General features: G+C 39.2%; 2 protein-coding genes across 2 annotated transcripts in view; both read right to left on the bottom strand.

Annotated features, from left to right (window-relative positions):
- Positions 1-65,060: 65,060 nt before the first annotated feature.
- PDZRN4 (PDZ domain containing ring finger 4) lies at positions 65,061-309,847 on the bottom strand. Its single transcript, XM_042872556.1, has 10 exons — positions 309,254-309,847; positions 307,035-307,121; positions 303,082-303,186; positions 110,162-110,415; positions 108,914-109,016; positions 83,942-84,040; positions 81,919-81,981; positions 78,537-78,638; positions 75,307-75,423; positions 65,061-67,294 (listed from the first exon to the last, which is right to left on the bottom strand). The coding sequence occupies exons 1-10, from the start codon at positions 309,845-309,847 to the stop codon at positions 65,768-65,770; spliced, it is 3,051 nt and encodes a 1,016-aa protein (XP_042728490.1). The 3' UTR covers positions 65,061-65,767.
- A 52,852-nt stretch (positions 309,848-362,699) lies between these two features.
- The window catches only part of CNTN1 (contactin 1), a 164,038-nt gene continuing 96,706 nt past the window's right edge, over positions 362,700-430,031 (bottom strand). The window contains exons 4-23 of the mRNA XM_042872500.1: positions 429,505-429,677; positions 426,108-426,203; positions 425,152-425,358; positions 423,819-423,915; positions 423,485-423,666; positions 421,677-421,801; positions 420,157-420,274; positions 418,623-418,773; positions 418,003-418,130; positions 415,216-415,391; positions 402,343-402,463; positions 398,350-398,508; positions 394,910-395,059; positions 391,337-391,407; positions 390,039-390,273; positions 386,379-386,482; positions 380,767-380,953; positions 379,427-379,539; positions 378,148-378,304; positions 362,700-364,652 (exon numbers count right to left, since the gene is read on the bottom strand). Coding sequence (XP_042728434.1) covers positions 364,573-364,652; positions 378,148-378,304; positions 379,427-379,539; positions 380,767-380,953; positions 386,379-386,482; positions 390,039-390,273; positions 391,337-391,407; positions 394,910-395,059; positions 398,350-398,508; positions 402,343-402,463; positions 415,216-415,391; positions 418,003-418,130; positions 418,623-418,773; positions 420,157-420,274; positions 421,677-421,801; positions 423,485-423,666; positions 423,819-423,915; positions 425,152-425,358; positions 426,108-426,203; positions 429,505-429,677 — 2,830 coding nt within the window. The 3' untranslated portion in view covers positions 362,700-364,572. The remainder of the gene's footprint in view (positions 364,653-378,147; positions 378,305-379,426; positions 379,540-380,766; positions 380,954-386,378; positions 386,483-390,038; positions 390,274-391,336; positions 391,408-394,909; positions 395,060-398,349; positions 398,509-402,342; positions 402,464-415,215; positions 415,392-418,002; positions 418,131-418,622; positions 418,774-420,156; positions 420,275-421,676; positions 421,802-423,484; positions 423,667-423,818; positions 423,916-425,151; positions 425,359-426,107; positions 426,204-429,504; positions 429,678-430,031) is intronic.

Genomic DNA, 430,031 nt, shown 5'->3' with positions numbered 1-430,031 from the left:
GGGGGGAGTCTTACACTTCCATCTAACTGCATAGCTACATAAAATAGCCATATAAATGATAATGGGCTATATTCTGCATAAAAGAAGACGGTACTTGAATAAAGAAGGCACTTAATTGTACGTGCATCTTTCAGCATTAACGAATATATTTTGAACTAATCTGCATCCCACAAGCCTGGATTGGGGACTGAAATTCTGATGAATTAATGGGTCAGTTTTATTTAGTGCTGGCTATTTCCAGAAGCCAACAGACAATTGCATTTTATCCGTACGTGGATATAGGAGAAGGCTCTTAGTTAAGGTGGTAATTAATGCAATAAGCAGGGATTACAAAACTGAATGGTACTGATACAGATGAAAGGACTTTTGAGGTTAAAATGTGAAGAAAGAGCAGAAAAAAATCCAGCAAGAATCATCATTAGAGCCCTCCATCACCCCTCTCTTTGCTCATGGCTACTACAAAATATCATCTTTTATTTGCTTTGGTATAATATCATCATGTGAGATAGATTTAGCTGGGGTAACAATTATAGACTGTTGCTCAGTTTAAGACAATAATGTTCTGACATTTTGCCACAGGTAGAAAAGGAATGAAAAGTTTGATTCAAACAGTTTGACCATACGATTGATCTAAAGCTATTGAGATTTACAGAGATATTTTCATTAATTCTGCAATATCTGGATCAGCAACTAGTTCAATGCATAGAAAAAGCATGCCTACCCTCAGCTTGCTGTTACAGGGGACCACTATCCATGAAGACCTGCTAACACAATGAAGACTGAGTACTTTTTCTTACTGCTCCTGCAGGAATGGGATCCTGATCTGTAAGCTTCCGATTGAAATTAAGGTATTTGTAACAACAAGCAGCACTTAGAAAATACAGGCCAGTGTTAAATATTAGAGCTGGTATTACAGCCTGCTGAATCTCTGTGTATGATATATTTTTTAAGCAACTAGAACTACAGAGAAAAATGGCTGGGCTGTGTTCCCATCATTCTGCCAATACTGTCACATTCTAATGCTAACTTAATGCTGTAATTTGTTTACTTACTACTATCCCAATTCTGATTTTGATGACAGCAATGTAATTTTGGACTTCAAGATCATCTTCCCCTTCTTCAGGCCTAAGACAAAGTAGAACGTTTGGTTCCAAATAACTAGTAACTTTTGTTCAAAGGTCTGGTATAAAACAAGTAAATATGCTGGGATAGCATTTATATCTTGATTATATGCAGTAAATAAACTCTCACTCAGATATAATAAAACTTGATATTATATTGACATTAGAAAGCCCTTTAAAGTATTCTCATGAGGTTACATGGTGTGACCTCAGCTAAAGGTGGATCAGCCATGGATAATTGAGTCCCCAGGTCTTGCAATAGATAAGACCTCTTAATTTTTGAATGATTTTATGCTAATTGCATTACTTACTAATTAAGAGAGCCTGATATTTACAGAGATCATCACACAATCACAAGGGAAATAATGAAGCTCCCCTTCTTTCTCTCTCCCCTCCCTCCCCCCCCGCAGATGACTCCACACCCTATTGCCCTCCAAGGAGCACAGCTAGGCAGGGAGAGGGAACAGAGAAAATGGCACTGTATTGCTGCCACACTAAAGTGGCACTGGATGGAGCATTGTTCATTCCTCCATCCACACCTCATTACACACAGTTTACCATTGCTGTCTGAGACTGAGGTAGCAATCTGAAGCTTGCACCTCATTTTTATTTATTTATTTATTTATTTATTTTGCATAAATATTACCAGGAGCAGCCAGGAAAGAACTAACCTAAGGCAGAATGATAAGGAGGATTGGTAAGTAATAGAGACTTTTACTGTGGGGGCATATGCTCTAAGGGCTTCCTTCCACAGTAGTACAAGACTGTTAATTTTTTTTTTTTTTTAATTAAAAATTAAAATATTCTAATTCAGAAGCCTTTGCAAAATGATTTATTTATTTATTTTTTTTTTTGCTTAATTGTAGGTGAAGGTGAATTAATCACTGTACTGGAAGATTCTTGTTGTATGGAGATTAAAGTTACGACATGATTACTTTATTGTGTCAAAAAAGTAGGGCAAGACCCAACATGGGACAAGAACAGTTGGTGTTTTTGATGGAGTCAAATTTTCAAAGAGGTTAGAACTAACTGTAAGAGAAAACCTTTGCTTGTAAACATCAATTTAGAAAGCTTCCAGGTTTGCAATGTCACAAGAAAGATGTGATTCCATAACCCAAAAAAGGGGTAACTGGCTCTGCAGGAATGAAGAGAAAGAAGCCTTCACAAATGGGGCAAATCCAACTTAGGGTAACAGAAGAGAAAAGAAAGAACTGGATAACAATCAATACAGTTTATGAAGGTTAATGACATCATTGATTTGTCTCTGGGCTACGTAAAATAAGGCGCTTTTAGAAAGTATATTACGAATAAATGAAATCCAAGAAATAATACAAGGTAATTACTAGATATAGAAGATTGAGTCATTAGAATTCGGAGGAAATGCAGGAGCATAGAGTAAATAATTCCCTGTTCTATTTTGAAAACAAAGCAAGAGGAATACTTCTTTCACAGTTAGGAGTTGAGAAAGTAATTTTAGAAACGATGATGTACATTGTTTAAATTGTTTAAAATCAGCAGGCTCAAATAACACACCTAAAAATGCCACATAATTACTTTGAAGAGATTTTTGCCTGGGAGAATAAGATAATCTTAAAGAGTCATGAGGTTACACAGGCCTCTGCAGTACAGTCTCTGGAAAAATCAGTTCCAGACAAAATAATACAACACGAGGTTCAGCTAATTACAACAATAAATATAGCTCCGTAATAACCTCAATTATATGTGTGGGAATTACCAGTTTGGTTAATATGTCCATTCTGGTGAAACAGCCCTTTGTCAGGCATCTGACATTTTATTGCCAGGCTTTCTGATTAAAGACAGCCCAATGCAATACCGGTGAAGCATGCACTAAACGGATTAAGGCCTGGTTAATAGATATCTGTGAAAGTCGGTGCTAGCAAACATCTCTGAAAACACTGCAGAATCATGTGGTAGTCAATAGGACAGCAGCAAACAGAATATCACCTCTAATAAAATGCTCACTAGAAGAATGATTTCCAAAATGACATGCAAGTTGGTGGAAGAGTAGTTGTATGGACAAATGTACATCACTCACCAAGCTGAACTCCCCTGATACAAATTGAAGTGTAATAGAAAAAAAATATGAGGTTCTGAACAAAATATGCATCATAGATTTAAAGAGAGTTAGAGGTATCTCAACACTGTGACTCGGTTTTCTTGATTTAAAGGTGGTATTACTTTTGGAGCAACCTACATAGTGCAAATGTCAGATTTCATCTGCATTGGTCTCAAAATTTTCCTGCTGTTTGGATCAAGACAGCTCTGTGGACAAAGCTAACACTTCTCAGTGTTAACCCTAACTCCACTCCACCACCTCTAGACCTAAACGAGGGGATGCTGCTATGCGTTTATTGGAAGAAGCCCAATATTTATTTAGGATCATCTGCTAAACTCAAAGAACAAGCTCTTAAGTTAGTATGATTCAATCTAATCTTCAGATCATACAAATTCCAGGAAAGAGATAAAGTAACAGGAAAGCAAAATTGTAGTAAAGATAGCCTTCCTGTTTTACTTTTGTTAGCATCATATTCTTTGGGGGAAATGAAGTACCATTTTTTCTTTCTCAATGTATTCTTATGATCTCATTGTTTTATCTCACTGTTTGTCCTGCATTGTTCACAACATTTTTTGTGGCTGTAGTTGTGATTCCAATGGGGTCGTTGACTACCCTGCATGAAACACGTGCATCTATAAAATTAGATGAGAGGTATAATGAATACAATACTCTTTCAAGACTCTTTAATATTAAAAGCATATTAAAGACATCAGAAAATGAGAAAAGTATATAGATGGTAGAGAAGCACATCAACAAGCTTGCTTGTAATAAAGTATACGTACAGTACAATAATAACTTTTAAATCAATTGCACTCCACTAACTTTCTCCACTAATATTTAGGACTCATTATATGAACTAAGGTTTGGAAACTGGCCAGCATGAATAAATACTTTGTATGCTGTTAAATGTATTAGAGATTTGAACAACTTGAGCTGTCACCATGAAACTCCAATTAAAAACAAAATCAAGAAATGAGTAACTCCTTTCCTAAATGTCTTCAGTGCAGATTAACACATTGTCTTGAATCAACAGGTCTCACTAACAAATGTTAATGAAATAACTGGTAGAATGATTAATGCCAGTGAGACAGATGACAAAGTATCATTGTCCAAATTTTGAAATAGAAGAAAATAAAACTGAAGGAAGCCTAAAGATCCAATCCAGGAAAGTTTTGGTTTTCTCCAAGTTTACAGCCCTTAAGGAAATTGAAGATGCTCATTTCTTTGCTGAAATTAATTGCCACAAAACATTGTCAGTGCCAAAATATTAACGGGTTCACAAAGCAATTGAAAACATTAAGGAAAGAAGGACTATTAATTAACCATAGAGATGTGGCTCACATTCAGGAAATTTAAGATGAGAAAGCATCACTGTATTTCTTCCTCTGCTCTTATATTTCCCTGCTTATCCAGGATATTGGGGATTAAGAAAACTTCTGTCTGACCCAGTACAACAGTTCTTAAGTTATTATTATGCTCCTTACCTCCTAAGAGAATCTATGCAACATTTCAATGAAAGAAGAAATATATATATATAATAAAGATGCAGATCAAGTGTCTTCTGAGTTACCTTGAGCTGTTTTCTGCCTGCAAAGGGCCAGGGCTTCCTCTATAAATAACTGCACACCAAGCATGTAGCAAAATAAGCTTCTAGGGAAACAAATGATCCAAGAACACTTTAACTATATCAGGATTACATACTCCAGGGATTTAACTGAAGCAAAAGGATTTGCACGGCATGAAGATCCTGAGAAACCTCTCAGCAGAACCACAGCCTTCTTTCTTTCACATGGTGTGTGGTCCAGCAGCTGCTGCTTAGTGATTTTATTTTTTCAACAACCCAAATTATTTAAAGGCACTAAGTAGTTGGAAGACCGGCTATATTTTAAATAAATTCTACATCTTTTTTTTTAAGTATGACCTTGGAGGAAATGGTTATTCAGAAGTTAAGCAGTGTTTCAATTCTGTTGTTGAAAAGCCTGGATTTGTAGTGTACAGATAAGGATGACGCTTCCAGATGCAAGAAGTAATACTAGTATTCACATTTGCTGCAAATCATGATGTAGAATAACATAATGAAGCTTTGTAAACATACCCTTGTTTCCATTTTGTTACCTGTTCTGGAGACCATAGGCAAAGCAAAGTTGGTCAACATTACTTGATGTATTGGGAATTCTTTGTCAGGTCTGGAAAACCAGTATAATGTGGGCATCATTCACCTCCATTTGCTTTAGGTCATGCATTATTCTCCAGTTCATGGCTTCATAAAGCTGTGGAATAGCCTTTCTCTAGGAGAACTCGTGAAAAAAGAACATAGTAAAAAGGGGTAGATGTAGCCATAAATATGATAAATGACTTGCTAGAAACTACATTAAATAGCAGCAATATCAGTCCAGAGATGAGTTCTGCAACATTCTTATTGCAAGCCTATGTGGATGGATGATTCACTATGTGCTTGCTTTTCATGGACATCATTTAATGGAACGTCTTATGTCACTAGTCATTTGCACTCCAACTACATAAGACTTGTGTGTTGCTGTTTAATATTTCATCATACTTTCCTCATTCTCCAGACCTCTATTAAATGATGGGAAATGAAATCAGATATGGTACAAATTCTGCCTCCCACTCTGTTCAATAATTTTTTATCCAGACTCTTTTGACTGTTTTGTTTTGTTGGTATTATTATTATTATTATTATCTAATGGTGAGGTATTTTTCCAGCGTGCTTCCTTGCAAATCTGGCTGCTAAGCTGAGCGCTGAGTCCTGCAGCCAGATGCTGAGTACTAAGACCCAAGCTTTGGGCCCAAGTTTTTTTACAATGGCTCCATTTCTAAACCCCCCCAGGGAGCTACACTGACAACCTGCCTCGCAGGGAGGCTCATGGAGCAACTGCTCCCTGTCTGCCTTGAGTTAACCTGTACAGAGTTACTGCTTGTCAGAACTCTACAATCATGGCCCACCACTGGGCCACATGGGCTTAAAATTAGCAGGAAATCTACATTTAAAAACATGTGCAAAGAAGTCAAGTTCCCATCAGGAATACCTTCTGCTGTATTTTTCCTGAGAATGTGCCCTCTAAACACAAATTTCCACTACAATTGTACCTTAGACAAAAAAAAAAAAACAACAAAACAAAACACTTCACAAATCCTGTTAAAGAACATCTACTTGATAGCAAAAAAAAATTATAGAGAGGAAAGAATAAGATGGGAGAGCCAGCCTCACTGATTGAAGTAAACTGAAGTATTCATCTTGAGGCAAAAGTTATAACAAAGAAGGAAATAGCATTTCCTTTGACAGTGATAGAAAATATTTGAAAAGGGTAACAGAGTGTTACTCTTGGGATGACTTTATTACCATAACTGATAAGTCTGTTCTATGAGATCATAGCTATTCGGGGATTTTTGCCCAAGAGCTGCTTGCAGCAATGCATCTCATTCAGACCCTCAGTCTGGTTGATGCACCAAATCTGACCCTGTGTCTTGGAAAGGTATTCACTATCAGTCAGGCTTGTTCATATTAATGCAGATCAGTTTTGTCTATCATAGTGATATCTTTCATTTGTACTTATTGCATGCTGCCTCTTTTAGTTAAGCTTTGACCTCAGATTGACCCAGATATATACTGTATGCCGAGGTACCGTTACCTTTGTGGATAGCACTGATTGAAGAGCAGGCCCAAAAAGACACTTAGGGCCAGGATACAAGAAAAAAAACCAACAGAACAGACATTTCAAATTGCAGTTAAATCCAGCTGCATTATTTACAACATCTCAAACAATATTTTTACGCCTCAGGGCATTTATAGCAATTATTCAATACAGAGTGTATATTATTTTAACCCCTCATTATAACAGCTTTGACAGCTTGTATTACAGCCCAGTAATCATCACTGAAGCTATCCTGAGACCTCAGTGGTTAGAGGTGATATGAGAAAGCTTCAGCCAGTAATCCCAATTTGTGAAACCAGCAGGCTTTGCTTGGCTCCAGTAACTTACCTGACATACCCTCAGCAATGCATGAATAAATAAGACAGACATGCCTCAGTGGTCGCTGTGTAAAGCTAGGTGAGAACAAGCCTCTTGCATAACTGTCTGCTGTCCCCTTTTGCTTGGGGTGTGATTCAAAATCCTCACTGAGTGCTGTACTGGGAGGATTTGTCAGAGTACAGGGGAGTATTTCTTTCTCTGTGCTCTCTTTTCAGTAAATTTTTATAGCATTAGGTCTGTGTGTAGTCCATTTCTGGCTTCTTCCAAGGTATGGATACAACAGGACTAATGCTAGCAACCAAGCTACTGAGGGACAACCATTTACCTCAGCTGATAGACAGCTGTTAACTAGTTATATGAAAGTTCCCTGTCTGTTACAAGTGAAAAATAAAATGCGTCATTTTATTTCACTGAGCCTCATCTCAATAAAATAGCAAATGTGACCTTTGTAGTGATTTAAGCTAATGCTTTTTTGTCCTACCTGTGTGTTAAGTGACATATCCACGTACAGCCAGAAACTGCAGCTCAGTGACAAATGGCAGTCTACTAAGCTACAGAAGCTCAATTGTTTGTGATTATCTGCCCATAGCTGATATTTGCTTTAGCATGTCAAAACCACAAAAAAACAGGTAGGCTTCAAAATGAGAACTGAAACCTTTGGTGAGTTAGAAGAGGATGCCTATATCCATAATCTGAATTGCATATGTATGAAAGAATATGGATAATGTAGATGAGGCTGGAGAACCCACACACAGCATTGCTTATTCTGCTCAATACATTTAGTATATGGTTTATATAATATCAAGCATCAATTATTATTTTTTTTTCCTTTTATTGAGCTGTTATTTTGGCCATAGGAAAAGGTTTGCTGCTGTAGACCAGGAGAAAGCTATTAGGAGAACTAATGTGGCTTTTCTATTTTACTTCCTATTCCTGCATGTTTAAAATTTCAGTTTATTGGTTAGCAAAATATTTGAAGAAACTGTTTCTAAGCTCTCTGGAAATGTCTTCGTCTACTCAGACTCAAACTGTTTGTCTCTATGCACAATGGCCAGTGCTGTGTATGACTACAGCTCCTGCAAGAGTTTTAGACATCACAAATGGACAGGGTCTATAAAAAATAAAAAGGAGAAAGTAAAAAGTACAGAGACATTGAACTTTTAGAGCACATTTCTTTAATGTAATCTTAGGGTTCAGATTCTACATCACTTTGCATTGTATTCACTTGGTTGCACCAGTGGAAATTGTAAAGGGGGACAGTTTTTTTCCTGCTCAGTGCAACAGCACTTTACAATAGCAGACATTGCTATAAGGGGCTATTGAAGAATTGTTCAATGGGGTTTTATTTTCTTGTAAAGGAGAAATGGTTTCCTGAAAGAAACAGTACAGATGTCATTGCCTCAACTTTCTCTCTTTAAATGAGCACTGGGAAGGTCTTGAAAATGTGTAGTAGTCTGGTGACCACGGAGTCTTCTTCAAGCTCTAATTTCTGTGATCAAGAAGATGAGGGATATAGATGGTATTGAATTATGCCTGAGGCATAAGGGTTCCTGGAGCTGATCACCTCTCCCAGGAACACGTCAGTCTAAAATGTTTCCTGATACTTCTTGCTAACAAGTCTGACAGGTAAAATTCAGGAGTTTCTTTGAAGTCTCGCTGATGTTGTTGATAATGTTTAGTAGCACAAATCTCAGGCTACTGTCCCAGACACTCTATTATGGTACTTCTCTGATGTGATCTTCTGCCAGATTACTAGTCTGCAATGGTCTGCCATACTTCAGAGGGTTCAGCATGATCTTCCAGTGGTGACAGGTCAGTAAATGATTATAAATCCTCTATCTCTTCAAAACATATGGTAGGCAGTACAAGGATCCCTAATATGACTTCTTTTTAGATTTTCTTTCACTCTTGTTTTCCTCCTTAATCTTCGATCTGAGCAGCTCAGACTGAATTTTTGGGATACCTTCGTGATAGATTTTTGAGAGTTTTATTCAAACCCATGGTATCTGGGGAACTCGGGTGCCAAAAGTTGTAAACCTGCTTTTGGAGACATTGAGTGTATTCAGATACTCCTCTCAAATAATGAGAAATAGGTTTTCTTTCATTGTCCACCGGAGTCTGGGAAATGCTGCCAATTTACTGGCTGATTCTACTTTTCAAGGATTTATATTGCATATTAAACCTCTTGAACATTTCTTTGAAAATTCCAAGTGAACACCAGGAAGGAGGAGAATCTTTAATAATCATGTCTTAAAACATTATTTGACATGCTGGTGAAGAACTTGAGAATCTGCTTCTCCTCTGCTTGTCTCTGAGATGTCCATGCTCATATACACAAAATGAGAGCTGAACCCATTGTCCACCTTGGTAGCATCTTAAAGTTGGTTTGCTTTGCAAGGGTTTCCATAATAGAGCAAAGTAGAGGCCTTGGAACATAAGTATATGTGTGATTTTGAAAAACAGTCAGTAATTGGGGTTTTACTTTAATTAGATTTGCTTTCCTCATTTCCCAGCAATAGCACAGCCTGCTCTCCTGCTATCCCAGATGATTTCACCGGTCTTCCGTGGGGTCTTCTCTGAATCGACAAATTGGAATCAGGAAAAGCACAAGAAGTATCTATAATTTTATGGTTCTTCCTTAATCTGAACTATTACAAAAGCTCCTGTAACTGCCTATATCTTTCTGACAAGCTAATACAATCAATCACATTCTTTCAGCTCACCTACTTTCAATATGGGAATATCATGTTCTGATGAAATTGTTAACCATTAATATTCACGATGTTGAATTATTTACCCATTTTGTCTCTCCAGGGTATTATAATCATCAGATCGAGAAGGACTTAAAATGTACACGTGGAGATTGCTACAATATGTGGCACACGAACCTTTGACTTAAGCTCTAAAGAGACTCATTCTTTTAATATATAATAAGTAGCTGGAATGAGAATTAGAGATAGAGTGTTTAGTGATCTTTCACAGTGACACAGAAAAGAGCTACTGCTCCACCATCAATTGTTTTATTCTGTTATCCCGAAAGAGACATAAGTTATAAAAGAAATATTGTAATGAACTTCCCACACAGATGAGCTATATTGGAAAAGAACTCCCACCAAAATGCATTATGCTAATCTCCTTCTCCATATCACTCTTATGCTTCTTCACAAACACCAATCTTCTTGCCCTCAACTGTCTCACCATTTGCTTCCTTGGTCCGGAAAATAAATTCTAGGGTGAAGGATGAATCTTCAGTGAAGTTTTGCATTTCCCCAAATCATTACATCGACAGCTATATGTATATTGACAACAAAATACACCAAAAGAGTTTGCTGACAACCAAAAGATTCTAGTTGTATATCCAGTGTTGTCAGTCTGTAAGAGGAAAACGTTATATGCCACTAAATTTCTATGTGGAAGACTAAGCTACAAGCCAAAATCAGAATTCTTGAGGTGTTAGCAGCTTTGCTTTGTTAGGTTTTGTTATTTGTTTTGTTTTAGAGGATGAAGGTTGTTATTACCTAGCTTTAGCAATCTACGTGTCCCTCTAGGCTACTTCTTGTCTGATTCCTTGCAAGAAGTAGATGAGGTGAGTGTCACAGAGATAATAAACCAGAGATGCAAGAAGTCTCTATCTTCCTTGCAAGCTTCCATCTCTATGAGATACTGTGGTGTCAGATAATCCTACAAAAAAAATGAGACAAATCATAAAGAAGATCACAGTTTGAATGTTTTTTGTCTTTCATTTATCTGACAGTGCTTAAGATGTGTCCAGATACCATTATTTCTGGAATGTCCATGACACACAGCTCTGATAATTAAAAGAGATATCTTGCCCTTAACCTCTAATTTTCACAGTGACTGTGTTAACATGAAGCATTACCCAATTGTTGAGTCTAGGTATTGATTATTTCAAGCTGTACATGGACTAATATTGTTTCCCTTGTGGATAAACTAATGTTTTTGTCCACAACAAAGGACAAATGTACATCTTTTCTTCAGAGCTCAGAGATTAATTTTCAGATGGAAGCTGGAAAAAAAAAACAACCCTCATTATTATTAGGCAGTTTCTGTTCCTTTTCTTTCTTCTCCTGCTGAAGAAACCAGTTATAACACAATCCTTCTATTCTTAATATACGGAAGCTTGGGAGCAGCTGCTTCCAGGGAGGAGGAAACACATGCTTTGCAGAATAAAGAAAGCTTCTGCACTTTTTATTAAAAAATAAAAAACAAAAAACCCCACACATTTTACAACTGAAACATAATCTGCAGATGGAACAGCTGATATGGCTATTTTGCTGGTTGTTAAAAGAGTTTATCCTACATTAAATTGACTCCCATGGGTTTAATTTTTCAATGCTGTTACAACCACCAACCTTTCTTATTGAGAAGGTCAATAGGCACAATATGAAGTCTTGTAAATCATTGCCTTACTATTTTTGTAATATATAATGTGACCCGATTCACACATCTTAAAAATTATAAACCAGAGCACATACTGTATATCAAACAAATAAATCAGCTGCTATAAATACAGTCTTCCTTTTGGCTCTGGACAGATTAATTCTACTGCATTTCATATGTTTTAAATTGTTTTTGGCTTCACAGGCAAGATGTGCTTTTGTATTCAGAAAGCAGAGACCCTGGATTTAATCTATTTTAAAAGCTTAATAGAGCCAAAGTGACCCCGAAAGCATATTTTAAAATGATCCCACTAAAAGCCTTAATGACTATAAACATTAAATAAATTAAGTGATAATATTGAAAAAATATATATAGTCATCTGATAGAAACTTTAAAAATAAAAGTCTGAGAGGATGACGAAAAAAATGAGAATTAAACACAGTGGTGACCTGATAGGCTATTTGGTCCTCCAGGGATGTTTCTTCAGGTGTATTTGCTGCTCCTGTTTCTCATGAAATCTGAAAGCCTGGATATAGCATAGGGGGAAATTGAGTCACAGAGGAATTCTTTCCTAATGGAAAATTGCAGTGTTTTAAGAAGAAATTTGTTTTTATATGGAAACTTTTTCTTCAGTTATGCTGCAAAGCAGCATATTTGTAAGTGTTCTTGTGTAGTCTCCTTCATGTCTATTACCATCAATATCAAGGTGTATCTTGGGCTCATGACTACAATCTTCAAGCATCAGCCTTCCAGTAAAGTCAACAGTGAGTAATATATGTCCTCAGCCATTTAGTATCTAAGTAATTTTCTCAGTCCTGAGGAGTTCTGCCCCCACTGTTGTAAAAAAAAAGACACTGATCAATGACATTTGAAAGGGAACATTAATAAGAAAAGAAAAAGATCAGAATTAAGACAATACAGCATTTCAAAAAGAAGGGCTGCAACACCTGTAAGACCAGGGAGATTTTGTATTTCTGCTGTGCCAGTTCTGCTCCACAGAAAAGATTTTCCAAACACCTCTTGATTGTTGTCACAGTCACCGTCCCTGGATGTGTTTAAGAGCTGTTTGGATGTGGTGCTCGGAGGTATGATTTAGCAGAGGGTTGTCAGAGTTAGGGTTAGGCTTCGGTTGGATGTGATGATCCTTGAGGTCCCTTTCAACCTGAGTAATTCTGTGATTGTAAGAGAAGCAACTTGGAAACTGGTGATTTAGGTACAGGAAAGGAGGGTGTGTGTTTGCGAGCATGTGCATGAGTGTGTATGGATGGTATTCACCTTAGAGCTGTCAATGAAATCCACCTTGTTGAGCTGTCCCAGAGATGGATTTCCTCTTGAATTTCAGCTGGGTGAGCACCCTGTGAAGGCTTCATAACTTACTGAGGTGAGATCATTCTACTACTGATAATGCTGAAAAGGTTTAGGGTGAGAATTTGTCTGTTACAGATCTCTTTCTTTTGTATTCATTTTATCACGTCTTCATCAGCTTACTGTTCTGATGATCCCTTTGTCCTTTCCCCTCCCTTCCCTGTCCAAGGGCTTTTTTTTTTTTGTTAAAACAAACATTTCTGATTTGTGCTCAATGCACTTTCCAAGGACTCTGAGAGACGCTGGACCAAAGCAACAATGAGGCTGTTAGATCAACAGTGGTCCTGTAGGGGCCAAGCCACTCTGAAATCACTGTTTATTGGGAAACTAGTTCTTGCCATAGCTCAGTGAAACAAATGAGACTGTATACAGCTTTCTGCACTGTACTTCCATCCTTGTACAAGGTCAGCTAAAATGTGACGTGATTTAAAATGCTTTCCCATGAGATGCATTGAATATATCTATAGGTTCTGTCTAGGCTGGCAGCCAAATTCTGATTTGTACAATTTACTCATACAGACTTGCACTGTTTCTTCAGAAAAATGTTTTCTGTTAAGTTATGTGTGGTACTAGCCTACAAAAATTAGTGATCAAATAGTAGCTACAACTATCTTCTGTTTTACGGAAAAGAGACCGTTTCCTCTCTGTGGTTCACTCAATGCCAAGAGAGTCCAAAGACTGTGAGAGACCAAGGAGTCTGAATTTGATGCTCTCATCAAGTGAGGTCTGTTTGCACTGAATGTTCTAATCATTTTAAATCATGAAAATAATCTACGTGTTCGGGTTTATTTATTTTTTTTTTCCAGGCTGCAAAATCCCTTTGATTTAAACATCTAAGACTTCTGAATTTCCATTTCCTCTGCTTCTTCAGGAAGCTATCCCAAAAGAGTTGTCAGATCAGCCCCTCAATTTCTTACATTTTCTCTACAGTTCTTCCAAATATGTAAAGTAGACTTGGATCACAACCTGATTTATGTCCTATGTTTCATTTCAGAACATGTTTAGAGGGTGAAGGTATAGCACAGAATGATGGGAGTCCTTGAGTTACACTGTGCAATGTAGATCTAGAAAATATTTGTCTTTTTTTGGTAACACTTTAAAATATACATTAAAAAAAAAAAAAGATAAAACTCACTATTGAATGAACACAGCTGAAGAGCACCAAACAAGCTTGTTTGTGAATATCATCTGAAATGTTCCCGACGTTTAAATGCAGATATCATGATTTTGGGGTAAAGCATCTGTTTTTTAACCTTTGGCGTTCTCATTAGCTATCAGCACACCATTTGCTGTCTGACTCCAAAGCAACAGATACTTAAGAATAAATACCTGGGTGTTTTTCACCTGACAGTCCAGTTAATTTTGGTTGCATTCACTGCAGTTCAGGGAAGGTGTTTTTATAACAGATGGGAATTCTAATGCATGCTTGAAAGAAATAATGAGCTGTTAACAGCCTTGGCCTTTTCCTAGGCTAGGCTGGGTTACTGCCTTATGATGAACTGATGGGTCCTCCCTGCTGCACAGGAACAACCATGAGGCAGGTGGTTACGACAGACGGAAAGAGATGGAGAGGAAATTGTGAATAGAACCCATTGTGATGGGAAATGGGCCTCCTCTGTCTTTACCCATGGTATCTGCAAAACTGAGATCAACTTCATTGTTTTCTCTGTTTCCCTTTATAAAGAGCAACACTCCCCATAAGAAACCCAATCCCGTAACCCCAAGACCTTTCAACTTTTTATTTCAAACAAATCTAGTCCTCACAGTTTCAGTTTTGTACAGAAATAGCATCTCAACATCATCTACTAGTTTTGAAGATAGGATTAGTTTGGGGAATTTGTAATGAAACGCATTTGTGATTATAACTACAGTAGGCTACAATATAAAACATATTTAACCTATTGGAGTTTTGCATGAGACTTTCTGTGGAAATTTTGACAGTGTTCTAACAAAATAAGATATAAGATGTCCTATTAAGCCATGATATTTTAATTTTCACAAAAGGAATAAAAATACTAAGTATGTAAACAGTACAATAATAAAATCCTAGGTAAGCACTTCTGATAAGATAAACAAGGAAAATCAAGACTGGATCATGTATTTATTGGCAGAACAAGAAGAACAATTACTTTAATGAGATTTCTTTTAGAAATATGTTCTGTATAATGAAATATATGCATTTTATAATAGAAAAATATATTGCTACTTCCTATTCACGTTTCTCCTGATAATGAATATCCATAATCCAGCAATAAGTATTTATGAAAGTAGTTATGCTTTTGACTATCTTAACTTTGAGATTTTTAGATGTCAGCAGTAATTGTATAGCATAGTCATTTATTTTTCTGCGTTAAAGAATACACAGTGGACTCTGAATGACACTAATAACCTGAAAGCTAGTTCAAGCTTTCAAAATATTTCGAAATATTAAAAAACTGAGTACTTACAGCTTTTAAAAATAGAAAATCAGGAACACTGGGGTTTCTTATTGAAAGTAGATGTTCTAATACATACAGCGATGTTCCTAGATAATTATGTAATTTAAAATGTAGTTCAGAATCTGAACTAACTTGCCCCCTCTAATCCGTGATTCAAAGGATGTTGGATGTTAAAAGAATTTTGTTAGCTGAAGCAGTGTCATACTGATTGAGCATAACAGCCCTTGGGGAAATTTCTCAGATATTTAATGGAAACAGGAGCTCCCAAGGGCACAGGAAGTTCCCATTCTGCCCCACTGGTAGTGGAGATCTCAGTGAGGTCTTTTTGAACATCCAGGCAAAAATTCACCACGTATTTTCTGCAGGTCTCTGAAAAGGGAGAGGACTAACTGAAAAAATCCTGATTGCTCATACTTTGATTTCCACTCAGGGATTTACAAGTAGCAACAGTGCAGAACCACTATGCCAAGGTGTGGAGTGAAGGATCTAGCAGAGATCCACCCCTGCCTCTTCTCACCAAGCCCCTATGCAAATTCAGGCCTAACCACATGGGAAGCCCCAGTGAACATCTTGGGCCGTGAGCATGGCTTGTATCTCCCATATTTCCTTATTTGTCTCTCTGTTGCTTGCTCTCCTAAAGATATGCTTTCCGTGCTGAAATGATGCTTCAAAAGTTCTGTCACATTGTGCTTTCCTGAGGATATCTGCCTTTGTCTGCAGCTGGTGCTGGAGCTTTCCCTTCCTGCATATCATGGACAGTACCCAGTTCTTTGGTGGCTCATGGCTCTGTCAGCCTTCCTCCTTCCTTTTGCCATATTGAACTCTGCGCTTTGTAATAACTACTTTGCCACTTCATGAGGAAAAGCTGAGGTACTACAGCAGCAGAGCCTCCAGCAGTCTTCACTCAGGAGAGCAGGGGTGATGGGGAGAGCCCAGCAGACTGGCACATTTCTGCAGAATGAGGGAGGTGTGCTGACAGAGACTTCCTCTCCTACCTCTAAGGGGATTCAGATCAGTGCTGCACAGCATCATGCAGAATATTAGGACTGATAAGCACATGGCTGGAGCTCTATTAGCCTTCGCAAAAGCAATTTTTGTTTTATTTATTTTTAGCTTCATAAAATGTGCTCTATTGACTTATCTCAGTGCAATTTAATAAAATGCACAGAGATCTCTCTCTTCTCAAATGCACAAAACAGAGATGATTGGAACAGAGATCCTCAGTAAGTCCCTTGCCATGCCTTACTGGTGACATCCCAGAAGTGGCTGAGGCCTGACTGCCACCTCATGCTCTGAGGTCTCTTGCTGCAGAGAGCTCTGCTGCCATTAAAATTCAAGGGTGGTGAGCACCAGCACTTCACCTGACCCCAGTTGCCATGGAAAATCATGGGCTAAGAGGTGGGATCCCAGGCATCCAGGCCCTAAGCGATATTTGCCTTTGTCATGAGCAGGGACAGCACTGCATCCTAGAGAAAAGAGGAAGCCAATGTGTTTGGTGAAAAATTGACTTCATATGTGCAGCTGGATGGTAGCAGTTACCAGCAGGGCAGTGCCATTACCACTGAGGTCACTGGAAGACAAAGGCAGCCCTTGGGAAATTGCATACTGAGGGGGGCTCGGGATGTAAGCTGCTGTGTCTGTCTGGTGACAATTAAAGCAGTGGGCCTCCTGCTCCCAGCTCCTTCAGCCAGTAAAATCTAAGAGCCTGATTTAAAGCAAGAGACTTGACGCTCATTGCCTAAAGGGTGATTCACGGAATGCTGATTTTCAGGGATGCTGGGCAGCCACAGCCACCACTGGCTCTCAAAGGGCAGTAGCTGCTGGAGAGCAGCAGGAGCGCATCAGCTTTGAAACCCAGCCACCTCCTTACCGCGCCAGGCCTGGGTGTTGATGCTTCATTTAGGGAACAGGAGTTAAATCAATATGGCCTTTAACCTTGAACTCTGTGTTTCAGTTTTGCCTTCCGTGAAGCAGTAATAACACTCGCCTACAGTATTTCAAAGATAATCAGGAAGAGCTCTGAAATGCACCGTGAGCTGCATCATTACATACCTGCACATTCCTATTGTGTTTGTACAACCGACAATACAACATGCCATCCCTGGATGCTGTACATTCCTATCCTACTGATTTCTTTCTTTTTTTCTTGGACAAGTGATGCATTAACAATATGTATTTATATTAAAATGCCCTTGAGAAATAAAATTGCATGTGAAACTCATTTTTTATTTTCCAGTAAACTTCATAATGCTTTTTCAGGTTCCACCATTTGGGTGGATTTCTAGTTTATCTCACGTGTGAGAAATGACCTTATAACCTACATGTGACAGTTGTTTGGGTTTTATTAAGTGCCCTGCTCACAGGTAGCGTTGGGGCATTACTCACAGATATTTGTGTGCCGCAACAGAAAGCCAAAGAAAATTATTATTATTCTATATTTAACTATGGTGCCTTCCTTTTGCCCCATGTCATTTGGAAGTACCTTGCACCAGGATAGCTTTGCTTTTAAATTGGAAAAAGAAAATTGCTGTTTTTTTCTCTGTAGTAGGCTCCAGTGCTCTGTGCTTTGGAATGGGCACCTTTCATTTCTGAAAACAGCTTTCTAGCCCTGTAAGTGGCCTCTGTTCAAAAATATATTGCTATGTAGATACTGCCACCAGTATGAGGAACAGGAAGGTAAACTGACTTCCACATAGGTTTCAAGGAAATCTGTCAGGAGAGGAGGAAACAGGCAGATGATGTCAGCCCTCTGAAGGATTCCTCTGCTGGGAATCACTGAGAGAACTAAACCTAGATGAGTTTACAAATAAGGTTAATTTTAAAAATATTCTGAAGGATTGCCATTACTGTTATTATAAGAGAGGTTTTAACATAGCTTTTCTACTTTCTCAAATGCCAACAATAATGACACCATCCAGAATACTCATTATAGTGCCCTGGGGCTGTGCACCCACCTCACCTGCTTTATCGCTGACTCTCTCTGCTGGTTTTAATTCAGTGCTAGGTACAGTATGAGTGTCCATGCACAGGATACAAGCCATTACACACACAGTGCTTCTCTGGAAGAAATTGGGAGTCTGTATATGAAAATGCCCCTTTGGTCAAATAGCATCCACAGAAATGAAACTGCCAGGTGTCTCATAAGCACCGCTGATATAAGACTATTGGAAAGGGTAATGCTCTCAGTCACAAAAGGGAGCTTTGGCTGAAGACAAAATGAAGCAAACAATTAGTATTCCTGGCATAACGGAGTAAAGCAACAAACAGTGCAATAGATGCTCCGTATTATTAAAAGGTATTGTGATAAGGTTTCTTCTGCAAACACAAATAAGAGTATTATGCAGAGTGAGGTTCCCATCCAATTTATTTTTCATGCTTCTTATTGACAAATAGGTAATGAGAATTGCTCACATTTCCTCTGTATCTTATCAAGCATTGCTAATAAAAATCCCCACTGTTCTCCATGTGGGTTGCATAATTTCATAAAATTTTCAGTAGCCTATGACTTACCAAATAAAGTCGTCATTCAAGCCTCATTTCCCACCTGACTGCAAATAATCAAAATGGACACTGAATTAATGCTGAGTACTGTCTGTGTTTGATGAGGTGTCTGCAAGATCTCTGTTCTGTCACCTTCAATGCACTCTGCTTGAGGGACTTACCCGACTTCTTATTGCTTATGAGAAAAAGAGGAGATATCACAAAGCTGTCCCTGGCCTCATCTAATTTATTCTTTTGAAATTTTTTTTAGGAGTGAAGAGAAATTAAAAAAAAATAAAATAGGATATTCATTACTAAATTACAGGAATTCAAGTCAGAGTTACCTGCAAAAACAGAAGAATAACTATTGTGTTTTATTTGTTCTGTGTTTGAAATAGCATAACTGAAGCATTAATCAGTAACATAAGTAGGTGTTACAGACTCAGGAAAAAAATAAAACTGATCCTAAAACACCGGGGTCTTTTCATGAGATCTAGGAGTCCAGAAAGAAGTAGTAACAGCAATACAGTATTTACAGATTCATCAGTTTGTAGCTACATTTCCATTTTGCATTTGTTAGAGATCTGCATGAAACAGTGAGAGAACTGTAAACTTGTATTCCATTCCTTAAACTTTTCTTTGTAAATGATACGTGCAGTCATATAAGGTCCCCTTTTCCATGAAATTGGCTGCATCTCCTACAGCAAGGTAAAAGCATACGGCTGGGTAGATGGGAAAATTTGTGCAGCAGAGTAATAATTCAAATCAGACTTCACATTTTCTCTGTGTGGGTCCAAGAACTGGAATGTTATGTAAGGAAAGTATAACACTTCTTTTACTTGGATTTAGTAGGACAAGGCTGGCACAGGTACCTGTGTGCAGAGAAGGCTCAGAAGAGCCCAGAGGCATTTCCCTGATGCCCACCTGCACCTCAAAGAAGGTCAGGGTAATACTCACTATTTCCTCTTCATGCCTCGTTATCCAAGTCTCCACGCAGAGCTTTAGAATGCGGGTAAGACTCACCTGCACGTTTCTGCACCTCCAAACATCAAATGCCATGTGTCATTTCTAGGCTGTTTTTAGACCATTTTTGCAGTATTTAATCACATGCACATATTTTCTTACAGTCTTTTCCTTTCAGCCTTGCAGCTTTCCTGAATAGCATCTGCCTTGTCTGTGCAAGTGAATTCTTTGTCTCTTGTCTACTTCCTAGTTACTTAATAGTCAGCTCCAGTAAGCTGACTAAGTCTCAAAACCAACCCAAACACAAAAAGAGACTATTAACATTCAAGGACAAATTAAATGCAGGAAGCCAGGATGCTCCACAGTTTTTCAGTAAAATGAGCTGTCATCAGGGGGATGGCTATAAAGCATAGCACTATTTTTAAGCTGTTGCATCCTGAAATGTCTATGCACTATTGATGATATTTATTTATTTGATGGTTAGCAATGCATGAACATCTAATGAAAACCCTTCCAGCTTATAGCGCCTGGATCTTGAGCTTGGAGGAATTATAACTTGAGCTATCAGGTTGCATTCTAGAGTGTAGGCAATCTTAGCTAATAATACAAATATTTGATGACAGAGGTCTTCTTGATGGATAATGCACACAAGGGAGTTTGTTAACCATACAAGTTTTGCCTCAAGCTGTGTAAGTGCCTTGCAGAAGGTATTAGTTTTATGCGTTGACACACTGGGACTCTCCTAGTTCGCACACTATGCTCAGAAGCATAGTTTCTACACGCATTCGTTGCATTAAACGTACAACTTCCTACTTACATTTGTGAAACCATCTTCATAAGAGACATTTGGTCATGTTTATTCTAAGTTCAGAACTACACACTGCTTGCTTTTTTTTTTTTTTTTTTTTTCCTTTGCAGAATTTATCTGTGTTCAACATACTACAACACTGATCAGTCCCATGGCACCAGTGGAAGTAAATTATTACCTTGCTCACCGTACAGAGGGTGAGGAACTGAATTTCATGACTGGTGAGGAAGATCCACCAAGCTGTGGGTTTGCATGTGTGCTTGTAGTTTGAAATGGTGCCAGCTAAGTGCACCTTATGCACATCTTCTAAAAGAAGCTTTTTGCTAAATCTAAAGAAGCATTGGATAACATGGGTCTATTGAGCTTGGTCTTTACGAAGCAATATGGTTAACTGAACTGGAAAAAATAATTCAGTACTCCACCTAACTTCTTAATAAAATAAGCCAGGGACAACTTGAATTTCCCCTGATCCATATCATGCTATTGCTTTAAACTGGTTAAGTAGTGCTCGTTGATTCCTTCTATTCCAACTACCCATATAAGAATCATCAACCGGTAACAAGGTTCCTTACTGTGATTTGTACTTCCTTCTGGAGATGACTGATCTCAGAGTACAAACAATATCTATGTGTGATTTTTCATGCGTCTCTGGGGTGAAATTTGATCTGCCTTTGATGTGGTTCTCACAAAAGAGAGAATTAGTATGCAGCAAAGCGCAGGCACACAGAGCTGGACACTGTTCAGATTCAGTGTTTCTCTGTTTCTAGTTTATTAATCCAGTACAGATGCACCTGTTTATTTTCAGCAAAGTTCTATCTTCTCCACAGTATTCCACTTGGGCTGCCAGAGGAAAAAGAATAGCTGGCTTACCGAAGTGTACATAGAACCTGTTTTCTGGGAAAAGTTTAGGATCTAAAGCAATCATAAACTTGCTGAAATGGACGTGTATCTCTGCACTCCATAGCAGTGAAGATATAAGAACATTGCATTTTATGCTAACGATAATGTTTAGACAGAAAAATGTAAACTTTTGTATTGAGGCAATGAACAAGGAGTCACAACTGCTCTTAAAAGAGCACTCTCAGTGGTATTTGAAGAGTCATAACAGTCAGGTGAAGCCCCTGGAGGCTGGAAAAAAAGCAATGCCACATCCATTTTATAAAAGGGTAGAAAGGACAACATAGGGAAGTTCCAAACTGTTAGCCTCACTTCTGTGCCAGGGAAGATGATGGAACATATCTTCCTGGATGCTATGCTAAGGCACACAGAGAAAGGTGATACAGGATAACCAGTACAGCTTCACCAAGGGCAGGTCCTGCCTGACCAACCTTGATGCTTTTAACAATAGTGTAAATGCATCAGCAGACAAGGGAAGATATCACCTATCTGAATTACAGTAAGGTCTTTGACACAGTCCCCCATAACATCCTTCTCTCCAAATTGGAAAGAAGTGGATTTGAGGGTGGACTGATTGATGGATGAGGAAGTGGTTGCAAGATCGTACTCAGAGTGGTGGTTAATGGATCAACGTCTGAAAGGAGATTCAGCGACAAATAGTGTCTCTCAGACATTTCTACTGGGACCAATACTCTAATATTTTCACCACAGATATTACAGTGGGATTGAGTGTACCCTCAGCATGTATGCAGGTAACACCAAGTTGTGGAGCATGGTCAACATGCCTAAGAAACAAGATGCCATTCAGAGAGATCCTAATAGGCTCAAGCAGTAGGCCTAGGAGAACCTCATGAAATTTAACAAACCCAAGTGCAAGGTCTTGAATCAGAGTCACAGCAACACCCACAATCAATACAACACAGAAGTTGTAAGGATGGAGCACAGCTTTGGAGATCAGAGGGTACTGGTTGATGGCAAGCTTGACATGAGCCCGCAACATATCCTCACAGCCCAGAAAGCCAATGGCATCCTGGGCTGCATCAAGAGAAGCATTGTCAGGAGGTTGAGGAAAGTGATCCTGCCTCTCTACTCTGTGCTGGCGAGACCTCTCCTGGAGTACTGCATCTAGATGGGGAGTCTTCTGTACAGGAAAGACATGGACTTGTTGGAGCACATTCAGAGGAGGGTCACAAAAATGATGCAAGGGATGAAACAACTCCTCAACAAGGACAGGATGAGAGAGCTGGGGCTATTCCACATGGAAAACAGAAGGCTTCAAGGAGACCTGATGGCAGTCTTTCAGAATCTAACAGGAGACTATAAGAAAGAAGAGGACGGAATCTTCAGCAGGGTCTGTTATAATAGACCAAGGGGAAATGGTTTCAAACTAAGAGAGAGAAGATTTAGATTAGAGAGTAGATTTAGTTTTTTTACAATAAGGGTGGTGAGGCACTGGAACAAGGTTGCCCAGAGAGGTGGCGGATGCCTCATCCCTGGAGGCTCTGAGCAATCTGATCTAGCTGTAGGTGTCTGTTCATTTCAAGGGAGCTGGAGTGGATGAGCCTTAGAAAGGTTCCTTACAACTTAAATGTTTCTATGACAAGACATTAGTTCTTCGTGCCTCTTCCCTGGTTTCCCTGGGTAACCTCAGACAAGTTGTAGAGACCATGGTATTCAACTCTGGGCTCACAAAAGATCTCCACAAACCACCACCAGCTCCACTTTCTACCTTTACACTCGTTCTTTAGCATCCTACACACAGCCAAGTACTCTCCAGCCTTGCTGATTTTGTACAGATAGGCTAGCACATGCTCCCTAACCCATCACCCATACACATCCTACTGGGGAAAAAGAATTAAAAGACTGCTTCTGTCAAGAATCAGTATGACAGCTTACTACAATTGCAGATTTTTTCTTCTTCTTTTTGTGCAGTTACTAATCATCAGATCAGAGAGCTCTCCTTTATATCTATCACTGTGAGCTCACTGGAAAGCAACAAGCCAAAACCAAACTCTTTGGAGATTATGTTTTAATGACCTTCCCTCCCTGCAGCGTGACTGAAATTCAGCTGAAATTGCCAGCTTCCCTAGTTTCAAATATGAATAACAAGGTTTGGCACTGCTTATCCTCCCTACACAATCAGAAAATATTTTTTTGCCTTGAAGTGTTACTTGGCTTTTGTGAGGAGGCTTTCAGTATCTGTCTGGGGATGGGCTGCATCCCCAGATGCTGTGTCTGGGGAACATGTGAGGAAAGCAAATCAGAGACATTAAGTCTTTCAAGAGATTTCATTCAGTAACATTTCTTCCAGTGTTTCCTATAGCAGCAAGAGCTCCTTTGTGCCGGCCAAAGCTGTGAGCAGCAGAGGCAATCCCACAGCCACCTTCCCTGGAAGGAAGAACAGGTGCTGGGCCCACAGCCACCACCACCAGTTAACTCCTTTCACCTTCTCAAGGATAGTGAGCAGCATCCACCTTCTGTACCAAGAAGCCTTCTTGGGGGCGTCTCAAGCAGTGAACAAAGCAAGACAACAGTGCAGAACACATACTTTATGCCTTGCCATTTGTCAAACATTGCTCACGCTAATGAAATCACAATTCACTCTGAGTAGGGATAGGATCAGTAAGTAAACTTACTGTAAAAATCAGTTTAAATATTTAGTTACTTTGGTTATTGAAATAAGAACTCTGAACAATTAGGGAGCCTACGTCATAATCTTGTGGGGGAAAATACTTAGTCTCCAGCATACATGGGTGTTCTGGGCTGCTGTGAAATAAATACAACTTTGCTCTAACATTGTAACTAAGCAGTTTCTGAAAAATAACAGAATAAAACATATTAAAAACCCTTTACCCCAGGCTATTATAATGAAGAAAAAGTGTTCAAAACGTGGACTAATGAAGTACAAAGTAATGAATATTTAACTTGTATAATTTACTGAAATGCAGTTAGGAATCTGAGAGATACTCTTCATAAGCACAGTGTTCATTAGGCCTTTACTGTAGTCTGCATGCAATCGTTACTTTTTCTTTCCTCCCCATATTACTATTACTGTGGTATTACACAAAGGTGAATGAACATCTCATGAGAGTGTCTGGAAGGTTCAAGGAAAGAAAGGAAACGAGGAAGGCAGTGGTGTCTATTAAATTTAAATAAGCTACCTGTTTACAGTGAGAAAAGATAAAAGACTAAGCACAGCAGAAGAGCAACTGAGAAAAGGAATAGAAAAGGTAATTGAGTTTTACCTTATGGGCTTCTTCACTTGGCAGAGTGAATATTATTGAATTAGCCCTATTACTATAAAGATTACACAAAAGCAGAACAGTGTGAAGGCTTGGTATGAAACTTTAACAATATCAATGGAGGTGAGACAAGCACTACCAAAACTGAGCACAGGAATGTATCAGATAAAGAATATCATTCTTTTTTTCCAGTAGAACTGTACAATGGTGTGATGTGAATTTTAATAGAAGCACACAGAAAAATGAAAATGCGAACACCAAAAAAGTCCATGCACAAAGGAAAGGATTTCATAGCCACAGTAAATATCAAGAGGTGAAATATTTGTATCAAAGGGAATATCTTCCATACCATACCTTTATTTAACAGGCATCCCTTGCCACATCCTCTCAGTCTCCAGCTGACTTATTTGAATCTGGTTTAAGATCACATTTACCTGAAATATGGATTTCACGTTGTTTTATAGGTTCAAAGTGAGAGTTAAATGTCAGCAGATTTAAATTACTAAATGTGGATCTAAAATGGTGCTTTTGTTTGTCCACAGAAAATAGAACCAAAGTCCTGCATTGTTTTACTCTTGCCCAACTCTTCTTCACACTCTCACCCAAATTTATAACTCCTTCTTATATACATTATGTACTCATTTACTGAAAGACATCCCCATAAAACGTCTAAATAATTTCTATAATCATAGCACAACACACACACACTACTTTACCGGAAGATAGCGGGGGTATCCTATAAAAATAATTAACTTAATATCAGGCTGCTTTTTCCACTCTGCATTTAAGCAGCAGCGTGGGGCTGCTGGACAGCAGAAGCCAGCCCTGCACCAGGCATCCTAATTACCGTAAGAAGTACTGGTGCCTCAGGCTGGCAAGGAAGCCTAATCAGGTATTAAAAAGAACATGCTTTTGACAAATTATGCATTCTAGCAGTGTAAATATGCAGCATGCTGTGTTCTGCGTTTTGTCTCCCTCCTCCCTGAAAAGAAGAGCAGATTGCCCTTGCAACCAATCTCCCCAAGCAGCCTTGGCAGTTTCAGGTGTAGGAAGATGGGGACCATGCCCTTCTGTTTGTCCAGCTATTTGCAGGGAGAGAGCATGCAAATGGGAAGCCCAGAGAAAATAATAACAGAGGTTAAAAAAAAAAAAAAAAAAAAAAAAAAAAGAATGAAATTAGAGGAGAGGTGCAAAATATTATCTAAAAATAATCAGTGATAACATAACCATATACAAATGTGCAATTCTCAGGTTGCAGCATAACTATGTCTCTTGTTATTTTCAAGTAATTAAACAGAAAAAAAAGAGTAATTTGCATCCCTTTGTTGCTTGAAGAGACCAACAGCTATGCAGAGCTAAGGAAACTGAAGTCAGGCACATTAAATCTATGCACCCTAAGACACAAAGGGACACTTGCTGTGATACCAAAAGCTGAAACAAGGTGAGCGCATCAGAGCTGAGCACAGGGATGAGTCAGTGACCATACTGCTCAGGAATGTATTTGCCAGATGCTGAAAGACCAGTTTAACATATTGCCTCCATTTATAGCAGCCTAAGATTTCACACACCTGGATCAGGCACTGTCCCCCTGTGAGACAGCACAGTTTTGCCCAGGTAGCAAGCTGCAACGAGCTGCCCTACAGAATTGACCATATAATCATTTAAGTTAGAAGGGGCACTTAAACGCCCTTAATTTAACTGTCCTGCACTGAACAGGGACACCTACAGCACAACCAGGGTGCTCAGATCCTGCTACAGCCTGACCTTGAATGTTTCCAAGTTGTGCTTATTTTTCTAAGTGCCAAAAATGACAGCATAATCCCACCAAATACTACCTTCCAGGGCATTTCTTATGCCTCTTTGAAGAATTTTTGCAGAGACAAAGTCTGGAAGGCGACTTCCACCTGACTCTATGGACCAGGTTTCTCTGAGGTCGAGGTGTTCTGCCACTACCTGCAAAGTAGTAGTGCAATAGGAGGAGTCTCCTAGCTGCTCTTACAAGCTGCACCAAGCCCACCTCTAGCCCTCTGCTGGAATTGCTTTTTATAGTTCTTTTCTATCTTCTTTTCCTCCTTGTCCCTTCCTATCTCCCATTCTTCCCTCTACCTTCTTTCCTCTTGCAGTAACACCTGCTCACCTTTACACATTTGTCTCCAATCTATCCCTTATAGTGCACTGGGAAGGGAATAACTCTTATTGTCAGGTTAACAGCCCATGGCTGAAGTGGAGACCTATGATGATAATTCCTTCGTGCCCTTGGCAGCATCAACAATACAACATGCAAAATTAATACAAAGTGTGAAAATAGGGATTAGAAGGTCCCCAAGCTTGCTAGAGGACCACACAAAATCAGTTCTCGCATGTGCTTAGGCTGTTAGAAGGGAAGAGATACAGCAAAAGAAGCCTATAAAGAGAAAGAGATTGCACAGGCAATTGCTCTGAATAGTTTTGAGCTGGACAAAGTAAAAACAGGAGAATCATGGCCAGATGTTCTGTTTATGAAGAAGCAAAATAGCTTCTGACAGGTTCTTGGCAATACCAGGTACAGTGTTCACAAGTAAACCAACAGTCACATACAGAAAGAAAGAAAGAAGAATGGAACTTACCCAACTAATGAAGGAGCTCTCTATACAGCACTTCTTCTCAGGAAGCAGCCCCAGTCCAAGAAAAGCTCTCCTTTCTGTTGCTGCCCCCAGGCTCCACCCTGGGTCTATCCCTTCTAGTGAGTACAGGTGCAAACAACTTGCCTGTGCTCCCTTGGCCAGATGCATCCCTTTACCAGGTGCTCAATCACCAGTTCAAGCCCTAATCTAACAGCTCCCCTACACCAGGCCAGCTAGCACTGGGGCAGGAACTGGCTTAGGTGTGCTTGACTTCAGTCAGCACTGAAATGCTTGTTAATAAAAATCAAATACCAACATTTGAGCTAAAGTTTGGTCAAGTGCCAATAGGCACTTCTAGGTACCCTTCTAGGGTATCATTCTATGATTCCTCTATAGAAATAATAGTTGAGTGCTGGTAGTCAAAACAGTAGAGGAACAATTTGGAGGAAAACATGGTGAAAAATGATAATTTTTATGCCTGCTACAGAGGGGGTAGCTATTATCCAACCATCAACCCATATGGCTCTTCGAGGATTGCCATAGTCTTCTGATCCTCACACTCAGTGGGGCTGGCAACATGTAGCTCTCCAGTAAAGCAGGATTCTTATGAGAAATACTTCCCTACAGTAGCTCCAAATACAGACTCAGTGAGACTGGAGAATAGATTGTTTGTAACGACTCCTTAGCAACCACTAAGGTAGAAAAGCCCTTGATTTCCTTGCCTTCCCCCTCCTGTGGAAAGTGGGTAGTAGCCCCATAAAAAAAGTAGAATGAGAGTTCAGCTTTGAGGTCAGCCTGATTCAGATGGGAAGAGTAAAGGTAATTTGTTATTCTCATCAATATGACTCTGGAGAAACCTTCTATAAATATTAGAAATTTCATCAGTTTATTTTTTATATGTAAGCATATTCCTTCTCCTTTCTGAACATAAATGAACTGGCTTAATCCTACCCTTTTTCATTTAGTAGAATTATTATTCCTATTGCATCTCCCCTGCTGTTTCATATCACTACTAAGTATTTATTGAGAACTGGTAAAATTCACAGATTTTGCTTGCTTGCCAGGTACAGAAAAATACAGAAAGGAGGCGCATAACAAACTTTTGTGCTTACTCAACAGGGAATGCTATGGCTGTAAGAGACTATCACATTATACAAAAAAATGTAGTAAAATTGTTGAAATGAAGCACAAATTTTCATATCTTATGACCCAATCTTGTAAACAGCTGATGCTGCAATTTTCAAAAAGAAAATGGAGTGATAAGCATGGAGATGATGATGGTTTCTCTTGCAGAATGTCACATAATAGGAAAGACCCAAGACCAGAAAGCACCACTATTCAGGCTTCTCTAAGAAAATTCTAATAAGCTTCATGTGGAATTGCAGACTTTGCATAGCAAATTTAAATACCTATTCAATAGAAGTCTCTAACCTGTCTCCTCATGCCACTTCTCTCCCTTTTTTCTTTTTATTTTCTCATGATTCCTCCAAAATATTTCCATTGCCCCTGGAGCCTATTTGCTAAAAATCTCCAAAAAAGATTAAAAAATATATATCTCTCTCCAAAAGAAAAGATGGAGATAGCAGGTTCTCAAAGGTCCCTGTACATTTAATTCTCTTTGAAAGAGTTTGGCTCATGGTAGCTCATTTCAAAAGTGTAATTTCAAAATGTATGTTGTAAAACTGCTCAGAAAAGAAACAATATTCATCGTGCATGGAGATTTCTCAACTTACACTACTGCTAAATACTTTTTACAAACTAGGAAATTCTTTCAAAAAGTTTGTTTCAATTCTATGACAACATCTCAATTATAATAAAGAACTATCTATATAACAATTTTAATTTATCAAGATGGCTCCAAAAATAATACCTCCTATTTTATTACTGATCCATGATATTAGAGGCAGATGGTGGTGGTTTGGAAGTAGAGGTTGGTCCTCGATACCAATATTCCATAATGTTTTCTTGCCATGTGACAGACAGCAGCAGAGGGGCAGTCTGACCAATTGGCATCTCATATGGGAGTGCAGATGAAACAAAGATGTGTCATTGAATTCCTCTATGTGGAAATGAAGAGTGGCTTGATCAGGTCATCAGTGCAAATTGGCTAATTGACGATATTGAAAAATAATGAGAACATAAATGAGAATTTGCTCTACCAAATGCTCTACTATGCCCCTTCTACCTTTTGTAGTTTCCAAGGAAATAAATAGAAGGCATTAGTTTTGGAGTAACCTACAGATAAAGAAATCTTATTTTGCTTTTCTGAAATATTTGATGACGTGTACAAGTTATCAAAGCTGTGAAAAAAGTGCACAGATATCTTCCATTCTAGAAGTAATTAGGCATGTTTTATTCAAATGTTAGTAACAGACATGAGCCAAAAGTTGTAAATTACTCGTTCAGCTCTGCTTGGTGCTGAGACTGCACTTTCAGGCCTAGTCTCTCGCTCCAGAAAGACTGTCTTTGTTTCCCAGAAAAAGTTAAACTTTCACACCAGGAGAGATATTGCCCACATAGATTGCTTGAAGGATTTCTCATTGCTTCCAAAAATGCTGAGCTATGCTGTGTGCACTGTGAGCATTTTCTGACGATCAACATACCAGGTTTCTTATTCTACCTGTTTCCTGTTGCAAAAGCGAACACAATGTATTTCATGATGTTCCATCATTAAATGATATTCTTCTAGCTCAGAAAAAGCCTCGAATATCACAGAAATAAAAAGGCAGAGCAAAACTCTTGAATAATATTTATGTCTGCATGCTTTATTCCTGAACATATGCACTGGAATTTTGTGCATCAAAGAGCCATTTTGCATCCATAATAGAGGATTATTTAAAGACTCTTGCATAAACTCTTGGCTTGTTTGTTTGTGTGTGTGTCTGTGTATGGGCATACATTTAAATATGCGTATGTTTATACATATATATATATATGTAAATACATATTTTTCTCCCCAGCCCCACTATTCTCTCTCTTTTTTTTTTTTTTTTTTTTTTTTTTTTTTTTGTTTTTAAGCATAGCCTTCTAGCTATGCTTAAATCCAGCCATCACAAACAACATGATATGTAAAAAGCCGATCAGTCACAAAAAAGGAGGAGACTTTATGCACACACAAAGGGGATCTAGCAAATTGCAGCCTTCATTATCTCAATCAGTGATATACAGAAGGCAGCGGTACCTGTGGGCTGACATTTGTGGAGACAGATTCAGGATGTTTAATAACATGGGACCACTGTGAAAAAATCTCTTGATCAGCCATAAGGAGAAATGTTAAACAGCTGCACGCTAACAGCTTGGGAAGACTATGGAGATCTGCAGCACTCACAGAATGTGGGAAGATTCACAAGGTGGGAGAGGGACAACGTCCACTAAAAATTATTGACTTTAAGGCAGCTCGTAGTACAGCAACTTAAATGCATCCTAAGTTAAAGCATTGTGCATACCTTCAGTATTTATTGCTTTGGATATAAGTTTTAGATACACTGTAAGTAGGATAAATGTGAAGGCCTGAGAAAGCAATTCTGCAAAGATCACACAACAACGAATCTTGTGGAGGAAAATATAGAGGGAGACGTGACTCACCACCCGCACAGATTATAAGCAAATCTATAATAGACATACAGACATCAGTCCATTACTTTCTGTAAAGGGAGAGCCTGAACGTGCATGGACTTCTCTATTACAGACCGAATTTATGTTCCTGGCTTAACCTAATCACAGCATGGACGATCTGAGTTGGAGCTGTGGATGAAATAATAGTTTGTGAGGCTCTGGAAGTCATGTGAGGAGCTGTGCCCATCTTACTCTTCACTTCATTGAATAGTCATGGTCATAGGTGAGCATAAGCAAAGAAGAACAGTCATAGAAAATACATCTGGGTGGGATACCTAATTCATGCATGGATTCTCCTTCTAAGCGGAATGAATCTTAGAAGGAGGAAACAGTGAGAGGTGTTTCTGTGCAACTATAGAAGTGGAAAATTCTATATGTAGGAACTTGAAAGGAAGGATTTTGGATTCAATATATTCTTGGGACCCGAGGAAGAGACCCAGAGGTGACACAACAGGAAGTCTTGACGTTGACATTTTGACTGCCCTGGAAGAAGAGACATCAGTGAGACTAATAACTTCTTCCAGAGGAGAGAGAAAGGGATGTCACTGATGATGTTGGAGGTAAGAGAAGCAGAGAGAGCTTCCAGTACAGCCTTGGAAACTCAGTTCTGGAGATACTGAGGCTTGATTTGGGCATTATGATTGCAGCCAATCCAAGGTGAAACATCAAAGACAGGAAGATATGATCCCAAGGCTGCGTCGGTGGCAACAGAGCTAGAAGCAAATTTGAGAATTGTTAACAATCGTTAACATCCATTCAAATGGATGAAGCCACTTCACAGTAAGAAACAGACTAAAGAGACAGTGACCAGAAACATTTTAGTTAATCTTTGAATATCTTCACTTTCCTTATATCAACATCTCACTTACAAATGTACATTTATTAAAATGAATGCCATCATGGATAGTATAAAACAATTTAGTGACTGCAAGTCTTTACATAGGAGATACAGACAGATTGCCGGAATTACATTCATTCTAGGCCATTCTCACTACACAATTGTAGACAGCTGACTGCAAACTTTCATACAGGCATCTGTCTAAAAACCACGTGGAAACACATTTGGTCCTGTCCAAATCTTGTCGCTAGAATAACTGATGTGCTGATTTTCTCAGGACTAACTCTCAAAGCACTGACATCTTACTATGCTTATTATTTCAGCCAGGCATTTAATAGTAAACAATTCACTATATGATCTCTGGTGAATATCAAAGTCACATTTGTAACTAAATGAAACTAACTAAACAAAACTGCCAAAAGTTAAAAAAGGCAATGTGTAAAACAAACCTTTGCCTTTGAACCTAACAAGTTTCAAAACACCTCCTGTCCCAAGAAGAGCAAAGCAGGAAAGCAAAGCAAACAAGGAACCTGGAGAGACAAGAGAAAATGGAAGCAGACTAAACAAGAGATCACAAACCTGGGGAAACAAGTAATATGCAAATAGCAGTAATCAACAAGGATAACAGGGAAAACATGATCAAAGCTAGAATCTTCTGATATGAGTGACTCCTATGGCATGCTAGAAGTGCATTAGCACCCTGTAACCACAATAAAGAGCCCAACAAAGTAATTCGTATCAAAGAGTAGCACACAGAAAGAAAGAATACATAATAAAGTAACACATGGAAAGCAGGTTCCACCTCCTGCCTACAGTTAACTCAAGAGAGTGAAAAATATTCTCACTGAGATGCATGGCATTAAAGTAAAAATTATAGAGGTAAAAAAAAAAAAAAAAAAAAAAAAAAAAGCAGAAAACAAAACAGCAGCCAAGATTTTGCATAAAAGAGCTGAAAACATCTGAAGAACTGGAAATATGATGAAGCATAGCAAGCCTCCCATGAGCTGTTGAACTAATCAAGCCAGGTTTCCTAGGGATTCTTTATATTCCTTATCTTTCCCAGTAATAAATCTAGTCCCTCAGATTATTACGAATCCAAGTGCCAACATCTGTTACATTCACTTTGCTGTATTTCAAGTTCCATCCACACTGCAGTTGCTTGGTATTTTTATTGTCCTTCCTCTTCTCTTACACAGTACAGTAACAACACCCTGATAATGAGCTCCCACATTTACCCAGCTAACTTCCATGTCACTTGCACCCTTCAGTGATGCCCCCCAGTAAGTACCACATTCCCGTCATCCCCACTCAAAAAAGTCCTCCTTAGTTTCACATCCCCTCTGCTTCACAGAGTCACAGAATAGCTGAGACCAGAAGGACTTCTGGATGTCTCAGGTTCAATTTCCCTGTCCATGCAGGTTGCTCAGGGCCACATCAAAACCTCATATGAATTTTGAAAATCTCCAGGGTTGGAGACCTCACAGCCACTCTGGAAGACACATGCCAGTGTTTGACCACTGTCATAGTGAAAATTTTTTTTGTTTTTAAGCGGAATTAGCCGTTTAGTATCTAGCTTCATCTGTGACTCCAATATGTCCCTGAGGGCTGAACATAATGCGGCTTCAGTTCAGAATACTTCTAACCTCAAATCTATGTCTTGCACTTGCAGGCAGACTCTAAGATCTCCCATGTCTTCTAAATGTGATTTCCTGATAGCTAGACAGAGACTGGAAAGCACCATGCCCTGGTCCAAATTGTGGCTGGCCTTGTGCACGGATAGCTTGCAGCTTTTTGTCTCCTAGTAGACCAACTAAAACCATGTAGGGGTGAAATTTTACTGGCTCCCCTCAGTGGTTGGCTTAATGAGGTCCTTTCCTTTCACAGCCATCAACTTGAACCCCAATGGTTCCCCAATTGTCCCTTGATTTGGCTTAAAACTAGCAGTGGGTTCAAAAGATTTCGGCAGGAGTTATCAAAGAAAGCTGAAGCAAGGAGGATTTATCCATTCGTACTGACAATATTTTTAAATAAGACTCTAAAACTTCTTTTTAAAATCAGGTGGGAGGAATTAGTCTAACATGTAATGTGTCTGAATATAGGCTGCACTGAGAGTAAAGAGAAGAGGTTGGAGCTGGTCTGGTGACACAGATGGACATTTCATGCATTTACTGAAGATACTATCAGCATCTCTCTTGAGACAGAAAATATTTCAGAACCAACAATAAGATAATCTAAAAAAAAAATAAAAAAATAAAAAAAATGCTGCATCCTTCAAAAATCTTCAACTTTGCAATGTATTCCATACAGAATACAGGTGCTACAATCCCTATGAGTTGTACTTTCAGGGAGCAACATAAAATTTGAACAAGAAAAACAAATGTGTGATGCCAGATCAGGAATGCTTAATAAATCAGTGAAAAGCGCAGAGCACCTCCAGAGCTCATAGACCACTTTTTTTTCCAAAGAATATTCAGAACAAGATACATATAAAAATAGTTCATAACCAACCAAAGAGAAACAAAACAAAACAAAACAGATTATCTGGAGAAAAGAGTAAAACTGTTCTAAAATAACATTGGAATCTATGAATGTAATTAACTAATTTAATAGTTCTGAAAAATATTGCAGAAACCAGCTTCCAGCTGAGACAAGCTTAGTAAAGCTCCTAGTGGCTGAGTACTTTGGCTCACCTGGTTGAAATGCCGCGATGGTCTCAGCTGGAGGCTCAGCTGTGCTAATGTGCAGAACGCGCATTGGAAGTCCAGATTCCAGTCCAGGGACTTTGCTAACTACTCACATCAGCTCTTGTGGCTGACCACCAGTTGGCAAGCACAGGAGAAATTCTGGGTTTGTGTTATGCTAAGAAGCATGATAACAATGGAAGAAAATGAAATGCGTGAAATAAAGGTAATTATTTATTTTCAAGCAAGTATAGAGGTTTCTGCATGTCTTGTATTTTGCATCAAATGCTGCTGTGCAGTGACTTGTTTTAAGGAAAAAGTAAATTAAATCATACTTTATACATACTACATATACACGTATATATACAAAGACTTAAACTAAAATACTCAAATGCAGGAAAAGCTATTGATATATACATGTTTTGGAATCCTACCTCTGAGAAAGCTACACACTGAAGATACAGCCTGTTTGAGCATTTTGAAGCTATTTTCAAAGCTATGTTTCATTACCCTGTGAGCCGGATATCTATCTTTGAGAAACATGTTTTGTATTTTGTTGTTGTTGTTGTTTATTTGTTTTTTAGTTTGTGGTTTCTGCAGGACTGAACACACGCTTTGCTGTATGGCCAGATGAAAATAGTTGCACAGCCGAGCCTCCTTCTACTCCAACATTTGTTGTTTCAAGTACAATCATTTTGTCAAAACATCTCCCAGACCAGAGCTGGAAACCTGAACAACTTAGAGAGCAAGGAGGGTCACTCTGTGACATTATGTGCTTAACTGCCTTTTCACTTGGCTGGTAACGTGATGCTTTAGGCTTTTAAGTCAAACCTCAGTGGCTGGAAGTACAGCAATCTCCACAGCACTTGACACAGCATGGCAGAAGGGCCTCCAGTTCTGCTGCAGTCTTCAGAAAGGCTTTTGTTGTGAAAGTTTCTGAATCTCCCTTGGAGAACCCCTTGAACACTTCTGGTCATGTCATGTACATAAAATAAAGTAAATCCAATAACTCCAAATATTTTATGTACTTCTGTAGCCAGACAATACATATTAACTATAAAAATATAGAAAATGTAATAATAAACTAGAAAAAGACACTTTATAGGGAAGTATAAAAAAAGAAAACTATTTCCACTTCCAGCTTTACTGTTGTCACTATATCTTGGTATCTTAATCTTTTACTTGCTTTTATCAACTTGTTATTTCACTATCACTTTATAACTATCCTTTCCATCTCATCTCCCCCAAATATTTCAAAGACACATCAGGAGAATTTGGATTAAGATCCCGTACAGCTGACTCTCTTCTCCCCTTGCGCTCATTAGAACTAGAATGATGAATGCCAGTGCCCCAGGCTGTAGTGGCATTTGGATTGCAGCTGATTTCAAACCTGAATATCAAGTTGAAGATTTTTAGGACTGTCTGGGGGCATCTATCTCAGTTCCAGCTTTCAGATTTTAGCTAAACACAGACCTTATGTATTCTTAGCACCAAAGTACCTCAGTAACTTCCTTGGAAAAAGGAAGAACATTTTAAAGGACTTTTAAATTTCTTTCTTGGAGTGGTGGGGGGTGGAAGGGATAAGCCTTTGATATGGATGAAGCTTTTAGTCTGCAGTAATCAGTACTTAAACTGGATAAATATAATGCTTAAATCAGCCATCAGAAGCTCTATAGATTACAGAAGAAAGTTAATCAAGACCAGTGTCTCAGCATGAAAACTCAGAAGGAATCTCTTTGAGAGAAATTAGTAACTTTTGCTGATAAATAGTTTTGATTTGTGTGCCAAAAGGAAATCATCATGTAGAGAAGAGGCAAAAAGTCCTCAAGCAAAACAATTAAATACTGATCAATTGTGACATAATGACAGAACAATCTTCCAAAGCTTTGGAGATGCCTAACCTTTCTCTTCATGCAGTAAAGATAATGTGCAATTGCAGTGCTTAATTATTTTAAAAAACATTTTGTATTATTTATTGATGTAAAAAATGCTGTTCTAAATTGGTTTGCTGATAGTATTTTTTATCTTCAAACCTCAAAGTAAATAATTTATGTATTCCTGTTGTTGTGTGGTATTCACTTCAGGTAACATTTCAGTTACCTTACCCCATATCTCACACTTTTGGGCATGATTATCTAGCTTGGGTTAGAATGACATCACAGCCATAATTCAATGTCCTTATTTCTGGGTAGACACCTAAGTTTTTCTTTCTACTCAGTAAGTCACTGTGCAAAGGATAAATGCTACCACCACTGCATTTTGCCTTGCAATGGGATCCCTCTCTCCTGTATAGGCACCATTGTGAGTAGCTCACAGCTCCTTGTCCCAAGGATTCTCTGGTGCTCAACAGGAACATGCTTTGCAACTGCAAAAGGTGCTGGTAGACGGGTCTGGAGCTATAAAGGGTCTTAGGAATCATCACACTGATTTCCATGAACTACATCCCACCACCAAAGCATCCACCAAGCTTTGTGGTGCACCCCACAACTCACACAGCCTCTCTGGGAGCATGGTGCAGTTCTCTTCCTTCCTGGAAGCAAAGATTTTCTCCAGGGGAAGGCAGGCCATAGGAGAGGCTGCACTCCTCTGTCCAGGCCTCCTCCCAGCTGCCAGTGGGGAGCTGCCCCAGCTGTGTGGGCAAGGAGCCAGCATCCTGGCACAGACCTTGCAGCTGATGAATAGAACCTGATCCACTCCTGGGAAAAGCTTGTTTCTTTTCACTGATGGTTCAGTGATCTTTGGGTCCTATTCTAAAACCTGGAAGTCAGGTGGGATGAATTCAGACAACCTTTATCTGCACGCTGCCCTCCAATGGGGCTGGTACAGGATAAAACCAGGTTTAACTCAGCCTGTGGGGTTAACAAAGCCTGATAAAAACCAACCAACCAAACATTTAAGAAACACAGAGAGATTTTACTTGAAATCAGGTGTTTTGCAGCCTTTTGACAGCTCAAGAACAGACCTTGTACTTAGCAAAACTTTACAGTGAACACTGCCTTCTTACTTAATAACACATAGTGTTATTTTGCACACATTGTTTTCCTTTGTTAATGTACACAGTTCCCCATATTTTAGTACAAATGTTTTTATTTGCTGCTACAAGATAAAAGTCAGCCATATCGTTAATAAAAATATTCTCTGTATGATGCAGATGTTTCCAAGAGTGCCCCAAAATGAATTTTAATGCACAGAACATTTGCATTTCTTCCCCCGCTAAAGAGGAACAGGAGTATAATCTCAGCCTTACTTTGATTTATGCTTTATGGGTATGCACATAAAAGAACATAAATACTATTACTGCAATTTTGTATCAGATTTTATGCATATTTTTCTGTGGGCTTTTCCTCGTGCTTACCAGTTTCACATGCCTACTGCTTTCCTCGTGAAAAAAAAATGAGCTTATTGATGTAGAATGTAACATCAAATACACCTGTGAACATGCACTCCTCTTTCCTGGATTTTAGGAAACAAAGAGGGATGCCCAAGCTTTTGCTGTGCAACAAAGAGAAGGGATGAACACCTTTGGTTAATATATTTAAAGGTGCTGATAGATATGACAATGTGAGCTGTGTTCCTACTTCATTCATACATCAGAAAGAGGCTGAGGGGTGCTCAGAAACAGAAGGAAATGGAATTAGAGCTGCTTGGCAGGATATAACTAGAAAAGTCCTGAGCTTTGGGGTTGGTAATAACATTAGAGTTAATGTAACTAAACATATTGCTACTGTCTGCAATTGTGGAAAGGGTTCTGGGAAAAAAAGGAAGGGTTGTAGATGTTTTTTACATATGATGGTAGTTTATTTCCTAAGATTGCTGTTGGAGCAGAAACCATATTTCACATTAATATTGCTTAATATGTTATTCATTGCCCTGGGCTCCAGAAATGAGCAGTGAATTAGGTCATGGTGAATAAATACGTATCAGTGTCCATCAAGTGACATTTCTCATCTCTTTTCCCTCTTTCTTCTTTCCATGCAGTATCAAAACCCCATTCCTCCGTTTACCAGGCAGTACATGACAGAGCGAACCATTTCGGGGGCGGCTGTAAATACAGAGTTCCCATTACAGACGTAGTTAACCTTAATACCATCACAAGGCTGATGTAAATCCCCCTCGTTTTGGTGAGGTATGCACTGCACTTGGACAAATGAGCACATTTCCACTGACCCTGATGAGGACACCTCCCAGTGCCATGGCTGAGGGGTGGCACTAGGTGCTGCACCCAGGTCCAGTGCCTTCCCCCACCTCCCACCGCACACCCATCAACCGGGGCTGATAGTGAATGCTGGCTCACAAACAGCCTCTCAAGCTGCTCATCAGCAACCTGATAGCCACCTTATTTTTGTAAAAAATGATCCCATTTTCTTTTTTATCTCATGTCCTTCGCCTCAGACAGTTGTTGATATATTGCTATTTTGATGTACGTTGACATATGGCTCCTGAAGTACTAAATAAGTGATTCAGGCTGCTGCAAACGTTAATTTATGCCCTGCAGACACAACGTTAGCTCCTGCTGACTCCCAGGCTGTGTGCAGGTGACACTGCCTTGTGTGAGAGGCAGTTTCACAGCCCTCAGCACTGCTGGGTAATGGAGGCTGAGCAATCTACCTAATCAAATCCTGATCAGAGCATTAGAATTAATGCAATAGTGGAGTGCTGTAATGATAATTAGGGACTGGTAGCATTGTCCAATTTTTTATATCGCATTTACAGCCATTCGTCTAATAATTAACTGTTACAGTTACTGGGACAAGATTAGTGGTCTGCACTTAGCCATGCCAGAGTGTTATATTGCTTTATTGACTGCTGATGTCGGTCCCTGTTGCTGCTGTGCTGAGCTCAGGGGAAGTATGGTATGTGCCTGTGCTGAGCATCAGAGATAAAAATCAACAGGAACTATGAAGGAAAGAAGTGAACAGAGGCATATGGAAAGTTTCCTGAGAAAATGGGGATTTATGCTTGCAACCTGGTTTCAAAGCACAAAAATTGGGATACTTTCATTCAGCTGGTGAGGTGATATTGCCCTTTTGTCTCCTGGCTGGAATGAGAACCAGTTTTGCTGATATGTTTTCCCAATAGGGAAAAAATCCCTTTAAATACCTCGTTAGAGACCTGTTACTGTTTTAGGGGAATGCCCTGAAGGCCTCTACCTTGTCCCTTCTATTTATGCATTTATACTGCTTTAGTTAAGACTATAACTGCACTTCTGTCATACCTACTGCATTTTTCAGAGGCCCTGGAATCCTTTTTAACACTGTAATGTGGCCATAAAAATGTGCTTTGGGCTGCTACCTGTATTACAAGATTTGAGCCAAGAAGCAGACTCATTTGACCAAATTAAGCCTCTATATTCCAAATAGTTGTTGGGCTGTTTATGTTATTTAATTCTACACATGCAAAATACAAACGTGTTCTTCTGACTGAGAACAATTTTGCTGCACTAGCTCTGATCAAAAGCTCACAACAATGCAGGGAGCTTGCATGCATTCACTGAAGAAAGATGTCTGCCATTCTTTACAGCCAGGAAAACAGGTAAAAACCCACCTTTCAATAACAACAAGCTTGTTGAGAAGCGAGAAAAGACAAACACATGAAGCTAAAATCCCTATTCCAGCTCTGAAATAAAATCTATACTGAGGGAGGATCTCAGTGTGAAGCAGTACAATCCATATGAAACAGTGCTTTGCTTTGCATCCGCTGGCTTCCCAACAGCTGGGACCATGTGGGTGACACTGTGCACTAGAATAAAAGCTGAGCCAATTTGCCCTGGTCCAAAGAATTTGTGGTGGTAATGTTTAAATAGCCAGGATGGTGGCCTTTTGTAGGTTTTGTGCGCTATCAGAGAAGTGGTCTATGCCCATCACACCTGACTTGCCTTCATTTCTTCACACAAACAGCTTCTAGTACTTTGCAGGGTGCACCTAGATGAATTGCCTTGCATGAATTGTGTAGTAAATCTTGGTGTTAGTCAGGCAGGATTTCTACTTTTGCTATGGCAAGAGTTGTAGAGAAGAAAGCCAAAATCCTCTTCTGGCTCATCCACAAAGGCCCTATTTTTCAAGGAAATGCAGGCAAGCTGACAAGAGACAGTCAGGAAAGTGGAAGTGAATCACAGGAAGGTGTGAAGTCAACATAGATAAGTAATCTGCTGCACATTAAACCACCACGTGGCTGCTTTCACTCAGCCTTTAACTTGCTGTAGATTAATTCCAGAAGTGATTCAGCATGTAAGTGCTGACTTAACAAATTTAGTTCATGCACATATCCTGTTCTGGGTGTCCCTGTGCAGACAAGCCCTGGTGAAGACAGCTAGGGACTCTTCTCTTATAAATTAGTCTGGATCCCTGAAGGTATTTTTAACACAAACTAATACATTTTTCAACTATACTGGAGTAAAGACTCAGACTTTATACCCAGGCAAATTTTCCTCTGAATTTTAAGGGATGACTGATCTAGACTTCAGATTCTTGTCTCCAGAATGAGGCAGTTTATGGGCAAGGATTCCTGGAATCTCTTGATCAGTGGCTATAGGAATGATTAGAAGTAGGAAATCAGATGGCAGATATAAATAATACTATCTAATGTGACACACTGCATGACCATAGGGAGCTTTTTTCTTGTGGGAGGAATGCTGGAGACAACTACATTTACAAATACAGCAATATATGCTACTGCGTGGTATCCCAGCAGCCTCTTCTACACAGCATCTGAGGGTTTTAATACTTTCTTACTGTCCCTGAAAATTATCTAGGGTGTGTAAAAACTACAAGGTGATTGTGATGAAAGCCGAGGGAGCGCTAGCTGACAAATTTGTCACAGATAAATTGGGATAACTACCCATTGTTTAAAGCCACTGGACATGAGGCTTGGCAGACTGATTTGACTGTGTTATATTTTGTCTTTTCCCATGGATAATTTTTATCTCCTCTTGCTTAGAAGGCTATGTCACTCCTTTTGAAGGGCAGTAAGCTTGAAAAGCTAAGCTTCTTAAACTTAAATCCAGCAGGGCTATCCTCTGTCTGAATCAGCTTTAACTTGAATTGTGTCCCTCTAATATTTCACACAGTTTCAATTACACTCCAAAGCAGCTGAGGACTATGTGAATTCTAGTGCTAAATTTAATCAAGTACTCCTCCAAGATGGAAGAGAATGTATCTTCAGTACTAACTGAAAGAGACAAATGAAATCAGTCCCCAAGATCTTGGTTCTGTCCACTCTGTACTGTAGGACATCTCAGAGAAAAGACCTTCGGTAGCAACTGAAGTCTGAAGTCTGATAATGTGAAAGCTTAAAACTGCAAGGTATGAAACCCATGAAAAATGGTACGCTTCACCTGGACTGTAGAATCAACAAGAATTTAATAAGTTAATCAGATCATCATCATTCCAGTGATCATAAATTTGAATTGTTTCCCCATTATGAAGTGCTTGTCTGTAAATTATTGCAGAGAAAGCCATTTTCAAATTAATGTTTGAGCTATTAGAAAATACAAAGGGCATTTTCATTAATTGGAGGCAGCTTTTCTTCCTCTCTCTTCATCATTGTTTTTGCTACCCAGAATCAGGTTAGTGCTCAGATTTATTGACGTGTATGATTCAGTGGCATTAGCTGTTTAGAATTTGTCCTATACCTGGTGGAATAAACTCATTAAGTGTAAATGAACAGTTATGTAGTCATCATCTGAAATGAGTCAATGCAGTTCTCAGAAGTCGTTACAATGTCTTTGAACACAGCTGGAAAGAAAGCCTCTGCGAAGGTTACAGCTTCTTCCTCAATTTAACCATTATTAATTTCCATTCCTTTCTTGGAATGGGCTCTTGTTTATGGACAGTGAGACTCATTCTTCATCAGGAGACCAGGACTCCCTTAGGGAAGGGCCTGCTGTGTAGGATTTCTATTTCAGTAAAACTGCGCACAAGGACAGGAGCTCCCCATTATGGTTAGAATTCCTGCAAGTGAATGTGTGTATGAAATTAAAGCTAACTTGAGCATGGCCCTCTCTTTCTGGAGAAGTATATGTCTCCATAAGCTTTCCTTCTCTCTTTGGACACTTCTTAATACTGAGAAGCTGATTTACATTTTATTAATAAACATATCATCTCAGGCACTATTTTGATATCCAACATCAGAGGCACTTACAAGGTACAGCACAAATGTAATATGCCACCAGAGAACAGATAAAGAACTCCTCCTCACTTCTGCTGGCAACTGGAGCACCTCAGTGCACCAAATGCAAATCTATATGAACTAATACAACTTGTTCCAAAGTCAAAACACATTACGCTGCATTCAGCAGAAGCCTTCTAAAAGTCCTGCTGCTTAAAAGCAGCTTCACTCTGAATGCTGTATGCTAGAAAATGGTGAGAAAAAATTCCTGCTAAAACTGACAGTATCTAATCATCTTGCTCACAGCTATGAACAGCTCAGTTACTTGAGTTTTTCATCTAAAAAGGTTTAATATATTTTGCAAGCATGCTGTCTATATTTTTTCTCCCTGCTTGCTCAAAGGCTGAGTTCATTTGTCATGAAGCCAGGGACATCCATGAAGGGAATATTAGATGTTTGTGGCATTTGTAATATCGCCTTCAGGCCAGTGCATTCCAAAATAGGTTGGATTCCCTCCACCTGTTTTTACAATGCTTGTTGAGTGCAGGTATGGTTGTAACTGTGTTTACACGAGATCTGAGCCAATGCCCACTGAACTCAGCAGGAGTTTTTCTTTCAAGTTCCAGAGATTTCAGATCTTGCCTACAGTCACGGTTATTTCACTTTAGACAACTTAATAGGAATTAGTTCTAATTTCTTTTTCTTTTATACTGGCACAGGAATATAATTAAAGACTCAGGGAGACATTTGAAATGCAACCAGAGAGACATTTGAGAAAGCGCCAGTAAAGTTTGCTTCAATTAGGAAAGGAGAATTGTGTTATACAGCACATTAAATGGCACATTAGCAGATGTAAATTCTTTCATCAAATTAAAAATGGCTATTTTGCTCGTTAGATTACTTTTTGTTACAGTAATTCTGCAGTTTTCTGGTTTTCAACAGAACAGAGAAAAAGAACTTATCCCACTTTTCTTCTCTACGTATGGGTGGACAAATGAAGATTTTTTTCTGGGAAAAAGTGGACCACTGCATGCAATGCAATGCATGAAGGCAGCAGACATAGGAAAGGCTTTTTTAAATGGAGCAGGGCATTCCCAGAAAAAAATATTTAAACATCTACAATTCTAATTCATTTTATAGCTATTTTACAGACTGCTTCAAATATTACTTCCACAGATAGCACCCATATTTTAAGATTCACTATCTCCTGGAAGGAAGAAAATGAAAAGCAGAGCAGTTGAAAAGGTATTTATGGTAGAAAGGCAGCAAAGCAAAATGGGTAACCCATTTTGTGGTTACCAATGGGTAACCCAACTCTGTGGTTGAAATATGCTGAGTTATTTCCCAGAAGGGTTTCCTGAAGAGAAAGTCAGCCCTCCCACGCAGAAAGACAAAGCAGGAGTCATGAAAAAAGCACGGCAAGTAGAGCTGAAGCAGGAGGGGTTTGTTGCTCTGCCTCCAACTGGAGCACATTACTGCACTGTGAAGGCGAGGAATCTTGTTTGTAGCAAAGCTCTACTTCAGGCAAAATGACCTCCCAAAGCTTTTTGGTCCTGAAAGCCTCCACCACTCTTAACTGGGAGAGCATGGGAAAACAAAACACTGAGAAGACAGTGAGATACACAGGTGTCTTCTCTTCACCATAGTGGCATTTGGAACAGCCTTCTTAACTGTCTACCGTAGCCTTTCCATTAAACAAAAATCAGAGTATACTGACATAACATTCTGTGGAGTAGAAGCTCAAAACCTGCAAAAACCTCAGTTGATAACACTGTACCATGAGCAACCAGAGTTAATTGCCTAGTCTGCTTTGACTTCTGCAGGATCTTCTAAACGCACCCTGGAAAAGCTTCACTTGTTCTTGGAGGTGAAATTAATTATTGCAATTATTCAGAGATCTCACAGAGATGACATAGTATCTCTGGCATGGTCATGGGCCTCAGGAAGGTTCTAGGACTGGTGTTGATAGTGTGTCTCCTACAGCACTGAAAGTCCTTGCTCCCAGACTAGGCTTACTGGGGGATCTCAGCAATCGAATGTGCAGAACACAAAACCTGACACACAAGCTCCTGTCTCCCCTAGAGGCCAGGATACCAGGTGAAACTCAGCACATCACTGGAAAATGAGTGATTCCTCTTTTGGTGCTCTCTCTTCATGATCCCTCGTGGTGCTTCCATTTACTTATGCCTTCACAGTTCTCCAGGGTTCCTCTCCTAGACATGGTATGCTGTAATATTTTCTTCACTTAGCCAGCTTTGATTGAACTCACTGCACAGTAACATTCCCCCATTTTCAAGCAACTTTTATGTTCATCTGCCTTGTAGCTCAGTCACTCAGAAATGAGGAGTGAAGAGTAAACTCAGCCTTTCAGAAGGATCATAAGGCAGTTTCCATTTCCTGATTTGAAGACTTCTGATCCTAAACAGAGGAAAAAGCCCAGCAAAACCATACATTTGCTCATACATCTCCTTCATCTCAGTGTGCAAAATTAGATCATTACAAGCTGCAGCAGCCTAATCTGGCAGTCTTTGAAACACAAAGGCCTCTGACTCAAATAGAGTTAACAGAATATTTTTTTCCACTGCTCCCATAATGTTTAAAGTAATGCACGTTTCAACAGAGTGCTCAGTGATGATTATGAGCAATGCAGCTTTGGATTCAGTTATACCTGTGCTTCCATCTGTTGTTGCAGAAACCAATTCTATCATAGTTGCTTTCTTGTTAATGACCTACTTCTTGAACTCATTAAAGATACCTGTTCATCTCACACTCTTCTTCAGCGGCGGTGTCAGTGAAATAGCTGCCTCTGTGTTCAAACCTCCCAAGCACAAAAATTGCCAGTTGAATTATGTCTGTGCTCGGTGTTGAGATGGAGAGGAAAAAACACATTCATTTTCTACAGCTTGTAATGAACTGATTCTCTGGTTGTTGAGGCACATCGTCTGACAGCACCTCTTGGTTTGGAAGTATCTTTTTATATTCACTGGCATGTCATTAATGACACACTTATCTTCACATTTCTGGGGAAGGATTTCATGTTCAGCCAGTTCTTGCTTCACTTGCATCTTCTCAGTAAATTGCAATTTGTTCCAGCAATACAACACCTACCAGGATACTATTCACTGGTATCTTCTGCCTTTTTCAAAGGTTTTACAAATTATGGTCAAGGACTATTTAGACTAAATTTCCATTTGAAGCCTATTTATAGGCTACTGTGTATATGTATGTGTACTTTCTGTGTGTGCTTCAAGGATACTTCACATTACTCCATTACTCAGTTTCTCTCTGTGTGACATTTGAAACTCAAAACTTGTTTTTAACCATCATCAGCAAAACTCGCGGCCCCATCCTCTCCGGAGGTGCAATTCTTTCTCTTCCCCCTTTGCCTCAGTGCTTTGGCCAAATTACTCATTTCTCTGTCTATTTAACCTCTTTTACTCAGCCCCAGGTTTCATACCCCTGCAACCTTTCTCCTCTCCACAGCAGCTGAGCTTTTTCTACCTTCTGCTTTCAGCACTGAATAGCCAGAAGACAGAGCCCTGTTATGCATCTTTGTTCCTCTGCCTGGGCTGCGTTTCCAAAAGGGGAAGAGCAGAGCCCAGAGCCAGGTGCAGAAACCATAGCAGATCAGAATTTGCTCTGGTGAAGGTGACTGGATGGTGCTCCTAGTTCATCTGAAGAGACAATATATTTATTAATTAACACGTCCCTTTTTGACATGAACATGGCACTGAGCAGTGCAGATCTCGGTCCATCTGCCCAGTTCTGCCCAGTGCTGATCACTGCAGCTCCTGGGTCTCTGCTCCTCACCAAGTTATGTCACATGATCAAAACTGGAGAAAGTGGGCAGATGTGGGGAAAGACATCATCAGTGCACACCAGCCCCTTCAAACTTGAATGCAGCCTGTTACTCCTACTTCCCCCAGCATGCCTGTCTTTATTTCCTATTTATTCTGAAGCAGAAGGATAATAATATTATATCCCAGTTTATTTTTTGGATGTGTTGATTTGCAACGCATAATTAGATGAGAGCTGTCAATACTTCAGCACCTGATGGTGAAACTGGAGGACTGCAACTGGGAAGTGAAGGCATTTCTCTTCTCCAGGCAACAATGACAGCAGCATTTTGTGATCTCAATTCCCTTTACTTCCTTCAAAGCAAAGAAGATGGTGGAAAGAAATACACATGTGCAACAGACTATAGTAATGTGACAAAGGAAGTGGTGGTAGTGAGGAATTCTTTTCTGGATATTTGGTAAAATGTTTTGAAATGAAATATCTAATAATGGCATTTATTGAATGCTTTTGTAGCACAAGAAGTCATAACCGTTACTTTGGTGTTTTTATTTTTGCATTTGAAATAGATTTTCAGTAACAAAGCTGGAATCAGTCCAAGTCAGATCACACATACAATTAAAAAGCTATGTAATAGAAGGTAGAGATGAGACCTTTCATCACAGACATGAGATAGAAACTCCTAAGGAAAAATGAAAAAATAATTTGATGTCTCATCCACCACCTTAATCTCCTTGTGGAGACTGTGCTTGTTTGACCTAACCTAACGAGGTTTAGCTCACTTTGTTGTTCCTAGAGCATATTACTGAAAATGCTAAAAGTGAACAGTACATTCACTGTACTGATACAACCTGCACCACAGCGACAAGAATACCCACATCTCTCATACTGTGGATCATTTTTCTATTCCTTATCCTTCTAAGTAGGCTTCTTATTTTCTGCCACATGATTATACACTTGGAGTTCACAAATACAACCACAAAAGCAATAAAAAAGTGCTCTGACGTTTCCACGTTAACCCAATAAACACTGAATATGTGATGACTTTTTCCTTATGTACAACAGTGCTATTATTTCAAAGACGTAGTAGTGAACACAAATGAAACATTTCTTTTTTCTCAGCAAGGCCTGTCCTTTCAAGTAAGAAAAAAAAATACTAAACAAGCACTGCGCACTTTGTAATTGTTTCTTATTCTCGAGAAGAGTGGACATGATTTTTCTACATTTCTCAGGGCCAGAACAATCCAGAAATAGCCAAATAGCCAAGGTTCAGAGCTGCAGCTGCAAGCCCTTCTGCAGAAGGTAAGTAGCACTGCTGGGATTTTTTTTTTGTTTTTTTCCAGAGGCCACCTTTTCCAAACATGGTTTGAGCAATCTGCTCCTGTGGTGAGTACAAATTACTTAGAAAGAACTTCTGAGATGGTCTTGCCTTCCCGAAGTTCATCACTTGTCTTAAATGGACACTACTTACCAGAAAATTCACCCTTTCTTAAGAACAGGGTTCACCTGATCTTTCCCCTGATGCTGGATAAGTAGAAGTGGTCTATAATTTGCTCCAGAAAGACATGGCTGGGAGGTAAGTCTGACCCTCTGATGCTTCTTCAGCGTATCAGGTTAATGAGAGAAGCTAGCTGGTCCACATGAAGTGGTTCAGAGTACCCCAGCCTAGCTCCAAACTGCCTAGTACAGCAAAGGAAGAAAAGAAAAATAACCCAGGTTAGAATGGAGTTTGATCAGACAGTTTGTGCATGTTATTCCCAAGGAGTTTAATTGCTTCTTTCAACTGAGTGAAAATCTTCAGATTTCAGAGCAGGTAAGCATGGTCATTTGGCTCAATGAGCAATTAGAACCAATAGAGATAGATAAAAATACCCTGCTTTCATTTTTACTACTTTTCCTTTGAGAAATGTTATGTATGCAATGACTCTATAACCACAGAGAGCTAAAGAATACATGGCAAAACAGCAAAGGTCAACTCTGGACTTATCTTTTTGATTACAGAAATGACACAGTATGTACTGTGATCAAATGACTGACGTTACCAAAAGCAGAAATAACTTTTGGGAGCATTTTTTGCAGTGAAGATGGAGACATCTAAAAAACTTGCCTTAAATATCTTCCTCTTACTGGTCTACAGCAAGACTTTACTCAAGCTATTGACCATCTTCATAATCCTAGTGTCTATTAAAAGAACCAAACAGCTGCATTTATTGCATTTGGTCAGGCTATAAATATGTACATCCAAGAAGGATGGCAGGCAATTTAGTAAATTAATGATGATTGGGTTTAATTTTGCAGGGTTTACATTTTCTTCAGTTCATCATAGTGCTGTACAGCATAATTCCCTGTGGAAGGTACCAATCTCTTAGTGCTCCATTTCTTTACCCATTTGTAGTCAAGACATTTAGTGAAAATAATAATAATAAAAACACAGCAATATACTTCACCACCCCAGTGAACACAAAATTAATAATCTCAGAAAGTCTGTATTCAACCTGACACAGCGAGTGATGCAAATACAGTACAAAGTCTATCTTTACATTTATTTGCAAATGTGTATAGATATGCTTCATATAAATTAATCCTCTATTTCATTATAAGGAAGGAATTATGTCTATGGTCAAAAGGGTGGGGTACACTTAATCTGATTTAGCACAGCATGTGAAAAATTAATTGAAAGTCAGAACTCCATAGTGTTTATTATAAAGTAATTTCACACCAGCTCAGGATTAGCATGGTAACAGGTGACAATAGGTCATTACTATGTTAATTGAAAGACAGCATGCTTTGGTTAAAAAAAAAGAAAAGAAGAAAAAAAAGAAAAAGAAAAAAAGGGATAGAGGCAAAATGAATTGAAAAGGAATATAACACTGAAATGCAGTATTTCATCTAGGATTGGGCTCTAGTTCTGTGGGACACGACATGGGGAGAAGATATCTTCAGAAAAGAACTCATTGGCTTTTTGGTGATAACCTAGCATTGTTCACTGTGCCACGAAGCATGGCGAGCGTCTGAGCGTTCCCTTCTCTGCTCCCCACACATCCAGCTGGCTGCCTCTCTCCCCACAAGAGCAGGCTGCATCTCATATAGCATGGGCTGACATTTTTGGCTCTCTCGAGCTGCTCACTGGCCCAGACCCACATATTTCACTTTCTTACTCTGAGGCACTGTGCAGCCCAACAAAGCCACTTGGAGCCATGGGATTTTGCAGCAGTGCTTAACAGCAGAGAAAACTCCATTTGTGTTCCTTGACAAGAGGATTAATAAAATAAAAAGACTTTCAAACCACAAATGGAAAATAAACTGTCACATTGATAGCACGCTGAAGCAAGAAGCCGGGGCAAACTCATCCTTCTCCTTGAGCTGCAATGCCATTATCCTGGCTCGGAATGGAAGTGGGTGCTGTGTGCTTGGCTCTCACTCTGCTGTGCAGTGCATGGCATTCCGCATTAAGGGCTGTGCTCTGAGTAAGCAGTCCTGAGTCTCTGGCTTCAGCCCACTGAAAGAAATGGGGAGACTATTTTCTTATTTTATCTGCATAACAGCAAAAGGCATTAAATGAGTTGTGAGGGCAGAAACCATTCCATAGGTCCTCCTGTCAGCAGGATACAAAGGGCACAGTGTGCACCTGTGTGTAGGTGTGCGAGACTTTGTCCTTTCTGCAGCCACCACAAAAGGACCTTTGCTAATGGCAGTTATGATTTAAACAAGGATCATTTCTGAAACCAAAACACTATGACTATGCAATGAATCCAGCTGCCTTGTGCAAAGTAAAGGGAAATTCAGCAGCACAGCTGGGACCTGAATAAGGGAAACTGTGATTTTATTTCCTGGAAGAAGAATTTAACTTCTTCGGAGATCTGCGTGCAGTCTGATACATGAGCTGATGAGAAATGTGACCTTTCAGCTCACTCTGCTTCAGAAAAGTTTGCAATCCAGCCTGACACACTGTTGTAATATGTTAATCTTGAGGCAGCTCTGCCACAAATACTAATCATGATCTCTGAGACCTTTACGTCGTGCAGCAGAATCCTTCCAAACTTCGCTCTCATCTCAAAGCACTCCGATTAAGGTGCCCGTTTTTCTAATAAAGGTCAAAAGGAAGGAAAGTGTCAATGTTCTTTGATTACTTACTACAAAGGAAGATGCTCAGACAGAGGATGGTACTTTTGCATTCAGTGCACTGTGCTGTGTGATGTTTTCTGCTGATATAGAGAGCAAAAGGGAAATGCCGATCCTGAACTGATCACTGATCATCATCTGCAACCCTGGACCTCTACAGAGCTATAGCAGTAACCAGTATTAATCCCCATGGGATAGGAACCTGCCAGGCAATTGTTGGAAAAAGCAATAAAGGAACAGTATTTGCATATTCCCAGCAGGAAAACCTCTCAGGACAGCTAGGACAAAATATGACCTCAGGCCTGCCTATGGCCAGAAGATATGTTTTTCCTGATTGGACAGAGAGTAGTGAAGCAGAAGAGAGGAACAGATTCCCCACTCCACATATGACGTTGGAAAAGTATATTAGGGCTGGTGGTTTATTTAGTGACTGTGGTTTAATTACTGCTCAACAGCAGCAGCCAGGCTCACTTTTAATGGGTTTGCCATGTATTTGCAGCTCAATGGCAGCAAGCCAAAGTCTTCAGTTGCCCATTCAGACTTTCGCAATGTGCATCTCTGTTCTGAAGCTGCTCCTCCAATGCAGTCAAGTTGGGCTGCAAGGAGCCCAAGTCCGGGTAGCACTGCTATCCTGCCCTGCTCACTCCACACACCCCAGGCCTGGGGACACGTCCAATTCACCCAGCCACTGCACTTCTCTTCTCTAGAGAACTGCAGGGAAATTCTCCCACCTCCTGTGAGCACAGGGAAACTTCTGGAGCAGTCCCAGCACAACCTGCTCAGTCTGAGAGCAGGGCCTTCTGAGTTCTCATTTCTACCCAGCAGGGCCATCCCACAGCTTTCAGTGGTGCTTAGGGATGTTGGGTGCCTCTGGAGAGATTAATGGGCCTCACACATGGTGCTGGGAACACACAGCCAGCACATCTCCTCTTGGGTTTGCTCTGATGTGGGCTGCTTTCTGGCCAGCACAGAAATCATTGCTACAGGCATGAGCAGAGCTGAGGGACTTTGAGATGACACTGATACCACTGCTATTTCCCTTCCTGTTGTGTTCTCTCAGGCAAGAAAGAGTGCCAAGAAGAGGATATTTTAAATGTATTAGCAAAACTGATGAGATAAACCTGAGAGAACCTGCATGGGAAGCTGCAGCAAACACAATCTTCCCTATTCATTTTCTCTGCTGCCTCCTGTGTACTCTGCTAGTCTGTGATCTTTAGCAATAACAGTTCAATTTAAACACTGTTCAGGGACGACTCTGCCTTCTCACCTTTCTGCACACCTCAAGGATGGGTTACACAGCCTGTGTTATGCCTTTGACCTTTCTAGATGAGGGATGCGTTGATTTGGTTTCAGCTCATTAGTTCTCTAAGGAATATTTTAGAGCCTAGTAGTCTGCAGGACTGGAATCACCCACATCCCAGGATCAAGGTTTTTTTTCCTCTTTGGAGGCCTGGAAGGGTCTCCGCAAAGGTGCACACACTACAAGGAGCCCCAGAGAACTACAGGGTATATACTTAATGGAAAATGAGCATCCTCTTTTAGGATAATGAAATCTTATGTGTAGTGTTTGGTGTTGTGGGACTCATAAAGGTTATCAGGCAGACATTTATAATAAAAGTTCTTCCTGCTTTTCCTGGCATACATTGGGAAGATGGGAGTGTTATCAGGCTGACATTTCTGTCAGAACTGGTATTTGAACCACTGGATGATTCTGACAAATGCCACCGCTGTCATCTGCTGCTCATTTTTAATTACGTCTGACTGGAGCTTTCAATGGCAGCAAGCAGAAAACTTAATTAGTTGGTATAAAGGCTGATCTTCAGAGTTTAAGGAATCCAAACAGCTCTGCAGCATTTCTTACAGAGGCTGCCATTTTCAGTCTGATGGTGCAAGTCACAAGAAATAATGGCCCCTCTCAGGAAGGAAAACAGAGGGACACTAACAGTTACATACGTCAACAAAACACCATTTCTGGACGAGATGCATCAGTGAGGCAACTTGGTGCCTCAGAAACTGCTGTGCTGGCTCACAGGTGAGTCTCAGACAAATGGTAACAGAATGTGGGCAAAAGATCTGGTGCTCATGGGAACATGCAGTGAATGAGCATCTGTTACCTTAGACAGAATGTATACATTTATTCTGCAGTGGACTGCAAGCACTGCACTATTTGGAAAGACTGAAAGGCTGGCATTTTCTTACACACCAATGAACAGTTCAAACAAGCTGCTTAAAAGAAGATTGCATTAACAATTTATACCACTTCTCTGTTTGCTTTCTGAATGTTAATATGATTATATTTCTACAGCATATCCTGGAAAAACAAGCATTAGTAAGATACAATGTCAAACTGCTAATATGATGCAATTAGAAGTTAACATTACACTCATATGCTGGCTGTAGGTTTTCTGTGGGGAAAAAAGAACAGCTGAAAATAGATCATTTTGTTCCAGAAATGCCAGGGCTGTGAGTTTGGACACTTAATCTGACTGCCTCATGGAGATGTGGATTGGTGGATGATGGACTTGGCCTGTCAGCGTGCATGGTCTGGAATGGCACTGCTGGTAGAGTAGCTGTGATCATATCCTTTAGTATACAGCTAAATTTCATTGTTTGAATAGGATGGACTTCCTACATAAAATGTGCCAAGAACTCTGTGCTTGTGAACTGCAATTAGGAGCCAAAGCACTGTATGATATACTCCATCTGATGGAGCTGATCTGTTCTCATTGGTTTCCTCAAAGCCTGGCTGGATGTGGCTCTGGGCAGCCTGGTCTGGTGGTTGGCAAACCTGCACAGAGCAGAGGGGTTGATACCAGATGATCATTGCGGTCCTTTTCAACCCAGGCCATTCTATGATTCATGATTCTATGATTCATGATTAATGATCACACAAAACCTTTGTGCTTTTAAGTTAGCAGTGAGCGCAGAACTACAGAGGCTGGAAAGCACCTCTGGAGGTTGCCTAGCCCAACACTCTGTTTGTGGCAAGGACACCTACAGCAGTTTGCTCAGGCATGTGCCCAGTAAGGTTCAGAGAATTCCCAAGGATGGAGGCTCCACAACCTCTTTGGGCAACATGTGCCAGTGTTTGATTTTTCCTTATTTTGGTCTTGAGCCCACTGCCTCTCATGTTTCTGAGCACCTGGCTCTGTCCTCTTTACCCCCTCATCAGGTATTTATACACATTGAGCAGATCCTCCTGAGCCATCTCATCTCCAGGATAAATTGTCTCAGATCTCTCAGCTTCTCCTTTTATGAAAGATCATAGAATCAGAGGATCATACAATCACCAAGGTCGGAAAAGAACCTCCAAGATCATCCAGTCCAACCATCCACCACTACCAATAATTCCCACTAGACCATGTCCCTTCTTGTTCAAGAAATCTAAACATTTCTTGAACACCTCCAGGTTTGGTGACTCCGCCACCTCCCTGGGCAGCCCATTCTAGCACCTGACCACTCTCTCAGAGAAGAATTATTTCCTAATGTCCAACCTGAATGTCCCTTGGCGCAACTTGAGACCATTCCCTCTAGTCCTATGCCACTTTTTTCCTTTTTCCAAATGGCTCACCCATCAATGTGAATATAAATAAATGCAATAACACCCCTACCCATATTGTACAGGGTCTCAGGTTAAAGAAATTCAGTCTCCCTCACTGAAACTTGCATCATACATTGTGCCTTGAATAATATTTTAGCCAATGGTCATAACAGCAGTGTGCTTACATGGTTGGGGCTGTGTGGCAGGAAACTGTTTTGTCAGAAACAAGGAGTTTGAACAGCTGAAGGGAATGACAGCTGACACCCCGAAGCCATCAGGTGTCAGACTGCAAGGTTTGAACATAATCAAATTCATCAGTCTGTTACTATGTCTAACCATCTCTAAGACATTTAGCAGACACAGAATACCCTCTATGAATTAACAGCCTTCTGAGTGCAAGTGTCACGGGAATTTCAAGAATCTGTTGTGTTTTGCAATCACAAAATGGAGTTTTCTTGCCAGGAGTAACTGTACTGCAGTTATAGCAGATCTCAACATGAGATAGGCTTTTAAAAGCCTCAGTCTTCTCTTACCATCACCAAATAGTTACCTTATTCTTTTAAGGAGGGATGTAGAGCAGTCAAGTTCCTCATAATGACAGTAGTTCTGCTTCTGTACGTGTATGACCTCCTATAACCACAACATTTTGATATCAGAGTATGGAGGCCAAGTTCCTGGCAAAGAACATGATAACCTACCTTCTTGGTGCCTAAGTGCTGGAACTACTGTTTCTATCCTCTGGCTGCAGGATACTGCACCATACTAATGCTTCAGCAATACTGCAGAGGAGTGGAGCAATCACAAAATTCACTACCCATCCTCCTGAACTGTGCTGTGGTACCCTGTCGAAGGCAGGAGGGCTTACTTCTGCCTTTCAGCTCTCACATACTTGTGTCCCACCGTAGACCAGCTTCCTCCTTTAGTTTCGAGAAAAGGAAGCTCAGAGAGGCCTTACCAATCTCTACAACTCTCTGAAAGGAGGGTGTAGTAAGGTGAGGGTTGGTCTCTTCTCCCACATAACGGTGATAGGATGGGAGGGAATGACCTCAAGTCACGTCAGGGGATGTTCAGATTGGGTATTAGGAAAAATTTCTTCTCATGAAGAAAGGTAAGGCATTGGAACAGGCTGCTCAGGGAGGTGGTGGAGTTGCCATCCCTGGAGGTGTGTGGATGCGGCATTGACGGACATGGCTTAGTGGGCATGGTGGTGATGAGTTGATGGTTGGACTAGATGATATTAGTGGTCTTTTACAAGCTTAATGATTCTGTGATTCTGTGTTTCCATGTGTACTAACAAGTGGAGAGATATCCCCAAAAATGATAGATGCACACATGCATATTTTTATCTACACCAAATATTCAGGACCACTGATGCTAAACAACTAAACAACATGGGAAACAGATTTGAGGCAGATAAGCAGTACAAGTACAAAAAATTGTTGTCTGCATCAGAGCTCACTCTTGCATGTCTGTTATAATATCTGAACACATGCTTTTGTGTTGAAAGTAGTCTTCATGAAAACAGGGCCCTGCAGCACAGCCACCAGAAACACTAATGATTTCAAAGATATACCCTGGTTTAAACACACCTGCTTCCAGGCCTTCAGTTGCACAGCTGTTCTCTGTAATGCAATGAATTCTTCAGGGGCATGTAGTGAGTGTCAGCAGCCAGACATCCAGACACACTTAGCAAAGGAGTTTATAGTTTTATGGCTCTTTCCATGAAAAAGTGTATATGTGTAACATGGTGCCCTAAGCTTCAGTGCATCTTTGGCCTGGTTTGTGGTGAGCCAAACGCAGACACACACCTTTTCAGGAGAGTAAACCCAGACCTTTTGTAAACCCAGTTCCCTTTGTGATAAAATTTCTGGAAAAGCCTCAAGGGGAGATAACAGTCTGCTATCAGATGATTTTGTAAGAGCCACATTTGCTTATTAACTAGAGCATCTACATTTCACTGGAGAAGCATTTAATTCAACAAATAATTCGAGTTCTCCTGCTCACTTTCATGCTGCTAAACCTTACAGTTCTTTCGGAGTTGTGAAGAACAGAAAATTCAAGTAAGATGTATATTCAAGCCAGGTTTGTTGGTTTTTAATGACAAGTGAGGGGAACTCCTCATGCTGAATTTATAGACTGCCCTTAGACAAGATCTCTATGGGGCCATAGAAGCTTTGATGTTTTTTCTCACAAAACTCCCACAAGTCGAACAGTGTCAAGGAAGCAAAGCTTCTCAAGGAAGCAAAACTGGAGTTCACAACCATGTCAAATTCACTGCCTAAAGTGGAGGAGCTGGGGACTGAAATGGCACTGTGGCCTAAGCATCTCACTCTGGCACCCAGGACCCAGTGATTTCCCTTTCCTCTTAAATAATGCACACAGAAATGGCAGTGTCCCTTTTTTGGCAAAAGCCTTTCATAATTCTGCCCCTTTGTTTGATGATGGCTGCAGTGTCTGCCAATACAGACTCAGCCTTTTGGCTCAGTTGTCATTGTCCATCATCCAGCAAGCACAATTATTTCTATATTATAGGCCCATTGTTTTACACTGAAGGTAGCAAGCTAATATATTAGCTAAAGAATAGTTTGCTGCCTTTAGCAGGGAGACTTTTTTCTTTTAAAAATCCCACTGGTCTTTCCTTTGCAAGTGGCTGTAAATTGCATACTGGAACAAAAAAGCCACTTTCTGTCCAATTCTTTCTTGATTTTACACAAGAGGTACATAGAAAAGGTTGATTAAATTGTTTGGTATTGCTCTGCCTAAAGGAGATACATGGCTCTCTCATCATATGCATTCAGGAGTCCATAAAAGAGGAAAGGGCACTCGTGTTTTTTAAGACTAAAGCTATGCGAAACTTAGAGAATCATAGAATCATAAAATCATAGAACCACAAGGTTGGAAAGGACCTACAAGAGTTCAGTTGGAGCTAGCTGGACAATTGCGCTCCATGGCAGCGCCATCCTACAAAGGAAGATGTCTGTTAGAGGTGCCTCTTCTCTATTTCTTTGAGGACAAGAAGTAAAGTTAGGTGAGGTGATGCCCACTGAAGTCTGCAAGATATTTACATATTTTTTTCCCCTTTTAGGCAAAACCTTCTTTTAATTCTGCAGGACAGAGAAATCCTGAGGATTCTCTTCTTGGTGCTGGAGAATCCAGAGATGAGGATAGCTTTTTAGCAATATAAAACAAGAATAACTGTGTTTTCCTTCAATTTTATCTCCTCCCACATCATCTGGGATCTTGTACACATTTGGGAATGGATGTCATTTCAGATCACTTCCATTTCTCAGTTAGCATGAGCACAAAAACTAAAGGGAACTTTATTCCTTTTCATGTCAGCAAAAATGGCAAGGCATTCAACCTTGCACTGAAAACTGAGATGAGGTAAAATATGAGGTATTCTTTATATATAAACCCTTTAAAATAAAATGATACAGATGACATAAGCATAAAAATTGTTACTGACATGAATAATTCACTAACTATTGCATGGTATAAGTCACCAACTAATGTGTATTACGTGCCATTTAATAGTGGATGTATTTGAAGAAATATGGAAATTGGAATACTTTAATAACTTTCTATATGAAAGATGATGAGACTGCCTAAATGATTAAGAGGAAGATATGTTATAATGAACTAAAGCCACTCGAGTGTAAGGTAATTTTAATTCAAATCTCCATCTGCTTATGTATAATTAAGACTCATTTAACAAGTTAATGCCTAACAGAGAGAACTGATAAGTTTGGTATTAAAGAGCTTAAGAGAAGTAAATTAAACTGTCGAGTTTGAGGAGCTTTCATTTGAATTCCCTGTACCTGAACCAAAACACAATCTTCCAGGGGCATTTCTTTACCCTGACCATGCAGCCAGGTGCCAAAGTTGGGGAGAAAAAGGAGGCAACAAAACAGAATATCCTTTTCGTATTTTAATTTTTCATATCATTCAACTCAAGAGTTTGACAGCATCTTTGCTAACATGAATATTTATACCATTCAACTTGCTCACTATACAGTATCTATACACCATTAAGAGACACTTTGCATGCCATCAAAAATATTTATGCATTGCAGAGATTGCCAGTGGGGTTAAATAACCTATGAAAATAAGAGGGTTGCCTTTGAAGTGCAAAAAAGTAATATTTTGATCTGTGGTAAATTTTATGTGATATTCGCCTGCTTAACTTTCTATTTCATTCATTCTTCAGATATCTTTCCTGCAAGGTCCAGTAGTCAAAACAGTGACTTCAACCTTTTCATCTTCCACCATGCAATTTTAATTCTCCTTTTTTGGCTTCTTATCCACTGTCAAGATGAGAATTTCCTATATTCACTGCATACTTAAAATTCTCTGTGCTTTCATTTTTTTCTTTGTCGTTGGAGCCAGGGGTTGGCTTTGATTTGCTCCTAGCACTCAGCAATGCTATACACTTACAGGAATGTACTAGAAGAGTAAATGCCACAGTGTGTGGTCGGTGTCAGTGGATTAAGGAAGAGCAACTGATGTCATCTACCTGGACTTGTGCAAAGTTTGACATTGTACCACATGACATCCTGGTCATCAAATTGGAGAAAAATGGATTTAATGGATGGACCACTCACTGGATAAGGAATTGGCTGGATGGTTGCACTCAAGAGAGTCGCAGTCAACAGCTCAGTGTCCAAGTGGAGACCAGTGGCGTGTGGTGTTTCTCAGGAATTGATGCTGGCCCCGGTGTTAACATCTTTGTAGGCAGCAAGTTTGCAGATGACACCAAGCTGAGTGGCGCAACTGACACACTAGAGAAAAGGAATGCTATCCAGAGGAACCTGGGCAGGCTTAAGAGGTAGGTTCATGTCAACCTCATGAAGTTCAAGGCCAAATGCAAGATCCTGCACCTGGGACAATCTTAAGACAGATACAGGCTGGGGCAGAGAATGGCTTGAGAGCAGCTCTGACAAGAAGGATTTAGGGGTGTTGGTTGATGAAAGATTCAACGTGAGCAGGCAGTGTTTACACACACCCCAGAAGGCCAACTGCATCCTGGGTTGCATTGAGAGAAACATGACCAGCAGGTTGAGGGAGGTGATTCTGCCCCTCTGCTCTGCTCTTGTGAGACCCCACCTGGAGTACTCCAACCAGTTCTGGAGCCCCCAATGCAAGAAAGAAACGGAGCTCTTGGAGCAGGTCCAGAAGAGGACCACAAAGATGATCAGAGGGCTGGAGCACCTCCCCTATGAGGACAGGCTGAGAGAGTTGGGGCTACTCAACCTGGAGAAGGCTCTGAGGGGATCTTATAGAGGACTTCCAAACCTTGAAGGGAACCTACAAGGAAAGCTGGGGAGGGACTTCGTCAAAGCATTTGAGTTAATAAGCATTGTGTGTGTTATTGTTTGTCTCACAAGCAAGGGAGCATATGTTTTAAAAGGTCTCCCTTTCCTCCAGGGCATAAAAATGCACTCTGTACAGAGATATCACCGAAGACATTTGCAGCTCTTTAGCAGGTTGATCTGCAAATGGCATAGGAAAGGTTTGGAACCACATAATCTAAAACTGACTAAAGATGGAAAGATACAGTTAAACACTGACAAGCAGTTTCATTTGTGCTGGTAAGTTGATCTATGAGGAAAAAAACAAATGATTCCCTGAAAGCTCCCCCTCCAATATTTATTATCTTTCAATTTCAAAAAAGTCCTGCTATTAAGAGGAAAGAAGAAGCAATAGAGAGGGGAAAAGAAGAAGGGAGAAAGGGAGGCAAGGAGACTTAAAAATGTAACATGAGATTACAGTGCCAAGAAATTCAAATTCTAGACAAATTTTAAATCCAAACGTATACACACCAAGTTAGAAGTTCACAACTGCGCCATGAAATAGTCTACACTGGTAGGAGGTATCCATTATTTTTGAATGATAATTTCACACTGTACATCTTTTCTCTGAGAAATGCTGCTGATGTCTCTTTCCTGGTCCCTGAGTATATCGCAGATCATGTTGTGCTGGAACAACACTAATATTCTGGATGGCAGTGTCACTTCTGGCTTTTGGGATGAAGATACTGTTTTCATGGGACACCTTTGTATCTTTGCTGGAGAAAGAAGCTTTCAGCAGGGAACATCAGCGTGAGACTAATCAGTGAAGACTCAGTCCTGCGCTCTGCCCATCCTTATGGACTAGTGAGTGTGAAATGCAGCACATCAATCTGGATGTAACTTAGCTGTCAATTTTACTTCACAGTTCATATTGGAAATTAACATCATTCACTGCTCACATCTACCACACAGAGGATGGCACATGAGACAACCTCCAGGAGGCTGCCTCCTGGTGGCAGGAGCCAGAGCCTTTCCTCAGGAGGGTAAGAATCCACTGGCTCCCAGGGAGGGCCCAGGGACTGCACTTGATCTGTCTGCTCTGCCACCCACACCCCACATTCCCAGGTTGTGCCAGTCTCAAAATTGCCATCCAAAGACTGTCACCTGCCTGTGCAGCTGTGACTCATATTGAACTGAGAATAGTGATGTCTGAACATCTAGACAAAACCTATACATGATGAAGCTATCTGTAACAAAATGTGGAGTGCTTAGCCTCACAAATGCACCAATTGTCATCCAAGAGGAATGCTCCTCTTTAAACAAAGAAATGTGTTTCAGAGCAAAAGCATTTGAAGAAAAAGCCTGCTCATTATCCCTCTGCAATGAATGTTCTCCAGCAGTTATCCGACCTGCCTCTCACAGAGCACACCACCCCTGGTTTACAACAGCTGATCGGTTTTACTTTAGCCAAACACTACTCCACATCACGTTCATTCTATTCTGACTCCTCGAGAGCATTTAGCGTCCTGAATAAAGCAGTAAGCCCATAAAAATGGATATTAATAGATCACTCAGCACATACAAATTTGCAATTAGCAGTTAAGAACCCCAGTAAAACAAACACAATTCCAGTCCTGAGCCAGGAGGTATTTTAGCAAAGTAGCCATGTCATGCAGCAAGGATGCTGCTGTGTAATTTGTAGAAATGGAGTTTGGACATAAAACACTTATTTAAAAAAAAAGTGAAAAAGGAAAGTCAGCCATCATGGTATTAATGAATAATTCAGTCCCCACTATTTAGAATGTAATGCTAATGTTGCTGTATCATCTCTTCTGAGCCCTATTGTGGCAAGGCAATGCATCAAGCAAAGAGTACTTTCCATCTCTGCTCCCATTCAATTCAAATGTGTTAGCAGTTCCTTTCTTTCAAAAAACACAATAGCCTAACTCAGAAGGTTTAGTTTATTGACACAAACACACTAAAAATATCATTTTCTCTTTAAGGATACTTACACCGAAGAGGAAGATCCAGCAATCCTAGGAATTCCAACCTTACCCATGGTGGCAGTATAGCTTTCAAGGGGCACAAGAGAACTCTTTTTACAAGGCCATCTTGCTGGCTTCTTGGGAAGAATTATCTCCCATTGGTCTCAGCTGGGCATCAGCTCTGGGAGAGGGATGAGTGGGATATTAACTCTTTCCCCAGCTGTGATAACACAGCTATGCAGCTCCTCAATGCCTTTTGCTGTGTTCCAGAGCTGCAAGCAACCCCCTTTGACAAGAGCTGGTCTTGTTCCAGTTGGAAAGCATTTCTATTTTTATGTCCTGTCATGCAAAAATAGGTAAATAAATAAATTTGTTCTCACAACCAGTAAGACACTATTAATTAAAGATTTATGGCGGCACAATATATATTTGTTTCTTCTCTTATAATGTGCCTCAGTGCTAAAATGTTATTTTCCTCATTGAAAGGTACTGAATTTCACTGATAGAGAGCTGCTGGGATGAAGGAGCACAATGCCAAGTCCTGCCAGCTGTGAGCAGCAAAACCCTTGGCTGCCTCTCTGCCCCTCTCATCACCACAGGCAGCATCACAACCCAGCGCAGCGGCCGCATGGTTATTTCCTCAGCTTCCAGAACTGATCAAGACACTTCATCAAGGCATCAATCTTTTTCTCCCAAACACTGCTTAGAGAAGAAAGGAAATGTTACTTAAACACTGCTAAAGCTAACCAGAGAAGAAAGAGGAGGATAAGTGCTAGATGAAGGACTGGAGAAGGAGGGAGAGGATGGGTAGTTCTGGCAGGCAGTGTCCACATGCCACCATGAGGGCTCAGCAGGATCTCAGCTTCACAGTGGGCTCTACAGCTCTGACAATGGCCTGGAAATGGTATTCTGGGGGAGGAAAAATGGGAGGGGAATGTGTTGGTCATATTATTATTTTCTTGATGCATTAGTTAATATTGATCTATATCCTTTCACTTTTGCTGCCCTCCTATACAGTTATCTAAACTGACAGCTTAATCACTATGATTTTATTGTTTTTTTTTTTTTTCTCCCAGAATAAAATATCATCGTATCACCACTCAGTCTTTGCTTTGTCTCTTATTGAATTTCAACAGAAGAGCTCCTCAGAACCTCTTTTCAGCAGTTTGTGAGGACACGACCAGGGGAGATGGCCATAAACTTAAACGTAGGAAGTTCTGCACCAATATGAGAAGGAACTTCACAGTGAAGTGATGGAGCACTGAAACAGGCTGCCCAGGGTGGTTGTGGATTCTCCTTCTCTGGAAATATTCCAGACCCACCTGGACGCCCATCTGTGCAGCCTGCTGTAGGGAGCCCATTTTGCAGGAGGGGTTGGACTCAATGATCTTTGGAGGTCCCTTCCAACCCCTACAATTCTCTGATTCTGTGATTTGAATGCATTTCCATTTACAATATCTTGTTATATTACAATATCTTGTTATATTATCTCTATAAATATTTTTCCCCCTAGTTACTTTCTATTATCTAAAACCCCCATCCAGCTACACCTTGTCTCTAATTTAGACAAGGATTTTCCTAAATTTATTTCTCAATGAAATAAATTAATGACTTTACATTTTCTGAAGATTCCCATTTTTCTCTGAATTTGGGCAAAGTAATATTTTGTTTCAGAGCAGTTCTGAATTAGTAAAGGAGAGAAAACAGTCCTGCTCTTGAGAGAGAGGTATAGCAATAGCTATTATCTGGAACTGATGGTAGTCAAATTCTGATTAGGAGCAAGATCTGCTTTTAAAAGTGTGATTATTGAAATGCAACAAAGGAAATGGTGACTTTGATGTCTTCAAAAGAAGAATGCATATCTTTCTAGATGACTGAGGCTGGTCAAAGACAGTTCATTCGATCTGTTGGAGGGGTAGTCTAGTAACAGACCCTTGAAACAGCTCTGTTATCACCCTGCAATTCCTTTTGCTCTTGGATTCCAAAATTTTTCCACTTTAATAAGAAAAAATGGAAGTGTTCCTCATTATGTATATTTTAGCAGAGGATTTAGAATGGTGTTTTCCTGAGACTGATATGGAGAGTATTCTGATTATCAAACTGTGAACTGTGAGTGGCATATTTTTCCTGAGCACTCAGGGAGTAGTGTTCTTACAGTATTTACGTGCCTAAAGATGCAGATAGCACTGCCAATGCCTTCCAGTGCCAGAAGTGGTTAGAAAACAAATGACTGATTTCCAGAATTAAAGGCTTTGGAATAATGTGTCCTTTTGCATCTTTATCTTTCAAAGCTTGATGCCAAGAGAATTCAGCACCTAATCCTGTTACTGAAAACATATCAGATAAGAACCGCATTGGCTGGGACAACAAAAATGGGGGTACTGACCAAAAGCTTCCAAGCTCCACAAACTGCCCAAGACTAGCCACTTCAGTTTGCTGCGACTCACTGGGCTGCCTGAAGCAGCAGCTCAGAAAATGCCCCATTGGCAGCTGACATGCCTTTGCCACAGGGAAAGACAATGACTATACTGGGCAGCAGACAGCTGTCCTTGCTCCCCTTCACCAGTCAGCCTCTAGGGCACTTCCAAACTACCTACATCTTCCTCAGCAACAAAATCAATGTCTTAACTCCTTGATTAATTCATTAATTCTCTATTTTTTCTTAACTCATCTTCTATGAAAATGTCAGTGATGACCACTGTTACTTCCCATGCATGAGATTTGGCTGAAAGTTAGCCATGTGCTCTGTTTATATTTTCTATGTGTAGAACACATAGAACATGTAGAACACGTGTAGAACAAATACCAAGCTCAGCCAGGAAAATGACCCAAAATAGCTACCCAACAGCATAAAGCACAACAATATATTAAAAATCATTCAATCGACTAATAATAGCAGGTAAGAAAAAGCCAGCGAGCCAGACAAAGCATCTCACTCCTATGTGTTCTAAAAAGGGCAAAGCTAATTCCTAAGAACTAGTCTATGGTATCTTTTGTGTCTTGTGTTCTTGAAACACAGTGTGCCCAGGTGGCCAAGAAGGCCAATGGCATCCTGGCTTGCATCAGAAACAGTGTTGCAAGCAGGAGCAGAGAGGTGGTTGTTCCCCTATATTCAGCACTAGTGAGGCCACACCTCGAGTACTGTGTCCAGTTTTGGGCCCCTCACTGCAAGAAAGATATTGAGGCCCTGGAACGTGTTCAAAGAAGGGCAACAAAGCTGGTGAGGGGTCTGGAACACAGGCCATATGAGGAGAGGCTGAAGGAGCTGGGAATGTTCAGCCTGGAGAAGAGGAGGCTCAGGGGAGACCTTATTGCTCTCTATAACTTCCTGAAGGGAGGTTGTAGTGAGCTGGGGGTCGGCCTCTTCTCTCGTGTCATTAGTGATAGGACCAGGGGGAATGGTTTCAAGCCACGGCAGGGGAGATTCAGGCTGGACATGAGGAAGTATTACTTTTCAGAAAGGGTGGTCAGGCACTGGAATGGACTGCCCAGGGAGGTGGTGGAATCACCGACCCTGGGGGTGTTCAAGGAAAGGCTGGATGTTGTGTTGAGGGACATGGTTTAGTAGGAGCTATTGGGAATAGGTGAACGGTTGGACTGGGTGATCTTTTAGGTCTTTTCCAACCTTAGTGATTCTATGATTCTATGATTCTATGAAAGATATGCTGCAAAAATCAGACAAGGTGAAAATAAATCATCCTTTAAAGGCAAACAGTCAATTGAAATCAAACAACTTTTCACCTTTTTTTCTTAAAGATAAGCAATAATTTATTTCTCTTTCATCTTCACAATTACCACAGACTGCCTAGCTACATGACCAATGCTACTACAGAACACAGGAGAATTGTCCATCTACACTTTACTTGGACAAATACAATTGCAATTTATAGAATAAATGTACTGTACAATGTGTTGTTGGAAAAAGGACGTTCTTATCTATAAGACGGGATGTGGCACATGATTTATAAACAGATGCAATCTACGATGTGAAACTTCAACAACTTGTTAAGCCAAGGATACAGTATAAAGCATTTTGTTTTGGTATTGTTACTAAAGTAGAAAAAAGAAAACTAGAGAAATAAATCCAGATATCAATTCAGGATACTTAGGAGGTTAAGAAATTAATTGCCTTCTCTGCTTTTTTTGTTTGTTTGTTTTGCTTTTCTTTTCTTTTCTTTTCTTTTTTTTTTTTTCCTACAAATGAGTAATATGAATATATTGCAGGATATAGAAAGACTGACAGATAAAGCAGGTACCATTATATGAAAAACAAATGAAAAATTACCAGGTAATTTTGCTTACAAAAAAGATCAAACTATAAACAGTCACAAAATATATAAAAATGCCACATTGAACGAGGCAATCGTACTCTACCTAAATGGTAGTATACTCTCTGAAAGAAGTTGTGTTCATACAGTAGTAACTGATAAAAAGGCATTGTGCACTCTTGTGCCATCTGGAGACTTAGCACCATGTGTCATCAGTTCTTGGATTGTCATCCAGTTGTCCAAGATTTTCTTGTTTCTCTTTTTCATCATCTTTTTGTGACTTAGTTCGATAATGTTAATTTCCTTTTTGCCCTCGCTGCCACTCTGCGGACTTTCCTTCAGACACTCCAGCCTGCTACGCATCATGAACTCCCGTCGCCTCCTCTGCTCCTTAGCTCTTACCAAGTGCTGCTTCCGCTCCTCTTTGCTCCAGTAGCGACCCATCTTCATCTCGCTCATTGTATCATCATCTGTCGTCATTCCACTGCGCTCCTCTTTAATTTTTAAGGCACGTTCCTTTAGGATTCTGTCTCGAACTGGTCTCTTTGTGATATACCTTGTCCCATCACTCCTTATTTTCACTTTCCATTCCATCTTGGGCTCCGCACACTTCTGTGAGTCTTTGCACATGCTCACCAGGCTGAGCTGGCTCTGGGCATACTCCACAGCTGACTTCTGCTGGATCAGCTGCATGTAGCTTTGATAATGCTTGGCATGAGCAGGTATATTCCCATACCTGTAAGAAGAGCTGTGATATGGGGACAGGTAGGGAATGTGTTCGGTGCTCTGCTTTTCCTGGTCTGTGAATTTGCTTTTTTCTGATGCCAGCATTGTGTCTTCAGCAGTGCTGTTTTGCTCAGTGGGTTTGGTTTTGACTGAGATTGTTTCCTTGTTGCTTTGTCCTGAGGATGACTGATTAGCCACAATTGTGCTCCTCAGGTTTTTCCTGTTGGTGATGCTGATCATCCGCTGGAGCGAGTTGTCCGGGGATCGCTCCACAGTCAGAGGGGTGCTTCTGCAACTTTCAGCCGTATTGTAAGCACTGGAGCTGTCCTTGTCGGACTTCTCAGGGTGCTCCAAGATGTCATCGAGTTTGCCTCTTTGTACGTCTATGCTGGTGTTGTAATTCCTGAATCCTTCATCATGCAAAGCCCAAATGTCTGCATACTGATCCCTCACTTTTTGGAGCCGGTGAGCTTGCATGATATTCTGACATTCGAGTTCAATGTTCCTCAGCTCTTCATTGAGTAGCTGCAGCTCATGTTCCACTCCATCTTGCTCTCTTCTGTTGCATTCTATTGTGCTGCTTGAGTAATACAGGTCATACTCCCCGTGGTTTCGAATCTTGCACTTCAGCTCCAGCAGCTGTCGAAATCTTTCACACTCCTCCTCTGGGTTCCCTATGAAATCAGATTCAATGTATTCCCCTGACACAAAGCTTTCATTGCATTGGAGCTCAACACTTCCTAATGTGTCTTGGCTATGACCCAGCTCTCGTTTGTTTTGCAGAGTTGCACCGTTCTGCTCTTCAGGTGCATTTTCTTGCTCTGAACTTTCGTCGTTACGAAGACTCTCATCTGTAGGTCCCACCCCACTGTCCTTCTCATGATTGTTGGATGATGAGGTTGCAGTGTCTGTAGTTCCATCCTCCTCCTCATGCTTCTTTGGCTAAAAGAATAAGCAAATCAAAGTGACTATCATCACTAAATAAAGATCACATTATAGGAGAATATTTTCCAGCTCTGTTTTGCTTAAATTGCTGGAGTCTGATTTAAACTGAATTAAAAGAGATTACTAAACAGCAGTCCTAGTGCTCATGGCTTTGAAACATTTCTGAGATTCATGCTGTGGTGGCCATACTGAGAGAAGCAGATGAATTACAGTACTAGTGACATATTTTCTGAAGTCCGGAAAGAAACATTTTCCTCTCTAGCTAAGCCACCTCTTTGAAATGCTTGAAGATAATGATTACCAGATGGTGCACTGTTTTTGATTCTGGATAATGGCCAGAGACTGGTGGAGCTGAGATCTTCTCAAACTTGGAAAAAAGCTTCAGTGCTGATATCACTTCAAAAATAACTAAATAAATACATACATACATACAAATAGAGCAAGCAGCCAATCTAAGAATGACTAGCGCAACCTAAGAGGGTATGAAAAGACTGCTTTCACCAGTGGAGCATTTTTTTTTATCTGAGGACTCTTTATATGCTTCACAAAGATGGGCAGCGTGGAAGACTGCAGGCCAGCCTGTTCTACTACATCCTCAGTATTCCTGTCTCCTACTTCGTGCATTCAGTAGTCTTTTTCTGAAAGACTGTTCATTTTGACTTCCTAGATTTTGCTCAAGCAGACTTCTCTCTCATACATCTCTGGAGATCATTTCTATTCCCTAGTTGGAGTTTATTTTCCTTAGAAATAAAAACAGCCTTTTACCATTAAGCGTACAACAACACTGAGTGCTTGCCATGGGCATGATGTCAAGTTCTTAAACTGTTGTTTTTTAATTAACACCCAATCACTGTACCTAACCTATTTATATTCTTTTAATTCAAAGAATGTGAAATAATGTCTCTCTGAAGAGACACGTGCTTTTTATTTTTCAAACTGGATATGAAAAGAATTTCCCTCTACTCCTCTCAGAGAGTAATCAGCCAGAGTGCAATTTATACGGCCTATTCACCAAATATAAGTGCATACAGTATCAACCAAATGCTTTTTTTTCGTTTGGAGGTATAATTGCATAATTACGTATAATGGTAGGAATAATTATGGGAGAAAAATGTACAGTGTACCCAATGAAAGGAAACAAATTCAAAGAGGACACTTGACATAATTCCCTTTTTCTCTTCTATGACAGACAGTAAAACAGGATGAAAACATGTCTCCCATCTCCTTTCTCTTGTCTTCTTGTGTACCCCACGATCACACCACACACCTTTCAGCTGGTTTCTTTTCTTCAGTCACAAGGAAAAAATAATGGCCTAATCTGAGGAAAACAAAGATAACCATCACCCCCAAATACACAGTAATAGTAGAATAAGATAAATACTGAAAGAAGCAAACAAGATAATCTAGTGTCTGTGATGGACCAGTTACAAATCTCTGAAAGAGTGTTTTAGCAATGTGTTCTCAGACAAGACTTGAAAAAACATATTTATCCTTATAATAGTAGCAAGGAGTTCATACTCATCATTTTGTACATACAACATACAACTAATAACAAGACACACAAGTGCTTAATTCCCATACATATTTGGGTGTCATATCTGCCAAAATTTTCAAAATTTACTGGCACATATGTAGACTCCCAAAAAGTACTGCCTCTGACTAATTTCCAGAGATTCTACAACAGATACTGAGAACACAATAATACTATTTGATAGAGAATTTTTTCAGCTACAGAACAATATTTTTCAACATAGTCACCACCATTAGCTGTGCATTTATGCCAGCAATGAATAAGAGCCCTCATGACACAGTCATAAAAATCTGTACCAGTGGAAGTGATCTGCTTTTTCACAGATGCTATGATGGCATCACTGCTAGGAAAATATTGCCCACACAACTCCATCGTTCATCAACTTGAACAGATGGGAGTCAGAAGGCACCAAATCTGGACTATATGGTAGGTGTAGTAGGACACTCCAACCAAGATTTCAATGTGCTTCACGGTCTTGGGGCTTGGCATATTGTGTTGCAGGAGAACAATTGTCTTCTTCTCTGGCCTTACTCCAGAAGTTCAAACCTTCTGCTTAGTCAGCGTTATGATGTCATGGTCACAGCTGATGGTTTGTTTGCATTCCAGGAAATCCATAAGTATCACTCCTCGCTTATCCCAAAAGACACTGCACATCATCTACCCTCCAAGGGCTGCATCACAAAGTGTTTCTTTGATGGGGAATTCACATGCTGACACTCAATAGTAGTTTTGACTTTGAAACATTAAAATGCTGCTGTCATTCCAATGCCCTGAAGCTGATATTCACAGTTTCCTGGCTGTAATCCTCTGATTTGCATGGATGAGCTGATCGAGACACTCTTCATTTTGTGGTATGACAGTTATGCATGGCTGTCTGGAACATGGCTTGTCTTTCACATTGCTGTCACCACTGCAAAAATGCATCATCCACTGCCTCACTATGCTCATATGCACTGTTTGGTCTCCAGAAATATTCAGCAAGAGTCAATGAATGTCAATGGGTGCAATTTTTTCTGCATGTATGAATTCAATTATACACTCTTGCCTCATAAGCACCTCTGTGTCAGACCCCATATTGTCAGACTTCCCCTCTGCTGCCATCTGTTGCAAAGCAACAAACTGTTATCGAATATCAGTGGTAAGATTCAACCTCTACTGACAAACCATCAACATCTGCCTCTGATGTCAGGGGCCAACATAATAAAATAGAAAAAATTACTTTTGGAGCAGCCATCATATCTCCCCTGTCTGAGATGCTGTCAGATCGTTCTACTTAGCCACTTAAAGGTAAGGACATCTTGTCGGAGGAAGAAGGAATATGAAGAATAGAACTAGTAACACTCTAAATAACTAAGTACTGCAGAATTATTCAGCAATAATTAATTATAATAATTTATCTAATCTTTCCTCAACTTATGCATTGTTGCGAGAGAGCAGCAGTTTATTTTAGGTTGTTGTTAAGGCTCATTAAATATTTCCAAAGTGGTCGCAACAATTTAGTTCTCTCTTCATGAGTATGTGGAGAAGTGATGGGATCTCAACTCTTCAGACATCAGCTATTTTTAAGTTACAAAATTTCAGATTTTACACAGAGAAAAATTTGCTGCCTACGAAATTCTTCATGAAATTCCAGAGTAATCAGAAAGAAGGGCGATCCAACCAAGGAAGTGTCTAGGGCGTTCATCAGAAGTGCTGGAGATTTGTGTTTCATTTCATTTTTATTCCCTATTTATGTCTTCCAAGCGAGTGCTGCTATATCAACTATTCTGGTCCCCTCTTTCACCTGCTTTGAAGCTGCTTCAGCTTGTATTTGTGTCTTCTGTTTTCAATTTTTTCAGCAGAGTTTGAGTGTGCACTCTGGCCACAACACAGTGTCACCTATGGCTCTTACTGCTCTGGAGAATATTCAACAACAGATGCAAGGTCAGTCCACTGGACCCTGGGAAGGCCTTGCTGCAGAATAACCAGCAATTTGGGTGCCTGTCTGAATGTCACATTCTACATCACTAGTAGATCGAGTGAAGGAGGATGGCCAAAATCCATTTGCTGACACCAATGGGGAATGACAAAACACATTTGTGTCTATGTGACTAAACTCAGCTTACACTTCAGAGTGGCTTATACACATTGTGCTAGAACAGTTATACAGCTTCCAGGTGCTGAGCCACATCATATTATTATAGACCTTCCTCTGGTATCTCAGCATGGTGCCACACCACCAGATGTTTGGGTATATCTGAAAAATCCTTTAATGTATCTGTTTGCACAGGCATTTAAAGAAACTTTACAGTATGGGCTCATGCAATCAACACTTTCAGAATTTGGGGCTCATTTTCTATACCACTTTAATCAATGATTTAAATTTTGCTCCTTCAACTTCCATATGATCTAGATGGAGTGAGCATAATAAATTGCCTCTACTTTGCATAATCAACACACACACACAAAAGATGTAATCAAAGTAAAATCCATCTTTTGAGTCTATTGGAAATCAAATAGGTGGGAATCACCTGATCAAAAACGTCTATTGTACAGACACCTGAATGGAAGGTAGTCACCCTTGGATTCCTCTCCCTGTCAAGAAGAAACAATTGTCTGTTTAGGTCCTTCTCTGTCTAAAGCAGACACTGAAAATAAGTTACCTTCTTCCCCAGGAAACAGATACATGCAGCAAGCTCAAATAATAAAACTGAAAGTTTCTGTGGGCTTTTGAGAAACTTTTACAAAAATCCTCTGTGCTTTGTGCAAGATAGTCCCTGGCTTTTCTGTCCTGGACTTGTCATCTTTGACAGAGACCCTGAACGTGTGCAGGCTGAGCAGTCTTTTACAGTATGAGATTATTTTCATTTTGTTTTGAAGCTTAATTTCAGGTTAAGTCCCTTTTGCAAACCAGAAGATGGTCTTCAAATACCAATGTGCTGCTTTTGTCTATGTTATCTATTCCAAACAAAGTGTTTGTTTTCAAACATACATTGTCAATCTTGGGTACAATTATTTCTGTTTGAAATATCAAAGGAATCCTTAGGCCTCATCTTTGCAGCGAGCACTCAGATAATGAGAATGCAAACCTGGCAGTGTGTACAATCAAACAATAAATGAACCACAAAAGATGCTCCAGCAAGCATTCATGCCTATAAAATGGCTAATCTTGCAGGAATTTGGGCACTGTTCTATTCTAATTTTACAACTTAGGATGCATATTGTGATTAATAGCCCACCCTGCTACTGAAGTTTGAAAGCAGTGAGATTCAGTGAAGGCTTTTAATCAGCCTGGGCTCCCTGGTCAGTCTGAGAGTAAAAGGGAGGCTGACCACAATGAGAGGAATCTCCAGTGGCAGGCTAATCATGAGATACACCCATCACAGGGGAAGACTGGAACTGATTTCAGTTGTGCTTTAGAAGGTAAAATGCTCTTCTGCAAACAATGCTGCTCTTTTGAAACAGACCTCTCTCTCTCTGTCTCAAAAAAAAAATAAAATAAAATAAAAAAAAATTCCCCAGATATTTTCACTGCACTTCAGCTTTGAATGAACTGGAATGAATAGTTTTATCCAATTCTTTCTTTTCTTAATAGGTTTTGATATATTCCATGGTACTGATAAGAATTTCTGCATGGCAAATGTATGGTATTCATATCAAAGTTATCACTGCTACACGATGGGCTGCGATGTTCTAATGGGGAAGGAATAAAATGAATTATAAAAAATGAAGAATTACATATTTCCTTTAGGTTTTTTGGAGAAGATACAATTCTTGATTAAATTCTATAGAGTGGCTAAAAAACACAAAAAGGACAGGACTATCCGATTTAATTCTATACCATTCTTCTTTTACAAACTGTACCAATTCCTTCTCTGACAGCTCATACCAAATGTTCAAATGCTGTTGATAAAAAAGATTAATATTTGGAAGGATAGCCTGCTACTATATGCATTCATTCCTGCAGATCATATGATTCATGGTGGTCAGATATTATGAAACCAGAAAACTGTTCAAAAATTAAGGCTAATGTTGCAGCAAAATCTCTGTGGCCAACCTGGGAGCTTAAGGCTACTCAGCTTGGCCACCTGCAGCTGCAGTGAGAGAGTTTCATTATTCCAATGTATTATATGATTCACCTCAGAAGACTGCTTGATTTCCTGGCCTAACAAGGCTAGGAAAGGAATAAAGAACTAGTTTTCTGAGTTGCCGAGTCACTACAATAGAGTATGGAGAGACAGCAGCTGTCACAAATTACTAACGGCCCATTACACATCTAGCTGCATTTGGTTGATTCAATTACTCATCAGAAGGGCAAAGAACTGTCTGGCTGTTCTAGAATTACTTCAAGCAATGCAATGTCAGACACATACTTACAGACCATAATCTTTTCAAGTGTAGCTCTCTTCTGCCATAATATAAAATCTCAATAGGGGAAAAATATTCCTAGTCTAAGACTTCAATGGGAAAAAAAAAAATCTCACAGCATTTGATGAAATTGCCACATAGAACATCATCATTCAGTAATGAACACTATCCGTAAACGAAATTCAGTGAAAAAAACAACAGTTTCTGGTTAAAAAAATAAAAAAAAAAGATGCCAAATATCAGGTCAGACTGGTTAGCAGAGCAGTATTTAGCACATTGAACCTGGGAAAGCAAGACTTGGATCACTGCCTGGAAAAGAGAATCATTACTAAAAGGCCAATGCACATTCCATTGTAAGGCTCCCTTCACCTCTGACACTGGAGTTATTCCACTTTGTGTGAATAATTAAATGCTTGTAAGATCAAGGATTTGTAATCTGGTCTATCATATTCCAGATAATAGACTTAATTGCTTAGCTATTCTATCAGTGTCTCTGTCCCAATGAATATTTAATTTGTGTAAAGTGAATAGATTTAATGGGAGTTATCAACAGCATCGAAGTGGAAGGAGAGGGGGGATGGAATGGGCTAAAAACAAGTTCAAGTCCCCAGCATGGAGCAGGCAGTGCAGGATTTGAAGCCAGGTCTCCCATCAGACACATACTGTGAGCAGTTTTGGATTCCACAATATGAAGATGCCATAATACTGCTAGCAAATACCCAAAGTAAGGCTATGAAGGTGGTGAAGATTCGAGAGGGCAAGATGTATGAGGAGCAGCTGAGGTCCCTGGGTTTGCTCAGCCCAGAGCAGAGGAGCTGAGGGGGGCCTGATGGCGGCTGCAGCTCCTCAGAGGGGCAGCGCTGAGCTCTGCTCTGTGTGACAGCGCCCGAGGGAACGGCGTGGGGCTGTGCCAGGGGAGGGCAGCTGGGGCTGGGGAAAGGGTCTGCATCAGAGGGTGGTGGGCATGGAACGGGCTGCCCACGGCTGTGGCACAGAGCTGTAGGAGTTCAAAATGTGTTTGGACAATGCTCTCAGACGTAACGGTGTTTGAATGCTGAGTGGTCCTATGTGGAGGCAGGAGTTGGACTCAATGATCCTCGTGGGTCCCTTCCAACTTGGGATATCCTGTGATTCTGTGAAATCCTTTCCCTGGTTTCCAGAGGAAGGAAGGCTCTCAGAGTCTCTCCCTCTTCACTTCAAAGGAAAATGCCTTAGGCTTTGCTTTCAAACAATTCAAAACAGGGAAAAAAATTCAAGTTGGAAATTTCTGTGGTTAGAACAAGAGTTTCTCCCCAGCTGCACACATGCAGAAGCTAGGAGATGTGGTGGGATATTATGTCCTTGGCTCCACATGGGTATGCATGCTGACACATCATCTGCTTCAGGAAAGGATAAGGTCTCTTACGCCTTTCACAATGAAGTACAATTTTATTGAAGATCCTTTGATTAAACTGTACGGCTGAGGGCTGCGCGTGTAACTTTGCCAGAGCTGCACCACTAACAGTGCATATGGGCAGATAAAAGGCTAGCAGCAATCTGAGACTATGTTAACAGTATGCGCCTTTGTTTCCATTAACAAAACAAATGATAAGCAGTGCACTGCTGGTGCAAGAAAAATACACTTGTGTTACCAAAACACCCGTTGTTTCTTTTAAACACCTCTTTTATCTCATTTATAAGTTAGCTTACATGCTCCCTGGTACGTGGGCTGGCTCATACCTTGCATGTGTACAAAAAGAGTGGCACCTATCCCAGCTCAGAGCTCTACGTGCCACACTGATCCAATCCACTAATTAATCAACATAAAGCCCAAACACTTCAGAGTTAAAGAAAGCAATAAATATTAAAAATGTTATTTGGAGAGCCCAGAAAAAAAGAAAGAAAAAAAAAAAAGAAAGAAAGAGAGAGAGAGAGAAATCTGCATTTATCCAAGCTTCCTAAATCATTTGCTAACTTATCATACTTGGCCTCAATATCTATTGTTCCCCTCTGCTTTACCTAGTTCAGAGCATTTTAGAGATAAAATTCTGCCAAAGCTTTTGACTCCATTTAACAGTGTACTACTTCATTCTCTATTAGTATGAAGTATACCCAGCAAAATTTCAAATGACACATTTAGTAGCAGTCCTACCTGCTCCACCTCATTGGCTGTGTACTGCATCGCTTCATTATGTTGCTCTTCCAACATTTCCAAGTTCAACTCCTCCAAGAATTCATTCCTTTCATCATCCAGCCACCCTTCCTCCAGCTGCAAACAATACATTAGTACATTATATTATGTCAGCAAGGACACATGCTAAAATAGGGTAAACCCAAATGGCAATGCTTGACTAGTTCTTTTTATCATAATGATTCACTTCAGAAAGCCAGGCGGTAGGAGTCCGCTTCTCAGAAAAGGAAGAAGAAAGATAAAAAATGGGACTCTCATGCCTTTTATCCTTTCTTGAAACAGTATGACTGATTTTCTTTCATAATGAAGGAGACTGCTCAACACAGACATTTTTTCTTTTCAAAAGGTATGAAAGGCACAGTGCATAATCCTGAGGCTGTCATGTTCATTACCGCCGAGAGCCCCAGTGCTGAAAGAGCGACATCATTACTAATAGGACCATGAGACAGTCAGGTTCTTTCTCTCAACAGCCTCCACCTCCATGCTGTACCTTAGTGTTGCAACCTCAATAACAGCCTTGCATTGTATTTCTACTGCAATTTCCCCATTGATCTTCAAGGCTAACATACATATAGAAGATGGGAATAGGCAGATGCGGTGCCTGGAAGAGTCGTTATATTTATTCTTACAGTGTGCCTGGAAACAAGTCTTATCTGTTTGTGTTTTCCCTAAGTGTAATACTTTGACATTTGGTGAAGACAGTCTTGTGAAAGGATAGGAGGGAGTGTTGTATTTTTCATCTAGTGAGTATACCTGCTGTTCACATCCCATTTGCCCCCTTCACAGCTTTCAACACTAACAAAACCAGCACCCCTGCCCTAAAATGCTCCTCTTCTCATTTTGCTTATTGTGCTCATGTGTATGTGCCCATTTGTATCTGTAATCCTTTGGCAGATGGTGCACTGCGCTGACAGGGAAAATACCAGTCAGTGACACTCCTGTAAAGGCTGTACTGGTGGGAAAAGAGCAGAAGGCAATATTTATTGTTATGTCACTGGTGAAAGGAGGAGGAAGGTGACAAAAGGATGGCACGTTCCTCAGCACTAGACAGTGACAACAGTATCAACTATTCACATCTCGAGGCAGCCAGATCAGTGCAACACAGGCCACCACCTGCAGCAGAAGTGCCACCAGAGCATCAAAGCACACTTAAGCAAATCAGCAAGTGGTAGTTCAAAACTAGACAGAGAGTGATTGGTGTTGTGTGGTACTTACACCTGAATGCTGGTAGGATATCACTGTTTCCTTCAAAAAGTCTAATGTGCTTTTGCCGAACATAAACCTTCCATAGTTTTTCTTGGCAAGTCAGCCCAAGATTAGAAGGAAGGATGCTTTTTTTTCTTTAGGACATGTAATTTTTGTTTGTCCTTAATGGGACTTAAAAAATATTCTCTGAAACATGTGGTACTGACCAATAGTTTTGTTAACTGTTCTCATTTTCTTTTTCTCCCAAGGAAAGCAGGAACTTAGTCCTTCTCTACTGTGAAGAATGCAGTTTAATTTACCACATTTGAGGAAATTGCAAAGATAACAAAATCTGGAGGATGAAAGATGGATCTCACTTGGGTAAATCTGCTGCTTTGATCATGGCAGACGGTGAATTTAACTTAATGTGAATCCTTAAGATAAACTTTTAGAATACGGATAATATATACTGTAGCATACATGTGCATTACTTTCACTCTTACCTACACATGTGTGAATTCACCTGCTTGTGCTACTTCTTTCCATATACAACAGGTTAGGCACCCCTTTAGTGACATGCTTCAAAACTTAACTTAATTATCCATCAGTACACAAATAAATGGCCAAAGAAGGTTTTCTTCTCTGTTGCCCAATGAATGTACTCAGCAGTCAGCCTTCAAGATTGCAATACTGACAATAGCTTTTTGTATCTGAAAATAAAAGCCTGCTTAATCCTGCTATTTTTTACCAGATTCAAAGCAAAACAGCTAGCTGAAATAGGTTTGCAGCAGTCTGACTTCTGATATACTATAGCTGTTTATTCAGTTTTACATGAATATGTACTGAAATGTAAAAATTAAACTAAACAAAAACAAACAACAAAAAAAACCCAGCAAACCAAAGTACACAGCGTCCTGTGATATGGAAGGAGCATCAGTATGGGAAGCAATAATGGTATGAGAAAGTAATTTCTTATGTCATATCAATATAATTTTTCTAATGTTCACCAATCTAAACAAATACAGAGAACAGATTTTCCCTGAGTATGCATTTTATTGGTTGGTGGGTTTCTGTTCCCTACAGAACAACAAAATCCAAGTGAAAAACAAAAAAAAAAAAAATGATGTTGAAAAAACTCTTTAAAACTTCTGCAACTTCCGATGTGAGCTACAATAGCACCAGAGATAAATGGCAACATAACCAACTTCGCTTGAACTGCTGACAGATGGAGAGAACAATGACAATATAGTGTCTTTTTTGCTTTGCAATGGCTTAAAAACAGCATATAAAGGAAAGTACAAACAGTACTCTTCTTTCACTCTACCTCTCCTTTAGTTTGATGATCAACTTAACACCTCCCCCTGCAATGATACGAAATATTCTTGGCATGGCCTAATTTTATTTTTAGCACTATTGAAATATTTCTAAAAGTGTTTGAAAAAGCACCTCCTGAGATATGATTTGTAATGTACCAGCATTTTTTTTTTGTGACCAGGGTACTTTGAAAACAATTCGATCCAGAGCTGCTGAATGGTACTGTAGTGAAACTTCCATAACTGGTACATAAGTGAACAATTGCTTACAAGTGCATAGAACAAAAAGCACCATCACCAGTGAAAAACTACAGCTTTGAGTAAGCTCGTATAAATGACTGAAGTAAGCATGGGAAGTTTATCCCCAGAACAACTAAGAATCATCAAACAAGCAATATACAGTTTTCAAGTTCTACTTCATATTTTACTAATATCATATTAGTGCTGTCAGCTTTATTTGTATGCCTGCTTATTTTGTCTGCTGAAAAAAATTGCTTATCTTTGGGTAAAGAAGCCCTGGCAATATCACATTATTTCTTCTGTTGGCTATAAGTTGCAAAGCTGTGCAACTATCTTTTTCCTCCTTTTGTTAGGAACTTTGGCATTCCTCCTTCTCAGCAGTTCGTTACTTACGGTGATAGTGAATGTACAGTATAACCCAGGTCCTGGCTCAGTGCATCTATTTACTCTAACCTGCAGTTCTGGCCTTGCAACCAGCAACACAATTTTCTTGCATTCATCACTGGAGAGCAATGCCACTGCCTCTTCTCGATTCTGGACATCTTGCCCATTAATCTAGAAAACAAATGAAAGTGGCACATTAGTTTCTATTTCTACAAAGCAACACACAATAAAGGGCAAATATCAGCTCATTTGTGGTGAATGTATGGACAATGAAACTCGCACAACGGGCTCATCTTCAGCCCCTCAGTGGTAAGTGCCTTCACTCAATTATGCGCTTACTGTAAGAGCTGTATCGATCGCTGAAGGATGGCGGACATCAGAGGAAGCAGTTATGTTCATAAATGTCCAACCTGCGCCCTGGTAACATACATCTAGCAACACAATTAACCAGCCCCTGACAGGTGACGTTCATCTTTCTTCGTTCAGAGTAATGGAAGTGTCACTCTGAGATAATAGTGCTGGTGGAAGCAAGACTGGTAATACCGCAGCTGAAATCAGTCACACTGTGTGCGTGTAGAGGGCCAATTAGGGAGCTGCAGCATTATCTCTTGCCAGGCAATACTTACAGGCCACTGCTTATTGCTGCTCCATTTAATCATTTTACATTTGTGTGGATAGATTAGTATCCAGAACCACACACAAAACATATGTATCCCCCTTGCCAGGGGATAATCAAAATAGAAATAGTTCTCCAATAAGAATGTGCTGTTCTTGTTACCTTTCTGCTGTTCTGTCACCTCATCGAAACAGACATGGCTGTGACTATATGCAAATTGTATTTTCCGTATGTATTTAGTTTTGTCCGAATCTGAAGAAGTGGGTTATTCCAATTGTGGTAGTGAAAAAATAATTAGTCTGTTTGAAAATGGGTGCAAACAAAATGGGAAGGTGGAAAGACATGAACATTCGGGACAAATAATACTGTGCCCAATACTTCATCTCTTGTAAGTAGCAGGAATTTTCTTTCTGAAAAGTAAAGAGAACGTCATACTTCTCATATATACATACATGTGTGTGTAGGCCTGAAAATTAAGACACAAAACACAGCTTTAACTCAGATTAAAGAAAAACCTGTTCTACCCTGAGCATCCAACTGGCAATGAGTAAATGTTTGAGACACTACACAGGTTACGCAAAGGGGTAATGATGAGCTGCTCATGGCTTTCCACTTCTTCCAGAAATTTCAGAAATAAAGGAGACCAGGCAAGTCTTTGGTGACACAGAACTGCCCTAACCCAAAATGCCACAACATAGATTGTGAGAGCCAGGAGCAGATCTCCAGCTTATTCAAACACCCCAAGCCACAGCAGCTGCTCCAGCAAGTCCTATCAGCTGGGCAACCACCCAGAGACCACAGCCCTGCTGACTGCACACCAGTGGAGCCAGCACTGGGGAACAAGCAGGAATTCAGTCATGGAGATCACATCTTCAAGGACAGCATTTGTTAGACTGGAGTTTCACAGCTAAAACCAGCAAAAGTTTAGGGAGTTTCACTGGGACTGTCCCAATATTTTTTTTTCCCTTGGCTTCATAATATTTGACATGAAATATCCAGACTTAATATCTTTAAGAGGACTGAGAAGGTGACTGGAGAGGTTGTGTGATGTTTGTGAGAATGGGAAGGGGACAGTTCCAGCCTTGTGAGGAAATCCACTGTAGTTTTGTGAGAAATGCACAAAATACTATCCCCCTTTAGCTGTAAGCAATGCCATCTTCTGCCCCCATCAAATGCCCCCATGCTCACAGCTCTGCCTTGCTCCCAGCCTCGGTATAATCCCCAATAATGGCACTGTCACCTTCTATTTCTCTGAGTTATCTCATCAATAAGAGTAGATAGAGGGTCAATGTGTTTTCAGATATGAAAGTAAACCCCACATAACTCTCTGGGTATTAACTTTAATGATCAAACTCATAGCTATATATCAGCACTGACATTAAAGTAATGCTCCAGCCTACAAGAACACGGCAGAATTACCTATGCTTTCTCTCACCTCTGGAGTCTTTACTCACAATTGAAATAAATTTCTTAAGGAATTTGTGAATGTTTGCCTGAGCTGCTCATAGCTTTCCACTTCATCCAGAAATTTCAGAAATAAAGGAGAATAGCAGGAAATGAATCTACCTTCAATTTACTTAAAGTGCATAGAGGAGGAATGAACAATGAACATGGTTTCTACTTGGTTGAATAAACAGGATTTTTCTCTGATTTTTTAAAGTTAAAAGCACCACTATATTTTGTTTACTTCCTTCAGTGGATATTTTATAAGAAGACATGGAAAACAGCACACTGATTTTTCCACTCTTACTTCCAGTCTTCAGTGTGGTCCCACAGCCACATCCTACTGTGCTCAGGAGATTAGCTACAATTCTAAAGCTGATACGAGGGTGAGAAATACAACTAGAGATTTCAACAAAGATGCTAGCTGCAAAAATGAGAAGACTGGAGAGAAGGAACTTGTGACAACCAGAAACCTAATGTTAAAGAAGGGCAATTCCAAAACTGTTTACAGAAAAGCAACCTGTCATTACCAGCAGCTATTTCTGGAAAAATAAAATAAAAATACAAGGGAAATAGACTGGAAACTAGACCTAAGATGCTGTAGTAGAGAAGTTTCCAATTGACTGATTTTTGGTAGCTATTTTGTGATTTTGTCATCAGTTCAAAATTGTCACTGACCGTTCAGAATACAAACCCACTGCCATTCCAGCTATTCCCCTCTCCATACATTACCTGCGTTCACTCCTCCAGACCTGGGCTATGGGTGCTGTGACTTATTGCACAAACCTATGTGCAGGACAGCTGCAAAGGCAGCTCTCTGAATGAGAAGATCCATAGAAACCAAAGAGAAGAAAAAAGCCAAGATGGTAGATCAGCAAAGAACCCCACAACAGTGTTGTTTTATTGGCAGAGAAAATAAAATATTAACAAAAGCCAAGTGAACGCCCTGCTCAAGTACATTCAAGATCATCCATTATGGACAACACATCTTTTGTGTGAAAATTCTTACCATCAATGCTCAGCTCAAGTGAGTTTTACCCAAATTTATGCAATCAGTGAATGATCAGCAAATTTTTGATACCTGTATTTATGTTTTCTGGATCCCTATTTCGAATTTGACACTGAGATGCACACAGGGAAAATGAGATTTGCTAATAAATACAGCAATGAGATACATGGGATGTAAGGGCATGAGCCAGAACAAGTTTGTCATTCTCATTTTTCAGTACACGCACTTTAGCTCCCAGCTATTGTGTTAAAAAACAGACAGACATGGATTTTCTCATCGATCACAGTAACAAAGAGAACTACCTTCCCTCATTAACAGTCCACAGAGAAGACAGCTCTGTATGTTTGAAGAAAGAGTTTAGGAAAGAGGCTATTGTCACATACTTGCAAAATGCGGTCTCCTTCACGGATCCGTCCATCTCTGGCAGCAATGCTGTTTGGATCAACCTGCATAGGACAACATTCAGTAACTGAACATTAAAATATTTTTACTGGAAACCAATTACAGCTGCTGAATTTGAAAACATGCCTTTTTTGCTCTGTACAGAGGCAATTTAAATCTTTTTTTACAACCCCATGAACTCAACAGTTCATTAAAAAATTGTATAAGCTTGTTTGAGACAAAAACCTAAAGACTGAACGGGTCAGGAGCATATCACTGTCAGATTAATACTGTTCTATGCCACTGTAGGCATTAACCTTCAGTTGTCTGAGCACAAAGAATTAACTACAGAGACCCTCTGCTCTGGAAGTTCACTATGGGCTGTGGTGATTCTGTAGCCATTGATGCCACCATACAGATGGGCCTGTCTTTAGGAAAAAGCAGGATTATTTTTCTTGCATGAAAATATTTACTACTAAATGATTGCTTCAGTTATCAAGCTGTTATTTCCTCTGGAATTTTGCAGTTCTCAAGGAAACAGCGAAAAATCCCAAAGGATCTATTCTGTATAGATCACTCACAAGTTCTGTATAATGTTTCTGGTCTGAGCCAGTTAATTTTAAGTTAGTTTAACCTAAATAGAAGTTTAGAGCTCCATTAACAGTTTATCAAAGTCACTATAGCTCATCCCTGAGCAATGACCTACTGTTCATTGCAGGGCAGTTCGATCTATCACCTTTCATTCGATGGATATCTTGAATCATTTATTTTGCTTCAATGTGCTATAAGCTATTTTTTTCAAACAAAACATTTGAGTTTAGCATTTGTTTGCAGGTTACATCCTCTGCAGCTGTTAGATATCATTTTCTTCTCATGCTCTATCATAGAAAAAAATATTTCTTAAATGTTTAATCAAGTATGAAAGACAATAGAATTGCAGTCACTTTAAAAAAGGTCTGAGAAATATCTACCATGTAGGAAAACTAGCACATTTCACATACAGTTCTGGAGTGTATTAGAAGGTTCCTGCATTTTATTTCTCTTCACAGGTCAGACTTTAACAGCAGCACCCATACAACTGTTGGAAGACTTATACTAGTTCTATACTTTGTTCTATACTTATACTTACTAGTTCTTACTCTATACTTATACTAGTTCTAGGGCTGTGCTTTTCAGCTTCTTTGACACTGCTTCTGGCCTGTGAAAGATGAACTTTCTCTTCATTCTTCTTTATTAAGCAGGAGAAAACTCTCTACCAATTAATTCTGTCAATGAGCTTCATCCAGAATATGGTACAACAAGTCATAAAAATGTCAATCTGGGAAACTAGAACAATCATTAGTGAGCTTGAACTCACAAGAGTTCTGCTTTATCCAGGAAAACAACCATCTTGGATGTGAGTGGATACCCAAAGGGAATTAATGTGCCTGGAAGTCTTCTGGACTGACACTGTGGAACACCTCAGGATATGTGTAGGATGCCATGTTTTCCTTGTAAGTTACTGGAAAACTCAGGGTTCTGCTTATCTCAATACCCAGTACTCTATTTCTTGACTGACAAAAATACAAAAATTATTAAGAGAGATCAGTCATTTCTGACATGTTCATTCCAGGCTATTCTTTTCATCCAACTGTGATATGTCTGTGATGTCATCACTGTACGAAACCCACAAATAATAAAATAAGGATTACTGAGGTTGTGAAAGGATGAAGTGCAAGCAGGGTATGGAGTATGCTTTCAAAATTCTGCCTGCTTTGCTATATAAGGGCAGGTTTCTTTCAAAATTCAGACCATGCTCAGGCTGCTTTGTATTTCCCTAACTATGATGTTTTAGTTAAAAGCATTTGGATTAAAGAAGCGTGCTAGTAATAATTACACTACTTGAGAAACACAATTTAAATTGATAATATAAATGAATTGGAAGTGACACATGCTGGCTGATGGCCGACATTTCTGCAGCCTGGTCTCAGAACACTTGCTCTCATGTTCCCTGATGTGTTCCCCCTCCCCAGCCCATGTCTTTACCTCACTGACATAGATCCCTGTGTCTTCCTCATCATCGGTTCTGTAGCAGACAGTCAGTCCCAGCTTCTCCTGGCTGCTAATGCGACACAGCTCCACCTCCTACAAAGAAGCACACAAGCTCATGCAATGGCTTTTGCCAGAAGTGGAAAAAATTACTTGGCACAAAGGAGCACTGATTCCATTCTGTCCAGCCATGGAGAAGGGACAGTTCTTCCTCAGTATGTCAAATCTCACATCTATACATCAAGATGCAGCTGACAAATGGCAGAATTTTGTTGTAACTGCTCAGTCTCAAGATACATTATTTTGTGTGCAACTTCAGGAGAGAAATTAAGAAGGAAATTCCAATATATGGTAGGTTCAAGTTATACAGAAACTATTTCCAAAGACTTTCCTGAGAAATATAGATGTGAATTGATTTTGCAGTTTTTTAGCCTTTGGATAATAGGAGCTGACTTACAGTATATTATACAGTCATTTTAGTCCTATCATGGCAACTATTGACTTATAGGATATAGGACAGGCTGGCTACACATCAATCAATCCATCACACTAGCACCACTCCCTTTCAGCAACACTCTAAACCATAAAGCAAAACCACAGCCTTCCACTAATAGCATTATTCATTCCCTGGCCAGCCTAGTGTCATACTTTCCTTGCAGAAGTTGTTAGATAACAGAGGGATGCTTCAAGGAATCTCCTGTGGATCTGAACAACCATTGCATCCTCCTCAATTGCGAGATGATGCAGAAAACATATTTTTAGTGCCAGATGTCCCAGCAGCGGCATCTCATGAAAAGTGCAAGTTTTAGGGCAGATGGCACAGTGATAACTAGTACATCCATCCATCTGAGTTAAGCATCTTTAGTTTCATAGGGGAACCATTCATAAAAATGCAGAACTGTGCTTGGTTTCAACACTGTGAAGCAATTAATTGCAATAAAGCATGATGAATCCAGTAACAGAGAGTATTAGCTTGGTTGCAAACAAAAAACTTTGGTTTATAAAGGTATTTTAAAGGGAGTCTGCAAGTGACACTTGTAACCACGCAAAAAAAAAAAAAAAAAAAAAGACAGAAGAATCCTTCACAATCTCACAATCATTTCATACTTTTCATACTCGAAACAGTACAGTCTCATGTTCAGCAAGTGTCAGGAGAACCTCCCTAGCACAAGCCCTGCCAGGGCAAACGTGGGACCTCTTTGTCTGTTCTCTACAGTTCTCCTCCAGCAGCAGAGCCCAGTGCTGGGCCATGGGGAGAGAAGCTACACTCCTTTCTGCCTGAAATAGCTATGTATCCCAACCACAGACTTCTCCTTCTGGCTGGTGGAGAAGAGCAGAAAGACCTCAGGTATTGAGTTTGTTGCACAGTGACAGTGACTTGGCTATGCCACAGATCCAGTCCTCTCCTCAAATCCAGAGTTTGGTTCTCAGTCTGTGATATAGTTTATCCCTCCCTATCCTCAGATATGTCACAGAGATCAAGATACAAACAGGCGTACAGCAGGGAGTCCGATGGAAAGGTGGGGACCAGACATCAACACACCACTTACTGAAAACCTCTGGTTCACACACAGGGGTTAGCCAACAAACCCCATGCAATTTGCTTTTCAGTAAGTGTGCTGCTGGGACTCGATCCCCTGCTCTCTCACCAGTGCCCAAATCTACATGGGTTCAGTACCTGCATAAACTTTATAAATGTCTCCCTGGATTTTGAACATTCAGTGCTTTAATAAAATACTTTAAAAGCATAGAAAATACTATGATAACCTGTAGTCATTCTTTAGTCTTTTTTCTGAAGTGTGATGATCACTTTAAATAGCTTATTGTGAGGTAAGATGTGAAATTCGTTGTGACTACATGTGTTATACATCAGGTTTGATAGGAAAAAAGAAGGGACAGTGTTTTACTATGGAAGAGAATTACAGTGACCTGATTCTGGCATTGGGAATGAAAATACGTATACTGAAGGGAGGCCTGTTCAAAACCCATAACAATTGATGCCTCCAGAGGGAAAGAACACTTCACTAGAACTGTAATATTAGGGAGGAATTACAGTAACAAAATGGCTTCAATTATGGCAACAAGGTATACTTTTAAGGAATAAAGAAGCTTGCAGGCCCTTGGAGGCCTATAAGGAAACCTAAATACACCATAAAGGGCTGAGACTGGGACCTTTAAATCAAAGCAAATGAAGAGCTGTGCACAAGCTGAAATCCATTGACTTTCATTGTCCTGCTGGCACCAGCTCCCATCTCCCTGCATTGAGGCTGGACAGGGACCCCAAGGACTGCTCTGAACATAATTTCTTTGGTCAGGAATAACCCTAATGTTCCTGTGGATGATTTGTCTCAAAATGTTTGTTACTACAAAGCTGCATGACGTTTCAGGCTGCAAATGAACTGAAACCTTTCAGCACGTGCTGGTTCAACAAGCAAAGTAATTTAACCATTTATGGCATTAAAGTGAAGAAAATGAGGGCAACTCCAGAGCTCCATCCTGGGAATCCAAGAGGTTTGCTACTTACTCTCTGGGAACAGGCTGCTGACAAATACCAGTGACAAACATCCCCCGACTGGGATACAGCATGTCTGGCTGTGCACAGTGTTTGTATTGACACAGCTTTCATTCCTTTTCCCTGTAAGAGAGCTCAGAGCTGAGATCTGTTTTCTGTAGTCTTGGGATTACACCTTTCCTACACAATTGTGTGAGATGTACTCTGATGATAGCGTTTGTGGCTGTGTGTGGCCTTAGAAACGGCAGATAGCCACTGTAGTACTCAGCATCAAAAGATAATTGCCCAACAAACATTTCACGTTTTTCAGTCTAGACTCAAGTATAGACTCAAGTAATATGTCATTCTAATGGGATGAAATGGATGGTCTCTTCCTCTGTATGGAAATCACTCCAAATAACAATCCGTTTCCCACCACACAACTACAGTACTAATTTCAAAGCATCTTCTTTTTTAAAGCAAACAAAGCACATTCTAGTCAAACAAATCGGGGCTAACAACATATTTGGGATATTTAAAAACACTTTGTATAAAATACTAAGTCATCTCTCAGACCTAAAGTCCACAAGCTCAATCTTTAGCTGGTGGCTAACACTAACATCTGAAACAAAGAGAAGAGCAGCTACTGAGGCACCAGAAAACCAAGACCATGATGGTCGGAAGCATTTCACATTGCATTTCATGACAGATGCTTTTTAATGTGTGTTGGCTTTGTTGTTGTTGTTGTTTTCCCTACTGTTCTTAAACAAAAGAAACAATAAGTTTGGCAGCAGTAATGAATTTTTAAGGATATGTTCTCCTTCCTTTAAGTCCCTTCAGATACACACACATGCACACACACAAGCAGATAGTTGCTTTCTCTTAATTCTAGTTTGGTGTTTTGTGTGTATGCATGCAGGGACTGAACTGTCTTCAAAATTCAGCATTTCAGAAAGCTGCGAGAAACAATATTTGGGGATTCATGAAGTGTGCTGACAGACAGATGGTGGAAGGAGAGGGACTGAGCAGAGCGCTCAGGAGATGACAGCCTCCCCCTCTTTTGGGCACTCTGGGGGCAACCGCTTCTCAACATGAATGGTATTCTGCTGCCAAGTGACAGAAATCAATGCCAAATTGCTAAATCTTTGACTTCGTGCATCTTTTCTCTGTGTGGGCAGAACAATAATTCAGCACAATTCCATAGTGAAGACAATACTTCAGAGGGTTTTGCCATAAATTACTTTCTTAAAAGACAGAGATTAAAATTAGAATAAGAACTGTCCTGCCCTGAAAGACCAGGGTGCCAATGTACAAGATAGCCCATTTCTGCAAAGAGTTGGAGGTCATGCTGTTGAAGGACTGAAAACTGGTTATATTGGTCATTCTCTAAAGTGATGGAGTGGTGGTTATAGCTTCTGGCTCCCAGTTAAAGACCATCATTTGCTTTGGTGACAGAAAACCAGTTTACTGGCTGTCAGCCTCAGGAGACATAAGACCAAGCAAGGAGCTGTCACATCTTTGGGGTAGGAAGACCAGGTTAATACTGTCATTTCTCTCAGGCGGCAGAAAAGTGGGTTATAAGTGTAATCAGCTGAGCTGCCTGCTTCCTACGATTGGTGAAAAAAGGTTAAGGAACATCAAAAGAGTGCTTGTAAATGTTTGAATCAGTTTGCAGTTACAGTAGGTCTTTCTATTAAAAGCTTGATTACAGTGAGTAAAGCTGATTGTCTGTTAGAAAACAGATTGTGAACCCTTCCGTGACTTTCCTTGAATAGTCTTCTATGGACAAAAAGAGCTCTGAACTCTTCACGTTTTGCTGCCATATGGAGGAAAACAGATTACAGCCGAAGCTGGTAGTTTCCTCTTGCTGCACCCAGATGATGTTGATGAGAGTCATCCATTTGATGACGTTATGTTGGAATAACTGCATAGATCAAAAGCTTTCTTTGTCCCATTTTTCCTAGCTCTTAACTCTGCCAGTGGTCTCCACTAGGCCATAAGCACCTTAGAATCCTTCCCCCACTTTCTGTCAGGATTAGTTATACCTCTTTAAACCCATGTACAGTGTGGCTGAGCTCTGCATCATCACTGCCTGTCAGCCTTTCTCATTTATCCCATTCCATTCCATCCTAGCACTCTTTCCAGAAACAATTCTCTGTCTCCACCCTCAAAGTCCCTCTCAGCTTATGCTTCCCCAAAGTGATCTCTCACCCATATTTGTACAGACAGGAGCTTCGCTCACTCTTTTCCCCCATTTCCTCCCAAGCATTTCCATTCTCAATAAATGCCCATATTCACATAGCCCTGGCATCACCTTTTTTTTTACCACCACTTTATAAACTATCCTGTTATCATGTCTCTAAAAATCTGCAAACTAATTACTGCCTGGCAAGCCAGAAGTCCCATATACTAAAATGTTTGCTTCATTATGTATAAAACAGAGAGAGCTTGGCACTACTGAAATCATGAGGAAGTCTCAATGATCCTTGTGGATTCCCTCCAATTCAGGATATCCCATAATTCTATGAAACAACCTTTTATTGGTGCCATGTTGTTCTCTTTCCTCTCTTAATGTCCAATCTTTTGTTGTCTTACACTCTTGTGTGCTGTGAAGAAATCTTTGTAAAGATGGGAAGTAAATCAAACAGGAAATTAGAGCTCAATAGAAATTAGTTGTGATCAATAGCAAACTACACATTTTTCCATGGTGGGAGCTTCTCAAAGCCCATATAAGTACTTTGGAAGCAAGGAAGTGGTTTTGAAGCTCAGAATCTGGTGTGCCCCTCTCCTAGAACTATAGGAGAATGAACAAATTCTGGAAATTTCTGACACTTTTTGTGATAACAGTATTTTTGTTAAATCTGACCTACTGCATTCACAGAATGATTAAAGACATTGATTATTTCCATAGAGCTATAGCTCTAGTGCAATTGAGTGCAATTAAGGAGAATAACACTGTTCCAACTCTAAAGAGCTTAGGTCCAATTGCTGGACCTTATAATATTGTCTTGTCTCAATTTTTGTCCATTTTTCACTTCCATCCTTTCATGCCTTAACTGAAACAGCTTCAGTATATTTTACTGTATTTACTGTAGACCATTTTAAGTAACAAGAGTTAAGTACTTAACATCACTCTACAGTGTGACAGATATAAACTGTACATGTAGCTGCCTCATAACAAAAAATGGTGTCCTAGAGTGGAACATGAGACTACATGAAAAAAAAAATAATAATCAGATCCTCTTTACAATCTCTTTGTATGGAAAGACTCACTGATCCATTTCTGAAGTGGGCACATGTTTGACATTCATCCCTGGAAGACGCTGTACACTGAGGAAGGGAATTTGCACCACTTCCTTAAATTCACAATCATTTTGAAAAATACTGAGTGAAGTTTTTCCTTGTGAGACAATTTTTTTCAAGGGTTTCCAGAATTTTTCTGTCTCTAAGTCTTAAAGTAAATTCTCACAAGATGAGAATGTCCTAATACAAATTTAAAAATAACTAAAGTTTGGAGCATGGCATTAAACTTGAATAAAATTCAACAACTCAAATACAAATCTGAGAAACAAATTTGGGATCTATTCTGTATTCAGCTGTAACTGTTTCAGTGTTTATGTTGTAGATGTTGGTGCACATGCAACTGCTTTTGGTCACTTCAGGTAACTTTTTGTGACTCGTTTACCTCATCTCCGAAAAGCAGACGACAATGCAAACAGCACAAGAGTAGCACAACAGAAAGGAATGAATGATTACAGAGTGCTTGAAAAGCACTGTGAAAAAATATTATAAACACTCCATGTCCTTCTATTATTCCCTGGCTGCCCTTATAGCAGTTGTTGTACACCACTAAAAGGACCAAGAGACTATCAGGGTTGTATTAGCTATTGTGTTCCATTCAGCAGTACAGTATATCAGAGTAATGTGTCCCAGGAACTCTGCAAGCACCATTGGGGGGGGGGGGGAGGAGCAGGGAATCAAAATATAACAGGTTTTTTCCTAAATGAAATGTGTTATCATTTGAGTTAATATTTAAGTCCTCATGACAATGAGGAAATTACCTCGCTGGTGAGAAAGCCAAAAGCCAAATTAATTTTAATCAGTGTTCATTTTAGTGTAATGGGAATATGTTATTTTAAAACCTGATTCATATTTCAGCATTTGCTTTTTTGAGACATGCTAAGATGAAGGATCCTGAACACATTCTGCTTATGATACAGCTGAATATTTAATCCCTTAGCATTAACCAGCATCAGCTTTGTCCCACTGAATTGAAAGGAAGTTTTGGTATTTACAAGAATGAAATCTCCAGGTTTTAAATTAGGAGTCAACAGTATATATACTGCTTTTAGGAAAGTAAGTCAATACATCCTATGGGAAGATTCTCACTTCACCAAAGGAAAGAGAAAAAGCTGCCAGTATGGAAAAAATCATTGTGTGGTGAAACATACAATAGAATTGAGATATATTTTTATTTTCATCCTAAAATGTATGAAAAGGCTATGTCCTGGCTCAAATTACAAAGCCCACAACAACATAATATGTACTAAGGCAGCAGAATTCAGAGATGGGCAGTACATGGAGGTCTCTTGGTTCAGCAATAACTCTGTAACATAGGATGATTAATAGCATTTCTTGGATCAAAATAAGATTATGAACTGTTACTAATTGTTATTATTGCAATATCAGGGGAAAAGAAAAAAAGAGAAAAAAAAAACCCTAAAAACAGAAATTATCTTCACAGCCACCCAGAATAATACAGGTATCACAAACTAGTAAGTTAACACCCATGTCTATCTTGCAGTAAGTGGACATATGCGTATTCTGCAACAACTCCAGGTGTGAGCAGAAACACCTTTATGTTCCAGACTCATTGAATGCAATGCATACATGCAACACCTGATGATCCACAGTAAAGGAACACAGCATTTCCCAAAAAACTTAAAAGAAAACAAAAATAATAGAGCAAAGTAAGAAAATACTTATTTTTATCTCTGTTTTTCCTCTTCACATGTAGTAATAGCTGAGAAGTTGTTTTAATGTTCATTTTGCTAATGGCATGATTACCAGAAAGATTACTTGACTGAATAAAGCAGAGAAGGCCAAGAACACGGAACTTACAGAATAGCTCAAAGAGGAATTAACTGAGAAAGTACATTAAGGACTGAATTATTTAAAAAAAGCTGTTTATGCTTAAAACAAACAGTGTTCTTCTGAAGCCTCAGACAGAAGTGCATAGGGACTACCTTGGAATTAAAACTCATTCTTCAGTATCATTCTGTGTCAGTGTGTTTATGGGTAAGATCAACTTCTAGTCTATATGCGTAGTTGAACTGAGGATGCTGTTAGAAGGTTGTTCTAGCAAAGTCACATCAATTTTATCAGCTTCTTACTAGTAATTTCTGTAAACTAGGGAAACCAAGCAAATCTTTCTCTCAGCCTCATAATTTTGTTCAGTAATGCCATTTTTGCAATTTCTTATCCCCTTGCAGGGAATGACATGAGCAACTACTTTATAATCAGGCAAAGCATCTTGGCGGTGTATCCCTGACCATATTCACTTTCTCGGTCTCTATTTGGCTTGTCCAGTCTGGCAAATCAGCAGTCATTTATGTTGCTACCTTCTATGATATTTAATCTTCATAATGCTTCACACCTGTTGTCCACTGGCAAGTAATCCTGCTCGTGAAATAAAAATAAATAACACAAACAGAACCAGAGCTATCCCCTCACAGGAGCAGGCTGACAGTTCAATCTAATGAAGTCCTAGGAGGGTGAACAGATAACAGTGAAGATTCTGGAAACTAAAATCCATCTCTAATTCAGAAGTGACGAGAATGTAACACATATTACATGTTAGATAAAAACATATGCTACAAGTGAGTGTGGGTATAAAAAAGAGGAAGCAAGTCTGGGTTTGCATTAAAAAAGGCATGAGTGGTTGAATAAATGATGATGATGATGTTCCTTAGACGATGTTCTTTTATAACATCATTTATTACACCTCTGAATTTGTTCAATGCTGCAGACGTGGCTGTCATGTACAAACAATCAGGGTGTGCACAATAAGTAAGGTTGCACACTTCAAGAGAAGCTTGGTGTTTCAAACAAGTATTACATTACTTTACTCAAATCATACTTCCCATTCTCTGACTTACGTAGGGCCTTTGTTTAGCACCAGTGTCTTTAACTGTGACCAGAAATAATTTGACGAAATTCACAAAAAAATGTGCAACTCCTAGCATCAGTAGGAACCGTCACAACAATCTATTTTAAATATGACTTGTTTCATTTTATTTTCCCTAGGGGTTACTAATCTCTGTTCAGATGAAAAGAGAGTCTGTGGTGCTTCCAATGTTCCTTTAACAAAGTAATTTCACTTTAAGTCTTTAAGTTAGTTATTTCATATTCGGATTTGAAGGGCATTAAATATCTGTGTACTTGTGTGTGCATGTGTCTGAGTGGAGGGGTGGGAGTGGATGTAAGTTTATGTATGTGTGTGTACATAGGGAAATACAGTACAGTGTACACTGGACAACCCTGGTCTAATGGTTGGCAACCCTGCACACAGCAGGGGGGTTGAAACTAGATTATCATTGTGGTCCTTTTCAACCCAGGCCATTCTATGATTCTATGTGATTTTATGATTCTATGATATGCCTTTGTGTTTTGTACCTATGCACTAAGAGGAGTCTCTTCTATCAATCATCAGTTCATTCTTTTAACAGCATGACTGCAACTCTTAAAATCAGAGATCTATTTCTCACCCATAGTGAGAAATCAGAAGTATCCAATGATTCCACACTACCAGAGCTGTGACATTAACAGCCATCTCTGGACTCTCCTTTTTAATGTTAAACCTTATGGAAACCTAATTATCTATTAACAACAGTAATTAGAGACATAGCAAAAGGGAACAAGAATTTTCAGTTTGCTGGAAGAGCTCAGCTAGACCAGTAAAACAAAACAATCCTTAACTTCACCCCCATCATGCCTATGTGCATGGCATAGGGTACACAAGGAAACAGCTCATAGGAGAGATTATATAAAGGAAGTGGCTATGACTGCAGCTTTCTTAGGTGCACCAACAAAAAGATCAAACGATGCCTAGGACTGCCAGATTGAAGGAAGCTATACAGCAGGCAAACAAAGGCATCACAGACCTGAGAACCACCACAAGTCCATCAAGGGTTATACTCCCTCCTCAGAAGGATTTTACAGGAAATATGTTAATGTCTATGAAACACAGGCTAATTGCAAGATATGTAGCAGAAGTATTCAGCGTGAAGCAGTGTGTAATTAAACTGCCCTCTGCTTCACAGGTCACTGCAGGTCCCATTGCATTTTTTCCACAAAGAAACTTATATCTAAACGTTTGTAGCGCATTTAATTTACAAACACCAGCCACTTTCACTTCAGAAAGAATGTTTTCATCAAAAAAACAAAGCCCTTAACTCCTCAGGCACCATCACCAAGACAGGCAATCAGCATCACAGGATTTTAGCAGATTACATTTCATTTTTAGAACCTATTTTGTAAATGAAAATGGAGATTTGGTTGAGTACAAGATTTCTCTTTTAAGGCTGCAGACATTCTTGACTTGTGAAAATAACCTTCTCTAACACTCCCAGTGTGTACTGTTATGCAGATTTTACATAGACAGACACATCCACAATGTACTTCTGGGCTATTTGGATGGAAATAGAAAAGCTGTGGAGCAAGACAGAGCCAGCCTGGATGTAAACAAGCAGGAATTGCTGGCAGCTGTGCTGTTACAAATAAAATTGCATTCCCCACTGTCTTCTCACTTATCAATTCTGACAGAAGACTGTCCTGACTTCTCATAAACAGCATCGAAAAGGACAAATCACATTGGGTGCCAGATTTGCCAGAATGGATTTGGTTGGTAGCTTACCACAAAGAAAGAGAGGGTTATCTCCATTCCACATGGTGGGGAAAAACAATGATCTATCCAAGGGGTGGGGGCTCTACCTGATAGGATAAAGTCTCATTTAATCCTCATTTTTTAAACACTGGTTGAGATTTGAGAATCTTTGATACAAGATTTATTTACATCAAAGCAGAAAGAAAAAGTATCAGCAAGCATTTCTCAAATGCATAATCCAAAAGCAAATACAACACAGAATGGGAAATATTTTAAAATTAAATCACTTTCCTGCTGATCCACATTTTACAGCAACACTTAGAGCCACGTGCTGCTTTGTATCCAGACAAAGAATGCTCTGGGACAGCAGGATGCTGTAGACAATGATACTGGTGTTAAAAAAAGGAAAGTTAAAAAAAAAAGAATAAAAATAGTAATAGCAGAAAGACAAAAAAAACCAAACAAACAAACAAAAAAACCACAAAATAAGCACGATGACATATAGGCATCTATTAATAAAATATTATTTTGCAATTGTGGGAGCAGAATTTGGCCCTGTAGCTGACAAATCCTTTAATGGTGAATCTGGACACTGGAATTCAGTATTTCCATGCAGGTCTGGAGGGTAAATTTTTGTTGCGTGCTGCACTCCTATCTAGAAAATTGAATAGTGGAGAAACTTAAGGCATGACAAGCCTGCCAGGGTGTATTCAGCACTTCTGATGTGTGATGATCGGTAGCAGTTTGATGTCCATGAGTGGGAGGGGAAGGCACCCAAGTGTCAGCTGAGACTCCCAGCAGGTGAGGAACGGAGGGAGGACAGCAGCCGCAAGAGCAGATGGGGGAATGGGTTGGGCTGGGTGAATGATGGAGCTGGACCATGAATGTGAGAAACCTCTGATCACCGTGCCACGAACAAATTTAGCACTACTGTGGGAGGAAGGATGTAAGCATATGGGGATGAGATAAACACAACTTTTAGTTCTGAGGGCCTCCCAGTCTTGGTAGGGCCTTTCTGACTTCTTTCTAAAGGATATTTTAAGCCTTGAGCTTAAAGACACATGGTGGACTTCACAGTGACTGTATCTCATAAGGAAGTCAAAGAGAAATAAAAACCCACCACCACCAAGCCCTTTACAGATTACAGACTTCCTGGCTGTAAAAAGCTCAGCAGCTGTCAGTATATCCTCCAGTAAGTCACAAACATCCACTTGAGCTTCAGTTTTCCCCCTCAGCTAGCATGCATAATAGTGACTCTTCAGATCCTTGTCAAAAGATAAATCCAAAAATGAACTCTTATGGGAAGCATATAAACATGAAGTATACTAAGCAGTAACAACATCAAAAACCCACATTTGTTTCCTACTATCTGAATGATCACACTTACTGGAAGGTCTTCAGCATATTTTGTTATTTCAAATAACATATGATCTTAATTCTCTCTCTAATTCTTCTACTTCCCCATATATTCTCTTTGTTTCTGTTCTTTCCCTATGGTGTGGTACCAATGCTAACTTACTAGGAACACTTAATGATACACACATATTTTCTTATGTTATATTTGTATATAAGTTCTCACCTGCTTGAGACCCAACACCCCTTCTGGTATTTTCTGCACTTGAGAAAGCCATGAATCCTTGCTTCCTGAGCAAAGAGATCTATGATAAAATTCCTAGATACAGCATTTCTCAGCAGTTGGCTTTGGTCCTCACTTTCAGTCTTTCCCTCAATAAATGTGTGAAGCTGCAGGGATATGAGAAGAGTTTAAAGTACAATTAACTAACTGATGATATGTAGCTAAGAGTTTCCTTTTCACTGATCTTAGATTCTACATTCTCACTTGCTTCTCATTGAACAAAGTAAGTGGGAATAACACAGACAAGACTGAAACAGGATCTTATGGTAAAATGAGATAAGCAGACTGGAGTAGTAACTATTTCACAGTGCAGTGTGTGAACGTACTAAAATGTCACACTGGCTTGCAGCCTCCGTATTCCAAAGAAAACCTTTACTTTTGGAGAATTTTGACAAAAGTAAATGAAAGAGATTTATTATTACATATATTTGAAGAAAAAAAATATCTCATTTTTCATTAGTGTTCCTATCCTGACTCTCCCTGTTGAAACTTTCTGGCTTTCAATACTAAAAAATAACAGATAGCACTATGAAATGACTGGTCTGAGCCATTTAAGCTGAAAAAAAAACCCACCAAAAAAACACCGAACAAATCAACCAACTAAACAAAGGAAAAAAAAACAACCCACAAACAAATAAACTAATAAACAGATTAAAATTTTATCCACTTTTTGTGTTCTGGTGTTTTGGATCTACTTTCCAGTGTAAATGACTTCAACATGAAGTATTAGAAAAGACATTCTCCTGGTTATCAGGGAGGAATACAGCACTCTGCATCTGGTTAGAAATCCATTAACTAATTACATGGATGGACTACATCTGTGATGAGAGGAGGATGCTGGTAAAACTATATTCAGTTACGCTTTTAAAAAGGAAGTTCTCCTTAAGAATGAGATCTTATTGCTTCCTTCAAGTACCAAGTACTCAGGAAATTTCAGTCAGATATCAGAAAAGTGCTTCTTATCATGAAAGTAGCCAAGAGTTGAAAAGACATGTAGAATCTCTACTTACAAAAGTCTGGCATTTGTCCCAGCCAGGGTTTGGACTACACTGTCTCCCTCATTTAAGTCCTCCATTATTTTGTCTTCTCTGGAGTGGAAACTATAAACTATAGATCGAACTATATCAGCTATATAATCAACATCCACATCTTTACTGCTTTAGGTTAGGTTCTCTACGCCATTTCTGGACTTGCCTGACATAGGGGTATTTGAAAGCAACTCAAAAAACTTGATGCTGCTGTTTCCTGAGGGGAATGAGCACAAGACATCAATGCTGAAGTCTTTGCAATGATTTCTCCTACCATTTTCCATTCATTGTCATGAAAATTTAAGTATGGAAGGGAATCAATAAATAGAGCAAAAGCTCTGTGTAGTTGGAAGACAATCTCTGCACTTGAGATGGTCAGATATATCCTTCTCTGTCCACGAATATCCTCTTTGACAGAAAGATGGATCTTCTCAAGAGAAGACCCCAACATCTGGAATTTTCCTGACTCTACTGGTATAAAAGCATTCAAGGGATAGAGGAAAAGACAGGGAGCTGTTGGAGAGGGTCCAGAGGAGGGCCAGCGATGATCAGGGGACTGGAGCACCTCCCCTATGTACACAGGCTGAGGGAGCTGGGCTTGTTCAGCCTGGAGAAAAGAAGGCTGCGGGGTGACCTCAGTGCAGCCTTTCAGTACCTAAAGGGAGCCTACAAACAGGAGGGGAATCAACTCTCTGAAAGGGTAGATAACTGCAGGACAAGGGGAAATGGTTTGAAGTTGAGGGAGGGGAGATTTAGGTTGGATGTCAGGGGGAAGTTCTTTACAGAGAGAGTGGTGAGGTGCTGGAACAGGCTGCCCAGAGAGGCTGTGGATTCCCCGTCCCTGGAGGTGTTCAAGGCCAGACTGGATGGGGCCCTGGGCAGCCTGGTCTAGTATTGAATGTGGAGGTTGGTGGCCCTGCCTGTGGCAGGGGGGTTGAAGATTCATGATCCTTGAGGTCCCTTCCAACCCTGGCCATTCTGTGATTCTGACATTCCGTGAAAACCTTTTGTAAGTTAGGATCATGATAAGATAAGGAACTTCAAGTTTCTAGTAGGCAGCTCTTCCCCTTCCAAAAAAGCAGATATGATATATACTCCCTGATCAACAGATAGAAGGTTTACAAATCTTATTCCCAGCTCTCTTAAGTTTATTACAGAGGTACTTAATAGCTCAGAGCTCTTTCTAAACTTCATCTGGTGCCTTTTTTCTAGCCAACAAACATTATTTATACAAAGTCCAGAGACTTATGGGTTGTCACAACTGCGGTTCAAATCACCTAGGATCACTTGGTAAAATTAGCGCTAGCTTTTTACAATAATTTTCACTTTTTCAGGTAGAGTCATACTTCATTTTTGCCGTATTTCAAAATGTTACTGCCCAGCATTTGTCTCTGTAAACATCATTATTACTGCTGCCTGCTTGTTTTGGGCCTGAAACGTGTCAGAAGATTTATCTGTCTCATCAGCACTTTCTAAACACCCAGGCAGCCAATCGAAATGGGGAGGCATAACAGATGTGCCAACATCTGCTGCTGTGAACATTTATCTAGACTGTAGAACACATAGCTGTAGATTCAAACTCCTAACTAGTTACAACTCCACACATTTGGGCAGCCCCGATCTACAACTGTATGAAGGCTATTTGGGAATATTAATTAAAAACAAGTTGAAAATGTTATCTCTCAGTTTTAGACTGCTGTGAGAAATACACTTTTTCTGTAATTCAGTTTATGCCTTTCCAACCCAATAAATGCAAAATACTGTGAAAAAAGATAAATTCAATGTTGAACTTATAAAATGAGAAATTCTCAGAAAGCACTAAGATAAATTTCCAACTACATACATATTAAAATATGGATAGTTAAAATATGCAAATGTTAATCACATACATGTACCTATAAATCAAGCACACAAAGTGGTATGTGCTGATTTTTAAAACACATTTTCATTTTCCTGGCACCAAAATTAGGTCTATGGGCACCATATCCATGCTGAGTTACAGCTGTTCAAACTGCTGTTACCCATGGAAATGTCCTCCTTCCCCAAACACATACTTGCATAGATTGACCATATCAGGAGATGAAATACAAAGCAAAACCATCTTCTGCCTTTTTGATACACAATACAGTCTCACCTGGATTTCTAACTTACCAGTCCATGCCCTCCAGGAATGACTATCACATTCTCTTTGAAGAGCTGCCTCATTAAATAAAAAAGCAAACTTCCAGAAAAAAGACTGCTTCTGGTTTGTTTTTTTTTTTTATTTCTCCTCTGAAGGCCCAGCGTGCATAATACTGAAGCCTTGTTTAAAGTCCATTTTCTTGTAAAAGGTTCCTGTCTTGCTAGAGGGATTTGGTCCTTGCTTCCTGTGCTCATGAATTTCCTAATATACTAAGATTAAAAAATGTGACTTTATAAGGAATATACAAAAGAAAGTATTTTCTTGTGTCCTTTGTCTAGATAGCCAGATTCCATGACTCTGAAACACACTGAACACACTTTCAAGCAGGAGGCATATGAAAAACAGCATTAATAAAAACCTTAGAAACATTTTCACTGTAAAACAGATACAGGGGTATGTAGTAAAATGCTATAAAAACTGGCTAAACAAAGCACATATCCAAAACATAAGATTTATAATCCACAGATTTCCATAAATATGAAAATAATGCCAGCACCTTCCTCTTCCTTCACTCAGTGAAAAACACATGCCGTATGTTTCAATGTTGCCCAACAATAAAGTGCTGCTGAACTAAGCTCACTTTTCTTCATTTTCTAGGGAAAACATAAGCTCTGACAACAAAGAAGAATTTTTATTTGCTTCCAGGTAAAGTAAGAAGTAAAACTGTGTTTGTTTTATGAAATCATGAAACAAAATGAATATCACTGACTTGATATATTTTCCTCCTGTTTTAAAACACAATAAATGGTAATAACTTTGATAAATTTGCCCATGTCAGTTTTGTGTCTTTTCCTCCCCATTCTCTCATGATGTCCTATAGCTGGGGACACAATTCAAGCCACTAAACTGGGATGTTCATTAATTATGGGAGGTAAAATGACAGCACCTTCATCTGCTTTGAATGTCAGATTTTTGTGATGAGATACAATAACATACTAAAAATTAACAAACAGCTATGGCAAAAATTACCCCTATGTTCTCTTCCATCTAGATGATGGAACAGGAAGAAGAGTGATTTTATGGCAAAAAAAGCCACAAAAACAAAAACAAAACAAAGCAGCATTATAAATAAAGGCTGTGGTATTTTTACTGCCAGTTCTGTCACTGACTGTCTTGGCAGTAGAACTGACTCAGACTGTCCTCAGTTCACCTGCTTGTGAATTCCTGTGGCAATGCAGGATATAGCAGTACTGAAGTACCCCAGAGGAACAGTGCTAAGTTTAATTAATTTATACTTGAAAACTGACAGAATCACAGAATGACCAGGGTTGGAAGGGACCTCAAGGATCATGAATCTTCAACCCCCCTGCCACAGGCAGGGCCACCAACCTCCCCATTTAATACTAGACCAGGCTGCCCAGGGCCCCATCCAGTCTGGCCTTGAACACCTCCAGGGACAGGGCATCCACAGCCTCTCTGGGCAGCCTGTTCCAGCACCTCACCACTCTCTCTGTAAAGAGTTTCCCCTGACATCCAACCTAAATCTTCCCTCCCTCAATGTAAAACAATTTCCCCTTGCCCTGCAGTTATCAACCCTTTCAAAGAGTTGATTCCCCTCCCCTCTGTAGGTTCCCTTCAGGTACTGAAAGGCTGCACTGAGGTCACCCCGCAGCCTTCTTTTCTCCAGGCTGAACAAGCCCAGCTCCCTCAGCCTGTGTACATAGGGGAGGTGCTCCAGTCCCCTGATCATCTTCGTGCTCTCCTCTGGGACCTCTCCAACAGCTCCCTGTCTTTCTTGTACTGGGGCTCCAGACCTGGACACAGTACACCAGATGGGGTCTCATAAGAGCAGAGTAGAGGGGGACAATCACCTCCCTGTCCCTGCTGCCACCCCTCTTTTGATGGAGCCCAGGATACCATTTGCTTTTCGAGCTGCAAGAGCACACTGCTGGCTCATGTTAAGCTTTTCATCCATCATGACCCTTAGGTCCTTCTCTGCAGAGCTGCTCTCTAGGACTGCTCATTCAGTCTGTATGGATGCCTGGGATTCCTCCGGCCCAAATGCAAAACCTTGCACTTTGACTGCAAAATCAGAAGTAAAGAAGTGTTTCCTTTTTTTTTTTTACTAATATTTTGCTCATTTACAGTGTACAATTGGTCACAGTTAGGGAGAAATTACATATTTATTATTGTTTATAAGTAGATTATGGTGACTTAAATCTCCAGGGGTCTTGAACATAAAAATATCAGTGAAATGCATGATCTTTTGCTGTAGTATGCCAAATGCATGCTAAAAGAGTTTTATTTTATTTATTACACAGTGCTATTCAAAGATTTACAGGGAAAAAATGTACCAATGTCACTTCTCCATTTTAACTGTCACTTTTCCAATGTAATAGTCCACAGTGACAGTCAGATGAATCACACACTGGCTATTAGTAGCTCAGAATTACTTTTGAGTTCAAATGAGAAAATTTTGAGGAATGCTTTTAAAAGCTCTATTGCAATTTTTTTTCAACAGGTCCAGCTGAAACAACATTCTATTTACTAGTCAAAGAAAGAGAGTTCCTTGCAGGTTTCCCAATTAGTGTATTAAATATATAGCTTGTAGTTTTCTCTGTATTTCTGTGATTCTCTGTATCACAAGCACATACATATGTGTTTACATCCTTCACGAAGCTCCTTAACAGGTGTTAATTAATATTAAAAATTACTTTGAAATTCCTGAGCAGCAACTTTGGTATAATGTCTTTTTACTATGGAACACCTACTATTCAGCAGTACCTTTAAGGCAATTATGAAATGCTAGACAGAAAATAGATGTAGGATGGTAATTTGCAATTTATCTGAGCCCACTCTGACTTGTCAGATCAGTCCTTCCAGCACCACTGCAACAGCAGCAGGCATGTGGTGAATAGTGCCTGTTTACCCTTTAAAATCTACACCATATTTACCAGCAAGCCTTATCACATCTTCCCCATTACACCAATGAGATTTGACCTCAATGGTAAGGCATGGCCTTGTACACAACTTTGGCTCTTCAGCATTGCAACAGCTACATCTCTATTAGGATTCTGCCTGTATAACATCATATTTCTTGAAGCCTTCTATTTTCAATTATATCTGGTGTTTGCTGAATTTGAAATCTGCCTTTCATTCACTGAAGGCTCTTTCTGATTCCTCCCAAGTTTTACGAGGCTCAGGAGAAAAGGAATCGAATCCCAGCAGGAAGTAGAAAAGAAAAAAGCTCAATGTGATAGCAAGTCACAAAGGTATTAGAGTGGTTCTGCTCATTCACTTCACTGCCATCCTACCTGCATTTGGCTGGAACTTGTCTCGTGTGATCCCTGCTGAAGCAGGATTTCGCTCACTCTGTCTCTTTCTCTCACCCCTTTATATTATTAAAAAACACAACTTAATAGATGTAAGGAAAAATGCCATGCTACATGTAAGGGATTTCTGGAAAGCTCTTATCTCAGGAACGTCTTCCATTTAGCTGGTTATGCTTCCATCTTTTGAGCTAGCTTTTATGTACAGAAATACTCATCAGGTAACAAAACAAAAGAGCCTGACTAGCTTTCAGAAGCTCTGGCAGTGTGTGCACGGGCACTGCTTCCATAAAAACTGTTTATTCAGGTGCTAGCAATTGAAACAGGAGCTCCAATTGCACTGCCACAAGTGCCCATAATGTTCGCTAAAGGGGGTTTGCAGGCTATCACAGCTCTGAAGGGAGCTGTTACACACTATCAACTCAGTAATCCTCATGTTAAGAAGGCCCTAAATATGTATTTACAAGATAGACAGATCCCTTTGGTTTATTGGTTAAATAATCCCTGTGCTGGAAAGGCCTTAAATACTAATTCACAAGGCAGGCTGGTCTCTCTTGGCCTCCTACAGCAGTGATGGGCCTTCCAGAAAGGCTCTGGCATCCATAATTAACAGCAGGGCCCTATAGCTAGAGAGCTGGGGGCCTCCACCCACAACTCTTTCTGCATTCACGTGACTTATATGGTTCAACAACCTCACTCGGATTACTGATCTGAACAAAATTACTCCTTTTGGTTCTGAAGAGAAAGCACACAAGCAATACAAGCAATCAGTGCCAAAATGTTCTGCCACAGAAATGGAGAATTCAAATTTGCACCTGACAGAGCAATCTTCCCTACGTAACACTCAGGAGAGTTATTTGGAACAGCAAACCCAAGCTTTACCTCTCCATCGCATCAGTTACAGTAAGAGAAATGAAGACAACAGGACAAAATTTTCCGTGCTACGGGAGTTTTAAGGAGTTTGGTGAGAACAGCTCTACACAAAAGCTTTTTTGAGGCCAGTTCCTTTAATTTTCAAACTGCTCTCTCTTCCTTGTTTAGTTATTTGTGAAAACGGGCAATAGCATGTGATCCAAAAATGCTCAGGTCAAAAGAAAACCTCAGCAATTTCAGTGCAGTTGGATCGGGCCAGTGATAGAACATAAAGGGCTAATCCACATTTACAGTTAGCAGATTTATGAGTGCAAATACTTATCAACACGTTTAAGAGAACGGCTGTGCAGAACCATAAATTAGCACTTATATTCAGTGTGCATACACATACACATTTCCTTATCCTGACTAAAAATCTGTCTCTTGCAACTACCAAGTACAAAATGAACTTACAACTACTCAATTTTGAGACGAGGTATTAACCCATGGGTTGCTCTTTTCATGAAGAGACACTAATAATGGAATCAAGAATCTTTCATATGAATTTTCTCATTTTCAGAAGCTCTGTTCTTTTCAGACCACGGAAGGAATCAAAATGGCAGGTTTTTTCTCAATGTAATATTACTATGCTTTTTTTCTCAATATAATATTACTATGCTCTTCTGTGGTTGCCATTTCTGGTGGGATGACTGACTCTTTATTTATTCATAAAAAGCTTCTGAAAATCTTGCCATAGAAAAATCTTACTCGTGCATCTAGCATACTGGTCTGTTGATTTGGTGACATGCACTAAATTCTTGAGCAATACTTATCAATTCTTCCTAGCAAAGCAGAGAAGCTCAAAGATTTCTAACATATGAAGTGAAAAGCATCAAGAGCATCCTCATAATTTCATATAAGGTCAACTCAACCTTTGGCAAATTCTTCCAAGTAATATGATTAATACTGCCTCAACCTGTCAGCATGTGTATTTGCATACATTAAAACAGGAGTCATTGGACACAGATAGGCTGAGATAATGGTTGCCATTCTGCATTTTTCATTCTGAAAATGATAATCCTGGCATCCAGTGGAAAAAAAAAAAAAAAAAGAATCTTTCTTATCTCAGGTGCACAAGATTTTAGGAGCTGTAATTTCCATAACATCACCTCTTATGGCAAAATCCAATCACTTCACACTTTCACTTTGTTTAAGGGTACTTTTTAGTACACAGACGTTATTAAGGTTTCTGCCACAGGATAAAGAACTGTTGACTAAACAATAATATCTGCTTGTGACTGCCTGTAACATTTTATTTTCTGTCATCTCTCTTTTTGAGAGGCAATCATCTCAGACTGAGTGTGTAGGACCAGACACTAGTGATGCACTCTTTCATCCCCAGCTTTGTCTTTACAACGTTTTTTTTTTTTGGTTCCATTCATTTCACTGTTCCAGTATGTAACTGATTTTGTACCTCTAATCTCTGCATTATAACAAATGTTCCTAACCAAGTATATGGTACTTCTCTCTCTTTGATAGCATGTTCAGAAGTGTTATTAGCAAAGCTTGTTTACTCCTCTCTAGAACCAGTATCTTCTGCACTTCTAACAAGCACAAATCTTTAGTGCAAATTTTAGAGCTATATGTAACACAAAATTACTGGAGGCTACAATGGTTTTAGTCCTTTTGCCTCATTGGTAGTAGGCAGTATGATGCATACTCTAGTATCACATGAGGTAATTCCAGCAGCACAACTCGTAGCCAGAGAGAAGTTGGGTTTGTCCTTGAAAATATTTGGCTCTCTTTCAGTCATCTTGACTTCAAGTCCAACTGAGCATTTACAAATTGGTCAGTTCCTACTTTATCTTAAAAGTCCTCATGGGTATCTGGGTATGCCAGAAGCACAGATCTTTTGATCTCTTTCTGTCAACACAGACTGTTGCTGGCTCTGACCTGTCTCAATATAAATCAACAATTCAAATTCCTTTTAGGACAAGCTTTGCAGGAGACACATTAGGACACTTGAGCTGGCTCCCAGCAATCCCCCAGCTTTGTCATCTTCCCAGCTATTTGTTTAAAATATGGTGCTGAACGGAGCCTAATGAGCCTCCCAGGGAGTTCACCCTTCCAAGACAATTGGCTTGTACTTGAGTTTATTGAGCTGTGGCAAACTGTACTCAAACCATTATTTTTTTTTCTAGTGTACAAATGGAATCTTGCAAGTGTCTAATACTACAAAATCCACCAGCAAGTACAAGTCCATATCCCCAGTGCTGGGTATCAGATATGATCGTCTTGTTTTCTTTTTATGGTGGTAATTCAGGTAAACTCCGGCACTTATCTGTAAGCCAGTTCCAAGTTGATCAAAGCTTTGCAGGACATTGCCTTTCTTGGAAGACATTCTTGTTTACGGCATCTCAGTTGTTAATAATCTCACTTCTTCATTTCCTGATTTGGTTACATACTTTCTATTTGTCACATCAAAATGGAGGGACTTTGCACCATTCTAGAAAATAATCAGTCATTAGTACTCTTCCTGCATACTACCTTGTTTCAAAACCTTTCTGAAATCTCCAGATTTGGCTTCAAAATTCACTTTCAAGTTCTTTGGTTTGACATGGAGACTTGTGAGCTGCTCACCTATCACAGAATCACAGAATCGTAGGGGTTGGAAGGGACCTCCAGAGATCATCGAGTCCAACCCCCCTGCCAAAGCAGGTTCCCTACACCAGGTCACACAGGTAGGCATCCAGGCAGGTCTTGAACATCTCCAGAGAAGGAGACTCCACCACCTCCCTGGGCAGCCTGTTCCAGTGCTCCGTCACCTCACTGTAAAGAAGTTCTTGTGCACATTCGTGCGGAACTTCCTATGCTGCAATTTCTGGCCGTTTCCCCTTGTCCTGTCTCCACACACTGCTGAAAACAGTCTGGCCTTGACACTCTGCCCCTCACACCTTAGATATTTATAGACTTGTATCAAGTCCCTCTCAGCCTTCTTTTCTCAAGGTGAAACAGACCCCATTCACTTAGCCTGTCTTCATAGGGGAGATGCTCCAGGCCCTTCACCATCTCTGTGGCCCTCCGCTGGACTCTTTCCAAGAGATCCCTGTCTTTGTACTGGGGAGCCCAGAACTGGATGCAGTACTCCAGATGAGGCCTTACCAGGGCAGAGTAGAGGGGGAGGATCACCTCCTTCGACCTGCTGGCCACGCTCTTTTTAATGCACCCCAGGATGCCATTGGCCCTCTTGGCCACAAGGGCACACTGCTGGCTCATGGCCAACCTGTCGTCCACCACGGCACCCAGGTCCCTCTCCACAGAGCTCCCCTCCAGCAGCTCATCCCCCACCTGTAGCGGTGCTTGCAATTATTCTTCCCTAGATGCAAGACTCTACACTTGCTTCTGTTAAACCTATCCAGCTATCCTTTTAATGCATGGAAATGCTAACCAGGTAGTTTGTTTTGTTCTGTGTAATTAGCTGGGACTCACACCAGAAAGTCCTTACAAAGAAGGAAAGTTAATGCCCTGCTGCTTTTCCCCTGGACAGCTAGAAAATCCATTTTGACTTGGTCCTTCACGAGATCTATTTTTGAAGATGTGTATCTCTGGGCTCTCTACTTACACTAAAGGAGCTTAATAACTTCTCATAAGGATATTAAATAACTTCTTATGAGGATATTAAACAACAGGTAATACAACCAATGAGCGATCATAATAAATCATAGTGGTACCACCACACAGGTTTAAATTTTAGGAAAGGGTTTCACATTCGGAGCTCTAGTAAAAGGTTCCAAGATGCTTCTCCTTCAAACCTTTCCTATTTAGAATGGATTCTTCTCCTGAAAAGAGTGCAGACAGTTCATTTCCTATTTGAATTTCACATGAAACACTATTTAAATCACTCAGTGCATTTGCCTTGGGCCACTGAATCACAGCTGACAGCAAATTAATGACTGTGATGGTATGATTAGCAGTGATTACAGGCAACTGAGAATCTGCTGAAGTATTTGCCACTATGATAATACTTGTGCCAACTATTATTAGGGATTAATAATGGCCATAAAGAGGACTTGATTACACTAGGTAGACCCTATGCAGATTTGAAATCCATTACTATTTTAATATGTAGCTGATAATCTAGTGAAAGAATATTTTCACCTAAAAATGTATCTTTTTAAAATTTATTTCTTCTAGATGTTTCCATTACTAATTTATTTAAATATTACTAGAAAAATAGCTCCTACTAGTTTAAGGAAAAAGCAATATAAACAAATATACTTGTCACAGAAACTTAATATTGTATTACACCCAGGGAGCTGAAGCAGTATGTAAGCTCTGAGATTCTTATGCTGTGAGATATCACACCAAAACCCAACTGGGAAGAAATAATGATTTCACTAATCCCTAGCAATGATTTTTTGAGAAGTTCAAATAAAAGTTTGCTTGTTTTGATTGAGATTCACTAAGCAGATGTTATTTGATTTTTCTACTTCCTGGGGAAGAACTTGGATTCCCCAAGCTGCTAGGAGAAAAGAACAATGAGATGAACATACAGTAAAGCATCTTAGCTGCTAAAGATAAGATAAAAGTGAAGACATGGCATATTTGCCAAAGCTTTTGCCATTCATTTCATTTCCAAATGTCAAATAGTTATGTGAAACCTTTAAAAACATTTCTTAGGATACTGCAAACAGAAGGATAGGATATTTTAAGTCTTGTATTAAAGGTATTAAAGGTAAACCTTGTATTAAAGGTATTTAATTATTTATAATCACTCCTGTTTAAAATACAGCAATGTGAACTTATACAAAGACTTAGCACCGTTTAATAATAAAAAGAACCATCTGCTTCTTAAGCCTGCTTCTACAAATATATTCTTCCTGAAATATAGCAGAAAACACAAAAATTCAATGATTGACAGGCAAGAATACTATTCAGGTATTGAAATGAAAATCTAATGAAGAACAACAACAATCATGTTATCATTTGGGGAAGCTCCAAAAAAGATTTTCCAGTGATTCAGAAAGACATCCACCCTTGTCACTAGAGAATACAATACATTAAAAGCAAAGGGAGACCTGTGGTACACAGCACAATTTCTTGTAATTGCAATACTTATAATGTCAAATTCAAAGAGCAAATAACAGAAATTATATTAATTTTCAAAGTTATAACCTGATCTTTCAAATGCTCAAGCACACGCCCAAGTATCTGCGAGACTAATCCCTAAGGCATGAGTAAAAAGGCCAATTAATTCTTAAAATTAGAGAGAAGAAAAAGAAGAATTAAGTTTTCAGCTACCATTTCTAATTCTGATTTTTTTTTTGCTTCAGAGAGGTAAAATTGCAAAAAGAATGCAGCTGAGTTACAGTCTCAACTGCACAAAGAGGGAGCATACTTAAAAGGCATCCCAAACTTGTTTGGTGACACCCAGTGCAGAATTTCACTTCCGTGTTTCACATGCATAAACTAACTACAGTAAAGCTTGTGAAATTATACAGGTAAAAAAGAACACTTTCTGATATTAATTATTTTCAATTTTTCCCCAGAGGAGCTTGCTATCACCTGTGCAAATACCATATCTATAATAGCAGAAAGAGAGGTTGCAGTGTGCCATTGATCTTACCTCATACTCAAAGTCCTCTGCTCTATCTGCATCAGCAGGCAGGCTGGAAAGATACTCATTACCTTCATAAAATTCATGCTCCACTGGCTGAAGAGAATGGCAGCTACGTAGAACAAAGCAACACAAAAAACAGTAAATGAGATAATTTGTTTTTTAAATTAAAAATGATTTTAAAAAATCACACAAAACCCCTGATCTGTAGTTTTCTTATCTCTGAAATATTACTCTCAATTGCCTGACAGCCTGAATGAAATAGGACCTGAAGTAGAAAGGGCTGTTTTCTTTTCAAAAGCTCAGATAGTAGATTAGCTCATTTTGCTGGGTTCATCTTTTGTTAGATTTGCAGAGTGTGATCTCTTAACAGGGTCTGTTTCAGGCCAAACTACTTAATTATGAACATTTGGAATTCCTTTTGCTCATTAATGTACCTAACTACACATTCATATGCTGCATCATGATCAGTGCCAACTTATCAATCATCTCGTTATAAAAACATGAACATCTTCAATCTACAACCCACATCAGGCTTAAAGTTGTTCAAGTGCTTGCATTAAATGCTTTGCATTATATGGTTTTGTTAAAGTGATAACAGGGTGATGAAGGGCACTTGAATAACCGCACATTTTAGAATGTCGGTAAACTGAATGGTTACATGAGTTTGAGACACAAAGAATGAGGTCTTCACAACATGCACTTAGGTAGCTTTGGATCGCAGGTGTGGATCTACCTCAAACCCTTTTTTTTTAAATGATATTTGCATCCAATTACATTTCAGAAGATGTTCATTCAACGAAGGCATAATTCACATTATATACCATATGAAAGGTGAAATTATACTTTCCTTCTCCACATTTTTGAATTGCCTTAGCTAAGGGGGACTTTTAATAAAATAAAATAAATTACTTTCCCTCTTTCTTTAAGAAGTTTGAAATAATAGAAAGTAACAAGACATCTCTTTATGTGTTTTATAAGCCTTTTCAATACTTTGGAACACAGAACTGTTTTTCTTCTTGATCAAAGCTTAATGTTTAGATGAACATTGTGCACGAGCACAAAGTAAGTGAGAACAACATTCCTTCCTGCGGTCTAATGCAAGAGTTGAGGAAAATCACCAGTAAAGTCTAAATGGGGCAACAATTACCAACATCTACAATTTATTTAAACTGTTCCTCTGACTTTTGTAAAAGAAAGCTAAAGGCAATTGCAATGCCTTAATATCACCTGAAAACTACAGAAGATAAGCCATACCTGTCTGAAAGCAGAAAAGGACAGATATCAGGAACAGGAGGTGTGGAAGGCCTTAGTTTGGCCAGAGCCATAATGTGCTCAAAAGTGATGTCGGTTTGAGTGCAGGCATCCACAAGCCGTACATCCTGAGAGCTACCATGAGCTTTGCTAATTGGGGCTCTTCGTAAAACCTGAACTACAATTGGCTCCTTAGCATTGCGAAAAGCTTCCACTGCCTCTTCATGAGTGGCCTTGGAGAGGTCCTTCCCATTGACCTAGACAAAAACAGAAAAATATACAGATATACCAAAGATCACACACGAGAAAAGGCAGAACAAAAATGAGGGTGTAAAATACAGGCGGAATAACTATTTTTGAGCAATACATCAAGTCATTTGCTGACATTGACTGAACTTTCTTTTGGTAGTCATGCAAGAGAGCAGATAAGGCTAGAGAATAAATAAATTCTTTATGATAGAAAATAGAAATGTTTTGAACTGTCACAATGGAATCTCAAAACAGCAAAGAAACATTTAAAATTAGTTCTCTCATTTTCTTTTATTTCCCTCATAAAGTACAAATGAAAAAGGAGGGGTGTCTTTAATTTTCAATTTCAACATTTTCTGTGGCTTGCAACCATAATAAGGGATTTCTGGCATGGTATTGTTATTAATGCAGAAGTCAATAAACACATCTTGGATATCTGAAAAGAAACAAGGCCAACTTTCACTGTTTTGCCACTTATCAGCTATTGCATTCATACAATAATTAAGGCCAAAAAAAGGAAGATTTGACTGACAGTCAGCTGCTGCTATTTCAAGGAAAGAGAAATCTAAGGCAAACAAACTGAAGAATTTATTTGCTACAAACAGACAACTAATAAAACAGAAAATTGTGCTGCAAATGCAGCACAGCTTGGGGAAAATAAAAGACTGTGTAGAAAGGTTTCTTTCTGCTGCTAAGTGAAGTAGCGAATTCCTACAAGTCCAAGTGGGGTCTTTTCATATTAAAAAAAGGTAACTGTAAGACTTAGTGCTGAATTCACATGAACTCAAGCATTAAGGGAAAACTTGACGAGAATCATCCCACTACAAAATGCAATGACTAGTTTGCCAACAGCAGCCGGAATCCAAGCCCTAAAAGACAGTGCAACAATACAGAAAGTTACACAGAAACTACAATTCTGCATTGTTTTCAGAGCCATGGGATTCTGTTCTGTTGCACAGCATCAAACTGTTGTGAGCTGCTGTGGAGGTGAGATGATCCTGTACTGTGGTAGAATGGCATTATTTTCTAGAAAGAACTGTGAATATCTGAATAGTACCAAAGATAGATTTAAATTTATATCCCTGTGAAAATCTCCTCACTGACAGCAAATCAGAAATAGGATTCTACTGCAACATAATGCCCAAATTTACTTTGTTATATAGACTGTCAAGTCCTAAAACTTCTCCTTAATGAACTATCTAAGCCCTTCCCAGACATTGGACAAATTCACCAGAGACTTTTGCTGAAAACATTTCTTTGCCACATTGCTCTTTCATTAAAGAAATACCTGGAACTTTCTTGTCAAAAAACAAACAAACAAAAAAAAAACAACCAACAAACCAAAAAATCCAAGGACAACACCAACAAACTCAAAAGACCCACTCAGCACAGTCAGCAAGTAACAGTTTTTAAGCCTGCCAGGAGAAGCATTTGCAATTAAACATGTCATATTTGAGGCAACAGGTGTAACCATACCTACTCAGCTGGATGTTTATAACAGAGTTGACCATTAATTACTTACATATACCAACTTGATAAGTTTCCAGAGTGCATGCTTGAGTACAGTGTATAACCAGCACTGCTTTCATGGCCATGTCACTCATGAGGACAAGAGAAATGAGGACATACTGTAGTGTGGTCATCAGTGCAAGGATTTGATACCGTATAGTCACGAGCAGATTAGAAATGTCCTGAATAGATTTCTTTACCTAAAACCCCTCAAAACTCATGTGCTGAATATCTGGGAGCCTCAGAAGTGCTATACAATGCAACCTAGACTATGATCAAATAATACGAACGGCAGCTAGCTTAATCACCTGATTTCAACACATTTGTATGAGGGCTGCTTTGAAAGAAAAAGCCTCCTACTTTATCATGTCAGCCCACAATGCCATAGGCAAATGTTGATGGTATGGCAGTAGAGTTGGATATCCCACCAATATTCCATTACATTTTGTTGCTGCGTGACAGATGGCAGCAGACGGGCAGTCTGACAGAATGGCATCTCACACTGAAGTGTATAAAGCAAAGGTGTGTCATTGAATTCCTGCATGTGGAAAAATTGCACCCACTGACACGCTTTGAGGCTTGTTGAATGTTTATGGAAACAAAGCAGCAGATCTATTTGCTCTATCAAATAGTGTTATTGTGCCTGTTGTAGCTGTTGTACTTTCCATGGAAATAAATAGGAGGTATTGCTTTCTGAGTGACCTGCATGCTATTTCTCTGATGACTGAAGCCAGAAAATGTTAAGATTTTATCTTTCAAATTATAATTCATCCAATTACAACCTTTGGTTATGTTAAACTAAGTTACATGCAGAAATATCAGTGATGTACAAGAGGCAGTGGCGGCATGCTTGAAAAATAAGCTATGTTACGAGAAAATGAAAGAAATTTCCCCAAGGACTCAGCTTCTGCAAACCCTCTCTGATAGCACAAGTTACACTGCCAGGGCGTTCAGATTCAGCCATGTCTAATAGAGGCAATTAGAGATAAAGCTTTAAGTCTGGGTCTTCCAGTCACTCTTCAGCTCCAGCCTCTCCTCTGCTTCATTCCTGCTTCTAACTCAGATCCTATCAAAGAAACAATTTTCCACAGTTTTCACAGTTTTGGCAGCTTTTGTGAAAAGACTGTCCTACAGGCTTTCTGAATAACTCTCATTCCCAAGGCTTTAGGAACATAAAAATTACTTTCCTGTCTTCCCAAACCTTTTTAATTCTTTTAAAAACTTTCTGATAACAGATGTGGTGTTTCTCCTAATAGCAAGTGTATAGGAAAAAATACAACATATTGTTGTATCATTTTGTTTTCCTATTCAGGTAATAAGGACACAATTCTGCCATATCCCACCTGAATTACGTGGTGTTGGCAGAAGCTGACCATTTTACCACAGATTTGTATAAGCAAAGTGAAAAGATATCTGGATAGCATACAAAATATATGCTAGATTATTTTGAAATATCAGAAGCTGTGTAATTGATATCAGCCACACCTAGCCCTTAGTCTGAGGAAACAGACATAAATACATGCTAATGCCATTTACATGCAAATTTTACTTCCAAAGAATATTAATATTTTAAAATCACATAAATGTGAAAAATCACAAAAGATACACATTTTCATTTATCCTGGCAACATATGGCTGACCTCTATTTTCATTTAAATGCCTGTTTAATTTAAAGACTTTGAAAGCATTCCATCCTTTATGCTGGTTTCTTATGCACTCTGGACACCTAATACTTGTTTAAATTGTCACTTGAAGTTCATCAACACACTCTGTCGATCTGCATAAAGGTCACCTAATTTATGAACGCTGCCTTTCTCAGAAGAAAATCTATAGCTGAATTACTCTACTCTGGCAGCTGTCCTGCCCACTTGGGGCTGGAAAGAGTGAATTTATTTTAAAACCCAAAGCCAATACTACAGATGGGGCTGTAAGCTCTCTTCACTCAGTTTCTTTAAGGTTCGTCTGCCTCCTGCAACATCCCCTAACTTAACACTCACATATAGTTACCCTGGGAGGTGTAGACTGCTGAGCACTTATTTACAGCAAGCCACTTACAGGTTCTTAGTGGACGATTAAACAAATTCCTTGCATCAGAAAGGTTACTTTCAGTGGAATCTAGGGTACTATTTTGAATGGATAGAGAAATCAGTCACTTTTAACAGTCAACACAAAGACATGGGAATACATTTGTTGCAGCAGATGGGCTAATTAATCCACAAGCAAGTTGTGAATGTTAAGTAAAGAATATATCTTTTCTCATGTAAACCATCCTCCTGCCCTGTTTGATTAAGCTTCTGTTTAATGAACACTCTCCCCCCTTTTGGACACATTGCAAAGTCTGGGCCACTTGTCAGCATCTTCCCCAGAGCGACTGGTGGCCGCTGCCTGGATGCTGGCCATCCCTTTGCTCTAAATCCAGCCACATGCAAAACTTCAACAGCATCAGAAAATAAACAAGCGATCAGGCTTTGTTTTTCATGCACAAATCAGCTGACATTGGCCAACCTCCATTTCTAATGCCAGCACCACAGCACATAGGTTTATTCCCACACATGCAGAGGTGGACAGCAGAGAAGGACAGAGGGACTGGAGTAAATTACAAAACACTGAATATAAAAAAACATCAGCAGATGGTTGTTAGGTTATTCTTGCACTTTGTAGTCTAAAAAAAAAAAAAAAGATAATATAAGAATGCTTCAACTAAGACTGCTTCCAAGATTTAAATGCTTGTGGTTGAAATACCCTCATCTTTAAATGTTTTTCTGATGTTGGCGATTTCTATCAACGCTGGCCAGAATTTTTGAATGAAGAGCCAGAAATCCTGATGTTTCTTGTAGTCTATCCTTCATACTATGTATGAAAAGAGAAAAAGGAAAAGAAGAAAAGAAAAAGAAAAATATGTGTAATCACATGAATGCAACCATCACAAAAGTTATCACAGTAGCAGTTTAAGAGATAACCTTCTCTCTTCAGCAACTAGCTTGCATATGCAACTTAAAATTTAAGATTGGCTCTTCTGAAGAAAAAACCTCGGAGACCTCCTGTTAATCAGTAAGGGCAAAGGAAGAATAACTTGAGCATTTTGCTAGACCACAGACGTCCAGCTACAAGGGTTTCCTGGAGAAATGACAGAGATAGTGTCTGACGTGATGATGGAGTTCACAAGGCTTACTGTCCAGGGAGATTTCAACATTCATGCAAAAGATGCCTCTGACCTGACAGGTGTTAAATCTGCTCTCATCACGACAGTCTCTTCACCTCCAGTCTCTTGCCCCTAAAATACACCCAGGTAACGAAATCCCAGAGTGCATCCTTGGATAGACAACTGGCAAAAAAGATTGAGCATTATGTCATAATTTGATCAGTCTTTTTTTTAGGACAAGAATTTGAGCTCTCCCTAACTACAAGAATAAAAACAAAGAAAAAGAAGGAAAATATACCATCTTTCTCCTAGACATAAAGCTTTTGTTACATACAGACATTTTAGAAAACTTCCAATGCTAAAAGCTGCCAGAGATGAGGCTCTCCAGACAGAACAGGGGGCACAGGACATGTGGGCTACCAGAGATACATGGGCTGCAGAGAGAACACTGCAACTTTTCTGCTAACACAAATGTGATAGTTCATCTACAGAAATGGCATTCAGCACACTGACCTTTTAGGTTATAGTTCAGTACTAAACTGCATTTCTTGAGCAAGTAAATCTCTAAGGTAGCAAATACAGTCATTATCCAATACCACTATCTCCATCAGGGTTCATGGAAGTTCAGTGAAGGGACAACTTTTATTATTCTGGTTAATGACATTTCTTCTTCCTCAGCCTCATGAGTTAAATGATGTTTGTTCCCATTTGATCCTTTGTTGCCCTAATCGCCCAATCATGTCAGCCCTTCTGAAAGCAACAGAATCACATAATCACAGAATGGCTTGAGTTGGCTGAATACACAGGCTCTGGCTGTTTTTCCTCAGGCTGTTTTTCCAAAGGCTAAGTTCTTCTTGTAATAAGAACTAATTTCCTATTTCCTGAACAGCTTAAGCTTGTCCTATTTGCTACTCTGTGTAACTGGTTCAACATCACTGAACAGACTCAGGCAATGGTCAATACTGCAGCCTCCTGTGCGTTTTCCTACGTGTAACCAGCATCAGTTCAGTTACCCAATATTTAGCAAATACCTACTGTGTCTGAAAAGCCTGTGCCTAAGATTTAAGCTAAGCAAGAAAATATAAGCGTTAAAAAATTTGTGAACAACAGAAATATCCCTGTTTCCACTCTGTAGAGCATCTTTCTAGAGAGAAACTTCCCAGGGACTTCCTAGTGATTTTGAGTATCTAAACAGCAGCTGTCATAAGAAAGTATTCTTCTTTCAATTGGCCTCAAGACTGTGCTTCGCTTTGTTCAGATATCCTCTGTGATCTGTGGGTAGGTCTGAGTGCTGCAGCTTCTCTCTGAGAAGGGCTGGATTCATCCCCAAAAGACCCTGGCAAAGAGCTGGACACTGCTTGAAAGTACTGCGTTAACAAGCTACCTTAGGAAACTCAAAGGAATTTTAAACTGGATTGGAAATAATGCCTCAGGTAGATGTTCTGAGAATGGAGAAATAATTCCCATCACAAGTGCAGTACAATACAGCAAACTAGTGAGCAAGGTAAGTAACACAAAAATGCTTGAGCAATTTTGCCTCTCCATCGGATACAAACTTGAGCTTAATATCTAATTCTCCTCAATGTTACCTTCTTTACCCAGTCATCTCTACCTAAAACAAAACTCACTGCAACAAGTGCTTCCCAAAACTTTGGGTACAGAACCCCATTCATCTGCGAATGGAAAATCAAATCCACTAAAAGCAAAGAAATCACAAAGCCCTTCCCCCTCCTTAATGAGGAAGTTTGATGTTGTGAATAACAAACTTATTCTTACTTGCAGTTAAGGTATCAAGCATAGTAAGACTATGGTATTTTAGATGCATGGCTATACCCTGCTTCCAGCTGGCTGGGTTAAGAATAACTGTAACCACAACTGTATATGAACACCTAATTCTTCTCTGGCAGTGTGTAGAAAATCAGGCAAAATATCCACCCTAGGAAAAGACAGCAAAAAAGAGACACTCAGCATTTCCATGTCTGAATTTTCTTTGTGGCTCTGGACCTTCATCTTGAAGTATTTTTCAGAAGAACACTTGGATGCTACAATGCTGTGTTAGCACCACCAGGAAAACTATGCCTGCTACAAGAAGTTTGAAATCACTACTGAGTTAGCAGTGCTAAACTGTGCCGAAAATGTGATCTCAGTTCCTGTAGTTCATAGCATGGCACTTGACAGTCAGTGTAAATGGAAAATAGAATATTCCATCTACTCACTACATGTTAGAGCAATGCAGTTCTTTCAGCTCCTTTAGTCTTGAACACAGGGATAGATCAGAAGTTCACCTGAGTTACGAAACAGCAAGCGTGCTCATCTGCAGTTTTGCTGGTTTGTGAGCGAACTGAAAATGCCAAATTAAGTGTAAGAATCAGTGAATCAGTTTCACAGTGAGCTGCTCAGAGTCAAGTGCTGGAAGACATGAATTTGTGAGCAGCCATTATTCTTCTTTTCTGTCTCCCTCCATACACCCAGCAGAGGTGTTACTGGACACTACGGACATCCTTCTTATCTCTTCCAGATGGTACTCTCAGTCTTGTTCTCCTCCTCTCTCTCCCCTCTTTGGCTTTCAGCTCTTTTCACTCTGCCCCCTCTCTTTCACTGCAGACCTCGTTTTTGTTCCCAGGACTTCCTTTCTTTCCTGCCTTAATTCCATCTTTCCTCTCCTAAATGCTTTTCCTGCTGTCTGTCTCTAAGCTTGGCTCCTTCTAGCAGGCTGGGAGCACCAGCTTTTGTCATCAACCCACCATGACATCTGGACAGTCGCAGCACTTGTGACGTTTGCCTTCACCAGCACTGCCCAATACAACTCCAAAATCTCAGCTAACCCAGATGGTGATGTAGCAAGGCTGGAGTGTATTTACTACGTAAATTGCATTTAATATTGACAAACAGTTTTTCTAATGATATTAAGATTATGCCTGAGGGCAATAAAGACTAAACTAGCTGTGGCATGCATAAAATATGTTATGTTACTCCTTGATATAATTAGACCATCACTTATTACATTAATTATTGCAACCTTTTTCTTTTTGTGGGTAGGACCTTAGACAAATTTCTCACCAGATCTACCACATGCACCAGCCCTTTGATGGTAGTGAAGAATACAATCAAAGTCCAGTGTGTGTGCTCAGAGTAAATCATTTTTATCACTAAGCCCCTGCACTGAATGCTGTATTCTCCTGAGAACTTTATGGTGTTTTCTATAGCGCAAGCTCACTGTCCAATTTCTCTCCCAGAGTATGTATTTTCCTCAGAAAACAGGATTTGAAAAGGCAGTTGCTATTGAAATTTTAGGAGATCAAATTAATCACATTCTTTAATTGTCTGCAACTTCCAAAGAATAGTGGACAAGGCTGAATGGCAGATTTCAGGCATCTGTAAACAACGTGCTACTTTTCTCCTGTGAGGGGAACCATATCCTGCATTTCAGTAAAAAGAAGAGTCTCTATTTCACCTTTAGAAAAAAACACCGAGCTTCTATGAACTCAGCGAGGGCTGGCACACTGCATGAGTGTTACACTTATCACTGTCATAACAATTCGCCCACATTCACAGGCCTGAAACTCCTGCTCTCCTCTGAACCAAGTAGTTTAAAAAGATAGATGGCTACCTTCTGGCTAATTGTGGGGGTTCTCTCATTACTACGAAAAGACTTTTTATATCTCAAGTGACTTTATAAGCAGTGAATAATTAGACTTAAAGTCTTTGGAAAGGAGTCCACTGATCAAATGCTGGGATAACTTATGGGCATAGTGACCTTTTCCTCAGCAAGATACTCCAAACTGCTGCTGTTGGCACATTATTAAAATTCCCCATTTAATGCATGCAGTTAAGCATAAGGCAGATTTTATCCTCTACTTTTAAATTCAATTTAAGGTAGTCCAGTGAAAGCTAGAGGACTAACTGCCACCTGCTCCAGCTGTGTGGGACCAGGACACACAGCAGCAACCTGCTCAGCTGGCCAGCTCTTGGTGCTGCTCTGACTGCTGCACTCCTGATCTCCAGCAATTCCTGTCCCAGCCAGGCAGCACTTTTCCTGCCCACAAATCCACCAGCAACCACCAGAACTCTGGGCTTTTTCTTACAAGCAGCAGCAGCAATGAGCAGTTGACAGCATGCTGCCTGCAGCCCATCCAGCTGGTAAGTAGGATAGTGCCTTGGCCAAGAGGGTACTCCAAGAGCCAGTGTTTTATACTGTAAAAAAGCAGTGAGGTTAAACCCAACAACAGAGCACCAGGCCTAGTCCCCTCCCTGACTGAGACATGGGATACTGTCCCAGCTGATTGAATCCCTCAACCTGCTGGGCCTCCAACCACATGCAGTGCTGATCCCTCAGCATTTACGTTTGATTTTCTTTAATGAACATACAACAGACTTGCTCTACTTCAGCATTCATTCCTTACTGTATATCTGTTTTTAAATTTTGAAGGAACAGAAAAGGCTCCTCTTCCCTTGGAATAAAACACCGCAGGTCCTTTTCAGTCATTTTCCATTCTTATCTCACACTGCCTTGACACTAATTTGACACTGCTGTTCTCCATTTGTTTTCATGGCTTTACTCCAGAAGCAGCATATTGGCAAAAAATCCTTCAACCTTTTACAAGACTAGATGTTTTAAAAATACGTTTCACAGGCTCACACATTAACAGTGTTTTAGCATTAGGGTCCAACACAGCGAGAGTTCACAATAAATTTTAATTTCATCCTGCTTCTGGAACAGGGCATATGGCACAACTTCCTTGATCTCTTTTTCAATAAAGTAGAAAATCCAAACTCAGAAGGACTCTTCATCTGATAAAATAAAGCCGGTGATGGGACTTTACCTGCTATTCAAAACACCATTTCATCTCTTTCCACCAAATAGTTCCAAGCAGCTCTTACGAACAGCCTTGGCAACCGCTTCTATTTGAGTATCAAGAAATCAGGTAATGCTGACAAGAGCATCCTTGTACATGTTCAGTTACATGCAATGAACACAAACAAAACTGCATACAGAAGCATATTTAGAGAGATAAGTTATGAGAGAGATACCACAATGATCTGTAAGATCCCTTCCAACGTAAGCCACTCTATAACTCTTATAAAAAATGCTTGTGTCTGTTTCTTCCTTTTTGCTTCTCTCTCTTCTACCTTGATACTCCTTTAAAGACTATTTAGCCATGTAGGATTTCTTTACTTTTCTACTGAGTGATGGGTTACTGTGCTATTATGAATACAGCTTTTAATTTCTGAAGTTCAATTTCCACATTCCCTGTTTGCAGGAAAAATTAAGTGATGTTAATGTGAGGAGCAGTCTAATTCTATCTATCTTATTTATACAGCACTGTGGCTGTGTACATGGAGTCAGCAATAAGAGCTCCAGCTCCTTCCTGGCTAAAAACCAATTACAGCTGCTATTGCTGTCCCAGTGTTTCTATGTTTATTCTTCCTTCTGGAGTGTCTCTTTCTATATCTGTCTTCTCTCACAATTTTTCCCTCTCTGTTTTATTCCACCTTCCATTTTGGCTTTCCTCTCTGATCCTTCTCTCACTCCTTTTATTTCCTTTATCACCCTGTGTTTGGTTTCTGCAGTGCCAGCAGCAGCAGCTGCTCCTATAAAACTTCAGCACTTAACACCTGCAAAGGGAACTTTCCCCTTATGGATAAGACATTTCCATGTAGGATTCAGGAGACAGCAAAGCTGTCTGCAAAGAGCTGCCCAAACACCTGCAAAAGGCACTTACTGAGGAAATTCCCACAGGACCCCATCAGTCTCCTTTTCCCAGGAAGCTCTGGGTGCACAGTAGAACTGTGCTGCAGTTGCTGCTCCAGCAGCAGACCAGCCTTTCAGGGCACGTCAAGGCAGTTTTGGACCAAGTAGCTGAAAGCTAGAGCAGAGAGCTTACAGATGGCCGGTGGCCAAGGCTGTGGTGTTGGCTGACCACTGAATGTGCTGCACGGATCAGATTTATACCAGCATTGTGCAGTGCTATGAATATCACTGAAATCCAAGGAGATTTTGAAGAATATCTCTGTTAGCTATTCAGAGGCCACTGGATGCATATGGTCATTCTTTCTGCTTTGTTGCTGTGAGTGACATCAGATCGGGAGCACTGTGCAGAAAAGGCTTCTTAACATCATGAACAGAGCAATGCTTTCTGTTCTTAGCAACAGAATCATCCTTTAATATTGAATAGGCTTTTGATTACTTAATGGAAAAGCAGCAAGAACAATTCAAAACACTGAAAAAATACTGCATCCACACTTTATACCTTTTGTACTTGTCTATTTAGATAAAATTGCCTAGGTGCAAGGACTGTGTCTTTTTGGCAACACAGCATCAAGCACTACAGGGTCTCAGACTAAATAGGGTATTCTAGGCATTGCTGCAGTAACAATCATGATTACACACCTGCACTGAGAATTTAGATAACGAATTATGAGGGGACATGAATCAAAACAGACATGCTTTAAAACAAAGTTTATGGCCTAGACAATGAAAACACTTTAACGTGGTGTGGTATCAAGACAAGGGTGATTTCATCTTTGCTTTATCTCAGTAATACAGTTCTTTTTAAAGGAGCTTTTTTCTTTTTAGCTTATATGGCATATGATAAAATAATAATAATAAAAAAAACAGATACCAGTGAAAGAAGGATATAAAGCTCTTTGTGTTTTAAGTTATATGTTAGATCACTCAGGTGCACTTAAATGCTGGATGGCAAATTACAAATTATATATGTAGGGTGATTTTATAAAGGCAGATATAAGTTCTACCTGTGCCTATAAATGAATGATCAAATAATAACTGACAATTCATACATGCTTTCAAAACGTTTTAAACACAGTGTTGTGTTTTAAACCCAGATGATGCCATTTAACCAGTGACCTTAACTGATGAAGCTGTTATGCTCAAATCAACAGCACTGAGAAGCAACATTTCTCAGCCTCACAGTCAAATTTTAGGACAGCATAGTTAGCATCTTACCATGACTTCTACCTTTTAGTGTTTATCCACACAGTAACTTCTGTAACCTTCTTCAATGGAGGGCAAGAAACATGCCAAAATATAGCATTTCTGCTCACAGAAACTAAAACACGATGTTGCAATATTACTGCTCGTAGCAGTTGTACACTGAAGAATAGAACGCTGGCAGGAAGGAATTGTAGGCCCTCAGTTCCATGGACACACAGCATCCATGTGCAAATTTTGACCAAGTTCTCATTCTGGGTGCTCTAACAGGTCAGATATAGAATCTACATCCAGATCGAGATTCAAGGGTTTGCTCTCAGCATATTTGCAGAAGAGGTTACGATTCAGAAAGGTTCCATTGTAGTAAAGCATGTTTTCCCCTTAAATTCAAAATCAAACAGGCTCCTACCTCAAAACCCACCTCATGCAGGACCCAAGAGCAGCTCTCATGTTACTGCTGATAGATACATTCTTTAAGAAATCCAGATTCCTTTAAACTTTCATTGGAAGCTGGCTTTACAAGATAACAAAGCAAAACGTCAGGGTACAAAGTTATTGGTGAAAAGAACCGCAGGTGAAAACCTGCAATAAATTGAGAAATGTACGAAGCCAGTTCAAAATGGCAGGACAAAATTTAAACGAACCTTCCCCATCCCAGAAGAGGCAGACGGGCATAAATCATTCCCAGCAATCAATTCTGCTATTTGAATTCATGCTGACACTTGTTGGGCTCAGTTGCTGACATGCAACCACGGCAGAAAGGCCAGGCCACCAGGGAAATTTGGCCAGCTTCCACCTCTGAGAGCGGAGCACCTGACTGCAAGTCTCCAGCCCTCTTAGCACCGCTCTTTGTTCCTAGCAGAAGATGCTCTGCCCTCTGTTTCATGTCTGCCTCCAAGATCTGACAATCAAAAAAAAAATCTTGAATTACTGTTCATCCAAAGGACAGGAAATACTAGGTGAGAAGTAGCCAGAGGTAGGGCAGATGATTTTTCAGGCAGACTATTTAAAAATAAAACAATAAAGTTAATATTAATAGTATTGTTTCTCACTGTGACTACTTTGCAATTAATTATTGACATATATTAGACAACAATAAAACATCAGAGAAAAGGGACTGCAGACTTCATATTCTGTCAAAATTCAATATTTGCATGCAAAGGAGACGAACCTGCCCTTGATAGAGATTCCCAGACAAGAAGACTTTTGTGAGAAAGAATTTGCATACTGGCCTCGAGTGCTTCTTTAATAAATACCAAATGAAAATACCATCACACTCTCCTATGTTTGCCGTTGGTACAGAAGTCTCACTGAAGAAGAGTTAAAGCCGGTGCTATCTTACATAAATTCATAACAATCATATTTCTTTCCCCAAAACTCAGCCTTAGGAAAACTGGTAAATGAGGAGGTCAGGTGCCCAGTCATGCAATCTGCACCTCCAGCTTCTTCCTGAAGCCTGCTGCAGTCGGTAGAAATTAGCTGCAGGCAAGCCATCATATCCAGTATGTTGCATAAGAGGAATTACTTGGAGCAGTTTGTGCTACTGAGATCTCAGAGAGGGAGATGCAGTCCCATCTGACATCCTGATGCATGATCATTAGATGGTGTGCCAGAGTACCAAAAGGGACTCAGAGTCTTCATTCCCTCCCTGTGTTGTTTGGTTTGGACAAACCACAGAGCCCCTCAGCTGTCAGGCAGGAAACGCACAAGGTCTGTGGGGTAAGCAAGGAGGCATTGTACACACCAGGCTGGAAGCAAACTTGAAAAGCACTTCTGGTGCTTCCATGAAGCCTTGCACTTAAGTAGCCACTTCTCTGCAGCAAGTCATCCCTGTTATTTCAGGTCTAGACTGTCAGTCAGATTTCTTTAAAAATAAGGAGCCCAAAGGAACACTGGACTTTCTCCTTTCTTTTAAAAATAACAGCAGAGAGAAAGGGCAGCAGCAGCAGCTGCATATTGAGAGTAGTCTAACAAAGCCATTTGCCTAGAAATTGTGAAACCTGAGCTCAGCATAAGGGTGTATGAAATCATGTTTTTCACTCTGCAAAAATCTGTTCATCAGGTTAGCAGATATTTTGGAACAGAATAAATCTGCAACATTTTCTGAAGCTATATTTTACAGTCATTAAATATTATCTAAGCAGATATCAAGTAGAGTCAAAGTTAAGGAGTTAGTGTGGGTAGGCAAAGACTACTCTCCCAAAATGCTCCTTCCTTCTCAAGCTCTGTTCCAGTCAAATGAGTACAACAGCCATGTTTGCAAGTCTCCAGTCTCCAGATAGTGGCAAGTCTAGCCTCACTCTCCTGCTCTCCTCTCTTTATTTATTCTGCTTACTGTACTTTACTAAATCATGATTCATTACATTGTTGCTTTTTTTATTTAATCCCCTTTCTTTCCTCAGTATTCAGCTTTCCCCCCATCTCTTGCCCTCCTTACCCCGTTTTCCCCTCAAGGCACCCAGGTAAACCTCACAGTCCTGCTGAAGCCATCTGTATTTTAGATGGCATTAGATGCTTGAACTGCCAGGTGAAGTCTACTGATATTTCTGCAAAGGTCACTAACAAAAGTGTTAAACAAGATCAGTACAAAGACAAACCCTTATGGAGCTCCAGCAGTAACCTCCCGCCATCCTTTCCTTTTTAACATTACACACATAGATATTCTGGTGGATTTGACTCCATATCCTCCTTGTGACTGCTTATCTAACCATTTCTGTTTCAGTTTTCTCTAATAATTCCACCTCAGATATTTTTGTTTATCTGAAGTCCAGATAAACTGAACCTACTACATATTCTTTGTCAAGATAAAATATCTGCTAATGAAAAAAAAGAAAAACACAACCCAAAACTATCAGTGAAGCCTGGCTTTGTAACCATCTACCTCCACTTAATCTGTGATTCAATATATCCTACTTACCCTTTACCTCCTTTATCTGTAATCATCCTTTCCTTCAGATTGTACTCCTTCTACACCGCGAACTTGAAGGCTTGCAAATCCCAGTCTGATCCTAAGCACAGGTACACTATTTAATTTTATTCTATCATTGTCAGCATGCTAAACTATCTTAACAAATGGCTTATTCATCCTGGCTACTACTACTCTCTACGCTGACACCCTTTGCCTCACAGTTATGCCTGTAGTACTTATTCTGGGGGCTGTTTTACAAATCGAATCAATGAGGAAAAAAAAAAAAAAAAGACTTCAAAAATCTTCTTATTAAACTGTTAGTTTTTAATGTACAGATACCAGCCTCCTGCCTCTGCATCGCCTGTGCCCCACTCCTACCCTAACTCTGCAGGCGTTTTTCCCCTCCATTCCAAATGTACGTGTCGTACATTTGAAAATCCTTCAGAGAAGCTTTTAAAATTGCTGCTTGACTCTGATTGTACATCCCCCAAAAGAAAGTCATCTTCAAAAGGGGTAGACTGTAATAACATGACTACTCTGCATAGGCTGGATTTCATGTAGCTGGTCAGATACAGTTAGTGTGCAGTACAGTCAACCAGCTTTTCGGGTTGAAAGGAAAACAGCAATTTTTCTTGCCTGCTTAACATCCCATATTTGCAGTTCATATTTTAAGCATGTTCATGCAGTTTTCAATCTTGCCATCAAGTAGTAATCGTATAATACGCAAGATGAATCATCATGTGATTAAATCATACAAAACACAATGAAAACAGAACTTTGATTCCTAAACCTACAAAAAACGTAATACAACCTTTCAGTTTTAAGGAAACTTACCCTTACGGGGGAATAAAGCTACAAAAACTCAAGTGACCTGAAATTTGGGACGCTACACAAACATTCAACTTTAAAAACAGAGAGCTGTGTTTCACCATAACAAAATCAACAAGGACCACACTTTGGGCACCCTTTGGTATCACAAAGCACTGGCAGTGCAAGAAGAAGCAGACCTCCAGCACTCAGCTCCGCCTTAAACCTGCCTGTGGCACGTGGGTTGGAACCTGATGATCCTTGAGTTTCCTTCCAATCCAAGACATTCTATGATTCAATGATCTCTGTTTCATCTCTAATACTGCCAGTAATGTACTTCAGCAGCTTATCAGCTTCTACATCCAACTCTGACACAAGCAGAAGAAAGATCTACATTCACCCAAATAATATCTAACTTTCTCTCAAGACCTGCAGCTGCCTTTTCTACCATTATTTTTCTGCATGTCCATCTGAAGAGATTATTTCCTCCAGTTACAAGTCAGTGGGTGAAAGGTACCAGCTCCACCTAATGAACTGCAATTGGTCTAAGTTTTAGGGAGTACTAACTAACCTTCAGGTAACTTAAGGAGGTTACCTTCGGTAACTTAGGAGATACTGCCTCCCCAAAGTGGAGAGCAACCAGATAAACTACTGAGGAATTAAGAGATAAAAGATCAGGCATTAAAATAAAATGATGAAGATGGGAAGAGAACAGATTTTAAAATGCTGAAAAAATACAGATATGTTTTATTATGGCTTTTGGTAACCCAGGGATAACATCTCTATTAATAGATAGCACCATTCGAGGATGTTGTAAACATATTTCCCAGGATGAAATCTGATTTATATAGTCCTGGACAGAAATTATTCTTCTCATGACTTATAAAAGCAGAAAAAAGCATTTGCTCAGCGTGGGCTTGAGTTACACAAGTATAACACAGCGGAGTCTCCACTGTTCCTCGATCCCTTCTGTGTTGCCATAAGTTAGCTCAAACATAGTTTAATTTTTTTTTTTTAGAGTAATATTTTACAGGCTGTTAATCCACAAAGTGGATTATTGCCTTTGGGTATTTTGTGAAAAAAACAAAATTGAAAACAACTGAGGTATTTCATTTAGGATTGCTGCTGCTGTGCATGGGCAATCATTTATTTTTCTTCCATAATATAATAGGCTTCTCAGCACTTGGACTTCCTACACTTCACTAACATAGTTGACTGTAAGCCCCTCAGAGCCTGTCCTGTCAATTATCTATGAATTTAGAAGGATTTACACAAAAGATTGTAATGAGCTGGGTTTGAAAGATGCCATAAAGGTATGAGGCATTTATTGTAAAGCTTCGAACAGCTATTCTGGAAATGCATATTGTATCAGCTCTTGCACTCAGACAATGAGGTTTCTTTTTCCTTTTTCCTTTTTCTTTTTTTTCTCTTTTTTATTTTTTTGCTTTTTTAATTTTCATTCATTTAAAAAGTTATGTTGAAACAGGCAATTGAACAAAGCAGGGCTGAGGATGCTCAAAGTCTGTCTTTATCACTGCTTGACCTGGTGACCTTTGCACAGACACTTATCTTGACTCAATTTTGACTCAGTTTTTCACACCTGTTGTTATGCTGAAGGTAAAATGTACATAGGCTGAAAAAAAAATCTAAAAAGGCATTGGGTGGGTAATAGCTGATGACTCCCAGTTCAGATTCACAGAATCCCAAAATGGCTGAGGCTGGGATGGCCCTCTGGGTCCATGTGTCCCAATCACTGCTCAGCAGGGACACCCTGAGCAGGGTGCCCAGGCCCACATCAAGCCAGATGCTGAAGATCTCCAGTGAGGAGATTCTATGGCCTGTGGGCAGCCTGTGTCAGTGCTCCGTCACTCATAAAGCGCTTCTGGTGCTCAGAGGGACCCTCCTGTGCTCCAATTTGCATCCACTGCCTCTTCCTCTACCACCAGAACAGAAGAATGCTCCAAGTTTCTGTCCTCCAGCAAACTCACACCTTCCTCTCTCTGACTGCAGAGGTTACCCAGCAGAGCAGCAACTCACCTTTCTTCTGCCTACCCCAAAGCCATCATCCCTTCACCATGGTTCCAAGCAGCATTGCATGTAGGCAGGAGAGGGACATCTCCCTGGCTTCTGTTGGCCAAGAAAGCAAGCGCTGTGCCATTTTCCAGGCACTACAGCACTGTGGGCCAACCTGGTCAGAGATAACAAAACCCATAGGCAGCCTCAGCCTCTGAACAGCAGCTGGAAGCTGAAAGGCAGTTGAAATGGCACTGAGTGAACAGGTTTATCAAACTGAATCTGCTGTCGCACACATGTTAGGTTCTCAGCGGCTTGGAGCAGACCTGGGGTCTGACTGCAAAAGGACACTGAAGAAAAAGGTGAATACTTCATTTTTTGTATCTTTTAGAGTTTCCAGTTTGTCTGCTTCATGCAGTATGACAGGTAAGGGAGGCTTCCACGTCACAATCTAGCCCATTCCATAAGGTAAAAATCAGTTTTAGAAACAAGGTATAAAGTGCAGGAGAATCCTCCCTGACTACAAAGGAGAGAGTATCAGAGTCAAATAGCCAATCCACTGAGAAGTTAAAGCCTTGCAGATCATTTTGCTTGTCTCACATTGATCCACTGCAGTTTGGTGGATGAGAGCACACTGATGGTAAACAGCCTGCTTAGCTAACAGATGTTCAGGAATTTCCTTTTTCTAAGGAGAACTAACCAGTTCTCCTTAACATAAACAATAGCCTATTTTATATATATATGCATATATATATGTGTAGATGAAACATATTTGCTGAATATGCGAAGCATCGTCTCCAAGTACGACACATACCTGTCACCTGTCAGAATCTCTGCATGGCTGAGTTAATGTTTGCAAAGCAATTCTGAAATCTCAGAAAAGAGCACACAGTCGCAAAGCAAATTACAATAAAGACAGATGTTCAAGTTTGATAAAGGCAGCAGCAACAGCACAAAGCAATAACATCCAAAGTTATGACTGACATTTGACCCTCAATTTGTTCATGTATTTCCAAATGTCACCAATGTTTAAAATTGGTACAGGATATGTTATAAGGAAGGGAAACACAGAGCCTGTTAGTATAAATAGGGCAAATTGTCAAGCCAGAATATCTGCATTTTCAATCTATCTGACATCTGAAGGACTTTATTTAAGGTTTGAACACTAGTTGGCACACAGCTGGTGTCACAAATGTAAATAGCTTGAAGGTACAGGTCCTGGAAAACATGAAGGCTGCAAAGAACCACTTCCAGTGGAGAGCACTTAGACAGCTCTGTCCAGCCCTGCCACAGGCTGAAACAGCTCTGTCCTGAGATTTCTCACTTCTGCTTCAGTAACACAGTGGATACAGGCAGAATTAGCCACAAAATGTGGGCTCTGCATGTTTATCTTGCATGTTGTAACACGGATGCAGCTGGGTCAGGACACTATGACAATTTGCTCTTTTGCCTGTTAGAAGAGTCTGGGACTCTCAGGTTGGCAGATTTGAAACCAGCACTCTCCTTTGGTGGCACACTGCATGAGGAGATGTTCGAACATCACCATAACAGGACCTTTGACTCCTTCAGGAACTCCCTCCTGTGTCAAAAATAAAAAATAAAAAAATGGACTGGAAAAGTCCTGAGGACAAAGGGAGAAAAAAAACAAACAACTAGGATATATGTTGTTAAATACATTAACTAGCCTACAGGAACATTTACATAAAACAAGGCTTGTGACATGTAAAATTAAAAAAAAAAAAAAAAAACAAAACAAAAACCCACAACAGAAAACAAAGAAAAAAAACACAACAAAAAACAAAACAAACAAAACAACTCTGTGAAAAAGGTTAGAGGCATATTTGATGAAAGGCCAGAATATCGTTGCCTGAAGTAGAAAGATATTTATAGACCAAGATGTGCAAAACTGGAGTGTAATTTTTGCCTAGTACAAATTAAACTAATGTACCATTAAAAGCTGTCAGCTCATATGCATTAAAGATTGAGATTAGGACACAGACCATGCCATGACAAACTGTCTGTGCAGGTCAACATGATAGAAGTGATCTAGCATCCAACTAGGAACTTGAACATCATCTTGCTACTTCTCCTATGGCATATTAAGGATGAGCTTTCTGAACACTAATACTAGTACAAAGATGTGCTTTCTTCCTTGTAAAGGACATGAGCAATGGACAGAAAAGAGCAAAAACAAAAAGACTTATCAGAGGTAAGGCAGCACTTCTGGAGACAGAATATATGGTTTTATTATGATGCACTGCTATTCTTGAGGCTCATGGCTGCGATAAAGTTATGACCTCATGGCTGGAAGGCTCACCAAGATCTGAATCCAAGGTACTCTGAAGTATAGAGACACTGAGACATTCTTATTATGAGACAGTGCTCTAACCATGGGGCCATAAGTTGGTGTGTACTGAGTAACTTCATTGCTACTAAAGGAAAAGGATAAATGCAGGCAGCATCTTCCTAAGCACAGTGCACTTGAATGTGTTGCTCCAGTCCCCTCTTTACTCATCACCAGGACCCATACTGCTGCCTTTCCAGAAGGAAAACAAAACCTGTAGAATTCTGGTCAAAGTTGTTCATTCTCCTAGATCCCTATGGAAAATGCAGCCCTAAATTTATTCATAAATCAGTGAGGAAAACATAGATCTGAATTATCTCCTAGCTGTGTGACAGCCGGTTCATCAAACAGGAGTGGGATGCAGACACACCAGAAGAGGAGTTTAGGGGAGAGGCTGCACCTCCAGAAAGATGACAAGTTGCACACAAAAAGCAAACATCTCCATCTCTGTCAGTCAGTCTCCAGTGCTGCATTTGTTACTGTCTGGTTGGTAAGCTGTTTTCCACACTTTCTTCATCAAAAACAATTATCATATGTGGCCTTTAGAAATTATTTTCCAAAGATAAAACAATCATGCCAAGGACTAGTAAAAGCACTCCACTGTTCCATATCTGCACAAATTACCTTGTGTTTCAGATGATTTTATGTACATTTAACCACTACAGATTAATTAGATGGCATAAAGAAACCAGCAAAACACTGAAGAGCTAACTTCAGCTTAAGTGCGCATGCAGCTAACTTGTGGCTTTTTAGAACAATTTTAATTAAAATTACTAGAAAAATCATCCAACTGAAAATATTGGGAGCTTTGGGATGGGCTTAGCATAGTTAACTAATTGTATATTTAATCAAAGCAGCCTTCGGCTGTAATTAATAATCTATTTTCCTCTGGTAATAAATACGGGTAATTCTGTGAAATAGAATATATAATTCATAGAATGCCATATGTATGGAAAATTCATTCTGAAGAGAGATCATTGCAATTCCATCCTTTGGAGAGGAGGTTGTTTTCCTTTTAAATATGTAAGACTATTTTGAAATCAGCTTCAAATGTCACGTCATAACAACAGTTTATGAAAAATATGCCCCAAAGTGCTTTGGATTTCTCTGATAAAGGAAAAATAATCTGAAGTGACAGGTTTGAATAAACCTGACTTTTCCAGTGTGCCACAGAAATAACACAAGAAATGTCCTCTGGCTCAGACCAATGCTCCATGGAGGTAGCCGGCTGCCAGGACATGCTATGAACAGTGAGCTTATGAGACCAGCTACTCCTGGTAATCTATTGCCACATGCACTCCCAGGAGCTAAAATAATTTTACAGATCATCTTTTAAAAATGTCAGTTGAACAGAGAACCCAAGAACCTTTTGTCATTTTGTTTCCAAGCAGTACAGTATGGTAGCTGGCAGATTTCCGACTCCAGCCATCCAGACCAAATGCTGAATGTGATCCACACAACCAGATGAAAACACTTCCATTAACACAGCATAAACCTTCCAGCTTCAAGAGCCACAGAAACACCCATCCATCTATTCACATAACGAAAGCCAAGAGCTGCTTCAGCATTTTTTCTACTAGAGACTTCCTTACACTTATATGACACAAATTCCCAACTGTGCTGCCGTAACATTTTTTTTCATGCAGTCCTGCACTGAATTATCTCCACTTCTCTACTGGGTAGATGCAAATTTAAATAAAATGGCTATATTAATCTAACATGATGCATCTTTCACTCCTGAAATATCTAATGCTCTAATATAAATAACAGCTTCAATTCTCTGCTTGCTTAGTTAGTTCAGAACGCAAAGCATTTTATCTGCACTGCAATACTGCATTCAGTTTTAAAAATAAAAATATGTTCTTACCTTTTCTCTCAGTTAACACAAGAGACTGAGTAGAAAATTATCAGTATGGTGCACTCTCCTGATACAATTAAATTGGCAAACAGATTAGATATTGATCTGCTAGCAAACATCTATTAATGAGTTCCAGCTCATTGGGAATTAGAGTTGAAATGGAAATGGACGCTTCGTTTATACTATATATTATACATATATATTATATATATATATATACACACATTGCAACCTCTGGTCATTACAGTCACACCATAGTGAATTCATAGATCATTGCTTTTATCCAAACACACACACATGACGTGCATAGATTGTGTGAAATTACAGGCTCTTTCCCTGTAGGAAGACCTGACATTCACTCCGATTCTCTTTAATCGCCTCCTCTCCTTCTACTTTCTGGTCACCTATTACTTGAATATCCTCTTCTTCTAATATCCAGGAAACACGACCTGCTCTTTCTGATATTCATCAGAATATCCTCAGTGTGTTGCACAAATCTAAAGGCGCAAACTGGCAATGCACAGATTTCTGGAAGCCTTTCTGGGGAACCTCAATTTCATGGTCTGCATTTTCAAAAGGACGGCACAAAAGGGATGAGCTCTAGTCAAGGAATTGAAACCTGGCTACAAAACCATTTTTTTGTCATCTATTTTATTTCTATATAACATCTATTTTGTCTGGCAAAGGTATAGCATTTGGAGCACGTGGGAACTGCATTTACCAACAAACTCTTTCATTGCCTTCCAAGAGTTACAGCTGGGCCTTTCTCCATAGCAAACATGTCCTAATCACACTCACCTGGTTCACCAACCTTTTTTATCCCCATGCAAAAACATCCCCAGGAAAGGATTCTGCATTACTTATCTAATTAGAAGTGAAGCAATAAAGGGGCTTACTCTGCATGTTTACTCTGTAACTAACATTCCATGATAGCAAATCACTCATGTTATTTAGCTGCATTCCCCTTTATTCTGTTGGATCTCATTGTTGCTAGCTGAGCCTCTTCTGGCACATTGCCTAAAATATCATCACTATTTTTCAAGACATCCTTTAATTATGTTATACCAGATACCTTTGGAAGAAAACTATAAATACATATGTTGTTAATATACACTAAAAATGTGAAGAAGAAAGAAAAAAGAAAAAATTGTATTTGTATTCCATATTGACAACAGGTGTTCCTAGTGTTTTCCATCCTGCCCTCTTTTTAGAAGGTATCAGCATATGGATGTGTTAAGCCTTACTCAGGTAGTTTGTTCTACAAGCACTCAAGAGAGGAAACTGGTCTATAGTAAACACAGATGTTGGACGGGAATCAATCAAAATGTAAGCATGGAATTTGAGGTATAAAACCATTCATTTCCATCTATGAATTTTCCACATGCTGCCAACTATAGTACTTCACACAGTGTGGATCAGGAGATAAAGATGGTATTTTAAAGAAGTTGGCACTAGCTGGATTGAACAACAATTGCACGTATAACAAAAGTAAAAAAAACCCAGATCGTTCATATACATATAATGTGTTATCTATAATTCTTATTCCATAAGTCCTCAAGCTTTGCTGTCTGTTCTTTTACACAGTTGCCTCCCACTGCATATTTCATGGAGAAGGAGGCTGGAAAGAGGTGTGCTTAGTAAATGGAATGTTTAAAAAGCTCTGATTGAACTTGTTTTCACAGACATTATCGCAGCAGAAATCATTTATCTATTCCGCTCTGAGTAGATTATCACTTCATAATTGGTGAAAATAAAAGTGTATCAAAATCAGTAAGAATGAAAATCCGATAGAAGAAAAAAAGGATCAAAATGTTGCTTTATAGGTCCAACTGCTGATATAAACATTCAGAATTTGCTGTGAGAAGGTACCAGAGCAGCTGTACATTAAAAAATATATATCAAAACAAAACAAAGCAAGTGCCTTCGAAAATATCAGAATACGTCTCATCTCTGCTGTAAAAGATAGAATTAGACTTAATCTCATTCTCATTGTTTTCAATAAATGATCTAATAAAAAAGCATTTCTCTGTTTCAATGACACACAGTGCGCAGTCAGTCATGGCATTATTGCTACTATTATCTAAAGACATCAGAATAAAATACGTACAACAAGCTAATGTATCTTGCAGAAGAAAAGGTCATGCAGTGGTTCCACAGTTTGCTGATCCTAGATATATGCACAGTTGTATACTCTGCATTATAATCACATTTCTGATGGATTGCCAGAGCTCATGATAGGAAGTTCATGGTACAATGCCAATTACATGACAACTGTGAGAGAACAGACAATTGTTGATCCAGCACAAAGTTAGAATGGTGCAGACAGATGAGATCTGGTTTGGTATTAAGCTTAAGCCTGCCTGTAGGAAATTAACCAATCAACTTTTTCAACAAAACTGAACTGGAAGATGAATTTTAACTCAACGATAAGTGCAATGTGGTTATAGAATTTGCTGCCTTCTATTTATAAGCTCCAGAGTTGCATTTACTGCCTCACTGAATGACAGCCCAGGAGAGATGGCAAATATACATGGAATTTAGCCAGGCAAGCCTTTCTTCTCAATCAAAACAGACACAGCAATTTTAAAGGAGATGAGGACTGCAAAAAGTGCTCTAAATAAAACCCAGCTGTATTAATGGCACAAAGTGTAACAAAAAGGTAGTTAACACACAAAGAACAAGAAATGGTACAAATGAGGAGCAAGAACTCAGAAATAAGGCAGAAGAACTAATCAGCAGGTGGGAACAATGAAGGGTTAGCTTATTCAGCACAGACTGTGATAGTAATTTATATACCAAAATGTCTCTACCTAGCTCATGATTTTGGGTATGCATTGAAACATCTGTAAGCAACATTTGTCTCTGAGGACCTGTTTTGCAGGACCGCTTACATAATAGATTTTATGACTTTCGCAGAAGAAGTTATCATATTAAATGTTTCTTATTGATTGATGATGATAGGATCCATCATTAAAACAAATCAAAAATTAGATACCTTTTATGTAAGTCTATAAAGCAGAGTTTCTGTGAATAAGAAATCAAAAAAGAATAAACTTCTCATCATTACGAAACAATATAAAGCTGGGTTTAACTAAATATTCTAAAATATTATTGACAAGGTAATAGCAAACCACATCACCAGTTAAGAATAGTGAAAATACCTGAGAGACTTGAATGAAGTATACGAAGATAACTAATTCTCTAACTAGGATGCTAAAGTAAGTTCAGGAATGGAAGGGTGTTTTCATTTGCACCAACCTACAGAAAAACTTTCCTTCTACTTTTTTAGAAATGATTAATCTTTTCCATTTGGGGATATTAATTCATATTTTTTTTCCATTGTGGTGTATCTAGGACTGTAAATCATATAAGAAAGCCTGTTTCTGAGAAATTTCCTGTCTTAGTTTAGAAATGCACTCACTCAGACTGGACAAGTAGACACATCATAAAAATGATTTGGATGCTTCAGACTTAGTACGAACCAAGCTTCCTGAGCTCCTGAGGAATTTAAAGTTTTTCAGGATTTGGGAGATTTCTGAGGCTTCCTACTCAAGTAATGTTAGCTTTTTAACATCAGATATTGTGCAAAAATCTTATGTATGGAAGCTTATGTCCCACTCCCAAATGTTCTCTGCTGAAGACAGAAGCTCACTATTAAAACTACTGAACATAATTTTTTTCTCTTTAAAGAAATTAGATATCAGGCCCTAAAGTCTCCACAGTGAATCACCAGTAGATCCAGTTATGCGCATTGAGGCTAGAAACATTCTGGGAAGGAAGTACAATCACGTGACTGGAAAAGGATGAAGGTAAGGAGAAATCAAAAAGGAAGGGCATTAAAACAAGAAGGTTATCTACTTTGATTTCTGTCAAATTTCCATGTAAAAAGAATACAGGCTGGAAAGAGTTAATACAAAGTGAAGGGGCCAATAGAACAAGCAGAAATACTGCCGTACTCTGGTCTAAACATTGTGTTTGTTCAACAACATAGCAGTAGCTATACCAACTCTAATCCCCCACCAAACCACCACTTCCGACCAACTGCCTTAGATACTCCTCTAATTAGATTTCAGTACATCCGAGCTGCCACTTTGGAGCTAAAGCAAGCCTTGTCTCGTGGCTGTGCATCAGAGAAAGAGGTTTCAGCTACATTTTACCCACTTTCTTGTAGGACCACAGTCAACTCATTTTTCAGTCAAGCAGAAGAGAAAAAAGATACGCTGCACCTTGTTTAGGATGAATCTACTTGGGAAAGGCACTCTAAATATCCCAAAATTCAAACCTATCTTCTATCAAGACCTAGAATGCAGAATCATAGAATCACAGAATCTCCTGGGCTGAAAAGAACCTTAAAGATCATCTAGTTCCAACCCCCTTGCCATGGGCAGGGTCACCAACCACTAGACCAAGCTACCCAGAGCCACATCCAGACTGGACAAAGGATTACAGTGTGATGTGGCCTTGATGGCAGCACTAACAAGGAAAATGTCAGGATCACAAGCTAAATCGATGGAGAAAAAAGTGACAAGCTATTTGTGAGGCAAGAGAGATGGAGAACATGTAGAAAACTAAGTGCTAGTTTTACTTCTTTAGACCAAAATCAGGATCAAATCTAGGAATAAATGCATCTCAACTCTTACAAGTTTTAAGCACATCTATAGTTTTTGTCTAAATTAGACAAGGCGCAATCATCAGTCACAGTGTATTAAAAAAACCTGTAAAAGAAACCCTGTAGACAAAGGCAAAGCTTGTTCGTTCTTATTACAGACCATTTGTAAGCTCTTCTTGCTACTCACATCATTGTTAGTTATTGCACTTTTTTTTTCACGGCTCTTATTGGTGAGTAAAATAAGAACAGCAGGATCTAACTCCTATCTCTATAAGTCTTTCATCTGCTTAGCTGCCCATATTAGTCACTTTCCCTGAATGGGGAAAAGGGGAAAAAGTTCAACAGCAGACTGACACAGCAACAAGAACACAAAATATAGATGAAAAGAATGTATGTCTAAATGTCTGATGAACTGTTATTACCATGTAAATGCACCGTATGTACAACAGCAGCCTTTGAATTAAAACACAAAGAACACTTTCTGCTTGATTAGTTGTTTGTTTTTTTTCTTTTGAGGGGACACATCAGAGCCACAGACTGATGCTTTAATAAGGAACCCAGAAACCCTTAGTGGAGATTAAAAGGGCTAATGGTTAGATGTCATAATTTATGGATACTGATCGTGCAGGACTTTGACAAGAACCATTAATTGTCACTGTGTAGCTAGCTTCTGAAGTCACATAGTCAATTTAGTTCTAGTTCTTACAAGATGCGGCAGGATCATTAAAGGAAGCTTGAGGCTAAGCACAGATAATGGGAGCATTTTAATATTCTTGGTACTTTTACAAAGGAACAGCATGTCATACATCAGTTCTACGTATTGCACCTAAACTCTCAAAAGCAAAGAAAACAGCTTTTTGTTGCCTCCACTGTTATCTAAGAAAGTGAGGTATTATGCTTTCTGCTCTCTCTTGCAAGCCTGAGGCACAGGAGGAAGCAGGAAAAAAAAAGGCAGAGGGCTTTCATATTGCTTTTGTTTGAGGTCTGCCTCACCTTTCGGACTGCTCTTACAGATTGCCTGCTGTTTCACTGTACAACTCGCTGTTCCTTTAAAGTAAAACAATTAAAAGCAAAGGCTGCCTTCTTTCTTACTCAGAAGGCTTCAGCAGTCCTAAGAGGTAGGATCTTTTTTTTTGTTCCAATTACAATCAGGATGGATAAACAGCCAGATAAATGGAAAATACAGTAGAAACTTTTCCCAATCCTCTTTCTGCCTCCTCGGCATTTGCTTCAAAGGAGCAAAACAGAAACACAGTAGGATTAACAGAGGCCAAATGTGCCCATGCAGGCACAAATGCAGAAGAACATTTAGACATGAGGCTATGTCTCAGTGCTCATAATTAGGGTAATAGCAGGATTCATGTCACAGAAAGTACAGAAGAGGCTTGCAGGGGGAGACGGCTCCCTCAGAGCTCTGCATCTGCCTTCACTGGAAGGACTGGTACTTTTATTCTTCCATATGCTTTTCCTATCAGACAAACACCTCACCTACCTCACCCCTTTTTTAGATATCTGAGGCTACTTGCCTAGAGGCTGCAGGCTTCCTTTGAAGTCAAAGGGAGAAATGGGAGCCAATTCATCTGATCCTTTTTATCTCTGTTAAGGAAGAGGTCGCTGCCTTCTGATAGTGTCTGTTTCTTACTACATCCAGGCACATGCCTGAATTAGGGCAGATAAATCCCACTCGAGCCTCATTCATTTCTTGGCAGCTTGGCTACTGACCACAGTGAGTCAGTACTTCATGTAGCGGCTAACTGGGCATCAGCCCCATTGGAAAGAAAACACAAATTACAAATTGCAATTTAAAAATTCACCAAGGGTATACTAACATACAAACAGCTTCACAAACAAGTCACCAGAAGTTTTCATTCAGGTAGTCTTATTTTTGCATACATTTTGCTAACTGGATGAAGCTATTTGCTAATTAAGATCACATTCTAGTGTTTTAATAGATTGAATACCATCATTGTTCATTCAGGACCACTTCCAATCTCAGTTCAGATGGATACTGAGCTCAGAATCTGGCTCTATGCCTGTAGCAGCCACAGGGTTTTTGTTCCTTCCTTGAGAGCGAGTGAGCTATTTCTCAAAGTGAGACAGCAAAACTGGTAATATTTCAGGAAGCTTCAAAACAAACTAATTCACTGTTCATAAAAAGGGAAACAAAGCCCAAGAAAAAGGTTTCAGCACTACAATTTCCCCCGAGGTTGGCCAATTAATTTTGGTTGTGGTACATTTGGAAGATTCAGAACCTGCTTTGTTTACTACTCACTCTATATTACTTAGCACATTATCATTGTTGACATCACATTAATTAAGGAAGCACAAAGACAGATTGTTCCAGCTCTTGAAAGCAGAGAGAATAAAAGACCCAAAAGAACAGATTTCTCTCCTTCACCATTCCTAAACTGGATCAGAGCCGGAAGTATCCCCTGACACAATTACCAATTGTACCAACAAATACCAATCTCTCGGCATCTCTGTTTCTGTTTTGATTACACACCACACAAGAGGAATTAAAAACTGCCAGAAGCCTCACAAAAGCATTCACTGAATAGGTAACTTGCTTTCCTGTTCTCTGTGATCACATATATAAGGTGAATTTAATGGACCAAGAGGTCATGGGAAACTTCTGTATGAAAAGCAGGGTGAGCTGTGACAAAAGAGGCAGCCCACAGGCTGTGCAGTGATCGGCTGGCTGGAATGTCCTGGCAGCACTATTACAGCTCAACACTGCTTCCTCCCCCTCACAACACGAGACCACTGTGGGGCACGGTTTTTGTAGGAATACGGATCACAAGTGAAGTGGTGCCATCAGAAAAGGTCCGGGAGTTCACAGCTCCTGCCTCCAGCACAAGAGATGTCCACAAATGGTCTGTGACAACCAGGAGAGTAGAAGAATCAGTAGAAGAATCCACTCCATGGCACAAAATGCAAAGGAAGCTAAGTTGCATGACCCAGCTGTAAACTTCTGTCATTGATGCTAAAGAGTGAATTTGCACTCAACAGCCCCCTGAGCAGCAATGATTCCAGACTGGAGTCATGTGCTGCTTCCTCTGTCTTAAGGAATTGATTTAGAGCAGTAAGGGAGATATACATCTGCGAGAAAACCACTGCTAAAGCACTTTCTCTATAGCAAACCATTCCATTTAAATGTCTATATGTAGATAGCCTGACAGGGTCTCCTAGGACAGCTAATCTTTTAGCTACTCTTATCCACGCCATGACTCTTTGCTCATCAATATATCTGCAATGTCACCAGTGGAAAGGTAAGTATTTCCTTCAGTTTGCACAGACCTTGAAAGCTGCTGCTGGGAGAATAGTTGGCTTGTAAAGATTTGATCAAAAGCCAAAGGGAACATGTTGGTAGCCCATGCTGTTCTCTCTCTCTTCCGCTCGGCACAATCCACCCAGAGCGGAACTGCTAATGTTGTATCTCCTGCTACAAAAAGACAGTTTCTCTCCTCAATCCTCTGAATGGAGATTTTGGCACACAAAATTCAAGAATCAGAATAGCTGCAGAGGTTTCTGTTTCACTCCTTTCTCATATTTCCTTTTCCGCATTTTTGTGTCCTATCTGTTTCCTTCTTTCATATAAAATGCTGCTTCTTGCCCATGGAACTCCCTTCATGACTTCTCTATCTACAGATCACATGGATGTACTGTGGAGAGTCTGCTCATTCATTTCATGTGTAGCCTATGGGAGCACAGTGGAATGACCACACATCTTTCAGATCTGCTATTAATATAAAATAAACTATTTTAACACATCCTTAATCTTTCTTTAATAATCCATCCTAAGTGAATTATCTTGAAGCTATGCTGGACTGTGATTGATGGCACCCCCTATAAAACCTCGCTCTTGGCTCAGTACAAAGAAATATTGTACTAATAATAGAAGGCTCACCCTGGATACTCAAACCAGCTTCTTGAGAAATGTGGTGAAAGAGAATACCAGTACTGCTGGAACTGGCTCAGTGAGTCTGTTCTGTATGAAACAAGACAGATGCATTCTACTGCCTGTTCTCATAGCTAACATCTCACCCTGTGTATGCGTCACTGGAGTTATCACTAACTGCAGTAAGGCTGCACATGAAGTACTAGCACTTCCATGCAAACAGTGCTTATCAGAGCTGTATTTGCACATCTATACAAGGTAATCGTTGTAAAGGCATGGACACTTACTGGAATGGTCTGTGCTTTGTGCTACTTGAATTATTGATCAATTACAAACAGATTACCAGCAACTATGAATCATTAAATCCTTACAATAAATCACACAGACAAATAAAACATGCCTAGGGTAAAAAATCTTATCTTCCTCCTTCTGAATTCACTACCAGAAGGGTGGCACAGGTTTATTTATAGCAGGGCTACCTTCTAAACCCAAAAGAGCAATATATTCAAAGAGCTGGTGGTCATTTGAAGCAAAAAGAGTCCCTACTCATGCATTACCTTAGCTGCCAAAACAGATATTAACAAGTTTATCCTCTAAAGTAGTTACATCTTTGAAGAAGTTAGTCATAAACAATTGACAACGACAGTAACAGAATGCCTTTTTATTCCTTTAAAAGCCCTTTTCTGCAGCAACTTGGGCAAACAATTCTTGAAAAATTGAGGAGATGTTATCTAATAATACACATCACAGTGCCCTAACTCAAAAATAAGTGAACAACAATATGCAATAATTTTCACTGATCAAGTGCAGTAGATCATACAGCACCTGGGAAACAATAAGTCTGTTATATTTAAACACTAATCTGATATTGATTGCCCAGGGACTTTCTATGTTTCACTGCGGTTTATTTAGTAAACAGACTCTTTACTCAAACAACTGCATTCAGATTTCAAAGGAGTCTACAAGGGCTCTTCCAAAAGCAGTGCCTCCTATTTCATTATATTGGCCCGATGGTGGTGGTGCGGCAGGAGAGGCTGAACCTTCCCACTCATGTTATGTGTTTGCTGTGTGACAGATGGCAGCAGAGGGGCACTCTGAGAAATAGTGTCTGACATGGAAGTGTGGATGGATAAAGCAAAGCTGCAGCACTGAATTCCTCCACGTGGAAAAAATGGCACTCACTGACATTCATTGATAATGCTGAACATTTATGGAAATGAAACAGTGGAAGTGAGCACAGTGAAGCAGTGGGTAATGCACCTCTACAGTAGGGTCATCTCTTCTGGTGCAGACTTTTATGAGTGTGGCACATAGGCTTTTGTTCATTGCCAGTGAAAATGTATAGCTAATGGTGGTGACTGTTGAAAAATAGTGTTTTGTAGCTGAGAATTTCCTCTACCAAATCGTGTTATTGTGTACTTTGTATCTGTTGTACTTTCCATGGAAACAAATGGGAGTCATTACTTTTGGAGCAACCTAATTTCCAATTATAAAGACAAATCTCTAATATGATAGACTGGGATGCAGGGATCCCGGTTTGTGAATTGTACTCCAGGTTCCTTCACTCACACACCAGTCTCTGCACTGCAAGTCACCCTACACTTTATTATACGTAACCTCTGAGCCTTCAGGTGTCAGTGTGGATCTTACTACAGAGATGAAGTCCCTCTTCTTCCATGCACTGTTGTGGATGTTTCTACAGTTTAAAGCAGAACAGTCCCTACTTTTGTCACAGAAATTGCTCTAATTTCATGGTCTTTCAGGTCCTTCTGTCCTTACAGAAGTAACAACATTCCTCTTGGACTTTCAAGTATTTTAAAACTCCCAATAAATATGCATGGTGTATTCCCAGCAAACAAATGGTGTGTTTCACTATTTATGCACTAGCAAGAGCCAGACTCACTGGTGTCAGGCCTGGAGCTGTCAATTTTGGGACTGTCAGTGCAAAGAAACCACCACACCACGACTGCTGAGAATATTGAAAAACAAGATGACAGGAAGCCAAATCTTCACTAAAACAAATAAAATCACAACAGCAGCTTTCCTCAGTACTGAGGCAGATATCCTCTCTCTGCTAATATCTTCCTTGTTTGATCTTAGAAGGGTTTTGAGGAAAGATGGGTTGAAAGTTTCCATTTGTCTTGCCTTATCCTAGTCATGATCATCACCTCTGCATCCAGGCTGATCTGTACATGCTCAGTGAGAAGATACAGCTTGAGCAAAGTGGCCCTTCTAGCTCCCAGAAGGGAAGGATTTGTACAGCACAGCATTCTGCAGGCAGGAACAGACCAGCATGCTTAAGAGCAGGATGAGAGGGTCTGCTAACAAGGCATGTGGCTGGATAGGCAGGGGCTCAGCAAAGAGGTCCCTACCAACAACTGTGAAACAGATTAAAGGAGGAATGAAGAAAGCGAGGGGCTAGAGAGCTTTGCTCTTAATGCTGCAGATAGTAAGATAACAGTGGGTGGGCCATGACTCCCTTGGTTTTTATGCTGATCACAGGGAATGCAGTAAAACGCGAGTGCTCAAGGGTCAGGATACTGTTGCCGTACCTTTATGTGGAGGCACAACCAACAGTCCGTGCCTAGAAGACTTTACATTTCAGCACATGAAAAAGAAATCTGCACAAAAACGCTAAGACTGAAATCATCGTATTATTTATATAAACTCATTCTATAATGTACTGCTGATATTAAATGATATCTCTATTTTTGAAAGCATAATTAGTGTCCCTTTCACTAGTTACAGAAACGTCAAGAGCACATCAAAAAGAAAAACAAACAAAAAAACACCTGGTAACACTGCAGCAAACTGGACCTTATTTCTAACTGAAACCTCATTTTTAACTGAAACCTCCTGACTCTTCAACTAATAGAAAACAAACAAAACCTAAAAAACAGAGTGTCTTTAAAGATGTCACCACTTTTATTCTAATTACACCAAAAATCTGGCAAGCTAAATTATACACATCTCAGTAATCCCCACATGAATTCTTCTAGTTACATTTCAACAAACCCCAGGTGGATTCCTTTACTTGCTGGAAAATAAAGGAAAAAAATTATCAAAACACATTAATTTCTCAGAAAAAGAATAGCTGTAATTTCAGGATTCCTACTCAGCCTCAAAACAGCTTCAATTACACCAAAAATTCCATGCAAGACATGAGGGAGTCCCCAAAAAGCTGTTTTAATCAAATTGAGCTAAAATTATTTTAAGCTTCAGTACTTTGTTCTGCCACACTCTTACACCACTGTAAGTTGTTCCCCAGCCAACGAATGAATTCTGAACCAATTCTGAACTAATGTGGGGAAAACCAGGTCCTTATAGAGATGTAGGTTTGGTGAATTTAACACAGGGATGTGTAAAATGCATCCTTAGTCTATCAAACTTCTAGGCCACAATAAGAAAACCAGCACTATCTTCCCCCTTTTCCTGCTCTATTATGAGAGCTCAAAAAGACTAAAGATCTTACCAAATTTCCAGTGGGCACAGGTAGTCTGAGCCGCTGAAAGGAGAAATGGAGTGAACAGTTGTGGTTGCTCCACCCACTGTAGCAACATTTGGTGAGCACTGCTGGCTTCTGGATTACTGCTTTCTCTCTTCCTGAGCTCACGATGTTCAGGAGCCATAACAGAAACTAGACCACAGACAGCTTCACCCTGCCTTACACCAATAATAAAAAAAACCCCTTGTCCTATATCCAGAACACCTCAATTCAACCCAATCTTACCAGACACATTACAGTACCATGAGTAGGCTAAGAGGAACTTCACTGATATTTTCAACAACCTAATGGAACAGCAATGCACATCAACAAGACGTGCATGCTGATGGGGAAAGGGGAATTCCAGTCATACACTAGAAAAAATATTTGGTGGACAAACACTGGAACAGGTTCCTCGTGAAGTCTGTGTGATTTCCACCCTTGATGAGGTCGTGAGCTATCTGCACAAAACCAAACCTGCTTTGGGAGGGGACTGGACTCCCTGTCCTCCAGCCGTTCCCTCTCATTTTAGATGGACTCTGGTTCTGGGATTCTAGATCACCATATGTCATACAAGTGAAGAGAAATGAAGATAAATAACTTACCAGCCAGCTGAGTGCTTTAAAGAAAATAAAAGCGCCCTTACCTGAAAAACATAACAGAAAGCAAAACCTTAATAATTCATCAAAAGCACCAGCATAGTGAATCAGAGCAATTCCTGGTACATAAACTACACGCACAAGTATGCATTCATAACACTGTAAGCATTTCCTGAATATGCTTGTTCTCTGAGCATAAGATATAGCAATGCTAGAATGCAACCTATGGTCCTCTGTATCTGCACCTCCTGCATCTTACACCCATGGCACAAAGAAAGTCAGTTTACCATCTGCAGGTTCTGTGACCTGAACATTTTTATACTCACTTCCTTAACTATTTCAATTTCACAAGACAAGTGCTAACATTTCTTGTAGACAATTTCACCTTCAGTCCCTACTGAGGATCTGTCCACTAATGACCATAATGAAACATGCTTTGTGTGAGAGCCTGTTCATTTATTTTCATTCCCATGAGTGCCTTCAGAGACCAGTGTTGCAATCACGGCTACTTACTATTTAATTCCCAGCCAAATTTATGGCCAAATTGAAAAATGGATGCAGCCTGCCTGATGCAGGATGCTTTTGTCTGAAGTGTCCTCGTGGAATCATTATACTTGCATTAATCTTTAATCTGCAATTAAACAATCAGTTTTATGTAAAAGATAGCTGCAAACAGATCTCCTGAATGTGGACGAGACAATATATCTTAATGGGCATACACATGCCACCGAGGATCTGGGGGAAGAAAAGTCGGCAATTAGGGCAGAATCCATCACTGGGCCCCAGGTCAGCCAGAGGTTACAGGAGAGCAAAATCTCCCAGATATGCTGAGCATCCTCTACCTGCTGCTGCTCTACCGCTTCTCCCGTACCCCTGGGGATCCATGTGGTGAAATGGGGAGAGAAGCCAGGTGGGGGTGGGAAAGGAAGCACGATGGATTAAGGCATGGTGGTGCTGATAAATCTGTCTTGGCAGAAAATGCAACCTGCTTTGAATCTGTTTCTTTCCAATTAAGAGCCCTGCTTCCAGCTCCGGCAGATGCTTAATTGGAGACTGAGACTGCCAGGCAGGCACTGGCGCCATGATCATTAACAGGTAGTTTGAAGCCATTAAGGTGTTCTTGCTTGTCAATTTCCCTCTCATACACTACTGACATAAACAAATGTATCTTCTTCCTCATGGCAGCAAGCTCGCCTCATAGGTAGAGAAGCACATGTGGTTGCTGAAAACTAGCCTTTGGGCCCTAGGACTGTGAAGTTACTAAATTAGCACCCAAGGCATTTGATTCACTGGGGAATAGAAACAGCCTTCCTATCTCGTGTCAGTGTAATATTAGAGTTGCACCAACTGGCTTCAACAATAGGTAAGCAGAAGGGTGTCTGTTTCAGATTAGATGAAAACTGCATAATTAGATCCTGGTAAAAGATACCTCTGATCACGCGAGGTTTTACCAAGTGCTCTTGACTGGTCCAAATAATTCTAGAAATCAGTTGAGATCGTTTTGAAAGCAAATGTGAGTGCTACCTTAAGAAACTCTACACCTGTGCAGAGCCCTTTCTATGAATAGATACAATACACTTGGTTTCTAATTACAAACAGGAGGAAACAGATCTACCATAATACCTGTGAACCGTGCCTTATTATATTTCTCCCTTGCAAGTCCTAATCATAATAAACCACACGCTCCTTTAGCAAAACAATGTCAATGGGTTTAGGTCAAGCAGTGAGACTGTTTTCTCTTACAAGGGTATCCCAACCAAAACTTACAACCGTCCCATTTGACAGTGTAGAGAAATCACTAACATGCACCGTTCGTGGCTTACAAATGAGCAGATCTAGACAAATATACACTAATTAGGGTAAGGAAGTAAAAGGCATTTATTGATTGTAAGGTCTGAAGCACTAGAAAACTGATTAAATATATGTTGTTTAGGAGTTAATAAATGATTTAACTCTGCTATGCCACGCTCTATGTACACCCAGGGCTATGGCAGCTAAATGGCAATTCAGTGCTATAGTCTTCCATTAATTCCAGTGGGCTAATAAGACAAGCAATTAGACCGTTGTCTTCTTTTCAAACCACAACATTAAGATAACTCACTTGTGCAACAGAATGAAGGATACACAGCAGGTAGGAACAAAATTACCATAAATGAAATATTTTGCAGAAAGAAGATCCATTTGTTTAAAAAATGTTGCAAGAAAGTCTCATCCAGCTGCCATATGAAAACAGTATTTTACAGCTGCAAAGTGATCAAAGAGATTTCATATCCATGGTCCAGGAACAGAGAGAAGCATCTTGCTCAAATGTGTGACCTTTTTAATGGACTTGTTCCTAAGGTAACACAAGCCACCAGAAAACTGAAATGACTGTAAAATGATTAACTGTGATACTTCCTTTCTGACAAATGGACTGCTGTTCAAAGCTCAATGAGTAGGCTCATCCTGAAACAGAAAACCTAGGGCCATATGCCCTAAGCCAAGTTTCAGACAGGAAAATGAGAGTTTTCTTAAAGACTATGTAGATGCTAACATGCTATAAACATTGTTCTCTACCCTATGGTGGCAGGTGCTCCTGGTTGAAAAGGGAGAAGGGCAATTAAAGCACCCTGTACCTACACACCCAAGGCAGGGCAGCCATCCCTAACTAAGGAGCCAGCTGCAGCTTGACAAGATTGCAGATCATCCCATAAGCCATGAGATGGGACAGCCTGGGGCTTCATCACCCCATGTCTATCACTGGCCCTAGGCCATAGGCAGTTTGATTGGACAAATGCCACAGTCTTCAAGTTCTGCTCTAACAGAAGAATCTGCTGCTCAGGCAAAATAAGCATAATCATATAAACAAAGCCATATATTTTACTTTCTGATTCTCTTCCTAGCTCCATGTGAGGCTGTACTGCACTCTTTCCCATTACATTCCTACACTGCTTTGCAGAATGTCAGATGAAGATATAGCTTTTACTAAAAACTGAGAATGTTTCTTCTCTTTCCTCTGCTCCTATAGCATATGCAATTACAAATGGGGATCAGAGAATAGAAGGATGCTTTGTAAGTTTCCTGTGAAATAAAGATCATCATCTCTGCTCTTCCTTTTCTTCTTCCTCACACATACGCATGAACTCACTACACACACAGAACAAAACCATAGAAAAAACAGGCACAGTCTCACCTCAGGCAATCTGGAAAATCCACCCCACTATATCAAGGATTTATCTTAGAACTTTATTTACTCTGTTCTCAAAACCTACTAGTAATGGATGCCTACCAGCAACTCCCAGCAATTGTTCTTCTTGGACTTTAACCCAAACCTATACTGCTCTACTGTTCCAGTGCAGCCACAGAATATCCCAAGTTGGAAGAGACCCACAAGGATCATGGAACCAAACTGGCTCCACACACAACCGCACAAAACTGAAAGCCTGTTGTGTCTGGGAGCAATGTCCAAACGCTTCTTGAACTCCAACAGCTCTGTTCCATGCTCACCACCTCTGGCGCAGACCCTGTCCCTAACCTCCAGCTGGCCTGAAGGTGCTTCCCACACATATGCACATTTGCATGGGCATCTGGATTTGGACTGTTCAGCTTGGAGAAGACTGAAGGGAGATCTTATAAATGCTTATAAATATTCAGTGGTAGGTGTCAAGTGGATGGAGCCAGGCTCATTTTGGTGGTGGCCAGCAAGAGAACAAGGGGCGATGGGCACTAACTGGAACAGAGGAGGTTCCATACCAACACAAGGAAAAAATTCTTTACTTTAGAAGTGACTACTTTAGAAGAGTACTGGAACAGGGTGCCCAGAGAGGTTGTAGAATCTCTTTCTCTGATTCTCTGAGATGTTCAAAACCTGCCTGGATGCTTTCCTGTGCAATCTACTTTAGGGAACCCGCTTTAGCAGGGAGGTTGGACTACCTGATCTCCAGAGGTCCCTTCCAACACCTATGACTCTGTGAATCAGTGATTTTAGCACATACTTTTAGAGAACAGATCCTTCAAAATGAATTGCAAGAAACTTCAGTGACAAAAAAAAAGCTCAGTGGTTTGGTGCTAGATGCTTTCAAACAGGTGGGCTGTACACTTCCATCACCAATTTGTGAAACTGGAAAAGGCTGAGTGAATGTTACTTACTGCCTCACTGATCACAGGCATGGGCAAAAAAACATTTCTATAACGTATCTCTAAAAACAGACTTCTCCTCTATCAGAGGATAACACACCACTTGAGCTTCATTTCCTTGCCAACCCACAGGTGTGACTTCAGCCCTCTCCCTCTCTGCTGTTTTTTCTCTCACATAAATTATGAAGCTTTACACACTGAGCCATGCTGCATATCCTTAGCAATAATGTGATTTCTCTAAGAGTGCTTCGCTATTCTGAGAATGCCAAATATAAACCAGAGCTTTTGGTGCTTTGCATCTGTCAATCACACAGCATGCTCTTTCAAAAGTCGTCAGTAAGAAAGAAGTGATGGATGGTCATCAGAGCAGTGCCTTGTGCTTCCATACTCAGCACAGAGGGCTATACATTTTTAACCAGGAAGCTGCAAGGGTAAGGAGAAAAAGGATTTACCAATCAGGATAAAACGTTTCAAGTGGCACATTTTCACTTTCTGTACACTTCTGAAAGATGACTGGAAGTCAGTATGAGAGATTAAACTCTGTTGGCGGTGTAGGCTATTCATAATATATTAATAAGTGAATATGCCTCAATTTTGGTTTGACATCAGCAATAGACTAAACTACAAAAGGACATTCATACAGAGGTGAGAATGAAAGCTGAAGGTAGTGACAAGTGATTAGCCTCAAGTTGTGGAAAACAGTAAGAATGATGTTCTGTTTGCAAAAATACTGTAATCCAGGTATCGCTCAACAATCTTCCAAAATGAAAAACTGCCTCTGTGCATTTTGCATTTTAAACTCCAGGAGAGCCCCAGTAAAGCCAGCAAGTTACAGGAACAGAAAGAAATAAGTGACGTGCTGTTCAGATATAATCTCACAGCTTTGCTATGCTCTTGCAGTTATTGCTCACATTTCTGTGACAGCAAGAGGCCCTGTTAAGAGCCACAGCCCCGATGCACTAAACCCATCCTACAGCTGGAATTTCCTCCCAGACTGTTTACCAGCAAGTTAAGCCTCTTTAGATAAATGAGTTGATCCTTTCTAGCCATTAATGATTTAAATAAATATTCTTCTCTCTTTGAGGGCAAATCTTCTACCTTTGAACGTGCTTTCAGCAATGATGCATGGCTGTATTTATTTAATTGGAAACAAATCTACCCTCACTCCAGGCTTTTAAAGGCACAAAGCATACTACATGTCACAGCTCATGTGAATAATGGCAACTGGAAGTCAGGCTCCTTGGACTGCAGCCAATAGTCCTCTGACACTGCTATGGATTAGAAAGTCAGCATCTCAGTGGGGAAAATGTTTTGTCAATTAAGAAGCCCCTTTTACTGCTTCTGGAAACAGAAATTCAGGTTTCTACCTGAGACGTTTCCCACTAATGAACAAACTTTTTGCTGAGCCATGTAAAAGCCAAAAGGTTTCTTATTGGATTGGGGTAGTTTTTCTGGTTGTATTGCTGTTACTTCCACCTTAGCTCCCAGTTTGAACTGGGAGACTCACCAAAGTGGAAGTATATGCAAGATGCACTTGCAAAAACCAGACCAAGAGATCAAAGCCCCCTTACAAGAATTACACAGAGGTGTATGTACTACTTTTTCACCTTCTTGCAGATATATTTTCAGTATTTCCAGTCTCTATTATTAGTGGAAATATTATTAGCTAATGGAAATACAGAGAAAATAGACAGGTTTGAATCAGAGACACACAGGAAGTGCAATGCCTATGAGTTCAGGCCACTCAATGTCCAAGGAAAATTAAATGGTGAAATAAACACTTAGAAGGAAAAAGAACATTAAGAAAGGCAAAGGTTACTGAATAAAAGGTGTTCTTTGCTTTTATATCCAGCTGAGGATCAAGACTGTGCACTGTAAATGGATGCAAACTCTGCAACTAACATTCAGATAAACTGCACAAGTCCTACATGTCCTGTGCTATTTTGCATTGCAAAAGCAGATGATACAGGTCAGAGATCTGGTCGTAGATCACAACTTGAACTGAAGCCGAAGCCTGCAGTTTTCTCTGGGTCATGTATTTTTATATTCTTTCCTTGTGCTAGGCTAAAGATTGAAATATGCTTTACCTATGTAATCTCTCTTATTAAAAGTAATGGATTTTTTTTTTTTTTTTCCAGGAGAATGAGGTGTGAAGAACAAAACATAGCACACAATGCATGCATTTATATTCCACTGAAAGTGTTGTGAATGAGAGTGAAAATGAAAAAAAAATTGTATGGAGATGAGAATATCTTTAACTGATGGTAGCATTTTATACTGCACCTTCAAGAATGTCACAAAGAGTAATTTGCAGGTGCATGGATGTTGCATTTACAGGCATTAGCTCTACACTGAGGCTAACACTGATTCTCATGGCATTTTGAACAATTTAATCTCAGACTGTGAACAAGAAGGCCCAATACATAACTGAGATGTTGGCTCTGTCATACTTCTTCACACTCAAAAAATCAAAGTCACCTATGTTAGCCTACTATAACTTCCTTAAACCAAACAGCGGAGAGAAATACTCGGTTCCTCTATATTTCTTTTCCTTTTTGCAAAAAAACTTCCTAACAACCTTCCCTCCACACTGCCTCCTGTCACCCGTCCATGTCATTGAAAATAATATTTGTAGCCGGCTGTCACAGTCAGCCACCGGCAGCAAAGCTGCTTGGTGCTGCCGTGCCAATGACTGCATTCATCACGCGAGCTTTGTTAGCCGCCCATTGTGCTCCCTATCGTTCTCTGCCCGGCCCCGGCGGCCCCGCAGCGCGCAGGGAGCACGGAGCGGCTCCCCGCGCGCCCTGTCCCCTCCCAACCTCCTCCCCGCGCTCCGTCTGCTCGCAGCCCGAGACCCTTTCCCACTTCTGGAGGAATTACTTGAAATGGAAAGGGCTCTCAGAGGGCTGCAGTTGCCTCCTCCTTCTCCCTCGTCTCCTCATTTTCCTCTGAAATTGACTGCCCCGGCCAACCTTCTGCAGGGACGTGCTTTTAAGAACAGCTGCTGAAACAAAACAGTCTGAGCCATCACGCGTATCTCAGCAGCCCAGCAGGCTTGCAAAAACAGAAAACGATATTGACAAGTTTGGAAAGGGACGGACGCCGACTCTGATGCAGGCAGGCACTTGGGGCTTTTTTTTCATTAAATCTTTCACTGCTTAACACAGTCCAACATATCATTCTGTACCTCCAGAGAAAAGCTTTTGGGGGCTGGAGCCAGAGATTAATCCCTCTGTAATTTCCACTGCTGCTGGCGGTACTAACTGCCAGGGGATTTTGGGGAGAGATAATGGTGCTGTTAACTTGTAACCTAGGTGTAAAAATGGTCCTAATAAAACCAGGAGAGCTGAGGCCCCATCAATATCCACCACGCACCCATTTTACTGGATGTAACAGATACAATCTATTTGATGTAAGGCAGGAGGTTCATCCTAATACAGCTGTTATTGTTGGGGAGATACTCAAACAACTGTCTTCCAGAACAACTCAGTTCAACCTCTAAGCAAACGTAAAGATGAGAAAACAGACTTAGGAAGAGAACTGGTCTGATCTTCCTTTGGTGTAAAATGCAATTAAACTGTGTATGAAATCTGTGTATAATTAAACCGTTTTGGAATGATTCTGTCAGATATTTCATAATTAATGTTTATAGAAGAACAGATTTTCTGTTTTGCAAGAATCAGCAGATAATCAGAGTTGATTGTTAACCTGCAAATATGCTGATCCAAGCGTAATTATTTTTACACATATACCTAGCCTTCCATTAAAATGTAAGCAAGAGATATTTTTTCTATCTGTGGAACTGCAGTAGCATTATGAGGCCCAATTTCTAAGCAATTCCAGTTGTATTTTCTCTGTTTATCTTCTGCAGTTGTTTTTTTTTTTTTTAAGGGTGGAATTCCTGATTTCAAATTCTTTGTACCTTGTGTGACTTCGGGCAAAGATTTTTTATGCCCTATACTTTCTCATCCAAAATCAAGATTAATCTTGATAAAAGATTAATAGGTGCTTTGATACTACAGTTAGGGTAAGCATCCTATGACCTAGAATAATACTACTGTCCACTCTGTGTGATGTAATTATAGATACATTATGAACTAAGTGCAAAGTTACTGTAAACCCTTTTTGGACAAAGAAGAATAAGTAAAGATCTGTAGAAGTCAAAGGCCAAGAGAACAGAATGCTAGGAATCCATCAGTGTGACAAAGAAAATAGGAGAAATTTAATACCACAAGACAGATAGTTTTCATTGGAAACTTCCACACTGCTGGTCTTCTGTTCTTTCCAATTTTCATGTGGTGCCTCACCTCCCCGAATCTTCAGTTTTTTTGCCCCAGAGGAGCACACTCATGGCTCACATTGGTTTCTATTAAACATAACTGTGAATTTTCTATATTTCAAGTGAAGTTTTGTAAATACAACTGAGCTTGACTGGGGGTTTGTTTAACCATTTCTAACCATTACTATCATTTCAAGAGGCCCTGAAATGCTAATAGTCAAAATAAATTTTTCCTGTTACAAGAAATTCCATCCGACTCCACCACTTACTTCCTAAGCCTTATGGTTCATCTCATCCTCTGAAAGAGATCAGATTTAAGAGGTAGTCATAGAACACATATGGCATGGATAATGATGAATCCTACTACATCAAAAGAAACATTCAGATGCAACACTTCACCTTTTTTATTCTTCATGAGGTTGAGTAGTCAATACTAGGGAGTAAGTCACCAGTTTCCAAAAGCTGCTCCTAGACTTTGATAATATCTGCTGTTATTATCAAGTCTTTTCTCATTTATGATCTTATTTTGTCCTAATGTGGCTGAGATTCCAGGTGTACAACGGTAATAAAAGCAGACAGCCCTTAAAGGCATGCCCGTGATAGCTGTGCTATGCATTTTTAGTAACAGTCATTAGCAAAGTTTCTTTCCTGTCCCTCCCTCATCTTATTCCAACCATGCAAAATTTATCACTGAGCAGAAGGCCATCCAAATCTTAGACAGTTTTTTCATGCGTTTCCTTGAGGATTGATAGGCCATTATCAGAAGAAAATGCCAAATGACTGCTGGCACCTCCAGTCAGCTGCCAGGAGTTGGGAATGTTACCTGTTTCACCCCCACAGCTGGCTGCAGCACAACACTGGGGAAAAGCTTGCTCAGGCTACCTCAACGACACAGCCTTGTTTGTCTCCTTCTAAACAGAGCTGAAATCTGAAGGGTCCACAGAACATGAAGAAAACTGAAAACCAAAACTTCTTGAAATTCAGTTGCAACAAATACCTGACTATTGGTAGGGCCTTTGAAAATCCTAGACAAAAAAACTGAACAACGCTACAGAGGTAGAGGACCATATGGAACTTACTCTGCCCAAAATCTGTAACCAACAGAATAATTTGCATCTGTACAAAAAAGCATGAGCAGAACAAACTAGTCGTCTATCTATACAATATTCATAATGTCTGTAACATATACAGTGGTTTGCCAGCTGGTACATGCTATGCAAAATGTCACCTCTGGTGAAATGCTTGGGAAAATGGAACTGTTGTTTATATCCTCTGTATGCTGAATTACCTAGAGACAGAAAAAAACATAACTTCATACTTCTTACCTTTCTAAGTAGTTGTCTGTGTACCACACTATAGAAAGCTTCAAAGTGTACATACTTTGAGAAATGGGAAGCAAAGAGCTGAAGCACTGGATATTCTATTAGCAGCAGGAAAAATCTTTCAATTGGCCACAAACTCCACAGCACAGAAGATTAAATTCTAGTAGAAAATTATCAAATCAGCAGAAAATAAAATTGATTGTTCCCATGCACACTGAAAAAGCAATAATTTACTGAGAAGACCGGAGCCCTCAAAAAAACATAAAAGCTTGCCATAATGACAGATAGTTCTATTACAAAAGGTACTGAGTGCATAATTAACTATTGCTAATACCTATCTGAATATTTAAAAAGAATAAAAAATTATTCAAGTGGGATATAAGCTATTCACCAGAGCTGTGAAAAATATATAAATGAAACAGCTACAGTGAAAACATGCAGTAATCAGGCTATGTTTATGATCCTCTGACAGGAGATGTATAAATAGGAAAAATTTACCACTCATTCACTAGGGGCTAATGAAGTAGAACTAAGATCACACGTACACCATCACTCAAGAGTAGGACATTTGCAACTTCTCAATTTTATAAGGAACTGCCTGTTCAAGTCACATATTTTGTAACAAAGGTCATTTTTTTTGTTCCAGTCTAAACAGTAAACTGTAATTGGCTCAGAAGTTTCATTTTTCTTATGCTAATGTTAATTTAATGAGTATTCTCTACACATTTATGGAAATAAGTGATGAAGAACTTTGCTTTCTCTGTTCCCTAGTATCAGGCAGTTACATATAGCAAGGAACAAAAAGTGCCTCCAATAGAAGCTTCCTCCTCTGTAAAATGATTTATACTCTAGTATATACAACCACAACTCTATGATTTATTTTTAAATTCACAAAAATGAAGAAAATGTGACCCTGTTCTTTCCATACTATCCAAATGACTGCGAACATTTAGTTGCAAATGTGCAAACAGTTTAGTATGCATAATTTAAGAAAATGTTTTATACAGCTAAACATTTGTAATGGATAATCAAAAGTTTACACTCTGTAGACAGGTGCAAATAAGGTCTAAATTCTCAAACAACGGCAAGTTTCCAATCTCTGAATGTTCATTTAGAGTAATGCAAGCTGCATTACTGTGCCAGCCAATAGAGGCATATGGACAATATTCCTGAATATACTCTCAGTTCTGAAAGCTGTAACATTTGCCACTTGCAAGTGTAAACATATTTATGCATTCTTAGCATCATCTTATTCTGCTGACTTTATTCATCTGTAGCGCATAGCATTTGCTAGAAGCTGTGAATGATATGTAACTTAGCTCTCACTGACTGGTTTGAAATATTTCTCATGAATTTCCTTTTATACAGATCCTACAAAAAATGTGGCCCTGTACTTTCAGTCAGTGGATTAGCCCTAATATATTAGTTTCTTTCTAATTTATTTACACAGCCTACAACACACTTAACAAAGATCTGAGTGTGCCGGGTGCTCTGTGAATACTAAAAAGATTAAATGGAAAAACAACAGTGCCATATGTTTCCAGCAGTGTACTAGAAAAATACTTTCCTAAAACAAACTCTACCCTTCTCAATGTAATGCCAAAATATATAGGAAGCATGCCTTCCTTCTGCTGCAAATACAAATCTCCATTACACTTATAGTATAAAAGTGTCCTTCCTACAATACTGACAAATTTAATTCTGCATGTTGAGTTTTAGAAGCACACTTTACAGATATCTAAAATGGCAAAGGGAAAAACTTGTTACAGTCCTGAAATATGTGAGTATAAACAGGGTGGGGAATGACTGCATACAATTGGTTGACAGTGATAGGACAAGGGTGAATGGTTTTAAACTAAGACAGGGGAGGTTCAGGTCAGATATTAGGAGGAAGTTTTCACAAAGGGTGGTGACACACTGGAAAAGGTTGCCCAAGAGGTTGTGGATGCCCCATCCCTGGAGGCATTCAAGGCCAGGCTGGATGTGGCTCTGGGCAGCCTTGTTTGGTGCACATAGCAGAGGGGTTGAAACAAGATAATCATCGTGGTCCTTTTCAGCCCAGGCGATTCTATGATTCTATGGAACCACAAGCAAGGAGAGTATTAGCACTGCCACAGAGAGAAGGACCACCCTTCACTTTTCAGCTACCCTGATTAGCAAATCTGCAGATCTAAGAGAAAGAGGAACAAAGTCCTTCTTTGAGATAAAAGGAAAGGCTCTAGAACTCTGTGATTTTCTGTCAGTGACTCACTGAAGCTCTGACCATGCATCTTTAACTTCACTCTCTCCATAGGAACCTGCCTGGAAAGGGATGACAGATACAGTTATCATCTACAGACTTGACCAAAGACCACCTTGCTTACACTTCAGATTGCCTAAGAAAAACTGTTGACTGAGCAAAGCGTTGCTACCAGGACTGGGGCAGGTCCTACTCAGCAAAGGCTGAAGCTGATCCTCTTTTTCCTTATAGACTGACTGAGAACAAACATTCATCATGGCAAGGAAGTATAATTTCCTCAATGTAATACTTTATGCACTTCTTAGATTGCTAGGTATAAGATGTAACTATCTACTACATGAGACAGCCTATCAGTATTTCACAGTATTTGAACTATGGAGAGTAATGTTTACTCCACACCGTTGCTCATATTAGCAATGCCAGTCTGAGTTGCATTATTCAAATGACTATTCGTGTGTGTTGTGAAGGTGAATAACTTAATCAGAGTTCAGTATGTGATAGTATTGAACACATCCATACACTTTCTAGAAAACCTCCCACAAAAGGAAGAGAAAAGAAACGAAAAGAGACAATTTGGTTGATGGCTTGAGAAGACATCCCATAACACTTTATTTTTATACACCCAAAGTATTTCATTGTTGATGAATTTGCAAATAAATTTTTTAAAACAGTTCAAATCCTTCAACTTTTTAGCTGTTGCTGAGGTACAAGTAGCAACATCTATAGTACTTAATCATTTTGTTTTACCGGTGAACAAAGATTGATATGGTAGTCAGAAAATCAAATTAGAAGAAAGAGACAGGAATAAATATTCTACAGTGTTCCTGTACAATAAAACAAAATCTGATTTTCTCAGCCCTCCTCCTGCACTCAGCTCTTCCCCACTGCAATAAAAAAATCTAGGCATTTCTCAGTATATTTCAATTAAAAAAAAAAAAAAAAAAGGAGGACACAATTTTTTTCTGAAAACCTGTAACCCAAGGCATGGAGTAGCTCCCAGCTGAGGCATGGGGAAGTGGGAGGCTGGGACTGAACCCTTCTCAAGTCACATTAGAAATGAACAGTGCTATTAACAGCACATGATGACCTTTCTGCACAGTGCTAAGAGGGGGTTTTCTTTGGCAACAGAATTTCTTCAACAGGTCCTATTCTCGCACTGCAGCTGCTGATCTTTCATTTCAAGGGCAAGATCAATTCGGTCACCCTCAGTGGTGTCTGCAGTGTATTTGTGGGGGCTGAAGAAGTCCAAGAAGGGAAGGATTATTTTACAGCTCCAAGCTCGTGAGGACCCAGGAGGTGAGTGATAATAGCTATTGCCTAAGGAAAGCAAGATCCAGAGCTGAGAATTCAGCCAAGTTTGACCAGAAACAGCCAGGATACCTCACCACTCTCAGAGCATTTCTCCAGTGGAGACCTGACTTCTGTGGCAACTGCATCCCAGCACCACATCTCTCAAAGGAGTCTTTGGCCAGCTTTCAAAGTGATAAAGCAGTGGTGTAAGTATGTCACCACATACTGCATTTATTTGAATGCTGCAGCACCCAGTTCACCTCCTTCTTATGCTCAGCATTCTCATTTGGTACAAAGAGGGAAAATGAGACCTAGACATGTAATATTAGAAGAAGCTGAAGATCAATGGAAGCCTCTGCTCACCCACTTCCCTATTCCTTTGTCCTGTAGAAAGCAAAGTTTTCTCCATTAGTACTGAATTTCTTAAGGTTTCCAGGTGCAGAATCCCCAGAATTAAAATAGCTATACCCATTTACTTTTGGGAAAGTCAATAAAACTACTCAGAAGATGAACTTGATTCCATATCTGACACGTTGTCATTGGAATAATTCTCTTCAGCCTTTCACTTTGCTCAATTCTTTTGTCTTTGATATTGTTTTCTGTACAAAACTTGTTTCTTCAACAGACGCCACTTCAGTGGCCCAAAATAGGAATGGAGGTTGTGAAAGAAACAAAGACAAAACTCAGAAAACAAATGTAATCTCAATTCAGGAGGGTAAATCAAGCTTTCTGTCCCACTTCTCACTTTTTTCATATCCCACAGAAGGTACAGGCACAGGAAAGAACTGCCGTTATGGAGGTGGAAATTGCAAAGCATCAGATGTCTGCTGCATACTCCTATAAAAGGAAAGGTGAATTCTTCTACCAGTTCTGTTTCCACATATCATTTTAATGAGGTGAAAAAAAATGTGCAAGGGTGCAAAGAGCATATTTGTGCATGCAGTTCATGTCCTTGTTTACCCTAGAATAACTTGTTCAAGTGTCCTTAACGTTAAGGGCGACAATGTGCTTCAGCAGTACAAAGCTGCCCTGCATAAGCAGAAACTGACCAAAGTTTCACTGTATTTTTGCCTGTCTTCTACTCATTTCAGGAGTTAATTATCTGTAAGAATGTTCTCTTAAAATAATGAATCCATTCGCAGCTGGAGGTCAAGTAAGCAACTGAATAGAGCAAGGGAGCTTATAGAGAAATGACTAAATTAAGGTTTTAAAGTCTGATTTGCCTATTTAAATTTTAGCCAAGCTCCTCTTCACAAATTATAGACAATTGTCTTTAAAATATGGATAAATAATAACCCAAGTGAACCCATGTCAATGTGAAAATATTATCCACTTTGTAATACAACATCTGCACCCTGAAAAAAATGTTGAACAAAGCAACAGGCCTTGATGTGTAACAGCAGTCTCAAATAACTATAAATGGCGTGGAAAACAATCTTTTGTTTCCTACAGAGCTCTCTATCTCAGAGCTCTTCACAGATATTTACCAAAGACGTTTTGGGATCTTCAGCTACATCACCACTTCAGCCAGAACTGCCGGGAAAAAGCACCTATTTCAAGGTAAAGAAGCCCAGATTGCTGCAACATATGAACCTGAAATGTACACAGAAATAAAACTCTAATGCACACAAGTGCTACTGTGGAAGTGCAGAACTGCATTCAACACTTGCTGAAGTCACTACAAGAATAGTAGGGAGTCTAATAGGGCACACTGTGTTGCATATCTTAGGTTTACAAGTGAGATCACGGTCAAAGCCCTAATTTTTTCTTAAATGACAGCCTTTTTACCATGTACAAGTGAGAAAGAAAGGTTGGCTTCTGCACTGAGAAGGCTGTCACATAAGCTATAAATAATGGACGTACCAGTCACACAGGAAACCTCACTTTTGCTTTCCCTCTGTGTTTTCTCTTGGACTGTCGATAAATATGACATCTATCCTCTCCATTCAGCTAGCTAATGGCCCTCATCTAACTCTGAAACACTGGACTAGCACTTTGGGAAGCCGTCTATATCCATGAAATAAAGATAAAGCCAGTGTTGCAAAGGCTTCTGTATTTCCAATTCAATTTCCAATCTCCCATTAATTGCCCTGCAGATCTTAGTGCAAGGTGAACAAGCACTTATCTCCTAGCAGAACCTCATGAAATCCTACACAGGTGTCACCCCAGAGCATATGGGCTGTGTCTCAGAAAAGACCTGTGGGTCCTTCCTGAGTGGAAAGACTTGGACTCATGAAACATCTTTCCATCCTTACCTGAGAAGGTATTTAGGCACACAAGCCATATCTCCTCAGCATGGTTACCAGAAGCAGCTGATATAAAGAGTCTGTATGTCCACATACCGTCACAAAATTAAAGGAGGAAGTTATTGACATAAATTTACCACTCTCAGTACAGTACCAAAAGAACAAAATGAGAGATCTAATATTAATAAGGATTAAGAAAAGTTAATTCATATTGCTTAAAACAGATCTACATGTTCAATTCACTCTAGATAGCAATAGAGTCTCATTTGCTCTTTGAAAGGCATAATCAGTTGAAGGGCACATTTTTCTTCTCTTTGTTCTTTCCCATCAATTTTAATGGGTGCAGAACATCAGTCACATGAAATGTAATGGGACAAGAAGATGGATGAGTGCATTTGAAGCTACTAGTCACAGGACAGAAAACATCCTGACAAAGTGACACTGGCAGCATAGGGTTCAACAATAGAGCCTGGACAATATTTAGTAAGTGAAACTATAGTGCTACATGATTTGGTATTCTCACTGGGCAAAATCCTTTCCCTGTCACTATTCATCACGTTCCCAGAGGTCAGACTTTCAAAGACATTCTCTTACTGAACATGACCAAGTGACATTTTTAATTCAAGGAAATACGTAAATCTGGGGACAAAGAGGTCATTTGGAGATAAATGGGAACAACCTCCTGTATTAAGAACTTAAAACTACTTCATCAAGAATGTTTTAAATGGTTTAATAAGATTCACACATCAGATTTAAAATATATTATTCCCAGAGGAGTAACGAGACTTTATATCTAAGCTGAACTTACCAACAGCGATAGGACTCAATTGCTAATGAACAAGTGGCATAACGCCTATTTTTGTCAGTACTTGAAGAATACATTACCAATAATAATATTTATAATTCTGACAACACTAAAAAGCCTCTGAATAATTGTCACAGAAAAATAAAATATACGAATGAAAAAACAGCATCCCCATTATCTGAGAAGAGGTTCATGGAAAATTGCAAGTAAAATTCCAATCACAGTTGACATTTAGCACACAGTGAGGGAAAAACAGTCTTCCAACAAATTGAACTCAACCCCGTCTGAACTGTAAGGAAGCGTGGGATTCAAGAGCAAAGCTAGCACTAATATTGAAAAATGCTGCCAGATCTAAATTCTACTGCAATGACCTACCTGTGTAATAGCCTTACTGATAATCACTGAGTGGATCGATCTAGCATTTTGCAATGCTTATTGTGATCACCATAATTATTATCACTCAATACTACCCTGCTTTCTTCATTAGCCATTAACCGAGATCTCTACAGTTAATCTTTAAAGCTTTAAATAAAACAAAACTTTATACCAGAAGGGGAAAAGTGAAACCAGATATTAAAATATATCTACAAGGAAAGGAACTGAAGCCAGACTTTGAAGTCCCACTGCTGTGCTAAATAAGCCCTATTCCTCAACATGTCACAGACATCCAGCCAGTAGCATGCAGAAGCCAGAAGGCAAAAAGCCAGCTTTTGGCACACACTCTTAAACAGGGCAATGTCTTTCTTTGGCATCACAACACACATGTGAATGTGATTGTGTATTCTTTTATAACAAATACTGTGTTGGAAGCCATTTACATAAGCACTCCTTGATATGTATACTCTCCTCTTCCACTAGATGCAAGACTGCTCTCTAACAGCACCTCTACAAGAAGCATACACTGGTAAAAATGGGAGGATTTTTCTGCCCTACCAGAACACCAAGGCACATATTTCACAATGGAAATCCACCAACGAACAAAATTCCACATCAGGAGAAGGTTTGAGATTTCACAGAGAGTACAAAGAACTCTAGAAAAAGCAAAACATTTTCAGGCAGAAGAGAACTTTACTCACTTGGCTTCTATATTTCATTTTGTGTACAGTAACACTCTATTTAAACAGTCATGAACATAAGATGGTTCAAAAGTTAATTAACCCAAATGTTTCTCTAAGAAAATACTCAGACATTTTTGGAAATTTCTTTCTATGTTTCTTCTTAACAAGAACGTTTTGGTGATGGAGATACTTACTATCTCTTTATTAAGCATTTTGAACAAATTATGCACACCAGGGAAAGGAATCTAGACAGCACACACACTTTCTGGAATTCCTGTTTATACGCTTAAGGATCTCTGTCTTTCCTGACTGAAACAGCAGAACACACAACAAATAGAAAGGGGAAAAAAAAAAAAGAAAGACTAAAAACACATTATAGTAAGCGATGATGCCACCTGCACATTTAGTAACCTTGACTTATGAGAAAGCATTCCAAATACTGAACTTTAACTAATAATTGAACCTCCTTCTCCCATCTTTTCCTGCCATTAAAAAATGTTTTTAACTGACAATTCATATGCCCATGGATATCATAAGGAAACTGAATACATCACATTCTAGCTATGAGAAAGTCTGAATAATGATTATTCCCCAAGCAGTTTCCCTGCAAGTCCATCACTATAATATGCAAAAGCGCATTATAAGTATGACCCAACATTTGAAATAGGTCAGCTCATTGTTCCGTTAGACTGCAGGTAACTGAAGATAATATTTTTTTTTCCTGATTATTTCAATTGTTCAGTCCTGCAAGAGGATTTTCCACACAGTTCACCCCTTTCCACGTTGTTTTGTCCTCAGGGCACAAATACTGGTACTGCAGTCAGAGTTGGCACCACAGTTAATTCCTTCTTTGACATTAGAGAGCAGCCAAACACTTCATGACTTTGTGGACCTTTCCCAGCAGCCTCTCCAGCTTGCCACACTCAGACATAAAAGCTGCGTAGATATTTGCAAGCGAAATGGTCCCTAAAGGCATATCCAAGGGTGCAGTGGCCGAACCTGAGTGCATTACATGATGTTATGATGTGGAATACTGATAACCAAAAATCATAAAACCATGACAGCTGGTCAGGGTCTCATGCCATGTAGCCACAGCTGGCTCCTGCTGGTACACTGAGGACAAACATCTCCTTTATCCTAAGGGCCACGCATGACTTCTAACCCCACGGCCTCACCACTCCAGCAGTGATGGCTACCACTCTGAACAGCCTACAAAGGAGGGTTTGCTGTTTCTTAAATCTTTCAAGGTCACTCCAATTCCTTTCCATTTTCTTAAGCAGTAAATTAAGCCTGACTAGTATTAGTGAACTTTTTTCAGTGATCATGAGGCTGCTCTTTTAATAAAAAGCATCTTCTCAAGACAGTAGAATCCCAAGAGCCAGAAAAAAAAATAATAACGATGTGGAATAAAACAACAACAGCAATCCTCCACCTAGTTGGAGAACACAAGGCTTAGCTGAATCTATCAAATTAAAGGTGCTTGTAGACTTTTGCAGATGGAGTTCTCTCAGGTTCAACTGTGGCACGAATGCATATGAAGCATATGAATTCTACACATGACTTGGTAGGAAGATTACTCATTCTACACTGCTTATGTTGTTTCAGAGGTCAAACTTCATGGCCAAAACCTCCAGGGAATAAACCATACACAGTCAGACCACAAAGAAAATGAAAACGAATGTTTGCTTTGCTTCATTTCACTGATTATTAGGGTTTGCCTCTGTTTATTTAAAAAAAAAAAAATAAAAAAAGGTAACCTTCCTCCTGGAGGAAAAAAAATGAACAATATTTTTCCACCTGAGAGAAGAAGGATGGGTAGTTTCCTAACTTCCTCAAAGTGAAACAATAAAAAAAACACAACAATGAAGTTCATGCAAGTTCACATCATCACATTACGAAGAAATGACCAAAGATGCCCTTTGCCTGTCCACACCAACGCTTTAACCTTAAATACAAAAGGCAAACAACTATAAGAGACAATTTCCAATGGGTTATATGAAGAAATCGCAATTCTATTTCAAGGCTCAGTCCATTGCATAAAAAAGGGGTATTGGAAAAATTCTCTTTATGAACCACTGCTTCTTATAAAAAAATACTAGTAACCTGTTAACAGTCATTGATTTCATAGGAGAACAGTATGATTTTTGTTTTGATAATAATGACACAAAAGAAAACAAATACTAAGCTTATAACACACAAAACAGCTAATAACTGTCTTCACTGCAACCACAACGCAAGTCTGTAAACAATTATCTCCATCTAAGTTTTTAAACTGTTTCATTTATTGATGTTGAGGTGATATTTACAGGCTGGTAATTCCCCTTGCTTTTGAAAAAATGATTTGCCTAACTATCATCAAACTAACTTTCATAAAGCCCACGTATGTCTGCACTATCACAAAAACAATTGTACTTGAAATTAGGCAGTGGGTTTAAAGTTATAGGGTGAACAAAAAAGCAAATACTATTAGAAAATCTCATTTCCTCTACACAAAGAGGTCAAGCACTCTGAAGTTAAACTTCCCTAAAGCCAAAGGCGCAGGCATTTTTCAACTTCCAGACATGGGACTTCATGAAATCCCCGGAAGTAGAAGAACTGCTGGTTGTGACCAGGCCTTGTTGTGCAGGACACCACAAAGGTCTTACCTTAAGAGGACTTCTGGGTGAAATGGCTCAGTGAAATGTCAGTTAACACAAAATTGGCACAGCTTTCAGCTGACATTGTAACCCCTTTAATACTTCCCCTCCAAAACAATAACTGAACCCCTACCATATGCTTCTTTGGCAGCTATAATTCCTGCCACTGCTGAAGGTAGCAAAATTGGCTTCCTGACATCACTGATGGGTAAGACTCACGTGAAGCTGTTTTGCCTTAGGCCTGAGGATTATATCCATAGCAAAACACATCAGGAAGCCAGCCTCCAGAAAAGCTAGCTCTCTGAAAAATGTACAAAAATCTGATCATTAGAAGAATCCTTAATCCCCACTGTTAAATTCAAGATGTAAAGAATAGAAAAAACTGGAGAAAATCGTGCTATTCAATACCTCAACTGTTTCTTTTTTTTTTCATGGCATTGCATATCCCTGTAGGTTACTGATATAATCTTGGTATGGCTTTTATAGCTGCCACTGTTGTACCCATCCCCTGAATTGTTATCTCAGAGACTATTGTCTGCTTTCTTATCTCATGACTTTTCCTTTATCCTTCCTCCTGAGGTATGCACAGGAGCTGTATGCCTTTTACAAGACAGTAAACAAGCACAGAAAATGAAAGCCTGGCTACAGTGAATTCAGTGGCAACATTTCAGGGTTTCCTGGATTTTATCAGGGAAAAAAAGAAGTGTTTTATCAACGACAGTTGGGGTGACAATGAAAATAAGACTTAGGCTCTTAATGTATAAATCAGGTGTCACATACAGTGATCCCCCCAAATCCTGCTCTAGGCTTTTAGGAAACCAGATGACAACTTCTTTCCATGCCTGGTTGAATGCATGGCCACCAGCTGTCTGTGCAGCCAGGGCTGTTTATCTTAGAGCAGCACAGATCCCCATGGCACCATCCTCCAGGACTCCCCAGGGAGCCTTCACAGTTCCATGTTGCTCTGTGGTGGGAGCCTAAGCCCAGGTCAGGGGCTCTGGGGGTCTGTCTCTGTTGGGCAACCGATGCTGCTGAGGTCCAGCTCCTCTTCAAGGACGAAATACTTGGTCATTAGCAATGCCCCAACACAGGAACCTCCTCTGGATTACAGTTTGCAGAAACCTAGTTACTTAAATGAACACTGCTCACTTACCAGTTTAAAGAAAAGAAACAAGCAAGCAGAAGAGCCAGAGAAGCTGAGACTGCTAACCACAACCGTCTCCTATTCATCAGGGAAAGCCAGCTTTTATGAAGTTAGTTTTAAAGTTCTTTTTACTTCAGCAGAGAAGTTCCAAGCAAGTTTCTAGGACATGGCTAGAAATGCCTGACAAAGTCTACTTGATCATCTTTTTACTATAAATGCCTTGCTCTACTAATATGAGACAGTGCAGCAGTTAGGGAAACTCTACAAAGCTGGGCTCTAAACTTCTGCAGCTTAATGGAGAGAAAATGGTACACCTACAGTTTTGCTAAATACTTGAACACAAATTCTTTTTTTTTAAAAATTTCAAACAGATAAATCAGTATTCAGAACAGCTGCATGGAAGGATTTAGAACTGGGGGTCTCTATTTTGTTTAGAAATTTAGCTAGGAACTAGAAGGGAATACTAGGGATTGCAGTGACATTAAATTGGATCTGCTTTTGCTACTGATTTAATTTAAGTAGGACAGTTCAACTAACTTCCACAGTATTATATCTGGATTCTTTTCTGTTCACATTTTCCAGAGCTAAAAGTATCCTGCCACAAAATTTCTATTAAAAATAAAGATTATGTATAAATGAACCCCAAAATACATTTGAGGTGATACAGTACAAGATGGACTTTCCCATTTATTGTGAGATTCATGAGAAGAGTTTAGAACAGATAATGGTACACAGCAAACAAAGGTGATGCAAAATCTTTTGTCAGACACCTCCAGAAAAGAAGGAGAGCTAGTGACAACCTTCACATTGAGGAGTAGTCACGTAATGTCTCTCATGGCATAAGAACCAAAAATGAGTATTAGTAGCTGGAGGCTGGTTCAGAAAGAAAATAAAGATCACATTATCTAGTGTATTTAATTCTCTGAATAAATCCAGACTTCACTGAGATCAGAGAAGGCAGGTCCCAATGACAAAAAAAAACACTCTTGGCCTCCAGTCTTCTTTCATTACTGCAATGCCAGCTATTAGGAACATGCTCTGAAAAATACAGAAGTGCCTCTGCTTTCTCAGCAGGCAGGCCTGATGTCTCTCCTGTGAACACTTTTCAGTGTGAAGAGATGAACCACTACTACTCAGTACTTCAAGTAGCCCAAGGGATGTCAAAACGAACATAAAATCAGAACTCTAAAGTGGTAAAAATTTGAGCCTTATGCTAATTATGGAAACCAACACAAGAAGCAAACTGCATAATCAGTCTTCAGAGGATTTAAAAACGCTGCAAGCAGGCTCTACTAACATCTAAGGTCAAATGTAAAATGAAAATGTGCAACCTTTTAGCTTTAATCCCAGCTCTTCTATCACTTACTTTTTCGAGCCATCCCAGACTGCCTCTGTTTTCCCTTCCAGCTTCCTTCTCTTCTCCCTTTCAATTTTTACTTCACCTGACCTGAGACAGTTTCTTGTTATGTAACTCCAGAAAGTTTACAGTGGTCTTCAGCTGACCTCTAAAAGTTCTGGTGTTCTTTCTCTCCCTTTCCTCTTTTTCTCTGTGTCAAATTGCCCATTTTGAAAACAAAGCTTAAAAATTCTAGCAAACAGAAACATTTCCATATGATATCCATAAAACTGAGAGGAAAATTAGCATTTCCTTGAGTTTCACCTAAAGCTAGTAAAGATCACCGGTGACAACTGATTAGATGCTACTCCAGTTCCACTCACAGAATCATAGAATCACAGAATTGCTCAGGTTGGAAAAGACCTTAAAGCTCATCAAGTCCAACCACAGCCTAATCATACCACCCTAACAACCCTTCACTAAATCATGCCCATTCCCTTCAGTCTTTGGCATATTACCTCTTACTTTCCTCTAAGCAGGAAGATTCCTCACCATTTAGCTAAGAAATGACTTAAACTCTCTTCTTTCAAGCTCCATTCCTAATAGACACCAGCACCCAACAGGTCCCACATAACCTAAGGGACTCAAAGTAGACTTCCTGGCTGCACGTTCATTAGCTCAATACTGCTTATGCAGCATGCAGGAAATAACAACGAAGTGCCCCACAGAGTGGTATGTAGGGCCATAAATTTCAAATTGAGACAACTTTCATTTGTCCACCGGCAGGAGTATGGAAACAAGGACTTTGGTGGCTGCTCAGCGGCACTAGATGCTGCCTGGTGCCTTCTCAGGAGGAAGTCGAGAGCAAAGCTGAGGCATCATCGTGCCCTGAGGACAGGTGAAGAGGCACTCAGGAGCACAAGGGTGCTTCACCAATGCATAGTGGTACCTGAAAAGCCTTTATTCTTAAAATGTGAGGGTTTGACTTTTTGTTTTAATACCAATTGACACATGCGAGACACAGCCATCAAAATAAAGGTCTTCAGCATTCAAACAAATGCTGTTTTCTGAGCGGGCCCCCATGGTCCCTGCTCTGCTACCCCAGTGACAGCATTGAGCCTGGAGGAGGGGGTGGGGAAGAGCAAGGAATACATATTCTAAGGATGTCTTCATTTCCCAGCAGCTCTACAACAAAAAGCTCTCCAGTGCTGAATTGAACTCAGTACAAACAGCAGCAGAAAACAAGTCTTGCTATAAGCATTTGCATGGCTTTCCTCTGCAGACATGCTTTGCTTTCCTTTGTTTATTGCATTTTCAGTACGCAAGCACACTGACTGCCCACAGAATCAGGTAGCCTAGCACTGCAAAGGTGAGAGATGAGGCGAGGATCACTGCCTTATATGAATATAAATTACTCTATCTGATCCACATATGCTAGTGAGCCACAGCTCATCCTCAGTCAGTTCATGTCCCTGACAGGCTAACTTGTCCCAGGCTCTCCAGAAATCATGCAGATGAAAGAGCCAAGGCTGAGGAATAGGAATTATAGGACTGGAGAGTTAAAAAGGGATTTGCGTATCAAGTAGTAATGCCTGTCTTGGCTTAATTTAATTTATCATATTCTGTTGCTGCTTCCACCTCCCACCCACAGCAGCAAACCAGGACTGTACACAGAGATAGCTGTGCTGTGAGCCGCTGCCTGATCCCTGCTGTAACACCTGGTTACTAACATGCTTAGTATCCTTTGGGCTCTGACCTGCATACACTGAAACAAAGATAGCAAGAGGTTTACAGATGAACACAGGATCTGGCAGCGAGCATACTAAGTCATTTCTCAGCTCTCCTTCTGCACCTTATCAGTGACATTTCCCTAACAACACAAGATGCAGCACCAGGCTTGCTGCGTTTAACTCCCTAAGGAACCTCACTCAGGTTCTCCTCAGGGGTTACCCTTTATCTGGAAGCACCAGAGTAGAAAGTAAAAGCATTAGTTCATTCTGCACCTTGATTGCTTGTATCCACAAACACTCCAACTCAACAGCACAGAGGATAAATAAGGGGAAGAATGTCCTATCATCTTGCCCCCACCCTTTTAGTTTGCTAATCATTACAGTAGCATTTATTGCTGTGCAACATTAATGCAAGGAATGTTTCGCAAATGCATTCTGTGAACCAGAAACAGCTTCTTTTCTTCCTAAACACATGCAGCCATTCTAAGATTGTCTAATCCCCTTCAGAGTGCAACCCAAATGTCTTATTCTCTGGCACGGAAAAGCAGGCACCGACCTACTCCACTCTCTCCATTTTGTACTTTCAGACCAGTTTGGCAGTTCAGAGCTGGGAGGGGGAAAGGGAGGAGATGGAAACGTGCTGCTGTGCTTTTCCCTCTGCTACTGCTATAAGAAAAGATGATGGTTGGATTATGAGCAACTATTGAACTAAAGGGAAGTGTTCCACCTAGAGACTGTCTTCATGTGCCAGAGTAGCGGGCAGTTACCTGCAAGCAGACATTCTTTTAGGATTGAATATGCTTGACAGTTCATTGGTAAAAAATGATGCAGAGGTATTGCCCCCAGTAGTAATTAACAATGTTAATCTTCTTCTTCCTCTCTATGGTGATAAAAAGAGTCATTTTTGTATTTAATTAATGCGGAGGATCATTTTGGAAACTGGCTAATGAGGCTCTGATCACATTACCATGAAAATGTGCATTAACACTGCAACTGAGGAGGCTGCTTCATGTGTAGAGAATCCACTTTGTAATTAGCCCACTGCGAAATGAATCACGTCAGGAGGAACTCGCAGGGAACCAGTCGGCAATGGGCACTTAGCCGCTGCTGTGCCAATAGACCACCAACGCTGCGAGCTGTTTTCTCCTCCGTGCTGCCTGTCAGCAGCAGCGCAGCCCCAAACTGCAGCGCTCAGCCTCCGTCAACGGCAGTGTGTCAAAGCGAGGACAAATTACGGAGGGGGAGCGAGCAGATGCTGAAAGGCACTAAACTTCAGTCTGTGAGGTTCCGCTGTGCCGAGGGGAAAACAAACAAAAAGCCGCAAATCAAATGCTGATTCAATGGGATCCGAGCAAAATTGTGGGCTATTATGGTAAGTGCTTCTTTCGTCTTTTCTCGTCTTATTCCGTAGGAGCTGGGAACACGTTAGCAGCACAGTGATACGCTGCTGCTCATGCTGCTACCATACTATTCTCCTGCTGCTGAATGAGACGCCGAAATAATGGGATGGGATTAGGATCTTTGTCTAGTAGTAAGCAGGAATAACACACGCAAGGGACGAACAAGAAGCACACCTCACCCATGGAGACCCTGTTGTGCTTGGTACCTGGTTAAAAGTAACAAGCATATTCTGGAATAATTTCCATTCTAATTAATTTGCAAATTTAATACACATCTCAGCCAGCACAGACACGCCATAGAAACTTTGTTCCTTAACTTAGAAATACCTGATACCACAGACCCAACGTTATCAGACACAGCAGTGCAACTTTACTGAAATGAGTCTTATTAGCAAAGCCAAGGGCTCTGTCAAAACACCACCGACATGGTTCAGTGAGACTGCTGCTATATGACTGATATCTTGGCAGAAGATGCACAAAAATGTTAAAAGAATCCCACAGGAAGTCATCTGAAGGGGGAGTGGCAAACGAACAGAAAACAACAGACACCCAAAATACCAATAATTACCACTCGCTTTCCTCCTTCCCTCCCCCCCCCCCCAGTATAACTTAGCAAATTTGCAAAAGGAAAAAATAAAAGCAAAAGAAAACAAAAGCATCTCTACTTACTGTCTACAAAGCACACACATTTTTAGTCTGGAGATGCTGGAAATATCCTCTGCACTCACCTGTGAAACTTCATAGAGCAGTTTGTAGTGTTCCTCTCTCTTCTGAAAAGTGCACAGATTGCAGCCCATTCTAATACGAAACACAGGAGCAAAGCCTCTAATTTCCCCAGCACTGGAAGGCAAATGCACTGACAGGGAATCACCCTCCAGACTTGACTACTGTTTTTCATCAGTCACTCCAGCCCAGAAACACAGACACACCAGTGTGCGCAGGAAGCACCAGGCAGGGCACTGTGTAGCAGCATGCTCTTCTTCCCTTTCCCTAACTATCTTACACTCACGTATACACACAGAGTTTCGACTCAGTTCATGGCAACACTCCCCCTGTCTCTGCATCAGTGCACATGACTACACAGATTCTCACTCATGAATATTAATAGCCTCTCATTGATTATTTATGACAGAACGTGTTAGCGGGGAGGGGTGTCATAGCTGCTGCTGATGACAGATGAATATTCACTAATTAAGAAGCAAATGTACTGTGGTTAAACAAAATTCACTTGTGTCAATACCATCTCTGTTTATTAAGGTTAGAGGGACCGGGGCTCATGCATTTCACCCACGTTTGCCTTAATTTTTATAGTAATTGTGAGACTAATTCATGAATGGGGACAGGAAAGGCACAAGCCAAGTCTTATGTTAGGTCTCCACCTTGTGCAACAGGGATCATCTAATACATTTACGAGATTTGTAAGCATTTTAAGGGAGTGCTTATAAAACCTGGGCTGATGTTGCTAAAAAATTAAAAGCAGAAAAGGAGAGAAAATTAACCCAGATGCTTTCACTGCTAGCATCAACTATGACACAGGCAAATTTAGCCAAAATTCCAGTGTACTCATAAAAAGCACAAGTCTGCAACAACTTGTCATAAAAACTCAGTATATGTGGAATTGCAGGCATATTACATATATGCACACGCTGTACTGCTTATTAAATAATCTTGCTTACAAGTCACTTTTGGCATGTAAAACAGATTAGTAGTAATTATAGCCCCAGTTCAACAGTTATACCCTCTTGGACTCCTGGATATCAAAGCTTCTATTACAACATGCCATTATATCTAATTTTACCATTTGTAAATTAGATTTTAATGCCTCCACGGTTCTCAGTGTGTGTAAAAGGCGAGGATGCATTTAAAATTAAACCTACATGTTAAATGCTAGGATCGATGGAAATCACCACTTAATTCCAAGTTGACATTAATTCCTATGCTGTATATTGTGTAATCCGTTAGAACAGTTCCGCAAAGTAATAAGAACCACAAACAGAGATGGAACATGAAAACTTTCTTTTGTTTCTTCTCTCCTTTATCAGCAACTCTGCTAATCGAGAACTATGCCCTCGTTACAAAGCATCTTTAATCTGGAGGCGATAGCAGGTGGGATCCAAAGCAAAAATAATTACTTGGAAACCAATGAGACCAGTTAGTTGAGATTGACACTGGGCCCTAAAGAGTTGTAATTACTAAGCACTGATGTGCAGCTATGGTGTGGGTTTTTTTTGGTGCAGTTTCCTGAAAGTGCTTTGTCAAACATTTAAAATCAATAACAGGAAATGATTCTAATGAGCACTAATTGTTAACAAATTGGCTTTGCATCCAGGAGCACCTCAAACACCACCACCACTGAGTAGCAAGAAGATCAACAATCATGCACTGCTTATCAGTCCTGCCCCTTGGGACACAATAATCCTATTTTCTGGGCCTTCATTTTACCTAACAGCCAGGATGAAAGCCAAACAGAGAAACCTACAGGAAAGACTGGACCATTGCTGTGAACTCTATACATAAGTAAAGCTTGAAAGAACCTCTATGTAAATTACAGATAGCTTGGAACTAAATTTTAATTAATTAAATTTAGTCTCTTTTAATAAATGGGCAGAGTCAGGAGGAATCAAATAGTGATGATAAACAGAGCAAGTTCTTCTTACATCAGCTTGTATATCAGAAATACAACATTAAGATTTATTGTATTTGGTGATAAAACACAAGTAGACAAGTTCAATTCAGATCTCTCTTTAAGTCCAAGGGATCCCAAGCCAAAACATGGGGGCAGGTTCGTAATTGTTTGAAAGAATCAGCCTGTGTTCTCCTCCACGCCACAGTGAAATGTTGCTTATGCTGAGAGGCTTAAACCCATGAACCAAACATTAACACAATCTTTGAAGGTTTATATATTGCGAGGTGCAGAAGGATTCTCAGATGTGCAAATTTTGAACCTAAGAAAGTCAGATCAAGGAACCAGACAGCAGTCGTGCAAGGACAGCCATGCCATCTTTCGATGAAAGTGTTCTCTCCTTCCACTGACACAACTTCCTATGACACATTCACAGTCTGAAAGCTAAACTAGACTCATAAAAGGAGCCATGATTCACTCCGGTATATTTTTGCTAGCCCTTTACAATTAATTCTTAAAAAAAAAAAAAGAAAAAAGAAAAAAGAAGATATATTACTACAGGAATCTGGTTTTACGTGCACAAGAAACAAACAAAAGAAACAACAAACATGAAATAAGCAGTGGAAAACTACAGTTAATCTTTCATCAGTTTCCCTTGACAGTTTCTTTTTTCATTGCTCTTCCTCTGCTTCTTTGTTTCCTTCTCTGAAGCCGACATAGGCTCTTCTGCATTCATTTATCAAGTGCCTGCCCTTTGCCCATACGTAGAATAAAAAGGGTTCTGTCTCCTGCTTCTACTGCCACTTATGGGCACAGTCTGCAGGGATGAATAGATTTACTTGAGGAAATATATATTTCCAGGTTCTTGAGCTCCATCTAAAATATGCTGCTTTGATTTTACATGTGGTCAAAATACCAAACTTCATGCATCACAAAATGAAATTCAAGGCAAAACTCAATTAACTAATGACTAAATTGAAATGTATTATGTGATTTTGTCCAGCTGAATTTTACATAGGGAAAGAAATCAATCTCCTTCCTTCCTCTCTTCCTTCCTTTTCCACCTCCTCTTAATTCCCCTCCCACATCAAATTTGTAGCTAAATGGACCAAGGATGTACTAAGCCTTAATCAAGTAATTCTTATTCTACATGTAATTCAAAGATATTTGAATAATTCAATACTTTTCTTGATTGTGGAGTTCTCCATGTTCATCACCTACAATTTAATGTTACCTTAAAGACTAAAATCATAATTTACAGTCAAACCAGGAATGCAGTAATGCAGAGTGATGGAGTTCAATTTCAGAAGAGTTACAGCAAAATTTCTGTTAACATTTTTAAACAAGGTGCCCTTGTTTAGGTCCCCTAATTCATTTTAAGTATTAAGGAGATGACTTATACACTTGGTATGTAGTTTCCTCATTGGAATACAGAAGCATCTAACTATAAGCAGTCATGCTTGAAAGTTTATCATTCCAAGTGAGAAAAATTTAAGGCGATGACACTACAAATTAAAGGTCACTCGCTCTTTCATCTTCTTTATCACACAGCTAAAAGACATTACATGAATGATAATATTCAGTTTGAGAGAAGATCATGAAATTGTTGGTCCAAATTCAGTGGTGAAGCCCAGTGAGCCAAATGTAGAATTCCAAGTTTTGTTTACCCTTCTCTAAACACATGCTCTCCCCCTGAATTTACCAAGCCCTATGCATACTCCATAAATTTTGAAGAATGCCTGGGAATTCAGCTAACAGAATAGACAACAATGCAATTTATAGTATTAGGGCTGCAAAGCTGTAGAAGAAAAATAATAAAGAAAAAAGGGACTTCCTTGGAGAATGGAATGTAGGACATGGAATCCCCATGTTCTGTTTTTTTCCAGGAGAATTATATATCTGAAAATTATGCAGGTCATTCTGTCTGCACATCAAATGTGGTCCATAAGTGATCCTACAATCAGGCTTAGATGCCTCTTGGAAGATAGGGACCACCAATCATATGGCAGAAGTCTTGTTTATTGGGACTTTTTCCATCCATGGTTTAATTGACATTTATGAACTCTACTATGAAACAGTGGGATTACCAGTTCATACTGTAAATATGTGTTTAAAAAAAGAAAAAAGAAAAAAGGAAAGCAAGCACATGAAGAACCTTCTCTGCCAGGATACCTTTCAACATCGGAGTTACTCATCCTTTTTGCTCTCCACAGAAAAAATAAAGCAAATAATGAACAAACTAAAACCCCTCAACACTTTATTTACCATCCTTGTTTAAACAGGCTTGTAAGCTTTCTTTGGGGAAAAGTACCATGCTATTACCAGGCCTACTAACCAAACTTCTGACAGCTCAGATGCCTTATTTCTCTTCTTAAAGTTTTGTCTATGATACTGTTCTCTGAGGCTTTCACTCAGATCGGCTTCCCTATCTTTTCTTAAACCACTCCCATAATCAAATATAGAGGTGTTACATGATAGCAAATTATGTTGCTTTTGTACCAAACAAGCAGTGTCAGTTAAATGGTCAGTTAAACTCTAGGAGTCTTCTCAAAACTAGGGATTTTCTTAACAAATTCTGTAAGAAACTGGACTTTCTCTTCCTCATCAATTACTTAGAAGGAAACCATATGGCCCACTTTTACTTTCCCTCCTACCCTTTGCCTGCCCTCCCTCCCCATCATGATATCACATGAAACTGGACTGGTTGTAGCTTTCACTGTATTCATGAGTTTCAGTGCTCTGAAGTTACTCAATAGAATTACTCATAAATGAGCTTCAAATGATTTAAAGGAAATGACAATGTTTTTTTCAAGATATCCAAAACTAAAACAACTGAATAGAGCTGCATAAAAAATTTTAATTACAGAAAAAAACATAGAATCATAGAATCATCGAATGGCCTGGGTTGAAAAGGACCACAATGATCACCTAGTTTCAAAATCCCTGCTATTTGCAAGGATGCAAACCACTCAATCAGGCTGCCAGAGCCACATCCAGCCTGGATGGAATATAAAATCCCATGTCAATTAAATAAAGCACGTAGGGAACACTGTTAAAACATCCTGAGCTGTGGCTTCTAAAGTCATTAATTATACTCAGAAAATAGACCTGGAGTTGTGGATACTTTCCTTGAAATACAAGTTCAGTGTTCAACCACAGGAACAGGTCAAGCAGAATGTGAAGATTTTTAGGAAACAAATGACAACAGAGCAAAAACTATCATTGGGAAACTGCACAAAAGCAAGCAATGCCTACACCTGAACACAGCCATCAGTTTTCCATTTGTAAATCATTCCATGGAAATGGAAATGCTATGGAGAATAGACGAGAAACACAGATGGAAAACAATTCACTTTCTCCACCTTTCCTGTCTTAATCTTTATTTTTCCCTCTAATTCTGATATAGGAGCCATTCCTTCGCACATTACACAGAGAAATAATCAGATTTAAAGCAATAGAAGGAAGTTTGCATTTTTTTCCAAGTAACTGTGGAACTCATTACAAAATCCATTGGAAGAAAAAAGCTGAAAAAGGTTCAGAAAGGTATGAGACAACTTTATGACAAAGAACTGTCAGCAGTCATCTGCCTGCTTAAGAAGTCTGTAATTCACTGACTCCTGGGAGCTATGAGACAGCAGTGAGAGAGCTCTCCATGCTTCCTCCTGTCTGTGTGTTTATTGTTGGCTTCTGAAATCTAATACTGGCAATATGATATCTTTACTAATTCAATTCTAAAGCTGAAAATTTACCAGTTCTTGCACAACAAACTAGAATATGTACTAAACCCAAAGTTCCTTAGCCAATGTTAGCTGGTAAAACTTCATATAATCTAACTGCATTACAAGTCCTTACTAATGGTTGTAGAATGACTCTGAACTTTAGAAATGCATATAAAACTATGTTTCATCACTACCCCTGCTGGTTTCAAGGCTTTTCAAGTCACATATTAAAAAAAAAAAAACAAAAAACACAAAAACAAAAACAAAAAAAGAAACCAACAAACAAACCACAGAATTTGTTATTAATTTTTTTCCTCACATCTTAAGATTAAACCTGAGCTCTTTTGCATCTGTAAGAAAGTCTGTCTATAGATCTGAGACACTACAAGCCAATTTCAGGAACAGAGCCTGAAACGCATCGATGGGAAACTGAGCCCACAACACAAAACACTAAATCAAATACTGAAGCAGCAGGAACTGGTTCACAGGATGGGAGCAGCAACACAGAATCCCTGCCTGTTCTCTGTCCTCTGCTACCTGCATCATTAGAAGTGCTTTTTATTTTTATATTCTTACTTACTAAAAAAGTAACACCTGTCTTGTAGGAGTATTAAATCAATGAACCTTCTTAAGACTTTTCAGAGGTTTTCAAAGAATGGACTATATAGTGATGTTACACCCATCTTAAGTTCTTCTTCTGAGGCCACCCCTGCAGTCTCCAGCAGTCAAATGTAATTATGATGTCTTGTGTGGTTAACTAATTAAAAGTTTTAAGTAGTATGCATGGTGTGCAAATCAGTATAAAAGTACGAAAGAAAAAAATGACTTTTGATCTGAGAAAGTCTCCTGCTAAAATGACGATGAGCAATGTGAGGGATGAAAAAAGGTAACAGATAGACCAGAATGATGTTTTCAATTCAGGGTGGCTAAAATACATGACATAGAGGTAGATAGGACTGCTTGCTTTTCTGGTTGCCTTCTGGCTTAAGTGCCTTTAGTTGGATAAATCTAAACAGTAGTTCTGTTGCATCCAAGTATTTCCAAAGTGAGGTCAAGATTCTGAGAAAAGTATCCTGTCATATAATACAGTATCATTATAAGGATATATTTACCAATACAGATACTTCACTGTTTACTGGCAAAGCTCATTCAAGTAAAAATCTGGAAGACTGATCAAGTGATAAATTCAATATAATAGATCATTTGTTCTTGCCCAGTGTAAACCACCAACTGCCTTAAAAAGCAAGATTGGGCAAGTTCTTCATTACTTTTTTTGTCATAGTATTAAAGTGCAAAAAGAGAGCTGTACTGAATCAGGCCATAAAATCAACTTCTTTCCACTCTGCCAAAACATAAAGGTGTTGTAATATTATTGTCGGAAGTTCACGTTACTATTGGAAAAAAATGTGTACAGTTGTAAAAAAAAAAAAAAAAAAAAAAACAAAAAAAAAAACAACATAGAAATAAGTAATTTCTTAAGTAAAGTCTCCAAAGGAATAGTAGGGCAGAGGGGAGACGGTTGTTTTTTGTGATCTCATTACACTATAATTAGTATCAGGTCATATATGTGCCTCTCAAATCTGGCACACCTGATAGAATGATGGATGCAGGAGCTGCACTGTGCAGTGCTACAGGAGGAATCATTCATACTGCTCCAGTGTCTGACAGCTGGCTAGTTTGATTTTAAATTACAATTTGAACAGAAATCAGCTCTGTTTGTTGACAGCCATTAACTGACTGCCATAAAGTGACATTAATTCTGTTGTAGCCAGAGAAGGTTTTCTAATGATCTAAAAGCAGCACTCCCTCCTATGAAGGTTTACTTTATACCCTGTTCGGGCTTTCTAATGCATAAAATCTCTGCCAACGCACCTGCTTTCTAGAACATCATTAGGTAAAAATCCCAACGAAGTCCAATCAACCTGGCTTTAGTTACCTTGCCGTCTGCTCTATAAGAAAACTAATGTTATTAGCTGTGTTTTCCTCTGAAAATTGCTGGTGTTGTGTTACCGCGCCAGCTGTCTGGGAGGTGCACAGGGCTGCTGGATGCTGCCCTGGGCCTGGCAAGCTCCCGGACCTCATGCTGGCACCATGGGCTCCCCATGGCAGCTGCTCCACCAGTGTGGGGGCAGCAGGACCTCCCAGCACAGCGAGCCCCGCCGTGCCAGGCAGCCCCACAGCCTGCTGTGCTCACCCAGGCCTTCATAAAGCAGAAATGCTCAGGTGTGGGATGTGAGAAGGGTGAAGCAACTCTTGAAGGCCACATGGATAGAAACAAATGAAATCTGATTAACAAAGCCTCTTTTTTTTTTTTTTTTTTTTTTTTTTCTTTTTCCTGCTGTGCTTTCTTGCAGAACGAAAATTAGCATAGCAAATCCTGCTTTATCTCAGAAGAGAATTTCAGATGCTTAATCTGAAATCTGCTGTTTCCTCACAGAACAAAGAGGCAAACCAAGGAGCTTTTCAGCTTCAGAGGGACATATGTCACAGGTTGGTAGTTTTAGGGGACAGGCACTTGCCTTGATGCCCAGCAGTGGTGACACCCACATCTCTGCTGCCGCTCTCCTTCTGCCTTACTTGCAGCACTCTGGTGCTGCTGGTTGGTCCCAACCCTCTGGACAGGTAAATCTTTCTGAATACAGTTTCCTAAAGACTAAATCTGCTGGAGGAAAGTAGCCCAAGTTCTGTTTGCAGTACAGGAAAAGCATTCAGTCATACTACAGTCGAATGATGCAATTAAAGTGAACAGTTTAACTGATACTTGGTATGACAGCTATCAGAAACACAACAACAGAAGTGACAAAATCACTTAAAATAAAACTTGAGATGGGTGGCAGAAATTTTAGGGTCTCATTCACTTTACCAAGACTGAAGTAGTTAAAAAATCCCAATGTATTCTGAAGATGGACCCCTCAGTGTCTTAGTGTCTTAGTGGATGTAAAAGTAGCAACACAAGTGCAATTCATTGGGGACGAAAACCCTTTCCAATTAAGTTTTCACAGTGTGAAAACTATCTCCCTGAAGTTTTTACATTTTAGATTTCAAAATATGCTCCTGTTGAAATGCACTCTCAAACCGTGAGTGTATTTTGATTGTCAGTATCAGCCACAAATAAAGATAAAGCATGGAATAGAGAATTATGGTGAGAAATTACACAAAAATCTGCTCAAAAAAATTCTGCTCTGTTAGTTCTCCATTTGTATTCTCTCCAGTCCTAGAGTTGAGAAAAAGGAAGCATCCCTATATTTAATTGAATTTTTTTGCTTATTAGAAATGTCAACATGCTTTGTCCAATACAACAGCATGTGCCTTTGTTATCCTTGTATACTACCGAAGAAGGTTGAATGTTTTTGGAGACATTCTTTGGAGATCTCCATCTCAAAAAGCTCCAGGCCACTTGCACAACATTTATCAACTGCTCTAGCAAGCCAGATGTTGTAATTACATTTGCAAGAGTTTAAAGATGCTGTCACACTGACACCTTCCCTGTGCCCCTGAAACTACCCATCGACTTTGCCCAGTCCAACAAAGCACTCCGCTGTAATATAAGAACAGATAGACCTAATCTTATGTACTTCAAAGACAGTTTTAGTAGTACCAAATCATTTACATTCAAAAGGAATGCAGTGTGCTTCAGGACAGGTTGGCATCTCCTGTGACTAAATCTGATCATATTTCCTACTGGTTTGTGAGAACTCAGCCCCCACATTTTCAACTCTTCGTTTTTAAAAGGGAGAGCAAGATTCTCTCATTTACCACAGGAAAGAAAATGACATCTGTGAAAAATGAATTTGCTTATCAGGCTTCAGACTACAGGAAGCATGCATGAGAGTATGTACTGGAGGGAAAAGCTGCACATTTCCAAAACTCCCTTATATTTCATTTTTACAGAAATACAACTCAAGAAACAGACAAAAAAAAAAAGTAACCCTTCTTCCCCCACCCATCCCCCCTCCCCCAAAAAAAATAAAATCAGAAAGACGTTGGAATAGAAGGGGAACTATTTAAGCTCTCAAAGTCAAGACTTGTTTCTGTCATTGGTCCTGTAGAGATATAATGCAAATCATAGATAAATAAATAAATAAATAAATAAATAAAAATCAAGCAGAATAATGGACTGATTTTTCTGCAAGACCTTCAGTTCTAGGCTGAATCTCTTTCATTTCTGTTGAGTTCTTGTGTAGGACACTAGGATTATATGCGTCAACCTAATTCAGTGATAAGAAAATCCTTACTATAAATCCTACCGCGTGGGACAAATCTGTCAAGATCTTGATTATCAAAACAAATGAACAGACAGTAAAATGTGACATGCACAGCATATACTTTACATGATAAATTAGCCCTTGCAAAACTGACAGACATACTGTATTGGGATGGTAAGGTTGCTATGGAAAACAATGCTTTTCCTTCCCCAGCTACTGAACTACAAGTTTCTAAGGGAGTGATTGACTACTAGCAAAAGATAACAAATTTTCTGTGGTTAAACACTACCTGCATATAACAGACATATTTCTGTAGTGTTCTTCAGGAGCTAGTGCCTCAATGACCTCAAAGTGTCACTGGAGTGACTATAGCCAGAAGCTGTAAAGTTGTTCTCTCTCCCTTCAGTATATGCTTTTAGTGATTTACACTAATGCTTTAGGGATTCAAATAGTGATGGTCAAATAAATTAGAAAATGTAATTTATCATGTGCTGAGCAACAACATTGTCAGGTCAGGGAAAGCAAGAAACTCCTGTCTCAAGTTAGAAATGTGAAATACAACTTCAGTTACTTTATCTACCCGAAAGTTTGGATGCTATTCATTCCTCAGAACTAAGTTAACATGTAAGAACAGAGTTTCTTCTTCGTATATATATATATATATTCACACTTTCTGTTTGAATAAAAATTGTGAGAAAGCTCAATTTTCAGCATACTTCACATCCAAGATGGTGTTTAAACAGCTGAAGCAGGAAACATAATGAGGCATTCAAAGCAACAGAGCAAACATTAATAAGAATTTAGTAAATTGTCTTTAAGAGTTATTTTTCTCAACAAGTCATAAGCATGCAGTCAAGAGCTCTCCTGCACAAAAACTAAAGCTCCAGAGAGACTAAAAGGTGATTGTACGTTCCTGACGTAAGACGTTCAGAATCCAAATCACAATGGACTCACGTTTGCTATAAAAGAATAACACAAGTCTCATACAGTAATCCTGACAACTTTGTGGATTACTTCTCCTGGAGCCCTGTCAGAAATTCAAATTAAATTAGTTTCTCCTGGCTTTCTTAGCAAAATCCAAACATAACTATGTTCTAGTTGAGCCCAAAGGAAAAGTTGATGCCAGCTGATCACAAACTCTCATTTAGTTGTTAATTTCTCTGGTTATAGGGCATCTTCTTCCTTTTAAGTTATGAAACATATGTGTTTGTCACTATCCAGTAAGGCTCAGACCCAGCTATGCCCACATCATGTTGTAATTAATCAAAAGGTCACAAGTCAACTGATAAAATTAATCATTTAGGTGCTTTTTCAAACACATGCTATCATAATGGAAAGTTAAGTGATAAAACAAGGGTGACAAGAAAATATCCTAAAAATCCTCAGCAATTTCATCAAAGTTCTGTCTATCCTAATGATAGAGGAGAATAATTTGAATAAAGACTTATTTCTATTTGAGATATTTTTAATTATCTTAGGCACAAGCAGAAGAGAGAACAAGTAAAACACATTGGTTGTAACTATTAAATCTTAGCCTCTGTCAAAAAAATCTTCTACATGTCAGTAAAATATTTACATGCCAACAGAAGTCAAGTTTCATACAGAACTTTTCATACAGAGGTATCAAATTATTTTATAAAGTCAGGTAACTTTATCACCAATGTACAAATATATGAATAATACAAAAAATGAGCACAATACTTAAATACTACAAGTAATTGCCAAAATGTAGTTCAATTGTGCAAATCAGCAAGAAACTTAAAGCTGAGGGAGCTACCCAGTACCAAACAGGGTGACTGCAGAGCAATAGCACAGGAGAGAATAGAATCTAGGGATTTCAGAAATTGTTTGGAATAACAACAATAACAAAATCAAGATCTTTTTCTATGCTTTGAAAAGAAACAAAATCAGTGTGACATTAAACCCAATTTTAAACAAAAAAGAAAGTCTCTTTGCAGGTGATGCTTGCAATAAGCCATGTAGAACACAAAATAAAATTGGCAGTAACTTCCCACTGGCAAGACAAATCTATGCAGTTTATCTCATTTTCTCCTCTCCTTCCTTTACTGTACAGTGAAATTTCACTTTTGTGCATGTTGCTCCTTATTTTACTGTTTCCTATGCCCAAATTAAATTCTGTGCCCCACCATAACTCAGTATTTGTTTTCCCGCTCATCCATTCATTACTCTAAACTTCACTGCTTTTGCACAAAATATTCTTCTCCTTCCCAAGTCTCCTCTGCCTGATTTCCCTTCGCCATTGGTTTCAAAATTTCTTCATCTTATGCATCTTAGCAGGAGCTGAACTCTAAAATACCCCCTTGCTAGGCAGAAGGCCACAGAGGAGACTTGCTAGAGCAATCCTGTGGATGCTCCCAGCTTGGGAGCTATTGTAAGCAACAGCTGTGAGCCTTCTCTCCTGTGCACAGCAAAACAAACTGGGATGCGTGGGTTGCTGGTTTAATTGATTTTTTTTTTTTTTGGTCTTTCACCCTGCTTCAGATGTCAGCGTGATCAATGCTATTTCACACTCTCCAGCACAAGCTCTGCTGATCCAATCCCCAACTAAAAATACATTGTTCAAAGCAGCACCAGGGGAGGCAATATTTATCCCCCACAACGCACAGGGAATGTCACGTTACAACTTCCTCTTTGCTTTCCTCTTCTATTAAGAGAGGCGTGGAAGGAGGAGAGGGAAAAGGGACTCATAGGACAGAAAGGAGAGCCAGTATTGGAAACTGATGTTGTGTGTTTACCCACTCACATTAAGTATGGAAGAGGCAGTCACAGTTCGTGCTCCCTGAGCGCTCTTGCAAATTCTCATCCTTTCCATCTTCCAGTGGGTGACAGAAAATAGCAGTTACTGACAAATTCTAGGGGAAAGCACAAGACCTAACAAATAAATAAAAGATGCATCCATATCTATAGAATGCCGTCCTTCAAGTCCACACAAAGTACCTACGAGAATTCCCTTAGGAAGCAGTGGAAGCTGCCAGTTCCATTCATGAAGTTAAATAAATGGATTTTCCTACTTCTTCCCTGCATTTCTTTAATATTCTGAATAAAAGTTATGAACTAGTAACACAGCAGAATGTATTAATTCACCCATACAAGGCATCCTTTCCCTTGCCAAGCACTCCAGTAATGAGTGAGGTAACTGGAAAGGCCATCTCTGGGAAGGGGAAACATCTCTGTAAGAGGTACCTAAACACCATGAACACAAAGAAGTAAGACTGGTTTTGTCAGTTAGTTCCACGGGAAAAGATTGCATTCTATAAAACTGACAACCTGCTACATGGACATGGTGTGAAAAGCCACTTGGACCACTCCAAGAATCTTTTTGTTTCCTCTCCATTCATCCATTCCTATTTCTTTCTCTTAGCTTGTTATCTTGGTGTGCTTTTCATGGAGAACAGTCTCTCAGTCCTCTTCAATAGTGGGTCTACTGTTAACTCCTTTTGTGCCTTCTCCACATTGTCCCCATTGTTTTTCTATGTGGAATAAAAAAATCCCAGTATAAAAAATAAATAAATAAATAAATAAATAAATAAATAAAATAAAAAAAGGTTGAGCCACGTTATAGCTTGATTATCATCAATCATATCTGCTGATGATTTAAATACTTTCTGTTTTGAGTTTTGCTGAGATCACTTCTTTTTTTAATCACTTCTCATTGAAGGTGGGCATCTTCACTAGAGACTCTGACACACAAATTACATCTGATACTCTCTCATATCATTGCTCTTCTTCCCAGAGTCCCTTCTTTCCAAGCCCAGCTTAAGTCTTCCACTGGTACCCCTGCTGCTATTGATGGAACTCTACAATGTGAAGATAATACATTCTGTACCAAACTTCTGGCATCTCATTCATAAATCCCTGTTTCTTCTAGGGAGTCTTTCTACATCAGATTCCTCACAATGAAATCTCTATTCCTCTGCCTAAGCTGAGTTCTGGGCTGCTCCATAGATGGGCTGTGACACCTTCACATGCACTTCCTGAACCTCTGTCATCTGGTTCTGAACTTACTATGTTCCGAAACTCCCAAAGAAATAATTTCTTCACCCACTTTCACACAGAATTATTCCAGAAACAGATTTTCTAGACCAGAAATGTGAATCCAAAGCTTTCAGTGCAAATGGAAGAATGAAATACACTCTGCTTCTGAGATAACACTAACACAGCTCCATCCCAGGAATTGTGCCTTGCAAAGTGTTTCTGCCAATTTGAACAACTGAAAACAATTTATGCAGAAATCACAGGCTGAGAGTAATCAGATGTGCCATATTCAAACAAGTTTTCAAAACTGCTAAGTGCTTACTTTGGGAAACCACAGCAGAGCATTATATGATGAAGAGCTTGGCATCACTTCCCTAGAAGCTCTCAGTTTGACCTGTGGGTACTAAATGAGAAGAATCATGCTGCCTTCTCATTTCATGTTGCATAAAGTATCCTCTCACCTGAACACTGACTACTACTCTTTCAGAGTTTCTTGTCATGAGGTGTTTGCAGAAAATCATAAAAACCACTTCAAAACATTCCCCAGGATCATAAAAACCACTTCAAAACATTCCCCAGGATAAAGCAGAACTAAAACCATTATTTGACACCTCAGCCTATAGCCCTGCAAGTGTCTGCTCTGGACCATCAGCTAACTGGACCTCAGATGTGCTGAAATAGCCAACTGGAAAAGAGCCAACGTATCTTTGTGCCCCAAAATTATTTTTAAAATAAAAAATAAACTCTTGTTACAAATTAGGAGAATAGTTTTCTTTCAAGTACTGTTTATAGAGTGATAAGAATGACTCTTCCCAAGCCTCAATTTCAAATGCTTTTTATTTACAATATAACTTTCTACAGACATTAGCGCTTCTTTTTTTTTTTCCTCTCTCAAAACAGATAAACACTGCCAAAGTAATTACTAAATACATCTCTCTCCACGTAGCCAACCAGGGCTCAATTTTGAAAACCTGCGCTATTAATAAATGACACACCGTAGTAAACTAATTGCATGTAAAGTCAACGGGTGCACGTTTAAGAATTTTAATTACTGCTCCATGATTGCTTTATATTCAACACATAACATCCAGGTAACACAGCCTTTATGATGATAAGCAGTTTAATTAGAAAGCCAAGATAAGAAAAAATGCCTTTAAGTTACTGAATTTGCTTATGCTGGCCATGCGATAACTTGAGTACATAGTTTCCCTCGGTATTTTAAAATGTGAAATGTTAATTCTACCCAAACCTTTGTTTCCTCACACTGTTCCAACTGCTTTGTGTGCCATTTGCTTCTCTCTGTCACGTCTGTCCACAGCACAGGTTCACTGGAAGGCAAAGCCCAACCTGCCCCTACGCTCTGGCCAGCCCACCCTCTGGGTGGCACACAGTGTTCCCTGGCAGCCCCAGAGGCCAAGACAACCATGGGCTGCCCACAGCACACATACCCTCTCAGCAAACTGTCTCAGAGGATGGCCATTGATTTCCTAGTTATTATGAACACGAAATTATTGAATGACAGATGATAGAGTGTTAGGTCCTACAAGTATTTTCCCAAATGGTTATCTAGCCAGGGTTGCCGTGGCAACGATGCTGTTTGACAGCGCTTATGACAAAGAAGCCTTTGCTCAGAATTCAGCTACAAAATCACTCCTTGCTTCCTACCTTGGACCCACAGAAAGTGGAACAAGCTGCAAGGTGAAGGGCTGAGCACTCCCCAACCCTCCCCAGTGTCTACAGACACAGGCACAGGGCTGCCAGAAGCCCCAGGAGAGACCTCTGCCCTGGGTGGGCACAGTGCTTCTGCCCAAGATCACATTGATCCCTGTAACATAAATTAATAGGTCTGACAGTGCTAAATCCATGGGGAACACGAGTTCTGCATAAGGACACACTGCTGATTATGCCTAGGAGAAGCCATGCTCGCAAATCAGCCATCGCTTTGCACAGCAAAAGGTTGGATCACTTCTTGCCAACAGGCTCCTTCTGTTGCAGGGACATGGTGAACTTCTCATTTCTCTCTCTCTTAATCATAATAAATTAAGTTTTCGTACATAATGGTTTATTTATTCACAGGCAGTTTCACAGTTCCAAGCATGGTCACAGCTCCTTCCCCTTAACCCACAGCAGCACACCTGCCCCTTTCCCCCAGCATCCGCTGGCTGCGGGCCCCAAGGGAGTTCCTGGGTAGTGCTCCCTGTAGAGTGTCTCTCTGTTCGGGTACAGAGCCACAGCTCAACATCAAAGCAGCACAGCAAGGAAGCTGCAAAGGCTCAGATCAAACAAGAAAAGCAAAGCACAGGAAAAGTTACACCTCTGGAATATCTGCTCAAGTTCTCTTTCAATTATAGCCCTTCTACCTTCAAGTCATGATTATGGCTTTTTTGTAAACCCTATTTCTACTGGTAGGACACAGTCCAAATATCCTTAAATGAATTTCTGCTACAAACTTTTTCCAATGGCCATCACCTTAGTCCAACTTTTCTGATGATTCTAGAACACATCTCCCTTATGAGTTTCTGACTCACAAAGAAAGTTGCTTCAAGCGAAAACAGAATTACAGACAAACACAAATTTCCAATTACAGGTTGTTTTTCTTAAGCCAACTCACCCACAGTTTAATTCACTGGTCAGTTTTTCAGAAACTGAATTACGAGGGAGGAATTTACTGAAGAACTGAGAAGCTCCTCCTCCTTGCAGCGAGCTATCACAACCCTATAGATTTTGGTGCCCAAGGGGGTCCTGGGTCTCTGCTCTTCACCCCCCTATGTGTGTTACTTCACAAGCCAGTACATGGGTGGGAAGAGGGTTATTGAAATGTGACTGTTTTCAACAAATGCCAAGTTATCAAAACAGAAGGCAGAAAAGTACACCCTGGAAAGCTGAAGAATGCCCTGCTTTGAAAAAAATAAGTTAAAAATGTGACAAATAATCCCTGAGGTTTTTAATGAATGAGAGATCTTCCTCCCTCCGTGCCGAGGTCCCCGTGCCGAAAAAAAAAAAGGTAAAAAAAAAAAGTCTAAAAGATAGAAAAAAAAAGTCACCAAATATAGCTTTTTAAAGCAAGTGGTATTAATGAGGGCAAGTGACGACCAGATCCTCAGGAGGCACTGAGAACTAGGAACGGAGGGAGAAAACAGACAAATTTCTGGGATGAAGCTTAAATGTTCAGCCTGTGCCAAGAATCCTGTTCCTGGCAAAAAATATTTTATGTCTTAAAATATTTTTAAGTTCATTAAAAAAAAATATATTCCTGGTGCAGCCACATCTGCTCATAACAGCACTTTTATAGAACCGCTTCAATTAGAGCTGGCTCTCAATGAGCCTCATCTAGGCTGTGCTGCATGAAGCAATAAACAAGGCACTGAAAGCACATGGAGAGCTGCAGCTTCACGCTGCCACCAGCCCCCACTGTCATATTTCCTCTCCTCTCATCTCCTCTTTCTAACATAAGCAAAGCTGTAAATGTTTTAGGGCTGTGTGATAGTCCCTGAGAAAAACAGAGAGCATATGTAGTGTATTTTCACGTGGAAAAAAAAAAGAGGAGATCCTAATTTCTAAATTGTGCCTTCTGTCCAAAGTATACCCTTGACGCTAACTCGGCTGTGATGCAAATCACTTTACACAGATTACTCAGCCATAGATGATACTAAGGTACCATCAGAAGGGTATTAGTCAACAGTTTCTCATGAAGTCCAATTACATGTTTTCTATATAATTCCCTGACTACCCACTAAAATTTTGCTGATATTAGCCCATCCAAAAGGCATTTCAGGGACTGAGAGCACAGATAATATCCATTACAAAACCATTCTATGGTTTCTGTCAAATCTAAGTTAAATGCACAGTAGAGACTACTGTGGCTACAAAACTGCAGATTCAGGATATATATGAAACAAAGACACTATGTCAGTGCACTATTCTTTTCACACTGAGAGAAATTCAAACATGCAAAGACCAAACAGAAAAGAATGCATCCACTGGCATAACACCACCCCAACCCCAAACGCTACTGGGACAGAACTGTAAGCACCTGTCTGTCCCACAGACACCACTGGTATTACCTGGCTTTTCTCAAATTGCTCATGCAAATACAAAATATCACATCTATTGAATTTTTAATTGAGTAGGTGATAAGTTTGGGAAGCAAATCCTATCCCTTTCTCTCTTCCCAGCCAGATTTTTGGGATGTTCCCCTTCTGAAGGCATTTAAACGGCTTGATGATTGAAAGCATAAGTAATGGCTACAAAGCCCTTCACCTGTAGGTCGTAGGTTTGAATTCAACCCTAGCTGATCGTGATGGAAAATTATTATGATGAGACAGCTGTTCAATGGCCTATCTGAAACATGCTGGTAGTCTCAGTCCAGTTCCTACTGGGCAGGTGTTTGTATTAATAAAACCACCACTTAATTCAATGGCCTTGGTGGTAGTGTCAGAAAGAGGGCCAAGGACAGACAGACTCATAGACTGGGTTCATTTTCCTGACAGAGAACCAAAAGACCTTTGCCTGCATTAGGTTGATGCAAAATGATGAGTAGCAGTGGGAAACACAAGCTGTCACTGGCTTTACTAAACATACTTTAGAGACAAAAAAAAGAGTTCTCCATATTGCCATAAAAACTTCAACCAACTATTCCTTCAAGATTTGATTATTTTTAAGAATTTCTTATTTCATTTGAGTTTGCATACCATGACAAAACATACCGAAGACTTCAAAGTGGAAGCAAGCCTCATAGAGAATTCCAAGACCAAAAATTGCTGAGGTGTGGGGGGTAAAGATGTATGTTTCGTTTCTTTGAATTATCCTCATACACTCTTTCTCAAAAGAAAGGACTGAAACATTTGGAGAAGAGCAAACCCTGTGATTCAGGTTATCAGCATAAGCATATTTCTTATTTGTGGGGTCTCTGGGAAACATTCGTTAATTCATTGATTTATGTTACAAAAGCTGTCTAAGAGAGTACAACAAAAACTTAATGAAACAAAACAACTTAAGCACTAGCCTTAGCCATAATCAGCGCTGGCACCTCTCAGTCAGTGCTGGAGAGAAGGGGATCAACTCTCATAGTTTAAGCTATGAGTAAAAAGAAAAGCAGTAAGCTGCTCATTCAGGAGTTGACTGGCAGCAGAAAAACTCCTTGAAATATTTACAGATTCTGTGATATTTGCCCTTTGGGTTCATATGGCAGGGTTCATAATGTTCCACTTTTTTGATGGTGGGTCCAGACATGTTCATGGGCCAAAGCAAACTAGGAAGTCATTACTGAAGCAAGCTTGGAGAGAGAAACACTAACTATCCTGGTTTGAAAACTTTTTAAGAGTTTTGAAAGAAAATAGCAATTTGATTATGTTTTTTCAATTAAGAAGACAAAAATGTATCTATAGAACAACTTTCAAAAGGGAGATTGTGTTCCAGAAGCTGTAAGAGGAAAAAAAAAAAGCTTCATTGAGGAGACAAGTGCTAAGGAATATCCCTTTTTCACTTGACTGAAAGTGATTGCATTTGATTATGACACTGAAAATTGAATGAAAAAAGTGAAGGGCTATTTCACTCAAATGCTTCTATTTTAAAATCCTGATTAAAATCTTAGTACAATGCAATACTGTACAAACACACTTGTTTAAAAATAACAGTACTCAAACTTATTTTGCTATGGGCAGTAAGCTAAGAAAACAAAAAGAATACATTTACTCGCTGGGCAGATTTCTCTTATAAGACAAATAGCAAATTCAATCTGCTGTTAAAAAAAATTACTCCATTCTAAAAGCAATTAACAAGGGCATTTTCCCCCTAGCTTGACTTGTCAATCCTATTAGACCAAATTCTAATTAAGGGTAGCTATTTTATATGCCAAATGAAAATAATTTAGTGCCAGTTAATGAATACTGGCTTATAACTGATTAGTCACTTTGATTCGGGCTTGTTACAGTGGTAGAAATTACCTTTAAAAGACACAGTAGGATCAGCAGTAATTTTCACACATTTGTTAAACAAACAATTTTCCTTTGTGACCAAGTTAAGCTATGGAAATACCTGAAAACATGAAAAAGACAGGTGTAACAGTTTGTAAGTAGCTTGGAAAATATTAACTACTCCAAATAATAATAATCATATCTAATAATAATAATAATATCTAACTATTGAGAATGGGTATATTTTCTCCACATCACATCTGCAACAAGTAGACTGACTAATGAAGTCCAAGCTCCTCTGGACCCTTTCCAAAAGCTCCACGTTGTTCCTGTATTGGAGGCCCCAGACCTGCATGCAGTACTGCCTCATAAGGGCAGAGTAGGGGACAATCACTTCCTGTCCCTGTTTGCCACCTCTTTTCTGATGGAGCCCAGGATACCATTTGCTTTCCAAGCTGCAAGAGCACACTGCTGGCTCATGTTCAGTTTGCCATCCACCAGGACTCCCAGGTCCTTTTCCATAGAGCTATTCTCAAGGAGTTCTTCTCCCAGTCTATATACATATCTGGAGTTACTTCCACCCAAGTTCAAAACCTTGTGCTTTGCTATGTCGAACCTCATTAGGTTCACACAGGTCCACCTTTCAAGTTTCTTGAGGTCCCTCTGAATGGCATCCCTTCCTTCTAACATGTCAACTGCACCCCTCACTTGGTGTTATCAGCAGACTTGCTGAGGGTGCACTCCAGCCTGTCATCAGTGTCACTGATGAAGATGCTGAAGAGCACCAGTCCCAAGACAGACCCATGGGGGACACCACTCATCACCATCACCACCACATGGACATAATGCCTTTCAACACAACTTTCTGTCTATGGCCTTCCAACCAAATAGTCCTCCCCTCAAATCTGTATCTCTCTAACTTAGATAGAAGGATGTGGTGGGGTACCATGTTAAAGGCCTTGCACAAATCCAGGTAGATGACATTGGTCACCTTCCCTTTGTCTACCAATGTGGTCACTCCATTACAGAAGGCCATGAGATCAGTCAGACACAACCTACCCTTGGTAAAGCCATGCTGGCTGTCTCAGACTATCTGCTCACCCCTCATGTGCCTTAACATGTCTTCTAGGAGGATCTGTTCCATGATCTTCCCAGGCACAAATGTGAGGCTCACCGGAGAAGGAGCCACTTGAATTGTTTAGGAGGTACCCCAAGGCAGTTTGCATTTGGTATGCCAGGACACTGCAGTACATGCAGCAGAAATTTTATTTACAACCTTTTGAATGACTGTATGGTTGTATAGGTTTTAGCATTTCTCTGCAATGATTTAAAAATATTTAATGCTTTCCCATCAAAAGATCTAGAGTACTTTCTAACAACTGAGTTCTGTTTTTGTGGCACCTTACCTTGTCTTCTCATGTGGACATAGGTACCCAAACCTATTAATTATTATCAGCTTCAGAAAAAGTAAATTGAAAAACAAAGAATTCAAGATTGAACTGAATATCTCATCACCAGAAGAAGCCAGATTTATGACCAGTTTCACTCACACGAAGCAGATGTGCCTCTTCATATATTTGCCACCACAGCATCAAAATCACACAAAGTAGCTCTTCTCAGACTAGAAAAGCCCAAGAGACTTGTGTAGATGACAATAATCCAGAGTAAAAGCAGTAATAAGAATGCAACAAAAACAAACAAAAGAAGTGGAGAATTCAGGCATGACAAAAGAATCACTTTTTGGATACCAGAAAGCTAATTTTTTGTCAAAAATCTAAGATATGTATTCAGAAATACACTTTAATTTTCTTAAGCATTTGACCAGTTCCTCCTGAACTTCTAACATAAAGTGCCTAACTGATTTTCAATCTAGATTAAAATATTAGTTGCTTAAAAAAATACAGTGGTAAATCAGTGGACAACATTCCAATATTTCTTTAAGCAGCAAATTTATATTCTACCTAAAACAAATCAGCGTTCACTCTTGTCCCCTCTCTGCAATGATTTAAAGCAGCTGCAGTATTGATATTTTATAATATTTAGACTTGACATTGAAAAAACACATACTCTACATTTATTGACAGACTGTGGCTCAGGATACCTAATTTAAAGCAAGTCACATTGATGAAAGGATTTTGCTGGCCTCTGTATTGCACTTTTTTATATTCACCTACACTTTTAGTTTATATAGGAGTCGTGGTCATCAGTGAAAATTAATGAAGGGGTAACAGAATTAAAAAAAAACACACCTGGATATCCTCTGTATTCGATTTATGTGCAAGTTTCACCTTGACTTCAAACAGTAAATAAAAATCCAGATCCTTAAAAAGGATCCTTCTAGAATTCAGAACCGTATTCATGTAAAGTGTGGTAAAAAACTTCTGCTAGTGAATCTATATCTACAACTATCACCATAAAATGCTTCACATTTCAGTTGTACCTAGTTCCCTGAGATCCAAGAGTGTGCCCCTGTAGCACGCAACTGTGTCCCCAGTGCAGGAGTGTGCCCCTTGTCCTCATACCTGTCAGAAACTGCCATCTCATGTGCTACATACAGCCCGTTCACATGCAGAAAGCAAAGAAGTTTGCTGTCTTCATCAGGATATTTCCTAAGCAGCAGCATTCAATTTCAGTTGCAGAAACAGACACAGATATTTCTGGTTTAAAACTGTGCAGCAACTCCATTGCTCTTTAATTTTGCATAGTCCCCCTGAAGCACTTTGCTGCTGAATAGCCTTTAATATGATTTGAAGCAAATACCACTCCAGGGCTTTCTCATCTTCATCACTTGTTTGTTTTGACCTTGACATTTATTCAATTAGAACTGATTTGCCAATCATGCACAACCCTTCTTAAAGTCCATTTCCATACACCAGTGAATGGCCCATTCAGTTAGCAATGATCTTTCAGCATGCCCAAAATAAAAACGTACAAACCCAGAAGCATATAAAATAGCCAAGGTTCCCATCACAAGGAATCCGCTACTTCTTTTCCTATCATTGCTCTCCGTAAATGGAAATGAAGTGGATCTATAAAACATCTTTTGGCAAATAATCAGCTCCAACATGGTCTCTCTGTCAGATTAATCAGTTCCTTGAAATCTGCGTCAGCGGAGGAATGCCTCGAGTTGGCTGAGGCAGGATCCGTCCCTGATTATCATGTCAGCTCCTTCACAGCTGGAGAACAGAGGAGAGCATGCCGTCCCTATCACATGTCTGTCACACACTCAGTTTGGGGAGAGAAGGACTTGTTAAGATTGTCAAGTACCATTCACGAATTTATGCCTGTGGAGTTGTTCCTCCTGGAAGAGAACCAAATAATTCATACTTTTTGAAAATTGCTTATGACAGCTTTTCAGTCTGCTTCAGGCTGGCTCTCAGTGATGATTTGTATTTTCATATACTCCTCATAGATTAAGAAATTTACACCTGTCAGGTCCTGACAGAGTGTCTCCATCTTCAACCTTTTCAGGGAAAATTCTTTGCTTGCAGACATTATCCAAATAAGTTTCTATCAGAAGTCTGGGTGACATAACAGGTGGAGGTGCAAGAAATATGTGGCAGACAAGCAGTGAATTTTAATGAGAGACAGGGGCTTCTGTGCCAGCATGAAAGGGATGGAAATTACAGTACTGATCCCAGGCACTTTAAACTGCATATGAAGCCCATGGGTAATTGTTAGGAGAAGACATAAATGCTGGGTTGTGAAACTTTCTTTACTGCCCAGGTTGACATCAGACTTATTTCTGTTTAGAAATCATGCTTGGTGTCAAAGCAGCTCAGCTGACAAAGTCCTCATAAATAAAGAGAAAGTGGTTGTTCCCACTGGTACGTTTGTTTATAACATTGCAAAAGTTTTTCCTCCAGCCAAAGCAGAGGGGTGCAGAGCAGGCAGCGGGTGCAGAGGGACTCCTGGGCATGGAATTCTAGGCATTCAGTCAATCCAGACCTGAAGCTCCTTGAAAGGCTGACACCCAGGAAGATGCTCACTGCTTATCATGTGGGCTGGGGCACTCTGCTCTGGCTAGATCTGCTGAAGCAGTGGGTGGACCCAGAGGTCCCTGCCAACCTCATCCAGTCTGTGATTCTGTGACTCTCAGAAGTAACATGATGATAAAACTAGGTATTCTGGTGAGGAAAAGAAATATTGGTAGTTTTGCCAGCTCAGACAGTGGGCTGGCCACGGGATGCAACAACACATTCATCATGCTCATGTGGCTGCACGTCCTTCCCTTTGCCTCCTCCTCCCTCCAGTCCCAGCAGATTTCACCGTGCCTGATATACTTTGTTTTTATAAGGCAGACTGAATTTGCCTGCAATGTGGAACATCATGAGTGAGAAGCCAGGGAGACACCCTTGAAAAGCAGCACAGGGAGGAGGTTGCATCACCTCCTGCATCAGAAAAGTAGCATGTGAGGCCTTGGTGCAGCCATGTCTCCATGTCTGGGGCTACAACTAAAAGAATCTGGGGCAGTAGCATGGGGAAAGACACTTACTTGAGTAAAGTAAGTGTACTTGAGAAAGTACTTGAGAAAGACTACTTACTTGAGTAGCCCACAGAGGTTTGTTTTGCATCACTGCTGTGAATGATACCTGAATGAAGGGCTACAGAAAAAGATGACCAGGGAGGCCCCACTTCTTCCCTTGCCCTTTGGCATCAGAAGGAAGCAGCAAGCAATAACCGTATTTTTATGCTCCATTCAGCAGCAGGCAAAAGACTGAGTGTCCCTAACACATTCTTCCTTCCCTGCAAAAGGATCTACTTGGCAAAGGAAAAAGCAATGTGGGGCAGCCCCATGCATCTCCAGGCCTACTCCCTAAAAGAGCAAGTGTTTGAATTCTAGTGTTTTGAGGCAAGTTATTTCACATGCTTCCCTGCTGTAACTAACCATATAGCACCGCTGGGCAGTAATGCTTAATTACCGTTGCTGTTACAATTTAAGAAATGGATGGATTACTAACACTAAAAATCCACAATTTGGTAACTATAAATTAATGTTATTCAAATTAACTTTTGTTCATAAAGAGGGCTTTTAATGTCACTTATCCATTCAATGTTTACTGCCCCTATTTTGTGACTGATGTGAGAACTGCTGAATTATTGGATTTCTTTGATGTTTTAAAATTCTTTATTACTTGATACCTTCTCCCTTTAACAATCATGCCAAGTTCTTCCAAATAAAGAGCTCTGTTAAAAGAAAAGACCCAGTTAACCACTCAACAGATTAATTTTCCTTCTTATGTAATTCTCACTGTGAGCCTCTCTTCTCCCTTTGATTGCAGGAGGAATAAAACCTCTGATATGTATATTAGCTCTTGAACCTCTTTCTTTTGCTCAGGCAAGATGTGTAAGTTTGCTTATTTCCATCAAGTTTTAAAGGTAAAGGTAGCTGTGACATACATGTATACACTGTTGGAGCTTGAGGAGGCACTCACTTGCTAGGAAGTTCCTGAAAAGGTCACTTCAGTCCTAGAGGCGGTGAAGTCAACCCCATTAATGGCATAGTCAGGCGCTTTTGGCATTATCTTTCCCAAAAGGCCATTTTAAGGTTCAGGCTACTAAATAAAGACTTCAGCTTTATTCCATTCAGAAATCCTTAACAAATTTACCACATTTAGATAGTCTTCCTATAAAAACGCTGTTTTACCTGATTGGGACAGTTAAACTATTTCACAAGATAAAAAAGGAAGTATTTCTTTCAGGTTTACTTTTTCAATGAGAAAGTTCTTATAATAGCAATCTTCTCCTTAAGAGATGGCACCTGCCAAGCACTGATACGGAGGATTATATGTATATGAAAACATACACAAGCATGAAATGATGTCATCCTGTATCAAGTGACTGTAATTAATTTCATTAAAAAATCAAAAAATATTTGTAAGTGGAGACAGACGTACTATTCAAATAGGCAACAGTCTGTTAGCAATGGCACAGCTGATGAACACCTGCTCTAATTCTATACACGACATGATGCCCAATTGTTTTGTCATTCTTTCTTATCTAGAGGAGCTTTATTACAGGATTGGAGGAAGTGCAGACATAAAGACTGGGGAAGAAGAGGAGGAAATCATCTGCCTGACCCTCTTAAGCTGAGGCAAAAGAAGCTGGAACCTTCTCTGCTTTTGACATTGGTATGAAACAACTCTGAAAAATATCTTAAAACTGGCCTGAACATGATCAAATATCAGCAATGAAAAAAAGCTTGGTGAAGACAAAAAGGCTGTTTTATATTATATTATATTATTACTACTATTTAAAGTGACATTTTTACTTGTATCAAGAAAAGGAACGAAACTCCTTGTTAATGAGTAGACAGTACTACATCAGGGAAAGTTCCAAACAACACTGAAGAAAAAAAATATGAAAGAAAATTGAGTGAAATTAAAAATATGGACAAAATAAGGAAAGAGAATAAATGCAGCTACATTAAGTCTATCTGAGAGAATCAAAGGAAAGAGCCAAGTGAATGGAAATGTGTGAGACTTCTGACAGTTGAAGTGAATGGTGCAGATGAAGTGATGGTGACTTCGAGCAGCAAATTGAGTATGCTTGTAATATGATATAGATGCAAAAATTAATGTTTGTTGCTGTTAGTGAATGACAGGTGTGCATTCACATAATGGCAAGTTCCACTCCTTTTAATAAACTGATCTAATATCCTCCAGTTTCAGACACTGAAAATTTTGATAGCAAATCTTGATTCCTGAATAGAGGAGGTGAGCTTCTCGTCTCCTCCCATAATGCTAAAGCCAAACTCTAACACACAGCTTTTTCAGCACTGCTGGTCTGGAACAGCTGTAGTCCAGCTTTTCTTACCAGTTCACTTACAGAGATTGCAAGGCAGTTAGTGATCCGTCAAAAAGAGATAAATATAATATATCTTTTATCACTCAATCTACACAGATTCGTATCAATTAAGAGATTTAAAGTAGCTTTTAGCTTGTTTAAGACTAAATTCTCACATCTTCCATTCAGACATCCCCACTACTTTGTTACTCATGTGCTCACCCTACTTCATCACATCATGTCAGCAACTACAATGTGTAAATTCTACAAGCATTAGCTTTTTTTTTCTTAATTTTTCTTTTTTCAATTTATATTTCATGGCTTTTCTTTAACTTTTGGTAGCTTAAAAAAACAAGCAGTTTAGCAGTCAATGATCATCTCAAATTATTGCTCCTTGTTCTATTCAATTGATTCCATCAACAAATACACAGAAGCTGAAAATTATATCTACACAAGAAATGAGAAATAATTCATTTGAACAAAGTTTACAGTAATTAATTGTACTATTTCGTTTTTTAAACATGCCTGCCACGTGGCTGAAGAAACTTTGAATAGAAAATTTTCCCAGTGCTGAAAACCATGACAAACTCCTTTTGTTAAGAAGCGCATCCGGAGAATTAATGGATAAGAAGAGCAAGCCAGTAGTGAAAGTATGCTGAATCAAATCCAGTTCCAGCAGTGGTAGAAAGACTCTTCAAGACACTATAGATCACGTTCAAGAAAGCATCATGATACAGCTCCTCCCTTAGTGGCAGAGGCAGCCACATGCCCTAGTGACTGCTTGGTCTCTCATGCGACCCTTGGAAAAGCACCTTTCTCTCATACTTTGCTCTCTCTCCATGTCCTTGCCAAATGGCCTTTGACGAAAGGCCATAGTAGAACTTAGAACTAGACGCCTGAAATCAAAAGATGCTGGCCTATTAAGTAAGCTTTACAGTGCCTGCAAGGGACAAACCACAAGCACCAGACACATTCCTTGATAAAAACCTCACTAAAGGAACAATCTCCAGGGAGACCAACAGCCACCTCTCCTGCTGGCATCACAGCCAGGCCACAAGCTCCTCTGCATGTAGGCATTTGATGGGAGGCTTCCCCTGTAGCCACCATTGCACCTTCAGCATACACTGGGCCTGGGTCTGGGCCTGCCAGGCACTGCACTGCTTTGTTCTGGCTTTCTTGCCAAGAAATGCCTCAATTCCAGCAGTAGAAGGAAAAGCTTTCCCATGCTGTGCTCTGATAAATCATGAAGCAACAGTTTTCCAGCAGATTGGAGTACACTCATTAGTAATTCATCAGCATGCTTTTCTTTCCTACATACATGCTGCTTCTCATTAATGCACCACTGTGGTCTTACCCAAAGAAAGCAAGGAAGGAGCTGACAATCCAGGTGCAGCATGCATGGGATACATGTACTCACAATGGATAGATATCCCTAAAATAATAGGGATATTTGTATAATGAATTCATGCATTGACAGAGAGAGGTCTGATTCACTGCCTTGCAGTTCCAGTGTTGTGCCAGGAAGACTTACTGGGAAGATCTCCCAGACCACATTGCCAGTACTCCACTGCCTGATACAAATCAAGCCAAAGCTGAATTAAATGTATAAAAGCCCAGGAAAGAGATGAGAGTAAATAACATAATATTCAGGGGAATTCAGCATAGGACTATCAATACTACTTCAGGATTAAGTTTTCAAAGGCCAAGTTCTTATAACCACATAAATGCACAACTCTGGACATTCTACTTTTATCCATGTCTATTATTTTCAGCGTTCATTGTCCTTCACAGGCCCAAAATGTCCAGAGGATTCCTATTCTTTTTTTCCTGTAGGATGTTGCTTGCTTGTTCTTCATGATTTCTTCAAACAGATTTATAGCAGAGCTTGTGCTCTGATAGACATAAAAGCCTTTTCATTGAAGATGACACAAAGTTTTACCAGGAAAAAGTAACTGAAAGTAACTGTCTCTGCATTGTCATACCTAGACATTCATTTTGAGTTGTACACAGCACATTTTTCTTGTTGGTGCCAGGAAGCTGAAAAAAGGAAAAATAATTACATGCCCTCAAAAAAAAAAAAAAAAAAAAAAAAAAAAAAAAAAAAAAAAAAAGAAAAAAAAAGAAAAAAGAACAATTCCTGAGGAGATCTTTTCTTTCTGTCCCTAATACTGAACAGGGCTACTAACATGGATCAGCCTTTATTTCCTTTCTTGAATGTCATGTCATTGACACAGAACTGCCGCACAGTTTTAACAAATGCAGGAGCAGAAGGATATATAGCAAAGCCTCTTAAATCCCCAGAGTACTTGAACTATCCATTTATGAGAAGAGAATAGGAAGCTCTTCCTGCTGAGAGCCCAGCCATCAATTTCTGAAGAATATACGTCCTCAGTGAAAGCAAGTCCTACTCTCATGGCTGGGTAGATAACCTTCCAAGTATGAGCCCCTATTCATGACTGGATCTGCAGTCAGGCAAGCGTGATGCCTCTGCTCCTGCTCATAACATCTCAGAGAAGCAACAGAGAGAAGTTAACAAACCAGGGAATGGCAGAAGAATTGCTTTAATTCAGGGATATTGGTGTTGCTCAATAAAACAGCACTCAGTTACTGGGGAAGGACAAATGATCTGTACTTTAATATCAGACTGTTTCCCAGAGCAGCCAAGTATTTGGAAGGCAAAACAAAGATCTGCATGGTTGAAAAAAAAAAAAAAAAAGAAAGAAAGAAAATGAAGAAAACAACACTTTACCTCCTTCTCAGGAATCAGGTTGAGGTTAACTGTTACAAGTTTGCTAAACTACAAACCATATTGAGTTACGTGGAGGCGTCTACAAATGAAAACCTAATAGAACCCTCTGCACCCATCTTATTCTTTGAAATTGAACTGTTCAGATTTTGTCTTCCTTCCTTAGCAGGTTTTTGTCTGCTCCAGTCATCAGCAAATTCCTCTACCTAGCACATGCCTATTAATTTCTTCAAGCCACAAAACAGTACAAATGCCTCTAGGTGAAAATCATCATGAAGTGAGTTATACACCCTATCTTTGCAGGAGATAGGCAGAGACTCTCTTCCTCATGCAGAGCACTTACTATGGTTTTGCAGATAGACACATTCAGGAGAAAATACAGCATGTTAAATAAAAATAAGTGATAGTTTTCCCCTTGGAGCTTTAAGTATAGAGTAAAAAAAAACACCACCACAAATAGCACACATATTTTAGGGTAAGAAAACAAAATAATGATCAGAAAGTTTGCATTTTTATCCCAATCTTTCGGTTATTTTTAGACATAACCAAAGTGATAATCTTATTTTTTAGGCTGATTCATGTCACATAAGGCATTAATCAATCTTCTATTCTTTCCATCTAAAATGGACTTGGTAACTGTTAATAGGACATTCAAAGCAAAAAGCAAGCTGTCATTTCTTTTTTCAGCAACAAATAAATAACTGGAGAAAAAAAAAAGATTATACAGAATACTGGCACTGACTTCATTTACAGTTTTTGCATTGACACAACAGTTGTTTTCATACTATAGAATCATGGTCTGCATTAACTCATATTTGAAATTCTTCCCCCGAAGCTACTTGCCACTTCTCTTTCTAATGTATGTTGAACTAAGAAATGAGGTTTCTAATACAGTTTTAAAATAATAAATGAAACCTCTTTTACTAAGAAAGTTTGGAAGGAAATGCCTAACAATTATCAGTGAACATTCCTATCATGGCAAAAATAAGCCATACTGTCTAAATGAAGCAAAATATTGACAGCAGACTTTTTCGTTACGTTTTCAGATAGATTTTTTTTCCATGTGGCAAGTTTCTATGGTCACAGAATCTTCCTTTTACCACACCAATATTTAAGCATCATTCTTTGTCTGCTATTTCTGCTCTGTCAAATCCGGCAATACCCGTTTTACTGCTAAAGTCTTGTAAAAAGAAACAGGTTATCCAAAAAGGAAACATTATGGTCTATCCCATTAAACACCGTAAAACTTTAAGTCTCACATAAAAATAGGTCACCCAATTACATGGTAAAAGCGACATTTTTTCATTGTCCAGTACACAATATATTTACAGGAAAATTACCAGAAACCTCTCAGCTGTGTCAGATCTGAACCTTATATTTAGATGCAGTCATATATTACTGCTGATAATGTGATGTCAGTGAATAGATTGAAATTTTTCACTGTCCTTTATCAAGATAAATTGTTCTGTCAATAGCAAATGGCTGGTAAGTATTAACACTCTGCACACTGTATGACTTTTCATTCCAAGCAAAAATTGTATTTAATGCTTTTGCACAAAATCTATGGCCGTGACTATTCCTATTACGTATTTAACTACCTTTTAAAAGGAGGATTTATTTCTGAAAATTAGGATCCAGGTAACAAGATGGTACCATGCATCATAAACTTTAAGTCAATACAAGGCAGGACACTTACAGTTCAAATGGGGAAATACCTTTCTCTCATCACTTAGTCATCCAGTAGCATTATCAAGCTGTGGTGGGAGCAGCTGCTCAGAGCAGAACTTTATCTTGGCTTCCTTCCACCTACACCGCCACAGAGTCCCACAGTAGCAATTTGCTCATTGGCCTATTACTTTCAATAGGTATTCCAGTAATTGGCTATTTCACACTTGTAAGGCTTGATCTGGCAGAGTGCAAAGGGCAGGCAACCAGCCTGTCAGGGTCCTGCAAACTAGTCGTCCATCAATTATCATCAGCTTTTACAAGAATGAGCAAACTCTGAAACCTTGTTGGCTTGGATCAGTTTTACTATGAGTGCAGTTTATCTCCAAATCATGTTAAGATCCCATATGAAGATCAAAGAGGTTGCTATGGAGGAGCACATTCATGGCCTGGCATGTACTGAAGTGGGAGGTGGCAGCTGAGGGACAGTGCTGATTATCTGGAGGACCGCAGCTTGTCCTAGGTTCTGTGGCCACCTGCTGTCCCACATACATTCCTTTTGGCAAGAAATACTCAGACAGATATATTTTGTTTTGTAAATGATGATTTAAAAGAAGAAACGATACTATCTCCAGCAGCCTGGTATAGCTGGACACATCTAAGTATTTGAGGCAAAATGTTCTATATCTGCATTTATGGCAAATATGTCCAATGAAAACAAAATCAACAACCAGGGTTAAAGCACTAAGGTAGATTAAAAAGTTACAGAGATCGTAACACAATCGCTTTCCTACATCTTTCCATATCAGACTTTTCATTACAACTACCTAAAAAGCAAAAAGGCATACAAGTTATTGCTAATCTTATTTTCTATTTGTTAGATGTCCAGAATCTATATAATACCATTTTGTATAAGGTGTCTGGAGTTTATTAGCTACCAGCTTCCTGCACAACAAATCTGGATGATGCATTCCAAAAGGCCATTTGGATTTCTGTTGATCGGCTAAATAAAAACGTGGCCTTTCATCTAGCAACTAACTGCCTTGAGCAGAGTAAGCAAAACACAATTAAAAACAAGCAAAGAAACAAAAAACTCATCCGTTATCAGTGTTAATAAAACTTCAAGTGTTTAAAAAAGAAAAAAAAAAATCACATACATATTAAGAGCAAAGTGATTTAGAAAGCTGCTAAGGATGTTCAAAAATCAATTCCAAACTTTGAGAGGACATGACTAAGGCTCTTCATAAATCCACCTCCAAATGGATCTAAGAGTTATGCAGCCTTACTAGTTGAATAAATGAAGTGACACTGAAGCATATCTAATTGTAATACATCACAAGATAATCTGTCAAGCCCCAAGTGTTCGGGTCCTGTCACCCTTCTTCATCCATTATTTATATGCAACCTTCATTGCCAGAGAAATCCCTATGAAGTATAGCATGGCATCCAAATGCAGCCGTTTTAGTTGCTCAGCAGATACAGACAGGGATCAAACCCACACAAGCTCTCCAAAATAGCTGTTACTCTGCTGCAGAGAGAGATCAGGAAGGAACAAATACAAAAAGAAGCTAGAAAGGCCACAATCATTTTCTGCCTTGCTTAATGGACTGAAGAGCTACCCACCCCTGTGCCTTTGCCAATTGCAGTGGATACTATGGTGTACCCTGCTGCCAAAGCTTGCTTTATATCCACTTCAAAATGCTGTTGGGGTCCCCTGTAGCCTTTATTCCTTTATCCTATTTTAGACAGGAAGGCATCTGCTGCTGTAATAGGCAAGCAAACTAATGGAGCAGCACAATATTTTTTACTCCAAACTTGCCAGAGATGTGTGAAGGGCAAGCAGTTGGACATATTTACATACATTCATGATCCAGAAAGTCTCAGATCAGCAGCTGCTGCCGCAAAGGCAATCCTTTCCTGTTAGCCCACTCAGCAAGCACAGCTCTGCTCTGCATCCTGTAGGGAGTGATGGGCAGCTTGCAGGGGAAGCCTCCAGTGCGACTGCTGGGCTGGAGGGGGGTTCTATGCATTTTTCATTGTAATACACGAAGTCGCAATTTCTTAAATACCACATTATTGCAGAGGAACAGGCATTCCTCCTCTTGTTCCTCTTCTTCCCTGAAGATGCACATTTCACGGTACTTTAGTGGATCAGCCAGGACCTCTGCTTAACTCATAAGATTGCAATAACAACCCAAAGCTGCTTCAGGCATGCAGCATTAGAATATTAAAGGACCTGTAAATTACATGGCTATATTCCCCCCACAGCCCAATAACTGGCTTTATAATTTGTCAATAAAGTACCAAATAAAAAGGGTATTCTCCAGATAAGGCTGCTGTTGCCATTTGGCTCTGGCAAGTCTTTAATGGCGTTCCATTAAGCCTGTGGTGTGCCAGTCACTGATAGGCCACGTGTTATCAGCAGGAGCCCCACGGACACTGTTGGTGTCCCCGGGGCCCAGCCTCCAGCAGGCAGGAGGCCGCTCGCACACAGCTCCATCTTGCCTTATCGCTTCCTGCTGTGGGAGCTCTGACGCTGCCTCCCAGTTAACAAAGCCACCTCCAGCAGACATGTAGCCCTGTCCTGAGCTGCTGCCTGCCTCTCAGCATGGCAGCTGTTACAACCCCAGTAGCTGGAGGTAGCCATGAGATTTCTCCTTGCATACTCAGAAGGAAACAGGAGCAGGCCTCGGAGCAACACTTTCACCCTGTTGAAAGTTACTGTCCCTCATTCTTAGGCTAAAAGCTTGCCTGTTGCTATCCCTGATGCTCCCACCCCTTCCCACCTGCCCAGCAGGAATAATTGGACAGCAAATCTCTCTCTTCCTCCATCCCTCATTCATTTGCATAGACTTAATTATATACAACTTTTTTTTTTTCAGTGCAAAGAACAATGGCTCTCAAGCTGTTACTATGCCCGCGCGTTTTCATCGCTAAGAAATGGCAGCAGCCCTCAGGTTGCCAGCCCTTGGGAAGCAAGGCATTAAGACATCAGCACAGCACTCCCATGGCTTAATGCGAGTGATTCTTTCCCCTTCCCAGCTTTTTTAATTTCAGGTACTTTCTACTTCCTATTTGGGCTTCTGAGTGATACAAGTGTGTAATTAGCCAAAAAGACGTTAGCACCTATAAGGCACTCTTCACCATCAAAAGAATCAAGCTATGCAATTCTGCATGCTGATTCTTGTAATTAAAACATTAATTTCTTACTTTTGGGGAAAAATAAAATTCCTGTATTTCACAGATGATGGCAGAGCTAAAAATTAATTTAAGATGATAATGCCACATGAAAATAAAAACCTCTTCTGATTGAATTTCAAGGACTCTTCTGTTTAACTAGCTTCAAGAGTCCTTTTTTTGATCATAATAAAATTATTTGCCATATGGTTCAGATGCTTGTGATCCTCTCTCAATGAGAGGATTATGCATGAGATATAATGCCTACTGTAGCTGCAGCCAAGCACACAGCTGGCTCTGATAATGCCAACAAATGGCTTCATCTATCTCAATGTCACGTAGGAGCTGGTGCGATAAGAATCAGCCCAGAGCACAATTAAAATCTACATCATCTGTGAGAAAGGTGATGGAGGTTCTGACATCAGAGCTGTGCTAGATTCATCCTCTTTCCATTGTAACAGAAGAAACATGTTGCCCCCTTCACCCTGTCACACTAATGATGCGCTTTGCACTTCCCTTCCTCTGCACATTAAAGGTAGTAAATCATGGAGACTCCTATTTAAAAGCTTCACCTTTATCTGACATTCAGTAACGAGAACAATTTCTAAATTTAAGTTAAGTGTATTTCTTGCTCCCCTCTCTGTGATGAGATAATGCCATTTGAAGACTGCAAGTGAAATATGCATGGAGGAGTTTATGATCCACATTGCCCCGAATTGTGACAGTATGCAAGAATTTCCTTGTTTTAGTTCCACAATATTTAGTCACACCAATAAAATCAGGCCTGTGCATCCATTTCTTCTCCACCAAAGCAAATTTTATTGCAAAAATTTCCATAATTCACAACAAACAAGCTTGATATCAAGTCACTGATGAACCTCCTCTTTACGGTTTTTGAAACTAGTGGAGGACTTATGCAATTATTTTGCTTTATTGCTACATTCATTAAAGGGGAAATCCACAAATATGTTTTATTAGCGTTTTCAGTGTCTTAATGTAAATATAAGACATAATTACCTATGCCTAACTCTCAAATTTTATTAGAAGCCTGGGCTCTATTAAAATATTTAAAGCTTTCTATGTCAGATATGTAAAAGCTTGTCTTGTGGAACATAGCAAAACACTAGCTAATGCTGTTTTCTCCTTTCTGCCAATTTATCTGCATCAGTTGTGGCACACTGCAAGTGGTATTGCTAATCAATGCAGTGTAGGCACTGAAAAATAAAGATATGCAGGTTTACACTTGCTTGTGATCTGTAATGAGTTTTGAGATGTAATTGAAGTCTATTTAAAAATCTTTAATCACACGATACACATGCACACCATTTTCAGCTATCTTCTGGTTAGGTCTTAAGTTAAAGCCCCAGTGCAGGCTCCCTAATTACACTGATAAATGTATTTTTAAATGCTCATGTTTTGTACTGAATCAGACAAAATACATTACATTTGACTTTCTGGAGTTACTTCAGCTTGATGTCATTTGTCATAATGGTGCTACACCACGATAAAGCTGATAATATGCAAGTATTAAAGTATTATGTTATGCAACAACAGCAGAAGTCTAAATCCAGGAACAGAATGCTGAGCCTCTCTCCATATGAAAATTATCACCTCACTGCTTTCTGTAAAGTAGTCAGTGATAATAGAAGGCTTTCCCTTATGAGCCAGGCTATGCATCTTGAACAACACTCTATTAACTTGATTTGGAAAAAAATGGCAAAATATTCTCTTCCTCAAAAGGTACAAGGTTTGGGGAAATGTCCAAGTGAAATTAAAAAAAAAAATAAATCAACAGCTTAGCGTGGCAAAACTTTTAGCATGGCAAAGAATTGCCATCCTCAAATGTTAAAGAACTATATCAATGCAGTTTCTAAAAAATACCTCAAAAAATTGATGACTCTCAACTCAGCCATGCAATCTTTGTAGTTCATGTAAAATATCCTCACCATGGATTCCTGGGTTAAAAAAAGAAAGAAGGACATCCAGGCCAAATTTTTACTGCACTTGTTATGCCTGTTCATATCTAAACTCACTGAGCTAAAGACAAATTAAACAAAAAGCTAGGTGCCAAGGCTTCATCCCTCATTGAATAAATATTTGTTCCCTCAGCCTTTACTCCTCTATCTTTTTTCCTTCCCAAATAATAACAGCTCGTAACAGCATAACAGTCACACATTTATAATTCAGGCATGGGCTCTTTAAAACTCATACTAAAGATACCCTGCTTTTGAAGATAAGACACCTCCAATTATATCCAAGTTCAACTTTGTTCTTTTACCTGAGCAAATAAACAGTGTAGTCTACATCCAAGTTTCAAAATGTACTGCAAAAGCTCATAAAAGTAGCTACTCTAAATGACAAATTGCCATTTTCCATGCATCTTTCAATATCCCTGAAATAAAGAACTCTGTCCTGGTTTGCACTGGGATAGAGATAATTTTCTTCCTAGTAGCTGGTATGGTACTGTGCTCTGGATTTAAAATGAGAATAATGTTGATAACATACCCATGTTTTAGTTGTTGCTGAGCTGTTCTTGGACAGAACCAAGGATGTTTCGGCTTCTTGTACTATCCAAACAGCAAGGGGGTTGAGGATGCACACAGAGCTGGGAGGTGACAGAAACAGGACAGATGACCCAAACTGGCCAAAGGGATATCACAGACCATCTGGTGTTATGGTTGGCTATAAATCCAGGGGAGTTGTCTGGCAGAATAGCCACTGCTCAGGGAGTGGCTGAACATTGGTCAGTGGTTGGTGTGCAACTGTGCTGTGTAATTGTTTTATTTATTCTTTTATCATTATTTTTATTTTCCCTTCCTTGTCTGTCATACTGAACTCTCTACATCTCAACACACAACTTTTACCCAATCTACTGGAGGGGATTGAGGGAACGGCTGCGTGATGCTCAGCTGCCTGATGGGTTGAACCACATCAAAGTCAAACCGCAGAAAAGGGGAAAAATATAAAGCAAGAATTCATAATATTATTTAAGGGTGACAGGTGTACAGGTAGTCTATAAATTTCAAACACAATCCACATCATCCCATCAGGTGAAAACACCATTAAAACCTAATCAAACACGTCTACACTGCATTGCTGTTAGCACAGCTCAGCTTGGGAGAGCGATCAACACACTTTCTGTGGAACTCCCACAAATACAAGAGTTGCACAAATTTAAAATCCTGATACACAACGTAGGAATAAATAAATAAATGAAAGTGGATGTATTCTTAAGATGCATCTCTCAACAAAATAACTTGAAAACCAAATCTGTGAGCTTTCTAGTAACAGCAGATAATTGTGTCAGATATATGCGGATCTTTAAAGAAACACCAATGTTATAAGGGAAACAGAAACTCAACAGACATGCAGAAAGACAGACTGTCGTCCTTAGCAATTAAGAATTTGAAAATCAATTCAGAAGATTTAATGTATCAACTCCTTTACAAAACTGCGAAACAAATATATAAGATATTAATCTGAAAGCAGACTTTTACTGTATGTAAAAGTATCTGAAATCAGACTTTTACTACATAATTACAGTATGTAATTACACTTAATGGCACAATAATACTTGAATGAAAATTAAGACAGAACTCAGCAATAGCTACAGGAAAAGAGAGAGATGGAGAAAAAGGATGATGTGACTGACTGAGATAAGAAATGTTATGGTAATCCCATCCTTAAGGACTTGTGTGTGCTTTCACTTTGTCAGTGTGCACAGTAAAACTCAATTCTGAGAGCAACCCGACAGTAAACTGCCAGACCCTTGAACTTCCACTATTTCAAGTTACAAGGCTCAAGAGAAGACACAGAAGAAATTTGCTTCTGTACAGAAAAACAACCAACCAACCAAACAAAAAACTTAAAGAAAGAACTCAATGACTTTACTATCCCCTTGATTTCTTGCAAACAAACAAACAAAAAAACCCTGAAGTCTAGCTCTACTTATTAAATTATTTGGTCCAAACAGCTGGTATTGGTATAAAAAAAGTATAAAGACACATAGACAAACCAATACCAGCTGTGAAATAGTACAAAGCCTCTCCTTTGGAAAACAAAAGAAAATTACTGACTCCTGAATCACTGATGATCTCATAGAGACCAAATTCAGAATGCCAGAAAGTACCTTCAAGTAACAGATAAACTAGTTCAGTAGTGAAGTACTGAGGTTGGAAAGGAGAAGATGAATCACAAAAACAAATCTATCACATACAATGTTCTGTTTTTCTCATTCTCAGCAAATCTCTCCACCCAGGATGTTCTGAGCCCATCATTTGGAAGCAACAAATTTTTCGGAGAGCGCTTCTTGTCTTAACATGCTGAGCAGTCCAATTCAGTTTCTGGTCAGGTCACTTACAAACATCCAAAATATTCTGTTACAAGCTTTTAACAGTGCTTGTTATTCCGCCTTTAGTATGTGAAACATCTCTTATTAAAACCAAAGTATCTACAGGGCCAGGTCCTTAACAAGTGTAAGACACTCTGATAGAGGAATATATATATGTGCTTAAGTTAATGCCCCTACCCAAACAGTCCTGCCCTGTTTTAAAGATCATATCAGAAACTCAAAGAGCATAGGGAAAAAAGAAAGAAGATGGGGAAGAAAGGTTTATTTTTGAGCTGGCACCAGTGCAACCTGGAGATCTGATATTTTCTGTTCACCTTCTATTTCCATTTTTCATTTTCCTAGACCCAGCTGTCTCTTCATAAAGGCAGAAAGATACTGCTTACTATGGTATCAGTATTCTTGGTATAGCACTGACAGATTAGAAAAGGTTGTTGAAAAGCAAATGCATATATGCAAATGTTTTTCTTATTAAATGGAAACATTCCAAAAACTCAAATGATCCATGTGAAATTTTAATTATAACTTAACAGCTGTTTGAGCTAATTGAAGGATATCAGAAAGGTGATTTCCTTCTCATTGTAATTAAAGAGTTAAGCCTAATTTACTGTTGTCAGAACAAGACTAAATACCAATCTGGTCTGCTTAATTACATAAAAAGGTAAACAGTAGAACTCCAAGAAAGGCACTAAGATGCTTTTTTCCACCTCAAAAAGCAATCAAAAAACAACACAGTAAAAGGAAAGTAAAACAAAGTTTCTCAAGAATTTCTTCTGCTGAACATCCTTCTTGGCCTGGAGATGGGCAATGACCTTTATAGCAAGTGAAGAGCTCACTCTAATTCTGCTCTGCCATGCTTTTATTAATCTTCCCTGGAAGCTATTTTCATTTTCATTTCCTTGGCTCTACAGCCTCATTGTTTAATACTGTGGCTGTGCATAAAGGTAAACATATGCTTCACATTCACACATGCTGCGTTATCTAGTTTTCACCAGCAAAAGAATAATGGCAGTACAAAAATAATGCTGAAACAGCTGTTGATCTAATACAGTATAACATTTTTTCCCCCGAAACTTCAAAAATAAAAAATGAGAATCAAAATATATACGCACGTTGAAGAGTTCAAAATGAGGTATTAAATACAGTGATTTTTGAAACAGATACAATTCTTCATTTGAACAAAAATTTCTGCAAGTATTGCTTTAATATAAAAAGCTCAAGAATTTTGTTTTGTAAGCACTCGGTAGATAAACTGTGAAGATACTGAGAACTTAACTACTGCACCTTTTGCCACCTCCCTTGCAACAGAGCTAAGAAGAAGATTTACTAGAGACAAAAAACCTGTCTCCAGGTATCAACAATATTCAGTGTAAAGGTGATTACTAAAGCATGAATTTTGTCAACATTTTTATATAATCGCATTTACTAAATCACATTTGCTGAAGTGTCATCTTCAATACATTATGGTGATCACCAAAGAATTTCAAAGTAATATATTCACACACACATAAGGGCAGAATTAGTGAGAAATGAGTGAAGCGGTGACTGATACTCCCCTAGAGAAAGGTCTATCTGCATATTCAGTTCACATTTACACCACACCTGAAGCTTTAAGTGGTTCATGTGCCATCAGCATCAGATCCTGGGGAAAATAAGCAGCAGGATTCTAGGAATATAACAAGTAGCTCCACTAAACAGCATGTCAGTGATACATCAGGAAGCCAACTGAAAAATGTGAACATATTCAGAACTGTTTAGACCACACGAATCAGGAAGTGCCAATGCAATACGTCAGACATATAGGATGCCTAACAAAGGCCACTGCTGGTGGGAATGAAGTGAGGCTGAACAGACTCAGACTAACAGTAGGGCATCCTGTGCTGAGCATCATCTCTGGCCAGACAGCTGTAGTTTTCAACGGAGTTCACTGAGGCTGTTTTAAACAGGCATAAATAAAATACAGGGGAACAGTTATATAGTGACAACATAAGAGGCAATTTTGCATTAAGCATGCTTAGTGCATTTCACTGCATAGGAATCCTCACATCAATGCCAATCGCACTCTAAGCACTAAACACTCTGCTTTTACGCTCAATTAATGTGACTTAATCCAGTCATAAGCAGAATATTTCAGGCAGCTAGATTCTACTGGGATTCCCCTGCCTCCTTGTGCTCCAGTGGTTCTCCTGACCTTGACAAATCTCCTGGTTATCATCCACACAACACAATTTTCTACATCTTCCCATAGAGTCATAAGGAGACAATGTACAGCAAAAACTTAATGAGGAGTTATAACAGCGTACTTGAAAACCATCTCTGAGTAATTAACTTCAACGCACATTAAAAAAAATTGCAATTTTATTTTCTATAGAATATTGCAAGCATAAATGGTACACACTCCATTTCAGCTGCCATGTCATTTGTACAGAGCAGGCCCCAACTCCCAGGTCAGTAGGAACAGCTAGCTATAGATGCTTCCCTGCCTTCCTTCAGCTGCTGTCTCTCATTCATTTGTGCCCAGATGTTGAGAAAAATTCAGGGACACTGAATTGTTCAGGGATGCTCATCAAAATATTCACCTTTACAGGTTTACTTTTGCAGATAAGGAGCTAGTTGAACAATATTATTTTACTACTTGTCTTTTTCTGCCCAGTCAGAAGTACATTTAACATAATCTGTATGATAAATGTGGCCTCATGAAAAGTGGGAGGGAAAATTAATTTGAGGGCCTGGCAATGAAAAGATCATTTGTCACTGCTGTGCTGAGACTTGCCAGAAAATGAGTACAGCCCAGCAATGCATTGTTAGAAGCCACTGTCTGCTGCCTGTTTTCTGCCCCTTTCTTTAGCAAACTCCTCCTCCCTAATGCTTCAGTTCACTCTGAATGAAGGTTATTAGCGATACTAACCAGCCACAGTGGCTAGCTTAGATGCAGTAGTGGGTGGGACATGAATCTGTAAGAACTGATTTGTCTAATGTTCAGTAACAAAGGCAAAGCGTCTGCACTGTGAATTAATATCATATCAATCACCGACTAACTGCTTGAGCACATGTAATGAGAATATTCTAAGGCCAAATCTATGGTCTGCACAGATAGCTGGGGAGATAATAACCCACGTGAAATTTTATTTTAATACAAATTCCATATTTGTAACAAAAACAAACAAACAAACAAACAAACAAAAATGCCTGGCGGAGCTACCTTTGGTGTATTTGTATGTATACATATTTATATCCACACAGACACATGAGCCTTTAAGGAAGACCTTAGAATCATACAGTATAGTATATATTTCAAAAAATTAATGCCTAGTACTTAGAAAAATGTTCAGTTGGCTATAAGGTTCCTGGTTGAATAGCTCTTTTCTTTTAATTCACTGAATTTTTTTACATTCTCTGCAGCAGTTTTTAATGATGTTGCAAGCTCATCTTATTGTAATTTCAATTTGTATAAAAATAAAGAATGCTTGAGAACAGTTTAACATCCAGAAGTTTTTTCTCCTCTTCATTTACTGATCACATTAAAGGCAAATAGAAAAACATATATTTTATACTTATACATTAAACATAGCCACAATTTCAAAACCACATCCATTTGCATTTTTTTAACAAGGGCATTTACTGTTCTCATAGAAACAATTCCCCATTGTTTTCAAAACATGAATTTCTGTTTGTTTGTTGTAAAAAAAATAAAATCATATCACAAATTAAAAATGCAGACAGGCTGGGGTCACATGGAATAATTAATGGGTGCAACAGGCTGACTGCACTACTACCACGAGAAACAACAAACTCTCTGTGCACAAAGATTTCTCAGGGAGACTTTAGGAGTGCTAAGGAAGCCCAAAGAAGGACTTGAAAAAGTAACAAAGAATTAAGAAGGAGGAAGACATTTATTATGAAGATGAAAATGAATGTACCTTTTAGAACAAAAAGATTCACTGAACTCAGCATACCACATGTGTTCTCCAGCACAACACACACATCCTACTCGCTACTCTCTCAACATGAGAAAGCTGCAGTGAAGCAATGAGGATATTACAACCAGTATTTATAATGAGAAGGAACACAGCTCTTCTCAAGTCAGACATGACAAAGAATGAGGAGAAATTGCATGTGACTACCAAAGCACTCTCACCACCCCCCACTGCCACCAATTTATGTTACTACTTTGCTAATCATCTTGCTACTTCCAGCAGCATATGATAGCCTTAGACTAGAGATATCTAATATTGGTCTGCTAGGATGCCTCATAGGTCAAATCATAGGTTTCATAAGGTAGACGTTATGCTGTCATCCAATCTGAGTGGCTTGGGATTTCAACCATCATATACAGAATGTTGTTAGCCACTGCTCTCAAATTTAAAAACAAACAACAACAAAAAATTGCATTCAATTCAAGACCTCACTATCATCTTTTAAGCACAAGCCATGCAGTATCACAACCCCGTCTCTAGACTAATATGGTCCTCAGAAAACAATGGGAGAGAGCAAACCACAGTCTAATGTCTTTGATTGGGAGTTTTGTGGAAGCATTATGATGTGACACTCTGGAAAGAATCTCCTATAACATAATATTAGGAGAAAATACTTACAGTGGGCCAAAAAAATCAAACAGAATTCCATTTACCTTTTCCAAAATAACAAATGAGCAGAGGGAAAGCCATAGCTGCAGAAAATGACATACAACAAAAACATTCCTTTGTTGTTTTTGTTGTTTTTTTTAAGCAAAGGATGAACTGCAGCTACCTTACCCAAACAGGATTCAGTTAACCCCTCAGAAAGGCTATGTTTTATGTGCCTATTGGCAAGGGGTGCTGTAACTAATAACAACAACCATTTAACTTAAATTCTTGTAGACGTGTGTTTATCAGAACAAAATATACATGTACAGAAATAGCCACACATCACCATATTGGTTACAGTAAACATTCGTTAAAGTGACATGGAAAAATATATATTACTGTTATTTATCTGTGGAACAATTACTTATTTGACAAGATCAGTGTGCATGTATTAAAGTTGTATCTGAAATGCTTTTTTGATTGTTTTATAATAAATGAAGTATTAAGCCTTCAGTTAGTTAAAGTACATACGCTATTTTTACTGCAGGTTGATGTAGATCCAATAGTTCAAACTTGACTCGGTGAATAGCATAAGAATAAGCACAAGCATTATTACTTATCTCAGGATATGTAATACGCAGTGCATTTCACCAGTCTAGGACAAGTCCTAGGAAGGAACTGTGGTACAGAATTTCTTTCCATTATTATGACAGAGAAGTAATTTACTGCAGCTGAACAGAGATTGCAGTGTACTTTCCTTTTCTTCTAGTAACTGGTAGATTGCTGCAGGTGGAGGAAATAAAGGCACATATCACAACAGCCCCTCTTCTTCTGCCCAGCTGGAAGGAGTTACACAGTCTCTGAACCAGACTTCAATTCCCATACAGGAAAACACAAACGACTCAAAGGAGAAGCTCTGAATCACACACTGAAGGACTTCCTCTCCTTATATGACCTATAATATCTTCAATTCTTTTATAGACAATAAATAATTTTGAAAAGGAAAATGACTTATTATCTATTTAGAAGTGAAAACAAGAAAAAGAGTCTGGTTCTCACTTTAAGTGAACATTTCACCTATTAAGCAACAATTCAAAAAATTACATTGGTGATCAAATGGCAGCCATTATTTTAAGTATTATTTTCCCTGCCAGTGTCCTATAAAGCATGTTGATAGTGGAACAGTTGAAATCACCTTCAAACTATTTCTACAAGCCTACTCATAGAAAATCATGAACTACTAATCATTCAAAATTGGCAGTGAATTTTGTTATTGTGTGCATTGTTATTTGTGAATTGTGTGCATTTTGTTAATTTCTATGAGGGCTGCTCTGAAAGCAACATCTCCTGTTTTATGATGTTGGCCCACAATAGCAGAGGTGGATGTTGATGGTATGACAGCAGAGGTTGAACTTTCCCACCAATGTTCTGTCACATTTTCTTGCCATGCAACAGATGGCAGCAGAGGGACAAAACGGCACCTGACATGAGAGAGCGTACGAAGCAAAGGTGTGTCACTGAATTTTTCCATGCACAGAAAATTACACCCACTAACATTTGTCAATGGTTGCTAAACGTTTATGGAAACCAATCAGTGCATGTAAGCACAGAGTGTCAGAGGGTGATGCTCTTAGTGGTGAAAATGGATCACATCCGCTGGTGCAGATTTTTATGAGTGCAGCATGCAGGTGCTTATTCATCACTGGCAAAAATGCAAAGCTAACGGTGACTTTATTGAAAAATAGTGTTTTTTAGCTGAGAATTTGCTCCATCACTGTTACTGTACTCTTTATATCTGTTGTAGTTCCTATGGAAATAAAAAGAAGGAATTACTTTCTGAACAATCTATGTAGAATGGAATAAAATCAGGACTAATTATTTCATATTAATAAAAATAGTAATTTCAAATGCACTTTGATTATGGTTTTCCACTGCTTACTTGTAGGAAAATTATAGACATTTTTGCTCAAAAAAATAATATTTGACATTTGTAATAATCAAAAGTGAGAATTCTAAAATTCCCAGTGACAATAGATGTAAAAGAAGTCTTTCATACACATTCATACATCTTATCAACCGTGGCTTATCTTCTGTTGCATTTTTGTTTTGTTGGTGAGAGGTTGGATGGTCTGGGGAATCAGCTGAGTGTGTGGAATTAAAACCAACTCCCACTCTGGTGAGTTATCTATGGTGTGCAAGGCTGACACCATCCATTATGTAGCATCAGTGAGTGACAGTATGAATGACAGTCTTTCCCAGTTAAAGCCACGATAAGACCTGGATTCTGAGAGAAGCTCCTGCTCCATAGTGATCTCTATTGTTCCAGCCATCAATGTTGGCAGTAAGACTGATTGAAAGATAAGACAATAATGATGCTAGAGTTTTACACAGAAAAATCTCAGCAAATAATCAGTTCTTCTGCATTTATAAATACAACAGTGAAATTCATTTTTATAATGAAGAGCTCTATTGACATATTTTATAACTAGATAACTTTAATACACAGATTTTCTCAGAAACAAAATCTGACTGAAGGCACAGTTACACAGTACTCGTTATTTGGATATCTAGGAGCAACTATCCAGTAACAGCCCTCACAACCTCACCTCTTCTTCCTTCTTTGTCTACAACTTCATTGCTAGCGGTGGGCACATTTGCTGAGCTTCAAGTAGCACACTTCTACTACTATAACCTTCCGCTCATCTAAACACGAAGTGTTCATATTCCCCTCTTCAGTAAGGGGACAGGGAATGAGGGTCTGGCAAGACCGCAGCATACAAAGAAGTTGAGAGAAAATGAAGGCAGGTACTTCAGTGGAACCTTTCAGCACCACGGACAGCGAACCAGGACCGACTTTCCGAGCCTCATTTTGAATGAGTTGATGAAATAGCAGTTTAATTGACCCAGTGTAATTAATTCACGTGATTTTTCAATGAGATTTTGATACGTTACCTCCATGAGAGACTTTTAATGAAAATAAATAACTATGGGGCAAGGGAGAGAGTCCTGGAATTGATTCAAAAATTGTTAAGTGGAAGGAAACAATGAGTAATGGCAAATGTCTGCTCCTCAGAAAATGCAACAGTGAATACTCTTGGGGCTGCTATTGAGATGAGGACTATTTATTAACGACTGGGAAATGGAACTGCACAGCAAGTTAATAACTGTTGTGATACTACTTTACTGGGCTTTGTAAGTGAATACTGGGTGGTATTTACAAAGATTATCTTTTAAAAATAATCCTGAAGATCACAGTGTACAATGGTGGACTGTGAAATTTTTTTTTTTTCAAAATGAAAGCTATCTGCTGAGCCAATACAAAGCAAATTATCTGCATGTATGCTACAACAAACAGTCCTTCCATTTGCCTCTGACAATACCAAGTATATCAGTTAGTCCATTTCCTTTTGTAGTAAATATGAAAGAGAAAGCATTTGTCAAAATGACTGACTAAATTTAGCTTAAATAGACAAACGGTGTTCCAAATTAGAAAAAAAAAAAAAAAAAAAAAAAAAAAAGGTCTGCTAACATTACAGATAATTCTCAAAGTGCATCACAGAGATAACTGGGCTCAAAGGTCGGATGAGGAATGAAAAATATCAGTTTCAGCAATTTTAAATTTGCAATTATTTTAGAGTCATTAGCTTAAAAATGAAATCTGCAGAAGAAAGACTACATATTTTTTCTCTTTTACTACACTCCTTGTGGCATGAGAAAATATTGAAGAAAAACAAACAAACAAACAAAAAAAAACAACCACCAAGAAATACATGCCTCAGACCATGCAGTGTGTCATTTTAAATGTGTGTTCACTTTAAAAAACAACAAGCAGACAAAAAGACACAAATAACTCCCACAGAAAAAAAAAAATAGTTCTAAGATGAACCAATAAATAAAAGGGAATTAAAGAAACAGCAAAGTTCGAAACTATAGCATCCAAAATGACATGCAGCTTAAAAAGAATTTCACAGAGATACTCACAATTAGTAGGATATATTAAAATCTGATCAGGTTCCTCTTTTTTTCATATAAAAAAAAGGGAGCTTTAAATCACAGAATGGTAATTGTAGAAACTATAAAAAACACTTATTTTACATTGTCAATGGAATTGGCTAAAAGATCAGGTCACTGAGATTAAAAAGTTACATTTTAAAAAGAACAGAATAATTTTATGACTTCTAGTAACATCTGTAGCTACACAAACTAGGATAATAAAGGTAATCAAATCTCATGCTTCGGGGTGTAAGACAATTAACTGCAAGGTTTAGAGAGAAATGTGCAGTGCCACATAAATGGGTAAGATGCATTAGCAATTTGGGAAGAGATTTAACTCCTTTTAAAAAATCAAGAAACAGTCAATGCCAGAGGAATGGCACTAGACTATAGGGACCTAAGGTCTGATCTGCTGTGACAAATCCTTTGTTATTATGAATTTGGCTTTGATAGACAATAGATTCTCTTGAGTTTTACGGAGCTGAATTCAAATTAAAAGCACATGCTCTATGAAAGCATAGCTTAGAGGAAGGATCTGAAGGACAGAACTGTTAGCCAGTAATTAAGAGTTCTGTACTGTGCTTTCTGGCAGTAATTATTTTAACATAATTCTTAACAGAGTCTATTAAAGAGGAAATGCCAATTAGGAATAGCTTATTGCACAACAAAACAATGTCTACAGATATAATTTACTACCATAAGCTACACAGAGAATTGACTGCTGAAAACAGGTTTGGGTGTTTAATTAAAAATGGGGGAGAGAGGGGAATCTGCATGCACTTAACATACAGAAGTCTGATGAAACTTCAGTTCGTACATAAAAAGCTCAATTCAACATCATGTTGCTCTATCCAGGCTATGTAAATTATTCAAGGATGCCTTTCAAATTAGAGTGAAATGATTAGGTTTGGCATGAGGTTCTTCATATTAACTTGTCATATCTGTCAACCAGGCAGTTACAAATTTAGAGGGAGAGCAACTTTTGGGGACACTCATACTTTACATCAACATGAAGGAGGCCAAAAGTAGCCAGAATGAGCTGTTACTGGAACAGAGGTCATGCCTTAGAGGAAAAAAGAGCAACTAATCTGGATCCACATACAAGAGCATTTGCTTTTCTAGGGTTTTCTAGCAACGCTTCAAGTGACTTCCCAAATTGCAGTCTTTGCCTTTCCAGTCCAGTCTGAGACCTGTTTTCTCTTTCATGAAGTTTCTACTTAGCAAAGACCTCTTTTGAAAGATTTACTGTCTGTATCCATGAGATTGCAGGTGTGAGCTGTACGTGGCAGCAGTTAGCATCAATGCTTCCAGGAGTTGTTTGTGTACAGTTCAAATACCATCAAGAACCACAGACGTTCTACATTACTGCTTTTGAGGCCCAAGAAAATAAAAGCAGAAATTGAAGTTTGGGATAGAGTACTTTTATTCTATGAAAATGGAATATGGAAAACAAAGAGAAGATGCAGCTGGTGCTGTGTAAAGAAAATCTGCAGAGAGACCTTCTTTTGCTACAAAAAGGCTCTAAAAAAAAGAAGTACGCAGCATACTTTTTTAATCTTCCAGAAGTTACCTCCAAGATCAGCACAGATCTGTGAGTCATCTCTCTGCTTCTTAGCTATAGCAAACAAGAAATAACCTCTCTGTATTCTGACCTAGAGAAAAGGATGACAGCGAGAGAAAGAGAATTACCTTTAGGCTGGAGATTTAGAGGACCTGCACTGTAATCTACCTCATTAAACTGATAAGGCATACCATCACATAAAACTGGCATGCAATGGCACTGATGCACTTAAAAAGATAAGATGATGAAAAGAGAACTGAAAGATTTTGTTCTGCAATTCAGAGTTTCTGCTGGAAAATCAGTTTGGAAATATAATCAACTAAAAAAAATCACAGTTCTCCATAAGAAGAGTGGAAGACTAAAAGAAGAAAAGAAAAATGATGCTCTTGATTTCCCCGTAGAGAATGGAATAAAATCTGAATAATAGGGTTGGGGGCTTTTTTATTAGGGTTGGTTTTTTTTTTCTTTTTCTTTTTTCATTTGGTAACATGAGAATTAGAAGCCATTTATAGACAGATTACTCCATGAACTCTTGAGTGCAAGTCAGATAATCCTCAGAATTCACTTTAATTTTGCTATACACTTTGTTGCTTTCTCAAGTTTAGGTTTTGTGCATCGCTTGTAGATGGAAACATGCAATCTAATTCTTTGGCTCCCAGTTCTGAATTTTAGAATTAATTATCTCTTAAATCAATAAATTAGCAGACAATACTTGCTTTTAAAAGAGAATATAACTCACTCAACTGTGCTCTGCCTGTCTACCTCAGAGTGAGCTCATGCTTCCCAAAGCCTCAGGTCACATGTAGCACTGCAGAAGATGGTATATTTTTATTGATGAAGCACCCCATTGATCTGTTTTCAATTTTAGGTGGCACTTAGTCTTCCTCTGGAGACAAATATGCCTTTCATTGGTAGTTTAATTTGTTTTTGCTTCTTTTTTCCCCTCTCCCATCTAGAAATACTGAATTCCTCTTCAGCATAATTCTCTTAACTGCCATAAATAGAAGAAAAAAGCCAAACCTGAAGTGGGAACTGAAAAAGGGTAACAAATTATCTTTTAATGTACTTGTACATACAAGCTGTACATACAGCTTCTCAGATGATGTATTAATTCTTTTCTCATAAATTACAATAGTACTTAGTAACTTATCTGACATATTTAAAGAAGCATAACTGAAAGATTTCTTAGTTTTTGGGGTTTTTTTTTTTTTCACTTCGAAATAGCCCTTCAATTCTTTCTTTTATTTTAAAGTAATTGTTGGGATTAAGGGCTGGGAAAATGGATTATAAATAAATGAAAAGACTAAAAGTTTCTTCTAAATTTAAGGTGGTCTGACAATTTCTGACTACAGTTTCCAGATACTTAGCAAAAATAAAAAGAGTCATTTTTGAACCAGAAATTGAACCAGCATTGCTTTTGAAAATGTTGCTAAAAACAAACAAGCAAACAACAACAACAAAGTTTCACATAATCCTAAGATGTCTTTCTGAGGGAGCATAGCACAAATCAACATAATTAGTATTCAGGAAATTTGCTCAGAGCTACTTTCTCTGCAGTAAAAATGTATATATGTACATTTATGTGTATGTGTATATGTGTATATACCTTGTGAGACCGTACCGAGAGAGCAGTGCTCAGTGCTGGATCAGTGACAAGAGGTGTCCCTCAAAGGGTCAGTACTGGGACTGGTACTGGTACTCTTTAGTATCTTCACCAATAACATCAGCAGTGGGATTGAGTGTGCCCTCTGCAAGTTTGCAGATGACACCAAGCTGTGTGGTGCAGTCAACACATCCAAAGGATGGGATGCCATTCAGAGAGACAGGCTTGAGCAGTGTTTTAACAAACCAAAGTGCAAGGTCTTGCACCTGGGTCACGGCAACCCCCACTATCAGTATAAGATGGGGAATGTAAGGATGGAGCTAAAAAGTTCCTGGGAGTACTGGTGGATGAGAAGCTGGACATAACCAACAATGTGCCCTCACAGCCCAGAAAGCAAACTGTATCCTGGGCTCCATCGAAAGAACTGTGGCCAGCAGGATGAGGGAGGTGATCTTGCCCTCTACTCTGCGCTGGTAAGATCTCACCTGGAGTACTGTGTCCAGATGTGGAGTCCTCAGTAAAAGAGAGATGTGGACCTGCTGAGTTTGAGCATGTCACAAAAACAAGGGCCACAAAAATGATACAAGGGATGGAACACCTCCCCTGTAAGGACATAGTGAGAAAACTGGGGCTGTTCAGACTGAAAAAGAGAAGGTTTTGAGGAGACCTGAAGGCAGCCTTTCATTATCTAAAAAGGGGATGTAATGAAGAAAGGGACAGACTCTTTAGCAGGGTCTATTGTGACAGGACAAGGGAAAATGGTTTCAAATCAAAAGAGAGGAGATTTAGACTGGATATAAGGAAGAAGTTTTTTGAAATAAGGGTGATGAGGCACTGGAACAGGTTGCCCAGAGAGCTGGTGATGCCCTGTCCCTGGAGACATCTAATGTCAGGCTGGGTGGGGCTCACTCTGAGCACCCTGATCTAGCTGTAGGTGCCCCTGCTCATTGCAGGGGGGTTGGAGTAGATGACCTTTAAAATCATCTCAATTCAAAATATTCTGTGATGCTGTGTGTGTATGTGTGTGCGTGTGCATGCATGTATGTATATGTATATATCTTAACAGCAACAATTTCAGCAGCAACTATTAAGATGTTATTAACTACAGATATCCATTGAACACCATAGAGCACAGACACCCTACACACTGGTGTGAACACAGCAGATACTTAAGAACAGAGGTACAGACTTACTCTCTTTGTTTTAAGTTGAAGGCTCGCTCCTAATGAGCCCTGAATTTTACTGAAATACAGACTATCACATAAACGACTGAACAGCAGCAAGCTTTCTCCCATAAAGAGCAGGAGCTCTAAGCCAGGATTATTCAAATTATTTTACTTATAAAAGTGCTTATTTGCATTTTCTTGTATGCCTGCCTAGAAAAATGTTTTCACATTTGAATCAGCAAATCCCAACCTGGAAAATCCAATTCTCCACAATACAAAGACTGAAGGAAAGGTTTAGATTTTTTTTTTTTCTTCTCAGTCCGAGCGCTGAAGGGATGCATCTGACCAACAGATTGAAATAGCTCTGGGCTCCTCAGAAAAAGGGCATCTCTGACCTTATAGATAGATACTACAACTCAAAAATAAGCTTCTCAAAACAGACATTCTCACAGATTTAAGCTCTGTATTTAAGGAAATGCTTCTGCAGAGATTTGGCTAACATCAAATATATTACCCTCATGCACCAACCCTTTCACTCCTCCTGCATAAAAAGCATCAGAAGAAAGTGTTTATTCAGAAAGCATTTTTCATCTCCCAAAACCCCTTGTGTGTTGTCTTCTAAAAGCAAGTTGCTCCTTCAATGTTTTGGTTTAAAATACATAGCTACACATTTTTTTGTCTACAAAATGATGTCTTGACTATTCTAGCTGTAGGAACAAGCTGACAAAGATGTTTCTTTTTCTGATGCCTCCACTTTCTATCTTCTAATTACACATCGCAGTATTTACTTGATAGCTGTATAGGAGATGAAAACACAGACATTATTTATTGAACTTTTTCTGTGTCATTAAACTTGACCAACAAACTGCTTTTTGTCTGCAGTAAATAATCTTCCACTCACATCATGTTGCAGAGGAACTCGCTTATCTCTCCCTTCCATCCATCCTGTCAAGGAGCTTGGAGATCTGCAGTACATACTTCTCATACTATAAACCTGATATAAATGATTCCAATAACGTTGTGATATCACAAGATATTCAATAGTTACAGCTCACTCATTCCAGAGCATTTCCATAGTAAATAGATGGCGGTTTCTGTTTCAGCTGAAATTTCCTGTAGCTAGAATACCCTATATAAGCATCATCTTGCCCATTAATTATGTTTTTGTCATTGGTAAGCCAACATGTGCTACTAGTTCTGAGTGATCACAGAAAGCTAATGAATAAATGACCAGTTTCACTCAGGCACTGGACATTTAAAGACATGAAGACTTCAAGAATTAGAAATCTCTTAGATGTGGGAGAGAGGGGCAGGTTTCAGTAGGCAGTCTTTATCAGTTTGCTTACTCTATCCAGAAGCTGGCAGAGAAATAAGTTTGGAAACAAATATAGAAATGAGGTCTTTTGTGATACTCTCAATGAAAACAAATCACTAGATTTGAGATCAGGAAGTTCAGGTCACTTACTCTAACATTCATGGAACCTTAAAAGATATATGCCCTCATTTTAACTCAGGAAAATAGCATGTCAGTCTTGCAAAGCAAATTTCCACATTGTTGTTGTTTTGGGGTTTTTTTTTGCTTGTTTTTTAATACATAATCAAATGTGGATATTATCACTGCCATATCTAGGATTAAGCATTTCTTTACCTTGACAAGGAAGTTAATGTCAAGAGTTGAGAGAATGTTACGCCAAAGCCTGACACTTCTGCTTCCACAACAGCAACAAGACAGCACTGAGGCTCACAGATTTAAGAGCCAAGTTCTGTTAAAGCTCTAGCTTTGTCTCTTTGTATATTATGACATCATAATGGCTACATCAGCTGTAATAAAAAATGAATTCCCTTGACATATATTATCCGTAAGTGCAGCCTAGTAAATAAATGATTCATGCAAGTTCAATTACAAGGGTATGATGTCTATAAATGCTGAATACCTGCAAGACAGCAATGGTAAAGGAAATGAACCTATGCAGTGCTAAAAATGCCTTCCAGCCAAAAATCTCTGACCACATTTTTTATCTCTTTTTACCTGTGTTTTACGTCTGCTTTTACAAACACTCATTTTACACTCATGATAACAATCAACTGAAAGGTTACATACATACAGGAATTGTTTCTATTCTTATTATAGACAAATTTAAAAAACAGAAATAGGCCACTTTTGCCACAGTAGTGATAAGGAAATCTTTTTAAGAACTGGAATCCCCACTGAATTTAAGACTCTACCTGTGTCCTACAGTGAGTTAAATTATTAGATTTTAAAAAAACAATTGCATCTACGCATGATGACACATACACTCTAAAACCAATATATTTTGATGTATTTAGTTTTTTGAGTATATGTAAGATTACAAAACAACAACAACAACAAAGAACACTGAAAACCAGTTCCTTATATTTTTACATGTTTTTATAGGAATCTTAATGGCTCAGAGAAGTAGAACAGCCTCTAAATAGGTAATCATAAACAACAATAAACCATGTGTAGCTGACAAACTTAAGCAAACTCTCTAAGTCAACATCCACTGTAAGAGAGAACCTTTTGTGGTAGCAATTTTACTGACATCATTAGTTTCTACTAGATGGATTTGCAGTAACACTCATCATCTTATGCTGTAGGTAGTTACAGTAGTACAAGATATACTATGTGAAGACTGCTGTACTATTAGTTCAGAAGCTAACTTCAATAATCAGGATAAGCTCAGTGCACATTAGACAAACAACACAAATAATACTGTGATAGCTTTGCAGTTGCTCATTCACCCACAGATTAAATAAGGATGGCCATGTGGATCAGTCACCTCATCCAAACAAATCTGCTTCGTGTTTCTACTAGTGAAGACCATAAGATGTTTAAAGGCAGTCTACAAAGAGCATCAGAATACAGTTCATGAGTCACTGCCATCTCAGGTCTTATCCCAGTATCTCCTATAAGGTGGAATAAAGATCATAACACATATAACTGCTGCAAGTGTATGTTGTGGTGGTGGCAACTTCAGACATTTTGGACAGACTGAACAAATAAAGCGCGACTTCGTTAAACTCTTGATTTTCAGTTTATGAAAAAGATTCAAGAACTAAAACACATTCATCAAAGAACTACATATCTTCATTTCACACTTCCTGCCTTCTGATATTTTTTATATCATGAGAAAAGGAAACAACATTTCCCTGCTCTGTGTTCCCAGCTCGCTCATTATTCCTCATTTGCCCAGGTTTTTACTTCTCACAGAATTGAACAAAACACATCCAGTACTGGCAATGCAGCCACAACATTTGTGCCATGGATGAAAGTGAATCAACAACTTTGTGTTTTTTAGTATTTGACTTTGTAATAAACAGCATATTTTTTATGTGTTATGTGCTATTGCATATAATTGTATTTTCACTAAGATTGGAAAATTGACAGTAAATTTTAAAATTCCTTATCATGCAGACAAGGCATTTAAACCTCTATGCTTCATTGTAAGAGTTTTTATGGAAGTTTATTGAAATATCTTTAGTTCAACCAAAAGGGCAGATGCCTTTGGGATGAATCAAAGGTTTATAATGCAGCAAATGAGAAATGCAAATGTCAGTTTGCTTATTTTGCTGCTACTGCCATGGAAGTAGAAAGAGTAAACCAAATTTTTATTTTTATTTATTCTTCAGTTCTCTAGCAGAAGGTTCTCACAACTTGATGAAATAAACATTTGTGAGAACAAGGACAGAGAGAGTTCAAAATGTCACTCCACAAGGAAATACATGCATATTTACATACAGACTATCTGAGTCCAAATGGGTGAGGATTGACATTTAAAGACTATTTTTACTATAAGCAATAATGAAGGAAAATTCTTCTAGGTTTGAGATATATTTGATATTAAAAACACTACAAGACAACTGCTGAAGATGAAAAGAAAGCTGCAGTACATTTTGTTCACTTCTTTACCATATGGCTGTAAACTATTCGAACTGAAAGCATCTGCTACAGAACGTCTTAGAACAACAAATCTTTAAGCCACTTTAAGTGGAACTGCTAATTCTCTTGTGGAAAAGTAACGCACATGATTACACATTTTCCTTCTACTGCACCAAAAATTTACTGGGAATGATTATTCATAAAATACCACTGCATCATTATTTATTAATCTATTTAAAAGTGACACCATTCCCCTCAAACCATCTTTTCACACATGCATAACTTGATTCTAACCAGACACACAAATAAAATACCGAGGGTGCAAATGATTTGAACTCCTTCTTAGTTTACAAATTTCTTAGTATACAACAGCCAAAGGATCTGAACTGCACGATATTTAACTGTTTTTATCATGAAATACATTTCCAGATCTCTGCCAAATTTTATGTAGTAAAAATAAAAATGTCATTTGATATGTATATCTCTGTCCAACTCTTTATATTCACTTCCCCTGAAAACTGTACCATATTGCAACATTCACCTTTACAGATTCCAGCTGTGATTTCTAATTTCACTTTTTCTTTCATTTTTCAAGGAGACAATACTGTACAGACAATATACAAGTAGATATAAGTAATCAACTTAGACCCTGTGTGTAAACAAAAACTACCATGATTAATACTACAAACCCACATACAAAAAGAAGTAGTAAATTTTGTATTTTTTTTTTAGCTTAGAACTAAACTTTGTCTAAACATCCTTGCAGGGATAATTGGAGGAATCATACAAATGGCTTTTACAGCGTTCTTCACACAAGCTCATAAATATGCTGTCATATTCACTCCAAAACTCACATTTACTACAGACACGCTTCTACCTAACTCCACATTTGGAGGACAGGAAGCTGCTCATGACTCATATGGATCCTCTAGGAACTTCTTTGCACATAATGTGTGCATTGTGCTACACTGTACCTTCAACTTCTCAGCATGCCACAGACATACCTCCTGTCATTTTCCTTACAGGATACACAAACAGGATTACAAGAGGCTATGGGTAATCAGAAAAGGGAAGATAATGTTGCTCATTCATCTCTGTCTTTATGAAGATGCACCAAGAATTCTCAAAATTGTGTTCTTAGTATTTGTTGTAGCAATATTACAGCTCTGGGTCCAAAATCAGAGTTGGATTTGAACAGTGCTATCCAAGAGCACACACCTAAATGTTACAGAAATGTAGAAAAACAAATCCATCCCCAAATAGCCTACTCCCATAACCCATTCAAGGAATAACCAGCCTTTCTGAAATGGCAAAGAATATGACTTCATGTTCACTTGAACCCAAATGATGCCAAACGCTGCTCCAGCAGAGAAGGAAAGCGCCTCAATGATTTCTCTATTAGAGGATGTGTCTCCTGTCACTCCTAAAAAAGTCAATGGGAGAGAGTAAAACTTAGCTGCTCTGATACACTGTCTACGAGAGTTACTACAGAAGATTATTCACTGTAAAGAGAAAATAGCACGATCAATACTTTGTGGTTTATATTCAATGCAAATATCTTCTAATTATGAACAGGTGTTACCATAGCCTGGACAGACTTGGGAATGAACAGGCTCCAGAGCTGAGCAAGGCCACAAATCTTCATCCCTTTGTCTTTTATTCTGTCAGCACTGTCTGCTAGCTAGCGTATCTTCAATTCTCCCAGGAGACTCAATCTAACCAAATGATAAATTAACATCATTTTAAAGATGTTCTCCCAGTCAGAATATCCAATATTCTAATTAATAACCCTCTAAGATTTTTCTTTGTCAATTATTTCATTCTCTAATCCTTTTTTTTTTTCTTTTTTCTGATACAAGGCAAGGTTTTTCAGTCTACACTGTAATTCTGCAGATATTTAAGGTAGAATTAAAGTAGCAAGAGTAGGCTTAATAGATTTGCCATGTAATTCTGCTGCCTTAAATGATCAAGTTCTTCACAAAACAAAGGTTTAGAATTTCTATTAAAAACTTCTCCAAATAAGATCTACCAGACAGATCTGAAATGCAAGTTTCCAAACAGCAAACATCAGGAAACATTAATGCCACAAATACTAAGTGCCTGAACATAGTAGTAAGGGAATTCAAAAGGCTCTAGACAGTATTTTTCACATGCTGGCATCAGTGTTCAGATTGCCCAATGATCCAGTAGTCTTTTTTAACGCCACTTTGCAACAGGCAATTGTAAAGATGATCTGGCTGTTGCCATAATAGGCAATCTGACTCCTGTCTGATATGGCAGCTATTTTCTGAACTATCATTATATCTGTGAGGGTATCAGTTCTGAAACCAGCAGTTTATTCCTCCAGATGACCTGCTTCAAATGTGATACCTATCACTTTCTTATGCCCATCAGATTTGCATCTCTATTTTCTTCTTATCCATTTTTCTTTCGCATGTCAAAGTGACCTTGTATATTAGTGCTATTTGGTATGGCAAGGCTTCACATTAGAACATCAATATTATAAGGGTGGATTTGCTGTGCAGTTCTGTCTCTGAATAAAACATGTCAGTATTTTACTAAAATAAGTAAGTTTCACCAATGGAAACACACACAGAAGCAATACTTTTCCATACAGCATTTTTCTTATTTTCAGAACTCTGCTCCTTAACAAAGATCAGCAACTGACTGATTACTTAGCAACCTTACTGAGCCTGATAGAGTCACACTGTGATAATGGAGCTATCAATGCTGTTATAATGTACTTATACTCAGTAAATAGTTGTTTCAAATGGAGCACCATTCCCTTTCAGTCCAGTACTTCACTGCAAGGACAGAAAGCCTAGTAAAGACAGCACACATACCTTTAAAAAGTATTACAGAGAAGATTCACTGAGGATTCACTGTCTTTTTGCGCTGCATTAAATATTGACTATGCCACTTTTTCCATGACAGAGTAGCCAACCCACTGTCCCTACCACCACTGATGAAATGTGCCATCCAGCACCTCAATGTGCTCCCATCCACTGGTTGGTCCCCATAAACATTCAGCAAGCATCAACAAATGTCAGTGGGTGACATTTTTCCACATAAAGGAATTTGGTGACACACCTTCGTTTCATATGCACTTCCATGTCAGACACCATTCTGTCAGATACCCTCTGCTGCCATCTGTCACACAGCAACAAAATGAAATGGAATATTGGTGGGAAGGTTCAGCCTCTACTGTCACACCACCAACACCCACCTCTGATGTCATGGACCAACGTAATAACATAAGAAGCATTACTTTCCACAGAATCACAGAATTGTAGGGGCTGAAAGGGACCTTTAGAGATCATCGAGTCCAATCCCCCTGCCAAAGCAGGCTCCGTAGACCAGGTTGCACAGGTAAGTGTCCAGGCAGGTCTTGAATGCCTCCACAGAAGGAGACTCCACAACCTTCCTGGGCAGCCTGTTCCAGTGCTCCATCATTTATGAAGAACTTCCTTTGTTTCAGTTTCTGGTCACCTCCCTTTGTTCTGCCGCCACATACCGCTGAAAACAGTCTGGCTCCTTTTGGAGCATCTCTTGTAATTTATAACACTAAAGTGCTTATCTAGGTGAAAGAAGTTATGACAAAGTGTTGCCTTTATATAAGTTAATCAACAGAAGGATGCTTAAAAACAAGAAGATAGAGGCCCCAGTCTCACCGGTTGTATACAGAACAGAGAAAGAAAACCGTATTTTTTTCTGGTCCTGAGCTCAAGAGGCATGACTCAGCCAAGTTTCCAACAACTGGACTCTCTTAATACCCAAAACAGTGGCTTCATTTACTGTGCCTACTTCACTCCTCCAATCTAACCTTTATCATTTAGTTGCCTATGTAAACCACGTACTCATCGCAACTAGACTGTAGAGAGAAACTGGCATCTCTGAAGAGCAGTTGTCATTCACTTCAAGTACACTGCTCTAGCACTGATGCCAGCTCTCTTAGAGGTTTTAAAGGGATCTTACTTCAAGCACATCTCAATATAAAAATGCCTTAATTCAGTTTGTAAAGGAAAAAGAAACTCTAGTTCAACAGAACTTACACTTGTTTGAAAGTTTGATTTGACGTTGCTTTTATGTTTTATCTCACTAGCATTTTCCAACACATCCAAACAAAGCATCTTGAACATAACACTGCTAAAAGACCAAAGCAATAGGATTTTGTTTGTTTTTTAGCAAAATAGAGTTTAAAAAATGTTAGTGCACTAGCAGTTCTCAAGTGGGACAAGCATGGTGATGGTCACTTAATAGCATTTAATGTAACAACTGAAATTAATTGAGAATTTATGAAGAGCAATGAAATGTGAGACAGGAGGGCAGACACAGAACCTATCCTTACAACTGAAAAAAGCAATAGGAAGGAGTGAAAAGCAGTCAGTCTATTTTCAATAACTAGAAAGATACAGAAACAAATTATTAAACAATCAATTTTTAAAGACCTTAAGGATAATAACGTGATAAGGAAGAGACAGCATGGATTTTCCAAGAAGAAATCAGTCAGACCAATCTAATTTCCTTCCAACTGGCCTGGTGGATAAGGGACAGACAGTAGTGAAGTCAGGCTACATTACCTCTATTGCTCCTCATGCTGTCAGACATGACATTCTCAGAAGCAGAAGAGTGAAATGTAGTTGAGATTACGGTACTATAAGTTGTGTTCACAATTTAAAGAATAGTTACCAATTGTTCTCTTTCAAGCTCAGAAAATGTATCAAGGAGATTTCCAAGGATTTACCTGTCTCAAGTCCTGCAAAATTTGCTATTTTCAAAAAGGTTCTAAATGACAGGTTAGATTGTATGTGTATAATATATGCAGACGTAAGTTGACAAAATGTTATGCAATTTTAAAGCTAGCTTTAAAAATCAGAACTGAGGAGGTTGCTCCAATGTCCATGACACTAGAGTCGGATGTTAGTGATATGGCATTAGAGGTTGGACCTTCCCATCAGTATTCCATTGTTTTGCTGTCATGTGATAGATGGCAGCAGAGTGGCAGTCTGACAGAATGGCATCTGACATGGAAATATGGATGAAGCAAAGTTGTGTCACTGAATTCCTCTGCATGGAAAAATGGCACCCATATGGAGACCAACCAGTGGATGTGAGCACAGTGAGGTGGTGCATTTCAGCAGTGATGACAGCGACAGTTTGTCACCTTCGCTGATACAGGTTTCTATGAGCACTGCAAGCAGGCTCTTGCTCATCTATGGCAAAAGCTGCAAATTTGCTCTAATATTGTGCATTGTAGAGCATTGACTGCACAATGTCAATGCATTATTGTGCTCTTTGAGTCTTTTGTAGTTCTCGTGGAAATAAATAGGAGGCATTACCTTCAGATCAACCTATATACGTTGAAGAAGTGAATAAACAATTCATGCAGATATATGGTAAACAACTGACTAGACACCATCAGTACAAAAGTACGGGGTGACAGCAGTTACTAGAAGCAGGTGCCAACAGCACAAAACTGTTCGGGCGGGTGACAGCAGTTTTCTTTTTCACCAACCATTGGACAAGCTGCAATCAGCTTACCCTGCAAACTGTGTCAGGAGGAAAATAAATAAATATATAAAATGAACTACACCATGGTTAATATGTCTTTATAAAGACTTTCCAATGCCTTTTTTTATCTAGTGAGATTGGACAAATGTCCAGTCATGGACCTCATGGCCAGTCATGGAAAACCTCATGGAGGGAGGTTTTCCAGATTATTTAACATCTGTCAGGGATGGTGATACACCTATCTACCCTACGTTGGAGAAGAGACATAAACAAAAGGAACTCTCAAGGCCTCTTACAGTTCACCATACTCTGATTCACAAATAGGAATATTATCACACATCTTGTATTTAAGGTTGTACTTAGCCTAGGCTCTCCTTTGATGTGTGTCACCATCATTTAATTTTCCCCCCTGAATACCAGTAAAAGCCTCAAACAAACAAGATAATGTAGGCTATATTTGTATCTGCATCTTTGAATTACTGCTAATTCACTGTTTTAGTTGCAAAGGGTCACAGCCTAGGCATAAGAGCATACCAGAAAGCACAGTGGCAACTTGTTATCTAGCTAGAAGATAATACAGACCAAGCCTACAACTCACTTTAAGAATTAATGAACAGATTTGACTGCAGGATCAAAGAAAATTCCTTCAAGAGTGAGTAAGAATGAAGTTAGCAACAAAATTAAATTAAGCTTGTAGCATTTCTCTATTCACCTTACAGTTGAGAAAAAAGCTTTCATTTCATGGGTATCAGATTTGAGTTCCTAGAAGGAACTCTTCCGTAAAATTTATGTGAAAGCTTGTGGCTGAATGTTCGTGTACTGCATTGTTTATTTTTCTGAGAAAAAAATGTCTATGTTAAATTCTTGCATTAAAACAATTAATATGTTGATAATTAAACAGTAAGGTGTTTAAAATTTTTGTAGGTCAGAAGACTGACCGAGTTCTAGCCACAGAAGAAGAGCAGCTCAGATGACAGAGAAATATTTTTCCTTACAGGGAAGGAGGAGAGGGAATTTTCCCCATCATGATGATTTTAAATTGGGATATTGATACATACTGAAGAACGAGAAAGTGAGGGAAAGGACTTCATGCATTTATGACAGCTGCCACAATATCCCACTATTTTGTGACTTAGTTGAAAGTGGACAATAAGTCAACATACCTCTAGCTGATTGTTACTCTAGTGAAATATGATGAAGCATAATTTAAAAAGTGACTTTTAGGGGGTAATTGTTTGGAGCTTTTATGTCACACATTCGAGGTTTATTTTCTTTTCCCCGTGAAAAATGTGTCAAACCTGTGCGTAAGATTGGGGAAGTTTTCATCCAAACAACCTGCCTTTCTCCCTGTCTTCAGCAGCTTTTCTTTTAAAACCATATCATTATTTTTGAGCTATGTTTTCAGATTTTAAGTTATACTGATTTTCTCAGGAGAGATTATTGTGCAGAAAGTAGCGCAAGGCCCTTCCATCAATACATTTTTGTTTGTTTTCGCAAATGAGCAGATCCAGTACCATCAGCAGATCCAGTGCTTCATCAGTCAGACTTTGTATTCTGAAATTTATATCATACTAAAGGCCCCTGACCTCCCTTCCTAAAGAAGGAAAAATATAGTTTATTTTAAGAGAGCACCTCATCCTCTTTCAATGTTTGAAAGTGGTTTTGTCATGCAATTTCAAGAGCTAGCTGCTGGGGAACTAATCAGGATGACATTCTGAATATGACTACTCAAAGCAAAACTATGGAGTTCTACTACTGTCCCACTGCTCACATTAGTAATATAAGTAGACAGACGATTTTAGATACTTTAAATATGCTACATAATATTCCAAAATTACAGTCTAGGGTCAATATCAAGTAACATTATCATCATGAAAAGTTAAATACAGTTTACAGATGAGCAGTTCTGCAGATGGACAGTTCATGTGCTTAAAGTCCTGGCACTTGAGTTTTCTGCCATACGCACACATATTCTTTGCTGAATTGACAGTGTAAATGACGTCTTTGCTTTAACTTTCATTTGCTAAACCCAAAATATGAATTGGCCTGATCAAGCATCACAGTACAGCTTATAATCCCCCAAGAAGATAACCTAGATCTAGTAAAGGCTCGTGATTTTGCTTTGTGTACCATAATAACCAACAAAAGATGAACTTCCAGTACTACATATTCTCAAGAATACAATTTGACTTATCAAGCAATCTTCAGATTGACTTGGTTAAGTACTTGGCAGAGTATTAGTAAAATTTGGATTCAATTCAAGCTTCAGTTGCTTTAATCAATACAGAGTTTGAAAGCTTTCATTCCAGGGGATAATAATAAGAGATCAGAACTAGAGACCTGACAAAAACTAGCAATCAGTTGCCTTAGTAGAGAATACTAAAAAATAGTGAAAGAATGGCAAACAACATTAATGATATAGAAAACAAATTGATTAAGAAATTAAGGCTTTCCTGTAAGTGTGCTGGCAGATGTGATGCAGGTAATTCATTAATTCAAATGTGAAAGAATAATTACATAGATGAATTTGATCATTCTCTGCAGTGTACTATGGCTTTATAAAATTTAAAATTGCTAGATGTACATCTCTAAAAATTAATCCTAGCCTTAAGAGGGAGTGTATTTTCTATAAAGCAACAAATTTAAATTTACAGTAAACCACAGTTCCATTCCAGATAAAGGGACACCAACCTTTGCATGGACATGAGTAAGTTCTAAATTTGAGATTGCTCTGCAATCACAAGTGGAGAAATGCAGACAGCATACACAAGCGAAGTGACATACAAAACAGTGTCAATCAAACTGATGTTTAAGTGACATGCCTTTCACTCTGCCTTCAGAAGGATGCTTGATCCTGAGACAATTTCCTTCAAATGCTCAATGCTCACTGGCTTTCTTTTTTTCTAGGATATCAGATAGAATTTGCAGAGTGAAAACATAGGTTAACCCACAAGGTCAGATTTACATTGTGAAAAAATTCACAGAAGAGGTTAATTGCATTTTTCTTTTGCATTCTCTTCCCACTTATTATCCTGATTACTTCCACGTTTTATAAAGAAATTACTGCACAGTATTAATATTCTTCTGTACGTAAAGCTACACTGATTTAACCAAAAGGCATGACTTAATTGTGCAGTTTAAAAACTGTTAAGTTTAACAAGGGCAACATTTGGAGGATGTCCATACTTTGGTTAGATCTGGGCTAATATACAGTATTCTAACATTATAATGGTTTTAATGCCAATACTGTTCTAATACCAATAAGCAATGGCTTTAAGCTGAAAAATAAAACGAAATAACAGAATAAAGAAATGAAAGAACAGAAGCTGTCCTGTTTTTTCACTTTACGACAATAAGTTTGGCCCCACGGGACAACTAAGTTGCAAACAGATCCCACTTGTCAGGAAAACATGAGCAACTTCACAAATGTGAAAACGTTATGTCTACCTAAGCAGCAGCCAATAAAGAGAAAATGAAAAAAGTCTGTTTTGTCTACTTAGTGTCAATATCAGTGAAATTGGAAGTATAAAACAAAGTCACATAATCACATAATGATTTCTCAGTGCATCCAGGGACCAATTTTAGAGTAAAACAACAACAGACAGAAAGGCAAATTCCTCCACACATGAAGTAAAATGTTCAGTTTTAGGAAGGCTTCATCTACCTGCAATTTTTACTTGGTTCAGATAAACTACTGTAATCTCATGTTCAGCATCTCCAGGTGCCAGCATTTTAATACTGTGCACTGGATTGCCTCTTTCTTGGGGAAAAGGGAGCATTATCCGGACAATTGTTTTGACAGTCAGCTGGGCAGATCTCACCACCCTGCACACCAAGTTCAGGTTTCTTGGCATGGCCAAGAACCCAATGAACACAAATTGACCACAATCATCTGGCTATCAAAGAACAGGAAGAGTTAAAAACAGAATTGCTTACTTTTTGTCACAAACAGTGGTGATACACTTAACATGTATTTGAGCATGTAGGACCGTATCCAGATGTTGCAATCAAGGGAAGAATGATCTAATCCCAAAGAAATATGAATAGTAACAATATTAACTTTAAGCACTTTTTTTTTTTTTTTTTTAATTTTTGTTTTTTTTTTTTTTTTTTTTTTTTGGTTTTTTTTTTGTTTTTTTTTTTTTTTTGTGTGTGTGTGTGTGTGTGTGTGTGATTTGACTCATCACTGTTTGCCTTATCTGCAGAAATACTAATGCTGAAGCAGCAGGACATGAATGTGCAAGACAAGTCTTCATTCAAATGGGATGCTAACACAAATGGAAGTGCTTTTCTTTCCCAGCTTTGACAGGAAGCTTCAGAACAAGGAATGTCACAACTGCTGTCTTCCTCTGAATTCCCTCTTTCAATCAGAAATAGGAGGAGAAGGAACGTTTTCAAAATCCGACTACTGCATAGGTAAGTCTGTATCACTCAGTTCTCATCATTTTGAATGTTTAGTCTGGAAAAGGTACTTTCATTTTTCTTTAAGGCTTTCTAGGAATAATCATGGAAGTTTAGAAAGAAACAACATTTCAAAATAAAATGCATTTGGACAAAATCAAGTCCACTAAATTACTAATACAGATGTCACAAACTTGGCAAAATATCTGATGTACTCAGCATAGTAATTTTAATACCTACTAGCTATGAAATTACAGATATTTCAGAAAATATCCTCTGAAATTAAGTTTGTTTCTTAAAAAAAAGAACGTCCTATTCCATTTTAATTGTAGACCATCACTAGAAACTGATTGCTATTTTTTTACTTTAGTGAGGCAGATCATGTCATGAGGCCTTAATTGATCTGCTTGGCATGGACACTGACTATATATAGCATATTACTTCAGAATGGTATTAGAATACATATAACTAACTGCATGTATACGAAAAGGAAGTTTTTCTTAAAGAGGTCATCTGTGGGTCATAATAAACAGCTCAGTGATTAAAGAAAGATACACATCCAGTCATTACTTATTAACATAGTATCAACCCCATCATTCCGCACAGCTTCCCCATTCAGTACATCATTCAAAATCAATATTATCTATTACACTGTGTTATAATATCCTCATAGGTAAGTTCAGGAAATCAGTACAGGTTAGAGGCTGACCTGCTGGAAAGGAGATCAGCAGAAAAGGACCTGCATTGTTCTGGTGGACTGCAGGTTGGCCATGAGCTAGCAGCATGCCCTTGGGGCCAAGAATACCAATGGTATCCCGGGGTGCATTAAAAACAGCGTGGTCAGCAGGTCAAGGGAAGTGATCCTCACACTCTGCTCTAACTAGGTGAGGCCACATTTGGAGTACTGTGTCATGTTCTGAGCTCCCCAGTTCAAGGAAGACAGGGGAGCACCTGAGAGAGTTCAGCAGAGTGCCAGAAAGATGACTGGGACCTGAAGTATCTTCCTTATGAGAATAGACCGAGAGACCTTGGACTGTTCAGCTTGGAGAAGACTGAGCGGGAACCTTAACAACTCAAGCAGATGGGGCTAGGCTCTTTCCAGCAGCGTCCAGCAACCAAACAAGGGGCAATGCCTAACATTTCCATAAAACTACTCCAAAATCAATTTAAATAGTAAATATGCATAATACGTTAGTCAGAAAATCATAGAATCATTTAAACTGTGTATTTTGAATTGCTCTTAGTCTCTGAAAAAATCAAAATTATCCATTGGTATTGCACAATAACCAGTAACACTGAGTCGTTTTTTCCTTTGGCTTTGAAACCTCAGGGCCTATGGACCCTGTGACTGAAGCTGCCTGTGCCTCACTTTCACCCCACTCAGTTTGACTGAGCTACTTGTCTCCAGTCCCCTTTGGCTGATGGTTATTCCTTTCCATCTCATGCAGAAATGACAGACAGACACCTTCAGACATTCCTTCAGTTTACAGCAGACCATATATTCATGAGAGCCTAATCTGTATTTGGATGGCTTGCTTTGAACCCCTCTCCTCAACTTTCCACCAGGCAGCACTTATATCCTGAGATTATGACATTTTTAAGCTGGAGAAGACGTTATTTCTTTTGCAGGCTAATGCAACAGTGCAGTTCCTGGAAATAGAAGTCTCATCAGTAACAGCAAATATACTTGATGTCTTAAACAGGCACGGAGAAAGACCTTGTTTTCATTTATGCTTATTCCTTCCTCTTGCACTGCATTTTATTTATTTATGTGTGAAGACACAGCCTAGCAAGTGGATTTGACAAAGGCAAGATGAAATGGCATAAAGAAAGAGGGAAAACCAAAATGTGCGTCTGCTGAATTCTTCAAACTCTCACTTGAAAATTCCAAGTGTTTTATTCTACATAAAACAGCTTTACAGAACACCTGCAAGAATAGATTTGTCTGTGATAAAGATGTTCATATGTGATAATGCTCTGCAGTTTCATTTTTCAGCGTTAAAACTTGTTTTACTGGCTTCATTTTGCAGCACTGCATTGCTCTGCACGACTCACAGAATGAACAGGCAGACATGAAACACTCTAGAAATTAGTTTTAAGAAGAGGACAAATGAGATCAAAGAACAGAGTCTACATCACATCTTGTTGAAAGAATATTCAGCCATTAGATCAAATATTCTGTGTCACATTCTCCTATAATTTCCAAAGCAACTTCTTACTGGCATAGATGAAACATTACTGACACTTCATGATGTGTTGTGATGAAGCCAGACTGATTTAAGACATTAATTCTTCTTTTACCAAAAGCCACAATCATAACCAAAGACTTCAAGATCTGTTAGCTGTATAGAACACAAAAAAAGGTATTCCAAAAAGGAAAACCAGAAACTGTCAAGTAAAATGTTGTGGCAACAGTTTTTAAGGAAGGAAATGAATGCTTTAAAACCAACCCAGTGGTACTACGATTGTTCAGTGAAGCAGTAGACGAAGCTACGACCCCACTATTGCCATCAGACTCTCTGGCTCTGCCACAGCCTTTGCACACTGAGCAGACCTGGTAGTTTCACAGAACAAAGAGAGGCTTGGCCTCAGCAGATTTTACAACTGGCTCAACTACAGCTTTTCATTTATTTTTTTTAATCAATTCCAATTTCCAGTGACAAGGAAATTGGCACAGTCTTGGACTGAGGATAAATGAAAATAAAAGACAGCTCAGTGTCTCTGTGATATTTTTCCATGTAGACCAGAAACAATTACTAAAATACTCACAAAGATTTGCAGTGCCTCTTGATTTTTTCTTCTCACCAACTTGCCTTTACTTTCAGAGGAAGGTCCACACGCTGGGAACTAATGAAGCTTATTCAGCAAATTGCTCGTTCCCCTTTACCAGGCAAGACTGACTACGTTTCATTGACTTCATCAGATACCCTGAAAATCATATTGAATACGTAGGACTACAAACTTCATTTTAGAAACGCGGCTCCTGAAAACTAGCTTTGCAATTGCAATTTAGGACAGCAGTGAAGAGCCAGTTACTATCTTGTAACTGGAAAGTTACATGAAACACATGAATAAGACACTGCCAAAACTGAAGAGGATGAAAGGCAAAGAAACAGTTACAGCACTGAACTGCTTTTAAAAATAAATAAATAAGTTGCTTGTCTATAAGACAAAGTGCACTGCTGTTTGTTAAATGCACTAATGGAACTGCTTATTATTATTTAACTTCTAAACAAGAAAAAGACCATTAGTCACAATATAGAGTAATCACATTAAAACTTCAATTTGCAAAAGAATCTTTTCAAAATATATAGCTGTTCTTTAAAATACACAATACTTTCTATGACCAATTCCAGAATAAAATGCACTAAATTACTAGAAGCTAGAAGATTTAAAGATCAGCTTACATAAATATGAGACTAATTACACTATCCAGAGCTCTGCAAGAGCAGAGCAATTGTTCTGAACAAATAACTCAAGGGCCACAAAATCTTCTGAGGGAAACTACAGCTGAGAACTAGGTGACATTCAGTACATTCAGACATTCATATATTCAGTAAAGAGCTGTGTATTCAATTTCCTGAACCCACAAAAATAAACAGATGTTGTTTTCCATGGAACACAGAGCCAGACTACACCTACACACCCTGGCACGCAGGTCATATTATGGAGGAGTACATCAAGTATGCAGACGAGGATGAGAGAAATATGTAGGATGCAGTGGGCAAAGCAGAAGGAGTCACAGCCTCCATGTAAACAAAGGGGTTCCCTCTCTTCTCCATTTCTATAGAAGCTGCCTTCTGTCTCCATTGACAACTGCTCAGAGATAGTGCCCATACAGCACCAGACACAGGGATGAACAGTTAGACAGGTGTCCCTGAGGTGGCACCAACCACCATTCAGGTAACCAGGTGCCACTGCCATCCCAGCAGCGCCCAAGCAGCAACAAGTCACCTGAAAACAGCAGCAGCAACAGATGAAAGTGGAAGCTCCTGAGACCAAAGGGAAATACAGGTGCTGTCCAGGGACATGACAGGTAGGGATTTCTGTGGGAAGGTGATACAGGAACTGTTCCTGGCTCCAGAAGGCTCTCAGTGAGATGGCTTCAGGCTGTACACATCTTCCTCTATTCCTCCAGCCCTGCATCAGATCATATCTGTAACTTACAATGACTGTGAAAATTGGTAGTTAGGAACATTCTCATGCACTATTTTTCCTTGGTCTCCAGTGAATGCAAAGACAACAGAGAATTAAAGTTTGGGATAATGCTGAGAGATTTCAGTGATCACAGCTAACAAGCAGACAATAAACAGGGCAGTTTGTACAGCAGTCCTGACTTTGGGAAACTTCAGGACCTTCTGGGGTTGAGGTCCTTAAGTTCTGGAGACCATCTGACAGCCCAATGAAGAATTTGAGGGTGCCTGCTGCTGTTAGGCAAATGCAAGGAAGACCAGTGGGGCATGGATCTAAAAATAGACCTCCAAATGAGCTCTAGAGGCTTTTAAGGAGCATAATTAGCTGACCTTTGACATAGGGTGCTGGGAATCCCTGTCGCAGCTACTCCTGGTCATGGAAGGAGCCAGACATGCCTACTGTGAATGGATCTAGTACACTCAGACCACACAAGGCAGCCCAGAATCAGCAGCATGTCATTGTAATTGGTGATTGCCTGCTGCAGGAGGACAGAGGCATCCATCTATTGACTCAATTTATTAACAAGGGAGGTTTGCTACCTGTGGGGGCACAGACCAAGGAGGCTGCAGAAGCAGAACCAAAGCTGGTTCATCACCCCCAGCTCTTATTCCATGTGAATACAAATGATACTGCTAGAGGAAACATGGACAGCATCAAAAGAGACTACAGAGCTCTGCAAGCAGTAGTCAAGGGCATAGGGTCTCAGGTTTGGTTACTCCAATCCTACCGATGACGAGGGCCCTGACAGGACAGGTCAGTAACAGGCCGTGGAAGTGATGCTGGTGAAAGGGTTTGAATTCTACGACCATGGGATCTTGTTTGAGACCAAGTGTCTACTTGGGAGACACAGGATCCAAGTCTAAGCAGAGCTACGACATTTTTGCCAGCAGAATGGCTGGCCTTATAAACAGGGCTTTAAATTAGGAAGGAAGGAGAGGATTACCAGCACCGTGTGGAGAAGTGATGCAGAAGGCTGCTGAACAAGGAGCATCAAGTGATGTGATAGGGAGGGATCGCAAGCAATAGTGTGGGACTCGAGCAGAACCAGCTCCAGCACTTGCAGGTTAGCAAGGATAACATGGCCACCACACAGCAATACGGAAAATTCCTCAAATTAAATATGTCTATGTTGTGCAGTACTTTTGTTCTCATTTATTGCATGTGAAAGCCTGAGTGACAAACAAGACTTGACTGAGCAGAGAACGTGCATTGAATCAAAAAATAGGCCATAGATCCTGAGGTTTCAAAAGTTTGTATAAGAAACAAGGCTGTATCAGTCAGTATGATGGGCAGCACAGTGCACCACATCAGCAATCCACATCCTATCTTTAAAAGGATGTATACAAATCACAGATCTCTATTTCTATATTGGAGACGTGCCTAACCAAAGCTAATGGGCACATCACCAAGTGACCACGAAGGCCAGTGGCATCCTGGCTTGTATCAGGAATTGTATGGTAAGCAGGACTAGGGAAGTAATCCTGCCCCTGTACTCAGCATTGGTGAGGCCTCACTTCCAGTACTGTGCTCAGTTTTGGGCACCTCAGTACAGAAAGGACATTGAGGTGCTGGAGCAGGTCCAAAGAAGGGCAGCAAGGCTTGTGAAGGGCTTGGAGAATACGCCCTATGAGGAGAGACTGAAGGAACTGGGACTGTTTAGTCTTGGGAAAAGGACATTGAGGGGAGACCTTATTGCTCTCCTTCAATATCTGAAAGATGCTTACAATGAGAGAGGGATTGGTCTCTTCTCACTGGTGACAGAACAAGGGGAAATGGCCTTAAGTTGCACCAGGGTAAGTTTAAGCTGGATATCAGGAAAAACTTCTTTACAAAAAGGGTTGTTAAGCACTGGAATAGGCTCCCCAGGGAAGTGGCTGAGTCACCATCCCTGGATGTGTTTAAAAACCATTTGGATGTGGTGCTCAAGGACATGATTTAGCAGAGTGTTGTTATGGTAGTATGGTTGGCTTGTGGTTGGACTTGATGATCTTCAAGGTTTTTTCCAGCCTGAGTGATTCTATGATTCTATGACTCAGCCAGAACAGAATTTTGGCTGTGCACTTCACAAGCATGTCTGTACAAAAAATAAATAAATAAATAAATAACAGTGAAAACAGGGTTCTGAAAGCTCTGGTTTACTGACTTGTCAGCTCTCCTAAGAGATGACATGCAAGCTGACTGTAAAAGCACCTAACAAGAAACAAATAGAATAAAGAGGATGCTTAACAATGGATTTGTCTTGAATACCTGCTTTTCATTTTTTGTGATTGCTGTTACTGCTATCAGGGAAGCATCCCATGGACTTGGTACCAATGTCTCGCCTACAAACTACTATATGGAGAACTATGTCAAAAAAAAAAGGACACTTTCAACGACAATGCAGAAGAGAACATACAGTTCTGGAAGCACTGCCCTGCACTGCCAAAATACAGCATAGTTTGCAGATAGAAGAGTTCATTCCATCTCATCAAATGTGAGAAAAGAGAAAGGAGCATGTGGTCAGAGAGCACCAAAAGGAGAAGTGAGCATCTGCAACAGCTGCTGGCCTGCTCCTTCACAGTGTGAACTTTATTCAGGGTGCTCCAGTTTCCTCCCATCTATCAAACCCTACAAAGACACTAAGCTACAGCCAGATATATAGGACTGGTGTTCTTATCACTTAGGTTATTAAAATCCATTAAAATTTCATAAATACAAAAAAAAAGAAGTCAGTAACTAATAAAGGTTTCTTCAAGCAGAAAGTACACAGAATGAAAGTGAGGCTGCAATAACATACCATATGATATTTCTGAGTTATTTAGATAAATGTGCTTTATTTTTTTTTCTGATAATAGCTCGTAGCATGCTGCACATACACTATAAAATATTCTGTACATATGATGAAAACTTACTGACTTATCTCTACACCTTCTGCTTCTGAATCTTGGCTCAGAAGTGGGAAGAATCCATCTTCTTTAATCTAAATAATGAATTGTGCAAATTAGGAAAGCATGGATGAGATAGACTCTCTATATTTCCTGAGAACACCACAACACAACTCTCTGAAAATTAAACTGAAATTGATGAACGTGAGATAACTCATAGATTTTAGTGAGGTTTACACAAGTAGTTTCATCTCCAGTCTTGTATAATCAGCCCAGTTCTTTTTCTACCAACTCCGTGTTGCCATCATCTGGACTGTCCGCAGCAGTGATGGGCTGATACAAGGAAGCATAGGGAAAGACAGCTTTCATAAAGACTGCCTCAAACAGCACTTAGGTGTGTAAAAAGAAAACAAAGTGTAATTAATATCCAAAAGATACCCAAGCAGCAGAGCTGGCTGCTGCTCTCAGCATTCCTGCACAGCTCTTCAGAGAGACACGAAGCCATATTGCAGATAGAGACACAAAGCATCACAGAGGAGCTACGGTTCCAATTAGGATGAAATCAGCCACTCTAGGCAATAAAACAACAGGAGGCATCACAACATCGATACCTGAGAAATACTGCCACTTGTTATCTAACCATATCGCTCACTCAAAACATTACCCAAGAGATTCAGAGCCAGCGTAACACTTCAGAAACCATCCAGAGCCGTATGGCACAGCATCCTTTCATACCTCAGGAGTAAAAGTTAGCCAGAGCCTTCTGACAAACTAAAATGATTTATTATCACAAAGCAGAACTAATGCATTCTGCTTTACAACTCTCCCGGTAGTCTAGGAGAGACGTTGCATTTATTACCTACAGTACATAATGCCCACTGCAGAGCTCTGTATTATTCATAAGACTGGCTTTTTTGTGCCATCGTAATGCTGATAAATTATGAAAAAATGCATATTTTATTTCAATTTCTAACATTTTGGTATACATATCAATCCATCATGTTGCTGCAGGAGGAACAAGCATTACCGCTGACAGTTGTTGACATGTTCACCTATATGGAGAGGAAGCAAAAGGGTTGCTGAGATCGTCCTTACTTATAGCTATCATTCCACTTTCATCACTTAATTCTTTCAGGTTTAATATTTGGAGGCAACTACAAAAAAAAAAATCAGAATCAAGGAGCATTGAGAAATGAAATAATAATAATAAAAAAACAGACATCAAGAGATGGAAGTTTTATTCAGTGGCACAGGTAGCTCCACCACAGAGTGGCTCCCCAGAATGAACTGGTTCCTAGATGAAAGTGAGGTTAATTTCTAAAGAAGCTAATATAGGTGCTGCTGAGTAACTACAAATGCAGGCAGGGCATAAGGGAAGGAAGGGTTATTTCTGCTTATTTAGCTGGCAGTGGTCCACTTCTTCCTCTCTCAGCTGGAGATAACTATAGCATGCACTACAGAGGGCCCCTCCTCCACTGCTCATCAATTCCAATTAAAACCACCACGCTAAAAATATTACAGAACCTGGAAATACAATGCCCATCCTGCAACCCTGCTCAATTGTTCTCAAAAGCATCATCCATATTGATAGATAACTGTGAGCTGAACTACTTGACTCCATCTGTATTATTTTCTGTTTTTTTCTGAACCTTGACCTGATGATAACACTTCCAGTGTCCTCCACTGCAGATAATTTAACTGCAACAGCCCTTTATCCTCACTGCAGCATTAAAACACTTACAGTGTCTTTCTACCACTTTCATTCAATGCCATAACACAAAACAGATCATCTGAATTACTGCTGTAAAAAAATACCTGCACCCACAAACCTTGAATTTCTGCCACTCACATATCATTAACTTTTGGAAGGCTTAGATCTTCTTACTTGCCATGCTGTGTACTATTCTGTGTTTTGCTTTTAACTTGAAACAACTGCTCTGAGTACAAAGTGCAACTCAGTTCCCTGCTACTTCACTTTTATTTATTAAATTATTTACAGAATCACAGAATCACCAAGATTGGATCATCCATTCCAACCATCCACTGATCACCAATAGCTCTCACTAAACCATGTCCCTCAACACAACGTCCAAATGTTCCTTGAACACCTCCAGGGTCGGTGACTCCACCACCTCCCTGGGCAGCCCATTCCAGTGCCAGACCACTCTTTCAGAGAAGTAGCATTTCCTAATGTCCAGCCTGAATCTCCCCTGGCGCTCCTTGAAGCCATTTCCTCTAGTCCTATCACTAGTTACATGAGAGAAGAGGCCAATCCCCAGCTCACTACAACCTTCCTTCAAGTAGTTATAGAGAAAAAAACTAGTAATGTTTACTGGAAGACCACAATATAAGGCCAACAAAAGTGCTCTGCTTTCATCTACAGCGCCCGTGTCACGTACGTAAGGTGAGCCCTTTAATCTGCACACGCGTTCTGAGGTAAAGGCCTCTGCCTGACATGTGGCCACTGATTGCTGAGGCCATTAACATAATTGGCTCTGGAAAAGATGAAAGGTTGTTTGCCTTAAAATCCTAGCAGCAGGCTGAAATATATAACTCATATCTGCTTTTTAGTCAATGGTCTTGCTAAAAATAATGTGCTTTCTCCCTGTATAAAGAAGAATTTGGACATGGCACTCAATGAGCTGCTTAAATCACTGAAGTGGAAATTGATTTCCTTTAATGAGTGCACCTGCCCAGCAGAGCCTGGATGTAGGCCTGCCAAGTGACGTCCGGTACTATGACCCAAGCTACAAGATGGCCTTTGCCTCCACAAAAGGTCTCAGTGGCGTTCCTGGCAGCAGAACCTCTCATCCCAAACAATCCTGTGCAATTTGGATCCTGTGCAATCCTGTGCAATTTGCAATTTGCAGAGACCGGCCTCAAAAGCCTATGGTCACCTCGTGCACCAACACATCCCAAAAGGAGCTGTGCCAAAAGGACATGGCTGCCCACGGTCACCAGGGCTCTCCAGCAGAGGGAGGGAGGTTTCGCACAAAGGTTTCTGACTCAGAGTACTTTAAAGTAAGATCAAATATGCATAAAATTCCACGAGTGCAACACACAAGAGGAATCCGCAGCCCCAAAGGCACAGACAAACCCAGAAAGTACGCTGCATTAATCGGATATCATCCCAAAAGGCGCAGGGAAGCCGGAGCTGCAGCTAGCAGTAGCGCGGTACATAGACGAGGGTCTCCTGCCATCTGCTGGGAAACGCGGGCTGCTGGAAACGCAGCAGCAGGGGCTCGGCCCTGGGATGTGTCCCCGGGTAAGGAGAGCTGCAGAGCTGTGCCTGCACGGCCGGGGGGTCACAGTCAAAGATAATTTATCCAAAACAGATTCTTTTTGACATGTTTATCACCACAGACACAACTGTACGCTTTTAAAATTCACAGCCAAATGAAGGCTATGAAAATAGGTGCAAATCTTTATGTTTACAGCGCAGGACACTTGTGAAATCCACAGTATTCTACATATGTCAAAGGCTTTTTTTTTTTTTTTTTAATTTGCAAATATCTCCTCTCATGTTTGCATTATTTTAAACAATATAATGAAAGATTTATAACATTGACATGATTAAAAGAAATCTTCAGTCTCATTAATTCTTGAATGACCGGATTTGTTCATTAATAGAATCATAAAATCATAGAATCATAGAAGCAGAATAGCTTGGGTTGGAGGGGACCTTAAAGACCATCTCATTCCAGCTCCCTGCTGTGGGCAGGGTTACAGCCCATCAGACCAGGTGCCATTTAAAGAATGAGATGACCCTGACTCCTCAGTTGACTAACTGAGCATAATTGGGTATTTTAAAAATTACTACAGGCCACCAAATGGCACATAAATCTTTCTACTTAGGTCAGTAAAGACATGATGTCACAACAGCCCTGTTATTTAAAACATTTGAGTCTATTCACAAAATGCACTGTTAAATATTATGGGCATCCCTGTAAATACACATACTCTTTATAACTCTACAAGATGAAGCAATATGAATAAATACATGTAGTATACTACAAACAAGACTAACACAAGTGTAGTTAAAACAGACTCAAATATTGGAGCCCCTGGAAGTGGCAAGTGTATTTACTTGAGTTGGCACCTGTTCAGGACACAGGGGATGATGCCACTGGTCCACGGAAAGCTGCTGATCTAAGTGTACCAGAGTCCCACGTTAAGTTTTACATTTAGTCTGAGAAGCACCACATCTCTCCATGGAGTGCTCCTCTCTCACTTGTCAGCAGAAAGGAAACAGACTGGTTAAATACTAAGCTTAAATATTATACAGAACACTACATGTAAGGCAGCAGTTTAGATGTATTTGTGTAGATGTTTCAAAAAGAAGATGCTGACACTGCACAAGTCAAAGCTCATGCATTTGTGCCAACATTAATGCTAACTGCACTTCAAAGCACTGCCAGCACAGAGGCAACAACAAAAAACTACACCTACAAAAACCAGCACCTACGCAGAAACACACTGCTGGGGAAAGAGAACAACTTTCCTGAAAAAGCTCAAAGTGACAAAGAAATGCAGCCTGAAAATACATTCGGTATAAAAACAGACCACTAACCAGGGAAATAAATGCAATTTCACTCACTTGGGTGGCCTACACTTCTTCCTGCCACTCAAGATAAACTGATTGTATTCACTCTTAAAACTAAAAAGAGAACTGCATTTCCACTAAGTGATTGAAGTTAAATTACTGAATTTCCTGCCCTTTGAACTGCAAGCAAGTCCCTTTATAACAAGTCAGAAGTAATCAAAATAAGAACCACTATGCACAACACATTTCCCACAGAGACTTTTTAATATACAGGGAACATCCTGCACATGGATGATGTGGGAGGAATGACTCCCAGGTGCTGCCTGCTCAGCTCTGAGCATAGCATCCTTTCTTCCCCAGCCTCCACCCACCTCCCAGGTCCCCACTGCAGCCCCTCTGAGGCCTTCAGTCCCTGCCTGCCCTGTGTGCAGCCACCTCTGTCCAGCTATTTCAAAGCACTTAGAATGAATTAACCCTCACAGCAACAGAAGGATTTAGAGTGAAGAAACCACAGGTCATAATCACAAATTATAACAACAAAATAAAGTCAGTTTTCAACAGACCACCCACGTTATAGGTAGAAGCTGCAGCACAGCCTCCTTTATCTGAATTTCCCCACTCTTTCAACACAATTCCACATACAGATGCAATTACTGGTAGCTAAAATGGGTGAAAAAACAAAACAACAGGTGAATATATAAAATGAATTACCTGTATAAATATTATTTCAGTACATTAAAAGCAAAGCAATTTATTGCAAGACTTCATTTGAAAACAATAACATTTGAAAACAACAGCCTTTCAGTACTTAAAGGGAACCGACAAACAGGAGGGGGATCAACTCTTGGAAAGGGTAGATAATAGCAGGACAGATAGAAATGGTTTTAAGCTGAAGGAGAGAAGATTTAGGTTGGATGTCGGGGAAGTTCTTTACAGAGTGGTGAGGTGCTGGAACAGGCTGCCCAGAGAGGTTGTGGATGCCCCATCTCTGGAGGTGTTCCAGGCCACGTCGGTTGTGCGCCCTGGGCAACCTGGTTTAGTATTAAATATGGAAGTTCATAGCCCTGCCTGTGGCAGGGGGGTTGGAGATTCCCTTCCAACCTGGGCCATTCTGTGATTCTATGACAACGTGAAGTGGACAATTTTTTTTTTTTTTTTTGTAGCAAATTACTTTTGGACATGGCAAGTGCTGAAATAGGTACTTTCAAGAGGATGGCCCCAGAACTCAATGATAATTTCCTGTTTTTACGATGGATGTAAGCTTCCTTCCACACTTGCTTTCATTCTCTGTATTGTAACCATTCCTTTATATGTTTACAGATATGCGTAAGAGCAGTACAGGGCCACAAAGATTTCTGTAAATGATCTGCATTGAGAGGCACTTAAAGCAGTGACCCCTTAAAGCAATTTAAAATAGTTGCAGAGATTTAACACTTATTTTGCTAGACAAATAGCCTTTTATTGGCAAGTTGGTTATTGTTCTAGTACGTCAATCAGGTCAGGCTTAAAATCAATACACAGCATTTATCAATTGTGTTTCATGCATCTTCAGCCCTGATTATATTCACTAGAAAAGATCAGACTCTGCTAATAGAGTTCATTGTAAATGAAGTCACAGTTTCAGGAAGCAAACAATCTTACTGCAAAATAATGAGCTTACATTCTCTCTAAAAGAGCCACACAAGCAAAGCTCAGCTATAGAAGCAGAAAAGCGTGCAGTCTTTAAGAGGACCTTCATCTAAAAAATCCTGGAACAATGTTGCCTTAGGTATTCATTCCATCAATGCATGTTAATACTGGTCACAAGAGGAAAAGTAAACCCAGCCAAGTCCTTCTCAGAAAGAAATCAGATTATATCCCAGATGCCATACCTTTGTCCAACCATTATATACTGATGTTTGAACGATGAGAGGGAGTCATTTTGCTCTCAACCTTCTGCAGTCCCCAAAGACAGAAAAAACTACAGATCAGGTTCCTAAAATAACCTTTCAAGCATATTCACTTTTTTTTTTTTCCTTTGGTGATACCACCTGATGAAAATCAGTGCTTCATGTACACCCGTCCTACACAGTATGCTGCAACAATGGGTGTTTCATTCCCATATTTCTGACATTTTCAAAATGAAACCTGAAAGTTTCACTGGACAACAGAAACATTTGTTTCTGTTGTGCAACCATAAATGAGACAATGGAGCCCAATCTTCCCTACCTCTCTGCAATTTCAGTGACAATCCGCATTCCAGCTGCAACTGTGAGTTGTCACCCCTGATTTATGTTCATTAATCACAACAGCAAATGCACGTGAGCACAGATTAGGATTCCAGGCTGTAGTCAGTAAATGTGATCAATCATAGCTGATTGGCATTCTGGGTCAAACTATATGGGAATGTGAAAAAACAGATGTTGGTTTGGAATGAGAAAAGGGAAGCATAGGGCCAAAGGGGTAGGGCTCTAATTGGCACAATGTAAATACTAAAGAAAAAAAAAAAGGGTGAAAAGCCTTGTCAAAGCCTTTGAGTATCGACAAAGGAGAAACGAGCTGTATTAAAAACACCAGAAAGTTATTTATAGTGCTCCCACTATTTCAGAGGCAGCAATACCTAAAAGCCAATTAAGTAAATGCTACTGAAGGATTGCCAAAGTTCCCATTTTTTGAATTGAATTATTGAATTGTAACCAGTCGCTGAAGTAAGTGCTCAGAAGACTCAGCATAGTTATTATTTGTTACCATGGAAGCAGAGATGAATGACATTCAACATATTTCAGAAAAGAGGTTTTAAAGCTATTCATTAATGGTAATTATCAACTTTTACAGACCTATAGAAATCACAAACATTTCCCTTGCTTCTATAAGATTCCAAATACGTAATCAAACAGGACAATGGAAGTATATTTGAAAAAAAGAAAAAGAAAAATGCTGAGCACTCAAATTTATTCAACTGATAAGACTAAAACATAAGCTACAGTGTGATCTGCTTAGTAGCTTAGCAATTTTCCTATATCACTGAGTAAAGACCGATTATATATTACCATCCTTTTCATGTACTCGACACCCCATTGCCTTGATCTGTCTAAATGTTGTACACTTCACAGCACCTAGCAGATAGGGCAACCCGGAATTTCACTGGAAGCAGGAAAGTAAATGTTAGGTAACCTCCCTCAATATTGCTGCATTGCCCTTTAATAACGCAGCTAATAACTTGTGTCAACACAGACTGTAATATATGTTTGGAATCCTTCATTTTAATCAGCATCTTTCCATCCTTTGAAAATGTGGATGCAAATGATATAGAAATTAACATATTGCTGTATACAACTGAATGTTAACATGAATGAATTATTTATAGGATAAACTAATGACTAGATGGTATTGACTTGAGAAACAGTAAAAATTCAGGCTCAGCTAAGTCTTTTTATATCATTCGATCTTAATAAGCAGACTTGAAACACTCCTGCTATGCAAAATCTGGCATTCTTACTTTCTTCCTACATTATCAATTATTAAAAAGCAAAATTATCCAGAAAAATGAATATAAGAAGCTCCAAATAGTAAACAAATGGAAGCATTTTAAGCCACTAAAAAGGAAAACAAACAAAATCTTGGAGAGAAGCTTGGTATTTACTTCTCATATATTTATATTCATTTACATATTTATTTTTCTGCCCTTCTTACTTTTCACCTGGAGTACATTAAAAAGCCAGTTGTTCACTGATTGGAAAAAAATGACTGGAAAAGAGATATTTGTAAGCCAAATGATGAACTGCATTCGTTTCACTCACATTTATATGCCCCAATGTAAGAAAGTAGGATCAATGCAGTCCCATAGAAATTAAGTCCGATTTAAGCAGGTTTCAAAACAACAAGACAAACATCCATGTCATTATTTTTTTCCCTTTAGTTGGCAAAGGTACACATAATTTTTGAACCAAAGGTTTTAGTAGGTGAATTACACAGCTCCGAAAGTTTGCCTTTGAATTACATGGGAAAGACTAGTGCACCTAGCTTGAAAGAGAGACCACGCAGTTACTCTGGACAACATAGATGTTATTAACTTCTGTTGAGCTTCAACTGCACAATTTTCAGACTGTTTCTAAGACATGAAGCCCTTGATCTTGCAACTATGATCTGTCCTGAAGGCTGTGTGTGAAACAACAAAACTTGGTAGCAATAGCCTTCCTTACCCTGTCATAGAAAATGAGCATGTAGCAGCTCAGTTTCAAATGCTAATTAATTGGTTTTAACCGTCCTGAAACTTGGATTAAGTATCCACATTTACAATGTGATGAAAGAGGCAAGTTTTCCCATCAACACACTTTCCAAGGGAAGCTAGTCATTAACCAGTTGGTAGACTAAAAGTTTTATGTCAAATCATTTTAACGACCCTTAACAACCAAAAAGAAACTAGTATCTCTGTCATCAGAAAACTATCATTTCTTCTGCCTGTTACAACACCTAGAAAATCTCAACATTTAATAGTCCAAATTAAACTGTCTTTTAATTGAATCATTACAATTTGTTGCAGTTTTATCTTACTGCAAACCAAGGACCTAAAAAAAAATAATATCAGAAAACCTGCCCTTTCCCCTGTGCTTTTTCAGATTTTGAGATCAGTGCAGACCTCCAAGCAAAGCAATGATGTAAGCAGGGAGCTCTTTATAAAAGCTATTCAGATATCAAATGTGCATTTTCCCACTCCTTAACTCCCAGGAGAGGGGGGAGTCAGGCTTGCTAAACTCAGCAAGCATGAGCACATCCCATAAAAATCTTTTTCTTTTTCTTCCACCCTTAGATGTTTCGAGGAAAAAGGGTGGGAGGGTGAGGAAGAACGGAATAATTGAAGGAAAAAAAAAGTCTGCTGTACACACTGTATGTTTTTCTTACTTAAAATAATAAGCTGGAGGTATTCCCCTATGAGAACTCTGTTTCCTGCATGATGTGCCTTTGATTCAGTATTTTCTTCCCCCAAGATTTATAAGCAACAATTACTACCGCTGCTATCTACAACAATTAAACATGATTAACATCTATACTGTACAATCAACTCAATCAGAGCCCAGCCAGTCATTCACCCACAGATTTCCCCTCCCCACCCCACCCATCCCTCTTCATCTGGGAAAGACACTTCTTCAGGAAGCCACGCACAAGGGTGGCCCCAGGAGCATGCCAAGGAGACCACCCACCCTCAGCTATCTCAGACCAGAACATATGGCACAGGTAACACCATGCACAATGAATATACAGTTACTTCTTGATAGCTCATGATATCATCACTTTCACAGAGTAATCGTTAACTGCTGAGTGACTGTGAAACAGTTGAGCTAACTGGTTTCTGAGTTACTCATCCCATTTTGCGCCTCTCCAATTCGAATCAGAAAAGAGTTCTGCAGCCTCAAGCAAGTTTGGCATGATTAGTGGCATCAGCATGGTGGTCCTCCCGATTCAACACCAACATAAGCTTTTAGAAACTTTGCTCACAAGTCAGCATTACCCAGGCATATGAAAATGAAAAAGGAGGCAGAAAAATGGCTGACACATCTTACAAAGTGGATTTTCACTTCTGAGTACTTAAATGCAACTCTTTAATCATGCTATAAAGCCATGACAGCTAACCAATATCACCCTCCAATGTAAAAGCTGAGCTTCTTATTAATGTCACTTTTCTAATACGAGATTCTGTGTACTGAAAAGGAAAAATAAAAACAAAGACACAAGAACTTGTCACTTGCTGTAAAGTCTCTAGGTATCCCCATGATATCTATCACTTTCTCCCCCCTGCAAAAACGCCAAGCTTTGTGGGGTTACATTTCTTTAACCCATTTTTGTTGTTGTAAGTGCATTTTCTGAGGTGTGACTAACTGCCTGCCTAAGCCTGTCTTCATTTCAGCTGTATGAGATATTTAACTGTAGCAAGGTGAAAAGTTTCAGTGTTACTGTCATCATCAGAAAATTCTACAGCAAGTACAGATCTGATTTTTGAAGTGCTCTTCCCCAGCCTCTCTTCAGGGGCTTTTCCACTGTGGGGCGAATGCAATTCAGTTCAGCACTTTGCAGCTATTTGTCCGTGAATGAAATGAATTACCACTGATTTGCCCGCAGATTGTAAGTGCTGGGTGGAAGCTCAGCCGTGTTATCAACTCTCTGAAGGAGATCAGGAAGCACGAAAGAAAATGAAACAATCACAGAAGAAAATTGTGTGTGGCAAATTCATGCAAACTGACAAAAGCTGAGAATGTTTTTTTTTAAAAAAAAACAGAAACAAAAACAAAAACAAAACCTATCAACCTGGTCAGGAAAAGTCTTCCATACACACTGTTGTTGAAAACCATCTTATTACCCACAAAAATCAAAGGCAAAATCCTGTGTCACATGTGTCTTCATAACAATTCACCCCACTTTCTCCCTGCATTCCAAGCATTTAAACAGCTGCTGAATGAGAAGTGCCCTCCTCACAGGAACCCCTCTGCCCTGAGAACTGGACCTCAGGCCTCCCGCTTGTGCACTGTGCTCTGATGGACGGGTCCCTCACACAAACCTCTGGGAAGCAGAAGGTGTCATTGGAACACTGGGACACAGCACACACCCCTGCAGAGCAGAGCACCTTGGGAGGCTCTGCAGACCCCTGGCAAGCTAACGACAAACCTCCATGAGAGAGCACTGCTGCAGCGGTCCTTCAAAGAGCAAGAGCGAGGCAATAAGGGAAAATAAGGCAATAAGCACTCCTGTGCTGGGGCACTGACAAGCCTTTCCTCTCACATGCAAGGGCTGTTCCTTCAGCAGCTTTTCTATCAATTAAAATTTTTAGATAGCTAAGAAAAAAAGATGCCAGCTTTTACAGGCGGCCCAGAGGGGTTGTGGATGCCCCATCCCTGGAGGTGTTCAAGGCCAAGTTGGATGGGGCCCTGGGCAGCCTGGTCTAGTATTAGATATGGAGGTCGGTGGCCCTGCCTGCGGCAGGAGAGTTGGAGCTTCATGATCCTTCAGGTCCCTTCCAACCCAAGCCATTCTATGATTCTATGATTTATTAAGCGTGTTGTTGAGCTCACAAAGAGCGTTTTGTACCTTCAGGTGTGAACTTCAGTCATATTTCCAAAGCACTGCACTACGGAACTATGCGTTCCTCTTCAGAGCATACACTGGGCTAGGCATTCTAGGAAACACACATAAACATTTTCACAACAGAACCTGCACTAACCAGAGACTACTGATAAAAATAAATAGCACTAATGAGAAAGTGAAAAGCTTTGCCAACATTTAGATAATTTAGATATGCTGGCTTTGTGAAAGAATTCTTTATTTGCTTTAGTATATTTAAGAAATGGGATATTACGAGATATTATTATCATTGACTGGTATCCCTAGAAGTGCTACACTTTCTCCATGCCCTGCTCCTTCATAATGTGTGCTTTGCAAATCACTTTAAATGTTCAACATTCACACTTACTAAATTCATCAACTTTAAACTTCTCCAGAACTGTCTTTGAAGTCTGGAGTTCCGATAATCACATCTGTACTTCTAACCCTTCACAGGAACTTTTCCAATGCACTGATTTTAATCAAATTTAATTGCTTTCCTATCTGTCTAGGAACAAAAGTGAAGGTCCCTAATAAAATATGAAATATAAGGTTGGTTTGCTTATCTCTGCTCAAGAGTCATCAGCAGAATGTCAGACCAAAAGCGGATCCAAGTCATCGTGCTCTTTTCAGCAGTATTTGCTAACACACATGCTTAAGAAAAGGAGAAAATATAAAGCAATATTTTTGCTGGCATACCTTCTCATGCTTCCAGCAGTTGTCAGGAGATTGCAGAAAGATCAAAACATACAAAGTTTAGCAAACATTTCCTGCCACAGTGTAGGCAGTGACAGTACATTTACAGCAGCATGCTTATGGGATAATGTTTTGTTCAAATGTTAACACTGAAAACCTCAAAATGACGATTCATGATTTACTACCTTCCTAAAGCCTGAGACAAAAAAAAAAAAAAAAAAAAAAAAAAAAAGATCCTAAGTGTCTGAGATCTTGAAAACATACAGTAAGTGATTTGATTCCAATGGAATTTTTGCCTTAATCTACTTATTTAAAGAGAGTTTACAAGCTTAGCTTTTCAAAAAGGTTACAAAACTCTTGCATGAGCAACCTGGCCATAAACAGATGGTAAATCAACTCCAGATGAGATTTACTTTTCCAAACCTGTTGTTACCTCTCCAAGCTAGAAAATTTTAAGGACATACAAATCCATTATTTTTACTCAATTTTTGTTCTTGTTTTGACAATTTTTTTCTTTATTGCACTACCAATCTTATATACACTCTTCAAACATCTTAGAAATAGAAGGTCACGTTGTACATTAGTACCAAAATTGTTGCTCCTGTTGCTTATACATTGCTCTGCTTCCTATTCTCTCATTGATTACTTCTTTCCAAACAGCAGAGCAATATTACATTGCCCTCTAATGGATTACCTGGACAACTGCACAATAAAGTGTTTGCTGTTAAAAGCCCTGGTTAAGAAGTAAGCAAGGTAACACCAGAAATGGAAAAACTAATGCTGTTTTGTTTCTAGTAAGTATAGATTTGAATGGAAGTCAACTTTTAAAACCTTCTAATTTTCAGTCTACTCATTGCACTGTATTGTAGCAGCATGTCCTGCACATTCCATTTATAAAATTGTCTCAGGCTGCAAACCAAATTAGAAACCCTATAAATAACCAGAAATACCGAAGTAGAAACTGAACCAATAAAGGATTTCTCTCTTACATCAAGAGACTTCAGCTCAACTTGTGTATCCAGTCACCTGCTCAGAACTCAAGCTAAACTTGATGGCTGCTCCTCACCACTGCTCCTCCTTGTCAGCTAGACGACTGCCAGCTCATCTGCTTTCCTTTCTACCTTCTCTTTTTTCTTCCCTGAAAAAGAGTTGTCCAACTCTTCCAGGTGGGAAATGAATGTTTTCTAAAAAAGATTTTAAACATGATATCCTGAGGGAACACAAAGCACATATGGATTCACACTACATAGTGTGAAAAGAATCTCTTTATATAGTTAAGATTTATAAAGTGATTGAAAGGAAGATCTCACTGCTTCCGGCCTAAATATACAAACTAAAATCACATGGCTCAAAGAAAAAGAAAAAAAAAAATCTTCAAACTTTTTAATGAAGAAATGCAAACGTTCTCCTACACCCCAGTGCACTTTCTTGCTTAGAAGTGTGGATGAACTGATCACCTTGGAGGCATCCCATCCAACAGAGTGCTAAGAGCTTAAGTAGCACAGATAAACCAATCTCCCTTCACTACACTTTTTCCTCATTCTGTACTACCCACAGACCTTGTGGCAAATACGGATGGGGTAACAGTACAAGCACAGAAGAGCTGGCAGGGAGCTTCCAGCTGGACTGGCAAATGAAGACTGAGCTCAGCAGGCCCTGCTATGTACCAGGGCACTGCCAGAGGTACAGCCCACAGCTGCAGCAGTACTCCCAATAAGCTAAATTTACACAGCCTCCAAAGTAATATCTGCACCGGCAACTCTTGCCATACATTGCTAGGACTTCTCTGCCAATTCCTACTAAACTTTAACAAAGATACAAGCACAAATGCTCCAAGACTGCTCAGCTGTAGAATACATACACATCTGTAAGCAAAAAGCAATTAAAAAAAAAAACAAACATTTTAATACAGTTCATTTTCAACATGCGAAACACCCAGTGTGTATGTTTCCTTAAAAGCAGTTGACAGTGAACAAATTTCACTTAATACAATATTTAATATGCCAAAAGAGCAACAGTACACAAGTTTAATCACAGTATCTATCTTCCTGTAGTTATGTATCCATATCCTAAAAACCATCATGTCCAACATTTGTAAATAAAAAATATTTTATCTTTCAAGTCTAAAGAACTAGATCTGCAAATACATAGAAACTGGAGACTTGAACCTCTGAGTACAGGCATTACTATATAATCATAGTTCTTCCTGGGAACAGAATGATGGTGTTCCAAGGAAAAAGAGACAACAGGAGTTTCCGGATTGCTAAATTCATTAAATATAAGCAAAATACAGACAAGTGCCATCATCCAACAGTGGAAGAACCAGAGTCTGGCTTAGATTAATATCATGAAGCTAAAATAAACTGTAGCAAAAACTACGAATTAAAGATGTTTGAGTAATCATGTTTAATTTGCTGCAAAAGTAATATACTTTTGATGATATTTAAGAAAATTACATTCTATTCTTTTGTTCATGTAATGAGATGCAAGCTGGTTAAGTCTGAAAATTCATGTACAAACAAACAACACAATCTGTCTGATAATATCCAAACAGTGCACCACAGAACAGTTTTCTAGCTGAAGCCATAATGACTCGCTTTGGAATTTTTTCTCTGAAGCTTATAAAGGTTAAACATCTCCAGAGAAGCTGTGTACTTTCAAGTAGCAATTCTCATCCTGCTGTGGTTGAACTGAAATTTCAGCTAGAATATTTAAAACAAACTAAAATGAAAGAGAAAAACCTGAACTGGCTATGACTTTTTCACCCATGGAACTAGGTCCAGTCCTCAGTCTTGAGTATAATGAATCCTGGCACTCATACACAGAAATGGAAGCAATTTTTACACTCAGACCACCCAGAATCTTACTGTCTGATTTAGGGTAGAAACAAAGAGTACTAAAGATTATATATAATTCCATATTCAAGTGCTCAAATATATGTGTATATATATATATATATATATATATATATATATATGTATAGTATCCCAAGAAAAGTGCATCTCAGGAATGCTGTTTTTTCCTTTGTTCTTATCCTGAACTTAGACTAAAACTAATGCAGTAGTTTCAAAATTACTCAGGTATAACTAAACAAATGAGCTCAGTAATACAAAGCAGATTATTGGGGAAAGTATGAAAGTAAAATTTAAAAAGAGAAAAAATTGAGAATCTGTTACAAAGATTGTAGAAATGGTGACTTGCCTAACGGAAAAGTTTCAAGACAGAGAAGGAAAATATATAATTCTGATTTATTTATGACAAAAGCTTCAGACATGTTATCATTGTTTTAAAGGATTAGCAATCAGGAAGGATTCCTCAGAGGCTTTGGTGTTGAGTGGCTGCAGATGATGCTTCTGTCTCTTAGCTTTCTTGTTATTAAAAAAGTGATTTTATAGCTCTTTCACAGATCAATCAAAAACAGAAATGTTTATTCTATAAACAGTAAAGGAAACTGTCTGACTCCAGGGAAAATCTTGAAACAGATGACAAGAGAAATACTGACAAATAAAACAAACAAATCAAGAGAGCTTTCCTCTATGCTCTTTTGGTTAAGCAGCTTTTGTCTTTATTTCTAACAAGCAGAATGCTTGTGATGATACTTCAAGTTTCTTTCAAACAAAGAAAAGAACTTCCAAAATCGTTATGGATTACTGTCAAACCTGGTTCAGACTTAGAATGGCAAATTATATTTCCATCTTATCCCTGTAAATGTTGAATTAAGCCTGGGACAATTGTTCTCCTTCAAAATAAGGATCTGGAGTTAAATGATCAGTAGGTAAATTATTAGAATTTCCAAACAAATTCTAGTTAGTCCCATAACGTGCTCACCCAGTGAAAAGCGAAGATGAAGGCTCAAGCTAAGACCTGCGTTGATGGAGTAAGAGACAAAGCCAGAGTGTGAGATGGTTTATCTGAACATTTGAGCATTTCAAGGAAAGGCTGGATGTGGCTCTAAACAGCCTGGTCTAGATGGTTGGCAACCCTGCCCACAGTGGGGGTTGAAACTAGATGATCTTTAAGGTCCTTTTCAACCCAGGCCATTCTATGATTCTATGCCCTTAACAAAACTGAGAAGTCCCAAAGAGGTCCTTAATTCTCATAGAAGATGAGGAGTAGAACTACTTCACCTCCACATCCATGAAGGCAAACAACACATTTGAATGACCTGTACCCTTAAAACAGCAGCAGACACTTTTGGTCAGAACCTACTACATGATCACTTACATGTTTCATAGTTACCACATCTATCTGCTACACCTCAAACAAGCCAACTGTGATTTTCCCCCATTTATCTAAAGGGATTAAGGCCATTGAAAGATTTTGTTGCACAGCAGGTACCCATTTAAAGTTATTGCATGTTTAATGTTTGCTGATGCTGGTAACAACAAAACAAAAAGCAAAAAACACACTCTATATAGTTGATTTCCTCTTTAAAGCAAGTCAAACAGACTTTTCAACTACTAACTAGAAGAACAGGAAATGACTGGATATTTTAATCACAAGAACTCTAATGTCTTAAGGATGGAAACTAACTCAGTAAAAAAATTTGCTGAAGGCTAATTAGATCACATGACTAAAAATTCACACTTCTCATCAAACTCTACAAGAAAAATCAATTACTCTGCAGAGTAACTAGGTGCTCCAATAGACTACTAATTGTGTCATATGTAGGTGGAAGATACCATCTCCAAGACTTTGCTCAAGCTGCATTCATTTTCTCCTGTTAAAAATGCATTCCTCCACTTCTTTCACCTCACTTCTAGATCCATATCTAATGGTGGCGCTAAGAAGGAAAAAAAAAAAAGAAGAAAAAGACTATCAGCCTGACCTCATGGATTGCTTCAGCATCCCTGTGCATAAACCCGGTGATGGTGTAAGAGGTTGCTTTAGAAGAAATTCTTGCTTTTTTGGGAACAGGCCTCTGATATAGATTAATCTCAGCAACTGCCTTCTGACTGGTGAAAAGGACAGACTACCTCATCAATCAGCTGATGTGTTTGGAGAGTCCTTATGGGGCAGGTGAATACTTAATGTAAATTATACTCCAGTCACATGACTCCAAGGAGCTAAAGGGGAATAATTTAAATGGATCAGAACAGAACGAACCACTGATACTTGCAATGATTATTTCAAGTTTCAGTCAGACGTGCAAAGCTACATCATTAGGTGATAAAAGATAAATGATAGGAACAGAGAAAAGAGCCAAGAGAAATTATATACCTGTAAAGAGTTGCCAGATAATAAAAAATAATAATAATAAAATCTGCGTATTTGTGAGGTGAGAGGGAAGAGAGAATGCAGAATCTTTTCCTGGTAGACCTGCCTTTAAATGGAAAGTCTCAGTTCTGAAGTCACAAAATTTTAAAGATTTATTAGACCTTTTAGACTTCAATATTTAGGAGTATAATCAAATGAGTTTGACTCAACCAAAGCAGTTTGCAAAACCATAAGCTCTTACAATACTAGAAGCACCAACAAGCATTTGTCAATGCAAGCACACACTCTGCTTCCATACCTATGGAATCTGTGGCCTCACTCTCTTTTTTCAGAGGAAATTTGAGGTACTCAGTCTCAGAACATGTACACTAAACAGCTCGCCTCTTTCTCTGCTTTTCACATGCAACTTTCCCCTTTTTGATTAAAATTCCTACATTCTTCTCTTTTTATTTTTCCTGTTTTCCTCCATTCCCTCTTTTATGCCTGTCCACTCCCAAAATTTTCACTCCATCAACACAGATGCAAAGTATACTCAAGTCTTACAGATTCATTTTGCATGAAATCTCCAGCATAAAGCTGTACTATTTCAGCCAAAACCTACATCCAGCATCCTGCCAATGGGGGCAGAAGAAAAACAGAAACTGCAGTAATTGCAACCTTTCCCTGTTCACATCCTCTCAAAATGTGGCTGAACACGACTTCCAGGCTTGTTCCCTAAGCTTTGTGAAGCAACTTTTTGCAGAGACTTGTTTTTGCATCAAACAAGATGTTTCTATAACTAATCATGGCATCAGCCTCATTTCCCTGCCTGCCGTATTTCCAGATAGGTGACATGCTTTCTCCTTTTCTTCTTCGCCCATCCCTTCATTCTTCAACTCCACTGAAGATGTTTTTGCTTTAAATCTTGCTTTAAATAGCAGCAATTTAAAAAATTTAAAAAATCAAATAATCAACAAAGAAACCTAACAAGAACAACAGAATTCAGACTAAGCTATCTAGTCTATCATGATGTATTTCATTACACTCTAAACTTCTTTCCCTCTAATTTGATTTACACCTAAATTGTAAGCTAAGTTGATAACATCTTTTTGCTCTGCACTTGAACACCATCAAGCCCAAAAGAACAATATGACTTGAGTTCTAATAATTTGATAGAAGTAGTAAGAATTTTCTTCTTGTTCCCTAGTATTAAGGATATATTTTACCTTCAATTCAGTGTCAGATAAGGAAAAAAAAAAATAAATCAGAGACAATAACCTTAACAATTAAAGACAAATATTTCTCATTTCCCAAACTATTTCAGCTTCTTGTTACCAAAAAGCACGGGCAGTTGGTAATTCAGAAACTGCTGTAAAGAACACACTAAGACACAAATTCAATTCCACCAAAATTATGATAAAGTATGCATTCAAACAGTTCGTGGGCATTCCAGTAAGCAAGCCAGAGATGCACAGATCTATGCGGGAAATCTTGTTTCAATAGATTCAGTCACATGAAGTGGGTTTGACAATGGTGAAGAGGCTTTTAAAGCTCACATTCTATTCTGAGTAAAGACAAGGATATATACATTCGGTAATCTTAAAGCTTCCTGAAGACTGCATTTTTGTGGGTTGTTGTTTTGTTTTGTTTCGTTTTTTTTCTTTTTCATCTTTATCCCAACAAAATATGAAGGAAGCAAAAAGAAAGCAGACACGTTTGATGGAAAAATCGTGACTAGCAATATAAGTCTCTCCGCACCCAATATACCTCATCGTCCCAGGAAAGGCGCTCTGGGGCTCACAAGCTGTGATGTGCCCAAGCAGGTATGCTTTATCATCAACAATGAAGAAGTGTTAATGTATTTATTATCCCTGAAAGTTCCAACATTATTCAAGTACTGTACGCTCTGGTATTTCCTACAGTAACATCAGCTTTCTATTAATGTTTTCTTCTGGTAGTAGTTAAAGTTCAAATGATAGATTTAGGGTCTGTCATCTTTGAGAAGAGAAGGTGAGGCAAAGAAGCACAGGTTTGATGACTGCTTGGTCAGCTACAAGCAAAGAGATTATTATTATTATTTTTGTCATTTTTGTTTTGTATGTTCTGAAGTGTTGTTCTACGCATTGCAAAGAGGGAAAAAAAAAGTCTGCCAGCAGATTTTGACCATGTGAATGAAAGAGTTGACCAGCTACAGCTTTGGGGAAAACTTGTAATATCCCTAGTCAAAATTCGTACAACTTCACTACAGGTAAAAGGCTTTGCTCTGATACAACTGATGTTTTTCAACTTCTAATTTTTTTTAAATATACATAAACATATGTATTTTCAGAAAGTATTATTCACAACAGAGATAGAACTGGTTTGCTCAAATATGATAGAGAAAACACAAGCTTGAATTTGCAGCAACTTCAACCTTCGGAGAGCTAAAAAGAGCAGCAAAGGATGCATTCCTTTCTTTTACTTTGAGAAACACACCATAGCCTCCTCCAAAAGACCTGCCTCCCACCGTTTTTTCAGCAAGGATCAATGGACATATGCCAGTTGCGTTCACTCAGATATTTTCACAGGTGAAGGTGCTCCTGGATGCACCAAAATTATTGCAATTATTAATAAAATATATTAATGCACTGAAATGATACTTTAGAAAAATTGCCAGCTAATACATGCTAATTAAGAGTGACCTTACACCAGGAAGGCTCTCACCACAGAAGAGAACTGGTGTCCTGTTGCTGGGTTCCAACAGCATCACTACTCACTGCAGCTTCTTAATAAAGATTATTCTCTTGTTGGCTGTAATGACTGCAGATAACTTGGCTGTGAATTCATATCATTAGCTTTTCCATGATGAAATCAGTTAGTGTAACACCAGTAATTGGTCCCATCTTCAGACACTCCTAGAAATAACTCTTTCTAGACACACCCACTGAGCACAAATTCTGAGACATAGGAGTCAATTCATCACATTGTTTTTGTCAGCACTTTTGGTACACCTTCAAATTACATATGAAAAGACTTGACTGTCTAGAGCACATTCATTCAACAACTTTGTTTTCCTTAGCAGCTTGCCTTCAGGTTACAAATTCCCACTAATGTGTCAGTTCATGAAGATAATGCAGTACAATGCAGCAAACAGTCATTTATCATCTGTATCATCATGCTGCAAAATATTTCTTTCAAGTGCAATATTGACAAACAGAAAATTACAGCTGCTTATCCTTGTTTGTGTTGATTCTTCTTCATGAACCCTGGCAGGTTCAATTTCTGCCTAAGAATATCAGCCCTTGTTCTGGCAACATATGCAAAAAAAGAACAAGTGAGTTCAGATGGCAGATAAGTCAACTGGTAGAATGACTTATAGGCACGAAACTGAAGAGACAGCAAGTTTGTTTATGCGGGCCATGGCTTAACCCTCCAACCACTCCAGGAATTTCAGACGTGCTCTTATGGACGCATGGCGTGACATGTTAGAATTTAATTCAGAAGAAAGAGGAAAGACTGAATCAGAAGTTTCTGAGCACGAAACTACCAGTCTTAGAGACGATGTGCATGAAAAAAAAAAAAAAAAGCAAACAGCAAGTGTGTGTTTCTTAATATTGCAAAGAGGGAACTGACCTTTTTTTTTATCAGAAAATATAATGCTCAAATAAGAATGCAAAAATTACATTTTTGAAGCTTAGCAACATTTAAAAACAATCATGTTGCATTTTATACCATTTTATAATGGTATAAAATAAGTTAATCACCTCAATTTTTATTTAACTCTTGCAGTTCTAACTCCCAGGAAACAATCAGTTTTTCTTATTTATTTTCCCAGTTCAAGGAGAAGCGAAAGCTCATCTGCTGACCTCCTTTGGCATTGCAGCTACTGAATATTGGGAAAATATGCAATAGCTGGAGGAAATTGACATGGTATGGTATGACATAACCACGAATGCTGATGATCTAAGTCAAGGGCCTGGCATTTGATTAACTGCATTTTCCAATGAATGTCAGAAATATGAAAGTCTGATGACAAACAGAGTCCTTTAACGTGGATAGGACTGTGCAAGATACAGAAGCCTGAAGTGTGCTGTTACTTATTTCATACAGTTGGAAGAAATTTGCTATGATAAAATCAGACTTCTTAATTCTTAAAGAAAAACATTAATGTGTTCAGACTGCTCGATAATTCTGCACTAATAACACTGCTTAAACTGCTTATAACATACTTGATCCACAACATTTTTTTTTTCTGTAGTGAACACATAAAGTTAAGAAAAGTTAGTGACTAAAAGGTAAACTGCAAGCTAACTCTGCCTAATGTACCACTAGTGCACTTCTACAGTTATCATAACAAGAGAAAAAGACTCATCGCTGTGTCTTTGAGTTAAAGCCATACAGGATACATTTCCTTAAACTATTTAACAAGGTGTACTTTAACTGGCTGACTTTACTCTGAAAACTCCAGAAAGGTAAGAACAGTTATAGTAAGCCATGCTCTGGCAGCTACCATCACACTGTACAGATTCTGACCTTGTGTAGTACAGTATCTAGGGTAACAAATGAAGTTCAAGAATAAGGGCCCAGAAAATAAATAAATAAATAGATAGATAGATAGATAAATAAATAAATAACTGTAGTACAGCTAATGAGATAGATGCAGTTCAATGAAATGAAGCTTTGCAACAGGAACAAGCACCACATGAGTTTTCTAGAGAAGCAGTTCAGAAAGTATAGAAACACCTCTAAAGCTGGTGCAGAGAGTGTGGATCACTGTTGATTTGTCAATTTAATTTAATTTATGTAAAAACATACCTTGTTTGGATTGCTAAATCAAAAGGAAGAAAGCTTACTACCTGCTTGACAGGAGAATATTTGGTTAGTCTGCCTACTTCGCAAATTAATACTTTGAATTTCTGTTCTAAGTATTTTTTAAATGAGATTTTCAGTTTTAATTTAGATAACTCTTAGAGAAAAAAGACGACTAAACATGAATTGGATATGAAAATCATAGAACCAGATCAATTTAAACACTACAACAGAAGAGAATACAGTAAGATCACAACAGAGGTTGTTGGACCTGCAGACTCACATTTGTGGGTGAAAGCAATTCACACTGCTTTATGGATTCCATGTGACATCATGATTTTCCCTTGATACTCTCTTAGCAGCAGCTTTTCTTATTAGCAAATTGTTAATGAACAAAGGTAAGGACTGTCTACAGTGCATTCCAAGCGCTACAAAGAGAGGATCTACCATCAGGTCTTGTGGAGGAGATCGGTTTTACTGGTGTCAAGTGAGAATGAAGGAAGATTTGCCATCTAAGATTAAAATGCAAAACAGTGAAGATAAAAAGCCTCCAGTAAAACAGTATTTTTACTTACATCTGACTTCAAAGAAGCATTTCAAAATATCTGGAGAAAGTATGCAAGTAAACTCATTTGGTATTTAAACTGTGAAGCATAAACACTTTCTGCTCATTACCAAATGAACATTAGTATGAAATCCAGGTTAGGGTTACATTTGTTATGAGATAAACAGCTTTGCAGAGGTTTCTTTTGTGTCATTTTGGTCACTTACCTCAAATTTCTCCAAATTCTTCTACTCTGAACAGAAGCACACACCTCTCCTGCAATAACATCGTGGTTTTTTATTTGTTTATGCTGCACCTTTGCATCAGAATGCAAAGTTTTCTTCCCTGTGTTAGTATATTTTCCTAACTACTGGGCTTATCAAATGTGTTACAACCCACTTCAGTTATCCAAAAAATGCATGATGCACTCATTAACACAAAATACCTTAATCACCACTATGTACTTGACAGCATAAAATAAGGCAAGAATGTCTAAGGTAGTAGACCCAATCTTAAAGTAAGCACTACATTTGTTTAAAGTTATTTTAACTCATATTACATGCATTGCTTTACATAGGTAGCTTATTATTGGTTCTATCCTGAAGACTTTATACATACATGCAACAATATTTACAGAGATTGTAAAAGTTCTATCAAACCTAGCCATATGAAAACTAGTTCTACCACAGCACAACTTCCACCACACCATGAGTGTAGACATATCACAGTCTGTAGAAAGACTTCTGAATTCCTTACCAAACAGCTGTATTTGGCCTTCCCCTGTCAGCTTGAAGTTACACTTACGAAACTGTCCTAAGGTTTTTAGCAGTTCAGTTGTATCACATGTAAAAGCCAGATGTGACAATCTGTCAAAGCAGAACAATATATGGCCACCTTTCAGACTGACATCCCATCAGTTGTCCCAGAGAGGCACAACTCCCTTGCATCTTTTGTTGTTAACTGCCTGCTTCACACAGGTCATTTCCTGTTTCACATTGGCTGCCTAAAACAACAGTCTCATGCCTCTCACATCTGTAAAATCTTTCAGCAAATGGACCACTGCCAGCCTCTCATGCAGCTGAAACGTCCAGAGACTGCGCAAGCTCCTGAACTTGTGAGCTACAGTCTGTGCTCCTCCATGGGATTCAAAACTTTCTGAGTGAGTTTCTTCTAGAACAACACTTACTGCTTCTTCCTCTAAAGGACCCATGTTCTTTTTTCAACTTCTTTACACCGATTATGGCACTTCTCCCCCTTCATTCATCCTGTGTGTATGAAGAAGTCAGTTCTGTTAATGGCAAAATGATTCTGGATGAAAAAACCCTACGTTACAATACGATAAATCTTATTGCAAGTGAATTATGTTAAAATGAGATTTTCAATTAGCAAAATCCTTATTACACAGTTTTCTTAAAAAAAAAAAAAGAAATAAGAAAAAAGGGAAAACCCCTCACAAAAACAACACAGCTGTTGCAAATAACCACAGACCCTTAAAGGCTTCTATCGGAGACAGCGTTCATAAACACTGGATGCTGTTTGTACACCCATCTGTGTGAAGTATCATGGTCAAAAGAGTAATAACCAAAATTTCATGAAACATCCAGATTTTAACAGTTAATAAATAAATAAATACAGATGTAACTTTGCTGCCATCAAGCCAAGTATGGGAAAGGAAATGAAGACCTGCTTGCCAGAGGCCTTCAGCAGGATCCAGACCACTGCTGTTCTGACAGTGAGGGGAGCATTATATCATGTGCAGGGCTTAGGGACTCAGGTCCTTTGCTTAATATTTGACTAAAAAACTACCTAGTTGTAGTAGCAGGGATAATAATTTAAGCTTTAAGATGACTGCAGCAAGAGCCCCAAAGCCTCTACAAGGCCACTGATTCACATTCACAAGGGAAAACAAAGTTATTAAATGTGAACTAGAAATACTGCAACAGGGAATTAAGCTACAGATTTGGCCAGTAATGAAAGGAACAGTGATGAAAAATGATTAAAGCACAGGACTGTGTTGCAGAAAACACAAGTGCTCAGCTATTTAGTTGCCAAATGACGTGACCTGGATTACACAAGGCCCAACATATGCTTGGAACAGATACCAGCATACACAGGTTGAGCAAGGCAGTTCTTGAACATCTGGCCCCTACAAGCAGGGACTTTCTGGCATGTAGCACATCATTTCATACTCCTCTCCTAGACCTGACCTCCCATGTTGGCCAACCAGTAGCCCTTGTGGTTGGAGGCACGCTGCTCAATGGGGATGCCCCTCAACCACCACTTGGAGTTGCGGCCTCAGCCTACACTCTCCTCAGAAAGCTACCTAGAAAGAAAAACTTGAGATAGCCTCTACACTCATCATGAACAGCCTAATAGCATCATTTTGCACGTTTTGCTGAAGAAAGTGAACCCCTGCATCCCATTTGCCTGCCTCCAAACTCTGCCAGGAGATAAATCCTGACCAGGGATCTTTCGTTATTTCATTCAAGCAAAGTGAGATTTTCTCCTAGTAGATTCTGAAGGAGATTTATTGCTATGTTATTCTGGGGAATAACTTTTGAGCAGTTCGGTAAGATTTGGAGGAAAAGTAGGTTGCTGCAAGTGGAACTAACTTCTGCGTGTGATGACCTGTTATGTTTCAAAAGGCTTAAAAGGAAAAAGACTAGAAAGTCATAAGATGGAAACTTTAAAAAAAAATAACTACAACAAAGTTTTTAACTTGTTTTTTCCTAAAATTCACTAAGCTTTTTGTGAAAGTGTGAGAAGGATGACAGGTAGGAAGTTGGATTAACACTGAGTTATGGGTAATAATGCATGTAGGTGCGGAGGGGAAACCCTCAGAACACAGAGGAATAATGGTTCAGGATAAAACAACCTGAAAGATCACAACATCTGTGAGAAAGATTGGAGATTTCTATGAGCTCTTGTATCCACATAGGATTTCCTTCCACAGTATCTGAGCATGTTAGCCCAAAGGACCAGTCTGGACAATATGACAGGGAACAGGCAGAAAACAACAGAAATATACGCTCTAATGGTAAAGTGCCTTCAGACCACTGCATGTGTTTATGTACTGAAAGTCAAGATTTCCATACAGATGGCACCCAGCAAGGGAAAGAGGTCAGATCAAACCCCGCACTCCTGCCTTGTTCCAGTCTCTCATCCCAAAGACATCAGCATATCACCACTGTGGTTGTGGCCAGGGACTGTTTAGTTGTTCATGGAGTGGGTGGAAGAAAGAAAAATGAGATGTTCCTTAATTACACAAAATTTCTAAAATATTCTGCATTCTGTGCTGCATGGACAAATGCAGTCACACATATATTCTTCTGCTGTGCGAGCTGCCTTGTCCTCAGCAATCCCCTCTGCTGCTCCCAGAGCTCCTCTCAAACTGATAAAGTCCCTCCATCACATAGCCCTTTGAGATTAACCCTGCATATGCACCAGCATAGCACACTCTAACTCTTGTCTCTGGCACTCTCTCACCATGCAAACTTATTTATTTTCACCATAACCACATCATGAATTGAACAAATTAGAAATAACTTCTTTTCATGGACGGACTCTTCCCAACTTGTTCCCATCTCGCTTTGAGGGCTGTCATGTAAGGGGAGCCCATCCTTCTGGCTCAAATATGCTGGTATGGACTAAATGACTATGCAACTAGGAGGTGGTTTTAATTCTTTCAGCTGATAGGTGTCATTTTCCAATCAAGTGCAGGAGCTAACTGCACAACTCTTTCCCTAATCACCAGTTTGGGGGAAGCAGCAACCAGAGGCTCCCAGAACAGATCAGAGAAGGAAAATATCATCATCCCTTCCCATACCAGAAGGAGGGGACCACGAACTAGTATATCCCAGGTAGGATCACCTTCATTACTGCTATGTTCCAGCAGCACAGTCACTCAGACAACAGGCCTAGAAGGGGGCAAATTCATGAAATGTTCCTACAGCTCCAGAAACTCCTCTTTCTTTTCCCACATCTTGGCTACTCTTTCCTCACTCTGCTACAATGATCAGAAAAAGCTTACCTGTTTAATTAGCGAGCGCTGAAAATCTGCTAGGGACATCTTGTGAAAAAAAATACAAAAGGAAGAAAGGACTCACAAAGTGGTAAAAGCAACAGTTCATGCATCCAGCTAGGGAAACCCTTTAACATCAGAGATGCCACTACATATCACAGTGGAAACCAAATGCCACTGTCAGCACGAATGCAGTACATAGGGTATGGCTGTTCTGCAGACCTTCAAACATTTATTTCTGATGTAGGTGTAGCTTTAAAAAAACTAAACTTTAAAAAAAATAATACTAAAATGTATTTATACTACTTGCAGTAAGAAGAATAAGGAGCATTGATAACAGGACAACCAAATAGGGAGAAATGAGAAAAAAGACAGCACCTTTAGAATAAGCAGTCAGCTTGACAGAATGTCCAGAGAGATTGCAAAAAATAGCAAGATCCTAAACTGCAGAGAGTTAGCAGCTGACAGAACATAATAACTAACAGATTAATATATATTTTTTCCAGTATGAGGTCAGAAAACCACAGAAACTAACACTAAAGTGCTAGCATTTTTGAAGAGAGTGAAATAACAGAAATTAAATGAAGCCATGGGAGTAAGGGTGGTGCAGGGCAGGGTCAGTCCTGGTGGACAAACGCTCTGCCAAAGCTTCCAGGTTCAAGAAAATGAGAAAACCAATGAACTGCAGCAGACTGTATCTCCTAATCTTCAAGCAGTAACAGCAAGTCAGATGCCATTTTTCATCCCAAGTTGGAAAGCACTTTTTGTGGCTGCAGAGGGACAACACCACTGTCTTTAATTGGAAGCTATTACTACACAGAAAACTCCAAGCAATGATGGAAGATGAGCAGACTGTTGCATTATAGATTTAGCTAATTTCACTAGCAGGAGTAAGTAAAAGAAGTTTGTCTTCCTACAAGAAGAATAGAGCAGACAAAAGACAACATACTTCTGGACTTTAGGACAGGCTTAGTACAAGGAATGTGCAAATGCTGTGTCACTGCTTACTATGTAGGCTCCTTACCACCCCAGTACTTTTATTACTCTTCTGTGCAATGGTACCTAAAAGCTGAGCTGTAAGCTATGCTAGCCACAGTGCAGAGACCCTTCACTGTTGACTGCTACACTTCATGAACTTCATGATGATAGAACTTCTTTGATTAGCAACAGCAGACAATGTTTCCACACCCACCTCTGCTACACAAAAGAAGAAACGAAAAAAAAATAAAAGATTATGATTCGAGAACGGGAAAAACATTTTTTAACCAATTACTTCAACAGTTGAAAATAAATGACTGGATTTGTGACTGTATAACTCTGGGGAAGGTGGGGAATTTTACAAGATCTCATGCAGTTGGAGCAAAGATACGAATGTACAAATTTCTTTTCTTGATATCAAGTCTTTTGTTTGTTATCGTGTTCCTGGAAGAATGTCCAGGCAAAATAGGAACAACAACACAGCAGAACATGCTAGATTTAAATAGGATTAAAACAATTCTAAAGTCAGTAGTTGTACAATATGCATGTTGACAGTGCTATCAAAAAAACTCCTTTTGGTTTTGGTAATAACTCTATGCTACTACATTATCAATATCTTGGTGTCCTTTGGCAGCCTGTACAGTATTTAGGATGAGCATGTACACTCAGAGTGCTGCAAGAGCAAGGCAGGATGTGCATTAGTAGGAATTAATTGCTAGGATGTTCCTAAGTTTTTCATGACTAATAAAGATAGGCATACTTGCTGTCACAAGTAAAGAACAAGGGTGTTATTAAAAATTGGCATGACTAGCACCTAAAACATCCTCTGGCAAGTGATTAAAGAACTGGATTAGTCCTAAGTTTAAGGAAAAAAAAAAAAGTCAATGATCAACTCCAAAGGATACAAACCTATTTTTTCTATGGGTACCAATAGCCACTATGTTTTGAGGACATTACAGAAGTAGCAGAACACTTTGACAATGTCTAGATCCAAAACAAACAGGTAAAAAGGTCCAAGATACAGCAGGATATCTCAGTCTCCTTATGACAAAGGGCACACACATACAGTCAGTAATGAGAGAACTGGAAAATGCAAGTCAATTTCAGGCTAAGATCCTAGGATCTCTCAAATTATTGCCACGGGCATGAATTTATTAGTAGAAGGAAAGAATAGAGCCTTCGGAGATTTTAGCTCCTCATTAGCACATTGCTCCTATGTCAAATAACCAACATCCACACCCCCTTCCCTCATAAATTCAGATATTTTTTTTCCTCCCCAGATCTCACTTCCACACCCAATTTATTAGTAGTGTATTTATGTAATGTTATGCATGCCACAACATTACCCAAGAGATTTGTATGTTGGTTGTAATTACAGTTTGTGTGTGCTACGCAGATTAGTGGAAATTATATGAAAGTGTCCTTTATAGCCCTTTGCACTTAGTGAAGTTACCTTCTCTTCCAGGAAACCCTTCAGCATGATTTCATCAGGACCACATACACAAGATTTTACGTTTTACTATTCCTCCTCTGCCTCTTCTTTAACTTCATGTTCGGAAAGCAATTCCTCACACACAGCTGCAGCACTGCCTGATGCCTTAAAGATGTGTGAATGCAATACACAGGATTCCCCAGAGTAATCTTTATTACAAGGGCAGAGTTTCAGAAGAGTTAGAGGTGTCTCTAAAATTTAAATTGTCTTGACTTTTTCATGCTGCTAAAAAGCTATTGAAGCTTTATGAGTCCAGGATGCTTCCCGTACCCCTTCAGTCATCAAATGCGAAATAACACAGTAAGAGATTGTAAAATGACACTGCCTGAATGTCTGGCAAAGCACCCTCAGCCTTGCAGGACACACAGCCCCTCTCCTCTTTGGGAGCAGATCAAGAGTGCTGTGGATTAGTGCTGTGAAGGAGATTTCTTCCAATGCTGGAAGAAGTAATTCAAACATAGTCCTGCAAGACCGGAATAACTATGACGTTTTTAATCTGTGTCTCAGCGTAGCTCCATTTGGAACTTCTCAGTTTGACAACAGAAGCTTGTCTTCACAATTACATATGGGCGCGCATAAAGAAAGGTGATGAATATTACAACAGACAATGAAACCTGCCAGGTAGTGGTTGAAGATAAGCTTCCATCATCCAGAGCAAACCAAAGGCCTCTAAAAATCACCCACTACTTATGTGGGACTTGTTTACACCCACCTGCAAGCTGTAGCTGCAGAGCAGCTTCACACGGGGTCAATACACAAGAGTTGCCCACTAGGTTGTGGACTACAGAAGTATTAGTTAATTTGGGCCATCTTAATTCTTACTTTGCTACATTACAGATGAGGAGAGGTGGAACCCAGCTGTCTGCGCCATCCCAGTGTTGGGAAATGCTTAGAGTTCAAATGCCATCCATACCCTTCAATCTAAACATGTCTGCATGTTTGCCTTTTATCAGGATATCCTTACAGAAGTTATTAATTCTTTATATTCACAAGATGTGGACTCACGTGGTTCTTATAAACCAAATATTCACGTGTCATTTCCAGAAAAACTCCAATTTTTGTAGAGTGCAGCTGTGATAAAATAAACTTAAAGATCTGATTCTGAAAGGGGAACCAGTTAAATCTATACTAGACAGTAGCAAATCACTTCAGGGGAGCATAACCTTCACAGTCACCTGCAGCTTTTTAAGAAGTTCAGCACAGATGAACCACGTATTATGTGATCTGCCTCTGTTAATGTAACTTTTATTTTCCCATCGTTTTAATCCTTTCAGAGATACACAAAATGGAAATTATTGATGAAGGGGGTTGGACACAGATGCTGCTGTTTATTGTTCCATCTTCAAAATCTTTTATTCAAAACTGAAATAAAATGGACTTGGGGAATAAGTTCTCCAGTTCCACTGAAAACAAGAGGCAGCTTATTGCACAGTGCAGATAGAGGAAAACTCATCAAGTTAATTCTGTCACGCTATTACTGTCGTGCATGAACATGTGTTGTTACTCTAAGCATTACTTGGCTGGATTTCTAGCCTTCTGCAAAATGTTGTTACTGTGGGTACTAAACCAACAATTCTGCACGGAATTTTAAAAGATATACTAGGAGTTTCTTTATAAATCTTCTAGTTCAAACTGTAATGAATTTAATGGCCAGTTCCTCACTTCACTGCTTTTCTGGCAACCAAACCTTCTCATTTATTTAATTTTATTATTTATAAACCTGTGATGATTCATGGAAGATTACCTGGCAATAAATCTTTCTGCAAAATAACCGAACTTATATAGACAAGTTTATATTCCCCTCCTGTTCCCTCACTCAAAACAATTAACATAATATACGACAACTAGGTTTGCATTCTGAGCACTGTTTTTAAATACATTTTTCTTCTGTCAAAAAAATTGCAGATTATTTTTTCAAGCACGAATAATGAATAGTTAATTGCTTTTTGCTTTGTTCTTAACTTCCAGAGTTGACCTGGGGCACTCTGTTTCTTTGACAAAAAGAGGAAGATAGATAATAGGCATTTCTTTAGGGTCTCCCATCTATCACTGTTATCAGGACAGGAATGGAGATCTTTCCTACTGCTCTGCTGATAATTCAAGAAGTTCACCATGTGAAACTGCCTCAAGTTTAATATGTTTGTTTAATACAAGAGATTTGAAGTTCTACAAGAAAAATAAACACATTCTTTCAGCCTAACTTTAAAGGCTCAAATCTGACAGGCTGAAAAGAAAAATAAAACCCTCAAGCTCCAACTTAAAGGGAACAGTTTTTCTGTTCACTGTTAGCAATGCTGTCTGTAAGAAGGACACGTAGTTCTTCGTGAGCCTTATAGCTCATGTTTTTTCCCTTTCATTAAGTAGCTCTTGAAGCAGTAATCAATTTTAATTAAATGTGGAAGCTGTAATTTTAGCAGAATTCATACGCTAATCAAGATCCTGCTGGCAACAGCAAACCAGTGCAAAAGAACAGCTGAAAAACAGCTGCAGGACAGACAGCCTGCTGACTATATCTCTGTTAGTAGCTGTAGTCCTCAAATTAGGAGGCCTAGGAGTGGATCTATAATGCTAAACACATAGTTACACTGGAAAGGATAGAGGGTACAGTCACAGCATATCTGCAGCACAACAGGCTAAGGAGGGAAAAAACTTGTTCTTAGCAAGCATTTCCAAATAGACTAACCTGTTACTTGCTTAATGTCATAATTTTCTTCCTCCTTTCCCTGAACTCTGTAGGTAGTTTACCTATTCATTCTCCACAAACACAGCCATCTATTCACACAATTCTTTCATGCAAAGAAAGGAATGCCAGCCAACTTGCTGTAATTGGGAAGGTGCAACCAACTCTAAGCTAGATTCAGCATGCTGACACCTGTTGACGATGGCATACATCATGTCTTCAGTGTTACACCTGTGTCTAGTGTCCCCCTAATAGAATTCTCCCCACACTCTCCAATGCAACAGGCTCCCTGACAGTGAACTGAAGATGGAGTCTGGAAGCAGACAAACTGAGAAGATGGACAGTCAAGATGCAAGCAAACACTAGCACTGGTATTTTGAATAAGAAACATCTGCTACTCTTATGCTTCTATTTTATGGCACCTCAAGATCTGTACAAACTTAGCAAGCAGATACTAAAAAGTAGTTTCTTCAATTTCCTCAAGTCCTTGCCACTTGAATTTTCAATCTTGTATTAGCATAAGCAATGTAAAAAATCCTGTATTAAAAAAAAACTGGAAGATACACTACAGTTCACCCAGCCCCAAATTCTAGCACCTCCCAGGGAGGTATGGCATTCGTGGCATTCATTACACTGATGTTCTGTACTAAATGATGACAGTTGTAGAGCTCAGCAGAGTCAGCAGGAGGGAAAGTAGTCTGTGCTGGCAGGTTTCATAGTGAACTGACATCTGTATAATGTAAAGACTCACAACTTTCTGTTTGTTGCAAAGAAAAAAAAGAAAAAAGCATAAAGGAGAAAGGTAAAGACGACAACAACAGCCTTTACTTGCTACCTACAACAGTCCCCAGTACATCTCATTCAGCTTGTTCTAGTATCTGATCTAGTTATAATTCATCAGTGGTTTTTATTTTAGCCTAATTCACCTAGACAGACAGCCCAAGTTCTCAGTTTTGCAAGAGCAGCAAATACATATATGGGTATTTTTTATGTGATTGCCTTGTTTGATGTAGTGAACAAAACAAAAGAAGTTATGGAAGTTAAAAAATACTTTGTAGTGATAAACCCTGGACAGACAAGTCACTCAAGCTAAAGGATAATGCTAACATAAAGGCCATAAAACAACTTAGCCTTTCAAATGTGGAGAATTTAATTACGTATTGCTGAGATTCAGGAGAAGAAACACCTAAAGTGTATTGAAAACTTCATCTAATAACCAAGGCTAAGCTGTTCAATATCTTCAGAAGTAAGGAGCTATACAGATCATCTGGTCCATCTTCTGCAAGGAGCACATCTGCCCTGTCATCATATATAGGTGTCCCTGAAAAGTTTATATAGAACACTGCACTTATATAACCCTCTAACCTTTTCCAGCTTAGGCTGGAGAGGTCACTTACACAGACCAGTAGCTGGCTTCAAAGCTGATGGCTGAAAAAAAGAGTGACAGCGATGTATCCTTCCTTACCCTCTCAGCAAGCCCACTCCAATTACTCTCATATTCACTGACTTCTGTGCTCACTCACATTTCATTTTTGCTCTCTTTGATGGTACAGACATCCTGGCTCCATCTGTCATAGGGTTAAAATAACCATCTCTGATTTCAGTAGCTTCTATGAACTACAAAATAGAGCCCTAAACCAATGAAGATTTTCAAGAGGTTTCCCTGCCCACCCCCCTCCTCCCACTCAAGAAACGCAGTCCCTTTTCCAGCTGAAGGCATAGAAATTCGTTTGAGTTTCAATGGACACAGGAGACAATACTTACTATATGGAACTATCATGAAGATAAATATTCTCTTTTTTTAAAAAACTACAATCACAACAACATTTTATTTTAGGAAAAAGAAAGCCAGCTGACCCTTCAGCTTATATAGCCTGTTACAGTAGGCTCATTATTGCCTAGAATGTGTCAATGTACTGTTTTCAAACTTCAGAAAACATTATAAATCTGATGACATATTTGCCTAATGAGCCATTCTGAAAGCCTACAGAAGGCAAAGCTGAAATATTTCTAACACATGTTCACAGTAACAGTCTAGTGAACTGGGATATACTCCCTTTAAACCCATCGACTTCTCCCAATTATGTATTATGGTTTCTACTCTGTGTATTTGCCCATCAGACAATCTTTCATATATTAATCAACAGCACATGACAGCTCAGATATCCCAGTAGACAGAAAATACACATGCTCTGTTAATACAGGCATTCCATCATTCATCTAGATTTTTAATATTAATGCATTCCACTGTACCGTAGACATACCATTTTTAACCTGCTGTATGATCTAGGAGAATAATACATAACAGATGCTCCTGTTTTTTGGAATGGAGGGTAATATTTTCAATGAATTTGAAGGCATGATTTATAAACAGCTTTCCAGGATTTCTTGTATTTGCAGATGAATTATGTTCCTGACAAAGACACCGATTAGTATCAGCTTAATCTCCAATCAGTGCCACTGCTCTTTTTGCTATCATTCTCTTTAAGAAAACTATCAGGAAGCTGGCTATGTAAATAACATACTCAGCATGGATGCTGGACATTCAGAAATTTTTCTAGCATGTCCTTCGTAACATCTACTGCTGCAGGATGGTGATCTTCTTGGCTGTTTTCCTTCCCCTATAATTTTTGAGAACGACCTCAGTGAAGTACTGGCCTTAATGAAAGGATGTCGGCAAACACTGAACAGAATCCATTAGGATTCTCTCAAAAGTTGGCTTCCAAAAGTGAAACATCTAACATATAATAAAGTCTTGCTCAGCTCATATCATTCTCCAGTTACTGCCATGCAAAATTCATTTATACATTGACTAAACAGTCCACTTAAATACCTGTAGTTGTGGTCAAAGCTTTGGAGGTGAGTTTAAAGAGCAATTACCTTCCAGAACTCTTTGTACAGTCACATTGGGCTTAGCAGAGCAGACAGGATAATCTTCACATAGCCTTCCCAACACAAGGAAGTTCACCATTCCCAGTTTATCTGAAATAGGTTTTGGACTCTATTTAAACACAAAACAGACTACACAAAAGAGAAACCTTATCCAGAAAAAAAACCAACTCTCTGAATATGTCATCTTCATCAATGAAACTTAACAAGAATTCTGACATGCCACAAAGGGAGAGAACAAAACCATTTTTTTCATACTTTCAAGTAATATCCCCAAATAAATGTTTTTTGTTTGTTTGTTTGTTTTTAAACACAAATTAAAAGAAAACAGCAAAACCAAAGAAAACACCCACCTAGGCATCCTGTGAGGTTAGCTAGGAAAATTTAATTATTTGGCGCAGGAAACAGTGGCTTACCAAACAAAGCGGAAAACAAACAAACATTTGTTTCAAGTTTATCATCAGGTAACAAAATGAAAAGAGACATTTGGGTTTAACAGAGTGCCAAGAGAGTGAGGAAAAGCTAGAGCAGAAAGTCAGGCTCTTGTGCACATGCACACTGGTCAGCAGTGGGAGCTTGACTGCTAGAGACTGTGATTTGACCAAAGCCCAACCAAACACCAAAAGCTTCCACAAAAACTATGCTGACTGGAGCCAAAGGTCCATCATACTCAAGGTCTTGGCTGCAGCTGATCAGTATCCAGAGCCAAAGAAAGAAGGCAAGAGCAAAGAAAAAGGCATACTTCCCTCATGCACCCTCCTGGACTTCTTAAGGAAGAAGTTCATTATGGAATTTGCAGTCTTTGAGGGAGTTTGAATCCCATAATCTGTAGACCGGCTTTCAAGCTGTACCAAATGAAATTAAACATATCAAGTCTTTGTGACAATAGCTACACAGAATGCCGGAACAAAACTTTGGTCATATTCTAGTCAAAGCCTTCGGCATCAGCACCAGTGAAACTGAGATTGAACCCTGAGCAATCTTCACTAGCTTATAGTAAGAAATGCGATCGTTCCATAGGAGTCCTGTATTGTTTCAACAGTTAAGGGGAAAACAGACTCCAAAACCACCCTCCCCCAAAGCACGCTCCGTTATCTGTCTGGGAGCTAAAATGTAAAAGAGCTCTGTGTTCAGTTCTTCTGACAAAAACAGATAATTCCATTGTTCTTAAGAAAGAAGGACCAGGCATGCTTATTAAGAAAATAAGGTTTTGCAGAGGGGGAGGAGATTACATAATGTAAAGGTGCACTAATCTTTTTGCTGAAAGAACTATCAATTGCATGTTGTCTTGACAATTTCCTTTATTCTCACACAAACTGATCTTTACTAGTCATCTGTTTATGGATAACATGCCACAAAATGAGAAGCAAGTCAATTAATTGATTTTTGCTCTCTTTTTTCTATTCCATTAGGAAAGTCTATGTAAGAAAGGCATATAATTAGTCACCATTTGCAAAACAAGATACCACAGATTAAAGAAAAAACAATAAGCTACAATCATTTCAGCTGAGATTCACATCTTCCCCTGCAATGTCAAGAAATATTTCAATGAGAAATAAGAATGAGAACGTAAGAATAAATCAATTTTCATTTATGTTTCATTAATGTCATTTATGTTCTGAAAAAGTCTCTTTGAGGAAATATGTGGAAGAGAATGAGTGAAGCAACATGTGTAAAAAACTTAAATGTGTAAACAAATTCACTCTAAAAGTCAAGAACAAAGGGGGTGGTAAAACAGAGAAACATTTTATGATGTTGCACTAAAATTTTACTGTTTGATGTAAAAATTCAAAACTTTCATCAGTCAACAGACTCAGTGGTTCAACATTCTTTCTCCACTCTGGAAGCACCACAGATTAATGCTGAGATTAAAGAAACTTTATCTAAATTAAACTTAAAGAAAAATACATTTAAAAAGAAATATAGAAAACAAGAAAACATTCACACGCCTCAAACCAGTGATCAAAGGCAAAGTCAGGCAAAATCAAGGAACACTGGAAGTACTTCTGGCACTAGGAGTATACATTTAAACACAACCAGACTCTGGCAGAGAAGAGTCATTCAACTTTCCAACTGAAGGCTTTCAAACATCATGCCCGCTCATTGAAGTTGTCTTGGGACAGAATCACAGAATCACAGAATCACCTGGGTTGGAAGGGACCTCAAGGATCATGTAGTTCCAACCCCCCTGCCTAGCAGGGCCACCAAACATACACATTCAGATCAGGTTGCCCAGGACCCCGTCCAACCTGGCCTTAAACACGTCCAAGGACGGGGCATCCACAACCTCCCGTTCCAGGGCCTAACCACTCTCCTAGTAAAGAACTTCCCCCTAACATCCAACCTAAATCTTCCCTCCTTCAACTTGGATCCATTTCCCCTAGTCCTGCTATTGTCAGCCCTTAAGACAGGACAGAACACTAAGACAGGACACTTCTGCCTTAGGACAGGCAGAAGTGTTCATAGCCTTTCTCCAAAAATATTCCAATTGAAAAATTGCAAACACAATGATAAGGAAATAATCAGAGATTTGAATTTGCAACTTCAGGCCCAGGAAATGACAGCTGTAGTTTTCCAAGTAGTGTTGCCACAACTCAGACAGCAAGAGAAAAACCTAAAAACTCCACAGACATTCCTTATAAAAACATGGTCATCCTGCTTCACTCACCCACAGGATTACTGGGAAGCATTTCATTTTATTTACTATGGGGTTACAGTGTTTGACTTCAAAATACAGGCCTGGACCTCAAACCAAATTCTGAATTTCAAAACATGAATTCAATCACCACCAACAGAAACAGGAGCTGCCCATATCACCTTTCAGCCTGTTTACGATCACAAGTATCAATTTAAATATAACCGTCTAGATGCTTAATGTTTTTTTTTTTTCCAATCAAATGAATTTTCAATTTTCATTTTCATGATGTTTTGTCCATTCCAATAAAAGATACCAACTCTAGCAGCAATTATTTCATTCTGAAATGTATTGCTAACTACTCCAAAGGTTCATCGGCTGCACAGTGAAACAATATTTTCTTTGATGGATTTGAGTTTGAGGAACTCTTTATTGAAAGCAAAGTTGTCAGCAGGTAAGCCTTAAACAAGGGCTTCTCCTTACAAACAAGTCACAGAACGGAAACTTTCTTGTAACAGATAAAGGCAGCTCCACATGTATTCGGATGAAAGCAAAGATATTTCAGGAGAAAAACAGATTTTTCAGTGTGTTAACTAGGAACTTAACTCAAACCACATTCTTATTTGAGGCAGCTACAAGATGTTATTTCATGTAAAGAATTCCAGCATTTTCCCTTTGTTGCATTATCAGAAAATTAATCATGCTATTCAGATAATGCCCATTCTGATCTTTTTGTGTTATCTTAAGTTTGCAAGATGTTTATAGAAAAGTATGCAGTTGGTGTAACTTTTGACCTAGCAATCTGACACAGTTAATTAAAGTTAACCCAAGTGCACAAGAATCAAACTATGAATTTCCTTACTGTATCACAAGATCATTATTGTGACAAGTAAATGGTAAGATGCTGATGAATGGCTGCCACTGTTCAATAGATTGAAGAGGGCTTCAAAATACCTTATCTGTGCTCTCCTGAACAGGAAGATTAAGGAAAGGGTGGATAATAGTCTGTAGTTTTACTCTCAAACACAGGATTCAGTCTGTCTGGCTCCAGGCTGTATTATTACTTTGGTCCAGGCTATTGTCTATTCTCACGACATTTATAAAAAAAGAAAACATTTCAGACATATGATTTTTGGTTTGTTTTACAAGACAAAAGTGTTGTTAATAGCCTTCCAGACTGCTCATAGTGCTACAGATCATTTAAATAAGCTGCAATTATGAAAGTCAACAAACATGCTATGAAAAGTACCCATGTGTAAACATGTCGATACCCATTTCTATTTGAAATAAATAAAAGTCCTTTCAAGCTATGTCCTTTAACTGGCTAATACAGAGGAAAGTCTCAAACAGTAGCTAGAAGCTTGTCAAAATAAATTGCCAATTTGTAAAAACAATTGTAACTGAAGAGTTGGATCTACTTTTCTTCCTAACCTATAAAGAGGATCTGACAAAATTTTTCTGCATATACTTTAAATGTAATAGCTATTTTTCTGCATTTATAATCTTTTTTTTGTGTATTTTTACTGCATGTTACATATATATATATGTGCTTTCTCTTATAGAACAACTGAAGACTGGAAATTTTTTGCAAACTCCCTGAAAGAAAAAAAAAAACACAACAAAACAACAAAGAAATAAAAAGCTTGAAAAGTTGCATACTGTTTACAGACAACAGCAGAACTGTTCCACTTTGATGATATAAACCCTAGCAATAAGATTCCCAAGAGCAGTAAGAAAAACTGGACAAGAGCAATTAATTATTCAGGCCTAAATAGTTTTCTTCACATGCATGAGCTGTGAAATTTGGGAAGCATATCCGTTAAGACTAAGTTTGAAGTTGTTAAAAAAAATCACTGCCAGTCAGTGCTGGCCTAAACTAGCTTTTCAGGTAATATACTCAAGTTAAAACATTCAATTTGATTTACCATTGTAACTATTATGTATTATTATCTGGGTTCTCCATGCTCTCACAATATTTTGAAAATTCTAATCTGCCATGAGGTAATATCAAAATAGTTGGATTGGAAATGTCTATACTAGCCCAAGGAAACTTCTTGACAAGATCAACAAATAGTAATTAAATATCACCAGCAGCTAACATTATTGAACAAGAAATAAGAGAGGAGGTAGGGAGGCATGTCTGAATTATACACAAGTCATCTTCTGATGAGTTAGAACAGTGCATCGTAGTCTGTACATTTTTCTGTTGAAAACTGTCTGTGTTCTTCAGTGACAAAAGGCATGGAGTGAAAACTCTGATGCAACACAAAGGTGAACAGTACTTAAACACTAGCATAGTTTCAGGACATCGTAAGTTATATCACTGCCTCCCAAGCTGTTTTGGCATTTCCACATGTAGATGTACCAGATGAGCTGCGCCCCATACCTAAGTATGTCAGGCCAGAGGAAAGAACCATGGTCATGTCTTTGTTTCTACAAAACACACAAAACCCAAGGACACTTTTCGTGACAACCTCTTAGATGTTTAAAGACTATTTCATCATCTATTAACCATTTTTTTTACATCCATTTATCATCTCCCATCTGCTTTCTGTCTAGTTTCATCATGCTGTTCCTTCACCCTTTCTTTTATCTTTACACGTATAAAACCATCGTTCATGCACTTTGATTTTCTTTCTCCATACATGCCCTTGGGAACAACCACCAAGTGACTAAGGGTGATGCTACTGATTACACTGGGTGCTGCCCCAGAGCACAGCAATAGCTGTTCCTTGTGGTTTTTCACACCACCACAACCACTACATAGGATATTTCACACCTACCAACAATCTCACAGGTTAGTCACAGTTAGCACTCAATATGAAACCACACAACCTCATTGGACTTTCAACTGAGCAGACTAGGCTACATTAAAGTCAGGCACAGAAAACTGTGGTACATGATTCAGCCTGCAGATATATATAAATGCACACATTCAAAAAAAAAATGAACATTATTTTTCTAAATTTAAAAATAATATTTTTCTGAACTTGTACTATTCAGACAAGCTTGAGTTCAACAAAACAATCATCTTCAATAAAATACACAACGTATTTCATAATTTATTTTTAGAAGAATAAAACTCAACAGTAATGTCTCTAGGAATATTTCTAACACTAACGGAATTATTCACAGGATAAATACCTTACGCTGAAAGGGTAAACTTTCATCAACAGTAATTTTTCTTCAGTAAAGTATTTAGTAGGAGTGAGGAATAAGAACGAATTTATACAGTATGGTAGTTTAACATTTTATCATAAGCCAACTAATGCCTCATATAAGAATCACTTTTGTCTTAGGTGACACTTTTATTATGAAAATTAGAGTACAGTTTTTTGGATTTTTTTTTTTTAAAAGCAAGTCTTCTAGCATAGCAACAATTTTGCATACTGTATCCTTATCCACTACAGGAGGTCACAGCATTAAGTTAATAAACTACAAAATTATTTAGGAGCACTCTTACCGTATAAAAATACACAATCTTCATATTTAAATGTATTCATTACCCCAAATTGAGTGATACATTACTAGTTCTAGACTGTATTCTTCCTGCTCTCTGCTGTGAGACACATTATATCTCCATATTGCAAACCAGTTATTAGAACTAACAGGAAAGCAACAAAAATTACAGATTAACCTATTTCTCAAGCAGGATCATTGCACTCAGCACATCCTCAAGTTTGCCCAACAAAAGCATTTCAGAGCTCAACTATGGAAGTCTTGAAGCAGCCAAGAACAACCTGTATAGAATCACAGCATATCCCAAATTGGGAAGGATCCATGAGAATCATTGAGTCTAGCTCCTGGTTCTACACGCGACCATCCAAAATTCAAATCCTACCTTTGAGATCCTTCTGAAACGTTTGACCTTTGGTAAGATTGGAGCCACAACCATTGCCCTGGGGAAACCTATTCCAGTACCCAGCCACCCTCTCAGTGTCATATCTTTCTCTAACACATAACCAATCCCTCCCTGACACAGCTCCTCATACACCTTCCCCTCCGGACAATACCATCATTTCTTCCTGGCTAACAGACAATCCTAGACACAATAGCAAGTCTTGTCTTCTTCTCTATGAAGCACACAGCTGAACAAAACCTAAGAGACACCTAAAAGCAGGCATACAAAACCTCCTATAGCAAGGATTTGACAGACCAGAGACCTCAAGAATGATAGGATGCTCAGTCCCATGTGCAAGATAGCAGACCTCAGTTTCACATTTCTCAGCTTCTGTATGTTGGGTAGATTTTATCTCAGCTTATTTCACTTCAGCATTTCCTAGCTGTATAAACCAGAAGATATCAACTCTTGCATTCACAAGGAACTCAATGACCACGACTCCACCTTCATTGTTTTGCATGGGAAATTACAGACAGAGTAAAAAAGCAGTTTAAAACATTGGGCCCTTTTCGTACATTTTATTTTATCATTCTATATACCACAATCTTACAAATTGCCTTTTTGACGATATAGATGCTTGCCATGTTAGGAAATATTCCCTAGATGTTACCTTCCTGCATAATCTGGACATCTACCATATCACTACCCAACAATAACACATCCCCACTTTTCAGCTCCAATTGCAAGGAAACAGAACCTTTTCAGTCAGGTTTTCTTCAGCAGAAGAACCTACAAACTAGTTTAAAGGAAACAGGCTATAATGTTTTCCTCCAAGCTGCCTTTATTCTAATAGTGATGGCCCAATGTTATCAATGTTAACTAAGACACCTCCACCTGGCACTACTTCACTTCTTATGTTTTGAGTCAGTTTATAAGACAGGACAAAAAAGATTATTATAAAACATAACATTTATTGATGTTTACAGTGCTGAACCCTGTAAGCAGTTAATATGGAGTAAAACAAAATCTTTGCCAAGCAATTAAGCCCAGCAGATGATAAGCAGATGACAAGAATTAAACTCATTAATTCACTGCACAGAAGCTGCAGATCACAGGAGTACAGAACGCCCAGCTACTCTAATTCACAGGCACTCCCTCACCATACCACAGGTCCAGCACAGTTCTTGCTGCCTTCTTGTTTCCTATTCCTCATACAAGGTGGTCATAACCATCTTGTTCTTCAGTCTTTACTGATCCTTTGATTTTTGTATCTTCCTGAACAGATTTATCGAATTTTAAAGCCACCCAACATCAACAAGAAAACTGATTGCTTTCAGGTGACTCCAGGCAGCTGTGCAAAGCAGGTTTCCATGCCAAGAACGTCAGAAAAGATGCAGAACAGAGCACGCGCAGTGTGGTGGAGAAATAAAGAACAGAGTGAGCTTCCAGGAGATAATAGTAGATACAATTAAAGTACCACTATTTCTGTAGTTCAACTAACTGCCATTAGTAGGCACTGAACTCAGTATTATGTGAAAGGACACGAGTAATTACAGTAAAAAACACAGTTTTCAAAAATATTTGCAGCGTGATTTTACAGGGAAACAATGAAAATGCTTTCTATATTCTCAAAATTGAGCAAGTAGTATTTCCTGCAGTAAGACTTCAGATGAAAGCATGAAGTATGAAGAAAAAAGTTTCAGTAAAGAGATTTAGCCTATTCAATTCAGTTTTCAGTGACTTCACCAGTTTATATTTTGCTTTGCCAACCATTGTTCCAATATCCTCAGATTTTGAGAAGAACTATAGAGACAAAATGAATACAATCAATTATGCTTTCTCAGTATGACTGTAGTCAGTGAACTGAATTCCTGACACACATCTAAAAGCTACACTTCAAGGAACCTACTCCTTATGCCAATCATCACACTTCAGAGCTTTTACAATTCTTTGAGTGACTTCCATGAAACAACTTACAGATTTTTCTCATGTATGAGATCATTTGCACTTTATGATACTGAATTAAAACAGTCAAGTAAGCATACACTTGCTGGGTTGTAATACAGACAGGCAAGGAAGAAAAACCATACATGCTTGAGTAAGTTCCTCTTACACTGCAGTAATTGAAATATCTTCCAAAAATCTTACTGCCTCAGCATTATCTTCCCTGTCAGGTGGAAAGGAAAGCCTAGATCTTTCCTTCCTCCTGCAAACTACAAGGGCATGAAAAGGGACAAAAATACAAAGCATACTTCTCTCAGAAGACAGCCAGATGTGTCCCTGTAGACTGATAGTCTGTTGTTCCATTGTAAAAATAAATACTTCCAGACAAAAAGATAGTATGTTTATTCAACCAAAATCTGCAACTTAAAAAAATACTATAATACATGCATTTTAATTCAGGTATTAATTATCTAATTATGGCTAGGAAGATGGAAATTCCCCAGTGTACAAAAAGGAATCAAAAGTTTAAACATGCCTAATACAATAACTACAACATCTTTTTTTTTTTTTTTGTCAGAAGCAATTTCAGTCCCCTAAGTTATTCTACTATTCTACCTCAGTTTTCCCACTCAAGTCCTGTTTTCACCTCAAAAATGCATCCCCTCCCAAACAGCCCATGTCAAAACCATACTTCTCACATCATTTCTCTTCTGTATCAGAGTATGCATAATAAAGATTGCACACCTACCTCAGTATTTCAGCTCTTCAAGCTCTGTTCCCACCACACCCTCCCTTCCCATGCAATGAGTCCCTCCATTACCTCTCCATTAATTGCTGAGGCCAGTGGAATGTTTCTGCGTCCAGAACTTACCCCTGGTTCTGCTCCAGTAGAAAGTAGCCAGGCACAGCCTCTAATTAATGCCATTGTAAGGACAGAAGAAGAGCCCCCATAACACTTAACTGTTTGTAAAGATGAGTAAACCTGAAAAACGCTCATTCAAATTCAATTCATTGGATAAATATAACCTAAGTCAGTAGGAGAAAAGTAGTTATTTTCTGCTTTGTTCCCTTTCTTCTATTTCCAGTTGTTGTAAAATAAATTCCCCAGCTGTGACTAAATTGTGTGCAGTCAGTGATGGCTATCTGAACCACTCTATTTTTTGCATTTGCTCACGGCTTTCAATTAGTATTGAACATTTGTGTTTACCTGAGCACCACTAATTGAGATAAAGCACCAACTGTTCTTTTTTAATAAGTATATTAAAATAATAATTTAAAAAGTTGACCTAAATCTGACACAGATGCTTTTTCTTCATAAATTATAGGAGGAAAGGTACAGATTTATGTCTGATTGAACTCCATTCAGAAGTGGAAAGCTATATTCGTTGCATGTTCAGACTGTTACAGGAATACCAATGAAGTATCAAAAAATGTCAAATTTACTACAAGATACATACTCACCGCTGGCTTCACCGTAGTTTGCTTCACTGTCTGAGTCCGAAAGACTAAAATTTTACATAGATATTCCAGCACCACTTGTCAAATACCCACAGCCTTAGGAAAATGAATGTGCTCCCTGTACATGGACTTGGCACAGCACTGAAATCAACTGGCCTTTTCATGTGCAGTTCCTAGCGGAATAGTGAGACAAATCTTCAAGGATTTCCCTCTTCCTTTCAACAAGCCATTACTGAGAACAGCTTGGGTTCAGATCGCTCAAGCATATGCTTAAGGGATGTCTATACTATTACTGAGCCTAATTAAGAGCAGTTTCTTCAAGGAGGCCATTTACAGACAGCACACACACAGATCCGCACATCACCTGAATACTGACAAGCTCAGTACTCACATTTAATATCAAATTTGTCTGGTCAGTTGACAGCTTCTGAAGGCCAAAGTTATTCTTGGTTCATCAAAGACAATTAGCATTGCACCTTGCCTCTTCACATGTCCCAGCACATCACAAAATCAAGAACTGCAGAGATTGGAAGGGTCCTCAAGAGATCATCAAGTCCAACCTCCCTGCAAAAGCAGGTACCCCATTCGTAGGTCACATAGGTAGGCATCCAGATGAGTTTTGAACATCTCCATAGAAGGAGACTCCACAGTCTCTCTTGGCAGCCTGTTCCAGTGCTACCGTGGTCAGCCAACATATCGTAGGTACTACCATTTATTTCCTTGGTAGTACAAATAGGAGAATGGAGGACGTAAAGCCAGGACAGACAGAAGGCATCATTTCCTTCTGGAAGAGCTGGGAGCTGGTACACAAGCCACAGCAAGTCCACTGTATTCACTCTGCTACCCCAAATCTTATCTGCCACAGCAAGCTAAAGCATAAGCTGCAGACCACCTGACAACCTAGATATGGATCTGACGTTGCAGCTGTGTCTCAAATCAAGTACCATCAACTTCTACTGTTCACTGCTCTTCTGTATGTGAACTGACTCAGCTACACTAAAAAAAGAAAAAAATACATCTGCTTGTTGTTCATGCAGAAAATAACAACAGCCCTTTTCAGCACCAGTCCATTAATTATTTGCAAATAAAAACCAAAGAAACCATCACATTATCACAGTTTTGAGCAATAAGATCTCAGTTTTGAGCAATAAGACCTCAGTGTTTGCTTTAGCAGAATCCTACAAGTCAGTTTAAGAAGCTCATAACTACTTGAAATGCTGTTCAGGACGGAATGAGCCTGTGCACAGAATTCTGCCTTCATTTTTTTCCTACTGTTCCTTTACAATATCTCACATCATGCAGTTGACTTTCCTCGCCTTGATGAATGATCTTTTTTACTGCACACATACTTCAGGATGTCTTGGTCAGAGACTGAATGATGTGTTGCAGTAGTCACAGAAACAATCTGCATTTGAAAAAATTCCCTCTAAGTGGTCACAGTTTTAGACCATGAGAAAGAAAAGAAACTATTATTTTCTTTTGCTTTTATTCCTTAATCACTTCCAAATCCTCACATGTAAAGCACAGTTTCTCAAGCTACACTAGCTGTTTTCTGACTCAGGAAGACACAGCTCAGAAATTATAAGAAAAATCTGAAATCTCATTCCAAAAGCACAGCTTGACAGTCATATAATATCTGAAGCTGGAAAATGGTTGTGAGAGAAAGTGATATCCAGAATACATCGTTCAAAAAGCTCTGGAAAAAAAGTACTGGAAAATCTGTTCAATAGATAAATCTTCAGATGTTCCTTCTGTACTATTCCTCTGTGCCTGCCTAGCAGACCTATTACTATGTTCAGTGTATCAAATAAAATGATACAAAACTTTCCACTAAAGAGTATTTTAAGAAATAGAGGATTTAAAATGGCATTCAAAAACCATCATATGGAACATTACATGTCTAATTTTCCTTTAGTCTGACTAATTTATTGAAGATAGTTAATACATGAGGCAAGGACTATACTTTATGCTGGTGTTTGTACAACTGCTGCAGTGGTGCTCACTGCAACTTCTCAGTGCTAGTTCATTAATACAAAAACAGGTTTGCTACAGTCCTACATGGCAGATATATAGAACTTTTTTTTGTTGCTGTTTTATATTTATATTTAGAGACAAGAATGATTTGGGTTATTTTGTTTTTTGGACAGAAGCACTTCTCTACACTCATCTGATGCAAACAAATGTACAACAGTTAACCAACCACTTTATATAAATCTTTTATAAAGTCCCTCTGATAGCATTTAAACAGCAATCTATTTCTCAAACTTCACCAAATTTAGAACCAGACATAAGCCTGCCATAGAAAAACAAACATCAAATAGGGGCTTAAAGAAACAACAACAACAAAAAAAAAACAGACTAAGTAGTAAAAGCTTTCAAAGTATTTCTGCTGCCAACACATCCTTCCAACTGCAGCTTTTAATTTCTCCCCACAGAGGCATCCTCAGAATCAATGTATCTCACATGTGTGCATCCTAAAATCTGCTATGCTCATCCAAAGCACAAATATTCTTGTTGAAACTGGGTGTAGAAGCACCTACCAATGAAGCACCAAAACAAACTACAAATATCAATAAAGACTACTACAAACATGAAAAGAACACTTCACAGGACTCAGCTGCTCAATCTCTTAATTTCTTAGCCCTGGTTTCAAAATAAACAACATTTATATAAAACCTCTTATGTCAGATTCATAAAAATTTTGCCCACCTTTTACAATTGCCTTAGTTTCTCTGATAAAACGGACTGCTTGCTTTCCCTTGGGTACCTTAGTTCTCCATACAAACCACTATATCCAAAGGCAACAAAACAGAAGATCAAAATTTCTGAGTTTGAGCAATGAGACAATTCATGCTGATCTCTTGCCAGAAGTATTTCACCAGCTTCTCAAGCTCTGAATGGTTTATTCCTCCAAACAAATTCCACGTCTCCAAAGACAGACAAAATCCGGACTGTTGCTTCACTGCTTGGATGGAGGGATGGCTGTACCACCTCAACTGCATATCTGCATCTTCACTCGCTAAAAACCCATCACCATGCTTCCAAGAACAGCTACTCGTATTCCTCCAGAACCTGCCAAAGTCAGGGTTTGCTGAAAAGGCCCAGAGAACACCCAGAGCTGAGATCTAGGAAACTCCCTCAGCTGACACAGCTGTTCACCTCATTTCTTTCTCTACATCAGACAGCTAAGCCTGTGGTATGCTGATTGTCTTACTTTACTCCAATCTGAAAGATACAGAGATTAATGAGACTGGATATGACATGAAACCACATGTTAAATGACTTCAAAGCTAGTCTCTAATATAGCCAGGGGCTTACTGGAGCATTTCAAATTTCATCTATTTTCATGCTAATTCCTACCAGATATTCAGTAACAATGTTAAAAATACATGGAACATGTAAAAAGGCTTGAAGTTGTATGAATTTTTTTTGTTCATTATTGAAAAATGCAACTTTAAGAAAGTCATTAAGACTATGGAGTTGAGGTAGGCCATGTCAAATAGGAGTACTACAGCATGGTAAATGGATTCCAAGCCCAGTTTTGTACTTCACGTTCTGTTTTTGTACTTAAGGTGTACTTAAGGTGTCATTAAACATATTATGAAAAGGGTAGCCAATTTCTTGTACATTCCAGCTTTCACTTAAGTTAGCAGAGTATGTAATTCCAGAAGAACAGTGTATCAGGGCTATGCGAAATGTAATGTAAGAAGGTGAGTGAAACACATTACCTTATTTCCTCTTAAGTTTTATTCATTTCTGGATGACACAAGATTCAGTAACTTTTGGTCTGGATTTACAGTGAAGAACTGTGCACAAAATGGCCCTTTATCCCAACAATCCAAACTCAGAAGCTGTAAATAGCAATGAAAAGGAGTTGATTCATATGAAACTACTGAGGAGTTTAATTTGAATGGTCAGATGAATCCTATCCTGAGATGTATGTAAAATACCTCAGGCTGAACTAACTACATTTACTAAAAAGATGTGCCTAACTCATCTTTAATACTTACAGAATGAGAAAGTTTTTAGAGATTTAGCGTTAGCCAAGATGAATTTCATCTTAAATGCTCCCATGTGCTTTACATCCTCTATCATCAGATTGGCATTTGTTTTTTCTAGGCTTTTCACACTGCTAAACATGTAATTAATACTCACAAAAACTAAACATCAGGCAGATGGTTCGGTGCAGGTGTGTTCACATCACTTTTTATTGTTTTTCTACCTAATAAGATGAATACATTATGCAAGATTGGGCACTTCAATCAGAAACCTCAGGAATAGCACTGTAATGACACTGTCTCCAAGAACAGAATGTTGAGCCAAGTGCTTGGTTTGGCCAGCTACGTCGTACACAATACCTGCATCAGTAATGGTGCATATAATTTATAATTAGTCTACTATTTTGTGAGAGTTTAGCACACATTTTCACTTCCCTCTCCATTAGCATCTAACAACTGGTTTCATCACTACCTGGCTGAAACAAAGAAGCAACCCAGCAACAGGGGTTATGAAATTTAGGTTTCTCATTTGTGAATAGATCTGTAATAGCTTGAGATAGCATAACTATTCAACCTGTACTTTGAGATTGACGCTGACAATCTAACTCCTTCCCATGCCCAGTTCTTATACTGTAAAGGTAAATTTCCTATTGCAAGAAAGCCTAAAAGCTATGTTTTCCACAAGTTCATAGGGAAGGGCTACAAACCCACCACAAAGCCAGTAGGTAGGAAATCACAGCACACGGGCTATAAGTAGACCTGAGGTCGACTGAAATAATACCAAACAATTTTTCCCAAATCTTTAAAAAAGGAAACTGATCACTACAGCCAAGCAGATCTCAGAATTCAAAGCAAAGCATTCACACTAAAGGTAATAACTTGATGTATTGGTTTTCATATTAATAACTTCAGTGACTAGTATATGCTGTTTGCCATATGATGTGCTCCTCAAAGTATACACTGAGGCAGCTCCCTGAACTACTGAAACTAAAAAAAAAAATAATAAAAAATCAGAGGAAGTCAAATGTAAATGGCAGAAAGACAAAGAGAGGAAAAGAAAAAAAAAAAAAAAAAAAAAAAAAAAAAAAAAAGAGACACTTGCACATACTCAGTTCTTCATTTTGTATTGAAATTATCTAAGGTGCTTGTTACTGCCATTCTGCTGATGCCATTAACATACTCCAGCACCCTGAGTGGCATAAGACAGAAGATTAAGCCATCACATTAAACCTTTGTCCTTAACTTGCTCTGGTAAGTTATCAGCAGCATTTTCTGAACAGTTCATTTTCTGAATTCTGTTTTGAAATGTCAGTGTTTTCTTTAATCTTTATGTTGTCAGTGGTCTATGATAATCTAGAGATTTTATTTTTTAATTAAATGGTGAATACTAATTCTGTAGATTTTCATTCCTAGCAGAGAGGAGAACAAGGGACAGCAACAAAAAAAAAAAAGCCACTCTTAATTCAAGGATATAGGACTGGAGTCACTCAGAAAAGAAGCTGAAAGAAGTGGACAAAAGATATTTAATGAGAACCTACAGCAATAGTGAGCTCTTTCCTCTAAAAAAATAATTATATGAACCACTTTTGTATTAAAAGTTCTTTTTATACCTAAAAAATAGAAATGATTTTCTGAGTCCCTTGTGTTCTTCCTACTCTTTCATGAAATCAAGATGAAAAAATTGAGAAATCAGTATAGGAGATTAAATATTTGAAATACTTTAGAAGTTTTTTTGCTTTTAATTTTTGAAAACTATCCCTCTATTTCTGTATTTTTAGATTAAATCATATGTATTTTCACAAGGAAACATCATTCAGTTGATTCCTAGAAAGTAAAACATTAAGACTCTTAGAGCAGTCAGCTTTCCATTGAAGCACACATCTAGAGCTTGGTTAAAAAAAAAAAAGAAAAACAACCAGTTGTGCTGAGCACTTAAATATTTCACAGAGTCATTAAAGCAAGATGTTAGGGATGAAACATGTAAGTCAGAAAGTGCTGCTATATATCTGGCAGTAGCCAGACGTCCGATTTGGACACGACAAGGTATCTGATTTGGATCAAGGCTGTGACTACTGCAGAGGAAATGAAGGAATCAGCTTTCTGCTACAGACTTGTGTGTTGTACCACTCAAAAATGTAATTACTCCATTCAAGAAGAAGGGCACAACAGCCCAGAAGCTCTCGAAACATTTATCTTTCCAGTTGCAGTAGCAGCTAGCATTCAGAGGAGGCATGTGCTGAAAAGGCTTGCTGACAGCACAAAGACCATATGGCTCAATACTTGTCACGTGCCAAAAACTAGCCCAACACAATCTAACTGTAACAGCAAAGTGTAGGGGTCCAGATGTTTCAATTCATGCAAGACAGCAAATCCATTCCATTTAAAATAGCATGCCTTCCTCCTGGAAGTTGCTGGTAGGACTTCAGACACTAGTCCATTTGATCAGCGTGCTTAAAGAAACTAACACAAGATTGAAAGACTGTACTCAGATATGAATGGGAAAGCTCAGAGCCACTATGTCCCTCAATGTTAAATACTCCAAATAGAAAGAGACAGACGAAGGGAAAACAAACTCATCTCCTAGATCTATCTGTTTTAGATCTTCTCTTACGTTAGGTAACCACTTGCAGAGAGTCATATTTTAAAGAAGCTAAACTGACTGGTATGTGGTATACAGTGATCTCCAAAGTTATTTTTCATACTTTAGTTCTTAACATGCCACTCTTTTAGACCTTTCCTCAATTTCCTCCCTTTTTTCTACTGTACTTCCCATCTTGCTACTTGAAAAGATAATCACGTTGCTCAAAGAAAACATTATGTAAATCATACAATCCTGTAAATAATGTGTAGACTTGTTAGGTAAACAAACACAGAAGCCACAATTTATTTTGTCAACAATATTTTATAAAGAAAATACCTCACACAATTATTTGAATGAAGGAACCACGCTGAGTCATTATGCACTCAGTTCCTGCAACAGTCAAGTTGGGTCAACATGGAAAGTTGTAAAATTACATTAGAATTGCAATTCCAGACAAGACACACATTTAGTAAAACGTCTGTTGTACTTAGCTTAGTATATTTGATGTAACTTAGCATTCTCTTTGATGGGGGAGGAGACCACAACTGCTCCTGTCAACTTGAAAATGAATTTTTCCTTTATTGGATAATCTTAAATACTACAGAATTTTGCATTTTGGATAGAAGAAGCTCCAAACAACACTTTTTACATTATTGCTTCAGTTTTCAAAAGAGAAAGAACAAGGTTGCACATACTTCTGGCTACACCTATCCACAAGTTCGAAGGAGGAGCATCCTCCCATTTCACTGCTGCATTTCACAGCTCTTTAAAAATTAGGTTATTAATTTTAAGTGAAGCCATGAATAACGACTTCTTTTTAAACACTTCTTTGGCAGATACTAACGGCTTTTCTCACTCAGCTTCCAATTATGGAGCACAGTGATTAGCGACTCCCTACAAATACAATTAGCTGATTAAAAAAGAGGGCAGATGAGATCAAAATTCTTGGAGCACACAACCTTTGGATTGCAACTATCAATTCATTTGACTTAAGAGGATAAAACATTGCATTCATATGACATATGTAAGCTGTCATCTCCTCTAACTGTTGTCTCAACCACAATAAAGAACAACCTTTATGAAAGGCTAAAAAAAGGCCTTTTCACTTTCAGAACATACAGCTTCTGGAGGTGCTAGCAGCATGTGCTGTGGGAGACAGCTTCCTCATACTGCCTTCAGTTGTTTGCAATAAACTAAGCATGGTCTCAAACTACATCAGAGCTTTCCATAGGTGGGCTTACCATCAGTTATTGCAACTAGTCCTCATCATTTAAACTTTTGATTCATCCTGAAGTGTTCTTTGAAGATTTGGCTTTCTATTCACAAAATAAGTAACGTGGTTAAAAAAAGTTATCAGAAAATGCCTTTCACCCTTGGAAAGCTTCTGTATTTCATCATGTTTTGGTATTTCATCTCCATATCAACCATCAAGTCCATCATATCTGTAAATGTTCAACACCAATACAATGATCCACAAGCACAACTACAGCCCAGTTTGAATGCCTGTACAGCTTGTCAACAGAAGGCAAAGTACTTTCTTTAGGGCTTATCCACGATCACGACCAAAGCAAAGACCACAGAAAACTGGTCTTCATCAGAAAACCTCGCCACCTTCAGCAACAAATGTAGATACATTTTTATGACCTTGTCTTCCCTAACATAAACAGACACCAACGTGCAAATGTGTACATGCAATTATTTGAAAGATTTCTAAACATAACACTCCTCTGCACCTTTTCTTCCTGGGAAGGGGATGAAAGAAGCAGCACGTGACAGATGTTAGTCATGTTGTTAAATGCATTCCTGAAAGTGCTCATGAATACCTCTGAGACTTCATATATACAAAAATTCACTCTAAAACTACTACCCAAGTTGCACGTAAAACTGCATTGCTCCTGCTGCTGGGTGAGATAATAGCATCAGATGTCAGCTGTTCAGAACAGCTTACCTTAATGTTTAAAAAAGATTGAAAAATATATACATGGGAAGTAAGAGAAAGATAGCACCTAGTAAAGACAAGCCTAAACAGAGCACCTAGGAAAACACCAAGTTTAAACTTGCCAATTATCTGACACATAAGCCATCAAGGGTGGGATCAGACACTTTATGAAGGAGATGGGTGTGATCAGGCCTCCACACAATGCCTAGGGATCTATGGTGCATGAATGCAGTACCCACCAAGATCCCATAAATGGTGTTACATTAGTCAGCTGTTCCACAGGTTAACCAGAATGCTTCCCACCTACAGCACAGATGACTTGTCAGTGGCTACTGCCTCTTTCTGCAGACACAGTACAGTTACCACAGCTTTGCTCATGGAAGCACATATATATGATTCCATCCCACAGTTCAGTTAATCACTGTTCTATATCCCTCTCACTTCTCTGCAGACACTTGAAAGCAGAAATATCACACTGGAGACAGAGGATTATACACATTTCTGTGTATAACCTCTCAAAGTCTTTATTAAATGCTGAGTATCTGATCACAAAACCTTGAGTCATTAATCACCATTATCCTATTAACACATAGCTCCCTACTTTTTAGTCACTGTTTTATTTGGTGTTTCCCTTTTCTTTAGGATAGAAAGTATTTTTCTGAAGTTTTATTTAGATCTAGAAGAGAACATGAAATGTGAAAATATATATATTTCAGTAATTTATTCTCTAACATATTTCACCACAAAAATACAGACTTCTTAGTTCACATGCAAACAAAAGTCTCGCTCTCTTTTTAAAAACACAGACAATAAACAGCAAGGAACACAACCTGGTTTCCTAAACACAGTATTTGCATTTTAGTTCAACAAATAGATAGGAGCACAGGCACCTCCAAAGGCCTATAGTAATTCCAGTCTGGTTTAGGCTACTGATATTAAGAACTTGGGCAATGAAGTACAAAATTCAGGCATTCTAGATTTTCTCTACTTGTCAACCTCTAGTACAGATGGTACACTGAAAACTAAGTTTCTCCATCACAATCCAGCTTGCACAACCTTCTAAAAGTGTAACGTTAGCAGCTGTAGCCTCATTGCATATTACACAGCAGATAGAGAAAACTGTGGGCAGGGGGAAACCCTGACATCTGATATTCGCACACTCATAAATCAATTTATTTCATTTTTAGCAAAATGCCTGAACTAGGGGACATCCTGGCTAACATCATTTCCTATCGTCCCCTCCCAAACAGAGGGCAGCGTGAATTCAAAAAAGCAAGTATCAAGGACATGCCATACAAGCCATAAACTTGGCATCATACAAGACAGAGGCAGACACTCATTTACTGAGGCAGGCCTAAAGAGGGGCAGAGCCAGTATTCCAGATACAGCTCCCTGTAGAACAAACATCTACCTCATACCAGTTTATCATTGGATAACAAATGCCTGCTAGCACATAACTCAGCTTGTAGGGTTGGGTGGTGACTGGGCACGTACAGGATGGACCTGCACTAATAACAAGGGTAATTACCTGGGTATTTCCATCCAGCCCTTTGCAGGCAGGGAAGAACCCACCACCCAGATTTCTCACTTCTTCAAGAAGTGCTCTAAACTTTTAGTTAAGTCAAAAACATCAGTGGAGTAAGTAACACGTATTCAAATGAAGTTATGTACTATCTGGCCACACCTGACTTCTTTTAAGCACTGTCAGGCAGCTGAATGAATTCAGGTGACCAAAAATCTCTGTTTCAACAGGTGAGGGAGAGATGAAAAGAGGCTACAGGCATTTCTGAGCTTTGATATATTGATTTATTTTGCTAGAGATCTTTCAGACTAATTAGTGGCATCTAATGAATATAAGTGCCAGACATAAATGTGTTAAGGATTTAAGAGAACTTAATATAACTAAAGCCACTTTGGCATATTTAGACGTTGAAACTCAGTAAAATTGTCTGTGTTATGTATCCCTCAGCTAGCATCCAGATCTTGCTGGTCATCATGTGCAGCTCTCGTTCAAAGCCATTCCCAATCTATTATCTGTGATCCCAGCAAGCTCACAACTTCTACAGAAATCTGACAGTGGAGATTCCTAGCAAAACAAACATGGCTAGTATCAAACATTTTGCTTGAGCAACGTAGTGAGTGTAATGACAGAAACATGCAGAAGATAAAACATCATGAGGCTGACACACAGCACAGTCAGCAGTCTGGCAATAGTTAAAAAGTTTCTGTGTAGGCGCTTTGCAGATGTAAGCTACTTTTGCCAGGATAAGCCTCAAGACTTGATCTTTATTGAAACTGGCTTTGCTGACATGAGCTTGAAAGCCATTGTGTGCGTACTTTCCAAAAAAAAAAAAAGTGAGAAGAACAAAGGGAAACATGGAATAAGAGATGAAGCCTAATTTATTATACACTTATGGAGCTCAGGCTGTATAAACAAAATAAAGTCACAATACATATGCATCTGTCTCATTTTTAAAAAAGACTTAAAATCCCAGACTAAATATTTTTTTTTCCCTCTCTTTTCCATCATGCCTGTTTCTCAGTCAAGGATTTAATAAGAATCAACTACTTAAAATGCAAAAGGTCCAATATTCAAATATTTCAATATTTGAGAATAACATAACAGAAGCGTTTGCCTCTGCACAAGCAATCAAAAAGAAATACCTTGAGTGTTTCAGATGATGATGCACTTACAGTTCCCCATATGAATTGTTTGGTCTTCAGCCTAAGCTTCTGTTAGATGCCCTTGAGGTTTTTCACTGTCGTTTTGGTACTTGGAAAACTTAGGACAGAAAGTTCAGTCACGGCTATACAGCTTTGTCTCCTATGCAGTGTGAATTAGAGTCATGGTATTTTTTTCAAATTCACGACAATACTGTTTTTTAATTTTTGTTTGTTTGTTTCTCTCTTTGTTTTCAAATGAAGGAATTCCATCTGGATTGCAGATTCTTTATTTGTCACGTATTTTTTATGTAGCACTGAAGCAAAAAGTTGAAATATCAGCAATTTTGCAAGGCACTGTGACTTGCACAATAAAAGAGGACTTGAGAAAATCAGTCACTGCTCTTTCTAAAGCTGGGCTCAAGACCAGAGACAGTTTCTATAAAATTTAATGTTATAGAAAAAAGCACCAAGTATGAAGAACCAGCCCTGAATAGAAGCTTTCACATGGCTGTGAGCTCCCCAAGGAAATCATCACTCGGTGCCTGCATTTTTCTGATGCTCTTCCAAAGGCATTAACTAGAGACTACCCACAGGACATCAGTGTGCGTGGAGCTCTTGCCAAGTGGTGCCATTCTTATGTAAAGGTGAACCGACTGACTGCAAAGTGAGACAGTAAGATTTTCCTCCATACAGAGCCTATTTCAGCATTACTGGTCTGAACTATAAACATATATAATAAAAGCATCAGGTAAAACACTTCTGTGTATCAGCAATATTGCCAAGAATCATAACTGCCTTTTACTGCCTTGAGAAGGCTATCAACATCAGCAAAGATGAGCAGTGAACTTCTTCAGTAGGAAAGATTTGCATGAAGTGAGGTAGAGATGAAATGATGCACAGTATAACTGTGATCCAGGAGAGAGAAGAGCACTTATTTATTTCCTCCCAGCAGCCACCAGGTCTCTTTGAACCAGCACCAACTAATGGACAGTCCCATGCATGGCTTGCTGCCTCTCCCCTCCCCTCCTCTTGGCACTCATAGGCAGGGCAGAAACTAAAAGGACAGTGAAGTCCTAAAGCGAGGTCTGTCAGCATTACACCACTGCTCATAACTGACGTTTTCATGCTGAGAGCCACAGATACCAATGCTGCATCATGCTTTGAGAGACTTTTTTTTATAGCATGCAATCAGGATTTTGTCCTGGAACACAGGCTGTGCCATATAGAAAGCTGTATTTTTTGAATAAGAACTTTTGAAAGCAGCCGAAGACTTTGACAGCTGGCTTGATGAACAAATAACAATCATTTGTTATGTGTAATGAAGATCCTGAAAGAAAACATCACTCAAGTGCTGCTGGTGTACCTCCCTGTTGCAGGTCAACTTTAACAAGCCTCTTCTGATGGAGGAGTTAACCTTGAATAAAGTGGGAAACCTGCATTTGGGCCTGAAATCCTCTGTCCCTCAGAAGAGCAGAAGAAACAATCAGTGAATGTTCTGTGATAGTACTCTGTGAAGTGCTGCAGCTCCTGACATGGGGTACCTGGAGCTCACCCTGCCACCCTCATCCACCACAACCCTGCCAGTCCTCAAGCCTCCAGCCCAGCTCTCAGGCCGTCCAGTACAAAATATGCTCACCTGAAAGCAAAGCCCACACAAACATCAACATTTCTCAGATAAATGCAAAGAGACTCTACTACCTGCATTCTGGGCAAACTGATCTGCAAAACCTCCATGAGTTCAGTTCATGTGTATGGCATTTCTACAATTACTAGAAACACCTCAAGGAAGAAATCTGCTTTCTCGCCTTGGCACCTTTTCAAATAACAATTCTTTGGCTCACAAGTCCAACTGCCAGTGCCACAGCACTGTGAAATCCATTTGCTGCACTAGGTTACCCACAAGACAGTAGGCTGAAACATGCACAACTCACTCTTGTCAACCACGTGCAGTTAACATTTGTTAAACATCTGATAAAGCACTGAAACAAATTGCCTTCTTTATTTAGCAACACACTCTGAGAACAGATTTTCTCCTGATTTAATGGGATAGGTCTGTCCATTATCCCATTAGCTACGCATTGCTAGAAACCCCCAGGGCATCAAACTGCCAGGCGACTGACTGAAGATATCAAAAGCTCTTCCAACAACATCAGCTCCTTCTGCTCTTGATTACTGAAAAACGGTCTCACAAAATATCACTCATTAGATCAGATCTTCAGAAGAGCAATACTTTTCACCCAAGCTGACGCACATTTTGTCTCATCAAAACTCAAATTCTGTGTGTCTGCCAACATTTTTGAAACAGTTACACCATCTGACTTATTTCCTCACAGCTTTCTTACTGGTTCTTCACAACAACAGCAGCACATCTAGCAGGACAACCTGGTGCAGGAAGACATGAATGGCTACATATGGAACAGGAAAAATTCAATCTTTTGACTCCAGCTGCTTCTTCTGGCCTAGATCTAACATGGAGGAATAGTTACTGGTCTGCATTTCAACAGAAAGTCTTAATGTTACCTTTTCCCTTTCTCTTCTTATTTTAGTTTAACAAATTATGAAGCAGTGCGTTGTTTACTAAAATGTTTGGCCTAACACTGGACATTTTTAAACACCTGCTTAAATGTAAAAATTTATACACAAAGATGCTGTATATAAATATGGTGAAAATGATGACCCATTCAGAGCTATATGAATATTTTGTAGTGACATTTTGAGAAATTACCTCAAGTGTAATAAATGCTGATTTGTGAATTTATTCTTCCTTCCCCTAAAACCACTCAATTTTGTCTTTAAAACCCAGGAACTATAAAGAACAGTAAAATAAGGAAGAAAATGTTGAATGGATACATAAAACTAGATCTGTTTCCAGAAGTGAAACAGCAGTGTCAGAAAAAAAGCAGAATTTTCAAGCATGGGGCTGTTAATAAGAACGGGATGCCAAGTTTTTCCATATCTTGGGCAGATAGGAGTTAGGTTGCAAGTTCAGTTGTGCTCAGCCAACTGGATAGCCACTAGAGGTGCATTTATCTGCCAGTTAAGGGCATGAGCTTTCTTTTTCCAAGAAAATGCAATAATTTGGTTTCACACACTGCTCCAAGCTCCAAAATTAAGATCAATGCCAGCACTCAAACAGTCTTGGCTTCTGTTTCTAGTCCTTAAGAGTGAAATAATAGAAAACAACAGCACTCTATATTTGCCTCCCAGTCTACTGCTTCGCATACCTTTGTTTGAAACACTGTCCAACTGGCAAGTTCACACAAGGCTTCTAAGCCTCCTTTAAACCCACGGCTAAAACAACGTATCCTAAACAAGCCTAGCAACTACTGTTACACACTGTCACCAAGGGAGTTGTATTTAGAGACTAGATGTGAAATGCATGTTTGACAGCACTGTATAGAATCTATTCTGGTCACTACTTGAAACTATTTTGTCAACACCTTTCACAAGGCTAATTATGGTTCCACATGTAATCATTACAGCAGCCTTCTTTTCAAACTGAGGGTTTTTTTTGTTTTTGTTTTTAAATGGCAATTATTCTTCATTTATGGAGAAAAAAAAAAAGAAAAGAAAAGGAGGAGTAGACATCAACATTTCCATTCTAGCATAATATACAACTGGGGATCATCTATATTGGTCTTGGTGAGAACCATAGATGATCCATCTGCTCTGACTTGTTGTCACAGCACTAATAACCCCTGCACAGAGCAAACCCCATCATCAATCTCCATAGAGTCATTTAGACTATTTCCTCAAGTTAACAAAGAAATGCAAAATGCCTGCTATATCAATCCAGACACCTTTGACTCGCTTGAATTAGCTTAATCCTGAGATCAATGTATATATTAGTTGTGAAGACTCAGTATGAATTTTTCTAGCACCTGGAAAATGTTTGAGCAGTTCAGTGTATAATAATCACATTTAGACACAGCGAAAGAACAAAACCACAGCATACCCAGCATAAAAACCATCAAATCCTTGATTAATCTTATAACAAACTAATTCACCAGGCTGGTTGGGTTTTTTTTGTTTGTTTGTTTGTTTTTGTCTTACCTCAATAATCTTGTCATGAATTTGCAAGCCTTCTGCTTTGTCTGCAGGTCCATTTTCCAAAATTTTTGACACATAAATTCCCTCAGCAGATTCCTCCTGATTGTTCTGTGCCAGGCAATAAGGAAGTTGGAAAAGGACCACATTAGTACAAGAAATGAGACGTGCTAAAACCAACACCAGCAAACAACACAAATCCACCTGAAATATGCAGCTGACTTTTCTACGTGAGAATTAAAATCCTTAGGATTTTTTTTTAAAATTTGCTTAGCACAAAATAGTCATTAATCAAAAGGACAGAATTAATGAACTGTTCCAGTATTTTTAATAAGATTATCCATTTACTTCTGGTTATTTTAGTCTAAATGGGACACAGGGTGCAGTGGTAATCAAATACAAGCGAAAAGATTTAATGCAGACCTCAGACATCTCAGCAGAAAGCAACTGCTGTGTAACAGCAAAGAGGAAGATATTCATAAAAAAGGGATGCACAAGTGTTTCTCTCAGGAAGGAAAGTGAGCCTGCAGCACCGCAGCTTGTAAACATTTTACAGCATTTGGAAATAAGCCCCAAGGAACAAAGTGACATTAGTTAACTGGCATGTAACAGTGATGGGATTGGATGGAATTGGTTAACCTCATAAATCCTATTCACGTGGAAGATTGAGAATTTGCTCAGCTATGGGCAAAAAAAGAACCCACGTCCAGTTGATCTGTACACATTCCTAAGTACAGCTCACATGATGATCAAATTTAAAGCAGAGAAGTTATTTACTACAGCTGAAATACACCTGATGTTGTTGCACAGCCTGAAATTACTTCATTTCTTTGCACAATGGTTTAAAATAGTTTTTTCAAGTATCATTTTAAATCTATATTAATATAGGAATAATTCCAAGAGGACACTGCAGAAGTACTTTTAAGTATTCATACAAATAATAAACGTGTTAGCAAGAAGCAAAGGAATTTTCTTCCAAATCATACTTTATAATATATACTGTGGAAAGCAGTTGATATGATGTTTATTTTCCCTCTATTTCTGGTAAACCCTTAACCAACAGTGTGACTCATAGGTGTGCTAATTTCTAGGATTAGGTGCTATAAACTTGTGGAAAAAAAAAAACAAAACAAAACAAAAGAAAAAAACACTATTTTTTACATTAAGAAAATGATAAATCCATTACAAAATATGGATCCACTACAAGATATGCTTCAGAGCATGTGGCAGCTGTCCCATGCAGACTTAACCCAAGAAGATTTCAGGCTAACAACTATTTGTTCAACACAGTCAGGTCACACCATGATCTCATGCAGTCCTATTTTGTTGTTGTTGTTGTTGCAGACACTCATGGGTGTCAGGCAAGGTGCAAAAGTGAAATTTATGAATGGCTTCAGAAATGTTTTGGAATGGCTAACAGACAGACCATGAAAGCAGTGAGAAATAATGAAATTCCGATAAAAGAAACATAATAGCCATTAACCAAAATGCGCAAAGAATTTGGTCTGTTTCTTTCTTAAGAAAACAAAAGACTAGATTGCAGTAACTTCATCCACATAAAATTGCATATTTTTCACAAGAAATTGTACTCCCCTTTTAGAGACTATGTATGACCCTGTAAGAAAAGGGGTATTTTTGGCTTGTAGTCCCCATTGGTCGCACATGCTGCTACCTTTAAGTCCTATCAAGAAAATACTCCACAAGGCACGCAGAGCTTCAGCACCTGATCGCGCAGCTCAGAGGCCATGAAGCAGGGGGAGCTGTGGGGACCATTGGTTTATCTGCCCCTGATCAGAGTCCCCAGGCTGCAGCACACATCTGCATCCAGAGTGGCTCAGCCAAGGCATCCTCAGAGAGGAGGGAGGCCATTCTCGGCCAGCCAGAGCGAGGGCCTGGGACAAAAACGGGATCAAAGCAGCTTAGGGTCTCCAGAATAATGAATCACCACCCACCACAATCACGTGACGTTGGACCTTTCCTGACAAAATAAGACAAGCTTGTGGTGGGTTATTCCCTTTCCTATCATCTTGCCTTCCAGGTAAAAGGCAAACAGTGGGAAAGCCTGCAATGAAATCAAATGAAACATAGCAAGTGGAAAGTACCAAGTAACCAAGTGGCACCTGTTTTCAACAAGAAAAATCTGCATTGTGCACATAAAACACAAATTAAAAAGTACATTCCAACCTACATGGGTGGTGCAGTGACATGTTTGTTCTGCTCTTCCTCTGCTCAAGCCAACGTTTCACACAAGGGCACATTTCCTCTTAACAACTTAAACATAAAATTTGCCTTCATGAACTCTTCTTGACTTGCTACTAAAGAATTCCTGATCCTGTTTTTAAGGTTTTGAGCAGTTTTTTGCTTTCATTATTTAAGCCTACTTGACCTTTTCTTCCCATTATTTCCTCTGGCTCCAACCGTGCTGAGTCAGAGCCCATACTGACATCCAGGCCCTACTCATCAAACGTGTGTGGTACTCACACTTATCACAGTGAGAGCCGAACAGAACTTCTGAAGTCAGTATCAAAGACTCAGAAAACCCTGAGACCTAGTTCAGCTCCATGACCTTCTCTGCCTTGCTATCAGTGTTAGTTAAAGGCAGATCACGACCATTTCCTTCCTTCCAGTCAGCCATTTTCTCCAGAACAGTGCTGTGAACCTCCCCAAGCTTCCAGAATATCCACAATAACTCACAAAGCTAACAGTTGGTATGTGAATTCTTCAGAGGAACTCGGTTGACATCTGAAGCTGAACACTGTGCTCTCTTCTCCCTGCAAAGGCCCTGCAGTTTTCCCTCAGCCGAAAATAGCAGAAGTCATACTGCAGTCTCAAAGATTGTGTGGACTTTCATAATGCTATATTGAAAATATGAATATAATCCAAGTGTGCCTGTTTTATCTTACAGTGCCTGTTGTCTCACCCTTACATTAAAGAATCTAAGAAACTTACTTTGAATTTCCTTCTAGCACACGTTTGATAACTGTGTTTCCCCACAAGGAACAGCATTTCTGAAGTGCAGACAGTGAACTTGCTAAGCTAATGGGAACAGACTCTTTGGCACCACTAAATATAGCTTGAGAGCAGAAGATTGCCAAACTGCTATAGAGGGTCCCATTCCCCTCCCCAGTAATAGCAGCAGGTTAAAGTTCTCCTGCTTAACAAGAACCTGATCAGTGCATAATTATCACCAAGCCTTTTTAATCAACTATTAATTTTCCAGTTTAACAGGTTACTTTACTCTTCATACATAATGACAGCCCTGATTAATGCTTTTGGAAGGACGAAGTTAAGAAAAAAAAAACAACAAAAAAACAGCCAACCATGCATATTCTTATGCATATTCAGAGGGAGAAGGGGATAGTAATTCCTATTCAGATTCTACAGTCTTTAATGAACCTTCCAAACCTAGACTGATGATTTGTGAAACCAGATTTACTTAAGATACCAGATCAATGAAAACTGTATTTCAGTTCACAAAGAAAAAAAAAACAAACCTGAAAGCAGACATGTGAGAGCAGGAACATGTGCTCAGAGTATTTAAGCAGCAGAATCAAATTTTCATTTCTTCTTTAAATGAGGGGAAAAAAAAAAAAAAAAAAAAAAAAAAAAAAAAACAGTGGCTTAATCCTGCAACAATTACTCTTGTAAGTAGTCCCAGAGATTTCCATTGAACAGCTTCCATGAATACATATTACTCACGTGGGAACTGAGTGTAGATCAGCCTCAAGTTTGAAAGCAAGAACAATGGGAACACCTTTCCTGAAAGTGAGAATAATCCAATTCTCACAAGACTGTCTTCAAAGCAGTGAATCTAATTATACCTGATAATACGCAGTACTTATATCTATGAAGTTCATTCCACACCTACTGTCATTGAAAGCAACTCTTTTATGACTAACAATGCACATAATAACAGAAAATATGGTCCAAAAGTAACCTACAATTACTTTTCTCATTACCTGATTGGGTCGTCCTCCTATAATATTGAATCCCAAAGTATCATTTTCTCTGTGCAGCATGATGGTTAAAGGTTTGGGCTCTCCTGTCTAAGAAGAAAAAGGTGAAATACCGTTATAGAATATTGTCTTAAGAAGAACATCTAAATGATTAATGTAAAAAGACTTTTAGTTGGACAATATGTAAGATAGAGCCCAAAGACAAATCAGGCTGGGAAGAAAGAACAAAAGACTGGAAAAAAAGCAAAGGGAAGGACACATCCCACTGCAGTGTAACAGGAAGCCAAGCACCTGACAGCACCTTACCTCCTGAATGGAGGAGGTGCAGGTGTCTGGTGGGAGGAGTACTTCGCACCACTGAAATAAGTCAGTGCTCCGAATCAGAAGTCACTAAAAACTCCTGCATGTGTTGGTGTTTCAGACATTAAATATACAGATTCAAATCCTACACGTGATACTAATCAGATCCAAAAGTCATATTAGTACAGTTCTGTTGCAGCTTTCAGGAAAACAAACAAACAAACAAACAAAAAACACAGAGAAGAAAGCCCAACTCTTCAACCCCTCAAAGAATCCAAAACCATTTCTGCCAAAAAAAAAAGTTGCTTTTTCTAAGCAATTAAAACCAGTGATGGAATGGAATCAAACTTAAAAAATGAAAAAGGGAAGGAAGCAGCTTATTTTCTGTTGCTCACATAGGATGACAGCTACGTTTCAGGAGCCATATTCTTCACACCAATCTGCACTCACCCAGCACAGTCAGGTGTTGGCGTTTGCCTGTCCCTTTCACTGAGCTGACTGACACAGCTATGACACCTACGTAACTTATACCTGTCCAAACACTCAAAACATAACACCAAATGCTGAAGCCTGCGTTTCATCCACTGTGACAGCGAAACGTTTGACTGCAGCACGACAGATTTGATGTTAATGAAGTACATCTCTACTTCATCTCCAGTTCTCCCAGACGCTGCCGCAGCTCCCGGCCGGCAGTGCCCAGCAGCCCCTACCGGCAGCGCCGGGCACGGCGGGCGCTCAGCTCCGCTGGGAGCAAACCCACTGCTCTCACCAGCCCACACCTCCGTGCCAAATCCTCCCTTAACAATTCCCATCTCGCTTCTCCTCTCTACAGTCGCTGCCGTGCTCGGGCGCCCTGCACGCCGCTTGCTGTCCCCCACACGGCCGCAGCACAGCTGCCGGGAGAGGAAGCAGCTGTACGAATGCACTCGCAGTGACCCGCAGAGCGTGGGCTGGCTACCCCGGGGAAATTTGAAAAACAATTTTTTTTAAGGGAAAAAGTATTCCAGTCTCCAGACACAACGTCTCTCAGTGTCAGCAAGCCGTGCTCCTGGGCACAGAGGTGTCCTGCAGACGTCCCCATTGCCGCAGCGATACGCACCATCACTTCAGGAGTGGCTCTGGCTGCTCGGACCCTTCCCACTTCGGATTTTGCTTCCTAAGGGTGCCTGAAGATCTGGCTAAAGATCCATTATAGCACTCCTTGCCACGGCTGCAACCGAGAGCCCACAGCTCACATCTACCACAAGCCCCCGCAGCCTGCCAGGCTCTCCCCTCAGCCCCGAGGCAGCAGGTGCCCACCCGAGCACTGAGTGCCACCTGACTGACAGCCGGCGAGGCACTGAGCTGCTCTCCGCTACAAGCACCATCAATCGTTTTCCCGCTTTCCCAAACGGAAGAGATTTCGCTGTCCTTTCACAATCGTTTCCAAAGTTTACCACGATTTTACGTTCCAGCTTTTTAAGCAACTCCTTGGCTGCAGGAGCAGAAGCCTCAAACCAGCCGGGTGCCCGGCCAGCCCCAGCTGGAGCCAGGTGAGCGGCAGCCAGGGCCCTGCAAGAAGGGGATGCTGCGGCCTGAGGCGGTTCCAGGTGAGCCCCGTGCCCGCAAGCTGCCAACTCAGCAGGGAGCCCTTCCTCCCCTCCCCTCTCTTCTCTCGCCCGGCCCCGGCTCCGCTACTAACACCGCTCCCGGGCTTCGGCCACCGACGGTAGGGGAGAAATGCGCGGCCCCGAGGGGACGAGAGAGAGATCGCGCTGCCCGGGTGCGGGGATAGGACACGGCCTGTGTCCCGACGCAGACTCGGGGGGGCTGCGTGTCCTCAGGGTTGGCAGTGACACCTCGCTCACAGACCGTCCCGCAGCCGGGCGCACCCCGGGAGCAGCAGCGCCGCCGTGGAGGAGCCGGCGGGTATCCGCACTCACCTTGCCGCGCTGGCTGCCCGTCAGGTCGCGGGTGATGCTGCTGATGTGGCTCATGTACTGCCCGAACTTGGCCTGGTAGCGCAGCGCCGTCAGCTGCACCTCGCTCTGCAGCGCCGAGAGCTGCGCCAACAGCGACTTCTCTCTCCTGCTCCAGCGCAGGGCCTCCCTCTTCATCTCCGGCCCCGGCACCGGACCGCCGCCGCCCCGCAGCTCCCGCTGACACCGCTGCCCTCCGCCTTCCGCCCGGCCCGCGGGCAGCGCATCCCGCGGCGGCCCGTAGCGGCACGCGGCGAGGTGGGCGGGTAGCTCCCGGAGCCGCACGACGCGGCCGCAGCCCCGGGGGCTGTAGTCGCACCTGACCTCCAGCTTCTGGACGAGGCTGCGCAGGGGCAGCACGGGGCGCAGCTCGGCAGCGGCGAGCGGCCGGCAGCGCAGCGGGCAGCGCCGGCGCCGCGCCGCCCAGGGCAGCAGGCAGCCGGCGCAGAAGACGTGCCCGCACGGCGTGGACAGCGGCTCTTCCAGCACCCGCCCGCACAGCTTGCACTGCAGCTCCGCCGCCACCGGCGCCGCGAAGCGCGCGGGGTCGAAGCCCATTACGCCCGGGGACCTCGAAACTTTCGGCGGCGGCGCGGCCCCGGCGGCGCTGGAGCCGCTCCCGGCGGGCGGGAGGCGGCGAGGGGTGGGCGGAGGAGCGGGGCCGGCCGGGGGAGGCAGCGGTAGCGCCGGGCTCAACTTCCCGCGGCTCCCCCCTCTCCTCCGTGCCCTCCCGCATTAACTCCCTCTCGCCGGCGCTACCGCCCCACGCCCAGCCCCGGCACCTCCTCCGCCCTCCCGGGGCATCCCGGCTGGCGGGGCAGAAACCGCGGCGGGGCGAGGGAGGGACGGAGGGAGGGACGGCGCGCGGAGAGCCGCCGCGCCCCGGCTGCCGCCCCGGACCGACCCGACCCGACCCGCCCCGCTGCCCCCCGAGCGCAGACACCGTGCTGCGGTTCCCGAGGGTCGCCTAAGGTTGGGCTGGGGTAACCGGACTGTGAGGAACGAGGCGTTGAGGCTCTTCTACCCTCAGTGTTACCCTGGCTCATTTCTCTCGTTTCTCTTTTGTGCTCCTGTTTCGGGATGCATAGGAGAGCACGGAAAGCAAAAGTCTCCGGTACGAATGCTCTCTTTGTTATCGCACCGTAAATAGATAACGATACAGCCAGGATAACAGAATTGCTTGTTGAGCTCCCTTAAACAACAACGTATGTGCAAACAACACTCCTTTCAAGAAAAACTTAAAAGACGGCAAAATCTGGAAACGCGCGGTTAGGATCAATAGCCGGTCTGGATTCTAGCCCTTCATTGCTGTACAACCCACAACACACATTGAAACATGAAACCCCTGACACATTCCCCACATAACTCTACTATTGAAAACACGGGGCCAGCCCGCTGCTCCCCGGCCCGGTGGGAACCTCCCAGCGGAGCTGGACGGAGCTCCCTGCCCTTCTCCGCCGGGTCCTGCACATCCGGACGGAGCGCCGCCCATGCGGGACGCACGGCAAGCCCGGCTGCGGTCATCAGCCCGGGCCCACGTCTTGCGGTGTTCTTTGGGGCCAAGAAGTGGGGCAGAGTCAGGGTGTGTCCTCACCAGCAGCGTGATTCCTGACCCGAGCTCCTCTCCAGCATCCCTCCAGTAAGGACGTGGAGGCTCCCGAGGCCACTAATGGATGGTTCTTCTCCGTGACTGAAGAGGACAACACGGGAGCAATGCAAGAGGCATACACTCATCCCTTTTTCCCCAAGCTAGATGGGAAGCTCTGAACCTACCACACCTGGGACCACAAATCTCATTTACATCTACCCCTCGTTTGCTTAACAAAAGTTTCTCAGAGATTTAAGCAGTAACAACAGACAATGACTCACAGAATATCTCCGGACCCAACCGTTACTGAGAAACTCTAGCAAGGCATCATTTCTGACCTGCATCACAGCTCCATATGGATTACGAGGGCTCTAAAATAAACTGTGCCACCAAATAGTCTCTCAGCTTGCAGAAAGTGCTGTAACGCTTCATACAACGTATCGTTGCAGATCAAAATCTCATTCTCCCATGCAAAGAAGGAAATCAGACACCCTGAGCAACTAATTAAGCTATTCATACTGGCTTTTGATGATCCAGCAGTCACATTGATTTTAATTGCATTTCTCATAGGGTCGGAATCAGCCTCTTTTTGAATGTTACAGAAAATGATTAGAAAGCAGTACTCTTTATCTGTCTTTGCCTTTGCCTACGTGCACTCATTATTTCTTTACACTATCCCTTCTTCCCACATGATCCAATCTATTCTCTTTATCTCCTTTTATGCAGCTCAGAATCTCAGCTCTGTACAGAGGCAACAAGCTCAGTGTTCTGTGCACAGTGATCAGTGCTCTGTGCTCAGTGCTCAGGCACAGCCCAGCAGCTGCAGGGGCCAAATCCAGTAGACAGTGATGAGGGGAGAGCTCTGCAGTGAGGATGTGAACCCTTCCAGTATGAATGCTGCCAAAGCTGCATGGCTTGGAGCTTTAGAGATTTATTTTTACTTAGGTGAAAAATAAATGTAGGCTTAGGAACTGTACAGTAGCCGTACTTATTAAAATGTCCTGTCCTTGCTGGGCATTGGTGAAGTGTCACCACTGGGCATTGGTGAAGTGTCAGCATGCCTCATACAGTTCCAAGTGGTTACAACCTTCCTCTGTCCATGCTGCAGTAAGGAGCTATCTCTCTTTGCCAAGAGGTCAGCACAGATGACAGCACAGACAACTGGGTTTATATCAAAAGTAATTTTCCACTGCAGCAACCTGTAATATAGACAAATGCACAGAACTCATCTAAAGGTTACAGCTGCCTGCGTACCAGACCTCCACGGAAATGGGTACACATGAGTGAATACATACAAAAATCACTGATGTGCTTACATGGGAGTATTGCTAGGATTAGTCCTATTAGCTCCTTTGTGATCACTGCACCCAGGTGTGGATAACATAAACCCCATACTGTGGCTTGTCTCCAGGACGATCACAGTTCTGGTTTCAGGATCCACAAATAACAGACACTCCAGCCTTTCAGCTTCCTATAACTCAGTCCTTCTCCAACAGCTCCCAGAATATTTCCTTCTGCTCTGTCAGGCAAAGCAGCAAAAGCTACATGAAATAAGAGATTCCTCGCTTTCCTAGTCACATGTAGTTGGACACACACACACACATTTTGAGGGAGGGTTTGTTGGGGGCATATTCTGCTGAGGGAGTCCTTTATCAGCAAGAAGAGCCTGCTGCTTCTGGGTATCATGCAGAGGAGGAAGAGCTTTTCCAAGTCCAAAATTAAGGGTTATTTTAGCCTGTAGCTCTTGCCTCATCCAAAGAGAATATGTAGTTTAAAGTGTGAACTGCACAGTTGCTTCCAAATCTTATGATGAAAGGATACTAAGATAAGAATTATTGCTCTGAAATCCTGTAGGTAGACTGGAAGCTTCCTGGCTTCATTTAACTCAAGGGGGAAGATCTAGTGAACTTTCAACTCAGATATGTGGGGATAAAGTGTACTTTTTTGCTTTTTCTTCCTCATTTTCATAATTGTTTTGTCCAGTTATTCATCTGTAGGATTTCAAAGGAAGATTCTTTTCCCAGTCATGCTAATAAAACCCTGTGTGACTATATTAATTGCCAGGAGGACTCAACAACATCACTCTGACGGCAGAATTTAGACTTGAGCATTTACTATTAAAACCGGTTATCATTTGGAGTCTGGGAAGAATGAATACCACTGCACTTTAGAGAACAGATTATGAGCATAAATTCGGCTCATACATTTATGTTTCATTACAGAGATACAACTCAGAAGGTAATTTTTTCCCTGATTTCCAGGTCAACAAGCAGTCTTCCTGCACTGCAGTCTATCACTGCAGCACACTAAGAGAGTCTGAGGAGCTGTCCCTGAGATGAAGGGGCAAAAACGAGTCTGAGGGCTCACAGTTGTTTTCTTGAAAGCCTGGGCAAGTGTTTCCACTCACCAGCTCAGAAAAGAAACTCTCCAAAACCTGCAGAACCTGCAGATATTCAGTAAGGAAGTTTTCACAGAGAAAACATTTGTGATCTGTAATTTTCCACTGGCAGAAAGACTGTACAGTCTATGTTTAATTGCATTTGACATCAGATGTATCACTGATCAACCACTAGAAGAATGTGAGCAGGACTTACTTAAAAAGCATCAGGTGTGAGTCTGGATTTTGGATCTACCTCTTTTAATGGTCTTCAGCAACCATATAATACATTGTCATTTTTCACTTTACTTACTGCTTGCTGCTGCCCTGCAGACCTGGGCAGCCTGATCTAGTGTTTGGCAACAGCCTGATCTAGTGGCCTGATCTGTCCGTGGGGGGAATGGGGGGGGGGTTGAAGCTAGTTGATCTTTGAGGTCCTTTTTAATCCAGGCCATTCTCTGATTCTATGATGCTGTGATTCGATGAGTGTGTGGCATTCGATTGTGTGTGTCTTTAACACACACTGTACAGGGTTATGTGTTAAGGCACAAGTCTTTAGGATAGGCACCTTCCAGCACAAGACATAAGTAAAAGCACCCAAAGTACTTGCAGTGAAGCCCAGCCTGCATGCTCTGAGGTCAGCCCATAAGGACTTGGAGAGGACCGAAGACAGCAGAGGAGGTTTGGGTGTGATGTGAGAATCCAGTGCTATAAAAGCCAAATGTTCCTGAGCATACCAGTTCAGCAATTTGAAAACTCAACTGTTGGAAATTAAGGATGCCACTGACTTTTGATGTCTTCAGCTGCTGAGCAATTGTCTCTGAGCACGACGTGTTCACCCAGAGCCTTACAAAGACTATGTGAGCACAGAAAGGAATCTCTGCCACACTTTCCTAACAGAACACCGTAACACTAAACTCCCGTGAGAGAGGAAAATGCTGATTTCTCTGTTTTACAGATGAGGAGATAGATAATTAAAATTTTCTGTGTTCTGAGTCAAAACAGCTTGTGTGGACCAGAAGTTTCAGAGCAGGGAATTGGGATTGCCCTTCTCTTTCTCTGTAGGAAACTACTGACAAGGAAGGGCCTTCTAAACTGGAAGCCAGGTCTGTGTGATACATCTGACCTTCACTAAGGTGTTTCTGATAGTTGGAAAGCCAACAGGGAGAGCAGTGTTCTGACGTTGGAGGAGTGGCTAGGGAACAGGAATAAACTGTCTGAACTGGAGGGGTGAATTGGCAAAAGCCAATTTAAATCTCTAACTGCAAACTCCACTAGCAAAGGCAAGAGATGACTCTAGACTTGACACATGGGAAAAAAAATGGATCAATACACTTGCTCAAGGGTTGACATGGTGCTTTTCCTCAATTCTTTTTTCTTTTTTCTTCTGCCATGTTAAGGAGAGCTATTTTTTTTTTTTCTACCACAAGAAAGAAGGAAGGAAGGAGCAAGAAGAGGTGAGACACTGTGAAAAAACAGGTCTGCCTCACATTTGTAAGGACTCACATTTGTGATAGCCTCACATTTGCCAGGACTGTAGTGCATTCCCACACCCAGCTGGATTGTCGCTCAGCTGTCTGCTAAAAGGCTCATTGCAGACTGCATCTGCCCCCAGCCCCTGCCCCGCACTGCACGTGCTGTCCTTCATACCACAGCAGTAACCCTGGTGAACCCTAAACAGAAGGAGTTATAAGTACGGATATATGTAAAGGAACACAGGAGTCCTACCTTGGGTATTTTTACCTGACAGCCCTTTCCTGACCCAACAGTTTTCTCTGCTAGATGTCCCAGTTTCTAAATTTGTCGTTGCAGAGCCAACCCACAATCCACTCACCTGCTGCAGACACCTCCTCTCAGCACTGAGCTGCTCCTTAGGGGTATGCAGATATCAAAAGCTTCCTAGCATCCATGAGCTCATGAAAAAAATTCAAGTGGATAATTTTTCACATCATAAAACCACAGCAGCTGCCAGCACTGAGCAGAATGGAGAAACAGTCACCTTGCCCAATGTCAGGGAAAGCAGGTACATCATAAACTGAGAAAGAAACAGAACCTCAGTTTCTAACCTCCACAGCTCTCAATGAAGGCTTTGATAGCTTTTCAGATGAGTAGAAATCCTTTAGGGTATCACCAACCCTCTGGCTTTAGCGTGTCCTTTGCCAGTGTTACACTGTGTGGTGTTTAGAAAACTGTCTTTACCTATACATTCCATGGTATTAGCTTGCACATGTACTAGTAAAGAAAGTAAACCATGTTCAAAAGCATATATGAAAAACTCAGAGAGAAATACCACAAAATGAAGAGAAAATACGTTGTTTTTTTTTAATAGGAATTTCAGAAGTCTTATGTAAATCTGTGAATTGAAGTCTTTGAAATTAAATGTAATTACTGTTGCCACCAGAATGTGGCTGCCTTTAGTTTAAGCCAGGTGAGCAGCCTGTGTGCACAGAATTCTTACGCATTTTAACTGGACTTAGACTGGAAAAAGCTATTAGTAAGTCAAAGAGAACAAGACAAAAATCAGTCAAGGAAAACAAGACAAAAGTGAAAGACAGAATTTTAAAATGTTAGCTAAATATAATTACAGTCAGATTATGGGAAGATAGGAATCCATGCACTGTTTTAGCGTTATGAGACTCCTATTAGATGTAGTACAAAAAGCAGATTGGAAGTATGGAAACAATAGAAACAAAAGGGAAACGAACATTAATACGGCAGTGTTCCTATGGATGGGGCTCAAAAAGAGAATATAGGAATTTGCTTCTGCTTTTTTCACATCATCTGTCTCTTTGTCACACTTACTATCATTTATGTATATTTTGAAAATGTAGCTTAGAGTGTTATTTTCAACCTCCACGCCTTTTGTCTCTATGTACAAAACAGGCTAAGAAAAATTAGCCAAGAAACACTGTATCAGTGTTCCTCATGTATGAAATCTGAAATTCTCACTCCAAATATTTAATTGACCACAAGGCCACTCCCTCTGAAACACAGCTTACATTAACACAAATAATAAGTATAAGGAAATATACTAGTGCTCTAGCAAACTGATACCTAGAAATATTTCACTTCCTCCATTAGAGACATATATCATTAATTTCTTGGTTTTGCATTTGACAGTACAAATAAGATGGAATAATGATTTGCAGTACTAAATCTTTTAAAATATAAGCATAAAGTATAGCCAAATTATGAGTGGTGAGAGAACATGCTGTTGAATTTTGTAATTTTTCCAGCCTGTGATTTGGTTTGCCTTATTTTTCCTCCAAGTCCTATTTTCCTAAAGCTACACTTTAACAAATCACAAAATAATGGGCCTAAATTAAAATAAATGCAATTCTTAACTCTAGAAGTAAACTTAAACCATCCAGAAGGCTGCTATTTTATTTTATATGTAACTAAGATTCATGATACTTGTCTAGCGTGAAGGACTACCTTGACCAGGTATTCTAAAAATGTATTGAGGATATTATTCTTTTTATCACCTTCTCTCATTCATCAGCCCCTCTAAGAGCAGACTGAGTGCCCTCCAGTTCGTGATTTTTTCGCTTGTAAGTGAAAGAGTTTCACTAATGTCACATCCCCTTTGTTCGGGAGACAAAGATGAGAGGTAGGTTTGATACCACTGATAAACCTGTACAGAGGCACATAGATCCTCTGGCTATTTGTCCCAGCACTTGAGTAAATGCAGTCCAGCTGAACATCTCCTGGTAGACCATTTGCAGATGTCCATTTCTCCTGTTTCTGGAAATGTCGAAAGTGCTGAATTAGCCATTTACTACTTCACAGTTTAATAGTTCCCTTCCCAATGAGGCCGGAATGGGAGAAGAGAGAATTAACTTTCCAATGCTGACAAACTTTTGCTATATTTTGAATTTGTCCAGTGATTTCTGCGTGTTTTTTTGTGAGAGACTCAGATGCGAATGATCAGAAATGACAACATTAAAACATATTTGGACAAGCCAAATCTACATGTTCCAAAGCTGCCTATCATCACGGATTCATGAACATTAATTCTGCTGTACTAACCCAACTTTGTAATGACTATGTAGTCCTGCACTGAGGATTGACATGTACAGCCTGATAGTCTTGTTACACAGTGTTTTGTCAAAATGCTAATATAGCTCCTGCCTGCTGGATTGCCTCATCACTATTTTTTTTAAGAAAGAAGACTGAGTTTTAGAAATGCTGAGCAGCCAGATGCTTCAGTGACATCAACAGCAGATAAAAGCCCTCAGAACTGTCAGTGCTTTTAGAAAGGATGAACGTGTCTTTCTTCATACCTGTTGGTACTGTTCCATTCAGCTTACTTAGGTGTGCTTTATGGTATTGCCTGCCTTCTAACCATGCTCTCGATGCATCAGGTTCTGCTTGTGCCCAGAAGAACCAGATCAATAGAGTATAATTTATAAATGAGCTTATATAATATATAAATAAAAAGCTCATTTATAAAAATATAAATGAGCTTAAATAGGAAAATATATATGTTAAGTGCGTTATCTGGTGTATGCAGGGGCATGGCTTCAAATTCATTACAGTTCATCTTAGAGCCAGAAAATTTCCAAAAATTAGTAATGATTCAAACTAGTAATAAAAGCTAAAGTCCTTGCTAGCTCATACATATTAATATACCATCAGCATAAAATGCCAATTTAAATTCACTGATGCCAGTCTCCATCCCATGAGAATCTGAAGCATCATTAGCAGCTCCTGTCAAAGGCTCTCGTGTTAAAATAAAACAGCAGAGTGGAAGGAAATGAGAGACACAGAAAATATTTTTTTTCTGCAGCAATTCAACTTTTAAAATCCCAAGTTTTTTTTGATCTCTGCAATTTGGCTGTGTATTCAAAAAAGCAGCCATTCACTGCTGCCGATGACAAGATCCAACAGCGTCAGTCTCCTCAGAAGCAGAAGTTAGATTAACTTGGTCTTTTGGCAGACCACATATTAAGAGCTGCTCAATTCCCACGTTCTTTTCAGAAGACATCAGTGAGATTAGCAAGGTGTCATCAGACTTGATTTTGTACCGTTTGGGAACTTGGAATTTCAGTTCACAACTCTCCAGGCTGGTTTTGTAAATGCAACATTCTGAGATTTCCTTACCAAACGCTACCAGCCGTCTGCAACACCCTCTGCCTTCAAGCAGTGTGATTCAGACAAGCAGGAGCTTTTCTTTCCATTAGTCCTACATTCAACTTCTTTTTAGCAACAAAGTGACTCCCTCCCTCCATTCCCACACAAATAATCCTCTCCTGAAGAAGTCCAGCTTTTAGTGATTAATGGCATTTTGCAAGGTCTGGGTAACCCTTTAACAAGAGATGTCAGAGTGCCAAGTCCAGGGAGAGAAGCACTTAGGACAGATGGTCGTTACTCAGATTCTGCCACTGCCATGCCTTCAGAACTTTAATAAGTTAATTAACCTCTGTGACTCAGTGCAAGCACTGGTGTAATGCACACAGTAATTCTTAACGTGGAGTCCCACAGATGTAAGGCATGATAAAAGGGTACAGGAGTATTATCGTTACTAATGATCATTAGTTTGAAATCATAGTCAGGCAAAACCAAAAATAACAAAGCCATTGCAATTAGTTGCAAGGCAGGGTTGTGATATTTAATTACCATTAAAAGGGTACGTGATGAAAAATACATTACGTATTTTCAATAGTACTACTCAGAGACAATAAATAATTGGTGGGATATCCACAGCACATACCAGGAGTAACAGCCTGAAAAATGAGGATCACTAGATCTTATGTTTCTTTCTCCCAGCATAGAACTTATTTTTCATTGTGTTGTGCACTGCAGCAGCTATAATAAGTCTATTTTTCATGCATGATGCCCAGAAAGGTAACAATCCACAAGTTCATCATTGCTCTTCTCATTGTCATTACTATTGCTCTTTATATGCTTAATAGTAACTGTACGCATTATCCTGAGAGCTCTACATTTGGATCAGAGCTCTTCTGTCCTGTGTGCTGCACAAATACTTTGGAAGATGTTCATGGTCTGAAAAAGAGCTGACAACTTTCTGCAGCACAATTGATTATAGCTCTCCTTCTATTTCTTTTAAATATTGCTCCTGGGGTTTAAGTAGATAAAGCAAAGGAAAAACTCTTCCATCAGGTAAGGTATTAGTGATCAGAACTGAATATTGGCAACCTTCAGCGCATTCCTTTCCAGCTATCAAGAGTTTTCCTTTATTGACTAGTGTCTCTCGGCCTACCAAAGAATTGTTTAATTTGCAGCTGAAATCCTGATCCTCCGATGAATCATGTTTTCTTTTGAATGCAAAGGGCGTCTGTCTGGCAAAGTTGGCAGTCCAACCTTCATAAATATTGTTCTATTGATAAAAAGAGGAATTGGATATAGGGACTATCCAACATAAATATTTTGCAGGGATCCTGAATGTCTGAATACAATAGAGCAAAAGAATGTTATCGCATTTTAAATAATTCAGACATAAGCTTGAAGTGAATATTAGTTTTAGTTGAAGAACTGTCAAACGTAGTTTGCACCTTTAGTTTCATCTGGGAAACTAAAATGGACAACTGTTTGGGGGTTGCAGTTTTTCCTTTCATCATCTGTAGGGATTTGCCTTTGATTTTGTCAGGAGCAAGCCTGGGCTTCTTATTTGTTAGAAAATTTAAAGCAGAATTTCAATGAGGTACTGAGAAACATCAGCACAATGTGCTCTTGCTCTTTGGGTGGAGGTGGATGGAAAAAGGGCCCTTTATGTCCTCCCTGCTCTCAGGGGAGCCTGAAGCCCTTAGGGAGGCAGAACACTCCAAGGGGAATACAGCTTCAGGCCTGGCAATGGAAAGGCAGCTGTGTGGCAGGAAGCACACAGGCCTGGCCTGTCCTCAGGACCAAGAGAAGGGAATTGCATGCACCCTTCACAACAGAGAGCCACAGAGGCACATTTTCTCCCCCAGAACAATCCATCCTGGGGCACTCTTGGCATGGCACTCCTTCCTGCTGCTCCCCAGGGGCTGTGCCCAGAAAAATGAAAGACACGTTGCTGTTTGTGCTTTCAAACCTTCTCATTTTTGTCCCTTTTGGTCCCCCAAAGCCACTTAGATAAAGCAGAAAGCGGGTGCAGGAGGAGAAGTTTCTGGAGAAACCCTCAGTAGGGCTCACATAGGCATGTCACACATGGAGGCATGAGCCCACTCGTGCTGAACTCAGCAGGACCCCAAGCACCCAGGGCAGCCCTGCTGCTGCTTCTTCCCAAATGCAGCAACAGAGGAATTTTTTCTTCTCATCAATGAATTACACTCCACCACCACTTCCACAATATAAAGTCTAACAAAGGACACATTTTTATTGGGTCATCTATTTAAAGGAAGAGAATGCCTGTCATTGGTGCTGAACTGTACACTAAAAATGGAGGATAAGATACGGCACAATATTTCTTTGTTCTGTAGCTTACAGAACTGCTGTGCCTGCCATGCAAGGGAACATTTTTATGGGGCATGTGACAGCTACCCACGACAGGCAGTTTATCTATTTCTCTCTTCCTATGGATCATTCTTTTTTCTGTATTCTGTATCTCCTTAAAAGGGTGTCCTGGTTCAAATATATATATATATATATATATATTTACAATAATATTATAATAAAACAATGCTTTTGCAATTAAAATAATGACATTATTTACTTGGAAAGAATCTGCATCCCTACTGGAACCTCATGCTGAATTTCTCCCTTTGCTTGCATTCTACATCACAGGGAGACTTTGTGTATACTAGTTTTCCTTGCTGTAGGCACACTTCTGTGCTTTCTCCTACTCAGCAGTTTGAAAAGGTCTATTCCTTTTACACAGGGGTCACATTAGTTAAATCTACTATTTATAGGAATCAATCAAAGGCCTTCTGGGCATGAACTGCATCTTAAACATATTTCTTAGTTGCTGAAAAGGAATCAAAACAGTGACAGATGGAGACAAGCACTCCTCTGCACTGACCTAAATTAAGTTTTGTCTCAAAGTTCAAAGATCATTTAGCCAAAAGCAGAGAAAAGCAATGAATCAGCCATCCGTGGGCTTTCCTCACGGTACTAAACATACAGGCACACTCTCAGAGCTCACTGAGATGCCTATAGAAGCTGTGCATCAACGTGCAGAGTCCAGAGCTTGCAATGGGACTGAAGGACTGCAGCCAGGAACTGGGCCAGCCCTACCACCGCCCACTCCCTTTGCCTGACCAGGAAAGCTGGCAGTGGGCTGCTGGCTCTGCTTCTTAAGAAAACAACCTGTGCACCTGAGGAAGAATAAAGAACAGCTTGTAAAAGGAGCTAAGCAAAAAGCACAGGACAAAACAAATAATGAAAATGTCACATGGCTGAAAAGAAGGTTGCCGAGTTCCTTAGGCAACCTAGCAGAAAAGCAGTTGTGTTCTTTACGGTGTCTGTCATCTGTTAGACTACAGGTTCTGAAATCTGTCAGAGGAAAGCTGTGTACCTAATCAAAACATCTCTCTCTTTGTTCAGTTATTTAATATCATTGCTTTCAGGTAGAAAAAGTTTCCACAAAGTAACCACTCTGGTGCAAGTCCCAAGAACACCTTTCTGACGTGTCTATTAAAAGTTTGATTTCCAAACACAAGGTGAAGTTACTGGAAATTTTGCTCGAAGTCACATAGACCAGTATGGATTGCTGCATGACAGTTTTTACCTTATTGACCCTGTTCTTGTTCTGTTGCTCATCTGCTCTAATTCTCACAGCTATAATTGCTGAAGCAGGGATTTTGGAGAGGCTTTTGTTTACAAAGAATTTTTCTTGTGTGTATCTGCAAGAAACTTTAATTAGATCTACAACCTCAAATTTGAGTTTAATAAACCCCTTTTCTCCATCAGCTTATATTATAATACTATGTAAGAAATCTAATAAATAAAAAGAAGCATTTAATATCACTTTTCTTTCCAGGATTTATAGTCATTTTGTTGCATTTGTAGATAAAATGCAATTAGAGCACCACATTGGTAAGAATTACAATGAATATGCTGAAAATAATCCATATTAATGCTTTTGATCCAGTTTCAGAAGCACAAAGCCCAGTTCAGCTGCCTAAACCAAGGCTCCTGATGCCACTTGCATATCCTTCCATATCCTGCCTGGTACCTCAGTGCCTCTCACTGCAAGGAAGGCAGGGCCCCATGGGTTTGCGGCCAAACACGGTAGCTTCTTGCATATGTCCTGATCATATTTTGTTTCTTGTGAGAGTCTATCAAGCCACTGATGACTGCATGCCTCATCTACTTCAAAATTCTTAAACACATCTCACAATGGAAAGACTGGCTTTTAGCCTTCGCATTTTTATAACCATGCTAAGAATCACAGAATCATACTGTACCAGAAGGGGTGCATTTCCCAGGAATTTGTTTAGAGAAACTCCCACAGCCACCACAAATGCCACTGTATTCACTAGAATTTGTTTACTTCCAGCAAGCCCCAAATGCCACTGATCAAGTCATTCTTTCTCTAAAGTGGTAACTAGAGACCTCAAGAGAGACTGACAAATACTGAACGAGAGACAAAAACTTCCCTAAACATTCTGAAAAGAGAAACATCAAACAGATGTGATAGATAGCAGGAAAATAAATTGCGGTGGTTGTCTTTTTTTTTCTTTCTTTTTATTATGCTCATTTTACAGATTTAGTTTCTACAGTAGGTACGTGGTAGAATCTGGAAAGAAGCCCACTGTCCCCAGGTCCCAGGTCAGCACTAAACTAGAAAGACATCCATCCCCACCTGTCAGTCACAAGATACATAACAGAGATTAGGTTAAAGACCATTATTAAGAGCTCAGGAGTTAGAAAATGCATGACCTAACACCCACACAATTTCTAGGCAATAAGGCAGAGCATGTGCCCTAGGATGCTATCTTTCATCACATTCTTATGTCCTCTTTTGCTTCCCACAGTTCTTTTCTCAGTGCAAAGAACTGACTGTACTCAGTTAAATAGTAACAGCACACTATTTTATTTTCACTTCATTGTTCAATATATTACCCAAGCTGCTTTTCTCTTCACAGATGAAGCTGTGGTGTAAAGGTGGGATTATTCATATTCTCAGGAGCAATACTACAACACCTATCACTGCAGCACGTACGTGCTTCACAGACATTCGTGACTTAGTTTCATACAGCTCCTCTGAGGCACGGACTTTGTATTTTTCCCATGTTCCAGATTTGAAAATGCAATGCAGAATGACTAACATTAAGCTGTGTAGCATAAGTACACTAAGAGCTGCAGTGCCCTGGGGTGTGCTCAGAGAGCTTGTGCAAGAACTCGCCTCATCTCTGGAGACTTTAACTGGTGAACACAAACCAGATTCTACTGAGATTTTGAACTGTGATATTTCAAACAAATCTCATATGGCTGAAGGTGAATTTTCATAGTGACAGTAGAAGAGATGCTTCCAATAGAAAACATTTCCTTTTGCAAAATTTCATATCCCAGCTCTGAAAGATAGAAGATACTTATATTTAAAGAAACAGATGCTGTGATTTTGGAGGAAGATAAAAACATATCATTTATCATTCATGCTCAAATCCAGCAGTGCAGATTTAGCTAAAGCATTATTTAGAAAAACAGTAATTAGATGGAATTTCATTGCAAATAGAGAAAGTTTGGAAGAGTTATAAGAAGCTGAAATCAGGCTAAGAAATGTGCAACCTCAGGAATATGCTACTGGGCTCACTATGGACACAGAGAGCATCCAAAAGAGAGGTAACATTAAAAGGAGTATACTGTAAGACTGACAAGGAAGGAAGCTATTATAAGAGCATCTAAGAAAATAATACCTGCCAAGAAATAAAGCCTGTTTTACAGATAGCAATCACAGAGGATGTTGTAGTCTGTATTTCTGTGAATATTCTGACTCCAGACTTGTGGCACCATGGAAATATCCTTTTCTTATTTTCCACTGCCAGCTTGTATGGAAAAACAGCTTGCTGGTTATACAAAATAGAGGTTATCAGCAATATTGCTAATTAATGGTGTAGTTGCCAACTAAAAAGTTAGACTCCGACAAATATGACCTAATGTTACACAAATATGCTTCATCAATCACAGTTAAAATAATAAGCAACAGCCAGTATTTTCTTTGGACTAGTAATAAAATCTATTGGCAGTTAGTGTAATTAAAGGCTAGTAAGCAGATTAAACTGGGGGTTTATAGTCTTCTCTTCTACAGAAAAGGATGAAATGCTTTTCAAATGCCAAAGCTTTGAACTAGTGGTATTTCTGTTTGCTTAAAAGGGGAAGAGTTTAGTGGGAGCCCAAGAATCAAAAGGCAAACCCACGTTTGGCATGGGGAGAGATCAGGCCCCTAAGCACAATCAGACTTCAGGATGCGCTCTGATGCTCCTGGCACTGATTTGGCTCACAGCAGCTGGTGGCACCATGCAGCAGTACTGCTATCTCAGGGTTTCCGGTACGGTGACATTTAGAGCTACTATTTCTTAGTCCCACAATTGCCCAAAACCTTTGAAGACATTGTGGAATGTGAGTGACCTGGAGAAGTCTGAAGGGCTCTTCAAATACAGCAGAGGGATGTACAGACTTTTTTTTTAAATTTGTAGAACTCAGATATTTTTAATGATGGCTTGTAATAGATGGGAAGATGCTGAAGATTGAAAAAATGATTAAGGAGCTTCAGTAATTATCCAAAATTCAGCAGATTATGTTCTAAATGCAAGGCATAAAAAAAAGAAAAACAATCTTGCATAGGAGATGTCACTTTACCAATTCAATGAAGTTAACATAATTGCTTTTTATAATTCTACTTCAAAAAATGAAGAATAGTGACAATGAACCAAACAAATATTTGCCCTAAATGCAATTCTGTCAGTTTCCCACATGTTACACACAAGAATGGTTTGGCCATTTTTTTCCTACACTGTCAGAACAATGCTAGTCATCTATTTTTAGTCCAGACTCTGTAAATCAAGGATACATTTTACAGTAATATTTATTTAAGCAGCACAACATTACTCATTGATACAGAGTACTAATGTTCCATTTATCCTCCACAATTTATCATTAGACTCACTGGATTTACATGCCATCCCTGCAAGATAAGGAATGCTATTAAAAATTGTTACATATAAAAAAAAAAGAAAAATTTGAATATCATACACATTTCATTGCACTGCAGTGGAGCTTTTTTTTTTAAGAAAGAAAATAGAACTAAAAGAGTAGAACATACTACATGAAGAGAACATGGCTGTCAGTCGCAGCACTGATAATTGGCTCCAAACCATCATGAACCCATTGATTTCAGTGGCCTTTGGATAAGGCCCAGTAAAAAGCCACATTTTTGTATGGCAGGCAGAGTTCATAAAGGCATAGTCTGAATCAGAAACAAAGAACTTTTAGGGAGCAGTATAGAGTGGACCATGAAGCAGAAGTAAAGAGTATTTACACAGTCAAAGGAAGAAGTATAGCAATTGCATTCATTCACATTAAATCCAGTTCACTGAATTTCATTTAAGGAAGCTTGAGGTAGAAAAGGAGGAATTCAGAAATGAAAAGAGAATCTTCAAGATCTTGGTTACACATCTAAGATAAGTACTGCAGAAAACGGTATATCTCTTATTTTTGACATTTGACGAACTCTTTGTATTTAAGATGCGTTTCAATAATCACAAGCCCTCAACAGTTTATAACTTCCCCCTCCTCCTGGTATACCTGACCATCTCCCTAATATGCTTCCAGGACATGGATGGCCTATGACATCCCATGTACAAACACTTTCTTTTCAAGTCTCCTCATGGACAGGGGTAGGAATTGCTGTTGCCATCAATGTAGGACCGGATCTCAAGTGAAAGAGGTTCCCTTGTTAATTAAGCAGTGAAAGCCTCCTGCCAAGACATCTGCTCAACAGAAAGAAGCAAGCTAATGCTTGAGGTAGGTTAATGCAAGTGCAAAACTGCAATTTTGAACCTCTTAAAATACCCATAGATATTAGAGCTCTTCAAGTACCTTACATTTTTTGCTTTTACCAGGATTGTCTGAATTAGATTTTATGCAATTAACCACGTGATTTAATCATCAGTGCTGATTTAATCAACAATTCTGATTTAATCATCAGCAGATAGAGTGAATCTCTCTTTTCTTTCAATACGGGTGTGATTTCTCTGGTCTTGTTTCCAGTCCTGACAGAGGAGAGATCCTGACCAGATCCTAGAACAGCCTGGAGACAGGTCCAGGGCACCGTTTAAGGAACTGGGCCATGTAGATACACGTTGTGAGGAAAAACTTGAATGTGTCTCTTATCATTTCTCCAGTAAAGATTAGAAAGGGATAAAGCATAATGGCATATAATGCCTATGTAGAAGAGGGTGCTGCTGGCTTCAAATGCTGACCAGACTGTGCTAATAGCAGCAGTAATTGTCAAGATACAAGATGCATGGTAAGCCTTATCTACATACTAGACACCTTCTGGCCAATTTTGATTCCCTAGGAGGGACAGTTTATCCTGAGTTGTATTTAGTCTACCCCACTCCAGAGGCATTCTCTTACTTGCTTGGAGTTCTTTGCTGCCCTGCAGAGACCCAAGTAGGATGATGTAGAAGCACATCTCACATTGTATTGTATTGTATTAGCCTCCCTTTTCTGGCCTGCTGTGAATAGCTGCATTTGTTACAGGGCATTTCCTTAGATTCTGCAGGAGATTGCGGAGAGGAGAGAGCAGGGGGAGAGGGAAGAAAAGGGTTCTGCAAGAATGCTACTTTACATGTTGGCAGATACCAATCCCATTTATATTATGGTGTTACAAACAACTCTATGCCGCTTTGGTGTCTCGTCCAGGCACACTGTTCCCATTCAAAATTTAATTGCCACAGAGAAACAAATTAAGTACACCGAATCAAAGGATTGCTTTGCCCAACGACTGACAGTCTCAACTTTCATATTTAGGCACCTATGTTTTCAACCAGCAGTCAGCTGTATGCCTATTCACAACTGTTGTTCCTATCCTTCATAATCTCTTTGGAAGCTCTCTTGACATGCTCTGCCTTGTCACTAGGCTGAAAGAAATAGTTACAGATCCCAGAGGAAAGACTGCATCTTCTTCAGTATCATTCAGATACGCAAGCATGTTTGAAAACTCAAATAGAAAATCTGAAGTGATTTTCTCCTGCTTAGAATGTCACTTTTTGGACATGTTTATAAGCAAACGCATTGCAACACTGACCTAGCATTAGACTTTGTCTTCCGCTATATTTGTAAGACCTGAATGAAATCCAGCCTGTTTCCTGTGTTGGTCAGTGGTCTGACTGCCCACTCAATTGGGGTTTCTTGAGAACAGTATTTGCTTTATTTTGGGAAGAAAAAGGAGTCTGCAGCTGCGAACATCTTAGAGCAAAAAGTTTTGCTCTGCAGAGTAAAATGACCAATGGAAATAATTTCACTTATGAGATATAACTAATCTTTAACTAATCTTTAAATGTCTCATTTTGCTATTTCAGAATCTCAGCTGCAAACATTTTATTTTGCTTATTGAAGGACATTTTTACTGCAAAATGTTTAAAATCGGAGTTTAGATTTTTATAATACAATTGCTGTTATTAAATCAGAAATCTTTTTAATCAGGATATAGCTTTAGAAGTAGTTAAATAAATACTAAGCAGTGAAATGCCATCCTTCAGTATTAAACCACTGCACACAGAAACATCACACACTTTGATGACAACTTTTCAATCCTATACTGTGTTGTGCAATGGTTTCCACATCCAGAATAGAGACTGAGTTGGGGATGACAGACTGCTTTATCTCCTTCACTGCAGAAGAAGAGAAAACAATTGACAGTGTACTTGAAGAGTGAGGAAGAAAGAGAGAGAGAAAGAAATTTGAAAAACCACCAGTGATACAATGAAATATCAAGTTCTAATTCTCATGACTCACACTAACTATTCTTCGCAGGCTGGCCAAATGACAAGGCACATTATAATTATGTGGCTGAGACTAAAATGCTCTTAAGGCCTATGCAACTAGCCTAATGGACTCCACCAAACCCACCAAGGACACTAGACCTCACAACCAAAGACTGTAGCTAGATATTACAAATGGCAAGGCTGTTGTCCAGTGAAAATACGATGCTTGCAAATTGTTGCTCCTTAAAATGATTGCTCTGCTGAATGCTCCAGAAGAGTGACATCAGTTAGTGGTCGCCCATGACAGTTTTCTTCCCTTAGCCTTTTCCTATGACTTCAGCCTTAGCATAAAAGGTTTTATTTCTTCACATAAAATTCCAATTGAAAAGAATGGGTGAAGGAAATCTTTCCAAAAGCTAGAGTTCTCATTCCATGAGTAAACAAGAAAGTTCCTTGAAAGTCTTATTCATGGCAGGAATATTGTTCCCAGTGTAGGTCCTCAGCAGAACATTATCCCTCTGCGTGTAAAATCATTTGGCCAAATGATAACAAGAGTACAAACTGCTGGTTTCACTGGCCAGACTAGATCTGTCTTCCTGATTAGTTTTTCTGTGTTTTTTTTTTCTGCCTTGACTATCCACTCAGTGCTATAATTAAAATTCATCTGTACTGTGTGTGTGTAAAAATGTTTGCCCATTAACATACATTGTTGCTGAACAGTCAGTTCACTGCAAGGCCACCTAGAGTGTCCTCAAAAGGCAAGCTCAAAAAGGAAAAAAAATACCAGGAGAATATATTTTCTAAGTAAAAAAACATAGAACAGAAGCACAGTTTCCCCTTTCACAGAATGGCCATGGCTGGAAGGGACCTCAAGGATCATGAAGCTCCAACCCCTCTGCCACAGGCAGGGCCACCAACCTCCCCATTTAATACTAGACCAGGCTGCCCAGGGCCCCATCCAACCTGGCCTTGAACACCTCCAGGGACAGGGCATCCACAGCCCCTCTGGGCAGCCTGTTCCAGCACCTCACCACTCTTCCTGTAAAGAATTCCCCCCTGACATCCAACCCAAATCTTCCCTCCCTCAACTTCAAACCATTTCCCCTTGTCCTGCAGTTATCTACCCTTTCAAAGAGTTGATTCCTCTCCCCTCTAAAGGCTCCCTTTAGGTACTGAAATGCTGCAATGAAGTCACCCCGCAGCCTTCTTTTCTCCAGGCTGAACAAGGCCAGCTCCCTCAGCCTGTGTTCATAGGGGAGGTGCTCCAGTCCCCAGATCATCTTTGTGGCCCTCCTCTGGACCCTCTCCAGAGGGCTCCCTGTCTCTTTTGTACTGGGGGCTCCATACTTGGACACAGTACACCAGATGGGGTCTCACAAGAGCAGAGGGGGACAATCACCTCCCTGTCCCTGCTGCCACCCCTCTTTTGGTGGAGCCAAGGATACCATTTGCTTTTCAAGCTGCAAGAGCACACTGCTGGCTCATGTTAAGTTTTTCATCTATCAAGACCCCCAAGTCCTTCTCCACAGGGCTGCTCTCAAGGACCACTCCTTCCAGTCTGTACGGATGCCTGGGATTCCTCCAGCCCAAGTGCTAAACTCTGTACTTTGCCGTGTTGAGCCTCATCAGGTTCACCTGGGCCCACTTTCTAGCCTCTCAAGGTACCTCAGCATGGCATCCCTTCCTTCTACCTTGTCAACCGCACCACTCAACATGGTGTCGTCAGCAAACTTGCTGAGGGTGCACTCAATTCCGTCATCGATGTCACTGATAAAGATGTTAAAGAGCACTGGTCCCAAGACAGACCCCTGGGGGACGCCACTCATTACCGGCCTCCACCTGGACATAGAGCCAGGTGATGACCACCCTCTGTCTGCAGCCTTTCAAACAGTTTCTAATCCATTGAGTGGTGCGCCCATCAAATCCACATGCCTCCAATTTGGAGATAAGGATGAGGTGGGGGACCATGTCAAAGGCCTTGCTCAAGTCCAGGTAAATGGCATCTGTCCTCTTTCTCTTGTCCTCATTTCTAGTTTTAATGACTTCATTTACTTCTCCCTGTAATCATCTTGCCCTTTCTCTATACCAGTCTCTGTCTGTCCTTGTTCCAATCTTAAATATGCCAATTCCTCCTACTCCCCAGCTTACTTTCCCTCCTCTTTTTCATCAGCTATTCCTCCATTTCATGTCATATTTTCCATTCTTCTTTGCTAGTGAGAGCTATGAGCTAAGCTCTCTTCCCTGCCTCAGAAGGGAGGAGCACACACAAAGACAAAGCCTTGTAGGAAGGAGGGCAGGTGGGAGGAATCCCACCCAGACACTGCCTTACCCTGCTTCCATTCAAGAGCTTGCTCCTTGCAAACTTACTTCATCTTTTTTTTTCCTCCTGCTTGTATATTAAGAGAAGGGAGTAATGTATCCCTCATGGAGCTCCCAGATCACAGGCACAATAAGAAAAAAACAACCCAAAGCATTATCTTCTAGCAAAAGGCAAACACGTGTATATGCTTCCCCTGGAACCTTTAGAAAGATTATACAGACAAATCCACTGGAAAAAGTTACCAGTTTTCTGTCTATTTTCAAACCACTTTCTTACCCTCCTTCTTTGCATTAGCTTGTTACCCAGCACAAACAGCCAGCAAGTATTCACACTACCAACTCAAGTTCTACATTTCCCAGTGAAGAACTCAGCAAAGATACAATATCAATCACAATTTAATTTTCATTTCTTTCACTTTTTTTTCTTTCTGATGATTTGAAAAAGAGATCTTAGAGAGCTTAGCTGCTTCTAGTAACTTACTTAAAATGCAAGCCTGCCAGCCTGCTTTGCTAGACCTAGCAAGAATAGTGCTTTTTTTTTTTTTTTGGCATCTGGACTATATTCAATTCATGATATTAATGAAGAATAGCGGCAATATAAAATTGGGCTGTTCTGTTTCCCTGAGAAATCACTGAGATTATATTACCAAAGCATAGTTTACACAGGTCCACAACCATTAAGTAATTTGCAGTAATATTTTCCTCTTTTGTTTTTCACTATAAGGGACAGCGTTTGGGTTTTTTTGGTTCATGCTTCTTAAGTGAAATTTCTAGGGGATACAGTCACTGGCAATTTACCAGGGTGCCAGAGGCTGAAGAATAAACCTTGCCTTCTAAACAATGCATCTGTTGGCTGGGTTCTATTGTAATCAACACTTTAATGCTACTGCTTTTTTTTTTTTTTTTTTCCTCCTCTGAGCTCATCAGTACAGAGCTGTTGAAAATAGCTTGACGTTTCTCCTTTGCCTCCTGACATTAATCATGGTTAATTAAGTGACAATAAAGTTAGGGCTAATGCAAACAGGCATTAATTCTTGTCATCTCCCTGTTCTCAGGAGTATTGAAACTTGGACAAGCGAAGAGAAACAACATTGAAAATGTATCCTAAGAAAAAAACATTCAATTAACATCAACATTGGAGGTCTTGTCAGAGATCTGTTATAACGTATGCCACAGTTTTTACCAATAACTGCATGCCAGAAAACTCCTGTGTCTACTCAGATGTAAGACTGAGGTCTACTTTTCCAAGCATGGGGATATAAGCTCCCATAACCTTTCTGCTGGACAAATGGCAGGCAGATGTAGACAAATGTACCTGGTCCATTTTTGTAGAAACTCTTACCGAAAACGCTGACATGTTTCTTTTCCAATGTAGGTAGCTAAATCAAGGGTGTTCAAGAGTGAGTAATATTTCATGAGTGGCAAGTAACAGATCTGGAAAGAAAGGTCTAAGCAAACAATTCCTTTTTTTTTTTTCCTACACGAGTTGAAGAAAAATAATAATTAAAAAAATCAACTCAGAAAATCCAACTAACTTGCACAAGATGAAACTACTGCTGTTCAAAGGTGTCTTGGCCTTGGAATAGTTCTGAAATGCCTCTTTCAGCTGACTGAGGAGGCAGCTAGCTGCTTACCTGCCTATACATTACTCACAGCTCACTGCCTAGGCCTGGAGGTAAGGCTAAGTAGATCTTTTTCTCAAAGGATATGAGATCATAGAATGGTTTGAGTTGGAAGGGATCTCAAAGGCCTCTAGTTCCACCACCTGACAGGGACAGGACACCTTCCATTAGGCCAGGTTTCCCAAAGCTCCATTCAGCTTGGCCTTAAATACCTTCAGGAGTGGGGTATCCACAGCTTCTCTGGACAATCTGTTTCAATGTCTCACCACTCTCATGAAGATTTTCTCATAAAGATTTTCCTCCTTATATATCTGAAGGATATATCTATAAGGATTATCCTCCTTATAAATCTCAATTTTTATTATTATTATTATTTTTTTTTTAGTATAAATCATTACACTTTCAACTGTCACCACACTCCTCAATGAAGAGTTCTTCTCCATCTTTCATCAGGCCTCTTTAAATATTGGAAGGCAGCTATAAGGTCTTCCCAGAGCCTTCTCTTTTCTAGGCTAAATAGATCAAACTTTCTCAGCCTGTCTTCATAGGAGAGGTCCCTCAGCCCTCTGATAATCTCTGTAGTCTTTTTTTGGACCTGCTCCTACAGCTCTATATTTCTCTTGTGCGGGGGCCTCAGATCTAGATGCAGTAATCCACATGTGGCCCCACAAGAGCAGAGTAGACCATCACCTTCCTCAGCCTCCTGGCCATGCTTCTTTTGATGCAGCCTAGGATACTGTTGGCCTTCTGGGCTGTAAGCACACTATGCTGGCCAGTGCCAAGTTTTTCATTGTCAATAGCCAAGTTCTCACCCATAGGACTGCTCTTCATCTACTCATCACTCAGACTGCATTGCTGTTTGGGATTGCCTCAACTGAGACACAGGACCTTGTACTTGGGCATAGCTGAATTGCATATTGTTCACATGGGCTCACTTGTTGAGTCTGTCAAGGTACTTCTGGATGGCATCCTTTCCCTCCAGCAAGATGTTGATGTTACTTATTTCAGCTAAAGTAGTTACAGCTCTGTTTCTAGTTACAAGGTCCACACAGTATTTCTGGCTCTAAATTTGTTCTCCATGGCTTCACCTTTTCCCAACATTTTGCTGGCACCAAACCAAAGATGCTTCATCACTTACTAGCCAGCCTCACAATATCACTGCCACTGCTCCTTCAAAGCTTGCTACTGCTGTGTCCCCACTGCAAGATTATCCAGTCTAACCCACCGCAATGAACAGTTATCCACTGTTCACCATCTCTTGGTGCTGTCTTCTGTAGACCTTCACAGCACCTCTGCAGCACTTCTGCCTGCTGGCCTATGCTCTGTAAAGCTGTCTGCTACAAGGAGAAGATGCTAGAAGCTGGGGTTCAGCTTTTTTTTTTTTTTTTTTTTTTTTTTTAAAACTACCATATGGTACTCTGGAGACATTTGTCTTGCTCACACGTTATCATATCAGATATCAAACTGTGCACCACTTTCCTGAACATTAACTGAGACTTTTTTCCCAGTTAAAAGGCACATGCAAGGTGTCAGCTATTGAGTCATCTCCCCTTTCTTTCTGATACATCCTTGGAAAGAGTTCCTACACATCACTTTGACCACTTCTACTGAGAAATTCCAAGTGTTTTGCAGGATCTACAACTACAGCACCCACCAAGTTCCTTCTGCAGCACCTTCCATCCCCTCAGTCCCCATATGAGAGTGAAGGCTGGAGCAGGGCTCGTGGCACAGCCACAGGAGCTTAAGCACACACCCTGTGATGCCCTCATGGGACTCTCTAGGGCCAGCTGGACAGACCTCCACTCCCACAAAGCAGCATACAAGTTCCTGCACCTTTTCTACCGAGTACCATTTCCTGGGATCCTCACCATTACTGTGCACTTGAGGTTGCTTCAGTCCAGGTAATGACCTTGCAGTTGGCCTTGTTGAATCAAGTTGCATCATATTCCTTTTTGAACAATACCAGATAACTAGCACTGGGGAGTATCTCTTGCATAAGCTATGTGGTTACTTATGGGGTGTGCAGGGCATAAGGACACTAGTGGTTCTTGGCTGTCTGTGCACTATGGAGACGAGATATTCTGGGGCAAAGTACATTCAATATGGATAAAGATGATCTGAGAAACTATGTAAAACAAATACATAGCACTCCCATTGATTTTAAATGACCTTTCAAAGTTACATTCTTTGTGTGTTCTGTACTGTTCTAATGAACTTGAGGATGATTTGTATTCGAAGAAAAGTATCTTCAAAATGAAGTCATGGAAGGCCATGTACCACAAAGAAATGGTATCCACAGCATTTCAAGTTTCTCATAGCAATAATTTCATTAAATCTTTTAACTTGGGCACTATTTTACATACTGTGCTTTACACATCAGCGTTGACAGGTGGAAAAGCAGGCTTATGTTGCAGTCACAGGAAGAGAACTTGAATTACTTACAAGGGGAAAGTTTTTCAGTCTGGGAATCATAGTCAAATGAAGAAAATTAAAAATCTGAACTACTGCACAGAGCAAAGGCTATAAACCTAAGATCTTCCATCCCTATTTTTTTTATGTGGCTAAAGGACATTTGTATTCAGTAGATCACAAAAATAATTTATACACAAGAGGATGCAGGAGGACTTGTTTTCCTCTGCTTTGGCTCTCTTAGAATTAAAATACTCTAAATACATGTTTTGATACGGAAACTTTACTTGCTCTATGAATTAGTTATCACTGTCCTATTTTTGGCACATAATAGCTGTCATGCTTCTGGTGCTTGCTTGCAGTGTTACTGCATTTTTTTAGTCATCATTTTAGAGCTTGCTTCAGCATAAACTACCAGGGTGTAGCTGGTTTCCTTCTCTCATTGCTCTGTAGAGCACGTGCATCTAGTAGCAATGGTGAAAAACAAAAGGAATGGGGAAATCCAGATAAAACACATCTTCATAGGTATATTTTTGCTACTATTGCATATATATACACACATTTGTTCATGACTGCCTATGCTTTTTATTTATACCCACTCAAGAAATTTGTTTTAAAGATGTATTGATATATAAGAAACAGTAATGCATTCTTGTGACAATATTTGAGCAACATTTGTAGAAAAGACAGATTTCACTTTCTTACTGTAAAACATCATATGGATAATTTCCTTCTTCCCAAAATACTGGTGCTTGCTCCTTTAGAGAAACAACCAATCTTAAGTAGAAGAGCTTTGACCCCATTCTGGGAACAGGATATGAGGGCCATGAGCAATCCTGCTCCTTTGGATATGGAACCAGGCGCAATTGCTCCAAATTTCAGAGGACCCTCTGACGACAGCTAGATTCATGTGCTATAAATTTTGTCTGCCATGTCAAACAGTTAAAAGAAATAAAATTTGCTTCCCTGTTTCTAATACTATAGAAGTTCTGCACTTTTGTTAATCTTTCCTCTAGCAGATGAACTGTGTCCACGAAGAAATTAAAAGCAGCCAAAGATCAGACTTTTTATTGAAGTGGAGTGAGTGGGAATCACTTTGCAGAGAGAAAACCATAGCAGAAGGAGAAAACAGCTATTTACCTTCTAGACGCTAAACCCAAGGTGGAGATCACAACACTGGCTGCATGCCTTGAAAAACTTGAGAAGTGGCCAAATAACTCCAAAGAGGTCTACCAAGAATTATTTCCATAAAGGCAACATCATCTCACCAGGTAAAAGCCATTTTTCATCTGTTAAAAGTCAGAAGGAGAATTTAAGAAACACAGAATTAAAATTTACATAATTTCCTTCCTTGTGCTTTCTTATATATACATTCAACCAAGCTCATTAGTACTTGTGAGATGTCTTTGCTTTAAAAATATTACAAGAGTAATCAATTATGACTGCTAGCTATTAGACAAGGAGGTGACACTTGGGAGCAATTTGGAATGCCGAGTTCATTTGAACAGTATGCACTTGAACACAGATAATGTAATGTCATTAACCTTGCCATAAAAAAAATAAAAATAGGTTACTGTTATAGAAAAGGTCACTGTATTTCAGAAATAAATATCCAGATCAAGGATTTAGGGGTCATATTACCAGGCAACTCATTGTACATCCTTGATATGAGGCTGATCCTGACTCTACCACTGCTTTTGTGCAGAATGGAGTATTAACTACTCAAGTTGTCAAGACTTCACTGAAATTAGCAGAAATCCCAACTGGAAGGTAGGAATAACTGAGAGTTTTTAAATATAAATATTATTTCAAACAATAATATTTATAATCTACTGGCATTTATTTTGTATCTGTGATGTTATTGCATGATTCTTTTTGATAAAGCTTTGCATCCCAGAGTCATGCAGTCTTGTCAGAAATGCAATATTCATTAAAAATGAAATGAATCTCCCCCAGATATTTCTATCTAGTTCTGAATTCTAGGGCAAAAAAAAAAAGTAAAAATCAAAAAAAAAAACCTGAAAACATGAATCATGTATATTCAAGGACATACAAATAAGTACCTTTAATTAATCTCATCATGTTTGGACTTGCAGTGCTGCTCATACACAATAAAAGACAACAAAAGCATTTCCATTTTAGAGAAGTGAATATATGGCAAGACTGCATAACTAAAGTTAAGACACTCAAATATGAAGTAAAATGGTAAGATGCACAGTTTTACCACTGAAGGAGTTTCACTTTTCTAGCAGGAAAAATACAGACTAGTGCAGGAAAGACATGCTGGAGTAGTTTGTCTTATGTAGGTAGATGGTCAGGAAATTGGGACATCACCTAACTCCAAAATCTAGGATTTTAAAAGTGTCCCTGTTTGGTTTCTTGGCTCCCATCAGCTAGACAACAGATGCTTATCATTTGTGTTAGTTGGTAATCAATCAGTATTTTCATATCTCAGCTGTAGTTACAGCTGGGTCCCTCTCCAGACTCCTGCAACCTGAAAGGTTCTGCTGTGTTCTAGGACAAGGGACCTAATCTCTGCACAACTTGCTCTTTCTATTACTGAAATTCAGTGCAGATTCCTTTTCTCATTCTAATGGGCATTTCTTGATTAAAAAAGTGTATTTCTTAGCAGTTTTCATCCTTCCTAACATAAGGCAAACTCTTTCTAGGTGATCAATGTTAGACTTTTCCCTACAACCTTCTCATCCTACTTAGAAAATGACCTTGCAACCGTGGGCTGTGCACCAATGCTTCCTGGGGATCAGCTCCTATTCCTGCAAAGTCATCCCAGGGGCCTTTGTATCTCCTCAATAAACAGTCAAGCTCAAACACTGCACCAGTAAAAGAGAAATTCACGTGGCCCAGCCCAAGGCAAACTATGCTTTCTCCTCCCAAAGGAAGACCCTGTCTCTACTTCATACCTTGCTCAACTGCCCCAGAAGATCTTTCTGCCAGCTCCCAGTATTACCCAGGTGGGTAACTAGAGCCTAATGCTCCCTCAGGTCTCCAAAATGACTTGACTTACTCTGGTTGGTGTTTTGTTTTGAATCAGAGAGAACCCTTTACAAGACCTACAGCTTTCTTGGCATCCCTCTGTTTTGCCTGGAAGACCGTGTCTTTTTTCCCGTGGCGATTCTTCCCAGCACTTTTCTGCTTCTGTGCCAGGATAGCTTGCAGGAATGGGGCCTGTATGAGGATATAATCTCTTGGGAAAGGAATGTAATTAAAAGCAACATATAAAGCAATTAAAAAAAAAAATCTTTTGAGGGTGCTCAGCTGACACAGTGAGAACCTTGTGAGAATATTTAATTGTTTGTGTTATTGAGTGCAGAAGGGTTGGTTTAAATTCAAAATAAACATGGGAATTAAATACAAAACAGTATCAAAAAACATAGCTACATAGTTAAAAAAACAAAAACATTTAGGAATGATAAATATTAAAGTTCCATAAAAATGAGACTTACTGGATTAAACAGGTAATTAAAAAAAAAAATAAAATCAGAGTTTTATGCCAACTACAACATAAAGATCTAGGTATAACACCAATGCAGCTACCTTGATTTTTCATATTTTTAATCCTGTTTTTCCAGTTAAATCTGTAGCAAAACATTGTGATTGACAATATCAAGTGCCTATCTGTATAATCAAAGACTATTAGGATGTTATAATCACAAAACAAACAATAGAGTTAGGCAAAGCAGACTATGATAACAAAAGAGAACAAATAGAAGGCTTACCCCTATCCTGGGCTCACTCACAAAACACCAGCAGAACAGATCTCCAGAAGAGACTCTTCCCACTGCTAGCCAGCTCTTCAATAGGTCTAGGAGAGGTGCAGCCAGGCTCCACCCCTTCCAGCAGCACAGGTGAATTGCCTTCAGCTGTGCTCCTCTGGCTGACTCATGGCTCACCTCAGGTGATCAATCAGAGGTTCAGGCCGTGACTCAGCAGTTCCCATACACTCCACCCCTTCATGGCGTGAACCAATGATCAGGTTAACTGAAGGGTAAGCTTTCCCTAATACAGAGATCTGTTATATCGCGACACTTATACAATTTTATCGCAATGTGTGTTGGTACAATTCAAGATGAGTGATGATCAGTGGATGTCCATATTCTTCTATGGGCCAGTGCTCGATGATGTGACTGGAGGCATGAGGTCCTGAGGTCCATAGGTCCGTGCTATGTTCCACCAGTCCCATTGTCACGGATTTGACCAGATCAATCTATGTCCGTGACAGGGGCGACAGGCCTCTGCCCTCCCCCCCCCACCCCAGTCCCACAAAATGGGAAGGAAGGAAGGGAGGAAAAGAACAGCCGCAACAATCTATGGAGGAAAACTTATTTTACTATAATATCGGAATACAAGATAACACAATAGATACAATTTAATTGCAATTGAGATTAATAAATCAGACAAGATGAGAGAGAGAGAGAGTTCCCGGGACCGATTCAAACCTGAAAAGCTTGGAACAGCTAGGAAAGCACCCTCCAGCACCCACTGCCAGGCAGCAAGAGAGCGCCCCCCCCACCCGGAAGGGCCAGATCCCGTGACTTCTGTAATGTACAGGGATAGGTAGCTGGGATTGGGGCAGTGACACTTTAATGCCCCGTACACTACATGATGTTTTGATGTGGAATACTGAAACCCAAAAACAAAAAAACAAAAACAAAAAACATAGAACCATGACACCCATGCAGACCATCACCGGGTGTTGTACGTGATCTGACAGCAACACTGGAACGCTTGATGGCATTTTGTTCCTTTTGGTGGTCCTGAAGGCTCACAGACTCACGGGGAGTAATACAGATGTTTTACAGGTACCAGGAGGGGAAGTTCTGCTCTCCAGGGCAAGATACAGGCCGTATTTCTATCCTGGGTCAACACTTCCACCTGTACTGGGGCACGTCCTGGCCACCTGTACCACACCTTTTGGCCGGATGTCTGCAGCTGCATAACGATATCAGGCACCAAAGGAGGTGTCCTGATCTGCCACAGGGACACGATGGGGGTCCCTTTAGCACTGAAAATCAGAGTGTGAGCACAATATCAGTAGGCCATGTACCTATTACTGGAGGGACTACTGAGCCTCCCACCTCCAACAATCTCCCCCAAGGTGCAAGTAGGCCACACCACTTGGGTCCTACCTGCACCTTCCAGGACCATTTTATTCTACATGTACCCGGATCTAAATTCTCAGGGGCAGGGAGCAGAAGATTATTTTTGTTACCAATCTGGGGTCTTACCTGATGATCAGTGCCCATAATTTGGATCCTAAGCGGGGTGGCCCATGTCGTCTGCAATATTCTCAGGGCACTGGGTCTGCCGTCTCGGGGTCTTTCATTCAGGTCCTGCAGGATTTCATACAGTCTTTTCGTCCATCCCCGCAGGGACTGAGAGTCTGTCTTCAGGGCAGCCTTAAGAATACCATTATAACGTTTGATGGGGCCTGCCCCCATTGGATTATACGGCAGGTGGAATCGCCATTCGATGTTATTTTTTTATGCCCAGTGCTGCATTGTTTCACCAGTAAAATGAGTCCCTTGGTCGCTCTCGATGACTTGAGGTGACCCGTAGGCAGACATCAGTTTAGTGAATGCCTTGATGATATATGCCTGGTTTGCTCTCGGTACTGGATAGGCCTGCAGTAGCCCACTTGCAGTGTTGACGCAGGTCAGGGCGTATCTTGTCCCCTCGCAGCGAGGAAGGGGCCCGATGTAATCGACCTGCCTTCGCTAGAGAGGATTGTATCCTCTAGCAAGACGGGCTGTTGTTTCAGGCAACGATCTCAATCTCATGTTGAAGCAAGCACTGCAGTCTCGGCATGCCTGGGTGATGTCAGGTAGCTGTATGGGCAGTCCCCACGCTGCAGCAGCTGCCCACAGTGTCTTTTGTCCTTGTGCCATAGCTTCTGATGTAACCAACGGGTGATGTTCTCAGATGGTGAATTCTCAATCCACTGCACTTGGGCCAGCGTGTCGGCTTTGTCATTTCCTAGTGCCTGTAGGGGTTGGTGACCAGAGACCTGGTAGACACGTACATTCCTGTGTTTAAGCACATTCCATACATCTAACCACACATCTCTGCCCCAGATTGGTCGGGCGTGGATTGTCCATTCCTGGGTGGCCCACTGTGAATGCAAAGAGTGAGCCCCCTGTATACAGCCCAACTATCTGTTGGATATTCAGGATCCCGTCACCGGGTTCCTTGGTTATAACCATGCATGCGGCTTGCAGTTCTGCCCACTGGTTGTTCTGACCATCCCCTTTGTCAAACCAGATTGTCTTGGTGGAGGGATGGGATGCTATTGCTCTCACTAGCTCGGGTTGCCCTTGCTGGACCTATCTGTGTACCAGGCATCTTCAGGAATGGGACTCCGGTGGAGCAACCAATGTTTCTTTTGATGCATCACTGTGTTACTCACTGGGCCTAGGAGCTTCTGAAGTTCTTCTTCCAATGGAGATGTGGACAGACTACTCCTCTGGCAATCAGCCATTTTGAGAGGGATTTCACCATAGGACCACTGTCCCCTGTAGATCCCAATTCTTCAGTAATCCGAGCTGGACTTTGCCAAGGGGAACCTGAGAACCCTGGGGTTTCCCCTGGGAATTTCTTTTTTGCTGTGTTCGTGGTCCCAGTGACTGTGCAACATGCAGCTGGCATTGTCCAGCTTGCAGTATCGTTTTCTTGCAAAGGCTTTTAGGTGAATTTCTGAGAATGGAAATGTGGAGGGGAGAAGTCTAGAAGTCAGCTACAAAGGAGAGAAGTTCTTCAAAGCTCTTTGTCATCATGGAATGCTCTGCCATTGAAGCATGGAGAAATGACAGTCCAGAAGGAAGGGATGCCATGCAGAGGACCTGGGCAGGATGGAGAGGCAGGCCCATGCCAACCTCATGGAGTTCAACAAGGCCAAGTGAGAGGTCCTGCAGCTGGGTGGGGGCAATCCCAAGCACAGAGGTTGGGCAGAGAATGGCTTGAGATCAGCCCCAAGGAGAAGGATTTGGGGGTGTTGGTGGATGGAAACCTCAACGTGAGCTGGCAATGTGTGCCAGCAGCCCAGAAGGCCAATGGGACTCGGTGATCTTCAAGATCCTTCCAACCCAAACCATTCTGTGATTCCATGATATACAGATGCATAAATAGGAGGAGATGGAGAAAATGAGGAAACCTCCCCAAAGTAAGCAGTAGGGATGATACAAGATGGAAGAAGCACCACAGGTGTAAGGAAACAGAAAGTTCATTCTGAAGGTTGTTCAACTAGTCTTTAATTGTGTGCAAGCTTCTTGGTGGTCGTCTAGGGTCCTCATCTTCAGAGTTCTGTTTCATGCAATCCATGTGGTTCCTGGAGGCGCTGATGTGTGCAGCACTGAAGGTCCTGACTGGGCTGTCCATCTGCAAGTCAGAAGGGGAGGAAGGGTGAAAGGCGCAGCCTCCTGCCCTGCTTCCCTGTGCTGCTCTCTCCTGCACAGCCCTGCTCACCGGGTTGCTGCTCTAAAAATGGTTTCCTTGGCCATTTGGGGCTGCCTGCGTCACCAATGCCACGTTGACACAGCCACTGCAATCGGCAGGTCCAGTGCCAGCACCTGGAGTGAGGTCAGGACTCAACACAGCAGCACCAAATGTTGGGATGAGGGCAGGGGGATTTTTGGGAGCTTCCATGGTCCTGTCGGAGCACGACACGCTCCAGTTTGGGAGCTGACATACCTTTTTTGTAGGACACCAGTATGATGGGGTTTGCTCCAGCACTTGGGGTCATCTGGAGCCATTTGTGTTGGGCTGCCCATCTGCAAGGCAGAGGGGAAGGGATGAAAGGAGCAGCCTCCTGCCCTGCTGCTCTGTGCTGCCCTCCCCTGCACAGCCCTGCTCACCGGGTTGCTGTCCCCAGGGCTGTGTGGAAAGGCCACTGCAATCAGCAGGTCCGGTGCCAGCACCTGGAGTGAGGTCAGGACTCAGCACAGCAGCACCAAACATTGGGGCAGGGCAAGGGAAACCGTGGGGAGCTGCCAGGGTCCCGCAGGAGCGAGGCGGGCTGCAGTTTGGGGGCGACTTATCTGTGCTGTGGCTGAGAACAGGAGCGTCTCGCCATCCTGCTGTGTCCCTGTCCCCGCGTGTGGCTGTGAGGCAGAGGAGGAGCGGCCCCATCTGTCCCCATGGGCTGCTCCTGCCCGCCACAGCCCTCGCTCACGGCTACTCGGTGGCGATCTCGGGCTGGCACTGCCCTCCTGCTCAGCGTTCCGGGCTGCTGTGACACCAAGCTGGCTCTGGAACACAGCCCCCCCCAGCGCTGTGCTCTTGTGACATGGCTGTGCCGGCTGCAGGGGGCTTCCTGGAGCTGCTGGCTGCCCCTGGCAACGTGGCCGTGACATAGCAGGGCTGGGGCTGCCTGGCATGGGGCTGCTGCCTTCTGCCGTCCGTCTAATAAATGATCAGTTGTTCATCCCTGAACGTCTGATGGTGCTTTGCCCATGTCTGGCTGTGAACTACATGCTTTCTCTTTCTCCCATCTCCACCTGGACCCCAACAGGAGGTGATGGGAGGCAGGAGGAGCAGTGCTCCATAGCACAGCAGCAGGAGGAGCGCTCCTTCCTCCCCAGAGTCCGAGCACACGTGGATGAATGCTTGCTCAATGCCTTTGATTCCCATGGGTGAAAGGAGCACTTTTGATCTCCTGCTACCCAGGAGACTCTGTAAATGCACCTGCCATTGCCAGCAACTCCTCTGAGCCCTTGTAGTGTGTAACAAATCAATATGATGTAATGACCAATATCATTACACCAGAAGTCTAGAGACAGGAGGACCAGTAGGATAGAAAGGTGCTATAAGCGATGGCGATAAGATTGCCCATATCAGTAGATTTCAAGTTCTCAGGGGAAGGCTCCACCAAGAACAGATCGCCACAAAGAGATCCTTCCCCAATGGGAGTCAGCCCCTAAATGGGATCTAGGAGAGGTGCAGCCAGGCTGCAGCCCTTCCATTTGCACAGCTGAACTGCCTTCACCTGTGCTCCCAGGGCTGGGCTGGTCCTTCCCCTGGATGCTCAATCACTGCGTCAGTCCATGATTCAACAGTTCCCATACACTGCACCCCTTCACAGCACAAAGCAACGACTGAGTCAGCTGGAGGCTGAGCCTTCCCTAGTGCAGGGATCCAATGCACCGTGACATTTATACAACAGCCCATCGTGATGCAGGTTGACACAGCCTAAGACCATTAATGATGGGTTTGTGGTTGAAGTTCATGTTCTCTCGTGGGCTGGTGCTCGGTGGTGTTGCTGGAGGCATGCAGTTGTTTGGTGCAGGTCCATCTTGTGTTCCATCAGCCCCACGTTGGCCATCACCAGGTGTTGTGCTTGATCTCACAGCAACACTGGAACGCTTCAATGGCATTTTGCTCCTTCCAGTAATCCTAGGGACTCAAAGACTCATGGGGAGCAGTACAGATGTTTCAGGGGACCAGGAGTCAGGATTTGGGTCCCCTTAGCAACAAAGACTGGAGTATTGACCACAATATCCGTAGGCCATGTACCAGTTACTGGAGCGCCTACTGAGCCTCCCAGCTCCAATAATCTCCCCCAAGGTGCAAGGAGGCCACGCCACTTCTGTCCTACCTGCACCCTCCAAGGCCATTTTGTTCCACAGGTACTTGGTTCTAGATTCTCAGGGGCAGAGGGCAGAAGGTCACTTTCATTGCCTATATAAGGTCTTACCCGATTATCAGTGCCCATAATTTGGATCCTAAGCAGGGAGGCCCGTGTCATCTGCAGCATTTTCACGGTCTGCTGTCTCTAGCCTTTCATTCAGATCCCGCTGGGTTTCATAGAGTCTCTTTGTCCACTGGGATCTGCCCTGGAATCATTTTCTCTAGAGGAGTATTGTTCTCCCCCTTGACCCATTTATAGAAATTCCAAAGAAAAGACATGATGTAAATTTTAGTATATTTGGCCTGCCCGGCTCACCAAGTGTATAATCAAAGAATATTAGGATGTTATAATCACAGAATAAACAAGGGAGTTAGGCAAAGCAGATAATGATAACAAAAGAGAATAAATAGAAAGCTTACCCCTATCCTGGGCTCACTCACAAAACACCAGCAGAGGCAATCTCCAGGCGAGATCCTTCCCCACTGGTAGCCAGCTCTTCAATAGGTCTAGGACAGGTGCAGCCTGGCTCCACCCCCTGCCAGCAGCACAGGTGAATTGCCTTCACCTGTGCTCCTCTGGCTGACTCATGGCTTGATTCAGGTGATCAATCAGAGGTTCAGGCCCTGACTCAGCAGTTCCCACACACTATCATACAAAACACTTCACAGCTGAATTTGTTACATTTTCGACATTCCTGTCTGCTTATTATCTTGTCATATAAAAGTTAACCAATGTTATTAGCATATTAATGTAAAGCTTTCAATTCTTTTCAAAGATTGTATTTACTTGTTTTGTTATTTGATGCAAATGTGCTATCAATCGTTAGAGTTTTGTGAGGTAATGGATGAATTGATCAGAAAGAAAAATCAAAGCTACTCAATTCTACAGATAGCCAACAAGAAAATCCAGACTTCTTAATCCAGACTACTTAAATTTATGTAGTACTTTTCTTCTGCGAATTATTACCAATTAATCTATTCTTATTCAGTTAAAAGACGCGTTTAGCTTTATTTGGGAAATGGGAAACCTAAGTAGGGGGGTTAATTGACAGCTGCCAAAAAAAAACAAGAAAATTCTTTCTTCTAGAGCTGTTATTAAATATCAGGAGCTCTAAATTTCTCACCTTTGCTCAATCCTGTAGAAAAAAAATGACTCCACCTACTCCAGGCAAAATACTTAATATCCAGAGTATTATTATAAGATGTATTTCCCAAATTTGCCCAGTTTCTTTTTTTAATATCTGTTCCCCAATTCCTGTATTTATTCCCATTATGATCTTAGCTCCCAAAACATACATTCAGGCAGTGCCTCCTAAGCCAAGCCAGCACACAACTTTCCTTTTGTGTCCAAACAGCATTAAGGAGGGAATAAAGGGTGCCAGGAGGACATCACTGACACTTGAGCTACTGTGTAGAATCACAAACATGATGCTCTAATAAATAAATCCTGCTGACAGGGTAGAAATCAAAGCTCATTAGCACGAAGGGGGGAAGATGAGCATTTTAATGTCTCTGGATTCTATCCAGTATGATTAACAGCACATGCAGCATATTGTTCACCTAAAGCCATAAATCACAGTAGCAAGTGTCATATTACACATGGATCCTGAAAACGCAAAAATGAAAGTGAATAATGGCTTAGAAAAATTATGGGATATCACATTTTTCACGTAGCCAACTGGAAACTAAACCTATGCTGAAAACACTTTAAATTCTATTACAAAGGATAGTCTTCATAAATATGTCTGAAGGAGTCCATTTACCCAAATAAACTACACTGCAGTAATGCCTCTGGGCCTAAGCCTATCAAGACAAATAATGAAGAGTCAGTTACTAACATTCCTGAGCCACATAATAATAATACCTCATATGCATTGTTCTGTTATTGGTATAAATTTTAGTAGGAGTCTTCCTTGAATGTTTAAGGAGAAAAATAGTGACCCCCAAGTTCAAAAGGCATCAGAGGCAAAGCTGAAGCTGAACATGTCCCCAGGTGCAGATTAAATAAAGTGATTACTTCAGAGTATTTCTATTTCCAGGTTAGTTGGATCCCAGAAGAGGGAGTTGTTAGATTGCTGCTGTTTCAATCACATCCACTGCATTACTTTTTTCTTTTTATTTTAGCCACTCAATGCACTGCTGGGAGAAGCAGATCTCTTTACAGGCCTCATGCACTATCTGCTATCTTTTCATGCAGACAACCATCTTTCAGTAGTAAATAATGCAGAGTGTTAAATACAATTCACTGATAATTTTATTATACTTCACTAGTTTTTCTTTAAGCTCTCTTCCTACCAGCTCCTATCATTACCCAGGGAATTAGTCAAGCATATCACACAGCTGAGAGAGCCATCAGTTTGAAACTCCAGACACTCATGTGGAGTCCACCTCAAATGTTGGACTTTGTTCTGATAAAATTTGCATCCTAAAATCTTTTGGACTGTATCAACAGTGACAATGACACGAGAAGAAATCAGAAACTGTTCTGAGGTCATGCCAGGACAATTTAGTTGTTCCTCAGAGGTAGGAAGGATTGCACACTCAAAGCCACCCCTTACAACCCCACTCTTTGTAAGAGACTTACTGAAGTCCTGGTCTGGCTTCGCTATCAGTCCCAATCCAGGCAAATCCCCTTCCCAAGAGGGATTGTGCAGCTCTGCTGGTGTTCTCTGCTCAATGATCTGGGCTTGGCTGGGTGTGGAGGAGGGCACAGGACTCTCTTGAGGAGCAACCTGATAAAGCAGTAAATAGAGGAGAAGTGGGCTCTTGCTGCCACTTTCCTTCATAGATAACTTTTGCAGAAAAGAACTATGAAACCACATCCACTGCCAGCCTGCCCACTTCTCAGCAATGGAAGAAGGAGATTCCAGTAAGAGAAGCCCACTGCCTGCACCTCAGCTGGAGAGCTTCCCCCATCTGAGTCTTTAGCTACTGGGCTACACTTCACTTTCTCTTTCCATCCCACAACACCTGTGTTCCTGTCAGGAAGGGCCTTCATTTGTCAGGAGGACTAGGACATATCCAATATTTAGATGTTATACAATGAACATGGTTCAGTGGGAAATATTGGTGATAGGTGGATGGTTGGACTGGATGGTTTTAGAGGTCTTCTCCAACCTTGGTGACTCTATGATTTTCCTGGCCTCCTTTTGGGATGTTGTACCAGCTGATAGTAAAACCATTCCCCTGGGAGACAGGAATTATCCAGCTGCATCTTCTAAAGGAGACTACAGCTCAGAGCCCATCTGAGGAACAAGCTGGTACCACCAGCATGGAGACAGCCTCAGCACTTCTACACCCACAATAACAGACCATCACTCCAGGGATGGACATGAAGGTCTTCCTGCTCTGTAGACAGAGGAGTTGAAGGTAGCCCTAATGCAGGCACTCGAGGGCCAAAATGCTCTGGGGATTCAGGTGCACCTCTATACCTACCCTGTATTCCTACTTGAACTGTAAAGCTTGACATGAATCAGTGTTTGAAGGCAGGAATCTCAGAGCTGGAGATCTAAGCACCTTTCTTAGGTGGTCTAAATTTTCCTCTTTCTTTAATCTAGAGCTTTCTTTTTTTTTAGTCACTGCCTGCTTTTTGCTGTCTGCTTCATGTGTTGCAAATCTTTGTCTTGTCCTTAGGCACCAGAAGAAGGAAAATAATCAAGTTTTATGTCAACAACTGATTAGAAAAACATAGTCCTAACACACCATTGTTTCTTTTCTGGGAGAGAAGGGAGACCTGTAGCAGGACAGCAACTGTGAGCCTCACACGTGCTTCCTTCCCCTTTCTGTCATGTTTCCCTGCACACATCCAGTAAGTAACAGGAAGCACACAGAGTAAGGGGTGGCAGAAATATGACCTTGTGCTCATCCTGGAGGGTTTTTTTCTGCACTTGTCTTGTATTTCAATATATTATCGAAAGCACTCAGTTCCCCATCTTGTAAAAAGAAATTTAAGAAATTGGCACTTCCAGAAGGGTATAGCTTTTAACTACAGTATAGCAAAATTCTTCTCATAGTTTTCTAATCGAGTTCTCTATGGGTATTTATTCACAGTCCTACTCTGAATGTCTCTTAGAAAAGACCACCCTACTCTCCACAATTATCAATTATCCAGCATTATTAAGATAGAATAGAACAGTTTCCCACTGGTCTGCCTTTTGTTTGATTCTCATGCAAAAATATTTCGCAATTAGCCAAGCAAATATGGTCTGTGGGGAATACATGAAGGCATCCAGCTGTACCTGGTGAGTAGATTACTCTGCACACAGGATGGACTTGGTAGTAGCCCAGCCTTCTGATAAATGATTAACCAGGCATTTTCTGAAGCCGCTGGCACATCACAAATAACTGACCAGTCTTCAGCTGCTTCTATTTGGCACTCCAGGCCAGGTGACTATATCATTCACAGCTGCAGCTTTAAGGATCACATAATTTAGTGTGGACAACCTGTGACACAAGTGCAGTGTAAAGGTTCAATCACGTTACGATACCATGATGCTCTTAGAGTATCCATACAGCTTAATCACATAAAGAAATCATGCACTTGCTCTAGCGTGTTTCTGGAAGCTGAACAAACCTGTGCCAGTAACAACCTAATGATTCCTTTGGAGTAAGGAAAAGTTTGGGGCCAAAGCTGCTACAGAGCCCTCTGCTTTCCTTCTTCTGCTCTTCTCCTCATCGGAAGCCTTAAATTATCCTCCCGCAGTAGCCACAGCTGGCTAAGTTTTTTGTTTTGTTTTTTTTTTCCTTTCCTTTATATAGCAACTTTTGTGTAGACAACTTGTTTTGTTCCCATCTTTAATACTGCCCTTGGTAGAAGATTGCCTCAAGCTCATAGAAATCCATGTGGAAAAAACCGTAAGTTTTCTTAGTCTATCCACAATGCCAGAGTCTGCTGTGACACCTCTGTGGGCAGCTACCCTGAAGCCAAGAGGAGAGGTCAGCCTGTCTTGACCTGTTTGGTGCCTCCAGGAGTTCCTCAGCAATCCTGGGATTTTGCCTGCAATAACCCAAAACCACCTCTCACATTGTCATACCCATTCTCTGGGGCTTACGGTAGTTATTTGGCAAAAACAAACCAACCCCAAACATTTCCAACAACAAATTAAACAAAATAAAACAAGTACCAACAATCAAAGCTGCATGGATTCTGTGGGCAAAACCCATAACAATTTATTGTCTGTTTACATTCCTTTGAGAAAAAAAAAAAAAGCAAAAAAGCTCACCACTTATTCTACAGATTTGTTCTGATGGCAGTATTTTGGGCAGCAGCCAAGAAAGGATAAACACAGAGTGTCGGTGCTTATAGGGGAAAGACAAGAAATGGGGGAAGAAAAAGAAAAGCAAACATGCACATACACATATGCAAAAAAGTCTCTGTAAATAGATCAGCAAATGAGGAGAATATTTAAAAAAAAAAAAAAAAGTGGTTTGTCATTGAGTTGAGTGAATTAGTTAAAGAAGGTGATCTTCTAGAACAAAATGATTTCATTATCAGATTGAGAGAAGGTGTATTTAGACATTCAAGGTTCTAAACAACTTTGAGATTATTCTAAAGACAAAACTTTTACGTGTATCCTTCTCTGATGCCCATTTCTCACTTCTCTGGTACTTCATCTTTTTCTTGTCTCACAGTGTTACTGCTAAACTCCTAAATCATGACCACAGCCTATAATGCTTCTCTCCACTCCACTTCTCACAGACTTCTCATTCCCTAAACTAGCCTCTAAGTTTCCTAACACCTTCAAAAACTGTTCCCTAGTCCAAATCCTCTCAATGCCCCCCTTTTCAAAGACTTGACTTGGAAAGTTCTCCAAAAGCAAAAGCCATAAGGATGCTGCCTCAGTGAACAAGGACCCACATAGCACACCCTGCCAAAAAATAGCTAATCCAGACATAGCACCTAGGTGCAGGCTTAACACTGAGAAACTAGGAAAAAATAATGGTTGAAAAAAACCCAATGTCTTTGAAACACCTGCAGAGCAAGCACCTGAATATATCTCAACATACTCAAAATTAAGACTGGGTATGTAGATACAGTTTTTTTCCACTTGAAAATGTGGGTGTAGATAGTACCACAAAATAGGTAGGTGAAGATGTGCCTAGAACAGAAGTCAAAATATGGATGCTGTGTAAATAACCTAAATTTCAAAAGGGCCAAGAACACAGTAAGTTCCATTGAGACCAGCAGCATTGCGTCTTGACTGTGACTACATGTAATGTAAACTCCAGCATGAGTAAAACGTACAGAAAAGGAAGGCTGACACTGACTCTGAATGGGAAAGCTGACTACATACATTTTCCTTGGTTGCTATTTGCTGCTATTGTCCCTGTATCTAGATGTTACTTATATCATGCTTGTGTTTGTCATGCTAAGGCACACTGTGTTATTCAAATAATCCAAATGCTGAACTGCAAACTGGTTGCATTTTTTTTTTGGCAAGTTGCAGATGGAAGAGATACTGTATGAGTACATATATAGAAGACATTTCATTTTCAGGAGGAGCAACAATAAATAATCTATAACACTTAACAATAACTTGTGTGCTTTTACTTGTTTACATTTAGGACTTACAGGCCCATAACTATGAAGATTCATAAGATTAATTCCATACATCACCAAACCGTTGCAGAGTGAAATATACTGCACATGGTGCAGTGCTCACGTAGTACTGTAAAATGCTCATCAGAAATAACCAGATACAAAGCTGGCTACCAAGTATATGAGTTAAGATACATCAACCTGGTTTACAAGACCTACGTACCTGATTTATCATCTGGCCAAAATATAACCTAACCCCAAAATATTTTGCCCTAGGATATTCTAAGGTCAGTGACATATATTACATGGTGACCAACAAAACTTCTGATATTCTCCATGTGGTTAAGCACAGCTACAAAGTAGATGGAGCATACATAATGTACATAGCTTTACAGTCCATGTAGCCTAAGCTGTAAATTCATTTCTGATCTCTCCACTCCTGGTGTTCACTTTCCTCAGCAGCATTCCCAGCACCACTACCTTACTTTGCCCAATGTGTCGGTGGGTTTCCTTGTTGGGATTTGATTGGGAAGGCTCTGATTAGGTGCCACAAAAGTGTCAACAATCCTCTTGTTCCTGAAACCAGAACTGGAATGTACCTGCGGTTATTCACATTAGCATTGTTACAGGGTGAGTTTAATCTTGCTAGTTTATTCCTCCTCTAGCAACATATCAGCTCAGAATACAACATTCAGTGTTTCCATGATCCTCTCTCCAGTACCACAAGCATAAACAGGAGGTGTGCAAGGTGTAAGGAATGTATTAAAAGCACACTAATTTAAATGCCTCAGTGCCTACATTTGCCAGCCTTGCCGCCCTGGGCTCTCCTGATAGTCAGAGCAGACAGGCTGTCTCCCCCAGAGGGCAAGTCAGAGCCTGCAAACTAGGCTCCTCCTTGAGTCACCCCCAAAAGTTACCCTCTTCCTCTGGCTGCATCAAGGATAGGGAGACTCGTTTCCTAACACAGGCATCCCAGTTCAGTATCTAAACCTTGGCAGTGCTATGTCCTCCATCTTCCTTGGATATTTTCTTTTTCTGTTTCTCAAGGGAACAAAGAATAATGAAAAAACCACAGAATTAGAAGCAATTGAGCTGAACGCAGACTAGCAGAAATACTCTGTTGGCACATTGGCTTAATGAAGAAACAAACTCCAGCCAGGAATATGTGACAACACTGTCTATATCTGAAAGATGGACTGGGATGATATATGGCGAAACCAACCTTCCCAACTTGTAATGAGTCCTACTGCATGTATAGGCCCATAAGCAAGGGTTCCATATATGGGGAAAATCTGGTCAGTTTCCAGCGCATCCTCAACTCTATGTAAACCAGGAGGAGAATGACTAAAGTAAGATCCCAAATGAGATACCAGATTGTTCTTTCATCTAGTTTTAAATAAATGAATACCTAAATCAATGTGAATGTTTATGTGTCTGGCTCCAATTAATAAGTACCCATCCTGTGCCCCAGGCTTCCTGACAAGCATCAGAATTAATAATTTTATACATGGAAGAATGGTAATCTTGTGGTTAAGTCAGAAAGTTGGTTTCAGTTCCTGGCTCTGCCATAGATTTCCTTTGTGACTCTGGGCAAGCCACTTAATCTCCTTGGCTGTGCACCTCAAAGGTATGTAGGAGCCTGATCCCACTAGTTAGGCGCCACTGATATCTTCAAAAAAACATTGCTCAGCTGTTACTTCAGCCAGTAGGTGTCTAATATATGTCAGTAGGCATAAACAGAAGGCTGCTGACATCATCCCACAAGCTAATGAGCCTCATAGAGGCCTTGTTCAAACTCCTGGGTCCCTGAAGCGTCACAGCAGTGAAAGCTGGCTCTTAGGTAATGGGACCCTGAGGTGCAAAGGACATGCTTGCCTAGTTAGAAGGAAGGAGGCACTTTTGGCCGAGGAAAGCACTGTCTTTTCACAAGAACTTTGCCTCCTGTCAGCTTCTGGCTCAGCTGGAAGGTTATTTTCACATCCATCAGTTGTCTGGACCACTAATTCAATCCTGTACATTCAATTAGGTAGCAGGGAATGACAGTAGAGAAAAATATTTAGAGAAAGGATGGAGGGGACTGAAATCCTGATGACAATGTTGGCCCTTTCAGTACCCTGTTGCGTCACACATGGAGCTGAAGCTGGGATTTGCAACTCCACAGAGCACTTAAACGAAAAAAAAACAAAACAAAAAACACACCTTCATGACAGATTTGGAATGCATTCATTAACTAAGAGATAGGAAGATTCACTTATTCCCCTTGTCTGTCATTACTTGAGTAACATGTGGGGCACTTGGGCCCTGCTCATCTTTCCAGAGAGACTCCAGGACCTGGCTGGCAATGAATAAATGCAAACATGCTGTGAAAAGGAACAACCATAGGGAACTATCTCCACATTTTGCTGCTACTTTCCCAGATTTCTCTGGAGGAAGAGTTATGAAAGTTATGCTTTCAAACTGTTGGGAATTTTACAGTTTGAGAACTGGATTTAAACGAGTCAATCTTGTTGTTCAGGTCTTTAGTATATGTGCTAAGCTCAGCTAGCTCTACTTCATCCAAAGAAAGAATAAAAAAAAATTTTACATGGCAGGATTGGGGTAAACAGAAAATATGGTGGTAAAATTAATGTTATTTAAGAAATTCTTCCAGCTCAAAACTTACTGTTAGATATCTTAAAACACTGCAAACAACCGAAGTGGTAGAGAAAATTGACTTTCCATACATGCTTTAATTCTTACCATAACAATATGTAGCTGCTAAATCATCACTTTTCTTAGGTATGGTTCATGAGATCTCCAAGCACAGCTCAAAGGCACTGAACTGCTATGATAAAAAGGTCTTAAGTAGGTGAAAGTTATTTCCTGAAGTCAGTGTCCTTGTGGATGCGCAGAGTTGGCTCTGGTGCACACATCTGAGGGATAGTAGATCAGTGAGGAAACAGCCTGGCACTTGTTTCTCCTCCTGCTGCAGGTGCAGACTTTCTTACTTTGTAGGCTCCTTTGCCTACAGAATTACTCAGCAAATCTCAGCTCTGCCCAGAAGGGCAAAAGCTTCCACAGCCCCGTAGGTCAGGCTTTGTGAGATTTCAACCAGGATCACAAGTCTCTTGACTGGATTTAATCAACCTGAAATGAAAGCCTGCTCTACAGAGTTCAGTGTAATTTCAGATACACCAAGATTTGACAAATGAACTCCCCTAACACTCATTACTGGATGGAAATCTAGTTCAGGGTGTTCCTACCCCTTCTTATTACTGCAGAGTACAGCACTCACTGTGAATTAAATGAGAGCTTAGGAATTCCTTTCTAGCTTTTAAAGTTATTCAGCAGCACAGATTGTGACATGATGTAGCAAACAACAGAAGGCTGGAGATACATTGAAATATCACAATATTTAGAAAATAAGTATTTTAGAGAGAAAAGCAATTCTTCCATACCTCTGCTGCTGGCATCCTCCAGAAACAATCCTCCCAGCTTGAGTCTGCAATATCATCAGTCATCATAGTCAGCACCTGCCATAAATACCTTTAGGAAGGATCAGATTTTCTGCTGTCCTGGATCCTATTTAAAATAGATAATAAAGCAAAAATAAATATAAAAATGTGTGCCATTTATCCGAATGACAACAAAGGTTGATCTCTTTGTCAGTTTATCTAGTGTACAGGAACCAATTAAGTAAATAATGGATGTAGGCTTCACCAAGAAATGTATCTACCTGAGAGTGGAAGACTGACCTCAAAAAACTCTTAGACTATTATAGTCTGAAATGTTATTTTTCCTTCTCATTATCTGGTAGAGAACAGACTTTTATATAATGCATTTTCATTTAAAAACATGTATCCAGACGTTGGTCCACATGCTGTGGTTTAAAGGCCCATGAACAAGAAACACTTCATGAGCTTAGTCATTATTATACCTAATGATAATAATTTAGGAATATCTTATTAACATCTGGCAGTCATCAGCTTCTAATGAGTGGTAATTTTAATACATCCATTCCAGAAAATTAATTTTTGATGCTTAATGGCCTGAAGCATTAGCATCCATAACTGAAGGATATTTTTTCAAAACATCTTAATTCCACATTTATTACTAGATTTCATGCTTACTGATTTTTTGTTTGTATTTTAAAATATGAATTACTTTCAATCTCTTATTGAATGTACACTTTATAAATAAAATCAATGGGGGCTTCCTGTTCTGAGTTAAAGAATGTCAGAAAGCCTTACAGATGGATACTTTACTGGGTATCTTCACAAATACACATAATGGTTTTTTTTCATATGCCCCTAGTTAAGTGTACATTTGCATTATCTAGATTTTGCTAGCAGTTATAACACAGAAAAGCTTAATAACTGCATACTTGGAATAACTACTATTTAACCCCTTACATGGCTGTTTAAGCAAATTGAACGCAGACACTCTCAATTTTGGAACGGTACATAAAGTAGAAGACAATGTTCACTTCTAGACCAGAGAAGAATTCACCTTGTAGTTAATAAAATCAATAGAAATAGCACAAACTGCTATGACTCAACAAATGCACTCAGCAGCTTGCTACAGGGCAGTTGAAATTTCAAAATGCCTACAGGTTCAAAAAGATAAATTATTTCTAAGTATGTGGCACTAGTAGTCTGGACGTAGTGGACTATTCCCATAGTCACTGAAGCAAGCCAGTGAAAATCATGAAGATGTCAAAACAACAGTAGGCATATTTAATAACATGATAAAAAGAACATGTATATATTCTCACTGTTTCAAATGTTGAAGTGGATACAGAAAATGCAGAGCGACATTGTGAAAGACAAAGACAAAAAGACATTCACTGCACCATATTATATTGATAAACCTGTTCCATCCCTTCAGCTCATGAGTAAATCCATGAGGTGTGGGCACATTCTCTCACTGTATCTGCTTATTCTAGGCTGGGGTCTGCTCGTTGCTGACTTTTTGCAGCTCTGTAATCTTTGATTTGTAGCAGTTTTTAATCATTTTGATGCAGAAAGTAATAAAACTTTCCAGAAGTACTTCATACTGCTCTATGGTTCCTAGCTTCACCAGCAGTAAAACACAGTATAATGGAGATCTTTTTCCTTGTCTGTGATCACAACAGCATATTTGTGGAGACTTAGTATGGCAAGACTGCCTGCTTTTGCAGGTAGTGATAGCAGGAATAGAGATGTCACAGCCACAGCAGATCCCTGGATCCCTTACCAGCCACTTTGGCCCACTGCAAAGAAAAGTCCTTTCTGGACTGAGGGTGGCTCATTCTGCATTTTCTTCTTTGATCATTCCCAGTAGAATTGGCTCTAGGAAAGAAGAGAAATCTTCAAAGGAAATAGATCTAGCTCGTTTTTGAACAGATCTGCAGAGTTTGCTGAGAGATGGCTATCTTGAGATATGCTCTTGCTTCCCACCTGCCACTCTTTCAAAGCCTCCTGCTCAGGTAAATCCATCTGCAATTAAAACAAGGAAACAAAACAAACCTCTCACAACAGATCCTGTTGCCTGAAATTGGCAAAGAACACTATCCCAGTGAAAAATTAATGGCTGTTAGGACAGGAATATGGAAATCAGAATCCACAGCACCACCTTTTAGAAATAAACATAGGGAGGAAAATGCTTCAAATGCTAATTACATATTTGTAATTTTAGCATAGGTTCTTCTAGTTTTCATGTTGTACATGTAGTTATAAAAGTATACTTTCTCATGAGATTTTTGCATCCTATATTTACTTGCACTTTTTAGAGGTCATAATTGGAGTTGGTTTGCTTTGAGTTTTGAGTTTATAAATTAATTCTTGGTAAACATCACAGCTTCTGGCATAGCGTCAGTATGATTGCATTTTATAAGCAGTAATTCTCACAGTAAGTTCTAGCTCATTAATTTCTGAAAAGCTAATGCTGTCAACAACACTTTGATTTTTAATGATGTCATTATAAATAATCCTTCTTCTTTACTGTTATTTCTCCAGTGGCACATTTCAGAGTACTGACTCTTCACTTTGGTTGCCCTGAGTTTTGTCTTTGCGAGGGTGGTTACAAAGTCTGTTTCTCTTGAGCAGATGCCTCACGGGATTTTACTTGTGGTATCATAAAACTCAAGTATTTCACTGGTGTTTAAATTTTCCAGTATTTTGAGATCTTACTGCAGAAAATTGTGTGTTGTGCAGTTCTTACTTCTCACTTTTCTGAAAATGTTTGTCAGCAACAATATAATATAGAGTTACTATCTAAACTATCAAATTTTCTTGTCATTCTACCATTGGAAATAGATGCTTTTGAAGGAGGGATTTCCATGAATATTAGAATAATTCTTCTCTCATTGAAGAAAGTGATGGTCTTCACCAGGGAAATCTTGCTCGGTCAATAGTGGATGGATCCTATCTAGGCTCAGAGCAGAACACTGTTCTTAATGGAGAGCAATAGAAATGAGCAGAAGGTGCCCAGACTATCTGAGAGCTGAACAGCTCTTTGAGAAGTACCTAAACTGGCACACGTGGTTTTTGTAGTGGAGGTACCTGAGATGGGTTGGAGTAAAGTTGGCTACGCTGAGTAAATAATGAATGCAATAATCTGTTACCCAATGTGAAGCCAAATGTATTCTTTTCGCTGATTTTGCTATGCTGTATATTGGAATAAATGCTACTATCCTACTATCTATCAGTTACACTATGAAATTAGAAGGGAAATTTTGTGTTAGTCACCACATAATGCAAAATACATGAAATTTTGCTTAAATTTCAGAGCACTTGGTTTAAAATCCTTTAAGACAGCTGTGATTCTGATGCCAAGTCTTTTGAAACTACTGGATTATAACCTTTATCCTCCAAGTTCAATTCTCATCTTTTGGAAGAAGCCTATGTAGTGCTTGAAAGAAATAAAAGTCACAGAGTTTTTATTTCTTTCTCATGTTAGAGTTTTTGGGGAAATTGAGTACCTCCAAAATCTCTTGAATACACAGCTAGTCTGTAAGTGACTGTTTTTCTTCAGAGATTGATCAGAGATTGTATTTTTTGCCGACAGCTTTATACTATTGATGTTCAAATTCTTAGCTCTGATTTTCTTTTGAGAAATGGAAGAAAGAAGAAATAGAATACAGAGGAAGAGAGAAAGAAGAAAAGGAGAAAAGAGAGAAAGAATGGAGACAGAAAAGAACACAGAGAAAAAGATGAAGAAAGACAAAGAAACACAAAGGGAAAGTGTCTTAGTATTTTCGATCTTGAAAACGACTGTTTTAGTTTGCACTTGCCTGAGAGGTTTGTGCAGGAGTGAATATTGGTTAGAAGCCATCAGGTTATCACATCCCAGAAAGGATATTTTGAACCAAATAGGATAAGGAAATAAACTGTGTTAGCTAAGTTTATGCCCTCTGTGATCCCATGTTCCTGACACAATGAAGTTGTCTAGGTTGCTCAGATTGCTGACTAAAAACAGATGAAGTCGGCCATCATGCTGTTTCTATTAAGAAAATCCAGTTTTTCTATGTTCTGGAATCAGTAAACTCCAAAGGCGAGTGTTATTGTGCTGCATATCAACATAGTTACTGAAATAAAGTATTTATGCTGTTTTCTAGGTCATTTTTATTAGCACATTTAGCTCCATATTGAGAGTTTGAACTAGTGATTCCTCCTTTGCTTAAACAGAACCATTCTCCCCTCTTTTCTCCTTTTCTACTGTCTATGTAATCACATCTGCAACACTACAGAAAGGTCAGTGCTGTAAGTTAATGATAGAAAACTCCATTGAGCAGAACTGAGTAGAATAATTTTGCCTACCTTTTTTTTTTGGCTCTGTCAACCTGAAGTTTAAAAACGACCTCAAAAAACTGCTCAATTCTTTTGTTGTTATTGTTTGTTTACCTACCTGTACAATGCTCACATTTACAGATCCAACCTTTTGCATCATTCCATCAGCTACTTTTTACTGGAAAGCAAACCAGAGAATGAGGTTGGCTGAAGATCCTTGGAATCTGTTGCCAGGAGATACATCATCTGGGCCTCAGCAGACATCTCGGAGGCCTGCAGTGGTAGTGTGGTGTTCTGGCAGGCAGAGGAGCTTCCTGGCAAATGGGCTGCTTTTTGACAGCTCATTGAGCTACAGGTCAATCCACAGAAAGTCTGTTATACATTAGAATGTTCTGCCAGAATACAGTTAAACTATGATCTGTAATTAATTGCTTCAGAGTGTTGTCATTAAGGAGGTCTGACGGAAGCATCTGCCTCAATATTTATAGCAAAAGTCTTTCTGCACTGATGTAGTAGAGAAAGCTACATATGATTTCATTAATATTATTGGCTACGTGTGGACTCACAAGGCAAATGACAGCAGTTCAATTACAAGATTTAAGAGATGAATCAGCAAAGGTCTTGTCACACAGGGCCATGTCTTAAAGTCCTGTTCATGTCCCCATACTGCTTTGAGGTTATACCATGCTCCATATGGTTGAACCATCACATTAACATGCTGACCCAGTCAGGATGCGTAAGCAGTTCAGTCAGGGGATAAAGCCTAACAAACTCAGTACCAGAGAGGAGCCCCAGGCAATACACTTACTAGTACAAACCTGCTATGGCCACAGATATGTCATGTCCCTGCTACCGGCTCTGCAGAGAGGCTGATAGCAGGGAGCCACCTGAGCAAGATCAGTTCCTGAGTCTGAATGCCTCTGGAGACTCTGTGCTTTTCTATTTTCCTCCTGTGAGAATCAGAAGTGTACCTGCATGGGTAATCTGTATGCTGGGAGCAGGGCCTGTGCACTGGGGTTATGTGCTCCCCACCCTTTGCTGCCATCCATGTCTGCTGACACAGACAAGCTGCTGAACCCTACCAGCCATCTATATAGTATGAGGCCCAGTTTATGTATTCTCTGTCTACCTTTTTACCAGTGGCTGACCTTGCATGTTGACATAGCACAGCTGAGGTTGGGTTTTCTTCTCCTCCGTTAGATAGCTAAAAATTAGATCTCTTTCATAGTGAGCAGGCATGTTTAGGGAAGTCATTTATTTATCCTATTTACTCATTCAGTACAGGATGAGATTTGAAGTGGGTGCAGAGAAGAGTTCTCTTTGGAAAACATTATCTGCTACCATTGTAGAGAAGGATGGAGAAGGAGAAGCCAAGTGGGTCTTTAATTCTCGTTTCTGCAGTCAATCCATTAGTGGTGTCCAGTAAAGGACACACTCCAGAGCATATGACACGGCTCCAGTTGGAGAGGTGTGCCTGTACAGTCTCTCCCAATCCTCTTGAGGCTTACCTCCTGATGGAAACCAGTCTTCAATGCAGTGCCTTTGCTGCCATGCTGTTCAGTGCTTCCTCCTAGTGGGTGCAGAGTACTTCTAACAGACATTTTGCCAGTATAATTATTTTACTTTTATCACACAACACTAGCTAACCCTGTGTCAGAACAGCTGAATGTATGCCAGAAATTAATCAAGAGAATAGATCATAGTCAAGGTAGTTGAAGTTAAGGCTTCTCATATGTCTTTTCAGACATCCTTTAGAGTGGAAGGAAAAGACTGTGCTGTTTGAGATACTTCATTGATGGCCTCAAGTTGTACCAGAGGAGGTTTAGGTTAGACATAAGGAAGAACTTTTGTCTCAGAGTGGTCAGGCACTGGAATGGCTGCCCAGGGAGGTGGTGGAGTCACCGTCCCTGGCAGTGTTCAAGAGGTGTCTGGATGAGGAGCTATGAGATAGGGTTTAGTTTGTGATAGCAGTGGTAATGGGAGGACGGTTGGACTAGATGATCTTACAGGTCATTTCCCTTTTGTGATTCTACGATTCTATGATTTTTTGTCTTGCATTTATGTGGATTCTCATGCTTTCTATCATTTCTTCTGTTTTTGAAAATAAAAATACTGAAGTGACAAAGTAAAAGGAAACAGTGGCAGAAGAGCCACAGAAAATGAATAATCTGTGGAAGAAACAGAGAGGAACAAACTTTCTCTGATAATGTGATATATACAGGTGGTTCCCAAATAGTACCAATGGTGCAGAGATTCCACTGGATAATATATGTAAAGATGGACCATACACAAGTGCTAGAAGCTATAGAAATGCACACTGATGCCAACAGAATTTACTTAACTCATATTGTCATGATCTGAAAGACTGACATTTCAGTGATGTATTTAAATATACAGAATCTCCAAGCAAAAGCATTTGGAACATTTTCAAGATCTATACTGAAATGTATTCCCTAATGTCTGTCTTTTTTGTTTTAATTCCAATAGGAAATGTACTTTAATGTCATGCTGGGGCAGATTGAGACTGGAAGATCTGGTCTTCAGCCAGATATCTTCTATTTAAAGGCATATTTCTTATCACTTTCTGTAGCTAGAGGCCCCAAAGTCTGGAAACAAAGAAGTCTCACAAATAAAAACAAATTCATCTGGAAATTATGTTGACTGGAAATAATGAAACATTTTCTCTTATGGATGTATATTCTCTCCCCAGATCCTCCCCATGTTGCTGCAGTGATCTGTTTCCCTCTGTTACATTTAGCTCCTACAATGCCATGTGTTCTGACTTCGTCCCAGCATACGCTCACTCTGTGCTCTGCAGGCCCTGGGCAAGGCAGGAGCAAGGCAAGCTGAGGTGTTTGCTGGCTGGGTGTGCAGAACAGGAAACACACTGACCTTGCTGCTGCCTGCTTGGTTGCAAATTTCTAATTTAAGTCTTCACTTTCTAATCAGGCTATATATTTCTGTAGTATGAAGCTGTTTAATTCACCTGCCACTTTCCAATAGATTCAGAATTATTAGCAGGTAGTCAGAGAATCAAAAACTTAATTCTCTTAGAGACCAAGATAAAATACAAAACATACCAAATCAAACCACTCATAATATCCCCTTCCCCAGTCTGATCTCTGTTGCAGTTGACAAGACAATCTTCAGGTGCAGGGCATGAAGGACTTTTCCAACCAAAATGATTCCATGATTCTATGAAATGTATTCTGTCAACAGCTCTTCTGTTTTGGGATGTCTGAAGATAAATGAAACCAAGTTCTGAAATATAATCGTGAGCTTCACCGACAGATAAACTTCTTTCATGCTACATTTGGTGCAGCTTAGGGTCTGAAAGTGATCCCTAATAGGCCAGCAGCCTCTCAGATTTTTGATGTAAGTCAGCCCTTGAAATTGTGATCATACAACGTATGAATCGGTACAGAGCTCAACACTTGGTTAACTTTTCCTCCCAAAAGCTCTGAAAAGCTCTCAGTCACGAAAATCTTTCAATCTATGTCACCTATAATCAAAGTGAAACAGCCACCCTTACCCCACAGAAGCTCTTTCAGTTCTGCTAAACTCATAAGAACGCAGGGAGGGATACACAGGCTTTCATTCTAACCACATTCTTACTGCTACAGAGAACCGCATCATTATTGTGAAAGCAGAAAGCTCTAATTCAAAAGACAGTTATTATATCTTGAGTAACATTAATACATTTATTTAACTTTAATTTACTTTTCATTCATAAAAAGGACAAAGCACGGTCCTGCTCTATTCATTTGAAAAAGGAAAAAGAAGATAAAAAGTAACTAAAAAAACAGTTCAATATTCATCTGTATCAAATAATAGTAATATCAAGTTTCCTGAAATATAAAGAAACAACAAATATGTCTATCTATATAAACTTTAATTAAGAACCTTGCGTTTTAAAGCAGATGATACATTAGTTAGTTTTTCTTTACAGCAATTTGAAACTTCAGGTCCCAGTCGAATTTATACAATTATGTGAAACAATGAAAAACTCTGAACTATCTGATGAGTACGTGAGACCTACCTCATCTGTGCTGCTGATTTAAAAAAGGAAGTGGCTTTCCCTCCCAGGTCATATTCATGCAAAAACTAACCAGTTTTGCTTTTTACACCATGTATTAGAAAAGTAAAAGGCAATCATGCATTTGGCAAAAGTTTTAGTTGTGGCTGTAGATTATATAAAAATGAGTCATACTGCAAAAGAACAAAACCAAATGAAATACAATAAAACACATTTCTTTTTGTACAGAAGGCTTACAGCATATTAGCTTCTCATGTATGAAGACAGATCGTTTCTCTTTCAAATAATTATACAATTTACGAAACAGAGTAGTGCTTGACACTTTGACATTCCTCTATAGGGAAGTTATCACTTTCACCTATTTAAAAAATTTTCATATTGTAACAAATAGTTAAAATTAAACTAAAACAGTATTATTGGTACTCCTTGATGAAGATTCTACACTTCTACATGTAAATATATAGTACAAAATTATACAAATTAAAGAAGGGGGTGAAAATCATTGATAGGCCTATTCTTGCTTCATGTAAATATTGTTATGGACCTCTACAGTATCAGTTCTAAAAAGATAAAATCTATTTCTAAGTAGCTAGCAAGGTTGTGCTAATAAAATATGATTCAAAGCTTATAATTCTTGAAGCATCAGACATTGCACTATTACTTGAGCCATCTGATTCAGTATCGCTGTGTTTCTTCAACATTCACACTCAAACTAATTCCCAGCATTCCATGGAAAACATAAAGAACGTGTATTTCTTTAAAAACTTAAAAAAATAAAACAAACTCCAAAAAAACACTGAAACACTTTAGACACAGTCAGAACAAAAACATTCTCTATCTCTAATAGAATTCCCATTTTGCAAAGGTCATAGCAAACATTTAGTTTCAACTGACATTTGGGAGCTGACTTTCATGTATTAACGCACAGTTGGACCATTCAGTTCTCTGTCAAACAGGGAAACAGTCCCAGAACTTTAAAACTCTTATTTACAACACTATGAATATTAGAATAATATCAAATTCTTGAAAAAGCATATAGTTCTCCCAAATGTACGCTTCACCACAGGAAGGTAACACCTGGCATCTGCAGCATAGAAATGTAAATATAATAATTTTTTAACTGTGCTACTCTGTTTGTGTCATTTACTGTATATCTATTTCTTTTTTTATATTTTAAATCTTTTTACTTTAAAAAATAACATAAGCATCCTACCATTTCATGGTCCATTTAGGTGATCTTAATACTATAGCTTCAGTCTTCTATGTGTTATATTGCTACCTTAATAATAATAGTAATACTAAATCAAAAGTGATATATTGTGCTGCTTCCCTGAACGCTGACATTTCACTCCTAAAGTCGTCAACAATGACTGTAACAGAATTTTCAACAGAACTGTTTTAAGAAAAAAAATACAGTAAATCTAGTGTCAGTGAAGTACAGGTAAACTCCTTTAAGCTGAGCATACTATGAATGTCTCAGGTATTCTGAACATATTTAAAAGAAAATTTTTCTTGCCGTTGACATTTACTTCAAGTCCTTCAAATTGTATCCAATAGCCTCAAGAAATATAGCTGTGAAAATGAACAAAATGTTTTTGCTTTGACTGTCTCTCAAAAAACCAGTAATCCCAATGAATGATGATGGGGCCATTCAAAAATATGCAGTACACAAAACATATAGGATAGTACAGACAGACGTAGTACTCTTACATTTATCACATACAATCAACATTTCAATCTCTATTATATTTCACAATTTGTTATTCAAGTTAAAGCACCTACGTATGGTGATTTTACTTTCACTGTACAGCCTATGTTATTGGATTTTAACACTGTAACTTGCCCCATTGGACCGAATCATGCAACTGTCACAGATCAGCATAAGTGTTTTTATAAGGCATATTGGAACAAGTTAAAAATATTTCTTATCCTTTCAAAAGTTGATTTACTTAATGAAGGAGTTCCTGGATGCCTCAGTCCTTTTAAAGTCCATAGGAAATCGGTAGGGTAATTTATTTTAAAGTGTAATTTATTTGGCTTAGGATGGTGCCACAGGAATCAAGAGTTGCAGTCCTCCTCTTCAAAGGGAGTCCCTCGTGTTCGGGTGAGGACAAGGTAAATCCAGCTACATTCAGAATCCCGAGTAGGCAAGGACAGCGAGGGCCGGCAGCACCAGGCCCAGAAGCAGAGTCGGCACTCCAGCAGTGGCACCTGCACAGTGAACAGAGAACAACATGGTGTTGATTTTTCTTTAGCATTACTCAGAGTAGGGAAACAAAGCTGGATGTCAGCAAGAATGCAGGGTAAGAAGACTGGAAAACCAGCTGGCATATCTCAACACAGCTCCTACCTGTATGGATAATCTGAAACGGACAAAGAGACTTTCTACAGCACAGCAGAGGACTTGGTCTTTTGTTCTGCAAGAGTTGTTTATGCAGCGTGTTTATACAAGCAGCAAGGCCATTCAGAACACATCAGTGTATTTTGATTTGGATGGTCCAACAAGCCAGGAGGTTATAGCAGGAGGCAAAAGGTCAAAATAAATATTTAAGCATGTGAAAACAAAATTAATGGAGTCTTTGAAATGTGATGAAGCAAAGAGACACCTTTGGAAAAGTTAATGTTATTATGATCAGCAATAATCTGAGAGATGTCGAAGAGCCTGGTCCATTTGTTTACCTGCTTGATTACAAAGTCCAGATGGCTGGCTTCTAGCAGTGTGGCATTTACACATCTGTGTCTGTGCAAGTCACAAGGATCTTTCTAGAAAGGACAGATCTGCAGGCTTTATGTGTCAGTCTAAGAAGTTTCTGTATCTTTTGTTCTCGAATATTCTGTTAATAAAGGGCTTTACTAATTAAAAGTCATCAAAATATGATAGTGAGTGTAAAAAAAACCATGATGATTTAAAGTGAGAATTTGACCAAATAAATTCTGGTAGGTTACCTTCAAGCATTTATTTCTTCCAGTATTTCCTACCCACAATCATAATGAGAAAGTAAGGAAACTAGACAGAAATGAAACTGACTGATAACAAAAAACCTTTTTCACGAAGTCAGCAGCCTGAGTACAAATCAGACAACTGCAGAGCTCACCAGTTCATTAGTTAATTGTGGATATACAAAAGCTGTATTCTTCAATTGTTTGTGGTTCCCACATACACAATTGCAGGAATGTTTATTTGTTTGTTTGTTTATTTGGATGGTGTTTTCATGATATGTCTCAACACAGTATGGGTTTGACTTCTTTTTCATCAGTGACTATGATGCACCAAAAATGTACTATTCGCAATTCCAGGACACAAGCTTTGCTCCATGAAGAAGTCTTCTAAGAATCATCACGTGCAATCTTAATCTTTGTACTAGGCAGGGTTTTTCCTCTTTTCAGTCATTTAATGGAGCCTTCAGCTGTAGTTCTCCATGTTCAGAGCACTATCTTCTTTTCTCCTTCAACTTCAAACAGCCCTCCATCCAAATTCAGGCAGTTCTTTGGAAAGCCGGTTGAGAGCATATCTCGAGCTAGAGTGCTTCTTCTTCTTTCCTTCAACTAGCTTACTGCAGTATTTCCAACTCATTCCTGAATGTTGTCATAGTGGGAAGAATTATGTTCCACCATATATATATATAATACATGTGTATCACTGGAGCAAGTTGGGTCTAAAAACACCTTTAGCCAAAATCAAATGTGTGTCCTCTCCATCCCAGGAATGGAAGGAAGATGTTCCTATAGCTTGTCATACAGCAACTCATTTAACAGAAACAGGACCACGAGCCACTCACAAACAGAAGGCTTGGCTTGTTTACAAGAGGCCTTAAGCAGTGAATTTTGAGTGCTATTAGAAAGGCAGATCTAAAAGGCAGTGTCTCCTGACTCATGGGGGAAGTTCTACACAGATCCCATCAGAGATTTGTCAGAAAACTGCCTCTGAGATGGAGCCAACTATTTCCCTTCCTGCTTCTGTCACAGGAGGAGGAAGCAAGCATTTTCACATCATCCTGGTTTCTCTGCTGTCCATCCAGGGACAAAGTCCACAGCATCTGCCACAAAATCAGAATTTCAGGTCTTTCCCCATAGAACTTCTTTTCAACTTCAGCCATGTTCCTCTTACTCTGCTCCCTCTTTGTAAGTCTCTCACCCCATTCCTCTCGGCTCCGCTCCTCTCTCAAATGAAGGTGTTTGTGCTGCTCCACTCTCTTCTCTGTCCCCCATATTAAACTCCATCTATTGCTTTCTCTTACTTCTGACCCCCTCAAAACTCTTCTCTGCTCTGACTTCTCCCCTTTCCCTTAGCACTGTGGGGTTCCTTTCTGAAGTTCTTCTGTACTTCTTTCTCACATCCAAGCACTTAGAGAACCAAGATGAGAGACCTACCAATCCTTCTTCATTTCTTCAATTCAGCTGTAAAAAGTACAGCACAGTAAAAGATAAAATTAAGGAAAATATTGAAAGGTTGCTTTGAAGTCCCCATAAATGGAGGAAATTTACACTTAAGATGTATACAAATGTATGTTCAGATATATTCTCATACATAACAAGTATATATTCTGACAACTGTGAAAAGTATGGGAGCATATTTATCTATACTTCTTAGTGATTTGTGAGGCACATTATTCATTGTGTAGTCTTTATCCTCAAATATCAAAGTAGTAGCTTTTAATGAATGAGTTAATGGCCTTAGAAAACAAATTCTATATTATATGCTTAAGAATATCCACAAAAACATATTCTGCCTTTGTCAGAGTAGGAAAATGCAGTTGCAAAGACACAACTAAAGACATATTTTGAATGCTGCTGATTAAAGAAAACACGAGGAAAAAATGATGAGAAAATAAAAGGAAATTTCTATCTGCATGAAACTATTCTACCAAGAGAAAGCAATAATAAATCTTGTCCCATTACAGCCATTCCTTACAATGCATCAGACTAGCGGAACATTGTGAGGATAAATCCACGTTAAATTCATCTCCTGTTTTCATATATTTTTTTGTGTTATACTACCGACCCATGTGCCAGGAACATATTTTACTTGAATTACCATTTACCACTGCATGATGGCCTGTATTCTCCAGAAGCTCATGAACAGAAATCAGTGCACATTGTGCCCGAGTAACAATCACAGTTAATTCTGTGCAATAGAGTACTGCAGTTGTGATCTGCCAGTTTTAACAACCTCTCAAAAACTAGAGAAATGCCAGATAAAGACTTACAGAATGTGAAGAGATAAACATGTGGATTTAAATGAAAACAGAAGGGTTATTAAACTCCTCTTGAAGTCTAGCCAGGCACGAACAATTTAGCAATATAAAGCTTCATTCTCTCCTCAGTGCTACAACATTTATTCTGTTCTCCCAGTCAGCATTTTATGTATCCAGCATGCATGCCATTGCAAGATACAGTCATGAAAGTAGAGGCCAAAACGAAATCACTGTCACATCACCTAATTACCACTCCAACCCATTATCTGTGGACATCAGATCAAGATTCCTCATTTCCTTCAAATAAACACACCATAAATTCTTTTTTTTCCCAACAGCCCCAAACAAAAGAAGCCACGAAATCTTGTTTCTTGCTATATTCACATGAAAGCCTTACTACTGTCTGCTGTAGAGTTCCTATGGTTGCTATTTTTAAGCCAATGACTAAACTATCCACAGAAACGTATGCCTTATTGAATACAATTTGCATTTGATGCATGAAATTATCATAACTTTTTCCTTCCTTCTTTTCTCAGCAGCCTTCTGGAATAGCTATCTCACGAACAGCTGCTTACCTGAGTAAATGAAGGGCACAATTGCTGGACAGGTTTGCGTTCAGCAAGAACTTTACCTACTACAGGAACTCCTGGTAAAGTCCTATTAATCCACAGCTTTCTATTTGTACTTTATATTCTTCGTTGCCAATTCAATCATGAGTCGAGAGTAAATTTTTTTATATTTCTGAATGGAGATTCCAAATCTTCTGGCATCTTGAACACTGTGCAACATGCTTTCCAATTATACTCAAAAGTAATGAAATTAATTTAAGGTCCAAATGAAAGAAGTTGAAACAATTCATACTTCTGTGTATTTCCCAAAACTGTGCAATGACTTGTTATTAAAAACATGTCATAATTTTCTTTAAGCGTTACCTATCTTTAAGACAAGACATTTCTGGACCTTTTCCCAACATTAGTATCCTTTCCATATTGATTATAAAAAAAAATGTAGAAGACAATTTAGAAATCTTACTTTCATCAGGTCTGCGAAACAGGAAATTAGTTCCTGATCATCTGTGAAACTGTCATATGTAAATAACTTCTCTTTCTCAGTGAGAAGGCATTTGCTCTGCCAACATACACAAATGTCAAGCTGTTCCTTGGCTGATCATGAACTGATCCTGTTGTAGCAAAACTCCTTCTCTGCTTTTGTTATCAAGAAATATTGTTGAAGAATTAATCTGTATTAAATTACATCAGTTTTCTTAGTTCCTGGGAACTGAACATTGCGGGGAATATCTACATGAATGTTCTAGTTTGAGGAGTGTGATCTGAAGTATCTCAGCTGACCCACTTACTGGGCTTTATTTTGCACTGTGGAGCTGACTTAGACACCCTGTGCAGGAACAGAAGAGACAGCATGCAAAGCAAAACCTGGCCTCAGCATACATTGTGGAGCTGGATCCTCAATGTCAACTGTTTTTTTTTCTACTCATCCACCCTCTACTGTGCTGTACAAACCACTCAGGTAGACGCAGACTGACCATCTGAATGATACAGTAGATGCAACACATTTTCCTGACAAAACCTGTCATAAATTTATTACAAGTGAGTATGGAAAACAGAATATTTCCTTATCAGAATTGAGATTTTATATGAATAATAATCAATTTAAGTTTATAGCAGAACAAAGTTTTACTTTTGTTATTTAATAAATGTATGTGCCTTTGCACCTATTTTCAAAAAATTGATTTTTTTTTTCTTGACAAAACTCCTATCTACTTTCCTGTAAACAATATGCTCCTTTTGGTCCAGTGCCCTCGAAGCAATGTCCATCAGGGCTACCTGTTTCTATATTTCTCCTTTTTACTTTATGAAAGGTAAATGCAAAGCCTTCTCAAATTTTCTATCTCCTTGTTTGCAACTAAGCATGTTCACTTCTGTGGGAAATAACTGAGCCAACTGGAAGAATTATTTTTGGAAAAAGTATTTTTGCCTCCTCAGATTCTCTGAATACTGTTCCTTAGTTTCTTTAGCATCCCCTAGGCTCCATCAATATCTGTTTTGAGTGCATATTTACCCAGGCAGAACAGAAAAGTGGGAAGGGAGGAAATAAATTTTTTTTTAGGTTAAACTACACAGCATAAAATAAGAGAGTTGATTTGTCATTCTGTGAACTGGTTTCTGAAAAGAAATATTACTTGTCTCAGCTGGAAATAGCATCTTCAAGAAGGGCTACTGCTACTAAGAACAAATGGGAAATATTGGCAGACATGGTTTCAATTTTGCTATTCCTATTCATGGTAAATGGAAAATAATTGAACTAATTAAGATATGTTTATCTTGCATCGGTGACAACATTGCTCAGTCATAGTTCCAAATTTCCATTGTCTGGGATTACTTCTGTATAGGTATGAGGAAATTTTTTTTTTTCTTGTCTATGCCATAAACATTTCAAGAAAGGCTCCATAGAGTAATTCTGTGAAGTACAGTTTTGCAGCACAGTAGACATGTGATGGCAATAATGCTGTCTGTGCATTTCCCTGTGCTTAGTGCTGTGCTAATGTTTACTGCATTGCTTTAGAACACTTTTAAACCTATTACAAGAACAAAAGAGACAGCATTAAAAACATGTTCAAAGGACTACTGATGGTCTGAGTGGTTTATTCACCCACTATTAGTTTGTCTTCTCCTACTTAAGAATCCGTAACAGAGCCAAACAAGCTTTTTGTTTTGTTCTGGCAACAGCACCTGGCTTGCTGGAAGCTGCATGGGCTACCTTTCTATTGACTCTGGCCCCGCTGAAGACCTGCACTGCCAAAATGACAAGATGCCTTAGACTCTGAGGAAAATGAGATAATATTCAGTTGGCAGACTATTATTAAATGTCAATAAATGTGAATTATTTCTCAGAATCTTCTTCCCCTTTACAGATTACAGACTATCTTGCATGGATAGTTAATTAGAAGACCACACACAGTATTTTTAAAATGTACTTTTAAAGTGATATACTCAACAAATAAGAGCAAGAGCAATCCGTGGAGGTCTGTCTGTGACCCAGATTTGTACTTTTTACCATTTTGTGAGATTCAGGCAAAGGCTTGTTATACCTTTCAGCATCTGCTCTCTCTTCACTTGTGAGCAATCACACCTGACAAACTGGCTTACAAGAAGCTCAAGCACTACTGCCAGACCAAGCAAGGCTGAATCATGTTTTCTGTTAAGAAGAGGTGCTGGAAATTGCCCGCTGAAGCAGCAGGAGGAGCTTGAAGCAAGTTTTAGTAGGTCATCCATGTAGAAAATCTCATCTGTGATTACAGAGATTGCCCGGTATGGCAAAACACTTGGCTGTGAATGTTCCGCACTGATATATTTTTCATGGCCTCAGAAATTATGGTTGATAACTTCTCAGAGGAAGTCAACTGTTTTCTCTGGCAGTCTCATTGACAAGGCCTAATATTTCAGGAAAAAAAAAAAAAAAAAAAGGGAGGCTAGAAAAGAAAGTTTAATCATAACCTAGAGAAGAATTTACAGCCACTTTTCTGGTTCTTCTGACTGGGCACTGGCTTGTCACACAGTACTACATGGGATGCCCTAGACTTCATGTCTTCTGATATCTGTCTTAAGAGACTCACTGTAGTTCTACATTGCCTTTTTCTGATCCAGTTTTTGGAATGCACACTGGAAGAACATTACATACCATGAGAAAAATAAAATGTACAGTCACAGCTATTTCTTCTCAGTGTGCATCATTTAAAGACCAAAAAGCACAGATTTGAAAAGGAAAAAAAAGGACATATATGTTAAGACTAATGTTTCTTTGATTCAAACTTCTGTGATGAATCCAGTCTCTAAAATCAAAGAACCAGAAGTTCACAGGTCAAGCAAATTTTCATGCTGATTGAGAAAAAAAATTGTGACTGGCCTTCTTTCAGAATTTCTCAAATGATAAAGTTCTTACTTCAGTGACGCTATAGAAAAAAGCCACAAGCACCAAATTTGATACTCTGAACAACTCATTTGAACAGATATGAAAGATTCATTTGAATCAGCATTAATATTCCTCCTTCCCTTCCCCACTGGCTGAATATAACTGTTGTACAGGAACAGAAGACAAACAAGTACCTTGGTATCACTCTCACAAACCTTATTTCTAGGACAAATCTATCTTCACCTCTCCATCTATTGTTTCTACAAAAAGGCTTTAGAATATGGTGAAAGTAAAATATATGGCACTAACATTTAAAAGCAAGAACATTCTGACATTTTAATCCTTGAAGTATCCTGAAAATGGCACGGAGCATTTTAGTATGTAATAAGATGTACTATTAATAGATCTACAGACGGAAGGCAAACATACACCTGTATTTCCCATATGGTCACTGTCACTTAAAAGATAATTCTAACTTAGCAATTAAGTGCTTTTATCTGTGCTTTATACCTGCAGTAACTAAAGTAATCAGAAAATCACCAATGGCTTTTGTCAGAGAGTCACTGGTTTTTGTTCAGTTATAAGTGAGAGAGGTTTCATGCAAAAGTGTGATACAGCAGATGTCTAATCTAGGAGTTCTGAATCACTCTCCTCACTAAATGAGAAGAAAAGTAGTTTGGTTAGGTTAGGTGCATACAACTGAGAGTTATGAGCATGCCACCACTTCATGGCACCCCTGAGATAATTTGTTAACCACTGAACTTAAAAATAATTTGAATAATGAACTTCTATTGCTACTACTAAAAATTAAAACGTGCAAGAATTGTCACAGCTAGAAACTATTCCCTTCTTCATTCCTTCATCCCTGTGATCACCTTTGAAATCCTGTCTAGATTATTAAGGGGAAAAAATAATGAGATGAGTCCTTCAAATATTACTTTAAACCACTCTAAAGATCACTTGCCTTCCTTTGATTTCTCAAAGCAATTAAAAATGCTGCATATAGTTCAGTAGTTAAATGTCCTACCAAGAGGTGAAATTAGAATATGCATTTGTGTTAAATTAAATCATTATGCATCAAAGGAATTACTATATTAATCCAAAATATGCTTCTTAGCATTCAGTCTATGGGCTACGTGATTTTTTCTGCAGTGTTCTATTTATTGTGTTTCTACATTTAAAGAAGTGAGAGTTAAAATACATAATGAAAATTCAGATTTCTTCCATCTTCCTCTAATGTTGAAGTGAATATACTATCAAGCATTTTGCTTCATTGTTGAATTGATGGTCCTATTGAAACAGTGTCTATCAAAAACGTGCCAACTTTTTCAAAAAGGTATTTTTAACTGAATAGTGAGCCACAATTTATTTTTCTTTGTCTACTTAAACATCTTAGAAGTCAGTCATTGATTGGTGGATAACATCCAAGCTACTGAGAACAGTAAGGAGAGTATATGAGGATTTGAAAAGAATAATCCTTTGTCTATCAACTAAATATTATTCAAGCATTTTTGTAGTACACTTTCCTAAAGCTGGAAGCACAGGGTCAGATTTAATGAGTGATACCCAAGCCTCCGCCTCATTCAGGACACTGACTCCAACAGTGGTCTGTAACAGATGAAATGGAAAGAAAAACAAATTCATTGCCTGCAGAGTACAGTTTTGGTCTCATATTCTTCCCCACATCTGTCATTCAGTAGTTCTTGAGTCAAGGTCTGGATATAGGGCATTAATTTAAACAAAGGAGTGACAGACCAGGTCTGTATTTATAACTCTGTCCTGTTCAGTCTCCTGGCACTGGAAGTTCCACAGTTTAATTCTGTGCCATGTAAAAGAGTATTATTTGGATAGCTTTCAACTTGCTGCCTGCTTTTACTGAGTACCTCCATCCACATACTATGAAGAAAAGTGAATGTTTTTCGAGTTTAGTTTTTCCCTACTGTGAATGATTACTTTACTAACTACCCTTAGTCTAGCTGAAGATCCTTGCTTCACTTGCAGATTTCACCCCTTCCTTGACTTTCTTGATAGTTTTTCAGTATTTTTATTGAGTATCTTTTTCTTATCTTTAGAACTTTATCATCAGAAATCCAACTACAGTGACAGAGACTGTCATGTAACATACAGCCAGTCAGGGGCCTCTTTTCATAAGCATGCCTTATGATTTTTACCTGCTTTCTCCTGTTATTTTTCCTATAACTGCAACCAACTTTGCAACAGACAGACATTTTCAAATTATGATCAAGAGAGCTTGACTATAATACATAAAAACTGAATGACCACCTGATTTGTTTGACACTAATGTGTGCAGCATACATTAATATCCCCTTTAAATCATAATTTAAAAAAAAAAAAAAAGATAAAATAATTAAAATGTTTGTGAGTTCCTATAGGTAAAAGTTTTCCATTTTGCTTTGAAAAAACTACTTACTTCAAAGTAAATATTTCTTCAGGATCATAAAACATGGCCTTGGCAAATAGAACTCATAAATACACACATGCACATATATATTTATATGTAAGCAGTGAAAGCAAAGCTATAATTTAGTTTAATTTTGTTTTCTTGCTGTAAGAATATGCAGTATGTAAGTTATTCTTTGTCTATGTCACTACTTAAAATGGAATATTAACCTTGTTTTAAATTTGAAGGTTATAAACAAAGGTGTTATCTTCGTTTTTTTTTCACAGTATTTTCTTAAATATGAAGTTACCCTCCTTCCTCATGGATGCAATGTTAAGACTTGAGAGCTTGCTTCTATTTTTCTTTTCTCTGGCATAAATAATCTGCACTGAGGCCAATGCAGTTACATAAGTGAAGTGAGAGAAGTACTGAGTATCCCATGGTTTTAGTTCTGACTTATTGCAAGATTGCTTTGATTACATTAAGACTAGTATTATGACAAAGCATTGCAATCCATAAAGCAAAAAAGAGACAAAAAATCACAATTTTCAGCCTTTAATGTATTTCAGAGAAAACAGATAAGCCTACGTTAGCCATTGGAATGGCTTTCTTTGGCCATACAAGTAGTGCCAATCATCAAATAGTTGTGGTACCTCAAGAATTATTTTTCAATTGCGTGGCTCATGTATTTATTATTGTGGGCTTGAAAAGTATCTGCAACCTCTAACTGTATGACAGGCACTGCTCAGTAAAATACAGTGGTTCACAACTAGTCCACAGATTGTAGCAATACGCCAAAACGCAGCTCAGCATATATGCGGTGAATGATTTTATGAAAAGAACTCACATTTCAAGATGCTCACAGAGCAGAAACGTGTGTGTGATGGCTACTTGCTAAATTTCCTTTACATCGTGCTCAGCTAAAATAGTGCCTCCTTAGGAAGGTGACTGGATATAAGTGGGCAAAGGTGCTTTAGGATGTTTTGCCTCCTTTGTCAGCCTATGCCTAGCTTTTTAGTAAGAAAGAGAAAAACAAGGTTTGTGCCTTAAATAAGAAGCTAGAAATAACACGCAGTTCTAGTTTCTTTTATATTTGACTTTCAAATATAACTTCTGCTTGTTAAAACGTACTGTAGATTTCATACATAAGATCTCAGGACTATCTAGGGCTCCTGAGCTAGATGTTCTTGTACACAATTCAGAAAGAGCTTAGAACTGCACATCTACAACACACTGACTATGCTGTAGCCTCCTAGCACAGCAATTTCAGCCACACAAATCAAGGAAATGGTTTTGGTTTGCAAAAAAGTGCAATTCAGATGCCTGAAATACTGGGCAAATGGTGCTTCTAAGGTCCTGCCTGGCCTCCAGTTGCTGATCCAGAAGACGTAAGGTCTCCTGTAGAACCTGTCATACCTGCCAGCATTACATGGACGTCTCTGCTAATCTAGGGCACGTCAAATGCCAGAAGCATTGCTTAAGCTGTTGAATGTTTAAATATCTGAATCACACCCTAGATGAAAACTGTTTATAATGGAAATATAGTTACCTAACTTGGTCAAATAAGGTAGATTACTTTGGATTTGATACCCAATGAATAGCAGGAAGACATAAATTTGGAAGAAACACAGGTTTTTTAGACACTCCTCTCTCTTCCGTGCATCCTTTCAGTTTGCTTAGGATGCGTTCCATCCTGGTCAGCATCCAGGCTATATTCAGTCCCTGTGCTTGCTGCTTAATTCTCCCCACTCTTACACAAGAAATTAATGTAGTTTGAAAATTCTGGAATCAGATGCCTAAAGGCAACGGCCTGCTCTAAATTACATAAGATGCTTTATGCTTTGCTTTCTCTGTTGTTTACATCACTCTAAACATATAAGTTCCATTCTGGCCAGCTGACCACCAAAACATTTGTTTCTAGGAAACCTAGCCTCCTTTGCAGGTTTCCAAGAAAAATCATCATCCCAGATAGCATGGGAACTTAAGGTCATTCAAACCAACTGTGCATAATCACAACCTTATATAAAATTATACACTAAGGAAATGCTACACAAATCAGGAAGGGACACTGTATATCCTGGAAAGCTAGGACTCTGGGAAGGATTTAAGGGTGGAGTTGGAAAACAAGCTGAACATCATTTTATAGTCCAGTGCAGTGAAATAAACGACTAATGAAAGCCTTTCATAAATAATGCTGGGAGTAGTAAATGTAGGGAGGCAAGAGCATCTCCTCAGACAGCAGTACATACAGTCGTAGCGTTTATAGTCCTGAGGGAATTCTCAGAAGTCAGAGAAATGAAGAGCTGTCAAAATTCTTTAAGACCTGAAGAAAAGGCTATCACCGGGAAAGTCAAGGCACCGATTCCATTTAGCATCTGATCAGTTACTTGACTGATATGTATAGGTTGATCCAAAAGTAATGCCTCCTATTTATTTCCATGAGATATAAAAAGCACAGTAATGCTATTTGACATTGCAAATTCTCACATACAAAACACTCTTTTTCAACATAGTCATTTCCATTACCCAGGCATTTTCATCAGTGATGAACAAGAGCTGGCATACTGAGCTCCTAAAAATCTGTACCAGCAGAGGTGACCCACCATTGCTATCACCACTGCTGAAATGCACCACTCATTGCTTCATTGTGTTCACAACTACTGGTTGGTCTCCAGAAACATTGAGCAAGTGTTGATGAATGTCAATGAGTGCCATTTTTTCTGCATGGGGGAATTCAGTGACACAACTTTGCTTAATTTTCAGGTCAGTTGCCATTGTGTCAGACTGCCCCTCTGCTGCCATCTGTTGCATCGCAACAACATGTAATGAATATTGGTGGGAAGGTTCAGCCTCTATTGCCATACAACCACCATCTGCCTCTAACTTTGTGGGCCAACATAATAGGAGTCATTACTTTCAGAGCAGACCTTGTATATACCTATCGTAATGGAGGGGAATAAGAGATACAATAAGATTTTTTGGTCTAGACGGAAGCTATAAAAGAAACCAACGGGTGGATCTCAAAACCAGATAAAACTAGGGCAAAAAGTTGTCATCAGCAAAGGTGATTAATGACTGGAACCAACTCCCATGATTCTCCATCTCTAGATTCCATTTTACCAGGACTGGAGTAGATGCTTCATCCAAACGAGACTAGTGATATCCACGAGTTCACATTAGGTGATTTAAATTGTATATATTACTGAAAAGCAGCAAGTCGGAGATCCATTCTTTTCAGAATTGGCAGATTTTCTTAAAGTACACTCACAAGATAGCACAGATGTTGCTTTTTTAAAAGACACAATAATGATTGCATTGATGGTGTGACAACAATATTGTTGTGTTTAAACGATATTATCCCCAAAGTTCATTTTTTAATTAAAGAAAAAAATAAAATAATACAGCACACGTTTAAATTATAATTGTGCAAAAACACTGTCTGAGTCCTTGATATCATTATATTTTCTGCTTTATACAAAGTGTGCTAAGACACTACTTAAACTGCAAAACTGGTAGGCAAGGGATGTACAGATCATGTCTGACCTTGTATTTAGAGTCAATAGTGAACATAAGATGAATCAGCCTGGCCACCCTCTTTATCAATCATCCAAACCACTCTGAAGTTGAACGTTTTGCATCTCTCATTTCTTTTTAATCTGTATGTGGTACAGCTTCTCCTCTACCTTGAGAAGTGGAACTCTTCTAGCAATTGGTTTGTGGACCACTGTGGACCACTCTTTTCTCAGATGTCTTTCTCCTTGTTGTGACAGTTAACAGTGGAACGAGATGCAGAGGTACCAGATACTAGGAACTACAGGATTATTGGAAGTTGACTTCTTGAGCCCTAGGCATGCACATGTATTATGCACGTGTAGTTATGCTTGCAGTAAACTACAGAAAGTGGCAGCATAACTGAAGGCACCTGTAGAAGCAGAGATATCTGGAAGATTGACAGTGCTTCCTGGACTGAGTTGGGCCACTACTGAAGTGTCTTGTGTGCATTATCAGTCTTCAGGAAAACTTAAGATAAACCATAATTATCAGTGCAGTCACTTCTGAAGAGCTAGATACCTCTCCAGTTTTGAGCATGAACGTAGTGGACATCTCTGGATAGTACACAAGAAGAAAGTGCTTACTCCAAGATTTCCAAGGAGTGTTGGAAGGAAGAAGTTCTGCTCACCTGAAATTTTAATTTGAGCTACTTCTCCATCTCCTCCTTCACTGTGTGCTCGGACCTCAACAACATATTCACCATCACTGGGGACTGGGACCTCTATTGTGTGTTTTCCAGTTGAAAACAACTTGCCTTCATGTTGTCCATCTGGTCTATATAGCACCTAGGAAAGCCAGAGCAAACATTTTTATTAAAATACCACATTTCCACAAAAACATATATGTACAATGAGTGAATTAAAAGGTATTGGGTTTATGCGTGTATATATCTCAGAACTTAGCTGCATCTTTTAGTACATCTTTTAGTACCATCTTTTACCTTTTTATCTAGGGTGAATCTAGATAAGACGTTTCTTCATTGCTTTCTCTGTCATATAATTTACACCACCTTTTGAAAAATACTTTCAATTTTCTACATTCAGAATAAGTGTCTGAATGATGGAGGACAGGAATGGAGGGTGTCAAAGAGCACCAAATAAAAATCTCACTTCTCAGTTAGGTTTTTTAACATAAAATTGATTACCATTTTCATAAATTAAACAATTATTAATTTCAATATTAAATTTAAGTGCTGCTAAACTATTGCAAATATGACAGTGTATGTCTTGTGGGACCTTTAGAAAAGATCTCCACTTTCTCTAGAATTATCTCTGGAAAATATTTACACCAATTCCCAGGAATTAATTCAACTCCTCAAGGAAAAATTGTATGTGTGGAAATTAATACTGATTTTCCTACCACCACGCAAGCAGCAAACTTAAACACAAAATTATTTCCGAAGCTTTTTATACACTCTATGGTTAGTATACACACTTGCTCTCAGGCTAGCTGATAGTTTACTTCCCTTTTCCCTGACTGTAAAGAACTTGTGTTCTTTAACTGCAAGAACTTGAGTTCAGTTCTGCAACTGTAGCTCCCATGGAGTTAGGAGAGAAAGCTGGAGCAATGCAGCTGGTAAAGGGAGAAACTATTAAAGAGGTTTTTTTGAAATATTGTTTAGCCTATAGTCTAAATTTAATCATACTGGATAGCAGGTTGCTACAGTCAGAGCAGATCTAAACATTACCATAATATGGGTGACTACCCACACTATTTTCTCATCATATTGACTAAGCCCATCAGCTCTGCCCTGTGTTTACTAGATGTTTGAGATCTCTGAGCCTGACACCTTCATCTTTAGCATGCAATTATGTTTAAGCTCATTTAGGTACTAAAATGCATTCCTGTTTATAAAATGCAGCTCATGTAGAATACGCATAGATAAAAATTATTTTCACAGGTCATACTTTGTATCCTTCAACTGCAGACTCATTTGACATTGCCTTCACATGATCCCAGGTGATGATGTACCTTGAACCAGATCTTACAGAACTGATGATTCTTGGACGTTGGCTTGGAGCTGAAAAGCAACATATGCATTAATGCGCAAAGAACTGAGACTTACTTCACAAACCTTCAGTGAAACTTTCATGGATATGTAGAAACGTAAAAAGGGAAATCATATCTGATCTTCATATAGGTATGCAGTTTTCTTCTTTGAACTAAGTGCTGCAGCTTTGGCCAGGCAATTTTGTATGGCTTGTGCAGTGCCTGCTTTGTGGGTTTGTCCTTCTGTCAGAATGGAAGTGGCCAAAATTACCCTTTACTATGCTGCTGACCATGTGTGTTTGCTGGCATGCAAATATGTTCAGAACCTCCCTGAAATGTGGCTTAAGTCATATTTATTCATTGAAATTTAATATTTAATATTTAACCATTTAAAGGCAATTCTAAAGCATTTAACTCAGTTAATCAGAGCACCCCGCTGCAGAAGCTTTTAATCATATTTCACACTGTGAATGTATAAAATATATTATTATTCAGCACAACCCTGCAGATCCAAGTTGCCCAGTACAGTATTTACTGACAGAAATCCTCAAACTGGTTGTACACATTTTTAGTGCACAGAAGTGTGTTATAAATACACAAGATATACTTCTTAATTGAACACTGCTAAGAATGTTCAGAGAGACCTGGAATATCATGTCCTGCTTTGGGTCCGCCAGTAAAGGAAAGACACCGATAATGTGCAGTGAGCTTAACACAGGGCCACTGACCTTGTAGGGAGCTGGAGTACCTGCCCTTTGATAGGAAGGTGAGAGAGACAGGCTTGTTCATTCTCAAGAAGTTGCTTTCTTTGGAGCAAATTACGAGCAGCCTGTCTGCATTTATCAATAAGATTGAGCCAGGTTCTCTAAAGTGGTGCATGGCAGGAGGGATGAGTGACAAAAGACACACATTTGACTACAAGAGGCACAGACCAGATGCTAGGAAAAAGTTAGGCTGTAGAACAGGGTTCACAGGGAGGGTCTTCATCCCCACAAGACCCAGCCCTGTGCATGCTGGTCTGAGCTTGCAGCTGGCCTTGCTTTGAGAAGGATGTAGGGGCTTCTGAGTCCTTTCCACCCTTAATTAATCTGTAAGTGTAAAACTAGTCGAATTTTTTGTACAGAGAACCAATACTACATAAAGGGAGAATGTCTGATACATAAATGAGGAGCCAAGCTTGAAGAAATTATAGATGTGATACAACATGCAATAATGATGTACAGAACATTATAAATAACCTAATGCTCAATTTACTTACGTGCTTTCCTGGTAATAATGTCAACGGTTCTACTGGGAGGTCCATAGCCTGCACTATTGAAGGCAGACACATCTATGTGGTAGCGTGTATTAGGCTTCAAGTTTTCCAGTTTGGTCGAATACTCTTGATTGCTTACTTGTACCCTCTGTGCAGCTGCTTCTTTATCATGAGCAGCCCAGTAACGAATCTGTAAGCAAATTGAATAATTAAATTTAACATACTTTGTTATAAGGAAAGTTTATAAAATACCATGTATACACTTTGATACTTCATACTCTGGATGTTAAGTGAGCTAAAAGACATTTAACAGCAATTGCATGGAACTCCTTCTCCAGGCGAACTATAGTTGCCTATAAATGTATGTATTATGACAATTTTTCTCAGAGTGAATTACTTTTTTCTCAGATAAGTCATTAAAAGTCTGGGAAATGGATAATGTCTTTGCCAAACGAGGCTATTTTCTTGCTGTTTTGATGCTGAGCATTTTACTCAGAACTTTAATATTGTTCTCCTATACTAGAGGGTAGACTATGCTCTGCTATTGATTTCACAATACAGCGTGTAAACTCTCTAATAAATCTATTCCTTTTGTACTTCTCTCTAGAGAAATGAGAAGAATTCAGTCATCTGGTGTGCGTACATAAACATTTTCTGAAGTTCTCTGGCTAAATTCAATGTGATTTCAGAAAACAATGTGACATTTGTCAATGTAGTTGAGAAAGTGAGAACAATGAATGAAAATGTAAATTACACTGACAGCATATTACACTTCAGGTAAAAATAATATAATTTAAAAATTAAACTAAATCTAAATCCCAAATACTATTGCTCTTGGCTGAAATGTCGTGGATTTAACTACTCCTACAATGTGAGTTGTATCTCTATAGTTGGATTGTTGCAGCTACTCTTGTAAAATTTGAAATAAGACAACTCCCTTGAGAGCTAAGAAAAAGTACTGTCTTCTTTATTCCTACATTTCTCTTCTCACATATTGTTTAAATACTTTAAAAGTCTTTTGAAATACTTAGGAATTTTCCTTTCACTCTCTTGCCTTTCTGGAAGTGGTATCCAGAATGCTGTGCCCCATTGTTACAAGAATCCACATTTTCCCACTTTGCTCTCTTTTTTTATTTCAGAGCATGGACATGAATCTCAATCAATCTATTTTTTTTCCCAATGCTCTGCATTTACCTTGCTAGGGTAGCCTATGGATCCTTAGAGGACAGAGAAGAATATTTAACTCCAACTCTAGAGGCTGTTGAAGGAATTAAGCCAAAACCAACAAAGGGTTCACACAGTGATTGGTGGGAAGAGAATGCATCTGCCATTATGAATTAGCACAGTTGCCTGTGTTCAAAATTAGGGAAAAAAACCCCGCTATCTTACTTTTTCCCTCTTTTAATTCAAATTTTAATATACTGAAATACGTCTGAAGATTTTTGTTAGTATCATGAAACAACATCTTTCATAGCATGGAAGCTTTACATAGGAGTAACAGAAAAGAGACATTCTATTCATAATAACAAAATGTTAATGACTTATTTCAGTGAGAGGATCAATAGCAATGAACAGAGATAGATGCTTTTAATAAAATAAACATCTGTTTCATAGAAGCAGAAGGAATCATATAGTGTCTGTGGTACTGAACATCCCAAAGAGCTGTGGCTTTTAGCAGTATACTGCAAGAACTCATAAATCTCAAATTTTCTGTATGGATGGAGATAGTTTTCTTACTTTATCTCTCCTTTAAGTGTGAGCTGAAGACACTCCACTGTAATGGCAAAATGTATCAGCTCACACTCATCACTGCAATGGTAGTCATTCTGACAGTGTGCATTAGTGTCAAGAAAATCTGACTCCTCCTAGTGTGAAAAACATCATGTCACACGTGAAATACCTCCAGATACATAACTCAGAATACTCTCACCTCTTAAACTCTAGCATTTAGGTCAGTTATGGCACCGTCAGGTAATAATAAAGATCAACGTGAAACTGAAAAAGTGTTTTGGTGAATGAGGGACTTTGTCAACAAGAGTTACAGCTAAGCACTAATTGAAAAATAAACACTGGAAAATTTATTTATGTATATACAGACAGAACCTTCTAGATATTTTCATTCTAATTTTATAAATCTGTGCCCATTTTATAGATCTGTGCCCTTTCCTCTACAACTTGTATCGCAACTTCAGAAGGGTAGTCTACAGCTTGAAGAGCCTTCTATTCTTCTGTGTTGTACAAATAGCTTCTACAGTAGTGATGAGGATAGCACTTCTGATCTTCAGGAGCACAGGACTTTCTTTCACCCCTACTGGCTTACCCTTTGCTGCTCTCCTCTCTGCTAGAACGATGCTGATAATTGTTCTAGAGAAAAAGATCTCAGTATGAACATGCTATTGAACTCCATTATGCCTATTTGTCTGCTTATTAATGCATCAGATACAAACTTTTCTTCCCAGTCATGATGACTAGATTACTTTAGGGAAAGAGAACAAAAAAAGAGAAGAAACTCAAAATTTTAATACCACTGCTTATTGTACATATTCAAGCACTGAATTCATGCTGGATTTGTGAAAGTGTAGTAATTTGTTAGGAATCAGTGGACGAACCATCACTGTCAGCTCCAGCTGACAAAATAAGGCAACATCCCTTACATGCATATTCTGTGTAACATTCTGTTCCATCCGTTGCCAGGGTATTCCAACTTTCTTCAGAACTGCAGTTATCCTCTTTCCATCCCAGTAGTCCTATGTGCTTCTATTTTCCACTGCAATAACACTGACTTTTCCCTGTATCCTATATTTTTCTGATGAACGGACACAGGCCCATCAGCCTGATCTCAATGCCTGGAAAGGTTATGGACCAACCTGATCTTCTATGACTGAGCTACCTGGCTGATGGATGAGGAAAAGGCTGTTGATCTAGTCTGCCTTGGCTTCAGCAAAGCCTTCAATGCTGTTTCCCACAGTATTCTGGAGAAGCTGGCAGCCCGTGGCCTGGTACACTCTTTGCTGGAAGAACTGGCTGCATGGCCATACCCAGAGAGTGATGGTGAATGGATTTAAATACACCTGGTGTTCCCTAGGGATCGGTATTGGAGCCTGTTCTGTTCAGTATCTTTATTGATGACTTGGAGGAGGGCACTACCTTCAGTAGGTTTGCAGATGACACCAAGCTGGCTGGAAGCATCAATCTGTCTGGGGATAGCAAGGCCCTTCAGAAAGATCTGGACAAGCTGGATTGCTGGGCTGAGGCCAATGGGATGAAGTTCAACAAGATCAAGTGCTGGATCCTGCACTTTGGCCAAAACAACCCCAGGCAATGCTACAGGCTTGGGGGAGAGTAGCTGGAAGATTGTGTGGAAGAAAGGGACTTGCAGGCAATGGCCAATACTCGGCTAAACATGAGGCAACAGTGTGCTCAGTTGGCCAAGAAGGCCAATGACATCCTGGCTTGTATCAGAAATAGGGTGGCCAGCAGGAACAGGGAGGTGATTTTCCCCCTGTAATCAGCTCTGGTGAGGCCACACCTTGAGTACTGTGTTCAGTTTTAGGCTCCTTGCTACAAGAAAGATATCAAGGCCCTGGAGTGTATCCAGAGAAAGGCAATGAAGCTGGTGAGGGGTCTGGAGCACAGGTCTTTTGGGGAGCAGCTGAGGGAGTTGGGATTGTTTAGTCTGGAGAAGAGGAGGCTCAAGGAAGATCTTATTGCTCTCTATAACTGTCTGAAAGGAGGATGTGGTTGCCCTCTTCTCCCGCATAACTAGTGACAGGACAAGAGGGAATGGCCTCATGTTGCACCAGGGGAGATTAAGATTGGACATTAGGGAAAACTTATCCTCCAAAAGATGGTCAGGCAACAGAATGGGCTGCCCAGGGAGATGGTGGAATCACTGACTCTGGATGTGTTCAAGAAAAGTTTAGATGCTGTACTAAGGGACATGATTTAGTGGGGAAACATTGGTGGTAGGTGGGTGGTTGGACTGGATGATCTTGGAGGTCTTTTCCAGCCTTGGTGATTGTATCATTCTCTCTTCTTCCCCTGATGCTCCCTGTAAGAAACTTAGCTGGCTTTAGGTAAAAATAGTGCAAAATAAAAATGTGACCTAAAATACCCATGGGAATGTTCTCCCACCATCTTCTTCCCCCAGTCATCCTCAGCATCCCTCCATATGTCCTCCCCCCACCACACACTGCAATTTTAAACATCAATTGCCATGTTCTGTCACTAATGCAACCCCAAGCTTTCCAGCACACTTCCAGCCCCCTTTGCCACTGGTATCTCTGCATCCCTACAAGTTCCCTGGTGTGCATCTGCTCATTGTCTGTTCAGGTTATTCCCAGCACCAAGGCTTCTTGCTCACTTTCTGCATAGACAGTCCAACTTGGAAGTGCAACTCTGCTACATGGCTAGCAGAGTTGAGCTCTCAGATCTACACTCTCCACCCTACTCTCATATTTGACTATGACTTTTTCTATTAGATTTTAGTTGTACAACTCATATGAAACACCAAACCAGTGTGCTGTTTTAGTAAATTGAGAGTTACAGTTGATGATGTCAGTGCCTTTATTTCAAATCTCAGTTTCCTGAGTTTGTAATTGTGCTTATAACTTTATGTGCGCATTCTGGAGAATCAACTATCTTCAATCCTTTTACATGGGACACTGTGCTAGTTCTTGCTGAGATCTTCACTATGATCTGTGTCTTGTTACAATATCCTAAAAATATTACACATATCTCACGGAGAGATAAATTGATACAATGAAATACAGAAGCAAGTACTAGTATTTAAAAGAACATTTATTCATATATATTTCAGTCATGTAGACACATTCTATGAAGTTATCCTCTGTTCATTTTGGAACACAGAAGCTACCATCAAGCAGCTGATGACTTAAACATCAAAGCAAATCACTAATAATCTAGTGCCTTTTCTGGAATGCAGCCAAAGTAAGCCAGCTGAGTTCAACTGGCTATGCATGGATGATGTAAGAATTCCCCTGCCACATGGAAATCTACACGGTCATTTCTAGTAGCAACCATCTTGTGGCTGTTATCATCTTTGTAAAAGGACATGAACAATTTTTACCAGTACTACCACTTACTTTTGGACCAGAAAAACATACCTTGAAGCTCCTTCTCATGTGAGGAATAGAAACCACGAACAAAACATTGCCTTGCACAATAGCACTGTACCTGTTCTACAGGATTATATGTGTATTTCACCATGTTCCATGTAATAAAGAACTTGTGGGAGAATTATATTAATAATTGCTGATACTTTAAATGGGTCATGAGTTACTTACAGTTTCATGTCTCTGTTGACAATTACGCCCTAAATTTAATTTCAATATGTTTTGAGAAGGTAAACATACTCATTTGATTACATAACATAAACAGACAGCATTATTTTGTGATATAACGATGACTTGCCAGTGTCTTAGTAAGGAAGTACACAGCACCAAAAATAATCTCTTTCTTGGGATGTGAAATCTGGACAGCAAGCTTAAGACAAGTGAACCTAAGAGCTAGAATGTTACAATAGAAATTACCTTTGCATTTAACTATGGAAATTTAATTAATGAGAAAACGTGCAGTGTTGCAGCTATACTCACCTGATATCCTTCCACAGATTTCTCAGTAACATGATGCCAAGAAACAGAAATTTCAGAAGATGACAAAACTTTCACGCTCACATCTGTAGGTACCTCAGTTGGAGCTGGAAGATGGAACACATGTACAATATCTAATTTCATTTGGTGCTATTGTTAAACTCATCTACAGGGACTCATCGTGTATTAGTCTTTAATCTGTTTTTACTTGCGTAAACTTTAAATTCAGTGATGATCTATATGGGAAAGGACTATAAAAAAAAACAAAACAAAGCAACGTTTCTTTACTTGGCTGAGATTATGTATTTTCATGTTTCAAGAGATTCCCTCTGTGCAAATTAAAAACTGGTTTTGACAAAGGACTGAATGAAGCATCCAGTGATCATTTACTAAATTGGACAGCAGTTGACAGATTAAAACATATACATCTTCTTTTCTTTTTTTTTAAAGTATCTACACACAAATATTCCTATGTAAGTCACTTAGTCATGATGACACAAAGTTTTCATGAGACCAGATATTAAAGAGCTGACTAGTGGCACATATAAACTTAAACATATGTGTGAAATAATCTGAGAGTACCCTTCTATCAGCCATATTGATTTTGTTTTGTTTTTTTTGGGATACCAGCCAAGTTAGAATACAGACCATAATAATGTGACGTTTTTATTTAAGAAGGCTGTAGGTAAATTACAAAAAGCTGTTAATTTCACCATTGCTTGTATTTTAAATGAGGTAAGGAACTTCAAAAGCCATAACTTAGCAATGTTTACAAAAGATAAAGTTTTTCAAGCTCAGAACAGCACTCTTTTGTGAATCTTTTGAAACAAGTTGCAACAGACAGGCATGGCAGCATGAGCTGAGGAAAGCTTTCATATACTTAATCTTCTAACTGGGCATCAAGTCAACTATGCATCAAAACAGCCACTGTTAAGAAAAAAATCAGCTACATCTCATATGAAAAGTATCCTAGGTAACAAAATAATCTTATATGCAAAGTTAGCTTTTGTAATTGTCTTTCAGTGACTGTTAATAATGTAAATGCATAATTGAAAAAATGATGCATTATTACAAAATTGTTTTCACAATGACAGGCATTTAGATAAGCAAGAGGCCTGTGCACTCACTGCTAGCAGTTGTTACTCTCTACTAGCAATGGAAGGTATGACATGGAGCTGTCAGATATGGAACTTGGCTTAAAACATGTGGGAAAGCGGAAGTTCTCCAGTAACAAAATTTAATAAAGATGCTCATAATTATAACGAGACACACAGAGATATGTTACCAAATGTACAGCTTAACAGAAATACTGGCACTGCGCATATGTATGTATGTATGTGTGTGTATGTATGCTTGTAAATATTAGTATGGAATACTGTTATGACCATATTACTTTAAAATACCTCTGCTGCCTTTGAGCAGTTGTAATTTCTGATAGTACAACTTCCTGATTCAGAGGTACCGAAGTACAGGTGGAATAAATGTGATCATCTAATCCTGTTCCAAATCAGTGTCAGAATCTTCATCACATTAATTACAAAATTTCCCAGAATGTTTCATATTGAAAATTTCCAACTGAAAGGGATTTTGCTGATACAATATTCTAAATAGTATTTCATCTGCTCATGATTATTTATGAGCTTGAAATTTACATCCCTATTTGGCATCAATGTTCTGTAAATGTTTGCAGTCTTTCCTGAGCCGAAAAGATGACATCAGCTGCTTTTCTCCAGACCTCTAATTCAGTAATTCTATCAATTAAAAAAACCCAAAACAACAACAATTGAATGTGCTTCCAGTAAATCCTCTTCACTAAAAAAAAGCTGTCATTGCACAAATATATAAATCCTAAATGTAACTTTATAAAGTTAAGGATGGGAGGCAACAAGGGGACTTTGTACAATTTCAGAGGCAAGAACAGAATGCTTTTTGGATTAACTTTCTTTACTTCTGCTGGAAAATTCCTTCTAACCTGTTCTGCACTTCCTGTGTTTGGTATGTCCAGTAGTCAAGTCAGTTTTGCACAGCAGCTGTTAGCAGTACTGGTAAGGTTTACAGCAGCACAAATCTGACATTTTTTGTGCTTCTTGTGTTTGAAATCTATGAAAAGAAGTAGGTTCACTGAGCTTCTACTACATTTGCTGCCTATATCTGGGCATCACTTGTTCACAAGTGTTTCTACCAATAAAGTGTCTGAACTTTGCTAAAATCTATGCTAGAACACCAGCAACCACCAAAATGATTTATTTATCTGGAAGCTGGCACTACTGCACATTTGCTTTTCTTCCACCTTTTGGAGCTACTAGACTCTGCTATGTCTCTGAACTTAAGAGAGCTATACAAACACATCCTATCCCTGACACAGCTAGTATAATCCTAACATAAATACATGTGAGTTTATCAGTCTGCTGTCAATAAGGCCTCTGAGAAAGGATGGATATTGAAACATTACTTGGCAGTTGTGGCTTTTATTATACCATAGCAATTTATTAACTTATTTACACAATTGCAAAAACAATCATAATTTGCTGCTGTTAAAGACAATATCCTAAGGTTTTTTGTTTTGTTTAGTTTTGTTTGTTTAAAGGATTAATATTAATCTCTTCAGATAGCTGAGTGTTGCTAGCTTGAATCCTGAATTATCATGAAACAAAAAGGACTACTTTATCTTTTCTCTGTGTGTGGGCGATTTGTGTGCAAAGTTCCCATTAGTGCTGATGGGAATCATGAACATAAATCTCCCATAAAGTACACAGAATAAAGAATAGACTTGGAAGTGTGAGAATGTGGCCTTGTTATCATAGCCCTCCTCTTGGCTCTTTCATCTAGATCTGCTGACTTTGTGAAAGAGGTTCTGTTCTACAGAAAGAAAAAAATGAGCAATTCTTTGGGTTTTGGCAGAAATTAATAAGCTATACTTTTCTAAAAACAGGCTCGAGTGATTATGTTGCAATTAGGATACTGTATATATTTCTTCTGATTAAGGTAAACTTCTGGTGCTTACCCTCCTCTGCTGATTTTGAAAATGTCATTTAAACTTCAATCATAACAATCACAGCATGTGAAATAATTCCAGAAAGAATTAAGAAAATGATTTTAGTGAAATGCCAGAGGTTTTCATTAAATTATTCACTTGGTATCTCTAACATCCAAACAATAATAAAGAATGTGACAAAGCTGACTTATATTAGACTCTAAACATGCTGATAATGTAACTAAATAGAACTGAACTATCATTACTTCACAATTTTTGGGCTGAATACTAGAACAACAGACTTCAGTGTGGTCTATTAAGAATAAAAAAACCTATACACATGTCAATCACATGTATTAAGATCACACTGGCAGAACTGTTGGATAATGATGAAAATTTTTTAGATAATAAATATGAAGACAATATATATATATCAATTTAATTATTAAATCTTCTAAGAAGTATGAAAAGTCTTGAACACTTCTGCAGATTGCTCATTAAGACTGGAAGTATAACCAAGTAATCTCCAGCACTTAGAAAGTCCAATGTTATTGACTATGAACAGCAATTATTTGTGAGCTAAATACATTCTCCTTGCTGAAGGACAGTTGCTATACTAATTAGGGACCCTAATGCAGTGCTGATTAGAATCCACAGTGTAAACATTACCTGGAAAAATTAGTACTCACCGTCCTGTGCTGAATAAATGACAGCAGTGAGACTGAATGGTCCATCCCCTTTGTTGTTAAAGGCTTTCACTTTTACTTGGTACTGGGTGGAAGGAGGCATTGATTCATCCTTGTGGACATAACGGCCAATTTCAGGATTAGTAACTGTAACTCTTCTCCATTCTTTCTCACCAAATGGCTTGAAAGCCACTATGTAACCAAAGTTATTGCCATAGTGGTATTCTCTCGACAAAGGCTAAAATGACAAAAGACAAAACACTGATTTTCATAGCTGATCAAACAAATGGATCACTAAAGAAAAGTAAATTACATGAAAATTATCATGTATTCTGAAAAAAATACTGATCTAAAGTTCAATTTTCATCTGATTTGCTTCTACTGTTTGCTCCTACCCTCTTTAAAAATGAGCACCACCTTCATTATACAGATCTGTAGTAGCACGCCTGCTGCTAGTACATTTTAAGGTCTTATTCCTCCTCAAAACTCACTGCAAGACACATCAAGCTACTGCCTACAGAAAGAAACCAAGAATAACTGTGTATCACAACTGTTGTCAGCTTGATCTAGGAAAAAAATTCTTTCTTAAGGAATAAGCAAAGGAGGATATGAAACAGATGCACTAGGCAAATATCTGGGTATATGTACATATGCAGAGATTATTTCTGCAATACACACAGAGAAAATATAAGTGTCTAGTTTAAATTATATTCATTTATGTAAAGCTTGTGATCAAAGAATCCTGTCTGTCCTAATCTGAATTGATTTAGAGAGATGGACATATTCAAAGAATTATTAATCCTATCTCTTTTCACTGATGAGAGGGTCCAGTTAGTTTAGGTTACCTACTCACCCAGCTACTATCTGGCAAAAGTTTAAGTGAAAATGACTTCCACTTTCAGCATGAACATTAAAGGTATTTCTTGAAACTGCAATTTATGCCCTATCACCCGGAATACTGAAAAATATAAAATTACAGAAAACAGTCTGCTATAAAAATTTTTGCTTCATTTACCAAAGCTCTACATTGAGTGATTCCTCCTCTGCCCATGGAGCCTTAACCAAAACTATCAGCATGTGTGCACAAAATGATGTCAGTAGCTCATCTGAAGGCTGACGAAAACCATCCTTTCAAAACAGAATTTCTGCATTACTTCTTCACATCCTGTAAATCCCAGAGATTAAATATCTTCTTTTGTGGTGAAGGATTTGGAACAGTACAGACCTTCCATGCATCTCAGGACCAACAAGATCAGACCCATGGAAGTACATGCTTACTTTCATCTCAGTGCAATACCTACCATCCATGTTATTGTCAGCTCTCGATTGCTTCCACCTCCTCCTCCAACATCAGAAGGAGCCACATTAGGAGCTAGAAAAACAGAAGAGACAAGAAAAATAACTACAGAGTATGCAGTCAGTAAAAAGAAAGCAACAGTATGATTTTCTTTTCTCTTTACCAGTAAGTCCAATGAGCACATGTGGGCCACAAAATTAAAATAATGATAGTCTGTAGAAGCTGTCAGTCTGCGGTCTTGCCAAAACTAAAGTATAGCTACTGCTACAGGAAACATGCCAGTTCAAACCATAGTTAGCAATCAATCATTCTTCTTTTTAACCATACTCTCTATAAATATTTAATTTAATATCTAGAAGTGGAACACTACTCATAGGCTTCAACAGAAAGACAGCATATGGTTCTTATGCTTCCTCAGATGCTGATATTCCAAGGGCTCAAGTACCCTGGGAATAAGCATGTACTTATGTTAACAGACTGTGCTTAGTTCCTATTCAATGGATTTACTATTTCAATGGATTTACTCACAATGTGTTACATCAATCCCACGAGTACACATTTGAAGCACCTCCTTCCTAGTCCTATTCTAGTTCAGATTGATGGCAGATGTCTTCTTGATTGGCATGGGTAGATATTCAGAACCAAAGCTGGCCTTAAGTAATTTAGTAATTGCATTTCACACTGTTCTGTGTGATGCAATAAAATCTGCTAATCTCTCACTGGTGCACAGTTGAGTGGTAAGGTAAGAAAGCCTCAAGGGTTCATTAAAAGTCATTCCTATATTTAATTTCTGTCAAACTCCCTGTATTTATAGTTCCATAAGACTCTGCCAGTACCTACATTTTCTTAACTACCATAAACAGCTGAAAACTATTTTCTCTATAGAATCCAGTATAGACACTTCTCCAAAATTTTTCTCTACAATGTTATACAGAAAACACCCAGCAAGAGCTGTCTAATTAATTCATGACATGTTTGCCCTAAAGATGATGTTTTCATTGCTATTGTCTGTCGTGGTTTTGTATTTACTTGCTGTCTCTCAGAAAGGAGATGCACAGTACTGCTGGAAACAGCAAATGATGGTTAATGCACATACTGTGCATTAAATGAGCCTCAGGTGATCACGTATTAACTACATGCTCTAATGACATGGACACATTCTTTGTGTTAAAATATTCTTACATGATCAGGCATTTTCTCCTACAAATCAGTAAAGGTCACAGGAGAGAAAGAGGATAGTTCCTGAGTGGTCTCCCTCTGTTTAAATAAGATGTTTGCTGAGATCTACTATTAGGATCACTTGGGAATAAACAGGAAAGCAGAAAATAATTAATTATTTAGAAAGGAAAAAAATGTAAAAATAAATCTGAAATTTCATTTGGTGCACAGTTTATGTTATTTATTTCTGGCCTTCCAGAAAAAAAAAAAAAAAAAAAAAATCAGTGGAGAATGAAGCCAAACATAAACTGAAGCTAAAATAGAATCATCAGCCTTTGATCAACTGAATTTCAAGAAGTCACTGCGAAATATGGGTGTTTTTGACGAAGAATTCAGATTTTATTGAAAGATCTCTCTTCCAGCGCACAAACTCTTGGCATGCTAATTAAAATGTTATTGAAATTTAAGTTATCTACAAGAAGAGAGACATCAGAACTGAAAAAGACATTGATAACTTTAGAGTTGAATGAACATTATCTGTCACACACAGTACAGCAGAGATGCAGTAGTCTGCTGCTGTTTCAGAGATGCAGCACTGTTTGTTGCTGTTTAACACGGAACAAATGTTAAAAATAATGGCGATGTATAGAAATGGGCTGTTTAGGCAACAAAATACTTAATTTATTCATTTTAAGATGAAAATGCACACACAGTCCTGTTCTGTAGCTCCCTGGAGGGTGATAATGCATCCCAAATGCTATTGTTGCTGCTTATGAAAATTCTAGCTTCTGCAAGGAAATGTTCTTGGGCATACAAGTTTATCAGCAAATAGTTACTGACGTATAAGCTCTTGTAGCATTGCAAGAAGTCTTCACTGATTCTTAAGATACTACACTAAAGTTTTGCTTTGTTTCACCACTGATGTCTATCAACATCCACCAAAGATGGATGGCAATGGCTGTACATGGGAAATTGGACGACAGGCTAACAGACTGCATTCTGCAAAGCACTACATCCTGCTAAAATAGTGCAGCATTTGCAGTCATGAGGGCTGCATAAAGAGACTCAAGCAAACTTCATGAGTGTGAATGTGGCACACTGCACTTTGCAGGACACTACCATGGTCACCACCTGTGAGTGTTTCTTCTGAGCCCCGTGCCAGTCCTTAATCTTTCTGTCTCCTTCCTGAAATTTCAAAAATGGCTGCCGTGCACCCAGAATTACAAGGAGCATGTCCAGATTTCTCATTTAGACCCTTGGGCTGCGTTCAAATACAGCTGTTGAGTTAGAAAATACACAATATTACTAGTCAGTTTTTTATGAAGCGATTTTCTTCTACTTTGAGCGTTAAAATTCTGTGCACATTTTCTTTCCCTGACTGATTTAACTAATCTGTATTTTCTTTCTCCCTAAGCAACACAGTTCTTAAATGGACCAAATGGGGATCCTTATAAACAAATGCTTTCAAATTTGCAATGCAAATGCATTTTCAAGTGCTATCTAATAACAGCAATGACCTATCTGCTCTAATTGCAAAATTTAATTTTTTAATTTTGGTTTTGCATTTTTATTTTGTAATCACAAGCCATGGGACAAAGGCTTTTTAAAACTCATAGATATCTCAAGGTTGCACACGAGTGCTAATATGCACTGAGGAGGATATACTGGTACACAGGCTTTGTTGGATAAAGCCATTTTGAAGTGATACATCACTTCCTAAAGCACTGCTGTTATCTCCTTTGTACAGTTCAAACAGAATGTATTATCTTGAATAATAACATATAATTCTTCATTCTCAAGAATCCATTTTAAAATGGGCCTGTCTGAACCTAGAGGGTATCCTTAAATAGTTTAATAATTTTAACACAGAGCAATTAGACTGCTACGGGCATTTGCTATGTCAAATAATGTCACATCTCTCATGCAGAATAAGAAGACACAAGACCAAGCCTGACAGATAAATAGCATTATGTGGTAAGACAAACACCTTGTCATGCATCTTTTATTTAAAAATAAACCAAACAGCAGAAGGACATTTTCTTGTCAAAAACATGCATCTGTTTTCTTTTCTACTAAGCCATGAATCTCAATGTCAAGTAAGTGCATGTGTTTACCCAATCTCAATCACAGAAGTCTCTGAAAGTCTCTGAAAAATCACAGAGGGAGTCTCTGAAAAATACAGCATGCCTATTTCAAGAATGGAGACAAGTTTGCTGGTTTTATCACAGTGCTTCCTTCCTGCCTGCTTTAATTTTAAGACATCCAGACAGTCTACTAAAATCTATAGTAGTTAGTGACTAAATTTTCTGAATTCGCTTCTGATAAAATCCTTAAAAAAAAAAAAAAAGACAAAACACGATTAATAAAAATATGAAAATAAAAAGGACATTTTAAAAAATGACATTTTTTGTTTACATACGAGCGCCTTCAGTTCTGATCCTCTGGGATGGCATACTTGGTTCCCCTGTTCCCAAAGTGTTTGTTGCTATTATCCGGAACTCATATTCCATCCATGGAATTAAATCAATCACTCTAGCAGATTCCATGTTTCCTTCAATATCTGATGGCTCTAAAAGAGATCAGAAGTTGCTTTAGAAAATACCAATTTTAGAATGAGGTCTGCCAACAAAGAGGCTTTTAAATCCACAGAACCTGCCCCTAGTCTACAACCGCATATAGCCAGCTAAAGGAGCACCATATGATACAAAAGGGATACCTTATTTTACAGGGAGTACCCTGGCAATGGCTGGGAATTTGGAAGTTATAACATTATCTTAGATTCTTAAATAAACCATTATATATTTTTAAGTTTTAACTGGTTGTGAACTAGCGAAAGAAGTACATTTAATTATGTAGTTATCCTTATTAGTTACATATATTGGAGTTGCAGAATTTCATTTTATCTACAGAACAATACAAGGAGAAGTATGTAAAGCAAAAACAATATAATAAAAATTCATGATGTATGCAATAGCTAGGCAGGTGTAAATTTTGGGACTGATCAATTGAGAAAGAGTAGTTTATAAAATGCAATCATATTTTGGTGCACCTTACACGCGAGCATGTTGCAACCTGCGATGTAGTTCTGATTCAAGAGGGATAAGTGTTCTTATATAAGTCCTTTTTAGGATGTACTTTATCCAACTCATGACACTATGTGTACAACTCATAGATAGTCAGCACTCTACAGCTACAGAAAGACAGAGGATTTTCATTTCTTGCGTGGGCCGAGAGATGCCTGTCAAACTAAAATCTTGGGTTCAGAGGGAGATGAGAAATGACATATTCTGCACTGGGAAAGTGGCAGGTTTGGAATTAAAATATGAGTGCACTGGCTGCCAAAAAAAAAACAAAACATGAACAACAATGTAAGCATTGGATAGTATTGAATAGTGACAGAGCTTTCCACTACCAAATGATCATCACATTTTTCATTCCAAAGCATGGCCCCGAAGGAGAAAGGAAAACACTTTCTATCTCTTTCCATCTGTCAACCACCTTCCTCATCATTACTGAAATTACTTTTCTGTCCAGACAATAGAGCCATTGCAAACCTCCTATGGCATCCAATCCATAATAAAAATTTGTTACTCTTTCTTCTATGCTGCTTTCAATCCCTCCATTTAATCTTGCTGTGCCACAAATTCCCAAAATAACAATTAAAACTCAACACTATGAGAATTAATCCTTCCAAAATACTCTGATCTCCTCAAACTGAACAAGCAACATAAATGTAAACAACTTTCTACATAACCTATCCACACATATTTCCATACTGTCAAGCAGACAGTATTCTTTCAAAAAAAAACCCAAACAAATACACTTGGTATTATGAAACCTGAGATGAATTACTTGGCTTGCGAATAATGGTTGTAGCAATAATAATAACAACAAGATTTCCAAAGTGCAATGCCAAAGTATATTTTTTGTTTCACACATTGAAAGTTGACAGCATTAAATGACAGCCTAAATACTGATGAGAGATCAATTTGGACTGATCACTGTGTCTCCTTCTTACGAAAGTGAGCAGTGAACCAAACTGGGAGGAGCCCAGGAGTTCAGTAATACTGGCAGTGGTGCCAGCAATGGTTACTATGGTGATTTCAGCTAATCAAAACTACTTTGTGTAGTTTTTCTAAAGAAAAGCAATGAATTTGGAAACACTGCAATAGTCCATTTAAACTTTTCAGAAATGAAACATTTCTATATTTCCTGCTAGCTTCTTAAAAAAGGAATTTAAGAAACCAGGTTTTTCTCTGCCCAAAGATGCGAGTCCCACTCAACATGTTACAAGACTGAAAGTCTGACTGTATGTCTCAACAACTGTTTCTCTAAACATACAAAGAACTTCAGAGATGCAGAGAAGAAGATGCAGAGATGCAGAGATGCAGAGAAGATCTCATCGTGCCAAAAACACTGCAAATAAAAAAATCTTCCTGAAAACTGAATTCAAGTGTCTGCTCTGAACTGGAGAGAGTGAAGGTCTGAATCCTGAACGTGGATGTCCTACGCAAATATTTTGAGTTCTAGTAACATGCAGCACAAAATGTGACAATATCAGAGATGTCATCTCTTCATAAATTCTTCTTAAATCTTCCCCCAACTTGGCTTCTCCCCAGATACATATCCTTTATTGAAAAGAAAACTACCAACTGGAAACAGAATATAATTTTAAGTGAAAAAAAGGGAGCTGATCTAAATGGGTCCTCTGTATATTCACCAAAACAAACAATTAATCAATTATTTGAACATTTCTAATTCTTACATTCATTTTAAAATTTAAAAAAAAATTTGTTCTAACAAAACAGTTAAACGAGGTACTGGAGTTAAGGAGGGACCTCCTAGTTCTATTTTCCAAGCTACTCAACCATAAGTTAGTCATATCGTAGTACTGGTTGTTGGAGGTAATTGTATACAATAGTGTTACATATTCCTCATGTTTTAGAAGAGAGAGATGATTTCAGGTTGCAGGTCTAGTAGTTCTGACTATGTACTCCAAAAAACTTCCACTAGGGTAACAGATCTTTTGAGGCAAACACATCAATGTTTATTTCTAAGATATATATCTCTGTAATTTAAAAGGATAACTTAGTTGGAAGAAAATAACTGAAATTACCAATATTTTTAATACTAAGAAATCCTGAGTATCTGATACCCTAATTCCTATACCCTAAAAGAGCTAAAGTTGCAATTTATTACAGTGGCCTAATAAATCACATTGGTAGGACAACTGAGTATACCTTGTAGCAATGCTATCCATCATAAAGCATTCAAATATAACAGTATTTTAAATTTTTTGCTACAATTTATGTATTTATGTTAAATTTTATAAGGAAATACTCTGAGTCAGCATGCCTGTATTCAGATAGGTGTCTCCTCAACTACAATTATGTGGCACACTGATGACATCCAGTGGTTAGAAGGATAATCTTAGCTGTTTTCTCTAGGAGTGCTGTTTTTGATGCAAATACCAACTGGTCTCTTCACAGAAAAAGTAGGCAATTTCAACCAATTTTCTGCATAAAATATTCAGAAATTAAGACATTCACTTATCATCCAAATTAACCTGAAATGTTGTTTTGCAATTCCAGAAGCAACAAGAAAAGAGAGGAAAAAAAAAAAAAAGAAAAAAACTTTACCTGTTCTTTTTTGTATTTTGGTATTCACTTCAGGCTCTCCTAATGCTGGGAACAAAAATACTGACAACTGACCGGATAGTGCCTGGTCCCAAACTTTGAAGCAGACATTACTAGTATCCCTGGTTACTTTTTATTGTGACTATTTTCCAAGTAGCCAAGCTTCTTAACAATCAAAAATGTTGTAACCTATTGATTTTATTGTTTCTGGCATTATTCTTACCTGTTTTGGCATCTTTCCACTCTTCAGATAGGAAAGTTTTTGACTGGATAGTGTATTTAGAAATAGGGCTATGATTGTCTGTTCCACGACTCCAGGTAAGTGCTACAGCAGTGTCTCTAATTTCTTCTATTCTTATACCTCCTGGAGGGCCTGGAGGACCTGACGAAAAAAAGTAAATAATTACAGATTAATTACACAATACTATATGCCTATAGACATCTTTATATCTGTCTTGGCCCATCATCTTAACCCAAATCTGGTAAACCCACCACGAGATTTGAACTTCGTAAGGGCTAAGATAAATTGGGCAAAAGCAGAAGTAGTCACTGTTTCTCTGAAGTCCTCCCAAAACCTTTCCACAACAAGACTCTCGAACTCCATGCCATGCCACGATGTGGAATTCACTACATTCAGTCATCCAAACAAAACTTAAAACTACTCATGTAAAACAAAGAAAAAAAAAACCCTGAGCACCAGAAAAAAAAACCCAAAAACATAAAGGTCACCAACAAAGAAGTACTAAACTGTCAAAAAGAGAAAATATTTGTCACAAAATTGCCTTTTTTTTAGTAAATAACATGAAAATAATGATTTATTTTTCCTCAAAAGGTTGATACTTGAAAAGATGAATTTCAGAATTCTTAGCTGTACTGTACATTAGCTGTACATCATTCTGATGGGACAAGTGGAAATGTCTCCAAACTAAAAGAGGGGAGATAAGGATTGGTTATAAGAAAAAGTGTTTTTATGATAAGGGTAATGAAGAACAGGAACAGTGAGGTGGTGAAAGCTCTGTTCCTAGAGACATTCAAGGTGAGGTTGGAGCAGATCCTGAGTAACCTCATCTGGCTGTAGGCGTCCCTGCTCATTGCAGGGGGGTTGAACTAGATGACATTTAAGGGTCACTTCTAACTCAAATGATTCTATGATACTATGTTTCGTGGAATGTTACATCTTCCCAACATGCAGCTAAACCCTTTCAGAAAAAAACTACTCGCCCTAAACAAGTTCACAGTCCCATCTTAGTGAGTTCTACATATTGTACACAATTTTTGCTCAAAGAAACCTATCAAAGTAGTCATTTTATAACACAGAAATAATTCTCAATCCATATTCGGCATTAAGTTAGTCAACTGTACTTTAGATCTGACAAGATACAATTCTGTTCCCAAAAACTTCCCTGTTTTTTCCAGGTATATCACTGAGCCTAATAAATGGTATTACATCCCTTCGTCAAATCGTATCTGGTTTATTTCTAAGCAGTAACAACATGCAAAACCTCTGTAGTGAATGGCTGCATTTATCTATATGCATTTTGAACATCTCTATTTTTAGTACTACTCCTGTCATGCCTGCACTTCGTGTGGGTTATTTTTTCAGTGTGACTGTAGACTGTGCTTCGAAGAGAGGCTAAAATGTGCAAACCATGTGATTTTTATTACATTAACGAGAACACTATGAAGCAAGTGGGTGATACAGGCCCATAAATATATGAGAGTTTGAAATCCCAAAACTTAACAGTAATTCTGTGACTTGAAGCTGAGCAGCTATTTACAAACATGGTCTACATAGATATTTTCATATTATTCTTTTCTTATAGACTGTTCTAGTTCTGTTACATGTTTTATATGATACACATTTATATGATATGCCAATTGTGGAAAAACAGAAACTATGTATGAGAACTACTGAGAAGTAGTTTCAGATTCCACTTCCAGAGATAACAACATGCCAACGTGACTCAGGTAATTACTTAATAATCTGATTGAACAAGTCTCAGAGCACATTAAAAAACAAACAAACAAAACAACAAGAAATAACAGGACAAATTTATCTGCAGCATGTACAGGGAAACCACAGAAAACAGGAACGAAAACAACAGTAAGAATGGAATGGAATTTCTACATCACATCTAAACACAAAGTGTGCCTAGCGTATCTTCAGCTCTCGAGCTCCTTACTTTTCCTATACAACTGAGGAAAAGTAATCAAGTTAAATGAACCGGAACAAAGAAGAGTATGGAAAGGTTCATCAGTGCTTAAGTCTTTTTTTCCTGCCTTCTTTGAAAAAGATTTCTTACAGCTTGTCATCTTACAGCTTGTCAAAGTTTCTGAAAACAGCCTGTGCTTGGAAGCACCAATGGCCAACTGCTCCCTCAGGAAAGCTAAGCCATGACATAAGTGTAACCACTGGGTAGGCTATGCCTTCAGTGAGGAATATAGCCCTGTAGGATCGGAATGTGGTGGGCAGAGCTAGGTGGTAGTAAGGCAGTCCTGGGCACCACAGGCAAAATTCATCAGGTGCATCCAGGTGACAAGCTGCAGCATACAGCCAAGAGGTCCATCCAGGAGAGAAGGTACCCAAAGCACAGGTCAGAAGTCCATTCAGGAGGCAGGGCCAGAGACAGTGCTGGAATCAGCACATTTGTAATGTAGCTGAAAGCTGGGCTAGGACTGAGCTTAAACTGGGCAGCTGGGTCCTTGTACAGTATACACACATGGGTGTTCTGGATAGAATAGATCACGGCCAGCAAGCCCTGCTGGTATACTCAGAGGTCTCACAGCGTGGTCTTCTGCACACTACTATCAGTTCTCCTGAACCCAACTCACATTTCAAAGCTTTAATGTCACAAAGGACAGATCATATGAACTGTCCTGTGCAAAGACAAAATATCTTGCTTGCAAGAACAGTGCCTATAGTTTACTGTTTCACTGATGAGGTGCTCTGGAACCAAATTTTGCTCTTGCCTCTTACTATCAATACAGTGAAATCATAATGTCACTTCTGCAATATATCATAAAAAATACAAACTTGTAAAGTCTTCCACTGAGAAAAACAGCAGTGAAAAGTGCTTAGCACTAAGTAGGACTGCGATCATGATGTTAAAACCTGAACATTAAGCATAAAATGAATGCTGATACCTTCCAAAAATATGCTAAGAGTTATGATTCTATATATGATTACTACATTGAGAGAACCAGAAGATTGACAAGGCAGCTTAATTCCCATTTTATTTTCTAAAAGGAATTGCTTACAGAATACTAAGGCACAAAACCAAACCCTTCTCATCACAGTTCACTGAAATTAATTCTGAAATTTCACCTATATCAAATTTGCTTTGACATTTCATCCGAAACTGATGGCATTTCACTGGCTGTTAATACTCAGTGAAAAATATTAAAACCACAACGTCAGCAGATGACAGAAACAGAATTAAGGCACAAGTTACACTTCAATTATTAGACAGATGTATAATAAAACTAGAATGTACAACATGATAGCAATGCAGATCCAAGTACATGTTATATATTCTTTGAATTGACAGCATTACAGAGCATTAGTACTTTGGAATATATTATTCCTGGAGGCATAAAACAGTAAAATGCCCAAAGACACAAATTAACTCATGCTGTTGTAAACCACACATTGTAATGTATCCTGTAGCATACAAACCAGAGGAGTATGCAGTGTTTTCATACTGCAGTAAAACTTACAGAGAGAAGAATGATTCAACAATGGAGTGATTATCTTAACCTCAATGTCATTATTGCTGTCATTTGAAAACTAGCAATCCTTTAAAAATGTAGGCCTAGTGTTACACAAAACTGCATAATCAATAAAGCATGATAACAGAAATGGCTTCTTTAAATTATTATACAGTACTTATATCGAAATGATACAGTCAACTCTGATACTTAGTAATAAACACCAAATCAAACTACTTAAAATGTACTTCAACAGAAAGAAAGTATGCATAGTAAAAAAACCTTTACTGATTTTCAGGAAAACAGATAAGTATCTGAACCTCTACAACAGGATCAATACACTGATAAGAACTCAGGGACTTCACATGTTCATGTAATTCTCATTTTAATTACAGTTATTTCTGAATGAGAAATAAAATACTTTGAACAGCCAGAAACACCCTACTTTTCTAGATGAAAAACAGCAGAACAAAACAGCAACATTTCTTGTTTACACAGAGAACCTTACCTCTTACAACAAGGTCAGCTGAAGCTGAAGAGTTGTCAACAATTGTCTGGGCAGTGCATGTGTATCTTCCAGCATGCCGCAGCTGAACATTTTTAATGAGCAGCTCACCATTGGATTTAATCTGTTAAAAAGAGTACTTAATGAAGCTAGTAAACATCCCTGCGTAACTGATAGCATCTACACATACCTCCCCACTGATATACAGGTATACAGTAGTAGCTATTTCCAAAAAGTGCTTATTTTGAGATCACTCTCAAAGGTATTTTTGATTCATGAGACAACTGCTTTAAATGCCCTGTGTTTCTTGAAGAGATGCTTGCTCTTTACCATATATGAAAAAAAACATGATGCAAGAGAGTAGATATTTCTTCACAAGCTGGCATTGTTCATTTTCTACTATTTTAAGCCTTTTTTTTTCATAAACAGCAATCAGACAATTCATCTACACAATTATTTCCTAATTATGCATGTTTGTATGATAACAGTTTCATGGAGACCTGTTAACAGACCAGAATGCTGTTTGGCTGTTCTTTTACAGACCTAAAACAGCATGAAGATTTGTATCACAGGCAGGTTACAATCTAGGCCTGGCTACAGCTCCCACCTCACTGTGGTCTGATATAGCCATCCCTGAAAGGCCAGCTGCCATCCCTACCTGTCCTTGGCCTGGCATTCTCTCTGTAGACTTGTTTTGCTCCTGGGCTGGCCCTGGCCCTGGCTACTGGACTTGCTCCACCTTGGATGAGTAAGGGCCACTCGCTACAGAGAACATCAGAAACTCCAGGGAAGCAATCTTCCATTCAGGAGGCTCACAGACTCATCATCATCATCACTGTCATCACGATCACAGACCTTAATCCTTTCCCCGCACTTCACCAATGCAATGCTAACAATATCTAATTTCAGATTCATGATTTCCCACTCAAAGGCCATTTGCTTTAAATTGGCAATCAATAAGCAAACACAAAGATCTGACAATGATCAGTAACTGTTAATAAAGAAAATCACTCCTCTTTGGACCTCTCAAGTTCCTACAAGCACAACATTTCATTACAAAAAGCCTCTTCTGCTGTGGCATTATCTAAGTGTATACCACTTAATTCCTAGCATGCCTTCCATGCACAATTTTAGCCTATGTCAAAAGGAGCCCCAGCCAACACGTAGGCATCTAGTACACAAGAAATCCTTGGAAATGTAGTCTCCTACATACAGTGTTGGGAGAGCATAAAATTTAGCAAATTTGAACTTCCTTCAAAAGTTGTCCTCAGAGCCAGATAAAAGGCACTGGTCTGTATTCTTCTGTGATGTAAGCATACCTGTACAGTTAAAATGGGAATTCATGTTAGCACACTTTGCTATGTAAGAGTTTGGTGTCTAATCCAAGCCCCAAATCTCACTTTCCATTGACATTGCCAAATTATCTACCAGCAGCCACTGCTGACATATGCATCATTCTCTGTATACATACCACACTTTTTTTACTGTCATACTGCTGGACATCTTCAATCTCTTCCCTTCTAATTTCTCTTTATATTATATAGGAACATTCAAAAAAAGTCTAAACCTCAGATAGCTTTACACAATGCTTTGGAAATCTTGCTATTTTGAATTCACTTTTTAAAACCTTCAGTTGATGTAGCTAGATATATATATATAAGGAAAATGCTGACTGCTTTTTATCTGTTTAATAGAAAATTTATTCTGTTTTTTGTGCTTTTTTTTCTTGGGGGGAGGGAGGAGAAGGTGAAGGGGGAGAGTGTCTCCACCTAGCAAGTTAACAGAGGAAGTACTACTCCCATCTTCACAGATTTAAAATCTGCTGGTTCTAATCAAATATAGCATAATAGTTTATAATGGCTAGGTATTTCTGCATGGTGTCTTTAAATTTCAGTCAGAATTTCCAGGCTTTTAGTACGTAAAACATAAAGTGAATACAATGCAATTCTACAGAAATACAGAACGTGCTCTTATAAATAAGAACAATTAACTAACTTAGAGGAACATTTCATAGTAGGTGTCATCATTAACTGCACTCACATGAAAGAAAGTGATGGGATTCTGTATTATATAGCAAAGACTGCAGTATAAAATCAACTTCTCATCCCAGAGAGTCTAATACAAAGATGAAGTCCTTTGTAACTTAATTGCTGTATTACACATTATGTAGCTCATTCAGTAAAGCTACTGAGTAGCTTTTTTTAACGTACATGCTAAAAAAATACAGAAAGTCAGTTCCAATAAATTAAATGAACAACAACAACAAAAAAATCTTAGCAAAGATTATTATTAGTGCAAGTAAATAGCAATCCATATATATAGTCTTTCCAAAACTTCTGCAGTTCTCCTAGCAGCTTAACGCTTCACGACCATGTGGCATTTGGACCACAAGTAATCTCTATTAGCCTCTTGTGTTTAGGAAAAAGTTCTCCAGTTGGGGTGAAACCGACTAACCTACAAATTACACATTCTGAAAAAAACTGTAGTGTGCCAGGAGCTAACCTTCTTGATGTCTGAATCATTACATCTAGAGGTGCATTATGAGCTCACAAGAAATTAAAAGCCACCATTTTGTACACTTAGAAAAATGTCCAGTTGTAGAGATAGCCTGTGCACCTGCTTTGTATATTTAAGACAAGGGTTCCTAATTGTGCCCTCATGTTATCGTTACTCCAAGAGGACTATTCTCCTCCTCTGCTCTGCTCTGGTGACACCATATCTGGATACTTTGTCCAATTCTGGGCTGCTCAGTTCAAGAAAGACAGGAATCTCCTGGAGAGAGTTCAGTGGAGAGCCACAAAAATGATACAGGGCCTGGAGCATCTTCTGTATGAGGAAAAGCTGAGACACCTGAGGCATGGCTTAGAGAGGATATTATCAATGCTTATAGATATGTAAAGGGCAGGTGTCAAGAGAATGGGGTCAGGCTCTCTTCATTGGTGCCCAGCAACAGGACAAGGGGCAATGGGCACAAACTGGAACACAGAAGTTCCATCTAAATACGAGAAAAAACTTCTTTACTTTGAGATTTGTAGAGCACTGGCACAGGCTGCCCAGAGAGGTTGTGGAGTCTCCTTTTCTGGAAATATTTTAAGCCCACCTGGATGCTTTCCTGTGTAATGTGCAGCAGAGAACCTGCTTTAGCAGAGGAGTGGACTAGATGATTTCCAGAGGTCCTTTCCAACCCCTATGATTGTGTGTAAAGGATGCCTACTTGTTTTAATGGATATCTTTGGCAAACTCCCATTTATTCACTCTTTCTTCATTAATCAAATATGTTTGAATACTGAATTATTATTTCTTCATGAACTTTTTCTCTTACTATAGAAATCTTCAGGGAAATTCGTTCATTTAATTTTTGCAGAGCTACAAGTAACATGAGTTGTTTTAAATACCCCTATGAGAAGGAACTGAAGCTGAGAGAGAATGGTATTTAAAATGTCCATTCACAATAAATGACCCATAAGTTGAGTAAATGGAAAATGGATGTAATGAAAATGTGATAAATTCTCACAGCAAATTTAAAACCCTTGCTGAGGGATTTAAAACCCTTGTCTGATGATATAAAGAGTTAAAATTTCTTAATGTATCATGTGAAGAAGTTCTCTCAAATCCCCACATAAACACATTTTAAGTTTTAATCATTCTGCAGGAAAAGAAAAGAAAAATAGGAAAAGAAATGAGAAGATGAAAAGGGGAAAGGAAAAAGGAAGAGGAAGAAGGAAAAGGAGAAGTGAGAGGAAAAGGAAAAAGAAAGAAAAAGAAAGAAATAAAAGCCGTATTTGTATGTAAATTCAATAAAAAGTGTTTAAGTGATTATATCTGGGGAAAATATGTAGTCACACTATCAGATGGCTATAAGGCTCACTGTCTCATGCTACCTGTGATAGTACCACAAGCTGAAGAAAATATTTCTGTCTTAGGACATTTCTCTGAAGAACATACACAGAAGTACATATACACAAAATATATCTGATTGCTTTCATGAAAGTAGAAATGTTAGAAAACATGAACAGATGGTTTTATGCCACACAAAATTGTGTTTTCCTAATTCACTCCAGATTGTTCAGAAATCTCATTTTGCTACAAAAAAAAAAAAAAAAGGAAACCAAAACACTGCAATCCTGAAACCTTCAAAAAAGAATTCAGATGCAAAACAGTAAGTAAAAATGCTGAACGCTTAGGCATAAGAACTAGTGTTATTATTATAACTGGACAGTCCTAGTGAACAACAAAGATTTTCAATGCAATTTGAAGTATCACAGTCTGTCATTACTGTCCCTGAATTTTGATGTTTTGGAGAAATGAAATAAAGCTATGTCATCCAGTTTATGTTTCCTGACTGAAAATGAGGGGAAAAAAAAAAAGAAAAAGTAAAGGTTAAATATTTTCCAAAAGCTCTGAAACTAGAAGCAAGTTCAGAGTATATATTCAGAGGAGATTAAAGTAGTCAGATAAAACCGTCCTTTTCCTACACAAGGTAGGTCAGGAACGGAAGCATTTCTGGATAAGTACTCCTTGCCTTCAGTTAATTCATGAGAATTGCAGGGGGATTACCTTCAAGGACAGCATCCTGTGAAAATCTGTGGGGATTACTGTGTAAATGAGCGCCAGCTAGCTGCCTGACTAAACACATGTAAGCATATTTGTCTGTAGCGGGCTACACAGTGCTGTCAACTGAAGAAAAGTAATTAGGAGTATCAGTACCAACGCAGGAGTAGAGAAGGGCAGCTACCTGCTGCTTTGAGTTCCAAAGATGGTAACAAACAAATGGTGTAAACTCTGACCTCTTGAGTTTCCAGTTTGTGGTTGGGTTTTTACGTTGTTTTGGCCTTGTTGTTCAGTTTTAATAGAAGAGACAAACGATCCTCTATTCTAGTTCTCTGCTATAAGCTTGTAGTTTATTAACACTAAATGTCATCCTAAGAAGAACACTACAGTCCGTGAGTCTCTTATCATTGCTTACACTTTGATCTACATATAAACATATGAAAGTTTGTCCAATAGGTTTTATAAAAACTGCACAAACCTAGAAGTCTCTTAATCTCATTTCTACTTCACTAAAATGATTACAATTGCTTAAGTCTTAGTACTCACTAATTTGTACTTTAGCAAATAAGTTAAAATATTTTGTTGCATTTACTAATGATTTGCCCACATACATCCGTTAACAGTAATTTCCCCTCTGGGAACCTGATCTTAAAATCCAAATGATGAAAACCAAATTGGAAAATGTAATGTAGTTTAAACATTATCAGCCTATAAATATGGTATTGTACCCTGTTGGTTCAGAAGCTCTCTTGAATAAAGATTTTATATAGTTGGTGATAAAGCTTTTCATGCACCAGAAGAAGCCCAAGTTCTTGGCGGTAAACGAAGAGCTTACAAAGCAAATAAAGAGTATGGGCATCAGCAGATTCTGTCCACAAATTAGATATGAATGCACTGTATGTTTTCATTGAAAAACCTCAGCGTGGCTGAGCTCAAAAATGCCTTCCTTAATACACAGAAAACTGAATCACAGACTGGAAATTGTGATAGCAGTACTCAGGGATGTTCCAAGTGTATCTGTGGTTTACCACTCAGACATTTACCAAGTTTCAACCAAGACTTTCATCACACAAACCCTATGTTTATGCTTTAATATTGATGTCAAAAATAGTGCTGTATGCTCTATGCCTGAGATCCACTGTTCCTTTTTGACAGTCACCTTTGCCTGTGCACATAATTACTGAAAGTCTACAGAACATAACCCTACATGACTAAAAATCATTTATAGGAGCCTACTCTTTTGACTTCGGTCATGACCTCAGCAAGAATGGAGGACTTTATGTTACTATGAAGCTGACAGTCCCTCTGTAATAACAAAATTATGTAAGAATCTGGTACGCAGAGATGGAGATGTTTTTCAAAATTCCCAAAATCTGAACTTTAGATGTGTTTTAATGCACAGCGGGAATACAATGATAGAACAGTTAGTAAGAGGTAACTTGGAAGAGATGAGAGTCTTGGAGATTACTTTTTCCAAAGCTAGCAATAACTTCAATATTTTTTGTAAAATCTATACTGAAATCTATGAACTTTAAACATGTTCATCTGAAATGTTCTGTTCCTGTCAGGAGAGGATCTGCTACGTGTTACATAAAAGTATGTAATACAGAAAATCCAACAGCTGTTGATGAATGCTTATGTAAATATGATTATTTAGTTTATTCATTTTATAATATAATTATATTTTATAATATAAAAGTATATTTATTTTTATAATATAATATAACTACTATTTTAGTTTTCCTGATATGGAGACAACAGATGATGTGGGGACAAAAACATCAATGCAGTTCCAGTGTCTTTAACATGTTCATGGAAGATCTTATCTCACTTTGTTTTATAAGCCAAATCTGGCAAAAAAAAAGATGGCTAAATAAAAAAATCAGCAGGATAATGATGACAGAGCCATTCCCGATAAAGAACCTCTTCCTTCAGTGAACTGTACTTACATGTAAAGGAAGTACAGTGCTAATTCTACCTCTGAAATGTGGACTGGGAAATACTTCCAACACACACATTATTCTTTCCCATTCAGCACACTGTTGTGAATGCCTCAGGATACTTTGCTTTGTACCAGTACTCCTGTGGTAACATGCCCCATTATTTTACCTCTAAGAGGAAAAAGAAAAGTCTATATACTTGCTGACTTGTACTCATGGCTCATAGCTATGGCTGACAACGAAAATTCACAATCAACTACCAACTATATTTCTATGGGCAGTACTTAACCCGTGAGACTTTTTCAACTCCTGTTTAACTTAAGCAGAATCATAGAATGGTTTCAGTTGAAAAGGACCTCTAGTTCCATGCTCCTGCTGTGGGCTGTTTGCTACCCAGGCTGCCCAGCGCTTCGTCCAATCTGGCCTTGAACATCTCCAGGGATGGAGCATCCACAGCTTCTCTGGGAAGCCTGTGCCAGTGTTTCATAATCATCTGAGGAATTTCCTCCCAACATCTAATCTAAATCTTCCCTCTTATTTTAAAACTAAACATCTGCTATGTGATCTTATCAAGGTGAAGAAATATAAAAAAGTGACCTTGCTATCATATATTGTGATTTTGACATGGGACAATAATGTGGTAACAATTGTGTAATATATCCAGTATAAATTTGGATATAAGTAAAAAGACCTTTACAGCGAGGGTAATGAGGCACTGGGGCAGGTTTCCTATAGAAGTGGAAGGCTTGTCTCTGGAGACATTCAAGGCAAGGCTGGTCCATGCCCTGGGCAACCTGATCTAGCTGTGGTGTCCCTGTTCACTGCAGGGGAGTTGGACCAGATGATCTTTAAAGGTCCCTCCCCACTCTAAGGATTATATGACTGTAATACCTGATGGATACAGCTGGATATTAGACAAGATCTGATGCTGTTTACAGGCTCCTATTACCTTATGTTACTATAGTCTTATATCCTGATGCTAATATAGACTTTTCTCCACAGATTCTTTTTTTTGGCAGAGTTATCTAGACATTTTACATGGATTTGGGCAGTTTGTGAGGACTCACCATCATCTAAGATTCTTTTTTTCTTTAATTCTAGAACAGTAGTTGACATATAATGATCCCCTTGAATAGGCTACATTTCTGTAAACTGTTTAACATTTAGTGCTGGAAATAGCACTGTGGATTAATAATAGGCTTCCTCAATGCCTTCTGTCAGAGCTAACTGCTTGTTGGCTTCACCCTCAGCACTATGTTTTCTGCTTTCCTACCCTTCCTTACTTTTAACCACTGGCTCCATCCATCTCATTCCATGCACTACATTACTATTAAGATTTTTTCCCCAAATCTGGAGAAAATATTTGACTTCAAACTCACTCATGTCCAAAGTGTCTCCCTGCTGCATTAAGACACTGGTAATAATAGGTTCAGACAGTGCCTTCAGAGAGTCCTGGGACTTTTATTCAGAAAAATCAGGAGCTCAGATGATTTGGTTGGCCATGCTTCATGAACAACCATCTACTCCCCCAGTATATTTAGCAAACTGTACTGATTGAGCTCACTATGTCTCTGACTTCCAGGTTTTGTTCCAGTCCATACCAAGCTTCTTAGTCCCTGTCAGCAGGTAACTGAGCTTCCCTATCCAAATATTTTTCTCAAATTCTCCAGCTCTCCTCCTGAATTTTCTATTGATTTTCTGTCATATAGCTGTGGCTAGACTCAACAGTCTGCAAGGAGGATTACCAGTGAAAAAAAATTAAATGAAAATCTTTTTATCTTTTTTGCTGCAGTACAGGAGGGATTTATAATGTAAAACTGTCTAGTCAGTAATCTGTTGAGCAGGAACATACATTAACGCATTTTTGTCTATTATACCCAAGCAGGGAGTCACCATTCTCAGCAAATTGTAACTCAGAAAAACAAAGCAGCTATTATGCTATATTCATCTAATAGGATTTTTAAAGTCCAACTTAATCTGTGTGGTTTACAAAAATGTCTAGGAGAACTTTCCTTTTTGGTAAATGTCTTCAATCTAGAATTCATCTCAACAGTTTTACACATCAATAGTGTGGATGTTGGTATCTGATCTAACCACTTTTTGCAGTGAAGGCAAAGAAACAGGCCCTTTTGTGTGTGATTTACCTTAATATAAAGTAGCTGGCCACACATCTTCAGAGTACTATAAATGTGTTCTTCAAAGACTGCAAAGCTTTCTGCACTTTGAAGAGGAGTAAGGTAAGATGAATAATATTTGCACAAGTGGAAAAAGACACCAGTAACTTTTGAGAATACAGTGAAATCCAGTCCATACTGTTGCAGTTATGCAAAGACAGGTTAGATTCAGAAGCGACTTCAAAAGCAAAGAGAGCCTGAGGTACAAGCCCTGCAAGTTCTGCACCAGACACATATGGTCAACTTTCTGCCATGTCTTTGCAAACACGGGAGAGCACAATGCAGAGGCCTGACTTCAGAGTCAGCATGGGTTCAGCAGATCTTAATTCCTGCTCTGTAGCAGTCATGACAATGAGGTGTGTCAGCACCAACTCATCCCATGCTCCTCATTCACTAAGAGCTTTTTACTTGATTGCAATGCCACTTGATTACAATGCCCACCACCTAAGAACTGGGCCTGGGATCTCCTGATAAAGGTTCAGGAAAAGAAATTCAATCATTACAGATCCTGGTAAGGTAAAGAACTCCTAAGAGAAGAAAAGGGGAAGCTAAGGAAAGAGAAAGGGAGAGTTAAATTATGCAGTTCTTCTTCCTTATTATCTGTACAAATGAACTAGCATGTTCTGAAAGTGTATTAAAAATACAAAGATACAACTTCACTTTCACATTTTAAAGAGAATGTTCCGTAACAAACTAAAAATCAAAACAATTTGTTTGGGTAGTGTACATTATTTTTCAGTATATTTTAAAAGTAGGTTCTTTCAGTCTTTAAATATACATGGCAAAAAGCAGATCCATAAATAACAAATGACCAGACATCAGATGTTTCCTGATTACTTGAAGCACTACATCTGTAGTGCTTTAAAGGATGTGTTAATGTCTAGTTCCTCAATTAAATAACAAACATAAAGTCAAAAGCAAGCAATTTAATAACAAGATTTTGAAGAATGCATTTGATTCTTTGAAAGTTAACCAATTAGTATATGTACTTTTCATTTCAAATATCACTGTTACACTTGGTCATGTGAAATCAAAACAGCACTGACAAACATTCTTTTGATTAATCAGTCTTAGTACTAATGTAATGCAAATTACTTATGCCTTCAGTAAATGGTGTCATTACCAAAGCTTCCATTTAAAGAAAAAAAGACTTATGCAGGTATTTACATGAATTTCATTAGCATGTCACAATGTTTATGTGATGACAATATCAAAAATTATTTTGAGAACTGAAATCAGTTTTATCAAGCTGATCTGCATGTCACCACGGATTATTAGCAATGTTCTCAGGAAGACAGATTAGGATCAGCAAGAAATGATAAGCACAGACATGCATTACATGTCCATTGATTGCAATGTTCACGATGGAATATTATTTCTTTCATGTTTGAGAAGAGTTGTGTGGCAATACAAGAGTTAGAGCTGTTGTGCCTAATGCACAGCAGCTCATGCCTTTCCGCCAGAGAAAGCCTGAGCAAACCTGCCACCCAGTGACTTCAGCTGAGAATTACCAGAGGTACATTAGCAGTAGACCAGAGGAAATCCCTTTGCTCACATTTGAAGGGGAATAAAAAGCACCTTTCTGTTAGAAAATTATACATGAAACACAGTTTAATGTTTAAAGTGCATATTCCCCTTAATTACATCCTACATAAACGTTTATACTGTGCCCCTTCCTTTTTTTTTCTTTTTTTAAAATTCTCCTATATTATTAAATCCTGAATCCTGAAATAACTACATAACTGTACTATAGACATCAAATGCAATCCTACTGCCTCTCTATCCTGAGCGATGAAGACTGAGTTGCCTTTGGAAGAGAAACAGAAATGATTTGCACTTGCTTTGCATTTGAAAGCACAGAAGTAAGGCCAGGGAAAGCTAAAAAAAATGTTTTGATTATTTATATCAGTACTGATGAAGTGCAAAAGGAATACAAAGTAAGAAGTATTCCTCAGGGAAAACGGAGTTACACTTTGACAAATAAACTGATGTTCGGTTCTAACTTACTTAACTGTCTAAATGAACTGTCTAAATTAAGAGTCACACCTCAGCTACTTCTGTATCCCATGAAGTACATATCTCTATAATCTATTGAAAGACACAAGTTACTTCTAGCACAACATCTACATGAAGTGAATGACTTCCCTCTTTCTCTCTCCAGACCATAGAAACAAAATAGGCTAATTTGTTTTTAAAAATCAATAACCTCAGAGAAGTATTTAAGATATTGTAGAGATAGTCAGAATTTAGGATCAGAGATCCAGGACCACTGTCTGTATCTGAAAGATGAGATTGTAAGTCTAAATGTGAAGTTAAACTGCAGAAAGAATTACGCTCTGCACACTTGCTGAAGCATGCATTTAGCCCCAGACTCATTCACTTGAAGCATTTTGATAGAAAGTGCCCTAACATTGGGATTACATTTCAGAATAGAATTCCTAAATATATGTATTTATATATTTATTTTCCTTCTATGTTCACTGCTAAGGGGAAAATGCAGAAGTGTATGTCAAGGACAGAAAATTTTTGTTAAACACCTGATAAACAGATGAAGAAAGTTTGGGGTCTTGGGTTACGTATCTTGCATTACAGTCCTCTGGTAAAGACACTTTCACCTTTCCTCCACAAATCACTGCTTCATCTACTACTTTTGTCAGATTTGCTGTTTAGTGGAACACAACTTCTTTCTGTCATTTCTGATAAGTGACTAAAAAAAAAAGAAGGATCAAACCAGGAGTGGTTACTTTTACACAGAATATACTGAAATAAGGCTTTATGCTTTGAGCTCTTATTTTGACTGTCACTCGGGCTCATTCTTGCCTTCAGTTGAGGGAAAGCTAATGCTATTAGAAGGTGACCCAAGCTTCTTCACCTATGTGGGAATACAAAACTTACCAAAAGTGTGACATAACAGCCACATGCAGGAATTTTTTGGATAAGAAAAGCTGGTGTAAATTTACGTAGTTTGTAATTTGTGAAGCAACCCAAAATACGTTTTTCTACTTGCTTAGTACCGTGTTAATAAGTTTGGGGAGTTAATAAATTAATTAAGTTAATAAATTTTTGGGGAGTTAGTTGCAGAAAAGACTTTGTATCTTTGAATTTCAGTATTTTTCATCTGACCTTAGCACAGCTACACTGGCTTTTTGGACAAAGACTTGTTCTTCCACTGATAGAGAACAAGGTGACTTTCTAGGGATGTCTACAACTTCGCAAATGAGTGGGCTAAGGTAACACTGAGCCTTTCAAGAACTGGTTTGTTCCAAATTAGAATAAAATAGTTACGCCTGAAATATCTTCTCACGTGGACATAAATAGATATTGAAAAACAACAACATAAAAAGAATCTCTTCTTCAATGAAAGATCAAGTAACATTGCTGTTCTAGGACTCTGCAGGAGGGATGTTACAAGGTAGGTAATTTTGAAGATACTGACATTAGAAGCATTGCTAACAGCCTTTTCTCTTCATATCTCCAGCTTCTCTTAGGAGCATGAAAAGAATCTGTGTCAAAATTTGAATATTTTTATATCACTTAAACTTAAGCAACTTAAATAAATACACTTTTGGCAACCAGTCTGTGGTTGTTGTTGAATAATACAATTAATCACTAGAAAGGATTTCTGCTCAAGGTATTAATTTTGAATAAGCCTGACAGAAGACTGTAAAGAAATATCTATACGTGCAAACACAAAAGCTTTGTAATTCCTCTTCATATGTGCCAAAATGAGCGTCTTTGTATTAACTTGTTTAGACTTCACACAAACTCTTCTTGCTCAGTGTTTACAGACTGCTTGACTCCTACCCACCACCTGGCCCAGTCTTGTGCCAAATTCCAGAAACATTGAGGAGAAAAACATGGGCAAGTTAAAATGAATGCATGTGTATGCTTTTCCAAGACAATCTGCACCTTTGCTTACTAACAGGTAAGTACTACTTACCAGCTACATTCACTATTCATCAGGCTGGGATTTAACTGAAGTTCCAAAATACTTATGTCAATTTGGGTATCTGAATTCATGTACCTATCTGCAAGTGTCTACATGTCTAGAAGGTGTCAAAATTGTAATTTCATGCTATGTTCTTAGCTTATTGTATTTTACAGACTTGGACACACAACAGAAAAAGTAAAATAGCTATTCACAATAAAATAAAAATTAAAAAAAAACAAACAGGCTTTCACAAACTAAATAAGGATCAAAAGTATCTTACCATTACATTCCTTTCATAATGCTCGTGCTCTTTCTCAAAATCTATTACAAAACCATTTAGGGACCAAATAAATGTCAGGTCTAATGTGGGATCATGGGATGCAATGCATTGCATGGTGGCATTCTCTCCAACGGTGACGTCAACATTCAGTGGTGCTAAAGTAATCCTTGTAGCTTCTGTGAAGTTAACAGAAAACATGGAAAATTCCAATAAATATTTATCCAAATGCAAACTCAGCTCCATAATTGTTTGATTAACTACGAAACTACTCCCTCCAATCTATTTCACATTATTCATGCAACTATTCTTGATAGAACCAAGTTAAACAGAACAAAGGAAAACTACAACTGAAATGCCTCATACACATTTAGCTGCCCTTTGAAAATGGCTGTTTCAGACTCTGAATCATATTATTAACTATGCAAAGCTATTTTTATACACTGACTACTTCCAGTAGAAAGAAGATATGTAACAAATTCTATGCGATTAGTGTTGAACTTCTTGTTTAAATTACAGAATTTCTTAAGGTTTAAAAGATATCTCTTTTAACAAATCAAAATTTCTATTCAATTGTCAGTCTGAGTCAGAATTCCATTACAGCATCACAGAAAGATCTTAATTTATCTGCTGAGAAACAATATAAGGGATGTGTAACAAACTATGGAAATAGCTATGTGTGGAAAGAAAAAGAATACAAGAAAAGGAAGTAAGCTGTACACCTCCCAGAAACACGTCTTATCATTACAGAAACAGAAAATGGCAAGAGAGTTCACGCTGATTGCTAGAGATCTTGATACATGTGCCAAATTCATATAGTAAAGTAACAAAGTTCTGAAAGGGACTCACTGGATCTCTGATACACTCCTTTTCTCTAGAAAATGGTCATAAAACAAAAAGACATGGAACATCATCCCTGGAGGCATTCAAGGTCTGGCTGCATAGATCCCAGGTTGGCCTGATCTAGTGGGTGGCAACCCTGTCCATGGCAGGGGGGTGGAACTAGGTGATTTTCAAGGTCACTTCCAATCTAAGCCATTCTATGATTCTGTGACTTATTCCCCATATCATGACATGTAATATCTTTCACACAAATACAGAGTGTACCAAAACGTGGAAGATGACAACGATAAAGCTATTGCCCCTAGTTAAGATCCAAACTTCTGTGTGCTTCAAAGGACCCCGCCACACACAAAACAGTGAAATGAGCCCAACAAACATAATTCTTGTCATTCTGATGAGGAGAAAACTTCCCACGTTCTACTCTAGTAATCCAAAACGTGTTTAATACTGAGACTAAAAGGATGGCACAACTACTTTATATTTCAGAAACGAGTACCATGGTGCACTGGAGCAACTTAAGATCTGATCTCTAAAGTCCTAGCTATGGACTTGTTTTAGGAAACACAATGTTTTCTAATGTTATGCCTGTTCAGTCTTTGATTCTACCACCAGTGAATTTCTAAATGTTTATGTTATGGACTATTAATCTAAGAAGTTGCTACAAAGCAGTGAACAAACAGCAAGTGGAAAAGGTCATCAAACTGTACAGTGTCTGTCAGCTTCACTTTAACTTTTTAATTTCCTGTAGTTACAAGCAATGTCTGAAAAATTTTATGGGGCATACGAAGTGCTTCAGAATGTCATTTTCAAAGCATTCATTGTCAACTCTCATCACTGACCACAATGTGAAAGTAATTTTAAAATATGTTATATGACCATCTTTTTTCTCCTGTGATGGAAGGGAGGAACCTTAGCCTTTTGAAATTCCTTTTCAGATGAATCAGAGCAGAATACTCCAAGCTTGGAAATTTCTTTATAACTAGTTTGTACCATATGAATGTCTGTGCCTTAAGTGTTCCGCTGTGCAGATTTATTATGCAAATGTTCATGCTGATTTTAGAAGATATGACTGAGACTAATACCAAGATGTAAAATACAGGAGACGATAAAAAGTAACTGCAAACACGAAACATACTTAATTAATCAAAATAAAATCTTACAATACCGTCTCATTTGGTGCAATAAATCAGCTAGAAAAAAATGATTTAATTTGGTCTGAAGATACAGACTAAAGCATAAGTCAGTGCATCAATATTGTGGTATTAAGCTTCCACACATAGCATGATTTTTGGAACAGACATTAAGAAAGTAAACAACTCTTCTATTGTCAGTGAGACTTGGTAGACACAGCTGTTCATGAATGACATTCTTTTTGTTTGTATCCTACAGGTACTTGACATCAGAATTTAAAATAGTTAGGGGTATCAATATTCAATCAGTAAATACTAACGCCTCTAAGTGAAGGGAGTTTAGTAGTGCAACCCTATATCTACATGCTCCTATTTTACAAATTAAATCTGTATTTATTTAACTGCAATGCACTCTCAGGCTTGCTCACCTCAAAAAAAAAAAAAAAAAAAAAAGGAAAAAGAAAGAATGAAAGATGGTCAATAAGAATCCCATTTCTCTTTTCCGGCCATGGTCCTCCATCCATTTTTGAGCTAAGTCACCATGATCTTGAAAGAGTTCATCACAGTATGCCAGTTTAATGGATCAGATTTAAGAATTCCCGAAAACTGGCGTGCAATCTCTGAACGGGTGAACATGTACCCAGTTTCTACTGAGCAATACATTTTAAAAGCCACAATTTGTTGTTTAAAGACTCATTAATCTAGAAAGGAAAGATAAGCAATGGCTTGCAAAAGTATTGCAATGCTGTGAGTGAAAAATAGTGATTTTGAACAGGGGAATTTACCCAGAACAAGCGTATGCAATGTAGAGGTTTACCTGTCATTTCCAGAACACCAGTGCTATTAGCTTTTCCTCGGTTATTTTCGGCAAAACAGGTGTAGCGGCCTTCGTCCAACTTTGTGACATTGATAATTTCTAGGCTCCCATCATCCCAAATATGTATGCTATTGAAAGTGTAAATATTGAAGCAAGAGAAATTTGGCATTTAGACCAGAAAGAAATACTTGCAGTTGGAACTGCATTAAGCTGAAAGATACCAGAAAAATATCTTGTAATCTCATGCCTGACTGCTACATATATAAACACTCCTATAGTCCAAAAATATCTAAATAGATTGAGGCAGGACTAGATGCCTTATATTGCTGGAGCAAGAGGTTCTACTTTCATTTACTAGTAGTCATTCAAATATTTTTCTTACAGTTTTGTGATACAATTCAATTTTGAAATGTGAACAGCACCAACCACACTGGCTAAAGCTGCATGCCATGCATGCCCTGCCAGCTCTTAGGACCCACAGTGCCTGGTGTATCACTTCCCTGAAATTATACAGTCTCCTGCCAATGATCTCTGCAAAAATAAGAACTAGCTTGCATGATAAATAAAAACATAAGGCAGCATTTTAAGTTTCATAGTGTCCACCAGCAGTCAATACTAACCGGCTCCCATTTACAAGCAATTCTGTTCCTTTGCTCCAGGAGAATTTTGGCTTAGGAGCAGCTTTAGGTTTGCATTCAATGATTACACGCCCCCCTTTAGCTGCTAGGATTTTCTTCTTCATTGGGTTCAGTTCAAAAGTAGGAGGTGAAGCTGAAAACAAAATTTAACACGAGTACTGCTGTTAGCGACTTTTCTGAGGAACGCAATTTGTTTGCAACAGTAAAATGAAGGTAAGTAACAGAAATATTGAATTGTATACAAATGTCCAATATTCAGACCAGTGAGAAAAATATTAATGATACAGAGATGTGATGAGAACCTGACAGCGATCTAAAAGAAACAGCAAAAATCATTTAGATCTAATAATGTGTTAGAGCAGAAGTTTATTTTTGTTCACTTCTGAACTTCCATCTAAGCTTAATCTAACAAGATCAAAGTCAACTGAAATCAATAGAAAGCTACTTCTTTTCAAAGGCCTTTTGATCAGTCCTAATAAAACTTAGATTCCTAGAGGCCCACTTCTATAAGAAGTAGCTCACTCCATCAGACTTTCAAATAGCACACTGTTTTTACTTTTCAGCGGTTCTGTTAACCATGTCTGCAAATCCATGCATAGCTGGGGAAATACAGCTGTTAGTATATTAGGGCAGTACAAAGTCTGCTTAAACACCGACATCTTATCAATCAGTATGTTTGAAAATGCTCTTGCAGAAAAGTGCTCCTTTCTGGGTAATCCAGTCTGGTACTGAGTACATGGCAATGGAAGAACAGCAAAGGACAAAGTATTGTGAAATGTGTTGGAAATCAAAAGCAGTTTAACTATTGGGAAAATCTAGATACAAATGTGAGACATAAAGAACCCAAGGTAACTGCTCCAGGGAAATTTACTATGAAAACCATGCCAAATAGCTGGCACACCTGCTCTAAGGGCAACACTAAGAAGGTACGAAATAATTTTAGGCCTGTGTACTCTGGATCTGAAAATTTAGCTTCCTACTACAGAACACTGCTTTGGAAAATACAGAGGATTAATAACTATCCTGCCATCAAGTAAGACAGCTATACTGTGCACAAAAATTGCAACTGGTCCTAATGGGCCACAAAAGGCAAAACCGAAGGCAAGAGTAAAGAGGAAGTGTTTCAAAGGTCTGGTGCCTGGCAACATGGCTTCATAAAAAAGCAAATTTCGCCCAACAGAGGATTGAATATAGGTGAGTAAAAAAGAAAACACTTATCAACGTGTTTTGCAAACTTGACCAAGTAGTCAACAACTCCATGCACTAAGTATAACTTCTGTATTATCATTGCCTCTGCATGGTAACAGCAGGCAAACATCAGAAAAAGTGCAGTAAACATTCTCCATAAATTAGTAGCTTAGTTGTTCCTGCTGTTGTCAAAATCCAGCTAAAGAGCTCAAATAATCCCCATCTCATCTAGATTCAGGGAGGGTTCATTCCTTCATCCTCACAGTACTTTGTTACCAAACGATGCCTGCAAATAAAACTGCTATATAGGGCAAATAATCTCACTCACCCACAATCTTCAATTCAGCATTTGCATAAATAATTCCATGTGTGTTTTCTGCTATACATTGATACATGCCAGCATCTTCAAAGGTCAGGCTTTGAATTCGTAGTTCACCTTTCCGGAACTGAAACATAAAATCAGTGAAACAATATGTTCCTTAAACATGCTGAAGAATTCCCATTCACCTCTCCATTTCTTAATTTTTTTCTTTTTTTTTCAGTAACTGTTCAGAAGAGATTACTTCATGTAACATTACGGCACTGTCAAGACTTTAAAAAATCTGTTACATTCCCATATACATAAGTCAATTGGAGTGCATGAAGTAGTGGAAAATTAAAATAATATTTATATAAAAAAAGGACTCATATTCTTTGTACTGGTTTATTTGAAAACATCAATTTTCTACAAGGAATATTTGTTTTGTGCTAAGTAAAATACATAGTTAAAAATTATCTGATTTAGAATCAAGATACATTATCAAAGCAATTTAAATATTTTTGCTGTTTTCCTCTTGGAAATCATCTCACAGCATTAACACACAACATAATCTCTTGGTGCATTACTGGAGAATTACATGCTTTCTGAAATCTAGCATGTAAATTGTCAGTGAGAGTCAAGTTCAGTGGGGACTATCAAGTAATTTGCTTGTAAAATAACTCGTTTGTACTCAGTGCAGAAGCTAGAAAACAACACTGTTTTTTTCCTAATTTAAGCCATCTCCATATGGCAGATCATGAAATTCCTGTTCTCCTTCGAATCCGCATTTTCCTATGCAGACAAAACAACTCTGCCTTCTCATTTTCTTTTGTTTGCACAGTGTCACTGCATTTCCACAAATGCAATCTTGTATTGCACCCTCTTCTACTCTACAATACAAGCAAGGGATTTAAGTACATTTCTGAAATATCTGGACAGAAAATCTACTCTGTTAAAAAAATAAATCAGAGTAATAAACTTCAGTTATCAAATAGTACTCATTTAAACTTCACATCATCTGCAAGAATGGAACTTTGCAACAACAACAAAAAAAAGTGAAAAGTTACATTGTAAGAACACCACTGATCATTTTTAAATTATTCTTTCTTCTTGTCTGCACTGACTCCATTCTTACTCTTTCTTTCATTCTTTTTTTTTTAAAGATGCCATCATGTTTAATGTGATAAAAAAGGATGATTTTTGGAGAGAGGCTGATAACATTGTTCATCCAGAAAGGAGTAAAAAAACCAGCAGTTTCTTATAATGGCCTGGAGAAAAAAGGAAAAATTCACTCCCAGACATGTAATCAAAAGACAAGGTCAGAATTCAGAGCTGAATACTAAATAGTGTGAAAAAATGTAATTCAAAACTTATGAAAAGACTGACATAAAACTAGAAAAAATAGACTTTAATCACTAGCACAGGGGGAATCAGCAGATCTTTGTATACTTATAATTCAATTTCTTTTGCCCTTTAATAATGCGTGCTTCAAAAAACCATTTCTATCAGCTAGCCTATCAATCTGGTGTTACCTATGGCAATAAACTTACCGAGACTCCATTCTTCAACCACCTAATTGTTGGAATAGGCTTGCCTGTAGCTACACATGGCCAGTAGAGATCACTGCCTATATCCTTCTCTGTGTCATTGATATGTTCTACCCACTCTGGAGAGGCTGAAGAATAAAAACAAAACAAAACACAATATCTTGTAAATATAGATGTGTACTTAGGTAGCATTATAATCTATTAATTCCATGATACTTAACTGGTCAGACATAGACGATAACTCAGCACTGTATCAATATACCAACAGAAGAAAGAATTAATTGTTTTTCTTTCACCACGTAGACCCCAAACAGTTGCAACTCAATTTTTATGAGCAAAAAGATACAGAATTGTAAGAATGATTCACAGATGTCCAGAAGATGTAAGATGTTAGCACTTACCTGCAGATTATACAAGTACATTATTCAGTAGTGTCATAAAAAAGATAGTCAAACAGAATTGTGCAGATCTAGATAGGCACTGAAAGGGCATCCAAGAAAAACATTCTTTTGGCTCAGAAAATATACTTAATAATATTGAAATATCCTTGTATTTTTGGCTTTGCCAAGTAAATTAATTAATTTATTATGCTAATGTATGTCAATCAGTACAATCTTCTCATGCCAATTCTCATTTATTCCAGAAAGTTCGTGAGTTTAACTGAGGATCTTAACTCAGAAGATGTTCTTTATTGCCAGTGAAATGAGACTGAAATATTCTCAAGGTAGTTCAGATATTATGTATAATCTCAAGCCATAGATTTACAGCATGAGTCTTAGTCAAGGAGTTTAGCTACTTGAAATGATTCGACTATAGCAGTAAGTGCTTTTTGGTTTGTCCTTTATTCAAATGCATGAATGGAAGGGACAGAGGCTGAAGGAATGAAATGACTGTAGCTAATATAAGACAGAGCTAAGATACTGTCATGGCTGTATGATTTTTGGTTATTGGTATTCCACATCATAACATCATGTAGTGCACTGGGAGTTAAAGTGTTAAAGCTCCAGTTCTGGGCACCTGTCTGGAAGAGAAGAAGAACTACAGACCCCAGGGGGCTCTGCGCTCAGAGGAGATACAACCCCTGGCAAGGTCACCTGATGAGCTCTTCTTCCTCAGGTCTCTTCCCTGCTCTCAACCAGACTGCACAGCTCACCTCACTGTTACGGTGAGGCCTATCCACCTTTCAGACACTTTCTTTATATTTATTAGCTTTGATTCTAATTATACTGCATTATAATGTGTTATCTTGGATTCCAATACCATATTTAGTAAATTAGTTCGTTTCTCCCCAGGTCATTGCCGCTGTATTTAATTATTTTGGGGCTCCCTGTTTCCCTTTTCCGGAGGTGCAGATTTTGCAAAATCCCTCCGCCCCGCTACTTGCAGACCTGGGCTGAACCACCCCCAAAATGCTGACAGACATAAAAGACAAAAAGCAGAAAAAAGAAGGTGTAACAAATTTGTCTATTTTTCTTTCTGGTAGTTCTTTCATTTCAACTATTATCAATCACTTACTTAATTTTCATTGTGCATATTCCATTATGCACAAATACATTAATACTAACAAATAATGCTATCAAAGTGTATATAGATCTACCATAACCAGGCAAACTGAGCTGCTGTTAATAATTAATTCATGAATGCTACACTTGATATTCAATGTAGGGATTTTGATTTTGTTTTATTAACTCAAATAGCAGTGTGCCAGGATGATGCAATGAGTCCACACTGACGTCGAGCTTGAAAACACAGCTACTTCCAATATAAGTAAAAGCAACATAAATAAAGAAGAATAATTTTTTTCTACCTACCTTGCACATAAACTCTTGCTTGATGTTTATCTTTTCCTTTATAGTTTTCAGCTTCGCACTCATAAAGTCCTTCATCTTCATACTGAATATTAAAGATCTTCAGAACTGCCCCAGACATGCTTATCTCAGCAGTAGCTGGCATAGGTTCAAGGTATTTACTCCATCTGAGTTCAGGAACCGGACTTGAAAAGGTACAGTAAAGAACAAATCAGCATGTTCTAGAAGTGGCTGTTAAATTGCAGACTACAAAAAAGTATTTGATGATGAAACATATTTTATTTTCCTGAATTATGAAAGCAAACAGTGCTCTACAGTATCTTTAGAACACACTTACTTTCCAAGAGCAAAACACTCCAGTGTCACATTTTGCCCCAGGAGAGCATACGTGTCCTTGAACTTCACCTTGATATCAGCAGGATACACTTTGGCACCTAACATGAAAACAAGAGATTCTCAGAAGAGGTGTGGTAGGAAAAAATACAGCTATTAAAACTTCCACAGTTCAAGAAAATCCATTGTAATCCAGACAAAATCCTTCTTTACAGTGTATATAGCCTGGCTATTTGTGAAATCTGATTTAGCTCAGAACTTGCAGAATTGAGGCAGGATTGTTTTATTCAGCAAACAGTTATGTCTGGACACTAATGCTTAACATTTCTTTACAACACAATATTTCAACAAAACTCATTTATTAGCATTTAAATTGTGATGATGCCTTGTGTAGGAGTAGAAAGAAAAAGCCTGAGCCTTTATTTTCTACAGATTCTTTCAGAGGATGGAATATTTAGAATTACTGTGAATTTAAGCTCTATAGTCTCTTACTAATGGTATGAAGGGAGCTACAAAGAGGAAATCTACAGCTGAACCAGGGTACAAGTATGTAATACAATCAGATCTACCTAGTGCAATCTCTGTGATACTCCTTACATAGTTCTATGTGAAGACTACAGTTTGAGTTACCGGTATGGAAAATTTGGACAAAGATCACTGATTTGTAATCACCCAAATTTGATCTCTTCACTGCAATAAAGGAAATCTAACAAATAAAAGGAGCACTGAAATTCTGATGATTAGTTCATGAATCTCTGGTGACTGTCTGAAGTTGCAGAAAGGAATCTGATTACCGTGCAGAAAGTATGCAGATTTAGGAAATGGCAGAGAACAGTCTAGTAACAAAACTAAAAAGGTATCTCAGGGGTTTGTCTGTTGAGACACAGAGTCCTTGGACAGGGTATTTCAACAGAGTAAAAGGAATTACTATTTTCAAGAAGACGACAAATATCTGAAACTTTCTATTAAATTCTACACAAAATTTCTGCTTTCCAGTCACAACCTTTTGAACCAATGCCAAGACCACAGATGATATTAAAGATTTTTAGATGAATACAGAGATTTATCAGATAAAAGAGATGAGAAAAACTCTGTTCTCAATGATATGAAAGGAATGTTGTGAATGAATCCAGGGAGATTTCCTTCACAGAGTTCTCATTGTGGATGGCAATGATCTGGACCCTCTCTGTATGTGGAAAACTAAGGAACAGATGTGCAATAGGCATTAGGACTTGCCATTTAATTCTTCTTACAAGAGATTAAAACATTTATGAATGAGTGAAGTTGAAATACAAACAGAATGTAGTATGTAGAAAGTATTTCCAATAAATACTTACGATCGGCCTGTGGAATAAGTGGAATAAATTTACTGAATACACTCTTTGTTATTGAAGGGCTGGACACAAAACATGAATAATTGCCCTTATCTGATGCTTCTACATTTGCAATGTAGAGATTGCCATTCGTCTGAGACACAAACCGTCGTCTGTCCAAAGCAATGAATACTGGGAATTCATTTAGAAGCCAGCGATAACTGAGATCATCTGGAGGAAAATATTTTCTAGTTAATATTAAAAAAAACTCAAAACAATAATAATAGTGTCAGCTACATAAACCACGGAATACCCACTGCAGATGAATTGCTTCACTTTGAGTTCCAGCTTACACATAACTTATAGAAGAAAGATAGCTATGAAAGAGAGAATATGCAGATCTCAGTAGCTAGTCAGCTATTGGTACTGGATATCAGAATGCTGATTCCCTGAGTGCAGATTACTGTGCACCTGCTTCTCCTTAAAACAAGCCTTTCCACTGGAGCTAGAGTGAGGTGGGGAGGAGACGTGAAGCTGTATCTTGCCCAGATCCAACTGTGGAGCTGGGAAGCCCTTGTCAGACTTGTGATTTGGAAAAAAGCCTTTAGAATATTTTAACTGGAGTATGTTGTGGTGAGTTCATTAGGTGGAATGAAGCTGCAGCACAAGTCTGGGATGACACAATGACACAGGGACATAATCGGATCTTCTAAATGGCAGGTCAGGCCCACCTTCCATTATCCAGATTAGTTTGACTAATGTTATTTGTAATAACAAAAAGTGCCTGAAAATTCAACCTTGTCCTTTACTTACATTCAACCGCAAGTATATATTCAAGATCAAAATCAAATCTAAAGAGAAATTCTCAAGCTCTGTAAGAGTTACTGTTTGATTAAACATAAAGGAAACTTCTAGAATTAAATATTATTTTGTCTCCTACTGTTATGCATCAGAAAATGAAGCACTTAGGGCTCAATTACCTGGGTAGTGGTAAGGAGGCTCACAAAGAAGCACTGCTCCAACACCTTCTCGTACTTTAACCTCATAGTGTTCCTCTGGTGGAAAAGGATCCAGATCTAGTATAAAAGAGGGTGGGGGAGGAAAACTGTGGGCTTTTCACTACAAAAAAATTATTTTTTAAAGTATTTTCATTCCCTATAAATAAACATAGAAATACAACAATATCTTGCATACAGGTGTCTGTGGACTGATTATGACAAGTTTGCTCATTTTAACCCTGCCATTATCAAGTGCAAAAATTTTTTTACAGCATTTTAGTCATTATAACTACAAATTCCGAGGAGAAAAAAGAAACACCTCTACATCAGGAAGCACAGTGAACTTGTAATACTGGAGTCCTGCTTCAAATACTGATGCAGTGTAAATAACACATCAGTAACAGTGAAGTGCAGAGTTTCTAAATGCAATATTTTATCATAGATATCATCTAAGCAAACATTATTTAGATTATTTCAACTTTCTTAAGTGGCTTTTCTACTAAATTCCTAAGAATGACTCTGATATCGAACTAAAATTTCTGTTCAAAAGCATTCACCCAGAAATAAAAAAAAGCTACAAAGCTACATATAAAAAAAGATTAAGTAGAAAACAGCGACTATTCACAAATATAATCGCAATGTATAGTTAGATAGACCCACTAAACACTTGATAGGTCTCTTCCAAAGCCAATCACAGCTTTCAGACCTCAACAGCTACAAGAATCAAGGAAGAAAATGACATAACACTTTGCCAAATGCATGGAGAAAACCTTAGGGAGAGTTATGTGAACTTCTATGGAAATACACCTTTTCCAGTTTCTTAATTACTAGCTTTTCTTCTACTGAAACTGATGAGAAGATAAAATAACTTTTCCAGTGACTATCTGAATCTTTACATTAGATAATGCATGAAATACTAAGCCATTCTAAGGACTTCTGATTACTATTAAATATAATTTTGTCATGTGTCTTAGCGCAATGTCTTCTGTCCTCCACAAGTGGCTCCCAATTAATTTGGAATATCACTCTTTGATAAAGAAGAAATTGAACCTTTAAAGGTCCCTTTCAACTCTAAGGACTCTATGATTCTACATGTTGACTAATCTCCTGCAAACATCTACTTCCCTCATCAACGACCTTTTAATCATCTTGTAAACGTGACACTGTTCCCTTCTACTTTAATTGTAAAAGATTGGCTTTTACCATCTGCTACAGAAACAGGAAAAATTTCAAAATGATGAACAATTGAAAGAAATATTTTGCTACTTTAGTACTCCCTTGTATTTGGAGAGTGTAGGGCTTGAGGAAAGGAAAAACTATGGTTGCTTTTCATTTTCAGCTTATATTTTTAAGTCGAGAAACTAATTTGTGCAGTGTTCTTTGACTAACCTTTGAAACTTTAGGACAGTCACCACCACAGATTTAATGACAGTAGATAGGATAGGAAATTTATATATGTAAAACGTCTGTATTTTAGTACTAAAATAGACAATCTATGCCAGGTGCAGGAATGCCATACAATTATTAAGATGTAATTTGTATACCTTCTTCCCACTTATGAACTGCTCTGTACTCTGATTGGGTCTTGATGTCTTTTTTGCATAAGCACTACTTGGTTATTACTCAATAATTATAATAAGCATGATTCCATGAACTCTTAATTTGAAGACATTCATTTTTAGCTAGAATGAAAGAATTAGCATAATCACTGCACTCTCAGAGGCATACAGCTAACAGCTAGTGAGTATGGAAATTTCTCTCCATTGTCGCTCTTGCAGCTTCCCTACTATGAAACTGCTGCATTTTACGTTTATGAGACTGTTTTCCAGTAAGTGCCATTGTATTTCAGCTTCTAATTTTGCACAGCGCTCACAAAAAAAGCCACTAAATATTCCTGGAGGATACAATTCCCATGTAGATATGCTACAACACCAAAAAAATATTTGGGTGGTTTTGAAGCACTGCTGCTAAAAATAATTATTTTCTTCTTGGAGGCCAATCCAGATCTACTAAAGACAGTGCTCCCAGACGGGTTAATTGACATGAAGTTTACAAGAGTGTGACTTTTGCTCCACAGTTTCAGCAGACTTGACAGTAAGACAAAAATAATAGGTCTCAATCATAACAGATAGTCAAGATTTTCTTGAACTCTTCAAAATATGGTTTGTTGCCATTTTCCAATCAGCTTATGCATAAGCTAAAGAACAAAAAAATCTACTTAAGGTCATTTCCTGTGACCTTAGTAATTTTGTATTCAATTATTTTGGAACTATCACAGTGATTATCAAAGGAAGTATTTTTTACAGATGATCATAAAAAGGAGAAAGGAAGATACACAACTACCAGTTTTTTAAACCTGTCTGGGTTACCTCTCTCTAGTGGAGGTGACATAAATATTCAGTTTAAAGGATATTTGCTGGCTGTATTCAGTGGTAGAGGTACATGGAGTTCAACAAAGCAGGCATCCAAGGTGCCAGTCCTGAACGAGTAGGATAAAAGATAAAACGTAAACTGATGCTAAAATAACTATTTACTACTCCTGAGTTTCCTTGAGATATGAAGCACCACAGTATGACAATTTGTGGCAGAAAACAGAACTTCTCAGTTCATCTCCGACGTTAAACATTAAGCAGTTAAACCGTTCTGCTGAAGGGCGCTCAGGGTGTTGTGAATGGCCACCAGGTAAGAGTGAGATCATTTTTGTGTTCTGATGAAAAACTATTTCCAGTAAAACAAAAAGTACTTTAAGGCAAAATAAAATAAAAATCCCAAACTGTCCTCAGTCAGTAAAATTTTCCATTAGTCTTCACGTAGTACTTCAGTCTCTTATACAGCATGCATTTTGATAGCAGTGTACGTCTGCACATATGCATGAGTTCATGACTGCAGCTCATGTCTGCCTGAAGTTGACAGAAAAGTCCTCTGGCAGGGCCTTCCCACAGCCCAGCAGTCAGGGAGCACGCCTTGTAACAAGTGCCATGCCCTCCTCCTGCAGGCATCCCACTTGTGCTTTCACCACAGCGTTGCCTGATCACCACTTGTCACTACTCATGTCCTTCTTCAGTGACTATTTCCCCTTTGGTTCTACCACAGTTTAAACTGCTTGAGCATTATTATTCACAACCTGGCTCTGTTGTGAGTTGGTTCAATTAATAACTTAATTCTCTGAGAAAGTTGGAATGACAGCTGAATGCTAAGCAACATAAAATCCTTACAAAACTTAATCTGTGTTATTCTCAGCTTGTTCTCCTTTTTATTTTTTTTTTAACAGAGTAATACAGCTACAGCACATATAAGCAGAAGACACTGCAGTGCAAAATCACCGGACATTTAAAGCTACCCACAAGGCTTCTAGGTTTTGACACAAACATTGGCTTACATCCAAAACTCAGAGTGGCTTCACTGCTTCTGACAGTTCCAAAGATATTCGATACTACACAGACATATTTTCCAGCATCCCTTGATTTCTCTGGATTACTGATAACAAGTCTGCCTCCTACCATACTGTAGCGATCCTTTGTTAAATCAATATCCCAGTTGTTGAGTTTCCACCTATTAAAAAAAAAACAAAAAAAGGCAGATGTAAGATTTGGCTCCAAAAACAAACTGAGTAAGCAAAGCAAGTAATCATGATCTGAAAATTAATTCATGTACTGTGATAAACTGTACAGAAGTTCATAACACAGTATTATGTTTGTTTGAAGCTTTTCTTCTGCAAAAGCCACAGATTTTATGAACATTATAGGTGTTTTAAACATAAGAGTCTCAGATGTTTCAGCCTTCTCAGAGATGGGATGTACATTAAAACTCAATCCAGGTAGTACAGAATGCTTGAACTGACTGCCAGTGAGCTAGCTAGTAATCAGGCATTGGAATCATAAACATGAGCTAGCTAGTAATCAGGCA

The sequence above is a fragment of the Lagopus leucura genome, unplaced genomic scaffold (genome assembly GCF_019238085.1).
Source record: "Lagopus leucura isolate 7727_CA_CO unplaced genomic scaffold, USGS_WTPT01 Super-Scaffold_100008, whole genome shotgun sequence".
In the NCBI taxonomy this organism is placed as follows: Eukaryota; Metazoa; Chordata; class Aves; order Galliformes; family Phasianidae; genus Lagopus; species Lagopus leucura.
Note: the sequence above shows the minus strand (reverse complement) of the source record. Positions and strands in the feature narration are given on the sequence as shown.

Bases quoted from the DNA above. Each gene is read 5' to 3' on its own strand.
- PDZRN4 (XM_042872556.1), bottom strand. From the start codon at position 309,847: ATGGGCTTCGACCCCGCGCGCTTCGCGGCGCCGGTGGCGGCGGAGCTG. The intron at 303,187-307,034 runs GTAATGAGAAAA...TGCCTGGCACAG, and splicing joins TAGGAGGACGACCCAATCAG to AACAATCAGGAGGAATCTGC. The intron at 84,041-108,913 runs GTAAGATCAATG...GCTTCTTTGTAG, and splicing joins CAGAGGACTTTGAGTATGAG to GAGGTGGAGCTGTGTCGCAT.